The 576,716-nt window shown below is 41.4% G+C and overlaps 2 protein-coding genes across 7 annotated transcripts; one reads left to right on the plus strand and one right to left on the minus strand.

Annotated features, from left to right (window-relative positions):
- Positions 1-24,112: 24,112 nt before the first annotated feature.
- Positions 24,113-480,974, plus strand: PIEZO2 (piezo type mechanosensitive ion channel component 2). 5 transcript variants are annotated; one of them, XM_046025850.1, is made up of 54 exons: positions 24,113-24,235; positions 109,477-109,572; positions 188,443-188,568; positions 246,696-246,738; positions 286,277-286,439; positions 299,220-299,430; positions 300,768-300,981; positions 351,476-351,638; positions 354,683-354,802; positions 357,596-357,634; positions 358,572-358,710; positions 361,606-361,754; positions 365,268-365,498; positions 369,083-369,206; positions 370,355-370,638; positions 371,800-371,948; positions 374,490-374,663; positions 378,180-378,221; positions 384,727-384,956; positions 386,781-386,941; positions 395,328-395,504; positions 395,777-395,902; positions 397,330-397,530; positions 398,243-398,447; positions 398,569-398,670; positions 399,987-400,152; positions 404,388-404,631; positions 406,906-407,002; positions 408,380-408,539; positions 412,592-412,681; positions 414,705-414,826; positions 415,894-415,965; positions 420,494-420,600; positions 426,222-426,336; positions 431,807-431,866; positions 435,198-435,364; positions 436,358-436,524; positions 443,147-443,314; positions 445,876-446,289; positions 446,614-446,872; positions 449,797-449,979; positions 454,704-454,956; positions 455,926-456,058; positions 458,026-458,173; positions 458,271-458,485; positions 464,001-464,159; positions 466,063-466,210; positions 470,270-470,458; positions 471,019-471,111; positions 472,400-472,572; positions 474,445-474,573; positions 475,762-475,841; positions 478,417-478,600; positions 479,444-480,974. In XM_046025850.1, exons 1-54 carry the CDS (start codon positions 24,172-24,174, stop codon positions 479,694-479,696), a joined length of 8,481 nt encoding a protein of 2,826 aa, XP_045881806.1. In that variant the 5' UTR covers positions 24,113-24,171; the 3' UTR covers positions 479,697-480,974. The 5 variants fall into 5 exon arrangements, with proteins under 5 accessions (XP_045881806.1, XP_045881801.1, XP_045881802.1 ...); XM_046025845.1 differs by lacking the exons at positions 378,180-378,221; positions 443,147-443,314; XM_046025846.1 differs by lacking the exons at positions 357,596-357,634; positions 378,180-378,221; positions 443,147-443,314.
- Positions 480,975-528,348: 47,374 nt separating this feature from the next.
- Positions 528,349-552,205, minus strand: NAPG (NSF attachment protein gamma). 2 transcript variants are annotated; one of them, XM_046025422.1, is made up of 12 exons: positions 552,011-552,205; positions 547,568-547,635; positions 545,490-545,574; positions 544,735-544,752; positions 543,989-544,019; positions 540,600-540,709; positions 540,420-540,486; positions 540,075-540,145; positions 534,281-534,359; positions 532,422-532,501; positions 531,760-531,889; positions 528,349-530,648 (listed from the first exon to the last, which is right to left on the minus strand). In XM_046025422.1, exons 1-12 carry the CDS (start codon positions 552,064-552,066, stop codon positions 530,508-530,510), a joined length of 936 nt encoding a protein of 311 aa, XP_045881378.1. In that variant the 5' UTR covers positions 552,067-552,205; the 3' UTR covers positions 528,349-530,507. The 2 variants fall into 2 exon arrangements, with proteins under 2 accessions (XP_045881378.1, XP_045881377.1); XM_046025421.1 differs by lacking the exon at positions 543,989-544,019 and adding an exon at positions 544,051-544,081.
- Between the last annotated feature and the right edge of the window lie 24,511 nt (positions 552,206-576,716).

The raw sequence follows: 576,716 nt of genomic DNA on the forward strand, positions 1-576,716 counted from the left end.
CCAGTGACACTGGAATTTTAACAATGTTAAAATTTGTATAGAACGAGAAAAGATCTTGAATAGACAAAACAACACTGAGAAAGGAGAAGGAAGGCAGAAACATCATGCTCCCTGATTTCAAACAAAGCTATGATAATCAAAACAGTATGGTATTGTCATAAAAACAGACACAGAGATCAATGAAATAGAACAGAGAGCCCAGAAACAAGCCCTCACTTAGATAGTCATAACTGTTAATCATAACAAAGGCCTCAAGAATGTACAATAGGGGAAGACAGTCTCTTCAGAAATGGTGCTGGGAAACGGGATAGTTGCATGTCAGAAAATGACTAGACTACGTCTTATGGCACACAAAGAACCCCAAATGGATTAAAGACTAAATGCAATACCTGAAACCATGTAACTTTTAGAAGGAAACATAGGCAATAAGCTCCTTGACACTGGTCTTGGTGATAGTTTTTTGGATCTGATTCCAAAAGCAGAAATAAATAAACAGGACTACATCAAACTAAAAACTTTCACTCAACAAAGGAAACCATCACCAAAATAAAAAGGCAGCCACTGAGTGCAAGAATATACTTGCAAATCATATATCTGATAGGGGTTAATACCTAAAAAATATAAATAACTCATATAACTCAGTAACAAAAAACAAAACAAAACAAAAAACCTCAATTAAAAAGTTGCCAAGAGAGTGGATAAATCCTCAAAGTTCTCATTGCAAGAAAAAAAAATTTATAACTTTGTGTGATGATAGATGTTAAGTAGACTCATTGTGGTGACCATTTCTCAGAGTATACAAATATCAAATTGTCATGTTGTACACTTGAAACTTATGTGTCAATTTTACCTCAGTTTTAAAATATGAAAAATAAATAAATATACAAAGGTCTGTGCACACCTGGAGGGATCTGAGAGCCCCCTACCCTCCTCCCCAGCACTTGGTAGCAATGACTTATGCCCTCTGAGGTGCTGTGCCCCAAGCAAACCCGAACCTACTGCAAGTTTGACATGTCCATAGATCATTGTGCCCACCCAGTTTTGCATCCTGTTGAGTTTCCAGCCTGGGTTCAAGCGTTGGGTTTTGTTGCCTATTCTATAAGGCTAAGCCAGAAATCCCTTCTTATTCCTTCTAAATTCCTTCCTGACTTTTATTGTTCACAAAGCCTGTGGCTTTGTTGTTCCTATAGTGGCTCTGTGTGTGTGTGTGTGTGTCTGTCTGTCTTTCTATCTGTCTCTCTGTCTCTTGATTCTCTTTTTCTCTCTCTGTCTCTCCCACCCCAGCCTCTAGGCCATTTTTTCTTTAAGCCCCAGGTGTTAGAATATGAAGAATTTATGCAACAGGTAACGCAGACCTTCTCTCCTTGTAACTATTAGCTAGAAGGAGAGGAATGAGTTTTCAAATGAAAAAAAAAAAAAAATCAGAATGGCAATTCCTACAAAAGGACAGCATCTTTTTTGAATTTACAAAAGCACCTGCTATCTGTTAGGCCTCACCATCAGTAAGGCCCCAAAGGGCAATGCCAAAGACATTCCCACCCTCACATCAGTTGGCTTGACTCCAAAGCCATATCTCCAGACTCCATTGGTACCTAACTGTAGGTTTCTATGCTGTCACCAATTCCAGAAGAGAGCTCCAAATGGTGCTTGCCAAGCACCCTGGGTTTCCAGGGGACCAGAGCAGACTTTTCTGCACACCCCTCATGGGCCCGAGCAGACTCACAGGCAGAGACAGCAAGTTGGTTATGAAAGGGGACCAGGTTTTAAATGCACGGAGAAGGCTGCGTTGAACCAAATTTGTATTTTTCTTCCCTCTGCTGAGGGTGAGTGTAGCCAGAGCTTGCCTTTCCCACTTTCCAAAAATCCCACATAAGCATCCTATCATCCCTTACATTTGGACCTTTCCATCAAGGCATGTTCAGCCACCAACCTGCCACTGGGGCAAGGTCCCTAGCAGAGTGCAGGGAGCTTTGCCAAAGCTAGATCTGCATGCTGTGTGCTCTAAGCCGGGAGAAATTGTCATGTCTGCTACTCGGGTTCTCTGATGACTTCTGGGTAATTCAGCCCCAGGAAACTATGGTGGAATGACAAGGGATGACATAGTCAGAGGACCAAGAAGCCAGAACTGCAGGCACTCTTAATTTCACCAAGAATTTTCTATAGTAATGAGTGATCTGGGCTGGGAAATGCCCTTCAGGCCTGGAACCTTTGACCAATACCTTCATGAGAAGACTTGCTGAGTCAGAAAACACCACAGGCAAGCAAATCCTTCAAAACCTGTATCAGACCACTTCTGCTACTTTTCAGGCTTTCTGGATCCTCTACAGACAACCTCTCCTCTTCTTCCTCCAACTCTCTGAGATGGAAATCCTTTTGAATTCTCTGCCCTTCACCCCACATATTCATTCATTTTGCTAGTTTTAACTAGAAACTAACCCTTATCCTGTCCCCAGAATCTACCCCTCTCCACGTTGTTGGTAGGAACATTTTTCTGACCTACAGACGGGAGTCAGTGAGGCCTCTCTGTGACCCCATCAGCTCCTGCACCAGCCAGAGAAGAGTCCGGCTCTGTCTGGTGACTCAGGAGGGTTTCCCTGAGAACAGCTGGTCTACTGTGACACACTCCTTTTGCTTCCCAAGCATGCTCTTTAATGTCCTTCCTAGTTATAAACTTTCTCCAGATTCCTCACTCTGTTTGTCCTTCACACGTCAGCTTAACCCTTTCTTACCCTTCTCTCTCTCTCCCTTCACATTCTGTCAGCAATGAGCTCCCCTATAGCCTCACAGAAATCTAAGTGAAGAGTAATAAGGACAGGTAGCCTGCAGTCATATGTGTTTTCTCTAGAAATTGTCAGCTCCTTGAGGATGAGGGACATCTATGGTATCAGAGAGATTGGGGTCAAATCCTGATTCTGCTGTTGGCCAGACAACACATTGTCTGACCTCTTCCCTCTGAATGACCATGACACCTGTTTTGCAGAGCTATTGTTAACACTAAATGAAACAATGTAACATACTTTTAAACACACTGCTTATAGCACAGCCAGATGTCAAAAAAGATATTTCTAATGTTCAGATTCCAACAGAGTGCCTGACAAGCCCTCCATTGATGATGCATTCACTCAGCGGCTAGTCTTTGAGTGCCTACTGTGTGCTGAGCACCCAACTATGTTTTGAAGATACAACTCTGAATAAAATAACATCAAAGAGTTTGGAATTGAGGAGTGGGGAGGGGGAGGTGGAGAGCAAAGTAAAGAGGGAGTCACAGTTGTGTGTGAAAAGTTGCATAATGAAGCTCATGGTGGCTGGGGTTGGAGGGGGACAGCTATAATTAACTGCCAGGCAAGGAGAGGAGAAGTAGAGGCTGCCCAGCCCACAGTAGGTGCTCAGTAAACATTTTCTGAATGCTACATATTACTGATTTTTTAATTAAAAGAGCAGGACAGGATGAAGGAGGTAGGTTTGTTTGTGGCTTTGTGGTATTGCTAATTGGTGCCTTTTTAGTTCTTTCTTGGGGGAAGTCCAGTTTTTCTTTTTCAAGCTGGAATGCGTGTTTGATGCTTCCAGGGGGAATTGCCTGACCTGGCCATTGAAGAGGTTATTTCAGGACTGATGTGCCAAGGAAAATGCATTATCACCTGATGATTCTCTTGAGCTTTACTCCACTCTGCACTGACTTCTGATGGTTTTTGCAGGAGACGTGGGACCAGGGATGGTCTGAGTCATATGGAATCACTTCAGCTGGCAATCCTGAGAGACTCATGGAGGGAGGAGGTGGATAGACTCTGCCAAAATATCATGGAATTTACCAGGTGGCATAGCCTGAAAAGTACAAACATTCCAAGAGACACTTAATATTAACTCTCCTGGATCAGGGAGGGCTTGCCAGGATGTGTCTGGGGCCGAGGTTACAAATCATAAGGCGCTATTACAGGTGTAAGATATTATGAAAAGAGAGCCTCTTCCAACAGTTGCACTTCAAGATGTTTGAAGCTGCACACAATTGGAACTTGGGAGTTGTTCTGAAGCCCTGTGCCTCTTCCCTGTTGCTAACATGAATATAGTGCAGTGTCTGCTTTGCATTTGATGAACTGTGTGATTTTAAAAGCAAGAGGGGTGATTATGGTGACGATGGAGTTTCCTTTACTTTGCAGATAACTTTAATCCTTTCCATAAACCTAGTCAATCAATTTACAGATGACTTTTCTTGCAAAATATTATCTGAAGATAAGGTTACTATGTCGCAGACTGTCTTTTATATTTTGACTACATTGAGTATAGTGACCCAGGACATAGAACACTCTAAGGGAATTGTTCATTGCATTTCCATGTCAAAGATTTCTTTACCCCTCTCTTTCTTACTTAGGCTGCTCACTCGTGGTGACTTCTGAGTGTGTCTGGGGGCTTCAGGAGTGGAAGAAGGGCCAGAGAAGGGACGGGCAGGACCTTCTAGAATCAGTGATGTGATAGAAGGCACACAAGGCTGCCCCCGCTCATATTGGCTGCATATTGAACTGAACGTGGCATTGGGCGGTGAAGGAGAGAAGGAAAAGGAGAGGAGGAAATAGAGAAGCAGGAGATGAGGGAAAGGAACATAGGATTCTCTCTGGATGAAAAGTAGAAGTGGTCTCTGCCACCAGGGCTGTGGTAGCAAATGAGCTGGTGCCTGACTGATCTGTGTCTCCTGAGCTTTTGTGTGTCCCAAATCTCCCAGAAATACAGCCTTCTGTGACTTTTTTTCATGGCACCAGCACAGTCACTTTTGCCTGCCCTGTTCCTGTTTCCGAAGATGCTCCAGAAGAGACAGAGAAAATGAGCCGAGAAAAAGTGTGATGGATAATTAGGTGAATCTTTTCTAGCCAGGATGCCTGAAAGCTAGGTAGAGCTCCTTTTTTGGATTTGCAGATTTTTGTTAACTTAATATCCTGGCTTCATTGTCATGGTGTTGTTTCTCTTTTTGTGGGGGGGGGATCCAATGAAAAATGGTTTGCTGTTTTTCCTCTTGGCTGCAGAATAGCAAAATACAGTGACAAAACTGTAAAAATATGATGTTAAATACCATAGCTCTGTAATTACCAAAGCAAAATACTAGGTGCATGCCAAACTATGCAGTCACAAAACTGCTGCGTAGTTCTCGTAAACTGCATAAAACCTCTTCAAATAATTTTACGTTTTTTAACTTTTTAAAGTTTTGGAAGTCAGAAGAAGCTTTCCTTTAATTATATATGAGACATATAAGAAACCCTAAATGTTAAAATCGTTTTTAAAATATGTATGTATGAAAAAACATAAACTGTTTTGCAGATTAAAAGACCTTTTGCTTTCACAGTTGGCTAAGGTCTGAATATTTCTGGGACAGTTTTCTCAGAAAATCTTATTGTATAAGCAGTTTGTCATTTGCACAAACTAAATTGAAAGGAAGCCTCCTAAACTCAGCAAAGCTTTACAGAGCACCTTCCATGTGTTTGAGGCGAAAGCATCTTTTTTTATATTGTTCTAGAATTATTTTATACTTAAAGGGGATACTTAGTTTTCATCCACTTCAAAATTTTTACACCATGGGGCGCCTGGGTGGCTCAGTGGTTTAAGCCTCTGCCTTTGGCTTAGGTCATGATCTCAGGGTCCTGGGATCGAGCCCCGCATCGGGCTCTCTGCTCAGTGAGGAGCCTGTTTCTCCCTCTCTCTCTGCCTGCCTCTCTGCCTACTTGTGACCTCTCTCTCTGTCAAATAAATAAATAAAATATTAAAAAAAATTTTTTACACCCACAAAAAACGTTAACAGGATAATATAGTAAATGCTTATACATCCATTACGTAGATCCAAAAAAAAATTTTTTTAAGATTTCATTTATTTGTGAGACAGAGTAAGTGAGAGAGAGAGAGAGCACGAGCAGGGGGAGGGAGAGGGAGAAGCAGACCGTCCCACTGAGCAGGGAGCCTGATGCGGGCCTCAATCTGAAGACCCTGAGATCATGACCTGAGCTGAAGGTAGACACTTAAATTACTCAGCCACCCAGGTGCCCCAAGATCCAAAAATTTCTAAGATTCATATTTGATATTTGTCCTCTCTCTTTCTCTGTCTCTCTCCATATATTCATATAGTCTAAGAATTCAGACAACATAAAATACAAACTATACATACACACATACATTATTGCTGTATTAACCATTTGAGGTCCTGATGCAGGTGCAAGAAACAAATTGAAGAGATACCATACTTTAGAATATATATAATACAGAAAATGTTGCAGTACCCCTTCCCAAAGATGTCCTTTATTGGCTGGTAGACCCACTGCACAGTTGCTCCCTCATTACTGCCCCTTTCTCCAGAAAATTGGCTTTTGACCTTTCCTGACATGAGTCACCTCAAGGCCCTTTGCTTCAGGCAGGGATAAGCCAGCAATGCAACTGAGGTTCCATAGCCGCTTGTCCCCACCTGTAGATTAACTTTTGCGTTTTTTGAGATAATCATGTGTATTTATTTATTCTAATGTGGTGACTTCATATATACTCAACAGATTTTCAAATTTGAACCATGCTGCAATCTTGAAATAAGCACTATGTTGTAATGAAGTAGTATTCTCTTTACATATTGTTGGATTTAATATTTTGGTAAGAATTTTTAGTCTGTGTTCCTTGGAATACTGATCTGGAATTTTCTCTCCATATAATATCTTTGATTTTGGTGTCAGAACAACATTATCTTCATAAAATGACTGGGAAAGTGTTTCTTCCTCTGCTATTTTTAGAAAGTGAGTATTTCTTCCTTAAATGTTTTATAGAATTTACCAATAATATCTGGAACTAAGGTTTCCTTGGTTTGGAGATTTTAATTTAAAAAATATATTTTTACTAGATGCAAAGCAAGTCAAATTCTTTATTTCTTCCTGGAGCAGTCTGGACTCTGCCCTACCCCTGGTATCCACTGGCCTTTTTTATAGTTTTTATAATTTTGCCTTTCCCTGAATGTCATATAGCTGGAATTACACACTATGGAGCCTTTTCAGATTGGCTTTTTTCAATAGTTATATATATATATATATATATATATATATATATATATGCATACTAATATATACTATATATACAAATATATAGAATATAAATAATATATATAATATATACATATTAATATACTAATATAATATACTAGTAATAGACATAGAAGGTCCCTCTATATATTTTGATGGCATGATAGCTCATTTCTTGTAGCCCTGAATAATATTCTGTTGTCTGGATGTGCCCTAGTATATTTACCCGCTCACCTACTGAAGGACACCTTGGTTGCTTCCAGGTTTGGCTCGTGTCAGTAAGCCTCTGTAAACATCCATGTGCAGGTTTTTGTGGGGACATAATTTGCTGACTCTTTTGGAACAATACCAAAGAGTGTGATTGCCAGATCATATGGTAAGAATACGTTTAGTTTTGTAAGAAATCACCAAACTGTCTCTGAAGTGGCTGTATCATTTTGTATTCCCACCAGCAATGAATGAGAGTTCCTGATGCTCCACGCCCTATTAGCATTTGGTGTTGTCAGTGTTCTGCATTTTGCCCGTTTGAATGGGTGTGTAGTGGCATCTCATGGTTTTAATTTGGATTTCTTTGATGACTCATGATGTGGAGTATCTCTTCATGTGCTTTCTTTGATGAGGTTGGACTTTGGCCCGTTTTTTAAAATCAAGTTGTTTACTTTCTTATTGTTGAGTTTTAGAAGTTCTCTGTGTATTTTTGGATACAGTCCTTATGTTTTTTGCCAGTATTTTCTCCCAGAAATATATACAGATGGAAAGTAAGTTAGACTTTTTTTTTAAACATTTTTTAGTGGTGACCTTAGAGTTTGCAATCTGCCTTTACAATTAATGCAAATCAATTTTCTAGTAACGCTATACCACTTCACAGTACGGGTGAGGGCCTCATAATAACCTTATGCCATGTGATCTCATGCACTTGTGTATCAGAGCAATTGAGAATAAGTGGCCCCTTCATCAAGGGAACTTTGTTTAAATTTCACTAGCATTTTTAAAATCCACAGATACTGCCTCTCAAATCAAAAGAATCAAAATACTGTTCATACTTCTATATGGGAAAGCTTTCATGAAAGCAAATGGAATTCGTGACTCTAGTGTGGGCAAATTCTCACATTTGTTGTTTCTTCCTGTGACTTAGTTTGAGCCTAGGTTGTGTTCCTAGATTATAAATGTCTTGTGGGCTGGAATAGTTTTCTGTGTCTCCACGATGTAATTTCTTCTCTGTAGATCATAGGAATAAATTCATCTCCCTTAATCTTTTTCCATTTGCAGTCATCGTTTTCCTTTGCATCTGTGCTTATGGCATCTTCTCATAAGGTCGTACATTTTATGGTGAGCGGTAGTGACTGTCCCCTTCCATGGAGAGCTCAGCCATGCACGAGCTTGTCCTTCACCTGCTTTAGCGGTTAGCAGGTTGTGCGGTGCTGGAAGGGCTGCCACTGCACCTGCCCAGCCAGGGCCCTGTGGGCTTCTTCTTCTGTGTCTCCACTCCCTGCAGCGAGGTCAGCAGGGGCAGCACCAAGGAAAAGCAAGCATTCGCTATCTCATCTCTCATAAGGATGGCAAGGGATAACTGAAAAGCAAGCAAAACAGAATGTCAGAGCTTCAAGAGAAATACTCAATGGACAGCTGGAAAGTTTTCATTCTTCCAAATCAGTTGCTTGGTGCACATAGAGCTATTAGAATCACAGGACTTTGAAGTGCTCTACACATTCTATCTCTTCATTCAAGCTACAAACAAAAGTGGTTTATATCTGTTAAGGGCTTACCATGTGCCAGGGACTTATCTGAGCACTTTACTTGAAGTAGTCCATCTAAATAGGACAATGACACAGAAACACAGGTGTTATCAATATCCTCACTCTACTGATAGGGAAACTGAGGCCTAGAGATTTTGAAGGCCCCAGAGCTAGTGAGTGGAAGGTCAGGATTCGAATCCTCGGTCCATGCTCTCAGCCACTGCACCAGACCATCTCCTCCAGTAGTATGTTTTCTGTGTCAGTCTCTCTTGTGGGTTGGATCTGAGCGATGAACAAAACATGTTTGCAGCCCTAATAGGCTTTCAGTCTAGCGTGACAACAGATGCAAACCTACACACATGTGCACACAGACACATACACGTAAAAGTTAAAGTAGTGAAACTGCTGTGAAGAAAAAGAACAGCCCACCGAGAAGCAGAATAATGAAAATTTGGGAAGAGGGTACAGAAGCTACAGACTGGGGGTTAGGGAAGGATTCTCTCAGGAGGGGTCTGAAGCCACAACTGAAGAATGAGAATAACACCCTTATAAGAAGTCAGAGAAGATGAGCTTTTTGGGGGGAGAAACCAGATATGGGAGCCTTGAAAAGAAAAAGAACTTGTTTTCACATGGAGTGAAATCAAAACCGCTGCCTAGCTGCATGTCCAAGGCGTTTAGCCAATATCAATGCCCACTTCTAATCCTTTTTAATATAGAAAGTATATTAGAAATAATATGTGTTGTCCTTGGCCGGGATTCATGACTACTCTGTAAGGGGGAGTTGTCAAACCACATTTGGGCCACCTTGTGAGACAGGATTGGCTGCAACTACAATCAGGATGGCCCAGCCCCTGGCATCTGTCTGAATTTTGCAGAGCAGCGAAGCAGACCTAACTGGCAGCTGTCCTCTTGGGCAAGGAAGGACCTGACACGAGTCTCAGTAACACACCAAGCCCATGAAGAGAGAACACTGGCTTTGTGACCCAACTCTCTTTTTGTATGGGGCCTTGCAGGCTGTGCCAGGGGGGAGATGGCCCCTGAATAGGTCCTACTCTGGACTGGATGTGAGACAGGGACTCCATTTTTTACTACTGTGTGCCCACGCCAAGGACAGTGTCTGAAATAAAGCAAATGCTAAGAGTACAACAACAACAAACAAACAAAACCCCAAATCCCTAAAAGCGTTGCCCAAGTTGATGGATGGGATTTAGAGCAGTGAAGAGAAGGGGAGGAGTTGTTCGGCCACTGTGCTTTGAGGATAGAGGGCATTTCACAGCTTTTACTGAACACCTTGTTTCACGTGACTGGCTGCTTTATTGTCTTGTTTGATGAGTTGGTTTCTTGGTAGCCTGTATATGGGTTTATTGGAAGAGAAGGGAATATGTTTGGGGAGAGAAGAATGAAGCAAAGTGTCTGCTTTGGGAGAGACCACGAGTGTTTTCAGTTGCCTGGTCATTGAGCGGCACCAAAGCCAGCCCAGGAACTCTCCTCCGCCTGCCTTTCACCGCCTCCCCAGGCACACTGAGTCCCGGCTACTCGTGGTCACAGCTGCCCCTTTACAGTGCATGGCCCTTGCTTGGATTGCAGCCACCTGTCTAGGGAGGTTATGACCCCACTGCATGCCCTGTGCACCTCATGGCCAGTGACTTACCAACAAAAAGGTACAACTACAGTCCCTTTCATAAAGCAGAGTCATCTCTGTGATGTAATCTGCATTTCTGAGGGCTTCTTGTGACCAGGCTGACCCTCGTCTGTGTTAGAGTCCCCAACCTTCTTTCGCTCTCCTCCCCTGCCCACCTGCTTTCCCACCCCTCATCTGACAGCCTCCCCTCAAGCAGTCACTTGCACCAACAGCACAGCTCAGGCTGGGCTTCTGGAGACCCTGACCTAAGGCAGCCAGAGTTCATCTCCCTTCTTGACAAGGGCCTTGTTCTCTGCCTGGACTGATTCCCCCCAGTTGGATATCTGCTTCCCAGACTCGGTGAGCTTAGGGACTTCATGTTTACCTCCCTATCCTCATGCCAAGAACAACTGTCAGGGGAAACATTCCCTCCAGGAACTTCTTTGCTAATGGGACCAAATATCAGCAGTGCACTGATCAGATCAGTGTCCTTTTCTATTGCACAGTGTTCATTTGGTCACCAGAAAATATTTCCACTCTCCATACTTTTGGATTCCTTTTTAAGGACAATCGTATTTCAGTCATTGCCATGTGCTGAGGAAGAAAGCTCACATTTACATACTAAATATCATATTTTGAATCTCACTGGCTTCCTAGTTCACTTCTGGGAGTCTAACTCCCTAAACCCTTTCATTTATGAAGAAATTTAAAAAATATATTTTTATTATTTTTTTTTAAGATTTTATTTATTTATTGGACAGACAGGATCACAAGTAGGCAGAGAGGCAGGCAGAGAGAGAGGAGGAAGGAGAGAGAAGGAAGAGAGAGGGGCTCTCTCTCAGCAGAGAGCCCGATTCGGGGCTTAATCCCAGGGCCCTGAAATCATGACCTGAGCCAAAGGCAGAGGCTTTAACCCACTGAGCCACACAGACGCCCCCCCCAAAAAAGATTTTTATTGCAAGACCTTCTTTTCTGCAAAATGTGTATTATTTTAGAGATTGCAAGAATCTGCTTGATCTTCCCTGTGCATGCTATATGTAACAGTGTATCTGTGCACAGAAGGTGCAGCTACTTGCAAGAGAGGATATTTCAATCATTGCCTCTTAGTAAAGTGGTAAGCTAGAAACTTTTCTCTGGCTTTATTCCTACCTAACTCCCAGGAATGATTTGCAAATTAATGAGATAATGTCTGAGAAGCACTCTGAGCTCTTAAGAGAAAGGAACCAGATAAACGCAAGGTATCATCATTATAGTCACTACAATCTGCTTGACTTTCAGGCTTCTGGGAAAATGATTAAGCTGTTTCTTCCTTTCCAGCAGTCCTGTACCCAAGTGGCCAGACCCTTGGTTTCTGTACAGACTGTGAGTTTGCGGCTCTCTCTGGCCATACTTCATCTTCATTGTTTTAGCAGAAACAGAAGTCCAGAATTTTAAGTCCCCCATTATAGGTCATCCAGCTTCTAAGTGCACACACTGGGGTTTGAATGTTGATCCATTTAATCTCAGATCCCTTCCTCACATACTCTTGTTTTTCTACAGATAAGAAATAGCTTCCCTAACCTCCCTGATTCCATGATGAGAAACGGGGAGAGAGTGAATGAGGTTGAATCACACTGTGTAGCAATTCCAGCTGGGGCAGATATATTCATCTGGTGGTAAGGGCTCTGGGGCTGGGGGTGGGGCTGGGAGGTGGTGCGCTTTTACCTCCTGGCACGGGTTCTATCATTCTTACTGAATTCTTGAGTCCCCTTAAAGCCCTGTGTTCAAGAACCACAGTATCTGTGTGTTTTGGTGGATCTCCAATGTCAATGCCAGGACATGGATGCTGAGGCTGTGGACACATCCTATGTTGCCCCCAGAATGTGTATGGTGCCTGCCTATGGTGTCCATTGTGCCCATTGTCCCAGAGCCACCACAGAGCTGTGGAAAGGACTCTGGTCCTGTCTGCCCATCTGTCTGCTGGTCCTAACTCTGTCCCTTGCTCGCCAAGAGACCTTGAACAAGTCAAACCTCCGTGCAACTCAGGTGAGTTGGGGAGTGAATTGGGGAGGAGGTGAAAAGTACATTGTATTGTATTGTATTGTATTGTATGTTAAAAGGTACATTTTAGGGGCAAGAAAGGAAGACAAAGCCATAGCCTCTTAACCTGAGGTGCTTTGTCCTCAAAACACACGTGGACACACTAACCAGTAAATGTTTCACTCCCCTGTCACTGTCTTCTTCCAGCCTGGAAAGCAGGTTGGGTGCTGGGGTTGAGCCACTGTCTTGCCCACGTGAGAGTCACCACAAAGAGGAAAATCAGAGGCAAACAGTGACAGGATGGAAGTGTCAAACCAACCTGAGATGCTGGAGATGTTACGGCACAGCTGCATGAGCCCAGGACCCCCCATCTCGGGACTCCAGGCATGTGCGAAAAATTTATTCATGTTTGCTTAAGCCACTACTACAGGGCTTCCATCAAAGCAATTTTCATTCAATCAGATCTAATAGGAATTGAACAAAAAATTCAGCACTATCAAGAGATGTTTGAATTGTGTTTTATAAATGATTCTTGTCCTAAATTTGTTGTGTGCCCTGATTTATTAGGTAATGATAGTGAGAAGTGTACATAGATGCTAAATATTAATACTGCATATATAAAATATAAATATATATGATACAAGTATAAATATTATAAAATATATATGGATCATGCATACAAAGATAAGTAGCATACATATTAACATATTATAAATATAAATATCATATATAACAATATACATTTAGCTATTACCAGATATAGATAATGTATATGATACCTATATGTTTAATTTATGACATAAATATATCATTACTCATAGTTGGGGCATATGCACAAAACCGCCTTTTCTGGTCAGTGTGTGTGTGTGTGTGTGATCCAGAAAACATGGAGACCATTTCTCCATAAAATCTCCAAACTCAATGGTAGTAGTCATACAAAGCTTTATAGTATCGGGTACATTTGCTCTACATTAGAGCCCTGAGAAATAAGGATTGTTAATATGATTGCTTAGCTTTTCTGCCTGCCGAAACTGTAGTGCAGAGAGGCTGTGTGGTTGTGCTCTGTTCCATGGCAAGGAAGCCACGAGGGCAGCCATACACCCAGACTTCCTGGCTTTCTGGCTCATGTCCTGTTCCTCAGTTGTACTATTTTTCCATTCTGAATCAGAACTTCTTCCTGAAGTCACTAATGCTGACCTGTTCTAGAAACTGTCTCAAGAAACTATTGCTCGGGGCGCCTGGGTGGCTCCGTCATTAAGTATCTGCCTTTGGCTCAGGTCTGGCGAGTCCCAGGGTCCTGGGACTGAGCCCCACATGGGGATCCCTGCTCCTTAGGAAGCCTACTTCTCCCTTTCCTACTCCCCCTACTTGTGTTCCCTCTCTCACTGTGTCTTTCTCTGTCAAATAAATAACTAACTAATAAATAAATAACTTCAAAAAAAAAAAAAAAAGGAAAGAAAAAGAAAAAAAAAAAAAAAGAAGCATGTTGCTCACTCCGTGGGGAAAGAAATGCCCTAAACCACTCTCCTTGCATCTGAGTTTCTACCAAGTTGGCAAATGTAACATGATTTCCTCTTCCAGTGCATAAAATGAATGGAGTCAGGACTAATGGGGAGAAATATGCTTGATCCACATTATTTCTGTGAGAATTTTCCTCAAAGCTGATGGCTTAAAAAATACAGCATTAACTAAAAATTATGTTAGTGATGGTAATGATAATACATACTGGTTTACATTTCATAGCTTATAGGTTATTAAATATGTTCAAGTGTGTTTCCTCTTCTTGTTCTTCCAATAAGCTCTTGTGTTTAGTTGGGCTTGCTTATGCCAAATCATAAATCAGTGTCAGCGTATAATTACTGAGAAAATTAAATGATATATGAGTTTAATCACAATAAAAAAAATTGTGATTGCCCAACAAATACCATAGAACATCATGGCAATACAAGATAAAGGGGGAAAATACTACAATCTGCCATTGACTGAATCAAACTGTATTAATTTGTTCTGTTATCCAGTATACTTCATTTCACATAATGAAATCATTGCTTGGCCAGAATTTTGTTGGCTTTTTAACATATCAGAAACATCTTGCTACTGGTTTTTTCATAATTAAAATATTTGAATACAGTTCTATGAATAACCTATAAGTGGGCTCTATTAATCTCTTTCCTTATTGCTAGATAATCAGGTATTATCTCCAGCTTTTTCATTCTCATCAAGCAATGTTTTAATGACTGTATTACGATCAAAAGGTTTTCTTTATTTTGTATCAGTTCTCAGGATAAGTTTATAGAATTCATGTGGGATATATTTCCCCATATTCCTTTATGAAAGGAGTCTTCAAATTTACATTGGATTAAACAAGAAACACATGTTTGCCTTTCATCATAATTTTGCCAACATAATTTACAACATTTTAAAGTTAATCATGTATTTCATGGGTGAAAAATTGTGCTCCACTTTGGTTTTTAATTTTTCTAATCTTAGTTTTAGCAAGGTTGAGTGTCTTTCTGTGTATTATTTTTCTCCTAGGTAAATTTCATGAATTATTTAAACACTATGGCTAGCAATCACAACTCATTGTCATATGTTGTGAATATCCCCCTCAGTCTGTTGTTTTCTTTTCATATTTTCATGATGCTAATACTTATTCTATGCTTTTTTATTGAATGCTTGAAGTCTAACAATATTGAAAACCTTTATGGGTAGGTTTGTGCAAGCCTAGCTTCATGAAGGTGTGTATGGTGAGGGATATTGAGGAGCCTCAGGAGTTCTTGGAATGAAAAATATGAAAGAGAAGTAATTTCCTGGGGTACAGGCATGCTAGCAGGGAACCTTGAAACATACTTTTTTATCTTGGCAGCTTGTTGTAGAGCAGAACCTGTAACTGCATAGTTGGATCCTAAGAGGGACATGCAGGTGGACTGTGATAAGTTTTGATCAGATGAATGTCTGGGATTCTTCTGGGAATGGAGCTAGATGTCCGAGCAAAGCAACATGAGTGGACATTCAGCTGGAGAGGAGGAATTAAGTGAATGGCCAGGAAAAGGACACCTAAGACTTGCCCAGGACTGGATTTCCTTGTGTGCTGACTACCTGACAAGTCACACAACCCCCTGCCGCCACCACCATCTAAAAGGGCTCCGGGCTTGGTTGAATGCTCTATTTTTCCTATCTTGCAATTTTTAATAATTTTGTTTTTGAACTTGTGTTTTGCAAGTGACATCCAGGGGCCAGCAGAGCGTGACATGAGCAGAGATACATGTGATATGCATGTCCACTGTACCTTGGTGTTCTGTTCACATTTGACCGGCCTGATGCCCGTGAGCACAGAATTCAATGGACTGCGACTCTGGGGAGTACAAGGCAGGTGTGTTACCTATGACTGGGGAAGTTGAGGGAACACTGACAGCCTCCAGAGTCCACACCATCTGTTTGAACAAGAGGGCAGAAAGACGGCAGTAGCACTGTAAAAACCACTAACGACCAAGGAACACTATTTGTCCTGTCCTTTCTTACGTAGGTGACTTCCCTGTGTTAGCGAACCACAAACACTCTGAGTGATAACAAGGACAGAGAAAAGAAGACAACCCACAGTTCCCTTTGCTCTTAGTCTTTTCCTCCCCATCAGTAAACTGGAAGTCCAGAGTGCTAGTAGCACGTGTGTGTACCGAGAAGGGAAATGAAAGCAACTGGGTTCATTTCATGTCAATAGTTTTGCCAAGAACAAAACAGGAATGCATGCACAAGCTGCAAAATATGAATTATGTGACTTCAGTGATTCTGCAAATGAGGTCCCTGCTCTTATACTTGCATTTAAAACTGGCATTGATGGTAAAAAGATTTGTGGTTAAATTCATGCTAATAGCTTAAATAATTTTAATTTTTTTCACATAGAATGGCAAATGAAATGGCAAATGAAAAATGCTGCGGCAGTTAGAGAAAAAGGCTGTGGGAGAAAGCGAAGAACTTTCTCTTCTAGTACCCTTAGCAGCACTTTTCTGCTGCTCTTTGAACAAGGAGTCCACATTTTGCACTGAAATAATTTTGCACTGAAATTCACAAACTGTGTAGCTTGCCCTGGATTCATTCCGGGGTGGGGGGGGCGGTGGGAAGAGGGAAGGCAGTTATTTTAGGGTGTCTACGAATGCTGCCACTGTTGTGAGATATATAACATCAGCAACTTGCATTTTGGAAAAGACAATACCGGGAGAGGGGGAGCGGGCTATGGACATTGGGGAGGGGAGGCGAACCATAAGAGACTATGGACTCTGAAAAACAACCTGAGGGTTTTGAAGGGTCAGGGGTGGGAGGTTGGGGCAACCTGAGGGTTTTGAAGGGTCAGGGGTGGGAGGTTGGGGGAACAGGTGGTGGGTAATAGGGAGGGCACATTTTGCATGGAGCACTGGGTGTTGTGCAAAAAGAATGAATACTGTTACGCTGAAAAAATAAATAAAATGGGAAAAAAAAAGACAATACCATTCGTGGTTTGTTCACCTTTAATTCTGTAGCACTCTTTGAAATGTCTACTTTCCTCAGCTTTTTAACAGGACAGAAAGGGGCATTTTCTCCCACCCGTTAGAAGGGGAGGGCAAGTGAACCCTGGGTCTAGCTCTGCAGCAGTGGGCGTGAAGACTCTGCTTTCCTCGGGAGACGGGGGAGGAGGGGTCGGTTCTGACCTGGATATTGTGCTTCGGGCTTGGGAGAAAGGACACTGGCGTCCTCTATTTATTTTAGTGAGAGGAACCATTTCCTTACATCCCCAAACAAGCAAAAACGCTCATGAAGGACCTAAAAGAATCTTGCAAAAACCCGTGATGTTTATCTCATTGCTGGGCAAGCAGAAAAAAGTCTCCTGCTGCTCCACGGAGAAAAAAGTCTGGACTTTCCAGAGTCAGGAAGTGCACCAGCGACGTCTGCTTTGCTTGTTTGGCAGTTTGGTGGGTATTGCTCATAAGCGCCAGGGCCTTCCATCGACTGAACGGTGAACAGACAGCACGAATACATTCCGGGCGTAAAGAAGCCCGTTGGCTACAGTGTGTGGCCACAGGCCCTGAGAACACACAACACACACACACATGCTCTCTCTGTATGAAGATTTAAAAGAAGGTAAACTAAACACACAGAAACTCCGAAGTGGGGGAAATTTGAAAAAAAATCCAGCAGTCATTTTGGCCAGAACAGCAGTGATGACCCAAGTCTGGACACTTCCTACCAGTGTCTCTGGCTGAGTCTCTGTGCAGAGTAGCAACCCAAAGGCAGGTCCACATACACTGGTAAACTCCCCAGGTTTGGGGGCAACTGTCCTTATTCCTTGAACATACCTGGCTGTGTCTATTATTCTACTTGTGCTTAGTACACATTTATGATTGTTACAAGCAAATTAAAAAGAACATAGAAAAGACATGAATTGGAGCTCATTGTGTAAGCTGTGGAGGACCCAGAGTTGGTAAAATATGGAAATTGACTGTGAGCTGCTTGCAATTCCTTCACCACATCATGTCCTCTGCTTCCAGGAGGCTGGCTGTTCTTCCTGCCTCCCTTTTGTCATTCCTCCTCCACTCACCTAGATACGCCTTTATTTGTTCCACAGGTATCTAGACGGTGTCTGCTATGGTCCACATCCTGTTGTAGGTGCTACGGGTGCAGCAGTAAACAGGACAAAGCCCCGCCCTCACGCAGTTTACCCTCTCGAGGATCCATCACCTTCCAAACTGCAATAAACCCACCCTCTTGGGGAATCTGTCCTCCCAGAACTCCCCAGAAATGAGTTGGGTTCACTGTTTATACTCTCCTGTAGTGCCTAATGCTCCTTTAATGCTCTGCACATGTATATTGTTTACTTCATTATTTATAATTTTTGATTAATGTCTGTCTTGGTAGGATGCTCGCTTCATAAAGGCATTGGCCACTTGGTTCTGCTCCTGCTGTATTTCTGAGCCCATCAGCGTATCTTTGGCTGCAAGAGACCTTTGTGGATTGTGCCTAATTGCTTGCTTTCCTGACTCTAAGTACTTGTATTTTTTTTTTCAATATGTTTTTAGCCGAAAGGTGGCACTGCAGGAGAGTAAGTGAATGAAGCTTCCACCTAGAGGACTTAATAGTCATTGAATGGGCTCTGTGAGTCCTCCTTATGGGCGAACATTAATAACTAGAGCCAATTCCAAAACTTGTTTACACTCAATGCATACCCATATCTGAAACCTCTATAAAAGACCAATGAATGAAAATTATTTAGGCTTACCGAGAATATTACCATTTCTAAGACCATTGAAGAGATCTTGATGGAGTTTAAAATTGGAATTGAAATCATTCTGAAAGTGTGTATTTATTAACTAATAAATACTAGGATACAGACAGGGGAGCTATAAAGAGAAAATCTTGTGATTTTTGTTTTGCATATTAAGTTGCTTCGCATGACTATAATTTACTGTTAAATTGTCCCCCCCCCAATTTCAGTGCCCATTTTAAAATTCTCCCCAGAGTTTGATAAGCCTTTTAGACCAGCAACCTCTTCAAAGCCTTCAGAAGCAAATACACAGAAAACAGCCAGACAACTCCTGAGATAAAAATCTGCTCCTGATATTGGCTGTGAATAATGAATGGTGGTTTCCACGTGTTAGTGTCAGCCATCTGGGGACCTGTGTGCCCAAGGCAAGTCATCAACATTGGCAGAACACCCTCCCCATGAGTTTATAATCTCTTTCTTTATGTGTCAACCTTACAAAAAAAAAAAAAAGTAAAATTTTATACTCTCCATTATTTTCATATGAGCTCTTTCTTACCCAGTAATAGATATTTTGTGTGTTTGGACATGTGTGTGTGTGTGTCATGGAAGCAAATAAATAGCAAATAAATCGAATGCAACTCATTTAGAAACAATGCTTGGCTGTGTAGCCTGCTTTATGCCTTGCTTTGTGGATGAAATTTTGTCTGTGTACGGAAAGCCTAAAATCTGACTGGAAAGATAAAACATTTACACATGTCAGCCGATTTTTCAAGGTTCTTGACACTATGTACTTTCCCTGTAGATGACTCTGGAAAGACTGTTGGGGGGATAACCTCTCTAGCAGAGGTATAACACAGTGATGTCTCTTATAAATTATTAGAAGTGATCTAGGTTTTTGGAATACAGAGACCTTGAAAATACTTCCACTGTAAACATTAAATCTACAGCTTAAAAAAATTGCAAAAGCTTCCGTTCTGCTTCCAAATTTTTTCAAGTATAGGAGCCTCAAACTATGTGGCTCCTAACTAATGTCTGTCTAACTAAAATGACTTCTAAATAAATATTGTGACTTATAAATGAAAACATAGAAATGGATACATCTAAAAATGTTGTATGGATACATACCTAGGGGAAACATGTTACCAATGCTAGAAGACATCCTCTAGCTGGCAGGAGGCAGGCATCCCATCCTCTGTAAGGCTAGATGGCGCCGAGGAATTTTGGCAGATGTCGCTGGGAGAAGAAAATGCCAGGCTGACAACTTTATGTTCCTCTGGGAAATATGGTTTGCGGAGTAACCGTTTGAGATGATAACCACCCCTGAGATCTTCCAAAAGAAGCTAACAAAACATTTGAGGACATAATAAATGACATAGGGCAAGACATGATATGGGACGGTGTTTGAATACTGAGCATGCTAGAGAAAATTAGCACCAGGTTTGAAGATGGTGTTTCTGAATGATTTTGTTCATCAGTGTAGCATTAAACCAAGTTCAGAAAAGATCATATTTAAACAGGTAAAATGAAACCCACGCAAGGCACAAACTCAAGATGAAACAAACGCAAGGCACAAAGTTTATGGCTAAAACTCAAAACACTTAGGAAATGATCTATTATGGAGCTGTGCCACGGTTTTTAAACATATTACTTAGATCCCATGCATCTTCCTGAGTATGGGAACAGTTACTGTCTTTAGTGTGACCGTCTCAGAAATACAGAACCAGTCCTTGTTTTCCAGCAATAGCGATGACAACAGTTATAATAATGGTAATAATGGCAGTTAATATTCACTGAATGATTACTATGCACCAGACACGTTGCTTAGCACTCTATAAATTGTCTCTGTTTCTACCACTGCATATCATGTAGGTTTTATGACTTTCTTCAACTTGGATGAGGACTCCAAGGCACTAAACTCTCTGTAATGATCAAAAGGAGCCGTTGCATTGATTATCCACATAGATGTAGAGAGGCATGTGGTGACTGGTGCTTAATTCATCACCTGTGCTAAACTTGGGATCATGTGCTTTAGGCACTCATCAATTATCAAAATAATGTGTTAATGAGTTTTCTATGTAGTTAACTTTCTCCCCCCAAATATTTTCTACCTCATACTGGGTTTCATGCTCAGATTGAGGATAGAGTCCTGACCAATGGGATCAATATTCTTGTGGACTAGCGAGTCTTTAAAAACGAGGCTGTCTTTAAAAACAAGGTAGGTATTAAATGCCTACCGCTTCTCAATTTAGGTGAATTTTAGGGTAAAATAGCCATAAATAGGCATAAAGACAATGCCACTGGCTACTGATATGCATGCTTTTGTCACCCCATTATGAAAATGTAGCCCCCTGGAAGGTGGATTCGGTTTGGTGATGCCCATATTGAAAACTTAAAGCACATCTCCTGAATTCTGATATGTAAATGAGGACGGTGATTGTCTACTCAGACTGCACCCCTGAGAAACACATGAGAGCTTTCACAAAAATACAGGCATGGAGGGGAGGGTGTGGAGGATTAAATCAGAATCTCTGGGTGTGGAGACTGAGCACTGAGATTCCATAAGGGGCTTTCCAGGTGACGGTCACATGCAGCCAAGATGGAAAATACTTTATACGTATAGTTTAGACAATTAAAACTCCTTAGGTGCATGTATTGGTAAGACTAAGAGGGATCCAGGTCTTAGTATCTTTAAAAAAGTGAACAGCCATATTGGCACACAATGTGGCAGAGAAAGCAAGTAATACATTTGGTAAGATCATCTTTCTGATAGATTTCTTGTGTCTTCTTACTTAAGCATCCATGTTAGTTATTTTGAAGGCATCTACATGGCTGGTGTATGGAAAGCTTAGAAAGGATGTGAGGAGGGGCGCCTGGGTGGCTCAGTGGGTTAAAGCCTCTGCCTTCAGCTCAGGTAATGGTCCCGGGGTCCTGGGATCAAGCCCCACATCGGGCTCTCTGCTCCACAGGGAGCCTGCTTCCTCTCTCTCTGCCTGCCTCTCTAGTTGTGATTTCTCTCTGTCAAATAAATAAAATATTTAAAAAAAAAAGGATGTGAGGAAATATTCAGATAAAACTGAACATTCATGTAGTTACACGATACTATTTAAAATTCAGGAGGGCTCTGAGACTTCTTAGGTCCAAAACAAGTTGGGGGGTGGGGGCGCGGGGCTGGGAGAGAACACCATCTATGAATATCCATCCAAAGGCAGATTTTGCAAAACACAAAACAGTTCTTGGTAGTAGTCAGTGATTTGCTGATAATTTAAGTTCCTATTGTCTCCACCCCTACTTTTAGGCTCATGAATACATTTGGGGTTTAGATATCCAGGCTTCTTCAGAGCTCCAGGGCATACACATGGTCTAAGTTTTGGGGTATCTTCACAAGCTTTTGCTACCTCCAGTCTTCATTAAAAAAAGTAATGGTTCAGGTTGTCATTCTCAGAAAATTTGGGAAGGCATCTGAACTTAAAACACAAGTTTACTGTATCTCAAAAAAGGGAGAACTGGTTAACACAGAGAACAAAGGTTTGCATAATTTTCATCAGATTTTTCCATCATCTCCAACCAATTCAAGTCTAGAATGCTGGTGCTGAATGAAGTTAAATTCTTCCCTCTCTCCTCTTGGTGGAAAAAACCAACTCTGAATGGTCCTCCCTACAGATCAGGAAATCATCTATCTGTCTTCTGTTTCTGAGGATCTCAACAGCGCTCCAGCAGGAGCAGATCTCCCCAATTCTTGATATTGGGGAAGTGAGGGACCCGGACACACTGGCGTCTCCCAGCGGCTACCGATTTCTCTAGATCTCACCCAGGAAGCAAGAAAAAAAGGATGTTATTAGGAGAAAAGGGAAACCGTATACTCTTTCCCCCAGGAGTTACAGCAAGGAACAAACAAATCTGAGGCGAAAAGAAAAGTTCTCCAGAATGTACTAAGTGGGTACATATCTGAACGCCCACACCCATTCTCGGTTAGACCGGGGATTTCTCAGAGCCCATTTGGCTTTGAAACTTCTCACAATGACTTCACAAGAGGTCATTGGTCTGGACTGATTCAGGGTTCTATTTTTCTTAATCGATGCAAGTAGGAACGCGTGAACTTGGCACAAGTGACAGTTCCACAGAGTTGTTCAAGCCCCCGACTACTCTTGTGCCACACCTGAGCAGTTTTCCTGGCGCACCCAACGATTCTCTGGGTTTGGGTAAGCTCAGGGACACTCCCTGTGGACGGGATGCCAGGACGTGTGGCTTCTGTTTTCCGCAGAATGACCTGACGGAGCAGGGCTGAGGGTCTGCTGGAGCCAGCAGCGGTGGAAAGGCGCCGAGCAGGGGCAAGCGGACGCTTAAAAGTCCACGCGGCGGGAGAGGCCGAGCTACTCCCTGCGCGCCCGCGCCGCGGGTGGGGGCGCGCTCGCTGCCTCGGTGCTCCGCGCCCGCCTCGAGAGCTTCAGCGCAGGGGCGGGCTCTCCGCGCGCCGGCTCCGGAGCCGCGGTCCCATTGGTCCGCGGGCACGCCCGTCTCCGGAGTGAGGCTTCGAAAGTTTCATTGAAGGCAGAGAAGTGCGCGCCGGCGGGGGAGCCAGGGCTGCGCCGCCAGGGCGAGGCTGCACCGCCGCGGGCGGGGGGCGCGCTGGCATCCGGACGGCGTTTGGTTTTCATTTTATTTTTTTTAAATTGAGGCCGTGGAGGAGGGAATTGGAGCCGGACCCACTGGCTGTGTGCTTTCGTCTCGATTTCTGCCCACGCTCGCACGATTCCTCCTAGTGAAGGAGGAACTCGCAGCTCCACCCCCGGACCGATAGCTCGAGCCCCGTGCAGTCGGGGATGGTTCTGCGCGCCTTGCCGCTCCCACCCGGGTCTCTCCGGCACGAAGCTGGGGGGCGCAGAGGCTGAGCTGCACCGCCGCTCAACGATCTGCCGCGCGGCGGCTCGGGACCTCTGGCAGCTCCTAGAGTCCCGGCGGAGGGCGGCGCGCCGCAGCCTGCGTGGGCAGGGGGCCGGCTCCCGGCCGCAGAAGCACTTTGGCTCCGGTGGGGATTCCGCGAAGAAAACTGCCCTCCCGTCCCTGAGCGACGCTCCAGGAGCCAGGCTAAAGGACAAGCTGCGCCGCCCCCCCGGGACCCTCCCGAAGTACCCCCGTGCAGGGTTCTGGCCCCGGCTCCGTGCTGAAGAGGCCGCCGCCGCCGGACTGGGGATTCCACACTTCATGGGCCGGTCGTGGGGGGGTCGGGCGCTTGGCGAGGGGGCTACCTAGAGCCTGGTCAGGGGAGGCCGAGCGCCCGGCGAGGCGCCGCGGAGAGACCGGCCAAGGGCGGCTGAGAGACCTGCAAGGGGCGAGCGAGAGCCCGGTGAGCGGCAGCCCACACCCCGGGGAGCGCGCCCTCGGGGCGGCCAGCGCGGCGGCCCTCTGCGAGGCGATGCTGGGTCGGCTGAGAGCCGTCCGCCGCCCGAGGCCCTAGGTGGACATGGACCTGACGCTCCAGTCTTAGGAACTCTCGAAATTCTCCCCTGTGCTTGGACTCGCCGGACCGACGCGATGGCCTCGGAAGTGGTGTGCGGGCTTATCTTCAGGCTGCTGCTCCCCATCTGCCTGGCAGTAGGTAAGTGCGGTCCGCTAGCCGTGGTTAGTTGGGGTGGCTAGAGGGGGCACCTGGGGAGGGGCCCAGGCTACCGAGCAAACCTAAGTTAAGGGCTATAGCGCTCGGGTACGCGGTTGGGGAAGACTGCGCCTCTGTTGCTGTACCAGCTGAGTCAGACGCGTGCTGTCGCCCAGTGCCACAGCTGGGCTCCTTCACTTCCAGCGCCAGGGCGCACGACCGGGGTCTCGAAGAACGGTCCAGGGTTCTGACAGCCAGGTTTGGCATGTGCTCCAGACTCTTGTGTTGAATTTAGTTACACGTGGAATTTCTTTCGTAGAGTATTGACTTGTGCAGGAGGGATGCCAATCTGCCTGGAAGGCGGTTGTAGACTGCCTTCCCAGGTACAGCGCAGCATCGAACCAGAGTCCCCCTGCGCCCCAGTCCGCAGACACAAAGCACCTGGTGTATCCAGACGGTACCGAAGTCATTTCGCCCCCACCCCGTATCCCAGCAATTGTGAGGGAAGAAGGGAAGGACTCTGACCGTTCTAAAAAGAGAAGTTAGAAGGTGCAGGGAAACAGTACCCTCGCGTTGCTCACTTTCTTTTATTCCGCAAAAGCCGGTACAACAAAAGCGCTGGATGGTGGGGCCATAGAGGACCAAGACGCAGCTCCGCCGTCTAGGCGCCCGCACTTACAAATCTTTAAAGGGCTAGAGGGCCGGACTGGGACTCCTGGGACCGCTGAGGGTTAAGGGAAGGCCTGAAGGGAGGGTCTTCGACTCTTAGTCGATCTCACAATTTCTACAGGGCCAGCGGGTCGTTAAAAGCAACTGGGTGTCAGGTCTAAAGACTGGCATCCTGCCTAGAGTGAGAGTTTCTGAGGTGCTCTTCTAATAGAAGGTGCCTGTTACACTGAATCTCATTTCTAGGAAAGACTGACAACACCTTACTTACCGCTTACCCCACCAGAACTAGAAAACAGAACACCTTTTACCAAGCAACAGCTGCCTTTACAAAAAAGCATGACCTTCTCAGAAAAAAGCCCCCTTTCTGCAGTCTGCTAGACGTTCAGGACTCAAGATCATACCGGTCCAGGTGTTTTATTTGTGCAAGTAATCGACAGAGGGGGGCTCTAGAGTGTTTCTTGAGAGTCTAATCCCAGCTACGTGGGAGGATTTTGTAGTTGAGTATTAAGTTGTCAGAAACCTCCATGGAAAGACTGAGAAGGCTTTCAGGGTGATCATAGTCCCTGGAGAAGACACAGCGTCCTTGGGCAGATGGAGGGGTCCAGGGCGCATGTGCTGGTCTTTCTTTGCCGTTTGAGTTTCGAGGCAGGACCATTTTGCAAGGATCTTCATCCTTAACAACCACGCCTGGAGGTGAGGAGTGCAGCGCGCACGAAGTTTAGGAGGACGTCTCCCTCTACCAGTTTGCTTAAGTTTCAAAACGGAAAAGGCTTTGGGAGAGCGACGTGGGGAAAACTGCGCCAGGATTGTGCTGGTGCCTTCCATACCTATGGTCTGGGGAATCGTCTTGAGTATGTGAAGCGCCTGGCACCGTGCCTGGCACGTTTACTCTTTGTCCAGTGGAAGGCAGTGCAGGAGTTTACAAGGGGCTTTGGGTCCCGGGGCCAATCTGCGGTTGTCTCTGCGAATGGGGAGGAGGCCTGGGGAGTAGCAGGAGGGTCAGAGGGCACTCTCTTCCTCTCTCCGCGGTGTCCCCTCTCCCTACCTCCCCATCTCACTCCTTCCTCCACCCTAGCCTTTTTCTCCTCCCCGTCTTCTCTCCGGGTAGCAGCAGCTCGCCGAGACTGTTGGAAGAGTTGGGCAGGTGGTTACCTGCTGCCAGCTCGGTCCAGTCTGAGCTGAGTGTTGTGACAGCAGGATTACCGGCTGTTGGCCACCCACCTCGCCCTGAGCTTCGGCCCTGGCAGAACCCAGCTCAGCAATCCGGGATGCCCCGCGATTGCGGGGCGGCCCGGGCTGTGTCATTCCGTCTAATCCCTGCTGGTCCATCAGTGGGACTGCTCTGAGCTCTGCCCACCAGAGGGGCAGGGGCGCACCGCACTCCCAGGTCCTGCGCGCTGAGGCCCGAGACTCCAGAGCAGCGCGAAGGTTGCGAGGGGTGAAGGGCGGAGCCGGGAACGCTACCTGAGGACAGGGTACCCCCACGGCCCTGGGCCCCGGCTCCTGCCCTCTTACTTGTTCCTCGGCGCCCTGTGAGACCACGCGCCGTGCCTAGCTCGCGGGACCGGACCTTCCAGCAGGGAGAGCTGGTTTCAGAGACTCAGATGCTAGGCCCCGCCCGCCCTTCGTCTTGCTCCAGAGCTTTAGGAAAAGCCAGAGTCCTGGGCCGCCTTTCCTTTCCTGCTTGGGCTTCTGGATTCCCACGCATCCTCCAGGCTAACAAAAGGAAGTCTAACCTGTATGTGGGTGGGTGGGGGCGGTGGAAGCCCCCAGCTCGGACTGGAGCCTGTGGCTTCCCCCACCCTTGTGGAAAGCCAACCTAAGGAAAAGTGAAGCACAAGGACCTCCGGACCTTGTCCCCTGCCTGCAAGAGAGCTAGAGGGAGATCTCCTGGGAAGACCAGAGGGCTGATCCCCAGTAGCCCCTCACTTCTTGGCTGCTGCTTAGGAAAGACAGCCCACTCCCCAGCGACTGTCAGAGGCCTTCTGATCCTTGTACTTGTAGGGACAAAAAGGGACTGGGCTGGTGTCGCCTGTTTTGGGCATTCAATTTTCAACAAGAACTGGTTATTTTCAAGGTTACTGGAGGATTTTTCAGGTCTGCCTACTCCCACGGTGCCACTAAAACAAATATTCAGGTTTCTGTAATATCCTGGTCAAGGAGAGTACAATGATCTGTTTGCCATTACAATCGATTTTTACATTTTAGCCATCTATTTTTATATCTGGGCAAGGCAACCTTCAAAGCCAGGCCTTTGCAGAAGCTTGTGCATTTAAAAACAAACAAAACATTTCTCTAACATTGATGTTGAAATTTTTTCTGCACAGATCTGCTCTAGTCATTTTGCCTAATGATAGATGTTCAGATTAACTGTCATTGTGTTTAAACAGATGCTTAAGGTTTTTCTTTTTTCCTGTAGAAAGAAGTTCACAGAGAAGTGAGAAGTGAAACAGGTCTCGTTAATGCAGGTGTTCTGTGGCTCTTGAGCATTAAACACAAAATAAAAACTACGATCTAATAAAAAATGGTTGTTTAACATCCCAGTGACAGATTTTCCCACATCAGCAGAAACTGAGAACTTTAAAGATTTCCAGAATTACTTATGATTACTTGAGTAGCCATTCTGACTTTTTTTCTTACAAATACTACATAGTGGGGGGGAAGCCAGACAAAAATCTTCCATATAATGAAATCTCTAATAATTATAATACTATCTGATCGTTGTTGAGTGCTTTAAAAATATTTTTACACTCTTTTTCTTTTAACATGACTGTACTGTCCCACCCATCTTTGAGTCTATTTCTGGGTCAAAACTGAAATTGTACATTTTAATTCACATGCACTTGACCCATGCATTCCAGTGCTGATTGGCGTTTCCTAATGTCTTGCCTAAAGAAGCAACTTAACCATTTTCAGGGCAGAGGAGGGGAGCTGGCTTAGATAGGACAGATTAGTCCAGGAAGAGCAGAATCATGGTGGCATCACTACCTTTTACTTCCCTTAAATGAAGTGGCCAGAGCTTAGGAGAGAACCGAGCAGAACAGGAGACTATAAAGCACACAAAAAGAATCAACCAACCAACTAGTGCTCTGAGAAAAAAAAAATCACACTTGTGTAATTATGCAAGTCCTGAAATAATTTCTAAAATTCCCTTTAGAGATACTGAATAAAAATTAGAGCAAAGCCACAGTGTTACTTTTGAAATATGTATGGGTGTAACTATCTAAATACAATTTTTTTTTTCTCTCCAGCATAATACATTTCTCCCTATGTGGCATGTGTTATTTCGAAATCACAGTAACATACACTCCAAGAATTATAGATAATGCCTCATCAGAGGTCTCCCCTTTGTCTTGCCCCTGCTGTAGCTCTCGGTGGAAGGAGGTTTCAGCTGTTGAAGGATGCATTAACAGTGTTCAAAGTTATTTCTTTTCTTTTACACCTTCTCAGTCTTATGTAAATACGCATTATTTATCATTTTTGGAAAGGAGAAAAGTAATAGTGGGAAGGATTAGAAATAGATAGTTTAATTCTGAAATAAAATATTTTGTAGGGGCGCCTGGGTGGCTCAGTGGGTTAAGCCTCTGCCTTCGGCTCAGGTCATGATCTCAGGGTCCTGGGATCGAGCCCCCCATTGGGTGCTCTGCTCAGCAAGGAGCTTCCTTCCCCCTCTCTCTCTGCCTGCCTCTCTGCCTACTTGTGATCTCTGTCTGTCAAGTAAATAAATAAATAATAGAATCTTTTAAAAAATATTTTATAAACATAGATGGACATGGTCATTTTGTTAAATGGGTTGTGGGAGCTGGAAGTGTGTGTCCAGTCTCTGGGTTTGCCATGGGCTGTGTTGCTTTGCAGGGAAAATATGCTTGTTCATAGTCAGTGATAAGCAGGCTGCTTTGTACCTCACTTTCGGGGAAAAGGGGTTGTGACTTGGCAGTTTCAGACATCTCCATTCACATCCTCGCTCTGCCCTTTACTATGTGATTATTGAGTTGTTTGTGCTTCTTCTCTTTTCTTTCTGTAAAAGGGAGTTATTAATGTCTCCTTCCTTGGGCAGGTGGGAAATAGTGCGGTCACACCATGTGTAATGCCCGACACTCTGCAGGTTTTCAGAGTGGGAGGTATTATTATTGCATTTATGTAGATGAGCAGAAGAGCAGGGATGCTTAAGGAATGTCTTGGTAGAAATTAAGACTAACCGGTAGTGACATGGGTTATAAGGATAATGATATGAGTAGGTGGGATTCACGTGAGAACATCTCTGTACCTTCCTATGACCAAATTACACCATTGAAAGTGTGTGTGAGTGTGTGTGTGTGTTGTGGAAGAATTTTTAGTTATCAGGATTTTTCACACCAGTTTTGCTTGATATTCTACATATGCACGTTGCATTCTTCTGGTTAAATAATAGGGTCTCCCTCCACCTGTGCTGACAGTGCTTACTTTTGACTTTCTGACTCTGTACCACCATTTTCATGGTATTTATTGAATATGATTTTACTTATTTATCTGCTTTTACACAGGCATTTTCCTTTTAGTTCCTATGCTACTATAATTGTATATGAAGTTGCACAATAACAATATATAATATTACAATTTTTCCTATAAATATTCAGGAGAACTTAGAATACTACAGGCATATCTAGATATTTAAGAGCAATCGATTAAGAAGAATATGATGATACAACGTATATAATATAAAAAATTAAATTTTGTATGAGCTGTAGATTTAAGCGTAGTTCTTTTTTTTTTTTTTAATATTTTATTTGACAGAGAGAAATCACAACTAGGTAGAGAGGCAGGCAGAGAGAGAGGAGGAAGCAGGCTCCCCACGGAGCAGAGAGCCCGATGTGGGGCTCGATCCCAGGACCCTGGGATCATGACCTGAGCTGAAGGCAGAGGCTTTAACCCACTGAGCCACCCAGGCGCCCCTGAGCTGTAGATTTAAACAGTTGCTTTGAGGACATGGAATCAGGTGTACACAATAAAACAAGTATATCATTGAATTGCGGCTAAACACAAAGCTGTATTGGAAAACATTTTCAAAATGTTTGGCTGTAAGAGATAAGCATATATGAGGCTTATCCCATTCACCAGACCCTCCACTTGGCCTTTAGGACCCATCAGGACATGGCAGGATCAAGAAGGACACATACTCAGGATCTTTGGAAAGAGCACATTAGACATTTTTGACAATTTCATAATTGTGACCTACCCAATGATTATCTAATAGGCATGGTCTATTTAGCTAAATCATTTTTAAAATTTAAGAGTGATAAGAAATTTTTTATATCTTTTCTGTTTATTGGTAGATTTTTGAAAATCTACATGTAATAGTCATTACAAATGCATTTCAAGGGGCACCTGGGTGGCTCAGTGGGTTAAGTCTCTGCCTTCAACTCAGGTCATGATCTCAGGGTCCTGGGATCGAGTCCCACATTGGACTTTCTGCTCAGCGGGGAGCCTGCTTCCCCCTTTTTCTCTGCCTGCCTCTCTGCCTACTTGTGATCTCTGTCTGTCAAATAAATAAATAAAATCTTTAAAAAATATACATTTAAAGTCTCCTGCAGAATATACATTTTTTTGTTTGATTCATTTTATCGTATCAGGATGGTGAAGTTTTCCAATTGTCACTTTTGAATGATCTTCTTTGCTGAACTTGTAGGCATGATTCTGCGTCACTGAGGATATTATGGATGGACATATTTAAACGTTTTGGTATGTGAATTCCAAATTTTAGATACATTTTATAAAGAAGAGTGGATCTTTTGTATCTATCTGTGTGGTTAGTTCCCGCTTTCTGTTACAATTTCACTAGTCATCTGGGGGTGAAGGTGTTGCTAAGACTTTGCTCTCTCCTTTTATTTTTATTTTATTTTTATTTTCCAGTTTTATTGAGAAATAACTGACAAACATCCCTGTATAAATGAAGGGCATACAGCATGATGGCTTAACTTACATATATCATAATATATGTGATCACCACAGTAGGTTCAGCTAACATCCATCTTCTCATATAGATACCATAAAATGAGCAGAAAAATGAAGAGAATGAAGGAGAAGAATTCTCATGATGGGAACTCAGAATTTCTTCTCTTAACACCTTTGCTGTATGTCATACAGAAGTGTTAGTTGTAGCCATCATGCTATCCATTACATCTCTAATACTTGTACATCTTACAACTGGAAGGCTGTATCTTTTTTTTATTTTATTTTTTTATTTTTTTTATGGAAGGCTGTATCTTTGACCAACTTCCTCTAATTCCCCTGTTTCCTACCCCTGCCTTTATTTTATTTTATTTTATTTTTAGATTCCACATATAAGTGAAATGTTACAGTATTTGTTTTGTATTTCTCTGACTTATTTCACTTAGCATAATGCCCTTGAGATCCATCCATATTGTTGCAAATGATAGGATTTCCTCATTTTTTTTTAAAGATTATTTATTTATTTATTTATTTATTTGCCAGAGAGAGAGAGAGTGAGCACAGGCAGGGAGAGTGGCAGCAGAGGCAGGGAGCCCGATGTGGGCCTCGATCCCAGGACACTGGGATCATGACCTGAGCCGAAGGCAGCCACTTAACCAACTGAGCCACCCGGCATTCCAGGATTTCCTCATTTTTTAATGGCTGAATAATACTCCATTGTGTATGTAGGTGTGTGTATATGTATGTTTCTTTATACATTCATCCATCAATACACACTTAGGTTGTTCCCATGTCTTTGCTACTGTAAATAAAGCTGCTATAAAAATGGGGGTGCAAATATCTTCCTGAGTTAGTGTTTTCATTATCATTAGATATATTCCCAGAAGCTGAGTTGCTGGATAATATAGTTTTTCTATTTTTAACTTTTTGTTTTTGAGGATCCTTCATGCTGTTTTTCATGGTGGTCCCACCATTTTACAATCCCACCAACAGGCACAATGGTTCTCTTTTCTTCACATCCCTGCTAACATTTGTTATCTTGTCTTTTTGATGATGGCCATTCTAATGGGTGTGAGATGCTATCTCACGGTAGTTTTCAATTGCATTTCCCTAATGATTAGTAGATGTTGAGCATCTTTTCATGTACCTGTTGGCCTTTTGTGTATCTTCTTTGGAAAAATGTCTATCCAGGTTATTTTCCCATTTGTTAATTGGGTTATTTGATTTTTTGGCTGTTGAGTTGTAGAGTTCTTTATATGTTTTGGATATTAATAGGTTGTCATTTCACTTTGTTATTGTTGTAGTTGTTGTTGTTTTTTGTTTAAAAACTTTTTAGTTTGATGTAATCTCTCTTGTTTATTTGGTTTTGTTCCTTATGCTTTAAATGCCACATCCAAAAATTCATTACCAAATCTCATGCCATGGAGATTTGTTCTTACGTTTTCTTTCAGAAATTTCATGGCTTCAGGTCTTGTATTTTAGTCTTCAATCATTTTGACTTAATTTCTGTGAGTGGTATAAGATATGGGTTCATTTTCATTCTTTCACATGTGAATATCCAGTTTTTCCAACACCATTTATTAAAGAAACTGTCTTTTCTCCACTGAGTATTCTTAGCTCCCTTATCAAATATAAGTTGACTGTGTGTGTTTGGGTTTATATCTGAGCTCTCAATTCAGTTCTATTCATCTGTTTGAGTGTTTTTATGCAAATACCATGCTGTTTTGATGACTATATCTTTACGGTATAACTTGAAATCAAGAAGCATGATGCCTCTTGCTTTGTTCTTTCTCAAGATATCTTTGTCTATTCAGGGTCTTTTTTGCTTTCTTATAAACTTTAGGAGTGTTTTACCTACTTCTGTAAACAATGCTATTTTAATCTCAGTAAGGATTGCATTGAATCTATAGATGGCTTTTGGCAGTATTGACATTTTAACAATATTAATTCTTCCAGTCCATGAACATGGGATACCATTCTGTTTATCTGTGTCACCTTTAATTTCTTTCATCAATATCTTGTCATTTTCAGCATAGATATCTTTCATCTTCTTAGTATTTCATCATTAAATTTCTTCCTAAGTATTTCATTGTTTTTGATGCTATTGAAAATTTCTTTTTTCTTGTTTTGAAAATTTCATTGTTAGTGCATTAACTGCTCTCTTAAGGAGTTATTTATTCTATTACCCACACTCAGATGGATTCTTCTGTATTTTTTCCAACTCTGAACTCTCTTGCTCATTCTCTGCCTCCTCCTTGCTTTAGACTTGGTTTGGTCAACACCAAGCTGCTTTCCCTCCACCTACAGCCAGCTCTCATGAGCTCAGTGCAGAATTTCCTTCCTCTCCTTAACCTGTACAGTTACAATGATACTTGGTGCATTGACCCTCAGGTGCAAGAGCTTTGCAAATAAAATATCTTGTTCATACTCTAGGTTTGTCTGTAATCTTTCATCTCATTCAACAGAAGGGTTGTCTTGGATTCACATTCTGTATGTCCCGTAATGTTGGAGAACCTCCTCCATCTTGGCCTATGGCCTCTTTCCATCCTTCCCAAGTGCTAAGCCAGGTGTGACTTTGCCTGTTCAAAGCTATCCAGAATTGATTCTGGAGATCGTGGGGTTTTTGTCAGCATCAGTTACATTCCAGTCTTACCCCAGTTAAATCAGGCAAACCACTGTTGCCATTCTACATTCCATACAGTGACTGCTTGGTTATCAGCGCACGAAATTTGTATTCTTCTCCTGGGAGCAAGTAGATTCTTTTCTCCAGTGGATAGATGACCCTTTCAGCCAGTTTCAATCAAAGGCAATTTTATTCTTTGCAAGTCCTTTTTTAAAATACAGGTTACTCAGTCTAACGAAGTTTAGATAAGATAAACTTTATATCTGTCACATGATGGTCAAGATGTAGGTGATTGAAAGAAGATATTTAACTACGCTCTATGATGTTACATGGGGAAATCACCATTGCTACCTTGCAGGTGTTGCAGTCATCCCTGGGGTTGAAGGTAGTCTGTTCCCATGTTTACATCAAATTGAAGGATGGAGGAAATAAACACAGAGGGGCACTTTTTCCTCATCCTCTAAGGACACAACCTGAAGGTGCATGAATCGCTTCTGTTCAGATCCCATTAGCTTGCGTTTAATAATATTATTTACCAATGCCACTGCAAGGAAATCTGGGAAATGTCTTTGGTTTGGCTGGTAATGAGCTCAGCTAAAAATCGGGGAAGATGGTTCTGTTACAGTGATAGAAAAGGAGAGAATGAAGATCAAATATCGGTCTCTTTCTCCTCTTACAGACACTGCTGATTTTTCTGCCATCTCCACTTTGTTTCCAGACCTATAACTAGACTCAGGTTCCAGCACACTCTTCACGGTGAAGTACAAAGTGTAATCCATGAAAATCCAAAAGAACTGAGTTTTCCAATTTATACAGACAGAAGTTTGAGCAACATATGTAGGAGTGGGAGCTTAAGGGTATAGGATAATATAAAGAAGAAACATAGGGTTAGATCTGGCCAAATTTATTGATATGGAACCACTAAGAAGAAATTCTGGATTCAGTGTTGTTTCTCTAGGGGTTAGAAAGGGCTCTGTTTATGTGGTTGATTGGTTGGCTGGGACAGGGACAAAAAGGTGACCTACGCTAAATGAAGTTGTAATGCCAGACTTGTCTTGGTACACTATAGTGGAAGAGAACCAAAGGCTTAGGGAGATTGGAATGATAGAGTGAATTTATCGTGTAAGACCAGCTCATGCTCCTGGTCCAGAGGACACATGGGTTCTCCACAACTGAGAAATAAATTTGTGAAGAGACCCTCAAAATTCTCAAAGAGTTCTGTGGTTGCTCTTCCTTGCAGGTCAAATATTACAGCAGAAACTGCTACCATTGACTGGGGATCCTTGAATACAATGGGGATATTTGGGTCCCAGGCACCAAATGGCCCACTTAATTGCCCAAGCCAAGGTAGGTGTGGTTACCACAATAGACAGTGGAGTCAAAGCAGTAATCAGAATAGCCTGACTTGAAGAGTACTTGACCTTTGGCTTGTTGGACCTGGTGTCCCTAGAAGAAATAGATAGGCAATACACTAAATTCTGACTTGATCTATATACATGGATGAGTTGTAGTTCAAATGAACCAAAGCCTGACTTGAATCCCCAATCCAGAGTCAGGGCCCCTCAATTACCTCCCAGGCCTGAGACAGTTTACAGACTCAGAACCCTGAATGAAGGACTTATTAAGAAGTGGCCAAAAGGGCCATCTCTCAACGAGAAAAAAAGAATCTACTTGCTACCAGGATGAGAATACAAACTTTCTGGGCTGATGGCCAAGCTCTGTATTGCGGGTGGAATGGCAGCAATGGTTTGCCTGATTTGGCTGAGTGAAGGCTGGAATGTAATTGATGCTGAGAAAAGCCCTAACTACTCTTAACTCAGAATAACAGACGAGGTCTCCTGGATGAAGGAACCTCTACCTGTCAACTACACTTCCATTTCACTTTCCTCACCTTATTTTTGGCCAATAAGTATCTTCATTTAAAGTGTAAATATTTGTGGAAAGATTAGATGACTATCTGTCATTCACATGGTAATATAAGTTAATTCAAATAGCTTATTTTGCTTTTTTCACCTAGTTGGGATGGAGTGGAAATTTTAACTGATTGGGGAGACATCGTTGTTAATTGTTGGATGTAGGTATGGTCTAGATCCTAGGGATCATTTTTTTTAAGGAGCCATAGTACCCCTGGACATTTAGGGGCTTACCAGGATGTATTCCAATACCTAAAGCTCAAGGAAAACAGAACACAAAAATCTTTTCCCCCTCCTTCTTTTATTTGTATTATCTGTTTTTTTTTCTTTCTTTATTTATTTTAAAATTAAAGATGGTGAACTTTTTTTTTTTTCAGATTTTATCTATTTATTTGACAGACAGAGTTCAGAAGTAGGCAGAGAGGCAGGCGGTTGGGGGGTGGTACGGGGGAAGTGGACTCCCCCACTGAGCAGAGAGCCTGAATGAAGTAGGGCTCTATCCCAGGACCCTGAAATCATGACCTGAGCCAAAAGCAGAGGCTTAACCCATAGAGCCACACAGATGCCCCAAGGAGAACCTGTTTTGATTAATAAGTACCCCAGCTCTAAAGTCAAGTCATTTAGGTACAGATCTTGGCCTGTCATACTAACTGTGTGACTTTAATCAAGCTGTTTAACCCCTTTGTTCTTCTGAAAAGTTTCATCTGAAAAATGAGTTGATAGTAATATGACCTAGCCCCAAGCACTGTTGCAAGGCTTAGATGACAGTGCTTTTGCCATCCAAATTCTTGGTGCAGTGCATGACACATGGTAAACACTCAATAAATCCTAGGTCTGAGGATTAGTTCCAGCCTCAGAAATCAGGCATTGCTATTAGTCAAAGGCTGGTTTGAGGATCTGCACATTAGGAGCAACATAGTTTCAATGCGCAGATGATTTGGAGTTCCAGTCAACTTCCAAAGAAGCGTTAGAATGAGACCTATTGGAAGTTGAGGACTATTTATCTGGTCCCCATATACTCCCTCCCATTTCCCCTATCATATGCTGGAAGGCTCTGCCTTCATTGTTTATTGTGACCTTTGGAACAATGTGATATCTATGAGAACCTCTCGCCTTCTTCAGCTCTCCTTCCCAGGCAGAATGAAGTGGTCCCTCTGTGTTTACCGGGCCCTTGGTTCATATTGTCACAGAGTTTTGTACTTAGTTGTATGATTGTTCTCCTCCCTTCTATGTATCTGTAAGTTCAAGGACCTGGTGTAATCCTTCTTGATCTCCTTAGCAACCACTTTCTGCGTAATGCATAATAGGTATTTAAAATACACACACACACACACACACACACACACACACACACACACACTTATTTATTTTTGAAGATTTTATTTATTTATTTTTGAAAGAGAGACAGATACAGTGACAGAGTTAGCGAGAGAGCATACAAGCAGGGAGGAGAGGGAGATGCAGGGTCCCGCTGAGCAGGGAACCTGATGCTGGGCTCAATCCCAGGACCCTGGGATCATGACCTGAGCTGAAGGCAGAAGTTTAACTGACTGACCCACCCAGGTGCCCCTAAAATATATATATTTTTTGAATTAGAGGGCTTTTTTGGCTACAGAGTTGTGTCCAGTCACTGTACTTTGGCTGTCTGGCAAGGGATAAAACATCCAGTGAATATTGAAGAAATATTTGCTAATTGTTTAGTTAAGGAAATTCACAGGCTGAACATTTTCTCTTGAATATCTCAGACATGGGAAAATTCTGTTAGTTGAGCATCTCCTAGCCATTGGGTTTTCTGTGTTTGAAGATAAAATTCACAAGTCTAACTTCCATGCCCTGTGACTTTCAAAACATGAATTTGATCAACATGGGGATGAATAAATTTTACTTGCTCTGTGGCGACTAGAGAAGGAAAAATGCATTTGATAGTTGTAAAGCTTGCCCGGAGCATCATCCTTGAAGTGCATATGATTTTTTAAAATATTCTTCAGCTCTCCTGAAACCACACAAATCGATCTGTTTTCTGTTGTGGTCAAATCCGCTCTGTTAGCAGTTTTGGCCACAGGTGCAGGAAGGAGGAAGAGTGTCAAACCTTAACAAGCTGATAATTTTGAACCAGAGCTCCATGGAAATGAATTATAGATCTGCGCAGCATTGAGTGGTTCCTGCTCCTGCCATTTCTTTTCTCCTTTTGCATTCCCCAGACTCTACCTGCCTCCTAGCAGCCTTCCTCTTTGGCATCACCATGGAAGGACGTGCCCCTGCTGGACAGTCTGCGCTGCAAGTGTTTTGGAAAGGGCCCTGGTCTGAAAGTCTCACGAAAGAGTCTTGACCTTATTCATAATGAGCTATGCGACTTTGCCAAGTCACAGAAACTCTCTATTCCTCAATACATCATCTAGAATATGAGGTGCTCAAGCCTGAGAAGTATTTTCATGGGCCTCACCGTAAAATTTCTGCCCATAATGCTTTAATAATTTTGGGTCGTGGTGGGTATTTGAGGGTTTTTCACAAGAGCTGGTATGGAGGAGAGTTTAGGTTTTTGTAATCCACACATCTCTATGACTCTCCGGCCCTGCTTCCAGCACAGAATGACACAGGCATCATTATCGGGGATGATAATAAAGAACAACACAATGTGTGGTCAAATCTTGTTTAGATTCATCTGTGTGCAGCTTTGCGGAACCAAAGGAATTTTGCCACCCATCGTTTATGGTCAGACATGCCTGTAAGGAAAACCTGAACACGTGGAGTTATTAATTGAAGCTAAATGAAATGGTAGAGACGTGGAATTATATAACAACATTTGAACCAGGAAAATATTTATTTTGGGCAAAATATTGAATTTATCAAAACATAGCATGTCAGTGACATTGTAGACTTCTTGAGATTTTAGCTGGGCCATTCTGTTACACAGACAAGGACAAGGTGCCGTGGCGGGGTGGGGGTGGGGGCACAAAAACTCAGGTGTGTGTAGGTAAGGGTCCCAGCCCAGGCTGGGGGTGGAGGGTTCCCTGTAGGGGCACTGCTCTCTCCTGGCTGTGGGGATACTGTGGGGGTATGAGCTTCCCACACTTCAAAGCCTCTATCTATTCCTTCTCCTCTCTCACTCTTTTGAGACTTCCAGTTTTAAAAGTCTTTTGAATTAGCCCGGCTAGTGGAATCCTGACTCTTGTTGGCCTTGGGTCCTGAAGTCAGGATAGCTGATAGCCATGAAGCCTTCCTAGCTGGAACCAGGCTTGACACTCTACCGTAGCACTCCCTCACTGGTGGCTGGTGGGTCATTGTCAGGCAGGAGAGACAGTTAAAGGTCAGATTATAAGCCTACAGGAAGATGTAGAGTTGTTAAATGGGGTTTGTTTTTGGGGAGCCAATATTTTCCAGAAAACTCCAGCTCCCTGAAATTTATCATCAATAACCACAAACCTCTTTAGCAATAACGTTCAGTGTCCTCATTCTTGCTGTTTCATTGCCGCACAGTTGGACTATACTAGGCCCCCCACCGGCATTGCTCAAACCCCCACCCCAAGCACACCTTGGGCTATGTATGAACATTAAAACCACCCTTGACATGCAACAGTTTCCCATCTTAGAGTTTAATCAGAAGGGATGTGGCACAAACCCCCAAGGCATTTGTTAAATTGGATATCAAGATATTTTGAGCAATTATCTTTAGAATAATGGTGACCACCCGAAGTTACTACCTAGAAGGGAACAAAGCAGGGATTCTTATGACCCTGATCAGTTATCTGTTCCAATACTCAGATTTGCATATTAGATCTAGCCCCAGAAAGTACATTTTAAATGTAGTTCTGGCTATTCCAAAACATCACAATCATGAAAGACAGGAGAAACTAGGGAACAGAGTGGAAAAGACAGAGAAAACAGGAAACTAAATGCATTGTGACATCCTGGATTGGGGTCCCTGGAATGGAGGAAGTATGTTAATGGTAATCTGGTGAAATCCAAATAAAATTGACTGTTAAGAGTATTGTACCAAACTTAATTTTTCAATTTTGAGAATTCTACTGAGGTTATGCAGGACGTTGAGAAGTTGGTTGAAGTAATCATGGGAATTTTCTGAATTAATTTTGCAACTCTTATTTCAACCCCAAATTATTTTAGGATAAAAGTTTTTAAAGTTAAAAAAAAAAAAAAGTAGTGCTGGTCTACCAGAGAGGGACAGCATGCTATTCAAACTCTGTTTAGAATGTCTTTGCAGGTACATGCCACACTAGAATCATTTTTCATAAATCTGAATGTGCCTAAAATGCATTTTATTAAAAAGAATGTATTTGAAATGTAGTTTTAATAGTCCTTGGTGACTCTGTTTCTTTCGTTTTTCTTTATTCTGATTTCAACCAATTTTTCTCTCCCTTCTCCCCTCATACATTTCCCAGAAGGCACTCAAATATTACAGTAATCCAAAGCTGTTTCATAATGTGCCCAGTCTTTCCTGTCTTAAAATAGCATTGGCCTTTGTTTACTCCAATGTCAAAGAAAACTCATGGCTGGTTTTTGTGATGATTCATCTCTCTCTATCCCTTTTGACTTTATTGCTTTCTAGGTTTCTTTTTTGGCAATTGCTCAAGATAAGTTTGACAATTTTTAAAAAAATCTTAAAGTTCTCTAACTATTACCATATAGACCTCCCCACCCATGTATTCCTGGCTCAGTTATTGGTATTTCTTCTTGATTCTCAATGAAAATATAGGAAAAATTGTTTGTTTATTTGTTTGTGGGTTTTTTGTTTTTTTTTGGTCACCTACTTTCTTCTTTCTCCTTAACTAATAAACAACACAGGGAGGGATACCTCTAAGAGGTTTACAGGTCATCTGTGGTGTGTGGAGCTCAGGGCCGACCCCAGGCTGCAGTTCTCACTGGATTGCTATGTACCCCTACACCCCACTGCCTGCAGCAGGAGGTATGTGGGCTCCTAGGGTTCCTGTTTCCTGTGCTGGCAATAAGCTATGAGGTGTTCAGGAAAGACCATTGTCATGGATGCACTCATTCTTGGGTGTGTATTTCTAGTCTAACTAATTAAATCACAGTTGCTTCCTGAACATGCTCTTCATTGAGTATCGCAGCTCTTGTCTTCTTGATACTCTTCCTTTCATGAGTCCGGGACGAGCATGTATTCTTTCCCTTGCACCATTTTTTCTCTAGAGTGTCATAGAGCTTGGTCTGACATGCGGCTACATAAACACGAAATATGTTTGTCTCTCCTCAAGCAGAGTTTTCAACAAGTTTCTAGACTCTCAGAATCACAGGGTTTCCACTTAGAGCTTTCCTAGGCAAAAACGGACCATGCCCAGACAAGCTGCCTCTTCCCCACTGAGCTTGTCTGCCTTCAGTAAGAACTGCTTCCTCACTTTCTCTTCCCTCTCCCTTCCTCTATGGCCTTCCAGGATTTTTCTAGCAGGGTTGACAGGCAAGGAAGAACCGGGACTGTGGGGTTAATCAGACAAGGATTGACACTTGGCTTAACTTCTCCTTAGTGAAAAGATGAAGACAAGTTGAAATTGTATAGCTTCTCTGAGCCTCTGTTTCTCAGTCTGAAAAATGACAGACACCCCATGTTCTGAAAAATACTGGGAAGGAGTCAAGAAAGGATGTAAGCCAAGTACCTAGCAAAGAGCTGACAAATGAAAGGCTAACCGAATGTTCTCTTGTTTCTCTTCTCTCTCTTCCATGTGCTCGGGTCTCTGCCTATCCACCTGTCTTCTGAACACTGGACCCTGAATGTCATGGTCTTGTGGATTGGTCAGGCATCAAGAGAAAGGGTTATTTGGCACCCGGGTGGCTCAGTCCTTGGGCATCTGCCTATAGCTCAGGTCATAATCCCAGGGTCCTGGGATTGAGTCCTGAGTCAGGCTCCCTGCTTGGTGGGAAACCTGCTTCTCCTTCTCCCACTCACCCTGCTTGTTGTTCCCTCTCTCGCTGTATCTCTCTGTCAAGTAAATAAATAAAATCTTTTTTAAAGAGGGGAGGGGGGTTATTGACTGTGTATGTTTGCCCCCTCCCCCCCCCCCCCGCAGGGGCCCCTGATGTCAAATAGGCAAAAAGCTCTACCAAAAAGAGGGCAATTCTGAGGATGAGAATTCAGTGATTGATCAGGTCTGATTCCAGTGTGATGGTGAAGTGAGTTCTGTGGAGCTTATGGTGCCTGCACCTCGGTTATAATTCTTTAGTAAAATCTGCAAAAGGTAGGAACTGAGGTGGATTCATCTTAAATGATGGTAGCCAGTGATGAAGGTTAGCCAACAGTGGCTTGTCGCAGGCTGGCTATTTTATGGCAGTAAAATTTATTTTCAAGTCTTCTCGGGTATCAAGGCCGTATATTTAATATTTGAGTTTATTTCTTGATTTTTTTCTTGTTATTATTTCAGACACTGAACTTAATAGGTGTAAAACATCTTATATTTTAACTTTTAAAATCTTAATTTTCCCTAATTGTAATTCTTAGGATATTCAAATAGAGTGAACATGTTCCCAATTTGAGGTTTAAGAGATAACAGGTAATTTTACATAGATCTGAGTGGAGTTGGGTGATCTCCTTTGCCTTTCGAGCCTGCTTCAAATCGAGGATGTTAGGTGCCAAATTAATCTTCCAAGAGTATTTTTTAAAGGATTTCTTTAAGGATGGCTTATTTAGTTGGACGGAGATAATAATTATAGTTTTCTGATTTAAACATATTTTAAGAATCATTTAAGAATGAACAATTTTATGGTAATTGTTAGGTGAGCCAAATATTGAAAATTTTAAAACAGTAGCAAAGATGATCATGTTTTGCACAACTTAAAGAAAAACTTCGAAGACATAACACAAAGGTGGTTCTGTGTGCTTATCTATAATATAAAAATTAATAACTTTTGTAAAGAGTGAAGGACATTAAGGAGAGTAAATAAATATTTTTCTGTGTTAAATTATTTAATCTTATGCAATCTTATGTTTGGAGGATATATTTTTTTAAAGATTATTTGAGAGAGAACAAGAGAGAGCACGTGTAGGGGGAAGGGCAGAGGGAGAGAGAGAATCTCAAGCAGACTCTGCGTTGAGCTTGGAGCCCAGCCTGGCTCTATGAGGATCCCGAGATCAGGACTTGAGTTGAAATCAAGAGTCGGATGCTTAACTGACTGGGCCACACAGGTGCCCCTATTCTGGGGATACTTTAAATACCATGAGGGTGCCAAGAATTTTAATAATGTCAAAACTCCTGCTAAGAAGACATTTTCTTTTTGTATCACATGGATTTCTAGTATCTGAGGGCAGTGGGCTGTGCTATTTCAGCTTAGCTCCCAATATAGTCAGACTAAGTTTTATGAAATTTTAATATAATTGACCCAAAGTTTGAAGCTACATTTGCATTTCTAGTAGGTATCTTATACAGCCTTACTGGGAATTCCAGGGCGGAGCTTGCAGGTACGTTACAAATGTAGAGTCCTGTTGATTTCCAGGAATGTTAAGGGGTCGTAAGCCTCTTCACAGATCTTCTGTGATATATTAAAATTGGGAAAGCCACCTGTCAGAAGGGTAAAGTCAACAACACAAAAACAGTTGTTGGCAAGGATGTAGAAAAAAGAAACCGTCTTGCTCTGTTGGTGGGAATGCAAAGTGACATAGCCATTCTGGGAAACAGTATGGAGGTTCCTCAAAAAGTTAAAAATAGAATTACATTATACTCCAACAACCACACTACTGGGTACTTACCCAAAGGATACAAGAACACCAACTCGAAAGGATACGTGCCCTCCATGTTTATTACAGCATTATTTACAATAGCCAAGATATGGAAGCAACCCAAGTGTCCATCAACTGATGATTGGATGAAGATGTGACTCGTGCTCGTGCACACGCACGCGCGCAATGGAATATTACTCATTGAAAAGAGTGAAATCTTGCCATTTGTAATGATGTGGATGGAACTAGAGAGTATTATGCTAAGTGAAATAAGTCGGTAAGAGAAAGACAAATACCATACGCTTTCACTCATACATGGAATTTAAGAAACAAGCAAAGGGAAAAAAATGAGAGAAAGAGGCAAAGTAAGAAGCAAACTCCTAATTATAGAGATGGTTACCAGAGGGGAGGGGGGCCTGAGAAGAACACTTGCTGTAATGAGCACTGGGTGTTGTCTGGAAGAGTTGAATCACTATATTGTCCACCGGAAACTCATACAACCCAGTGTGTTAACTAACTGGAATTCAAATAAAGACTTGAACATCAACAGAAAGACTCACAAAGTGCAGAATTGTTCTGAATCTGTTCATTAGTATTTGTTTTTCTCTTCTTTGTCTTTCTCCAGAATCTGCTTTTTATTTTTTTTTTAATTTTTATTTTTTTTTGTGCATTAACATTTGTATCTGTGACACTTCTCAGATGTTAGCCAATTTCTCTCTGTGAGAAAGGAAGGAGCCGATAAATGAAGTCAGACTTTGTATATTTCATCAGAGTGGCAAACAATAACTTGTGAACTCAGAACTGATGCCTTGCTTATTATAATTAATTGACACAATTGGGGAATTCAAACACCTTTGCAAAAATCTTGCATATTTTCATACAGTCACAGCTATTAATCTGAACCATTCTAGAGTGGGTCAAATCAAGGCGGGCCTTGATTCTACTTAAAAACTAAAGCACTTCTCACATTCTACTTTGTCTAATTTTTCTACCTCACCGTCAATTTCATACTCTGCCAAAGAAAGTCACTACACGGAGTTAAATACCAGGTCAATGGTAGCTGAGCACCTGGTATGAAGCCAGGCCCGATTAGTTTGATCCCACCTCTGCAACATGAGATCTGAGTGACATAGGGTAAGCTACTATACTCTCTGTGCCTCAGTTTTCCCAAGTATAAAATGGGAATAATTATAGAACCTATCTCATAGAGTTGTTCAGAGGATTAAATTTAGAAGTGCCTGGCATATTTGAAGCCTCAATATGTGGGGCACCTGGGTGGTTCTTTCGGTTAAGTGTGTGTCTTTGGCTCGGGTCATGATCCTGGGGTTCTGGGATCAAGCCCCACGTTGGGCTCCCTGCTTCACAGGGAGTCTGTCTCATGCTCTCTCTCTGCCTCTCCCCCAATTCATGTCCTCTCTCTCTTTCTTTCTCTCTAATAAATAAATAAAATCTTAAAAAAAATAAACCTCAATATGTAAAATATCTAGAATTTATTATATGCTTTTGCTGTGGAAAATTTGAAGTACCTTAAATATGAAAAATGATTTAGAATAGTTGATTGATTTATTCAGTCTTTTTTTTTTTTTTAAAGATTTTTTATTTATTTTACAGACAGAGATCACAAGTAGGGAGAGAGGCAGGCAGGGAGAGACAGGAGGAAGCAGGCTCCCTGCCGAGCAGAGAGCCTGATGTGGGGCTCCATCCCAGGACACTGGGATCATGACCTGAGCCAAAGGCAGAGGCTTTAACCCACTGAGCCACCCAGGCGCCCGATTTATTCAGTCTTTTAATACAATTTAAAAAGTGACTGTTTTATGCACGTGACTGTGAGGAATGCAAAAGAAACAGCTGAGCTAGAGGAGAAACCTGGATCCTAGGTCCCAGGTATTTTGCCTATATGGCTCCTTGTTCATTCTTAAAACTCTCCAAAGTATGCATTGTCTTATTTTATAGGTGAAAACACTGTGTTGTAGATAGTCCTAGTAATTTTCCCAAAGTCACAGACTTATATTAAAGTAGAACAAAGATTCCAAAGATTCTAGGTCTGTTGTGCTTCCCGACTGTTTCTGAAGGGACAGGCTAGGATTTAACTGCAGGGGGAGGGCGCCCTTGGCAATGTATTTCTGTGGGTTTGGTAGACCAGCTGGATTCTAGATAGATGTCGTCCTGTCACATGCTCACTTTATGATCCTGGCCAAGTCTGGTCAAACTCAGAGAGCGGAATATGGAGATCAGCTGTCTGTCCCAGCGCTGGTGGCCTGTGACTCAGTTGTTCACAGAGACAGAGTGGAAACTGCTACCCCAGCCATTTCAGGGGCGACTTTGTGCCTCGGAGAGAATGGTACTCAGTAAATCATCTACTGCTCTTTCTTCCCCATGGGGCTTTTTGAATTTAATGATGTAATTCCTGTCGGGAAATATTTTCATTTTACATAAACGTTCAATATCTTAATCTAGCATTTTATGATAGATACTAAGAGTTTCGCAATCAGATACTTTTGGGAAAGTAGGGTGAAATAAATGTCAATGTTCTTTACGGTGACACTGTTCAGAACTTAGTATCTAATGCAAATGATGAATGTCTAAGAATTTGGTATAACATGCAGTTTCCCTAATCCGTTTGACCACAGAACCCCTACTTGTTTCCCTTGGCCCCAGTGCTCTGAGGAGCACATACTGGAGAGTTTCTGTAGAAACTTTGGACTAACTGGTAGACCAGCATTGGGATGAGGACACCTTTCATAAGACCTCCAGTTTCTTTTTAAGCATGGGCAGGAAGCCAACCCTGATTGGTGGTCCTCATCAAACTGACTGCAGGATGGATAAATGGAATAGTTCTTTTCTTATATATAATTGCTGACTTTTGTCTGTACCATGGTTTGTTTTAAAAGCAAATGGTCAAAGGGAGGGAGACCATCTGAGAAACTAGATATTCCAGATGTTGTAGAAGACCTGCATATAAGCAGGCTATAAACACTGCTAGGCCTGGCAGTGCCAGAGTGAAAAAGCAGGGGGTTACAATCAGCCGGACCACCTCTTTGAGCATCCCTGTTGTCCGTACTGGACTGAACACTGCAGTGGCCCCCTGAGGGTCTCCCTGTGTCTCCCACCTCTGTACAGTCCCTTCTCCACACACAGATCACAGTGATCTTTTACACTGAAGTCTGAGCGACGGCACCCCTCCACTCTGAGACCTCCAGCACTTTCTCATTGCACTTAAGATTTATTTACTTATTTGAGAGAGAGAGATAGAGAGAGAACATGTACATGTGCATGAGGAGAGGGAAGGACAGAGGGGATATCAAACCTACTGAGCTGAGCATTGGTGATCAATGCCGGGCTCGATCCCACAGCCATGAGAGATCATGACCTCAGCCAGGAACCAAGAGTCTGATGCTCAACCAACTGAGTTACCTAGGGGCCGCTTCTCATTGCACTTAATAAACCAACACTGACTCCCCATCTTGGCCCTATGAAGTCCATGGTTCCTGCATGCTCTGAGCACCCTAGAATTGTCTGCAAAACTCAGATACAGCTATTTTTTAATTTTAATTTTTTTTTTTTTTTTTTTTTTTTTGCTTTAAGGTGTTTGCCTTTGCTGTTTGCTCTAAGGAGAAGCTTCCCCTAGGTCTCAGTATGACTGTCACTTCTTAGGGACATCTTTCCACACTACCTGAAGCCCCAGCACTCTGGCCCTGTCCTGCCACCCTGCTGGAAGGGTCTCCACCGTGCTTATTACTCTCCTATTCCTTTCCTATTAGTGCGTTTCTTTATGATTCCAGGAAGACCTCCTTTAACTGTGCTTTCCTTTATTGTACTTCATGGATGTAAAGTCTGTGGCAAGCCTGTATCTGGCAAATCTCTCAGCGCAATTTTTCAAAACAGCATTTGCTTGCTTCGTGTCTCTGTCACATTTTGGTGATTCTCACAGTATTTAAAACTTTTCCATTAGTATTCCATTTGTTAAGGTGATCTGGGATCATGATCTTTGATGTTACCATTGTAATTGTTTTGAGGCATCATAACCCAGGCATGCATAAGATCGTGAATTTAATCAACAAACGTGTGTGTTCTGACTGCTCCAGTGATGGATCGTTCTCTGTCTCTCTCCCTCTCCTTGGGCAACCCTATTCCCTGAGACACAACAATATTCACATTAGGCCAATTAACAGCCCTACAGGGGCTGCTAAGTGTCCAAGTGAAAGGAAGAGTTGCGTGTCTCTCACTTTAAATCAAAAGCTAGGAATGAGTAAGCTTAGTGAGGAAAGCATTTCAAAAATTGAGACCGGTCAAAAGTGAGGCCACTTGGGCCAAACATTTAGCCAAGCTGTGAATGCAAAGGAAAAGTTTTTTTTTTTTTTTAAGATTTTATTCATTTATTTGAGAGACAGAGATCACAGGTAGGCAGAGGCAGGCAGAGAGAAAGAGGGGAAGCAGGCTCCTTGCCGAGCAGAGAGCCCAATGTGGGGCTTGATCCCCGGACCCTGGGATCATGACCTAAGCCAAAGGCAGGGGTTTAACTCACCGAGCCACCCAGGTGCCCCCAAAGGAAAAGTTCTTAAAGAAATTCAAAGTACTGCTCCAGTAAACATACTAATGGTAAGAAAACTAAACAGAATTATTGCTGACATGGAGAAAGTCTGAGTGGTCTGGATAGAAGATCAAACTAGCAACAACGTTCCCTTGAACCAGAGCCCAATCCAGAGCCAGGCCCTGAGTCTCTTCAATTCTGTGAAGGTGGAGAGAGGTTAAGAAAGCTGCAGGAGAAAAGTTAGAAGCTGCCAGATGGTGGTTTGTGAGACTAAGGAAAGAGGCTGACATAAAAGTGCAAGATGAGAAGGAAAAACCAATGTAGAAGCTGCTGTAGCAAGTGATCCAGAAGGTCTTGCTGAGACAGTTCAGGAGAGCAGTGACACTAAACACCTTTCATTGTAGTCAGAACAGCCTCATACTGGAAGAAGATGCCATCTAAGACTTTCATAGCTAGAGAGGAGAAGTCAATGCCTATCTACAAAGCTGACTCTCGTTCATTGCTAATGTGACTGGTAACTTTACATTGAAGCCAGAGCTTACTGACCATTCTGAAAATCCTAGGACCCTTAAGAATTATTCTGAATGTACTCTGCCTATGCTCTGTAAGTGCAATGATAAGCCTGGATGACAACACATCTGTTTACAACATTGTTTCTGAATACTTTAAACCCACGATTGAGACCTACTGTTCGTAAAAAAAAAAAAAAAAAAAAAATCCATTCACAGTATTACTGCTCATCAACAAAGCACCTGGTCGCCCAAGAGCTCTGATGGAGACGTACAAGATTACTTGTTTTCATGATTATCTTTTCAAAATCTTGTTTTCAAGATTATCTTGTTTTCATGCCTGCAAACACAGTATCCGTTCTGCAACCCATGGATCAGGGAATAATTTTGAATTTCGAGCCACCTTATTTAAGAAATACATTTTGTAAGGCGATAGCTACCACACCTCGTGAATCATCTGCTACATCTGGGCAAAGTAAATGAAAAACTTCTGGAAAGGATTCGCCATTCTAAATTCACCTTTAAGAACATTCATGACTCATGGGAAGAAGTCAAACTATCAACATTAAAAAAACTCTTACTCTTCGCAGATGATATGATACTATATGTGGAAAACCCAAAAGACTCCACTCCAAAACTGCTAGAACTTGTACAGGAATTCAGTAAAGTGTCAGGATATAAAATCAATGCACAGAAATCAGTTGCATTTCTGTACACCAACAACAAGACTGAAGAAAGAGAAATTAAGGAGTCAATCCCATTTACAATTGTACCCAAAACTATAAGATACCTAGGAATAAACCTAACCAAAGAGACTAAGAATCTATACACAGAAAATTATAAAGTACTCATGAAAGAAATTGAGGAAGACACAAAAAAATGGAAAAATGTTCCATGCTCCTGGATTGGAAGAATAAATATTGTGAAAATGTCTATGCTACCTAAAGCAATCTACACATTTAATGCAATCCCTATCAAAATACCATCCATTTTTTTCAAAGAAATGGAACAAACAATCCTAAAATTTATATGGAACCAGAAAAGACCTCGAATAGCCAAAGGAATATTGAAGAACAAAGCCAAAGTTGGTGGCATCACAATTCCGGACTTCAAGCTCTATTACAAAGCTGTCATCATCAAGACAGCATGGTACTGGCACAAAAACAGACACATAGATCAGTGGAACAGAATAGAGAGCCCAGAAATCGACCCTCAACTCTATGGTCAACTAATCTTCGACAAAGCAGGAAAGAATGTCCAATGGAAAAAAGACAGCCTCTTCAATAAATGGTGCTGGGAAAATTGGACAGCCACATGCAGAAAAATGAAATTGGACCACTTCCTTACACCACACACGAAAATAGACTCAAAATGGATGAAGGACCTCAGTGTGAGAAAGGAATCCATCAAAATCCTTGAGGAGAACACAGGCAGCAACCTCTTCGACCTCAGCCGCAGCAACATCTTCCTAGGAACAACGGCAAAGGCAAGGGAAGCAAGGGCAAAAATGAACTATTGGGATTTCATCAAGATCAAAAGCTTTTACACAGCAAAGGAAACAGTTAACAAAACCAAAAGACAACTGACAGAATGGGAGAAGATATTTGCAAACGACATATCAGATAAAGGGCTAGTATCCAAAATCTATAAGGAACTTAGCAAACTCAACACCCAAAGAACAAACAATCCAATCAAGAAATGGGCAGAGGACATGAACAGACATTTCTGCAAAGAAGACATCCAGATGGCCAACAGACACATGAAAAAGTGCTCCACGTCACTCGGCATCAGGGAAATACAAATCAAAACCACAATGAGATATCACCTCACACCAGTCAGAATGGCTAAAATTAACAAGTCAGGAAATGACAGATGCTGGCGAGGATGTGGAGAAAGGGGAACCCTCCTCCACTGTTGGTGGGAATGCAAGCTGGTGCAACCACTCTGGAAAACAGCATGGAGGTTCCTCAAAAGGTTGAAAATAGAACTACCCTATGACCCAGCAATTGCAGTACTGGGTATTTACCCTAAAGATACAAACATAGTGATCCGAAGGGGCACGTGTACCCGAATGTTTATAGCAGCAATGTCTACAATAGCCAGACTATGGAAAGAACCTAGATGTCCATCAACAGATGAATGGATAAAGAAGATGTGGTATATATACACAATGGAATACTATGCAGCCATCAAAAGAAATGAAATCATGCCATTTGCGACGACGTGGATGGAACTAGAGCGTATCATGCTTAGTGAAATAAGTCAATCGGAGAAAGACAACTATCATATGATCTCCCTGATATGAGGACATGGAGAAGCAACATGGGGGGGGTAGGGGGATAGGAGAAGAGTAAATGAAACAAGATGGGATTGGGAGGGAGACAAACCATAAATGACTCTTAATCTCACAAAACAAACTGGGGGTTGCTGGGGGGAGGTGGGATTGGGAGAGGGGGAGCGGGCTATGGACATTGGGGAGGGGAGGCGAACCATAAGAGACTATGTACTCTGAAAAACAACCTGAGGGTTTTGAAGGGTCAGGGGTGGGAGGTTGGGGCAACCTGAGGGTTTTGAAGGGTCAGGGGTGGGAGGTTGGGGGAACAGGTGGTGGGTAATGGGGAAGGCACGTTTTGCATGGAGCACTGGGTGTTGTGCAAAAAGAATGAATACTGTTACACTGAAAAAATAAATAAAATGAAAAAAAAAAAAAAAGTTTGGAAGAAGTCAGTTCCAAACCTCATGGATAACCTTGAGGGGTTCAGGACTTCCGGAAAGGAAGTAACTACGGATGTGGTAGAAACAGGAAGAGAAGAATTAGAAGCAGAGTCTTAAGTTGTGACTGAATTTCTGCAGTCTCATGATAAACCTTGAATGGATGAAGAGCTGCTTCTTATGGATGAGCAAAGAGAGTGGTTTCTTGAGAGGGAATCGTCTGGCGGAGATTGTTGAATTGACAACAAAGGAGTTAGAATATTCCATAAACTCAGTTAAAAGCAGCAGCCAGGTTTGTAGCTTCCTTACCTCTCTCAGCCTTCACAGAATTGAAGAGACTTAGGGCCTGGCTCTGGATTGGGCTTTGGTTCAAGAGAACTTCTAAACACTTTGGAAAACTTGGCACTGCTCACAAAGAGGATCCAAGTCTACGGCCATACCACCCTGAACGCGCTCGATCTCGCCTGATCTCGGAAGCTAAGCAGGGTCGGGCCTGGTTAGTACTTGGATGGGAGACAAAGAGGATCCAAGGTTATTATCATCCAGGGCTAGAAGGTTGTCTAGTCTTGGGCTAGAGTCTCTTTTTTTGGCAAGGAGCTGCTTCATCTGGCTTTGAAGTTTCTTCCTTTCTTTCCTTGTGGTTATGAAAGGGCTTCACAAAACCAGTCTCTTCCCTGAAGTACAGTCCTTTATTCAGAATGAAGTGTGTCGCCATTTCCGCAGCTATGTGGAGGAAACAGTGCAACAGTTTAATGAAGTGTGCCGGCCCTTTAGCACTCAACAAGAGCTGTGTCGGTAAACAGAGTGATCTTGTTGTATATGTGATAGGAATGACTTATTTCCTTCCTCAAGTAACTGGAGATAATGGCAAAAGTTGGAATGTAAAGTTGTTGAAATGGTGCATTCATCATGGCAAGGGCTGTGACGACGCTGGCGACCAATTATCAGTGAATTTATCTAACTCATTGCAATTTATAAAAACATTCGTAGACTTTTTGCAATATAAGCTCAAGAGGGACAGGGACTGTAGTTTCCTTTGTCACTCCAGGCTTCATCCCATACCCCACTGCGGAGCTCAGGTGGCCTGGCAGAGGGAGGACCCAGGGTACCTCTGTACTTACCTAGGTATGCCTGCTTGTCTTCCTGGATCGATTTAAGCATTCTTCTCTCATTGAATACTTGCAAGTGCTGTGAGAAATAGATATTACTATGTTGACTTTACATTCAAGGAAATGGAAGGAGGAAATAGATTTTACATGAGAAAATGAAAACTCAGAAAAATTACCTCTTTTTTTTTTTTTTGGAAGATTTTACTTATTCATTTGGCAGAGAGAGAGTATGTGTGTGCACAAGCAGGGGGAGCAGAAGGTAGGGGGAGAAGCAGGCTCTCCACTGAGCAGGGAGCCCGATGAGGGGCTTGATCCCAGGACCCTGGGATCATGACCTGAACCAAAGGCAAAGACTTAACACCAAGATACCCAGGAGCCTCCCAAATTAACTTTTTTTGGGGTCCAGTGTCAAGATGGTGCTGGACCCGGACCTGGGCTCCTGATAAAGTTTTTGGAGTTTTGGTCTAGTCTTAAAAAAAAAGAAAGAGGGACGCCTGGGTGGCTCAGTTGTTTAGGTGGCTGTCTTTGGCTCAGATCATGATCCCAGCGTCCTGGGATCGAGTCCCACATTGGGCTCCTTGCTTGGCAGGGAGTCTGCTTCGCCCTCTGCCTCTGCCTGCAGCTCTGTCTGCCTGTGCGCGCTCTCTCTGTCTGGTAAATAAATGAAATCTTAAAAAAAAAAAAAAAAGAAAAGAAGAAGAAGAAGAAAAAAAGAAAGAAAGATTCTCAACAAGTATTGACTCTCATGAATGCTCCTAATCTGGATCTTTCCATCTATTTTCTCCATTTCTGCCAGACTGATTTTTTTTTTAAAAGATTTTATTTATTTATCTGAGAGAGAGAGAGAGCACACGAGCAGGGGCAGCTGCAGAGGGAGAAGGAGAAGCAGGCTTCCCACTGATCAGGGAGTCCGAGGTGGGGCTCAATCCCAGGACCCCAGGATCATGACCTGAGCCAAAGACAGACACTTAACCAACAGAGCCACCCAGACACTTCCAGAGTGATCTTTTTAAGTTGAAAATCTGACCATGTAAAATCCAATGCATAAAATGTCGCTTTTAGAATAGAGTTTGTCATTTATGCTGAGGAACTGATAAAGGGGCCCGCGTTTCCTGCTAGATTTTCTCATTTCTGTCAATGGGGGAGGACCATGCTGTCATCTCTCTGAGGGTCTAGTTCTGCCTGGAGTCAGGCTTCAGCTGGTGTGCTGACAAGGGTCTCGACTGCTGTCTAGAGAGACAGGTTGGATGAGGTCATGGTCATGGCACTTCCTCTTGTCTAACGGTCCTCGCCTGGAACCTGTGGCTTTAACCGCTGAGGTTTAAGGTGTTCCACAATCTACACATTTCTTCAAGGACATCTGTCACTTAGCGCATGTCCCGTAGATGTTTTCAGCTGGCATTTTTGGATTGTTTTTCCTCTGGCACAGCACTGCTATATTTTCTTGCACAGCTGACACAAGAAATCATTACTTGAGTAACAGCAAATGCTGGGAAGAACTAGGAATTAAATTCATGAATTCCTTGTCTTCATTCCTTTTGGGCCCTTACATAACAGCCATTGTGATCCTGGAGGAATAATACAAAGTTGCCAAAAACTCTGGTCTCCTGCTAAGTAACTTTCACATATTCAAGTGCAGTTTGCCTGAAATGTCCTCTGTAGGCTATTGCTTATTCATTTATCCAACAAATAACTCCTGAAAATATCTCCTGTCTTCTCAGGCACAGTGCTACCTTATACTTATCTGTGTTCTGCTTAGTTTATCTTTATGGCAAAGGAGGCTGTGGGAACTCTGCCTGGTGTAGAGGTTAACTCAATTAAATCCATTTATGTTCTTGAAAATGAAAGTATTCCTTCCTAAGTAGTCAGTGGTCAGTCTTTGTACTAACATAGAATGGTCTCTACCAAGTAGCCCAATTTAGCGAAATTTTACTTGTTTTGAAATTAAAAAGCTTATGGCATTTTTTTCTCTCTTGGAATTAGCAAGTCTTCATTTCACTGGGAAGTGTTGGTAATTGAAGTAGCTACTTTACCTGCTTTAAGTTAGTACAATAATGGATGGGAGGGGGAGTATAATTGTGTGTGTCTCAATGAAAGACTAATACTCTGTTTGCTTACTTTTTAAAAAACCCCACAGATTTTATATTATTGACCACCTTTAATTTTTAAGGAATTAAATTATAAAGACTTACCTAGTTTGCTTTAAAACTCCAGTATGTACGGATTTTATAAAATTAGACTATCAGTGTGTTAGAATGACCCTGCTGTCTGCTCTTGGATGAGGAAGAGTTTATCACTGTGTCTTGTAGAAAGCTTGCTACTTTCAAGGACAAGACTCTGAGGCTTTCCCTCCCTACTAATGTTACTAATGAATTTCACCTCACTTTTTATTGCTAGAAAAATTCACTGGTGAATAATTCTTTTGAAGAATTTATTTCAGAAGTTTGTTTTGTTTTCTATGCAGTATTGCTACGAATTACCATGACATTAGATCTAAAATAAAAAGACTGACCAACCAACCAAGTGAGGTGGAAGCTATGGGTGAATGTTTATTCTTGGGCTGGAATTTTAAGGAAGGAAATGATAGTTTTAGTATTTTATGTAAAACTTGTGAAATAAAACTCTTAGTGATGGTATTCATTGCCATTTGCATCTGCTTAAAGAGGTCACAAAACAATCCTTGACTCACTGCTTCAATCTGTGACTTTTAGAAGGTAAATCGTGATACTGTCTATGAAAGGCACTGGAAAAGTTGAAAAAATCCCAAATGAGATCGAAAGAAGACTTCTCATGTAATGCATGATTTTGTCATGAAGTATATATGCTTAGTTCACGTTATCATTGAAATGAGTCATTGAGAGTTCACAAAGGAGAACTTATCTACAGATAAATGAAAGGTTGAATACACCTACATTTTGGTCATGGGAATATGTATAGGTATGTTCTGTCATTGCTGGATCTAATACTGTAATATGGGTGGTCTCCATGGCTTTGCCATTTTTGGTGTCAGGGAAGATTTTGACCTTTCAGATCATAATATCTTTTGGAATTTGAAAGAAAGATGTGCCAAGAGGTACTTGAGAATGTTGGGGAGCATGAGCCATTACGGAGCAAACCTAATTCCTTAGATATGTGAAGTTGAAATAATACTCCCATCAACTTTATTGATTAATGGAAAAAATAGAGCCAGCATGATGTTTTGCTGAATTTTGTATTTTTAATATAATTTTATATTTCTTCATAGAGATGATTTGTTCAAAATAAGATGTGATTTAACTTACATATTTTTGTCATTAAAAAAATACATGTAACCGTAGGTTCTAAAACTATAGATCAACAGAAATAGTAATGTGGCCTTGCAGACTTAGTTATTTGATTTATATTAACATGAATATCCTCAAAGTCCTTTAGCCATGATTACAAAGATATGTTGTTAGATTTATATTTGATTTGCATAACCAGAATTTCCATAAATTGCTGATAATTCTTCAAAACTTTCTTTTTTAATTTTGTTATTTTTAAGGTTCGGGATCACAGGGTGCTTAGCAGTCCTTTAAACACATGGTGGGTCGAATCAGCTGTTTCTTTTCCTATTTGGTAGCCCTCCCTGTCCTCCCAACAGACAGTATGTGCTTAATAAAATGTGTTGCACTGCTTTCTTTCTGCCAGTTCCCTGGGTGGGAACCAGCAAGTAGGTAAGCATTTGTCTTGTTTAAATGCCCAGATACCTAACTTCCCTAACAATGTGAAAAAATGCACCAAAGAAAACAAGAAAACGTAGATAACAATGTAAAGCAACAAAAAAATGTCTTTCTGAGGAGAATCTAATTCGTGGTAAATATTTTTCATTAAAAATAGATGTCACTGAACCCACACCTGGGTCCCAGTGGTATGATCTTGCCAGTGCTTTGTAACAGACACAAAGCTTAAAAGAAGATTGGGTGACTTATTAACTAAGTGTGACTTGGTGTTATTCTGGGTCGGTGGAAACTGTGGCTGGTGGTCATTTTAACTACAGATGGGTCTGGAAGGCTGATTGGCACTATGATGGCAGCCTGAGAACACAGGTGGGGAGGCGTTGAGCCCTAGGCAATTGTGATTGGTTCTGCTGGATGCAGTCTAATTATTCTGATTATTTTATAACCATTCCAAATTAAGATAGGGGAAAAAAAAACCCCAACCCCTAAACTTACATTCTGATTACCAAAACCACTGAAATTTTATGAACTATCAACTAGTGAGTAGTTCCAAGCTGTGGTTTTTTTTCCACTGCATTCACGTTCATACAGTTGAAACTTGAGAAACTCTGAGACTAGTAGTTTAGTATATTTTAAGCCACTGAAAGAAAGCTGTTTGAAATAGTCACCTCCTACGTTAATTATCCTGGCAACAGCCGCGTGCTGGCCACGACAAGAAGCAGGGTTCAGATTGAAGTACATGTCGGCGGTCCGAGTGCTGAGTTGCATTCAAGAACCAAGTTCCATTGCCTTCTCCCTATTCTGCAAGCCTGCTGTCTTCATATTTCATTGTTCATATAAACCATTGAGGCCAAGTTAACTTCAGCAATTAATTGTGAGAAAGTCACACACAGTTCTTTTAGAACATAATTAGGCAAAACCAGTTATCAGTTGATGATTTTTTTTTAATTGAGCCAGAGTGACTTGGTTTTATTTATAATCACTTGTTCATGTTTGTTCTGTTGCTTCTCTCCTCATCCGAGGGAGCTTTTTTTGTTTGTTTGCTTTATCTTTTCAGTGTTGTTTTCTTTCTTTCTTTCTTTTTAAAATATTTTATTATTTATTTGAGAGAGAGAGAGAGAGATCACAAGTAGGCAGAGTTGGGCAGAGAAAAAGGGAGAAGCAGGCTTCCCAGAGAGCAGAGAGCCGGATGCGGGGCTCGATCCCAGGAGCCTGAGATCATGACCTGAGCCAAATGCAGAAGCTTAACCCACTGAGCCACCCAGGTGCCCCTAGTGTTATTTTCAGTCAGGAAGAATGTTCATTCAACTCTCCTAGCTCTGTCCTTCCTCTAAATTTATATCCCTTTAGAGATTGGACAAAGCAAACTGCAGTTACGTAACATGTGACAGGATGCAGGTTTCTCTAGAGAGAGATTTTTTTTTAGGCTTCAATTATTCTCAAGACAGGGATTTATAATTTTTTTTTTTTTTTTTAAGAAGGAGAGGAAGAGAGAGAGAATCTTCAGCAGACTCCCTGCTGAGTGCAGAGCCCCACAGGGGCTCTATCTTAAAACCGAGAGACCATGACCTGAGCCGAAATCAAGAGTCAGAGGCTTAACCGACTAAGCCAGCCAGGCACCCCTCAAGATGGGGATTTGAAAATCTGTCTACAGATTAGTGTTTGTGTTTCTTGGCCTGGGTCTTTCTCTGCCTACCATCCTCCCATATTACTTGAATTGCAGATTCTTTCAACAGAGTCTGGTGCTTCAGACTCTTTTTGGTGTAATTAATCGGATCTGATGGATGTTTTTTATCGGACTAGTTCTTTAAGTTAAAACCCTGTGAAACAATGGCACTCAACCAGAATTTGTGCCAGTAATTTATCCTTAGGAAACTATTTTACAATGACATAAGGGCATGTGAGGTGTTTCTCATACTTCTTATTCTACTTCTTGATGGTGTTTTTTTCTTTTTACATTATTTCTATTATGAAACGTTCCGGCATTGTTTGGCATTTGAATGAGATCCAAAGGTTAGGTGCAATCGATCGAGCCTCACTATTTTGTCTAATGTTCTAATGCTGTTTGGAATAGTTTGTCCTCCGCTTAGGCCCGTTGGAAGTGAATGATGCTAACACATCTCGGAGTTCTCTCTCCCAGCATCTCAATCAATTGTGCAGTGAAGTAGAAAGGAAACAGGTGTGGAAGAGGGCGAGGCTTGGGCAACACCTGAGACCCAGGGCCCCTTAAAAGCCCAGGATTAGAGAGGCAGAGTGTGTAGTGGTAAAGGTCACGCAAAGCGAAACTCCAGTCCTTGGGTTCACATCTGGCTGTTGATGGTGGGTGGTTGGCATAAGCTGTGCTTCAGACATGCCCATTTGTGCTGATAACAGTACCCCAAGAAATAGTTTATACAAGTGGAATGAGTAGATGATGGACTTAGCAGAGGTAAAAATAAACCTGAATTCTGTGGCATGTGTTGAGAAGTTTATGGGGATTGAAGGGAATATAAAAATTGGTACATGTGTGCTGACAACGTAAACGCTTAGCCATCCAACTAGTAAATAAACGGAAAGCTTAGTATTCTGAATCAATGGAAGAGAAGCCAGCAAGTTGCTCTTAGGAACGTCTTTGAATGCAGCCTCTGTATCCCTTGGCATTGGAACAGCTGTATTTGAGCACGAATATCCTTGCGGAATTCAGTCTTTTGGAAGCAGAGGGCACTGACTTCATGTCCCTCTGTTGGACCCGATGATGCTCCTGGGGAAGACTGACACCTAAAGAAGAACCCCATTGATTCCAGAGACTCTTCCCATCCAACCTTCTTTCAAAGGTTAGCTGGGTCTTTCAAGTTGATGCCACATTTTGATCCCATAGACAAACATCCAAAGGCCAATTTTCTGTCTGTCTCAACTAGAAATACTTAATTCTTAGGCTTTGGAAATTTTAAGACTTACTGGTGTAGGTGATGAGTCAAATGCAGGGAAAGAGTCCTAAACGACTTATTTTATTACATTGAACTTCTATAATTCAGCGCAGTATCTGTGCCTCCCTATTCACAGAGAAAAGTTGCACTTCTTGTCACTAGTCCTGTCTCACTTTTCAGAATCCTCACTTTGAGGATTCCCAAGATTAAAATGTGAGCTCACCAGCCAGTGAGACAAATTCTTTGAGTTGGCTATTTACAAATCAGATTGTGAAATCTGTATACTGGCATAATTTTTGAGAGTGTCCTTAGGTGGTAATGTAAATTTTATTTCCCTAGGTGCTCAATAAAATCATGACTCCTATAATTCCAGCCATGTTGAGTCTTTCAGTCATTTAGCTTCTCGTCATCTGTTTTTGCTTGCATTTTGATGACTTTGAAGTTTGAAGGCCTTCCTGGAATTTAACCAGAGTTCTTTTAACTTTAGGTATAGTTCTTTTCCACAAGGAAAGTGATTTTCAACTCAATATCATGGGATAAGAAAGGGAGTTTGCAAATCTTACTCATTTACATCCAGGGAACAACTAAAGCTTTACAGTAGAGTATTTTCATGCCTTCTGGAAGCTGTCTTCTCAAGGTTCCTAAGTATATCCTCTAATAGTATCTCTGAGGTTTGAATCCACTGCCCATCATGGGAGTCCCACAGCTTCAGAAGTTTCCAAAATCAAATACCAAGTAAGATATGGAAGGTGAGATATTGAACCCTAATTTTTTTCACTTTTATTATTCTTAGAAAATTTCTTATGATACATTTTGGAAACTAGCAATTATTTCAGCTACTCTAGGGGATACTTTCTCAGGCTTATTATTACCAGATCTAAACATTGTGAACATACTTTCCTTTCAACTCCATGGGTCCTTGAACAACACAGGTGTAAACTGCCTGGGTCCACTTACAAATGGGTTATTTTTCTTTTTCTCAAAAAATACAATGCAGTACTGTAAATGTACTTTGTTTTCCTTATGATGTTCTTAATAATGATTTTTTCTCTAGGTTACTTTCTCATAAGAATTCAGTATATGATACATATGATGTACAAAATATGTGTTAATCACCTCTTCATGTCATTCAATAAGGCTTCCAGTCACCAGCAGGCTCTTAGTAATTAAGTTTTGGGAAGTCGAAAGTTATACATAAATTTTTAGCTGTGCAGGAGTCAGCAGTCCTAACCTCTGCATTGTTCAAGGATCTGTTTTTATGTTTCCTTCTAAAATAGGTCTGAGAAGTTTATTCCAAACCAATGAAAATTGAAAATATTTATTGATATTAAAATTTTCTCTCCAAAATGTGCATATATATTCATATTTTGTCATTTTGAAGAATGAAGCTTCTTTTTATAGACTGTGATTCTCTTCTTTACCCTTATCCTCAACCTAGGACACAAACTTATTTGATTAAATTATAACACTTAATGTATTTTGAATGTTTACAATTTAGTGCAGGCATTTTCATCTCATATATATTATATTGCCAAATAAAATTAAATATTCTCAGTCAGTTGTGAATTTCAACTTTTTTTTTTATTATAGTGTGCTTCTTGAAATGTTTTGGTTTTATCCACTTTTATATATTTTGTGCATAATTGTGGTACTACATGTATGTGAATTTTGCATTTTTCTTGTTTAGTCTTACAACATAATAGCATTTCTATTTGTTACATAGTCTTAACAGTTATTACATGACAGCTGTATACCATTAACATGAGTTAAATATCATGCTTATTTAACAGTTCCTGATTCTGAACATTTAGGATATCTCAATTATTTTCACCTAAAGCAATAATCAAAAAACCTCTCTTTTTTGACCTCAAGAGATTTAGAAAGTGGAGCATGGATAGGGATAATCTCAAACAAGGATTTTCATTCTTTTGTGATGTTATTTTGCCTTATAGACTTTTTAAAGCTTAATAACCATTTATACAAGTTAATTGTCAATTACCAAGTGTGTAATAAATGCACAGTACTTTAAAAAATCTCACATACTTAAAGTGTGAGCATTTACTGCTGATTTCCATGTTTTCATGAGCACTCATTTAATTGTTTATAACTAAACCATCCGTCCTACTTGTCCTGATCTGTGGGTACCAAAACCTTCAAAGCCCTTGAATATCATATAGAAAACAATTGATTTTAAACAAAATACATTAGCTTTGGGGAGAGACAGAAGAATAAAAGGAAAAGAAAATATCTTAGCAGTTATGCATTTTTATGTTTGCTCTTATCTATAGATTTAGGTGAATGGCAAAACTACTGAGTTCAAAGTCAAAGTCAAACTAATTGCTCCTCTATTGTTGATTAGTTAGCTCGATCAGACTTTTGACAGATTTAGAAATAGTGTGTGAGCTTCTTTTTGGTTTTAAAGCCCACTAGACTTATCTTACTCTTGGTGATCATTTGTGATAATCTGTAAAACTTTTTGTGTTCAGTACAGAACCGTATAATCCAGCTGTTTTTACCTATCATCTGCCTTTTTTAAAGAAGGATGAAAAACAAAACAAAACAAAACAAAACAAAACTCTGCCTTAGTTGACATTGAAGGAAAAAAGTAAACAAACCCTTAAGTGAGTGGCTATTTACCTGTGGTACCCATAGCCATATGTATATAATACATACATAAGTATTCTTATATGTGTGTGTGTGTGTGTGTGTGTGTGTGTGTGTGTGTGTATGTATAGTGAACTTGGCTGCTTTATATACTAAAAACCACCTCCTGGAGTTTCCTGATGTATACAAAGACAGTGATTCTCATTTTCAAACCAGCATCATCAACATAGCCTCACATTTGTTAACCTCACATTTGTCCAGGGTATGGAAATTCCCAACCCATACCCTGGACACACTGACTTCGAAGCTGAGAGTGAGGTTCAGATGCCTATGTTTTGTCAAGTGCCCCGGGTGAGTTGAGAACCCTTGTGCTAAGACAAGCATGCCCTCCTATTTCGACTGGAAACCTTTAGGATGACAAAAATGCTGTTTTTAAATTGTGCTATAATTGACGTATAATATATGAGTTTCAGGTGTATAACATAATGATTCAACTTTGGGATATATTAAGAAATGATCATGGTATATCTAGTTAACATCCATCACCATACATTGTTATAAACTTCTTTTTTTTGTGATGAGAACTTTTAAGATCTATTCTCTTTCAAATATACAATAGTGGTGGGGAACCTGGGTGGCTCAGTGGGTTAAGCTTCTGCCTTCAGCTCATGTCATGATCCCAGAGTCCTGGGATCGAGCCCCGCATCGGGCTCTCTGCTCGGCGGGGAACCTGCTTCCCCCCTCTCTTTGCTTGCCTCTCTGCCTACTTGTGATCTCTCTCTCGGTCAAATAAATAAATAAAATCTTTAAAAAAACTCAACAGTGGTATTAATTATAGACACCATGCTATATATTTCATCCCCAGGACTTACACAGTTTATAACCTAAGTTTGTACCTTCTGACCCAGGTGACCCTTCTACCCATTTTGCGCACCCCTACCCCTGCCTGTGGCAGCCACCAAGCTGCTCTCTGTATCTAGAACTTCTTTCTGTTCTTTAGTGACATCATATGATATTTGAGAAAAACACTTAAGTCTTTATATATTAGCTTTGTGCGGTTAATCAGTGTAAGGGCATTCAAAAATGGTTACTCAGTTTCAAGGCTAGATGAGCAAGGAACTTGTGGGAGGGATTCATGTAGCTGAGTTAGAATCAAGTGCATTTTTCTTTTCTCATAGAATCTTGGGCTACAATTGGCACAGAAAGATGAGGGAAGATGATTTTGATGTCTCTTCAGATACTTATTTTTCATAATAGTACATCAAAAATGTGTTTCTTTTAAAATAGACTTTAATTTTTTAGAGCTGTTTTAGGTTCACAGCCAAACTGAGCAGGAAGTAGAGATTTTCCATATACTCCCACCTTCGTGCACACACACCCCTCCCCCATCATCAATATCCCCCACCAGAGTGGAATATTTGTTGCAATTGATGAACCTACATTGACACACCATTATTACCTTAAGTCCATAATTTGTATTAGATCAAATTTTAAGACATTGTACGTAATACATTATTTATTACAATGAATATTTATTGTTACCCTAGAACATGGTTTTCTACATCAACTGGATAAATTTTTGCAAAGTGAAAACATTTAAGTTTTTCTTAAATTATTTAGAAAATTGTTCGATGGACGAATATTGAACTACCCTTACATCCGTGGAATAAATTCTAGTTGATGGTGAATGAAATTTTTAACATATTCTGTTTGCTAGCATTTGGTTGAGGAGTTTTGCATCTATGTTCCCCAGAGATATTGGCCTATAGTTCTCTTTTTTGGTAGTGTCTTTATCGAATTTTGGAATGAGGGTCATGCTGTCCTGATAGAATGAATTTGGGAACTTTCCATCCTCTTCTATTTTTTGTAGTGGTTTGAGAAGAATAGGTATTAGTTTTTCTTTAAATATTTGGTAGAGTTCACCTGTGAAGCCATCTGGTCCTAAACTTTGTTTATTGGGAGTTTGGAACTCTCCCGCACTGTGGGCAGGAGTGCAAACTGGTGCAGCCGCTGTGGAAGACCATCGGGAGGTTCCCCAAAAGATTAAGAATAGAATTACCATATGATCCACGAATTCCACTACTGGGTATTGACCCAAAGAAAACAAACACTAATTTGAAAAGATATATGCAGCCCTATGTTTACTGCAGTGTTATTTACAATAGCCAAGATATGGAAACAACCCAAGTGTCCATCCATAGATGAATGGATAAAGATGTGGTATGTATATAAACACAATGTAAGATGATTCAGCCATGAAAAAGAATGAGATCTTGCCATATGCACACCATGGATGGACCTAGAGGGTGTTATGGGCTAAGTGAAATAAGTGAGTCAGAGAAAGCAAAATATGATGATTTCACCCATATGTGGAATTTAAGAAACAAAGCAAACAAGCAGGGTTGGGGGGAGTGAAACAGATAAAGGGGATTAAGAGTACACTTACCTTGATGAGCACCTAGTACTGTATAGAATTTTTAAAATGTTAATTATATGTTTGCAGCTAATATAATACTGTATGTTAATTATAATTCAGTGAATAAAAGAAGAAATACTTAGAAAGTAAGTCTCCTGAGGTCATATGAAAGTTTGGCAAGCTTACCCTCCACAACTATAATTTTAAAACATCTTTATGCAAGATATATTTTTTTAGTCCAGTTAGAAAGTTTTAGGTCTAAAATCTGACTTGGATCTCCATTGGGTAGGGAAAGGATCTAAACCATGGAGTTGTCATGAGTCAGGATTTAGATTTATTTGCCTAATTTATAAGCAAGAGGTTTGTGTTGTCTCTTATTCAGATACAATAAACTTTGTTCGAATTTGAAACAGTGTTCTGATATATTTCATGCCCTCTTATTTCGGAAGTCGAGCTGCACAGGGAGGAAGCTTGCGAAAGAGCAGAAGGCATTCTGAGGGATGCTGAACTATGTTCCTGGGTCTCCCATGAGGACTGCTGACCTTGGAATCCAGTGTCTGTGGCTAAGAAGAGAATTCCTCAGAAGATCACCTGTCCTCTGGCAGCTCTAGAAGAATGCCTTATTACTGAAGACAGTTGCGCATGCCTCCTCCTTGTGGTGATAAAGAACCCTGTTTTAATACAACCAGCATTTCAGAGATAAGCTTTGCACATGGTTTGAGAGATTTCCGAATACCTTGAGTGCCAAACTAGAGAACTTGGAGTTCGTGCACAGGGGAACCATGATAGACTTGCCCTTAGCCTAAACTCTTTAAGGTGCTCCTTTCAAGGCTGTGTATGCAACTAGACCAGTGTCATGACTCACAGAAAGAGGCATACACTTTTTGAGGTAGACGATCAACCTACAATGATATTTGATGACGTAGTGTATCCATCACATTACTGTAGTTGACTCTATTGTACAACAGCAGAGTTGGCATAGACTTGGCTGTGCTGTAACTATTGAAACCACATGAATATTTCATCCTAGTCAGGGAAGTGGTATGATAAATATTAAAAAAGGACAGCACTAAAAAATTATGTGTGAAAGGGGCAGTGGGGTTGGGAGCACACCAACAGTCTGGACACCCGCTGCTTTGGCTCCATCTACTTCTGACCTTTCCTCATGATCACATCTCTGGAGTGGTTTGGGAGGTGGTGGCTGGGGGGACGTGCACTGTCACAGATGATGGCAAGGGGATAACCTATCTATTGATACTGAAGCCGTTCCTTCTGTGAAATGAAGACCCAGATTCAGATTTGGTTAGGAGAGGTTTCATTCAAAAAGACCTATGGCAGAGGGGAGGACTTTCTGGCTGTGAGATCTGGCAGCATCTCAAAGGTCAAGAAGAAAGGGCTTTCCCTTCCATAGGGGGGTAGTAAACAGGTAAATGAGGTGTGGGGAAGAGGGATGAGTGGTGGCATCATGGGACAGTCCTCAGTTGCTGGGGAGTGTGTATCCCTACTGTCAGTCTGTTCTCAGGAGGTCCCTTAAGGAGTGGGGTGTTCTGTTCATGGGTGAGTCCAAGGCCTTATGGGGAGGGTGTGGCTGAAGTTTGGTCAAGTGAAGAAAGTGGTCCTTTTTCCTATTTGGTCAATGGGGGCAAACAGTTCTGTTAATAGTCTATGAGACAAAGAATGAGAGTGTGGAGGATCTGTGTCTGGCCTTGTTTTGGTGGAAAGGAGGGCATTTGAGAATTTCATTTATCCATTAAGGGGAGGGAAATTCTTTGCAGGGAATCTTTTCCTGGAACAAAAAAGGGGTGGGCATTCTTTTTCCTTTCTTTCTTTTGGTAAAAAATGCATTTTAATAATATTATTTTTGACAGTTATTTGTACATGCATTTAAAAGTAACTTTGAACCCCTGGGTTCCATTACCAGTTGGTACTGAACCACTCTTACCAGGAAGTGAGCAAAGTTGTTGATATCAAATGTGCAAATCTCACTGTCAGAGAAAGGTGATTTTACACCGTGCTGGGGAAAATAACTAAGAATTTAAATATTTCATTGTACATGTGTACATTGGCTCAGATTTAGTGGCTCAAGTTAAATACAGGGAGATTTTACATATACAAGTATTATATCGTGTATAGGTATGGCTTTTTTTTTTAAAAGATTTTATTTATTCATTTGACAGAGAGAGACAGGAAGTGAGGGAACACAAGCAGGGGGAGTGGGAGAGGGAGAAGCGGCTCTCTGCCCAGCAGGGAGTCTGATGTGGGATGAGATCCTAGGACTCCGGGATCATGACCCGAGCTGAAAGCAGATGCCTAATGATGGAGCCACCCAGACGCCCTGGCATATTTACTTTAAAAGGATAATGTTTTAAAGTTTGATTTTGCACACACCACTCAAATCTGTTTCGTACTCCCTGAATTCCCAATTGTGACTGGGCTCCCAGTGTCCTCATGGATGGGGAGTTTCTTAACAACTGTTGTTTTCCAGGGACACACGACCCACTTGAAGTTCTGTATTGTTACCTTATGTATACCACGGTTATATTTCTGGCATTTCACGAATCAACCAGTTCAAGTAAATAGTTCTTAAGTGTCTACACTGCTGGGTGTGAGGTTGTGGCAAAAACGAGGAAACGAACCATGACCTTTTTCTTCCAGGTAGGAGTTGACTGAGAAAACCCTGGGGAGGTAGTTATCGATGTGGTGGACCCAGAGACTGGGTTTGAGACTGGCCAAGACACTTCTCTGGAGTGTCTCCTTCGTCCTGTCTATGCACTAGCTACAGAAGAGGGGGCAGGGTCTAAAGCTGGGCAAATTCTGGGTCATTATGTGTTTTCACAGTAGACAGAAGAGTGGGCGTTCTTAGCTTAATTTTCAAAATGTATTTGTGTTTTTTTTTCCTTTACCTGATTTGGAAAATGCTGATTTATGACCAAGTCTGTAACTCTTTTTCGCAACCCCAGCAAGACCCTGACCAATATCAAACATTTAAGGGATGTCAACTACTACAGAGGGGCCAATCTGCCATAACTTTTTCCACGTGCCCTGGACTCATCAATTGGTGTGTAATTTGGAGCCTGGACTCTTAGTGGGGCCATATAAATAAATGATGGGGGGGGGAGTATATATTTTGGTTCTGACGCTTAGATTCCAAGGTTGTAGACCTTTTTGAGGTCCTCATGAGGGATTAAAGTATTGAAGAGTTGCTCTCAATAAAGACGCTTATGCCTTCAGATGGACAGACTGGTCGGGAAATCTCTAATGGACCAAAGCAGTCCTTTCAAACAATGGTTTTAATTGATCTTGAACTCAGGTGATCTTCTGATACCAAAAATAAGAAATACCAAAAATAATAAATAAATAAATAATCGAATTTTAAAATCCCCAAACAAAAAAAACCAAAACTCCTGTTTAATTAGAGTTTAAAAACTCACTTTTATGTTTGTGGATAGTCAAAGCCTAATCCTGCAGATAATAAAAATCTACAAGATAAATTCTAAATAGGGATATCCGGGTGTTCATAGGAATTCACCATCACCCTCCATATCTTATTTTAAAGTTAAGTTACTTTTAGTCAGTTTTAATCCTCTCAGTTACGAAGAGTTCTTTATTAGTATATATGGTATAATGTCTGGAGTGTAAAGAATTCAGCCAGTGCTCCTCAAACCTGGACAAGAGCCTCACTCTTCAGTGAGAACCAGGGAACTCATGAGTGTCCATGGAGCAGTGAGCCCAAGATCAAAGTTTATTGGCGATCTTGTGTTTTATCTCGAAAAAGACATAGTTTTATTCTACTTTGTAATTTATCCATAGTTGTTTTGATATAAAAATAATATCTTATTAAAAAATTGCTTCTCTCCAAGAACAACGTACCTGTCCAGAAGCCTCAGGGATATTGGCATGTGCCCACCATGGCTGAGGGTACACTGGTACCTGCTCCAAGAAGTTGTGTCAGCTTCAAGTTAAGTAGGGATTCAGTGCGGCCTGAAAACAGGAGAGGAAGGAGGGGCGGCAGGAGAACTGGATGAGGATTGTCAAGGTCAAGTGCCCACAGGTATCAGGCAGGTAGAGGTGGTACAAAGAGTGGCTTCAGTGTCACAGAGGGGGGGGATGCTGGCCCCCCGAGGATGTGTACTTTTCTGAGAGGACAAGCTGCTGGGGACTGTCGCTAACTAATGGGACACAGGAGCCAAATTCTGGCAGACAGTACGATGAAAGAAAAAATTGGAAAACCAGGTGTTTGTAAGAAATCATAGAGTCAGTTCAAGATTTGGTCGGGAAAACAGAAGTCACTTTAAGTAAGGGACCTATAGGTTTACACCACTTGGGAAGGTTGTGAGCAGAGGAAGTTCTCACAGGCCCACAGTCCTCTATCTGAGGTATCAGGAAGGCTCCGCCGCCGCCAGGCGTCTGTCCTTGGCTGATCTCAGAGCGCCCTGCAACTCTGTAGGTTGGCAGCCCCAGCACTGCAGGAGCCGGGAGAAGCTGCCGCCATCTGTCTCATTGCCTGTGGCACTGAAGTGGGTCATTCCCCAGGCCCTTGGGAGGCTGCTGAGACCTCACGTTTGCCCCCTGCCCTGTCTGCCTGCACGTCTGTGTGAGCGACTCGAGAAGCATCACATCTTCTCCTCCCTACTGAGTCTGTGTAGGATTTCTCCCGGCGGACTCTAACACAGAACCTTCTGGAGTAGAGGTTTCTGGACAGAGCAGTCCTGGCCTCCCCTTCCTGCGCACAGAGGGCCTTACAAGGGGGTGGCCGTGCTGGAGACTGGATGGCAGACAATCCAGCCCACTCCTGGACTTTGTGTTTTGGCAAATAATTCAAATTTAAAATGCTGTGCTAGCCAACACTGTGCGTTCCAAAGAAAATGCATGTGTGGGCCAGAGCTGCCTGTGGTCAGCTGGACGGGAGGAATGGCAGGAAGCGCAGGACCCAGGACGGACAGAAAGGCGTCAGAAGGCAGGCTGGTTCAGAAGAGACGGCAAGGCACTAAATCAATTTGATTGACTTAAGGATTTGGCCAAGCCTGGCTTTCTGAATTCATTTTGCTCCCCTGTTCCAAACTCTCAGTATCTCTGCGAAATAGTGGAGCAACTACCATTTTCCCCAATTCTGTGACTTCTCATTTATTCAGAGAAAGGCCCAGACCCTTAATAGGTCCAATGTGTGTTTTTTTCCAGTATCATCAAGCAATTAACCAAATTCTGACACAAGGGATCTGGTGATAGTATCAGATAACACCCATTAAGGGCTCAGTCTCTCCCCCTAGCTTTAGATGCCACTCACAAGCCCAGGTTATCACCTGGGCTTCTGACCAACCAGCTATGCATGGGAGTTCCAATAACCACCCCCCTTAAGTTCCATCAATTTGCTAGAGTGGCTCATAGAACTCAGAAAAGTGTTTTACTTACTAGATTACCAGTTTGTCTGAAAGGCTATAATTCTGGAAAAACTAGGTGGAAGCGATGCTCAGGGCAGTGTATGGGGAAGGGGCCGAGCTCCCATGCTCTCTGGGAGAGCCACTCTCCCAGTCCCACCTTGTGTTCACCAGCCCAGAAACTCTCTGAACCCTGTCCTTTTGGGTTTTCCAGGAGGCTCCATTAGGTGGGCATAATTGATTAAATCATTGGCCATTGGTGATCAAGGCAATCTCCAACCCCTCTCTGATCCCCCAGAGGTTGGAGGGTGAAGTCGAAAGTTCCAGACCACCAATCACATTGGTTCCCCTGGCAACCAGCCCCCATCCCTAGGGGTTTTCCAAAAGTCACCTCATTAACATAAATTCTGACAAGTTTGAAAGGGCTTCTTAGGAATAACAAAAAACACTCTGATTCTCTTATCATTTAGGAAATTCCAAAGGTTCTAGGAGCTCTGCGCAAAAACCAGGGACAAAGACCAAACTTGTATTTCTTATTACAAATCACAGTATTACAGTAAGGTAAATGATTGGACTGAAACCATGTAGGAAGCCACTGGATTTCGAGTCCTCATTGCCCATCACAAAGGCCTGCGAGCGAGTGTGTAGTGCAGGGTCAGTTCTTAACACAGAATTGTAATCTTCCTATTTTCATCTCAAATAAAAGGATGTTTTTGGAGAAGAAACAGAGTTGAGATGTACTTATTAAGACATTTTATGTATGTTTATTAGAAAAGTGGGGATGGAAATGCCACAGATGCAGCCCCTGGAAAATGAAGAGCTTCCCACTGCTCTTGAACTTGCCTTCCTCTGCCAAAGGTACCCATGGAGTGGGAGGGAGCACAGTTGAAGGGCTTATGTTCTAAAAATGAGAACTCTGTTTCAATTCTAGCCATCTACTTCCTTGTCCACTTCTGATAAAAAAAAAAAAAAATTGCCTTGTTCCACTTTAGGTGCCTATAAAGTCAAATCTAACTAGAAATCCCCCCCCCCCCCCAAAATTGCAATAGAGGAAGGGTCTGCAAACTAAGATGTCATCATCTTGCCTGTATCAAGAATTGACCAAAGAATACAACTTTTTACTTCTTGGCATTACATTTGCTGTGTTTAGTTCCATATCGAAATAAAGCGAGCCTCCTTCGCCCAGGAACATGGCCTGTAAATGGCCAAAGGAGCAAGTCCATTACAAATAACATGGAGAGCACAGTAATTTTCTCGCAGAGATTTGCTCATGCTCTTTAATCCGGCAATAGCTTTGGCCAAAGAATCTTCTGCCCCTTCTTCAAGGATCAGGGGGACCATAAGGCACTAATGAAATCTCCAGCTGCTCTTGTGTGAGTTTGGGGGCTCAGTGAAGTTATGGAGATGTGGTTTGTGAGTTCTGCAGACTGTTCAGTGTCATTACTGACCCCCTGGCATGATGTCACCTTTCCCTAATTCCCTGGAGGCAGGGCCCTTTGACAGCTACAGACATAGTAGGCTGCCTGGTCACCCCACGTCTGTGTGGGCTGTATTCTGTCCAGGGAAAGGGTGCTTTTCCTCAAAAATCTCTTGCAAAGAGTTCCTGTGCTGGTTGTTGACTTGCTATCCCTGGGCTGCTCCCTTAGCAGCTGTGATGGGGGCGTTAACTCTTGGTGTCTACACCTGCATCATAACAAACAAAAAAAAAAGCAACCTCCCCCACCCTGGGGACAAACAGTGGGGGGCCTGGGCCTCTCCATCAGTTAAGAGGTTAAGTGTCAGCCTTCTGCTCAGGTGTTGATCTCAGGGTCCTGTGGGACTCCCTGCTCAGCAGGGAGTCTGCTTCACCCTCTGCTGTGCCCTCCCAAGCAAAGAAATAATTTTTTTTTTAAGATTTTATTTATTTATTTGACAGACAGATCACAAGCAGTCAGAGAGGCAGGCAGAGAGAGAGGCGGAAGCAGGCTCCCTGCTGAGCAGAGAGCCCGATGCGGGGCTCTATCCCAGGACCCTGGGATCATGACCTGAGCCTAAGGCAGAGGCTTTAACCCACTGAGCCACCCAGGCAGGACAAACAGGAGCACCTGGGTGGCTCAGTGGGTTAAGCCTCTGCCTTTGGCTTAGGTCATGATCCCAGTGCCCTGGGATCAAGCCCCACATCGGGCTCTCTGCTCAGCGGGGAGTCTGCTTCCTCCTCTGTCTCTGCCTGCCTCTCTGCCTACTTGTGATCTCTGTCTGTCAAATAAATAAATAAAATCTTAAAAAAAATGCGACTAACAAGACCCACCTCCCCACCTCAGAGGGTAGTTATGAGAATAAAATTGGATGACACATGAAAATATGTGTCAAACTATAAATCTCAATGTCACTTGTTGTTCTTGCACTTTTGTTTAATGACTTTTCCTACTCAGCTCTTTGTACTGTGATGCTTTTCACTTATGAAATTCTGAAATTCCACAGGTAGAAATGAGCTATTCTTTTAGAATCAAAAATACTGTGATTTTTATGTGAGACAGATCTGAACATGGGTGGTAAATGTGTAATATTCTGCTCTGTCCTTTTTCTTAAGCAAATGCAGAGCACACCAATACCCTGGGCACGGAGTTTCCATGAGAACTTTCCATCAGTAATTTCAGTGACAAAGAAGTGACTCAGATTCTTGTGAACATTATAACACAATTAACACTAGCCTATGCGAATTCTTGTGACTTCTTTGTTTTTGTGGAACACAGTTGATTTTGATATTCCCCCAAACCTACACAGCCTGTAGGTTAAAGCAGAGCAACTTAATATAAAGGATATAATTTTTGTAACGTGTATTGTGTCAAACTACATATATGTGTTCTGGATTTACTCAGTTTTGCAGAAACTCAGAGGTAAAGGATTTGTTTTTCTTTGCTGCTGGCTGTAATATTCACTTGCGTAATTAAATGATACTTCTGAGCCCCTCCATCCAAACAAAAAAATTACCTTCTGATTTATTTAAATACAAAGCGAAATCAAAGGAATTTTTAGTGACCTCCCCCAGATTTTGGGAGGGCTAAGGTTTCAAACTCAATAGCATGGAATTTGGGTCTCTGCAGTTTTGAATGTTCTGTAATGCCATCGTGGAGAAGCATGTCTGTGAAAGAAATCTATTGTCCCGTAAACTCCATAGTATTCTACATAAATTTTTAGTTTTCCTTTGAAAAAACTGACTCAACTGAGTTTTTGAATGTTTTACTTTGGGAAGCAAAAACATATTTTCTTACCCACTAGATTCATATTGTTATTTTATTCAAATACTTAAATTTTATCTGTTTATTGTCTCCCTTCTCTCTCCACTCCCACCCAGAAGTTCCTGAAGGTTGATAATCTAATAACATCTCCTGGCAAGTTTTCTCACAATTTGAGAACAAAGTAAGCTTATAGGAATATTTTGAAGTCTAATGATAATAGCAAAAAAACCTTCACTAAGTGTTTTTACGGAGACTATGCACTGTTCTAAGTCCTTTGCATACATTTAAGACTCACAACAGCCATGGGGGACCCAAGCTATTGTTATGCATCTCTTCTTTCCCCCTTAGAAATGTGATCTGTCTTAAAATAATTCAGGTAGCATTTTTAACCACCACTAACTCCTCCCAATCCCCCCAAAGAAAGGGTGTATGAGGTCAGAACAGTCAAGTTTGGAGGACAAATGCCCTGATAGGTGTTGGGAGGAAATATTTTATTCTACCCGTCAAGATTCTTCTGGTTGGTCCAAGAATTAAATTGACATGAAACAAATAAACAGGAGAAAATAAAATGTATTTCATACATACAGGGAATCCACATAAACATGAGATTTCAAAGATTATCAAGCAAAATGAGATATATATGTCATTCTGAACAAAGGAGAAGGGTGTATGTAGGGGTCTGGGACTGAAGAGTAGGAAAGCAATTTGCAAGAAGATGAAAAAGTAATAGTTGGGTAAACAAATGTTTGCTGGGCCACTCAGAAACAATGGGCTTTAGAGAGGAATTTTATCAAACAGACTTTACTAAGTTCCTCCCTATCTGCCCCATCTAGTTTGTATTATACTGTGGTTATCTATGGTGGTGTTCTCTTCCTGGAGCAGGTCCTCTGTTTAAATTCTTTTAGGCAGTTAGGGGATAGATCAAAGGTTCTTCCTGAGTCCTTTGGGCCTTGATTATTTTCAGCTTGAAATAATCTGCAAGCCAAAGTGGCACATTTTGGGTTGACTCATTCTGAACCCCTACATAGGTTGACCAAAAATGGTTTGTCAAACTGAAACTTTACCTGATTCATAGAACTCTCCCCAGTGGCCCATCTTCTCAGGGCTCAGGACACCCTCTGTGATGGTTTGTTTCCCAGCAGAATTGTGTCAACTCTTGCCAGTCCCAAGAACTGGCAGCCTTCCCTGGGGCAGCGTTTATATAAGGACTCCCCCCTGGAAGCCAGTCCCTAAGCCAGTCCTTCCTGGGATGTCTCAGGGAAAGCTGCTGGAGTTCTCTGCACACTTGTTTGTGAAGGCATTCACAAACAATTGTGTCACAAACATTGTGTCAGGCTCCTTATAGCTGATGCATGAAAGAAAAGAAGGCTGAAGAGGGCCCCATGGTTGAATGGTCATGGGTATGGCCTATTGATAAAAACTGTTGCCATCTGAGTGTTGGCTTAAAGCAGCATTTTTCAGATATCTTTAGGCACAATGACCAAAAGACATTTTTAGAATTTATTCATGAATGACTTTTCCTCCCATGTGCTAAAAAATGGAGCTTGAACTTTTCAAATAAACAAGGTATTCTGTCCTTTTGAGAAGCCCTTGGAATGACCTAATCAGTCAGATAACCCTAGAGCAGAGGCCCTAGATGTTCGGGAAATCTGTGTGGTCCATTAGGCTGCTGATACTTCCAGCTGAATCTTGCCTGGAGGGAGGATCAATCTAAATGCTTTGCTGGTTGTTGTCCAATATAATTTTGCTTATATTTTATAATGTAATTTTTATGCAGTTAGGGAGATTTACAGTCAAAACTCAGGAAGCAATGGCATTCAATGACATATTCCCCAGTTTGGGCCGTCGCAGGACATGTGATGCTATATGATATTGTTCTGTGGCTGCTCTCTGACTACCGCGGGGTCGTTTGGGTTGGACTCAAGTACTCTGCAGATGATTGGGTCCATTTTGTTAAAGCTTCACACCTAAAGCTCCCTAAGCTGATAAGAGGCTGGGGAGATTGAGTAAACTGAGCTAGAGATGCTTGCCAAGCAGCTGTTCTGAGCATGGGAGCGTGCTGTGATGATGATGTTAAATGCTGGAATGAGTTTCTGCATCAAGCTATTTCCTACACCTCCTTAGAAGCATTTTACAAATGGCGCGTATCCCCCACTTGTTTCTGTCTAGTCCACAGGCCAGAGGAAGAAGTTTGATTTTCAAGTTCCCTTTGACCTGGATACCGTCAAACAGGGGATGAGAGTCTATTTTGGTTTGTAGTGTTTTGGCCCAGATCTAGAATTTTCAGTTGCAGGTTTCAGTGCTGTTAACCAGTCTCCAAGTTATGGCTAGTCCCCAAGCACTGGGCAGTTTCGTACTGGGGTATTACTTTCCAGTGAGTCACTTCTGGTGCTACCCTCCCCCTTCTGTTTATCCTCTGATATCAGTCCAAGCACTCCTACTCCTCTCTACCTCTCCACCGGTGTCTTCTGCCCCCGTACAGATCCAGAAATGTATAACCCTACATCTCAGGCTGATTTCATGGGTGTTCAGAGTGTTCTGGTAGATATTTAGCTCAATTCAGAAGACCCATTGAAATAGGGTCTCCTACTATTCTGACATCTTGTCCCTCTTTCCGCTGGTTGCAAGTTTCAGAAACAAAATCTTGGTGACAGAAAGCAGACAATTCACTGGTGCTCCCTTAGGCATGGCAAGGCCCTGGGGTCCAGACCTCACTTCTTCTTTTCCAAGCTGTGTCTTGCCAAATGAGGCAAAGGGCAGGTCTCTGCTAATAGACATAGAGCTGGTGACTCCCAGGAAAAGAATCTCTTTTCCACCAGCTCTAACAAAGTCCCTGAGACAATGCTGATGGTCCTGCTGGAATTTTAGTAGGAATGAAGCAGGAAGAGGGTTGGGGGAGGGACCTCACTGGCCAAACCAGGTCACATCTAGGATGGAAGATACGGCCAACCACTTCTGAACTATGTAAACCGTGCTGGAGAAGAGTGTTCCCCAAGAGGAAGAGGTACAATTATGCAACAGCAACACAGGACCCCAAGGTCCCAGTGGTTTGCAACAAAAAATGTACATCTCTTGCTCGCCCTACATGTTCACTGCATTTTGGCTGCACTCCTGTCCTGGGGCCTCTTCATTGTGGGATAGGCTGATGAAACAACCCATAACACACTGCTCCTCTTATGGAAGGGAAAGAGACAAGGTGGCCAGCCACGCAGTTGCTCCTGAAGATCTTGCTCAAAAGTATACTGCTCTCGGGGCCCCTGGGTAGCTCAGTGGGTTAAAGCCTCTGCTTTTGGCTCGGGTCATGATCCCAGAGTCCTGGGATGGAGCCCCATGTCAGTCTCTCTGCTCAGCAGGGAGCCTGCTTCCTCCTCTCTCTCTCTGCCTGCCTCTTTGCTTACTTGTGATCTCTATCTATCAATCAATAAATAAAATCTTAAAAAAATGCACACTGCTCTCTCATATGACTGGTCAAGCAAATCACAAAGACAAGCCTGGTGTCAGTACAGTGGGTCATGCGATTCTTCTGCAGTGAGCCCTCTGGGGCTGCAGCCACAATTAAGAACAATGGTATACTAGTAAGGCAGTCAAAAATATGGCAGCTAATAGTGCCCAAATGTATGAGTGAAGGACCCCTCACGCACCCTGGGGTGTTGGGCTGAATGGCGCAGGTCCACAGCTGACTCTGCTGCAGTCAACCCTCGGGCCACAGCCAGTTCTGGCACCCATCCTTGAAGAGCATGTGGGCCGCGTTGGGGTGTTGTGCTGAGTCATGAAAAGTGAAAGTACCTGGGATCTCAGCAGGTAAGGAGAAGTCTCAGGAAGGGGTATAGCCAGCCATGGAAAAGATGGTACGCATCGGGTTAGTGGAGGGAAATAGGCTAGGAGGTTAAGCTAGATGCCTCTGGGGAAATTATTTATTTGTTTATTTGTTTATTTTAAAGATTGTATTTATTCATTTGACACAGAGAGAGAGGGGTGGGGGAGAGCAAGGGGAGCTGCAAGGAAGAGGGAGAAGGAGAAGCAGGATCCCTGCTGAGCAAGGAGCCTAATGTGGGACTTGATCCCAGGACCTTGGGATGATGACCTGAGCTGAAAACAGATGCCTAACTGACTGAGCCACCCAGGCGCTCCTTGGGAACATTTTATCCTGAGAACATTGCTTGGGACCATGATAGTAGGATAATTATTAAACTTCACGAGTAACTGCCCAGTACTCCAAAAGGCTGAAAAAATAACTTTTATAGTATGTGTTATGAAGTCTATTCCTAGGACTTTGGCTTGCCAATGAGCTCATTTGCCTTGCCTTTCCTCAAGGCTTTCCTTCCTGGAGCTCCTCTGACGTGGGTCCTGAGACCTTTCTGCTGCAGGAGGAGAGGAGAGAAAGTAGAGGAACTGGCACTTTCCGTGTGACAGGTTAGCTGGATATAGAGCAGTTACGTGACTTTTTCTAAGTCACAAACCCAGCAGGAATGCTTGGCTTTACTTCGATTTTTCTTTATAATTTCCAGAGATATTGGTCTCAGACAATGGCTATTTGAGGAAAGGGTATCCTCCAGTTGGGTATTGTGGGAGCTAAAAAGACCTGGCAGTTACCATGGATATTACCTATTCTGATTTGCATGTTAGAAATTAGGATAGAGAGGCTACAGAATTTTACCCAGTTGGTTGGTTCTGGGGTCAAACTGGACCCTCAGCCAAGGTCACAGCCTTTGCTGGTATAACCTCCATTGTCTGTAAGTCATCACATGGAGATGTTAGATGCGGATCTAGTTTGGGAATGATCACATCAATGGTGACCTTTTTTTACTACTTTCTTTCATGGGAATATTCTAGATGTCCAAAGAGTGGTAAGGTAATTATACATACATACAATTTGAACACAGTCCCCTTTTACTGTTTAGAACAAGAAGGACATAGGGTTCAGTTTCGTCACACAGGTCCATAAGGACCTTTTGCTTCCAAGTCACAGCTGTCGAACTCAGACTACTTCAGACAAAGAGAAGAAAACTCTGGAATATTTGTATGGCTGCAGGAAAATCAGGAATACAGTTGGCATCAGGGAAATTGGAACCAGGAATTCCAATGCCACTTGGATTCTCCTTTTGCTTTGGGTATCTCTAATTCCCTTCCTGGGCAAACTCTATTATCCCAAATCAGACACTTCATTTGCAAGGCTAGAAACTTGGCTGATCCATCCCTAGGACACTGTACTTCCCAGTTTTGCTAATGGAGAGGGATCAAGACTCTTTTCCTAGGTATAGTTAAAAAAACCAAAAAACAGAAACAAAACAAATAAATAAACAAAAACCCAGGGAAGGAGTCTCACTGGTCTTCTGTGGGTCAGGGGTGTGCTCTGGTCCAATCATCATTGGCCAGCGCCAAGGTGTACTAGGATTGGGGCAAGCTAGGAAGAAATGTTTGGGGAGATGCCTACGGGGATGTTTGTCCCTACACAAGGTGCTGCTTCTGAAGGGTGAGATGTAGAAGTGAACCAGATTTCTACTACATGATGTCATGGAATTGTTCTACTCTGGTTTTGGATATAGGGGTTATACGTTCTTTAAGTTTCATATCTAATAACTGATGCTTAATTAAATGTACATCCCATAATATCCAGTAACTTTAGAAGGCTTTGTAAGTATGTTCCATGCCTTTGAAAACAGTTTTATTTTAAATATCAAAGAGATCTTTCTTTGTGAAGTGTGATGGAGACAGGACCAAGAAGGTCCATGCACTCAGAATCCGTTCAACAGGTAAACCATCTGGCTCTAATGTTAAGCCACTTAGAATTTGAATTAAAAGAAAAAAAAAAGGTTTTTATGCAGCACATTGCTCTATGTAAGCTAAGCCTAAACCAAATAAAGAATATGTAACATATCATAAGATGGAAAGCTAAATTTCTTTATAATTATCTCTTTGTAACAATTGACAGCATTTTTTTTTTTTTAACTGAGAATTTCTAAAATGACAACGATCAAGGCAGGGCCTAGGACAACCATAATCCCTCCATCACTTTTGTGTCTTTGGTCTAGAAAAAATACAGAGCAGAAATAAAGAAAGCTAAGAGGGGGTTTCAAGGAATTTTAAAAGGATTTGGCTTTCATTGAAAAATATATCCTATCTTTTATTCACTTTCAAAACCTGTTGATGTATGACTTTGCATTTGATAGCTTATAATTAGGAAGCTAAGTATGAGAGTTTGTGTATTCTAGAAAATTTGCACTGGATACCAGAGGCTTTCTTTCTTGTTCCTTTTTTTTTTTTTTTAAAGTTTTAAAAAATATATTTGGTTGGGGGAGGGGTAGAGGGAGAGGATCTCAAACAGACTGCCTGCTGAGCACGGAGCCCTATGTAGGGCTCAATCTCATAACCCTGAGATCTTGACCTGAGCTAAAATCAAGAGTCAGGGGCTTAACCAACTGAGCCACCCTAGATACCCCTAGGTGCCCCTAGATACCAGGGGCCTTCTGCCACCTAAGTGTCTACATGGAGGTTTCCTCAGGATGATATCTGTATAGCAGTTTTTTATAGTTACCTAAAAGGAAAGTGACCAAAACCCAACTTTACATTAAGTACTTTAGGAAATTCTTTGTGAGGATATCATCACTATCTTATTTATTTATTTTTGCCAAATGGACAAATGAAAAACGGCATGTTGCAGTTTCACTTTTTTTTTTTCATTTAAAAAATGTCAACAATCCTATAATGTATTTTTAAATTATTGATATGTTAAACTATTCGGCAGCTTTTTTTCTTACTGGTCCATAAAAAAGATGTGGTATTTGTCCATAACAAGGATATTGTAACCCATGGTCTCTTGTATGAAATAGCATAAGAAAGAAGGGATTGGCTGAAAACAGAACTTTTCTACATTTTCCTGCAGTGTTAAGAGAACCACTTGCCTGTGTGCAGCAAGATCACAGTATTAAAGTTGGCTTTGAAATTAAAAAAAAAAAAAAAAAAAGAACCACTTGCATTTCTTTTACCAGGGTCCTGCCTGGGGGTCCAGCGAGCAAGGGGTACGTGGGAGAGGTGCACAAAGCTGCTCTAGAGCCACTGGATGGACAAGTCTCCAGACTCTGGAGGGGATTTCAGAATTTCTAGAAATGTTTTGAGGATCAGAAAAAGCTAACCTGTAGAAGACTTCTGTTGGCTCAGTTGGAAGGAACCCAAACTGGGCTTGAGTAGAATGAACCTAACTCAGTGTGGGGCGGTGGGGGGGGTGGGGGCGGTCGGTGCCACGTCACCTTGGGAAGCTTGTAAAGAGACCGGACCAAACATAGACCTCACGTGCTCCTAGACCCCCAGGGATGCCACGATGTTTAAACACCTTCCAAAAGTACATCCCCAGCAGGAAGGCTGCCCCACCTGGAAAGAACTTTTGAGTTTGCTTGGGCCACCTGAGTTTAAGTTAATCGTTCTACTCACCTTTGTATGGCCCCAGGTGCCCAAGGCACTTCTGCAGTGTTACAAAAGTGAGAATGTGGTGAGCAGGACACTGGACAGAATCAAAGAGGGTGTCATGATACGCCAAGAAACCCAGGATACAGTAGAAATTTTCCATGAGTAGAATGAACTTAAAATGCTGCTGTCTGTGGCATTTAGGATAGAAGCTGGCTGAGTTCCAGCCAGCGAGATCATCTAAATCATCACTTTAGTTTCAAGAGACAGTTGACTCTATTACATGAATATTTTTTATGATAATTAATTCTGTTGCTTTTTAAAAAGCATTCAGATGGAAGGAAAAGTCAAATGGAGCAATCATTTGAAACATCAATTGTATTAGCAAGACAATCAAATGATTGTGGATTTAGGGCAATGGGTGTATTCAATTAAAAACCTCATTCTTTTTGAATAATTATGGAAACTCTCCTAGGTCTAAACTTTTAAACCTTCCCTGCAGAGCAAGATACAGCTTAATGTGTAGGAAGGTGAGGAACAAAATGGATAATGTATGGATGCTTCAACTTTCCATTTTACCCCCATCTGTTGAAAGCTTTATATTGATCTATTTTAAACACCCTTAATTTTCTTAATATAAAAATAATAATTAAAAGTTTTTTTATGATGAAAAACTTGATAAGCAAAGTATAAAGGCAAATGATATAATAGGAGTAAACATTTGTAGAGGATATAACCGATAATCTCCATAGTACGTCAGAGGATAAAGTAGTTCAACTGGACTAAAAAAGAAAGAGCCTACAAGGAAAATGGAAAATGATACTTATCAACAACTTACAAAAGAGGAAGTACAAATTACCAGGAAGTCATAGAAAAATAAAATTAAACTCTTTAATAATAAGGCGATAAATTTAAATGATAACAAGATCCCACACCTCACGTATTGAGAAAAAGTGAACTCCGTTTTAGTGCTGAGGATGCATTTAATAAGGAACTTCTATATGTTTTTCAACTTGTTTTGGAGGACAGTTGGGTAGTATCTATCAAAATTTAAAATACGCCCATATTTTCTTCCATTGGGTTGTTAACCTTACAGAAATACTGGCTCACAGGAGCAGAGGCACGTAGATAGCATGGCTGAATGCAGGACTGAAATCTGAGGTCCGGTCACAGGGGCCTGCTTTCATAAATCATGGTAACCATGGAAACCATGGCGTCTTTTGAAAAGGAATACAATACCTATTTATGTACTAACATAATAAATTGATTGTTTACCAAAAAAGGCAAGTCATAGGACATAGCCTGTAATATATTCTTGTTTTTATAAAAAAGAAACTAGTTTGGAAGAAGACACACAAAAAGTTAATAATGAGGACTTGTGGGGAATGGAATTCGCCCTAGGGGGTGGGGAAATTTCTTTTTATTTTCTGAACTTTTTCATGTTGGAAAACTTTATAAAGAGCATTTATTATTTTCTAAGAAAGGAAATTAGAAATGTGGAAAATAAAGCAACACATGAAGAGGCAAAGGACACCCCTAATTTCACCACCAAACGTAACTATTATTAACGTTTGGGGATCATACTTTCATCTGTGTATTTCCACATATGTGTGTGTGTGTGTCTCTTGTTTTCAGATTTTCCCATGTATCAGTATTTTCGGAAAAATCCTATTAATAGTGGCTTATGATATTCTGTGCCAGGGCAACATCATAGTTAACTTAATTATTCCATACTGTTGGATATTAAATTTATTTCTAAGTTTTAAGTATTACGTTACTGCTCAGCCTACCATCCTAATGCATAAATCTCTGCCCGTATCTCTGATTATTTCCTTAAAATAAATTCCTAGAAGTAAGTTTTCTGGATTAAACCATGTGAGCATTTTTTCATTACCCATTCATTTTTATAATATAATTAGCATAACTTAATTTTGAAAATCATAGAACAGAAGGCTGTAAAGTGAAAAAGAAAAGCCCCACATATTTCCTTTGTCAACCAACATGTCCCATTTAAAATAATGGGAAAAACATAGAAATCCACAGATGTTTTCAGGAAACAGCCAGTAAGTCAACTATTTCTGAATTAGGAATGTTCATCTGCCACGAAACATTTAAAACAAAATCATCTAAGGAGTAAATGAAGATGTTCCTAATGCAAGAAGAGAGGGAACATACTCACGTTAAAATGAACTGGAGGACTTTTGGGATGGGACTAGCCCGCAGTGGAGAGAGGTCAGTGAAGATGACTAGATCAGTGGCAGGTGGGCTCTTTTGCTGGTGAAGAGTTTCTTGCCCTCCCCAAACGATAAGCCCGTTCTGGCCAAGTCCTGTGTTTTGTCAGACGGCTCTCAGCTCGGTGCTTGCTCGGTACCATATTCGGGACTCGATCCTTCTCCATCTGAAATCGGCACACCTTTTCTGCGAAGGACTGGACAGTCCATATTTCAGGCTTTGCACACCACACAGGCTCTGTTGCAAAACCTCGATTCTGCTGTCGTAGCTAAAAAGCAGCTGTAGACAATATTAAAAGGGAAGAGCGTGGCTGTGCTGCCATCAAGTTTATTTAGGAACGCTGAAATCTGACTTTCATGTAATTTTCACATTTCATGAAATCTCCTTTCGACTTCCATCATTTAAAAATGTAAAAACCATTTTTAGCTGGCGGGGCAGGGTTTGGCCCACGGGATATGGTTTGCCGACACCTGTTCACAGAAAATGGAACAGGAATCACTTCCAAGGAAAGGATGGAATTGCCTCATATACAAAAGGAAGGTCCTGCCCGGGAGACAGACTGAATGCATTAGCTATTTTTGTCTGACAGTGTCGGAGAGGAAAAACCTTCTTGTCTTTAGATGTGAAATCTTTCTCAGACAAAGCGAGTGGAAGTCTGTTGCTAGCTCTCATCTCCAGGGGTAGGGGGTGGCTGGGGGGTGGGGAAAAGCAAGTTTCTAATTTTGCTGGCAGTGGGCAGCCGGCAACCCAGGAGGAGAAAGGCTTGTCCCGTTTGTTTGTTCTTCCCGAGTTACTGTGGTGACACACTGTTCCTCCTTCTCTCCCGATGTCTTTCTCTGTCCCAGTTTCTGGACAGACTTTGTTGGAATGACAGAAGTAGCAGTGTGGGGTTTGGCGATGAGGATGAAATGCATAAAAGAAAGCATCCATTGGAGAAGTTAAGTCTGCGAGGTAGTCTACTTCCAGTTTCCCTCAAATCCTTGTGAAGAGATCTGGAAATGGCCACATAGATGGCCTGCAGTAGAGCATCTTCATTTTAGGGAAGAGCCAGTTGAAACCCAGAAACAGTGAGGTTTGTGTCTCAGATTGCCCGTCTCTAGGGGCAGAAACAGGTCTGGAACTCAGAATTGAGGCTTCTATATTGGCCGCCGCCCCTTTGGATGGGCTTCAGCATTAAAAGCCAAGCAAATATCACAGAAGCCAATGAAATGGTATTTGGTAGCAGGATATGGAACCCAAAGCCTGGGGCCCACAGGGTCTCTTTGGTGGACGGTCTCGCTGTGGTCCCTCTACCATGGCGGCCTCCCTCAGCCCACGGGCCAGGAAGGCTCAGGGCCCCTGGCTGTGGCCCAGCCACCATGTCGCCTCTCAGAAGATCTGCTACTGCCCAGGTACCCCTGGGGATTGCAACAAGGGGCTGGAGTTGGCTTGCTGCTTTAGAGAATGTGAACCATTTCAGAATAACTCCACTTTTTTCTAGGCCTTTTATCCTGGAATCGGAGTACTGGGTCAAGGTTTCATGGCTCCTATAGTCTTTCATTCAGCACGAAAACAAGAAAGGCTTTTCAATATTGAATTTGGAAGGATTGACATTTCTCCCTCATGGCATCTGAATTTAATTTATAGTCTTCTACTTCAACTAACTACAAATAAACCAAAGGTCTTACTGAACAGCTGGGCCAGAGTATTATTTTTGGATGTCATGGGGGCCAGTAAAGGAAAAAGGGCCCAATTCACTTCTGTCTCCTCTAATCTGCTGCAGGGGATTTCAGGGCTCTTTAGATCAAATCTTCCAAATTGGTTGATGTCCTGATTTAGGACCCAGGAATCCTATGAAAGGGGGTTCACGTTGAGGTTACTAACTTTTAATAACTGCAAAACAGAATATGCCTATTTCTTTCCCCCTCCCATTTGATTCTTGGTTGGACCGAATACAGTAATTTTCACCAGTGTTCTATGAGTTTGTTGTGTGTTCTGTATTGTGCAGAAATATCTTGGGTCACTGTTAAATTAATTAAAGAAATGGAAGGGGCGGCAAAGTTGCAGGATGGAATTACTAAGAATGCTAGGTTGATGTGGACATGAGTTCTGGGTTAGCTCTGACCTAGGACAAGTTGGTTCCCCTGGCTGGGTGTCAATTTCCTCGATTTACAAATGAAAGCCACAGAGTTCAACCACACCATGATTCCAAAACAGACTTAGGGCATTTTTCTTCTTAAGTATCTTGTATCTCCTGCATGGCAAGGAAGGAGGATATTATTATTATTATTATTTTCTCACTGGGCCTCAGAAGAAAAGGGAAAGAGGCCAATACCTGGATTTCAACTCCAAGTCCCGATTAGGTGTATGCTTTTATTCATGATTTTCCAGATGGAAGAGAAATGGCTACTCTTCCACAGATCTCCATAGTTAGCAGCCATTTTCACTTAACCACGTGGCAAACCAGTTAAGTGGCAAACTTTGGAATCTCCCTCCCATTCAGAAGAACATAAGCAGCAGCATCTTGGCTTGAGTGGGAAGTCCCCCCGGAGAGGCTAGCATGGGTAGTGGGTGGGGACCAGAGCAGGCTCCCCTCCCTACCCCCAAGGATAAGGCCCCTCGGTGGCAGTGGTGTGCTAACCCCGTCTTGGACCCCTTTCCAGTAGATGGTTTTCAGCCTCCTAGGATGAGCCGACAGAGCTCCTGAGACAGCTTTCAGTCAGGCCATCCCTGAGGTGCTTCCCTTAAATTTTTACTAAGTGCTTCTAAATTTGCAGACTAATGTTTACATAGAAGAGACATTTTTACGAGGACTGGAAAATGGTCCCAGGCCATGTTTAAAGATATTTTATAATTTATGTAGAATAATCGGCTCTTCACTCAGCTCCTGTTTTTCTTTCCTGTTTAGAATCTGTGCAGAAAATTGAGAAGGAATGTTCACTTTATTAAAAGGTTCAAAAGAACAGCTGGAGTTAGTAGGAAGGCTTGAGGGGTGGGGGAGGGGGGGGTGAATGGCAGGGGGGCTGAGCACCTGTGGAAATTAATGGCTTCAGGGCAGATGCTGCTGCTTCCTCCATGCACCTAGGCTACATGACCTCCTGGATTCTGGCAGTAGGTCTTTGAGAGAATGGAGTTCCTTTACTTCCTAGGAAACCGTAAAATAGTGGAAAAGTCAGCTATTTGAGGTTAGAGGTCTGGGTTTGAGCTCTGTCAAAGCTACTTTCTCTTCATGGGACTTTACAAAAGTGACTTTGCCATAGATGCCTCAATGGTAGCATTTAATTTAATTTAATTTTAATTTTTTTTGAAAGATTTTATTTATTTATTTGACGGAGAGAGAGATAGAGAGGGAACACAAGCAGGAGGAGTGGGAGAGAAAGAAGCAGGCTTCTTGCTGAGCGGGGAACCTGAGGCCAGGCTTGATCCCAGGACTCTGGGATTATGACCTGAGCTGAAGGCAGACGTTTAATGACTGAGCCACCCAGGTGCCCCTCAGTGATAATATTTTAATGATAAATGGCTTCCCCCGGAGTTTGGGAGGGTTAACTATTAGATGCAGGTGAAAGGTTGAACACAGAACCGCGGATCAGATTATTAGGGTGGAAACATTGAATTACTTGAGCCATCGAACCCACTAGACTTACACGGCTGTACGTGTAACCTTCTGCCCCTTGGGGGGCGCCTGGGTGGCTCAGTGGGTTAAGCTGCTGCCTTCGGCTCAGGTCATGATCTCAGGGTCCTGGGATCGAGTTCCGCATCGGGCTCTCTGCTCAGCAGGGAGCCTGCTTCCCTCTCTCTCTCTCTCTCTCTCTGTCTGCCTCTCCATCTACATGTGATCTCTCTGATCAAATAAATAAATAAAATCTTTAAAAAAAAAATTCTGCCCCTTGATACCTCTTTACTGAGTGTTCACTACGCATGCGCTAGGCTCTGTGCCAGGTGCTGAGTGTATGAGGAGGAACAAACAAGATACATTATTTACCTTCAAGGTACTTACAGTAGGAAAACCTTTTATTTAGCCTAAAATGCTAAGGATTTAACATTTCTAAAATGTCTTTTAAGGTAGTTTAAGATGTTGAGTGAATAGATATGATACCAAGGAGAAATCCGGTTTTTGGCATCTCCCCAGAGTCGGCAAAGGGAGACTTTTTTAGCAGAGAATATCTGGTGGTCCAAACTTGAGTTGACTGTGATCATCTAATGACATCATCTGAACAAACTTGTTTTCTTCTTGGTGAATTGACATGAAGTCACAAAAAGATGAAAAACAAACAGACACGCATTTTGTTATTGTGTTTGTTTGTTGAATTGTGTACGTTAAAATGAAGTAATTTTAAGACTCTTTCAGGATATTCATACTGCATCAGCCGTGTTTGACATTGGGGCTACTGGTCCAGAACCACCTTGCGTGGTGATGGGGCCATTGCCTCAAAATGGTGGCCCTGCTTTATTCAGGCTACATTGCATTCTTGAAATGGCAGGGCACATTATAGATGGAAGGGGAGAGATACTGCTTCGACTAGGCATCCTAACAATTAATTCCGTATTATTTTTTCCACATATCACTGGTAAGCAAAACTACCAAATTTAGAACGTTTTCAGAAATCATTCTCTAGTTTGAAAATCTTCTGGAAACCAAAAACTGAAACTGGCTTCAAACACTCACTATTAGAAGTTCTTGGGCAGGGGGCGCCTGGGTGGCTCAGTGGGTTAAGCTGCTGCCTTCAGCTCAGGTCATGATCTCAGGGGCCTGAGATCGGGCTCTCTGCTCAGCAGGGAGCCTGCTTCCTTCTCTCTCTCTCTCTGCCTGCCTCTCCATCTACTTGTGATCTCTCTCTGTCAAATAAATAAATAAAAAATCTTAAAAAAAAAAAAAAAAGAAGTTCTTGGGCATGTCAGGCCTTAGGGTAAGTGAGAACGGTATGGTTTTAAGCAACACCTTAGACCCATTTAATTACCCCCCCACCAAGGAGAGGTTTTGGCAGGGAAAGGCAAGAGAAATTATACAGATCTGCTACTTGCTCAAAAGATAGGTATGTTGGTACTGTGAGGTTGGTGAAGGCAGGTAAAGGAGCTCCATGCGCCATAATTTTCTCACTTCCAACCCTAATGATTCTACCTAACAGGCAAAAACTGAATTTCATGTGAATCTCTTTCCTGGTTTTATAAAACTATTTTTGTTCAAATTTTTTCAACATCTAAAGTTGAGTTCAGATTGCCCTGCCCAGTTAAGTTCATTCTTGGTCATTAAAAAAAAAAAAAAAAGTGTCTAGGTTTTTTCTTGGGAATTAAAAAATTCTTTAAAATTACCTTAAAATTAATAACTTCTTTTTCTGGTTACAGAAATAATCTATGTTACTTTCAGAAAATATAAAAATAAGCTAAAACCTATAAATAACAGAATATAAATCAGTCGTATTCTCCTACTGAGTAATGACTACCATGACTATTTTTTAATCTTCTCTTACCCAGAATTTACCAAAAAATATTTAGATATCACTGTGTATGATATCTTAATAAAATGTAATCATATGCTGTACATTTTCGGCGATTTGCTGTAATTATCTAGCAGTCACTTGGCAAGTGTTCCTCATTCACATGATTTCAGATGGGTGAACAGTATTCTATAATTTGGGTGTCCCTTAATATTTTTAACTGTGTTGAACTATAACCTATTGTTATTTCCAATTCTTTGCTCTTATCAGTAATGTTTGAAAGGATGTATATTTGATCTTGGAGCAGAATATACCCCCTGAATCTCTATCCTCAAATCTCATTTTATAGCCAAGTTGACAGGTGACCTCTTGAAAGCTGACTTTTTAGCCATCTCTCTCAGTGAAATTAAGCCTACTTCAAAAAACCACATTGGCCACGTGCTCCAAAGAGTCTTTTATTGGAATACTGGCTGCATTTCACTAATAGCAGTGGGAAACCCACTTTTGTACCCTTTGCTGAACTGGGTGATAGCACGTTCTGCTTTGGTAGGGTGTTGACTTGGGCAGAGGACTTCTCCTGGACATATCCGAGTTGTGATTCAGAGAGACAGGTGAGACCTGTCTGGTGCCACTGAACCAGAAGGTGGTGTCTGGTTATGCCTCCCTGATTCTGCGAGATGCATCAAGGATCGGTGGTTAACAAATCTTTACCCCGACAACACCTTGACTGCTAGAAGATTCCAATAACAGCAACAGCATTATGAATAAAAGAAATACTTTGATAGTGCTAATGATGGGTGGCCCTTTCTGGGCATGCTTACATCTTCTTGAACCCTCCCCTGTCATCCACGAAAGAGGTGGTCTTCTTATCCTTCCATCATAGATGAGATGACGGAACCAGAAAACTTCGTGCCAAATGTGTTAGTTGCTAAATGAGCGTTTTCAAGATAAGCATCCCTTATTAATGCCAGTGTTTGAAACCTACCATTCTTATAATGTCTCCCCTCTACCTGTAAGTTTATTAGGGAATATTTCTTGTTTAATTTTAAAGAGGCTAGAGAGGTGACATTTTATGTGTGCTAACATAGGGATCCCTGCAGCCCTAGGTTCGTGGCTTTCTTAACAAATGTGTCTTCCCTATGGAAATGCATGGTGCTATCTTTCACAGGCACAATGTGTCCCACACGGACTCTTAAAGGAAGTAAGGGATGTGGTTGTGAAACTCTGATTGGAAAGATAAAATGGTTGCACATCTATTTTTTGCCTTGTATTTATACTTTACGCTTGCTTGTTGGGCACTTTGCCTAGAACTAATTGACTTCCCTTGCCTTCTCCCCCCTCCCCAGAGCCCCGATCCCTTCAGGTCCAAAATAGGTTTCCATAGTGTTTGGCCAGTCCAGCCGGTGGATATCGTCAAGCCATTAGATTGTCGAATTTGGTGCATTCACTTCCTTTTCTAAGTTTAAAGCCAAATATAAATTCTTAGTTTTCCCTCTGGTTTTTTTGTTTGTTTCTTTGTTTTTGTTTTTTTTTTAAATCTCCTTCTCCCTCCTCTCCCCACCTCCTTTCTTCTTTGCCACTTAATCTGGTAGGCCAGATTTGGCAGCCAGTTTATCAAAGGTCAGAGGGGACATCTGCAGTCTGTTCCAGGAAAGGCACCGTTACAGATGCTCTGTAATGGAGAATCAATAGAAAAGAAAAACCTTGGCAAGCTGAGCTGAACAAGAGGCACAAACCAGCAGAATCTGGACATCAGGACTGTTAGGTTCCCTGCCCTTCTTTCCTATCCTTTTCCTTTCAGAAAGGCTCTGCCTGGCTGATCATTAGCTTGACACCCATTTCAGAATTTCAAATTGAACTCTTGGTGCAAGTCTCTTTCCCATCATGAGAAGATGCATTGGAAAAGTTTTGACATCTTTTATCATGATTTAAGATCCCGTGTGAGACCACGGCTCATGAGATCAATAGGTTCTCTTTGTAGGACCTAAAGTAGCCTGGATTTTTCTCAGAACCCACAAGGAGAAGGCAGGGAAGGGCGAGGACAGGAAGTGCTCCTGAGCTTGGAAGGATCTGTGCTTGGAACACTGCTCATGCCTCAGGCCCTGCAGACACAGAAAGGAGCGTCTCCTCCTCCTGTTGAGGACCTCTGAAGCATTCCTTGACCGACAGATTATTTGAGGAGGTAGATGTACCCTCCACCTGTCCACATTCTTGTGCTATCAGGTCACTAAACTAGGCACCAATTAGAAAGTTCTGTGATGCCGTTTTGGGGGACTTGGCAGGGTACCTAGCCTACCTACAGTTGGTGTTCCAGAATGCTAGAGAGTGTTACTACTCCTCAAAAAAATAATGGTTCTCCCCTCCCGCTGCCCCTATCATTTCCCTTGAAATTCAGTTCTACAAGCTTGTGTCTTAAAATGAACTTTAAGGGGCGCTTGGGTGGCTCAGTGGGTTAAGCCGCTGCCTTCGGCTCAGGTCATGATCTCAGGGTCCTGGGATCGAGTCCCGCATCGGGCTCTCTGCTCAGCGGGGAGCCTGCTTCCCTCTCTCTCTCTCTGCCTGCTTCTCTGTCTACTTGTGATCTCTCTCTGTCAAATAACTAAAAAAAAAAAAAAATCTTTAAAAAAAAAAAATGAACTTTAAGTTTGGGCAGTTAGCCTTTGTGTGCACATCCTTTCTTCATTTTTTGTCCAGAGTCCTGGGATGGGAAGGCATCTTGGGAGCTCATGGAGACTGCCCATGATTCAGATGCCCTCAGCCATCTTCCCTGCCCTAGATTCTTATTTCTTGACAAAGGAAATGTTTCGTGAATTCAGTTATGTCTTTTCTATTGCAGGTACCTGATTGTGTATTGTATTCCTTTGTAGTTCAATCCAACAAGTTTTAAGGCTTACTAGGGAGATCCTCCAGTATCTTGATAAGCATTGGGTTATCAAGATGAATTAAGTTCTGAGAGTTTACAGGGGTGGTTACCAATACTTTGGAAAAATATGGTTGTTGAGGCACTGCTCCTGAGGATTTGGACTCAGTGAGTGTGAGTAGGACCACCCAGAATATTCTGACATGTGGCCAGTTGTAAGGACCGTCTGGTCAGTGCAGAGGATACGCACATGTGCACGCATCATTAACAGCAGACTAATAATTTCTGTCTTGATTTGTAAATAATGTATCAGGAGAGCAGTTTCTCTGATAACAAAATAAAACTAAAAGCTGCTTGTGTAGTTACCTGGCTAATTCCCATGGGTATGGGCTAATTCCCATGTTTCTCTGCACTTGCAGGTCTCAGTGGGCATCAGTCACTGTGTTGGAAATTTTCCATGTACTCCGCTAGGCACAGGCCACCCTCGGACACTGGGAGGTTACCCTGCATGGACTATATTGAGTTGCTTTTCTGCCCTTGCAATCCTGGATGGCTTTGGCCAATGAGCAGCAAGGGATCGAAGGGCAGCAGGAGAGAGTGCAGGTGCAATGTCCCCCCCCTTTATGGTCCTCTGGTCCTCTGCCATCCTTTGCACCTTTTTGTAACCCAGGCTACCCCACTAGATATAGCCCCTTTCTTTATACTTTCTTCAGGGACCTGATTGGAGTGTACCACCTGTGCTCTGCTACGACCTTGGTCGACATGGCCTTCTTTATTAGTAGCTAGGAAGTAGTACAGGAGATAAAGAAAGCAATCAGTCAATTGATTATACTAGGGCTCAAAGAATAAAGAAAATTAGAACATAGCAGAACTGAGCAATATACAGTTCTCTCAGTCGGTCAGGAGCTTTAAACATTCTCCCATGAACATTTCTTATTTCTGCTCTGTAGAGCTGGAGAAGTCTTCCTTAATGTGGAAATCCAATGAATAGACAGTCACAGAGAATGTTCTGGATTTATAATTTCAAGGTGTGGAGTCCTAGGGCTTCATTTCATCTAGGTTTCCTCAATCAAGCACTTATTATAAGAGCATCAAAGTGAGAGTTCTTCATTTTTCTAATTGTCTTCGAATTCTGCTCCCATATGTTGGTTTCAGGACCTTCTCTGTGTCAAGTCCCCAGGGATACAGGAATGAATAGAACATAGTTGCTGCCTTTAGGTGCTTCTGGTTTTGTAGGTGGGTGGGTGGGTGGGGAAGACTTGAATGCAAACAATTCAAGTGTTGCCTACACATAGGAGTCCGAACGAGGCTTCACGGGAACAGAACCAAGGAAGTGCCTGAACCAGCATCCAGTGTTGAAGAGATGACGAACTGAACGAGACCCTTGAGTGATTAAGGAAATACAGGAAGCCGTAAAAGGAAAGAAAACCAGAAAAGAGGCAGCAGCAATGGGAGCTTCCGGCAGGTTATTGTGCTTGAGGTCCTGAGCCCGCTCAGAAGGTGGGAGGTGGAAAGGCAGAAGGAGCCAGCACACCCGGGTCTCCGGGTGGCACGCAGTGCCCTCCCATTGTCACCTTGCTTCCGACCCTGGAGGGGCGCTTCCCCCTTGGAGAACGATGAGGACTTTCTGTAGCTGGACAGAAGCACAAATGAAAACTCCACATGAGGGCTTATGCCCTTGTGGTGAAAAGTTGGGGAAAGAGAGCAGAAGAGCGAGTACGATGTGTTTAGGGGATATGAAGAGATAGAGAAACAAAGTGGGGAATCAAATCTTCAGCGTTCAAAGAACGCCCCAGAGCATAAAGCTGTTCTCTCGTCATTGTCCATGGAGGCTGTAAACTCCTGGAGCTCAGGCGCCGTGTTCTTACTTATTTGCGGAGGAAAAACACTCTTATTGTCTAGAGTCAGATAAATGGTTTTACATTAGAATGAAGGACGACCAAGAGTATTGGCTGGGGAGAGGTGATCTTGCACACACACAGGCCTCTGCCTGCCCTGAAGGTAGTTTGGTCAGGGGCTGAGGTGTCCATTCTGAAGGCCTCAGGGCCCAGAGGGACACTGAGGGGTTTGGCCAATTTCTGCCACCGATTGGCACTTGCTTTTATCCTAAAATGCACACCACTGATGTTGTTCCCCGAGAAGAAAAACCTCAGACATTGAGGTGCACTTTGGGCTCAAAAATCCTCTTTTTCTTACATATGACACTATCAGCTGATTCACCTTAAAAAAAAAAAATTCTTCTCATTTAAACGAAAAAACTTGGGGCATCTGGGTGGCTCAGTCATTGGGCATCTGTCTTTCACTCAGATTATGATCCCAGGGTCCTGGGATCAAGCCCTGCATGGGTGGGGTGGGGGTGGGGGGGTCCCTGCTCAGCGGGAAGCCTGCTTCTCACTCTCTCTCTGCCCTTGCTTGTGTTCCCTCTCTTGCTGTGTCTCTGTCAAATAAATAAATAAAATCTTTAAAAATAAATAAAAAATAGACATAAAAAATAAAGTTAAAAAACTTGAATTATTTATTTGTATCTTTTTTTTTTTTTAATTATAAGAGAGCTTGGCTTTATTAGCAGGGATCCATTCTCACCAGATGATTGTGTTTTTCACATCTATCACTTCCGAACAATTACTCACAGATTTGTAAACTTGCTCTTAGTGTTTGGGTATTTTATATTAATACCAAGTTTTCCTTTTACTTACTTTTCCCACTTGTCGCTCTCCGTAACCTGTTTATTAGCACTTCCACACTGAATTTTCTTGTCACTGGAAGAGGCAAGATCATGTTTTTAAAAGTCGACTTAACATTAATTTCATTTTTATGGCTATTCGTAGTTTTAACATTTCCCACCATTGGCATACTCTCAATTTTCAAAAATATGTATATCATAATAAGTACTATTTTCTTGTCAGTCATATTCATCCTGTTCAATATAACATATATTTATTTGTCACTCGCTCCATGCCAGAACATTATACTAGATGCTGGGAGTGTGAGAGGATCATTCTAGTCTCCGTCCTGGGTAATTCCCAGGGCTCCAATCACCCCATGTGCTCATTAGGATTTTCATTATGGAAGGTATGCCTTTCCTCTCTCTTGCTCGCCCTCTCCCGCCCCTCCCCTCCCCTCTCCTTTCTTCCTTCCTTCTCAAAGCAGTGTGTGTGTGTGTGTGTGTGTGTGTGTGTGTGTGTGTGTGTGTTCCAGTAAGCATTATAATTCAAGTAAGGTTTTTTAAAATTTCCTGTATTTTCATAGTGATGTATTTTGTTCCATATTTAGCTTCCCATTACCATCTAGGCCACTGCAGCTTTAATAGAGAAGCGAAGAGGGGCTCAGGAAGAAGGAAGTGTCGGGGATTCACAATGTATCAACATAAGAGTGTTAATGATCAGTAAAGAGTTTCAAGAGTAAAAGATGTGTAGGAACCCTCTAAGTCAGGGTGGGCACGTGGGAGGCTGGGGTGAAGTTCGGCCAGTGCGCAGTGTGAGAGCTGGTTTCACCAGATGCGTTTGAAGGGGAAGGAAGTGGAGGGACTTTCCGGGAAATTGGACAGCCCATCAGAAGGAAAGGAGGAATGAAAATTTTTGAATACTTCAAGAAAAGCAAGTAGGTGACTGGAGTTTGTAGTGTGGTGAGGCCTGAGGCTGAGAGGGGTTGTCCAGATTTTAGAGGGTGTGGACGACTGAGGAGGGGAATCGGTGGAAGGAAGCAGAAGTCTGAAATGGAGGGATTGATCCGGTTTTGATTCTTATCCTGTTGTTTTCCAGCTACCGACATGACTAAGGGCCACGCATCCTTTCAGAGTCACATTGTGTTCATCTTTAAAATAAAAATGACAGTGCCATGTGGGGCTTTGGGAAGATAAAAAATATCTTCATGTATGGGTCCCTTCTGTCCTCGACTCATTCACTTAGCAAATGCTATGGGGCAGCCTCATTCTGGGGGAAACGGACAAAGCAAAGAGCCAGATAACGTTGAGTCTCTATCGTAAGGACAACTAATAGATGATACAATATGCATATGACTAATAATTGTTATTAGTGGGGCACCTGGGTGGCTCAGTCCTTAAGCATCTGCCTTCGGCTTAGGTCCTGGGATTCGTACCACATCAGGCTCCCTGCTCAGTGAGGAGTCTGCTTCTCCCTCTCCCATTCTCCCTCTGCTTGTCCCTCTCTTGCTGTATCTCTCTCTGTAAAAAACAAAACAAAACAAAACAAACTAAAAAAATAATAATTGTTATTAGTGCCACTCTCCCACAGCCGGTTGCAGACAAAGGAGGGACATATCACATTTGTACCTTAGGAAGATGTTGCTGGGAGCCGTGCATTCCATTCCATTCTATCTCAGACTTAGTTTCTTGCAAGTAGGAAGTGGGAAGCTCACATTTGCTGGCGGCATGATGTCGAGTGGAGTTTCCACCATCTCAGATTATTAGAATCAAGTTCTCATCAAATCAAAGAGTCAACAAAATAGGGTTATGGCTTCCAAGTGTAAGTAAAATTCAATCGCATGGGGAGACAAACCCAAACCCTGTGAGTTTCAGGGGGAGCGATGAGAAAGGAGGAAGTCTGCAGGACAAACCCCCTGTGGTTGTGTCTCTGTGGCAATGGATGGCCAGTGCGAATGAAGGAGAGCTTCTGGAATCCAAGGTTTGAGTTCCAGTTCTACATCCTAATCCTTGAGTGATATGTGCCTTTTGTGAAGGGGTGATGACAACCCAAGTTCACAGGACTGTAGAGTGTATCAAATGAGATAAAGCCTTGGTAACCTGAACAGCACGAGCAAGTTATTCTCCTAGAACCTGACAGATGCTCTTTAAAATTTGATTGATTCAACCAAGGGTTATAAAGAGAAAAATTAATTCTGTTGGATTTCAGATCACTAGGGTTCCCTTTGCTACCTCTTCTTTCTCCTAATTGAACTGATTGGTTTTTTAATCAAAATGGATGGCACAGACCGGTTGTTTCGGTAGCGAGCGCATCTACAATGACTGTCATGTGGAGCTTTCCTGTCCCCTGAGCCCCAGTTGCTTGGCCTGTGAGAACTCTGAGGATGATTTCTGCAAAACTCCCCAAGCCCTTCTGCCTTGGGGCTTTCTGGGTCTGCAGCCTATGTCAGTTCTACCTCATGTCAAGTTGGATGCAAAGAACAATCCTTTTTGCACTTGCACCAAACCTTCCATGAGTTCCCCATGTCCCAGAAGGAGGCCATGCCGTGTCCTGCAGAACTTACACATCTGGCTTCACCTCCATGATCAGTGTTCTTCCTCTACTTACTCTCCACTTGTGAAGCCCAGACAGCATCATCCTCTCTAGCAGAGCACTTGTGCCCTTACCTGGACTCCTTAGGATCTCTTATTCTACCGCAAGAATCTATCACACAAAACATCCAAACAAATACTCTAAGAGACTCTGGTCCTAGCCACTAATCGAATACAAATATCTCCATCTTGTAATAAAACACGACAAGTCAGCCTTTTAGAGTTGCTAGACATGAAATAAAGTTAAAACATATACATCTGTCTGCCTGATGGTCTTCATCTGTAAACTGATCACATTCAGATTTGCCTGAGTGAGAAGACTGTCCTTACACCAGCTGCTGGTTAGGAATGAACAGGAAGGAAAAAGAGGGGCATGGGCTCGACCCTCAGGCTGTGAATGGTGGGGGATGGCAGGTGGAGCGGCTTGCTGGACTCACCCTGAATGAGTTCTGCAAAATGAAGGAAGTAATGGCCACTCTAGTGACCATGACTTCTGTGCCAGAAAGTGTTATCTCTGATTCATAGAAAGCTCCAGATTGATTCAGTTCAGTGTGTTTCCACATTCCTACATACTAGTGCATGGGCTTGGTATAATTTGCTGGAACCAAATTGTGCTCTTTCTCCATTGTAATTTCCCCCCTCCCCCTGCTTAATTGCAGTCAGAGGAGGCCCTGGGAAGAGGAATTTGGGGACTTCAGGGTATATTTCTGAAGAAAATGAGTAAGAAGAAAGTGGGAGTTTGCTTTCCATTATTCTCCAGGTTGTATTTTTAGGCAATCAGCTGCAAAAAATTAACAGGTTCCAGATGATAGCTGAGAAAACACCCACCAATCTGATCTTTGTGTGAGACAGAAGTGAGAAGAATGAGTTGTTCTTCAAGATTCTTTTGTGCCAAAGAAGGGCTAGTCAGCTTAAAATTACAGAGCAAGGTCAGGATGGTGTGCATTCAACTAGAAGAAATGACAACTCATAACCTCTGTGTCCCCAGCCTTGCCCTCCAGCTTATTTTATTACTATGAAGGTTTAGTTAATTTACTATGCTAGTTCTTACTGGTGTTAGGGGTCTTGCTGGCCATTGTGTGATTCAGCCCAAATCATGTAAGTGTAGGTTTGCAAGGTTCCTCCTGCCCATTAACTGAAAAAGAAAAGGAAGAAAACCTTGAGGGAGGCCCTGGAGGGTGTGTTTGCTTTTGTGTTGACTGGAAATGTTTTGTTCTCAACATTCCTGCTCCCATGTTTCTCCTCCAGCTCCCAAGATGGACCTCTAAGCCTCACTCAGATCACCCCCCTGTAGCGCTGTCCAGCTGGGAACTCAGGCTCGCTAGCAGAGAAGCGGCCCCGGGACAGCTCCTTGTGATTCATGCCATGGGTTATTTGAGCATTTCTAGTTGAACTAGCCTCTAGTAACATTAAAAAAATTATACCTGATAGAGTTTCTTTTTTTTGTGAAGGGAAGCTGAGGCTTGGGGTATTAATGGGTTTGCTTAATGCGGCTCTACTGGGATTAATATTTTGACTTTTTCTTCTGGTTATCACTAGTTAGGAGTCAAGTTATGAGGTTCAGGGAATGTTTGCTAAAGATGGACAGTGGAAAGCCCCTTGTCCCCACTTTATTAACCTTTTTATGAGGTTAATAAATGTTTTTCCATCTTGGAGAGCTGACCAAAATTTCATAGAGCCTCTTGTGATGAAGTAGGATTTTCACTGAATCCCTTTGTGAGAAATAATGCTTAAGACTTGGAGTTTAACTTCACACACCTTTTTCTTCCCACAGAAGCTCCCTGGAGCTTCACTTCTTTGTGACAGAAAAGGTTTATGGTTTAAGAAACTCTTCTTTCTTGGGTGTCTGTGTGGCTTAGTTGGTTAAGCAACTGCCTTCAGCTCAGGTCATGATCCCGGAGTCCTGGGATTGAGTCCCACATTGGACTCCCAGCTCCATGGGGAGTCTGCTTCCCACTCTGACCTCCCCTCTCATGTTCTCTCATTCCGTCTATGTCTCTCTGTCTCTCAAATAAATAAATAAAATCTTAAAGAAAAAAAAACAAACTCTTTTTTCTTGTCTCTTCCTGGATGCCTGAGAGAAAATTATTACCCTCCCCCCATTTTTTTTTTTTTCCAACAGACACTTCCATCTCATTTGATGTTTTTGTAGCCATGTCATTATGTCAGCCAGATGGAGTGTTGCAGAATGATCTATCTGGTGAAAGCTGGTGAACATTTACACCATAGTCAGTTATAATAGCTCTTCTCTGACCCTTCTGTTTTTAAGGGCAGTGGGAGTTCAACCTTTCATCTCTGTATTCATTCTGTACAGTCATGGTGTGCTTATAATGTGTGAGGTACTATACTAGGTTTCCAAAGACACAATGATGGCCAAGCCCTGATTTTAAGGGGCTTAAACAAGAAAGTAACATGTTTACACGGGAAAATTCTACCAGGCTCTCTGTAGTCAAGGCATGAGAGTGAGAAAGCCAAATGTTGTGAGTATGCAGATATGGAAGAGATTACTTTATCTTAGATTTGATTTTATTTTAAAATACAAAATACACACGTAATAGGGAACTTTAACATAGTAAGATAAAAAGACAGTGTTCTCCCTCCTTCAGTGTCTTTTCTCAGACGTGATCCCTGGTAGTAATCTGATATATTCCTAAAGATGTTCTCAATGTGTAGTAGGGGTAGTGGAGTGCAGTGGGGAAGAGTACAGATGCTGGAGTCGTCCTGGGTGAAGGATCCCTGAGTGGAATTAAATCCCAATTTCATAAGTGAAGCAGAGAGAGTCAAGTATCATATGGTTTCACTTATTTGTGGAGCATAACAAATGACATGGAGGACATTGGGAGATGGAGAGGAGAAGGAAGTTGGGGGAAATTGGAAGGGGAGATGAACCATGAGAGACTATGGACTCTGAGAAACAACCTGGGGGTTTTAAAGGGGTAGGGGGTGGGAGGTTGGGGAAACCAGGTGGTGAATAATAGGGAGGGCAGGTATTGCATGGAGCACTGGGTGTGGTGCAAAAACAATGAATACTGTTATGCTGAAAAAAATAAATAAATAAATAAATAATCCCAATTTCACCTAGACCATGGACAAGTTACATATCATTTCAGAGCCTTAGTTTCCTGAAAGTGGGGGATATAGTTAATATATACCTCTTAGACCTGTCCTATTCTATACAGTTTTATAACCTGTTTTTTTTAACCATGTGTATTATGAACATGTGTTAATGTTCATTCACACGTGCAAAAATCATTCTTCGTGAATGTTGCACAGAGTTGCATGGTGTGACTGACAATCCTTATTGAATTATCCCCTTGTGGCTAGATATATATAATTTTTTATTCGGAAAAGTTTACTTTTTTAATGGGATAATTAAGCCATTCTCTGGGAGGAGACAAACATCTGAGCTAGGTGGAAGGGTGCTTAGGAATTTGGAATACACTCTCTTGGGCAGAGATATTCACAAGCTGGCAAAGAAAGAGGCAGGGATTTATTTACTCGCTCAGTAAATATTTACTTAATCCATATTGTGTTTTGGGATAGAAACTGGAAATAGAGTAATGAATTGGAAAGAGCCCATGTTCGAAGGTGGCCTAGGGCCTGGTGGTATGCATGTTTAGGGAATGGCTAACTGGGGGCTCTGGCTAGAACAGAGGTTTATTCAGGGAAGTGCATTGTTGCTAGAGCTTTTTCAAGAGATAGGCCAATAGGCCAATAGAAAAATAGCTTTTTCAAGAAATAGGCCAATGCAGGGTTCTGCAGCCTCCCTGTTTCCTCATGAAATATTACCAAGTGACTTGGTCAAGACTTTTGTAGAGGTAACCAGACCTCTGTAGACTTTTGATATGAACAATGGAGCTTAGCTTCATAGTGGCTCATGATTTACACCTGCACTTTGGAGATAGATCACGATACCCAATCTCATCTGGGGGGACACTGGGGAAAGTTCCAATCTGTTATGGATCCTCTAGTAAATACAAGGCATAATGATGGATTAGGAAGAATAAAATGTCATCTTATTCCTGGAAATATAGGAGGTCCAAGACTAATCTACCTACTGACCAAAAATCAAGCGCGTCATCAGGTCAAGGTTGTGAGCCAATGAAAACACCTGGAGTAAGCTTAAACACATTACCGGAATTGTTACTCTCATCTCCAAGTAGAATACCCTGTGAACAATTTTTAAAGTACCTTAATTTTATAAGGCAGGAGAATGTACATGGATACTGAAAAGAAAGGAAGTAAGGAAGAGAGCAGGAAAGGCCAAGGCCGTCTGTGGAGTGGGATGTGGTTGGGTGGGCAAGCCCAAACATCTCTTTGGTCTGTTCACCACAAGGATTCTTTCATACCCGCTCCATTCTCAGAGACAGATTTTGTGGGCAATCAGCATTTGAAGTGATAAAGAAGGGACTAAATCCAAGGTCAAATGTTCTGCGGTTAGAACAAAGAGATTTGGCAGAAGAGGCTAATCTTGAGGCATCAGTCCAGTTCATTGCTATTTTGGATATTGTTCTGGGAGCGAGGATTTTACACCATTGTCCGAAGCTGTTCCTCTTTAGTGTGGTGTCATAAGCATAAAGCCCAGACACAGTCAAGGGCTGAATTCATGCCATGAAAGGTGTGTCTACTACTTCTCTGGCACCAGAAATACTTGGAAGCCAATAACAATAGGCCTATAGATGGCAGGGAAGAGGGTGTTCCCAGGAAGAAGCAGGCAGGATGTACAAGTAAATTTGTCAAGATAAAAATGGTCATTTTTCATCAGTTTTGAGCCATATTCGTTGTTGAAAAAAGTATAGCATCAAGCAGCATTCTGTGCTCAAGATGGAAGAAGCTTGACTTTAGCAAACTGCACTGATTTCTTCTTGTACTAGTGTGCATGTCAGACCACGAAGGATGCTGCGGAGAATAATGGAGAATATTCTGCAAGCCACAAGGGAAGCCTACACACAAAATTCCTAAGTCCTTCAAAGAAAGAACGTGCGGCAGGCAGTAAATCATTCCTGTTATTAAAAAGCCATTGCTGCTTACACAAAGTCTACATTTATACATGTACCAATCAGTGTTCCTGCCCTGGCTGTCCAACCTCATCCCCACACCCACTTTCCATAGCTGCTGTCTCACGTTGCTTACAGATAGGATGGCACTGTGGTTGATTCTCTTATTTCCGAAATGGAAGTGATGTTTATTTTTCATTTGTAACACAGTTTGACTCTTATGAACTTGCTACTATTTAACTATTTACGACCTGTCTAATTCAGTGGTTCAACCTAATAGTTTAGAGATACTGACACCCACGTGGTGGAGGGTGAGTTTCTAAATCTGAAGTCTCCATGAGTCTGTAAAGGTCTTGTGAAAGGTTGTAGATTAACAAGTCTAAGTAAGCAAAAGTCGAGTAAGGAGCTTTGCTTTATGATTAGGGTCCTAAGCATGTCTCTGAGATTTTTCAGGGGACCAGTGATGTAAAAATCCCGCTACAGTGAATTTGTCATATAGTAGAATTTATATATTTTAGGAAGAGAAGTTAACCTGTGGGAAAATTACAGAAAAGTAGCATTAATTAAAAATAAGTAAGATCGAGTTCATGAAGGCAGAGTTAATTAAAAGTCAAAAGCTGGAACTGAAAGTGAGTATAAATTAAACATGAATGACAGTCAGCTCTCTTTAAGAATAGTGTTTTAACTGAGGAAAATAAGTTTTTAAATTCTCACAATCTTTTTTACAGGCTAAGGCTTCATTGTGATCAATAATTTGAAAACTTAAAAGAGGATCTATGTTCTGCTAGTAAAAGACTGCTGGAGAGGTATAATGACCCCTGGCTTTGTAAATTGTTCAGTTACACAGAAGTGAATTAAGACTGAGTTAAAAGGTACATTCCTCCCCAGAGAAAAAATGTGAGTATGAAGGAGGAGGAGTGATTTCTAAATCAGTAAACACAGTGACATGAATCTGAGCAGGCTAGCCTCATCTTCCCTCTGGGTTTCCCAGTCTGCGAACACTGACTCTCCTCTTCCATAGATTAAAAAAAAAGCTACCAAAATGAGTGGGTGAATCAACAGTTGCAAAGTCTGACCTTTGTCAGCATTCACCCGCCCACCCTGATGTCTAATCCATCACCGTGGTAAGAGAACAAGTTTTATTTGGCGTAATCTGAGGAGCTGTGAATTTCAATGCAAGGCTCTTCATACTCCTGATGCAATAAATCTAATTCCTAATATAATTTTTCAGATAGCTTAAGGAACTGTTAGCATAAAAGCTTTGTTTCCTCATTTGCAATCACAGGAGATGATCTGTGCTGTTATTCTCTTGGATCCCAGGGAGTTCCTTAGCATGAGTAGGGTCAAGCTCGAACAGAAGGATTTCCAGTTTAAATATGACAAATTTCTGTGGGAAAACTTATGAAATGGTGAATAACATATAAAAAATATTTATAAAAGAGCGAAAAGAGCACTGTATTCTTTCATTTGTCTTATGCAAACTGTACAATCAATCAGGATGAGTTTAGAAAACTCATTTAAACTGTTAGTATGATAAGTAATATTTGTTGATGTATATTCAATTAATTAAAACAGAAAACAGAATCATTCCTTTTTATAAGAATTTAAAAGGCAATGCCTGTTTAAATTCATAGGCCAAAAAAAAAAAAAATCCAACTAAGATTTTAGTGACTCCTGGTTCAACTCATATTTTACAGACAGTACTCCCGGTTATTTTGTATAAGTAGAAAACTCAGTCCAATGGCTTCTATCGTTTATAAATAAGATGCTTTCATCTGATTTTTCCTTAAACTGGCTGAGAAATTTTAGCAATGGTTATGATAGTAGTGGTTATGATTTTCTGCTACGACTGGGTTCTAAGACCTTGCCATCCATTACCTTATAAAAGTCTTATTGTCCTTGATGCTTTATTCTAAATTTACATTCTTTTAACCAATTTCTTTAATGAAATTAATGTACAATATCATATTTCTCTTCTTTTCCAATTTTTCTGAGATATCATTGACATAAAACATTGTGTAGGTTTAAGGTATTTAGTGTGTTGCTTTGATATGAAGACCACTGTGATTATTGATGAAGTTTTAGAATATAAGTGAGGTTCAGTGGGGTAGAGTCTGGAGCTGACCACCAAGAAAGTATTCTTGAGATGTCTTTGGTGCAAAATGGTGGTTTATTAAAGCACGGGGACAGGACCCGTGGGCAGAAGGAGCTGCTGCTGAGCCTGGTTGTGAGGACCATGAGGGGCTAGCTAGCTGTTGGGAAAAGTTCATTTATTACCGTCTAATGAAACCTTGGTCACGAGACCCTTCAGATGTATATCCGTGGGCCATATGCTTGGGGATGATTGCCAGCATGTATCTTGGAGGCTTGAGATGAAGTTTCCAAAGGAATTTTTATATGTTAAAGTAGACTTACAGGATCCTGGTTGGGGGTGGAGGGTCAGGCTAGGATTTCGCCTTTTGCCCTTAGCAAAGTATTAAGGTGGAAGCAGTTGAGTCCCTAGAGGACTGTCACTCTGCCTGTTTCAAGGACTTGTCAGTGGCTCTAGGTAGTAAGGAAATTTAATAACTTTTCTTCTGCCTTTGTTTCCCGCATCAGTACAGCTAACACATCTGTTGAGTCACATCATCACTGTTTCTTTTTTGTGGTGGGATACTTCTATTTCTCGAAGTGTGAGAAATACAGGACTGACAGATTCAGTGTTACACTGACAAACTCCCAGCACCAAAGTCACCGTTCATACATCTCTGGGACAACATGTAATGGTAAATATAGGGACTTCCCCCTATAATGTATTTCCTTCTTTGAAAATTATTTCTATCAGCCTTTTGTAGCACAAATGTATGAACCTTCCTAGGCTATGCATGAAGAATATGATGCAGGTGTTACCTGATAAAAGCCTGATAAAAATAAGTGTGCAAGCCCGTGTCTTGGCTTTTATGCGCTGTTGTGGAAGAGACCTTCTGCTAGGATTCTTCCTGATGAAATTACTTCTGTAACTTCCCGAAGGAAGCTACTGGGACAAGACCTTTCATCCATGTGGAGGTCAGACATAAAGGAAACAGGAAAAGCTCAGGGCACTGGGTCTTAACTGTCAGTTCTAAAGCACCACTTACTCAGACGTTTGTAACTTTAACCGGATGTAAACCACAGGAGTGTATAATGGGGAAAATAATTCTACACAAATAGGCAATGAATCAGGTGACCGAACAGCCTTTTTCCTGTCTCTCATTTCTTTGAGAGTTTTCCTTAGGGAACATCTACCATTGTTTAATTTTTTTTCCTACTTCATGATAAATATTTGCAATTGATTCTCTTGTCATTTTTAAAAATAAAATAAAATAACCAGGATTCCAAGAGGACATCCTTTTAAAAGCAACTGATTGCTTTAGAGTCAAGAAGAAAAATATTAAAAGTACGAACGAACAAAAATTTTTGAGGGCGCCTGGGTGGCTCAGTGGGTTGAAGCCTCTGCCTTAGGCTCAGGTCATGATCTCAGGGTCTTGGGATCAAGCCCCAAGTCGGGCTCTCTGCTCAGAGGGGAGCCTGCTTCCTCCTCTCTCTCTGCCTGCCTCTCTGCCTACTTGTGATCTGTCTGTCAAATAAATAAATAAATAAATATCTTTAAAAAATAAAAATAAAAAAAATTTTTGGACTCACCGAATTGACAGAACTGTTTGTCACTTGATATTGAAGTTGCTTATTCTGAGTGCTGTGTATCTACTCCTCTGGCAACTGTTAAAATAAACAAAGCTCCTGGAGGCCTTAAAGAGCATTTAGAATGTACTTAGTTGAAATGGAGATGTGAAACATTTAAGGAATTATCTCCCGGGTCATTAATAGTGAGATGTTGTTTGGCCTTGCTAAAGGGTATGAAGGAGGTAGGAGATCACATCTGGCTAAAACTTCAGCTCTGAGAGCACTTACCTTTAATAACATATTCTAAAATCATTGCCATCAACTATTATGGAAAGGCAAATTAAAGTGTGCATAAACTTCTCCATGATCTTATCGTAATGATGGGGAAATTATTATACAGACGGTCCTGGCTTGACGATGATCAAACTTAGCGATTTTTAGACTTTACGAGGGTAGTAAAAGCAATATGCATTCAATAGAAAGTTATTCTTTTTTCTTTCTTTCTTTCTTTCTTTTTTTTTTTTAATTTGGAATTCGGATCTCTTCCTGGGCTCACAACCAGCTGTGCAGTGTTCTCCCATGATGCTGGGTGGCAGCAGCTGCTCCCAGGCCCCGGGAGTGAGCAAGTGGGAGGGTTATATTCTTACCATTCTGTATCCACACAGCCATTGTGTTTGTCACTTTCAGTATGGAAGTCAGTCAGTTACATGAATGAGTCAACATGTGGTTATACAATCCGCTTTGTGTCAGATGATTTGCTCAACTGTAGCACACCCTGCATATATTTAAGGCAGGCTAGGCTGAGCTATGATACTCATTCAGTAGGTTAGGTGTATTCAATGCATTTTTGACTTAGGATATTTTCAGTGTACTTTGGTTTTAGTGGGGTGTAACCCTACTGTAAGTCAGGGAAGATCTTACACAAACTACAACCAAGTATTTTTATAAATGTTACATGACCATCTTAACAATTTCATACTTGCAAGAGATTTCCGCGTTCTATTTTGGTAAACTAAGTTGTCAAAGTCAAATCATTTCCTTCTTGGAGAGTTTTTTTTGCCAAAACTGCTTACCAACTTCTATCTTTAGAAAATGAAGTTTGTTAATGAGGCGAGGTCAATTGTTTACATTTCAGATGATGGCATTAATGTTTATAAAGCACTCCACTTGATAACTTGTTGTTTCATTTTGTAATTGTGAACTCTCTAGGCTTGGCAAGTTCTTTTGTTGGGGAAATTCTTGTCAACTGTTGTCATCCCTTTGGCGAGGTTTCAACATGATTCTGGCGGGGTTAAAACCAGGTAGGAATAGTGGAAACGGCAGTGCGTTATTTACAAGATCAGAGAATCTTTCTCCTTTGAACAACTTGGTGTGCATTTCAAAAAACTGTACTGTCAATAGTCAGAATTTTGAGGCAGAGGGCAGAGGTCCGAGTGACCCGAGAGTGAGAGGTGCGGGGTATCCAGGAACGCTGTGCAGCAGATTAAGAGAGCTCCTCAGGAAGAGCAATGAATGTGCTCCTAAACAAAGACAACATCATGCTTGATAAAGGAACCATTGCTATTTGCCTTTTAAGGCTTTTCTAGCTCAAATATGTTTTATTGACAAGTTCAAAGGCATATTTTTGCTCTTGATGGAGATAAATCCCTTAGAAATGTCACTCAAAGTCCCTATCAGCTTGGGGAAGCTCTTGGGTAGCAACTTTATACATAAAAAGTAAAGTAGGGAATTCAGCAGTTGGGCTACTGTCATCAGTCAAATGGGATAATTTCAGGCAAAAATAAATGAAGTTGGGTTTTTGCAAGTGATTTGTTTTTGTTTTGTTTTGCTTTTAAGTTTGGGTATCTATTGCTGCATACAAATTACCGAAGTGTTTAGCAGCTTAAAGCAACACACTGAGTTTCTGGGAGTTAGGAAGCCAGGTGTGGCTTGGGGGGCTGGTGGCAGGGCACCTCTGGCACAGGCTGTCCCACAGGGCTGCTGCCATGGGGTTGGTGAGGACACAGGCCCCTGACTGTGGAGCTGCTTCCAAGTGAACTCTTATGGCTGGTCGCTGGTGAGGGCTAGCTACTGGCTAGCGACTACAGTCCCCTGCCGTATACCTCTCCCTGGGACAACTCACAACAGGGCAGCTGGCTTCCTTGACAGTGAGCAAGGGGAGAGGCAGAGGAACACCCACGATAGAAGCTGCCACGCAGTATCGCGATACTTATACAGTTTCTATTCACCGGAAATGAGTCATTAGTTCCAGACCATATTCAAGAGCAGGGGAGGACGTCCTGGCGCGATAACCAGGAGGTGGCGATTACTGGCGACCATTTGGAGGCTGCCTGTCACCCTGGGTTGTCCCTGTCCTCTCCTGAGGCTCTTCGGACTTTGCTATAAATAATGATAACTGCAGGCTGCGATGTGGGAAACCAAGAGCAGGCTCCTTTCCTCCCTGCCCCCGAAGTTAATCTTGGAGAATTTCTTCAGTAAATACATTTCCACCACGCATAATGTGAAACCTTATAGAATGAGGTTATAAAACGAAAACAGCAAGATCCATACAAGAGCGTTTGCCATCCTGTGGAGGCCGGTCTCTGGCTCACTGAACCCCTGAGGGTTAACTAGGGACAGGACGGACAGGTGAGGACATTTGTCATGCTGGGGCCATGATGCTTCCTAGTGATAGTGCAGCGTCGGGCACTAGACTCCCAGGCTCAGACCACCGCCTGGTTCCTTAGCTGCGCTTTCTGCTTTTTCATGTGTTGAAAGGGAGTAATAATGGTCTGTGTAAAAGGAGGATAGTAATAGTATGTGTTAACGTACATGAAGTGTAGCCATCGGGGCTTGACACAGAGCAAGCACATTGCTGTAAGCTATTAATGAGATAAATTACCAGCAGATGGGTCCCTGACAATGCTCCTTAAAGGGCTATGATCATACAAGTGAGTTCTGTTTTGTTTTTACCCAGAAATACTCAGAAATACCCAGAAATTTGCTGTGTAATACTAATTTCAATGTTGCAGAAATAGCCTAAGACTCAAAAGAAAGACACATTCCACTTGATTAGGTGTTTATTTTGTTTATTGTTGTTGAAATGTCAGCTGTGACATTTTTATGTGACCATGCCCTGATTTCCTTCCCACATGCCCTCATGCCTTTCTCATTCCATTTCATTCATTTATTCACTCTTCCTTCCTTACCTGGGCATGAGCACCTCCTGCCCTGGGCTGTGGCGCTAGCAGAGATGGTCATGGGCATCTAACCAAAGCCTGCAACACTGAATGACAAGTGTTCTGGAAGAGGCACCAGGGAGTGAAATGCATCTGTTTGGGGAGGTTGTGGACATGGACTGTGACCCAGAAAAGGAAACTTGGGAGCCCTTTAGCGATATGCTTGGTGGAGGAAGGATGGGAAGGTGTTGCAGTTGGAGGGAGGAGTGCTGACACGACCTAGAGGCAGGAAGCAGCAAAGCATGGGGAAGGTGCTTGCAGTTTGGTGGGGCAGCTGTGCAGACCACGGGGTATGCATTGGTGGGGCATGGAGCTGCAGGTTGGGCGGGGAGCCTGGCTTGCAGACTTGAATTGAGGGTAACAACCGGCACTCAGCTGACACCTCAAAGTGACTGCCATCGCCTTCGGATCTCTGGCAAGTCCTCATCTGGGACTTTCCTGACACCTTGGGCTCCCTGCGGAGCTGTCTGGAGCAGGTCACGTAGGCGAGGCCTTCTTCTGCTCCAAGTCCCCTCTGGTACTCTCCCACAGATGCTTTGTCAGCAGGCTCGCCCACCTCACTTGTTGGCCTGCATCTCACTTTCTCCCAACAATGGTCTACCTTCAGTGCTTCTCCTGAATGCTGCAGCCAGTCCTCCTCCCCCCAGGGCCCCCTGCACCCCCCTTTCCCTGCTGACTTCCTGTTCACATAGCACTTGTCTTCCAGGGTTCCTTGTGATTGACTTTTTATCATGTTTGCTGTTTATCATACATTTCCCCCCCAAAATATAAGTTCCCAGAGGTAGAAGAGAATCTCTGTGGGTCCCAGCTTGTAGGACATGCTCAATAAATATTTGCCGACTGAATGAATCCCCAGATATATTTGAGTTGTTTTTAAGGAGCTTCCACTCTGGATGAGAAATAAGAAGCAGAAGTTAAATAAAATCTTACAAAGACAATTCAAACGTATGTTTTCATTTTTGTACATTGTCTCATTTATATATATTCCTATCAGCCCTATGAATAGTGTGAAAGTTTCTTCCCGGCTTGGATCTTTCATGAAGGAGGTTAGGAATGCCCATGATGGTAAAAAGCTGCAAATATGTGCATGATTCCTTTGGAATGAAAAAGCACCATTTCTGGCTTGCCTCCTTACCTAGCACACTAGGCCTCACTTTGCTCTACTGTGTCTCTGATTGCTGGCTTCGGGAGTAAGCCACCAAAAGCAAGGGCTGGGGGCTGGCTTATGCCATGCTCCTAGTGCTCAAATCCCCTCTCGAGCTAGCAACTTCTTGATCTGGTCTCCCTGTCTGGGTACCATGTCTCTTGCCCTCCATTTTCTCTCCTACCAACTTTTCTTCCAACGTTTACCACCTGCATCATCACTGAACCAGTTTCCTCATCCTGCAGACTCATTCTCAGTCCTTCTCATCTTTAGTTTTTCTTTAGTCATCCAATAAATTTATTTTTTATTGCTATAATGTGCTCATTTTCTTTCTTCATGGAACACTGCATGCTTTCTTCTCCCTGGATAATAATGAGGATGTTTATGGTAAAGGCTCATGTTTTGGAGGGTTTCCTGTGCATAAGATGCTGAGCCACAAGTATTATTATATATCGTTCTATTTATTCCTCGGAATGAGTCTATGAGTTAGAAACAGTTTTCAGGTCCGCTTCACAGGTGGGGAAAAGGGAATCTGGAGAGGGAAGGCACCCCCTTGGAGCAAATCTCTGGAGTTCCAGCTCTAAGACAAGCGATGCAGAAGAAGAAGCATGGGGTGGGAGCCTGGCAGACCCAAGGTACTTGGTCAAATCCTAGTTGGGAGATCCAGGTGAATGATTATGAGTCTTTCTGAGCCTGAGCATTTCTAACTTAGAAAATGAGGATTAAATGAGATAAATTGTGAAAAGCCCTGCCATGGAACACTGAACAAATATTCTTCTATTTTCTTTCTCTTCTGTCTCCTCTCTTCTGTGGCCAGCCTTACCTGAACATCCCAAACCCTCACCAGTCCTGTTGCCCTCTATATTTCTGTAGCCATTTTAATTTCTCCAGCTTTCTCCAATTGATGACTTGTTTCAGGACTGCCTTCATTCAGGTAGTTTATGGGTGTTGCCTTCTTGGCTAGATTTTAAGAGCAGGGGCCATGCATTTTAATTCTGCATTTCTTACGATGTTCAACATAGTGATAAACACAGAATAAATGCTCAGTTTTGACTTCCTAATCGACATACCCACTTGGGTTGCCATTGGATCCAGCGGTCCCTGATGCAGTAACCCATGCAGTTCTGTGCACCCTGGGCCCAGCAGTTTGCCATTATTAATGATGTTCTCCCTCTCTTCTCTCTTCCCAACTGCAGCGTGCGCGTTCCGGTACAATGGGCTCTCCTTTGTCTACCTCATCTACCTCTTGCTCATCCCTTTGTTCTCAGAACCAACAAAAGCAACGATGCAAGGTAAGAGATGGAAATGTAATGATCCCTACCTTGGGATGGTGCCCTGTAATGGATTACCATGTAATGGTAATGTGATGATCCCTACCACGCTATGAATGCATTTTGCTGGGCTGTTCAGTTCATCTTTATCTGATGGGAGAGATGCTGTCTGTGAATCATGCTGGTCCAGCCAGGAGCAGGCATGAAGCATTTGGGCGGCTACAAGTTAAGTAGGGTGGAGCTTGCTGGTGACATGTTTTTGTCCCTTACACAGTTGTCCTCCCATATGAGTTCCCAAGTAAGTCTTTACTGGCAGGCCTGTGATGTATCTGGAACATTTTGGCTAGTTGAAATGAACTCAATGCATTTTCAATAAAATAAGGCAGAGGGTAGAGCAACTTTGGCACACGCTTTGCATACTGGGTTGCTGGGGAGAATGTGGCAGGAGATGGAAAGGAGACAGAGCATCGTCTTACATTTCCAAGCTATGAAGCAGGAGAGCTGGGAAAGACCACGTCCCCTCATGACTTGTTTATACATCAGCTGAGATCTCTTACATATGCCTCCAATGAGTACTAAAAGAGAGTAACCCGAGTCCATGGGATAGTTTCTCAAGCATGTCACTGCAAAATTTTAGATCCATCTCCCATTGCTCTGCAAGAATCCGCAGGCACAGAAAAGAATGTGACTGTTTTTTCTAAGGCTCTCATTAGGAAGCATGGTCTGGCTTGTGAATTTATGTGTTTGAAGTCCTTCCACAGGTATAAACATTAAACTATACCCGATCAATTTAGTAGTTTAGTTTTCCAAACAATACCATGAGAAACAAAGACTGTGCCCTGTGTCTTAGGAGTCTGTGATGGCTCACTGTATGTATACTAATCTGGGAGAAAAAAAGGAAGTTGTGTTTAACCCCACTGTCTGCGTGGCATAGGAAAGGCCCTTGGTTGTCCTCAACTCATGGTGGTGACTCTTCAGGAAAAGAAGTGAAGACTTGGTGTACCCAGAACAGCAAAGAATGGCTCTGTCTTTCCCACCTCCCTCTTAACTATTGCATTTATAATGCATTCAGATGTTTCCACATCTGAATAGTTAGGGCCACAGATGCTATGATGACTTTCCTGTCTGAGGAAGAACCTGAGTGACAGCTCTTCTGAGTCACTTAAATCCTTAATGCAAAATGTAAAGAGGAGCTGAAGAAAAGTCAGTGTATCCAAATCCTCATCAGACCCCAACATCCCTGTTCATGGGACCACACGCAGTCTAGCCTCATTCGGACAGTTCGACGTTAGCAAACACATTGAAACAGACTAGTTTTGGGCTTCGGAGCCAAGATGATTAACATACAGGCAAGCTGTATTTCATGGCTTGGAGCTCTTGTTTCAAAAAAAAAGAAGGTATCATACACATTCAGGAGAAAGTGCTTTAAAAAGGAGATTCATTTAAATTATCTCTTGATTTATATCAAGGTGTCTGCTTATTATTTTATCTGGAAATCAGATAATGGGATTTTCCCCTTCAGACTTAGGGGACGGCACCTGGCTTTACCTTCTTCCCGGCTCACCAGCCCTGCTTTCCATCGGGGTGTTTCCGTCCCTGTAGGAGTTGGTGTAAGACTATATCCGAAGTGTGGGATAGTCAGCCCTTTGTTTATAGCTGGGTGCACTGGGGACTGATGTCAGGAAGCTCAGAGGTGAAACATAAAATCAAAAGCAAACAGCAGCTCTTCTCTGTGTAAAGCAATATCCTGAGTTAACAAAATGTGACTAGGTCAGTGCACAAACAAAGCACAATGACCCTCCACACGCATCTGCTGGTGCTGCTTCTGGTGCTGGAGAGGGAAGCCCAGGCTCAAAAGGGAAACCCACAGGCATCTTTCCAGTTAGGATTATGGATGCAGTGTTGCCATTACTTTCCTCTTTCCTGCATTTCAGTGCCAAGCAGTATGACTGATAGTCAAAAGAACCTCATTTATTTATTTGTTTATGGAAATGCAGGTGGTCTCTAGGACAGGGTGTAGAACTTGCAGTCCAGGCATTGGTAAATCTGTGTTTTAAGATATCCCATGCTGGGGACTTCTGGCCGTGCATAGTCTGGGACATCAAAGGCAATGGGGCATGGACGCAGGCAGTGATGGGTTTGGAAGAGTGACTGCCCTGTGGCTTTTCTGGAAGATGTGGGCTCACACATAATCGGAACTTCAAGTTCATGTTCACACACATTTCTCATGAATTGGTAAGAAAGTACATTGTCAGACTGAAAGAACCGTCAGCAACCTCCACACCACCTGCTCAAAGACAGTCTGCCTGAAACCACAAGTGAATTCGGACTGTCTCTGGAGCCAAAGGCATCTGCGTGCATTGCCGTTACCAGGACCACGAAATGACATTGGAACCCCCCCCCCCCCAACACACACACCCCGTATTGGAAGTGTAGTGCAGACGTGTAAAGTTACTCTGTGCCCCTCTGCCCTGCCTTTGGTATGTTGGATTTATTTTTCTCTTGTGGGATTATTTTTTCCTGTAAGTGTCTCCATAGAGGACCCAGCATGTGGAGGGAGAATTTCCCAGTTGTAGCTTGGAGGGTATTCCTGCGGCTTCGTTCTGGGATAGTTCTGAATGTAAACCCCAGTGTCTCCACCGTGGTCTGGGACAAGGATGTCTACTTATTTTGATGGCATTGGCCTCCGCAGCACCCAGAACATCAGAGTGCTGTGGGCATGCTCCCCATGGCTGTGACTTAGTGGAGATTTGCCATAAGGCTGGAGATGACTGCATCCTAGAGGAGGGATGATCGGGGGCAATTAGCAGTCATATGCTGAAATGGTATCAACTGAAAAAAAGAATCAGAGTAAGCATGGTGGCGTGGCCACTTCCTCAAGGCCCTCATTAGAACCCCTGGGGCAAGAGTGGGAGGAGCTTTTAGGAGTAACATGTTCCAGTGACCAGTGGTAGATAGAGGCCATTTCCACAATGTGCCTGCTGTCTCTTCCCAGTCACTGATGGGCGAGGCAGCTACCTGTCTCCTCCGGAGGTTTTAGGCGGTTCTTTCTTGGGTAGACCTGAAGTCTACCTGACTGCATAAGGATACCGAAGCTGACTGCATAGGGATACCCAAGCTGTCTATCCAACCCAGATCAAGATAGCAAGAATGAACAGATCCTGGAGTATTATAGTCATCAGAAGATAACATAGTTAGATTATAGTCATATTGTGATGGGATTGGCTTCAACGACATCATTTTGTGGGTCTTTTATCAATCTAGGATTTTAAAATTCTCATTTTTCTGTTAAAGATCTTCAGAGGTGTAATTATCTTAGGAGGATTGTATCAGTCGGGACCTAACCAGAAACCACAAGCCACTCTAGGTACTTTGAGAGGAAACGTGATGGAGGGGGTGGGTTACCAAAGACTATGGAAGAACCAAGAAGTCAAAAGGAAGGTTAGGGGACCTAGGTCTCAGCAGAGCAAGGAGGAATGGGGGGAAGAAGGGGGAGGGTTAGGAGTAGAACTCGGAAACAAGAGCCACCTGTGCATTTTTAGAACCATAGGAGGCAGTGAGGGAACAGATCTGTGCTGACAGGCCGTGACTGGCACTTTTCCTATTAGTCATGTGACTCAAATGAGACCCTTTCATGTTCAGTGTCAGCAGACTACCTATAGCTTTTCAAATGTGAGGGGTGGTGGTGGAGGGGATCCTCTTTCCCTTAATTCTGTTTTTCACCAGGCAAAATGTTCCTAGTTACTTATCAGTGATCCACCCTGCCCCCCACAACTCGATCCAGTTGGACATGTCCTGGAGGCACTTCCCCCTATCAGAAACTCTTTTAAGCCACGGTGTGCAGGAAGCTGAGGTGGAAATTTGGAATCCCCTCTGAGGATTGAGGCACCCATTCCCCAGGCCCCAGAAGGCCTTGTCTGTAACAGCGCACAGTGGAATCTTTCACTGGAAATTGGTGGCTGAAGGGACTCACACACACACACACACACACACACACGCACGCACGCACATGCATACGCATGCACACATACACACAGGCGTGCAAACCATCCCATGGAGAGTAGGCACCTTTGATCTACCATGGGTCAGTGTGCAATTAGTTCCCTCAAAGGACCTTTACCTCTCTTCTTGCCCTTTGAATTTCCCAGGCAAGTCATATTTCAGGGAAGCCTGTCCCCTGAGCTCATAGGGAATTTCTTGGAAGTCGCTGTCACTAGGCTTGGAAATCTTTCTACAATATTCAATCCTCTCGGCTCCTCCAACATTCTCTCTCATATCTTCCATGGGGCAGGGAACCCCAATTTGCCATGGGGTTCATTGGAAAATGAGGGAAGCCTGGTATCTCAGCTTTTTAGCGTTGAATCTGAAACTGAGCCAGAGCCCCACTTTAATACATTTATTTATTGAGTCTCTTTCTCTTCTAATACATAAACTTTAAGAAGGGGAAGATTTTGCTGTTTTGTTTACTACTGTATTTCCAGGACACGGAAACAATGTCTGGTGTGTAATAGGCAGTTAGTAAATATTTATGGGATGAATGAATGAATGAACTTATTCTCAGAGTCCCTCATTTTAGAAACATTTATAAAACAACTATAGTCCTATGCTTACCTCAGTATCCATAGTAGCAAACATCATAGAACAGTTTATTATGTATAACTGTCCTTCAGAGACAAAAGCTTAGGGTAGAATGGGCCATGGGACTTTGCTATACTAAATTTTATTGGGATCAGAGGATCGTAAGAAATTTAATAAATCAAGGTGTTTTATGCTCTTACTTAAAATTATAGGCATTTTATTTAAACATATAATACTGTAGGAAGGGAAATAAATCCTTTTCTGCTGTTTACCTAATGGTGTGCTTTGCATTCAGATTGACACTGCACTCCATTAAAGAGGAACTCGTAAATAATTAGCTGCAGGTAGCCCAAACATTCGAAGTTGAGGAGCTGTTAAGTTCTTTAACCAGACATGGGTTTCCTATTTCTTATGGCCTATTGAGTAGACCACATCAGCCAATATGGTGGAAGAGCTGTATTTTGTTTGGTTGGACTCTAAGTAATAAAACGTATGAGATACGGAAGAAGAGCATGGTAAATCCTCGGTATATATTGGCTAATAATAATATTATTATTATGAAGAACAACATCATTACTTGGAACATCAGAGTGAGCAAGATTTAGAAATCTCAATCTCGTGTGTATGACCATCACCAGTATTTATCTCAGGACTTTTCCTAGTGCTCTCTAAATGTTTAGTTAAGAATTATGTGATTTCCAGTCTTCCTTGCTAAGTAACATTCAAGTCAAGCAACCTGTTAATAGAGAGCCAATAGCTCTGTCTGTTAAGTGCATATTATTATTTGTATGCATGAGCTAGTTTAATTCTTGCAATGACCTTTGGAGGGGGCTGCTACTATTATTAAAAACTGTTATCAAAAATCTTTACAGATAGAGACTGAATTCCAGGTTGGTTGAGAATCAGGCTCTAGGACACACAGGTTCCTTGTGGGGGCCTGTGCCCTCCTAGCTACTGTGTTGTTCTGACTCATTCCCAGGACAGAACAAGGTCCTCTGGAGATCTGCAAGAGACAAGGGAAATCTAGTCACTTAATAAGTACTTGTTGGCTGAAAGATTACCAGGCTCTGTGTACATTGGTCTGGAGAAACAGTTTGAGTATATTTAAAGGAGATATTTGAATTTGCATTGGAGCAGATTGATGACATACATGTTATATTATTTAGAAAATATATCTTATTAAGTGTGACTGGCTATTTCTTTCAACACTATTCATTGGAAGACCACCATTTACACAGCACTGTGTTTGGATTTGTGGAGGATAAAAAGGAGAAGAAAACAGCGTTCTTCACTAGAGTAGCCTCCCAAACACACAGATATCATATCTCTTCGAATGAGATAACCTCTTGCAAAGAGGTCGTCTTTGGAAACCATATACTTACTCAGTGATGCTGTCATTTCTCTAAACCGATCCCACACTACTTCCTTACAGTTGTGTAAAGAGTTTGCCTTGAGTAAGCTCAATGGTAACAAACCATTGTCCTCTTAAGGTGGGTCTGATATGTACAACATTGGGTGTCAAGTCCAATGGGGGGAAAAAAACTGATGATGAAATTAGTCATGTCAATTTTAGGAAAAATAAAAAAAGATAAAAGAGTATTTAGTATAAAAAAAGATAAAAGAGTATTTAGTATAAACAAAGTATCTGAAGGTCATGCCTCATTATAAATGAGGTTTAAAGTTTCTTTGAGTGATACCCCAAAATGACAAATATATATGGAACATCTTTCAGTGATGGATACATGTAGAAGTAAGGATATATTACCTCTAGGAGGTCATTATGAAATGAGATACCCAGATGAGAAGAATCCTGAACGAAGCAGTGATTACTAGATTTGCTCTGGAATCTTGACTCTGATAGTTAAGTAGTGTCTTCTTGAGCCAGACCAGAGAATCAGATGTAATATCCTGAGATGTGGCTGAACTGAAGGTGTTAGTAATAGTAAAAGTAACCAACTTTTATGTCACAGGTACTGTTCCAAGCACTCCCTATATAGGAATTTAATTAAAAGATATAAAAATGATTTATTGAAAAGACAGAACCTCCATTCTGTGGGAAAGTGGTTCCTTTTTTCTGTGGGGGAAAAAAACCCACATTTATTGTGAACTAGATTATAAATCCATTTAACAAACTAGGAATACCATATACTAAGGTACTAGTATTATGACTATCTCCTCTTTATTAAGGCATGTGGGCAAGCCACATTAGTGAGACTTAATCATATTTTGGCCAGTCTAGGTGCCTGTTCTCCTTTGCCATCCCACTTCACCAAATCCTTCCATGTGTCCACAGGAGTCCTTCCCCTTAAGCTGGGATAGACTGCCTCCTTTCATGAACCTGACTGTAAATCCTTAGGTTTTTGACTCTGTAAATGTTCAGCGTCCAGAGCCTTTTTCAGTTGGTTCCAACAGGAAATTTTACATCTTTTCATATACTTTTCATAAATAATAGTTCTAATATTAGAGGTATACATCTAGCAGTAGCGTGAAATTTGCTATTTGCTAGAAATTGCTTCCATCTGCTTGTTTGGTTCTGCCAATAAGTTACCTTTGCTAATGTGTTCTTTTACAGGCTGGTAGATAAAAGCATCTTATCTTACTAACACTATTCAATAAGTACAGTCATTTGCTTATTAGGGGCTACTTGAATAGGAATTCTCCAAATTATAAGACAACAGCACTCTCTGGGCAATATTTACTGTTGACCTATGGTAAGAATAGCTTAGAAGCATTATCATCTCGTCAATTCACACATGAAATGTTTACATTACACACACACACACACACACACACACAAGCGTGCGCACACACACACACACACACGCACACACTAAGGCAAATAGAGATGATTGTTGTCTAAGGTGTGTAATTATTTCTAATGACGAAGTTATCTTCCTGTCTCTCCTTCCGAGGGCCTTCTTTCCAAATGTTCATCAAGATTGGGCAACCCCATGAGAGATCAGAACAAAACTCCCAGTGGTGGGGGAAAGGGAAGGACCTTGGGTATCTCTGCGGATCTTTCTTAAATTTTGTCTCTTCAGTTATGATGGTTAACTCCTCCTGGAATAGGTGAGGCACAGGTAGTGGGCCCACTTCTGTGTCCAGGTCAGTCAGATTGCCAGAGGAATAATGGAAATGCACATTGCTAACCACTTCCGGCTTTGCCCTCCAATATTTTTCAATATAGGGTTTTGTGGAGGAGACATTTTTCTTCCCTGTGATAAAAGGAGTGAGCCCCTGAAATACATTTTCTTTCCTAAAAACACTTTGTTTTGTTATTTTGAGCAAGGTACCAATTTGCCTGGTATAATTCCTTTTATTTACACACACAAATTACTAAGAACGTATTTTTTTTTTCTGGTCATTGGGATCTCTTTCAACATTTGTCAGGGGGATAGAGTTAGGGAGGGTAGTAACGGGGGGCTTCATTATGCCTTGGTGACGATGGTGAGCAAGTGAAGTTTTTAGTGGGCTGAGTTAACTTTTGTAAATAATCGCCCAAGTTATTCTAAGATGATAGGGGAGAAAAAAGATACTTTCTTCTATCCAGCTCTGAACAAGGGTCATAGTTTAGGAGGCAATTGTACTATACTAACCATAAGAAGTCAGTGTGTGTGTGTGTGTGTGTGTGTGTGTGTGTGTGTGTAAAATGATAATCATCATCAAAAGACCTTATTTTGAGGTTCTCACCCAGGATGGACTATGCCCGAATCACTCACAACACCCCAAGAAAAGAAGAATGATGTTCAGTTTGCCTACATGAAAAGTCAACGCGGTCTGCTAACTTGTCAAAATGTGTTTAGACGTCAGAGAGGAAATAGTAGCAGATATTTAAAACTGCCTGCATCTGGTTTTTGTTAAAAACACTGTTAAGTCTTTATACCATTAGACTTATTATTACTATATTTTATTATGTCATAATAAAGCAAAAAGCAAGAAAATATTTAATTGAGTAAATTATTAGGTGTTTTACTATGCATATCAACTCACCACCAAGAGGAGTGCTAACAAAAATAATGAGATGCTTGTTTCTTGGATTTTTGAATGAATTTATTACAGGTCCTTTTGGGGATGGTACAGATGTAATATTCTATTGTTTTGAATTTGGCAAACCCTTCTCAGTCAGACATAGGGACTTTCAGGGAATATACATGTAATTCTTGGCTCAGGAAATGTTGGTTCATGTTATCTTATGCCTAGGGATACGTTTTCAGAAGTGCCGCCGTTTTGCCTTTATTTGACTATAATATACCAGACCTGTAATATGGCTTCGGCTGTTGTTCAAATGCTGTCCTATCATTACAGTGAGGCAGTTCACCTGAACTGATACCAGTTTGTTGACCTCATCCTTAAATTACCATTCTTTTGTTTATTCATTTAACAAATATTTATGGGTGCCCCCCTCCCCATCGGGACTTGTACTGGGCAATTGGTAATATAGTAAGGTAGATAGTACAGGCTCTCTGTCCCTAGGATATGAATCCAGCTCTGCCATTTATTAATTGCATGGTCTTGGGCAAGTTCCTTACGTTCTCAGGAATCCTTGACACTGGTCTTAGGTATAATATTGAGAGACCTACATGTGGGGAAGTCGTGTTCATGGGAACCTAGTTCTGGGATATGTGCTGAATAGGTGGATAAGGAGCTCTAGAAATCATAGATCCTTTCCTACAGTTTTTATTGTAGTTGACATCACTGTTATATTGGTTTCAAGTGTATAACACAGAGTGACTCAGCATTTACATACATTATGAAGTGATCACCTCTATCCATCTGACCACCATCACTGTACGATGTCGTTACCATATTATTAACTATGTTCCCCATGTTCTACATTGCATCCCCATGACTTATTTTTCTGATAACTGGAAGTTTGTACTTTTACATCCTCTTCCCCTATTTAATCTATCCCCACCTTCCTCCAGCAACCACCAGATTGTTCTGTTTCTCTAAGTCTGCTGCTCATTTCTATTTTAGATTCCATATATAAGTGAAGTCATACAGTATTTGTTTTTCTCCATCTGACATATTTTACTTAGCACAGTATCCTTTAGGTCTACCTGTGTTGGCACAAATGGCAAGATTTCATGCTTTTTATGGCTGAGTAATATTCCACTATGTATCTATAGTGTGTGCATATTTTTTTCTTAATCCATTCATCTTTCAGTGGATGCTGAGTTTGCTGCCAAGTCTTGACTAAGTAATGCTGCAGTGACAATAGAGTGCATTTCTGTTTTTGAATTAGTGTTTTCATTTTCTTTGGATAAATATTTAGAAGTGGAATTTCTGGATCAGATGGTAGTTCTATTTTTAATTTTTTGAGGAACCTCTGTACTGCTTTACACAGTGACTGTATCAATTTACATTCTCACCAGCTGTGCATGAGGATTCCCTTTCCTCCATGTACACACCAAAAATGATATCTCATTGTAGTTTTGATTTGCATTTTTCTGAGGATTGAGGATATTGAGCCTCTTTTCCTGTGTCTGTTGGTCATGTGCAGGTTCTCTTTGGAGAGATGTCTATTCAGATCCTCTGCCCGTTTCTAAATTGGGTTGTTTGATCTTTTTATATTGTGTTGTATTAGTTCCTTATATATTTTGAATATTACTCTTGGTTATATCATTTGAAAATATCTTTTCACAGTCAGTAGGTTGCCTTTTTGTTTTGTTGATGGTTTCCTTTGCTATGTAGAAGCTTTTTAGTTTTATGTAGTCCCATTTGTTTAGTTTAGCTTTTGTTCGCCTTGACTAAGGAGACCAATCCAAAAAAACTATTGTTAAGACTGATGTCCAGGAGGGTTTTTTTTTTTTTTAATTGCCTATTTTTTTTCCTAGAAGTTTTATTGCCTATGTTTTTTTTTCCTAGAAGTTTTGTACTTCTGGTCTTATATTTAAACCTTTAATCCATTTCAGATTTTTTGGCATGTGTCTGTTGTAGAAAGTAGTCCTGTTTCATTCTTTCGCATGGAGCTATTCAGTTTTCCCAACACCATTTATTGAGGAGTCTTTTCCCCAGTGTATATTTTTGCCTCCTTTGTTGAAGATTGACTGTGTAAGTGTGGGTTTATTTCTGGGCTTTCTATACTGATGTGTGTGTCTGTTTTTATGCCAGTACCACACAGTTTTGATTACCATAGCTTTGTAGTATAGTTTAAAGTCAGGGAGCATGGTACTTCCACCTTTGTTCTTCTTTCTCAAGATTGCTTTGGCTATTCAGGGTTTTTTTTTTCAGTTCCATACTAAATTTTTGGATTATTTGTTACAGTTCTGTGAAAAATTCACATTTTGATAGGGATGGCAGTAAATCTGTAGATTTCTTTGGATAATATGGACGTTTTAACAATATTCGTTCTTCCAGTCCATGAACATCTTCCCATTTATCTTCAATTTCTTTCATCAGGGTCTTAGAGTTTTCAGAGAACAGGTGTTTCATCTCCTTGCTTTAATTTATTCTTCTTGATGCACTTGTAAATGAGATTGTTTTTAAAGTTTCTTTTTTCTGACAACTTATTTGTGTACAGAATTGGAACAGATTTCTGTATATTAATTTTGAATCCTATAACTTTACTGAATTCATTTATTACTTCCAGTGGTTTTCTGGTGAAGTCTTTAAGTTTTTTCTATATATAGTCCAGTGTTATCTGCACATAGTGACAGTTTTACTATTTTCAATTTCAATGTCTTTTATTTCTTCTTGTTGTCTGATTGATGTGGCTAGGACATCCAATACTCTGCTGGATAAAGTGGCAAGAGTGGACAGCTTTCAGCTTCTCATCATTTCGTATGATGTTAGCTTGAGTTTCATATATGGTTTCATATATGGACTTTAACTTAACTTAAAATAGACTCTATACACATAGACTCTATATACATAGACTTAAAATTTACTTATGTATATAGAGTCTTAAAATAGGATTTTACATATGAACTCATGGGAACCACAGACTAAATGTCTACAATAGATACACAAAGAATAGAGAAAGGAATACAGAGGTAACACTAAAGAAAGTCACCATATCACAAGGGAAGAGAGCAGGAAAAGAAGAAAGGAAAAGAGAACTACAAAAACTACCAGAAAATGATCAACAAAATGGCAACAAGTACATATCTATCCATTGTTTTAAATGTAAATGAACTAAGTGCTCCAATCAAAAGACATGGTGTGGTTGAATGAATGAAAATATAAGCCCAATGTGCTGCCTGCAAGAGACCCATTTCAGATCTGAAGAAACACACAGACTGAGAGTGAAGGGATGGAAAAAGATATTCCTTGCAAATGGGAATGAAAAGAAAGCTAGGATAGTAATACTCATGTCAGACAAAACAGACTTTAAGAGAAAGACAATAGCAAGAAACAAAGAAGGGCATTACATCATGAGAGCGGGGTCAATTCAAGAAGAGGATCTAGCATTTATAAATATTTATGCATCCAACATAGGAATGCCTAAATATGTCTAGCAAATATTAGCAGACATAAACAGAGACACCAACAGTAATACAGTATTAGTAAGGGACTTGAGTATCCCATTTCTATCAATGGATGGATCATCTAGACAGAAAATTGATAAGGAAACATCAGCTTTATTTTATTTATTTATTTATTTTTAAAATTTTTGAAGAAATTTTTGAAGAAAAGACTACCACATGCAGCACCTCATTTGGATGTGTCTGGAGTCTTAGAAGCTTGAGTACCCTCCATTCTCCTACAAATGGACCTGAGAGCTTGTTTGAAGGTTCTAGCAGGAGAGCACAGCTACTCGTATAGCCTTGACCGAGAACGGTCCTCTCTTCTATCCAGGAAGGTCGTCCTCTTTGACTGAGTGCACAGCTTTGGGAGGGACACACATGGCAAGGTGAAGGAGAAAGGGGATACCTGCCTAGTTAGCCAGATCAGCCGAATCAGCCCTGGCCATCAGTGGGGTGACAGATGTCACAGCCAGATCGTCCTCACATCCGAAACATCAGCTTTAAACAACACATTAGACCAGAGGTGTTTAATAGATGTTTACAGAACATTCTATGCCAAAGCAGCAGAATACAGCATTCTTCTCAACTGCAAGTGGTCCATTCTCCAGGACAGATCACATGGGGAGCCCTAAAAGCAGTCTCAATAAGTTAAAGAAGATTGAAATCATATCAAGCATCTTTTCTGATCTTAGTATGAAACCAGAGATCAGTTACAAAAGAAAAAATGAAAACAAGCAATATCACCAACAAAACATCACAGAAAAAAAAACACAAACATGTGGAAGTTAAACATAATGCTACTAAATGCTACCCAACCAGTGGTCAGTCAATGAAGAAACTGAAGGGGAAAATCAAAAGCTACTTTGGGACACATTAAAATAGAGGCACAAGAGTTCAGAATCTTTGGATGTAACAGAAGCACTTCCAGGAGGGAAGTTTACAACGATTACAGATCTGAGGAAACAAGAAGAATCTCAGTCAGTCAAATTTATACCTAAAAGAACTAGAAAAAGAAGAACAAACAAAGCACAAAGTTAGTAGAAGGAAGGAAATAATAAAGCTCAAAGAGGGGATAAGTGAAATAGGGACTGAAAACAAAACAAAACAAAACCAAACAACAGAAAAGAGCAATGACACTAAGCTGGTTCTTTGAAAAGATAAGTAAAATTGATCAGCCTTAAGCCAGACTCATCAAGAAAAAAAAGAGAGAGGGAGAGAGAGGCTCCTTTTACCTTTTTTTTTTCTTTTGAAGATTTTATTTATTATCAGAAAGAGAGCAGGAGTGGAGGGGAGGGGTAGAGGGGGAGGGAAAAGCTGACTCCCCACTGAGGTGGGGCTCCATCCCAGGGTCCCGTGACCATGACCTGAGCCGAAGGCAGACGCTTAACCAACTGAGCCTCCAGGTGCCCTCCTTTTACTTTTATTTTTTTTAAATATTTCATTTATTTATTTGACAGAGAGACAGAGATCACAAGTAGGCAGAGAGGCAAGCAGAGAGAGAGGGGGAAGCAGGCTCCCCACTGAGCAGAGAGCCTGACCTGGGACTCGATCCCAGGACCCTGAGATCATGACCTGAGTCGAAGGCAGAAGCTTAACCTCCTGAGCCACCCAGGCGCCCCCTCCTTTTACTTTTAAAATGTATTTTCCCTTTGAATATGTTCAACTGATTTGGTATGCTTAAGTATATAGGTTGAGGCAATTTATTTCAGTTTTTTTTTTAAAGATTTTATTTATTTATTTGACAGATAGAGATCACAAGTAGGCAGAGAGGCAGGCAGAGAGAGAGAGAGGAGGAAGCAGGCTCCCTGCCAAGCAGAGAGCCCGATGCAGGGCTCGATCCCAGGACCCTGGGATCATGACCTGAGCCAAAGGCAGAGGCTTTAACCCACTGAGCCACCCAGGCGCCCCTTATTTCAGTTTTGAACATGGTTTGCTTCAAAGGCTGGACAAGACTAATTTCTGATTAATTCATATGTTAGGGAGTCTTAAGCAACCCACCTGTGTTTGCAGAGATTTATACAAAATAAACTTTTGGGATGAAAACATACATTTAACTTTTAAACAGTGCTGATGATTAGTTATAAGAAGTTACATGCCAGGCAACACTCCAAGCTTTCTAGACAGTAACTCCTTTAATTCTTACTGCGCCCTTATGAGACAGGATTTAATAATTTTTTATTTTACAGATAAGAAAACTGAGAAACACACAGAGGTTAATGAATAATTCCTGAAATGAACAAGGCTTAAATTGATTCAATGCGAGAGTGCATCTAATAGAAATAATTCAGCTACCTACATAGACGTTTCCCTCGTCTGACTATATTTTATTATAAAACTAATATAGAGCAAAAATATAGAGATATGCATGTTGTCTAGTTGTCTTGTGACAATAAAGTAGACAATTATTGTCCTGTAAATCACTTTCCAGTATATTTTGTTGGCATTAAGCAGGAATTAGGACACTGAAGATATTGATACAAAATATGCAATAATTGTTGCTTGTTCACTGAGTAAGCATCACTGAGTGTCTGCAGTGGGTCAGGCAATCAACTTGGCTCTAGAGCCACAAGTAACTGAAACACTGATTCTTGTAATCATACAGCTCACCATTTGGTCCTCCCTCCCTCCCTCTCTCTTTTCTCCCTTCCTCCTATTTTCACTCTCTCCATTATTTTTTTTTTAATTAATTTTGCCTAAGTCTATTGTCTACATCTCCACTTGCCAATACTATGTGCATTTAAGGAACACTGGGGAAAGCCCCCAGTGTTGTGCTCCAGAAGCAGCCACTTCCGGAGGCCTGGAGCCAGAGCTGTCAAGCTGGGAGAGGGATGCCTGGTGGCCTGGCCTGGAGACCCTGTCCAGAGTTCCAGACCTGGTGAGAGGAAGGCCTAGAGTCTGTGGGTATTTATGTATCGAGGATTGCACGTGTGTGTTCTGGAGTGGTTTCAGATCATCAAGGTAGCCTCTTTCTTCTTTGTCTAGAACCTGGCCAGCCATGATTAGTGTTACAGGATCCCTTCCCTTTGGGTGTGAAGCATTGTCACCCTCATGTATCAGCCTCTTGGTCATCGATCACCATCCTTTGGGTTTAATGGCATCTGCAGAATGAAAATTGCTCTTGCATTTGACGTTGAAGATCCCTCCATCCCCCACCCCCTCCACCCCGCCCTGCACTGGGAGCAAGGATGGGCATCATGAGAGACGTCACAGAGGAAATGACTCTGGGGTGGGGCTGGTGGTGGGGGGACACATGCTGGGAAACAGAGCAGCTCCAAGGGTTCAGACAGGCCCTGTTCCACATTGGGGTTCTGGCCAAGAGGACTTATGGAGACTGATTTCTGGCCCCTGTTTTGCTACCTAAAAAAATAATACTCTAGTGCAGAACCACTTGCTTCCAGAGGCATGGGTGAGCTAAGAGTGGCCTGCAGAAAAAGTAGCAGAATGTATTATTTTTTAATAATTAATGGGGGTTTTTTTTTGCACGGTTTCAAGATTCATTGTTTATGTATAACGCCCAGTGCTCCATGCAATATGTGCCCTCCTTAATATCCACTAACAGGCGCCCCCCCCCCCAAAACCTTCCGTTTGTTTCTCAGGGTCCACGGTCTCTCAAGTTTCATCTCCCCCTCCAATTTCCCCCAACTTACTTCTCCTCTCCATCTCGCCATGTCCTCCATGTTATTCCTTATGCTCCACAAGTAACTGAAACCATATGATAATTGATTCTCTCTGCTTGACTTCTTTCACTCAGCATAATCTCCTCCAGTCCCATCCATGTTGATACAAAAGTTGGGTATTCATCCTTTCTGATGGAGGCATAATACTCCATAGTGTATATGGACCATATAGTCTTTTCCATTCGTCTGTTGAAGGGCATCTCCGCTCTTTCCACAGTTTGGCTATTATGGCCATTGCTGCTATGAACACTGGGGTGCATATGGCCTTTTTCACTACATCTGTATCTTTGGGGTAAATACCCAGTAGTGCAATTGCAGGGTCACAGGGTAGCTCTATTCTTAATTTTTTGAGGAATCTCCACACTGTTTTCCAAAGTGGCTGCACCAACTTGCATTTCCACCAACAGTGTAAGAGGGTTCCCCTTTCTCCACAACCTCTCCAACACATGTAGTTTCCTGCCTTGTTAATCTTTGCCATTCTAACTGGTGTAAGGTGGTATCTCAGTGTGGTTTTGATTTGAACTTCCCTGATGGCTAATGATGATGAACATTTTTTTCATATGTTTGTTAGCCATTTGTATGTCTTCTTTGGAGAAGTGTCTGCTCATGTCTTCTGCCCATTTTTTGACATGATTATCTGGTTTTTTGGTTTTGAATTTGAGAAGTTCTTCCTAGATCTTGGATATCAGCCCTTTGTCTGTATTGTCATTTGCAAATATCTTCTCCCATTCCGTGGGTTGCCTCTTTGTTTTGTTGACTGTTTCCTTTGCTGTGCAGAAGCTTTTGATCTTGAAGAAGTCCCAAAAGTTCCTTTTTCACTTTTGTTTCCTTTGTCTTTGGAGACATGTCTTTTTTTTTTTTTTTTTAGATTTTAAAAATTTATTTATTTGATAGAGAGAGGGAGAGAGATCACAAGTAGGAAGAGAGGCGGGGGAGGGAGCAGGATCCCCGCCGAGCAGAGAGCCCAATGTGGGGCTTGATCCCAAGACCCTGGGATCATGACCTGAGCCAAAGGTAGAGCCTTTAACCCACTGAGCCACCCAGGCGCTGCTGGAGACATATCTTGAAAGAAGTTGCTGTGGCTGATGTCAAAGAGGTTATCGTCCATGTTCTCCTCTAGGATTTTGATGGATTCCTATCTCATGTTGAGTTCTTTCATCCATTTAGAGTTTATCTTTGTGTATGGTGTAAGAGAGTGCCATGGGTACATTTTAGAGCAACGCACCATTTCCCTGAAGGTGAGCACTCCCTCACTCAAAATGTTCCTGTCTAGGTCCCCTCCTAACTTCAGCATTCTCGAGAGACGCCAATACATGCCCCAGACTGTAAGGTTCCTGCCTGCACCTGCCTGGAGCAGCCTGGCCATGCAGGTGGCAGAATGAATGACTGAAGTGGCCCATCCCTGCTTCATTACAGAGTGAGAGTTAATAAGTGCTCAGGTTAATAAGAGCCTGAGAGACAGACAGAAGGGAGCAGAGGAAGTGGCTGATGGCAAGGTGAGGTCCTCAAAGAGATGAGTAATGGGCAAAAAGTTGCAGGAGGAGTGTCTTGTGATCACGTGATCTGTTACCACCTGGCACTCTCTCTTTGTTCCACGGGGACTCATCTGTAAACTGCGCAGTAGGTGAAGACTGATGACCTCTTTTTTGCCATGCTCATTCAGCAGCTGGGTTATTAGAAAGCTGTGATCATGGACAGAGGCTCCAAAGGCTACTTTTTCATAAAAACGAGTGTTTAGCAAACACTTGTCCATTGGAGTGAGCCGCAGACATGACAAGGTGCTGACGGGGCTGCGTCTGTCTTTGAATAGCAGGAACCAGTTCTATCATTCAGCCATATGTCGCTCATCAAATATTCAGCAGCTAGAGCTTTTACAAAGGCTTTTTATAGGTGCCTGCACATGCAGGAGGGTAAGGAGACTCAGCTTCTGGAAGCTGGGCTTGGCTTTTTTATTTGAGCACCAGCTAGTTGGAAGAAGGGAGTTGGTAGGGGAATGGTTACCTGGGAAATCTAAAAATATTCACGGTCCAGGATTTTGCTGAATTTTTTTTTAATTGCTTTATTTGTAAAACCCTGACAGAACCTGAATGACCAGGTGCCCTACATTTATTCCTGGGACCACTTATTATAGGAAGATAGAACTATATTGAGTGGCCAGGGCAAGACGGACTGCTGATTGATTGATTGACTGATTGATTCATCTGACAAATATTTATGAGGCATTTATTTTTGCAAATAGGATAGAACCAGTAGGACGACAGAAAGCCAAAAGCAACATAGCCCCTATAATCCAGATTGACTATCTAGTTGGTGATACTAGAGTAAATGTATGTTTAATTGTTTAAAGTATGTTCTAGAGTCTAAATATGGTCAATCCTCAGTATTCAAAGAGTCTATATTTGTGAATTTGTCTTCCTGTTAAAATGTATCTGTTAGGTCAGAGTAATACTCGTAGGGCTTCTGTGGTCATTCGTGGATGCGTGCAGAGTGGCAAACACTTGGTCTCCCGCCATGCATGTTTCCAGTGGAGGAAGAACGAGTGGAAGCTCACCCTTCCGGCTTTAGCTCCCAGGCTATAAACATTTGGTGTCCTTTCTGCATTTATTTAGCGCCATATTTTCCACAATTTGTTCTTTTCGCTGGTGGTGTTGCTGTTTAAAATTCCCCGCCCATCCCTGTCCCAGGTAGTGTCAAAGTGCTGTCTCCTTTTCCCAAGTGCAAGAAGAATGTGAGGGGCTCTACAGAGAAAGTTCCTTTATCAGAAAGGTTTGTTTGGCCCTTGAGTCATGGTGCTGTTGGCCATGAGTTCAGTGTTAATGAATCAACACTATATATTAAATAATGTATCTTTAAACAGACATACGCATAAAACAAGGCTCTCTATTGATCGGTTGATGAAAATATTGTAACCAGAGATTCTCAGGAACCTGACCCTGTGTTTCCCCTAGGAAGAGCGGTTAAGTATTCTCTAATTCAGTGTTCGTGGCAGCATTATAGAACCTAACTCCCTTAAATAACAAGAATTAATTGTTTAAATTTTTGTGCTAGAATGTGAGTTCTTAAGTACTGCTGTCAGAATTTTCTTTAAGGTGAGTTGTGTTATGACAGCGTGAGGGTTAGTGTGGCTGAGGAATGCGTCTGTGAAGTTGTTAAAACTCCCTTTGGCGAGGAGTTCTCTGATTTTCATTTAAGTCTCTTTTCTGAATTGTTTTCTTAGAGACCTGGAATTTTAAACTTGAGACACAGATCTATCTCTGGAAGTGCCGTACTATATTAGATTTACGTTATCCTTATAGATGGTGTGTGTGTAGGAGGGAGGGGAGAGAAGCTTGCACTTTTAACATTTTCAATGTTTAAGTAAATTACCCATTAATTTAATAATAATAATAATAATTAATAATAATAATGTTTTTACATTTTACAAAGACTTCTACTTTTTTTTATTTCTATAGCATTCCCAACATTATCCTAAGAGATTGGTATTACTCTTTTCCTACTTTACAAATAAGAAATAGGTTCAGGTTAATTTGCTAGATGTTTGTATAAATATCTAAGTATATATATATTTAGTGTATATGTACTATATATGTGTGTATATATACTAGATACATAAGTGTATATATAAATCTTAATGTATATTTATGTATATAAGAGTATATAAATATATATAAACTTTCTCCTAAATTTTTCTATCCCAATTGCAAATCTAATGAATCCAAATTATGAAACGTGTGCAAGGAATGTTATCAGGAATCTTGGATAATGTCAGGACTAGCATATCGCTAAGATAATTTTTACTGATACTGTTTTGTTTATTTAATTTTTCAAAAATTTATTTATTTGAGAGAGAATATGTAAGAGAGAGCAAACACAGCAGGGGGAGGAGCAGAGGGAGAAGGAGAAGCAGACTCCTTGCCAAACAGGGAGCCTGGTGTGGGGCTCAATCCTGGGATTCCAGAATTGTGACCTGAGCCGAAGGCAGATGCCCAACCATCTGAGCCACTCAGGTGCCCCAACTGGTGTTATTTGAAAACATATCAGTAAGCTCTCTTTTTATTTCAGGAAGTAAATATGATTAGGCAGAAAATGGGTACCTTTTTCCCCATGAATTTCATGACTGTCTCTTAATTCTCAGTTTTTGAATACCCTGTAGGTTTGCTCTCTCTCACAACCTCTATCTTGCCTACATGGAGGTAAAATGTCCCCAAAACAGGCAATTTATTGATAGTCTATATATACATATGTGTATGTAATTATTATAATTACTAGATAAAATGCAGGATGACCTGTTACATTTGAATTTTAGATAAACACAGAATAACATTTTAGTATGATTTTTCCCAAGTTGCATGGAACATACTTATTAATACGACAAAATTAAATTATACATTTTTTTTTTGAAATTCACATGTAAGTGGATTTCTTGCATTTTTATTTGCTAAATCTGGTAACCTTGATAATAATCATATGTGTGTATATGTGTGTATGTTTGTAAAAGAAGGAGATAGTCCCTACTTTTTCAAATCGCCATTTGCTTGGCTCAATACGGGCATCATACAGGTAAGCATTTCTAAAATCTACACTTTTCACTTTGATGCAAAATGTTGATTCCCCCTCCAACTGTTTCTTTATATAGATGTTTAGCATGTTAACAGCAAAAGAGATTGAAAATTTCAGCAGACTGAGATTATAGTTAGCTGATTAAACGTATATCTAGAATACCCCCTTTATATGTCAAAACACTGTTTTGATAACACTTTTTAGGGGGTCAGAGCCAGCTTACTGATAAAATTAAAACTGAAAGTTATTAGCAGAATACTCTAAAGATATAGTTTTCTGTATCTTATTTAACTATAAATTTAATTCAATTTGAGAGGCTGGATAGGGTCCTTGAGTTACTTTCTTAGCTTCAGGCGCCCACATTTTACAATTAAACTGCCATGGGTGTGATGTCTGACATTCCTACCCCTGCCCCTCACAGCCTCGTGGTCACATCCTGGTGGATCCTCCATCCAACACACCTGTCCTGCCGACAGTGACAGGTGACTCTCTGATAGCTTCCTCTCAGGCTCTCAAGAGATCCACTACATTTCCATCCCTCCCCTTGAGACTTCTAACAAATCCATTTCAGGCAGCATTCCCTCCAGATCATCAGTGTTCTGCGGACAGGCCCCTGAGGAATCATTGGTGGTAGTGGTATTTATTCACAGTCCAGTGAGTGAAGCAGCCAAACTTCCTTTTTCCCACACTGGCCATCTGACACTTGGCCGCTGTGCAGGGCGGTGTGTGTGGGAGGGACTACGTGTACAAAGTGTGCACAGTCTGTGCCCCAGCCAGGAGGCATGTGTGTGTGTGAGAGAGAGAGAGAGAGAAAGAGAGAAAGGCTGACCTTGTGTGACTCGGCTGTGATGGCTGTGAGTTCTCCTGAGATCGGAGGGGACAGCAGATGATGGGGGCGGTCACCCAGGGTCTACATTTCTTAGTACCTTGTTTGGTCAGAGGCAGGTTTTCTCGGTTGACCCGGATGAAAACACGTGTTCTAACTCTCAGGGGAGAGAGATGGTTATGGGGTGCTCCGTGTTGCCTTCTCCACAAACACTGCTAAAGGATAGCATCTTTGTCAGAGAGGACGTTCGGCCTTTATGAATAGTGTGAAATAGATGTCATGGCGAGAAAATGGCCAACCAGGAGCTTGGATAAAATGGCTGTCTATAGAAAGACAGATGGGACTTAGCTGTAATGGGTGAACAGATGCTCTAAGAGTTCAGTTCTAGGTGTAATTTTTGATGGATTTTGCACCAAAGGGCCCTATAGATACTGAGTGAGCAGCTGTTACTCCACTGGAGAAATGGAGGAAGTAGCAAGGTGATTAGATCCTTACAGGAATTTTAATTTAATTTTCCAAATTGCACAGCAGTCACATTTTTATAAGTTGTATTAAAGCAACGCTGATGTGTCATGTTTTCTCACATTAAGAAGACCCATTCAATTGACATAGCAGAAAAATGATGAACACATTTAGTCTAAACACAAAACGACCACAGATGTGGGGAGATAATATGGTAAAATAAACAATGACTAACATCATGATTTCCTCTGGTTCCGGCTATTTAATTTAAAACCCCACTGACCTTTAGAGACAATGAGAGTGGCTGTCTGGAGGATGGGATGGGTTCTCTAGTGCTGTTTCTGCTTTGCAATCATGGCGTTGTCCATTCATGAGCTCAGGGCCATGCTGCCCAGCATTCGCCTCTTCTAGCCACAGCTCCCGAACTTGGTATTGAATTGTTTGTTCTCTTCATTCCCAGAGCCCTGGGATTAAATCTGGGCAACTTGTGAGTCACGTAATCTCATGCCCTTAGCAGCTCCTGTGAACTCCCAAGTGTGCATATTTCGGGGCACATATCACTGTTCAGGGTTCCCCTGGCTTGTTACCCCCAGAGAGTTTGGAGGCAACGATTAGAACAGTTTAGTGGAATGAAAACCACTTGATGAGTCATGTTCTAGAGTTTTCTTCATTTTCCCACCTGCCAAGGTTTGTCAAAATGCCAGTAGCTGACTCTTTCTCCTCACTGTGACATTTTCAAGTAGACAGAAAAACATTCTGGGCTCTGAACAAGTGTCCCACCAGAGAGAGGATTCTGTTTCCACCAGAGGGCGCCACTTTGCCCAAAACCGTTCTCCGACTGCTGGTTTTCCAGGCCTTTTGGGGACAATTCCCACTAACCCCATTTAATTGGCTTCATTTATACTTTCCTCTAGAAAAATAAAGATAATTTTCAGTAATCCTGTATACTTAGTATTATTCGACTTTAAATTGCAAGGAAAAACCAGAATGTTTTTGGAAAGGTGATGAGCAGAACACGGCTTCCTGAAAATCAAACTTACTAGCAAGAAAAGTAGCACTAATTCAAGAACTGACTTAATGACGAAACCAAAATATACTCATTCCCTCCAAATTGAGGCTGACTATGGCGTTGGGGACCAGAGAGCAGGAGAAGAGATTTCAGAGAGGGAAGTACACTGCCTTAAGGACAAAGACAGAAAGTTACCTTTATGACTAGGTACGTAGGTGACAGTAGATTGTATTTTCTGGAAGAATAACAGAAGCCAGCACATCATGAAGCATTTCCAGCCACATCCTTCTGTGCTGTCATTCAAGAATAGCAGCGAAATATCCACTTATGGAACTAATTTCATTATATCGCAGACATGCGATGCAATTATTTTATCACTAGTGAAGATGACAGTGACGTTCTCATGTTCTCATCAGCATATCCATTATCTCTGAGATCTTTACTGGAGGTTTTTTTTTTTTTTTAAGATTTTGTTTATTTATTTGACAGACATCACAAGAGAGGCAGGCAGAGAGAGAGGAAGGGAAGCAGGCTCTCCGCTGAGCAGAGAGCCCGATGCGGGACTCGATCCCAGGACCCTGAGATCATGACCTGAGCTGAAGGCAGCGGCTTAACCCACTGAGCCACCCAGGCTCCCTTACTGGAGGTTTTTAAAGTTAGGATGGAAGATACAGAGAAGTATAGAGAATCTAGTGTATCGAAACTCAAGGAGTTGACCATCTAGTTCTGAGATTCTACTTGGAAATCGTGTTAAATAATGTCACATTGTGTCAACTGTGGGAATAATCGCACAAATAACGAACGTTTACTGTTATGTAACTAAAGAGGGTGGGTGTGTCCTGGATGATGAGGAGCATCTACTAAAAGTCCTGATTCTATTTGGAATTAGTATTCCATCCCTCTTTCAGACCGTGTTTGACCCATAACAGATCTATATGTTATTTATGGCTTCTCCTAAAAAGTGAAAGCAGGTCCCCATGTCACCTGTGAAATGCGGTGTCTGTGTTTTTCTGGGCTACTGTTTATCTAAAGGCTGTTTTTAACTATACAGCTCTGGGTTAAAAAGTATGAGTCCGTTTATGTGTCTGTAGGGAGCTGGGGGGATTGGGGAGGTTAATACAGCACTATTTCCTATTCATAGGAAAGCATCAGGAAAAAAAAAAGTCCTTGGGGGAAGTCTTAACCTATCCAGTGTTGAAGCTCGTTTTTGCTAATTTTTAAGCCTGAGGGTAGTGATGGAAAGGGAAAGAAAGTGTGTATACATGTGTGTTTGCATGTGCACTCATGTGTTTTTGTGTCTGTGCGTGTGTACGTGTGTGTGCTTGTGTGTTTCTGTGAGTACATGCGTATGCGTGTGTATTTGTACATGTGTGCGTGTGTACATGTATATGTGTGTGCATGCGTGTGCATATGTGTCTATTTAAAATAGATCTAACTTAAGTGGGTCATCTCAGTCAAGGGAATGAGAAGAAAGGGGAGAATGAGAAAGCCAGGAGAATTTGCCTCAGCGTTTGCCCGCATGTTTGAAAGGAGAATATTGCTGTAGGAGAACGGTTCTGTAACATAAAGCCAGAAAGCAGAGCATAACAAAAACCTCGCCCAGAGCAGCCTGGCTTTAGAAGGACTCTGTTAAGATGATGTCTCTAGCATGTTAGGGAACTTGACAGAGCTGTTTTTCCTTTCTGCCTATAGAATGTTCCATTTGTCTGAAAAAGTGAAGTCAGCGTTTGGGTGTTACATTCTGCAGAGAGTTTGCTGCTCTCACCTAATCATTGCTCGAGGGGACAGTGCCCGTGGGTTTTCTGAGTGGGGATCAGATGGTGCTAACACATGGGATTCCTGCTTCATTCCCCTCAGTTGCGCTAGGATACCTCCTTTCTCCCCTTCCCTCGATTTCCTTCCTTTCCTTTCCCCTTCAGTTTCTGGGATCCTACAGACAGTGTGAGTTTGGTTCAGACTATTTTGTAAATTAGACACTCTATAAACTGTGTCCCGGGGTCACTTATTTTGTTTGAGGATGCATTCAACACCTCCCCACCTACTTCTAGTCAAAACTACCGTGGTTTCAAGGCTACAATCTTGAAGAAATGGAAAAATTGAAAAATTGGAAAAATGAAGCATAGCCCTTTGTAATTTTTAATCTAATTGTCCCTCACAGCCACACTTACAATTTGCATGGAGCCATTTTTCCTTTTTCTGTTCTCTCCTTTTCTTTTCCTTTCCTTCCTTTTCTTCTCTTCTCTTTTACTTTTCTTGTTCCTTTTTTTTTCTTTTCTTTTTCCTCTCTTTTCTATTTTACCAATGAAAAGATTGAAATACAGAGAAGTTGCACCATTTATATAAGACACAAAGAAAGCGATGGGTGAAACCCACACAGGAAGCCACACTCCTGATTTCTAACCCAGTGTTCTTTGCTGACCACCACGCTGCTTTGCAAGGACAGTTGGGTCCCTACGTGCCTAGGCATTTGCAGGAAGTTTGCCTAAGAAGCACAATCTCCCAGACCCCCAGGCATGTTGAAAAATGACAGGTGACTAGGAGAAATTGGATTGGACCTAACACTTCTGGAATGGATGGAGATTCTCAAATAAATGGCTGATTTACACTTGGTGTGGTAAATGGTTACTTTGTAATTTCCTGTCATTGAGTAAGTCTGGGTTAAAAACTAGGGAGGGGCGCCTGGGTGGCTCAGTGGGTTAAAGCCTCTGACTTCGGCTCAGGTCATGATCCCAGTGTCCTGGGATGGAGTCCCGCATTGGGCTCTCTGCTCGGTGGGGAGCCTCCTTCCTCCTCTCTTTCTCTACCTGCCTCTCTGCCTACTTGTGATCTCTGTCAAATAAATAAATAAAAATCTTAAAAAAAAAAAAACAACTAGGGAGACGAGAACAACTTAGAAACAATATTGCCAGGCCCCTGGGTGGCTCAATGGCTTAAGGCTCTGCCTTTGGCTCAGGTCATGATCCCAGGGTCCTGGCATCGAGCCCCACATTGGGCTCTCTGCTCAGCAGGGAGTCTGCTTCCCCCTCTCTCTCTGCCTGCCTCTCTGCCTACTTGTGATCTCTCTCTCTCTCTCTCTCTTTCTCTCTGTAAAAAGCAAATAAACAAACAAACAAACAAAAAAACTTAATTTAAAAAAAAGAATATTGCTCAGCCAGGTAGCTTGAAGGCTTATGGCTTTTCCTTGCAGAGATTTTAAGTTATCCAAATACAATCTGATGAACTCTATGTGAATAGGTGGTATGATGTTTATGGCTATTTTATGTTATTTTATAGTGATTCCAGTGCCTGGAATCTGGGAAAGAGAAAAGTTACACAGGCTCTAATATTGCTAAAGTTCTCTTAAGGTGTGCTGAGGATCTTTGATAGTGTCTGAGCCAACAAAAAAACACGTGATACCATCGGCCTTGTCTTCTCGCTTGTTTTACTTGACTTAGATGTCCAGGTGCATGTGCACACATGCGTATGTGTGGTAGAGAGACATTCAGGTTCTTATTTGGACCAGAAGTGTTTCTGTTTTATTTTATTTTATTTTTATTTGGGGAAACTCAAACATGGAAAGAAAGTTGGTCTGCCAGAATTATTTAAATGTTTAATAATCCTACTTGGTTGGAAAAGTCAGAAAATTTTGCACATCACATCGCACCAGAGAAATCAGAAGGGAAACCCGTTATTTCCAGAGCCTCAGGTGCTTCCACAGGGAATTAGGGAAGAAATCCCAACAAGGTTTTCAGGCTTCACTACTTTGTCTTTCTTCAGGTAGGACGCCTTCTCTGGCAGACTGCCAGTGTGCCTGGTCATGGTTTCACGTGTGTCTGTCGGCCAGGAGGTATTCTCGAAGACAGGGCTGGAAGCTCAGAGGGTCCTTGAGGAAGCGGTGAAAGGATGTCATCTTTTGTGGGTGCGTGAAATTCCCCTCTCCTTCCAATCTATAACAAGCTTTCTCTTCTGAACCCCTATAGGACATAACGTCTGAACCTCACAGTTGAGGGCTGCTCACATGTCTCCAGTTGTTGGGGATAGTCTGATAAGTGTGCCTTGTGCCTCCAACTAGATTGTATTTCCCTTTTTTTTTTTAAAGATTTTATTTATTTATTTGACAGAGAGATCACAAGTAGACAGAGGGGCAGGCAGAGAGAGAGAGAGGGAGGCAGGCCCCCCGCTGAGCAGAGAGCCCAATGCAGGACTCGATCCCAGGACCCCGAGATCATGACCTGAGCCGAAGGCAGCGGCTTAACCCACTGAGCCACCCAGGCGCCCTGTATTTCCCTTTTATTCAAACCTTTTTCATAGGAGACAGAGTGAGAGCTCAATAACTGCTCTATAGTTTAGCTTCACTTTATCTTTTTTCTTTTTTCCTATCCCATTTCACCCAACCCCACACCCCCACCCCTCTGGTAACCATCACATCGTTCTCTATGGTTAGGAGTCTGTTTCTTGACTTCTCTCTTTCTCTCTCTCTCTCTCCTCCTTTTCTCATTTGTTTTGTTTCTTAAGTTCCACATAGGAGTGAAGTCATCTGGGATTTGTCTTTCTCTGACTGATTTTATCTCACTTACATTATACTCTTGTTCCATCTGTGTCATCGCAAATAGCAAGATTTCTTTTTTCATGGCCGAATAGTACTCCATTGTGTATCTATACCACATCTTTATCTATTTGCCAGTCGATGGACACTTGGACTGCTTGGCCATTGTAAATAATGCTACAATAAATCTAGAGATGGGTGTATCTGTTCAAATTAGTGTTTTCATTTTCTTTGGGTAAATACACAATAGTGGAATTACTGGATCATAAGGTAGTTCTATTTTTAACTTTTTGAGGAACCTCTCCACACTGTTTCCCAGAGTGGCTGCACCAGCTTGCATTGCCACCAACAATGTGGGAGGGATTCCCCTTTCTCTGCATCCTCACCAGCATCTGTTGTTTCTTGTGTTGTTGGTTTTAGTCATTCTGACAGGTGCAAGGTGATACCTTATTGTAGTTTTGATTTGAATTTATTTCCCTGATGATGAGTGATGTTGAGCATCTTTTCATGTGTCTGTTGGGCATCGGGATGCCTTCATTGGAGTAATGTCTGTTCACATCTTCTGCCTATTGTTTAACTGGATTATTTGGGTTTTGGCGGTTGAGTTGTATAGTTTAGCTTATTTTTAAATGGATAAATCATCAGTACAAGTTTTCATTTCTGCTTTTAATCCACCTTTATTTGTTAGATGTTTTCTAAGCTACCTGCTTTCAAGCTGAAATGATGGATTGTTGTGATAAATATATAAGTTAGCTGTGATAGGTGTTACAAAATGATTCTGTATGAGACTTTCCTGTTTTATGAGTTAGAGGCCTGGGATATTTTTTTAAAAGTTCCGGTCACAGGGATGCCTGGGTAGCTCAGTTGGTTAAGCATCTGCCTTCAGCTCAGGTTATGAGCCCTGAGTCCTGGCATTGAGCCCCGCTTCAGGTTCCTTGCTCAGTGGGGAGCCTGCGTCTCTCCCTCTGCCTGCTACTCCCCATGTTTGTACTCACTCACGTGCACTCTCTCTCTCTGACAAATAAATAATTAAATCTTAAAAAAAAAATTCCAACTGCAAACACAAAATATCTAGACTTGAGTAAAGTTCGTCCTCCCTACATTGTGAATGCAGTGTCTTGATCATTGTTCTCAAGGGTAGGACGTAACAGTGATCCCTGGAGTAACCTGGTCTGATATGCAGATCCTTACCCAGTATTAGAATAATTCGGCATCAAGAAGATATAAATGTAATTCATTTTATTATGATTTTAAGGATACTTTCTCCCAATTTATTCCATAGGATATACCTAATAGGACCAAACTGGTTACACAGGTGAAAGCAACCTTTAATAATTCAGTGCCTTCAGCACTATCAAAATGTTTATATACTTATATATATTTATTAAATATAAATATTTGGTGGGACGCCTGGGTGGCTCAGTGCATTAAAGCCTCTGCCTTCAGCTCAGGTCATAATCCCAGGGTCCTGGGATGGAGCCCCACATCGGGCTCTCCGCTCAGCAGAGAGCCTGCTTCCTCCTCTCTCTCCCTGCCTGCCTCTCTGACTACTTGTAATCTCTGTCTATCAAATAAATAAATAAAATCTTTAAAATATATATATATATATATATATATATATAAATATTTGGTTCTTAAATTTATATCCCACTTTATTCCAAATAGGATGTAAAATGGCTTATAAAGAATATATAGCATAATGGGTATCATAATACATAGCATAGGAAAAAAGATAAATCCAGGGATAAAGTTAATACCAAAGGTTCTGCAGACTTTAGCAAAGATGGGTTCATTAGGAAACACCAAGCACATTAGCAGCCATGTAAAGAGGGAAAGAGTGAAGAATTAGACACCCTATTATGGAAAGCATTAGGCTTCTCAGAAGTATAACAATTCCTAAAACTGTGGTATACAGTAAATTCTTTTTTTTTTTTTAAGATTTCATGTATTTATTTGACTGAGAGACAGAGAGAGAGGGAACACAAACAGAGTGAGTGGGAAAGGGAGAACCAGGCTTCCCACTGAGAAGGGAGCCCAATTCGGGGCTTGATTCCAGGATCCTGGGATCATGACCTGAGCCTAAGGCAGATGCCTAATGACTGGGCCACCCAGGCATCCCTGGAGTGAATTCTTATTCATCCTCAGGATGAGATGTGAGAGGCTGTGACCCTCATTCTTACAATCACTTGAGTAAACAAAATAGCGGGACCACCTCCTGGTGTATCTTATGCACAAGATAAAATGTAGATTCTCCGAGGGAACTGAGGATTACATTTATTTCAGGCTAAGGTTCTCCATGCTGCAGACACATTAGGCTGACCTGCTGACTTTGCACTTGGGCCTCTGGTTTGCTCCGTTGGTGTGGCTGAGGGCCCAGCGCTAGGTGGTTCCAACAGTTCCCCAGTGTTCCAGAGCTCTGCTGGGGCCATGCCTTGGCTTCCAGGCCATCCTCCAGACCCCGACTTCTTGCTAGCACACATAGGTAGGGACTGGAAGAGATCTTGAATTTCTGCCGTCCAACAGATATCTGGAGTACAGATACTATTGCTGCTCATTAGGAGAGAACCCCATGGACTTTTAGAGCCCGAGCATCATGTTTTTGGAGACAGCTTGTTTACAAGGTGGTGCTGTCCCTGTTTTGCATATCCTCCCACCCTGTGGACTACTGAGCCTTTCATCATTATCTTACTACCTAGCCCTCTGTAGACATTTTTCAGAGGGCAAGAGTGACTTCCTATCCACTTGGAAGTCCTGGATATTGTTTCTACCTCCTGCCAGTTAGCCTGTAACCTTCCTCTCCGGAGCATGGTGCCTGCGTCCACCTCTAGCAGGAGTCAACAGCCCTCTTCTCTTCCGCATCTACACACTATGATGCGAGATTCCTTCTCTCCAGTGAAGTGGCTTGCTGCGCGGTGGCGAACTGGGCAGCTCCTGCCTTTGCTCGGTGGGATACAGATGGTCTTGAGTGACCTTCTGACTCATTTCTAGTGTTGATGAAAAAACACAGCTTGGCAATCAGGAAGTCAGCCATTTGCTGAATGCGCTATACCCAATTTCAAGAGGATTCTGACTGCTGGATACTTGAAGCCGGAAGATTTTTTTTTCCCCCTTCTTCTTATTTATTTATTTATTTTATTAACATATAATGTATTATTAGCCCCAGGGGTACAGGTCTGTGAATCGTCAGGCTTACACACTTCACAGCATTCACCATAGCCCATACCCTCCCCAATGTCCATAAACCCACCACCCTCTCCTTACCCCACCTCTCCACAGCAACCCTCAGTTTGTTTTGTGAGATTAAGAGTCTCTTATGGTTTGTCTCCCTCCCAATCCCATCTTGTTTCGTTTTGAAGCTGGAAGATTTTTTAAGCACGTGGAAGCCTGGGTGTTTGTGTCAGTTCTGCTCGTGGGCAGGAGAGCAGGATGACTGGGTGGAGACAATCCTAAGATGATGGCACCTTTAATTTAATAAATAGACCTTACTTCTCTCCCAGTCCTTCCTTGAGAGAGAAAAGAATGCCGTTCCCATCTGACCCAGAAGCAAGGGAAATGAAACTTTTGACTCAAACAGCTTAGGAGAGCAGGGCAGTGAGGAGGACCTCAGATAGAACTGAAAGACACAGGTCAGCTCTGGGTTTCCTTGGAAATGTGCGTGCACAGCGCCCTGTGAGAGGAAGTCACTGATAAGCCCCTCCAAAGTTTGGGGACTTTTAAAAACAGGGTCAAATTTCAAATGTGACCTTTTTTCTCCCTTCAGTTTCAACTCAGCGCAACGTTACGTGGGGTTTTTCAGGGGGTGGGTTACAACCCAACCTCGTAAAATCTGCAGATGGTGTTTTTGGTAGGATGCTGGGGAAAAACCATTACTTGTCAGCTTTGCACATTCTTCGCGGTCAGTGATTATGCACTTAATTATGTTAAGGATCGCAAGCCTGTTCAGTCCTGTGCCAGCTTTAAATCCTATTTTGAGTTCCTCCGAGCGGCTGCTGTGAGAGGGATGCTTATTCCCGAGCCCGGCGGGTTCACACAGGGCAGAGAGGGTTTCGTTTCTGGCATGCGCTCTCTGCATCTGACTCTTGTTATATTGTTTATGTTTTGAGACTGACTTTCTCAGTGAAATGCAGTTATTTTGACATTAGGCATTAGAGACAGTTTCCAGGAGTCAGACGTTTGTCATAGAATGTGCTCCCCCAGCATCTTCTAGGTTGTGCTGTCAAAAGACATGGCAAAATAAGCCGTTGTCTAAGTCAACATTATGCTGACTTTGACATTAATCCCGCTCTAAATACACGTACGAGGCAGAAGGCTTGCACAGGGCCAGTGCCACATCTGCGTGAGATTGGCAGGAAAGAGATGGGCATCGCTAGCCAGAGTTGACCCAAGAATCGCTAATGGTCTATTGTCTGGATTCAGGAATTCCATGAACTTAGAATCAGATCCTGCCTCCTCCACTGAGTAATCTTGGGGCTTTGCTAAGGCATGTCATGCCTCTAAGCCTTAGTTTCCTCATTAGTAAAATGAAGGTTAGAATCTACCCACCTTGAATTTATTGAGAACTGTTTCTGGGTCTAACCTGGGCTCTATCCTAGAACATGTTCCCTTTGCCCTCGATAAGAATATTATATTCTGCTGCTTTTTTGGATGGCATGTTCTGTAAGTATCTATTAAGCCCGTCTGGTCTAATGTGTCATTTAAAGCCAGTGTTTCTTTATTGATCTTCTGTCTGGGTGATCTATCCACTGATGGAAGTGGGGTATAAAAGCCCCCTACTATTATTATATTACTGTACATTTCTCCTTTTATGTCTGTTAGTATTTGCCTTTTATATTTAGGTGCTTCTGTGTTGGGCACATAGATATTAATGAACTTTATATCCTCCTCTTGGATTGGCCTCCTTATCATTAAGTAATGTCCTTCTTTGTCTTTTGTTATAGTCTCTGTTTTAAAGTAGATTTTGTCTGATGTGAGTATTGTCATATCGGCTTTCTTTCCATTTACATTTGCATGGAATATATTTCCCATCCCTTCGCTTTCTCTGGATCTGAAGTGAGTCTCTTGTAGGCAGCTAGGCAGCGTGTAAATGGGTCTTATTTTTTTATCCACTCAGCCACCTTCTGTCTTTTGATTAGAACATTAGTCCATTTATATTTAAAGTAACTGTTGGGAGGTATGTACTTACTTGTTAATTTTTTCTGGTTGATTTTGGAGGTCTTCTTTGTTCCGCTCTTCATCTTTTGGTTTCTCCTCTTATGGCTTGATGGTGTTCTTCAGTGCTATGTTTGGGTTCCTTTCTTTTTTGTGTGTGTTTCTATTGTATGTTTTTGTTTGTAGTTACCATGAGGTTCATATATATCTACGTATATATACATAAAAGTTTAAGCTGAAAGTCACTTAAATTTGACTGCATTCTAAAAGCATTACATTTCTGCCCCCTCCCCCATTTTGTTTTTGATGTCATATTTTACATCTTTCTATTATGTTCATCTCTTATTATGCATCCTTGAACTTATAACAACTTATTATAGTTATAGTTGATTACTATTTTTGTCTTTTAACTTTCATACTAACTTTTTATGTAGCTGATTCATCCCCTTTACACTCCCTTTTAAATAATATTTGCCTTTACTAGTGAGATCTTTTTCTTCCGTATACTTTTTTAAAATTTCTGGTTATGGCCTTCTCTTTACTGCTTGAAGAACATCCTTTAAGTTTTTTTTTGTAAGGCCATTTTAGTATTGATGAACTCCTTTATCTTTTGCTTGTCTGGGAAACTCTATTTTTTAAATCTTTTATTATGTTCAATTAGCCAACATAGAGTACATCTTTAGTTTTTGATGTAGTGTTCAACGATTCATCAGTTATGTAGAACACCCAATGCTCCTTATATCTCCTATAGTTCTGAACAATAAGTTTGCTGGATACAGTATTCTTGGTGGTAATCCCTCAGACATTGTTGGTGAAAAATATAAATTGGTGCTGCCACTATGGAAAACAGTGTGAAGTTTCCTCAAATAATTAAAAATAAAACTACCATACAATTTAGCAATTTCACTTCTGGGGATTTATTTGGAGAAAACAAAATCGCCAATTTGAAGAGATATATACACCTATATGTTCACTGCAGCATTATTTATGCTAGCTGAGATACAGAAACAACCCAAATGTCCCCTGTTAGACGAATGGATAAAGGTATGGTGTATGCTTATATAAATACATGCACACACACACACACACACACACACACTGGAATATTACTCAGCTATAAAAAAAAAAATGGAATCTTGTCATTCCTGACAACATGGATGGACTTAGAGAGCATTTGCTAAGTGAAATAAGTCACACACAGAGAGATGAATATTGTGTAATTTCACTTATATGTAGAATCTAAAAAGACAAAACAAAACAAATGAGCAAACAAAACAGAAACAGACTTATAGATACAGGAAAGAAACTGTTGGTTACCAGAGGCAGAGTTAATAGTGGGTGAACTAGGTGAAGAGAATTGAAAGGTACAGACTCCAGTTATAAAATAAATAAATCATGGGGATGTAATGTACATAGGGAATATAGTCAATAATATTGTAGTGATTTTGTATGGTGACGGTAACTAGATTTATCATGGTGGTCATTTTATCACATAAAGTTATTGAACCACTATTATGTACACCTGAAATTAATAGGCTATTGTATATCAATCATACAATTAAAAAAAAAGAATAGTGCCCACCTCAGTGTTGTAGAGAGCATTCAGTGACACAGTGTGTCAGATTCAGAGCAGATACTTAACACGTATTAACTATCATTATTTCACTAATGGTCCATATCTGGTCAGTTGGAAGAAGAGTGTCTGATGCCACTGGTTAATTGTACCCTCATTCCTTGTCTTCCTGGACTGTGACTTGAGCACTATCCTGGACTGGAAGGTTCTCAGGAGCTGAAATTCCCAAACCTTGTCCATATGCCAACCAGAGTGGCTGAAGTATTTACACTTGCTCTAGGGCAGTCCCAGAATAGCTCCTTGTACTAAGAGCGTATGGGCTGAAATTCAACGAGTCTTTATTCCCAGGTGAGGGAAGGCTATAATGGGCAGATGCTATTACCTTCTGTCTGCAGACACGGAAATGAATGGCCAGTACTGGTGTCAATGTCATTGATTCCTTCACAGAAATCTCTGTGGCCTAGTTAAAAGACCCCTGAGCTTTGTCTGTTTCAAATGTAGTCCTCTGTCCTTTAGACCATACTGGAGACCTGAAAATCAGTGTTGGAACTGAAGGCTCTCTGCTGCCGTGTTCATTGGAGTTTTAAATTCCTGCCATTCACAAAGGCTTTTTTACTTCATAGGTTTATTCAAATTAAATAATATAATTAATATTAGGTATCTCTGGCACATGACAGGCCCTCAGATATGTTAGTTCTCATTATTATTGTCATCATTAGAATCAGCTATAGATGTGTGTGTGTGTGTGTGTGTGTGTGTGTGTGTGTGTGTGTGTGTGTAAGACAGAATTTTGTCTTATATCTTGAAGATGTGATGGTGAAAATAAAAGGTTAGGTTGATATTCAGCTGACATGCACCTATGCATCCAAATGGATTATAGAATATTAAAATATACCCAACAGGTTAATAAATAGTCGTTGCTCTGAGCCCCTCCTCCACTACCCTAAAGTCCCAGCTCTCAACACCCTCTCCAGGATCAGGAGATCACCTTATGGTATAGCATCTGGAAGGTTACATCTGGCTTATCTGAAGACCCCCAGAACCCTGCCCTAGTGATAAAACCAGCATTAGTTCTGATAGTTGTTTTCTGGGTCAGACTGGTATTTAGGTAACTTGAATATTATTGTTGGAAAAATTATAAAATAGTACAAGTTGAATATCACCTTTGTGAAGATTAAAATGTTAAAATAGCATAAGTTCGAGAATTTTAAAATCGAGCTGCTTCAAGAAGTGACTAGGCCAATTAAAAAAAATTCTAGTAGTCTTCACAAAATTTTTTTCTCATATAAAATCTGAGAATTAAGAGTAGAATATAATTTGAAAAATCATGATGTGTGAAACTCATTTTCTTGGAGACAAAAGTAAGCTTAGCCAAGATCCTGATGGGCCAATTAAAAAATTACAAAGCAAGATTTTATCACCATGAAGTGGTCTATTTGCGATTGACTCTGAAATCCTGCTAAAAGTATCAGGGCATTTTGCAGAGTAACTAGAACAAAACCCAAGTTAATAAAAAGTGTGATTATTTAGTGAAATATCTTTTTTTAATGCTCATCTTTATGGACATACTTTCTAGTCCCAATCAATGAGTCATCTTGAATGTGCCCAGCCCTGGACTAGGTCTTGCCAAGAATCCACAAGGGGACACAACCACCCCTGCCTGGACAATCTGGGTCCTCACCACCGACCCAGAGGAGACCAGAGTTTCTAGCCCTTCACTTGGGAGCCAAGCTGACATTTTATTTCACTTTTGGAAACCAGAATGGAAGTAAAACTTGACGAAGGTAAATAAATGCTAGAGGTTTCTAACTGATACCAGGCATTCCCAATTACATGGAACAGTTGTCTGACCTTAGACAAAGTCACCTACTTGGTGACCCCATTTTCTCATCACAAGGTGAGGAGTTGAACTCAAGGAGTACCAAGGGATACCTCTAGATAATAAAGGAAAGGTCATCCCAAAACTAAAGGGAATTTTATAAGAACACTAAAAAGCAAGGCTGATTTTTCTTGATTCCTGGATACATTTTCCCCCCTTGTTTTGGAATTTTGAAAATATAAGATGGACTTATAATGGAGGAGCAAATTTTCTTAGAGTCTCCGTTTCCATCACACCTGTGGACTTAACCATGGATCTATTCAGGGGCTTGATGTCTTAGTTGAATTTGTTTACATCAAAGCACTATAAAGAAAAGTAAAATAAGATGAAAACTAAGAGACACCAAACTCTAGGAAACAAACTGAAGGTTGCTGTAGGGGAGGTGGGTGGGGGATGGGGTAATTGGGCGATGGGCATTAAGACAGGCACGTGATGTAATGAGCATTGGGTGTTACACACTCATTTAGTGATGGATCACGAAATTCTACCTCTGAAACTAGTGAAAACAGAAAAGCACTACAAAGGGGGTTGGTTTCGGGGCGCCTGGGTGGCTCAGTGGGTTAAAGCCTCCGCCTTCGGCTCGGGTCGTGGTCTCGGGGTCCTGGGATCGAGCCCCGCATCGGGCTCTCTGCTCCGCGGGGAGCCTGCCTCCTTCTCTCTCTCTGCCTGCCTCTCTGTCTAGTTGTGATTTCTCTCTGTCAAATAAATAAAATATTAAAAAAAAAAAAAAACAAAGGGGGTTGGTTTCTTGGCTAAAATTTTGGGTAATAATTGTCATTTAAAATTCTTCAGAAATAGCACAGTATGAGAAGCTTTGGCATTGCAAAATGTGTATGCAGAACCTTGCCTTCTTTTATTACTTAAAGACAATAAAAAGCCCCCCATTTTTCAAGGACATAAAATCTTTTCAGGCTAGTTAATGTTGTTCCGATCAATTCATACAGCTTGCAGCCCAGTGAGGGGGGGACAGACAATCCCCAAGGAAAGTGACAGCCATGTAGTTACTAACTGGGTTTGGTGCTCTGAAGAAGATGTGGGTGGTTCTGTAAGAGAGGAGACAGATGCTGGAGGGGCCACCTTCATCAGGGTGACAGGCTAGGCATCTCTGATGCAGGAAGAAAAGCCAGCCAAGTGAAGGATGGAGCATAGGCAGGGACACAGCGGGCAGCCCTGGGGCAGAGAAAACTGTACATGTCTGCTGGCCTGGTGCAGAGTGGCTGGCTCTGAAAGGAGTGAGAGACCCCCAGAGCTGGGCTCCCACCGAAAAGCAGCGCTGTGTAGGCACTGGCCAAGAATTTAGATGTTACTCTATGTGCAATGCAGAACCTTTAACGGGTTTTGAGCAGGGGAGTGGTGTGGCCTTATTTGCATCACACAAGGTGATGGATGTTAACATATTTTGCTAAATATGTCACAATGTATGCATCTATCACCTCAGTATGTTGTGCACCTAGAACTAACACGATACTTCATGGCAATTATAGCTCAATGGAAAGAAAACAATCCATCTGAGGCCAGAGTGGAAGGTGAGATGAAACGGGGTAGGGGGCGGGGCCAACATGGCGGGGGCGGGACCAGCGTGGCGACAGCAGAGGTGAGGGGCAGACATTCACAATCTGTCCCGGAGGAAAAATCAGCAAGACTGGCAGATGGATTTGATATGGAATGTGGTATGGAGTGAGAGGGGGAGTTAAAGAAAAGTCCTTGGTTTCAAGTTTGAGCGACTGGCTGAGTGGTGCACATTTACTGAAATGAAGGTAGAGCAGAGCTGATGGAGGAAAAACCAGAGTTTCCTTTTGGCTGTGTTATGTTTGAGTTGGCAAGGAATCTGCCAAACAGCTCTGCCATGTGGGCCGAATTCAGATATATTTTCATATGGCATATGAAGAAGGCCTAGGTTAATTTTTAACCGTGATTGTGAGAATTTAATGTAATATCCTGGTAATCTTAGACTATTATAAATTAGTAAAATTTTTACAGTTAGCCGGGTGTTCCCCTAGCTGTCCCTGAAGTAATTGATGGTGCAGCCTTGCCATCCATGGTGCTTTAGAAGCAAAGTAAAATGTTCTGTGCCATCCTAGCTATTTTTTTTTTTCAACTCTGTTCCTGTGACACTGAACGTGGTCTTTGGCATGGGGGCACGTGATGAATAGTTGCTGAGGAAATGAACTAGCGGGTCTTTTGATAAAGTACCAAGTACACCAAAGTCTGAGACTAAGGATCTCAATCGCGTGGCCAATTCTGGGTGGCCACATATTCAGACCTGCTCAGACTGTCAGTTCCATCTCTTTCCAGAATATTTGAGGATCTGTCCAAGGAAACACCAATGTCTAAAATGGCAGATTTTGTGGTCTGGCTCTACTTGGTCACACGGCATCACAGGAGACATTAAAGTAAATCTCAATGACTATGCTGTCACACGTACGTGAGACTCCTTCCCTCCATGAGATGCCCCAAAGCAGCAAAGCCCAGTTTCTTTCCTGGCATTTGATTCTGAAAGCAGAAAGCCAACTAGAATTTCTCGAATTTGCAGCTCATGGTGCCACCATACCTAAATATGAATGTGAGAATCTGATCTAGAAGCAGGAGTCCCCACTGCTTGTCATTCTGTGAAAGGACTTGTGTAAACATTACTTGCAGGTTACCCTGAGCTAACCATGAAGAACAAATTTGGTTCTGTGGTGTCCTTCTCAAGACAGGTTTATGAAGAATTTACCAGAAAAGACTCTATTTTAGTAAAACTCCTTTTGTCTACTTAACAAGTCTGTTCTGCTGTGAAAAAAAAACAGGTCGTGATCCTGGGGTCCTGGGATCGAGCCCCACATCAGGCTCCCTGCTCCTCAGGAAGCCTACTTCTCCCTTTCCCGCTCCCCCTGCTTGTGTTCCCTTTTTCACTGTGTCTCTTTCTGTCAAATAAATAAATAAAAATCTTAAAAAAACCCCAAAAACCCTAAAAACCTCTTAAATGGAAAAACCACTTACCATGTCATGAGCTGAGACTCCCGTATTGAACTGAAACTCTAAATGATATATCAAGATCACTATGAGACCTGGAGTCACAGTGAATGGCTATTTTCAGTTAATGTTAATGATTTTTATGTTTGTTTGTACAGCATAATTGTGAAAGAATACCCCAAATGGAACTTAAGCCCCACTGAACTTCCATTTGTTCATCAACCAATTACCTAAGACAGATGTTTAAATTAAATTTTCTCCAGTTTTTTTTTTTTTCCCTTAAGGTACTGACAATAGCTTCTGAAGAAAACCATTCAAATAAAATGTGAACTTGAAGATTGTTCCAGATGATTTTTAAGTCTGGCTCTCATGCAAAGCTTAGATTATCTTGAAAATTAAATTTTAAATGATATTTCCCACTTCACTGTCAGTTTGATTTCTTTTAACCTCTTGAGCCTTATTACCAGACCTCCTTGACAGGATCATTCATGGTGGCCTGGTGGTCTGTGTGGTATTTGGTTGGCCAGTTGGAGCAGCCCCTCATTTTTCAGGCATATGAACAGCAGAGCCAGGTCGTACCTAGACAGGAGCTCAGAGGTCAGGGGTCACAGTTGGCTTCTTCTGTTCTTTGGTCTCAAATGCCATTTGTTTTCATCTCTCCAGGTTTTACCTACACTCTGGGGGCTGTTCAGATCCCATGCCCACCCGCCATGAATTCTGGCACTTCCTTCAGCTTGTCTGAAACTCTCTCTATCATTAACGTGTGGTCGAGCTCACATTTCTTCTTGTGCAGTTGAACAGTTGACTGCTCTGTGATATTTCACTTAAGTTGGCCTTGTGTCACTGACTGGGTTGTAAGATGCTCTCCAGCAGAGGCAAATCTAATCACCACCAATCCTGTCCAGAACTTGGAAGGGTTCGATTGCTGCCATAGATTCTTCTGTTTGGCTCTTTCCAGGGCAGTGGGCTTTCCTTTTTCTCTCCTTCCTTCTGTATGATTTAGTATGCATCTTTCCCCCTCATCCTGTCTGGGAGCTGATGTTAACAGAGCTGAATGTGATGTGGTCTGTGTTCTTAGCCACTTACAGGTTAGTTGGGGAGACAGATAATCAGAAATTAATTTAACACATGATGCATAAGTGAGGCAATGGAACTTTGAAGAGGGTATTGGGGAGATGGAAGTGAGGTGTTTGAGTCTTTGGTAATTCAGGGGAAGGATGAACAAGGTGGAGCAGGTGAGGGGCAGTGAAAGAAGCCCTGAGCAGAGGAAGAAGCCCTAAGAGGCTCAGTGCTAGTTTGGAATGTAGAGCTCAATCCACCCAGAGTGCAGGCAATAGCCCTGAGAGCAAAATGCATATACATCAGTGCTTTGCCTTTAGTTGGCTCTTACTGTTTGCTAGTAGATTCAAGACAAGGAGTTCTAGAAGTTGGAAATGTGGATGAGATCAGGCTACAAGGATTGTGCCCAGGAGCTTGGAGCTATCCGAGGCATCAGGAAGCCACAGAAGAGTTCTAGGGAAGTGGGCAGAATAGCCAACTTTCTTTTTATGGGTAAGATTGAGACCCAGCTGGATGCAGGGAGGTGAGCAGAAACATTGTTTCCATCTTGATACACTTTGATTGGATTTGTTTAGTTGTGCAATGGATTTTATTATTTTTTTTTCTCATTTTATTTATTTTTTCAGCATAACAGTATTCGTTCTTTTTGCACAACACCCAGTGCTCCATGCAAAACGTGCCCTCTCCATTACCCACCACCTGTTCCCCCAACCTCCCACCCCTGACCCTTCAAAACCCTCAGGTTGCCCCATGTGCAATGGATTTTAAAGGAAACCAGGAAACCGTAGTTTCAAAATATTAAATGAGCATAATATGCGAGAAAAATTAAAGGCAGTCACCCGGAACAGCTCCAGACTGACTACTTCCTCATTTCTTTGGTGGCCTTGACTATTAACAATGGCTTCTGGTACAACTTGAAAGCATGTTCATAAAGAAAGACTGATCCCGAGCCTCCCCCCCCCCCGCCCCGAGCTGAACAGTAGACAGGTCCTTATAAGCTTAGAAGGCAGTGCATTCCAACCAGCTGACAAGAATTGGAAGGGTCATCACTTCTGACTTGTGACTGTGTGGAGCGGCTCTCAGAAAGGGGCACCGACAAGGACTGGTGGCCCCTAAGGCTTGGTGCTCCTCCTTCTCTGAGCGGAACCCAGAGGTGAAAATCTGTGAGGTTAATCTGAGCTTTGTCTTCTGCCCTTACTGACTCAGTGGAAATTGTACATTACTCATTGGGGCCAGCTAAACCTTTTCCCAATCACTACACAGGGAGAGGGTAAATTAGGGGACATTCTCATTTTCTGGACAGTTGTCCTTGGAAGTTCTGAGCTCTTTAAGGGGGCCTCATTCTGTGTCTTCATGATCTCATGAGGGCCAGGCATTCAGGAAGTGTCAGAGTCAAAAACTGAGAGCCTTCTGATTCCAGAAAGGCACAAAGCACATCCACCCTGGGATGGAGAGAGGAGCAGAGTTTCCAGAATTCTGCTGGCATAAGATCTTCTGAATAATGGGGATAATAGGATAAGATCACTGGCATTCCTTGTGTGTAAGCCCACTGTCTCTTTCCAAGTTCGCCCTGTACACCCTGCATTGGGAAGAGCCCTCGGAGTTGAGACCTGCGTTCTTGGCTCCACCAGGAATTTATTGTGCATCCTTGGGCATTCCTCTCAAACCCTGAGTATTTCCTACAAGACAACAAATACAATACTGCCCCCCCCTTTTTTTTTACCTCCCATAAGATGTGTGAGGATCAAAACCATAAGGCACATATATCTATGGCTTGTTATTTAAAAGACACTGTTTCAAGAGTGTTATATGCTTTATTTTACTCTATTTTTAAGGGTTATATATTTTAATTTAACCAAAAAATGAGCGTAGTATGTTGGTTACTGTCTTTACTTCACTGATGTAGACAGAAGGCAGTAAGAGTGTAAGGATTCACCACTCACTCTTAACTGTGGGAGCTGGGGTGTGAATGAAGGCAGTTTGGCATAGACTTCCTTCCTCCTCACTATGGTCAGTGCCCCCAAAGAGATGAAACCTGTACAAAAGCTTTGGTGTAGAATGGAGTTCCACCTTACACGGTGGACATTTCCACATTCACCTGTACGTTACAAATCGCGCACTGTAAATATCACTTTAAAAACCCTTAAATAGAACTTAAATCTTTTCTCTCTCCCTTCCTCCCTCTTTACCTTTCCCCATCCTTCTTTTTCCCTTTTCTTTTACAGCCAAGGACAGCTTTTTTCATTTATGTAATTAGACGGAATCTTGTACTATCAAGGTCCAGAATTCTATTCACATATAAGGTCATAGCATTATGCAGTTGTTATGGTCTGAATTGTGTTTCCTGAAATTAGTATGTTGAAGCCTTAGTCCCCGTGTGACCGTATCGGGGGTAGGATCTCTCTGGAAGTAATTGGGTTACATGAAGTCATAAGGGGGACCCTAATTCAAATGGACTGTTCTCATAAGAGGAGGAAGAGAGACCAGAGACATTGCACACACAGAGGATGTCACCCATTTCTCTGAGGATACAGCAAGAAGGCAGCTGTCTCCCAACCAAGGAGGGAAGCCTTACAAGAAACAACCTTGTCAACACCTTGATTCTGAACTTCCAGCCTCCATGTTTATTTGTGTGAAAAACAAAATTTCCAAGTCACTAGTGTGTGGTACTTTGTAATGTCAGCCTGCGCAGATGAAGACAGTAGAAATATGCCTGAGATGCTGCCTTCCTCTCCAGTGACTTCGCTTCAAGTGTCATTTCTTACGAGTTCATTTTTTCCCCCTCAGAACAAGAATGAGCAATTTTCTTGCAGATGCTGTTAACTGTTGCACCCTGAAGGCCAGGCCTGAGAAGAGAGCCATGCAGCTCTGCTTGGACACAACGTCATGCTTCAAGTGACCTCTGAACTGGAAGCATTGGCAGCATCTAGCCAACTGTAAGCAGCCTCCCCCTGCCCCACTCTTTCTTGCAACCAGCCTGCTTGCCAAACCGAGCCCTGGTAGAGACAGCTCACAAGACATTCAAACCCAGCAACCTTAAGAGATTGCAAACACTGGGTGAATGCATGGGGCTTACTCATGAGCCGCCCTCCTGCAGACCCACCTTATCTTTTGGAGGCTCTGTTGAAGTGCTTGAGGAACAACTAGAAGAAGGGAAGGCCAAAGGATGCTGTCAAGAACATTGGGCACCTGGACAGCCACGGTAAGATTGAGAAGAATGGCGCCAAGTCAAGGCTGGGCATTTCCCTCACTGATGTCTGTAATCCCAAGTTCTAAAATAATGCCTAGTATACTGGAGGTATTCAAGTGTACATGCTGGGTAGAATGAGGTCATGAAGGTACAGATGGAAATGACACAGATTTCTCGTTCATTCCATCGGCAGTTTTAGAGTGGGCTGGATAATGAGATCTGAGGGAAAGGAAGTTCCCAGGTATCCCATGTAGAGGTTTTCATGATGCTGTGTCTCATCCTTGAGAGAGTGCATGATGGAGGAAGAAAACCATCCGAGGGTGGAACATTCGGGTCTTCCCAGAAGCTCAGCCCACATTCCCAGCACCACCGTCAACAAAGCACGTACCTTAAGCCTATGTGGTGCGGAGGAGACGAGACATTTTTTTCAGAAATGCCCGGACTGCATGGACTGCATCCTGTAGGATGATTTCGTTGAAGGCAAAAGAAAGTGTTTTTCCAGAGTGGAGGAGACGCGGAAACAAGGAGTGACAGCATCGCTTCCCACTTTGCTCCGTGAAAAACCAGCTTGAGTTCTTCCAGGCAGGAATTTCCCATTTCCCTGGCCCCTGTGACCAGCATCTTTAGGTTGGGTTGTGACACTTGAACTGGTTGAGATAATGTGTTTCGGGGACAGGTGGAGAAGGCTGGAGTTTCCTTTTTTATGAACTGGACGATAACTGTAGATCCCCTCAGTGGGGTCCAGGGTTATCTGGCTCGCCCAGACGACCTGTTTCCTGTGGTAGAGCCACACCCATTGCTGTTCCTGGGCTAGGCAAGTATGTCCACTTCAGGTAACGAAGTAATTTTAATCCCTTTGCTTTCTCACATGTTCACTTCCCATACTTCTTTGTTTTTCTTTCATGTTAGTTTATTTCTTTTTTTTTTTTTTTTGGTTCGAAGGATAATAAGAAAATAACTTGTAGTATAAGATAGAAGAATACAGTAGCTGGTCAGTAACTTTCTTATAAAACAATGAATTTCAAGTATTCTTAAAGCTGCCTGGGAGGCCTCAGACTTCAGGAGAGGATTATAGAAGCGAGACCCACTAATTGTTTAAAAAGACAGGGATTTCTTTGTGAAATACAAAGTATGAGTTTTCCTGTCCCTCATTCCCAACTTCTATTTAGTGGTTAGAAAACTACTAGAGACGTGATTTTAATATTTTCAAAGCAGTGTTCCACAATTATTGGGCAGTTTGGACACCAGCTGTCTGCCATGGTCTTGTCTAAAGCCCCAAGAGTTATGAGAGGTTTTTTCTAGAAAAATATATTAATTCATCAGTGTCAGGCATAGACAGGAAAACAATGGGTATGTAAATGTGCAAATTGGAAACACCTCATTTTTGCATTTTGACTTGAACTCATGATGGGAAATAATTGTACCCCAAGTGCTAATTCGGTTTAAGCCAAGCAGAATATTATTGTGGGAAGTCACTTGGTGAAGACTGTTGAATCATCCAAATCATTGGAGCCTTAGAGCTCTGATGGTAATTTTGAGGTGTTAATGGAGCCCATCAGACAGAGGAGGACTGAGGACAAGTATTACAGACTATGTAATTGCCTAATATATAATTCAAAGTCACATCTAATCTTTGTAAAAGTGGCCTGTTCTGTGTTGTATTTCCTTGCTAGGGGATGAGTTTTGTGTTTTAAGCCAAATTTAACCCAAATACTGAAAAGTAGGAAATTGAAGTTGAAATATCTAATTCATTTCATAGAAAGCATATTTTTAAAAGAGTACAAATTGGGTCAAATGAAGACGAAATAAAATGAGCGCCAAAGGGAGTTTCTGCATTCATTACACAGGGCACTTCCTGTGCCTGTATTAGGCAGAGCTTTTGGGGCAGAGATGCCTCCTGTCTTCGTGGGTTTACTCTCTAGTGAGAGCTAATCAACAAGGATGTGATCAAGGACATAATTCCATTATAGACTGTAATTAGTGCTATGAAGAAAAGAAGCAGGATGGTGAGATAGAAAGCATATCAATCATCTTGTGCTGCATAACAAACAACTACGATATCCCAGTGACATACAAAAATCAGCATCTTGCTCATTCATGTGTATGGGGCAGGGAAGAAAGGACATTCTGTCCAGTTTGAAGTGTGACAAAGGCTCCGATATCAAATATTGCTACAAGGTGAGAAAAGCTAGAAAAATGTTTTGGTGTGACTGGTGTGACCTGGGAAGGGCTCTCAGGGGAAGAGACACTTAGATTGAAACTTGAGGGAGGGAAAACAGCCAGTCATGCTGACAGTCTGGATGAGTTTACCACCCAGGAAGTACAAAAAGTTCTCAGGTCATAAAAGGCTTACTTGTTCTCGTGTTGTGAAAGGAAGCCTATGCAGATAAGGGAGAATAATGTGAGATGAATATGAGAATTATATGGAGAGGTTGGCACTGGGGATCTTGTCGACCTTGCTAAGGAGTTTTCATTTCATCGTTAGTGCTATGTGAGGTCTTAAAGGCTTTAAGTTGTGTGAGATGATCGATGACTTTATAAGACCTCGATCAAAAACACATGTCAAGGGAATGAAAGGGGTCCCAGGGAGACTCCTTAGAAGGCTGTTGCTTTCCATGGTCCAGGAAAGAAGTGGTGGTGGCTTGGGCTCACCCTCTGTTGGTGATGTCAGTGCAGATGGGGATGGGGATGAATTAGTGGACATTTGGGAGGTAAGTCAGCAGGTGTCACTGATAGATTGGATGTGGACTATCGGGGAAGCAGAAAAATCAAGAATTTCTCCAGAGTTTTTGCACTGATTAACTGGATGGATTATGGTAATATTTACTGACATGAAGTAAATAGGTGAGGAAGTGTTTGGGGGTAGAATTAAGAGAGTCTTTTGATACATTCTGTAAAAGATAAATGTTATGTGTTGAATTGTGTCTCAAAAAGACATGATGAAATCCTAACCCACAGTACCTTGGTATGTGACTTTATTATTTTTTTTTAAGATTTGTTTATCCATTGTAGAGATAGAGAGAGAGAGAGAGCATTAGGTAGAGAAGGAGCAGAGGCAGAGAGACACAGCAGACTCCATACTGAGTGCAGAGCCCGAAGCAGGGCCCGATCCCATGACCCTGAGATCATGACCTGAGCTGAAATCAAAAGTCAGATGCTCAACCAACTGAGCCACCCAGGTGCCCCAGTATGGGACCTTATTTGAAAACTAGGGTATTACATATGTTCTTAGTTAAGATGAGGCCATACTGAAGTAGGGTTGGCCCTACTCCAATATGACTGGTGTCCTTACAAGAAAAGAGACAGACATGGACATACACAAACACACACACACACACACACATACACACATACTGTACCACGTCATGACTGAGACAGATCACAGTGAGGCAACAGCAAGACAAGGAATGCCAGGGATGCTGGCCACCCCAGAAACTGGAAGAGGCATGGGACAATTCTACCCCAGAGCCTTCAGAAGGATCATGGCTGAAAACTTGACTACACACATCCAACCTCCAGAACTGTGAGGCAATAAATTTCTGTTGTTTTAGGTTGCCCAGGTTGTAGTACTTCCTAGGGTGGCCACAAGAAGCTAATGCAATGCCTAAGCAGTTGATGTGACACAAAAGTGTGACTGAGCTAAGAGAAAGAGGTCTGAATCTGAGGATGAAAAACGTCCGTCAGTACAGAGGCCCTAAGGGAGAATGTTCCAGGCAGAGTAAAGTGCACTTGTCTGGGCAGCCTGTGGCTATCTCACTTTTACTCCAGTATCGTTATGTGATGCAACTATCAGAAACACTGAGAAGATAAATAGGAATGAAATTTTATAGCATGCTTCCCAACCCTGGAGTGATTGAAATAGATATTATATTATGTTATGAATACCCAGTGAATATAAATGAAAAGCATTCCTGCTTTAATAACGATTGCCTACTTGGCATAAAATGTATTATGGTGAAAGTCATTTGCACTTCCTCAGAGTGTTAAAAATACCACCGTTTCCAGAACTGGTAAAGGACATTAGAACTTATCTCTGGAAGAACTCTCTTCTCAGTGCTGAAGAACTCTCTTCCTCTGTTACCATGAATAGGTCACTTCATTTCTACTTAAACACTTCAGTCAGATAAGGAACTCATTGACTTCCAGGCAGCCCAGCCGTTTGACATTTAGAAGTTTTGACCTTAGAGAGCAGAACACATCTCTTGATGACTTCAGCAAGTTTCCTGAGTTATGTTCTTTGAAAAATCTCAAAGTTAAATTCCATTTCTTGGCTCCCGGAAAGTCATTTAAATCTGTCAATGCCACTTTCTGGTAAGAATTTTCCCTAGCTTGGTGTGCCCCAGTCTTCCATCCAAGGTTGTTTCTGGCTCCCACCAACTCTTGGGCACCGTGGCCCTCCCTTTGGCTCCCAAGTCTGTGCTTAAACGTCAGCAGGTCAGAGTGTCCACGTTATAAATCAATACTGAGGGGAGAAGGAAAGAACAAAAGGTTTTGAACATGAAACAATTAATTTTTCCCATGTACAGAATTAAAAAGAAAAAGCTGACTAGGTACATAAAATCTGCATGCATGTGGACAAAAACTGGAAAGGAATATGCCTCCAGTGAAAATATACTCTATGCCTAGATGCAGTTTTTATAATTAAAACTTTTTAGTACCACCTGTCTGTTTTCACACCCTTTTGCTTTTGCCCTTTCCAGAACTCAACCCATATGCAAATTACGTGTCTCTTTCTTCTACACGGGATCAGATCCCTTGTTTTCATGCAAAGCTTGTTGCCTGTTTTTGGTGAACTCACTGCATTTTTTTTTTTTCCCTAGGCTTATCTTCTGTTGAGTGCTTTGGTCTCCTATGTTCTTGTGGAGGGTCTCCAGCGTTCACTTTCTCTCCTGGACTTTGCATTGTCTGGGCTTCTGTTCGTTTGTTTAATACCCCTTATCCTCACTGTGGCTTCCATGTTTCCTTTATTCGGCCTGTGCCTCTTTCTTTGTTCCTGTTTTCTGTACCTTCATTGTTCACATCTGTCCAGTTTTCATGATCAAATTCACTGTCATTCTATCTGGCCCATTTTGGCCACTCGACCTCTGTTTCTCTGCCTGTGGGAGTCCAGCTCCCTGGAGAGTCATCAAAGGTTCATTTCCTTCCCCCTGTTCACAGCACTGATACATTTACTACATGGAGGCATAAACATAGCTTAGTAAAAGTCTCTGTTGTCCTTGTTGGTTTTGGTTACCGGAATGATGGGAAAGAGGGAAAAACAACTGAAGTGTGAAGTTGAACACACATGCGTCCGCCATCAGTTCTGACTGCAACGGTGTATCTTCAGCAGTTTTCATGTGTGTGTCCGGGTTTTAACTTTCCATAAGGAGTTCAAGTCTATTGTAAGGACAATGCAGAAATAAAGTTTTAGATGTGCCAGTTTTTTTCTGTTCTGTAGCTTCAGATACGTAAGAATTGTGCCCTTTTCCCCTCAAGGTCAAACAATCAAGTGAACCAGGTGGGCAAAGTGATAAATCTTCATTGCCAGAGAATATTCTTTTTTTGATATCTGGATGAAATCAGGGAGGTTTGGTGGTGCTGTAACTCTGAGGCATGGGAAAGGGGCCCAGGTGTCTGTCGTTTGGATTTATGCCAGCACCAGAAGCAGGTGATGGGGCCTCCAAATTGCTAATGCCAACAGATGCTGTGGGTTTCATTACGGACCAAGTGGGTGGTCTCTATTCATGACCCGATAAACCATCGTTTACCTTTTGTTCCTCTGGGTTTCTTAGCTCATTTGCAATGTTCTTAAAGTCACATTAGCTTTCTGGTATCACTTCTATAAAACTTGGGAGAACTTTGGAACTTTGTGTTTTTGAATGACCTCTATTCGAGGTAGAATAACACACTGGAGGATTCAAACAGTACAGTCTTGGGCACCATCCAGCTGTTAGAAGTCTCTTTAACAAGTTTTATGTAAGTGTTAGGTTTCCCATATCCCCACTTTAAAGAGATCATTTAATTTCTGATTGAGGCCCACATCAGACCACCCACATGGGCTGTAATGCTCCTAATGAATTCGGATGTTGCATCCCATTTTGTTCACCATTAGGTGGTTAGCTCTGGAACTGTTAGGGGTAGCAACAGTCCATCTGCTATATTCACAAACTCCCAAGTTGCTTAAAAATGAAGATTTTTCTGGTCTGTGGATGATCTTGAATTAGTGACTAATGTATAATAAAAAATGGTACTGTCAAGGTCAAGTGTTGATGAAGCCTATTGTTTCCCACTGCTGCTCTCACAAGTTACCACAAACTTAGTGTCATAAAACAACATAAACGTATTCTCTTATGGTTCTGGAGGTCCAAAGTTTGAAATGGACTAAACCTAAGGGCTCTAGTGCTTCCTGGAGGCCCAGGAGAGAACCCATTTTCTTGTCATTTTCAGCTTCTAGAGGCTTCCAGGGATTTTTTTTTTTTTTTTCTCATTGTCCCCTCCATCTTCAAAGCCAGCAGTGGCTGGTTGAGTCCTTCTCACCATGCCATCTCTTTCTTGCTTTTATCTTGACCTGATAAGAGCCTCTGTGATGACACTGAGCCCTCCAGGGTAATTCAAGCTCCTCTCTCTATCTCAAGATCTCTAACTCAATCACATCTGCAGAGTCCTTTTTGCCAAGTAAGGAAATGTATTTTCAGATTCTGGGGATTCGGGTGTGGGCATCCTCAAGGGCCATTATTTTGCCAAATAACTTTTCAAATGCGTAATGAAGAAGTAAAAGATTTAATCAGAACATTTTAGAATATATGAATAACTTAATGTTTTGAAAGACTGCATTGATAACCAGTGCCAGTGTAAGTCAAACTAAATATCACATTAGTTTACAGACTAATGGAGAGAAAAGGACGGCTATCCATTTCCTGGTTTAAAGATGTTTTCTTTTGCATGGTGTGATACAGTGAGGAACGCAAAAAGAAATCAACTTAAATTACCACCTAAGCGGGCAGCCTGGTGTGTACAATGGAAATGAGACATTTAAATTGCTCGTACAAGGTTTTGCATCTCTTTAATTTTTAATAGAAATGAAGCCTAATTAAAGGTTGTTAGCATCTAGAGGAGTTCAATAGGTTTTTCACTGTGTCTGTGGAGAATAGTTATGAGAGGAATAAGGACTGAAGGACCGTATGTGTCCTAGGTGCTGGTAATAAAGATGATTCCTGTACCTTAGTTTGAGGAAGTGTGGTACTTAAGAAAAAACCTGGTCATTAAACATTGTGGGTAGATGCTTTAGCTTACATTTAGATGCCTAATGGAGCACTTAAGGCAGTCAAAGAGGTTGCTGAAAATGATTTTCTGAAGTTATAAGTAATAATCACTCAGGTTTACATACTTTTAAAATTATTTTACCTTCAAGAATAGGACACAACCTAAAACGTTTTCTTTCTTTTTGCTAAAGGACTGTGCAGTGAAATCCATTGATGATGTAACATACATGTTTTCAATTATATGCAGTTTATATTTAATTTTTTTGGTGGTCGTAGACATATCAAGGTTTGTAGATTTAATTTCCCTTGGGAATGCTAGTCAATTCCCAACACCCTTCAGACATGAAGGGTGTTTCTTCTAAGGCACTGTGCTATGGGCTATCTAGGCATTGGATCTTCCCAATGAAGTTCTAGCAGTTGAGTGATAGAAAATAAGGGGGCGGGCACCTGGGTGGCTCAGTGGGTTAAAGCCTCTGCCTTCGGCTCAGGTCATGATCCCAGGGTTCTGGGTTCGAGCCCTGCATCGGGCTCTCTACTCAGCAGGGAGCCTGCTTCCTTTCCTCTCTCTCTGCCTGCCTCTCTGCCTACTTGTGATCTGCATCTGTCAAATAAATAAATAAAAATCTTTAAAAAGAAAAGAAAAGAAATGGGCTAACAAAGAAAAAAGAATGCCCATTGTGAAGTTTTTAATATTATATCTAAAATAGAATTCTAATTCTATTACATGTAAGAGACTTAAAGTAAAACTATTTAGCATATTCAAAATATAAACATTGTGCTAATACATGCAGTAATAAGATCTTCATTAGCCATGGGGAAGAAATATTTAATTGTAAGTTTCATTATTCTACAAAAGAAAAAAGATTGGTATGAACTCATACCCTGATTTACATAAAAGAAAAAAATCCAAGTCAGGTGTAGTAGATTCCAGTTGCCAGGAGAGATTACTTTGATATCGAGACTTATAACCTTAACCCCATTTTTCAATCATCAGTAATATAACTGAACGAAGACTCTTTTTAAAAGTATATTTATAGGAAACATAGAACATATGTAAACAAATCCTTGTCAAACTGATGAATGAATAAAGAAATAAAAGATTTAATTTGAAAATTCAGATGTCAAAGAGACAATATATATAAATTTAAAAGTTCCTAAGTCCTTCCTCCTTGCAATTTATAGGAAGGTCTTTGCATGTTATGGCTGAGGGACTGGATGTAGCAACCTGTAGACAAGGGCTGTGCCTTCTCTTTCTTCACACTATGTAGCACAGTGTCTTATCTACTATAAAGGTACAATGAATAGACACTGAATGAACACATTCAGTGCATTAAAAACATTTCAGCTATTTGTTGATTCAGTAGGAAGATGTTTTTTAATATGCTTATTCTCTTAAAAAACATTGATTGGGATTCTTCTTTGGGTCAAGTATGTCTTTGGATTAAGCATATGAACACATAGAAAATAGACAAGAGCCCCATCCTCATGGCAGTTATCATGAAGGCAAAATAATAATGTATTAGATTCTTATGTTATTAAAGACCCACAGATGACCATTTGTAGTTTTGTTTTTCTCCATTTTTTCAGAGCCACCCAATCCAAGTTGGTGAGTTTTTCCAAGAAAACAGCTAGAGAGTGACGAGGATAAATGGGGATTAGTGAGTAAAGACCCCTTGAATCAGTGAAGATATGTTTCATTGGTGAGTTTTTGTCCTCAGAGATATGGATGTCTGTGAAGAGTGGGGGGTCAGATTCTGGCCTTCCAAGGAATTGCGTGATTAGGTACCTGTCATTCCTGGGTTTTATACAGCGTGCCATCCTTCTCAGAGCAATTTACAATCATTGAATCATGATCTCACAAAGACCCTTGGGAGAAGATAGGGAGCATTTCGAATAGCTCAATTTGATAATTTTGGAAAACAAAGCATGGAGTGCTGATCTCTTTAGGGGCCTTTATTTCCCTCTGATTTATGTGTTACTCAAGGACAGGTACCGTCTACTGCACCTAGTAGGTATTCGGTACATATTTATTGAATTAGAGCTATGTATTGCTTTGGTGGGGGAATCTATTAATTAAGAACATCTTGAAGGTTCAGGAAAGTTCTTTCATAATCTTTATCTTTTCATGGAGTACCCATAGATATCCACTTGCTAGGGCTGCTATAACAAAGTATAACAGCTCTGGAGATGGGAAGTCCAAGACCAAGTTGTCAGCACTGGTTTGTTTCTTCTGAGACCTCTCTCCTTAGCTTGTTGATGGCCATCTTCTTCCTGTGTCTTCACATGGTCTTCCCTTTGTGTGTGTCTTCTTGTAAGGATATCATTCCCATGCCACCCTACCCCAGACCTCATTTTATCTTACAGGAAACATTACCTATTTCCAACCTATTTCCAAATACAGTCACAGTCTGAGGTTCTGGGGGTTAGGGCTTCAACATAAGCATTTGAGGTGAACATAATTCAGTCCACAACATTTATTTTTATAGTGTTCTATTTATATTACTTTGTATGAGTACAACTGAAGTTTAAAAACCTTTAAAAATTAAGATGTATTAAGACCTCTAAAACACTTCTACAGTCTACCTCGACCAGTCCACTTGCCCAGCCAGGCCTAACCTTCCCTCTTCCAGCACTTTCTGCCCAGTATTCTCAGCCCCAGCTTACTGCGGAATTACCTGGAGGGCCTTGACAACAAACCCATGATTTAACCTGTCCCAGAGCAATGTAATCATAAGCTCTGAGAGCTGAGTCTGACTATTCTGTTTGCAAAGACCCCCAAGGAGCTTTAATGACCTCTGTGAATCCCTCCACCCTTCAGGGACTCAGCACTTAGCACTCAGCACTTAGTTAAAAATTATTTCATAAGAACCTTGGCATACATTGTCCAGTTAAATGACAACAAAACCTCAAGAAGACCCAACCCCAATTTCTGCTTTGAGGCAACCGCCAATTTGGTGTAGTAAGAGAGTATTGTGAAGGAGTTGAGCAATATCACCTAAGTAGTTGTGTAGCAAATTTAGTCCTCGAGTATAAGGGATAATATAAAAAGTTAATAAAAACAATGATTATTGTATGAAAAAGTTTTTGTGACCATTACCCTATTGAATTAATCAGCTAAAAGTTTTATTATTAACAATAATGGGAAGGCTCAAAAATACTTATGATCTTTAATTAAGTTTGTGAAAAACAGGACACATTTCTTTGAGCCTTAAGCCTTCAGAACCCCTTGTCATCCCCTCTATCCTTAAATCACCTAGCTGGCCCCTCGAAATGTGAGTGGATCCATTGCAGGAACTGTGTGTTGTTCACCCTGGTGACTCTAGCCACCAGTACAATGCTGGCATATAGTATGCAGCCAGCAAATGCTAGAATGGATGAGGGGATGCGGAAGAGATATACAAAGGATGGAATTTTGGACCAGAAAAGTGATTTGGAATCCAGATGATTAGAGCTAGAGGATCAGAGGTATCAGTGGCCAAGGGTCAACAGCCAGGATGTTTTGCAGAAACCAGTGAGCTCAATAAAAAGTGGGTCCCAGTGGCTAGCCAAGTACAGATGTGCATAGGAAAACAATCAAGGAACTGGGAAAGTCATCACTGAGCTGTGAACTGGGCAGGTAGCTGGGAGGCAAGGCAGCCACAAGAGTTAACTAGCCATGCAGTATGGACTAAGACAAGGGTGTGTTTTTGGGTTTGACTTTGACATTTGTTGGTTGGACAGGACCCAGGGCTCTGGTGTGGTTGACCTGTTTTCAGTGCAGAGAAGGCATCTTGGTGATTAGCACAAGGTCTCTGCTATGACTGGAATGTGCATTATAGGCACAAAAGGCAAAAGTCGTTTAGTCATTTTCCAAATGATCTGGCAAAAAAGATTTCTTAAGGGAACATTTCTAAATTGAGCAAGTTCAATGCCCACAAAGTGATTGAGGGGAAAAACTATTGGAAAAGGGATTCCCAGGTTTATAGAGTACTCTGTAGATACATGTAGGCCCCTTTTGTCGAGTACACATTGTACTTGCCAAGTGAGGAGGAAGATGTGGCCTCTGAAGGCAGTGGGAACCAGTGAGACTCTGTGTGACATAAGCTGGTGTAGACAAGGGGCAGATTTTTCTGTTTACTCACATACTTAACGACTTCTGTATTCTCCATTCCTTCCCATACATAGGAGCTCCCAGCCAGTGTGATTCTCCTTTCCTGAAGAACTTCTTTCAGCATTCCTGATAGCACAGGTTTTCTGGTTGTGAATCCCCTTGGTTTTTGTCTAAATTGTCTTCATGTTTGCCTTTGCTTTGAAGGATAGCTTCACAAGGTACAGAATTTTTCACTGATGGACTTTCCCCTCTCTGCTTCTGTGTGATAAGTATGTCATTCCAGTGTCTTCTAGATTCCATAGTTGTTGATGATGTCTGTCATAAATCTTGTGATTGTTCTCCCTTATGTAAATGTTTTTCTCTGGCTCATTTAAACATTTTCTCTTTATCTTAGACTCTTAGTAATTTGACTGTGATGGATCCCACAGTGATTTCTCTTTGAGCTTACTCTGCTGAGGTTGCACTGAGATTCTTTAATTTCTAGGATGGGTAAGAATTAACTGGAAAGGGCATGAGGAACATTTTGGGTGGTGTAAATACTCTAGATCTTGTCAAATGGTTTCCCAGATGCAAACATTGGCCAAAACTCACTGAATCTTATACTAAATACCCATGTATTTCACTTTACTCAGTCTAGACAAGTGACTTAAAGCTTTTATGTTTTTTTTTTAAAGTGTAATCTATGGGAGCTAGATGCATTTTCTCTAATAATTGAGTCTATTATGACTAAATGTGGGAATTCAATTAACTATTTTGTTTCTGAGGACACTTTTAAAATCTGCACATATTTTTTCTTCTAAATGATTTAAGCCCTGGTTAAAATGAAAAAAAAAATAGGTAATATAATAAAAAATACATTAAGATAATTCCTTTAGATTATTCAGGAAGGATCTTCATACAGAAATATACTCAAGAATTAAATAACAGATAAGACTAAAAGGAAAGCATCTTAAGAATGTGTGTGTGTATGTGAGAGAGAGAGGGATAGAATAGGAAAGGAAGGAATGAAGAGGGGATGAAGGAAAAGATGGTAGAAAGAAGGAAGTAAAGAAGGAATGAAGGAAGAAAAGAAAAGAAAGGATGAATGAACTTTAAAATGATGGGAAGGTGGATTTGGCTGATCTGTTTCATAGCAATGTAGAACTGTGAATGTGAATGCAAGGCCAGTAAGCTAATAGTAGATAAATTTTTGAACTTCATGAATTTATTGTGAGGAGAGAAGTGTTGCCTGTTTCCTTCCCTGCCATATGCTAATATCTGACCCTGGCTAAAGTTAAAGATTTTACATTGTGTCCCCCACATGGCTGTGTTAACAGCTGTAAATCCACACGACTTACTGTGTTCACCTGTTACATTTCATTCATTTTTTTCATTCATTCCACCAATGTGTTAACTATCTGCTAAGCACTTTTCTATACAGTGATAACCAAGCAAGAGAAAAAGGGTCTTGGACTTGTGAAACCTGCATTTGAGATATGATAGAGAGTGAGAGAATAAAAGAAAGAAAGTAATTGCAAGTAGTGAGGTGTGCATAGCAGGGTAGCATCAACACCTGGGTAGATGGTCTCCTTCTTAGCTTGCAGGACAGGAAGGGTTAAACATCTAACCTGAAGACCTAAGCGAAAGGAAGAAGACAGGCACGTACAATCTAAAAAGAGAAATTGCTTGATCTTCCTGCCAGTTTTGTAGACAAATGAAAACATACCCTTGTAGCAATGGCAAAAAATTAATTAAAAGGCTGATTTTCAAAAAAGCATGAGGCTCTTCCTGGGGAGAGATGTTGAGGATAATAGGTGCCTTTTACTGGAGGACCCCTGCCCCCTGGCTTTGCAGATGAGTCATTCCTCTGGTGCTTGTGAGCACAAACAACCGACAGAAGGCCGTGCTGGCTGACAGCTGCCCTGCCTGGCTCCCACAGCCTGAGAAGGAAGCTCAGGGATGGGGAACATAAACACGGCAGGTCACAAGGCAGTTAGACCTAGGGACCTGGTGCACGTTTCCTGTGGGGCAAATGGGCTGATAACAGAAGTCTCTGTTAATGAGCCGGACAGAAAGAGCCTCCTGCCAACTAATCTGGGCATCTCACACTGATGGAAAAGCAGTCGGTGGGGGGTGAGGGTGGTGGGGGTGGGCAGCATGATGAGGGAGAGGAGCGGGAAGCATGCTGATAGTCACTGATTTCTCCACCTGCCTTTGATGAACCGTACTCTCCCCTTCACCCCCACCCCCCACCCCGAGTTTCCTAATCTCATCAACATGAAGCTGAAGGCAATGACTCCTTTCTACATGTATTCATGCCTGACAATACCCGTGGAACTAAACCAGACTTCTTAAAGAGATGGCAAAGAAAAAAGAGACAAAGGCAAAATTATATGGGGTCTAAGAATGAAATGTAGCAGATGAGACTTTTTTTTTTTTTCAGAATTGAATTCACTGTTTTCCTAAAGGAATTGCAGAATAACTGTGCAGAAAACATCTAAAGCTAATTGCTGGAAGAATGCTCCACAGGGAATGAGCCTGCCTTGATGGGGAATGGACTCAATAACCTAATTGTTTTCTCCCATTCATTACCATTTGTAGGTCCCTTGGTGCCGAATTTGGCAAACCGGCCTAGTAAAATAACAAGAAGTATGCAGACTTCTTGTTGGCTTGATGCAAAATGTTCTTGCCAACATATATTGAAATCAGTACACAAGGACCGCCTTTTCTCATTTATGTAATTTTCATTTATTATGTCCTTTCAGGAGCCATTTAATGGGGACTCTTCTGTGCAGAGCGCTGCGCTAGACACTCGGGAGTGTCTAGAGAGGTGTGATATTTGGCTCCTACCTTCAAGGAACTTACAGTCTGGTCAACATTAGGAAATGTACAAATCAATTATCTGAGCGAGATGTTGGGAAGGACTTCTCTGTCAGACTGCATTGTGGTGAATGTGGTGGGGATTTGGGGAAGCACACATTTCAGAAGGACACCTTTTCTTCTCTGGAATAACGAATTACTGAGATAACTGAAATTCTGAGAAATGAGACCATCATAAGTTCAGAATTTCCTTAAAATTCTCCCTTCTGGTCTTGACAGCTTGAGCAGCAGAGCAAATTTTTCTCATGTACTACTTGTTTATTTTGTATTTTTTTTCCCCTTCCACATCCTCTCCAACTGAAAGGAAAGGTATGGACATCAAACCATACTGGCTTATAGTTTGAACCATCTAAAAAAATGACTAAGGCTTTTTATTCCCAACTGACTGCTCCCTGATATAGATGAGTTGCTATGTCGTTTCTTTGAGGATAAATAAGGGGGGACAACTCAATCTGGAAAAATTTGTGAAGTCCCAGAACCAGAGGTGGAATGGGGCCGAGTCTGGTAAATATCTACGTTCCTGTCTTGCTTTGTTTCACTCTGAAGTTTGCAGGATTTTCATCCAGAGGGAACTGGAGAGCAATGTAGCTGGCCCCCTACTCCCAGTGCTCGGTGTGTGTGTGGGGGGGGGGGTCACTGCTAAATGCTCCCCACCCTATATGTCATATGTAGATCCCTGGGAGCTAGCAGGCGCATGGGCAGGCCATATCTGCAGCCAGAACATGTCTGCAGGCAGGGAGTTTCTGCCCTGGACAGGCCCACACTCACACCCTACACTTCTCAGGCCTTAGCAGAAAGACACGGAAACCATCAACAGTTTAGAGTCAGTTGCGATGTCATGGCTTGGTTTAAAACACACAAAAAGTAAAAGCTCCAAAAAATACCGACTGTTCTCCCTCTTCCTTTAGTCCTATAATTTGTTTACTGAATTGGCAAAAAGCCCCAATTCAGAGGTTACACTTCTACATGAAAGCTTTCTCAGTGCTCTAGCAAATAGCATGCATAGTCTTGAATCTCACTGCATCAATCAGCCTCCCAAGTGCTCTCTCCTCCCCTGCAGGAGGAAGACCTGGAAGGACAAGGGCAAGGCTCATCACTGGGGTGGCTCTGCAGAAGGCTGAGCGACTTCCTGTCTCCTGTGTTTGGATCTCTGCCCTTGTCTTCATGCAAAGGCATTGGTCATTCCACGAGGAAGCCCCAGTGCTCACTGCACTTGGAAATGCCATCCTCTGTGTGAGTGGGACTGGTTAATCAATTGATCCTACTAAAGGAAATTCTTCATATCCACGTTGAATGTTTGTTTTGGCCTGTTCTCTGCCAAGCCTGCCTGTGGAGGGCCATGAGAATGTGCAAGGAAAGCCATTTTATTTGGGTGCTTGAGTTATCCAATTTGGCCTCCTTTCCATAGTTCAGCTTATGAGACCTCAGCAGGAATTTGTCAGTGTGCTTATACAAGAAGGCTCTGTGTATATGAGTATTTTTCTACCTGAATATCTTTTTTTTTTCCTTCTAATAAAACAACACAACTGAACAGGTACCTCCTGGTATTAAGAATTTGGCATATATTTACAACTTGGACTCTGATTTTTGGCCCGACTTCCTTTTGGAAATGGTGAAATTAGAGAAAGTGAGAGTGTGTATGTGGGGGGGGGGTCTTGTCTGGGGAACAAACTTCATGAGCACAGACAGTGAGGGCAGGTGCTTACCACCTGGTGTGAATGAGTCACACTGCACTTTGTTCCTTCTCCGTAAATGGGGAAGGACCCTCAGACATCATGGAATCCATGGAATGCCTACGAGAAAATTTCTCGAACATCATGGAATTCATGGAACACCTACTGGAACATTTCTTGAATGTCAAAGCCCAGTCCTTTTTAGTTCTCTATACTTATGAACATCTTGCCTTCAAGTGATTTTTTCTGCTACAGCAGGAGTCGGAGAACTGCAACCTACAGGCCGACACAGTCTCAATCCACCACCGTATTTATATGACTTGCAAGTTAATTTAAATGGTTGAAAAAAATCTACATTATTTCCTGACATATGAAAATTACGGGACATTCAAATTTCAGTCTCCATAAGTAAAGTTTTACTGGAATACAGCCCTTACTAACGTGTTCATGTATTGTCTGTGACTGCTTTTTTACTACAAGGGCAGAATTGTGTCCTTGCTTAAAATATTTACAGTCTGGCTTTCAGAGCCAGAGGACTTAGAATTTCTAATTCCCTGAAAGTTTTGGCTCCTTGCCAACTCTCCATGGTCATTTACCAGCACAGTTGACCTTGAGCAACACAGGTTTAGATTGCCCAGGCCTACACATATGTTGTTCTTTTTCCAGTTCATGTGGTATAGTACTGTAGAAGTATTTTCTCTTTTTTGTGATTTTCCTTTTTTAAAAAAGATTTTACTATTATTATTATTATTAGAAAGGGAGAGAGAGAGAGAGAGAGAGCACAAGCAGGGGGACTGGCAGGCAAAGGGAGAGGGAGAAACAGGCTCCCCACCGAGCAAGGAGCCCAGTGTGGGACTCAATCCCAGGACCCTGAGATCATGAAGGCTGAAGGCAGATGCTTAACTGACTCAGCCACCTAGGCACCCCTGATTTATTTATTTTTAGAGAGAGAGAGCGAGCAAGAGAGGGCACGTACAAGCTGGGAGAGGGGCAGAGGGAAAGAATCTCAAGGAGACTCACACTGAACATAGACCCAGACCTGGGACTCCATTCCATGACCCTGAGATCATGACTTACGCCAAAATGCAAGAGTTAAGACGCTCAGCCCACCAAGACACACAGTTGCCCTATGATTTTCTTAATACCACTTTCTTTTTCTAACTTACTTTTATTGTAAGAATAAAGGATATAATACATATAAGATACAAAATATATGTTAATCAGCTGTTTATGTTGTTGGTAAAGTTTCTGGTGAAGAGTAGGCTATTAATAGTAAAATTTGGGGGGAGTCAAAACTTACATGTGGATTTTTGACTATGGGGGGATCAGTAGCCCTGATTACTACATTAAGAGTCAACTATATCTTTTTACAAATATGGTTTCTAATAAATTTAACTAAAATGTCATTTCCGATGTCTTTCGAATTGTCATTATCTTTATTATGAACCTAGCATATCTTCTACTTCTCAGTAACGTGTATGATCACAAGAGTACAATATGTCTTGTTCTACCCAAAGACTCTGAGGTTTTTAACAAGATGTCTTCCACACTTAGTTATGAAACAATGGTTTGTTTCACAAATAAATTCACAAATATATAGAAGGCAATTCATCAAATACTTCTTCAACAATTTCTGTGGACTACCCTGATGGTCAACCTTGAGTTTCTGTTTGTCTTCCTTGTCTGCTGACTGCTTTTTTTTTTTTAAAGATTTTATTTATTTACTTGACAGACAGAGATCACAAGCAGGCAGAGAGAAAGGAGGAAGCAGGCTCCCTGGTGAGCAGTGAGCCAGATGTGGGGCTCGATCCCAGGACCCTGGGATCATGACCTGAGCCGAAGGCAGAGGCTTTAACCCACTGAGCCACCCAGGCGCCCCTGCTGACTGCTGTTTTACATGTTCTTTTTAACTTTGTGCTAAGTTCTGGGTGAGCTCCTCAGTCCTGTCATTCAGTTCACTAAATTTATCTTTGTCTCTACCGGATCTAGGGAGTAACTTCCCTATTGATTTATCTAACTAGTTAAATGACTATATTTTAAATTTCTAAGAATTTGGTTGCTGTTTTTCAGTGTTATCTATTTTGTTTCATTTCTTCTGTCTTTGAAAAAATAATTTCTTATTACCTCTTTAGGATTTACTTTATTTATCTTTTGGAAAACCCCAAGAAACTGAGTCAATATGTTGCATAATTTTTCATTTTACCTTCGGTGAATTCGTGTTTCTTCATGTGTTTTGAATTACTGTTTGTTTACCCATAGTGAGTAAGAAGGCTTCCCTGGTCTCAGCCTCTCCCTGTCTCTCTTGCTCTGATTCTAGCACTCTCCTTCTCCACATCCTCCATGCTCATCTTTCTTTCTAAAGCTTTCCAGCTGCTCTCACTGGACCCATGGATCCTTGTGGAGACTGAGATATCTGTCCTGTGATGACACTGGGGATTTGGGCTTCCCTGGTGTGTGTTCACAATCCATGTTCTCCCTCTTCCCCAAGCACACAGCTCCTTATAAACTATGAATCACAAAGTAGTCAGGAGCAGATTTTTTTCCCAGCATCCTTTTAAAATCTGAGGAGCTGTAACCCAAACTCTTATTTTAATCAGGCTTCCTAATGATGGCTTCCTTGCTCATACCAAGTATGTAATTAGGTGTTCACCATAAAGTCAACTTTGATTTTTTTTTTTTTTTTTGCCTGCTTCAAGAGCAGCCTGCACACAGCTTTGCATTTTTCTACTAGTTCTGCCCCTTAAAGCCGATTATTTTCAGCTCGTGTCTGGTTTTATCTTCTTGGCCATCAGCTCCATAATTTACTTATTATAGTTGACCCTTGAACAACGAAGGGGTTAGGAGCACTACCTGCCCCTGCCCCCGCCCCCCATGCAATGGAAAATCCACCTGTGACTTTTGAGTCTCCAAAACGTAACTACTAATAACCTACTATTGATAGGAAGCCTCATTGATAAGATAGTTGATTAACACATATTTTGTATGTTATAGTATTATACACTGTATTCTTAAAGTAAGCTAGAGGAGTGAAAATATTGATAAGAAAATTCTAAGGAAGAGAAAATACATTTATAGTGCTTTATGTATATTAATTGAAAAAAAAGTCCAAGGATAGGCAGGCCAGGCTGGGACAAGTGCAGGGGCAGTGATGGGTCCCACCCCAGGATGGCATGGCAATGTTTGGCTGCCAGAGGGCCTTGACTTAGCTTCCAGGGGATTCTGCAAGCAGGGACAGCTACTCTATGTGCCTGGAGGTGACCACCAACAATGGAGGGCTGTCAGCAGCCAAGGCCATGTGTGAGTACACTGGTCTTTGGAGGTGGGGGAGGGGCCAAAGCTGGGAGGGGCTCCCTTATCCTTTGTGCCCTCCCTCCCCTCTGAGCAAGTTCCTCTGTGAGCCCAGCCTCCTGCGCACCTGGTGTTCACCCCAACCACCCCCATCAATACACGGAGCCACCTGTAGCCCTGCCGGGTCCTGCCCTCGCCTGGGCCACCCAAGGGACCTCCTGACCCTCAGAGTGCAGCAGGCATGACCCCTGTGCAGATTGCCTTTAGCTGGGTGCCTTGAAGGCTGGAGAACAAGTAATTGTAAAGAAATACCTTCTGGCTTTTGCTGTCAACTCTTAAAAAATCTGTGAATGAGTGGACCTGTCCAGTTCAAACTTATGTTGTCCAGTGTCCACTATATCTCCATGTGTTTAGAGCAAAAGGAGACACCTCAAAGTGAGAATTGCACTCTCCCAGGCAAGTCCCAGGCCCTGGTGTTTTCTGGAGTGAGAAAACTCTGTTGCTTCATGCTCTCAGTTCTGCTTCTTGTCCAGGTTTTTAGCTGTGAGGTACCTGTTGGCTTGAGATCTTATGCTAGGAGTGGTCCTTGCCTTCAGGACGCTCATGCTGTATCTGAGAACAATGAATGTCTAGAATAAGATGACCTAGTTTCCCTGTGGGGTGTTGCCCCATCCCTTCCATGATGGTGGCACTGATAGTCCCAGGTTCCTAGAGAGCTGATTCATGACTACTCACAGCAATCACTGTCTTTTTTTTTTTCCATTTTATTTATTTTTTCAGCGTAACAGTATTCATTCTTTTTGCACAACACCCAGTGCTCCATGCAAAACGTGCCCTCCCCATTACCCACCACCTGTTCCCCCAACCTCCCACCCCTGACCCTTCAAAACCCTCAGGTTGTTTTTCAGAGTCCATAGTCTCTTATGGTTCGCCTCCCCTTCCAAATTTTTTTTTTTTTTAATAAACATATAATGTATTTTTATCCCCAGGGGTACAGGTCTATGAATCGCCAAGTTTACACACTTCACAGCTATCATATGATCTCCCTGATATGAGGACATGGAGAAGCAATCACTGTCTTTAACTCAAGGAAGCCACCTTGCCCATGTAACACCCATCTCTAGGGACAGCCCACACCCAGTTTCTGGCCAGTGATGGGAGTGAGTGGAATACATAGGCTCGGCGACCTTGCCTCAATTCTGGACAGTTGTGAAGGGCCATTCCAGCTCCAAAGCTCTCTAAAGACCCTCCGAGGGCTCCACTGCCACTTCAGTCTTCTGTCTCCTGCCTTCTGCCTCCTGGCTCAGTCCTGCCTCCCTCACTCCCCTAATTGATAGTTTTTCCAGAGCCCTCTTCAGCAACTTCCTATACATCAATCTCAATCTGAGTCTTTTTCTGGTGATCTAGCCTAGGACAACAACCTACATGATAAGGTATATATTTCTAAGTGTCAGATAAAGGCATTATACAATATAGGACTCAGAAAGGGATCCCTTTCGGTCAGAGTAGTAAGGAAAGATATAGAAGACCTAAGACCTGGTCGTGAATGATAAATTTAAAAGGAAGGATGGAGTGACATTTTTGATGCTGGCAGCTTCACATCCTTTTCTTAGTTCCTCACTTATCATTCTTCTATGTGCCTTGAACACTATTTTTCTTTCTGGCACCATTTTTCTCTCTGATTATATCAGTTCATTGTGGAGTATCTTTAGGCAGAAATTATAATACTTTAAAAGTTATTAAATAATAGCACATACAGCCAAGGTAATAAATGATGGATCCAAATGGGAAGGCAGAAGGGGAAAAAACTTTTTTTTTTTTTTGGCTCCAACAATATGTTAATTAAAAAAATGGAAATAGAAAGTTGAGCTTTTGCAAGGGAGGATTAAGAGGTGGGTGTGGTGGGGGAATTCCAGGTCCCACTTGGAGACATGCAGTGGAAGTTTTTAGTCCAATTTGTGAAGGTGGGGAGAACTCTTAAAAGAAATGATCTTGTCATTCATTCTTTTGTTGGCCTTGTAGTATTCCCAGAAAGACTCTCTTGCTCTTTTTAGCAAAAAAGGGTTTGAGAAGTGCTGGAATGATGACCTCAATAAGATTTCAAATAGAATTATGTAGTAGACATGTATTTCTTCTCTCCATTTGTAAGAGTTTGATGCTAATGAAATGGCCATTCCTGTAGATCAAAATGGTTAGTATTAGCAAGTTTATGTACTCAACCTAAAAGCTTGACTGCTTAGTTGATTTTGAAGTCCCAGCATACTCTTTCTGGCTAATAGGTATCTATATTTAACCTCATTTTGAATTGAAAAGAAAAACCTCAGTTTTACATATCAACTTGCTTTTCATTTGTTCTATCTGGAGCATAAAGTTGTGGGAAATCCTTTAAATATAAATATTTGCTTCCTAAGGTATTTTTTTCCTAGATACCATGTACATTAGCTACATGGTATTTCTACTAGGGTCTTTCTAATTAAGTTGCAAATAAATAGTAAAAATATCTTGGGGGCATAAGCTGAAGACTTTGAAATATATAGAAATTGAATTTGCATTCAATTCATTAACTTACCTATAAACTCATACCAATGAAACTTCTTGCTGTTTCATTTTCACTGAAAAGCAAATGACCACAAGGCTCAGAGCTCTCCTTTAAGAATGGCTAGGTTTGGGGCGCCTGGGTGGCTCGGTGGGTTAAAGCCTCTGCCTTTCGCTCAGGTCATGATCCCAGGGTCCTGGGATCGAGCCCCGCATTGGACTTTCTGCTTGGCAAGGAGCCTGCTTCCTCCTCTCTCTCTCTCTCTGCCTGCCTCTTTGCCTACTTGTGATCTCTGTCTGTCAAATGTATAAATAAAATCTTAAAAAAAAAAAAGAATGGCTAGGTTTATGGAATGCCTTATTTCTTATGTGGAAAATTTCAAAATTAACTTACACATACTAGCACAATTATGAGAACCATGAATCTTCCACATTTGCATGTCACATTTCGAATCCCTTGAGAGCTAGAGAATTAGAAATGTTGTCTAATGCAATAACCTCTGAATTACTTTCAAAAGTATAATAAATTATTATTCATATTTTTAGATTTATACCTAAGTTACCTTTATACCTGTGTTTAAATCCCAGTACCTGGATGAAATCCATAAAGTGATAAAGTCTTTTTTTTAGCTTTATTTGAAGAAATATATGGCAATTAAACAAAATCTATAAAAAAAGCCTCAAATTAAAATTTATTGAAAAAAACTGTTTTCTCCTTGTTTTCTATTTCTTCTGATACAACTCAATTTTTTTTCTGCCTTCACCTTCTAATAATTAGAGAAATATAGTATATAAATACACAGTTTGGTACCCTGTCATTCTGGCCATAAATTGTTCATTTTGTAAATCTGCTATTTGGGTACTTTTGCAAATCATCTTGAAGTTAGCATATGTATTTTTAATCCTTTTTAATATATACCCCATTTTCTTATGTTTCTAATTATGAGTGATTATTTATTAGGTGACAGATCTTTGGATTTTTCATTTTTCTTGTACAAATAAGAGTGACTACTCAAAACACATGGGCAACATAATACCCTCAATTATTTCTGCACACACAAAATATTTCCAAAACCAGAAAAAACAGGGATCATTTCTAGAAATGCCATGACTTAATTGGAGCATGGTTATAATTAAGTGTGTGTGTGTGTGTGTGTGTGTGTGAGAGAGAGAGAGAGAGAGAGAGAGAGAGAGAGAGGAAGAAAGAAAACAAATACATTTTTATCCATTTCTGGTGCTGTTCTTCATGACTGAAGTTTCAGATTTTCTTTCAGTACCATTTCCCTTCAGCCTGAAGAACCCGTGTGTTAGCATTTCTTTAGAGCAGAATATCTAATGACAGATAATTTTAGCTTTTTGTTTGTTTGTTTTTTCACTTGAGAATGTCTGTGTTTTGCCTCTTTTCCTGAAGGATATCTTCACAAGATATAGAATTCTGGGTTCATAGCTCTTTTCTTTCAAACTTCAAAAGGTGGTGTTCTACGGTGTTCTGGTCTTCATGGTTTGTGATGAAAATAGGTGGTAATTCAAATAGTTGTCTCCCTGAATGTAATGTGATATTTTTCTCTTGCTGCTTTCAGTTCTTCTTTACCTAGGTTGTCATGTATCAGGGAGTGGTTTCCTTGAGTTTATCCTCTTTAGGGTTTGCTAAGCTTATTGAACATATAAATTATGTGTGCACAAAATTTGGGGAATTTTTAGCTATTATCTATCTTTTTTCCATACCAATCTCTTTCTCTTTTCTTTTGTTGACTCTAAGGACACAAATGACACAAATCATTGGTCTTTAGACACTCAGGTCCCTGAGGGTCTATTAAGTTTTTTAGTCTTTTGCTCTGTGTTACTTGTGTTGGATAATATCTATTAATCTTTTTAAGTTTACTGACTCATTCCTTTGTTATCTCTCTTCTACTATTGAGCCTATTGAGGGAATTTTAAATTTCAGAAACTCTGTATTTTCAGTTCTAAAATTTTATTCATTTGTTTTCCTGTACTTTCTATTTCTCTGCTAACAACTTTGATCTTTCCATTCATTCAAGATTGTTTACCTTTACCTCCATGGAGTGGGGTTGTAATGGATGTTTTAAAATCATTTTGTAATAATTTCAACATTTGGGTAATTTCAAAGTTGGCTTTATTGTCTTTTCTCTTGAGAATTCATCAGATTTTCCGGATTTTTGTATGTCAAGTAATTTGGGATTATATCCTGGTCACCTTGAAGATTATGTTATGAGACACTGGTTTGTGTTAAAGTTTTTGGGGGAACTGTTGATTTGTTTTTCTTTGTTTCTGCAGTTAGTCATGTGGGTTTCAAGTCACAAGTTTTGTCTCACTTTCTATGGGCGGTGGTTCAATGTCAGTTCAGTTCTCAAATTCTTTGCTTTTCTGTTTCAGTCTGCTTTGATGTGCACCACTCAGGGATCAGACTGGTACTTGAGTAGTTCATTATATCATAGTTCAGTTCTCAGAGGTCTTTTGAGTTCATTCCATTCATGTGTAGTTGAGGGTGAGAGCAGACATTTACTGATATATAACAGAATTAGAGGAACCTCCCCGCTTCTGGTTTTCTTTTTGCCAGTATCTCCCCTTTAATCTTTAGCTCTTGGGATCCCACTCCCTGATTCCTCTAATCAGAGAGGTGGAGACTTTAGATGCCTTGAGGAGGGTAATAGCAGTGCAGCTTTGCAACTGGGACAGTCTTTGGACCTTGGTCCCTGGTTCCAGCAGGAAGAGAGGAGACCTATTCTCAAAGAATTATGTTTGGTGTTCTTATATGTCTGGGGCTGTGTGAAAGGTTGATGCAAGACACTTGACTTGTTTCATCTAATTTAGACCTCACTCAAGACAGAGAAGAGCAAGCATTTCTTGAAACCTTATAAAGCAAATGAACAACTCACAGCTGTTTGTTTCAGAAGGTTCCAGAAAGAGAGTTTCTTTGGGAAATTATGGCATCCCAAAGTGCCCTTGTCTTCTGGGGAATATAGAAATTCATATGCATGCCTAAGGCAGGATGCATACTCTAAAAAAGCTTGAGAAGACTCCAAGTTTTCACTTCTGTGAGATCTATAATCTCAGTGCAAGCAGAAAGTATATCCTAAGGAAGAGTTGTAAATAGGCTATGCGCTCTCTCTCTCTTTCTCTCTCTCTCACACACACACACATACACACACACATAATCCTTGCTATTTGGAAACATTTCTATGTAAACACTAATGAAAGACAACACAAAGGAATGGACCACACATGGAAAAAGATAAAGATTTCATTAAAAAGAAAGTTTAGAAAAGTAACATACAGGGTAACTGAGTCCTCAGTCAGTTAAGCATCTGCCTTTGGTTCAGCTCATGATCTTGGGGTCCTGGGCTTGAGCTCTGTTTCAAGCTCACTGGAGTCCCTGATTCTTCCTCTCCCTCCCCTCCTCCTCCCCACCCTGCTTGTGCTATCTGTCTCAAGTAAATAAACAAGTAAATAAAAATCTTAAGGAAAAAGAAAAGTAACATGCAGCTATAGCCTACAGTAATCAACAGAAAAAAAATCTGAGGCAGAAGAATCTGATTTCCAGAATTATCAGATGGTAGTATTAAAAATGTCTCGTTTTCAGCATAAAACTATGGAACATACAAAGAAACAAGAAAACATGACCTATTCACAGTGAAAATCAATAGGAATTTTCCCTGAGGAAGCAGAAATTGAACTTACTAGACAAAGACTTTATGTTGCCTGTGTTGAGTATGTCCAAGGAGCTAAAGGAAGCCATGAGAAAAGAGCTAAAGGAAGTGAAAATAAATTCTAATCAAATAGAGAAAATCAATAAAGAGATGGAAATTGTAAAAGGTAACCAAACAGAAATTCTGGACCTGAAGAGTATAATAGCTGAAATGAAAAGCTCATGAGAGGATTCAAATTATAGTTCTGAGCAGGCAGAATAAAGAATCAATGAAGCTGAAGACAGATCAGTTGAAATTATACAGCCTGAGATCAGAGAAAGGAAAAATAAATGAAGAAAAATTAACACAGTCTAAGAGAATTCTGGGACACTGTCAAGCATATCAACACATGCATAATGGGAATCCCAGAAACAGAGGAGAAAGTAAAAGGGCCAGAAAGATTATTTGAAGAAATAGTGACCAAAAACTTGACAAGTTTGAAAAAACACATGAAACTGCATATTTAAAAATCTCAATAACTTCCAAGTGGATAAGACTGAGTCACATCATAATCAAATTGTCAAAACTAAGGGCAAAAAGAAAATTCTGAAAACAGTAAGAAAGAAGTGTTTCACCACCATCAAGGAAACTTCAGTAGGATTAAGGTCAGATTCTCCTGAGAAACCATGGAAACCAGAAAGCTTGTATTTTTAAAGTGCTGAAAGAAAAACAAAAAGAAAAAAAAAACCTGTTAACAAAGAATCTTATATCATGCAAATTAATTTTTTTTTAGAAACAAAGGAGAACAAGAAAATCCCAGATAAACAAAAAGTAATTTATCACTCATAGGTCTGTCCTAGAAGAAATGCTGAAGGGAATCCTTAGGCTGAGATGAAAAGTGAAAAAAACAGACAATAACTCAGACATTCAAAGACATGAAGGACTCCAATAAAGGTACTGTATAGGTAAATATAAAACCTCGTATTGCTGCATCTTTGGTTCATTACTTCTCTTTTAATTTCCTATATTATTTAAAAGACAAATGCACAAAGCAGTAATCATAAATCTATAAATAGGTACACAACGTATAAAAATGTAAATTGTGACAACAACAACAACATGAAAAGGGGTGAAGCCATATAGAAGCAGAGATTTTGTATGGTATTAAATCTAAGTTGTTATCAGTTCAAACTAGATTGTTATAAATTTAGGATATCAACTGTAATCCCTCTGTTAACAAGTAGGAAAATATCTAAAAAAAATATACACAAAAGAAAATGTGCAGGGAGTCAAAATGGTACCCTACAAAAATTAGTTAAATATGGAAGAATGAAGTAATAGAGGAAGTGAGGAACAAAAAGGGTATAGATATACAGAAAAAAAATAGCAAAATGACAGAAACATGTCCTTAGTAATGATTTCTATATAATTGGATTAAACTCTCCAATGAAAGGCAAAGATGGTGAAATGGATGATAAAACATGATTCAGTTGTATGCTGTCTTCAGGAAACTAACTTAAAATTCAAAGACAAAGTTGATTGAAAGTGAAAGGATGGAAAAAGAAATACTGTGCAAATTATAACCAAAAAGTGCAGAGGTCCTTACATTAATATTACACAAAATACGCTCTAAGTCAAAAACCGTTACAGGGACACCTGCATGGCTCAGTGGGTTAAGCCTCTGCCTTTGGCTCAGGTCGTGATCTCGGGGTCCTGGGATCGAGCACCACATCGGGTTCTCTGCTCAGTGGGGAGCCTGCTTCCCTTTCTCTCTCTGGCTCCCTCTCTGCCTACTTGTGATCTCTGTCTGTCAAATAAATAAATAAAATCTTTTAAAAAAAACTGTTACAAATAAGGCATTATATATCAATAAAAGGTCAATTCATGAAGAATATACAGCAATGATAAACATGTACTTACCAAACAACAGAGTCCTCAGATATGGGAATCAAACTTTGGCAGTCTTGAAAAGGATAAAGAGACAATTCTACTGTAATAATTGGATATTTCAAAAGTCCACTTTCAATACTGGAAAGAACATCTAGATAGAATATCAGTCAGGAAAAAGAGGACTTGAAAATACTATAACCCAACAAGACAATATGTGTGTGTGTGTGTATATGTATATGTATATATATATATAGAGAGAGAGAGAGAGAGATCACTGCACTGAACAGTAAGAGAATGCATATTCTTCTCAAGTTTACATGAAATATGTTCCAGAAGAGACCATATGTGGAGCTGTGAAAGAATACTCAAGAAGTTTTAAAAGATTGAATCATATAGTTTTCAAATTACAATGCAATAAAGTCAGAAATTAATAACAGAAGGAAAAGTGAAAAATTTGCAGATACCTGGAAATCAAGCAATGCTCTTAGAAAGCAGTGGGACAAAGAGGTAATTACAAGGAAAATTAGAGAATACTTGGAGACAAATGAAAATAGAAATGCAATCTACCAAAACCTACTGGGTGCAATAAATTGAGAAAGAATTTGTTGAGAGAATCAATAAAACTAAAAGTTGGTTCTTTAGAAGAGATCAACAGAATTGAGAGAACTTTAGCTAAATTAACAAATCTAAAGTGAGAACAGATGCAAATGATAAAATCAGAAATGAAAGTGGAGACAATACTACCAACTGTATAGAATTAAAATAATTATATGTGAGTACTATGAACAAGGATATGCCAACATATTAGATAACCTAATTGAAATGGTGAAATTTCTAGAAACAAACAAATTACCAAAATTGACACAATAGGAAATAGAAAATATAAACAAACCTATAAAAGTGAAAAATTGAATCAGTAATCAGAAACCTCTCAACACAGAAACGTCTTGTACCAGATAGCTTCACTGGTAAATTCTACCAAAAATTTAAAGAAAAATTAACATCAGTACTTCTCGAACTTTTCCAAAATGTAATATAGAATAAGAGGGGACACTTCCTAACTTATTCTGTGACACCAGTAACAAAGCCAGAGACAACACAAGGAAAAACAAAACAAAAACAGAAAAATTGCATCCAATACCCCTTACGAATATAGATGTAAAAAAAAAAAAAAAAAGTCTTCAGTGAAATGCTCATGAACTGAATCCAACAGCACTTTAAAAAGTGACCAAGTGGAATTTATTTTATCCTGCAAGGGTGGTTCAACATAAAAAATCAGTGTAATGCATCATATGAATAGGACAAAAGGGGAAATAAAAACATAATCATCTCATGGGGCGCCTGGGTGGCTCAGTGGATTAAGCCGCTGCCTTTGGCTCAGGTCATGATCTCAGGGTCCTGGGATCGAGCCCCACGTCCGGCTCTCTGCTCCGCAGGGAGCCTGTTTCCTCCTCTCTCTCTGCCTGCCTCTCTGCCTACTTGTGATCTCTCTCTATCAAATAAATAAAATAAAAAATCTTTAAAAAAAAAACAACATAATCATCTCAATTGACTCAGATTTGCATTAAAGAAGTGATTACATTAAAATGAAGCCATTAGAGTGAGTCCTAATCCAGTCTGTCTGGTGTTATAAAAAGGAGACAGTTGGACACACAGATTCCAGGGATGCATGTGCATAGAGAACAGACCATGTGAGGACACAGCACAAAGGCAGACACCTGCAGTCAGCAAGTGAAACAGAGAGGCCTCAGAAGAAACCAGAAACTGCTGACATCTTGAACTTGGATATTTTGTCTTCAGAAGTGTGAGAAAATAAATTTCTGTTGCTTGGGCCACCCAGTTGTGGTACTCTGTTCTGGCAGCCCTAGCAAATTAATACATCTGCTTTTACGGTTGCTAGTCAACACAGTGCAGCAAGTTCTGGCTAGGAAAGTGAGGTGAAAAAAAAGGTAAAAGACTACCAAATTGGAAAAGCAAAAGTAAGACTATCCTTATTCAAAGATGGCATGTTCCCATATATAGAAAATTTCAAAGAATCCCTAAAAATACTAACAGAGCTAATAAAGAAATTCAGCGAAGTTGCAGGGTGCAAGATCAACACACAAAAATCAGTTACATTTCTGTGCATGGAAAATGAACAATCTGTAGAAGAAATTAAGAAAGCGATTACATTTACTTTAGCAAAGCAAATAATAAAATATCTAGGAATAAGTTTAACCAATGAGGTGAAAGACTTCTATACTGAAAATGTTAAACATGCTGACAAAAATTAAAGAGGATTTAAACAAATAGAAAATCCTATGCTCATAGGTTAGAAAATTTAATATCCTTAAGATCGCATTACTACCCAAAACAAACCATAGATGAAGTGCAATCCCTGTCAAAATTCCAATGGCCTTTTTTTTTTTTAAAATAAAAAAGGTAATTCTTAAACTCATATGGAATTGCAAGGGGTCGCAAATAGCCAAAACAGTATTGAAAAAGAACAAAGTTTCAGCTCTCACACTTCTGTCTCCTGATTTTAATACTTACTGCAAAGCTATGACAATGAAAATACGGTATTTCTATAAGGATAGACAGTTAGACCAATAAAATAGAATTGAGTGTTCTCCAAAGAAGATATGCAAATGGCCAACAAGCACATGAACAGATGCTCAACATCATTAGTCATTAGGAAAATGGAAATCAAAACCACAATGTGATGCCACTTGACAGCCACTAGAATGACTATTAATATAAAGAGTAATTTTTAAATATCAGAAATACCAAGTTCTAGCAGAGATATGGAGAAAGTGGAACTCTTGTATATGGTTTGTAGGAATGTAAAATGGTGCACCTGCTATGGAAAATAGTTTGGCTGCTTTCCAGAAAGCTAACTATGTAATTACCATATGATCCTCATATGTACAATTCTTACCTATGTACATAAAATAAGTGGAAAAAGTACTCTAACAAATACCTATATATACATGTCCATAACAGCAGTATTCACAGTAGTTAAAAGATAGATGATACACCCCAAATATCCATCAACAGATGAATAAATGAATAAATGTTCATACATACAATGGAATAATTTTCAGCCATAAAACAATGAAGTACCAGCACACATTACAATATGGCTGAACCTTGAAAACATCATGCTAAGAGAAAAGAAGCAAGACACAAAGGGCCACATAATGTCTGATAATATTTATGGGAAATACCCAGAAAGCTGACTTGTGCTTTTCAGCAGGGAGGAGAAGCAGGAATACTGAAAAAGTAACTGTTTAGTGGGTGATACTGGAGTGTTGAAAAAGTTTTGTCAAGTAGATAGAGAAAATGGTTGTACAACATTGGGAATATACTAAATCCACTGAATTTTTTTTTTTTTTAAAGATTTTATTTATTTGACAGACAGAGATCACAAGCAGGCAGAGAGGCAGACAGAGAGAGAGGAGGAAGCAGGCTCCCTGCCAAGCAGAGAGCCCGATGCGGGGCTCAAACCCAGGATCCTGGGATCATGACCTGAGCTGAAGGCCAAGGCTTTAACCCACTGAGCCACCCAGGCGCCCCTCCACTGAATTTTTTAATGTATTTGTGTGTGTGTGTATAAAATATATATTTGAATGATATATATATATGTAAATATATATAAAACCAGGAAATGTTACTGTAAAGGAATACTTGACAAGTAAAACCCAATTGTTCATATCACATAATTATACTTTATTTAATCCTTAGTTGTCCCTAATGAAAGCAATGAAAACTACAGTAGGATTGAGAAGAAATCAGACTAATAACCTTGCCTTCTGCTTATATTTATTTTAAACTTTCCATTGCTCTAAATAGCTAATAAATTTCAGCTTCCCTGAGCTATGCTTTTAAATAACTGACTACATGCCAAAACTGTATTACGTCAAAAGTTAGAAAAATTGAAAAAAATGGCATTTTAGAATGAAATGCACATTTTAGGTATATATATTTTATAAATATTTTAGGTATATATATTTTATATTTATGACATTTTAAGCCTTTAAGCTTCCTTTTTTTTTGGCAGTTCCATGTTTTCCCTGAGGGCATTTTATGGGCTCTTCTTCCTTAGGTCCACGTGAGCAGTACTCACAGAGGCTCTAAAGTCAACATTAGAAACACAGAAGCAAATATCCTGAGCTCAGAGCCTGGGGGGAGCCAATGCTCCAGTTGCCATGGCAGCAGATCAGGGGCTGGTAACTCAGTGGCTTAAAAGAGTGGGCTAGGAGATGGGTGGTTTCCCATGGCCTTGCTTTGCCTGAAAGACATATTGCACAGGATTTAATGGAATCTTCTCCTGGGCTACTAAGAAATCCCTCTTTCCAGTATGGGCTTGTTGAATGTAGACTTGAAAGATATTCAATTCATGGTATCTCGATGTTTTCATTTAATGCCTCAATTTTCTTTTTTACATCGGAGTAGTCATCAAGTCATTACACTGTGGCAGACAGTTTTCTTAACCGCTAAAGAAGAATTTTAGGCTAAAATGATATAATGTAACTTTTAGTTAGATCTTAAAGATCACTATGTGCATTTGCACATGTATACTGACATTTAAAATTATATATGCCAATATTACATGTATGTATTTAGCTTATGTATTTATCATTATGTAAATATAAAATTTATATGTACATAAATATGTAAGTTTACCACATATCTATCATGTATACCACATATCTATCATGTATATATTTGCCATATAAATAAATTTTATTATGTATAAAGTATTAGAGTTTCAAAGTCCTGGCAGCCTCTCTAAACAGAATTGCATGGCCAGAGGCAGACCAAGGATCAGAATGTAGGTCACCCTGTCCAACACCCACCTAGTCCTCTTCAGAGAAGTGTTGCAACAGTTTATTCATCAATTCACAAGAATAGTTTTATTTTAGGATTGTTCAGAGTGTCTCTTATTTTGTTAATTGACTCTTGCTTGTTTGTCCCCCATTTTCATTCCTATTTCCTGCCTCCCCATGTGAAACTATACAAATGTGTTTTGCACATTTATTAAATATACATAAACACATTGGTGTTAAACATATATGTTGATTTTCCAGGTCTGTGTTCTTAATTTATCTGAATGATCGTGTGGTCTGTGTCCCATTTTTTTTCTTGTCATTTCTTAACCCAATTTTTTTTTTAAGATCCACATATGTTCTACTTTCATGCACCTAATGTATTATAAGATGCTTGTTCACCTCATTTTTATATATTCATCTCCTTCGTGGTGGAAAATTGGAATGTCTCCAATTCTCTGCCACTACAGACAAGGATATAAAGAATATCATGACCCAAGACCCCATGTAGACCTGCTGCAAAAATTTCTCTGGAGTTTATAATTCAGAGGGTGATTGCCAAGTCAGAGACTTAGGCATACTTAACTACTGACCTCCAGAAGGACTACCAGTTTCACATGACTAACAAAATATTCGTTCCCCTTACAAAAACCCCAAAATGAATCTTTATAATTCAATATGATGGTTGTAAAATGTTAACCCATTTCTGTCTTAACTATAATGTCTCTATTAAATGTCTCTACACATTTTGTTCCTCTGTATAAACATATTGCCCTCTCAAGTTTTCTCTTGTAAGATGCTTATTTAGATGTACTGCTTCTATTCTATAGGTTGACCAGTCTTCTTGTTGATATGCAAGAATTCTTTATCTATTTGAAGTATTAATTTTATGTAAACCCATCCCTAATCTTAGATTTCCCAGTTAATCATCTGCCGGTGAATTTTATTTCTGGTGGCATTTGTTGGATTTTCAATTTTAATATGGTCAAATTCATCTGTTTTTTTTTTGCCCTGTAACGTGTTTTGGGTCTTAGTTTAGAGGCAATCCCCATGGAAAAGGCACAAAGTTATTCTTTCATGTTTTCATCTATTGACTTTAGAATTTTATTATCTTTCACATTTAGGTCTTTATTTACCTGAAGATCACTTTTATGGCAAGGGTCTAGCATTATTATTATTATTATTATTATTATTATTATTATTACTATTTTATTGAAGCCAGTTTTTCATATCCTAGCCTGTTCTGCTCCTCTTGACTTGTGGAATCAACTTTGATGTTTATCAAATTCATGTAAACAAATTAGTTTTTTTTCTGAACTCTATGTGATATTCCATTTGGCTTTTTTCCTTTCTGTAAGAAATCTAAGTTCTGTTTGTTCTATTTTAACTTATGGATTTATAGCATACCTTGATTGTCTATTAGGACAAACACTCCTTACCCATTTTTTAAATTTTACTTCTCAAAATTTCAAAGTTGGTCTGGCAATTCCTAGGGATTTTTTTTTCAAATATATTTTTAAATAAATATGTTGTATTCCTTAAAAATTCTTTTCTTACATATTTTGAAATATGTTTGTTGGTGGCTTTAAAGTTTCTCCTGGCATTTTATTTGAATTTGCATTGAATTTGTAGACTAAATTTGAGAAAACTGATTTTTTTTTCATATTAAGTTATCTCATTCAGAATGTGATATATCTCTTCATTTATTCAGGTCATCTACTTTGTTTTTCTGTTGGATTTTACAGTTTTGTCCATAAAGGTCTTGTGTATTTTTTGTTAAGGGTTATTCTTGTGTATTTCTTTTTCAGTCCAGGTTCAACCTGTAGGATATATTTATATGTATATAATTTGTCACAAGGAATCGTTTGCACTATTGATTATATGAACTGCCTAAGCAAGTCCAAAATCCATAGGATAGGCTTTCAGGTAGTGAAGAAGTATGGTCATGGGCAAGTTGAAATTCATGGGCACAGTCTGAAGCTACTACGCTCTGGTGACAGAGTTTCCTTTCTCTCTCCCTTCCCCCCACCCTCTTTCTCTCTCTCCCTTTCTCTATTCAGACCTATTTTCAAGACTTCTAACTGATTGAATCAGACCAGCCCAAATTGTCAAGGATACTATCAGTACTTAAAGTCAGTTGATTATGGACTTCAATCACACCTCTAAATTCATGGCAACATCTAGATTAGTGTTTTGATTAAATAACTGGGGACCATTGCCCAGCCAAACCAACACATTGGTAGAACCTTACTGTACAGTTTTGTTTGTTAAGTTGTATCTTGTTTTCTGTTTGATTATTGCTAATCAATGTAGAGGCACTACATTGATTTTTGTAAGATGATATTGTGCCTAAATAACTTTTCTGAATTGTGTTTGTTCTGGTGGTTGGTCTGTGGCTTCACTTTCACATTCTGTGTTGGTGATACTATCATCTGCAAATAGTTTCAGGGGATGTTATCTGCAAACAATTGTAGTTATTACAATTCTTGATTCTTTTTCTTATCTGATGAATTTGGCCAGTGCGCGCACTGATATGTTAAGTGATGGCAAGGATAGCAAGTGTCCTTTGTCGTTCTCTGACAGTAATGTATATCTAAAATTCCACCACAGGCAGGATGCTTGCTTTAGTTACGGTATTGAATCCTTCATCATTTTAAGGATATTTCCTTTGATTCCTAGTTTATTGAGTGTTACCTTCTTTTATCATAAATAAAATTTGTACTTTATGAAATGCTTCTTCTACATCCATTTAGAAGATTATGATATCAGCCCACTGGTGTGTAACATACACATTTACATTTACTAATGTTAAATCACATTTGTTTCTCTGCAGTAAATAAAACTTAGTTATTTTGGGGGTGGGGAGCAGGTAGTAATTGACACAAAATGTTTCACTGATTTCAGGTATACAACATGGTGATTCACCTTTTCTGTATGTGTATGGTATGCTCACCACAAGTGTAGCTACCATTCATCTGTCACTATACAATGCTATGACAATATCCTTAATTATATTCCCAATGCTATACCTTTTATTCCCATGACTTATTTGTTCCATAACTAGAAGCTTGTGTCTCTAACCCCCTTTTACCCATTTTGCCCATCCCTCCACCCTTTTCTCCCCTGGCACCACTAGTTTGTTCTCTGTATTTATAGGTCTGATTCTGCTCTCTTCAATCGAGCTTATTATGATGTGTTATACTCTTACTATGCTAAGTTCAGTTGGTTAGCAAATATCTTTTTTGATAATGTATGTCTCTGTTCATAAGTAAACAGGTTTATAACTCCTCTTTTTATTTTCTAGCCTTATTTTACTTTAAACTTCAAGTTACTCTAACTTTGTAAAATATTTTAGGAAATGTCCCTTCTTTCCCTACTCTCTGCAACTACTTTTATAAGATAGGGGTTAAACAACCTTCAACTTTGGCAGAACTCTTATAAAATTTTCTGGGCCAGGGGCTATTTGTGGGTCCATTTTGTGGTAATTTATCATCTAATAAGTAGGAAAGCATTTTTCTTTTACATTGAATTTTTATTCAATATTTATTTATTTATGTGTTTATTTTAGAGAGAGAGAAGGAGAGAGAGTGCGTGCACAAGCTGGGGGAGGGGCAGTGGGAGACTCAGACTCCCCACACTGAGCAGGGAACCCCATGCGAGACTCAATCCCAGGACCCTGGGATCATGACTTGAGCCAAAGGCAGACACTTAACTGACAGAGCCACCCAGGTGCCTGAATTTTTAATCAATATTAGTTGTATAATTTTATAAAGAGAATAAGATAGCTTTAGCTTTGGACTAATAATTGAGTATTGTTACACTTGATGCACTTCCAAGTGTGTCTTATAATAGATGAGGCAGAAATGGGATCCAGATGGAATGCTCCAGATGTCAGATTAAGTCTGTTGCCTTTGAAACTCCCTTACTTCTCCATGCTTCTTCCCTTCTAGGACATACAGGCCGGCTGTTAAAGTCTCTGTGCTTCACCAGTCTTTCCTTCCTGTTGCTGCATATCATCTTCCACATCACATTGGCTAGCCTGGAAGCTCAACACCGTATTGGACCTGGTTACAACTGTGAGTGTTACGGTGATTTTTTTCCCTTCATATTATGGATGAATAAAGCTATGTGTCATAATGCTCATAACAATCTATACAGCAGTTACATGGTAGAATTCATGATCATTTCTGGTCATTTGGCGATCCTGTACTGTAAATGCATAGAAAGCAACTGTCAGGGAAAATTGGGTAATACAAGCAACTTAATGAATGAATTTTCAACAAAAATTAGATATGAGGCCCCCATTTATTATATATGCCATTATTACTGGGCTTAGTCTAAAAAAAAAAAAACAACAAGATTTATATTAGTCCCTGGAGCATACAGTACAGCTAGTGAGGCAAGATATGTACAATTTCTAACATGATTAATATGAGTACAAAAATTGGATAACATTATATGACTGTGACCTCAATCCTATTCTATAGCATAATGGAAGATTTCATGTGCCTTTATAGGGAAAAAATACAATGACACGTAGTTTCTTTTTTATTTATTTATTTGTTTATTTATTTAAGATTTTATTTATTTATTTGACAGAGAGAAAGTGAGATCACAAGTAGGCAGAGAGGCAAGCAGAGAGGGGGGGAAGCAGGCTCCCTGCTGACCAGAGAGCCCGGTGCGGGGCTTGATCCCAAGACCCCAGGATCATGACCTGAGCTGAAGGCAGAGCCTTAACCCACTGAGCCACCCAGGTGCCCCAATATAGTTTCTTTTTTAATTGAGAGTTTTTTACTGCTACTCATACAGAAACAATATGTCTCATATGCATAATATTTTGAAGTTATGATCTGAAAATATCAACATCTATATTCCTTACCTAGGCAGCATCATGTTTCCAAAATTAACCTGTTACTGGATAAATTCGCCTTCAGTTTTTCTAGGATGTGTGATTATCATTTGAAAAAAGAAGAAGCATTTCAAGTGGATGAAATACAACCCTCATGTTTTAAGTTAGATCTAAAGAAATCCTGACATATTTGAAGTGGATTATAATAAGTTTTAAATTGTCAACTTCTTTGAATAAACCCATTTGTGAGGTTTAAATTTCCTGATCTTTCATAAAGGCAAGCACAAGTAATAGGAAATAAACCCACACTTCCCTGCAAAATAAAAATGATTAAAATTTTTCATGGATTAAAGACTATTAACATAAATCTCTCTAGTGAGAGATCATTTAGTAAAATCCATATTTATAAATTATTCAGTATCCTTCAGGATATAACTTTTAGAAAGCTACCTTTTATAGAGCTAAAGTTAGTATTCATTTTGGCCATTTTACTAAGTTCGGAAGCCATTGGATAATAATGTGTATCAAAATGGTTTTGCTGTAAAATCCACGATTTGAGATATGGTTCTTGTTTTTAAGTTGGTGTATAATTCATACACAATAAAATTCACCTAAGTAAGAAATACAAATGAGTGGCTTTTAGAGTGTGGAACCATTGCTACTCTCTGATTCCAGAACACTTCCATTGGTCCCCTGCCCACAGAAGAGTAATTCTCCATTCCCTCTCCACCCAACCCTAGGCAAATACTAACTTACTTTCTGCCTCTGTTAGATTTACCTGCTCTGGACATTTCATCTAAACAGAATTATACAATATGTAACCTTCTGTATCTGGCTTCCTTCACTGAGTATGATGTTCTCAAGTGTCATCCATGCTGTCGCGTGCTTCAGTACTCCATTCCTTTTCATGGCTGCATAATATTCCATCATTAACATGTGGTTTTACTGTTTGGTGAAAGTCACTTCATTATTCGAAGCTTGATAAAATAAAATGTTTATATAATAAGTACGTTGGTTATGTTTTAATGATTAAAAAACATTTATTACATTTGGGTTCAGATCTTTTTAGACTTAGTAGAAATATTACAGCAGTATTTTCTTGTGCTTCTCAATCTCAAATCCTTTGGATACTTCTTAAGAAGACATTCCTAGGATCATAAGGAAAGATTTTTTAACCAAAAATGTTGTCCGAATAAAAAGCTATTTCATGGATAATGATTTATCTATCACTGGAAGTATTTAATCACAAGATAGAGTACAACTCATTCAGTTTTTTAAAATTTGAGTTTATAAATATATATCTTGCCTATGTCTACAAATGAATTTAGATGCTGAGTGATATTGTGGAAACACTATACTGGAAGGTGTCTAGATTAAGTGCAGTTCATCATTTCTTCTTACCCAGAGTCTAAGTGTTTCTAATTTTTATTCAAAATGATGATTTTTGGGGTGCCTGGTGGATGAGTTGAAAGAGCATGCGATCTTGGGCTTGGGAGTTCAAGCCCTGAGCAGGGTGTGGAGATGACTTTAATAAATAAAACTTAAAAAAACTTAAAACTTTCCACAGTTCTATAAATGTCAAAATGTAATTGAAATGTTAAAACAACATTCCCCTTTCCACATTTATAGATATATTTACTCTATGTATGGCCTTCCCTATAAGATGCAAACAGGAACATATACAGACTTACACATACACACACACACACACACACACATATAGAAGTTTGTTTTCATTTGCCTCTTTCTTCTCAGGCAAGGATCCAGATTACCTGGGTAATTAGATGGGTCCTATGCTAATGCCATGAAGAAGTTTGCACTTTTCAGTGGCGAAGATGTGGAGGCCATCTTGAGTGTAGATAGAGCTGGCCTCTTGACATAAGCATTCCTTACAACTCAATCTTCGGGAGTTAGCTCTGCCTTTCCTAACTTCATATCCTAAGTATTTGGGTTCCCAGATGCCCAGATATTTCTATGTCTCTCTCCGAGATATCTTTATTCATGCACAATTACGGTCTACTGTCAGTGAAGAATGATCTCTCACACTGTCCTCCCTTCCTTTTTTTGATGACCTTGTATAAAAGCTCTTTTCTGTTCCAAAGAGGGCCAATATAACGGAAGTCATAATAGTAAACTTTATTTCTACCAAGTTAAGCTCAAGAGCGAGATTTATTCCTACCAAAGTTAATATTCCAATTTGCAGTTACAGTATTGTTGATGAGGTCACCAACAGAGAAGGGATGTGCTAAAGACCGAGTTTGGAAAAAGAATTTGAACTCTTTACTTTCTCTCAAGGCACCTTGAAAGTGTGTTTACAGAAATCGTAAATTTCTTCTGAAAAATGAGTGATGCATGTAACAGGATTGGCTCATCGGGCTTTCCGATTTTTTTGGTCCAGTTTCATGTGTAGCGTTTAAAAGTAATACATTCTTGAAGAGGGATAAAAGGGAAGGGCAAACAAACTTCAGAGCTTTGCAAAACTAGGTTAGTCTAAGATTGACACAGAACAGGTTTTCAGCCTCAAGCATTTTTTTAATGATCAAGTTATATAAACTCCAGAAAATACTGTGAGAGTGGGTAATGGAAACACTGACTTTTAATTTAGAGTTGACTTCATTTCACTAATGTTATTGTTCCTTGAGCATTTGGAGTTTCGATTATACCATCGGAGTTGTAAACACAAACTCAGCTAGTTTGATATCCTGCATTTGAAGGGTAGCCTTTTTTGGCATCTGTGGAGACAAAGCAGCAGAATTTCAAACAAAAAGACAAAGAAAGTGTCTTCGCCAGCAGGGCTGTGCAGTTTAAATGCTTTCTCTCTGTTTAAGACATTGGTAAATTAAAACGTAATAACCCACACAGGTCGGATTTCCCAGTCATTGAAGTCACGTTCAAATTCAAGACCACCGAGTGCTCCTTTATGTGTGTTTAATTTTGTTTTCCTACCTACTCCTCTCCCCATTTAAAACTCAAATACCTTCCCCCTCATTATAGCAAAAGCTCCCAAGATCCCTCAGGAATCTGAGACGCATGTCTGGGGGACAACAGTAGCATTTATAAATATTGAGTCATTGAGAGTTCTTGTTCCCCTAGAGCCCTGTGAATATTAACTGGCAGTGGGAAAGAGTTTTTCAAACCAGCCTATTTCGTTCCTGACTAGCTGGCAGGTTTGTTAAAGGTGCCATTGTGCAGACCTGAAACTTTACTCCCCCAGCCCCCCTCTTTCTCTCTCTTCATTTCCAAAACGGTGCTTATAGGTAAGTGAGGAAATCTGTGGGGCAGGGGGTAGGTACCTCTGTAAATTTTCCTCAAACATGTGTTGTGCCGCTTACTAAAATATTTTCATTCCCTCAAAACTATACTATTTAAATAAATGTAAACCCGGTTTCAATTATGTCACTGCAGATGCCACAGAAGTGGTTTGTTGGACTTACTGGTGGTTGTGCGGCAGTGTTCGTGAAATTTCAAGGCCGCTCTGGATTCCTGTGCTGTATTAAAGCAGGTTACTGATTGCAAGAAACTTGAGTTCGAAACTATGAAGGAAAAATTTGTGGTGATAATGGGCGCTCTTTGTCGAGCGCCTACTAGCAGTGAGACCCCACGGAGCATTAGGTTCCTTTTCTAATTAAGGATTCTTTTTTTTTTTTCTTTTTCTTGTTACAGATGAGCTCAAATGTTCTTAGGGAGGGCTCTCCCAACCCATGACCTGGTTCCATTCTGTGAGTCAGGGTGGGTCGGGGTGTGCCGATGGACAGCTTCCCTGAGGAAGCCTGTGGGCTTCCCTGAGGAAGTGAGTGGAAGCTGCCATTCACCATAGGCTCTGAGCACTGGGCTGGTGGCCTTTTCCGGGCTGGATTAAGCTGGACACAGGGGATAATTTTATTCCTACAAAGAGGCAGTCTGCTGGTCAAGCCTTGCCCCTACAGGGCTATGCTTTTTGTGAGCTGTCTTCCCCAAGGAGGTGCCTTTCTTTTGTATAAGTACATTGCCTGTCCAAGGGTGCTGAGGTAGGGATGAGGCCAATGACGATGAGGCTGGGGTGAGGGTAGCATTGATCGTGAAGATGAGGAAATGGCCTCCAGGAGAGCAAGTGAGTCACCCAGGCTGCCACACGTCTGAACTGGGATCTGAGCACTGAGCTGCCTGGCTTTCCACCATCTTTCCTTCTATTTGGGAACTTATTATTTGTTGTCTGCTTATGATTCCTTCCTCCGCTGCACTTCCTAGGCCTTTGGATCTGTCTAGTTTCACAGGACTTACATACGTTGCTGCTATGTCCTTACAATATCTCCTTTGCTTCATTCATTTGTAGTATTCATGGTTAGAGTCATTTTTCCCTGAAGGCAGACCCCCCCAGATCAGCTGCTTTCTCCCCCTGTAGAGGAAGGAGCATCTAGAGGTCTGATTTTCCTCACTAGGAGCTCAGGAAGCTGGGCCTAGAAGCCAACTGACCAAGAGGTTATGATAGACCTTCACAGTACTTTATCCTGATGCTCTTCTGTGCTTAAAACATAGGAGGATCTCCATGCTGAGACCCAATGTAGGAAACAGTAGAGTGTGATAAGAACACCAAGAGACAGGGCGCCTGGGTGGCTCAGTGGTTTAAGCCACTGCCTTCAGCTCAGGTCATGATCTCAAGGTCCTGGGATCGAGTCCCGCACTGGGCTCTCTGCTTGGCAGGGAGCCTGCTTCCCTCTCACTCTCTCTGCCTGCCTCTCTGCCTACTTGTGATCTCTCTCTGTCAAATGAATAAATAAAATCTTAAAAAAAAAAAAAAAAGAACACCAAGAGACAGATGTGGGATTCTGGCATTTTGGCATCTCATCTTTTTTTTTTTTAATTAACATATAATATATTATTTGTTTCAGGGATACAGGTCTGTGATTCATCAGTCTTATACAATTCACAGCACTCACCACAGCACATACTGTCTCCAATGTCCATCACCCAGCCTCCCCATCCCTTCTACTCCCCCTCTCCTCCAGCAACCCCCAGTCTGTGTCCTGAGATTAAGAGGCTCTTATTGTTTGTCTCCCTCTCTGGTTTCATCTTGTTTCATTCCCCTCCCCCTTCTACTATGATCCTCTGTCTTTTCTCTCAAATTCCTCAGATCAGTGAGATCATATGATAATTGTCTTTCTTTGATTGACTTACTTCACTCAGCATAATATCTTCTAGTTCCATCCACGTCCTTGAAAACAGCAAGAGTTCATTTTTTGATGGCTGCATAATATTCCATTGTATATACATAACACATCTTCTTTATCCATTCATCTGTCGATGGACATCTAGGCTCTTTCCGTAGTTTGGCTGTTGTGAACATTGCTGCTATAAACATTGGGGTACAGGTGCCCCTTTAGATCACTACATTTGTATCCTTAGGGTAAATACCCAGTAGTGTGATTGCTGGGTCATAGGGTAGCTCTATTGTCAACTTTTTGAGGAACCTCCATGCTGTTTTCCAGAGTGGCTGCACCAGCTTGCAACAGTGTAGGAGGCTTCCCCTTTCTCTGCATCCTTGCCAACACCTGTCGTTTCCTGACTGGTTAATATTAGCCATTCTGACTGGTGTGAGGTGGTATCTCACTGTGGCTTTGATTTGTATTTCCCTGATGGGCATCTCATCTTGGTGATTGTGAGATAGATGCTTAGAGTGAGCCTCTCTTGCAGACTCTCTGCTTTTTGGTGCTAGTGCTGACTTGTCTCTTGGCACACATAGCCAGAAAACTCCATCATTAATCATACTCATCATTAATGGTGTTAATTAGAGACAGACCCCTAGATTTGCAAAGTCCCCTGATGAGTCCATCCTCATATAAATGATCCCTATGGATAATCTTGATTTTTCACATTTGACACAGTACAGTGCAGGAAAGAGTTAATATTTATGGAGTGGGAGACAAAATATATAAAAGGAAACTAGCTCTGTGCTTATTTTAAGAGTAACTTTTGAAGTCACTTCCTGCTTCCTGCTTTCTCATGGAAGCTAGCCTGGAGGCCCCAAGAGGTGGCATCTGGAAGAGCCTTGATCCTCCTTCTTTTTTCTTCTCTTCCCTGACAACTCCCTGCAAGGACATACTGCTCCTCAACACAACAATCAGAAAAAAATCCAGACCGAGTTTTAATTCCCTGGTCATTTGTGCCAGGATGAGGGTATTGGTCTAATTTTCTCTTAACTAAAATAGTCTAAAAGCCCCTGGATCACCCATATACCTTCCAATCACAGTTATTACACGTGCAATTAGCCTTGGGTGTTATTTCCCTCTGCTCCTGGTAATTGAGGCAGATTGCTCGTTCTGTCCCCTGACACTTAGGCACGTGCCAGCCCGCGATGGAGCCTGGCACTCGGCACTGTGGGCAAGGAAGGCAATTCCAGTCTAAGACTAATTTATGATCTGTAGTCTCTGGATGGGAAGCGTTGCTGAAAGAGAACTCTGGCAACCGAGATTGGATAGAGTCTGCTTTCTTGGAAGAATGAACACGTTCAGGGTCTACTGCCAAAAGCCAGAATTCTACAGGCAAGAGGGAAGATTCAGAGGGCAGCACCCATGCAGAAGAGAAACTGCATGGGGATGAAAAGCTCTTAGGCCAGCCCCTTGTTGATATCCTGATTTCCCTTGGCGTGACAGTCATGTAGGGATGCTCAGTTCACGTAGTGTTTTTCAAATAGAATGTGTCATTTTATTGGGAGAAAGACTTTTCATGAGGGTTTCTTATATTATTCAGTATATGAATAAATGCAGGCTCTTATGTACCATGGGCAAGTTACTCACGTCTGTGGCTCCGGGTCCTTGACTGTGAATATGACAGTCTGTCATCTCAAAGCGTTGTTGTGGCAGTAGAGTTAATACAGTGCCTGACCCGCACTGAGTGCATGTTTTAATGATCAGCTAGTATTACTGTTGTCATTCTTACTAGAGAAGTCATGATTCTCGCCCAGGGTTATGCACAACTACAAGGTAACAGGAACTGCTCAGGAACTGAATCTTATCTCCAAAGTATACAAAATCACATGGATGAAACTTTAAAATTATGACATGTATGAAACTTACTTGGTGTCAGATAATTACCTATTACAGTCTTTGTCCTAATTCCCTACTAATTCTTTATATGCACTCTCCACTGTGTGGTTGAAATCCTGGGTAATAGGGCAAAATGGTGCTGGTTGGAGGGCTGTGTCAATGATGTGTATCTTTAGTGACCCGCCAGTCTCTGTCAGTACTTTTTTTTTTTTTTTTGGTTCTTCAAGAACCTCTTCCCCACTGAAAACTCCCACCCCACCTGCCCTGTGGCTGCGGTGCTAGGTCTGGACTTGTGAATACATTATAGTCCTCTCCCTACACCCTTCCTGCCCCAAAGCTTGTCACCCACCCTATGCCCTCCAGCACAGAGGAATAGTACTAATACATTATTCACTATTACCCTTTCTAAGTTATGGAATTTTATCTTATTATTTATTTATTTATTTTTAAACGATTTTTATTTACTTATTTATCAGAGAGAGAGAGCACAAGCAGGGGAATGGCAGGCAGAGCAGGCAGAGGGAGAAGCAGGCTCCCCACTGAGCAAGGAACCCGATGCGGAACTCAATCCCAGGATCCTGGGATCATGACCTAAGCCGAAGGCAGACTCTTAACCGACTGAGCCACCCAGTCACCCCTATGTTATGGAATTTTAGATGAGACAAAGGATAAAAATGTTAGGAAGAGAGATGTTAACTTTTTTTTTTGTAAAGTACACCAACACTTCAATCACATCATTTCACTTAACTCCTCCCGTGTCTGTAAAAACAGACCCACTCTCACTATCATGTTACTAATAGGGCCATGACGGCCAGAGGTGGAGAGTGTCTTGCATGAATGAGGTCACTCAGCGACAGAGCCAGAATTCAAACTGAGGGCTTCTGGACTCCATAGTCTGTTCTCTGCAGTGTGTCACATGGCCTCATAAGTGTGCAGGGAAAACTTTGTAGAGAAATTGGATTAGTTAGATTCTGAGAAATAGATGAGATTAGGAGCCACAGATTTAGGAGCATGTGCTGGGAGAGGATAATTAATCTGCCATACTCACTCTAAGTAAAGCACTAATGGTTGGTAGTATGTTTTACTTGGTAAATATTGGCCTTTAAGAATATCTTCTCCCACGAAGCCACGTGAACTCTACAGGGCTGCGTGTTTGGGTGTATGGGTGCATGGGTGCCCATTTGCTTATTTCCTACTCCTGCCTGGTCCTCTACCACCTGCCTCACTTCAGGTGGGTCCCTGCTAACAATGGCCGCCCTCTGGTCTGTGAGTGGCTTTAACCTGCCTTCTTCAAGCCTGAGAAAACTGGAGGTGTTCTTTTCTGAAGATGTAAATCAGTCAATAAATCAACAAGAACGTACGGGATGCCTTTCAGTGTGTGGAAATCTCATTCCCTGAAATGTGAACCCCTGAGATCTTGGATCCTGAGGCTCTTTCCAAAATGACACATCGAAGAGTCTAAGATGTTCTCTACACAACCGTCTTTCAAATATTTGAAGGCAGCTGTGATGTCACATCTAAGTATTTCTTTCAGATCCATCTTGAGTCCCTCCCCTCTGCTATCAGCTCAGCGTGTGAGTCTTGTGTGAACGTTTGGATAAGAATGCATCCGTGTCTTATCGGGTGGGATTGCCGCGGCTCCATTGTGCCAAACACCATGGGGCTGTGACCTTCCTCGTTCTGGAAACTTGTCCTTTTTCCCCATCAGCTATCATTATGGATCTGTCATTTATCGTATATTTGCCATGCACGTCTTTTCTTACCTAAAATATCCAGTCTTTCTTGGGCAATCCAACTTTTAATTCCCTTAAGGCAGGTGTGCCCCCATCCTTGATCTGGAATTTTGAGTCTGCTTGATCAGAACTCTTTCCTTACCATGTGTCATCCCCGTCTCACCCCTAAATGAGGCAAAATGTGTGGAGCTCTTGGCACAGAGCAAACACACCAGGAGGCCTTGTTTTCCTTCACTCTTGCTTCTGCCTCACTGCATCTCACACCCAGCTGCTGCTGCTGCTTCACTTTTTTAAAAAAGTGACATCTTTTTGGTTCTAAGTTTTGCTCTAAATCAGTATTGGTGATAGCTTCGGTGTATAATTGCCCCTTACAGGTCAGGCAGAGTTTCTGTGTCCTATCTCGATTCCGCATAGTTCTGCAAGGTGCTTGCTGTTTTACTCACTGGCAGATAAAGAAACTGAGCAGCAACAGAAGAGTTGGTTCCGATTAGATGAAAAAAGTGAGAAACGTGACCATACCCTGCAGCGTCTCGAGGATGGTGCTGGCTCCCTGGGGCCTGTGTGTGTGCAGGTCGGCGGGTTCGTCTAGACAGTGGAGGAAGAGCTATGGCCAAGCAGAAGGATGACCTTACCAGCTCTACTTCTCCCTTCCCCATGGGTGTTGTTTCTGCCTCCCACTGCCTAATCCTTCAAGCTTCCAATTCCCCATCCATACCTTTGCTCTTGTTAGTCCCCTGGGAGAGGGTTCTAACCCACACCACCCGTCCCATCCCTTCACTGGACCCACGCTTCAGTGCTGAGCGCCTGCTCCAGGAGGCCCGGGCCCACTGAGTCAGGGGTCCCTGTGCTCCCCCAATGCTCTAAGCATCGATCATTGATCTTCTTGTCCTGAGTTATAATCGTTGATTTTATACATTCTCTCATTAGAATACAATCAGATGGAGGGTAGGGACTATCTCGTTTTGTTTATTTTTGTAACCCAAGTACCTAGGGCATGGCCCCCTAGGTCATATACTGTCCAGTAAGTGTTTCAAGAGCAAATCAATGAATTAATAGCAGCAAAAAAGGAAATGAGAGTGTGACGAAGATGAAAGGGGGTGACTCTTGTTTTGTAACCAATTTTCAGTGGAATGCTCCCCATCGGGCGGCTAAGCCATCAAGAGCACCTGTCATGTACAATGTCCCTTTTCTGCCAGGAACTTGCACCCCTCTCTCTCTGTCCCCCACGGGCATCCTGAAGATCTGACTCTCATAGTTGTTGCCATCCCCCTCTTTCCAGTTCAGGAGAAAATATGAGAATGATCCATTCACTTGAGGGCCTTTGTTTCTTTTTAAAAATTATATACCCAAAAAATAACTTGATATTGATTTTCTTGGCCAAAGGAAATTTGGACTTCCACTTAGATTTGGGGAAATCGGAGATGAATGTGGAGAAGATAATGCTGGAAGTAGCAAGGGAGGGAAGAGGAGTAGAGCTGGGAGGCGTAGGGGCGGTGCGGCAGGGCAGCCTCATTACTAATTAGGGAGGGAAGAGAAGCCTGCGGGCGATGATAGGTGTGCCATTCTCCTCGAGCTCCTTGCTGCCACCTTGGGCCCACCAGTCCTTGCTGTAAGATAAATCACAGGGCAGGAAATTTAAAATGATATGGGATCGATTGTGTTTGCTTAAATAACAATGTCCCTAACCTCAGTTTCGTGATGCAGCATTTCTAGTGTGAATTATTTACCATAAAAGCACTAAGACAGGTCTGTGTGGTATGGGAGTAAAGTTAACCTCAAAGTGATAGACGGACAACATAAAGCTTTAATTGTATGTTTAGAAACTCATGGTATACTGGAAGGATATTTCAAGGACAGAGTAGAAGCAGCAAAATTGGGCCAGATATAGTTATGACATTCGAGAAAATATTAATCGTATGACACAAGTCTAGTTATTCTTCAGACTTAATAAACTGACATATATCTTAAGGCTTAGGTATGTGGATTCCTAAGTGAATACAGTTTCTTCCTATAAACAGAAGTTTGGATTGAGAAAACCCCCCTTGATTTCACATATTAAAAACATATTTCAAGGCTGCAAAAGATCTGCAAAGAAGTTGCTAATGTAATCTCTCTCTTACATTCATTTTTAGAGACATTTAAACATTTCTTGATATTCCCATTGCAGATTATGGTCATATTATAGAATATTAATACTGAAGACACTACCATAAAAATGTTATGATACAATTACAGACAAAGGTTTGCCTATTGCTTTATCATTTATTTTCTGAAAAAGTTTGCTTTGCAAACATGCATTGCATTGATAATTATGGTTCCAAATGCTTTTCTTTCATTACTTCACATGGTTATTTAGTAATAATCTCTAGTTTTTAATTGAGCAATCATTCTCAAAGGGCCAAAACTATTGTTAAGTAGCAATCCTATGGAGTAAGATTTGATAGCTGATTTCTAAAAACTCTCACATGGTCATTGTATCTTCCCCACTGCCAATGGGTAAGAAAAACCAAGATACAAACCACATTACTCTAATCAGGAAAGAGCAGGCACAGATTTCCTTCTTTTTGTTTTTGCAGAATTAAGAATTTTCCTAATTGAGAAATTTGGAAGCATGTCACATTTAGATTATAGTAACGATAATTATGAGATATTGCATTGTCAATTTTGAAAATATTCCCCGTAAAGTAGATACCACAACAACAGCAAAGAAAATTAGTTTTAAGGAATTCAGGTTAGTCATAATGCCATGATCCTGTCACATGTAAATTTATTCGATTACTGTTTATTAAATCCCTGCTGTGTGCATTCCTTCTGTTAGGTGTTTATCATGCTGCAGCCAGTAAACACCACAGACCCTGCCCTCACAGACTTTATAGTCTGCCAGTGGGAGGTAGAAGCAGACACTAAATGAACCATAGTAACAGAGTGTGGTAAGCCCTATTGTTGAGGTCATATGAAGAAGGATAGAAATATACATAGTACATATCTACTTTGGCCTGGCGTGGGAGAGTGCTGAAGGAAGTTCTATTGAAGCAGAAACCCAAAGAATGAGGACATTCTCTTCAAATCTGTGTCCCTGTGACTGACATCGAACCTGGAAATCAGAATTCTTTTTTGCCATGGGTTATGTTTCCACATTTCTATATGGTCTTTATAAATATTTCATTTCTGGCATAATTTTTCTTCATGTTGATACAGAAGAGTGTCCTAACATTTTCCTTGGGTGGTTTTGATTTTTGCCGTTCAGTATTGTTGGTGAGCAATTATATATGCAAATATGTTGCTTATTTCCTCAGAATACATCTCCAAGAGTGGATTTATTAGGTCAAATAATTTAAATTCCTATATTGGAGCATATTGTTTGTTCCTTTTAGAAGCCACCTGTATATATTTATATATATATCACTATAAATAAATAATAAATAGACATAAGGATAGATAGATAGATAAATAGATAAATAAATAAATAGATAGATGGTAGAAAGGTAGGTAGATAGATTTTTAAGAATGTATCATAGATTTTGAAGTCTTGAGGCACTTTGAGGCCTCAGAGAAACCCTTGCTCATAGTCTAATGCTGACATACAAGTGGCAAATGAATACATAAAAACGCTCAACATTAGTCATTAGGATTGTCAAAATCATTCCCACAATGAGATACCACCTCCCAGTAGGATGGCTATAGTAAAAAAAGATAAGACGGTAGCAAGCGTTGGTGAGGATCTGGAGAAGTTGAAACTCTCAGACACTGCTGGATGGAATGTACAATAGTGAGTCACTTTGGAACAGAGTTTTGTGGTTCTCTAAAATATAAAGCACCTTATATACAAAACACCTGAAATATAAAACACCTTATGATCAGCAATTCTGTTCCTAGGTATATGCTCAAAAGAATTTAAAGCAGGTGTTCAGATAAACTTATGCATGAATGTTCATAGCAACAGTATTCATCATAGTTGATGACAGAACAAAACCCAGATATCCATCCTAAAGGGGGAATGGATAAACCAAATATGGGGAGGGGCAATGGGGAATGACTATTTAATGAATGTGGGGTATTCTTCTGGGGTGATGAAAATGTTTAAAAGTAGAGAGAAGTGATGTTTGCATAACATTATGCATGTACTAAAGGCCACCGAATTGTTTTCAAATGATTAATTATATGTATATGAACTTCATCTTCACAAAGAAAAAAAGAATAAAAGAGTGTACCATATTCGTGGAAATCTTGTCAGCATTTGAAGAAACCATTTTTGCCACCCTACTAGATGTCAAATCACCCAATGCTTTTTGTAGAAATAACTGTTGATAAAAACAAGCATTTTCCCATAGGTTTATTATTTATATTTATTTTTGTGGAAGACCTACTCATATTATTCTCTGTAAATATATTTTACAAGCTTGATTTTTAAAGTTGATTTTTAAAATTTTTTAAAGTTGATTTTTTAAAGTTTGATTTTTAAAGTTGATTTTCATTAGAGTTTTTTCATGTTTAGAATTGTAATCCGTTATTCCTATTGTTTTCTTATTGCTCCAATGACTGTAAATTTACAGAGCTGATATTTATTGTACTCCACTGTTTTCATTTTTTTACATGTTAACATACATGCAACTCTTTAATTCACTTGAAGTTTGTTTTGCATAGAAACCTTGGAGAATTTTTTTTTTCCAAAATAGCTATTAAGTTTCCCATCACTATTGATTATATAGTCCTTTTGTTGATGCCATTGGGGTAGGTTTACTCATGCACAAGGCACTCTTCTCTGAGGCTTGGCAGAAAGGTGGCTTTTCCAGTACCTGGTAGAGTCTGTTTCTTTAATACATCAGCTTCTCTTGCTCCGTCTCTTTCTTCTGCTTTCTGTTCCCGTTGTCATGCTTCTTTTTATTGTGAAACTTGAAATTCTATTTGGGGAAGATTTTGAATAAGCCTAAAAAACCAAAATGCAAGTAGAAAATGCAGATCCCCCAGATGTAGATGGTAATACCCTGAATTAGCAACTATTGATATACCTAATCACCTTCATCTCAGAGTAAGGCATCAACTCTGGTGTGGCTCATTACAAAACCATAAAGTTGAGAAATAGCTTCTGGTAAAGGTCATATTGTACCACGTATTTTCAGACTCTGCTCACCTTTCGTTTATACGTGGTTTTATCTGTCATTCTTCCATGAATTACGTCAGCACGAGTAAGTACATCTATTTGGGAGAAACAGAAGATAAAAGTAGAAGAGAAATAGTACTTTTTCCTTATTGTTATCTAGTATAACCAGTTAATGTGGAAAACCATCTCTGACTTTTTCCAGATGTTATGCATCTGGTCAAGGTCTCAACTTTAAATTTGATATGTCTTTGGTGCAATTCAATTAGACTCCAGGCAGAAGTATAGACACGTGCGTTTAGTTTATAGAGTAAACGCTTCCGTTCAAAGAGCTATCCGAAGTCTCAGTAAACTGGTTCTTTCTGAGGCTGTCCTACAGAATTTGATTGGAGGAATGTTCATGAGCATGTTTATAACCCCAGAGCTGAGTCTAATATTTTAGAGTCCGCAAAATGAGGGAGGTGTATGCAGGTCTCCGTAGAATGGAGCTTTCATGATTGTTCCAACAAATAGCCACCAGCTTATATGGCTTCGAGGGCAAAGTAACACTTCTCTTGCTAACAAGTCTTCATTGAATGTGGTCACCAGAAAGGACCCTTCCATTTAAAGAGATTCAATGATGGACACATCATGGGGACCATACTGAATCTCAGAGCGAGTACTGGAAAGGTGTCCGTGGAGGGAGGACAGGGAGAAGAAGGCGGGGCGATGTGGCACAGTTGTATGAAGCACGGAAGGCTGGTTCTTCTGCCATCATAACTTCTGAGACTGGATGGGAGTCTGCCATGGTTCCCAAGGAGAGGAGCAAGGAGTGAAGGAAGCCTGGGTGCAGCTCTGGTGCTCCATGCCTTCCCTTTCTCCACTCACTGAAACAAAAAAAAAAAGAATGCACTGTAAGGAAATGCTGGTTGTCAGAAGAAGGCTGTGGGCAGTGAGTGGCTGGACAGCGAGTCCCCAGGAGAAGCTGTAGGCCGGCAGAGGGGAGATGACAGTAGACGGGCAGGAGGCCAAGTGTTGCGGATCTAAACTACTGTGCCCACCTGGATGTAGGTTCCCTCCAGCGGAAGCCGGATCATGTGGGTGACTCTCTCTCTGAGTGGATGAGAAGGGCGTTTATCTTTATGGGGAAAATTAGATAAAAGCCAGTTCTCTCTCTGTCTCTCTCTCTCTCTCTTTCTCTCTCTCTCTCTCACACACACACACACACACACACATGCCAGCCTGGGATGCCATTCTCTTGTACTCCTTCGGAAGCTCTTCCATTGAACAGAGGATGTGGAAAGAATTCTAATTCGGTTGCACTTTGGGAGGGATGAGTATAAGTCCACAATAGAAAGAGTCGTTGTATTGCTAATGTAGTTAGTTATAGTCTTTGGTCATGGGTTCTTGGATGAGAAGGTGTGAATGTTGTGAGAATCAAGGTGTGTACAGGGTGGCTTTTCACACAGCCTGAACAGTGAGGTGGCTTATCTGAATTTCCACACGTCCTTCAGCAAAAGCCAACGTTCTTCAATGCTGATGTTTGCTTGTGAACATTTTCATTAATGGATCTTGAGGGAAAGTCCTTGTTTCCTGTTTCTTTGTCATTTGTTTCAATTTATTTCCTCTTAGACATAAGAGCCATCTGGCCATATTTACTTTTACGTTAAAGGTCAGATAAGCGTGGCCTCAGACCATTCATGGAAATCTTCTCTATTGAACTCAAATTTCCTTTGTGGGGTTAGATCCCTAGCAGTGTAACTCAAGAGTGCCGAACAACCTGGGTTCATCTCGAGCTTAAGAGGATACCTGGAAGCACCGTTCTAAATGGAATTTACCCTGCTGGGAATTGTATTCTGTATGTGCCAACTCATTTTTATATGTCTGTTTCTACAGGATAATGGGAATGTTATAGATTATCCCATCCAACCTTTTCACTTCAGGGATAAGCAAACAGAGACACAGTAATCACATGACTTTCCCAAGGCCACTGAGCTCTGATGGCAAAGATCACAACAGGGCATGTAGTCCATGGCTCATCTACTAATGTTTTTGAGAAAACAGAGAGTACAATTTTAAAATTAGACTTAAGGCACTTTCTCTGGGCAGAACTGTCAATGCAGGAAGAAAAAATGCACACACGGTTGGTTTATGAAAACCATCAAATAAAAGTAGATGCTTACTGTAAATTTAAAAAATTCATTTTTTGTGGCCACAGCCATGTAATTATTACTACTTGATTGGTTTTTGATGTCAGTGAGGGTGTTATGATATACTGTGTTTATAAATGACAGGTTTAGGGCGGGAAATACTACATTTCATGTTTTTAATTACTTTTTAGAGTTTGAGTGAAGATAAGCAATAGTACAAAGACAATAGCTTTTAGGGTAGAGAATGTCTAGTTCTGTTGTAGAGTCTGGCTTCAGTATTTTTTGTAAGGGATCTTTGAAATTGGACATGTAAGAAGCTTTCCTTTTTACTATCACGTAGCTAAGCCTTTTAAGGCTTTATTTAAAACATTTTAAATGAACTCTGCAGCATTAGGTTGAATAAAACCAATGTTAATATTTAAAGTACATACTAATACTGTTATATTCTTTTGGCACTTAAAGATTTCCTAATTTCAATAAAAAGTGAAAGTGCATTTCTGTAAGATCAAGCTTGGAACTTTATGATCTCAATTATTGCAAAAGTGGTAAAAAGCTTCATTTACTTCAATTTGATCATTTCTTTAAAAGTTTATTTATTTATTTGACAGAGAGAGAGAAACACAAGTAGGGGAGAGGGAGAAGCAGGCTTCCCACTGAGCAGGGAGCCCAATGTGGGGCTCAATCCCAGGACCCTGGCATCATGACCTGAGCCAAAGGAGACGTTCAACCAACTGAGCCACGAGGGCACCCCTCAATTTGATATTTTTTTGACTTTTAGAAATATTAAAAACTTAGTATCTATGTATAAAATAAATTCAAGATTCTCTGAAACTAGAAATATGGCAGCTTTAATTGTTCCAGTATTTGCGACATGGAGACATTTATTTCTAAGTACCTAGGCTACAATAAAGACTTATTGATATACTCTAATGATGAGATTAAAATTTATGTCACTTATTTGACTTTCTTGAAGGTATTTTGAACAAATACGTTACTTAAAAGAAATGTAGATGCTTATTACATTATAGCAATAATTCAAACCAGAGGCTCTTAAATAAGTCTAAAATTCTTTCCTCCCTTGGACAAGTCACTGTTCCTCAGCAGACTTTGTTCTCATGAAATGAGAAACAAAGGGGGGTGGTGAGAGCATATAAACTGATCAGGAATCTTGCAGAAGGTATTGCTATGCACAGGTGTTGTCTGACCAGGTGCGATGCAGAGTTCTCATAATACATTTTAGGAATTTACTTGTTATATTTGGGTGAATGTTTTACAAGACATCTCATGTCAGCTGTGCCTACAGTAGATTATATGATGTTCTGACATATTGGTAATGAACTCGGTCATGTGACATTTCCCTCAATCCAAATAATGAAGTGATCTAGAACTTAAGACATTATTTAAAATTCTGCCTTCAGATAATCATAAGCTTAGAATCAAAATAGGACATGAGGTCATTGATGAAATCCTTATGAAATCACTTGCCCTTTCCATTAATTCAGATGCAGGCGGGCAACCATTTTACCTCAAAGACTTTGCAAACAAGATAAAACAAAATACATTTTCCACTTAAAACAGCTCTTCGAGTTACTAGTTAATATTTTAAAATTTGAATCAATAGGCTTGTGAAATGCAACAACAGTCATCTCCTTCCTAAGATTGAATAATTAACATATTCAAATATATTCCACGTCTTTGTGCTATGGTTATAGCTAGACATTATCATCAACAGTGTCTGGCATTTATTTTACTCTTGAAATTATTATTTTCCTTGACATTGAGTCATAGCAGTAAACATGCTCAATAATGATGTAATTTCAAAATTTATTATGTTTCAGTGACGATGCCAGTAAACTTTATATACAATAATATACAATTCTCATAGAGTTGGTATTTTTATTTATGTTTTAAAGTCAGAGTGGCCAAATTTATTCCCTAGAATATGAGTATGTCTACATTTTTATGGCCTTAACACTTATTTTAAAGGATAAGCTGCCTGAAATACATGCAGACACTTCTGGAAAAAGTAGGCTTTTTGTTTCCATTAGGGTGAAACCAAGGTGTTATAAAAAGGATATTAGGACTGGCTGAGAATCCTGAAGCTGGACCATAAGACTCTTCATTCCTGGGAGGACAAGCCATTCAAGGCCTTCTATCTGATTTCCTGAAAATAATGGAAGACGCTTAATTTAAATAAACAGAGAGAGGATGCACCCCTTTCCCCACCCCAAGAATCTCAGAGTCATGGAAAGCACCGCCCAAGTCTAGTTATCCACTCAACAAACATTGATTAGTCAAACGCAGTGCATTAGACTCTGTTCCAGATGTCAGGGATAAAGTCACTTCAAAAGAACAACAAAAACTGAAACCCTTGTTCTTGGGAAGAAGACACTGTGCAATGTGGGAGACATATGAATAAGCGAGCTTCATGATATTCTGATTGTAATGATTGCTGAGAAGAGAATCCATCCAGGAAGGTAGGAATGAAATATCGAAGTCAGCTGTGCTTGAAATTTTAGATAGGGAGGTCATGGAAACACACAAAGTGAAACATGAAAAAGTACAGTACAAACTTCCTCATCCATAGAACTTCTATTTTCAGATGAGTTTGCTTCCAAAGCACACACTCTGTGGAGTTGTTTAAAGAGCTGAAGTGTTAAGTAGCTGGGGGAAAAAAAAAACCACGAAAATACAAGCATTTCTGTTCTAGTGACCATGTGTCCACATCCTTCCCACCTCAGGATCCCAGATAACAGGTGACTGAGAGAATTAAACAACTTCTGTCAGGCATCTCACAGGCCTCTGGGCCACATCAGGAGACATTTCTATGTCCCCTCCACGCCTGCTAGAGCCCAGCCTCACTCCTCCTGCCCCGAGGCCCTGTAGTTGGTGGAGATGAAGGTGACCTTGTTTAAATGTAATTTGGACTTGATTTCTAGAAAATCTTTTCTGTATGAACATATGTATTTCATTTGCACCCTGAAATATAGCATAAAGACACATGTTCTTCCAGAGCTTTTAAGGTAAGGCACACACTCACTTCCTTTCAGCTCTACTTCACTTCCTCTTTTACTTTTTCCCTTTCTCCTCTTCTCCTTTCTTCTCTTCCTTTCCATTCCTCTCCCTGCCCTTCTCTCTTCTCTTCCTACTTTTCTCTATTGAATAGTCACGATGTGTGAAGGATTGTCTCAAGTGCCACAAGAATGCAGAGAAGAGAGCATCTTGTGATGTCTGCACCCCTCATGGTGTGAGGTGAAGGAAGCCTCCCCTACAGGGCATTATGAGGAGAAGACATTGAGGGCAAAAGGTGGCGGCAGCACCCTGAGGAATCTGCTCACCTTTGTACCGGATACTTGTTATATGTTGCTTCAGATCCCCTCAGCCTCCCTGTCTCTGGAGTCTTCTGTCACTTTTGTCATCCATAGGCATCATCATGGCAACCAGCTCTGAGTTGGGCTACCACCAATCACCCAGACTTGGACTTCACCCTCCTGCCCACAAGTTCTCCTGGTGATGTTGAGGTGTGATTATGGGGAGGCCACTGGAGTTGAGGCTCATCACACATAAAGGGTGGGGGGGCTTGATACCTCAGGGAAAGAACCTTCCATCGGTGCATGACAGGAGGAGGATAGATTTATCTCCCTTTCTCCCAAGGTGGATTGTCCTAAGAAGAAGTTACTATTTCTACTCTTGGTACACAGTCCTGCAAACTGGAGCTATGAGTGTCCCCAGGTTGTGGCCAGTTGCTGGAATGTCCATTTCCCTACTTCACTTCCCTTCTTCACTCTTGTCCTCAAGATTACCCTCCTGAAAAAAGGCTCTCAGTGTCTGCTTTCTGGGGCCCCCCGGGCTGAGAGAACCATGCTGTGTAGCTTGCTGTCTGTCCCTGGTCCTGGAGCTCCTGGTGATGACCTCTTTCCTAAATATCCATAGCTTCAGGCACTTAGAGCTAAATATTCTTCATAATAATCAAGCTTATATATCCATTTATAGATATAAGATATCTCTAGAAATTTGAAATACAGCTTTCATGTTTGCTTATTTAGGTAAAACTAAGAAGGTATGTGTCTGCCAGCTTGCCTGTGCAGAGGATGGGTGGGAGAGTGAAGCAGAACTTTCTGGGCCAGATCTGCTCAGATCTGATCTGACAATAACCTGCAGAGGTGGGGCTCTCTTCAACTGTTTATTAGCTCTCATGACTCACCAGCCTGTTATAGTATGGGCCAGCTTTAGAGAAAAACTCATGTCATGAACACTTGATTGTTTTGGAAGATTTGGAAAACAGCCATCCGTTATCTTCATTCTTGAAAATAAGTGAATGGATATAGCACAGAACAACAAAGGCACTTCTTCTTGTGATTATTATGTGTTTAGTAACTAAGTGACCCAGGGAATTCTTTCAGGAAATGGCTGGATGCTTGCATTGCTCTCTGCCCTAAACACAGGGTACCCACCCGACGAGGTGTTGATCAGAAAACGTGAGCAACTGGCTCAGTGTTCCGGCGTCTGACATCTGACTCCTAAGCTGCCACATGGGCTTCTTTCCAGAACATAAGTAACAGACCCGCGGGATCCCAGTTGGCTCTGGCTCTGCCTGCTGTTTTGCCTCAGTCATCACTCTTCCCAAGCTCTGAATCCACCACAGGTGTGTGGATGGGGTCCGCGGGCCCACCAAATCCCCATTCTTTCTTTATGTTGCTAATTAGAAGTTAAAACAGATCCTATCTCCAAGGAGCAGTTCAAGAACCTGATGGAGACTCGATGGAAGTGACTCACTCAGGGTTTTCCTGCTGTTTATTTTTGCATTCTGATTAAGCAGCATCATTTCTGTGCAGTACGTGTATAAATGATTCTCATACCTCGATAAAGATGTACTCTGTCTGTGTAGGAAATTCCACAGTCCAGGTTGCCGGATGCAAGGTCCATATACAAAAGTCAATTACATTTCTCTATATTAGCATTCAACAATTGAAAATAGAATTTTTTAAAGTACTGTTTTTAATAACACCAAAATAGCATCAATTAGATATAAATCTAGCAAAATATGTGCAAGATCTGCATGCTGTGAAAATAAATCACATGAAATCTAAACAGATGGAGAGATATATTGTGTTCATAAATTGGAAAACTCAGTGTTGTCAAGATGGCATGTATCTCCTGAATGATCTATGAGTTTAACACAACTCCAGACAGAATTCCAGCAGAGTATTTTTGTAGAAATCAACCAGCTAATACATATATACGGAAAAACAAAAGAACTAGAATAGTCAAAATAATTTTAGAAAAAGAAAAATTTTTTCTAAAATTATTTATTTGCAGTATAGGATTTCAAGATGTACTTGTGTGGCCTAAGGTCTAAAATTTCATGTGCTGCCTTGACATCTTGGAGCCTCACAGGGTCCCTGACCAAACTGTAAGCTTCCCTGCTCTCACTGGATATAGCTAGAAAGGCCCTATTGGTTGCCCTGACTGAGCTCCAGCAGCCTCAACCTCAGCTTCATTCCCTGCTAGTCCACAGAATCATTCAGACAAGCTAATCTCATCCTCCTGGGTAACCAGGGGCTACCCTATCCTCTGCATTTTACAAAGCTTGCCTGTCACAGCCCTGTTGGTTCGCTATGAGTGGGTAGTATGGTCGGTTAAGTGACCAGCATCTTGGTTTTGGCTCAGCTTGTGATCCCAGGGTGGTGAGATTAAGCTCAGGACAGAGTCTGCTTCAAATTCTCTCTCCTTCTCCCTCTGCCCCTCATGCTTGTGTTCTCTCTCTGTATCTAAAATAAATAAATGTATGTTTAAAAAAAAACCCAACACCAATACCTACCTTGCACCATATGCAAAAATTAACTCAAAATGAGTTCTGTAGACTTAAATGTAAAAGTGAAAACCATAAAACTTATAAAAATATCGGAGAAAATCTTTGTGATCTTGGGTTAGACAAAGGCAAAATTTTCTTTTTTTTTTTTAAAGATTTTATTTTATTTATTTGACAGAGAGAGAGATCATAAGTAGGCAGAGAGGCAGGCAGAGAGAGAGGAGGAAGCAGGCTCCCTGCGGAGCAGAGAGCCCGAAGCGGGGCTAGATCCTAGAACCCTGAGATCATGACCGGAGCCAAAGGCAGTGGCTTAATCCACTGAGCCACCCAGGTGCCCCAAGGCAAAATTTTCTTAAATATGAACTAAAAGCATGATTTGTAAGAAAAAAAATGATAAATTGGACATGACCTCATTAAACTTCTGCTCCTCAAATTCCACTGTGACTATGATACAAAAGCAAATCACAAATTAGAAGAAATTTTTGCAAATCACTTACCTGATAAAGACTTGTATCCAGAATATGCAAAGAACTCCTGAAGCTCAATACCAAGGAAACATGCATCTCAGTTTTTTAAAAAATGGGTGAAAATTGGGACACCTGGGTAGCTTAGTGGGTTAAAGCCTCTGCCTTCGGCTCAGGTCATGATCCCAGGGTCCTGGGATTGAGCCCCACATAGGGCTTTCTGCTCAGCAGGGAGCCTGCTTCCTCCTCTCTCTCTCTCTCTGCCTACTTGTCATCTCTGTCAAATAAATAAATAAAATCTTTCAAAAAAATGGGTGAAAATTTTGAAGAGACACTTCACTAAAGAAAATATACAGATGACAAAGACATACAAATATGCTTACTATCATTAGTCATTGGGGAAATGCAACATATTAACACTACTTATATTAACGCTATATACCTCTTAGATTGGCAAAAAAAAAAAAAGAAAAGAAGGAAAGAAAGAAAGAAAAAGAAAAAAAAAAGAAAAGAAAAAGAAAACAAAGTAAAAGAAAAAAGAAACAATCCAAGTTCTGACAGAGATGTGGAACAGCTGGAATTTGAATGCATCTTTGGTGAGAATGCAAAATTGTACAGCCGATTTGAAAACAGTTTGGTGGTATATTATACAGTTAACCATATGATTATCATTCAACCCAGCAGTCCCATTGTTGGATATTTATTTGGATGACATGAAAATGTCTGCTCACGCACAAATCTCTAAACAAATGATTATAGCAGTTTTATTTATAATTACCCCAAACTGGAGAAACAAAACAACACAAATGTCTTTCAGTTGGTGAGTGGAGATAGAAGCTGTGGTCCTTTGTTGGAATATTAGTAAGCAATAGTAAGTAGCAAAGCATTGGTAACTACAATAACATCGATGAGTCTCAAATGCATTATGCTAAGTGAAAGAAGCCAGTCTCAGAATACTACATGCCATATGATTACAATACTCTGATCAGGGCAATGGTTGACTACCAATGTTATGGGCAATTTGGGACTGATGACAATTCTCCATAACTACCAGAAGTGGCATTTACATGACCATGTGCCTTTATCAGAACTTGCAAAATTATACACAAAAAAGCAGTGAATTTTATTCTATATAAATGATACCTTAAGAAGAAAAAAGATTTTAATAGTGGCCATAATGGGAAGAAATCGGAATTTTTTCCTCATGATTTGTTTTAGGGCTTTAATGAGGAGTGGGTGGATCATAGCAGTAGACTGTGGTTCTGGCTGTAAGTTCTCAAGTTCACGATTACTTGTGTCGAGAGCTATTGTAAATAGCAAATTAGATAAATGTTTTTGGAAACAATTTTATACCTGTTTTTGGAAACAATTTTATATGTTTTCTTCATGCATTCATTCATCAAATATTTATTGACTATATGGGCGTACCATGTCCCATAAAGTGTGCCAGCCTCAGGGACTCACAGATGAGTAAGCAATAGCTCCCTGGCCTGGGGAGTTGCTCATCTAAGATACGAGGTCGACATGTAGCCAGATCCTTGCAGCAGTGTCTGTTGAAGTTGCTGTAGATAGTTAGAAGGTGAAGTGGTCCCCCAAGGAAAGGTTGAAGAACTCCAGCTTTGGGCCATGGAAGGGAGTCCTGGAACTTGGAAGGTCTTATACATCACTTAGAGAATTCAGAATTTAGCCTGTAGGTGACAGGAGCCACTGAGGGTTTTACGTAGTTGTAGAAACATGAGCAATTTATGTTTTAGAAAGGTCGTCCTGGTCACAGTGTTAATTTTAGTGTATAGGTGGGTGTGGGTACAGGTGTGGATTTGTGTGTGATGACAGACGGGGAAATGGAGGCAGGAAGACCCGTCTAAGGACTGTTGGGTGAAAAGTGGTATCTGAATGAAGTCGATTACAGAGGAATTTTAGAAGTAATGGGATTTATTGTCTAATTCAACAAGGAGGAAAGAGGACTCGGTGAATAGAGGTGTCATTTAAACAGTATAAGACCACATGAGGAAGCTCAGATTTGACGGAGGGGAGGGAAGGAGTGAGAGGAGGAGGGAAGATGGGTTCAGTTCAGTGTTTGAAATCGAAATCCTGACATCAATGAGTCCTTCCTGAGATCGATGTGCTTTATAAGTGAAAATACCCAGTAGGTCATTGTGTCAATGGCTCTATGGTTCGGAAAAGACACTGTGGGGACAGAGATGTGGAGGTCATCAGGGTGTTGGTAATAGATAAAGCCACATTTACAGTAACTTACATTTCCTGCTCCCTACTTGAAACAAAAGAGCTGGAAAGGAGCCATATTCAACTGGCAATCAGAAATTTCAGCTGAAAGGACAAAGTATCATCAGTTTGCGCAATGTGTGTCATTCTGTTCTCATTTTCCATTCGTTGCTCAAGTATGTACCTGCCACTTCCACTAGATGGTGAACTTCAGAGAAGCTAGCTTTTCTCATCTTCAGCTTCAGGCAAGGTGTCTGGCACATGGTAGGCATGTTTTTTTTTTTAAGTGATGACATGACTGGTAGACTATCTATTGACCTTTCTTCAGGTCACTGTATACACATTACATCCCCATTAATTTGTAACAAAAAATAGTAGGTTGATCTGTGCTAACCTTTTCCCTGGAGTTAAACTATAATTCATCATTTATTTTCAATACTAGCTCTTATTAAAATATATAGGGTAAAGCCAACATACCTTTCAAATAATCGACTTTGGCTGGCCTTGTTAGCGATCTGAAGGTGGTGATTTTCCTGCCAGTCCTAGCTGGTGTCATTGCCAGATTGAATGCTTTCCTGGGATCTTCCATCCAGATGGCATAGAAGAATTTGGTGCAAGGTTGCTACATGGGGCCTGAGAGCTGACATGTCTTCCTGTCCTGCCTGAAGCCACCTGAACCTTAACACTGAGAAGGTGGGCATAGGGACTCTTGGAACCCTCCTGTCACCTCTGAGCTGGAGAATACAGCCCTGGGATGATTGCTTCTAAGCGTATTTGAGAAGTGGGTCCCATAAAGGTCTTGTCCAATATCCTTTTAAAAAAATTATTTGGGCATATTCAGGTTGGTATTGATGTAATTTGTTCGATTTTTCTTGTTCTTGTAGGGCTGGTTGCTTTGCTTTTGTGAAGGGCAAATGCACACAGACTCTTCACTCCCATCCTGCTATTGATTTAGGCTGCTACAAAGTGGCAGGAAATGAGAAAAAAAATGCTTCCTATTTCTTAGTCATAAGCCAATTACAAAATTCAAGCCTTACGTTATTGCTTCCTGAGAAATGTTATCTCAAAATAGATATAACTACTATTTCTACTAACCAATAAATGATGGTCTCAGTGTTGATACTCAGAGTTCTATTATTTAGCCTTCTTTTGGGGGCTTTTGGCCTTGGCATTGAAACAGACAGGTTCCATCGATTTTCTGGAGCAGGTACTAGGCGCTTACATCACCTCAACGTGTTTACAAGAGTCTGGCTTTTAGAAACACGCATGAACACCCTCACGTATACTGTCATGCATGTCCACATGCCTCTGTACAAAACACACCACTTAATTTATATGCCTACTTTTGTATTTTTACAACACACATGCCTGCACACACACCTTATAAAATAAAATCTGAAGTCAAATTCTCTATAAGTTAAATTTGTAAAGACGGTTATATCTTTGAGGATTACTATGAGGGAATGATACAACTGTTCAGAAAAAGAAATCAACTGGTCTTTTATAGCTGCTTCCAAATATTTTTCCGCTATGGAAGTGTAAAGCTTTATGTAATTCCCACTCCTTCCTGCCCCCAGCACTGTTTTTCTGTTCTGTACTGTACTGATTCCCATCATTTCCGACCATCAGTGAATACACTCTCAATACCCATTTCTGATCAAGGAACCAAAAATTGTATAAATCTCGAATCACCATCAATGCAACAATTTGAGAACCAGGTCAGGTTTTATTAGGATTATTTGACATTTGCTAGTATTCAAAGATTGCATTAATCAAAAAATATGCATATAGGATTTGTTAAGAACACATGTCCTATAGAAGATTCTTCTAATTTAACAAAATTAATTATATCTCATAGTTCAATAAAGAACTATTGGTCAAATATAAAAATAGTTTCATTGTATATGCATCAATATTATTACAGTAATTGTTAGCATGAGATATTATGAACACCTCTGATTATTTTAATTCAAAAAATTATTTATTTATCTATTTATTTATTTATTTGAGAGAGAGAGAGAGAGAGAGCAAGGGGGGGAGAACTTATTTATTCTTAAAAAGTAGAGTTGCTAGAAAGAAATCCTCTTAGGTTTGCTTCATCTGAGAATGTCTTTATTTCTCCTTCATTCCTGGAAGAAATTTGTACCAGACATAGAATTCATGATTGACACTTCTTTTCTTTCAATCCTTGAAAAGTCTTGTGTCACTTCCTTCTTGTTTCCATGGTTTCAGATGAGATATATGTCCTAATTAGAACTGGTCTGCCCCATAGATAATGCATGATTTCTCTCTGGCTGCTTTCAGAGTTTTTTGTTGGTTTTTTTTTTTTTCTTTGTCTTTAGCTTTCAGAAGCTTAATTAAGAGGTGTTTTGGCAAGAGTTTCTTTGGGTTAAACCTACTTGGGGTTTGCTCAGCTTCTTGAATCTGTAGGGTTAAGTCTTTTGCCAAATTTGGAAGTTTTCACCTATTATTCCTTTGAATTTTTTTTTTTTTTTTTACTTCTACTCTCTGTCCTTTTTATCTGGGATGCCAAGATATGAATGTTAGCTCTTTTGCTCTTGATCCAAAAGTCGCTGAGATCTGAGTCCTTTTTTTTTTTTTTTCATTCCATTTTCTCTGTTTTTAAGATTAGGCCAATTCTATAGATTTTGTTCTTCAGATTCATCATATTGATTATATACTCTTTCATGTCCACTCTCCTACTGAGCCCATCTAGCAAGTTTCTTTTTTTTATTTTGGATTCACATTTTTTTGTTTTCTAATTTTCATTCAGTCTTTTTTTTATAATTTCTTTGTTGATATTTTCCATTTTTCATTCGTTTCAAGATATTTATGATTGTTTATTAAAGCATATTTGTGGTTGCTAACTTAAAATCCTTGCCAAATAACTTCAGAATCTGGTTCATTTTGCTTTTGGTCTGTGTTAATTTTTTTTTTTTTTCCTCATTCAGGTTGTGATTTTTCTGGTTCTGGTGAGGATGACTGACTTTCAGTCACATTTGGGACATGTTAGATGTCATAGCTGCAATTCTGGATCCCATTTGATATATATATTTTTGAAACAAGTAGTCCCCCTGTTGAAGTGCTGCACAAGGGCCGGGTGGGTGTTCAGCTTCCCCCAGACCCTGCCAAAAGCAGCCTAGAAAAGTGAAGTGTTGATTTACACTGCCTTATTAGAGATATGGGAGATGAATATCAACTTTCCATTGACCCCATTTATACCTTCCTAGTGAAAATGATGTACTGCCTCATACCACCTCATTCCTTTCAAGTGTAAGCTCAGCTCCTTGCTGAACCTACTAATACCAGGGAATGGGCAGTGGAATCACACTGCTCTGACACTACCCAGCAGAAGTGAAATCACTGTTCCTAACTAAGCAACCCTTCATTTCTGGAAGATATCTTTGCAGGAGCTACAATCAAAAGTGAGAGGGTTTTTTTGTTTTTGTTTTTGTTTTTGTTTTCTCCCCTCAATGCTTTAAATATGTTGTGGCTCTGTCTTCTCACTTTATTGCCTCTAATAAGAAATCTATAGTCAGGGGCAACTGGGTAGCTCAGCTGGTTAGGTGTCCGACTCTTTCATTTCTGCTCAGGTCATGATCTTGGGGGTTGTAAATCAAGCCCAGTGTCAGGCTATTCACTGAGCAGGGAGTTGGCTTGGGATTGTCTCTCTGTCTGCTCCTCCCCTACTTCCCTCTCTCTCTCTCTCAAATAAATAAATCTTAAACAACCTGAGGGTCTAGAAGGGGCGAGGTTGGGGGAACAAGGTGGTGAGTATTAGTGAGGGCACGTGTTGCATGGAGCACTGGGTGTGGTGCAAAACAATGAACACTGTTATGCTGAAAAGAAATTAAAAAAATAATAAATGAAATCTGCAGTTATTCATATCTCTTTTCTCTGTCTATAGCCTGTCTTTCGTCTCTGGCTGCTTTTAAGATTTTCCTTCTTTATTGATTTTGAGCATTTAAATTATGATATGCTGTAGGGTAATGTTTTTCCATCTCTCTTGTTCGTAGGGGTCATTGAGCTTCCTGGATCTCTAAGTTTATGGTTTTCATCATATTTGGAAAATGTCTGACAATTATTTCCTAGTCCAGTTACTTGTAGACCATGCCACTTAGTGTTGCCCATAGTTCAATGATGCTTTTTTCATTTTATAAAAAAATTTGTTTTAATTTATTTGAGAGGGGAGGGGCAGAGGGAGAGGAAGAATCCTTTAGCAGACTCCCCAATGAGCGGGGAGCCCAACACCTGGCTGGATCCCAGGACCTTGAGATCATGACCTGAGCCAAAACCAAGAGTCTGTCGCTTAACTGACTGAACCACCTAGGCACCCCTGGTTTTTTAGTTTTTATTGTTTTTCTTTTCTTTGTTTCATTTTGATTACATATTAATGTTATATACTCATGCACACAAACTTTTTCTTTCCTTTTTTTAAAAAAAAGATTTTATTTATATATTTGAGAGAGAGAGAGAGAGATAATGAGAGAGAGCGAGCATGAGAAGGGGAAGGTCAGAGGGAGAAACAGACCCCCGCTGGGCAGGGAGCCTGATGTAGGAGTCGATTTCGGGACTCCAGGATCATGACCTAAGCCAAAGGCAGTCGCTCAACCAAGTGAGCCACCCAGGTTGCCCAAACTTTTTCTTTTGCAACATCTAATCTGTTGTTAATCACTTTCAATGTATGTTTCATCTCAGACATTATAGTTTTCATCTCCAGAAGCATAATTTTTGTTATTTTTAAGTATCTTCTATGTATCTACTTAACTTCTTGAACATATAAAATACAATTACATCAGTTGCTTTAATTTACTATTTGAACATCTGCTCATTTGAACATCTGTGGCAATTATGGGAGGATTTTGATTGATTTTTCTGCTAATTATGGGTCATATTTTTTCTGATTCTGTATATATCTAGTAAATTTTGTTTGAATGTCCATTTTGTGAATTCCTGTAAATGTTCTTAAACTCCATTATGAAATGAAGTGAAGTTATTTGGAAACATTCTGCCCCTTTTGGGTCTTGTTTTTAACATATGTTATGCAAGACCAGAACAGCTTTAAATCTGTGGTCAATTTTTCTTCATTACTGAGGCAGGACAATTTTGATTATTTTACTCAATGTTGGCTGGTAGGAATCGGCAATATTGTTGGTCTTTTAAGAAAGGTGGGTACTATTCCTTTTAATTCTTTAAAAGGATATCCACTATCCACGACTTGGCTGAATCCCCAAGCAGAACACTGCAGATACCCAGGGCCCTTTTTCTGTGCCGATCCCTACCCTCTGGTACTCCCTTCTGTGAAATGTGCCATACTTGCTCTCCCTGGACACTCAGGTCTGTCTCTACCACCCATGGAGTCTCCTGAACTAACTTGGCTCCCCCTCCCTTCCATTTTACATGCTACACTCTTGTGGCAGTAATCTGGGAACAATGGTTGGGTGCTTTGTTTGTTTTCTTCTCCTCAAGGACCACTGTCTAATGTTGCCTAAGATTCAGTGTCTTGAAAATCATTGTTTCATGGTCTGGTCTTTGGTATATTTTTTGTTTGTTTTGCTTTTGATTATCCCTGATGGGAGAATGAATTTGATTCTTGGAATTATATCTTGGCTGGAAGTGGAAACTCATTCATCAATATGAAGATATTATTCCACCCACTGTTGCCTCTGATGTTATTAGAGTTCTGGGTTAGTTTAATTGTTTCTTCCTTGTAGGTAATCTGCTTTTGCTCTCGGGCTGATTTTAAGATATTGCCTGTGTCTTTTGGTGATCTCTGCATTGACTAAGATGTTTATATACATTTCCTTTTGTTTGTTCTTATTTATGTTTCATTGGATTGTTATAGTATAATTCAAGAATTGATATTTTGGGGGCACCTGGGTGGCTCAGTGGGTTAAAGCTTCTGCCTTCAGCTCAGATCATGATCCCAGGGTCCTAGGATCGAGCCCCACATCGGGCTCTCTGCTCAGCGGGGAGCCTGCTTCCTCCTCTCTCTCTCTCTCTGCCGCCTCTCTGCCTATTTGTGATCTCGGTCTGTCAAATAAATAAATAAAATCTTAAAAAAAAAGAATTGATATTTTTAGCCAAATCTGGAAAATTTATGCACATTATGTCTTTGAATATTGTTTCTTTCTTCTTTTTATTCTCTCCTTCGGAACTCTGACTAGGTAGAACTCTGTCCTCATGTATTTTGGATATTTTTTTTCAATCCTTCAATCCCTGATCCTATCCTCATTTATGCCCAATCTAATCTGATGGTTTCTTCCTCCACTAAGTTATTTGTTATCAATATTTATATTTCCATTTCTTTTCTAGTTTTTTGGTTCCTTTAAAAATCCTCTTGCTTGGAGCACCTGGGTGGTTCAGTTGGTTTAGCAGCTCAGGTCATGATCACAGGGTCCTAGGAACAAGCCCGACATCAGCCCTGCTTTGCAGGGAGCCTTCTTCCCTCTCTCTCTCTCTGCCTGCCTCTCTGCCTACTTGTATGCTCTCTCAATCTCTCTGTCAAATAAATAAATAAAATCTTTAAAAAAAAATCCTCCCATTTGTCATTTTGGTCTTTTCCTCCTTACTAACATTTTTGATCTTAATTTTTGTTGATGATAGTATATTAAGCCAACTCATTTTATATTCTGTATCTTTCCTCATAATTCTAATATCTCAACTCTCAGTAGTTGCTTTTGGTTTTCGATCATGATATTTGGATTCTGACTCTTATTATTTAATTGTCATTTCTTATTCCTGGGGAACTTGTCTTGGAGGGATACATAGAAACTTACAAAGTGTGTCCCTTTCCAAGAGAATTTGTTGGCTTTTACCAGGCACCTTGGGGCTCTATCAACCTGGCATCACCTTAAAATAAATTCTCAGGAAGAAATCTTTCAGACCACATAGGTCTTGTGAATTCAGGCAACATGCCTGTGTGTAGAGTAGTTTGTAGGTGTAAATTCTCAGGGCAGATATTTTTCTCTCCCTGCTTAATAGAGATGAGAGGTCACCTTTCCATTCACCGCTGGATTGCATAATTTCCACTTAAAATTCACACTAAGGGTGTAGCCATGTAGGGGCCAACTTTATCCAGATGTCTCCCTTTGGATTCCCTATTATGGGTGGAGCCTTGGACTGATAACCATTTCTCAGCGGTCTGTTTGACTGTATCAGCATTGCAGGGTAAGGCAGACCCTCGTGGAGCACAGTCCTATGATTTACTCGTTCTCTGTCCTCTGAGGATTCCTTAAGTTCTTCTCAGATCAGCGATGCATTTAAATGTCTCTGGAAATGTTGTACTCAACATTTTTTGCTTTTTATTTTTCAGTTGGGAGAATTTTTCATTGAGAGTATCTAGTTGGCTATACGCCAAAGATGGAAGTCCTTTCTGTTTAGATATTTCCTTTTGAGACATTTCATTTTTTCAAAGCAATGTGTCAGAGTTGTAAATGGGCCCAAGTAAATTTGGTCATGCACAACTTTTTTTTTTTAAGATTTTTTTATTTATCTGAGAGAAAGAGAGAATGCGTGTGAGAGCAAGAGGGGGTTGGGGACAGAGGAAGAGGGAGAAGCAAGACTCCTGGTTGAGCCCGGAGCCCAATGTGGGGCTTGATCCCTGGACCCTGGGATCATGACTTGAGCTGGAGGCAGCTGCTTAACTCACTGAGTCACCCAGGCACCCCAGTCTTGTGCAACTATTAGTTATTTTTAGTAAATGGCAGTAGTCCTTAACAATATGGAGAAAATTCAGGGCCACATGTCTTTTCTCTATAACTCTGCTTGAGTTATGAGTACTCAGATTCCATCTTTTAGCATCTAAGACTGAATATTTTTTAGAGTGGTCAACCTTCATTATCAGCAAGGATAACAGCAGTGATACTACCTGTCCTATAGTCTTCACAAAGTTCTAGTGCCTAATGTTAGAAGAAGCTCTGAGCACACCTCATGTGACACATTCACTAGAGGGAAACACTATGATATTCTACAGGCAGGATGAGTCCTACCGTCATTGTATCGGTGCAGCACGAATCCTGTGAGCTCAAGAGGCAGACTCAGCACTATGATTGCATCAGTCCTCCCAACAGCATTTGTGCTTGGGAGTTGGGGGAAGAGCTCACTAGATTCATATTACATGACTGTCCCAGGGCTTTGCCATGGGCCCACCAATCAACATAGCTTCAACACAACCAATTTTACCCGGAAATGCTCATTTTAACATTTATTTTGATGAATAACAAATACCTGTGTGAATCAGAGATAGAGGTGGCCAAAGCACTAGAAGCTCCTCTAGAGTGTGGCTTCTTGTAGGACATGCTGACTACCCACCCCTGTAGTGTGCGTCTCTGACAAGGACAACTGACTGTCCCTGGGGTGTGGATGAAAATCCACTAACATGCACGTATCTCACATGGCCTGTGATGATTCTTCTTTTTTGGATTCTCATTGATCATCTAGTCTCTTCTGCTGGCATAAATACACATGTATCTATGAGCTAAAAAGGGACTTGGGATTGAATTTTTGGTACAATCTATAATATTCACTAAAGCTCCCACATTTTCAAGAGTTTTGCCTTGAAACTATATTGAGAATGTAAACCTGCTTTTGAAATATGAATAATACTCTGGTTATCTCTTTCATGTATTAGAAATATGCTGTTTGGAAAATCATCTTCATTTACAAAATGAATTCTCTTACTGATTCATTTATAAAATGTGTTGAGTATTGTCTCTTTTCCTGGTCATGAAGAATCTTTCAATATACTTAATTGCTGTTAGGACAATAATATATTTTATTCATGACATACGAGGCCTAAATAATTAATTTTTAGTATTTTTCTGGAGTTGTTCAATGTTAATTAAACTGAAAGCTAAAAATGTTTAAATCTTTGCTGACTTCCTAAGGGGACTTCTTAAGGAGACTGATTTATGGGCCTTTCCTTCCTCCGTCTGGCCCTGGATTTTTGGCACAAGTCAGAGCTTAAAATAGGTGTTTGCCTGTGGTCAGACCTTGCTGCTATTAATACCTATTAGATGCCTCGTATATTAACTTTTATTCAGTTTTTTACATTTCTGCAGCACTGAGCAATTTGCAAAGCACTCTCCACGCTATGATTTCCATTTAATGCTAAGACTTGCATAAAGCAGGTATTACTAATTTCATCTTACAGATAAGAAAGCTGAAGCCAATTGCCCATGGTCAGGGTTGAATGAAGATTACAATACCAGGTTTGCTCTTTCTGTTATTCCATAGGTACCCCACTTCCCATTTTGGTGAATTAGCAAGTGGAATTGACTATAAAATGAGAACTTTACATGCCATTTCAGATGGCTAAGTTATTTGCATAGTAAAAGCATAACATGTTCAAAACCAAAACATATGTAAACTCACACATATAAGACTTATTAGAAATTTACCTACGTAATTTCTTATTGAGAGTTATTTCTCTCACCTCTCACTTCCTACACTAAATGCTCATTTCTCTATGTTTGGCTCTCTGAAATCCTCTCTTTGTGCCAACTGAAGTAAAGCTACTTTATTTAGTTTTTTAAAGTTTTTATTTATTTATTTTTATGAGAGAGAGAAAGAATGAGAGAGCACACAAACCAGGGGGAGCAGCAGGCAAATGGAGAAGCATCTTCTCCGCTGAGCAGGGACCCCGATGTGGGACTCGATCCCAGGACCCTGGAATCATGACCTGAGATGAAATATAGATGCTTAACCAACTGAGCAGCCCAGGAGGCCAAAGCTACATATTTTTTTTTTCCTTAAAGGAATACTTTAACATGAATTAATTTATCATTTCCCTAGATAATTACAGCCAAGGCCAAGTATTTGAAAATTTGCGGCATAACTCAAGAAAGCATCAGGGAAGATGACAAGAAGGACATCTAGAGCCCAGTAAATTGCCCAGGAGGGACTGGAAGTGGCTGGAAGTTTGGTGCTTGGAAAGGAGTTTCCATAGTTTGGGAGACACTAGTAAACACTAGTAAAATGAGAGGAATAAAAAAAAAATCGGATTTTGTGGACATCCAGTTTTGACTCTACTAGAGGGCTATTTTTAAATTGCTTCCATCTATCCCATAGAACATAACGACAACATTATAATGCACTAGCTCTGTACATGGGGAGATGACATATAGAAGTTTAGGGAAATCTGCCAGAATGCCCCAAATCTGTCCAACCACAGGATAAGCACTGACCCTTTCTTCCCTATAGGAAGCTCCATGAGCATTATAGGCTTAGAACACATGAACTATCATGTGCACAAGCTAGTTTGAAGAGTCTATCTCCAACAGGTCCAGGAAGCCTCCATTAAGATGCCAAACGCAAAATCAGAAAGGAGTTCATTAAGACTCTTAGTGTCTGTAACGGAAGAACGCTGAACTCGGTAAAGTACCAAGCAAACGGGCGGTGGCTTTTCATTCATTCTCATAGTAGCTCCTGGCACAGTTCCATTCAGCCGCCTCCAGGAGCTGTGTTTAATTTCGTGCCATCTCCTGGTCATTATATGTCATTTTCTAGCAAATAGTTTACTCTTCCTAAACTAAATATTCATTTCTCTTGATGACAGCAAGCTGGATTGTCTGTTTAGGAGTTGCTGTTGTGGAGAAAGCAGAGTAGACTCAAACATTCTAAACAAGTTTAAAAACTGCCCAGGTCTCCAGGGTTGTCAAGGGGCTGGGAGTGTCCGCCAGGAGGGAGCCCCCAGGGAGGATGGCCCTTGGCTCCATCAGGCAAAGCTGGTGAGGGAGCCGCATCCTCACAGGATTCAAGCCAGAACAGCGGTGTATTGACAGGAGTGTGCCCTTGGTTTGTGTCTACGCAGTCCTGAAAGCAGAACTCAGTGTAGACAGCGTTTTTTTCCTTCTTATCTCTAGCAAAGATCTATTCTGTTGGGTTACGTTTTTGATTGCCTGGCCTGGAGTGGTGACATCTGAGTGTTTCCTTCCTACATCCAGAGACTGTTAATTCCAGCCCTGGGTATTTTAATCCTGGCAAAACTGCTACCGCATAGCTGCCAGGCCTTGAACTTTCCCTGGCCAGGAGGGTTAACACCAACGCGCACATCAGCAGAAACAAAGACAGTGAGGGCCCTTGAGATCAGTGACCCTGCACCTAAGGCTTGCCTCCCTGCTGTGACTCTAAGACTCTCTTTTGTCTTTCTTTCCTCTCTGCCCAGTGGGTTCAAAAGCCATCTCAATTACACAGACTCCAGGAGACATTCCAAAGTCAGCTCCACCTTTATAAATCTAATGAAGGTTTATGAGCTGTAAAGTTTGCATTACTTTAAAGAAAAAAAAAGGCATTGAGATGTTGCAGTTGCAGGACTCCAGTCTGAAAACTCTTCAGACAGAAAGTAAGGCAGGGCCCCAGGAGAGGCATTGGTGCTCTGAGAAAGCCAGCCTCATTTTTAGCAGGAGAGAGTTGTGGGGGGAAAACAGGTGCCAAACTTAACAGTGCTGAATGCCCCTCCACGGAGCCTCTCCAAGCAGAGACTCGGAAAAGTTATTAGAATCTGCTTCTTAGACATCCTCCAAGCCAAGACATCCTCAAGGATATCAGCTAGAGATGATGGGTGGAAGAGAAGTTTTTTTTTGTTTTTGTTTTTTTTTAAGATTTTATTTATTTATGTTATTTATTTATGACAGAGAGACACAGCGAGAGAGGGAACGCAAGTAGGGGGAGTGGGAGAGGGAGAAGCAGGGTTCCCGCCAAGCAGGGAGCCCAATGCGGAGCTCGATCCCAGGACCCCAGGATCATGACCTGAGTTGAAGGCAGACACTTAATAACTGAGCCACCCAGGTGCCCAGGAAAAGAAGGTTTTTAAGGGGACCCTTTTAAATGAATTACCTCGCCTGAGGATACCCCTCTAAATCTGTCCTCAACAGTGATAGAAAGGAGAAGTGTTGAGACTTGGAATCTCCTTCCAGATAAACATGGGCTACCGAGCTCTCTGTTGGGCCATCCGTGGTGCTCCAAGGGGTGCTGTGGGCAGGGTGCTGCCGCTGTTGAGGCAGCAGGCAAAGCAGTGGTCACAGCGGTGCTGGAGACAGGCGAAGGCTCTTAAGTCGTGGGTGGCGAGGTGGGTTTGACCGGCCCTAGAATGAAGAGTCCCGGCTCTTGAATCAGATTGAACCAGATTGCTTTTCCAACCAACTTGGCCGTGACTGAAGCCAGAATTTGTTCATGACTATCATGTAGCAGGTTTCTGTTATGTGCACTAAACCTTCTTCTTGTGAAATCTTGAGTTTGGAGGACTTGCAGGGTGCTCTGCTTCATGGGATTTTATCCACATCATGGTTCACAGAATCTAATTCAGAAATGGTGTCCTTTTAGAAAGCATCGAATGAACCTTTGCTGTCATTCTCATCCACAACTCCTAATTCTGCTGAGTAGGGCCAAGCAGTGTAGCTTCTCTCCGTGTCACCGCACTGGAATGTTCCTAAGAGTTGTCCGGTTTCCTTTCCTCTCTGTCGCCTGCCGGCTAACTGATGCAGGCTTCCTCCAGCCAAGTAAATACTCCTCCTCACGAGCATGGTGGCACCCTAGGGAACACTCTCCAGAGTCCCCACAGTGCTCTGTCCCCAAGAAGAAAACTAGGAATTCTACCATGATATTCCCTTCAGTTATTACAAAAATGGCATGCCTTTAATGTTTTCTTTCTTTCTTTCTTTCTTTCTTTCTTTCTTTCTTTCTTATTGCGAGAGCCATGCATGGCTGTTTATTTACCATGGAACAGCAACACCAGGACATGGTGGTTAGAACATTAGAGCCAGATGGACTGTGCTGGAATCCTGGCCCTTCCACAGTGGCTGTGTGACTCAGGGCAAGTTAGTTTTAACCTCTCTGGCCTCAGCTTCCACACCTGTAAAACAGATCTAATGAGAGTCTCTATCTCACAGAGGAGATCTGAGGATTTAATGAAAGGAGTTAATATTTGTAAAGGCTTACAATAATACCTGGTATATATTAAGTGCTATAAAATGGTTTATTAAATAAAAAGGAAGGGAGGAAGAAGGGAAGGAAGGAAGGGAGGAAGGAAGGAAGGTTGGTGAAGGAAGTCATTTAAGAAGAAAGACTTTAGGGGCACCTGGGTGGCTCAGTGGGTTAAGCCGCTGCTTTCAGCTCAGGTCATGATCTCAGGGTCCTGGGATCGAGTCCCGCGTCGGGCTCTCTGCTCAGCAGGAGCCTGCTTCCCTCTCTCTCTCTCTGCCTGCCTCTCTATCTACTTGTGATCTCTCTCTGTCAAATAAATAAATAAAATCTAAAAAAAAAGAGAAAAAAAAAAAAAAGAAGAAAGACTTTATTCCTTTGGTTACTGATGGGGGCAGTTAGAGCATGGGCTCCTAAGACAGACCGAAGGTGGAATTGTCCTGTTGGATCAGGTGTCAAGAGTAGTGGAGAGTTGGATATTAAGTTAAGTGATTTTCCTGGATGTTTAGGTTTTGACACTCTTTGCTGTGCCCAGTAGGTCTACCATAGTTCAAAAAAATTCATCAATCAGGGCATTGTATGTTTGCCGAAAGTAATATATGGTCTGTAAATACATAATATATTTATAATATTGACAATTCCTAGCACTTCTCATTTCTCAATCTTTGCATAAGATTCAAGTTACCCACTGCAATTAGTCAGAATGCCTTAGCATATTAGATGTTTTCTGTAATTTCCATGCAGGAATTAAAGTGGATTTTCTGCCTGATTTGGGGTGGGAGTAGGACAGAATCCTCTGTCCACACCTTCTGCTGAAATACACACACCATGAGAGTCATATGGGCGTCAAATTCTCACCCTGGCCTGTCTTTGACCTCAGTCAGCTTCCTGGGACACATCAATGAAGGGCTGAAGCTTTCCCTCTGACGGGGAGGGGTCATAATACTGCCGTCCTCCACGCAGGTCCTGAGAAATTACAGTGGTTAATTCTGCTGGGGGACAGAGAACATGAGAATTTTCAATGGGCACTAACTAATTTCCCTTACGAAAACCCTTTTGTGGAACCTTGATGATGATATAAAACAGCTAATGAGGTCACGAAGGACCTTAATTATAGGCTGGCATTTTTCAGACTTTGAAAGATAGTTAGGTCATGCCCCTGTTCACCGGAATTAGAACTCAAGAAAAGATCCTCTCATGACATGTTTGCATGACAAACAGTGGTCATATGCGGGGCTCTCAGATCTCTCCAAGAAGGGTGTTGGATGGATAGAGAGTAGGTGTAAGCCGGTCATCTCGAATAAATGACAGATGACGTGTCTGATGTTGTCTGTCCCCTCACTACAGGGACAGGGACCTTTGCAGCACAGAGCACAGCACACACTCATCAATTCCATGTTGAGAGGTGATAACAAGTGGAGAAAAAAATTGCAAAATAAATGAAAAATTAATGTGCAATCTTAGGAATGAATAAGGAAATGATTAGTCCAATAGAAAAATAGAGGGGAGAAAAGGAAAAAGTAAAGAAAAATAGAGAAAAGACAAAAACAGGCAATTAAAAAGAATGTAAATGGCCGAGGTAATGTGAAAAGAAGTTCCATACGACCAGGATTAAAGAAATGTCAATTAAAGGAAACATGAGGTAACATTTTTTGCCCATAAAACTGGTAAAGATGTCAAAAGCAAATGGCCCCTTTCTGTTCTCCCACATGTGGCCTGCAACCTTGTTTCCCTCTACCCCCATTACAACTTTCTTGGCCCTTATGACTTGCATCCAGCAAGTTCTCAAATGTGCTAAAAGACAACTGTGCTCTGGGTCTTCTCCCTCCTGTTGTTTCTTACTGGAAGGTCTTCCCGATGGTCCTTGTCTGTTCTGCCTAAATGCACCTTGCCCTCCCAATTTAAAGTATTCTCTTGGGCATCTGGGTGGCTCAGTCAGTTAAGTATCTGCCTTTGGCTCAGGTCCTGATCGCAGGGTACTGGGATTCAGCCCCACATCAGGCTTCCAGCTCGCAAGAAGCCTGCTTCTCCCTCTCTCACTCCTCGTGCTTGTGTTCCCGCTCTTGCTATCTCTCTCTGTCAAATGAAAAAATAAAGTCTTTAATAAAAACTAAAAAGATAAAGTATTCTCTCCCCTACCTGTTTTTCAATTTCTTAAAACTCGCTTTAATTTTTAATCCTCTAATCGTCTTTCTTGCTTCTCTTCTGCTCTGGACTGTAAGCTGCAAATGTGCAGGAACCATGGGTGGTGCGGTCACAGATCTATGCACAGGGCCAGATAGAATTAACAGGCAGTGGTTACTCCCTTCACATTTTCCAAACAACTGAATACGTTTATGAAGTGGGGTTATTAAGATTCTCTCAAAATGTTATGCCTATGGTATGTTGAGTTGTATGAAATGGTTCTTATAGACCAAAATTTTTTCAACTCTCATGAATTTAATATGGTTTATATTATAATTTATAAATTATAAACTAATGTGATTTTCAGAGGACATTTTTAGTTGAAAGTATTAAAAGATGTAAACATGTCAATATCTTGCTATTTCTTTATCTAAGGATATACATAGGGAGAGAGAGAGAGATATAGGTAAGCAAAAGGGTAGCTATACTCATAGCCATGTTGATAATTTAGTCATAATAATAATAAAAAAAGATTGAGGGATGCCTGGGTGGCTCAGTCAGGTAAGCAGCTGCCTTTGGCTCAGGTCCTGGTCCCGGAGCTCAGCAGGGAGCCTGCTTCTCCCTCTCCTGCTCCCTTGCTTGTGCTCTGTCTCGCTCTCTCTCTCTCTGTCAAATAAATAAATAAAATCTTTAAAAAAAAATAAGATTGAAACAGCTGAACTGTCTAATCAAAAAGAACTAGCCAATTAAATTAGGGGACATCTGTGTAGCCTGGAAGTTTAGGAATATGTGTTGACGGGACACATTTTACCACACGATGCTATGCGAAGTACATTATGTAATAGTATATGTGATTTTCTTTCTCTGGCTCTCTTTTTCACACACACACACTCTACAGATCAGTAAGAAGTCCAGAAAGATATATACCAACATTAACAATGGTTAATTTCTGGATGATAGGGATAGTCATGATATAACGAATATCTATTACTTGTGGTATAGGGAAAGATCCTTTGAAAGTATTCAATTCTAGAACCTATTAAAATTATAGGTAGATACATATTTAGAGAGTTTGATGGCAGATAAATAGGGAAGAGAGAACTATAATTATAATTCCTTTGAGATCTATACCTTAGACCCTCCTGAATCCCAAGCAACTTATATTTAATACAGTTATATCATGGAGTTCTTGATTTTATCATTGAAGTCCAGGGTAGTCAGCTTAAGGTACTACAATTTAAAATAGATTGTTCTCTGTTTTAAACTAAAAAGGCTGAGAAGATCAAGTAAAATATTCCTGGTATCACACTGTGATGTTTTAGGAGATAGATCTCCTAGAGAGACAACCAACCCCTCTTTCTCTGAACTTAAGGCACGTTTGAGTTTTATAACAATTATAAAATTCTTATCTTTAATAGCTCTGTAGATACTTGCTTTTGAAATGGTATCTTATTCTCTCCAAAGTATAGCGAGAACCGGAAAAAGCAACTGGGAACAGACAGTGTCCGTCCATCCGTGCACGTTGTGGGGGCTCGGTAAATATTAGTGCCCTCCTTCACCCCCAGCTAAGAAGCCACTAGAACTTTGTAAACTAAAGGTCCCCTCGGGTCAAGCATATGTTTACTCTGACATTCCGTCCATTTACCTGTGTGTGTGGAACTCCATTAAATACTGTGGAAGAGCTTTAAAAGAAAATGATGGGTGAGAATAACAGCCTCTGTCCTAAAGGCAGGCAGCGAATGAGGTCAGAGAAAGCGGTGGGGCCCGTCTCCTCTGACCACCTCGCCAGTGACCTTCTCCTTCCCAGCCCCGCAGAGGTGAGCGTGTGTGCCGCCCGCGACCTACCTGTGCCTTACGCAGAATGGCCCCCAAATGTGAAACTTCTGGAACGCACCAGTTACATTTTACACTAAGCAACCAGTGAGAGCATTTTCTTCTTTTGCTCAAACATTCCAGTCTTACTTGCAGAGGCAGGAACAGGTGTAGGAGTCCGGTCAAAATCATTCAGACCTTCTTTGCGCCTGCAGTGGTTCTGTGCCTCCCCCCCCACCCCCTTTCTGAATGAGTTCAGGGAACACCGCGTGCCGTGGCATGTCCCCGTTCACCAGGCACCAGCATGCCTTCGCGAGGTCTCCAGGCATTTATGGCTCCTATCACGCCCCTTTCCACGTTCTTTTATTGAGCTTCTATGTACCTCAGCCGGCCCATGAGCGCAGATGCTCCACCTCATCCCCTAAACAAGACTATTTTCTGTGGCTCTAACTTACATGGCAGCTGGGGTTAAGGCTGTGAGTGTTTACATAAAGCCTGATGGATACCTTCTCAGCAGCTGGGAGGCTGCAGTCAGCCAAGACCTCAGAAAAGCCCCGTAAATCTTCTCGAGTCAGCGCTAAGACAAATGAAGAATCAGTTTTTGTCTTCCCATTAATGCATCTGAATTAAACCATTAAACAGGGATGAAGGTGAAGTGTTGGGAAAGTCGGGCCGAAATAGGAAAGTGCGATGTTCAGCGTTGAGATGCTGTGGCCAGACTTGCCTTACTGAGCAGCTTTTATCCCCGCTGCTTCGGAGGGCCGTTTCTAAATGTTCTTTTGCTTTGAACTAAGGCCTGGGAGGAGATGTCTTGGCTGGTAAAAGAGGGGACAAATGGATGCTCTAAGGAAGGTGGCCACAGATCTTTCTAGGTCACTGATAAATAAGGGGAACTTTTGGCTCTGGTAGTGCTGGATCTGGAAACATCTCCCGGCTCTGATCTGTCCCTTTGGGCCAGAACATGACAGCATCGAGACAGGAACCTGTTAAATCCTTTGTTCCATGCTTATCACTTTTCGTCTTTCACAGTACCCCTTTTTCATTTTTTTTTTAAAGATTTTATTTATTTATTTGACAGAGAGAAATCACAAGAGAGGCAGGCAAAGAGAGAGGAAGGGAAGCAGGCTCCCCGCTGAGCAGAGAGCCCGATGCGGGACTCGATCCCAGGACCCTGAGATCATGACCTGAGCTGAAGGCAGTGGCCTAACCCACTGAGCCACCCAGGCGCCCCCCCTTTTTCATTTTTTATTTATAGCGTGTATGTGCCCGGCACTGTTTAAGAACCGAAAATTTAAAAAATAAAGTAAAACCCTGGGTCCTTCCCCTCAAAGGGGAAGTGAGAAGGCACAGAACAAATTGAGCGACTCTGTCCTCTTTCCTCCTGGGATGTGTGTGTGTGTGTGTGCGCGTGCGTGTGCGCGTGTGTGTGCACGCCTGCCCGCAGTGCTTCCCTGCGAAGTTCCATCTGAAAGGCTGCTCTAGGCACAGTGTCACCACGCAAAGGGATGGTATTGTTATTAAGGAAGTGGATGATTATGAAATTCTGAATTCTCCCTAGACTAAATACATTAATCCATGTCTAAGTTCTTCAGGCTTTGGTCTCCTGCCCTCGTCATAAACATTTTACTCCCTTAAAAATGCAGCTTTTATATCTCCAATTTGACCTAAAGCATGGAGCGTATACAATAAAATAAAGGAAGCCTGCTAGAGTTATCAGCCCCCAGAAAAGCTTATGTCTGCAAGTGTTAGTCTGGCTTGATTTGAGTCGGACTACTGGAAAACCACAGAGAGACAGGAAAGTTCTGTCGTTTGCCCAAGAATGTTTTGCCCTTCATTTTAGGTGTTACTAAATACCTCAGATTTGAAAAAAAAAAAACAGTATCTGTCTGTCTGTCTATCTACTTTTAAAATGCCTGGCATTTGCTGCATGCTTTAAATGTGTATTGATTGCTTTTCAACCGGTTCGAATATAAAACTCAAGGATTCTGCTCTTTGCCAAGAAATTAGTCAGACATTCTTAAATGTGAGTGTAGTGTTCACAGTATTTATCAGTAAAAAGCATGATTCTGAAACAAAGGCTTGGCTGCTCTGGAACTGTCTTCCATCAGCTTCTCCTCATAGCTCAGGGGAGGGGGGAGCCCAAGGAGACTTCCCCTTTCTGGGGCCTGGAAACTCCCCATCAAGAGCCCCAGCTAACCAATTTCAAGTTTCTGTGTGGAAGGCTGAGTTCCTCCACAGATGGTTTTTTGGGTCAAGAACTCAAGCTTTCAAAAGAGATCTCTGCTTAAAAAAAAAAAAAAGAAAGAAAGAAAGAAAAGAAAAAAAAGAAAAGAAAATCCTGACGTCTGAGAAAATCTGATAACAATACTTGGAAAAGTGGCCACGGGTCTCTGGAGAGAACAGAGGACGCACAGGAAGGATATTCAGGAAGTTTGCAGCTTGCCTCCTTCTGCCCTGGGTGACCCAGATGACAAGCACATGCCTGTCCCTCCTTCCCGGTAGCTACTAAGTGAAAAATAGTCACGAGCAAAACCTTTTCATTGTTTCTTACCCAGAAGCGGACTGGGGCTATGAGGCGAGGGGCCTGTGTTTAAATGTCAGGCTGCATAGTTACTTAGTTGTTTCTAGTAAGACCTCGGGAAAAAGAAGGACGCGTTCCATAGGGGTCCAGTTTGTGTTTTCTAGTGAGGGGACAGTCAGCCCCATAGAACTCCTGCTGTTGCACACCTTTGCGTGAAGCTCTTGCCTTCTTGTTCCAACAGGAGCCTCTCGGAGTCATGATGGCTGGTCATCTCTGCAGGCTGGTCCTGGAGAGAGGATGGGGGGTATCAAGGGGCATGAAATAGCCTGGGCTCCAACTTTTTCATGAAATCTGACTTTCAGTTTGTTTCAATTATTTCTTTTTTCCTGAAAGCAGAGTACTGGAGGAAAAAACTGCACAACTTAGCATCAGATGGAAGTCTGGATGACTGAAGGGTTTACCTAGTTGGGTTCACTGCAATCTGCTTTTCTCTCCAGCTGATTTTCAAAGATTTTCAGATTTTCAAAACCCCCTATTTAAGCCTATTCCATCTGTCTGATTGAAATGAGCCTTTCCAGGTGCTAAGACAGCCATCAGGAATATGTCCCAACCTAGGGTGCATGGAGAATTTCACATTCAACCAGATCTTCAGGGCAAACCCCCTGCATTTAGTATTTCCTGATTTCCATGGCTTAAAACCTCTGACCTACACTGACCGTAGGTGATGCCAAGCTACTGACTATGGAGTTAGGAAGAGGCCCGGCACAGGTGCTAGCTGCCTTCAGGACACCCTTCCTCCCGAGGCTGTGGTTGGTCAAAAATATCTCTGACGGTCAAACCCTGACCTTCAGCATCCTCACTCAAGCTAACATTAACATTGTAAGAGGCTTGTTTTCTATATCTTTCCCATGACACGTTCTCTACCCTGGAGTGCAAGCTGAATCAGACAGGGAGTCCTGGGGAGGCATTTCCTAACATCCAGAATAAAAACAAATCAGTGTGAGTATTTCTCTAAGTAACGCTGGCAGCCAGTTGAGGAGGACGTGGCTAACTCAGAATGAATGAAGGCCACCATAAAGTCAAACCTTAGATTCCATTTTATCACTCACCATGAAGAGGGCTCAAAATCATTTACAAACATAAAAGTTTCACTTCATTATAAATAAATCCTTCATTTACTACTTAACACTTTTATCCTTAAATCCTTTCAAGGATTTATCCTCTTAAATCCGTAACACTTTGGGGACACCTGCATGGTTCAGCTCCTCGAGCAGCAAACTCATGATTGCAATTCAGGTCGTGATTTCTCGGGGTCCTGGGATTGAGCCCTGTGTTGGGCTCTGCACTCCATCTGTCTGCTTGGTGGTTGTCTTTCTCTCCCTCTGTCCCTTCCACCCACTCACACTTCCTCTCTTGCTCCCTCAAATCAATCTTCAAATCTGTTGCCTTTTATCTCCCTAACCCTACTCTCTTCTGTATTTTCTCTACCATATGTATGTGTGTGGATGTATATGTGTATGTGTATGTATATAACCAGGTTATTTTTATTACTTCTACCCCAGTAAATCTAAAATTCATCTTTACTGCTATATTACCACTACTTAGCATATATTACGGCTTGATAAAATCTACTGAATAAACTGAATGAATATCTTAATTTTACCTGTTTTCATGGGTATTAGTGAATAATGAATACATTTTATTTCCATAATTTTAACCCAATAATATCTGACATTTAACAGCAAAGATAACTGAAATAATTATAGACTGAATCCTTTAGAAATATTCAGTGTTCTCAGGACTAAGGGAATCTTGAAATTAATGTTTTAAAATGTGTGACAGAGGATGAGAGATTTCTCTACATGCATTAAATATTTTATGACATAGAATAGTATATATTTTAGCAACTGTATTAAAAATAGGGAACTACAGAGCTACCTATCAGTCCATATAATAAATAGGTATAACGGTGTTTTGCACTTTATATTAGACCCAGATTCAGAGAAAACAAGGACTCAGCTGCTGCCATTGCAATTTTCAACTGAATATGCTTCATTAGTTTTTCTTTGTCATAAAATTTCTAGCTATCAAAATGTCTGCCAGCGTTGCTTTATTTAATTTTTTACAAGTGAACATTGCTCTTTGGCACACACTCTGGCAAAGGGGATTCGTAGTTAGTGTAAAGAAAGCCACAAACCCTACAAAGGAACTGTAATGTCATAAAAGACGCCCAAAGGAGCATAAAAGTGAAAATCCTCATCCTGGGAAACAAAGAGTCCTCCATGGAAATCCTTGCCAATGTTCTGTAAATACTGGGAATAAGAAAACTGAAATAATTCTATCTTCTTCTTCCTTCTCTCAGAAGAATACTGTACCTGCATTTTTAGGGGATTGTTTTTGAAGAAATCTTGTAGGTCCACTTTGGATTTCTTTATTCTACCACCACTCTCGTGGGTGGGGCATACGCCTGGGACCAGCAACATAGGAAATGACAGGAGCTCTCCCACACAATTCATGTTCTCATGTGTGTCTTTCAGGGACAACCTCATAAACACCAACTTGAATACTTGTATTTGCTTCCTAAGCTCTTTCCGAAGGACTTAAGTTTAAATGAATGAAGTTATTTATGGGTTTAACCTAAATACGCATTCACTGCCTTTCCCCCAAGATAATTTTAGGAGAGTTTTGACAGACACACACTAAAAGGAAAAGCAGATTAACTGAACACAGATTAACTGAAACCGACCACAAAATGTAAGGATGTACCAGTTACAGAGAGGAATGATGCTCAAGCTTATTTGTATACATCATAATGCATACCTTTCTGGAAGTATGAGTGTGTGTGTGTGTGTGTGTGTGTGTGTGTGTGTGTGTGTTTAGACAAGGGGAAATGCAGCTCTGGTTATTCTGTACAATTAAGGTTCTCAGGATCCCAAGTACCACCTGCACTGTGGCATTGTACATTTCAACACTATCAAGAACCATATATTTGTAGCAGCTACCAGCTTTCTACCGCCTGCTTTGTGCCAGGCACCATGCAGGCGCTTTGAATACATGTCCTCATTGGATTTGTGTGAAGGTGCTGCTGATCTCATGTTAGAGACCCCTCAACTAATCTGGAGACCTTCAGTGAGTGCGCCAGCATCATAACTGGACCGTGACAGGTAGGAAAGGAGGGAGTCAAGGCCAAAGTCGTTTTGCTGCTGGGGCTAAGTTACTGCCAACTCCCCAGCTGAAATTTCAGATACTCCATCTCTGGTTTTGAGAAGAAACGGACACCCCAAAATGGAGGAAATCAGCATTGTTGGTGCAATCCAGGCAAAGTATACGAAATAGCAAGCTAGTTTAAGAGAGGATAAAAGCTGTGCATCCTTGCCTCTGAAATGTAACCTTTTATATTTGAAACCTAGGAAATAAGTACATGTGAACTAAATAGTAATTTATGAAGACGTGGTGACCTATAAGGACCGAGATGGCCAGGCTCCTGGTGCCTTCTTTAAGGCGATGCCCTAACTTGGTCTCCAGCTAGAATTTGGGCCTTTCTTCTCATGGGCTGCTCATGAATTTTCAGCTGTGACCCATTATATTCCCTACAGTGGAACACCACAAGTGGATTGCAGACTGTGAATTTTAACAATTAGCACTTTCTAGTGATTTTCCGCTCATTAGTTGATTTCTTATAGGTCTTTACTTCATTAAATTTTTCTCTCAAGCCATATTATGAAGTTCCTATAACAATGAGCAGGGATGGAATCTCAGGGAATCATCCAAGAGTCTGAAGTAAGCCAGGGAATGGGGCAATCATCGCAGTGTGGTAGGCTAGAAGTCCGAAGTCATATTCAAGCAGTTTTCTGGGCAAATGCCTCACTTACGAGGCTGTGCAGAGACTCCAGTTCAAATCTACTTACGGGGTTGTGCAGAGACGGGAGATTCCCATTCATCTGGCTTTGAAGCAACTGAAATTATCATTAATGGAATGTCTTCTGTAGTCAGCTTTTATGAAAAAACAAACATGGACCTAAGAGGTCGATTTTTAAGTCGATTTCAGAATGTATCATGGGGCCAATTCAGAGGCAGCCCCACATTCTAAGCTTCGGCAGTAAAGGTTCTTCTCCATCATGAAGAACATGGCTGGATCCCAAAGTATCTTCTGGTTTGTCTGAAACAGTTGGCTTTCTTGTATAATTTCAGTGTTCTGCGTAACATCATTCCCTGAAAAATATAATCTATATATGGATTGTGTAGGGACTGCCGTTATCCAAGTAGGCAGCCAATCAGGATGCTTTTTTGTATATCCATTGCTTACATTCCTCAGTCCCTGCCCACTTTAAAGAGGATAATACGAGCTGCTGGTGCCCAGCACATGGTCTGCTGAGAGATGGTCCACAGCGTTCTCCCTTGTCTGTCTCCTGTGTTCTCAGAGTCCTCTCCCTGCTCAGAATCTTCTCCCCTCCTGGTGGCTAAGGAATCTGACTCTGTCCTTTCTCTCTGCTCACCCTGCTTCCCTCTGTCTAGTTTAGTAGGACTTCCATGTCCTTGCCCTGGTTCCTGCCAACCCCCAGCTTGTCCCTCCCCACCTCAAGTATTGGCTTTTATTTTTTTCAAGATTTTATTTATTTATTTATTTTATTTGAGAGAGAGTGAGAGAGAGCATGAGCAGGGGGAGGGGCAGAGACAGGGGGAGAGGGAGATTCTCCACTGAGCAAAGATCCCAATGAGAGACTCCATCCCAAGACCCTGGGATCATGACCTGAGCTGAAGGCAGATGCTTAACCGACTGAGCCACCCAGGCACCCCTGGCCTTGGCTTTTAAAAAGAGAAGTCTACCCTAGCTGCCTCCACTTCCTGACCTTCCATGCACTTCTCAGTCACACTTCTTTCGCACGACCTTTTCTGTAATTCTACTGAGTTAATTTCTATGCATATTACCCATCTTCCCCAAAAGCTAAAATATCTGAATGCCTTCTTATCAAAGTTGATCTCTCTACTGTATTTGATTCCCTGTCTCCAATCCCTCATTTCACATTCATTTACCTTCCTTTTTTTTCCTTTTAACTGGGTCATCTTTCTTGACTGGCTCTTTAAAAATTGTTAATTTCCCCCAACTTCCATCTCTGATCTCGAAATGCTCTTGCTGAAGAAGCAGCAAAAATCATTTGACATCATGGAGACCTTGATTGGAATGAGTGGGACATCACATCAAGTACAATTTCAGTTAAGTTCTGTGGAGGTTCTGAGTCTCATTATCTCATCAGTTTCTAGTTAAAAATCTAATTTTAATGTCATATACTACTCCACTGTGTATAAACAGTGTATATAATCATTTTATAATCATTGAATATTTAAGCTATTTCTAGTTCTCAAGATAGGTAATTGCCAGGGATTTTCAGACCCTAAGTATTCCTATAAATTTTCCTGATGAGGACTGTGTGCTCCAAAATATGCTGGGCCAAGGAGGGTTGGTTCCTTTACCTCCTGTCCATCACTTTCCACACATGCACACATGTATGCACAAACACAAATATACACAAACAAATATACACATGCACACACACACACACACACACACACGCGCGCGCGCGCGCCCTTGTTGTCAGTTGTTTCCGAGGGTTGGAGTGGATGTGGAAAGATCTGGAAGGCAGGGAGAGCAGGCGAGGAAGGATGGTGAGAATGACAGGGACAGCAGTCTCAGGAAGAGGCTTTCTGTGCAGAGAAGGCACAACTTCCACTTTCTGTTCTGTATGGATGTGTGTTTCTGAACCAGGGGGAGTATGGTGGAAAGAGAATGGAACATACTTTTACCTTCTGGAGGGCTGGATGGTTTGTTTGGTTTCCATGGGAGACAAATGCACAGAACACTACAGGCTGATTTTCACAGTTCAGTTCAGTTGACCTACTTGTGAAAGTTCCTTTGAGATTCTTGAAAATAGATTTACTCTGTGTGTGTATGTGTGAATGTGTGTGTGTGTTTCTCACTTCCAGCGTGTCCATGGCTATTTGACTGGAAGTTGGTAGAAGAAACATCACAGACTGCCAATAAAATCCAATCTTTTTTTTTTTTTTAAGATTTTAAGTAGTCTCTACACCCAACGTGGGGCTCAAACTCACAACCCTGAGATTAAGAGTTGAACTTCAACAACTGAGCCAACCAGGTGCCCCAGATCCAATCTTAAACCAGAAACCTTAAGCTCAACAATTATCTTTTAAAATCCACTTTTTGATGGGGGGATTAATTACTTAGTAGTTACATTTCATTTTAGTGTACTTTGAAGATAATTTCTCAAAAGAAAATCTTTCATGGTGTTTTAACACCCCCCATTCATAGAGAAGAGTGTGGCAGATTTGTGAATAGATTTGCTGAATATTTCTGAATAGGCTTGCCCTAGTCTCCACAAAGAGTGAATACTGGTAGTAGGTTTTGTTTCAGACCGACCAGTCAACTCAAGTGACAGCATAAAACGTGTATTATCTCATTCAAGACCTCCTGGAGTTGAGATATTTAGATACAAAGAAACAAATGTAACATTTGTTCCCACCTGCTGGGGCAACAGACTTGCAAACTGAAAAACTGAAAAGCTCAAATGATAGAAATTGATTAATAATGCAAACATTCATCAATTCTATTCAGGAAGATAAAATAAGTATTCAGGATTTTAATCTACAAAGCAAATTCACTTCCTGTAGGTTTATCATATTTGTGATTATGAACTATAATATATAAAGTGTTGTTATAAATCAATAGGATTAAAGACAAACATCTAATAGGCAAGTGGGCAGTGAGCATGAACAAGTAATTCATAATATAAAACATTAAAATCTTAAAAACCTAGGAAATTTGCTTAATTTCTTTACTAATTATGAGAATGTAAAACATTAAAATAAAATGTTGTATTAAAGGGAAAATGATTCATAAACTGAATTCAATCAACGACATGTCTTTATATAAGATTTAGGGGTGAAATTTTGATTAATACTATCAAATATGATGCACATATATGCATGTACATTAATATATACTGTATTAATATATATGCATAGATCATGATGTATTAATTCTACTTTTAGGAATTTATCTTGAAGCACTAATGGAACAAATGTTCAAAGATACATGTAAAAGTTATTCAACATGTTCTTATGGTTAATAGCGAAAATGTAGATAGAATATAAATATTAATAAAGACTTACATTTTGGGGTGCCTGGGTGGCTCAGTGGGTTAAAGCCTCTGCCTTTCGCTCAGGTCATGATCCCAGGGTCCTGGGATCGAGCCCCGCATCGGGCTCTCTGCTTGGCAGGGAGCCTGCTTCCGACTCTCTCTCTCTGCCTGCCTCTCTCCCTACTTGTGATCTCTATCTGTCAAATAAATAAATAAAATCTTTAAAAAAAAATAAAGACTTACATTTTTAAAAAATTATGGAATACTATATGAGTGATAAAATGATTACATACCTATATTTATTGACATGGAAAGAGTTACATTATATATTACTAAGTGATAAGGCAAATTTCAACATAAGATGACTCCCATTTTCTATGTACAAGTATGAATGTGAGAGTCATAATGTGTAGGGTTCATGCAAAAATAAAAGATTGTAAGTATTTCCATGTTTTGTCATGATCTACAGTTGACCCTTAGACAATAACACGGGTTTGCCTTGCACGGGTCTAGTCACACACAGATTTTCATCAATAAATACATCTAGTACTGTAAATGTATTTTCTCTTCATTATGATTTTCTTAATAGCATTTTCTTTTCTCTAGCTTACTTCATTGTAAGAATACAGTATACAGTATAGACTGTATACAGTTTAGACTACACATAACATACAAAATAGAGGTTAATGTGATACAGAGGTAATGTGACTATCGAGTCAATAATAGGTTATTAGTAGCTAGGTTACTGAGGAGTCAAAAGTTATATGGACCCCCCCAAATGCATGGGGGTCAGCACCACTAACCCCCACATTGTTCAAGGTCAACTGTATATTATTTTACAAATAAGGAAAAATATGAAGCTATTTATTTTGAAAAGCATATTGTCAATCATATGATCTATATAAAACATTATATTGTTAGTGAGAATGAAGAATTCTGACCCTTACTGATGAACGGGCGACCCTAGATGACGTAAAACTAAGACATATTATGAAAAGAACTGACAAAGGGTAAGTGAAATGAAAACCCAAATATGCAACTGAATGACAGTTACTGTGTACATAAAGGATTGTATCATCTAGTTACTAAAGACAGAGCAGGAATTGATGGGCATTACCAGTAGGCATTACTAGATAGAGGTGAAAATGATTTTAAAAATATATATAGGTCATTTAATATGAAAAATTTTATGTAAGGGATCCTGAAGGTTTTTCCCCCTTATCTCTTTTACAGTTATTTTTAACCAATTAATGACAAATATCATCTGGGAATTAGGACTCAGAACATTTTAATGGTCTCACCATTTAACCCAAAGTGCTACAGTCAGACTCACTGGTGGGAAAGGTTGCATAACTTGGGTTCATATCAAATGGTCAGCCATTTCTGTGGTTTAATAGATTTTAGCTACCATTCAACACCACGGCATTTTAATATTTGAGAAGTGAATGTCACTACTGGCCCATTGAGAAGATCTGTTCTTCTCCCATAATTGCACATTATGGTCAACCTTTGATGCAAGGTTAAAACCCAACTCTTAGATTAGATGTGAAAATCTTTGTAGGAGTTAGAAATAGGGGCGCCTGGGTGGCTCAGTTGGTTAAACGACTGCCATTGGCTCAGGTCATGATCTCAGGGTCCTGGGATCGAGTCCCACATTGGGCTCCCTGCTTAGCTCATCTGCTGCTTCTCCCCATCCCCCCAGCTTGGGCTTGTGCTTTCTCTTGCTCACTCGCTCTCTCTCTCTCTCTCTCTAGTGATAAATAAAGTCTTTTAAAAAAAAGTTAAAAATAATGTAAATGGAGCTCCCACCAGAAAACTTTGAAGCAGTATCATTTTCTGATATTTGTGTTTGATCACCCATTTCTGGGCCAGCTCACATGGTCCACTGCCTGGCAACCTCTTCCACATATAAAAATACTTCCATTTTTTATAGGAATGTGCTGGCAAAAATCTACCAATCCTATGAATTATTAGTCCTTTTCAGCTAATTATTTAGAAAAAACACAGAGGTGCAGATCCAAGTTCAAGTGGCTCTGAACATCTCAGATGTACTTGGTATAAAACTTCAATTAGAAGAAACTCTGCCTCACTTGGCTACCAGTTTCACCACTGCATTATGAAACTTGGAGGAAAAATCCAGTTCCTTTATTTTCGTATTAGAAGCTGAGCAACAAGTTGATTGAAAGAATGACTGAGAATAGTAATCACAGAGGAAACGTGATAATAAAACAAGTAACCAATTTACAACACAAAGATATATTTTTCTGCAGTCTCCTTAATGTTTATGAAAAACAGAAAATTACAAACTGAAAGGGACCTGGTTGCAAATCCTGGGACTCAAATGTCTGTTTCAGGGGGCAGGTAAAGTCCCGTGATTTTAAACAACTACTACAAAAAAATTAGAAGTAAAAATGAATCAGCCCTGTGCCCTCATCTTCAAGTGATATGTTGGCATGTGGCATTCTATACTGACTATTTGTACAAAATGAACTCCTGCTGGGCATGCTGAGTGCTCAAGGAAATTAGGGAAAGTCACAGGTCCTGCATGGAAAGTGGTGTGGGAAGGTGTTTGATGATATAACTTCTATTAGAGGCTCTTGCATGCTACTAAAGCTAATAATCAGACACGTAAAATTTTGTAGAATTAAAAAATTGTTTTAGATTCCATATTACAGCCAGATCAGGGTGACAGACAAATGACAGCAAGGAGAGTAAGGAAAGGAAAATGAAGAAGGATGGCAAGACAAGAATAACAGCTCCCAAAGGATGGCAAGGCTCTTAATCTCACAAAACAAACTGGGGGTTGCTGGGGGGAGGTGGGATTGGGAGAGGGGGAGCGGGCTATGGACATTGGGGAGGGGAGGCGAACCATAAGAGACTATGGACTCTGAAAAACAACCTGAGGGTTTTGAAGGGTCAGGGGTGGGAGGTTGGGGCAACCTGAGGGTTTTGAAGGGTCAGGGGTGGGAGGTTGGGGGAACAGGTGGTGGGTAATGGGGAGGGCACGTTTTGCATGGAGCACTGGGTGTTGTGCAAAAAGAATGAATACTGTTACGCTGAAAAAATAAATAAAATGGGGAAAAAAAAAGAAAAAAAAAGATCATTCCCAACTATTTTGTGAAAGATAAAAAAAAAAAAAAAAAAGAAGTTCAGAGCTCTGGGGTCCCAAAACTCCTGGATTTCCCTGCCTGCTTGGACAGGGCAGGAGAGGTAGTAAGACTAGGAGCCCCAGCAGAATCAGCTCATTGGTGGGGGGAAGGTAGGTCCCCCAAAAAAGTTTCCATGACTTCTTTCTCTTCTGAAAAGAACTGGAGCTTGGATCTACAGAGGTCAATAGGAAATGGGGGGAGTAAGAGAGAGAGAGAAGAGAGAAGGAAGAGAAGAGGTAAGTAGAGTTTTGCTTGTAAAAGAGCGACTGCTGATTGATGTATTTGATGAGGAAATGTCCTGTGCTTCTGCTTCAGGGCATGGCAGTCCCCTCTCACCCACCTTGGAGTGTCAATGCTGCAGGGTGCCAAAGGGCATTTTCTTACCTTGGGTACCGAGGACATGAGATACGGGAACTTACTCTGCAGACTGAACAACCTTGAGTCTAGGGTGTGTTTGTAGCTTCTGGACACCATGATGCTCCATTCCAGACTTCAGTTCTGTTGTTGGATGTTGGGGATGTTTGGGAAGTGAGGAATCATAATTCATTATTTCTAACTTCATCTACGATTGGAAAGGAAAAAAAAAAAAATCCCTCTAAGCTTCGTGCCCCTTTCTCTGTGCTATATATTTTCCTCTTCTTTGTTGCTGTTCTCCTGAAGAATGTAACATGTTTTAGACTTCTCCATATTATAAATCTCATTTAAAAAGTGTTGAATCAAGGAAGTCTGCCAGCTACTTTTGTTTTCCCTACTTTTCTCTCCCTGTTGGACTGCTCCAGCAAAAGAGAATAATATTACCTTACCATGTAAAACATGGTTAATGGTTTTAAAAGAATTCCCCAACAACTGAATAATGAGCTGCCAAAAATATTCGTGGTGCCAAAAGATCTGGATATGTCTGTTCCATTTATTGTGCGTTTCTCATTTCATCATGACTAAGTGCTCACAAAAGACATAAAAACCCAAATCTCTAGGGTATGTGGTGTTTGAGGGCAGAAACCATATTTTAATTTATTCAGTCTTATACCTAACACAGTAAGATGATTAGTAGAGTATCAACAGCAAACAAAGATGAGTGCCTTTTGAATGTAAGATGCTCAAATTATCAGTTACATTAATATCTAGGTACTAGGAGGAAGTCATTTTTCTGTCATCTCTGTTGTGCCTGGTTGATTGGTTGAAAATATTTATTCTAAGGAGTACTGGAAGTCTCGCACCAAAAACTCTTATCTTGTTCTGCTTATTTGAGTAACTTTACTTTTCCAAGAAACGTGAAGAGGGAACCTAGGTCTGAATTAAAATGTCATGTTCAAAAGCCTGATAGTGCTGTATCACAAAATGATTTATTTTTATTTTAACTTGATAATAGACTGAGTCTATCAAAAAGGGGGGTTTTCTGAAAAATTTATTTAAAAAATCCATTTGGGAATACACTGAGCAGATTGGGGTGGCGGGGGGATGAAAATGTAGAAAAAATGTAAAGGTGCTTTGTTTCTGCCTGGAAGCAAGTCAAGAAGAATAGCATCTGAACGCCCTCACCAATCCCTCTAGCCTTTTTAGACCCTTCCCACTTGGTCTGAGCTCAGACTGTCTGGTTCTCACTTGGCAAGAGACTTAATCTCTCCCACTTCTCTGCTCAGGCCAGGCAGTTGCCAGCTGTCTTTATGTGGTTTCTGACTCAGGTTATGTTATGTTTTGCCAGAGTTTTAATTGTTAGTATCTCCAGGGCAGGTTAATTGTCTTCTAAGAATTCCTGAGATAGGGACTTTGAATTGTCTTGCATGAGATTCACAGGACAGACGACATTCATATAGGCCTACTCCCCTGGACCAGGAGCCATGGAAATTCCTGGGCTGGTGAACTAAAATTCCATGACTTTCACTCCTACTCAGCAAAGCATATTGGAATTTAATTTGGATGAGAGTGACTTCATCCAAGGAGATAAGCCTGAATCTGCTTTAAATTTGTGTGTGTGTGTGTGTAATTATATCTAAAAGGCAGTCCTTTATTATGTATAATACTTATTTAAAATGATTCATCATAACCAAGTATATGAACCCAAAGCCCATAGTGAAACACCATGTTCATGCTCTCTTGGGACTAGCTCAGTCCTCAGACAGGGCCTGGGGAAAAAACTGTATAATCGCCTGTCTTCCCAGAAGACTAAGGCCTAGGAGACAGTAAAACATTAGAGTAAAGCAGAGTTCTCAAGAAAGAAGCATAGCACCAACATAGTTAACTGTGATTGGAGGAAAAGAAGAAAGGTGGATTTTTAGCTGCCTCTGGAGACCCAAGGCTGAATCTACCATTTCCTATTTGCAGAAGGAAATTGTACAGAATGATAGTGATGATCTGCTGTGATTATCAAGCAGTTTGTGCATAACAGAACTCACAGATTTAGGGCTAGGTGGGTGTTTACTGAAATCAAAATAATTTTGCCATGGATTGATGGAAAATGTAAAATTAAGGGGTTAGTACCAATCCTTAACTTTTATTAATGCAGTTTTTATTAAGGGGGTCTTTGACAAATATGAGCACTTTTCTTTACATCAAGTCCTCAGAAAATTATTATGCCTATAATGTAGGAAAGAAGTATTACATGAAAAAATTATAGAAAAACTTTTCTTTTTTAAACCCAGCTGTTCTTTTATGGATTTGGATATACTGTTCTTCAAGTCATGTCACTGGAAACAACATTTTTATATTCAAGAGTCTTCTGATTTAAATGTTTAGCTTTAGAAAGAGAGAAATGTGAATCCTTGTCTGTCAACAATGATGAGATAAAAACCTGGTATGAGTCGGGCCTTCAGAGGCCCATGTAGCTTTCCATGGGCCCCACGGTATTAAAGGTTGAATTTTAGAGAGTAGAACTTACACTAAGCTGATGCATTAATTTTGACAGGAGAGTTTCACCCATGTTACTGTGACACAGTCAGACGTTTAGAGAATGATTTAGTGGCCTACAGCGTGACCAGAGGAAAATGACAAACCTCTTTGTCGCATGGCCTGTTACGTGAACTGTTCTCCAAAGGGGCTGTTGGGGGACTGGAGGTAGAGAATGATGCATCTGAGGGAAAAATCCTCCCACTTAACTCTGAAACCAAGTATCTGCCAGGGGCTGCAAACCCAGGACAGAACTAACTGCGTGCTTAGTGTGCATCAATTAATTACGTTCTTTCCTTCTGTTTGTAGGCTCCACATGGGAAAAGACATTTCGGCAGATTGGCTTTGAAAGGTAAGCGGGGTTTAGCCTGTTGGCATGTCTTCACTTTCAGGGTCTCATGTCCTGCTTCATTTCCTGATGGTAAATCTGTGGTCTCACCACCACTGCTTTAGGGACTGTGCGCCCATGAGGCAGTCATCATTTTGTCCCCAGAGCCTCTGTTTCCTTGTAAAGTAGCCCTTTTCATCATAAAATTCCTGCCTTCCATAAAGGAACGTATGTGAAAATTCTCTTAAACTAGGAAAGAGCATCAAAGGCGAGTTGTCTAACTGGAGAACTCCAGGAAGTTTCTAGCTTTATTACCGCCTATATCATTTCAGTTTTGCAGTTTTATTTTATTTGTCTAAAGATTTTATTTATTTATTGGAGAAAGAGTGCATGCATGAGAGAATAGGAGTGGGAGCAGCAGAGGGAGAGGGAGAAGCAGGCTCTCCGCTGAGCAGGGAGCCCCACGTGGAGCTCAATCCCAGGACCTGGGACCGTGACCTGAGCTGAAGGCAACCGCTTAACAAGAGAGCCACCCAGGTGGCCTAGTTCTGCTGTTTTAGAACAAAGAAATATATTGATATTGACATCTTCCCAGTCATCAAAATTGTTAGGTCTTATTCACTCTAAGTTAAAAGCTGAGATCATGGCACTCCTACCTAAAAGCAGTCCCAAAATGGATTCATTATAACATCAGATGAAGTCGAGGTAGGGTCCGTAAGGTTACTAACCCACCTGCCTTGGAAATCAGTGACAGCCTGTGGGACAGATCCCTCCCAGTGGCTTTTAGTGTCTTATCTGGAGCTCGTGGTGTTACTACAGCTATGAGAAAAATTATTTTAATTTCTTTTTTTACTCTAAAGGCAGATTTTGACTTGTTCTTTTTATCATATTGAAAATGTGTTTTTATGTGTATTAATCCCAATCTGACCAAATGCTTAAAGAAATAATAAACTACTGGGGCGCCTGGGTGGCTCAGTGGATTAAGCCGCTGCCTTCGGCTCAGGTCATGATCTCAGGGTCCTGGGATCGAGCCCCGCATCGGGCTCTCTGCTCAGCGGGGAGCCTGCTTCCTCCTCTCTCTCTGCCTGCCTCTCTGCCTACCTGTGATCTCTGTCTGTCAAATAAATTAAAAAAAAAAAAAAAAAAAGAAATAATAAACTACTTTAAAATTTTAAAATTAAAAAAGATTTATTTCTTTCGCTAAACTCCCACCAAGTCTACACCATCACTGTAGTTCTCACAGGAAGGCTATTACAGGAGTTGGGCTTGAGATGGGCAGATCTCACAGGCTGACTTAAAATAAAGCATAAAAGATCATGTCAATCCTTCATTTTGTGTGTCATCTTTTCCCAAAGAAACTTTCTCTTGACTCTCTTTTCATAGTAAGAGAAACACATAAGCAAAGGGAAGAGAATAACAAATGAAATGTCATTATCCATCTTCGATAGGACCTTGTCATACTTCCTTTGTCTATTCTTGGGGGGTAGGGTTAAAATATTTTAAAGGAAATCTCAGACATCATGTCATTTCATCCCTACGTAGGTTGAGGACACATCTCTGAAAAAAAAGTGGGTGTTTTCTTCCAGAATCAAATTTGCATTTGGAATGCAAATAATAGTAAGTCCTTGGCATCATAGAATATCCAGTCAATGTTGCATTTCCTGACCATCTCAAAAATGTCATCATGCAGATACTGGTTTGAATTATCATGCCACTGAAGCCCACACATTCTGTCTTGTTACATCTCGAGTAACAGTTCCCTCCCAGCTTCATTTCATTTTTCTTCAAGTCATCGACTTGTCAAGAAACTAGGTCAGTTGTTGGAAGGATGTCTCCCATTCTGGATTTGTCTGTTTGTGGTATTGTTTATCATGTAATTCTAGCCCCCTGTTGCATTTATATTCACTTTATTCCCTTTCGGTCATGGGAACAACTTCACACTGACTTTGTGTCCTTTTGACACAGAACCACCAGTCATTGATAGTTTCTTTGGTTCTAGAACAACTAGATGTACAAGCCCATCCAGCTTTCCAGACCTGGCAAGGAACCCTCTTTTCTTTATAGAGAATGGTATTTTGAAATCACAACCTAAATACTAGGGATGGCCATTGTATCTGCACTGTCATGTTTCTGTGCTGAGCTAGAAAATACTTTTAATTTATTTTTTTAAAGATTTTTTTATTTATTCATTTGAGAGAGCAAGAGCATGAGCAGGGGTGGGGATGAGAGGGAGAGGGAGAAGCAGACTCCCTCCTGAGCGGGGAGCCCAGTGCAGGGCTCAATCTCAGGACCCAGGAACCATGACCCCAGCCAAAGTCATATGTTTGACTGAGCCACCCAGGTGTCCTGCAAATACCTTTTTTAAATAAAAAAATAACCTGAATTCTTACATTATTTCCAAATCAGACATAACCTTACAGAATTTTTAATTTCTCTGGCACTATATTTCCATTTATTTTCTTTTTCACTAAAAATTGTAGTTCTTAACAAGACTTATTTATTTTAATATATATATATTTCAAAATATAAATACTAATATTACCACTCATAATAAAAATATTAAACAAAGTTTAAAAAATTTTTGTTTGGTTTTTAAAAAGATTTATTTATTTGAGAGAGAGTGTTTACTTACAGTTATGTGCAAGGGGGAGGGACAAACTCTCAAGCAGGAACCCCCGCATTACTCCCACCACCGCTGAGCATGGAGCCTGACCCTGGGCTTGATCTCACAACCCATGAAATCATGATCTGAGCCCAAACCAAGAGTTGATTACTTCACTGACTTATCAACCCAGTGCCCCAGGAATATTAAATGAAGTTTTAAAATCTGCTGTCAGTCTTCATTTTATATTACATTAAAGATGTACAACTAAAGACTCAAAACTTAGGTTACGTAAGTTTTTCTTTTTTTCTCCTATGTGGTCATATTCTAACTTTTAAAAATTTTTTATTTATTTCTTATTTTTTATAAACATATAATGTATTTTTATCCCCAGGGGTACAGGTCTGTGAATCACCAGGTTTACACACTTCACAGCACTCACCATAGCACATACCCTCCCCAATGTCCATAATCCTACTCCCCCTCTCCCAACCCCCCTCCCCCCAGCAACCCTCAGTTTGTTTTGTGAGATTAAGAGTCACTTGTGGTTTGTCTCCCTCCCAATCCCATCTTGTTTCATTTATTCATCTCCTACTCCCCTAACCCCCCATGTTGCATCTCCACATCCTCATATCAGGGAGATCATATGATAGTTGTCTTTCTCAGATTGACTTATTTCACTAAGCATGATACCCTCTAGTTCCATCCACGTCGTCGCAAATGGCAAGATTTCATTTCTTTTGATGGCTGCATGGTATTCCATTGTGTATACATACCACATCTTCTTTATCCATTCATCTGTTGATGGACATCTAGATTCTTTCCATAGTTTGGCTATTGTAGACATTGCTGCTATAAACATTCAGGTGCACGTGCCCTTTCAGATCACTACGTTTGTATCTTTAGGGTAAATACCCAGTAGTGCAATTGCTGGGTCATAAGGTAGTTCTATTTTCAACATTTTGAGGAACCTCCATGCTGTTTTCCAGAGTGGTTGCACCAGCTTGCATTCCCACCAACAGTGTAGAAGGGTTCCCCTTTCTCCGCATCCTCGCCAGCATCTGTCGTTTCCTGACTTGTTAATTTTAGCCATTCTGACTGGCGTGAGGTGATATCTCATTGTGGTTTTGATTTGTATTTCCCTGATGCCGAGTGATGTGGAGCACTTTTTCATGTGTCTGTTGGCCATCTGGATGTCTTCTTTGCAGAAATGTCTGTTCATGTCCTCTGCCCATTTCTTGATTGGATTATATGTTCTTTGGGTGTTGAGTTTGCTAAGTTCCTTATAGATTTTGGACACTAGACCTTTATCTGATATGTCATTTGCAAATACCTTCTCCCATTCTGTCAGTTGTCTTTTGGTTTTGTTAACTGTTTCCTTTGCTGGGCAAAAGTTTTGATCTTGTTGAAATCCCAATAGTTCATTTTTGCCCTTGCTTCTGTTGCTTTTGGCGATGTTCCTAGGAAGATGTTGCTGTAGCTGAGGTCGAAGAGGTTCCTGCCTGTGTTCTCCTCAAGGATTTTGATGGATTCCTTTCTCACATTGAGGTCCTTCATCCATTTGGAGTCTATTTTCATGTGTGGTGTAAGGAAGTGGTCCAATTTCATTTTTCTGCATGTGGCTGTCCAATTTTCCCAGCACCATTTATGGAAGAGACTGTCTTTTATCCATTGGACATTCTTTACTGCTTTGTTGAAGATTAGTTGACCATAGAGTTGAGGGTCTATTTCTGGGCTCTCTATTCTGTTCCATTGATCTATGTGTCTGTTTTTGTGCCAGTACCATGCTGTCTTGATGATGACAGCTTTGTAATAGAGCCTGAAGTCCGGAATTGTGATGCCACCCACTTTGGCTTTCTTTTTCAATATTCCTTTGGCTATTCGAGGTCTTTTCTGGTTCCATATAAATTTGAGGATTATTTGTTCCATTTCCTTGAAAAAAATGGATCGTATTTTGATAGGGATTGCATTAAATGTGTAGATTGCTTTAGGTAGCATAGACATTTTCACAATATTTATTCTTCCAATCTAGGAGCATGGAACATTTTTCCATTTCTTTGTGTCTTCCTCAATTTCTTTCATGAGTACTTTATAGTTTTCTGCATATAGATTCTTAGCCTTTTTGGGTAGGTTTATTCCTAGGTATCTTATAGTTTTGGGTGCAATTGTAAATGGGATTGACTCCTTAATTTCTCTTTCTTCTGTCTTGTTGTTGGTGTAGAGAAATGCAACTGATTTCTGTGCATTGATTTTATATCCTGACAATTTACTGAATTCCTGTACAAGTTCTAGCAGTTTTGGAGTGGAGTCTTTTGGGTTTTCCACATATAGTATCATATCATCTGCGAAGAGTGATAGTTTGACTTCTTCTTTGCCGATTTGGATGCCTTTAATTTCCTTTTGTTGTCTGATTGCTGAGGCTAGGACTTCTAGTACTATGTTGAATAGCAGTGGTGATAATGGACATCCCTGCCGTGTTCCTGATCTTAGCTTTCAGTTTTTTTTCCATTGAGAATGATATTTGCGGTGGGTTTTTCATAGATGGCTTTGATAATATTGAGGTATGTGCCCTCTATCCCTACACTTTGAAGAGTTTTGATGAGGAAGGGACGCTGTACTTTGTCAAATGCTTTTTCAGTATCTATTGAGAGTATCATATCGTTCTTATTCTTTCTTTTATTAATGTGTTCTATCACATTGATTGATTTGCGGATGTTGAACCAACCCTGCAGCCCTGGAATAAATCCCACTTGGTCGTGGTGAATAATCCTTTTAATGTACTGTTGAATCCTATTGGCTAGTATTTTGGCGAGAATTTTTGCATCTGTGTTCATCAAGGATATTGGTCTGTAGTTCTCTTTTCTGGTGGGATCCTTGTCTGGTTTTGGGATCAAGGTGATGCTGGCCTCATAAAATGAGTTTGGAAGTTTTCCTTCTATTTCTATTTTTTGGAACAGTTTCAGGAGAATAGGAATTAGTTCTTCTTTAAATGTTTGGTAGAATTCCCCTGGAAAGCTGTCTGGCCCTGGGCTTTTGTTTGTTTGGAGCTTTTTGATGACTGTTTCAATCTCCTTACTGGTTATGGACCTGTTCAGGTTTTCTATTTCTTCCTGGTTCAGTTGTGGTAGTTTATATGTCTCGAGGAATGCATCCATTTCTTCCAGATTGTCAAATTTGTTGGCGTAGAGTTGAACGCTTTCCGTAGAGTTCCGGAGGACAGGAATGAAAATGGCGGCCTCCCAGTCTCCGGCCCGGAGGAGCCGAGAGCCCGGGGCCCCACTTCTCAGTGCGCTCCCAGAGAACAGCGCCCAATCACTCCCATATCCCTGGCCTCCAGCCGTGCTCCGAGCTCACCCAGCCCGCAATCAGTTCAAGGTAACCCCTAGCTGAGAGCTCAGTCCTCGGCTCTGTCTCTGTAGCCGGCTTCTCTGTTCTAATACCTGCGAGCTCTGTGACACTCTGACACCCCCGATCCTTCTGTGACCCTGTGGGACCTGGGGCCACGCTGACCCCACCTGGGCTTCACCCCGGTTTAGCCTCTGGAGCAATGTCCCTCAGTGGAACAGACTTTGAAAAGTCCTGATTTTGCGCTCCGTTCCTCCGCCGCTTGCCAGGAGCTGGCCCCTCCCCCCGCGGTCTATCTTCCAGTCGTTTTAGATTCACTTCTCCGCCAGTCCTACCCTTCAGAAAGTGGTTGATTTTCTGTTTCTAGAATTGCTGTTCTTCTTCTCTTCGATCTCCCGTTGGATTTGTAGGTGTTTGCAATGTTTAGATAAGCTATCAAGCTGATCTCCTGCTACCTGATGTAGTCTCAGCCTGCTACTTCTCCGCCATCTTGACTCCTCTCATATTCTAACTTTTATACATAATTTGGTTCCTTTGTTTCAGAACGTTTTCAATTTTAAGGGATTTTTTTAAAATCTCATTTTATTTTTGAATATATAACATTTATGTGTCTCCAAGTACAAATTATATGTTTTTATATATATGAAGTGTTTTCCGAGAAATGTCACATGTGTCACCTGCCCCTATGTCCTGCGCCTTCTTCCTTCCCCCAGTTATATGGTTATGAGCTTTTGGTTTAAGCCTCCGGTGTTTATTTGCACAATGCAAGCTCATACTTGCATATACCTGTAACCTTGCCCTATTCTTCTTTATCATACTATACATACATATATATATCTATATCTCTATTTACATCTATATCTGTATCTATATCTATACACACTTTTTGGTCCAGTGAGATTTTCAAATCCCTCACATAGCAGGAAACATGATTTTGCAACATCTCCAGGTTTATACCTAAGAAATTTGAAGAGCTCATGTGACATTCTCCGGAGAGTCTTAATTCATCCATCTATGGATTGAAGATTTGTTTATCCTAACACCCCAAACCAGGGTTTTCTTGCTTGATGAGGACTCTTCCTAGCGAGAAAATAAAATAAATAAACAAACAAACAAATGAATAAGTAATTAGTTAGTTATTCTATTTGTCCCATATCTAGTTCATATGTTTATAAGAAGCTAAATCAGGTCACTTACCTTCTTCCCCCAACCCCAGTATCTCTTTGGTAATCAGAGAAAAATGGATCACAAATGACTTGCTTTAACTCCTTCTTTTCCAGTACCTCATGGGGCACATTCAGGCTATTTTCAGTCTTTTGCTCTTACAGAAAAATATTGTGATGAATAACCCTGTGCACACTTGTGCTTTTGCCAGATATCTTAGGGATTAGATTCCCAAGGATAATTGATGAGTAAATTATCTGGAATTTTGCTAATCTTGCCAAGTTTCACTCCGTAGAGTTTCAACAATTTGCACTCCTGGTAAAAATGCATGAGAGCATTTCCCCAGTGCCTCACCAACAAAGTAAGCTGTCAGACTTGAGATTTTTGCCATTCTGATAGGTGAAAAACAGTATCTTATTGTCCTTTTACTTTGCATTTATCCTGCATCATTTTTCCATAGAGTAAAGTACAGGTTAGATCTTTTCTGTCAACTAAGTGAAGCACTTTGGGTAAGAGCTTCTTCTCAGATGATTAAGGATTCACTGATCAACGGTATTTGGCAGTTGAAACATTTTCTTCCTAGCTTATATGACCTTCATCTTTCCCTTACTTAAATAATGATCTAACAAGACAGCTACCATGTACTATACACTATGTTAAATAATTTCTAATCCATACAACAACCTCACAGACCAGGGAGAGATAGGCCACCAGTTACCAGAAAGGACAGATGGTAAACATTTTAGGTTTTCTGTTGTCATTTTTAACTTTGCCTCTGTAACAGGAAGCAGCCATAGACAATGAGTATGGCTGTATTCCAATAAAACTTTATTTACAAAAACAGGCAACTGGCCATCACTTATTGACCCATAACCCCCTCCCCACCACCACATACTGTAGACTCTGGTTGCCATCTCACAGGTAAAGAAACTCAAAGAATTCAAGTAACCTACACATACAATCATGGCCATTGACCTGCATTAGTACTGACCTACATTCAGTTCTACTTTGCCTAGTTCCAAAGATGAAGATTTTTACACCAGAACACCCTAAAATCTTGATTAGAGGTCCTTTTTTTAAAATGTTGTTTTACGTTTCTTTATCCCTGTACCTCTGGGCACGTGGTCTTAAGCCATAACCTTATTGGATATTCTCATTTGAATAAAGCCAGACAGTATAAAGTTGATGTTACAATGCCTCCCTAAAATTGTTATACTTCCCAATAGATGCACAAATAGAAGTATCGCTAAGGAGTATATCAAGGGCAATGCTTTATTTTTGAACCATAATCTCAGCCACGTGATCATCCTGATTTTTAGACATTACCTTAAAACGTAATGTTGGGTTTTCCCAGATTATCCTCTGTCTTCTCCCGGAAGCACAGCGAGCATTCTCTGTGTTGCATCTGCATCTTAAAATATAGAACAAATATTGATCTTAGAGGTGATTGTGCATTTACAGTTGCAAAGACTGTGTCAGGCAGTGCTGTTAAATGTGGCTGTGATTTTTTTCTTCTGGAGTTTTAACCTCTTCTCTCTCTTAAAGGGAATTCCAATTATGTCTTAAATGAGGCTATCTGGTTCTTTAGAGCAGTTGTACTGGGATATTGATCCTCTCATCGTTATGTTCTTTGAAGTTAGCCCATCAATCTGTTTGCTAGCAGATTATATTAAAGTAGCCACATCTAAAGAAAAGAAGTGACTGAGTCAGCTAAAGCTTCAAAGCCTTCTCCAAGAATACGAAAGCAAAGATGCCCTTTGTTGTACATTTTGTAACTGAAAGGAAGACCCCGGGATCTGTCCTACTTGCTGTCCTTGCAGGAACACTTGCCATGAGACGGTGTTCAGCCATTCCCTTTCTGGAATCTGTGGGATTATATACGTGATCTCAGAATAAGTCCACATCCTCACCGTTTATGTGGTTCAAGAAAGTATGTTCTGTTTACCTTACAGACAATCATCTTGCCCCTCTGTGGGGGGATATCAGGAGTTTATTTTAGGACTTCATTACAGGAGTGTGTTGTAATACAAGAAGGATGTAGGTTCATGTGTCTTAGATGGGACCTCCTATACTCCCTTCCCACTCCTGCTAATATAATATCTATATTTGCATAATAAAAGCGGACATGGGGTTTTTTGTTGTTTTGTTTTTGTTGTTAATGTAAAGAAAAAAATAATCTGTACCCAACATTTTGGTCTCAACCAGAAATCTTACCTTCCTAGGCACATTGTCTAAGTTTATGATTGTAAATCACAGTCACTCAGTCTCCATTAAAGTGATGCGTGTGGGCATGAATTCATTGATACTCTGCAAGTTAGAAACAAGGATCTCAGCAAAGAGATGGGCCACGCTTTCGGTGGCTTAATACAACACCTGTTCCTTTCTCACTCATGCAAAGTCTAATGAAGAAGTCAGATTCATCTATGGGGAGGCTTACCTTTTCCATGGCATGCCATTATTTGACTTCAGCCTCTTTGCAGTTCTGTCTCAACACGATGATTCTGAGTTTGCTTAAGCATAGAAGGGGAACATCCATATGCACCAGCTCCTAAATGTTTCCACCTGGAGGTGGCATTGGTCACTGGAACTCACTGTCTACGGCCCAAAGAGAATCAGCTCGCTAACTTAGGGGAAGAAGAGGCGTCAGTCTGCCATGTATCCAACAAGGGAACAAGAGCTAGAAATAGATCTTTATCTGGTATGCCATTTGCAAATATCTTCTCCCCTTCCGTGGGTTGCCTCTTAGTTTTGCTCACTGTACGCTAAGTGAAATAAGTCAGTCAAAGAAAGACAATTCTACTACGGAGAATTCTCCCCATATGTGGAGAATAAGGAATAGCACAGAGGATCATAGGAGAAGGGAGGGAAAACTGAAAGGGAAGAAATCAGAGAGGGAGACAAACCATGAGAGACTCTTGACTGGGAAGCAAACTGAAGGTTGCAGAAAGGGGATGTGGGGGAGATGGGGTAAGTGGGTGACGGGCATTAAGGAGGGCACATGACGTGATGAGCACTGGGTGTTATGATCAACTAATGATACAATGAACATTACATCAAAAACTAATGATGTGGGGCTCCTGGGTGGCTCAGTGGGTTAAAGCTTCTGCCTTCCGCTCAGGTCATGATCCCAGTGTCCTGGGATCGAGCCCCACATCGGGCTCTCTGCTCAGCGGGGAGCCTGCTTCCCTTCCTCTCTCTCTACCTGCCTCTCTGCCTACTTGATCGCTGTCTATCAAATAAATAAATAAAAAAAAAATCTTTAAAAAAAAAAAACTAATGATGTACTGTATGTTGGTTAATTGAATTTAAATTTTAAAAAAAGAGGTAGAAATAGCAGAAGGCGCTAGTCATATCTATCACCGTAAGCTCTGAGCAAGGTCTGAAATGGTTTATCTCTTTCCAAAGCTGCACTTTTCCTCTGAGAAGAAAATATTTTAGCAAGTAAATAGGCTTGTACCTAGTAAGTTGCCAAAAGAAATAAAAGTTCCTACTTTCTGGGAAATCTTACTGCCGCCTGTTTTAAAATACTAATCTTTTACTGATCTCTCGCCCCTTTTTACTTAAAACGCAGAGAATGTATTCTTAACGAATCTGTAGAATCAGCATAGAACCTCAGATGACATTATTACTCCCAGGTCTGCCTGTGACTTTATTTGATGCTCTACTTGGATTGTGGAATGAAGTCTCTTTCCTTTTCAAAGAATATTTTAAAAGACAAATCACCCCGAAGACAGTCTGCTTTGATGAAACACAAATATTCCAAGGGTCCCCCCAACGTAGACATAATTCAAAAACCATGGTTTGTCTCTTGGGGACTGGTCAGCCTTCCACAGCCTATCTATCATCAGGCTCCTTCCTTCCATCTCTCCTATAAGGTCCTTCCGCCCACCATTCTAGGTGTAAACATTATTATTTTCGTGAAATTCCTGATGGCTTCCTCCCAGTGCCCCGCCTTTTCCATCATATGTCATGCATTCTTCCACGAGGGTGTATTAGGACCATATTTCAGTGGATGAAATGTGGACCTATTTTATACTTCACACCGTGTGACATATGGACACATTGCATTGACCTATTTTCCACGTTTCTCTTCCTTTGGACCTTGAAGTCCAGGAGCGTGGAAAGGATTGGACTGTCTCAATATCCCGGTGCCCAGGGCACTCTTGTGTGCTTAGATCATCAGACATGTCTCAAGTACAGAACCGAGCCCTCCGTAGGCCGGGGCCCTGGGGTTTGGTGGGGAGTCATTATGCAAGAGTGGGCTTCTTGGGAAGCAGGAGACCAGGGTTCCTGCATCTCTTTTTCACTGCATGGCAGCGGCCCTGGGGGAGGAGAGGACAGGCTGCAGTTAGGGCCGGCTCATCGCTAAAAGCATAGGGATGAAGATGTGGCTTTATTCTGTGCATCGGTGTGAGTGATGACTTAATCTGCCCACCTCTGTATTAACATGGAGTATTCTGAGTCTCTCTTTGCAAAGGACTGAGTCTGATGCTCTGGGTTCCGCCTTAGCTTCTCCCCATCATGGGATCTCTACAATAGGATTGAGACTGGCTTGTGTTTTGTTTTTTGTGTTTCTTTTTTTTTTTTTTTAAGATTTTACTTATTTGAGAAAGAGACCAAGTGAGAGAGAGGTTAAGTGAGAGAGGGGGAAGCAGGCTTCCCGCTGAGCAGGAAGCCCAGTACAGGGCTTGATCCCCAGACCCTGGGATCATGACCTGAGCTGACCGCAGGCTCTTAATGATCTGAGCCACCCAGGTGCCACTGCCCCCCCGCCCCGTGTCTGTTTTTTTAACCGAGACACCTTGCACCTAACTCACGTAGGTCAGCAAAGTGAAACGGTTGGATAGGGAAGTTATGAGTGAGGACCCGATTCTGTGGCAACAGAACCAGAGGAAGGCATAGGAAACATCTTTGTACCGTGTTTCATTGGCGTCGCCCCATTCTTGCCTATGGTGCCTTTCAGAATACTGTAGTTGTTCCTGCCTAGCCCTGACCTCCTCCCAAAGCCTTCCCCTAACTCCACTGACCACCACCTTAATGTTCCTCTTCTGTCTTCCCATTCCCTACTGTTTTTTAGAACAAAACCACTGGGTATGTTCATAATCTTATATGTACTTGTCTGTGTCTTAGATTAGACCTATCCTTCTGAGGGCAGAACCTCTGTGTGGTCATCTTATAATCTCTAGGGTCAGCTCAGGAGGTGGCAAATAATAGGCACTTAATAAGTGTTTGATAAATAAACGGCCTTTCAAATAAATATTAGTGTGTCGTTTCTCTATTGGCCCAGGCCCGTGGAATCTGCTCTTCCTGATAAATTATAGTTTCTATTGCCTTTGGAGAATGAACAGATTCCTTAGGAAATGCAAGGCCAATTTTTAACTTTTTTTTCCCTCCAGCTTTATGTGTAACTCATTAGCTGTGTTATTGAAATTAATGGTGTTTCTACAGATAATGCTATGTAAAATGTTGGAAAAGAATGCAAAGCTACACTCCAGTGATGGATTTATGATGTGTTTTTTTATATGAAAACTTGTATCCAAGAAATGTGATGGTTAAGTGGAATCAATTACGACAGAAACAGAGGTATCAATTTCTATAGTCACTGCTCTATTTTCCTGAATTTTTTTAAGTTAAGGTCATAGGACCGTAGGATAAAATGGATAATTTTGCGTACCTAGTCTTTTAGATCAAGACAAGTATTTCTTTATACTGCCCCTCAGAGAAGCATGCAAAGGGGAAAACACATTCAATCCAAGTCACACCATTGCTCTAATCTCACTGTCTCTGGGATTGAACAAAGGAAATCGTACCTGGGCTTCCGCAATGTGCCATCACATTTGTAGCAGTCAAGGTGAAACATACATGATAGAAACATACATGACAGATGTTTCTCAATTAAATTATGTACCTGTTGTTGTGTTGGCTTTCTGAAAGATGAGCCAGGCAAGTCTTTAATTCCTTCAGACTGCATAGAAATATTCCTGGAAGCTTTAGAAAGCTATTTTGAAATTATAATAAAAAAAGTTTTGTAAGGGTAATTTATATGCAGGAAATGACTGGACGAAAAAGATGTGTCTGTATTTTGGTTTTCAAATGAAGCCCAACTGATGTGTTTATTCACTTATCATTTGATTATTTTCGAATCCCAACTTTGTGCCCACCTCTGAGCTAGATTTGGGTTTTCAGAAGAACATGACAGGGAAAGCGGGGATTTGAGTTTTTAAAAGGCATATGGAACGCCGGCCTGGGACGCGCTTGGCTTTTCTGATTTAATGCATTCTTACAACATTCTGGAGTGCTTTCTCCTGACTTAGGCTAGGCTACCTGACAAGCTCAAATCCCAGTGACTTACAAGACCAGAGGTGTATTTCTGGTTCATATTCGATGTCGGCTTCCAAGGCTATGGAGCAGCTGTGGCTCTCCTCCATGAAGAGCCTTTCTCATTCTGGGATCTAGGCTGAAACCACCTTCACTGAGCATATGCCCTTCTTGTAGCTGGGGAAGGTTGCGATGGCCAAGGCGAGATGGGGCTCTTTCAGTGTTGGCTCAGATGGGACATGTGCCACATCTGCTCACATTCCCTTGCTGGGACAGGTCATGTGGCCAAGTTCAAGGTCCGTGGGCACAGCAGCACACGCCTCCCGCAGAGGCACACTGTAGGCACACGGGAATAGCCAGCGGTGTATACGACTGTTTTGGATAAGGAGAGTATCTATTTAGAAGTAGTAATATAATCTACTTGAGTAGATTACCCCATTTAATAAGTGAGAAAAGCCACTCAGAGTGGCTGAGTAATTTACTCAAGACCACCCAGCTAGGTGGTCAAAGGTAAGATAATAACTCGGTTTTATGTGACTCTACTTTCCGTTCTTTCACAGTCCACCATGCCAATATTTATGATGCTTCATTTTGACAAGCATTTGCTGGACACACATTATTATTCCTATGCTGAGGGCTGAGGTGAGGGGATGGGAGGACAGGGTCTCAGTCTTATAGAAGACACCACCCATATGTATAATATAACATGGTGACTATGTGCTATTGGTTAGTGCCGTCGTTTGAAATGGTTTTGAGCAGCCACTATGTACCAGGTACAACAATAATGATACGAGTGATACAGAGTGGAGGAAAGAAAGCTCGGGGGTGGGGGGCAATGGTGCTTGGGGCAGCATTGAGCCGAAGCCTGGCTGCCTAGGTGGGGGCAGGGCAGGGGCAGAGTGGTTTGTGAAAGCTTTACTTCAGGAATGGCCCAGGCAGGGTTTGCAACGCCAACTTATTAGAGACCTCCCATCGGATGTTAGAGATGGAGCGCATGAACTTGAGAAGGGGTGAAAAACCCAACAGGAATGCCAAGGGGTTTGGATCATCTTTGATAGTATCAGGAGCCATCGAAGAGTGGGAAACCTAGGGCAGATACTGTGAGATGCACTTCTAGAAGGGTCCCATGGGTGCAGTCCAGGCCAGAGAGTGACTTAAAGGAGCAAGGAGCAAGATCAGTGGAAAAGCATTGCAGGAGTTCAGGGGACTGATTGCACATGTCTGAACCGAGGCGGGGATAACCGAACAGGATAGAGACAATGTATGCCGAATGTGCTTTAGGCTGTAAAGTTTGAAGTTACTACTTGGTGGGTAATTGGGTGTGCTGTGTGAGAGAAGAATCCTGAAATGGGCCACATCCACGTGGCTGACTCCACTCTCTGGCTGCCATCTCTCCTTCTGGTGCCGCCAACACTTTGCTCTCTGCCCCAGGGCTTTCTCCACCCTTTTGGAAATTTGTTCCGACTGCACGCGGGGCGGACTGGAAGGGCCTGAGATAGAAGGGCCGGAAAGTGTCGGGGAGCAGCAGAGAAGTAAGTGGAGAGGTGCTGGGGTTGCCCTAGATAATCCACGGGGCAACTCATAGGAGCCCTTTCAGCAGCAACCTGTCCACAGCACACATCCGTGGGCTGCTCTCCTTCTCCATCCCTCATTGTCACATCCTCGTGCTTTCCAGGAGGGCTTCCCAAATAAGCCACCTGCACCCAGGACCTCTGCTCCAGGTCGGCCTTTGGAAGACCTGAAGGAAGATACCAGCACTAACTGACGCTAAACTAGAAAGCTTGGATTCCAATTTTATCGTTGGTATTAATTTATTCTATGAGTACAAAACATCACTATTAGTATTTGTAATACGAAATCCTTGGTTTATAAGTTCTTGGACGGGAGCATGGGTGGTGTCATGTCATGGATTGCTAGAGAATCTGGTGAAAGTAAGAGACTCATTTCCAGAAACATCCATACCCACATAAACAACAAATTTTGCATGCAGGTTCAGGGCATTCAAAGAGCCTCGGAAGTACAGCACAGCACAGCACAGCACGTGAACCTCTCAGTTCAAGAGCCCTGTTTTCGATGAGGATGTCCTGGATTTCCTTCTCAGGTGGTAAATCTGCAACTATTTCTTCTCCCCCCTCAACCCCCTGGGCATTGGGAGTTAAACTGGAGTCTTAGAATCATCCAGTTTGTAACTCCTGAGTCCCCAGAGGGAACCTCTCCCTTCTTTTGCAGATGGTTATATGAAGGCACAGTTAAATCAAGTAAAAAGCTAGAAAGAGGATTTTTAAAATTGACATGGGTCAAAATCCAGGTCTGTGTTTAAATTTCACAAGTTCGATGAAATAGAATTTTACTATTAATGGATTCGTTTTGCCACCACTTAGTAAGAATAATTATGTCTTTATTTGTGTAAGTAATAATATTCAGCCGAACACTACAGACATAACTGTGTGTGCATCATCTCTATCCACAATCCTGCAGTGGCTCTTAGCACCATGAGAGTTTGCACATAGAGAAACTAAAGTATCTCCACCCAGTGGCCACATGGCTTGTGAGTAGTAGACGATGAATTTATTCTCAGAACACCAACCATTCAACCAGAAACAAACACCTGGACACCTTTTGCCTTGAAACAATGAGGCAAGCTTGGAAAAACACCAGAGAATGAGATGGGTTGAGTCTCCCTGCATCCCACCATCATTCTTAGACATTTGCTGACCTTTTGTTCAAGTCACAGAATTGAGAGTTTTCTCAGATGCGTGTAACGTGCGTGTATCAAAGAATCTTTGGCACAAAGAGACTTTGTTTTGTTTAATAAATATTTTCTCCTTCTCCCTTTATTCTTTCCTTTCAAAAACGTATCATTAAAGAAAGAACCAACCACAGTACGAAGTAAGCATATTGCTTTTCCATAACCGTATATCCAGGGGCCTCAGATTAGTTGCTGGTGGCTGACTGGAGCCCTCAACGTAAAAGAATTTAGGGAAAAAGGCATGCTGTGGGCAGGTTGGAGAGCTCCATGCCCTGGGTGCAAATGTGGGGGCAGAAGCGTACCTGCCCCTGTTTTCCATTTCCAAGGAGGCTGTGGATGTTCACACCACCAGCCTAGCGCAGGGGGATGTGACCATTTGGGATCAAAACAGATGTGTCAAAGACTTGCAAGGTTGTGGTGACTAGAGGCCCCTTAGATACCATTAGAGAAGACTGCGGTTTTATGATGAAGACCAATGGAATGATTTTATCTTAGTCTAAATAAAGTACTGGCTCCAAAGCACACCTGTAAGATAACCAGAATTCTGTCTTAGATGTTCTCTAAACTCACTGTCACGAGAGAGCTGCATTTCATCATGAGATTGTAGATAGAGGTCCCATTCATTCTTGATAGACACTAACTCTCCTGTTTTAGTCTATTCAGGCTCCTGTAACAGAATACGGCAGATTGAGTGGCTTAAGCAACAAACTTTAATTGCTCACAGTTCTGGGCCCTGAGAAGGCCAAAATAAAGACCCTGGCAGATGCAGTGTCTGCTAGAAGGATGCTTCCTGGTTCATAGACAGCCATTTTTTTTTTTTTTTTTTTTTTTTTTTTTTTTTTTACTGTGCCCTTACATGGCAGATAGAGCTGGAGAGGGGTGCCTAGGTGGCTCAGTAGATTAAGCCATCGACTCTTGGTTTTGGCTCAGGTCATGATCTCAGAGTCCTGGGATCAAGCCATGAGTCTGGCTCCTTGCTCAGCAAATCTGCTTGGGATTCTCTCTGTCTCTCTACCCGCCACCCCCCCTCCCCACTCTCCCTCCTTCTCTCTCTCTCTCTCTAATAATTAAATCTTTTTTTAAAAAAGAGATAGAGGGGTGCTTGGGCAGCTCATTCAATTAAGCGGCTGCCTTTGGCTCAGGTCATAACCCTAGAGTCCTGGGGTCAAGCCCCACATCAGGCTCCCTGTTCAGCAGGGAACCTACTTCTCCCTTTCCTTCTGCCTACCGCTCCCCGTTTGTACTCCCTCTGTGTGTGTGTGTCAAATAAACAAAAAAAAATTTTTTTTAAAGATTTTTACTTATTTGACAGACAGAGATCACAAGTAGGCAGAGAGGCAGGCAAAGAGAGAGGAGGAGGCAGGCTCCCTGCTGAGCAGAGACCCAGATGCAGGGCTCGGACCCAAGACCCTGGGACCATGACCTGAGCTGAAGGCAGAGGCTTTAACCCACTGAGCCACCCAGGCACCCCAATAAACAAAATCTTTTAAAAAATAAAATAAAATAAAAAAATAAATTTAAAAAGGAGAGAGAAAGAGAGCAGGAGAACTCTCTGGGATCTCTTTTATTAGGGCATTCATCCCATTCATGGGGATTCCACACTCATGACCGCATTACCTCCCGAAGACCCACCTTTTAATACTATCACATTGGGGGTTAGGATTTCAACATATGCGCTTTGAAGGGAACCAGACATTCAGTGCGTAAAAAGTGTCTATAAGTCACACACAACTGGAAGAAAAGTTAGAAAATCTTAAATCTAGGCATTCCACCTCTGTGATCTCTGTGATAACATGTCATCTGTTTCATGAAACATTTCTTGTGCTATTGATCAAATTTGCAGTTTTCTTTGATCTGCCAAAATACCTTCTGTATACTAGAAACAGATTAAAAACTACAGACTAATGTATGTACACAGGTGTGTGTGTATGCCTGTGTATCACGAAAGGGGGTGATTTACATTTCTTAGGCTGTTGAAAGCTTTGCCCTAGGACTGGGCTCCCAACTTAGAAAGCGAATTTTTTAATTCAAGTATCATTTAATAAGTATTTCATGAACAGACCTATTTTTCTTCTAGGGCGGAAAAAAGATGTAGTCCCTCATTAAAATTTCTCTTTTAAAATATGGTTGGAAAAAAAGATCTTCTGATTTGTAATCTTGATCTTCACTAAATCAGGTCATTATGACTAATATAAATAGTCTCGAGTTAATGAGTGATAAAGATCAGGTCCTACCAAAAATAGTGCATTCTTGAACTAAAAATCTAAATTCTCAAGTGGTTACCTTGGCACTTTGTTCTATACAAAATTAGAGGTACCAGCAGGAACGTTTTAGATTTCATTAGTGACAGGAACAAATGAACTGTATAATATATCACTTTAAGATTTCAAGTCTTGGTGTGGACAGCATGATGAATAATAGGCAGGAAATTCACACTGTTTGATATGGAGGTAAAATTTGGATGTTGAGTCTATAAAATGGAATGTTTGGGGGAATTATGCTAATAGCCAGATATAGGCATGGGGTTCAGATTTCTTCTTTGCTCTCCATCTTACTTAAGTCTGAAGTTAGCTCTTGCATAGCTCAGACTACTATGAAATGTCTTTTCCAGTTAACACTTTTGCTAGAGACCAAGACATTATTGCTTGTATAAGGTGGCAGTTTGTGGGGGCACCTGGGTGGCTCAGTGGGCTAAACATTGGACTCTTGGTTTCTGCTCAGGTCATGATCTCAGGGTCCCAGGATGGAACCCCGCATTTGGCTCCCCACTCAGTGGGGAGTCTGCTTGAGGATTCTCTCTCCCTCTTCCTCTGCCCCTCTCCCGGCCCATGCGTGTGTTCTCCCTTTCTCAAATAAATGAATAAATCTTAAAAAAAAAAAAAAGTGGGAGTTTGCGTTAAGCCTGTCTCATAGGAACTGTATGAATTGTCCATCAGGACCCTTAGAAATGAATCATCCAACAAATTGAAAATAGTTCCTTCTGACTATCCTTTCCGCTCTATCTTTACACATTGATGCAGGCGCACAACCGTGTCTAAATCACACAAAATCTGGGAAGTGTCACACAGTTACAGTGTTGGGCCATTTCTATGGCTTAGTCACTTCATTTACACGGGTGACGTGTAAACGAAGATTCAAAGATGTCAAGTGATGCCTTTACCCGCAACCAAGTGGCAAGTAGGTCTTTCTGATGGTACAGCTTCTACCCGGCTTCGCTAAGCTCTCGGATGTGGTACAGGTCTTAGAATCCATCAGGTGCCATCCACGTGCCAGGGTGGTGATGGTGTCAATGTCACCGGTGTGTTCTCTGCCTCCCCTACCTTTTTTGGCCTCAATTTATTGCATCCCTCTTCTTGCCTCACTCCTGCACTGCGCTGATTTATGCATATTCGAGAAACACTCCCTGACCTCTGAAAAGGCTCTGAAATTCATTCCCTCCTGGCCTTACACTACCTATAGTCCTTACTTGGGTTAAGGCCCCCACTTGCCCTTCCTTGGGAATGTGAAATGGCCTTCTGCCTTATCTGACTGCCCTCTTCCAATTTTTCCATATCCCCTTCCTACTAGACAGGAAAACTAAGTTATTTTTACTAGAACAGATTTCGTGAAATCGTTCATTTACCTACTGAATTAATTTCTTAGTCCTCAACCTAAATACTCCAAACCTTCCCAAGTTGGGTCTCAACCCACATTTCTAGTCAGATTGTCTCTCACTAGTTCCTTCTACAGACATTTTCAGTTTTCTGAAGATTGGAGTCTGAATCCCCCCACCCCAACACACACACTTTCTAGCCTCTGTTTCTATCTAGAATACTCCTTGCTTTGTGTCTTATTATCAAAATTCTTGCCATCTACTAGGCATTTCCCTTGGGTCATCTCACCTCTTCCTGACACCTCCCTGTCCTGATTTTACATGTTATGTCTAGTTTCTCCTGTAAAAGTTTTACCTTTCAGATAGCATCCATGCCAAACGGAGAACCATTATTCACAGCTGGGTGCTCAGCACAAAGCCTTGTGCAGAGCAGATACAGAATAACATTTGTGGCACTGAATTTCAGAGACAATTGGTAAGCTAGAACTTTATCTAAAAAATGCATAAGGAAGGAGGATTTGCAGACATTGTATCTGCCTGCCTGAATATCATTTCATAGCAGGGAAAACTTTAAAGGGAGACAGTTTTATGCAGAGAATGCAGAGTATTCTCTTCTGATGGAAGAGGAAGAATACTTTAGAAATCCTTGTCGCTGTATTACATCCAAGAATCATTGCCCGTATTTCAGAAGGATCATATAAAATAATTATAATTTTTGGCAATGCAGACTGTATTTTCCTTTGACTCATAAGAGTACAGTTTCAGAAGTCATCCACGTACCCTGAAATGTGTTTAAAGTCCTTGGAAATGGAAAAAAAGCATGAATATTCTTGCATATGAGTGGTCATGGCTGCAGAGAATTAGGAGTGACTGGCCTTATCCTGAGAGGCTGAGCGATTTTCTTCTGCAGAAATCGTGTTGAAAGCCATACCTGAGACAGAAATAGCTTAGACCTCCCGGCCTCCACCACTCTTAATGGTACAGTAGGTGGTGAGGAGAAACAAGCACACACTCAAACAAGAGCCAGAAACAGATGGTGACAAAGTTCCACGGCAGAAATTTTCATTAACATTGTATATGACTGCCCTCATCTCATGACTTGTGAAAGAGAAAGTACCTGAGAGCATGTTGTTCACAGAGCAAATGAGGAATGTTGAACAATGAACAAGTCAGTAGCACAGGGAAGTATCCACATTAAATGAGAGGAGTCTGAGAAGCCACAGAGATAGCTTCGAATGCTTCTACCCGGATGCCCTTCATTGACCTGTTTTTCATAAACAGAGAATATTGTTTTTCCTTGGTCATCAGGAGCACTGTTTGGGTTTGCAATCTTCTCTGCACTCTGCTCTGACCAGTGAAATATATTTACGAAGAAACCCACACAGATAATCGAATTCCATACTGGAATGAATGTAATTTCAGTGAATGTGCGTGTTTTGTATTAGAACACTAATGGATGTAGGCCATTGTCCAGAGAATTCTTGTCCCCAGAAATCTGAAACCAAGTGCTCAGGCTTTGCCCTCAATTGTTGGGTAGTCACGAGCACTTTCCAGAAAAAAGGTACTTAATGTCTTGAAGGAAGATGATGGTAAGATATGAACGTTGCTCTGCTTGACTCATTAATTTTCACTAGAATACATCCACCAAGTGGTTGAGTGGTTACTGCTGGTCTCTACGTCCCCCAGCCCAGGAATGCTAGTATGGGTTATGAGTTATCCACACATTGCTCTGACTTACCTTTAGGGAAGAAAAAAGCCAAAACAAGCAAAGAAACAAATAAAGCCCCAAAACCCATTCCTCTGGGGCAGAGAGGTATTGGGTAGAAATAAAACCTGTGGATTGAAGGGAGCATACTCTTTCCAATGGGTAAGCCAAGGTTTGTTTCCTACTCTGAGTTAGGCACCCCACAATCACCAGTCCCTCTCAAGCTCTGATATTGCACATGATTTGACCAACAGCACCATCCCCCAAGCCATGTGTTCTGTTGGTGGCTCTGTTGTGGGGTCCAAGTAGCTTCACAAGATCATTGGTATTCTCCACCAAGCAAGCCAGGAGTAGCCCAGAGCTGGGGGCTTGTAAGCATCTGGAGGACAGAAGTTCTCTCTGGGGAAATGATAGTCCATGAAGGCTGTAAGGACAGGAAAAGCCAGGTGGGACCATGAGCTGAATGCTTTTCTCTCTGAAAGAATTTCCTTCTCAGTAAGAAAGGAGAAGGATTGTGGAATCTGCAGAAACATAACATTATGTGTACCAGAAGGAAGCTCTAGAGCCATCACGGTGTCTAAGCACTCAAAGAATATTTAATTGATGTGCTTGTTGAATTGCATGGTAAAATGAGAACTTCATTACAGTCTAAACAATGAACTGTTATTGGACAACAAGTCCCACCGAATTTATCAACAATGAAAAAGGACGATTTCTTAAACAGTCCAATACGGGTGTTAGTTAATTAAATACTTCATACCCAGCCTCATGGTAGGCATGAAGAGAGTGGGAAAGAAGCATTAAGAACTGGTCTCACCCGGAATTGCTCACTCCTTCTCAAACAGACGCCCCAAAGTTGTCAATATGGGTAATGTCAATATGGACAGCTTTTGCATTAATTATCAAGGAACCAAAGTGGAGAGACCATGGGTCTGACTGGAAGAGATGTTGAAATCTGGTGGCATCTTGGTGACTCAAGAGGGTTAGTTAGTATTTCTATGGAGAGAGGGGAGAGTCTGTGAGGGGCAGTGACAGAAACAAGGATGTGGTGGGCATGACTGTATGAGCACTACTGAAAAATCTGGCTTGGCTAGAGTAGAAGACTCGTATCCTGAAAACAGGGGAGAAACACACAGTGTTCAGATTTGTGGCCATACAAATGACCACAGCTCACTCGAGGAGAGTTTATTTTATTTTTTATTTATAAAAATAGAGAATCTTTGTTTAGGAGAAGGTCTTTCAATAATCTAGCCATAATCCCATAAATCAGTGATTTGGTAATAGGTCTTGGACAGTTAAAACATAATTTCCCAGAATTTCAAGCAAAGGGATTCACGAAGGAAACCATTTCCTCTGCATCCAGCAGTGTTAATTTTATCCTTGCCATAAATTTTTCTATTAGGGAAATCCCCTGGGAGCAGAAGCCAATGAGCAGCTTCCGTGGAAATACCATAGTGAAACACTCAAGGACCTTTGGGACCATCTTTCTTTTTGAATGTTGAGATGTCACAGAACAGTGTGTCTACCATTTAGTACATATTCTGTGTTATTTTCAACAGTTATATTATTTACAGATGCAGCTTGTTTTAAAGAATGCCATTTTTATCAAGGGTTTGCTCGGTTTGGTTGTAGTGTTTCTTCCTTTACTTTGTCTCAGATGTTGGTTTTTCCTTTCTGGTCTACCTGGGTCATTCTAGATTGCCTTTGTCATTTCATACTGGATTACTCTGGCTCCTTCTCTCTCTCGCTCTCATTGGGTTTACTGAAGTATAGTGTACATTCAGTGAAATTCACGCCCCTTGAGGTGTGTAGTTCTGTGAGTTTCACAGACATATACATCATGTACCCATCACCACCTTCAAGATATGGAACATCTCCATTGTCCCAGAAGGTCTCCTTCTCTTCCGTTGTAGTCAGCCCCCTCCCTGCTCAATCACTGATCTGATGGTTGTTTCTGTGGTTTTGTCTTTTCCAAATTGTCCTATGAATGGTCTCATGGAGCACGTGACATTCTATGTCTGGCTTCTTTCCTTAGTATAATGCCTTTTAGGTTCATCCACAGAGTTGAAAGTATCTGTGCTTCATTCCCTTTTATTGCTCATCACGTTCTGTTGTGTAGATCATTGTGGATGTTGGGGCTGTTTTTAGTTTTGGTGATTATGAATAAAGCTATTAAAAACATTTGCATCTAGGTCTTTGTGTGAATATATATTTTTGTTTCTTTTACTCTGGGAGTCTCTAAATTGTCTATTTTGCCTCCAGTCTGCCTGCCAGTTAATGAATTCTACATTACTCAAAATGCTTACTGAACAAACTTTTGAAAACTAAATCTCATTTTCACTGGTGAAGTATATTTAGAGATACTCTCTGGCAATTCTATTTGTAGTGTAGATCAGCACACTATAATTTGTGCTTTACAAATTTATATTTTCATTTTTTAGATTTACTTATGGGTACACTTTTGGACAGTTAAAAATTCAGAGATTTTTTTTTTTTTTTTTTTTTGCTCATGTGATTATTAGATTTATTCCTGGAATAATTTTGATTTGTTTTATGGCTTGGTTCTTCCAGTTTGCTCTAATTTGCTTGAGTACAGATCCACATCACTTACCCACAATCTCCAATTCAAAAACGCAGCAAAAACTTAACGTTTTAGAGCCCAGTTTGTTGGTGGCAAAACCTGACCTGACCTGAACTCACCTGGTGGCCAAGCAGAGACCATTGCAGTCTGTGTGAGTTGCCCCAAGTGTGTGTAGTTGGTTGTGGTCACTGTCCTAGTACCCTCTGCCAGTATTAAATCAGAGTAAGAGGTGTCTCTTTGAAGTCAGGAAGAGTATGAATGTTGAAATACCATTTGGTTCCAAGAGATTTGGAGAGAGGATCTGTGTCATTTTGGTCTGTTCTCTCTCTACCTTTGTATCATCTTCCTCTGTCCTTCTATAAAGACCCCACCTGTTTGATAGAATGTGCTACAGAATCATTCTCAAACTTTTACTGCTGTAACCACATGTGTCAAGATCCAATGCCATGCAAATGTATGAAGTTGCAAAAAACTAATTGCTACTTTTGCCACAGGCATTACACTCCTCGATTTTTATTCCACTTTATTCTATTGCTTCATGAGAAAGAAGATGCTGGTTGATGGCTCCTCAGTGTATAAACTGGTTACTCATAAGCTTGCATTTGAAAAAAAAAAAAAAGAAACAAAAAACAAACAACAACAACAAAAACCACTGAGCTGGAGGGTCACGCCCTGCCCAGCATGATATACAGAAAGCTAGAAGCAGATTTAGTAGAAGTTAATTCCTCTTTGGGCTGCTTACTGTGAGACATTACTGCATTGACAAAGACTTGTACTTCATGGCATTTGCAGACTGTCACATGGACAAATGAGAGCCTCAGAAATGTGTGTGGATCAGATTTATAATCCTTATTTTTGAGATCAAGCAGAATGGACACCCATGGCTGCATATCCTCCAATAATCTGGAGTCCATCCCCTACCTCTGGACAGAGTAGATCTTACCTGTTCCCCAGTTTGCAGTAATTCATAAGATCTTTGCAAGCCCAAAAGAGAATTACAGTAGGAGTGTGTCAGTCAGGGCTTGTCAGGGACCAGTCTGCTCAGTGATGCAATAAAGAATTTATTCCAGGAATTAGACTGTACAAATTGTGGACAGAGCTGGGAGGGGGGAGGTCTAATGAGAGAGATGGAGGTGAACCAGTGCATCTGAGGAGTGGGCACATCCAGGACCTGAAGTGGGACCTGGTGGAAAGCTTCTGGAAAGGTCTATGGGAAGCTCTGTTTGGGCAGTCACCCAAGCAGGTGGGGTGCTGGGCCTCGGGGCCAGCTCCCAGAAGGAAGTGCTGGGTGTGGGATGGAGGAGAGTCAGGGCAAGGGGAACCTACCGTCACCTCTCTGTTCGTCTGTCACTGCATCCAGCTGAGAGAAGACCACAGACCCAGTGGCCTGCTTCACTTGCACCCCTTAGCTCACACACAGGTATCTCCTGGGACATTTCTGATTCAGAACCCTGCAGGGTCAGGATTCCAGAAACAGCTCCACCTTAACTAAGTTGAGGCAGCCCAACCCAGCGATTAGGAGGTTACTCTCCACCACAAATGATTATTCTCTATACCTTTAACCATTGTCTTCAGAAACCGTACTGTCAATGCTCATCATTAATTTCTCCAGTCTGCAGAGACATTATAATCACATTTTATCATTCAGAGGGGTCAAGCATTTGGTCCGAGGCCTGAAAATAATTCATTATCAAAACAAAAAGATTTCTCCATCTGACTTCAACAAACTACTCTGACTTCTATTTAAATAGATTGCGGTTTAGATTAATTTGCTGTTGTTTTCCTTCAACATTGCTCAGTGGTACTTTATTCAGGAGGCAAGTCTCAGACTGAGGGAGGGGAGACGGAAAGAAGGCAGGAGGAACATAAAGCTGGATTTGGAACTTGGGGCATTGCTCTAATGGCAGTACCCGTGCACGTATGGACTGACTCAAAGGTGTTCACATCTCTCCTTCCTGTTGTCTCTCCTTAAATCCTACTGGTATCAAGCATCCGTGAGGTTCTCCATCTCTCCTAGCCTCCCCATCGTTCCTTCCTCCTCTTTGCAATCAAGCATTTAGATGTTGGTGTCTGCATAGTGTGCGGGTAGGGTGAGAGGCTGGCTTGAAGGGGTGGCTGCTGCAGCAGTGTTTGGGGAAACCAGAGCCTGGGGAGAAGGCAACGTGGAGTTACTGGAGGGAGTGTCCCCAGTATAAGAAAGTGACTCTGTGCCAGAGATTACAGAAGGGGAAGGTGGATGAGGCAGCCGGTGTGTGTGTTAAAATAAAGAAACCTATCTTTTTCCCACCCTCTCACGTGGGATGGCCCAGAAACAAGGAGCTTGCCAAGCACCAGACTTCTGAGAGCCCATTTCTGAAGACCACATGCCACCAAAAGTAGAAACAGGGCTCTGGGGCCCAGAGAGTAGATGGGCTGGTGGAAGAGGAAACAGGGGATGGGCCTGAGACCTTACTGTATCAGAAAGTCAGAAATGCTTAATAAACCATAAGGACATCACAGGAGCCAACTTCCAGGGGCTCTCCCAGCTCAGGAACACTCTGAGCATCAAAATAAATAATGGTAGTTTCAAAATACAATCTATGCAGTAAAGTAGGAATTCACGGGTCCACACTGATGTCAGTTGGCTAAGTAATTAATCTACTAGGGATAAGGCAACGTGCTTTCTTGGAGTAGGACACTGATTAGTAACGACAGGCCCCACTGGCCAGCTTTGGCAGCCGCCATGATGGTAGTGGGTCCTGTTAGGATTTGATGATGACTAGGGTAGATAGATGGAGGTCTGACAAGGACTGGGATGATTGTAATTTTGGAATATTTGCCCACAAAATATGAGTCGAATACAAATAATTCAGGTGGGATGTGTTGGAATGGCAGGCCCCCACCCGGTGTGCTAAGGACAGCATCATTTCCATGGTGCTCTTCACAAGAAGCATGAGCCAGGTTGGGGATCATCCTACATAAGGAAGACTATACTCATTCACCTCCCAGAGCATGAAAAACTGAGAATAACAGACTGAGAAGTTGTCCCACCCAGATGGAAGGAAACTGAGGAGACATGACAGCTAAATGCACTGCACGCTCCTGGCCCCAGGGGTAGAGGAATAAGAATGGAGTCTGACATTGGATGGTAGCGAGTCAACATTGGTGTCCTGTAGGGGAAGAATGCATGGTGGTAATGCAGGACAGTCCTTATATGGGAGAAGTCCTCAATGGTGTAGGGGGAGGGGGTGATGCAGATGGAGATACATGGTTCCCATATCTGGTCCTGATTCATCCCACACAAATACACAGAGCGCATCAGCTCACCCTCTTGTACCTAGACTAAGCTTCTGCTTGCTTGATTTAACCACACTTACAGGGTGTGTGTGCAGGCACGCAGGCAGTATGACCCTCTTCTCAGTCCCTCAGACTGCTTGCTCTATTGACCCGTTCTGTCTTGTTTAAGGTTCTCTTCCGATCCTGGATTTAGTCTCTGGTGGCTGCCTTGGACTGGATGTTGAGTTTTCTCCCTTTCCAAACTCACACACTTGAATAAGAATGAACACTGGTTCTTTTTCATCCCAGCCCACTGCTCTGACCACTCCCAAGTGCAGCTACTAACACTGTCCAAAATTTGCCTGGTGGGGAGCTGGATAGTTGGGGCACAGCAAACATCTGTTTACTGTCACACCCTTATGGGGGAAGGGATATTTTCTTCTTTTATAATGTAGCAAACTGAGAAGTTAAAGAACTTGTATATGTGCACATAAAATCAAGTGGCTTATAAATATCGACCAATACCTCTTCCAATGCCTTGGCATTTTGCATTTGCATGTCCCAATGTCATTCAAGGTCATCCCTGGCATGGACCCCATTCCCTTTCAAGGCTGTCTCCGACCATTCATCATCATCTTCTAAATCACAACAAAGTCCTTTTGTTTATAATTTTCCAGACACACCATTACTAGTTCAGAGTACCTTCAAAACCTATCTCAGACTTGGTCAGCTTTGGGAGCAGTCCTATTGCTTCCTTGACAAAGAGAGTCAGTTGTCTCTCTCTTTGGCTGACCCCTGCACACATGCCTACTGTTGCCTTCCCCCACCGGCGGGAATTTATTTGCCTCCTGTAGGCTTTTCTTACTATACAAGACCTTGCTTAGGCGGGGACTCTATCTTTCTCTGCACGGACGGCCTAGGACCTGGCCAAATGCCCGTGACCTGGTACATACTCATACATATTTGTTGAATTAAATTAGCAGGGATGGAGTTCACTTCAAGGTCTTGAAGTCCAAAGTTCATGCTGTTTTCTTTATTCTGTGTTCACTTCCAATAGTGACACAAAGCCTCTTGCCCTTTTTTTTTTTTTTTTTTTCAGATCGAGTGTTTATGAAGAGCATAAATGGGCTACTTGGTCACAGCGATCCATTGTGTGTCTTAATTTCTTTTTAACAAAATTAATTTGAGTTCATTTTTTCTCAAGCTATTCAGCACAGCAATTCAAGCAAGAGGGGACATCCGAGATGGCACTTTGTGTTTACTGCTAGCGTTGCTTAAGGAGGGAGATTTCGGCTTGTTTTTCATGTTGTTCTTATAACCCCACATCCACCAGACCCTGGTTGCTCACCAGCTGGACAGTGTGACCAATGCTTTGTTTGTAACTTGGAAGGCAAGTCACTTTGGGATAGGCTCCAGGTGGTGCAGCTCTGTTTTTATAAATGTTATGATGGAGTTTTCTCTTAGGAATAAATGATGTGGAGACTCCCATGAGTGATCTGTAGGAATTAGCATTGTTGATAGAGGACAGACTATTCCTTGTGAGTGCATAGAAAATAAGAAAGGGACAAATCCAAGAGGCAGGACATATCCACTCCCCCAGCACAGAAGAGGGGGCAGCTGGAGGAAGTTCTTGGCTCGCTGAAATATTTTATCATTTTTGACTAGCAGTAGGAAAGGATGTCTGAGAGGCTTTCACCAAGACCTTTCCTTGGTGAGAGCCTTGTCATGGTCACAAAATCACTAAAAAGGAGGCACAGGAGGAAGCTTTCAATGCTTCAAGAAGTTGTCAGGAAGTGAGACCAGTGGATAGAATATATGATCATTTACAGTCATGTTTCTAGCCACAAGTTTGAAAGAGCACATACATTAATTTTGACTGGGACAAGGGCAAAAGATGAGGTTGGAAATTCCAAGTAATAGAAACTGCGTTAGCAAAGATCCAGAAGTTGGAAGGAATATGTCCTTATCATAGGATGGTGAGGTCCCTAGAGGAAGATCACAAGTTTAGGAGGATCCAGAAATAAGCTTTCGGATAGGGAACCTTAAACATCAGGTAGAGGATTTTAGATTTGATGTTTAAGGGTATTTTTTAGAATTTTGCCCAAGAGAGACACATAGCGAAAGGAGTGCATTCTATTGTTACTGCTTTGGAGTTTTATTTTATTTTGTATTTTGTTTGTTCTAGTGTGTCTTTAAAAGTTTTTATTTGAATTCCAGTTAGTTAAAATACAGCATAATGTTAGTTTCAGGTGTACAATTTAAGATTCAACCCTTCCATACAACTCTGGTCCTCATCGCAGTAATTGCCCTCCCTAATCCCCATCACCTATTTAACCCATCCTACCACACCTACCCCCCCCTCTGGTAACCATCAGTTTGCTCTCTCTAGTTAGGAGTTTGTTTCTTGGTTTACCTCTCCTCCCCCCTTTGATCATTTGGTTTTTTTTCCTTAAATTCAACATATGGGTGAAATCATATGGCATTTGTCTTTCTCTGACTAACTTATTTTACTTAACATAATATTTTCTAGCTCCATCCACACTTTTTCAAATGGCAAGATTTCATTCTTTTTTATGACTGAGTAATATTCCATTCCAACCAGCTCTTTGGGGGGAAAGTACCTATTGACAGCATTTGCCAACTTCCATGATGTAAATACTCCCACTGTGGTCAGTTTCAAGCTGGTAATAAACACTGTCACTGAACCCAGACCTAGAACCAGCCAGCTCCTGCACACTCCTGAACAGTCGAGTACATAGGGACAAATATGTGTCTCCTAACCCTTTTTTCTCCCTTCCCTTAACTTCTGTCAAAGCAAGAACCTTAGGACTCTCTTAACTGACCCTCTGCCTCGTAACAGAAGTGAAAAGCCATCAATACACTTTATATAAGAATGAAGTGTGTGTGTTCCAAAGGGAGAAGAGCAACTTCTCACAATAAGTGGATTAAAATACTCAAGTAGTGTTTCACCTTCAAGGTGAAAAAAATCCTGCCACTAAATGTAGAAAAAAAAATCATGGAAATTCAGCCTTAGCTCATACCTTTATATAATTAGAAATTGCCGTGCAATTGCTCTTTTAGTGACAAAAAAGTTTTCTGAATTCATAGAAATTAGCTACTTGGCTTCTTCAATGCATTAACAACAGTGGACTCTCTTGATTTGAATATTGAAAGCGATTCTCAATACTTGATACATTTCCTTCAAGTTTTACTCATCTGTATCTTTCTTCACTTACATGAAATCTATTTAATATTTCCTTATGTGACTTGCTATGTGAAGTCATAGATTCAATAAAAAGATAGCCTCCATACATATTTTTAAGACATGTGGGACAGTGGAAATCAGAGTTTTATCTCTGACATTAGGGTTTTACAATTAGATATACATTCACTTTGTTCTTAAGGTGATTTATGAAATCTGAGGGACTGATGGACTTCAGTCAGAGTACTTACGCTTAAGAAAAACGAAAGTAGTCTGACTTTTAGTGTGTCAACTTCAGAGACCACCAGGGTACTAGGTAGACCAAATTAATAGTTTGCATTCATTTAAATAATGCTCATTTGCTATTTTAATCATTTATTGGAATTCCATTGAAGTTGACCTTCCTACTAGCTCTGAACAAAAAGACGTACCTCCCAAAAAGAATCACATAAATGCAACTGCTGTTTTTGAACTTCCAGAGGGGACTGTGGTTGCATTTACACCTGGTTGCTCCTTCTCAGCAATACCTGAAACTCCAGCATTTTTCTTCTTTCCCAGTCCCATCTCAATTCCGCTGCCTCCTTATGGTGGATTTTCCTAGTTGAAATGAAACTTTAGAGTCAGGCAGACCCTGAGAAATCATTTCGTAGATGAAAAAACTGAAACTTGGAAAAATGAATTGATTTGCCCATGGAAATACCCACATGCCTCACTTCTCTGGACCTTGCTGGGAAGGCTGGTGATTGTATTTGAGTAATGAGTCAGACCTAATATAATCACGGTCATTAGAACATTAATCGAACATTAATAAAATTAATCCCTTGAAACCATCAAACTCCTAGGGAAAAAAAATATAGGCCACAAGCTTCTTATATCTTAGTGCTGAATTTTTAGATCTGACTCCAAAAGCAAAAGTAACAAAAGCAAAAATGAACAAGTGGGATCTCATCAAACTGAAAAATCTTCAGCACAGCAAATTGAAACATTAACAAAATGACAAGCCAACTCACTGAACAGGAGAAAATATTTTCAAATCATATGCCTGATAAGGGCTGATATCCAAAATATACAAAAAACTCAAACAACTCAATAGCAAAAGATCGAACAATCCAATTTTTAAAAAATGGTCAGAGGATCTAAATACACATTTTTCCAAAGGAAGACCTACAGATGGCCAATAGGCACATGAAAAGATGTCAGCATTACTAATTATCAGGGAAATGCTGATCAAAACCACAGTGAGATACCACCTCACACCTGTTAGAATGGCTATTATCAACAAGACATGAAATAATAAGTGTTGAAGAAGATGTGGAGAAATGGAACCCCTCTTACACTGTTGGTGCAGTCACTATAAAAAACAATATGGAGGTTCCTTAAAAAACTAAAGATCGACCTACCGTGTGTTCTAGAACTACCTATTCCACTTTTGGGTATTTATCCAAAAAAATGAGAGCACTAATTTGAAAAGATATATGCACCACTATGTTCATTCCAGCATTATTTACAATAGTCAAGATATGGAAATAACAAAAAAAGATGGAAAAAAACATAATTATCCATGGATAGATGGATGGATAAAGAAAATATGATACACACACACGATGGTGTACTATTTGGCTATAAAAAGAAGAAAATGTTGCCATTGGTGACAAAACAGATGGACCTTGAGGATACTGTGCCAAGTGAAATAAATCAGAAAAGACAAATACTATATGATTTCACTTATACATGGCATCTGAAAAAACAGAACAAATTAACAAAGAAGACGAACAAACAAAATAAAACAAAACTCATAGATTCAGAGAACAGATTGGCAGTTATCAGAGGGGAAGGGGGTTAGTGGGTGGGCAGTAAGGGTAAAGAGGGGGATCAACTGTATGGTGATGGATAGTAACCAGAGTTATTGTGGTGATCACTTTGTGGTGTGTACAAGTACCAATTATTATATTGTACACCTGAAATTAATATACTATATACCAATTTTACCTCAATAAAAAAGTCATTGTCTTTTCCAGCCAAGATAATTGACTTCGTGTTTTTCAGATATGTTCTACACAAGAAATTTCAGCAGCATGACTATTCCAACTTTTAAAAATAATATGAAGTATTAAAGATACATTTTTGTTCCTATCAACTAGCTTTCAACCAATTTAAGGACTTGAACATTAGTAATATTTTTGGTATTTATACAGTAGATTATTATATCCCTCTTCCCTTCCCAGAAATAAGAGTTTGTCATTTTCATAGCATTTTTTAATGCATAAATCCCCAAGTGATCTACATTCTGTACTTTTGCTGCTTCTTCTGTGTTCCACATTATGGTTAGGAGATGATACATCCATATTTAGATCCATCACACATACTTTTGCACCACTTTATTCATTCATAGTATTTATTTTATTTTGTGGAGGTGTACTAATTTAATCTATTCATTTTCCTCTTGAAGGATATGTAGGTTATTCCCAATTGCCAGCGTCCTCAATTCCTCTTCAAGAAGTATAATCACCCTCAACAAATAAGACCAATGCAACTGCGGCAAGTTTAGAAAGAAAATATTTGCCTGTTTAAGAGAATATGATATTTTAAGCAGTTTAGCATAAGCTTTTATATATATATGAAATTTTATATGAAATATAAATATTATAAATAAAATATTGAAATGTTATATGATATATAAATATGAAATTATATATATATATGAAATATGTATATTTTCATATATATATAAAAAATGTAACTGTTGTATACCTGGAACCCTAGGGTAACATTTTATAGGGAAATATCTATCTATCTAACTCATTAATTCATTAAAACAGGACTTCAACACAAAACCTGGTTAGTATGATTTCAAATGTAGAATTTATTTGAAATAAAATTTAATTTATTGTGAAGTGCTCTGGGTGTATACTTATAATTAGTTCAAAGAACCAAAGAACATTATCCAAAGATTTACTCTATGCAATGCACCATCCCTGAGCAATCTAATTTATTCTATTGACTTTAGCCAACATATATGGAAGGAAACTCTCAAGTTTACCCCTTCAGCGATAACTTCTCTCTCAGGCACAAATCCCATTGTGGCTTCCAGAATGAAATATTGCCTCCGCACTACACCTCATATTACCATGAAAACACTGCCTCCACACACCACTTCTACAACCAAATCACAGTCTCTCAGTTTCCTTGGTGTTTATGTTCCTCCTTTGCTCCAAATCCTTCAGCAGTTCGGGCTATGGGATTCTTTTCCAAAATTCCAATCCCAGTTGGGTCCAACCTCTTTTTGACTTTATCTCCCTTACATACCTTAATAACCAACAATCAATTTCCAAGACAGTGCTTGGCACATTGGAGATGGAGTAATAAATATTTTTTGAATGAATGGATAAAGAATTCTGCCACATTGAGCCTTTTAATGTTCGTTAGATACACTCCATATCTCCCATTCAAATATTTTCTCCAATGTATGTATTTAACAAAACCACATACATATGTCATATATATTATATGATATATATATATCATGATTTATATTTTCCAGTTTTGACAATTACATCTTTGTGTTCAAGTAACTGAGACCAATCATGAGCTCCTGACCTCTAGCTATTCCCAGACAAAGTAACATTTCTTCCTGTCTGGGTTTGTATTTTATTTTTTCTGAATGAAACGATCTAAATGAACTAAAATATCTCATCTAATTCTTCACCAATACTTTGCACAAACTACTGTTATACAAAGTAAAATGTAAATATTTAGAGATAGTGTTTATTCTGCCAGACCTACATATGTATATATATGTATATATACATATACACATACGTGTGTACACATGTACACATATGTATGTATATATAACATAAGTATACGTATATATACATATGTATACACACATATATATAGATAGTATTTATTCTGCCAGCCCTTACTCTCTTCACACTGTCCCATATATACATTTGTGTATATATATGTATACATATATGTATGTGTACATACATATACACATATGTATATACACATATACATATGTGTATGTGTATAAAATATACATATATATATATATGGGACAGTGTGAAGAGAGTAAGGGCTGGCAGAATAAATACTATCTCTCTCTCTATGTGTGTGTGTATATATACACACACATATACACACACATACATACATACAAAGAAAGCATACATATATACATATATATATAGTTCTTGGATACAGAGAGGAAGTAGACAGGAAGCTCTCATCTGGTAAATAACTGAGTGACATAAAATATTAAACATTTTATGATCAAGTATGTGCAAGGTATGGCAGGCTTCTAAAGGAGGACATTTCCTTTAAGTCAAAGAAGGGTGATGGAAGGGCTTCACGATGGAGATGTAAAGTGAGTTTGAGAGGTGAAGAGAATATAAAAGTGTGGGGGAAAGGCATTGTTGGCTAAGGTTGGAGAAGGAGAAGGTTGCACAACAGCTCACAGGGAAAAACATTTGCATATTCGGGGTGGATGGGATTTGAGGTACAAAGAAATCATAGTAAGAGTTAAGGCAACCAGGCCTGGAACACCAAGGGCCTCACATACCACACTCAGGAATATGGACCTTTCCTGTGGGCAGCACAGTTCACATGGTCAACCTTATGCTTCTAAAAATGAAACTCTGGTAGTAACATGGAGACCTGTTGGCAGAGGGGACCACCTGAGACAAAATAATAAGGGTGCTACTGCAGTAATCCAGGAGCAGAACTGAGATGTGGGGATAAAATGGCAGCAAGAGAAACATTATGGAGACAGACCCTCCAGCTTTTCAGTGAGAGAATGGCAGGGTCCAGGTTCTGCCTTGGTTTCTAGATTAACGACAGCATCATTTTTCAAGGTTGGGAAGAACAGATTTTGGAATAAAGATAACATTTAGTTTTAAAGGCTTTAGAAGTGGACACATCTAGTGGGAAAGTGGGTATCTGTTGGTATATCTCAGGGGAAAGGTTTGGACTTGCTGTGTAGATTGGTAAGTCATCATGTTGGTGTGTGGGGAGCCTCGGGGCGGGGTAGGTAAATCATCCAGGTTTACCATGTAGTGTTAGAAGAAAAATAAGTGAAGAGTAGAACCTTGCAGACTTATCAATATTTGAGGAGAAAAGAAGAGTCTGATGGGTAAAACCCAGCCCAGTACTTTTTTTTTTAAAGACTTTATTTATTTATTTGACAGAGAGAGAGTGAGAGATCACAAGCAGGCAGGGGGGTGGGGAAGCAGACTCCCCGCGGAACAGAGAGCCCAATGTGGGGCTCGATCTCAGGACCCTGAGATCATCACCTGAGCCGAAGGCAGAGGCTTAATGTTGTGAGCCACCCGGCAGCCCCAGCCCAGTACTTCTTAGTGGGATTTCCCACAAAATAATGCAAGTTTCCAGGAATATCCACAGTTATCCATAGCTATCTAGATAGCTAGAAGAGAAAGGCGAGAAAACCAAGGAGTAGGTTTGAGAACAGAAACGGCTGATCTTCTTGTCAAGTGCAGTTCAGAGGTGGGGTAGGATGAGAACTGGAATGGGCTATTTGGGCCTTGTAGTAAGGAGATCACTTGTGACCCTTGAAAGAGCATTTTCTGACCAGTGTGGGCAAAGGAGCCTGTTACAGTAGGTAGAAGATGGCTGAGTAAGGACAGGAGCAGTGATTGTTGCCTATACTCATCAGAAGACTTGGAGTAGAAGTACTCTGCCCCTAGGTGAGCAGTGGGGCCAACCATTTAGCCCTTTCCCTTGTTGGTTTCCTATCTATCAGCTGAGAAGAACTGGACTATTTGTAGTTTCTTCCAGCTTCATGATTTCAACGACTTAGCGAGTTAATGGATGGATAGTTGGACGACTAGATAAGAGAATGGAATGAGATGCCACTGACTTATTTGACTTATTTGAGGCCTAGTAAACATCACATTTGTAGGGCTTAGCTGCACATTAGGATAGTTTCCAAATTATCCATTCAGTTCAATCAAAAACTAGACCAGTAAGCAGACTCTAGCCCAACATTTCCTAAGACCGGTTCCATGAACACTAGCTCAGTAAAATGTTATAAGCATCAGATAAAAATTTTAAGAAATGATTTTTGGTCAAATAAATTTTGGAACAGAGGTATAAATCAACTCAAATTTCTTGTTTTACTACAGAACGTCACAGGTTCTTTACCACAGTACTATGCATTGCGATTTTCTAACAATTATTTGACTGAAGACTTTTTTTTTTCATTTTTTGCCTTGTTTTGTTTAACTTACCTCATTTCTGAGGACTGACATTCTGATGAATGTGCTTTAGTAGACACTGGTCTAAACAGTGAAGAAGGAAACTTGATTGATAAAATGATCCCCAAATGATGTATCAGTTAGACTGTGACCCGTTCGTTGGACGTGCTCTTCATTATATTCTTCAAAAGTGTCTTTGTTTCTGCAGTCGTGGCATTATGAATGCACGGCTTTGTTAAGTCAGCAAGCCAAGAGTAGTAGTTAATAGGTTAGCACCTCTGTGGCTGAATGATTTCATTGCAAATCGGGATCACAGCCCAATCCTGGATCCAGTAGCTGAATTCTATCACAGCGAGCGGCGTGATTGCTTTTGCAAACAGCATTCATTTACTCTCGTGATATATGTATGCTGTGAAATGTGCCTTTTGGGACCAAGAAACACAAAGCCGAGCCTGTTGCCTCAAAGAGACTGTTTGCAAACTGGGAGCTTAATGCAGTCCACAGGTGGGAAAGGCGTGAGGCTTTGCTGGGGCTTCCTAGGTCTCTGTACTGTGGGGCAAGGAGCAGCTGAGGCCACAGCTGGAGTCCTTGACACCTTTCCTTGAAGAATTCTTTTGCCCTCAACCCTGCTTGGTTAGTGCTTTTTATACAATGCCACAGTCAATTTGTTTCCCATGGAAGAGCTCTAATAACCTATTAGGACTAACAGCTCTCCTGATCTTAGCCCCACACAGCAAGTACCTACCAGAGCCTGGCCTTTGTGTTCTGGTCTCTCTCCTGGATCCCCTCTTTCCTCTCTCTGTAATGATGCTAATTTTTGTTTGCTCTATTTGATCACTTTTAATAGTACACAACAAACCTTCTACCTTTGGTGATAAAATCAATCATTAGATTTCATTGTTCTAAGTGTAGTTCAGATGCAACTTTCTTAGTTGAATTCTCTTCCTCTTACTCCAAATGAATGGAATTTGTAATTTTTTAATCCCTCTGACACAGTCATGTTTGTTTCATTTAAGGAGGTAAAGGGATCTCTTCTCACTTTCATGTTTCTCTGTTCGGAAGGGTTCAGAGCCCGTCTGAACGTGAAGCTTCTGTGGGGCATGGTCTCTTCCAGACCATTTTTTAAAAAAGCAAATTAGACTGGTCTGAAGATTTTCTCCTAGATTCTTGAAGTAATTAAGTTTTAACTTTTACATATTATGATAGTAACAAATAAATGAAAACATTCTAAATGCACAATAGTGGAATAGTTACGTGCTGTCTGATCATGAACTTGGTGATGTTTAAAAATCATCAGTGAGGGGTGCCTGGGTGTCTCAGTCATTAAGTGTCTGCCTTCGGCTCAGGTCACGATCCTGGGGTCCTGAGATTGAGCCCCGCATCAGGCTCCCTGCTCTGTGGGAAGTCTGCTTCTCCCTCTCCCACTCTCCTTGCTTGTGTTCCCTCTCTCACTGCCTCTCTGTCAAATAAATAAATAAAATCTTTTAAAAAATAAAAAATAAAAATCATCAGTGAGTAATAAAAATATTAGTGATACAGTAAATGAACTAATTATTTTCAAAACAATAGGTGATGTGTGAGCTTAGCATTGTAAACTCTCAGTATGCATGTCAAGGCACCGAGGAAGCTTGGAAGGGAAAGCCAGGCAGGTACATACATGAGAACACAGTGGTGGAGAGCAGAAAATTTGAATCTAAAGGGAGCTTGAGTATACTTCACTCACCTCTATCTGTGTGACTTCAGGGAAATACTTTTCCCTTTTGGAGCCGAAGTTGGGTTTTGTTTGTTTGTTTGTTTTTTTTTTTTTTTTTAATGCAAAGGAGGATAAATAATAATTCCTAACTCTGTATGGTAACTGGTTGGATGAAATAATATGTACCAATCTTATAACACAGAGCAATTGCTCAGTTAGTGGTAGATATTATTAACAATGCTTTAATTTATCAATATGTTAACAATGGTTATATCTAGGTAGGCAGTGGGGGTCTTGCTGTGTGTTATACTTTATGTTTTTGCCAAAATATATAATATACACAATGTAAATGAATCCAGTACATATTTGAGCGCACACATGCTGAGTCCCTAAATAAGCTTTTATCTCTATAAACTTTGAGTCACTTGCATTTGACTTAAATGAGATAAGGAAGGCGTTATCTCTTTGACAAGGAGGAGGAGGAACATAAGGCCTTGGTAAGGGCCCTCACTCCGCCCCCCTCCCCGAGGAATGCTGCTTGTCAGTGTCAGGCTTATTACACTTGAACCCAAATCATCCAATTCGAAGTTCACAGTCCATTCTCCAAGATTAAAAGAAGTGTACTAGGTCTGCCTTTCTTGGGACAGTCTGGAAAACAAAATCAACCACATATTCAAAATAATAAAGAGGTCCTGCCTTCACGGATTGCTGTAACATTTTCTCTGTGTTCCCTCCAGCTTTGATTTACCTCTAAGGTAAAGTATCTCCTGGCTGCTAGTATATGTCTAGTTTTTAACTGCTTCAGTTAGATTCCCCACACCTGTGTCTGTACTACACACGGGCTTATTTAATAACAATACAGTTCATTAGCGTGTTTTAGAAGTGAGAATTGGTTTAGGAGTCTTTATACTATTTCTGAAACTCCAGTGAAACCTTGGTGCCTTCCTGAATCTTAGCAGATTACGTAAGACTCTGAGGTCGATGAAAAGCTTTCCCGTATCTTCTAGGCAGAAACTGAGTATTGCTTTTTTAAAAAATTCATTAAGGAGATACAGACATATTTGGAGATAGTGTCACCATAGAAATAGAAAAACAACTAAATTTCCTCCCCCTCCTTTTTTTTTTTTCCCCTCCATAGCCTAAAGGGAGCTGATGCTGGCAATGGGATCAGAGTGTTCGTGCCTGATATTGGGATGTTCATTGCGAGTCTGACCATCTGGCTCGTCTGCAGAAACATCGTTCAGAAACCAATGACGGAGGAAGCAGCACAGTATAACTCGGAGTTTGAAAATGAAGAATTGGTAAATCTGATTTCATGCATCTGTCTTCCTTCTTTGATTGCTGAGGGCCTTGAGCCTTCTAATGAGTTGTGTAAGATGAAATGTGCAAAGCGCTTAAACTTTGGGGTGCTTGGCTTCAGTTAACGATGCAAAGCCCCTGATGGAATTGCGATGGGTAGGCATTTGCAGCCACACCTTGGCCATGAGGAGCCAGTTCAAGGAACATGGAGGCTGCCCTTTGTGAGGCATCATACTGACACGGTGTTCTTTTCACTCTCATCTATTATTATCCCAGATGGTTAACCTTCTAGGTTCATAATGCTGTGGCCCATGGTCTAGATACCTTAGTTATTACAAAATATTTAGAGAAGAAGTAACACCTGGTAGTTTGGAAAGAAGAAAAGTAATTCCTCCCTGAAGGGGAAGCTTTCTGGTCTGTGCACCTCACTCTTCAGAGTAGACTTTATGTTAGCATATTTTGATCAAGTTGTTTTAAAGCATTCCAGAGAAAAAATATATACCTTTGGAAAAGCATAAGAATTGGATAAAGATAACAATAATGAGGAAATTGTATGTTAATTTTTAGCTATGTGTTTTAGTAGAAAGAGTTTCAGGAGGAGCAGGGAGCACGTCAGATCTCACTCAGTGTATGAGAGCAAGTTAGTTCATCCCTGTCCCTAGATCTGTTTCTGAGCTGTGCTCCGTTCTAATGACTGTACTTCATTATGTGAGTTTCAGTGACATTGATTTTAAAAAGTAATTGATTTGGTAATTGAAAGATGAAATTTACAAAGAAAAAATTACGAAAAATACTTCATCGGGACAGTTGACACAAGACACAACTACCAAGTCTTCTTACTTGGAAGTTTTGGCAAGAACTTGAAACTGCCAAACTGAAGTTAATTGAAATCACTTACTTTGAGAATGGTAATCACAAAGGCCTCAAGGAAGACAATTCTCAGTTCCGGCAAATGACCTATGTGCCTCACAAATAAGCATCAAATGGCCTTGTATTGTTATTAAGAACAGAACAATGAAGTGAGGATGTAATTCAACAAATCTATACAAACTAGAAATGATGTTTCTGCCAAATATCATTTATGGGTAAAAAATACACAATCACATCGGTCACATTGCATATCAATATTCTGCTATTTTTAAGGCATATGTTAACAAGTACCTGGTGTGAAAAACAATTATAGCAAGGTAGCAACTAACCCTGCCTTACATTATGTCTACAAACTACGTAGCACTTGTCAGCATCTTAAAAATGGGTAAAACCATGAAAGTGACTTTTCTTCCTGTTGGCTTTCCAATTTTAAAACAAAACTTAAAATTTTAATTTCTGTTTTCATAGTCGAACTTCAATTTAGAAGAGTTACAGTTTAGAAAATCATCTGGCTTTGATCTTTATTGCCAAAAATTGTCCAAGTTTGGTGAAAGTAAACCCACAAGCTCTCCAGCCTTAGGATTTTTCATTACCGGTATTTATAAAGGCAAGATTATTTTTCAGTTATCCTCATATTATAAATAGAGGATAAAAGATATTTGCTGTAAACTGAGTAGACACTGAAAGCAGATGTGGAAGCTACTAACAGTGGCTACGTGATGTTGAGAAATTTGTTTATTCTTTCTTCTGCAAAAGGAGGTCAATCATAATCCTATGTCATGCGGTTGCTGTAAGCACTAAATGAAATGTCAAGTACAACACGTCTAGTGCAGTGCCTGCCCTTTGGGTTGCTTAATGAGATGCTGCTAACTCTCGTCACCTTGCTCTCTCCAGTTGGAGAGGTCCTAGAACAGTTTCAAATTCAGAGTCCTCTTAGGATGATAGAAAGTAAAGTTGGGTGGTGAGTTTGAAGCCAACCCACTCGGTAAGAGAGTCCCTTCTGTGCCATTTGTCACAGACAGCCATAAATGAATGGCAAAGCTTCTCAAGATAAGAACCTCTGTCACTAAGGGCAAAGGCTTTTTTGCCATAGGACCAGGGTGTTATGCCCAATAATTGGTCCACGATTAAAGGAGCGAGACTGATATAAAGTGACCATCAAGCAAAGCTTTGTTTCGCACCAAGCATCAAGAATCTAACCGAACCTTCCGGGCCGCACCTCTTACAGAGAGAGGACCCTTCTCTGTTTCACAGACTAGCTTTTAAGGGCAAAGGCCATGCGGTCGGGCGTGGCCAATGAGATCTTAACACACACAGGAAACTCCACAGTGATGCTAGGTGACCAATTGAATTACAATTTACCCTAGTAGACATTTGAACCAGCCTATTACACCTTGATTAGGATTGGCGCCAAAAAGGCTCCCAAAGGGCGGGGGCGGCGGGGGTGGGGGGGGACCTACTCCTTGGTAGCTGGGGAGACAGTATGCAACCCCCCACTGATCGGATGTCTCCACCTGGCCTGACCCACCTTTGTGTCTGGGCTTTGTTACCTGGAGCTGGTTTCTGGGACTTGTTTTCAAGTAAATCCCCTGGGGGAAGGGGAGCAGGGACAGTTTCTAAATAGGTCCTTACACAGGGAAACCTACATTGACTGATGAAATTTAACGGATTTCAGGTTATGCTTAGGATCACACATCTAGGGAAGAAGAGAACACAGAACCGTCACATGGATTAGTTCTAATATGTTTCCTTTTTGATTTCACATAGTTCTCAAAGATAGACTTACGGTACTTCTCTCCTGTTTGAAACCTGTTTAAGTATCTGTACTCTCTATATTATTAATCACATTATTTAATAATAACTGTAAGATGATTGACATTCTAGATACTATTTATTTGGGGCTTTGAACAATACTAAATGTCATTATGATGAGATTGAATTTCTTCCCATTTAGATTTGTTTTGGCCTCATTTAGATCTTAATTTACATTCTCTTCATGCATTCCAGCCACCCCCCCACCCCCACCCCACCCAGTGGCCCTGGAGGAGCAGGCTGGTGTGTGAATCTTCTGAGATGAATCCACAAGGAAATATTTCTTACATGTGAACAATCTGGCTTGAGTCTGAAAAGAATAGAAGCACATGGCCAAAATAAGTAGGAGACTTTTATTTTGTTTTGGAAGGCCCTGACATATTTCCTCCCTGTTATAAATCTTGACATTTGCACTGTGAATGTTTGGTTTTTGAGGATCCTTTGAAAGAATAGTGTTTGCTGGCATTGTTTCTTCTTTCATTTATCCCAATGGTGAAATGGCAAGATTAATCCACTGGTGCCTGCGAGAATGTCTTTTTAAATCCCTCATTGTTTTAAACTAGCAACTAATCCTTGAAGAAGACTCAGAGTCTTTCCTAATCTTGCTCAGCTTGATAATGAGGCTCAAGTTTGCTGTTTTAAAGGGCATCGCAAATCCCTGGATTCCCGGGAAAAAAAATCTCGCCTTGTTACAGAGAGTCTTGCATTGTACAGAGAACAGAGCTCAGTTAAGTAAGCCAATTCCTCAAGTGTCAGAAAAGGTTCTCTTTCAACTGACACATCTGTGATCTTGTTTATCTGTTCATTGCAATTCAGAAGCAGACCTACAAGTCGTAACTGGGAGAAAGATCCCTAATCTTAAATATTTAAGAAAAAAATGAGTTAGGTTATGAAAATCAAATCGTGTAGGAAACGGTCACCTGCGCAATGAAACACTTTGTAATTTCACTAAACTGCTGTTATCTTGTATGGTTTTGTACTACCAGCTCTTTCTAGCTATTTAATGAGATTTCAGGCTTTATTTTTTTGGAAGCAAATGGTATTCCAATATATTATTAATTCAAATTTATGAGAAGCTGTTTATTCAAATAGGAATTTTAGGCATGACTTGGTCTGCTTAGTCGGACATATCAAATATGAAGCATAAAAAGAATATTTCAGTATAGCTATCCACCATCTGTTAAAAGTTCGAGGATGCAACATTTGGATCCTGCTAATATTGTTTGGAAATTCATCCTGAGCCTCAAAACCTGTATCCTCCTTTCTGATACCTAATGTCCATTAAGCTCCTATTGCATCCGCATTCTGGCACATAAAATCACCAATGGGGCTGTGCCTCAAGTTTTAGCACTGAGGTTCTCGAAGTTACTACTCTTTTTTTTTTTTTTTTTGAGAGCAAGAAACAAAGAATGAAAGAGATCAATCTTTTTACTGTCACCTTTTTTTTTCTTTTTACTCTCACCTTCTAATAAGGCATTCAGCTTCTCACCTGAGATTTTGCCCAGAATCACGTGTTTGAAGTTTTCTAGATCCTGTCTCTTCCGGCACCCAGACATGATCGTATGAGACATGGTAGCACTCAGTAGAGTAAGAGGTTAGGCAACTGCCCACTTGCCCTCCCAGCCTTGAGCTTCCTGGCTTTTGCCGCGTCTCAAGGTCCCTCTCAGGAACTAGACAAGGACTTATTGTTATATGTCCCCCAAAATACAGCATCCTGGGTTTGTCTTCTCTGGGTTAAACACATTTACAGTTTGGAGGAAACCTTTAATTGTGGTGACTTTAGAGGCCATTGGTTTAAATAAAGAGGAAGTTGTGTTTTTTTTAAAGATTTTATTTGTTTATTCCACAGACAGAGATCACAAGTAGACAGAGAGGCAGGCAGAGAGAGGAAGGGAAGCAGGCTCCCGCTGAACAGAGAGCCTGATGCGGGGCTTGATCCCAGGACCCTGGGATCATGACCTGAGCCGAAGACAGAGGCTTTAACCCACTGAGCCACCCAGGAACCCCAAAGAAAAACTTTTTAATTGGAAGAAATCATTGGCCTGTTGTCTTCAGAAGGCTTTGGGAAAGCTTGGTATTACAGTATGAGTTTCAGGATGAGTGTCACAAGAGACAAGTTAACTTTAGATCCATGACGAAACGTATCCCCCACTGTCCTTCAGCTACATCTCCCAGGACACAAGATGAGAGCTGGAGTCCCTCTCATCCTTTCCTCTGAGAGAAACACACCTGGAGAGCATACCCACTTTATCACATAGAAAGGCAGGGATGTTATATTACAGACCTAGGTTAATTGAATGAAATTTGACCAGCCTGGACTTGAATATGTGACCCGGTAGTAAAAATAAAGGAAAGAATAAGCAATTAGGAAGGCAGCTCAAATATTTTTACATCATTAAAATGAAACTATTCCAAATTAAATACACCTTCATTTCTCTCCCATGTGTTCATTCATTTAACAACATTTAACAGTGCGTGCCTATTCTCTGCTTTATTTTTTTAAGAAAATCAAAGCTCCAAAGTAGATTTTTACCCTTAACAATATGTCTGGATCCATGTTTTTAGAAATTCTCAGAATATTTTGTTTTGTCCTTGGTATATTTGACAGGTGATCTTGCAGTTGAATTGCAAATAACAACAAAACACCCACAAGGGAGCCTTGTTTGGGGAGAATGCAGAGCCCCGAGTCCCTTCAGGGAGGGTAGCTTGGTCAGGCACAGTGGGTGGGGGGGAACCTATGTGTCCCTCTCCTGTCACCTGCTCCTGCTTCATGGGGTCTGCATCTCCCTCAGTCTTTTGAGGGGGGTCATGCTTTCCATCCTTCTCTCAACTGGAAATACTGAGATGGAACTGCCACGAGCTTAATGTTGTTTAATTCCCCATGTTTCTTTCAAAGTGTTGGTGGTGTGTTTGAGAGAAGGAACTGGATCTCCCTCCCCTCCCTCCACCCAGCCTTCCTGCTGACTGCCCACCCAGGTTCACAGAGTCACCGTTCACTCATTTCCTAGAACCCCAAGCCCTGGTAAGACCCTTGATGGCTTGAACGCCTTACCCATTATCATCAACAAGTCTATGGGCGCTACCTTGACATTTGTCTAACCATGTTCCCCTTTTTCTGGCTCTCCTGCCACAGTCCTCATCCCACCTTTCAGCCAGACCCCGAAATAACCTGCAGTTCGATTTCCCTACCTCCAGACTCTGTTCTTACCCTATTCTACTGCTCTCGAACTCTCTGCCTTCTCTGGATTAGCCTTGTAAAATTATAAATCAAACTATGTCACTTCCTGGGGTTAAACACCTCACTGGATTCTCATTAAATGAGAACAAAATTCAGGCTCCTAACCCCAAAGCCCATGGCACTTCCTGACCCCATCCCCTTATCCCGGGCTCTGTCCCCCTCCCTCTCTGTGCCCAGAAAAGACTAGCTTTTCCCTGCTCCCATTCAGTCCACTCCCTGCTCATTCATGGCTAGTTTCTCCTCCATCACTGGGTGACCTGTTTCCCACCGAGGCCTTCGCCAGCCACCCACCCAGATTATTTCCAGTCTCTGTCTTGTTATATCTATAACAATTATCACACTGTAATTATGCTACATCTGCTTTTGGTTGTTATTGGCTTTCCATCTCCCTCACTAAATTATAAGCTCAGTGAGGGAAAGCATCACATCTGTCTTGTTCTCTGTTGCAACAGATCTTAAGTTAGCGAAGTAACCTGAGCTTGTGCACATAGTAATACTTACATACTTATCAAGTTAATTGGTTAGGCACCGACTAATTAATACGGAGGCTTGCCCAAAGCAACCCAAAGTATAGAACTAAAGCAAGGGGTCAGCCCGCGGCCAGATTATCTGCAAAGAGCTGCTTCTCCCCCAAACTGTCAGAGAACTTGGCAGGGCTGAGGCAAACCCACTCTTCTGTCTTGAGTGATCTCTCCTTGCTGTGACTACAGAGAAGGATTTATTTATTTATTTACTTATTTATTTAGTACCTACTATGTGCCTGGATGGGCAAAAACAAATATCTAACAGGGAGTGTTCTTTAATTTTTTTTTGCTTTGCTTTCCAGGATATTAGTCTTTTTTTTTTTTTTTTTTTTTTTAACCACCTGCACCCCAGTCATGTTTGCTTTGGGAATAACTGGAATTGGGCGTTCCAGATCCCTGTAATTAGGAGTTCATATTCTCACTTTATAAACAGTTATATATACTTGGTTTATTTCCTCCGAGCGAGCAAACCTCTGGGGTCCCAGGGCGGACTCCCACCTTGGACCTGGCGCAGGGCTCAGAGCCCAGCTCAGGCTCAGGAGAAGTTCTGAGAGGAGGGAGGAGCTGGACTGGGGATGGGGGGAGGAAAGCTGTGGATTCCAGAGCAGCTAGAGCAGGGCTCAGCCTTTGAGCACTTTAATAACAAAGACTTGCGTTTTGTTTCCATCTCAGCCCATCAGAAGGTATTATAGGGGTCCTGAATCTCTCAGTAAATTTTGGAGCAACGGGAAAGATTGTGTGCCCTCAAAATGCTGCTTTGTTATCACTCCCTGAATTTTTTATTTCTAAAGGGAACACTGAGTATGTCACTTAGAAGTGCTCAACTCAGCTGTTTCTTATAAGAGAAAATGGATGGTTCAGGGTCAGTAATAATCTCTCTAACCAGAGACAAACTGAGTAGATAGAATCTCTCTCTCTCTCTCTCTCTCTGTCTGTCTGTGTGTGTTTTGATACTGACTTGGTTTTATGGTATGCCATTAAGTGATTTCTTTAAAAAAATAAACCCTAAAGGTATAAACCTTTAAAATAACGGTCAGTCCAATTTGGCTGCTCTCCATTATTGTTCATTTCCCTTTCAAATGATGTTCAGGTGATTCTCAAAGATTGGTGCAATTTCTAAGTTGGCCATTTGACTTGGGATGTTTTGGAACGTTCTGATGTAGGGCCCATCCCAGAGCTCTGGAATCAGAGTGTTCTGGAAGCAAAGGGATGTGGATGGTGGCACGAGGCTCCACTGCTCTTACAAGTTTGGAAAGATAGTCTTCCTACAACAAGTGTGGCCATAGAACGAAATATTTGTTTATCTGTACAATGCTGTCCCGTTAGGCTTACATAACATACGGTGACATCACATAGACGAGGCGCTCCTCTCTACTCCCTTCCACAGGCAACATGGTGCCTATCGTGTTTGCCTTGAGCCATGAGGCGCCACGCTTGCCTTTTCCTCCCTTGGGCTCTTCTGTGGAGATGAACCCATTCTGCAAGGATAAATTGTTAACTTTTCATAATAAACAATGAAGAAACAACTCATGACACTTTAGAGAAACGTTCCCTTTGCCTCCAGATCATTTGTTTGTGACTTTGATACACTCCATCAAAATGTTTTGAATAGCGTGGTTTTAGCCACAAAGAAGAAAGTGGATTCATCTGATGAGGAGTTCTGGGCTAACACGTAAAGTTTGACTGAAACCAGAAGGAGGTTCCGCAGATAAATCACTTCAGCGTATTTTCCAGGGAAGGGAGTCTGCCTAGCATACGATTGAACAAAACATTTGCAATTTTGCCTGGTCTGCCGAGTGTGCGATCAGTTATCAGGCATTACAGATGGCGGCCTGTGTGTGGATTCTAGATTGGCTGCTTCAGAATCATGTAGGGCAACTGTTTGGTCGGTCGTACGGATGCCTGAGATTCACTCCGAGAATTTCTCATTTAGTAAATTTGAGGTGAGGCTAAGTTCCTGCCCTCTTTAGGATTCCCAGGTAATCTTCAGGACTTACCCCAACCCATTCAAAGATTGTTCGGAGTTAAAGAAAAATGGATATTTGCCTTTCACCAAAACTAACTGCTGTGTCTTCCCTGTCTGAATTGTGTGGGAATGACTGCTGTGTGCCGAGTGTGGGGAGGGAGCTGTGGGAGGAGATGCAGTGACTACTTGGCGCTCAGACCCTGACCCAAGGTCAGAGACAAGCTTGGCCTCGCATGCAGTTGATCTCAGAGGTGTTACGGGAATATATGTTGGCACATTTAAAGTAGGGAACGTTTAGCAAAGGCAAGTTGGAGGATTTACTTGTCTTCAAATAAATTTTAGATGTTGACATGGGCAATAATAATATGGAATTTATTATTATTGTTATTTTATTTATTTATTTTTGCCTTTCTAAACTGTGGAGTGTTCTCTTTTTAATTTCTAAGCTCAATCTGCAACCAGAGGAATTATATCTTCATTTATAGCTACTCCTTCTTCGCTTCAGGGCCGGAGTCCAGTTGCGTTCCAAAGCTGGGAGAGATTACAGCTCCCACAAGCAAGGCTGCTTGTTAGTAAATACATTTGAGCAAGTGGACGCTGTTCCAGAGGATCAGTGTTTATATTTCACCAAACGAATCATTTAGGGGGAGAAAGCCTGCCTGTTAAAAAGCAGGCCTGACGTGACTAATGGCAGTTCTGGCCCCAGCCTGGGCAGTGGGGGCTCACAGAGGCCAACCTGGCTCACTTCCGGCTCCCTCCCAGCTTGGCAGGTTTCTTAAGTGTTTCCAACTGAGGATTCTGGTACAAAAATGCTGAAAGCCCTCAAGTCCAGTGGTATGTTTATAAAAGTCACGGGGGCCCCGGTCCCGCCCAAGAGAAGTCAAGGAAATGCATTTGTCTAACCTCGACCAGAGAACTCTATTTGATTTAATCTACATCCGTAGCAATTCTACAGCTGAATAAGAAGCCATTTGTTACGAAAGTTAGGAGTGCGTTTCTGACTGGGACCCAGGCAGCTCTAGCTGTGTTGTCTCTCCAGGTCTCCCTTTCCAAGGATGGTGACTGAAGGTTTTGGCCTAACTTCCTTCCCCAGGGAGGATTTATATGTGTCACTGCATCATGAGGGGGAAATTAAGCAAGACATGCCCCATGAATGGGTGGTTTGTATGTGGATGGCAGTATGGACTCGTAGCCATCGCTTCACTGGATGGATCCCCACAGAAACTCCTGGGGGATCCAGAGCATGTGGAAAGGAAGAGCTGGTATGGGACCTGGGGTCTTTAAGAGCTTGGGAGGGGAATCCCACGGCCAAGGACACGTTTCAAGCATGTTCCAAGGCCAAGAGAGCCTGTGGACTCTGGGTTCCCCATGTGGTTGCCTGCAGGGAGTGCTTCTAGGCAGAGATGAAGATAGGGCTAGAGAGACAGACTGTTTCCAGGTGTGGTGAAACCTGTTTCCAGGTGGTTTCCACCTGAGAGGTGGGCGAGCTCTGTATTCTCTCCAGATAACCTCATCAGACCGTTGACTTTAGAAACCTTATCTCTACCACGGAACTTTAGATAGACCTCTCCAGTTTCCACCTCCCTCCCGCCCTCCAGATTCCGGTGCTGTTTGCCCTTTTAACATCTCCAACAAGAAAGCCCAAAGGGCATCTCAGAACTGAATTCCCCAACACGCTTCACCCTTGCTTATCCCCATCCCCTCAATAACGACAAAAATACAGAAACTGTCTTTGATTCTACTCTGTCCCTCCACCCTCCACATCAAATTTATCAATGAGTTCTGTTGACTTTAACTTAAGACAAACGGCAAAGACATGATCCTCTTATCAGCTCCTTGAGCTCCTGTCTCCACCTCACCACAGCAATAGCCTCCTAGCTGCGGTCTCCCTTGGCATCACCACGTGAAATAGGCCACGTCATAGCCCTCACTATGTGGAGTGATTGGCGATTAAACTCCTGTTAGAGTGAGTTCAACAGAAATGAGGCCTAGGGGAAGTGATGCCATGTTTTTAGCCAACTCTTGGAGAGTCACTTTGAGAGGCAAATGTGGACTGGAAGAGGTGTGGGTTGGAGATGGTGAGGCATGTTTTGTTTGTTGATGGGGAGATATGGGAGAAAGGGAGCATGAGGTAATGCAGGGGTGAGGGGAGGATGGCTGGAAGCATCCTTTTCTCTGGTGTCGCAGGGGGTGCAGCTTCTCCATAGTCACAGGACAGGGGTAGGGAGCCAAGTACCTGCTGTACAGGTGAGCTTTTTAGGATGGCAGGCTGATGTGCCAGCTGATTTCCCCCACACAACAGGACGACACATAAACCCAGAGAAGGGTTAGTCCCCCTTCTCTCAGTGACGTAAGAAGTGGGCTCATCAGCTGACAATGGGGAGGGTGAATTGGTGGAAGAGGAAGTATGTCCGGAACATGTGCCTTCTTTCTGAACATCTGGAGCCTTTCTTTGACCAGTTCTTCCCTCCATCTGGAATGTTCTTAATGAAGATTTTCACGTGGCTGGTTACTTTGTGACATTCAGATCTTGGCTTAAATGTCACCGCCTCAGAGAAGCTCTCCCTGACCTCAGAATCTAAAATAGCCCCCCTGCCACTCACAGTCACCTCACCCTATTTTAATTCTCTGACTAGCATCTGTTAACCGTGAGATAGCTTGTTAGTGTTCTGCTTGCCTACATGTTTATCACTGCATCTCTTATGAGATATTAGCACATGCTAGGCCCTGACCATATAGAGAAATCTTCATGAATATGCTTGAGACATTCCCTTTTCTTCGGGAAAAAATGTGTCATGATGGAATACAGTAGAACCCGTTTTGGGTATATAGACTGGAATGGGCCCGAGATTAAATCTGTGTATTTGGTGTCGAGGGTAAATGTGCTTTCTGTACCCTTGGCTTCGGCAACAGACAGCTTATGTTACGAATGGCCTGTACCCTTCTAGGCAAAGAGAAGAGCTCTGAGTTCTCAAGGCCACTCAGGACTATCTTGAACTTAATACCAGCCTCCATATGCTGGCTTCCTTTAGTGTACATGGGCATAGTTAGAGGTTCAGTTGCCACTGGTGAATATTCTTTAAATACCTGAACTAGGGGCTCCTGGGTGGCTCAGTCAGTTAAGCCTCTGCCTTCGGCTCAGGTCATGGTCCCAGGGTCCTGGAATGGAGCCCCGCATTGGGCTCCTTGCTCAGTGGGAAGCCTGCTTCTCCCTCTCCCACTCCCCCTGCTTGTGTTCCCTGTCTTGCTGTGTCTCTCTCTCTTTCTCTGTCAAATAAATAAATAAATAAATAATCTTTAAATATCTGAACTAAATGTATCAAGAAAAAACCTTTAAAATAGGAAAATGGAGAGGCTGGGCCGGGAAAAAAAAAAAAAGAACCTTTAAAATGGGAAAAATGGAGAAGCTGTGCTGTACTCTTTAAGCCTTAAAGAGATGTCTGAACTGGACATAAAAAACCTTTCGTTTCTGTAGCCAGTCCAGTCTTTTCAATTGGGATTAAGAGAAGACTGCCAGCCTACGGCAAATGCAAATAAAACCTCATACATCTGAAACAATCTTTTGTCTTAAAATGATGGCTTTTATTCCTAACAATTAAAAAAAAAATCCAAGCCTTCTAAGGGAAGACTGTTCTTAGCCAAAAAAAATTTCTATGTATTCTCTAAAAACAAAACAGTCAAAAACACCTTGTATACCCAGTTTAAAATAATGCATAGAAATATGTGTATATTCTGCCCATGAGTTTCTTCCCTAACTCTCTGATGATCGTACTGAGGGTCTGAATCATTCAGGATCGAACGAGTATATCATTCTCTAAAAGGATAAAATAAGGAGTGACTACATCTAGTCAAGTAAACCCAGGACCAAGCCCAGGATTACTCATGCTCCCCCAGCCAGGAAACACTAGAACAGTGGACAGAATTGACTTCAGAAAGAAAAGGGGTTTCATAAGCAAGAGTTGGACTCATCCATAAAGCCATGGATGTTCTCCTCAAACTACCTATCACCTTGGTGGCAAACTATAAATGTGAGGAACCAAACCCAGACTGATGAAAGTTAAGATCTTGAGAGATGTTTGTTTCTTCTTCTGCCTGTAAAAAAAATGAGTTCCTGTGGCTCAGACTACATGCTGTTCAGGGTTCTATGATTGGTGACGTTTCTTGTTTACTTCTTCGGGAAAGATACAAGCGACTTGGGCTTCCACAAGCAACTGTCAGAGACCTGGAGGGGGATGTAAGTGGTTGTCTGCATTTTTGTGCCGGTTTGTGAAGTTCACCTCACTGACTGACCCATAAATTACAAACCATGTAATCTGCTGGGCGGGGAGGCAGAGGTCTGGACTGCAATGTTTTCTGTTTCTCCTTTATTTAGGCTGGAGGGGAAAAATTAGATGCAGAAGAGGCACTGATCTATGAAGGGGATTTGGATGAAGGGGATGGTGTTGAAGGTGACGTGGAAGAGAGCACAAAGTTAAAAATGTTCCGCAGACTTGCCTCAGTGGCCTCCAAGCTTAAGGAGTTTATCGGCAACATGATCACCACCGCAGGAAAGGTCGTGGTGACAATTTTACTCGGTTCGTCAGGTGAGCGTTTCTGGCACCGGATGGGGCACAGGTAGTGCTCTGGTGAATAATGAAGGACGTGGCTGAGGAGAAAACACAGAAAGAAACAATTCTGGTTTGTGACACCAAACTCAAAACCATAGTGGCTGGAAAACTGGCCACGTGTACACCACACACACACACACACACACACACACACACACTCACAGAGAAGTCATTTATCTGGTTCAGTTCTAACATTTGTGTTTTCAGATGGTTTCTGTCAACCTCCATAAAGCCATCTTTTCCTATATCTTAAGTGATTTCTGTTTTAGGTGTAGATCCAGAAAACCACTACTCTTCCTCTCCCCACAGCCCATGAAGGGCAGTGGGCTCTGATGAACCATGTTGGTGTGTCGCCCGCCCCCTCCCCCGCCATCCAGAGCCACATGTGTGCCCTCTGAAAGCATGTCTGTTTACATTGGGCCATTAGCAATCTTAATTTAACTCTCCAGGATATACTATTTTTCTTCCTCAGATTGTAATCTTGCAGCACGGACACTCACTTCCTTGAAATCTTGGCTGCTGACCGCTTGTTCCATAATAATGTTATCTCCATCTTCTCCCTCCTTCCATCGCGATGTTGGCAGCTGCTCTAGAGCCGCTGTGAAGTTCAGTCCATACCTCTTCATGGAAGTTTCATAAGATGAAACAACATGAGGAAAATTAAAAAGTGGGAAAGAGAATAGAATTCCTCAAGAAATATATCATAATATTTTAACGAAGAGTCATTTCAAGATGCCCCATTCCCCGCCCAGCAAAAGTTTTTAAATGCCTGCCAAAGAATTACCTCACTTTACGTGCCCTCTTTTGCTAATAGTGAGATCCCAGTATGGCTGGGTAGGGCAAAGTTTTAGTGAGACTTTGCCACAAATGTAATATTGTTATGAATCCTACTTAACCAAAAAAAAAGTGAGTTATTATAAAAAATGATATCAAGGAAAGTTGGAATAGAGACACAAGTATTCCTGAAAAATTAGGGGGAAAAGTAGAAAGATGGAAACAAGCAAGCAAATATGCTAAATTCTATTTATATGAAAAGTAGATATTTACTCTGCTCAGACATCATGGGAAGAACTTCATGATCTTATATTTCTACTTGTATTTACAAATATCATTTTATGTCTGAATTTTTTCACAACAAAAATAGCATAAGTTCTGATTTTATAAATAAAATGTGATTCATACTTTGATAACTTATCCATCCCTGGAAACACACAAAGGAAATGTACATAATCTCCCAAGAGTTACATTTCCTGAGTGGTAAATGCTTTTCCGGTTCTGTGCAATGAGTCTTGACGATATCTCTTCTCCCTCAGGTATGATGTTGCCATCTTTGACCTCGTCTGTGTACTTCTTTGTATTTTTGGGTCTGTGCACCTGGTGGTCCTGGTGCCGAACATTCGATCCATTGCTGTTCAGCTGTCTCTGTGTTCTGCTGGCTATTTTCACTGCGGGACACTTGATTGGACTTTATTTATACCAGTTCCAGTTCTTTCAAGAAGCAGTTCCACCCAATGACTACTATGCAAGGTAAGACAAACGGTGAAGACATTTCAAGAGGAGCTAGCCTTCCTTTATGATCTTGTTTGAATTTGCAGGGGCTCTCAGTGCCATTTGATGTGCTCAGCAAAGGTTTGGCCGGGGGTGGGAGGAAGCAATCCAGGATTTTCAAGTTATTGAATGACAAAGTCTAGAAGGAAGTAGAAGATTTCTTCAGTGGAGGTGCTGCTAGGACATGGAGAGAGGAGAGGCTGCTGTTTGGTCTCAGCTGTGGAAAGAGATCCCAGAAGAACATTTTACACCAAAGAATAAAAAATCATGCTAAAAAATCCAGCTGGAAGATGCTCTCAGAGGCCAAATAGAGCATCAAAAATCATATTGAATTGATTGTAAAAGTATGAAAATAAAAATGTATGAATTCATGCATTTTTCTCTCATGCATGTCTCTCGATAGAGAGACAGAGAGCTAATTTGCTTAAGTTGAAGATGACTGTTACTTACTTTGGAAAATGGGAATTAAATCCTTACTTTGGAAAATCCTTACTTTGGAAGATGGGAATTAAAGGTAAAGGATCCAGCATTGACTTTGACTTTTTAGAAAGATCCCTAGGCGATTCTCAGTTGATGAGACAAAACACACCTTTATAGGATAATGCCAGCTAATGAAAAGGGAAGGAATAATAAATTAGAAAATTACTATTTCTCAGTTCTTAATGAAATACGGATTCTCATGGCAAACTGACACCATTACTTGAAAAGGTTGTTGGGCTAAAAAATGTTTGCAGAACGACAAGGTACAACCTCACTGATTATTTGCCAGTGGCAAAGGGAAAAATCAAACCTTTGAAATGGTGATCAACAGCACAACAAGCTGATCAAACTCTTACTACCCAAAGTGGGATAGCTCAATCTGAAGTATACAGCATCATAGTGTTAAACTTTTAGACCTAAGCCCCAATTTACGGTAATATATAAAGGATAGAAAAATAATGACAATCAGAGAAACCCAGAATGTGGACTCTGCAAGGCAAATGACCCAATCTCCTAAAAACTCAGCATCATGAAAAGAAGTGTTTGTAGAGGCAGTGAGGGGAGAGACTGTTCTAGATTAAAGGAGAACTGGGGAAACCCAGCAAACTGATGGGAAGCCTGACTTTAGATTACATTCCGGTTCAACCACAAGTCTCTGAAAGATATTCTGAGGTTAAATGGGGGAAATTTCAACGGTCATTGGTTATTTTTTTTTAAATTAATTTATTTATTTTTATTTGCTTATTTACAGCATAACAGTGTTCATTGTTCTGGCATCACACCCAGTGCTCCATGCAGTACGTGCGGTCATTGGTTATTAGCTGATTGTATAGACTCGTTGTTAATTCTCAGGTGCATGATTGTTGTACAGGAAAATGTATGATTGGCATCGGGTTATCCATTGTCCTGTTTTAACTTTCTATTTCCGTGGAAAAGTTTATAACCAGAAGTTACAGAAAAAAGGGGGACAGAGATGATGGGAGAGAATGTGGGGGGGACATGTCAAAGACAAGGCTGGGAAGTGGTGTAGGTGCTTTTTGTCCTTTTGTTGAGAAATGAGAAACCTGCAGTTTAAAAGAACATGAGTAATATCATCCTGATGATACAGATTTGGTTTTCATGGAATAGTAAATGTGAATCAGCAATGTGTGTGGGGACCCCCTCACCTTGCTTTTCTTGATTCATGCATAAAATCTGTCTGGTCTGTAGCTGTGACTACAGAACTCTAGGGGGAAAAAAATCAAATTCTAAAACCAAACAAGTTTGTTCTCCACACACTTACAAGCCAACTAATTCTAAACCCAGTTGGCATAACCTACAAGCTTAACAAGTATAATTCAGTCTATAAAGAGAAGAATCTTGTAGGCACGTTACAACTGAAGAAGCACAGCGTGGAAACAAGCTAAGTGCCCACTGACAGACGAATGATAAAAAACCTGTAGTGTATATGTACATACTGTAAGGTTTTATAGACGAGATAAACACGACACCAGGCGAGGTAGGCACAGGGCAAGATTTATTAAAGGCGCTCTCTGGCGAAGTTTCAGGGCTCAGCAGAAGGGGAACCAGGAAAGTAGCACGGGAGGAGGTGGGCACCCTCGGGCGAGGTTCCACGACTCTGGAAAGCGGAGGTGGGGAAGTCGCACTGGAAGGGAGTCGGTGGGGGTCTTTATGGGGCCAAGGCAGGGCATGGGCTCACATCCATACATGGTAGGGTATTTGGCGATGGGAGGGTATGGGGTGGGGGGTCCTGATACTTCTGTTTCCTGTATAGGTATCGGGTTACCTATGGAGAGGTGACCTAGGCATACATACTTTGGGCGGGAGAGTCAAGGGTTGAGGAAGGGGGGGGGAGGGGCTGGAAGATGGCGGTCCGGGCAGTCATTTCTATTGTTCCTCCTGCATTCCCAGGACCACCGACCCAACACATAAATACATATATTTGTATATAAACATAATGAAATATTATTCAGCCTTAAAAGGGAAGAATCTTGCCTTTCATGGCAACATGATGAAACTTGGGGGCATTATGCTAATGAAATAAGTCAGACAGACTTGTCCACTTATACATAGAATCTAAACTAAAGAGTGAACTCATAGAAACAGAGTAGGAAAGTGGTTCTGGGGAGGGGGGTGCGTGACATGTTGGGAGGAAGGAAGACAGGCTGATAAAAGGATATAAACTCACGAGGTGAATAGATTATGAAGGTCTAATGTGTAGCAGGCTCACTATAGCTAATAGTATTGTATTGTATATTGCATACTTGAAATTTGCTAAGAGAATAGATCCTAAGCATTTTCATCAAAAAAAAAAAAAGTAATTATGTGAGGTCATTGAATTAACTTGATTGAAGTAAGCATTTCATAATGTACACTTATTCCAAATCATCACATTGTACACTTTAAATTTATTACAATTTAATGTGTTGGTGATACCTGAGAAGCCTCTTTAATGGTGTAGATTTATATAATATTTATTTATTTTAGGCAGGAGCAAATAAATGCTCAATTTCAGTACACACAGTAGTTCTAGACTAAAGGAATCCTTTGGTTTTTTTTAGATGTTTAATTTTTGGTTTATAGAACATGCATAGAAAAAATGACTTCTGCTGTTGGAAGGGCTGACTTTTAGGGGGTGATTTAATTGGGACTGAAAATATCTTCTATAATCCGATAACCCCCACCCCCAGTTTAAGGATCTTCTCTGCCATCTAGAGACTAATGATGGGAAATACAAACAATATTCAGAACCACCTTGGAAACACTTTTTGTATCAAAGATCAACTAATAGGGGTGCCTGGGTGGCTGAATGGGTTAAAGCCTCTGCCTTCGGCTCAGGTCATGATCCCAGGGTCCTGGGATTGAGCCCCGCATTGGGCTCTCTGCTCAGTGCGGAGCCTGCTTCCCCATCTCTCTCTGCCTGCCTCTCTGCCTACTTGTGATCTCTCTCTTTCTCTGTCAAATAAATAAATAAATAATCTTAAAAAAAAAAAGATCAACTAATAAGCATTTTAGACTTTGTCACAGTTCTTTTCAGAAGCGTTTGTAATCTAAAAAGCAACCATAGGCCAACTTAAAAGAATAGCACAGTTCTCTTCCAGTAAAACTTTGTGGACACTGAAATTTGAATTTCGTATTATTTTCACATTTCACAAATACTATTTTTGTTTTGATTTTTTCCAGTCACTCAAAAATATAAAATCAAACAAAACAAAAAGTGTGAAAACCGTAGTTAGCTCATAAGCTGTACCCAAACAAGTGATAAACAAGGCTTGCCCACCTATGGTGTAGATAATAATAGTCCTAATAGGGTAATAAATACCATATTTACTGTTCACTTGATCATCACAAAAAATTATAATTATATTTTATTGCATGTAATAATAATCACATTACATGTAATTATAATTACATTTTGTAGATCATCCATTTAAATAGTTTACAAGGTCCATTACTATAATCTCAAGAGATAAGTCATTAAAGGTTAACTTGCTTATTAGGGTATAGACCCTAATTATAGACCTTTAGTTTGAGCTAAACAATGAAATATGAATATAAGTATAAATACACGGTCTTATTGTAGATTCCCATCCTCCCCCCATTCACTTACTTGCTGATAACAAGACATTGTATCTTAGTCCTAGAAAGCTTGGAATTAACATACCTAAAATAATAGTTTTTCAAAAGGCATAATTTCAATGCATTGTTATTAACCCCAGATTCTGAGTCAGAAGAAAGCAAACTGGAAAGTGATTTAAAAAAAAAAAACTCATCTTGCGTGGGCGTTTGTCAAAAATTTCATAACCACAGAGACTCTAGCATGTATATCCAGCTTCGGATGTGGCTGTTCTTAAAACAATCCAAGCCATATTTGTCTTCTCAAAAGCTTTCAAACTTGCTCTCCTGCCAGAATTATCTTTATTTTTAGAAAAAGTGAATTGATTTATCATTAGTCTAATACATACTTGTTGATGATTATTTGGAAAAGTATAATGGAGGGTAAGGAGAATCACCTTTTAAAAATGTAATCCTAACCTCCAGAAATAAATACTATTTATTTCTCAGTCTGTATTCTCCCAGAATTTTTCCTAGGCATATATGTGCCTTTTTAAAACAAACTTTGAATCTTAAGGCACATACTGTTTTCTAAGGGTTGATCCAGCCAAATAAAAGTTCAGAGCAAATCCACATAGTTTTATGTAAGATCACAAAGGTACCAGCCAACATAGTCTGTTTAATAGGTAGAGCCCTATGACCACTGTTATTCTAAAATGTCCCTAACAAAAATGGTGAACTAAACAAAATATGGCTTTGCTAATGCAGTGTGTAATCTCTTCCAAAGGTTTTGTGTTTTCAAGGGAATTTCTATAGACAGCAAACACCTCATATTTTAAAAGACACGAAGCAAGATTCAAAGTGATTTTCTGCATTAAAATTGCAGGTGTGCAGTAAAGGGAGGGGGTGAAGGACAGGTGGACCTGATTTGTTCTGCGTTTTCATGAACGACAGCCACCTTGAAAGGCTTTAACATGAGTTTGAATGCTATCAACTTCTACTTATTGGTGGCACGAATTAAAAGCCCATTTTAACAGTTTGGCAGCATACCACTGACTAGGTTTCCTTGTGAAGGTGATACCGAAAGTAATTTTGAATTGAACTCCTCGAAAAACAATCCCAACAAGAAATGAGTTCTTTGTCTATTAATCTTGAGTTATCTTGACAAAACAGGTAAAAGTTCCAATGTAGGCCAAGGGGGAAGATGTGACAAGAGACTACAATGCTAATTGTTTTCTTAATTACGATGGAGACATTTGGAGCATGGTTAATGGGCATTTTGTGTACATTCCACATTGGGATGAGTAAGGTCATTCTCTAAATTGTCTCTTTTGATCTTCACCTGGCTTTTGCTTCAACTCCTGAACATTCTCAAGAACATTTGCAGGAGTTACTGCAGACATTGAACGTGTTCATCCAAATTCAATTTCCTCATTTGCTGCCTTCTTCACTTTAAGATGTGAAGCCTGAACATGAAAAGGGGGAAAGAATGAGAGATTTTTGGACCATTCTCCGTGAAAGGAGGATTCTCTGTAAAATAAATAGACAACGGTTTGCCCTATGTTACCTTTTTTAGGTGCTATTTCAATAAATCAGGATGATGAGAAAACACATTATGTTTAGTGAAGGAAATACTTATGTTTCTTTCAGTGTTAACACAACGTATTTGAGAAAAAGCAAAGCCTAGAACCCCAACATCATGAGTTAACTCTCTAGGAAAAATGCTAATAAAAAGCAAACATTAAGAATACAATCTCATTTATTATATTTACACTATCTTAATGTGAATCATAAAAATGTCAGTAATATATACGAATAATAAAGGCCTCAATGCTGTATGTCTTTCTTCTGATCTGGGGAAGCCAGTGGGTCCTTTAGAAAAATGGAACAATGCAATCAGTCTTTCTGTTAGTTCTGCTGCAGTTTGCTTTGTAAGCTGTTCTATCATTCAGGTTTTTTTTAAATATTTTTATTTATTTATTTGACAGACAGAGACCACAAATAGGCAGAGAGGCAGGCGGAGAGAGAGAGAAGAGGAAGCAGGCTCCCTGCTGAGCAGAGAGCCCAATACGGGGCTTGATCCCAGGACCCTGAGATCATGACCTGAGCCAAAGGCGGAGGCCTTAACCCACTGAGTCACCCAGGCGCCCCTATCATTCAGGTTCTTTAAAAGAACGTGCTTCAGCACCCCAGCCCCAGACTGCTATGTTATGCCTTTCCTGAGTTGGAGTAATCTAAGGTTAGTTACAAAGACAGCCCAGAAAGACTAAATTGTTTTTAATGGAGACTAGTTGGCAAGAATGTCATCTGAAAGCAGTCCATTTAGGGGAGGGGGGTGAGGATGAAGGGTGGGAAATAAATGTAAAGCAGACCATTTTCATGGTAAGGAATGTAAATTCACCCAAAGAAGTTAACACTCTCCCCTTACCTCTTTGTTAAGAGAAGGCACTGGCAGATATCTATAGAATTACAGCGTTGGTAGGTGATACTATGGTAACCAGACTATGGGTTTCATTTAGAAAAGACTCAGTGATGAAGTGCCTTGTTCTAATATCTCAAGTAGAGTTCTTCTACGCTTATCTAAAAGGTGAAAAATAGAAGCCAAAAGAGAACTTGACTTTCCACGAATAGGTGCAAATTCAAGAGAACATAAATCCTTGAGCCCCTGAGTCCAGTTGGGTAATTTGCCATAACCTTAGGGTCACTTAGGACCATAAGTGTGTGCATTGGAGACCCAGGATCCCTAGGAAATAGGGTGCCCTGCCCAGCCATGACACCTGGCCTTGTGTACAAAGCAGCTCCTGCTTCTGACCAGGGGGACAAGCCTTGGCACAGAATGTCTATCTAACCTAGGGGCCTAAAACTTCCCAACCTCATTTTCCAGAATTTCAGCCTTGATTACATGTTGTGCACCAAATTTCTCACCTTTTGCTTATTGAGAGCGCCTCCCAGGAAGGGTCTCCTTTCCGTTTTCATGGAAAATCTGCCCTTTTCTCTGTGGGAACTAGACAGTGGCTGACCCAACAGTGCAGTCTCATTCTTTCAGGGTTATATACACCAGAGCAGCTCCCCTGCCTACACGCTGCAGGACTGCCCCAATGCTGTCCCTGTTATCAAGGAGAAAGTGGGGCTTCACTTTTTTATAACATGATAGATACTAAGATTATGCTAATGCTTGAAAACTCATTCTCTGGAGTCTGACACCTTGGGACTGACATCCTGGCCCCGCTACTTTCTAGACCGGAGCATCCGGGCACCACATTACCTCATGCTCTGGGCTTGGGTTTCCTATCTACAAAATAGGAATGAGAATAGTGTTTGTCTCCAAGAAGAGTGATGTATTAAATGGGAGAATAGTCACCAAATGCTGGGCCATGTGGGGGTGTGCATTTAAAAGGACCTAATTTTAGTGTTGTAGACATCATAGTAATGCACATAAAATAGTTTTCTTATTCAAATGAAATTCCCCATATCTGACACCGTAGCCATCTAGCACCTTAAATGCAGTTCCCTGAGAATATTAAGTTACTTTGGACTTTGTGCCGTTTCCTTCCCTGGAAATGTCCTATCCTCATGCCACTCATTCCTACTCTTTCCTCAAAACCTAGCACATGCACCTTCTGGAAACTGCTGGAACCTTCCATGTTTCCTTCTGGGAGGCACAAGAATGATCTTCTGGGCAATTACTCTACACAAATTTGCTTCCTTGCACTTGCTGCCCTTGACCATAATGATCGTCTGTGAATATGTCTCCCTGCTGAAGGTTTGGGTTTGGGTGGCCTGGGTATTCTTGGGCTCTAACACTGCTGATCACACTGCTTTCAGGAACCTCCCGTTCAATCTGTTTTCTGCTCTGTCTCCCACAATGCTTAGATTTCATCTCCTTGTGCCCCCAAATCAAGTAAAACTTGTTTAGGCTTTTCTTGAACTCCAAGTCACAGTTGGGCCACTGGCTAGGACACGTATAGGAAAGTTATTTCCCAGAGAGGTCACTGTCAATTTCAATGTCCCCACGACAGTCCCACTGTGCTGCTCTGTGGTACCTGTCCCCAGGTAGGAAATGTTAAGTTCAGTGAGAAACTAAGGAGGCTACAGTACATGTGGGTCTTTAACTTGTGGTGTTGGCAAATGTTTAGTTTTTGCTGGAGAAAAAAATGATGGTTTTACGTTTATTTATTTAAAAAATTCAAAAATAGCTTTATCCCAGATGGTTACAGTTAACGTGGTTCATGTAGACAGTAGCTTTCACTTTTAAAGAAACTGGAGATTTCTGTTCATACTCAGTGTTTCTCGGGGTCCTGGTTCCTCTCTTATTTTTGAGAGACTTTGGTTTATGGTTTTTAATTTCTCTGGACTTTGTCTTCAAAATGGGAGAGCAATGGTGAATATTGATGAGATGATATGTACCAGGGTCTGCCCAGGCCTGGCAATCAGAAGGCAATTAAGAAAGGTTAGTTCTACTTTTCCTTGTAGATTTTTGTGTAGAGGGCATACACAGTATGATTTTTTTTCTGTGTTTATGAGAAATATTTGATATACATCACTGTATACGTTTAAGGCATACAGCATGGTATGATTTATACAGATTATAAAGTGATTACAACAGTAGGTTCAGCAAATATCCATCTTCTTCTGTAGATAAACAGAAAAGACAGAAGAAAAGAAAAAAAGGGGGAAAAATGTTCTCTTTGTGAGGAGAACTCTTAGGATTTACTCTCAACAACTTTGTTATGTATCACATGGCAGGGTTAGCTGTGGTCATCAGGCTTTGCATTATATCCCTAGTATTTATTTATCCTATATCTGGAAGTTTGTATCTTTTGACCACCTTACTCCAGTTCCCCACCTCCCCACATCCGGTAACCACAGTCTGATCTTTTTTTTTTTTTCTATGAATTTGGGGTTTTGTTGGTTAGTTGGTTGGTTTTAGATTCCACAGGTAAGTGAGATCATACAGTACTTGTCTTTGTCTGACATAATGCTCTCAAGGTCCATCTATGTTGTCAAAAATGATAGTATTAAGAAAAGAAGAAAATGATAGGATTTCCTTGTTTTTATGGCAGAATAATACTCCATTGTGTATATATCCCACAACTTTATCCATTTATTAATTGATGGACACTTAGGTGGTTTCCATGTCTTGGCTACTATAAATAATGTCGCTGTGAATATGGCGTACAGATATCTTTCCCAGTTAGTGTTTTCTGTACCTTTGGATATACATTCTCAGAAGTGGATTTGTTGGATTATATGGTAGTCCTTTTTTTAATTTTTTGAGGATCCTCCATACTGTTTTCCATAGTGGCTGCACCAGCTCACAATTCAGCAACACAAGCTTGCCTTTTCTCCACATTGATATCAGTATTTGTTATCTCTTGTCTTTTTTGTTGATGGGCATTCTAACAAGTGTTAGGTGATACCACACTGTGGTATCACATTTTAATTTGCATTTCCCCAATGACCAGTGATTTTGAACATCTTTTTACCGGCCTGTTGACCTTTCATGTACCTTTTTTTAGAGAAATGTCTATTCAGGTTTTTTGCCCATTTTTAAATTGGGCTGTTTGCTTTTTGGCTTTTGAGTTGTAGGAGTTCCTTATATGTTTTGGGTATTAAGCCCTTATCAGATATATGGTTTGCAACTATTTTTTCACATTCCATAGGTTGTCTTTTCATATTGTTGATAATATATTTTGTTGTCCAAAAGTTTTTTAGTTTGATGTAGTCTCACTTATTTATCTTTTATTTTGTTCCTTGTGCTTTAGGTGTTATATCCAAAGAATCATTACCAAGTCTCATGACTGGGAGTTTTGTTCTTGTTTTCTTCTAGAAGTTTCATGGTTTAGGTCCTAAATTTAACTCTTCAATTCATTTTGAGTTAATTTTTGTGAGTGGTGTAAGGTGAGCATCTAGTTTCATTCTTTTACATATGAATATCCAGTTTTCCCAGCACCATTTATTGAAGACACTGTCTTTTCTCCACTGAGTATTCCTGGCTCCCTTTTCAAATATTAGTCGACTCTGTATGCGTGGGTTTATTTCAGGACTCTCAGTTCTGTTCCCTTGTCCGTTTCTATGCCATTCATGCTGTTTTGATGACTATAGATTTATAGTATAGCTGGAAATCAACAAGTATGATACCTCCTGCTTTGTTCTTCTTTCTTAGGATTTCTTTTGTTGTTTGGGGTTGGTTTTTTTTTTTCCTTTTTGTGGTTACATATACATTTTAAGAGTGTTTTATCTACTTCTGTAAAAAATTCTATCGGTATCTTGAGAAAGATTGCCTTGAATCATAGATGGCTTTCAGTAGTATTGACATTTTAACAATATTCTTCTTTTTTTTTTTTCCATTTTATTTATTTTTTCAGCGTAACAGTATTCATTCTTTTTGCACAACACCCAGTGCTCCATGCAAAACGTGCCCTCCCCATTACCCACCACCTGTTCCCCCAACCTCCCACCCCTGACCCTTCAAATTAACAATATTCTTCTAATCCATGAATGCAAGATATCTTTCCACTTATTTTTTCTGTTTGGGTATCTTTCATCAATGTCTTATAGCTTTCAACAAGAGACCTTACACCTCCTTAGTTAAATTTGTTCCTAGTATTTTATTATTTTTGATGCTATCATAAATGGGATCAATTTCTTTTTCTTTCTTTTCTTTCAGAAAATTAGCTGTTAGTGTATAGAAATATTACTGGTTTTTGTATATTAATTTGTGTCCTGCAGCTTTACTGAATTCATTATTTGTATCTGACAGTTTTTTCATTGAGTCTTTAGGATTTCTCTATACTAAATCAGTCTTTAGGGTTTTCTATGTATTCCATATATATACACACATATATAAATGTTATAAATTATTTATTTTTCTCTGTAATATAATAGAGATAATTTTATTTCTTCCTTACCAATTTTGATGTATTTTATTTATTTATCTTGCCTGATTGCTGTAGCTAGGACTTCCAGTACTATGTCAAATAGGTGTGGTCAGAGCGGGCACCTTGTCTTGTTTCCAATCTAAGAGGAAAAGCTTTCAAACTTTCATCATGGAGTATGATATTAGATGTGAGTTTGTCACATATGGCTTATATTATGTTGAAATATGTTCTTTCCATGCCTAATTTTCTAAGAGTTTTTATCATGAATGGATGTTTAATTTTGCCAAATGCTTTTTCTGTGTCTATTGAAATGATCATGTAGTTATTTTCTTTCATTCTATTAATATGATGCATAATAATGATTGATTTGAATATGTTGAACCATCTTTGCATCCCTGGGAGAAATCCTATTTGATCATAGTAAATGATCTTTCAATGCCACAAAATTCAGTTTGTTCGTATTTTATTGAGAATTTTTAAATCAGTACTCATCAGAGATAATGACCTATAGTTTTCTTTTCTCGTACTGTCATTTTCTGTCTTGTTTTCTTGTCTCGTAGTGTCCTTTTCTGGTTTTGGCATCAGAATATTGTTGGCTCTATAAAATGAATTTGAAAGTATTCCCTCCTCTTTGATTGTTTTGGAAGCATTTAAGAAGGATTGGTGTTCCTTCTTCTTCATATGTTTGGTAAAATTCACCAGTGAAGCCATCTGGTCCTGGACTTTTGTTTGTTAAGAGAGTTTTGTACCGATTGAATTTCCTTATTATGTCTATTCAGATTTTTTTATTTCTTCCTGATCCCCTCTTGGTAATTTGTATGTTTTTAACAGCTTTTCCATTTCTTCTAGGTTGTCTGTTTGTTAGTGTGTAGTTGTTTATAGTAGGCTCTTATGATTCTTTGATTTCCTATGTTATCAATTGTAATGTCTTCTTTTTCATTTATAATTTTGTTGATTTGGGTTTGTTTATTTATTTATTTATTTATTTATTTATTTGAAAGACAGAATGAGAGAGTGAGAGGGAAGACCGTCAGAGGGAGAAGCAGGCAGGGAGGCCAATGTGGGTCTCCATCCTGAGACTCCAGGATCGTGACCTGAGCAGAAGACAGCTGCTTAACCGACTGATCCACCCAGGCACCTCAATTTGGGTCCTTTCTCTCCTTTCCTTGTTTAGTCTATCTAAAGGTGTGCAAATTTTGTTTATCTTTTCCAAAGAACCAACTTTTAGTTTGGTTAATCTTATCTATTGTTTTTAAATTTTTCATCTATTTCTGTTTCGATCTTTATTATTTCCTTTCTTCTGCTGCTTTGAGATCCATTTGTTCTTCTCTTCCCTGTTCTTTAAGGCTGACGTCAAGTTAGGTTGTTTATTTGGGACTTTTCTTGCTTTTTAAAGTATGCTTTTATTGCTATGAACTTCCTTCTTAGAAATGTTTTTGCTGCACTCACATGTTTTGGGATGTTGTTTTCAAGAAACTTTTTTTTTATTTCCTCTTTAGTTTCTTAATTTCTTCTTTCATCCACTGTTTGTTCAACAGAGTGTTGCTTAATTTCCAAAATAATTCATGTATTTTCCAATTTTCTTCTTGTTGATTTCTAGTTTTATGTCATTGTGGTCAGAGAAGATACTTGGTATGATTTCAGTCTTCTTAAATTTTCTAAGACTTGCTTTGCGGTCAAACATATAGTCTGTCCTAGATAATGTTCCATGTGCACTTGAGAGGAATGTTTATTCTGCTTTTGTTGAATGGACTGTTCAGTATATGCCTATTAGGTCCATTAGATCTATAGTGTTGTTCAAATATGCTGTTTCGTTATTGATTCTCTGACTGGATAATCTATCCATTATTGGGAGTGAGATACTATTAGTTGGGGACTTTGGTATCTCACCAAATTGAGATATTTGTGTTACTGTTTACTTCTCCTTTTAGCTCTGTTACTTTTGCTTTGTATATGTAAATGCTCTAAAGTTGGGGTCATAAATAGTTACTATTTTTATATCTTCTTCTTGATGGATTGACAACTTTATCATTATATAATGACATTTTTCTCTTTTATCATTTTTTAAAAATTTTATTCATTTATTTGTCAGAGAGAGAGAGAACACAAGCAGAGGGAGTGGCAGAGAGAGAGAGAGAAGCAGGCTCCTTGTTGGGCAAGAAGTCCTATGACTCCTATTGAGTCCTATGAGGGACTCAATTCCCAGACCACGATCTGAGCCAAAGGCAGATGTTTAACCCACTGAGCCACCCATGCATCCCTCTTTTTACCATTTTCAAAATCTGTTTTATCTGATATAAGTTTAGCTACCCTTCCTTTTTATTGTTCTTTCTGGTTTTTGGTTATATTTGCTTGAAATGTCTTTTTCCATCCCTTCACTCTCAGTGTGCCCTTAAGGCTCAAGTGAGTGTCCTACACGTAGCACATTGTTAGATCTTGTTTTTGATGTATTCAGCCATTCTGTGTCTCCATTGGCATATTTAATCTGTTTATGTTTAAAATAATTACTGATAGGTGAAGACTTACTATTGTCATTTTGTTCAAGCTCTGAGGATCAGTATGATTGGCGTGTGCCTCTGGCAGACAACAATAAAACAGGACTGTTGACTTGGTTCCCTACCTCAGTAAGACTGCATCATAGTCTCTGCAGTTGCCTAGATTCTCTGGTCAGGCTTACTAGTCAGGAGTGCATTCTATGTTTAGTAGCAGAAGAGGCTATGAATTAGCTTCCCTACCCTGGCAGGGCAGCAAGCTGGGACTTAGTACCTTTATAGCTCATTGTTTGGGGACCCAAATCAAGCCAGCGTGCACTGAATTCTCATTTTAGGTGAAGCCATTAGTTTTGCTCTTTCACTGGGGAAAGCCATGGTCTGTGCTCTGTGTTCAAGTACCACGTACATAGGATCATTGAATGGGCTACACCGCTTTCCATATGCTCTGGTTAGTTTCCTTGGTCAGACAGGGTGAAGGCTGTTTAGTGATGAGTAGGACTGCAAATTAATTCTCTGCTCAGGTGCAGCTGGAAATGCAGCTCTGATACCAGTGAAGTTCTTCCTTGTCTTAACTCAAGTTAATCCACACCCTGTGATCTTTGATTGAACAGAGCCATGGGCTTTGTTTGGGAAACTGTTGGCTTTTCCTGCCCTTAACTGGAGAGCCACTAGGCGTCACAGCTTCCATGAACTGTGGCCAGGCCTTCTGGTGAGAAGGGGCTGGAAGACACTCCACAGTTGATGTGACAACAACTCCACTCCTTACATGGGCATGGGCAAACTGGGCTCTAGGGACAGCAAAGCTCTTCCTTTGAGGGTCCCTATCAGGCAGACCTGTACCCCACCAAGTTCCCTGGTCAGAGTATGCCCCTGACAATGTTCTGCAACTGAGCAAAACTGCTGATTGGGACTGCTAGTTGGGCATGGCAGGTCTGAACTTGACCTGCCAGGATCTGTGTGCTGGTGGTTGTAAGCCTTTTCTCCTTTCATTAGACTCCGATTCCCAATGATCAAGACCCACAGGTTCCCCTGCAATCCCTTTGGGGTGAGATCCAAGTAGGGGCATGAACCTAATACTGGGAGGTACTGTTGTCCATCCCCTGCCTTTGCCAGTTTTTTTTTCCCCTCCCTGGAGGAATTGGAGGCTCAGGGGGACCGCTCCATGTAGTACTGCACTGCCCTGGGGAAAGGGCAATGCAGTCAATTATAGCTACTTCTCTTACCCTTCTAATGTAGCCCATCTTGGTCTCTGTGGTGCGGGAGCACTTCAGCCTCAACTCTGTGTTCTAGGATTCTCTCACTGGTGTCTTGTTTTGAATAGTTATTAGTTGTTCTTCTTATGAGGGAGAGTGAAGTTAGGAATGACCTATTTGAACACCTCGGTGAGATTGTGATTTTTTTTCAAATTAAATAAATTATTATATGTAAGAGAAAAACATATTTTCTCTTTTTTTTCTATTTGCTGCTTTCTCGATTTGCTGCTTTCCAAGTTGCATGGCATCCACTAGTTTAGTAGAACCTATTCTAATAACTTTTTTTTAAAGATTTTATTTATTTGACAGAGATCACAAGTAGGCAGAGAGGCAGGCAGAGAGAGAGAGGGGAGGAAGCAGGCTCCCCGCTGAGCAGAGAGCCTGATGAGGGACTCGATCCCAGGACCCTGGGATCATGACCTGAGCTGAAGGCAGAGGCTTTAACCCACTGAGCCACCCAGGCGCCCCTCTAATAACTCTTTTTATCTTCCCATAAAAGTCTCATCACCATCACTGTATTACTGATAACAAAAAACCAGTCCTGGCTCTGGGAAAATTTAACAGTACTTATTTCTGTTTCTTGATGTCCACCCTATAAGACAAAACACATTCCATAGGCACACCTAAGTTGAAATTTTATATATATATATATATATATATATATATATATATATACACACACACACACATATATATATACACACACACATAAATATATTCCTTAATATCTATAAAATGGGGATAATTATAATAGCAATAATACCTTCCCATAGTTCTGTGATGAATATTAAATGAGTTAGTATTTGTAAAACTGGTTCCTAGCACATAGGAAGAACTGTAAAGATGTTTTATTAAATAAACTTATAAATAAGTTGTCTAACAATAGGATTCAATCCTTTGATCAAAACTTCAATAACAAAATATAGCTATAATCTTTTTATATATTTTATTTGTAAACTTTGAGCTCAAACAGCAATTTTGGTTCGGGCCAAAAGAATTGTTAAGTGCTTGCTGCATGACTTAGAAGTAGCTTTTATTTTCGGTACATGACTTTGTACAAGACACTTTGTTTGCTGCTCTGCACTTCTTTTTTTTTTTTTTTTTTAAAGATTTTATTTATTTATTTGACAGAGAGAGATCACAAGTAGACAGAGAGGCAGGCAGAGAGAGAGAGAGGGAAGCAGGCTCGCTGCCGAGCAGAGAGCCCGATGTGGGACTCGATCCCAGGACCCTGAGATCATGACCCGAGCCGAAGGCAGCGGCTTAACCCACTGAGCCACCCAGGCGCCCCTGCTCTGCACTTCTTATCTAATTTTGATAATAATCCTAGGAGGTAGATACTATTATGTCTATGCACATTGTTTTTCAAAAACAAAACTGAGACTTACAGAGGTTGAGTCACATATCAAGGCCACGGGTCTATTAAGGAACAGAGCCAGGATTTTAACCTGATTCTGTCTGACTCTGAAGCTTGTAACCCTATTTGCTATGTTGAGCATCACAACCTTCATAAATAGTAATGTTTCTACTGCCTTCCTAGAATAGTGACGAAGAATGGTTTATACTACCAGGCTCCAAAATGACTTTTGGGTGACCCAGGATTTGCACTTTCTTACCCTCTCAGAGGTCCAGGGGTCTGCAGTTTGAGCCCATATGTAGGACATCTATAGCCATAGCATCATGAGGCAGCCCGCTGGTCTGGACTTAATGAAGGTGGACTGAGCTAGTCCTGGACACATAAGCTTTACATCTGGGCACGGAGCAGTGTTAGAGGATTCGCCTAGCAACTCAAGGGCAGAACCGACATCTAGTATATCATTGTGTTCTCTCAGTATCTGGAGCCATGCCTAGCATGCCACAAGCTCCAGTGAACACTTGTTCGGTGAAAAAAAAAAAAAGACTCATTTTACATTTAATCTTTCAGAATATAAAACAGTAAAGATGTAGTTTGCAGTTACTTTTTTTTTCTAAATGTGCTTCAAATATTTGGTATTAATGAACATATTATAAACCATGTCTGGATGGTACATTTAGGTTCTTTCAACTTTAAAAATTAACAGGAAAATAAAGATGGTAGAATTTCTTGTAAGAGAAAGATGAACTGTTCCTTCAAGTTATGATAACAGCTTATGAAAAATTAAATATAAAGTGATCTTTTGAGAAAGGACATTTTGGAACAAAACAAAGTATTTAGTTATTAAGTTTTTTATTGGGAAGTGTGGCCATCTTGTTTATTGGAATTAGGAGTCTCCTCATGGTCTGGGTTTTCATTAATTGCAGCAACACTTCATTAATTTTTTTAGTTTGATTATAAATAAGCTGATTCGGCTGACTCAAAGTATTTTGAGAATAAATATAATGAATAATATTGCCTCATAACTGCTTGGCTTATTAATGTTCTGAATGTTGCTTATGCAGTAATTTTTGCAATTGGGTCTTCTTTCTAGTTCTTTTTTTTTTTTTAAGATTTTATTTATTTGAGAGAAAGAGTGAGAGAGAGCATGAGTGAGGAGAAGGTAGGCAGGCAGAGAGAGAGAGGAGGGAGCAGGCTGTCCACAGAGCAGAGAGCCCGATGCGGGGCTCGATCCCAGAACCCTGGGATCATGACCTGAGCAGAAGGCAGAGGCTTTAACCCACTGAGCCACCCAAGCGCCCCTTCTTTCTAGTTCTAAGCAACTCCAAGTTCAGGTATAAGAGAGGAGCTCTGAAAATGGCCCAAGAGGGCTTTGATTTTTCTCCTCAGAGTTTCTCTAAGGAGGATTTTTACTGAGAAGATTGGCAAAGGTTTTTATAACCTTGCTAGTTATTTATTATTAGTGAGAGAGTGTGATTGTTTCCTTGACATATTATTGGTATGAAATAAATTGTGTGTATTTAGTGCATACAATCTGATAAGTTTTAACATAAACCTACCCATGAAACCATTGCCACAAGCAAGATAATGAACGTATCCAACAAACCCACATTTCCTCATACCCTTTGTAATTTTTCTCTCCTGTCCTTTATCCTCTTCCCATCCCCTCCCCAGATAACCACTGATGTGCTGTTTATAACTATATGAGTGTACATATTCTAGGATTTGTATACATGGAATCATACATTATGTACTGATTATGATTGTGATTTCTCTATTGGCTCAGAGACAGGGAGTAGTAGATCTGGCTTCTTTCCCTATGCCTGATCATTTTGAAATGTAACCACATTATAGTGTGGGAGCTTCAATTCTATATTCTCACTAACTCTTAGTGTGGTCGATTTTTTTTTTAATTTTAGGCATTCTAATAAGTGTGTACTGGCAATTTATTGTGGGTTTAATTTAATTTTCATTTTCCTAATGACTGAAGAGCCCGAGAATCTTTTCATGAGCTGATTTTACATTCATGTGCCTTTTTGATGAAGTGTGTATAAAATATTATGCCCACTTTTTAAAAACATCAGAACTGTTTGTTTTCTTGGAAACGAGTTCTAAGAGGTGTTTAGAAAATCAAGATACAAGCCATCTATTATTTATCACATTTATGTTTTGGAAAATATTTCCCCAGTCTATGAATTTTTAAGAGTAGAGTTTTTACTTTTGGTGAAGCACACTTTATTGTTCTTTTATGAATCATGCTTTTGGTGTGTAGTCAAGAAATATTTGCCAAACCCCAATTCTATATTTTCTTCTAGAAGTTTTATGGTGTTTTTTGCCTGTGATTTCAAATAGTTTTGTTGTCACTTATTGAAATAACTATCCTTTCTACACAGAACTGCCTTTGTGCTTTGTTAAAAATCAAATATCCATGTATTGTGGTTACGTGTATACATGAACTCTATTCTGTACCATTGATTTGTTCGTCCCCCACTGGCATTCAAGGACCTTCAGTGGTTGCCTGAAATTGAGGATAGTACCGGGAACTATATATATACATACATACATACATGTATATATTTATTTAGGTCTTTTTAAGTTTCTCTCAGTAGTGCTTTTTAATATTCAATTCACAGGTTTTGCACATCTCTTGTCAGAGTTCTCCCTTAAGTATTTCATGATTTTAATTTTTATTTCTGATTATTCATTGCTGGCTTATAAAAATGGAATTGATTTTTATGTATTGATCTTGTATCCTGCCACCTTTCTAAGCACGTGTGTTTGTTCTACAAGATTCTTTTTACTGATTGCGTGTATATATATATGGTTTTACTTTTTCCTTACTTACATACCAAATGTAAAGTTTAATTTCTAAATTAGACACAGTAAGAGATTAACAACAATAATAAAATAGAACAGTTATAACAACGTACTGTAATAAAAACTACATGAAGTTGGTGTCTGTCTCTCTCAAAATGTCTTACTGTACCCACCATTCTTATTCTTGAGGTGATGTGATGAGATGAGGTGAGGTGAATGAGGTAGGCTGGTGATAAGTGTTAGGCTACTGTTGACCTTCTAGTGATATATCAGAGGGAGGATCAGTGACTTCTGCACCACAGTTGACCACAGGTAACTGACAAACTGCAGAAAATATTAAACCAGTTTGTCAACTTCTTCAGCAAAGCCTGCTGGGATTGTGGTTGGAATTGCATTGAATCTGTGTAATCTTTGAGGTATGTTATATCTTCTCTTGCATGAGTATGTTATAGCTCTCAATTTATTTAGGTCTTTTTAAATTTCTCTCAATAGTGCTTTTTAATATTCAATTCACAGGTTTTGCACATCTCTTGTCAGAGTTCTCCCTTAAGTATTTCATGATTTTAATTTTTATTTCTGATTGTTCATTGCTGGCTTATAAAAATGGAATTAATTTCTATGTATTGATCTTGTATCCAGCCACCTTACTAAGCACATGTGTTTGTTCTACAAGATTCTTTTTACTGATTGCATCAGGTTTTCTATCATGTTGTCTATGAATAAAGATAGTTTACCTTTATCCTTTTTAGTCTGGATACCTTTTATTTATTTTTCTTGTTTTATCACATGTGCTAACAGTTCAATGTTGAATTGAAGTGGTGAGAATGGATAACCTTGTCTTGCTCTCCCTCTTTGGAGGAAAGCTTTCAGTCTTTCATCATTAAGTATGATGGTGATTGTAGGTTTTTTTATAGATGCTTTTTATCAGATTGACAAAAATTCTCATCTATTCTTAGTTTTCTGGAAATTTTTATCGACAATCCACATTAGATTTTGTCAGATGCTTTGTCTGTATCTATTGAAATCATCTTTTTCAAAAAATTTTTACCTAGTCAATTAATATGGTGAATAGATTTTTTTAACATTAAACCACCCTGGTATTCTTAGGATAAATCTCACTTGATCAAGCAGCAATATTTTTATATGTATTATTGAATTTGAATTGATAAAATTTTGTTTAGAATTTTTATATCTGTGTTTCATTACAGATAATGGCCAGTCATTTTCTTTTATTGGGGTGTGTTTGGTTTGGGTCTGGGGTAATGTTTGCCTCATAGAATGACTTGGGTTCTATTTTCTGTTTTTCAATGACCTGGAAGAGTTGGTTTAGAATTTTTTATTATTTTGTCTGTAAGTGTTTGGTAGAATTCACTGGTGAAACTATATGGGCTTGAAGTTTCGTTTGTAGGAAAGTCCTCAACCACAAATGTAATTTCTTTAATAGATATAAACTGTTCAGGTTATTTCTTCTGGAATGAGTTTTGATATTTTCTGTCTTTCAAGGAATTTGCCTATGCATGTAAGATGTCAACTTTATTGGCATCAAGTTGTTAATAATATTTATTTTCCTTTGAATATCTGTAGAATCTGTAGTGGCATTTAGTTTATTCCAGAAATTAGTCATTTATGCCTTCTCTCTTTTTCTCCTGGTGAGTCTAGCTAGATGTTATAAATTGCCAACGTTATCTCAAAGTACCAGCCCTTATTTTTTCCCCTATTGTTGTTCTATTTTCGGTTCATTGATTGCAACTCAGATGTTTGTAGTTTCCTTTATTCTACTTCCCTTTTGTTTAATTGACTTAATTAAATTAAACTTTGGGCTTAGTACACTTTTCTTTTTATTTATCATAACATTGCTGTTCCAAAGATGGAAATTGAGGTTATTAATTTGATATCTTTCTTCTTTTCTAATATAGGTGTTCAGAAATTTTTAATTAAATTGAGATCTAAATTTCCATTTAAATACTATTGTAACAACATCTTACAAACTTTCATATGGTATGTTTTTTAAAAATTAAGATTTTATTTGTTTGAGGGAGAGAGAGAGCACAAGCTGTCACGAGGGGCAGAGGGAGAGAGAGAAGCAGACTTCCTTTTGAGTGGGGAGCCTGATGTGGGGTTTAATCCCAGGACTCTGGGATCAGGACCTGAGCCAAAGGCAGATGATTACCTGACTGAGGCACGTCTTAAAAAAAATGTATTTGAGTATAGTTAACGCATAATATTTATATTAGTTTAAGTTTACAACATAGTGACTCAGCAAGTTTTTATGTTACAGTGCTCACCACAAGTGTAGCTACCATGTTTTATTTTTCATTCTGTTCAAAAATACTTTTTAATTTCCATTTGACTTTCTTCTGTGATTCGTTGGCAAATCCAGCTATTTGGAGATTTTCCAGGGATGTTTCTCTTTTTATTTTAATTTACTTCCATTGTTGTCAGAGAATATGATTTGTTTTCTAATCCAGAATATGGTCTATTTTTATAAATTTTCCATACAGAATTGTAACAAATTTGCCTTTTAAATCACATAGAATATTTTAAAAGTGCCATTATAAACCAAACTTAAAATACCACTAGCTTTTAAAATTGTCCATTTATTTACCTTTACTGGAGGTCTTTATTTCTTCATATGACTCCAAGTTGCAATCTAACATCCTATCATTTCATCCTGTGGGACCCCTTTTAACACTTCTTGCAGGTCAGGCCTACTGGTGATGAACTTTTTCAGTTTTTGTTTATCTTAATTTATCTTTATTTCTCCCTCATTTTTTTAAAAGATTTTATTTATTTGACATATATAGAGAGATCACAAGTAGATAGAGAGGCAAGTAGAGAGAGGGGGGGAAGCAGGCTCCCTGCTGAGCAGGGAGACTAATGTGGGGCTCGATCTCAGGACCCTGAGATCATGACCTGAGCCGAAGGCAGAGGCTTAACCCACTGAGCCACCCAGGCGCCCCTCTCCCTCATTTTTGAAGGATAGTTTTGCCAGATATAGAATTCTTAGGTGACAGCTGTTTTCTTTTAGCATTTTGAATATATCAACCCACTCTCTTCTGGACTCTAAGGTTTCTGATGAGAAATTAGCTGATAATCTTAGTGAGGATTGCATGTACGTGATGAATCACTTCTCTCCTGTTGCTTTCAAGATTCTTTTTTTTGGCTTTTGACAGTTTTGATTATAATTTGTCTCAGTGGGCATCTTTTCAAGTTTATAAGCTTCTTGAAGATTCATGTCTTTCATTACATTTGGGAAGTGTTCAGCCATTATCTCTTCAGATATTATCTTTGCCCCTTTCTCTTTCTCTGTTTTGAGTCCCACAATGCATTTGTTGGTCCTCTTCAATGAAGTCCTACAGGTCCCTTAGGTTGTATTCATTTCACTTTATTATTTTTTCTTCCTATTCTTCAAACTCAATAATTTCAATTGTTCTAGCTTTAAGTTTACTTAATCTTCTGCCCCCTCAAGTCTACTTTTGAACCCTTTGAGTATAATTTTCATTTTAGTTATTGTATTTTTTAGCTTCATAATTTCTTTTTGATTCCTTTTATAATTTCTCCTTGTGAGTATCATTATTTTGTTTATATATCATTTTCTTGGCTTTGTTCCTGTCTTTGTTTAGCTCTTTGGATATCTTTAAGACAGTTTTTAAAAAGCCTTTGTCTGGGGGTGCCTAGGTGGCTGAGTCATTTTGGCGACTGTCTGCCTTTGGCTCAGGTCATGATCCCAGAGCCCCAGGATAAAGCCCCACATTGGGCTCTCTGCTCAGCAGGGAATCTGCTTCTCCCTCTCCCTCTGTTCTTCCCCCTGCTCATGCTCTCTATCGTTCACTCATTCTCTCTCATATATATAAATTTTTAAAAATCCTTAAAAAATAAAAATAAAAAGGCTTTGTCTAGTAAGGCCAATGCTTGTATATCTTCAGAAATGGTTTCTTTCAATTTCTTTTATTCCTCTGAATAGGTAATACTTCCCTGTTTCTTTATATACCTTGTGATATTTTGTTGAAAATTTGGCATTTGAATCTTATAATATGATAACTCTGGAAATAATTACCAGGATTTGCTGTTTTGGTTTGTTTAGTTTTAAATTGCAGAGTGTCTTGGCTGGGGATCAGTCTGAGGTGAAAACTTAAGGTCTTCCTTGGTCTTTTATTAGCCTGTATCTTTCCCTGGGTCTCTGTGATAGCTTTCTAAATTCCTCCTTATACATGTTTGCTCTTGAATGCCCCCTGCCCCTCCCTCCAAAAAGAGCCCAGGTATGGCTCCTTTAAATCCCCTGGAAGCTGTTTCACTCAATGGAGATTGAAACAATGGTGGCTAACCTCTCTGCACTTTAGTGACCATAAATAGCAATATGCAATTCAAATGCAAGCTCTGAGATTTGGAGAGCAAGATCCTTATTGCCCACTCTGGCCCCACCAAGCGATACCAGGAATGCAGACCGCCATCCCCACTGCTGCCTGTGATGGGGCTGGAACATGGGAGATGTATAGCTACCAGGACACTGAAGGCTGAATTTGACCCATATTAAAAATGGCTTCCAGGCAAGCATTTCTCTAGAAGTGTCAAGACTTCTAGAAAACTCTAGAGTCCAAAATAATTACTTCAGACAGTTTCTGCCAGTACAATCATTGTCTAGATCATGAGACAGAGTCCTAGTACTTTCTAGTCAGTCAACTTTCCTGACATCCAATCCCTGCTTTTTTTTTTTTTTTTTAAGATTTATTTTTTTGACAGATAGAGATTACAAGTAGGCAGAGAGGCAGGCAGAAAGAGAGAGAGGAGGAAGCAGGCTCCCAGCCAAGCAGAGAGCCCGATGCGGGGCACGATCCCAGGACCCTGGGATCATGACCTGAGCCGAATGCAGAGGCTTTAACCCGCTGAGCCACCCAGGCGCCCCCAATCCCTGCTTTTTAATTAGAGATACTTAAATTATTTACATTTAGTGTGACTATTAATATTTTGAACTTGAAAGATCTATCATCTCAATTATTTTTAATTTTCACATTTTTTTCTCTTTCTCTTTTTTGTGTAAATAAAAATTTCTTATGATTTCATTTTATTGCATTTATTTTGGTAAATGGTTTGGTAAATTATTTGGTAAATTCGCTATTTTAAAGCATAATTCAAATTTATGTGATATTATAATACCTTTTCTTGTGTAACATAAGAATTGTTCAATGGTAAACTATAATTTCTTTCTTCCTAAATTTGTGCTAGTGTTGTCATACATTTTACTTTATATATATATATGTTAAGTTCATTTATTAAGTAAAATATTGTATGTTAAATATAAAAATATACATATATTTTAACATTAAGAATAAAAATATATAATTACATATAAATATATTTAATATATAAATATAATATAAAATATATTATCATAAATGTTATATATCTATATCTATAGATATACATATATAATTGCTCCATACCACACTGTTATATTTGTTTAAGTGGATCAACCATATTTTAAATATTTTTAATTAAAAACACATATTTACTTATGTATTATAATTTCTGATGTTCTTCATTCCTTTATGTATGTCCAATTTTCCATCCCATTAATTTCCTTCTTCATAAAGGAATTACTTTCACATTTTTTGTATTGCAAGTCTTTTGATGATAGAAATTTTTGCTTGTTGCAGGGTGAAGTTTTTATTTCAATTCTTGAAAGATGTTGTCCCATGATCTTTTCACTTGCACTAAATCTAACAAGAAATCTGCAGTTCTTATATTGTTACTCTGTAGCATGTCTTTTTCCTCTGGCTGCTTTTCAGATTTTCTCATAATCCTGAGTTTTCTGTATGGTATAATTTTTCTCTATTTTTATTGTTTTTTTAAAATTTTATTTATTTATGACAAAGATAGATAGTGAGAGAAGGAACACAAACAAGGGGGGGAGCTGGAGAGGGAGAAGCAGGCTCCCTGCTGAGGAAGGAGCCCGATATGGGTTTGATCCAAGGACCCTGTGATCATGACCTGAGCCAAAGGCAGACACTTAACCAACTGAGCCACCCAGGTGCTCCTATTTTTATTGTTCTTGAGGTTGATTATCTTGCAACTGTTTGTATATAGTTTTCATCAAATTTGGAAATTTGGAGGCCATTAATATATTCAAATACACATCTCTTTTGAGAATTCCAATAATTCATGTATTAGACTAATGGAAATAGTCCCTCAGCTCATTGATGTTCTGTTTACTTTTTGTCATTTTCTTTTCTTTTTATATTATATTTTGTGTACTTTCTACTTCAAGGTTACTGATATTTTTTCCTGTAGTATCTAATCTATTGTTAATCTCATCCACTATATTTTTCTTCTCACACGTTAGTTTTTTTATCAATGGAAGTTTAATTTGGGTTTTGTCTCTTTATATCTTCCATGCCACTGTTTAATTTTTTGTATATTATGAAATATTTGACTTTGGCTACTGATTTAGCATCACTCTCAATTCTAGGTCAGTTTCAGTATTGATTTTTTCCCTTTTTTATTAGGTCATAATTGTTTGCATTCTTCTATGCCTGGTAATTTTCCTTGGATGCCAGATGTTATTTTTACCTTGTTGGGTGCTGAATATTTTGTATTCTCAAAATTATTCATGAGGGGTATTCTGGGAAGCAGGCCTTATTAAGATTTGCTAGGAGGAACGCAAGCAGTGCTCAGTGTGGGATGTGTTATTCCTCCCTACTGAGGCAATTTTCTGACTATTCTACCCAATGCTTTCTTTCTGGGTTTTCTGGATACTCTACCCAATGCTTCATGATCATAAGGGTTTTCACTCTGATTGGTGAGATAAGCACTATTCTCTACCCTCTAGGAACACTAGGTACTGTTATCTCTAATTCTTCCAGGTAGTTCTTTTACTAGTGTAGTGTAGTTCACTCTGCAGAGTGATAAGGATGTCTCTTTCTGGTCTCTGGAGCTCTCTCTGTAGATAGTCTCTCCCTCTCAGATACTCTGTCCTCTGAAACTTAGCTACTGTGACCTCTCTAAACTCTCCTCAAACACCTCTTCAACTCAGAGAACTTGTCATGTGCTGTGAGGGCTTCTCCTGCCAGCACCGGGAGAGATTTCCATACTGGAAATTCAGTGCAGTATGCATGGGTAATTTTAGAGATGATCTTGTTTTCTGTCATTTTTTTTCCTCAGAGGTTACTACTCTTCATTCCCTGATGTCTACTGTCTATCAAATCATTGTTTCATTTATTTTTGGTTGTTCCAGTAAAGAAGGTAAATCCAATCACTGTCACTCACCTTAAAAGGGAAAAAAGTTTCTGTGTTATTAGTGGTGCTAACGACAGAAGTTCAGAATGTTGTTTATCCCTTCCTCTATAGTCATCCTAGACACTGATGCTGGCAACACATGAAGGAGCCTTTTCTTCATTAGCCACATGAAGGCTGTCCTCACACCCCACATGAAACTATGGTATCCATATCATAATGATGGGAAGGATTTGGATAATAATCTGAACATCCAGTAAAAATTCATTGAGCATGAGAGATGTATTTTTTTTTCTTAAAAATTTCCAGCTACTCTGGAAAATCTGGTGTCCAGCTCCCAAAAAGAGCTGTCAGGAAGAATCTGGCAACTGTGACAGATAGGAGCATGGTTCCAATAGCAGATCTGATCTGTTTCTGTAGATACCTTTTAAATTGACTTAATGAATTCAATTCCAGTATTCTCCCATTATACCTTTTAATGAGAAATGGGCCTTTTATTGTCAAAATCTGACATTTTGAGTGCTTGTTTATAAACTATACATATTTTACTTTTATTGAGCTAGATTTTTTCCACCTGTTCTTGAAAGGACTGGTTTCACTTAATGTTGTAGAAGAAATCATACCTGAAATTAATATTGATGAGAAATTTTGGTCACCTTCCTGACCACTGTTACCCAAAGTGAAAAAGAAATAGCTTCAACATTCATCCTAATGATTCATTGGCTTTGGAGCTGGTTAATGTGACCACTAAGCCAATATTTCACTTTTTTATAAAGATTTTAATCCCATCTGACACTAAGATGCAGGGCATGAAAGAACAAATCATATACTAATTTGATTTCTGTGACAGTAGACATAAATAAGAAATTATCTGAGACAAATCAATAATTTACTTATCAGACATTTATTGATGTAAGAGGATTTTTCTCATAAAGGTGACTTTTGCCTTTCTTTAAAATTACTTTGAAAAAAAAATTACTTTGAACATATTTCCATGATGCATCTTGTATATTAAAATGTTTTATGTTTACTTATTTTTTTTCCTAAATAAGAAAATTCCCATGAATGATCCATTCAGCTTGTACTTTTGTTGGGTTATGTTACAAGGATATTTCATGGAAAGTTATGGTCATTTCCCATGACATGAACATCAGAAGCTCAGGAATTTATCCCAGAATTTATGGACACATCTTACCTGGAACTGAAGTGAGAAAATCTGAGTTTTAGTTAGACTTCTGCTGATTGTTTCCTCTTCTAGATGTGTTCACTTCTTCCCTGAGTAGCTTTCTGTTAGCTACTTGTCTTGTACAAGATTTATTGTTTTCCCTTGTGAGAGTATCCATCTGTAAGTAGATTATCAAGTCTTCTTCCTTATATTTCTCTGACATTTCTAGCATTACCTGAACCCCTGGATCATTAATTAGCATGTTTCTTTTTACTGCCCTTCCTGTAAATTAAAATGCAAGAGCAGATAAGCAGCTACTCTCTTGGGAAGAAAGGTCCACTCCTGTGTGGTCGGTGAGGAGCCCTGGTGCCCTTCAGAGTTGCCTCTTGCTGCTTTGATGCTCAAAAGGAGGCAAGGTAAGCCATCATCTCTCTCCACCCACCATCCAGGAAAAGCAATTCTATGAAGCTTGACAACCATCTTCCTATGTGGTGAGTAGGACAACTTCCTAAAAGCTCTCCACTCTATTGGAGTAATAGTCCTTCTACAGTGTGGTGTTCTTTATATCTTATATATCTGGGTATCTCTAGCACCGATGATAGTACCCAACACAGAGTCAGGATTCAGCAAATAGAAGGATGAATTAATAAGTGAGTCCTGTAATGCAACCTCCCTATACCCAATGCTCTTTCCTTAGAATTTCCTGATCCTTTTAGGGTCTTCTTATACCACCACTTACTGCATCTGAGAAATAGGGTAATGTGATTTAAAGCCAGGAGACCTGGATTCATAAGTTTCACCACTTGCTAACTTTTAGTCATGTGTGTCCCAAATCTCTATGTAAATGGGAGCAAGAGCAGATACCCATCAGGGCTGGTGTAAGCCTTTTAACATAGTACTTGATTCATCAGAGGACTCACTCACTTGCTGTTGGTCTTCCCTCTCACTTTGCAACTTTATTGGTTGTTAATGACGTCGGACTTCAAAACAAGGTTTTTGAATTCATGCTTACATTATAGCTGCTTAGGGAAAGTTATATTTGTGTGTGATCAAAATGCCTACAGTTACTACTTTCTTACCTTGTGCTCCCCAGCACAGAGGGTCCCATGGCTTACATATCAGGTTTGGTCTTTACTGTCGTAGGAAGCAGCACAGGAAGGAGCCTGGACGAGAAGCTAGCCCTGGGAGTCCTGGTCCTGACTCATTTCTCACATTTCTCTCAGAGGTGAAAATGTGTTCAGGCAAGGGAAATAGACCATAAATTTGAAACACTCATAGAATATAAATGTTCTCTTATGAAACCTACATGTGACATCAGAGAAGGGTAGAGTGCCTTAATAGTTAAATGGAAAGGCCTTTTAAAGGGCCTCAACTTGTCTGTCAACAATCCCGGTTCTGAAGACAGCACACCTTCTACCTGGTGCAAAATTGTCTTTTGGGCAGAACACCTTTATTACAAAGCAGCGTTCTGCACATGTAGCCCAAAGCCCAATTATAGCAAATTGGCAAGCAGTGAAGACACGTGTGTGCCAAAAGAGACTTCAAAGCCATGATGCAGAGCCCAGGGGACTCAATGCAAAGTTTTTCCAAGCTTAAAAAAAACAATGTAGTGCGAAACCTGTCAGAATTCAATTTTCCCCCCACACACGAAAAGTGTCTATGGGTTTGGCAGGGAAACGTGTTTAAAGCACAAGTAAGAAACTAATGAAAAAAGATCGTTAAACATTGGCTGTGTTTTTCATATGATGCAATGTGGAGGGAAAAGGGGAATTGGAAGCCAAAGTGGCAAAAACTCATGTGTAAAAAGCAGTATTATACTCATACAGATGAGATTCCATAAGAAAGAGAGAGAACCTTACTGGAAAGATCCCTTAAAGATAGATTCAGTCTCGTTCTAGCAAAGATATTTGTCTGACATTGAAGACACTTGTTGAAAGAACTGAGACTACAAATATCACTTTTTGTGCACATCTGATTTCCCTCACCTTTTTGACAGTGTGTCCTGGCTTGCGTTCACACATAAAAACCAATCCTGTTTCCCCTCTGCAGCAGTTAGAACTGGGACCTTTATTTGTGCTAATCTCACCATGCAATTTTGGATTGGGAAGACATTCTGCCACCATCTGCTGTTGCTTTTCGAGCTTGTTTGCTGGCCCTAGTATTCTCAAGAGCAGTCCTCTCTCCATCCCACCCCATCCCAGGATCAGGGTGCTAGAGCATTCTGCAGAAAAAATGTATCAGAATGATTAGGAGGAGGATGACAGCAGGCCAGATGCAGTTGGAAAAGATGACCTCAAGAATTTCTGTTTTGCCGTCTTAGCGGGGACTTCCTTTTCTCTTTGAGAATCACTGAATCCACAGACTTTCTCCATTCCAGACTTGGAAAAGCATAAAAAGAAAGTTAGTGAAGACTGTTGAAATGAAGCCCACCAGAAGCATCGATTCCTGAGTCCAGTTCATGTCTGTACAAGACTGCACAGCACCCTCGCCTCATTCATGTTCTTCCTGGCTTGGAAAATCATTTCTGTGCAAAGAGGATGTCTTTGTTTAATACAAGAAGCTAGCATAGAGCTTATGCATGTGCGAGAGTGCATGGATGTTTTATAGAAACCCCATCTACAATCTGGATTTTCTCAGAAGCCCATGTCTCCTTTTTTTGACTGCATTAGCAGGATAAAAGAAATAGATTTTTTTTCTTGGTGAATAACATAATTATGCAATGGGGTAAGTTTTACACACTCTCCTACCATCTCGCCCATGCTTTCCCAATCTGTGCCAAATATTACCACCCTTGAAGAGATCCGTTTTATTCTGAGGAGGATTGTTGTTCTATTCCACCCTAAAGAGGACATTTTTCAACTCTTATTGTCAGCAACATCAATATGATACTATAAAAAAGCTGGGACCCAGGCCTAAACCAAGTTCATGTTTTACTTTATCATAATGCTGATAATAGTAAAAGTAGCCAGAATTTCTTGAGCAGCTATTATGTGCCATGTTCAGTGGTTTTGATTTATTTGCGTTATATCATCTTCCTCATTATCTCGATCCAGTCATGAGCAACAAAGTAGAGGAATTACCGATGGACTGACAGTCATTTTCCAGAGCTCATTCTTCTAGTTTTAGCTCTTTTCTTCTATGTGGTTTGTGATCTTGAGCTAGTCATATCTGGACCAGAAAAGAAGGGAGGGAGAGCCCTAGATAGAGATAGGAGAGTAGCAAGGGTAAAGGTCAGTGATTGCTAAGATCTTTTCCAGCTCAAAAATATTTATGATTTAAAATAGATCTCCAGGGACACCTGGGTGGCTCAGTGGGTTGAAGCCTCTGCCTTCGGCTCAGGTAATGGTCTCAGGGTCCTGGGATCGAGCCCCGCATCCAGCTCTCTGCTCAGCAGAAAACCTGCTTCCTCATCTCTCTCTGCCTGTCTCTCTGCCTACTTGTAATTTCTGTCTATCAAATAAATAAATAAAATCTTTAAAAAAAATAAAATAAAATAGATCTCCAGGGTCTAAAGCAATGGAGTCAGTAGACTTGGGATTGCTTGCTGACATAGGACAGCTTTATCAATTCACTATTGAGGTATGGCATTATAAATTCTAGTAATCATAAGGTGGGGGTGGGGGAGGGGAGGTCCATAACTCAGGACTCTTAAATTTGGAGATGTGGGGAGTGTTTCCAGAGAGAAGTTAAGTCTGGCTTAGAGTTATTTTATTCCATTTTGAGGGAACTTGTTAATGTAACCCAGCAACCGAGAGAATCATGTGAAGTGTTTAGATAGCCAGAGATTTTATTTTACATTCCAATAGGCAGAAAACTGAAGTGTAAGTGACACTGGCTAATTTTGAGTCATTTATATCAGTCTCTGGCAATGACATTAATTACACTATCAGAGCAAAGGGATGCCTTTCCATAAAGAAAATTAACATAAAAACATTATTTGGATGTTTGTAATGGCACATTTGCTAAGATACCGCTAGTCAAAACCGGGATTTAGTAAGAATTACTAGAAATGTGAAGTTATTAATGTACAGACTTGGTGGAGAGTTTTACTGTGCAGTCAAGTTTTGTCATACGCGTATTGCCAGTGTAACATTTCTGATGCAATTATGGTGTAAAAAGATGCTGGAAAAATATTGAACAGATATCTAGAAAGTTTCTCCTTCTAGAACAATGCTTTATATTATATAGTGAGCACTCTTCTGTGGCTTCTAGCTGAATAGTCTAAATCTGAAATGTGTATTTCCTATCCTGTGTCTTCCACCTCCTTACCGAATAGACTAAGGTCATTTGTATGGCCTTCAACCTAGGAGAGCCTAGGAAAATATGCTTATAAAAGTGAAGAAATGGAGGTAGTGTGAGGAAAGGAAAGTGGGTGCTTCTTGCTCAAGTAAGAAGGGAAGTCTCTATTAAGTGACTGATTTAGGAACTCTCCCTTTCCTTGGCAGCTTGGCCTCAGGAGGTGAGGGACTTTAGCATTCCAGCCAGCCTGGGTTCCCATGGGCCTTGGCTCACTCTCTGTGGGACTGCCAGTTACGAAAGCTCTCAGAGTTTTGGCTTCTCCATCCTCTCGTTGGTTGGATAATATCTATCCCCGTGGAACCAATGAGGTGTTAATGCAAATTATAGACATAATAGACCTGGCAGAAAAGCTCTAGGACTCTGTGAAGACATACAAAAGGCAAAGCAGGCACCCAGTGCACATAGTGGGGCTGGGTTCGTAATTACAATAGTTAAGGTTTATTGAACCCTTATTCTTGTCAGGTTCTAATCAATGCATTGAATCCCCCTGCCCTGTCCCAACTTTGTAAGGTAAGTTCTAGTATTCTCACTTTAAAGATAAGAAAAGTGAGGTGTTTTTGAGTGATTGACCCCAAGCCACATGATAGGAATGGTAGAGGCAGAATTTGAAGTCAAAGCTAATGGAAACCCATAGTCCAAATCACTGCCTTACCCCATTTTCTTACCACACACGAAGGTAATGAGATCCATAAAAAAGTGGTAAAAACAAGTATTCAGGAGGAATGTTAGTGAGTAGAATCAGAGTTTGCAGTTTACAATTCAGGGACCTATCTGGACATCAAAATCTTACACACTGCAATAATTCCATGATCTCCCTAGAACCCATTCTCTCTGTATGTTTTACCTTTAGTTTACAACTTTTTCTGGTTCATTTAGAAGGTGATGGAAGGAAAACATGACTCCTTTCATAGAAAAGAGCAGTCCACAATGCATCAGAGCTGCCAAACATTTTATTAAAATAGGATCCCTACAAGGCAGCAGCTCTGTTTTTCATTTTGATGAATTTATTATCCAATACCCAGTTAGTGAGTATTCAAACTCCAACAGTTTCAAATTGTGAAAGCTTGGGAAATTTTTCCATTATTAGCATACATCTAAGAAATTGGGAAAAGTTTATATCAAGTAATAATTCGACATCCTGTCTCCAACTATTGAAGTTTGAAGTTCTGTGACATATGACTATCTACAAGATCGGTTTTATTTTAATTAAATGCCATCATGCCATTTCAAGTTTTTCTAGATGTATTTGTTGTTAAGTTTGCCTTGGGATAAGACTATATTTTATGTCTTTTTTTTTTTTTGTCCTTTGCTTATAAAATCTGCTTCTATAATAACAAGTCCTTGTGATGTAATTGTTTAGTCCTTTGACTTTTGGATAGGAGATTTTTTTTTTTTTTACCAGAAACTACTTTTCCTTTTGACATTGTTAAAGAAAAAAGATAGCAAAAAATACTCATTTAGAAGTTAAAACCATTATTCATTTCATGTGCTTCAAGAAGTCCCTCAAAATTTTAGCTCCCTGAGTGGAAGTTTAGTTTTTATGAAGCAAAGAGAGGAGGGGGTACACGGCTGTGGTCTTGTCCAAGGCTGTGATTGCCTTTATCTGTAAGTGCTGCATAACTTGTAGCTGAAATTATTGGAAGATGATGCCAGTTTCTCGTGTCTTTTTCTCAGACTGGGTGATGCAACCACCTCTTGACAGTTCTCAGAGTGATTCTTTAGAAAACTCTTTGTAAGCCTTGCGTTGTGCTAATTTGTAATGCCTGTTAAGGTTCAGTGTATAAAAGAAAAACGGGAAAAGAGCAGAGATAGAGAAAAGAAAGAAGGCAAGAATGCTTGTCTAAGGAAGGAAAACTGGGTTTGATATTGTTTTAAACATTAAAATGGGCAAATGCATAACCAAAGGATTGCCGAATCTATTCTGTATAAACTGTAAATTCATTTAATCAAAACTCTTTATATCAGTTATAGAAATGAACATCTAAGAATACAAGGAATGAACAAAGAAAGAAATGTGGCAGAGAGTGGAATTTTTTTAATAATCTTTAAAATTACAGTGGTGATGCATGCTCATTGGAAAAAGGCTAAGTCAGCCAGAAATATAAATATATATATATATATATATGTATATATATATATAGTTTGTGAGAGAATTAAATCCAAAGCTTCCCTCCTCTGCTTTGTTGCTATCTGAAATTCAATTCCTTTCCACCAGAGATAGCTGAGTCCAATAATAAGTATCTTTCCAAATATTTTCCTAATATATTGACATACACATAAGAACATATGTAAGGTCAGAGTAAGGCTGGAAGGGTAACACCTAAATGCATATTACAAAGTGAAAAAGCCAGTTCCAAGAGGTTACATCCTGTATGATTTCACTTATATGATATTTTAGAAAAGGCAAAAGTGTAAAGATGGAAAATAGATCCATGATTTCCAAAAATGTGTGGGGAGGGGTGGTAGAACGCTGAATAGGTGAAGCCTGGGGCATTTTAAGGTGGCAAAATTACTCTGTATGATACTATAGTGGAGGCTACGTGACACCAAACATTTGTCAAAACCCACTGAATTTTATAGCGTATACAGTGAACCTTGAAGTATGCAAATTTAAAAATAATCAATAAAGAGATTGGAAGATCCAGCATGGAATGCAGACTGGAGAAAAATAATCTGTGTTCCAAATGTATGATATAACCTCACTTAAAGGATAGGAAGAAAGGTGTTTACATAAGTAACTTTGGACATGAGTAGAATTGTCAAGCTAGAGACAAAAGGAACAGTCCATAAGTATTATACTCTAGTTGATAATGTTGTTTACCGTAGAGCACTGTGTTAATAATTCTGAGACCACTGTACATGTATACTGGGATTAAATGAATAAGTAAATGCAAGGCAGATTGGAGGCCAGGTTTCTCACTGTCTGAGTGCAAGTTCACAGATAAGCAAGGGCAGAAGGCTAGGACCATTTGACAGCAGTGTAGAGTTGGAGACATCAGCATGAACTCAGGTGTATGTTAGTGTAGGTACAAATGGTTACGTACACAAATATGTACAGATACATGTGTGTGCATGGGTTAGTATGCACACAAGAACTTCCTTGCTCTGTCAGCAGAGAGGGCATGCAAGTGGTGACACCCCAGTAACAATGAGCACACTTAGTGCCCAGAGGTTGGTTTCTAATACCATTCTTCCACAAAAGGAACCAGGGCTTCTTGGAGAAATGGCTGATTCTAGGGTTTAGTCAAGGACTGTGAGTCTGGAGCTCATTGTAGTGCCAGAAAAATAACAAAGTAATAGACGTGTCAAAGGAAAGCTAGAGTAAACTGAAAGAACTCCTGGTGGTCAAAGCTTGAACAAGTTGAACAACCAAATAAATAAAGCAGTATTTGATTAAAACCATTATCCATGGGTGCATATGGATACAAATACACATAAAACACAGATCCATGAGTCCACAGGGATCTAAGTAAATGATTTAATATATAAAGAAGGGAGAAGAGACAGTTCTCTCCTATGAACGAATTCCACATCATTCATTGTTGATACTCACCCCTCAGGAAGGCGGGGCATAACTTCCCACTCTGTTAGTGTGGGTGGAACACAGTAACTTCTTTCCAAAGTGTAAAATAAGGACAGGAGGTAAAGATCAACTTCACAGTGGAAAAACCTAGCAAACACTACCTCAGCTCTGTGGTCAGAATTAATCTCATCGATAATAAGTCATGTTGAAGGCATGTATCCTTTGTGTGATGTCACAAGAATGGAATTTGACCTCTGTGGTCTTCCTACCACCATATCTGTTAACTCTTGCTAACCATGAGCAAACAAACTACAACTAAGGGTCAATCTACAGAATACCTGATCAGTACCCAAAACTGTCAAGGTCATCAGAAACAAGAAAAATCTGAGAAAATGTTACAACCTGGAGGAACTTAAGGAGACATGATGACCAATTGTGATGCCCTATTCTTGATGGGATTCCAGAGCCGAAAAAGGACATTAGGTAAAAACTAAGGAAATCTGAAAAAAAGCATGGACTTCAGTTTTAAGAAAAACGTGCTAATATTGGTTCACTGGTGGTAACAAAGGTACTGTGCTAATTTCAGGTGTTAACAATAGAGGAAACTGGGTGTGGGGAAACCTCTGTGAAATCTTTGCAAGTTTTCTGTAAATCTGTAATTATTCCAAAATTTAAAACTTACTTTGAAATATCCTTTGCAACATTTTCTATGTCAAATATATAGAGATATTCTTTATCTGCGATATAATGGATACACCATAACTTACTTGGACATACCCTGTCACGGTCAATTAGAAATTTAGTAGCTTTGTCCTACAGCTGCCCATGCCCAAAAAACATTCTTAAATATGCATGCATATGCAAGGATTTGTCTATATCTAACACATAAATGCTACAGAAGCTTTGACAAGTACCATAGAGGAAGCTGTACATAAGAAGTAAATGCAGGGGACACCTGGGTAGCTTAGTCAGTTAAATGTCTGCCTGTGGCCCAGGTCATGATCCCAGGGTCCTGGGATCGAGCCTCGCATGGGGCTTACTGCTCAGCGGGGATCTTTCTTCTCCCTCTCCACTCCGCTTGTGCTCTCTCTTGCTATCTCTGTCTCTCTCTCAAATAAATAAATAAAATCTTTAAAAAATAGAAGTAAATAAAAATAAAGAAATCCATTGTCTTAAAAAAAAGGATCAAATGTTCTTAAAAATAGATCTTGAAGGCTTTTATGTCACCTTCCTATTGCCTTTATTTTTAGCACAACTTCCCCACAGATTAATGATGTTTGTATCTTTCTTCTCCTATGAAATATTCCATTTCTGAATTTCTAGAGCACTTGGTTTATTTATGCAATGAAATACCACCCAGAAATTAAGATGACTTCTACTAAATATGTGCTTAAGAGTATACAAATATGACCATGTATGACCACTTATATAAAGTCAAATTCATATAACAATAGTATGCATTATTTATGGATGTAGAAATATGTAGTAAAAGTGAGTAGATGCTTATGGAAATGATATACACTAATCTCAAAATAACGTTTGGTGGAGAAGGGAGAGGAGAAGCAAGAGAATCATGGACAAGGCCACTGACTTTTTTTTTTTTTTTTTTTTTTTTTTTTTGCTTTAGTGTAAGAGAAGCAGCAAATGTGCCAGAATGCTAGTATCTGTTTTATCTAAGCAAAGGGCATTTACATGTGTGTTTTGTTAGTTCTGTCTGTACATACAATTTTTAAAATTTAAAAGAATTTTATTTATATGTGGTTGAGTTCAATCCCTTGCATTGTGGACACATTTTTATAGGACCCATCTTCCCTCTGATACTTCAAAGATGGACTTTATCTTGCCTATATTGGTACCTGTTGAATGCACATAAATGTATTCACTTCTCCCTTTTCTTTTTCTCCAGACACTTTGTTTTCCCTTGTTTTTTAAGATTTATTTATTTTATTTGAGAGAGAGCATGCATGCCCAAGTGGGGCAGAGGGAGAGGGAGAAAGATTCCCAAGCAGACTCCCCGGGGAGCAAGGAGGCCACTGCGGGGCTCCGTCTTAGGAATCTGAGATGATGACCCAAGCCAATAACAAGAGTCAAATGCTAAACCAACTGGGCCACCCAGAAGCCCCTGATACTTTGTTTCTTTTTTTAAAATTCTATTTTATTTTTTCATTGTTCCAAGATTGATTTTGCACTGCAACCAGTGCTCCATGCAATATGTGCCCTCCTTAATACCCATCACCAAGCTCACCCATCCCTCCAACCCCCTCCCTTCCAAAACCCTCAGTTTGTTTCTCAGAGTCCACAGTCTCTCATGGTTTGTCTCCCTCTCTGATTTCCCCTAATTCACTTTTCCTTATCTTCTCCTGGTGTCCTCCATGTTATTTCTTATGCTCCTCAAGTGAAACCATGTGATAATTGACTTTCTCTGCTTGACTTATTTCACTCAGCATAATCTCTTCCAGTCCCATCCATGTTGATACAAAAGCTGGGTATTCATCCTTTTTGATGGAGGCGTAATATTCCATTGTATATATGACCCATATCTTCTTTTTCCATTCGTTGAAGGGCATCTTGGCTCTTTCCACAGTTTGGCGACTGTGGCCATTGCTGCTATGAACATTGGGGTGCATATGACCCTTCTTGTCATTGCATCTGTATCTTTGGGGTAAATACCAGTAGTTGCCTGATTTCAAGCTTTACTACAAAGCTGTGATCACCAAGACAGCATGGCACTAGCCCAAAAACAGACACACAGACCAGTGGAACAGAGTAGAGAGCCCAGATATGGACCCACAACTCTATGGTCAAATAATCTTCGACAAAGCAGGAAAAAAATCCAGTGGAAAAAAGACAGTCTCTTCAATAAATTGTGCTAGGAAAATTGGACAACTATGTATAGAAGAATGAAACTCGACCATTCTCTTACACCATACACAAAGATAAGGTCAAAATGTATAAAAGACCTCAATGTGAGGCAGGAATCTATCAAAATCCTAGAGGAGAACATAGGCAATATCCTCTTCGACATCTGCCACAGTAACCTCTTTCAAGACATGTCTCCAAAGGCAAAGGAAACAAAAACTAAAACAAACTTTTGGGACTTTATCAAGATAAAAAGCTTCTGCACAGGAAAGGAAATAGTCAACAAAACAAAGAGGCAACCCAGGGAATGGGAGAAGATATTTGCCAATGACACTGATACTTTGTTTCAATCGAAGCAAGGCCATATAAGAGGAAGGAAAAGGAATTCAAGGAAGATAAGGAAGATATTATTCCCTCAAACAGTCACCAAAACAGTACACAGCTCTCAGGCTGTCTTTTATTTCCCCATACACTAGGTAATAGATGGTGTTTTAGTGCCTTCAGTAGTGGGTGTGAAGAAAAAAAAAATCAGGTCTGTATGTAGTGTTTCTCTTAAATACTGCCATTGTTGAGTGGACAGTTAAAAATGCACTATAGTTATAAAGGGGATAAGGAAAGAAGCTTCAGGTAGTTTTTGTTAGGAGAAATCTCCAAAATCTATAAAAAGTGAATAATTCAAAGTCACATATACAACAGGGAAATTACTTATTCAAAATTAAACAATCTGATAGCTAAAATTATTTTTAATTAAAAAGACAAAAATACTAATACAAATTAATGGGAACATTTTTTGTCCTTTCTTAAAAGGTTTTATTTATTTATTTAGAGAGAGGGAGAGGGAGCACAAGCAGGGTCAGAGGGAGTAAGCAGGGAGCCCAAAGCAGAGCTCCATCTCAGGACCCCGAGATCATGACCTGAGTCATGCCTAACCAACTGAACCACCCAGGTGCCCTAACATTTCTGTCTTAAAAATAGAAATTCTCAGGGTGCCTGGGTGGCTCAGTGGGTTAAAGCCACTGCCTTCAGCTCAGGTCATGATCCCAGGGTCCTGGGATCAAGCCCCTCATTGGGCTCTCTGCTCAGCAGCGAGCCTGCCTCCCTTCCTTTCTCTCTGCCTGCCTCTCTGCCTACCTGTGATCTCTGTCTGTAAAATAAATAAATAAAATCTTTTAAAAATTTTTAAAAAAGAAAAAGAAAAATAGAATTTCTCAGATACTTCTGAGGACCAGTGCACACTCTCACACCTGATGCCTCTACCCATGCAATGCCATATAATGGAACAGATGTTCCCAACATTGGCCGCAAGGTTGTGAAAGATCATAAATACTTTCCAAACCTTGGGGAAAAAAGTTCTATCATATTCAAAAGTGTCTTAATTTAAGACATACTCCATTTCCTTAAAAATAGTGACCAAGGGGCACCTGGGTGGCTCAGTGGGTTAAGCCTCTGCCTTTGACTTGGGTCATGATCCCAGGGTCCTGGGATCGAGCCTCGTGTCAGGTTCTCTGCTCAGCCAGGGAGCCTGCTTCCCCCTCTCTCTCTGCCTGCCTCTCTGCCTACTTGTGATCTCTCTCTCTGTCAAATAAATAAATAAAATCTTTAAAAAAAAATAGTGACCTATATAACACAAAAGAAGTACACAGATTTCAGTCCAGTCCAGTTCCAAAAGTCTGTGGAGCCACTGATTTATTTGGGTTAGATATAGATGTTAACTTTCAAGTTTTATTTATGAAATCCAGTTTAATCCAAAGTATCGTGCCTCTGTGTTTTGGCTGTCTTTGGGCTTGTACTATTTTTAGAAACTGGGGAAGTAGACGTTCATGAGCAGCTTGGTGTTCTCCAATCTGTCCTCACTAAATAGAAAACTGCAGAGAGAGATGCTGGTCCCATCCAACAGGACATGTGGCAACTGGTAGGCACCAGGTCTATGCCTTTTTCTTCAACTGGGAGAGCTGATCCCGTTGGTTGACTGAAGGCCGTCAGATCCCTGGTTCCCTCCATTCTTTCTAGGGTCTGGGGTTTAGCAGAAAGAGCTTCGGTGTGCCAGCATTCCTTTTACAGTGCTAGATTGGGGAACTCCTCTTCCAACTAGCTGTCAGACACCCTGATGACACAAAGCACAACAGAAAATATGTGTTAGTGTTTCCTCAATGATCTTAAAGAATCTCCCCCTGTACACACAGCAAAAGGGAAGTATCATCTTCATCACTGATTTTATTGGTAGTTTTAAGAATATTAATTATATTGTGAAGAATAGTTCTAAATGTTTATTTTTTTATTTCCTTTTATTTTTATAATTAACATATAATGTACTACTTGTTTCAGCGTACAGGTCTGTGATTCATCAGTCTTTTTTTTTTTTTTTTTTTTTTTTTGTGATTCATCAGTCTTACACAATTCACAGCACTTACCATAGCACATACCCTCCCCAATGTCCATTCCCCAGCCACCCCATCTCTTCCACCCCCCTCTCCTCCAGCAATCCTCAGTTTGTTGCCTGAGATTAAGAGTCTCTTATGGTTTGCCTCCCTCTCTGGTTTCATCTTGTTTCATTTTTTCCCTCTCTTCTCCTATGATCCACTGTCTTGTTTCTTTTTATTTTTTTTTAAGATTTTATTTATTTGACAGAGAGAGAGATCACAAGTAGGGAGAGAGGCAGGCAGAGAGAGAGGGGGAAGCAGGCTCCCTGCTGAGCAGAGAGCCTAATGTGGGGCTCGATCCCAGGACCCTGAGATCATGACCTGAGCCGAAGGCAGAGGCTTAACCCACTGAGTCACCCAGGTGCCCCCACTGCCTTGTTTCTTAAAGCAGATGTGAAATATATATATATATATTTATACATATATATGTGTGTAGTATATTATGTATGTATATTTATTTATACATATAAATACACACACACACACATACACAGGAATATTACACAGCCATCAAAAATGAAATCTTGCTATTTGCAATGACGTGAATGGAACTAGAGGATTTTATGCTAAGCAAAATAAGTCAATCAGAGAAAAACAATTATATGATCTCACTAATATGTGGAATGTAAGAAATAAATATTTATTTTGAAAGATGCATCTGAGGAAAAAGGTTAATTGGAGGTGATCAAACCTTTAGTAATAGACTACTGACAATATTCTGACAAGGGCTTCTGGATACTCTATGTAGCAGGTCATTGCTCTTCCATGAATTGTTTGAAACAAATTTTCAACAGGTTAAATACAGAAATGTATCTAAAAAGAGGAAGCATTAAAAATCTATATAGCAGGGGCGCCTGGGTGGCTCAGTGGGTTAAGCCGCTGCCTTCGGCTCAGGTCATGATCTCAGGGTCCTGGGATCGAGTCCCACATCGGGCTCTCTGCTCGGCAGGGAGCCTGCTTCCCTCTCTCTCTCTCTGCCTGCCTCTCTATCTACTTGTGATCTCTCTCTATCAAATAAATAAAATCTTTTAAAAAAAACTATATAGCAGTTTGGCATTGGTGTGGCATTCTAGTGTATGATTATTTTTCTATTAGTTATTTTTTTATTATATTTCACAAATGTATCTGTACCCAATGAATAGGTATTTCCTGAATGGTCCTCCTAGGTAGTTTGGGAAACATGTTTTAGAAAGTGACTACACGGGGCACCTGGGTGGCTCAGTGGATTAAGCCGCTGTCTTCGGCTCAGGTCATGATCTCAGGGTCCTGGGATCGAGCCCCGCATCGGGCTCTCTGCTCTGTGGGGAGCCTGCTTCCTCCTCTCTCTCTCTGCCTGCCTCTCTGCCTGCTTGAAATCTCTATCTGTCAAATATATAAATAAAATCTTTAAAAAAAAAAAAAAAAAAAAAGAAAGTGACTACACTTGTCCTTAGTGATGTTCACTCAACAACCAGCCTTGAACCATTCTTCTTTGGGCTGTTGAGTGAGCTGTTAGACATTGAGAAAGTGGTTAGTGTCAAACTGATCAAAGAAACAGGCAATTTCAAGATCTTCATACCTTAGTCTTTGAAAAATACATTTGTAATACTGATGTTTGCTGCATTATTTTTGCATTGATTACATGATTGAAATCTAAAATCTGTTAAGTGTTATCTTGAATTACTCTTGAAAATGTATTAAGAAGACTACTCCTAGGGCCACGCTTGTCGTAAATCTGAGTATGGACTGTTTGGAAAACTATTGTAGGTGTTTTAGAAGATGCCAAAAACTGCATGATATTGGCCCTTACGGAGTTCATGACCTATTTCAAGACACAGAACACAGACATATAACAGAAGGCTAATGATGAAAGACATTGTGATCTATGCTTAAATGAGAACTATAGACATTAAGTAGACCAAAGTGGAACCACACATAACAGTTGAGATGGGTCTGGGGAGCGGATGAGGTTCATATTGGCCGATATCAGTGGATCAAGAGAGACAATGGACAAGGAATTTCCTTCTAATGAGAAGAATCAAGAACCGCCTGCAAGAGACTTACTGATCTGCTAGGCGAGAAATTATCCCAACCAATTCCTATCTAGCATCCAGCAGGATTTGATAATGACTACAGCCTGTGGTGTGTTGTCCAAACTCTTGATTTCCAGATGGGAGATTTTGCTGCAGTTGTGATGTTACTAGTTGGTGCAATTTTGCAGAACAATTTGAATTGTAAGAAATGACCAAGCATCATGTAGGGATCCAGCTGGTGAGTTGTATAACTGGGTAACATTTTGAAATGGTTTTCCTTAGAGCAGGAAAGGTATGTTCTCTGTGTGAGAAGGAAGTATACATGGATATTTATGGGGCACCTGGGTGGCTCAGTCGGTTAAGCATCTGCCTTCAGGTCAGGTCATGATCTCAGGGTCCTGAGATGGAGCCCCAAATCAGGGTCGTGCTCAGCATGGAGACTGCTTCTCTCTCTGGCCCTCCCCTGCTCTCTCTCCCTCTCTCTCTCTCTCTCTCTCTCAAATAAATAAATAGAATCTTTTAAAAAATATATGTGAATATTTAGATTATAACCTGAATGTTTCATCAAGAAACTGTTCTTCATTTACTTCTCATTAACATCACCAAATCTGAACATTAACTATTTATAGTGCTGTTCAAAAAATAGATCTATAATTCCAGCTTGACTCATCTGGATCTATATTTTTATGTAAGAAAAAAAATTAATACCTGTCCTGTTTGAAAAGAAGTTTACTGGCTGTAGTGTTTACAATCTGAAACTATTTCACACAGGATATTTGCAAACCCCATATAAACAATTCCAAGTTGAACTGGCAGGAGAATTATTTCCAAGTTTTATGTCATTTATAATTCTCACAATATCTCTTCAATATTCATATTGACTAACCTCATTTTCCAAGGGAGGTAATTGAGGCTCAGAAATGTCTAAATGCCATATGCAAGGTCACACAGATGATAATTCAAGCGGCATATCTAGATTCCTGTTCTTTTCATCGAGACCTACAGCCTCTGATTATTTTCAAGTTTATTGTGAGTTCATGCTAAGGCCATTTTAACTCAAGGGATTAACTTTAAAATCAAAATATTAATCAAGTATGTACCACCCGAATCTTCATCACTTTTTTTTAACCTTTCTTTCCAACTACAGTAAAATTTTAAAACAACCCACATTTTGTTACCCCTAGACTTAAGGTCATCAGGGTAGGGAAACAGTGGGCAGGGCTGGAAGAGGAAAGAAACGTTGGTTATTTTTAAGTGGTTGGTGATTTCCCCTGAAGTTACTTCCACAAGCTTCTTCAGGGTACCCATGTTGGTGTAAGAGGTCAGGTCGCCAAGGACATTTTCTGGGCAGCTGCACTTAGGGCTAGCTTTATACCTTCAAACACAGTTGTCTCAAAGCCTCTATGCTTCCCCGCTGAACCATGATTTACTTCTAGAAAGGAGACTTCACCTTTCCCTCTTTGAATCTATTTGCTGTTTGTTCCTGGGTACCCACCTGACTCAGGTGAGTGTGTATAACTGTCAGTGGTAATGACCGCTGACTCATTTGGCTTCTTGAATACTCAGAATACTCAGCATGGGGAGCACTGGGACCCTTGGACCCTTGGGGTCTGCCACCAAACCCCTTTCCAGGGAAAATGGTCTCAGAAAAGAAATGGCTAAACAAGCACCCTGGAGGTCTAGCAATGGGAAAATCTTCATCTTGGTGGAACTATCCCAGGCTTCAATGGGACTCCTCTCTTCTGAGCTTGGTTCCTAACCTACAGCCCACCCTTCGCACTCAAACTCCCTAAGAAATACCTGTCCCTCCTGCCCTCCTTCCCTTTCTGTTTCTTCCCTCCATTCAGTCCCCCATTTATTTTGATTAAAGGATCTAAGGTTAAAATGAGAGGATTGTTAAAAGATAGTTTCTCTAGACAATTACTGCCCTGAAGCAATCATTTTACTGTAGTTGGAAAGAATATATTTCCTGGTTTCACAAGAGGATTTAAAACCTGCCCAGACTTCACAATCGATCTAACTGCATACTTATCCATTCTCTTTAGCAAATGCCTATTTAACTGAAGACTACGTCTCCCTATGTCATAAAAAGCTCTGAGATCTGAAGAAGAAAAAGCAAAATGAAAAATGTGATGTCCACCCTCACACCCACTAAGATGGTTGCTATCAAACCGTAGAACATATAACAAGTTCTGGGAACAATGTGGGAGAGACTAGAGCCCTTCTGCTCTGTTGGCGGGGATGTAAATGGTGTATCCACGATGGAAAACAGTGTGGAGGTTCCTCACAAAATTACCAATAGAAAGATCCAACCATCCTACTTCTGGAACTATGCCTAAAAGAATTGAAAGCAAGGACTTGAAGTGACATTTGTACACTTGTGGTCGTAGCAGCATTATTTATAATGATTTAAAGGTGAATGTTCATCTACAGAGAAGTGGGTAAACAAAATGTGGTCCATACATACAATGGAATATTATTCAATCTTAAAAAGGAAGGAAATTCTGACCCAGGCTACAACATGGATGACCCTTGAGGACATAATGGTCAGTGAAATAAGCCAGATACAAAATAACAAATACTACATGATTCCATTTGTATGAGGGACCTAGGTAGTCAAATCCATAGAGACTGAAAGTAAAATGGCGGGTGCCACGCACTGAGGGATGGGGGCAATTGGGAGTTTTTGTTTAATGGGTAAAGAGTTTCAGTTTTGCACAGCGACATTGTTCTAGAGCTTGGTTGCAGAGCACAATGACTATAGTTAATATACCACTGCCCTGTATACTTCAACATTTAAGACGGTAAGTTTTATGTTATGTCTATTTTACCACAATTAAGATTTTTTTAAATGTGGTGTTATTTTCAGTATTACATAGTTCTTTCGCAAGTGGCTGGGTTTCTGTATTACTAGCAACCAAGCAGATGTGGTCTGGAGGAAACCTGAAAACAGGTGGAGGTTTTATAAATCTGCCAACATGTGCAAATTGAAACAAATACGCTGCCAATTCATAGTCACCATATGTTGTTAGATATTACGAGTGCCTTGGAGGAAGAGGAAAAAAAAAATGCAAAACCAGTGCCCCCGGCAGGTGGAGAGGCATCTACAAGTGAGCCCACGGAGTCCCCAACAGAGCTGAGAGAGTCAGCTCTCCGCTGGGGCCTGCAGGTGAAGAATAACCAAAGTTCTTGGATCAGGGATACTCATTGTAGCTCCAATGTCCTCTTCTATTGAAAGGGGTGGAATGGGTTTTTACACATAATAATCTGAGTAAGGCGCAGTTTTGGGGGACTGTTGAAGGAATGTTCCAGGCTGCTCCATATTTTGCTTATTTTTCTCTTATTGGGTATTCGAATCTCTTACTGCTTCTTAATTATCAACCTTTGGAGTTGAAGAAGTTACTTCTTGTCTATGTACATTTATGTATCGACTCTTCCAAAAGATAAAGTTCCAAATTCTTATTGGCAGCCTGTAGAGAACAAAAATAATTCTGTTACATATGATCTAAGACAGAATTTAGATAAAGTGTCCTTGCGATGCCTTTGTTAGGCTTATTCTGTGTTCTTATTTCCTAGACTGATGGCACTAAAATGATGGAGGGTATGGCCAGGGCTGCAACAATAGTTCTCTAAAATTCTAGAATTCTCCTGCGAACTATGGTTCCTTCCCATTCCTTCTTTCTCTTTTCCTTTTTCAAAAGCAGTAACTTTGCTATCCCTTATCTCTACTCCTGCTGTAACCACGGTCACCTGCTATAACTTCGTGGTATAATTTAGCCTTAGTGCTTTAATTCATTCGCAGAAGCTTGCACTTAGAACTTGCTATATGCTAGGCGTGTCCATCAATGCAAGATGACAAAACGCATATCCCTTTTCGAAGAAATTAGAATCAAGCTGGGCAGAGATAAGCACATAAACTAACAATAATCCAGCTACAAATTATGACCGCAAATACTGTTCTTATTTATGCGTCAGGCAGGACAAATTTATTTCAGTTAGAAATCCTACATTTCCCAGAGGTAGATTCCCTAACTCCCAAGAGGTAGACGTTGATGATGTCCAGGTTGTCCCCCCAAAACAGAAAGGAACAAGAAAAGAAGCCAAATGAAGAGTGTTGGAAATTACTTTTAGAGGATCAGCTTTACATTAACTATAGACCATCCAGACCAAAAGAAAGAATGAAGAATTAATGCTTTCAGCAACAACAACCATCATCAATGAGCATGAGGGTTCAGGTGATGGGTTATGGTGGTAATATAATTATGCATTCCTGGGCTGCTAGTGTCACAGGGTCCCCTGCAGTAATTTGGAGTGGTTGAGCATACTTAGAAGGAGTGTGTTGATATGTGTAGATTACAGGGTGCAGTTGGGGTAGGGCTGGAGTTGTCCTGAGAGATATCTGAGAGTCTGCCTGGCCTGCTGCCTTGGTTTTGCATTGCCAAGGAGTGGATAGAGCCTCCCTGGGGCACATACCCCAGTCGTTGATTTGTCACAACTATCTGGAAATCACTCTAGTCAAACAAGAAGTAGCAAGGCCAAAGGGACTGAGATTTTATGGTAAACCCCAAATATGCCAGCATAGCTTGAGTTTCTGGTGTCTGGGAGAAAGGAGAGGAGACCTGGCTGCTTGAGGCCTCGGAGATACTTTGCTGGGACTTGGGGTTATTCCCCAGACAGCGAATGAAAAGGAAATAGGAAATAGGAAGAAGAAGGTGGTGTGCTGAACTTGAGTTTTCTGAAGGTGACTCTAACAATGGTCACACTGTAGAGGAGAGAGAAACTAGAGACCACCCTTTGTGTTACAATTGTTCAGGAAGAGAAGCTGAGGACATGTTCTGTGGACAGGGATGTTGGGAGTGAAATAGCAGAGCAGGACAGGCCAGATACCAAAGCAGGAGCGTGTGCCCCAAGGGTCTGATATGTTTCTACTGGAAACTGACCATCACAGAGGAAGCTGTCTCCAGCCATCCTCTGAAAAATAGAAGAGTTTGTGAGATCTTAAGATCTTCTGGAAAATGCTCTTTCTTTGTTCATGGGCTTACACCCCTGCCTACCCCCAATTCTATTAGGTTTTATAAGGAACTGGATTTTCAGAGATGGTGAGCCACCTACCAAATGCACCCTTGTCTGTTATTGATAGAACCAGCCTGGGGTCCAAGTGTATTCCAAATGCATTGAAGAGAGAAGCTTTATCTCTAAACGAGCAATAAACAAGAATGCAGAGTTCCATGGCTGCATCACTATTTGCTTCTCAGGCAAAGAGACAGTTCTATGGAGAGAGATATAAGATAGTCATTTTTGAGTATTTTAATGACCAATGAACAATATGGGCATTTTTGTTCAATCAGTGTGAACTAGGACCACTGTAAATACATGAGCAATTATATGGGAATCATCAAGATGGAAGGAAGTTTATATATATCCAATGAGGCAGCAGTAACAAAAATAGAGGATTGTTCTCCCTGTGCCCAGTTTATCTTCCCAGCCCAGCCCCGCAGCCTGGCAACATCTGACAGGACTTCTCTTTTCTCTCATTTACTCATCCACCCTTCTTTGACTATCCTGACATGGAACATTCTTCCTCCTGACTACCCTCCCCAGACAGAAACACCTCCAGACAGAAGGGGTTCTGTAACATCTTGCTCTCCTCAACCAAGCATGTCTCATCCCTGTGGTGAGATTGAGAGTGAGTTTCCTGGGGGCCAGGTCTGGTAATTTCACTTTTCTTTGTATTGTCAATATTGTCAATATTAAGAAGCAATTCTGGATAGGGAAGGGTCACAAGGATAAACTGAATAAGTTAAATAATAGTTGGGTATTACACAGCATCCTAGAATTTTGGTGCCAGAAATGATGTGAAACTTCAAGTACAAACCTCCCATGTTATATAAAAATTTTTATCTAGAGCATCCAACCTATTTAAAAAAAGAAAAAAGAACAGAGAACTCTTAGGTCTTAACCATATTTGTCTAATACTGTTAGAAGTTCCTTAAAGGATACCACAATCCATCATTCTAGAGCTTCTGACCCATGTTAGTTAGTCCATACTCGTAGTACAAAACATGAGACTGATTCTCACTATTCTTACATAAGTGTGCAAAATCAGTGTGGAATAAGCTATAATATTAATGGTAAGTTGTGGAGTGTCCATGTAGACTTTTAGGAGGCATATGGTTCAGTTTACAGACAGCTGCAGAAATTACTACTGACTTTCTGACACAGGTATATATAAACTGGTGATTGATGATGTCATTGTTAGTGTATGCACCAGGTGTGAGACAAGAAGAGGAATGACTTGGGGGCTGAAACCTATGCCTGATTAATCCAGAGACTTTCAGCTAACGTTTGATTCGAAATCTCAATGCTTTCAGTTCTGAACACTGCATACAGGAAATTGACATTTTAATCTAGGACTGCAAAACCATTTTCAGAGTGTTTCACCATCCTAAGAGGGACATAACTCTTTTTTTTAAGATTTTATTTATTTATTTGACAGAGAGAGAGATCACAAGTAGGCAGAGAGAAAGGGGGAAGCAGGCTCCCCGCTGAGCAGAGAGCCCGATGTGGGGCTCGATCCCAGGACCCTGGGATCATGACCTGAGCAGAAGGCAGAGGCTTTAACCCACTGAGCCACCCAGGCGCCCCTGGACATAACTCTTTTTGTTAGCAGGACATTTTTCCTTCTAATGCTAAGTACAAAGAGTCTTGCTAGACTTAGAAGAAAAGCCTTGTAATAAGAGCAAGTTCTACTATAACTTCTGTTTTTCTGATAAAACTGAGGAAAGTTTGGTGTCTATTTAGCTTACTCTAAAATCTATGTTGAATAATTCACCAATATGGCACTTGCCTTGTGACAGAAAACAGTGAGAGCCATGGGAGATTTTATAAGTGAGGGACGTGTAGTTCTTGACGATCTTACAACTGAATGAAGAATATAACATAAGAATTAAAGGAAGTTCACGTCTAAGATATACAAACAATAGAGACTCACTTAACGTAAATGTTTTATTCATTTAATAAAATCCTTGCTTAGAAAAAGTTCATATAAAATGAATTCCCAATGAATCATATTTATATAATTTCCCATGATAGAGTCAGAGACCTTCCGATCCTATAGTAGGAATAACATAAAAAGTAAATCATTTCAAAATTTAACAAGCCTCATAAAGTTATATTTCAAAATAATTAATCATAAAGTTTTAAAATGAGAATTTGCCCATAAATGAAATTTGACAGAAATATTTATCTTCCAGAAATTCTAGTATATACTATCTGGCTTTTATGGCTGAATCATAGAACTGTATCCAATTTCAATATTTGCCCAAGAATATCAACACTAGCTGAATAGCTAACGCTAAATCCTGCCAAAAACAAAATAGGTGCCCATTTAGCTGACCTTAGTAACGTGTCTCCAAATACTTGGCATTTCAGTAATGCAGGGATCTAATAGGGCTGATTGGCAATTAGAATATAAATTTCTTTTTTTTTTTTTTAAAGATTTTATTTTATTTATTTGACAGTGAGAGAGAGAGATCATAAGTAGGCAGAGAGGCAGGCAGAGAGAGAGGAGGAAGCAGGCTCCCTGCGGAGCAGAGAGCCTGATGTGGGGCTCGATCCCAGGACCCTGAGATCATGACCTGAGCCGAAGGCAGCGGCTTAATCCACTGAGCCACCCAGGCGCCCTAGAATATAAATTTCTAATAGGTGTGCAAGGAGTTATTATGAGATAAATTAGTCTGATTAATCGTATTAGCATTATATATTAGATTAGATAGTATTAGATAGATTTTTGAGTCACTGTAAAGATTATTGATTTTATATACTTGCACACACATTAACACACATTTATATGATTTAAGGATGTATATTTTCTATATATGTATATATAATGTATATATATGTATATTATATGTATATAAAATATATGTATATTTATATAATACACATTATATGTATATGTACAGATGTCATTTAAGGATACAGTTGTGTACACAGAAAAGTAATGAAATATCTACACTGGGATGGCTTAGCCTAGGGCTAGCTCATAAGCCTCTTGAAAACAAGATGTTTTTACTTAGTTAGGGACATGTAGTTTATTGTGTCTTCCTAATATTTTCCTTTGTTTTGAAACAGGTTGTTTGGTATCAAATCAGTCATTTACACAGACTGTTCCAGCACCTGGAAGATCATAGCAAACCCAGACCTGTCATGGTATCACCATGCTAACCCCATCGTCCTGCTGGTGATGTACTACACGCTCGCAACGCTCATCCGCATCTGGCTACAGGAGCCCCTCGTAAGGATCGAAACGTTTGGTGATCTTACGGGCTGAGTAACCTGGAAACTCCAGGGAAACCAGTCCATTCCTATTTTTTTAAATTTTTAAAGAGATTTTATTTATCCATTTAATAGTGCAAGAGAGGGAGCACAAGCAGGGGGAGGGAGAGGGAGAAGCACGCTCCCAACCGAGCAGGGAGCCTGACGTGGGGCTCGATCCCAGGACCCCGAGATCATGACTTGACCTGAAGACAGAAGCTTAACTGACTGAGCTGCCCAGGCACCCCGGGCCGTTCTTATTAACTGCTGACTTACCAGTGCTAAATTCCTAAACAGCTATAGTGTTCTGGTTCTAATATCTTATTTTTGCGAAAAGCACGATGGGAATACATGTGCTATTAGAACAAAGCCTGGTTTCCCTTTGATATATCACCAGCAAGAACTGTCAGTGGTGAGGAAAACCGAAGATGCCTTCATGAGGACTTACTAAATGCCAGGTTGTACACGAGGCTGTTCCTCTATATTATCTCCGTTTCACGCACTACATAACTCTGAGTAGGTATTGTACCCATCCTAAAGATGAGGAAAGTGAGGTTAGGGAGGTAAATTGGTCTGAGCAGTAGGAATTAGCTTCAAACCCACATTTAACAACAAAGCTAGGGCTCTGGGGACAAGCCAGACTCTTATCTTGGTGCCCAGACTTCCAGAAATTTCTCAGACCTCTAACATCTGTGGATGGGATAGGGACACCCCAGCTGTCAGTGGTACCTGGAGTTTCCCAAGTACCCCATTGTGAGGTATGGGGACCAGGGAGTTTCCTTTAAGCACAACAGAAAACTGGTTTCTTTCCATGGGGTATTATTAACAAAGCGTATGCCACTTTTGAAGGCCAGGCCAGAGAGCCTGGGTAGCTTCTCTCTTTTCCCTTTTCGTGAGAGAAAACATTAGTCACTTACATTTCTTATCCTAATTGACTCTAAGAAGCTCAGTCGTCAGGTAGTTCATTGGCACAGGAGGCAGGAAAGTAGTATAGACGAGGGTTGTCACACCTCTCATCCACCACCTGCCTGGGGAGCGTCCACACCTGAGAAGCCATTCCTAATGAGCACGGCTGCGTGAAGTCACACGTCCTCTCCTGTCGCTTCTAGATTCCAGCCTTTTCTGTGTCTGCAGTCTGCAAGACTGTTGTCCACATTCACTCAGGCAGCCCGACAGGCAGAAAGGATATTTATTGAAAGCCAATTACCTCAGACGCTAAGCTGGGGGATAGAATATTGCCCGGAGGCGAGGGCTCCACTCAGAGGAACTGGACATTGTACCAGAAAAAAAGCCCACCCAAAACAAGTAAATGGGATCCGGGTCAGTACAATGGAACGAGGGGAGATGGATGTCCCCGTCCCTCCCCAGCAGAAGTGTTTCCTGCAGAAATGGGACTCTCCTCCCTCCTGTGTGACACCTTCTCCCCACTGGGCAGACAGGCCCGGGTAACAGGGGCCACAGAGGCCCTTCTGTTTGCAGGGTTCTCATAGGGTATCTCTCTCTTTGGGCCCACTGATGGCAGCTGCATGCAACAAAATGCTTTCTGGGGTCATAAGGAATGCCAATCATTTTGTGTTACATTTTTCTCCAACTCGCTCCCAAAATTTGCGTGTGCCCATAAAATGCTTTAAAGTGATGTCATTGTGTTCACTTCCTCCATAAACACACAGAAGTTAAGGGATGGCACACATGTGCAAATAAAAGTATATACCAAAGGAATTAAAATATACTGTGGGAATGGTTTCTCAACAGCGTCTTACAAAGGATGGAAATGACTTTAAGGCATCCAAGTTAATAAGCATTCCATGTGTTCTTCACTTTCTCTGTGAGACCTCAGGCAGCCCCACAGAATGACAGGAGCTTACATACCCATGTTGTCATGCTTCTGTAGGGGTGAAGGCTGTGTTATAGCCCCTCAGGCCCATGAGACATTCGGCTTCCTCAGCCGAGGGCCCTCTGGGGACAAAGGAAAGTAGACTTAATAGCCGTCTTATAGACCGCCGTGTCTGGAGGGGTGTGTGGAGAACAGGGCCTAATTCATACCAGCGTCAACATTTCAGGTGGCCAGTATTTTAAATGGGCTGGGACACAGCACTTTCTCATTGAGGCAATGATGGAAGACAGGTGGCTGATTATATCATAGTTCCAGATGACCTGGCACATTTCATGAAAAATGCCAGCCAGCAAATGTGAGTTCTGAGGTGAAAGTCTATGATGCATGTTTAAGAAAGAGAGAGAGAGAGAGAGAAGCAGGTGTCAAGAATTAAGTAGTGTATGGGCTCCCACCTGGCATGCATGAACTCCCACCCAAGGCATTTGGGTTCTCCCTATGGGTGCTCTACCCTGGCACACCAGAACCCAGAAATTGGGCACCAAGACCCTTAAGTTCCCTTCCTACACTCCAGTATCAGTGGTGTGTTAATGCCCTTTTTGTTGGAACACCTTTGTTGGGAAATCATACAAAAACACTCAAGGGCATTCTGCCCCTTATACTCTCTCTCTTTCTTTATATCTCTTCTAGACCAATTGTCTAATGTAGGCCAGGGTCCTGTAAGGCAAGGTGATGGTTTTGTGCATTAGATAAGTTCTTCCTTCCTGTTGTGTGTAAGCTCTCAATGATTCTGCCTTTACTTAAATTCCTCCTAATTAAGGACTGCCCATGGGTGGGTCACACAGTCCACTGAGCACTTTTTTGAAGGGTCTTCCTTTAAGAACCATTTGCGTGGTGAGTGGACTTTGGAATACATGGTGGGGAGGTGTGGATTGTTCACATGAGAGCTTATCTCTGTTATTTATGGGGCTTAGAAGGGGTCAGGATGTATCATTGATGTGCCAAGAATTTACAAGGGAGCATTGGAGTCATTCTTAAAAATGTCTTGATGAAATCCCACCTATCATATACATTCATTTAAAAAATTGATCATTATCAAGGCATGGGGGAAACACTTTCTTGGGGTCCCCCAGGCCACTGAGGGAACTGCTCTGGGAAGCAGAGCTGGTCCTGTGGGTTATTCTGTGTCTCAGGTGCAGGATGACAGGACCAAGGAAGAGGACAGAGCCCTGGCTTGTAGCCCCATCCAAATAACAGCCGAGAGGAGGCGAAGCCTGTGGTATGCCACCCATTACCCAACTGACGAAAGAAAAGTAAGCCATAAGAAAGCAATTTCCATTCCCTAATTTATTTTGCTTCTTTTGTGTTACATTGCTGAATATGAGTCATATATCATACGCAAACTCAGATTGCGCATAGTTTATAGAAGGAGTTTGATTTTGAAGTCTCGGTAGCAGAAAGCTCTATTCAGAGAGGGGAACCCAGTGCTATGAAAACACCGGTTTACATTTGAGTGCTTTCTATGAAGTCTCTTCATTCTCAAAAGAAAAACTTAATTTAAAAAGAAAAATAGATTTGTGTTTCGAACAAACAAAAAATAACAAAGCAACTGTTAGCACCAGGCAGGGAAAGTCTCAGTGTCAAAAACATTACAGAAAATAATTTCATTTCATTGGCCAGCTGGCCACAGTAATAACTCAAGTAACCACTTAGTGAGAACAAAACAGTCTATGTGAATATGATTAAGGATCTCTTACTACTCCCAGGTAACAGTATGGATTGACAAGGAAAAGCGAGTCACCATGGGTAATTCATATAACCCTTGGAGCATTTATTGACCATGTTGAACGCAACTCAGGGCTATACTGACTCATTAAAAATGCCCATTTGCAATGTCGTCATGACAGATACAAAACACTTGCTTGGTAGCATGTTAGAGAATTGAGGAGTAGAATCTCTGACTTATTTGGTGGCCAGTGGGTTCTTGAAGTTACATGGTCTTGTTCTCAAGATGGCCACCATGTGCTGAGAGAGGGCAAAACAATGAATGAGCTGCCTCAGGGCGGTGGATGGCCTTGCCAGCCCATGGGGTGCCCTGAGATGTCTGAGGATTTCCAGGGGCCTTTCTCTCTCATCACACCATGTGTCAGATTATCCTGCTTCTTTTACAAATGACAGATAGCCATAGAGGATAGCTCAGGGATTTTTCAAATGAAGGGATCTGTGGACTTCTGGGGAATTCCTGAGAACCTCCATAAGCCCAAAACTCTTGTTTAAATAATATTTAAAATATGTGCCTTCTTTTCACTATGCTGACTTGCATTCTGCTGATATAAAAGCAGAAAGCAGACCCAGGCGGTGGCACGAATCCCCCAAACCCACATCCCTACCCTTGGTGGCCGCGCACTCCGAAGAAACAAAGTGGTGAGGACAGTTCACTTATGAATGTCCTCGATGAACCAAACATGGTTATTCATTTTCTTAAATCTCCACTTCGGAGCTCACTGTCCTTTTAATATCCTGCGTGGCAAAATGGGAAATCCAACAGAGTACCACGTGTGAGAGGGTGATGATGTCTTGCTCAAAAGCCCTTGGCCAAGTGTAGGAAGGGTGAGCTGAGCTGGCTGTCGCCCACCGCACACCACAGGCCCTGGGAGGAGCCGCGAATGGACGAATTACGGGTGTTCAGAGATGAGGATTTGGCAGAGAATTTCTGGCAAGTACATGAAGTGAGGCCATCACTTCAAGGCAAACAACCGACAGCGTTTGTTGCCAGTGGTAAAATTTGAACTTTTGAGTGAAAATTAGAATATTAGAAAACTTTTATCCATTCTTCAGAGCTTGAAAATGCTCCCATACTTGAGGACCTCCCTGATGAGATCAGTGGTGAGATTGTATTAACAATGAGGTTTTTTAAAAATATGGTGTAATGAAATGTGTCAATATTTTGTAGACTGTATCACTCACTGAGGCAAATCACCAATACGTGATACAGCAGTGGGATTTTAACGTAATAGAGTGAAATGCTCATTGATACAATTTCAGATTCCACGTAGCAGCTAATCTTGAGGTTACTACCACTTGTTGAGCTTGGTATGGTATCAAAGCAAACAACTGTCCACAATGACCTGGCTAGCCAATTGACATACTTTTTCTTTTTCCAACTACAAAGCTTGGTGAAGCCAGATTTTCTTCATATATTTCAGCCAGAACAACATATCACAGCAGATTAAATGCACAAAACAGATGAGAATCCAGCTGTATTCTTTTAAGCTAGATATTAAAAAGACACGCAAAAGCATATTTTTTCATTTTTTTAAATATAGCTATTTGAATAAAATGATTTATGTAAACATGTTAAATTTTAAGGAAAATTTAATGGAACTAATAAATATTTTTCAAGGCCTCAGTTTTAATTTCTAGTATAGTAGATATTGATAGACAGGACCCACATCATTAAAAACTCCTTGGGACTCTCAGTGATTTTTTTATGATTATAAGTAAGTACTGATCCAAAAAAGCTGGAGAACCATTAGCCCAGAAAGTGCTTCTTATTTGAGAAAGGCCCAAACCACCTGGTGCTAATATAGTTTGAAAGCAGTCATAAAAAAATAAATAAAAAAGTAAAAAATAAAAGCACAGTCATGTAATAGTTTGTGGTAGACAATATGTAAATCTTAAAATATTCTCAGCCTGCATTACAAATCAATTTTTCCTGAGTATGAAACATACATTTCTTGAAAAGTAAATGTTTTCAGAATTCTGCAGAGGTCTCAGGGGCTTGGGGGGGTACTAAAAGCAGAAGCTTTTTCTAGTAAAACATGACAGTTAAAAAATACGATCAGCCTTTGTAATCACATGGTTCGTGACTGGTTATTTGTTGTCGCAATTAAAAGTCAACATCAGAAGCTGGAGAGTAGTTATAATACATAGAGACATCCAGTTCAATTATTTGTCCCTTTGTACTTTGCATGGCAATTTTAACATACTAGCATCTAGCTAGTTGAAGGAATGGTATATGTGTAGTAAAACTTTACAGATATATATAAACATTGCAATGCTTTTTGCTTACCTATTAACATTGCTGTCCTGCATTGCTTTTGCAGCTTTTATCCATGACCCAAGATGACTACAAACCATCTGATGTTAGTATACTCTTAGAATTATCTTTTATGCTTGTATAAGTGATGCAGAAGTGGTATAAATGGGATTGGCTCCTCTGAGTATATTTTAATGATCTATAAAATTTCCCTAAGTTTTTGAATATTTTTCTTGTAGAAATTATATCTGGTTTATTGCCGTTATAACACTACCTCATATAATATGAGCTCGACTATAGGCATACAGAATGTATTTAAACTTTTTTAAGGCCCGTTGGAGAGTTCTTAAAAACATTTTGCTCTGCAGATAGACCTATCACATAATTTGAATAGGAAGTCTTGCATGTTCATGGACACACACACAGACACACACACACACACACACATATTTATATCCTAAAGCTAAAGAGACAGGGAAAAAAACAAGAAATTGCACTTAGCATTTATGAAGGGCTTCAACATTATGAGGCTGCAAGATGGCAGACCTTCCGAGACGGCTCTAGCTAACCCAAGACTGCATTAGTCCTCTGAAGAGCTGCACTGGGTTGTGGACAGTATGGGGAGTGGCCAAGGCAGGGATGCTTTGGCTGGGAACTAGGAAAGGTCTGGAATTCCAGCAGCTGGAGGGAGGGCTGGGAGGAGAAACCCTAAGAGCAGAGGCTGGAGAGGGGATCAATCCAGACCAAGAAGCCTCAGCCAGCCCTTCCCAGGGTTTCCCCTTGGTACCAAGAACAGAGGGTGCCTTGCCTGGGGTTTAGCAGAAGTACAAGATCAGATTCCATTTTTACTAGGACCACTTTGGAAAATAGATGTGAACCGAGGAGTGTAGACGATTCATTTTGCTCAAATGGGTAAATGACGACCTCGTTCAGCTGCTGGTCAGTTCTCCACTGAAGGGTTCTGTCTAGCTAGCACAAGGCAAGGAGGCAGTGTGCCCACATTGGAAACACAACTGTGCCTTTGCCCCGCGCTCCCCTGCCAGGGCCTGCTGGTGACTGTGAACGGCAATCCTGTAGACTACCATACCATCCACCCAAGTCTGCCCATAGAGAACGGCCCTGCCAAAGCCGACCTGTACTCTACCCCCCAGTACCGGTGGCAGCCCTCTGAAGACTCCTCAGGTAAGAAGCCAGCCCTGCTGCTTTCGTCTCCTCTCATGCACGCGCCCAGCTTCTCTTTGTGTTTCATTGTTTCTTGTGTCCATTCTATTTTTTTCTAACAGGTATTGTCTTCCGTGGTCAGTATAATGAAGCTTCTTTCCTTCAGTTATGTATATCGCCCCACCATAGTGCTATGGCTAGTTTGTCCTTCTGTACAAAATAATGGTATAATTGAAAGCTTTGAAAAATAAAGGGTAAAAAATCATTTTAAACATGTCAACTCATTTATCGTGTTAAACCCATGTGTGTATGTGTGTTTTGTTTTTTCTAGAATTTGATATTATAATCATGGTCAGAAATTCTGCTGGTTAATGGATGAATGTTTTCAGAAAGAGTTCTTTTTGTCTAGTAAAAAAAGGGGAGAGAGTGGGAGGGTGGAAACTCATACTAGACCTTTATCCTCCTTTTCTCTCAGTTTATTATGTTGAAGGAAAACAGGCCATTCCTAGAGATGACAAATTGGTGTCTGTGACTTGGGTCATGTTTTGTCTGGTTGACCTACGCAGCATTTTCTGAAGCGACAAAAAGAAAAAAACCAACATTTTGAAAGTGCAGCTCTGACTGAGATGTGGAAGTTTCTGGAATCCCTTGAACAATGTGAATATTTGGCAATGCTAGCCCCTCGTTCCTGCAAGGCAACAGTTGACTCAACCACTGTTGTCACTGTCCTGCCAGAGACCATGCCTATCATCAATTCATAGAGACAGAACTAACTAAGTTTGCTACTGAGGGAGAAAAATAAAATCAGAGTACATGCAGGTGTTTTCTGTTTATATGGGATTAAACCTAGAGTTGTGACCCATGATCCTACCTTGAGTAAATGGCCAGCAACTGAGCAACTCTCCAGTCTGTATTACTGATACAGTCAGCTTAATGTATTTTTTTTTTAATAATTCTTTGTCGGGCTTATTCTACTATAGTGTTCTGTGTAGTTATAGTACTCCCTATAGTTATCCCTGACCTGGTATCCACTGAGCAGTACAAAGGGTTAGTCACACTCTGCAGCCTTCCTCAGTAAGGTCAGACCGAGTTCAGGTCCCTAAGCCAGCAGCCCCGCCCATCCCCCCACCCCCAGGTGGCACCTGTCATCTTCATGGAGCACCAGACTCCATGGGTTAATTACCCATTTCTGCTTTCTATGTGCGTGTGTTTCAGTTTGTAAGTTGGGCTTAAACCAAGGTTTTCACTTACCGAATAGCTCAAGGAAATACTGTACTCTCTAAAGTGGGCTCTTCCATGCTTTGGCATCTGAATTACAAAGGACAGGCCCAGGAACCAGCATTTGCAACTTCTAAAGGTTGAGACACTCAAGTCACGGCCAAGTGTCTTTTCATTACCCGTGACTTAACACAAAGAGAAATGAGCAGAATTTGGCTATTGATAGGGCACGCACACATTCTCACGTCAAAACCTGGACTTCCAAAGGTAAAATAAAAGCTGGAAAGTTAGTTTTTTTCTTTTTTTATTTGAATCTATATATGCAGACAGTGTTACAACCAGAAAAGTAGTGCCAGGAACTGGAAAAATGCCTCAGACTCCATTTCTTCCTCCCTGTCTCCCATCTGTGGACTTCCCCTTATAGCCCCCGGTCCCAACATTGGAGGGGTGGAAGGCAGTGGGCTTGTGCACGAGGAAATACTGCCACATCACGCCACACTCACTTCTGGAGTGTGCTGTGCACACTCACTGGGTTTTTGGTGGTTTATGTTTCCTCTTTGTGGTGTAGAGCAACTCCCTAATGCAACCCACTTACATACGACCCACTTAATTTGAACAGGACAGAAAGGATGTTTCACATAAGTGTGTCACTCATTACTTCATGTTTGAAATCAAATTAGTTTTCCTGACCTGTAGAAGAGGATCTTGAGGAGAAATCCTTCTTTCACCACTGTGTCAGTTCTTTTCCATTGCTGGTCCTGTTCTCCTCAGCCCTCCACACTTTCTCTTGCTTTTAATGTGATATTTCCATTCTTAGTATGACTTTCTGCCTCAGCATGATATAAAAGGAAACCATGGGCTACCGAGCTCACGCTGGCAAAATGGTTGGTCAGTTGGTTGCCTGGTTGGTTTTCTGCACCTTCACTATATCCATGCTCCAGATATTCTTTGTATTAGTTATCTATTACTGAATAACAAATTACCCCCAAAACTAGTAGCTTAAAACATTTACTGTCACAGTTTCTGTGGGGCAGGGATCAGGTGTGACTAGGGTGGCCTTCTCTGGCTCAAGGTCTTCAGTGAGGTTATAGATAAGCTGCCGGCTCAGGCTGGGGTCTCATCTGAAGGCTCACCTGAGGAGAATCTGCTTTCACACCCACCCACATAGTTATTGCCTGGCCTCAAGCTCTTGCTGACTGCTAGCCAGAGACACCTGTTCCTTGCCTCCCAGACCTCTTCTTAGGGCCGTTTATAACACAGCAGCTGACTTCTCAGAATGAGCAGGAAAATGAGAGAAAGTAGCCAAGGCAGAAGTCACAGTCTTTTTAAACTTGATCTTGGAAGTTCTATCCCATCCCTCCTATTTGTGAGTGACTCATCAGAAGTCCCACCCACACTCAAGGGGAGAGGAATACACAGTCATGAGGTAGGATCATTGGGAACGATCTTACAGGCTACCCTCCATCATCTCTTAAGTTCAAATTTTCTTTCTGGGATTTCTGAGTGCAGGATTCCATTACACTGACCAGGCAACACGTACTGAATCTGTTTGAATCTAAAGGCTTTGTTAGTTGGAAATCATCTCTAAAATCTTAAATAAAAGTCTCTGTTAAAACCATATATGTGCTACACTGCTGGGGACATTTATCCAGAATTTAAATATTAGCATCAAGTTATATAAATTATCTCTCTATCTAGAAAAGAAAGAGGAAGAAGAGGATGAGAAGGAAGAATTTGAGGAGGAAAGGAGCCATGAGGAGAAACGAAGCGTTAAAGTTCACGCCATGGTCTCTGTGTTCCAGTTTATTATGAAACAAAGTTACATATGTGCCCTCATTGCCATGATGGTATGTATGAGAGGGGACAGCCGGTGTGCTCCACAAATGCCCTCACAGCCCCCTCGTGGCTGGCACCAGATGCTAATCTCCATAATGTCTCAGCGGGGGATGGTTGGTTTATTTTTATTTTTCTTGGGATCCTCATACTACAGATTTCAAAATTCTGTTCTGTTCTATTTAATCTCTTTTTAAATATTAGTACATTTCTCTTAAATTAGCCTCTCAAATGTGACTGTTCCCTTTTTTGCCAGTTTAAAAGGATCTATTGCAGTCCCCCTGGGTGGCTCAGTCGGTTAAATGTCCAACTCTTGATTTCAGGTCAGGTCGTGATCTCAAAGTTGTGAGATCAAGTCCCACATTGGGCTTTGCCCTGAGTGTGAAGCCTGCTTAAGATTCTTTCTCCCTCTACCCTCCCCCTGCTCTCTCCCTCTCTCTATTAAAATAATAATAATAATAAATTTTTTAAAAATTATAGGATCTATTGGGTAGTTTCTCTGTGTGGTATTGAAGGGGTCCAAAGTTAACACAGACTGCTTTTATTTTCTTCAGACAGTGAGAGTTACATTCACATCTTACCCTAAATTTGAGTGAGACTTTACTCCATCCTAGCTGCAGTAAATTTTTACCAGAACATCAAGCAACCAGAGTTCCCAAGAGCTTTTCTGATTGCGCGCACTCAGTTGATGTGTGTTTATACTCACTTCTTCCATCTCGGGCATCGCCGCTTCAAAAAAATAGTCCTTTAGCCTAGAGATAGAAAATAAAAGACCCTCTAATTTATAACCTTCTTAAAAACAAGCTTGTATGGGAAATCTGATTTATTTTTGAGATGCCTAACACTTAAGTAACACTAAACTCTTCCCTATTGGGGCAGGTGGCTCAGTTGGTTGGGCATCTGCCTTCAGCTCGGGTCATGGTCCCAGGGTCCTGGGATTGAGTCCTACATTGGACTCCCTAATCAGCAGAGAGCCTACTTCTCCTGCTCCCTCTACTGTTTCCCTCCATTGTGCTCTCTGGCTGTCTCTTTCTCTGTCAAATAAATAAATAAAATCTTCCAAAAAATGACAAAAATATTCCATATTTAGTGGTCAATGGTGAGATACCATGACAACTTTGATGATAAAAAATGAAAATATTCTATACCTCTAAAGGGGAAATACCTAAACACAATTTCTCCAGTCACTCCCTCAAGATGTCTTCCAAATGTACCTGCATGTTTAGTCAATGTCAGCTTCTCGTAAGGACCACTGTGCATCTGAGAGAGGGCTGGCAAAGAGAAAGCTCTTGGAAATTAAAGATGGCTCACTTAGTGATTACTAACTCTGTTCTTTAAATAATATTAATTCTGTGCTCTTGGTACCTTTTGACATTTTTGATATATCAACCTCTAATTTAAACTGATAAAATTCTAATTTTAAAATGACTCTGAACTCAATAGAGTATCTATACACTTTTCTTCTTTCTAAAAATAAGCCAGTTAAGTTTTATCTTTTTTTAAAGATTTTATTTATTTATTAGAGAGAGAAAGAGCATGTGCACAAGCAGCGGGGAGGGGAAGGCAGAGGGAGAGGGAGAAGCAGACTCCCCACTGAGCAGGAAGCCCAATGCAGGGGGGACCCTGATATCATAACTGGAGCTGGAGGCAGATACTTAACCGACTGAGCCACCCAGGCACCCCCAGTTTGGTCTTTCTTTGTAAAGAAATAGAGCTTAAAAAAAAAAAAAAACTCCTTGGAATACACATTTTGCTACTTAGTAGAAAAAATCTATTGTAAAAACAATGTAACAGAGCAGATCCTTCATTAAAGACGTGCCCTTGTCTGGTGCCATTTTCATTGTTTTAACGGAGCCATAATATTAGTGTTTTTAAAAGTGCCTGCCTTCCACTGAAGCACCTACTGCAACAGAATTTTAATCACAGACAGAAAGTACAGCCCTGAGGAGCCAAGTCTGTTAGAATGATACATGTATTTATTCAAAACTACAAAGTACAAATTTGCTACGCTATCAGGCAATCTGGAAACTGAATGTAATGCAGAAATGGCCGAACCACCACACTGAAAGGCATAGGTGACTTAGACACTAAAAAGGAAAGAGGGTTAAAAAAAATCTTCTTAACTTACTCTCCTTCCTCTATCACCCTCACCTTCCCAAGAGTAAGTAGTTTGTGGGGAGGAGGGGAACAATCTATTAGAATATGATATCTCTGAAGATAAGATTATTCTCCTGGGTCACACACAAAAATGGCAGTCTCATCTGCATTTCATACTGGGATAAATGCATTAAATACACTATTTAATGCAAATGCAAAAGCATTTAATGTTACCTAACTTACGATAAACACTACTTCCAAGAAATCATATTTTCATGAAAATAATTCAGCCTTGCTAGTGGTTATCAGTCACTAATCTAATTTTAATAAGAGCAATTTTAATTTCCAGCTTATGTTTATCATATGTTTCAACCAAAAATTTTAAATAATCCGCCACTTAAAAAGCTAGCTGTCCTTTAGGACAAATTTGCAAATTGCTGAAAGGAAATAACTGTTCCATGTTGACTTCCTTTATCTTAACACTTCTGTATTTTCCAGAAACAAAAGTGACTTGTAAAACATTTTGGACTGTCCAACTAACTCTTGGTAATTCATGATATTCAGGAATACAGTTGAGTCAATTAGCCTCAAATATATCTAGAAAATGCTTTCAAACGTCTTTTTACAAAGATTTAGTATCAGAGATTATGGTAAGAAAAAATAGATTTCCAAACGTTGATAATAGTCTTGAGACTGATTTAGGTATTGTTCCAGTGGCTGCCCTTTGAGATACATTTCTGATTCTTTGCAAATTTCGTGTGAATGGAAGAAGATGTATCATTTGTCCAATGAGTCTGATGGCTCTTTAATCCTACTCCTTGCAGGACAGAAGCCAAGGCTGACCTTCAAATGAACTTGGTTTGATTGTTTGGAGTGTGCAGAAGCCAAAGACACACCTTCCTTGTGTAAATTTTCTAATTTCTATGGTGCACATCTTCTCAGATAATCCCAGAGTGATCTCTGATGCCCGACTTGTGTGCTTACCCTAGTGATGCCCATGACTTCCATTTTGGAGCCCAGCTATGACCACATTGACCTGTCACTCTTAAATGACTTAAATCACTCTCAAGCTAGTTTGGAAAAAGAAGGGATGAAGCACTTACAGTTGCTTTCAATACTGTAAAGTAGGGTGAAGATGAAGACCTTTCTACCCAAAGGCGAAAAAATTTAGAAGGAACACACCCATGCCCTCAGCTCCATTCCCTGCAGGAAGTTAAAAAACAATGTTCTTCTTGGCAAAATCAGTCTTTCTCTTCAGTTTTTCCCTATGCCCCAGGTTGGGATATCTCTCCGTGATTTCACCACTCCCTCTTCTCCCTAGATTGAATATTATTCACTGTTTCCTTTTAGACAACTTCTAACTCAGCAGAGGGCAGGGACTCCACATTGTACTCACCATCGTTGTGTTGTCTCTTTCCTTCTCCCTCGAGGCTTGGAGCATCACCTACCACAGCTGGTTGACCTTTGTGTTGTTGATTTGGTCATGCACCCTTTGGATGATTCGCAACAGAAGAAAATACGCCATGATCAGCTCTCCTTTCATGGTTGTCTACGGAAATCTCTTGCTGATATTACAGTATATATGGAGTTTTGAACTTCCCGAAATTAAGAAGGTCCCAGGATTTTTAGAAAAGAAAGAGCCAGGAGAACTTGCCTCCAAGGTAAGTGAATAGGAAAACAAGAAAACAAAATGTTGACACAAATCCACAATAATCATAAGAAGCATATCTGAGCGCAGACTTCCTCACATGGGTTCCAAATATTCAAGGCTTTGCAAAAATGAATAGATTAAAAATTCTAGGAAATGATTTATATTACTTAGTGGTCTCTCTAATATTACACCACACTTTCAGATTTTATTTACAATAACAAGGCTTTCCACTGAAAGGAAAAATACTGTCTGCTATATTTTAATGTCAATTACAGTATAGTAGAAATTACAAGGGGAAATAAGAAAATACAGGGTAAAATGTGTGCAAGCGTTAGAGGATTTTCTTTGATCTCCGTTTTTCAAAACAAATGCATTGTTGTTATAGATAATTGTTGATTAATAGTAACAATATTTTTGCTTCAATTATGTCTTCAAAAATGCTGTTAGCAGCAAAAATTGAGTATGACACTTCTGGTTTTTCCTTCTGCAGATTATATGGTATGCCTTCATAGGTAGCAAACAAGGTTCATGATCTCCCAGTACTCATTACTTTCATGGCCCGTTTTAATAGCCTTTACTTCAGATTATGTGCAACATTTTTGTTTTGTGGACAGTGTGGTCAACTCTAAACCACACGTGTCTGTTGTGTTGATGACATTGTGTTAAGACCTGTGAGAGCAGTCCTGTGTGATTATTCCACGAGCCTTAAACACCTTTCTCCTCTAGGCAGAGAATAATTCTCTGAAAAGGACATGAATTTATATCGCATGAAGCCCACCTTTCCTGAGAGCAAGCTCCCTTTTTACAGGTTACTAAATACCCCATATCCAAGGCAACTAGGCATGAATGGGTAACTAGTAGACCAAGGATTGGTTCTCATAACAGACCTTTTGGTGAAGTTTATTGGGCTAGAGGAGAAACTCCCAGCAGGTGAATAGTGATGACAGAAATTAGCTCATAATCCCCTGTGTTCACAGACCATGGCAACCTCCTTCCTTTCTTTCTCAAACCCCCACTCCATGCTGACAGTCCCACAGAGTATTTTCACTGACAAGTCACATTAGTCTCACACTCTTACCCACTCCTTCTCTCCCTCCCTGACCTTTCCCCTAAACACACACCCAAAACTGAGAAGCTAGTCTTTTCTTTATAAGAGAAATTCAAAACCTCATCTTTTGACTACGCAAATCCATTCCAGCCTGGCTTGGAATATTGGTGAGACATCTGGAAAGTATCCCAGCTAGCTGGTTGAACAACCTCCTGTCTAATCTAAGATGAACTCTTGGAGGTGAGGGAACACTTTTGGGGAAATAAATGTATTACTTGTAAAACAAAACAAAACAGTGTTATTCTGAAGAAAGTAGGATCGCCACTTATATTTTAATGAACCCAGGAGCTAAAAAAAAAAAAGAAAAGAAAAAAGAAAATGTAAGTCCTTATCATAGATAACAACACAACCTAAGATCATAAAATATCACGGTGACATTTGTCAAGGTACTTTATTAAACACACTCTTTGCAGAGTACTGAATGGGTCGCTGTGATGGAAAATGAGAGGAAAGAAAGAATATGTCCCAGGTCTGACCACTCTGGGGAAGTAGGACTCAGATCCTTGGTAACATCCTTCAGTTGCTAGTGAGTCTTCCCCACACCATCAACTACACCAACCGCGCTTTCCAAATCAGGCTTGTCAATCACCTTTTCCAGGAAAGGGGTCTCATCTGCCATTGAGCATTCCTAAACTCCTTAGACATGCACTAGAGAAACGGATTTCTTTCCCAAATTGCAGCCATTGTTCAATTTGTTGTGACTCCCAGAATTTAAATGCCAGGTTTTCAGAAACGGAGGCACTCTGGATCTTGGCTTCCATTGGCCCTAAACGTGTTGTCCCAGACTGACTGGGACCAATTTATGCTTGAAGGCAAAGGAGAAATGGATAATTACAGACCATCAAGTGGGCAGTTATTCCAAGTAAAACTGACCCATTCATTTGTCTGTTTCTTTTCATGTCTTTGGCAAATATTTATTAAAATCTTACTACAAACCACAGTGAGATGCCACTTCACACTCAGCAGGATGCCTAGGATCAAAAAGGTAGATGAGGGGCACCTGAGTGGTTCAGTCGGTTAAGCATCTGCCTTCAGTTCAGGTCATGATCTCAGGGTCCTGGGGTAGAGCCCAGCATAGGCTTCCTGTTCAGCAATGAGTCTGCTTCTCCTCCTCCCCCTGCTCCCTCCCTCTCACTCACTCTCTCTCAAATGAAAAAATAAAATCTTAAAAAAAGAAGAAAGCAGGCCATAATAAGTATTAATGGGGACGTGGAGAAACTGGAACCCCATACTGGGGGGCATGGAAAATGCTGCGGCCACTTTGGAAAACAATCTCTCAGTTCCTCCAAAAGTTAAACATAGAATTCCCATAAGACCCAGTAATTCCGCTCCTAGGTATTATACCCAACAGAACTGAAAACCTATGTCCACACAAAAACCTGCCTGTGAATGCTCATAGCAGTGTTATTCATAGTAACCTCAAAAAAATGTAACCACCTAAATGCCCATCAACTGAGAAATGAAATGCTGTCTGTCCGTACAATGGAATACTATCAAATAATAAAAGGAAGTGAGGGGCCACCACGTGCTACAACAGGAATAAGCCTTAAAAACATTATGCCAAACAAAAGAAGCCACCGACCAAAGAATGTTTAGTAAGTAATGCCACTTATAGAAAATGCCCAGATTAGGCAGTCTGTACAGAAAGTAAAGTAGTGGTTGGCCAGGACTGAAGTGGGCAGGAATAGGGCGACTGCTCTGGGGCGTCTTTTGGGGTGATGAGAATATTCTACAATTGACTACAGTGTTGGTTGCACAGCTCTGTGACTTCATGAAAGACCACAGAGTTGCACACTCTAAATGGGTAAATTGTATATGGCATATAAATTGTATTGCAGTAAAGCTAGTACAAAACAAATACTATGTACTAGGTCCTCTATCTCCTGAAGAAGGAGCTCCCCAGAAGCATCAGCTTCCCCCCCACTGCCCCCAGCCCTCCACAAAACCTTAAAATACAAGTGTGGACACTTAATTCTTCCTTCAGCTTTGGGAGATGAATAGGATATTAGAGGGTTCTGTTTTCCGGGATGAAATGTTCTTTTTCCCCATCTGTGGAATTCTTCATCCCAAGGAACATCGCAGAGTCAATGAGTATTACAGAAGAAATATGTCTTCCTGTTGTAATTGTGCTCATGTCACAGTTGGGACAGGAAAGCAAGGACTTTCTCCCCTCTGGGGAGACCAGTTGCCAAAGCTGACTTCCGGCCCAGATGGAAGTAGTTTGGGCTGTCGGGACACCTTCCCTGGGCCCCAGCTTGCTGCCAAATGTCCTCTTGGCCCCCAGTACGCTTGTTCATGTCTTCAGCAAAGGGGATTTCAAAGCCAGTGACTTTCAGGTGAAATCCAGTGGCTGCCCGACTGTTTCCAACGGAGAGGCTTATTTATTGTGTTTCTGCTGAAATGTGGAGAAAATGTTGTATATGTTGAATTGTATTTACATCTCAAATGGGTGGCTTAATTCTTAATTCTTAATTCTCTGCTTTCAGATACTTTTCACCATTACTTTTTGGCTCCTGCTGAGGCAACACCTCACTGAGCAAAAAGCTCTTCAAGAGAAGGAAGCTCTTCTATCTGAGATCAAAATCGGAAGTCAGGAAAATGAAGGAAAAGGTAAATTAGTGTGACTAGAGAGTTTTGTGCTCAGCAGAATGACAGAGAGAGGACACCTCACATACATCAGAATGCCTCTGTGCTTCAGACCAAATAAAAGCTGAGCGTGACCTGGAGTGATAGAAAACCAGGGCCCCAGTGGGGACGATTTCGTGTTCATGTGGGAGCTCACAAAGAGCTTTTGGAAATGTGTCTTCATTCCATCCTCACAAAATTGATTCTCACTTAAGGGAAGAAGAAACAGGTTCAGAGAAGTTAAATGGTTTATCCAAGGTCACACTTTCAGAGCCATGACACAATCAGAATTTGAAATTGATATCGTCGTTTTAATTTGTGTTATTGTCATGCGCAGGGGACCTCTTATTCATAGGGGATGCATTCCAAGACCCCAGTGGATGCCTACCACTGCAGATAGTACTGAACCCTGAAGATACTATGTCATTTCCTGAACATCCAACACTATGATAAAGTTTAATTTGTAAACTAAGCACCATAAGACATGAACAACTACTACTGAGAATTATAATAATACTTGTAATAAAAGTTACGTGAATGTGGTCTCACTCTCTCTCAAAATATCTTCTTGTGGTGTACTCAGCCCTCTAATGAGGCTGTGAGATGAGAAAATGCCCATGCGATGAGACGAGTTGAATGACGCAGGCAGGTGACGTAACATTAGACTGTTATTGACCTGACCGTGGGTCAGGAGGAGGATCACCTGCTTCCAGACCGTGGCTGACCTCAGGTAACTGCAATAGTGGAAAGCAAAACCATGGAATGGAGGGCAGGGGGAGTCCCTGTTCTTAATTTTCTAGACCCTTTAGTACTCAAAGCTTAATTTTCTAGATCCTGTAGTACTCAAAGTCATTGGATACCAGAAATGAAGTTAGGTATTATTAAAAAGATGAGCATAAAATATTCCTGTGTTCGTAGCTTTTAAACTGTATGAAATTCAAAAGTTGATTATGATTGGGTATAAATGCTGCCTTGTTTACTGCAATCGTCTGAAATCATTCAAATCACAGAGTAACACAGAAAACGTGAGCTTCCATGCCCCCCCCCCCCACACACACATACAACACACGGTCAAAGTGTGGCTCTGGGTGGGGAACCAACTAAGTGTAACAGCATGGTCTTCTATTTTGAAGATGACGAGCAAGATATACAAATGGAAGGAGAGCCTGAAGAGAAGAAAGAAGAGGAAGCCAAGGAAGAGAAGCAAGAGAGAAGGAAGGAAGAAGAAGAGGAAGTGGAAGAAGATGATGACCAGGACATCATGAAAGTCCTGGGCAATCTGGTGGTGGCCATGTTCATCAAGTACTGGATCTACGTCTGCGGAGGAATGTTCTTCTTCGTCAGCTTCGAGGGTAAAATTGTGATGTACAAAATCATCTACATGGTGCTGTTTCTGTTCTGTGTGGCCTTGTATCAGGTAGGTAAACCATCATCCTCTGTCTTTTTTTTAATCCTGGTAGCCAGCCCGGGAATACATGGGAGCTTCCTTTGCTGAGATTCTAAATGATTGTCATCCCACAAATGTAGTATCTAAAGTGATCAGTGAGATTCAAAGGCAAATGAAGAAGGCCTGGAAGGGGAACTGACTGTCTTCAGCATATATGTTATTTTAAAATTGGGGATTCTTAAAAAGTGAAAAAAAAAAAAACTTAATGAGTTTTTTAAAACTTCTTGATTAAAAAAAGAAAACCTGTGTAACTAAATTCATTTTTAATTTCAATTTTAATTCCACATTTAATGTCAATTTTCAATTTTACTTTCAATTTCCATTTCAATTTTTAATTTCATTGACTATTCAACAGCCAGTGAAGAACAGTGCCTGGGTAATCTAAAATATGGGTTGATACCCAGTTCACTTGTACTTCAGACTTTAGAATCAGGAAAATGTGTGTGTGTGTGTGTGTGTGTGTGTGTGTGTGTGTATGCATAGTAATCAACTTCTTTAGTATTTTATTCATTAGAATTTATAGAAGATTCCACTAAAATATAAGAAGATCTCCACCAATTCATTTTTAACTTAGAGAAAAATTGTTGCTCAGTGATAGAAACAAATGTAACAGGACACTGTTCTTGCAGGCAGCCAATAGAACAAATGAGACAACTGCACTAATTCACCTGTAGAGACAAAAGTATCTCAATCGAAATTGATGACGTTTTGAAATACTGGAATCTCAAAATGGAGGCAGTTTTTTCTCCCAGCAATAACTACCACGATGACAGCATCTACCATATCATTCCTTGAACGCCTCCCATAAACTAGCTCATAAATATGATGATTTCATCCTCTTTCCCACTTTCAAAGTAGGTACTTACAGAGGAGGAAACGGAAGCTCAGAAGGGTGGAGCAACTTACCCCAAGACCTAGTTAGCAACTCTTGTAGTCCTGAGGTTCCAATCCAGACCCAGGTGACTCTATGAGGAACAGAGCCTCAAAAGCCAAAAATGAAATATATTTGATTTTTGAGTACTTATCAACATCATCACTTGTCATACTTGAATAAATGAGGTGCTTTTGTAAGTTCGTTTTTTTTTTAATCAGTTCTTTTTTCTCGTGTGTTTTTCGATGTCTGATTCACAGGTACACTATGAATGGTGGAGGCGAATCCTAAAGTATTTTTGGATGTCTGTGGTGATTTACACAATGCTGGTGCTTATCTTTATATACACATATCAGTTTGAGAACTTCCCAGGCCTGTGGCAAAATATGACCGGACTGAAAAAAGAAAAGTAAGCAATTTGGTGTAAAATGGGCTGTGAAAGGGACAGATGGCATGAAGATTTTCATGCATCTTGTTCAAACATCGTTGGGGGAGGTTCTAGTAAACTGTGATGTCATCAGTGTCTCTAAGTTCCTTGAGAACAGGTTCTTCTGTGGTCTCCCAGCCAAGCCCTAGGCTTGACACGTAGAGTATGTACTTAACGACTATTAACCAAAAAGTGCATTTTCAGTCCAATTTTAATGAAATAACTTTTTTTAAAAAAAGATTTTATTTATTTATTTGACAGAGAGAGAGATCACAAGTAGGCAGAGCAGCAGGCAGAGAGAGAGGGAGAAGCAGGCTCCCTGCTGAGCAGAGAGCCCGATGTGGAACTCGATCCTAGGACCCCGAGACCATGACCTGAGCCGGAGGCAGAGGCTTAACCCACTGAGCCACCCAGGCGCCCCTGAAATAACTTTTTTTTAAAATGTCTGTTTCCTGTGAAATACCCGCTTCTTCCTTCATCACTCATGCCTTCTACTTCCCAAGCTGAAGTTCCGCTCAGCAGTTCAGTTGATTCCTAGGCTTATGATAAAAAGCAGCAGCCTCTCGCTTATGGAGCTGGTGCGAAGATTCTAAGGAGTACTTGAGGCCATAGCAAAAGTGCTAGTGGACTAATGAGGAAATCATTATTCACGTGCGCTTAATGGATCTGTGCATGTGCTGTGTCCTTTTATGATTTGCTGCTGTAAACTTCGGAAGGAGTTACCAGAATGGGGCACGGAGCTGAATGAGTATACTGAGGTGGGAAAGAGAAAAGTAAAAGGAAAGGCTCGCCATGTAGCTAGGCTGACCCGTCTTTAACATTTATTTAACAAATATTTATCAAATGCCTCCCATGTGCCAGACACTGGCTCGGCCTGGGGACTGGTCAGGAAGCAGGAAAGACAGAGCCTAAGCACTGCAGAGTTTATGTTCCAGTGGAGGAGACCCAAAAACAAACAAACAAACAAAAACAAAAAACCCCTACTTAATATGCAAATTAATTACAAATTATGGCAAGTCTGTGCAGGAGACAAAAACACGGTGAGGTAGTGAACAGTGAGGGTACAAACTGTAGACGGAGTGGTCAGGGCAGGCTTGCCTGAGGAGGTACCATTTAATCTTCCCCTGAAGGGCTTAAGAAAAGTGTGTGAGTTGGGAGCGAGATACGGAAAAGCATCCCAGCAGCAAATGGGAAGATCCTGAGACAAGACTGAGTTTGGCACGAAGGAGGAAGCCGAGGAAGTTTCGGCTGCCTGGAGCAAGGGGGACAGTGGACAGAGCCGAGGTGGAGAACGCAGCCAGACACCTGGGATGGGCATGGCTCGTTGGCATTTTATTCTTGGTGACATTTTTAAGTCTTTAAAGAACTCTTGACAGGCTGAAAAAATTTGCTGTGTGAGGATGAGGATAGAAACCATAGGGTGGGTTAGCCAGGAGCAGCAGGGGTCCTGTGAGAAATGATGGTGGTTTTATCTAGAGCAGGTGATGTAGAGACAGGTAACAGAAGGGGGCAGCTTCAAGAGATGTCTAGGAGGCTGAAGGAAATGTGGATGAATGTGCTATGAAGGCAGAAAAAGACAGACTTTCTGATTTCAGAATGTGGCACAGGGTAGACAGTTATACAGGGAGGACTCAAGTGGGTGGGGCGGGGATTCAGGACAGTGTGACTGAGCAAAACTGGGAAATCAAGAGCACTGTTTGGAAGACACTCAATATGAAATAACTATAGGAAAAAACAAAATACAAAAGAACTTTGTTAGATATTTGGGCATGAGAGTCCACAGGAGAAACCTGAGCTGTAAATGCATACTTGAGTCACTGATGCTAAGATAGTGTCTAGAAAAGATGGTGTCCAAGTGGGACTTGTGAGATAACATGGCATGTGGGGGGGGGGGGGGGATAAGCCGGAGAAGAGACTCAGCACTGAAGTCTGGGGCTATGTCACATCTGGAGGTCCAATTAAAAAAAAAAAAAAAATGGAGGAAACAGCAACAGAAGAGATAAACCAGGCCAGTGTGGCGGCACCAAGACCAGAATTGTTTCGAGAAGGACTAGAGGCATAATTAAACAAAGACAGAGAAGCAGTCACTGAATTTGGCAATATTGAGGTTGTTTCTGACCTCTGGGAGAGCAGGTCAGTTGGATTGATGGAGACAAAAATCAAAGCCAACGCACGGGAGAGGGGGAGGGGATGCAAGAAAAGGTATAACAGGGCAGTGAAAGACAGTGATGTGATTTACAGCAAAACCAATGTGCCTAAGAAAAGCACTCTCAGGGTGCCTGGGTGGCTCAGTTGGTTAAGCGACTGTCTTCGGCTCTGGTCATGATCCCAGAGTCCCAAGATCGAGTACCGCATCAGACTCCCAGCTCCATGGGGAGTCTGCTTTTCCCTCTGACCTTCTCCCTTCTCATGCTCTCTCTCTCAAGTAAATACGTAAAATCTTTAAAAAAAAAAAAAAAAGAAAAGAAAAGAAAAACTCGTTTTCTGGCTTTCTGTTTTGTTTCTTTTTGTTTTGTTTTGCAGGCTGGAGGATCTTGGCTTAAAACAGTTTACGGTGGCAGAGCTGTTCACTCGCATCTTCATCCCCACCTCCTTTCTTTTGGTCTGCATTTTACACCTTCACTACTTCCATGATCGGTTCCTGGAGCTCACAGACCTGAAGTCCATTCCCAGCAAGGAAGACAGCGCCATCTACAGGTGAGCGCCTGCAAGAAGCACGAGCCTCTTGCTCTGGGCGAGACAGCTTTCACACCCCCCTTGGGGGGGAGGGAGGGGGGAGCCCCCTGCAGGAAACCAATAACTAACCTTAGAGTTTCACCCTTGAGCTCTCCATGGGTGAGTGAAAATAAGAAATGAGAGAAAAATGTGGCGTATTTGATGGCAGTTTCCAAAACATTACGTAGTGACTCAGGAATGGTTAATACCAAGTGATCTTGATCCTCATGTGAGTAGATTTAAAATAGCTGCGCGGACGCAAGTGCTTTAGAGTTGGTGATGGATATTTTGTGTCTGGGCCGTGATGTGTTTTTAGAACATTTAGAAAATCTGGCTGATTCAGAGGATGAGTTTTCTGAGAGCATACCAAATACGATGGGCAGAATTCTCCGTTCTGCTTTGGAAATGAACTTCGCCTGAAAGGATAGAATCTGAAATCTACCAGAAATCGCATGATGTGCAAGGAAATGAAGTGAAGACAGTGTTTGCTTTTATCAGCTCTCTGTTGTCTTCTCATCTATAAATATATAAATCGCTTGCAAGCAACAGATGAGGTATCTCTTTCCCTGCCCCTGTAGTGTTGCAACCACAATGGTTTTATCACAAATCTCACAGTCGGGTCTTTCACAGGGAAATTGCAAGCATTCTTCTGATGAACATTCATGCTGATTTCTCTCTTTGCTTCAGATTTAGCTGATGATTCAGTTCCTGGAAAAACCCTTGTTGAGTAACTGGGAGCAAAGGGCTGTACGCAGGGAGTGTAGATGCCAGCTGACAATCCCCCTTAGTCCCCTTGACTTAGCTCTGAACTCCCTTTCAAGGGAAGCAATGAGAACAGCAAAAGAAGATGAAGTCTTATTTCGTCACGCACAGTGTATGAACCACCGGACGTTCGGTTTTCTGCTATACTAGGGACTAGAGTCATAGATGACTCCAAAACTCGTCTTCGGTGAAAACCATTTTATAATCTCTATCTATGTATGGATAGCCAGCAGATTTCTTTTCCATATTCGTATTGTGTTTTTTGGAGGTAAGCTGAGTAAGCTTCAGATGCCTTTCAGTCTGTGAAGGCTCCCAACCAGTAGAATCCAGAGTCAATAAGCAACTGTTATTTCTTGTTCTGTCTTGGCCGCATCAATAAGCAAGCTCAACGATAACCTGTCTCCTCCCAACGCCCCACTGTGGTGAGGGCCCTGATGGGGTCAGTGGCTGCTCTCAGAGATAATCAAACATTAGGAAAAATAAGGTAGTATTAGAAGTCTGGGAGCCCCCTAGGAGAGATGGTTTCTAGGCAAACTTGTTAGCAGGAGAAGTCACCCTAAGATTAAAAGCTTACAAATGCAGTCCTGGCACAGGAAAGTGAGATTTATCAGTAATTAGTGGAAGTATTTTCGATGACATTTTTGACATTGCTTGCGAATGCTAGGAATAAAATTAGTATTTGATATTTAACTCTGAGAAGTAACGTGCTTTATCTCATTATAAACCCTCGGTATTTGTTCACAAAGTCTTATTCGATAATCAAGAAAAACCTGTTAGTCAGCAAAGTATATTTGTATGTTTCTAAAAGAAATATCATGATTGGCGATCGCTAATGATGCCTTTAATTTTTTTTTCTTCTAAATGCCTTTCTTGCCTTGGATCTCTATTTTCTTCTCATTCAAAATTTCTCCAGGATGTAGGCGCTTTTTCCTGCCCTTGTTTTTATTATCATGTCTTTGAATCTAATGTCACACAATCAGATAGAGATATGGGTTACAGTTTTTCAGGAAAATAGAGATTTTCAGAACCACAGTTGTGCCAAAGACTATGCAGCTCAACAAGGATTGTACCAGCTCAAAGGAATCACAATTTTTGAGACCTAGGGTATGTGAAAAGGGAATTTGTTCCTCAGAGCTCCCTGGAAGCATGTAGAACATTATTTAATTATGTAGGTTCTGGAAAGGACTACAGTCTCACGTGGAGATAATTTCTCCCTGTTTCCATGGCTGCTTCACTCACAGCCCTCACCCTCCATACAATGACAAGAAAAGAAAGATCTAAATTATTTGTAGCCATTTGAGGTCATCGCTTGCCTTCCTCGTGGCCATGGCTTAACCCCAAGCATGCCTTAAGCAGTTAATTTTCCAAGAAAACGTAGAGTGATGAGACGCTATAAAAGACCAGCTACCTAAAGAGGTTAGGAACATGGGATTTCATTTTCAGTCTTCGAAAAAACAGTTTTCTAGGCCTTAAAAGGTTCAAAGTTCAGGTCAAATTCAAGTTCCATGTTTTGGGATTTCCTGCAACAGTGTAATATAAAAGTCCCCAATTTTTAACTTTGAACGTAGGATACACATCCCATCTCTTTGAGTACATGTATCATGTACATCCAAGTTACTTTGAGTAACTTCTGGTGTTTTCCAGAGTTGAGTTGAGTTGAGTTGAGTAACTTGAGTAACTTTCTGGTGTTTTCCTTACCAACAGTATTTTTTGTCCCTGGAGCCCTAATAAATGACCACATTGAGATCAAAATGATGAGGAGAAGGAATATTTACAGAGTTAGGATTGACTGTCATGCTTTGCCTTCTCTGTTCCCACCTCCTTAGTAAATGTTTTACAAAACTTGGCCCACAAATTGGGAATAATTGATTCATTGTATTCCTTAACATTGATTCCAGGACTGTGGTTTCTGTAAATATCCAGCTGCTCTTTTCCTGTTTTGTCCGCCATTTGTGTGTGCTGTGTTTTTGTGCACACATAGGTTCTATAGGCAAATGTCACTTGTGACTTGTGTCTGAGGAAGACTTTTATTGTGTTTAGCCTTAGAAAAGTGATGAAGTTGACTTCATGAAAAAGTTTGGATGTACATGATAATGGAAAAAACTATTATTATTTCTAAGCAGGTGTTCTCAGGAATATTATTTCACTTATCTTGATAAGATATATATTTAGAACATAACTACAGTCTATGATAATATATGAAATGTCCATCATGTAATTAAATAGCCATCCCTGCAATTTATCCATGTTTTGTTTTAGAACATATCCCAGTGCACAGAGAAACAAAATGACTTTTTTTAACTTCAGTCTTAGAAAACTTAGAGAATACTATGTGGCCTGTGGTTACTTAGGAGGATTTCTTTCTTTCTTTCTTTCTTTTAATTTGGGGGAAGGAGCCAGAATTCATCTTTTAGATTGTCTTCTATTTGATAACTGTGCTCTGACAATTAAAACATTACCAATCTTTAGTCAAGTGTGTTGGGGGGAGGGACAAGATGAATGGAGTGACTTGTTACCTTCAAACATTTTTTCCCTTAATATATCTAACTTCTCCTTTCTCCTGAGTCTTGCTGCCCTGACTCCTCTTCGTGCACGGGAGTATCGATGAGCACACACCTGATGCCTTAAAGCTTGCAAGACAGTCTGCCTCTTTCCTCTCTAACAGTCTCCTCTTTCTCTCTCCCACCTGTCTCCCCATCCCTATGCCACCTTGGGCTTCCATCTCTCACCTCGTAGCCATGCCAAAGTCAATGGGCGCGTATATCTAATAATAAATAGGTGGGTATGTCAATGTTTTCTCTCTTGTTTGTTTTTTTTTTTCTAATGGTCTCATGGTGTGTTAAACACTTTGCTGTTTTGTAAACGAAAAATGATGTCGTCAGATAGGGGACAGTGGTGTTCAGGTATGCTCATGGATGTAGTCTGCCAACCAGACCATTTGGTGTCTATCCCGAATGGTGCTGCAAGTGGATTCGGAGGTTGCCAAGGATCTTCAGCTGGGCTCAGCTTTTGGTCTTGGTTCACACAGATGCCCCAGTAATTTCATTCTGTGGTCAATTAGTCCAACGCTGGCCTGAGAGCTCATCGTCGCTCTCTTGGACACATGACTGAGAGCTCAGCTCAAGAACCGCCTCCACCACAAACCTGCCCACAAATGCCAACTTTCCCCGCTAGGAGGAATCTGCCCTTCCTCTGAATTTCCACAGCACTTCATCATTGCTGCCTTCTGACACGTGCCTTCTGACACTGTCTGCCTGCCTGTCTTATCTCCCTTGCCAGAGGCATCAGCTCCTCGGCTGGAGTCCCTGTATTAATAATTCACCTCGTGTCCACGTATCATTTAACCTCAGGGCCTCACCCATCTGTTGACCCTTAGTAGATGTTTCCTGAATAAAGTGATAATAGTCACAATAATATAGGTTAAAAGAAAATTAAGACATTGTTTTCTTCAAATATACCTTGACTTAAAAGATCAGCGTGTTGAAGAAAGATCTTTTAGGTCACCAGATTTCATAAAAGATGCAAAGACGGACCCTGGGTCAAGGCCCTACCTTAGAGCCCTATCACTCAGCTGGGGAGATAAAACATGCAAATGACCACACATAATAAAGAGTAAGCTTTGATAGTGTTGTCTGCAGAGTTATTCTCAACTTCCCTAAGAGTACAGAGAAATGTCTTTGGGGATCTAATTTCCTAAAGCTATCCTGACTTTATTAAATAGGTGAATTAAAATAGCCACTCCTATAACTTTATGTTATTTGTAATAAAGCCAGTGATGTAGGTCTTAAAAACACGTATTTTACAATAAGGCCAATGAACAAATTAACTCTTTGAAAAATCTGTTGGTTTTCTATTCCATTCACTTTTCTCCTATGTAAAATCCCAAGGCTGACAACCAAATAGCAAACCCTGAGAGCCAAAACTTCTAGAAAGAAGGGTAAAACATTAATGCATCACTGTGCAGATCGCTGAAGAAGGAGGGGTGAAGACTGGCTGGTTCCTTTGGGAGCCAGTTTTGTTGACATCCTGAGAGAAAGGAGTCAACCTCAGGTTTTTAGCTGATAGACACTAGCTGGAGATCTTGAGCCACTATTGAAATGGCATCTCTTCAAACATAAGGAGCTTCTCTCTCAATCTCTCTTCACCTCCTCCTCTCCTTCTCCCCCTCACTCCCCTCTACTCTTATACCTCTCCATCCATCCTTCTCCCTCTCTTCCCTTGTCCATCCATCTTTGTCTCTCTCTATCTCTATCTCTGACTCTCTCTGTCTCTTCCCATAAAGTATTTACCATCTGCTATATGAGGAGATGGCTGGGACCTAAGAAGGCAGAAGTTGGTTTGATGGGCTCCAACAGCAGGGGCTGATACAAGTTATGGTTCCAGTTGTCTAGGACTTCTCTCTTGAGAGAAAGCCTATCCCCATTAACCCAAGTCACAAGGCCAGGGGATGTGCTCAGGAATTCTTAGAATGATCAAAATCCACCTAAAATAATTAAAAACTCAAAGCATTCCACTGTTAGGTCTATCTTCTTTGCAGTGGAATCTTTCCTTTTCATATTAAGAAAGGACAGAGTTACTCCCCAGGGAGTAAAAGTTTATTTTACCCAATAAACTCTTCCCTCACTGTGCTTCTGAAAGGCTGTGTGGAAAGCATGTCCAGTTTTGAACAGGACCTAGTCTTGACGAAAATAGTAAGTCGATCCTTTTATTAAGGAAGATTTCTCCCATATTTCTTCCTTGTATGTTCAGTGTTATTTCATAAGGAGAATAATGTATTTGTGAGTTCTGAATGAAAGGAAAGACATGCCTACTTTCAGCTTCTGGGATGATTAAAATTTAGACATGACTTAACAAGGTATGAGGTGGGGATGGTGAGGACAGTGGGTGACTGGTTAAATTTTGATGATACAAACACTTGTGGGGAAGTTCCAACTGAATTCCTAAAGAAAATGAATTAGAATATTTAACAGGAGTAATGGTCATTTCTGACTTAAATGCAGAAACTAGAGCCATCATACCCAAACCTGTCGAGTAGATTTTTTTCAGAAGGAATTACTACCACGCACATTTAAGATATGATGTTAAACTTACTAATAAAGTGCTCATCTGTAAATAACATCTTCTAAAACTGTATGCATTCTAGAAAATAATCTTAAGCAGTATAAGTATTATTTAAATACTAATTATAAACACTAGAAATTTGCAAGACACCTCTTTTTTCTAATAGTCTAATGAATAGAGTGTATGCACTTTACATTGCCAAATATTCCAAATTAGAATTGTCATAAAAATGAATAGAATTTAGACTAAGGAGATGTTGTAATTGTAGACTTCCCATTTTCCTTCATGGAAACTACCTTAATATGTGGTTTCCTATATTGACTCAAAGTCAGTTCCTAATACAGAATTAAGCCTCTTCAACCGTCCATGTGACATAATTTATTTCTTCTGTCTCAAATAAAAATGCCCATCCGGTGCCTAGAAGCCAGTGGCCAAACATTCAGTGAGTCACATTGTACACCAAGTCCAGTGCTACATTTTTCAAGGGAGCCCGGGAGCGTTAAGACTGGCTTTCTGCCCTCAAAGGAAGAGTCCCCAGAACCATCATTAGAATAAAATTATGTGGATACAAATGGAGAGATGCATGCTTCAAGGACCGTATAAAGAAAGTCGTGGGTGCAGAAGGAAAGAGTGAATGATGACACAAGGAGGAGAACATCACCTGCTTCCTTAGAATGCAACAGGAGAAATAGTCATTCAGTGAGAGGATTACAGCTCCAAGCCTGGAGCATCATAAAAGCAAGGCAAAGGAAGTTATAGGTGTGGATGAAGACAATGCAAAAGAAAAGAAAATGAACTCCACAGTAGAGGGGGTGGGGAGCATGCAAAAAGTGGGACTTAAGGAAGTGGGGGAGGGAGTTCTCTGAGAATCCAGTTTAAATCTCCTTCAAGTGCTGATTACATAATTTGCACATGAGGATCATCACCCAATTACCAGTATTGTAGGTATTGTAACTTCCAGGAAGCATGGTTACTCATTTACCTTTTGGAAAACAAGGATCCCATTTTAAAGTTGACTGGGGGTGGGAGAGAAGGGGAGTCTCTGCATTGAGATACATAGGCTTTCCAAGAGATTCGGTCCAGGTGTTCACTATGGCAAACTGGGGGCTGGTTCTGCCCATGAACTCCACATTGGGCAGACAGTCCCACCTGTGCAGCAGCTCAGCCACAGCAAATGCAGGTGGAGGTGGAGGGCAGGTGGCAGGTGGAGGGCAGTCAGCAGAGAGCACAGAAGGTTGAGAGTAGTGGGGACAGACTCCCAAAGAAGAAACGTTTTTTTCTTCTGAATGGCCATTGTAATACTCAAGTTCTGTTAACAATGTGCTGATGACAGAGTTAGAGTCCAGGATGAGCCCTTGTCCAGCATGGTGAGGTCCCTTGCAAAGGTATACTTATAACTCCGCCTTCTCATGATACAAATGAACAAAAGCAGTACATGAAGATATATCATGAGCAGATGTTTCAAATAAAAATATTCCCTGTGTACTAAGTGCTGTGTTAAGAGCTTAACAGAAATCACTTTAGTTTTCCCAGCATTCTGTGAAGTAGTAGCTATTATTCCATTTTGCAGATCAGTGGACTGAGACTTGGGAGACAGGGTAGGGAGTTTTTCTAAATCATCTAGCTAGTAGTTTTCTAGTTGAGCCTTGAATCTGAGTCTTTCTGATTCCAATGAGCGTGCTTTAACATTATTTTGTATTGCCTTCAAAAATCTGCTATAAAAAAAAAGGAAGAAAAGTGAAAGGCTTTACGTAGGTGTCCTTTTTAAAATTGTAAACCCCAATCAGGCGTTAAAAATATTTTCATCTGTACACATTTTATGAACACAGATTTTCTCATGCAATTTCTCAGTTAACAAGACTCCTAGAGCCAACTAAATGACAGCCCGCTACAGGTTTTCCCTTCTTTCTCTGTCATCCGTTACGAGCTCCCGACATTAGACTGCTCCGGAAGGCATCCAGGAATTACAAGCCCTGTTTCCTCCAAAGGATCCTGTCAGACGGAAATACACAGATAGTTGGTTCAGACGCAGATACTGTGTTCTCTTCTTTCCCCAGCATTACCCAGTCCCTGATCTCTTGTAGACTGTTATGAGTTTCCAAAGTCAATCTTCTAGACATACTTCTGCTAGGTTTACTGAGTGTTTTTCTTTGATTCCTTCATTCCCTAATCTCCCCTCAATATGCCCCGCCAATGGCAAGACAATCTGGGGGCCTCTTTGCTTGAGGGCTACTTGTTACATACCCAGCGTGACAGCTGCAGAAACAGCCTCATCTCTGTAAATTTCATTCCACTGATTAACTCTAATCCCTGACAAGTTTTTTTTCTTGTCAGTGCAAAGTCAGGGCAGTATTGATGTAGACGGGAAAAATGCACTCCGAGAATGGTCATCCTCCACCAAATGTCATAAAGTATCTTTTCACTTATAAAATGCATCCCCTACCAGTGCTGCAGACAACATATAAACATTGACAGTTGTGTGACAACTGACTGCTTTTACATTTAACACCATTTCATACGCCAAGTCCCAGCAAAACAAGAACAGCACGTATGCCCTCTGAGATTTGATGGGCAGTGCTGGTGTGAAAATGTGGTATTGGAGTTTCAGGAGTGGGGGGGACTTCCCCAAGGACAGGAGAGTAGATTGACTAGCTTTGGAAAATAAGAAGGGGATATGTCATCCTAACTCCTTCCACCAATGTGGGAACATCCTCAGGACATTGTGTCTTTCTTCAACTCACAAAATGTTTCTGCCCCCTATAATTTACCTGCTTGGCACCCTGTTAAGAGGAATTACTTTTGAATGATAAAGGTTCGAAAAGTCTAAGGACAATGCCGAGTCATTGCAGCAGGTTCCCAGCATCACAGGTGTGTTTCAAATATAAAATCAGTGAGTTGTAAGGAAATGTAGATTTTTATCTAGCCAAACTTTCTGATTTTATAGAAAAAAAGTGAATTTCAGAAAGATTAAATAATATACTTGGAGTCCACAATTATACAGATAGGATAACATTATTAATTGTCCTTCCTGTTACAACCAGGCTGAAATATATTATTACAAATGAAATTTATTATTACAAATGGAGAAGATTATCAGTATTTCCAGTAGATGGTTCCATAATATTTCCTTACTTCCCACAAATGTTCCTTCAAATTGGCTATGAGTAAAAAGATATACTTTTTAACAATGTAGGAGGAAGATGATACTTGTTATTGTCTAACACGAAATAAGCTGAAATGCCCCTGGCGCTGTCCAGGCTCGGCGAAACTGTGTCCCCATGCCTCACCCAGGCTGTCACACCCTGTCTCCCCATGAAGACTAGTCCCTCTCTCGACCTTGGTGCCTGCGGGCTGGCACGTGATACTGACTTCTTACTCCCAAAAGCATTTCGCTTCCACTGCCTATGATTTAGATGACGGCAGAGTGGGATAAGTCTGTGCAAAAGGTTGATTGCAATTACATGTTATTTAAGAATATATGTATTTTTAAAAACCTATTTGGAGTGTGAATGACTGGATTCTTGCGGGATGGTTGGCTGCGTTCCTTAAAAAGCATGACGTGATTTGCCTCTGTTGTCTCTCCGTTCTCCACCTTTACGACCTGCAATCCTGCCCACTCTCAACTCAGTGGCCAAGCCTAGGGTTCATAGCCAAAGCACGCTATTGACGCCATCTTGGAATGCTCTTGGCGTTAGGACCACGCATCCGCATACAGGAATGCGATAGTGGATGATATGTAGCATGATGTGTGATCTCTGACATTCCTTATAATTCTTCTGTTCTCATCTCCTCTTTTTCCTTTCTATTTCAATTACTTTGAGCAGCATCAAGAAAAAATTACCAATCCACCAAAATGAGTAAGTCCCCCGTGAAGCCATGAAATGCTTGCTCTACACGATTGTCATTTCATGCTTCTACATCCTAAACTCTGACCATTTTCTCCTCCGGGAAAAATGTCAAGTTTAGGTGTCGATAGCTCTCATTAGTGACTAATCACTAGAACCCGAATTGGAAAAGCTAACAAGACCTAACTGAGTTTACAGTTTGTTTTTAGAAAGAGCTTAAAAAAAAAAAAAGTGACAAGATGCTAACGACCCCACATTGCAAGGCCTGTGTACCTGCACTGATTTTCATTTTATTTATCCTCCTTTTACTTGCCCCCTCAACTCCAATCTCTCCCGGCGCTCTTTCCTCCCCTGACTCAGCTGCTCTCTGCCAACAGACTGGCCCACCCTGAAGGAAGCCTTCCGGACCTCGCCATGATGAATCTGACCGCCAGCCTGGAGAAGCCGGACATCAGGAAGCTGGCCGAGCCGGGGGAGGACAAACCAGAGGGATGCCCTTATAAGGCTGAGAAGGCGGAGCTTGGGAAAGACAGTGAGGAGGAGGAGGAAGAGGAGGAAGAGGAGGAAGAGGAGGATGAGGAGGAAGAGGAGGAAGAAGAGACTTCAGGTAACCTGCCCACTACCAATAACTGCTCAGAAAATCCTGCCTGACAGAGTCAGTGAATGAAACGGACTCATTCCCAATGGATAGAGATTTGATCCAGTCTATGAAGTAAAAGTTGGGGTGTGGTCTTTTAGTTGCTATAGCTACAACATCATGGTTCCAGTTGCTCCCATCATTTCCTTGTGAATCTGAGGTAGGAGAAGGTAGATGACTGAGTGTTGTCTCCTAATCTGCCAGAGGTGTCCCCACCAGGCCCAGGGTGGGTGTAGCTCCTACCCGTGTCTTCAGTCAGGGATGTTTCCTACCAGCAGCAGAGGCAGGCAGCTGTGTAGAATTTCAGAAAGGTCTAGACAGGGCCTTTTCAAACACATCCTCAAAGAAACCAGTCTGGAACTTCCCCAGGGAACTGGTAATTAAGAACATACTTGTAATTCAGTCCAAATGTTTCAGGACCTGGGAACTGGAGGAACAAATGAGCGATGGGATAATTATCGTATCAAGCCAACTCCTAGAGGTGTTTTTGTTGTCTTGTCCGCTTAGGTTTTTCCCTCTTTATTCTTTGGGCTCTTTTTCTGTTTTTCTTCATAGACTTGAGGTAATGTTTAATGGGGCATGATGAGAACTAGACGTCCGTGGTGATCAGGACACGTTATCTAACAGAGCAGAGAAGGCAGAGCGCTTAGTCTGTTCAAACCTGGTCCCTTTTACCCCCTCATCTCAGAAGATCCTGAGAGGGACCCAGAATGGCCCTTTCCATGTCTAAACAATGGCTATTCCTCAGGATGAAGGAGAACCAAGCTTGATGGGACCCAGGACCCAGGACTAAGATTTGCTCTACGACTTCATGAGGGTTTTGAGCTTTATTAAGAGGATCTCCCCAGAAATTGGACTGCCTTTTGTTCTGGCACTCCCTCATACACTTGCTGTCTGTACCTCTAAATTATGGTCAGTTATGACTGACTTCTTTGTACCAACTATTATCTGTGTCACTTTGTAAGTACGCATTTTTCACAATAACTGGGACTTTACTGAAACTTTTGGAACTGAAGACAATAACTGCTACAGCCACCCCAGCCATGTGAAGAAGAAGCTCCTTAAAGAGAGGCTCAGGTTTTACCTGTCTGGGCTGGTGAGCTTTTTGTCTACACATATGGTGACATGATGGCACCACAAAATAGTTCTATGGTGACTTCCAGTCACGTGGACCAGGAAAGCCCCTAGAGACAGAAGCATGACCCCAGTCTGCAAAATATTACTATTTAGCACAAGGTGGAAAGAAGGGAATGACTAATGTGATTAAAAATTTTAATTTGGGTGAGTCTGACCACATTTCGGGAATTGGGACTGGGTCATTCAGACACTCAGTGTTCACTCTCAGTTGCAAAGAGACACAGACTCTTCCCCATCATTCTTCTGGGGTGACTGGTGAGCTTCATCCACTCCCTCTTTAAGCCCCTGGAACTTACGGAAGCAAGAAAGATGTCATTTCAAGGGAACTCTGTTACCTAATGTTCCCAAGAAGTTAGGGAATTATAGCTCAGCTTTAAGAAGTCAAAAAATACTTCTTCACGCTGATTAAATGAATTTAAGGAAAGCAAACTTGTCCCTTGGGGCCTCAGTGCATGTCTAAATCATCATGATATGGGAGTTTTAGACTTTTTCCATATCACTTTTCCTCCAGAGTTTGATATTCGTTAAATGCATCCTCTACAATTACTTTGCACCTTCTCCTTCCCATCTGATTGTTACAAGATCTTCTTTAAATAATAATGCAAACAAACAAACCCACAGCGTTTTATGCTCTTGGGTGAATTTACTATTTTGCAGATTTAAGGAACAAATGGCATCTGGTGATTGACCGTCTCACTGTGCTCTTCTTAAAATTCCTGGAATATTTCCACAAGCTGCAGGTGTTCGTGTGGTGGATTTTGGAGTTGCATATCATCAAAATCGTTTCATCGTACATTATCTGGGTTTCTGTGAAAGAGGCAAGTGAACATTTGTTGTTGTCTTCAGGCCAAAGCAAACCACAGCAGATCGTCATTTACCTTTCGCAACTCTATGATTTTATTTTAAATGAAATCCCCATTACACTAGAACACCAAGGCTTAGAGACAGCACATACACTTTGACATGCAGAAAACCAAAGGACAATTGTCCTGAGACATGGGAAAGATAGCAGGGCCGAAAGAACCTTCTGACTTAGTTCCTGATTGGCTTGGTCATATCAGAAAGGTGACTTATTTTCACCGAGTCTTTAGTTGAATTATGTGAGAGCGGGCTGCCCTTCTGTACTACTTGTGCATAAAATCTCTGAGGAAAACAATAATATTCCAGTTTATGTTACCAAGGAGTAAACTCAGCCCCCAAATTTAATAAAATCTGTGCCAGAGTTCACCTTGTGTATTATGGGATGTTTTGAGACAAGACACCACGTTTCAACCTTATATTGTGGTTCTGTTTTCTCCTCTGGGAGGAGGAGAGCCATCATTCAGCCCACAGTTCTTTGATGTTGACTGTGAAGAGATTAAGTCTCAATTTATTCAGCAGATAAATGAAACATGTTTCTCATTTCCCTGGACTAGTTTTGAGTGACAATTCGAGGAATCTTTGCCTTCTAAAAATTCAGTAAGGAACCCACTGCCTCTAATTTTAAAAAAAAAAGTTAAATAATAACATCATATTATAACCGTACCACCATACACCTAAAAGGTTCACGAGTAGGTAACAAAGGATGACCCTTAATTCGAGCTCCCCAGTCTAAACTAGAACGTTCTTGACTTCATGCAAACCATCTAGAATGCATCCATGATCACTGCCAGGTGTGAAAAAATAGAAACTATTCTACCTGTGAGATAGCAGAGAGGGACATGCGCTCCATTGTTAACAGTGTACACATTAATTAGAACTAAAATCAGGCCTACTATGTGTATTCCTTGAAGACCAAGATGTTTAAGCATTTTAACTGTAGCCATAAATTGACCAATTCAGAAAGAATTTGAGGGTAGGGTATTAAAGAGCAATGAAGAAGGGCAAGAGAAGGTATTTGGCTGCAAATAGCAAAGGCCGTTTCAGAGTTAACCAAATCCGATGCACAGATGTCTTCGGATGGCATGAGATGTTGTTGCAAAGAAGACAGTTTTATCATGGGAGTCAGCATCAAATGAAGAAAATTAGTGTAGAGCACAGAAAATCCACTGTCTGAAATCTGTCCTATGGAGTTCAGAAAAAGAAAGGAAGAGTCCAATGATAACCCTTTCTTACAAATCCTAGATAAAAGGCAGGCATATATTTATTAAAATCATCCTAATGAGTCCCAAGAATGTCTTGTTCATAGACTGTCAAGTAGACAAAGCATCATGACCTGTTCATCCTGTTACACCATTAGGAAAAAGGCCTTTGATGGCATAGGGCCATTTCCTTCTCCAGGATTCATACATTGTGTAGACTTCCAGAATTTTCCTCCCTAATACCGTATCTTTCACCTATACTTTAAAACACATCAGGCACTCGTGCCTCAGAGAAATACTGCTTCCATTGCTGCTAACGTCTGTCAGAATCCCCTTGTGAAAAGGCTAAGCCCAAAGCGTGTCACCCTAGTTTCACATCTTGTTATCCCGCCCACAGGAGGGCTCTCTGGCCCCAAAGGGTGAGTTCCTGCCTGATCCTTGGACATGACGAAGTCTCTCCTATGCATTGACTTTGGTCTCTGGGCTTCCCTTCCTGCCGATTCTTACTAAGTCACTGCAGTATCAAGCAATCAGAACATGGGGGGTGTCATCTTAAAAATTACTTTGTTTCAGACCTCTACGTTCCCTTTAAAACGTATTCGACAGAGAAAGTTTTCTCCATGTCCCTGAATGCAAAACTTTCTGATCATTTCCAGACCATAGAAAGTCCTATAGTTACCTCAGAGAGCAAACAGAATCTCACTTCATTAATTAGACTTGTCTGGTCACAGAAAAGAACAAACTCCGATTTTTTTTTTTTCTCAAGAAGATAGAAGTTTTTCTATTTTGTTAAGTTTTTTTTTTTAATTCTAGTTAGCTAGCACACAGTGTGATATTAGTTTCAGATGTACAATACCGTGATTCAGCACTTCCATACCTCACCCGTGCACTCATCACAAGTGTGCTCCTTACATCCCACACCTACTTCACCCATCCCCCACCCGCCTCCGCTCTGGTGACCATCAGCATGTTCTCTACAGTTAAGAATTTGTTTCTTGCTTTGTCTCTCTCTCTCTCTCTCTTTTTCTTCCCTTTGGTTATTCGCTTTGTGGCTTAAATTCCACGGATGAGTGAAATCACATGGTATTTGTCTTTCTCTGATTGACTCAACTTTGCTTAGCATAATATGTTCTATCTCCAACCACATTGTTGCCAGTGGCAAGATTTTATTTTCTTATGGCTGAGTAATACTCCAATACCACATCTTTATCCATTCATTAGTCACTGGAGCCTTGGTCTGTTTCTATAATTAGGCCATTGTAAATAACATTGCAACAAACATCAGGGTGCACATATCCCTCTGAATTTGTGTTTTTATATTCTTCGGGTAAATACCTCACAGTGCAATTGCAGGATCCTAGGGTAGATGATCTCTTTTTAACTTTGTGAGGAACCTCCACACTGTTTTCCACAGTGGCTACAGCCATTCACATTCCCACCAGCAGTGCAAGAGGGCTGCCCTTTCTCCGCATCCTCGCCAACACTACACTCCATCTCTTACCATGTGGAAGTGTTTCCTCTTCTAGAATCTTCCTTCTTTCTCACACACACCTCCTTCACTGTCTCCCTCCCTGCCCCTCCTTCCAGGGAACTAAGGGCTATTACAAGGTCTCCCACGCTGGACCACAGCCTCAGGTGGGAATGGCGGTGTGCTGTCTTAGGATGGCCTCACACTGACCCAGAGCTGATTAAATCTCCTCTTTTTCTCGTGGGGCTCCTCTATCCCCTGGTTTCCCAGCATCTGCTCCTCCTGACCCTTTCTGTCGGAGTCTTATCCCCCATGCAGGAACGTCCCCAGAGCAGGACTTAGGATGGCTCTGGCGCTCTCTCTTCCCCCTCCAGGTCTAAGGGACGCACTCACACAGTCTGTGCTCTGTTAGTGTATGTGTCTCACAATGAGGCAACTCCTGTCCTAGTCACCCAGTCCGTGCCAGCTGGGTTTTCTGGGCGAAGTTGGACATCGGTGTCCAGACTCCCTAATACACAAATTAACATCTCTGTCTGATGCTTCTTGAAGCTCCTTGCTTGGGGTTTGGGGAGAGCATATAGCATCCCTTCCTCTCTACCCCATCGTCTGGTGGGGAGGGTGGTGGGCAAGCACTGACAGAAGCACCTTCTATGAAGAAATTTCTTCACACTCCATCCTGTCACCTTCACCATCTTGACCTATCTGACCATCTTGACCAGAGAGCTTGGAAAGACCTCTAAACGGTTTCCCATCAACTAGTTTGATTTGTAATTTCTACCTGGCTGGCTTAGCACCTCATTTCAGAATGTTTTGGCTCCATCAGTTCTAACTTGGTGCCTCACAAGGCTTCATTTGAACCCTTTCTCTATTTATGGGTACAGTTGGGGAAGAAGGACAAACACTGATTCCTGTAAGGAGCCATGTGCCAAACCCAGGCTATGAATCTTATCAGCTGATAACAAACACAAGTGTCTAGGGTTTCACATCAGATGGGGCAGGAAGGAAGCTAGGCCGCACAATTCCAGGGCCAGTGTTCACCTGTGACCAGCAGCTCCCAACACTGTGCACCCTGAAGTGCTGATTTATACCTTCAGGGACCTCTTCTGCTTTGAAGGCTTGGCTCATCCTCAAGCAGAGAAGACCGTCACTGATGCCATTTGTTCCATATAGTTTCCATTCATAGCTTATTAATTTTGACTGGTACAAAAGATACCCTTTCTCAAAAATTGCTATCAGTAAATGGCAAAATGAGAACAAAGTCAACAAACCCAGTGAAATCCTCATCCGTATCTAAGGCCATCAGCAGACTGCTTGTTTTCATGAACTTTCAGAGTCATTTCTCAGATCATTTTGGGGTCAAACATTAAACCTTTACAAGGTTATCTTCATGGGCATCTGAGGAAGAAGAGAACATGAGAAGGAATTTAGTATAGAGGCCTTTCTTTTATATCAGTATCTTTTACCAGAGGGACACCACTTTCGTAGGACCTAGATTTTAAATATATATATATACACACACAAACACACACATATATATAGTGGATACATATGTATATATGTATATATATGTTTATTTATAATATATATGGTATTTATGTTTAAATAAATTTATATATTTATTTATAATATATATTTGTTTATAATATATAGTAATTTTTATTTATTTATAATAATTTATTACATATAGTAATTTTTACTTATAATATTTATTTCTATTTTTATAATATATATTTATTTATATATAGTAATTTATTTGTTATATAGTTATATATAATTATTTATCATATATATATAAAATATATATATATAACACTGTCCTCTTTTTTATATGCAACTCTGTTTCTAATTTCTAGAAAGCTCTGAGAGACTGGGTTACTCTTTGAGGAAGGGATCGCACCTTATTCTAGCATCCTGAGCAGCTCCTATGGGACCCGGTCAACTGTGTCAGCTCAGTAAAGGTTTACTGGCTGAAGGAAAGAAATAAAACATCTTTGCAAGCTTGAGATTTACCCTACATGCCAGTTGATGTTTTGTTATTATCTTCAGTCTCACTAATCATTCATTTAGCCTTAATCATGCACTTAAACTTAAATTACAATAAATTGAATGCTTATACTGTGCTAGATGTTAGCAGAAAGGCATGGAAGCTACATTTCTCGCCTTGGCTCACGGTCTGATGGTCATGGCTGGCACACGAAACCAGAGTCACATTAGAGGCATCCCCAGAAGGGTTGTAGGTGCAAGAGAGGGGCGTGTCATGCAGGGTCGTACTGTGGAGGTGGTTACTGAGGCTGCGGGTGCTCTGAGGGAGGAGGCCCGCTGGGCCAGCTCACAGCGGGGACCACAGTTCTCAGGGGCTCCTCTCTCAAGGCCGTGGTCTCAAACCTTACAATTTTATATTCAGAGAAAGTGATAATTTATGGAAAAGTGTTTTGTGAGGAAAGCATATGGCATAAAATTACTTCCCCAAATTTCTTCATAGTAAGAATCTTCTGGACACGTGTTAGCTACATGGATGACCAACTAGTTCCCTAGAAATTCTGATTCATTAGATATTGGCTGGGGCCCAGATATTTGCCTTTCGTAAGTTTTTTAAGTACATTCCATGAGACTCCCACCATGAGGGAAAGGATAAGACCACCATCAACCATGTTTATGTTGGACGAAGTATGGTGCTTCTCCGAGTCTGTGTTTTCCCACCTCACGACACTATCTAGGCCTCCTTTTACTTGATCCTCTATGACATTGGATGTTGACAATCATTTCCTTGTCCTTGAAGAGCTTCTGCTGTCTTCCAAAACAGCACACTTCCCTGGCCCCTCCCTTCTGCCTCATTCATGGGCTCTTTCTCTTCCTACCAACTCCTCTTTTCTCTAGGTTCTAACTGCAGTCCCTTTTCTGATTCTAGACGCTCTGTGGGTGGTCTCATGAGCTCCTGTGATTCATTCACTATCTACATGCAAGAATTGTAAATCTATGTCTAGTCTTTGAACTCCAGGCTCATATCTCCAAGTGACAGCTGGACATGATCTCATCCTTGAATTCCCCAAAGCACCTTCAGTATCTCTAAAACTGAACCACCTACCTCCACATCATTTCTCTTTTAGATCACTCTACCAGATGCCTAACACTGCCCCAATCTCTTCTCCTACCTGTATGGATTCTATCAGCCAGCCAGAACAGTCTTTCCACTGCATAGATATGATCACGTTAATCCTCGACTCAAAAACTTTCAACAGTGGCTCAGTTGGTTAAGTCGCTGCCTTCGGCTCAGGTTATGATCTCAGGGTCCTGGGATCGAGTTCCGCATCGGGCTCTCTGCTCAGCAGGGGGCCTGCTTCCCTCTCTCTCTCTGCCTGCCTCTCTGCCTACTTGTGATCTCTTTCTGTCAAGTAAATAAATAAAATCTAAAAAAAAAAAAAAACTTTCAACAGCTCTCCCGTCCTCACAGGCATGGGCTACAGGACCCTCACAATCCAGCCCAGGCCCCCTTCGCCACTTTCTTTCCTAGACACCCTAGCCTAGGTGGATTCCAAAGCAGCCCTCTGAAGGGACCTGGATCACACTGCTCTCACGGTGAGCCACTTGCTACTCCAAGGATGTCCATCCCATGTTCTCCCTTGCCAAAAGGTCTCACACCTGCAATTCCCTTGTCTGGATATCTACTATTTTCCCTCCAGCCTTAGTTTAGATCAAAAGCCCATTGGGCACTCTTCCCTAACCCTGGACCAGCTGATCAGCCCCATGCTCCCTTACAGCTGATCTCAGCCCAAGCAGACACTCTCCCTCCACCATATTGTCACAAGCTGTCTACACAGTTCTCCCTGGCACTACCCATGTGTTTCTTGAGGCCAGAGATCCACACAGGATATGCTACCTTGGACCTAGTTAGGACTTCTTAAAATATATCTTTTTCTAACACTCAAAAGATAAAGAGTTCTGTATGACTTCATTGTGCTATTTTTATGCCCAGTGCCTTCAATACATACTAAAAGGAATAACAAGACTCTTAATTTCATAGTAGCTTTAATAGGCTTACAGAATTCATTGAAGAGAAAAGAAATGTTTTTTAATATCCCAGTTAACATGACTCTGGGCAATGACTAGGGAAGAATCATTTAGCCAATCAAAATATTGTGTTCAAATGTAACACTTACTGCGTTTGTGAGTGTGGTAGAGTTCACAGGGTCACATTTCTTTCGTCCTTAATTAATTCTGAAATGCAGTTCTTATTACCCTAATACCTCAGGGCTTCATTCCCAGAGAGGTTCCTTGCCTGGACAGTGATGAGTAGTTAAGCAGAAAAGTAGTGGCTACTAAATTACAGAATTAAATACTATCCTGGAGACTCCTCCTTTCCTGTTGTGTAGTTTTACCAGTCAATCAGGTGACCATACTTTTTATAGCCCACAGTGCATAGCCCTGTCAACATGTGGAATTTTATCAACTGACTGCATGCTATTAATGTTAATTAATTCATGCTGATAATATGAAATGCTCTCATGACATTATCTTAACAATATCCGGATCTTACATTAATCATTATTTGAATCCCATGAGTGTTTTCCGTGGATGAGTAAGATGGCTCTGCTTCTATATTGTTCCATGAACTGCTGGCTATGGAGAACCACTGGAAATGATTGAACCTTCCCCCAACTGATAAACACACACAGAGTCTAAAACCAAGTTGTAGTCACAGACTTCCCTCTTTATACCTGCTCTCCACCCCCACCAAGATCCTGTGTCAGTAGTGTTACTGTCATTGTCTCAGGGCTCTGGCTCCCAAGCCAGAAACCTGGGAGGTGTCCTTGCACCCCCTCCTGTACCCCAGCCACCACCATCATCCAACCAACCGGTCAACAGCTCCATCTAGTTTTACTTCTCATCTCAAATCCGTGACTCCTCCCCATTTCTGCTCCATGGCCCTAGCTGGGCCCTGGTCAAGTTCTCCTGGAAGCAGCCATGACTGGGTCTCCCAACCTCTCCCTGAACCCCCATGGATGCATCTCCATTCTTTAGTTCTACTTATTTCAACAAAATGAAAATCCTTCCTTAAGATTTTCGCTGGGAAGTCTTAACTCTCTATTTTCAGCTCAGAGGATTCCAAGGCCACAGCATGGTTTCCAAAAGGTCCATAAACTGTGGCTCGCAGCTGCATCTCCAGCCTCGTTTACTGCTGCCATTCACCACGTAACTCCAGAATTTCCCATTGTTTGTGGTCACCTGTCCCTTCCATGCTCCATCATGCTTTCCTGCCTGTACCTATACGTCCTTTACCGGGAACACACTTCTCACCTTTCTTGGCCTGGCTAGCTTTCTGCATCTTTCAAGGTCCAGCTCAGGTAGTATCCCTTCCAGAAAATGTTCTGGAAGGTCCATATGGGGCCAAGGAGCCCTTCTGGGTCTTCTCACGGGAGCCTGTTCCATCTATCATTGACCCACTGCTACGTTATATTTACATTACCTGGTTACGTATCTTTCCACCATACAAGACCACACACACACACACATTCACACACACACACACACACGCACGCACGCACATAGGCAATGCCTTGTATATGCCAGGAACTCAATCAGACTTTGCCGAACTGAATAAATCGAGTTGCCACATTTCATGGCTGTTGTACCGTGTTATGTATTTTTTATCCCCATTTCTGATTTTTATGTTTTCAGGTGTCTCTCTTCAACTATGTATTCTTGATTTCTTGGGCTTTTGCTCTGCCATACGCCAAGCTGCGCCGTCTTGCTTCAAGTGTCTGCACTGTCTGGACATGCGTGATCATCGTTTGCAAAATGTTGTACCAGCTGCAAACCATTAAGCCCGAAAACTTTTCTGTCAACTGTTCCTTGGTGAGCCTTGAAGACAGGGATTCTTATTGACTGATCTTTAGGGAAGTGACACAGATATTGGGGAACCCTCACCTGCAAGCACATTCTGACCAACTCCTCAGTCACCTTCGCCATGTTGGATATGTCCTGGTCCTAGTCCTCTTCCCCTCTGAAGTGGAGCTTTCCCTCCTGGTCCCACTGTGTCCATTTGCACAAAGCTTGAGGAGAAAAATCTGAACTCTTCCAATCTGGACAACCATTTTTTTTTTAACTCTTCATTCTCTTCTTTTCAGCCAAATGAAAACCAGACGAATATACCCATCCACCAGCTGAACAAGTCTCAGCTCTACAGCGCTCCTATTGACCCAACAGAATGGGTGGGCCTGAGGAAGTCTTCCCCTCTGCTTGTCTACCTGAGGGTAAGGCCTCCTTTGTACTTCACCTGAGCCTCTGCACAGTTAACACCTGACCTCCTTTGCCTTGAGAACTCTGATGTCACATCTGATCGTAACCTTACATTTTTATGTGACATTTGGAGTCATCTTCAAAACAAATGACTAGACATTACCATCAGTGTCCCATTGTGCTGAAAAGAAATTGATTGAGGAGTTTGGGATTAATTGAGTAAAGTCTGACAAATATATTCACTAGGATATTATATAACCACTAAAAGATTGAAGTGGATTGATAATGTGAGATGTTGAAAGACATCCAAAATATATTAACTTTTTTTTAAAAGAAAGGGAAAATTTCAGCACACCCTGCATGGCGTGCTTTCTTCTAGATGCAGAGAAAAATACTGAGTGAAATGTACCAAACTGTCTACAATGATTATTCCTGAGAAACAGGTAGAACATTATGAGAAATGTTTGTTGTCTAAATTATTTCTCCACAATGTTGAATAAAGGACCTATATTATGTTGAAAAGTAATACATTTTTTTTCTTCAAGTTTTCAATTGAATTCCAGCTAGTTACCATTAGAGGTAATACAGATTTTAACAACCCGTCTTTGAAAAGAAACTTTGCAAATAGTAAACAAACGTAACGAAAGCAACATACTTTGGACCATTCCCGTTTTACTTTGATGGATAATCTAAGCGGTCTTCACACCACACCAACAGAAGCCCTTAGAAATAAAACATTTATATTCAACACCTGGAATTTTTCAAAGTACTAAACATCCCATTTTTTGTGGGTAGCTTTCTCATTTTTTTCCCTCATACATCAGACATCAATTGCAGCAATATAAATACCACCCACCATCAGAATGGTTATAAGGATAAAACCAACTGATATTTGAAAAGAGCGATCAGAATGGTGTAAGGCCCATGGGATGCCATCAACATGAACTATTTTCATTATTATGATGATTACGTTATGGTCAGCAGCATGCTTGTCAGTCCCCGGCTCTCTCTAGCCAGATTTCTGAGGTGTTGAAAGATTTCCCCTGCAGCTTCGTCGGTTTCCCAGATGGCCCTGAACCCTTTTGCACTTTGAGTTGCAAGTAAGGTTGGATCGCCCTCCCAAGGCAGCTGGTCCCTGCATCTTCCTGTGGCTAGTGTACTTTCCCGGAAACAGGAATGAGCATCACCGGCCTTCTCTCTAGAGATTCTAGATCCCAGCATCCCAGAAATTATCCTGATTGGCACAGTGCAAGTTTCTCCACCTTGTTACTATACCATAGGGAAAATGAACATTGAATGCAATACTTCTGTAGAGGTGGGATTTTATAAGCATGTTTTTTTAGACACCAAAAATGGAGAAAAAAAGGATTGATTATGGAGGTTGCTTAAAGTGACTGAGCTAAAGCGTTTGGCTTCACGACTGTGTTTTCTTGCTTTGTAGAATCATCTCCTGATGCTGGCCATTCTGGCCTTTGAGGTTACAATTTACCGCCATCAGGAATACTATCGAGGTCGAAACAACCTCACAGCCCCCGTGTCTAAAACCATCTTTCACGACATTACAAGACTCCATCTAGATGATGGACTTATTAATTGTGCCAAATATTTCATAAATTACTTCTTCTACAAGTTTGGTTTGGAGGTGAGTTTCCTTGCTGACGTGGGTTGTTTTTTGTTTTTGTTTTTGTTTTTGTTTTCTATGAAAATCCCCGTTGCTGTTTTTCGGCCAGTAGGCCACTAGAGCTTACTGGTCCATCTCCGTGATGTGATGACTGTTTCCCCCATAAGACCAGCAGGAGGACATTCTACTGAAGGGTTCACCTGGCCTTGTTGGAAGTTTTCTAAGACCAAGGCCAGTGCTCCATACTCTGCCCCAGTGAACTTGGCCTCTCTAGGTCTCTGTAGCCTTGTACATGCGTGGGTATCATTTGGTCATTCTCACTGTCTTCTTTAACGTATTACAAATCTTTTCTGTGTTTTGTGCATTCTGAGAGTTTAACTTGTGCCAAAATGAACTGGTTTGACCTGAAATGGTGGGGGCACTCCCTGCCTCTTTATAGAAAGAATTTGGAATAGTGAGGCTTCATGAAGAGATCGTAGCTCTATTCTCTCCACAATTTGAAGTGGTTCTTATTCACAGTAATGACCTTGGAAGTAAATTACACAAGATTTCAGTCTTCACGCTGTAAGACACCCCACAGAGGCAAGACCTGGTGAACATGCACAGACAGACCCCCCGCCCCCACTCTTCAGCAGTGCAGGTCTCTGAGCCACCTGCGCAGGGCTAACAGGTGACACCACTCCCCTTCCCTGTAAACCCGATTTTTTCTTTGCCTCTTTTCATCCTTACACAGACCTGTTTCCTAATGTCAGTTAATGTAATCGGCCAGCGAATGGATTTCTATGCCATGGTTCATGCCTGCTGGCTGATCGCTGTCTTGTACCGGCGGAGAAGAAAGGCCATTGCAGAGATCTGGCCCAAGTACTGTTGCTTCCTGGCCTGCATCATCACCTTCCAGTACTTCATCTGCATCGGCATCCCTGCGGCCCCTTGCAGAGGTGCGTGGGCCCCTCCCCGGAGCTGGCCGCTCTCGAGATCAGGCCTTGCACCATGGTTGGTTGGGGCAAGGGCAGGGAAGAAGTGTATTGATTTCAGTCTTTGCCACTTCCATCCCTGCAGATTACCCGTGGAGGTTCAAGGGGGCTAGCTTCAACGACAACATCATAAAGTGGCTGTACTTCCCAGACTTCATTGTGCGGCCCAACCCCGTGTTTCTTGTCTGTAAGTGTTGGAGCCATGGGGCCGCAGAGCACTGGGGTTTGGTTTCCTCTTTGCTGCTCCTTCTTCCTGGGCTCTGCTTTAGTGCCCCTGCTTCCTCCAGCGTACTTGGTGATCATGAAAAAGCTTGTCTTGATGCATGAATATCACAGGTCCTTAATGGCTTCTACTAGCCCTATTCCATTTGCAAAATTAATAAGTAAACATTGAAATACCATCTCTACTTCCATAATGTTACCTCTCAACACACACACACACACACTCTCTCTCTCTCTCTCCAACCGCCCCCCCAACACACACACACACACACACACACACACACACACACACACACACCTCTACTTATCCACCTTCTAGAAGGTAAACTGTGGAGGGAGGCCCCGTTTTTTGCAAAGCAGATCTTTCACGCTGCCGCTGCAGACAGACCAAAGCTAATGCTAAGACTGTGGAAGCTAGGCGGGGCGCCTGGGTGGCTCAGCGGGTTAAAGCCTCTGCCTTCAGCCCAGGTCATGATCCCAGGGTCCTGGGATCGAGCCCCACATTGGGCTCTCTGCTTGGCTGGGAGCCTGCTTCCTCCTCTCTCTCTCTCTCTGCCTACTTGTAATCTCTATCTGTCAACTAAATAAATCTAAAAAAAAAAAAAAAAAGAAGACTGTGGAAGCTAGGAATGTGCTACCCACATTGCAGATGCTCAAGCATGAGGCTGTAGCCCCTGGCCCTTCCAAGGGCAAGCTGATGATTCCAAGGTCAGAGAAGCTGCACCTAAAACAAAAAGGTCACCTCCAGAGGGACCCTGCTGCCTCCACACACTCAGGTTTAATGTATGGGAGGCTGCCTGCCCATAACTGGCCATGATCTTCACCTCCACTCTTTGCCTTCACTGCCCTGCCCACTCTGGGAAGTAACCAGTTACAAATACAATGGGGGATGGAGAGGATGAAGAAAGCCACAAGTTCCTGGCTCTGCCATAAGGGAAAAAGATAAAGATGGGGAAGTATATTCAACTAGCTTCCTCAAAATTTTGGTGGGAGGTAAATGCAAATAAACATTATCCCATAAGAAAGTCACGAGGCTAGGAATTATCACCTGATACTTGTGCCCTCCCGTGTCTGTGCCCCCCCCTTACATCGTCCCTCGTGGGCAAGGTGGGACTTGGCCCCTAGATTGGAATCCAGGGAGAACTGTACGATGGGAACTTTGGGAATGTGACGCACTAAGGAGCTGGGAAGGAAGTGGCTCCTCCCTTGTGGGGACTGTTTGCTGCATCATGGAAACCCAGAAGAGAAGAAGGTGACTCCATGATCTCTCTGTTCTGCCAGATGACTTCATGCTGCTCCTGTGTGCCTCCTTGCAAAGGCAGATCTTCGAGGATGAGAACAAGGCTGCGGTGCGCATCATGGCAGGGGACAACGTGGAGATCTGCATGAACCTGGATGCGGCCTCCTTCAGCCAGCATAACCCAGTGCCGGATTTCATCCACTGCAGGTGAGCGTGGCTGCATAGGGCCAAAGCCACTTTGTGCGCATGTGTCACCCGGAGGACGTAGCTCCACTTCCGGTTCTCTCTCCGCCATTTTTTGGAAACTGGTAGACAGAGGGTTTGGTGGTCAAGCGACTGAGACTCTGAATTACAGATCTGGTTCTGCCTTTCTCATCATGGGCCACACATTTGCCCTCAGTTTCCCTCCACTTCTTCTCTCACAAACGTGATTCTGCCCCTTGGTGCCCCAGCAGAGACCCCTCCATCTTTACCTTCTGTTCCTCCGCCTCCTCATCTCTGTCCATCCTGATCCCCAGTTCCTCATCCTCTTTCCCTTCCCCTGTCCTCTTCCTGGTCCTCCATGTTCAGTGGGCACTGTGGTGGCCTGGGAACCACAGCCTGTCCCCTCCTGTCACTCCCTTTGTGTGCTGTCCCCTCAGGCATGCTGGTTCCCCTTGCAGCAACTTCTCCATCCTCTTCTCTCCTCTGCAGTCTGGTGGCAGCTGACCTTGGCAGCTGATTGTCCCCTCAGTAGAGTTTGTGTTGAAACCTGACTGAATTTCTCACTCTGTGTTCCTTCTGTGTTCTCTGGGTTCCCAAGTCTTCATGCTTTTTCTCACTTGCCACTCAGTCATGGCCGACACCCCCGCCTCCACTGTCAGCAATCACAATCCAGCTCTGTCCCCTGTGGTTGGGGTCACAAGGGCTGGTGGGATTGTCTGTGTCTCCTCACCAGCCCTGCACCTCCATACTCCCTGATTCTTACTAGTTAGTATCCACCCTCTGGGTCTGCAGTCCCACCTGGGAGAGGCTGTGCATCAGTGTGCAGCGTGGAGATCAGTCCTGGGCCAGCCAGTGTGTCTCTTCTCACCTGAGATTTGCTCCCCAGCTTCTGAGTCCCAGAATATCGTGTTTGCAGGGGATTGTTATTTGAAGAACTTGATCCTCCCACCCCCCCCACCCCGCCATGAGATATAGGCAACTTAGGGCAAAGTTCACTTCTACCTCACTTCTGTGCACGTCTGTTCCCCATCCTTGCCAATGGTTGTTGGCCTACAACACATAGGGTCCTGTTAGTAGTGATAGTTTTTGGACACTTGCTGTGTGCCGCCATCCGTTCCAAGTGCTTTACATAGATGAAGCCCTCTTACCCAAATGACCACCTGTGAGCTATTATTATCGCCATTTTGCAGGTGAGGAAGCTGAGCAAGGCTTTGAACCCAATCGACCTAGCTCCAAAATCTGGGTGCTGAGGCCCTTCTGTGCCTCTCAGTGACCTAAGAGCTCAGCATGTGTGGAACAAACCAATAAGTGGATTTGCTTTAAAACCATAAGTGATGTAGGGCGCCTGGGTGTCTCAGTCAGTTAAGTACCTACCTTCTGCTCAGGACTAAGCCCTGTGTCTGTCTCCCTGCTCAGCGGGGTATCTGCTTCTCTCTCTCCATCACTTACTCTCTCTCTCTCAGATAAATAATAAAATCTTTAAAAAATAAAAAAAAAATGATAAAATGGTAAGTTAGGGGTGCCTGCGTGGCTCAGCTGTATAAGCATCTTCCTTTGGGTCAGGCCCTGACTCAGGGTCCTAGGATCGAGCCCCACATCAGACTCCATGCCCAGTGAGGAGTCTGTTTCTCCTTCTGCTTCTGCCCTTCCCCCTGCTTGTGCTCTCTCTCTCTCTCAAATAAATAAAATCTTTAAAAAATAATAAAAATGAAAATTAAAAATACAACAAGAAATAAAATGATAAGCTATGTAGAACTAAACATTCCTTTTAGGGTTAAGTCACCACACTAAACACTAATATAATGTAAGACTTTCACTTTTTATCTCTTCTCTATAATACTAACAGAAAATATCAGTGCAGCTGATCTTTTTCCCTATCATAAGGGGAGAAAGATTAGGTTTTTTTTTTCTTTAAGATTTTATTTATTTCTTTGAGAGAGAGAACATGGTCAGGAGAGCAGATGGAGAAGCAGACTCCTCACTGAGCAGGAAACGCCATGCAGAACTCGATTTCAGGACTGTGGGATCACACTCTGAGCCAAAGGCAGACACTTAACCAACTGAGTCGCCCAGATGCCCAAAAAAGTATTTATCTGAAGGCAAAACAGTTAAATCCACAAGAAATCGTTCACAACATATGTTTACAATTTACCATGAATCAGACATAGTTTGAACAATTCACAGCGAACGGAAATCTAGAACAAAATGAATTATTTTATCACATCAGTTTGCAAAGTTGGAGAAAGACAAGTATGCAACTGTACAGTGTATTTATGAAAAGCCTAAAACTCGAAAACTGTGTACCCCTGGTGTTTAGAGCGGTGTCTTTGAAAACTTGAATTATTTCAAGCTTTTAGTTCCGTGTCTCAGTGAGTACTGCCACAAAAGTGCATCTCAGGCAGTAACCTGTCACACAGCATGACTGCGAGTGGGAAGCAAGTGACCACTTTGCCGTGGGAGGCATGGCGTTCCCCGCGCCCTCTCTGTGGGTACACACTCTTCTACAACTCTGGAAGGCAGCCTCTTCATCTCACTCCGTGTCCCTAGGGCACATTCAATGTACGCGGGGCTCCTCTTCAGAGCCACTTGATTGCTGTTTTCCGTGTGACTTTCAAGTTTGATCTTGTGGTTTCTGAGCCTGAAGCGGCTTAAGTGATTCCTGAGGCTGGGGCATGGGGAGTAGGAATTGCAAACTGTGGACAAGGAAGGGAAATCCACAGAAAGCACATGTTGTACTCACACACACGTTTCTACACACACTCACAAAATGCCAGCAGGCCGAGTCTGCTGACTCCAAAGTGTGCACGCATGTGCGCGCATGGGCACACACACACACACACACACACACACATCAGAAAGCTGTGGGGGGGCACCTGTGTGGGTCAGTCGTTAAGCATCTGCCTTTGGCTCAGGTCATGCTCCCGGGTCCTGGGATTGAGCCCTGCATTGGGCTCCCTGCTCAGCGGGAAGCCTCCTTCTCCTTCTCCCACTCCCCCTGCTTCTGTTCCCTCTCTCGTTGTGTATCTCTGTGTCAAATAAATAAATAAAATCTTAAAAAAAGAAGAAGAAGAAGAAGGCCCTGTGGGCATTCCGATATTACATTTCAAATGAATCACTGATTTCACTAGCGATGCTCCTGGGATGCTGAGAAATCCTGACATTGTATTCATTCTCCTTCGACTATGACATCAAAGAAAGGTGAAATAAATTTGAGAGGGAAATTTCATGTAAGCGTTTTAAGGGATTGAATATTTTACTCCCTAAAGAGTAAAGTTCAAAAAAGTTTGTTTACCCGACAATGTACCTTTTAGGAACAGCTTTCTCTAATGAGACTGAGCAGTGTAATTTATTTTGTATCAAGACGTTGCTTATTAACTCTTATAAAATAACAAGTCATTAATCAAATAACTGACCCACAGTTGGTTCTGCTCTGCTTCTTTCCTTACCTGTGAGGAGAAACAACCAAAGAAAATATCCAAGATAATGAAGCTCTAATTAAGCAAACACAGATGGGTCTTGGTTTGTAGGTACCACTACACTTGGCTGTCAGTGACCCATGCTCAGAAGCTCCCAGAAGCTGCCACTTGTTACGTAGTCACTGACCTCAGTTCTCCCTCACCTCCCATCATGAAGGTCGTGGGGAGACATCACTCCCCCCAAAAAAGGCATCTTGACTTCACTAGGGCCATCCAAAGACAAGAGTGTTAGATAAAACCTCCAAGTCCCACCGTGGCTGTGTGTGCTTTGTGAGAATGAGTTCTCATCGTCAGTGAGGGATTTCCACCTCCAGTAAGGCCTTCAATGGACACAGGTTGTTTTATCTGTTGGTTTCTAGTTCATTCCGTTCTCTCTCTTTGGGAGACATCTGTATCTTAGACTTTCCCCTGCCATACCATTATTCATGCCTCCTATGAGAAGACAGCAAGGAATTCTGAGTATTCTAGTAGTAGGCAGAAGATGCTGCTATGTGTGGGAAATCTGGCCCAAAAAAGACACTAATAAGTGTTTTCACCACTTACTTATTCGTCTCTTACCAACAGGGTGCAGATTTCCTATAGACAATGCAGTGTTAAGTGAAAGATGAGTACAGAACTCACAATATGACTGGCAAAGTGCTTCCATATTGAGTCAAATGGACGGTACAAACTCTTTCCTTTCTTACCGTGGAATCTCCTGCCTTAATTTTTGTCTGTTTGTTAATGAGTGTTGTCCTCTGATGGTTCGGTTTTGTTTTCCAGATCGTACTTAGACATGTCCAAGGTGATCATCTTCAGCTACCTCTTCTGGTTTGTCCTCACGATCATCTTCATCACGGGGACAACCAGGATCAGCATCTTCTGCATGGGTTACTTGGTGGCCTGTTTCTATTTCCTGCTCTTTGGGGGCGATCTGCTGCTGAAACCCATCAAGAGTATCCTGCGCTATTGGGACTGGCTGATTGCCTACAACGTGTTTGTGATTACGATGAAAAACATACTGTCAGTAAGTGCCTCCCAATGCATAACACATTTGTGGTTTTAGCACAAGAGTAAACAGCCCACTTAGTGGTTATTAAAAGCCCACTTGCCGGTCACACTCCTCTCTTAAAAGCCCCAAATAAGATGATGCAAAGTCAGAATTCAGAGAACCATTATTACTCTCTCATTGCCACATTAAGCAGACTCCCGTTTTCTTACTTCCACCATCTCAAAGTCACATGACAGGAGGACAGGGAGTTGTAGGAATACATTCTAAAATGTATTTCCAAATCAACATTCCATCTCTTCTGAGGGATCATTTATCACCATTCACACTTTGTGCTACAAACTGGCCCATTTATGAGCTGAATTAGTCATTGAATCTTTTTCAAACTGATATCGTGTTGGCTTACCTGGAAAAGAATTGTGAAAGTATAAGCCAGTAGAGGGTGGGGGTAAAACACATGTCCTTCCTCTACAAAGTTGAGTTGCTCTGCTATTAAATAGCTACATCCTGAGGCACCACGTCCCCCCCCCCCCCCCCGACCTAACAGGTAACTCACATGGCCCACTAGTCATCCCAGGATTGCATAAAATCTTTTGGACCCTAGGGACACCTTCTAAGTTATTTACTGTTTCAGGAAATTAAACAACAACCTTTCATGAGCTGAAGGAGTTCATACATCTCTCGCTGGCCCTAAGTCAAAGTTAAATCTTCCGCCTGCTGCTCCGGGGTACTGAGAGTGCATTAGAACGAGCCCTGAGCTAACAGCTTCCTGCTTCTTACCTTCCTGGTTACTGAAAGATAAGCTCACCTAGCAAGTCTACCATGCAGGCATTTAATTTTTTTTTTCTTTTAGCACGTGTATTTCTGTGTTTAGAGGTCCTCAAGAGCCAAGTCTGTGTCACCATGAATATGTATTTGAGTCATTTATTTTGTCTAAGACATTGAAATTCTAAGATCAGTTGATAGTAAAAGTGATTCTTATGCAGCAATTTTACCCTCCCCCCAATATTTATTTATATTGAGGGTAGTATTGAAAGTTCTTGGACAGAGAGAACAACAGAACACCGTTTCATTCAATGGCCAGTCTGATGGTGAGGGATCTGTTGCCAGAGGCTGATTCCTATAACCAGTCCTGGAAACGTATGGCTACAAAGTCCATTCGTTCATTCATTCTTTGATCCTGTAAACCTATATCGTAGACTTGCTAGGCACTGTTTTGTCTCGAAGAACTACACATAGTATTGCCTGCAGGTTTTACCCTAAGGAACTCATGTTCTAAGAGGGAAGACAGCCTACTTATTAATAATTATAATGTGGTCCATAAATGCTAATTACCACAACATTTTAGGAAACCAAAACAAAAAAGGAGTGCCTCATACCTTGCCTGAATAAACTGGGAATAGACTTCCTGGAGGTGATGTCATTTGAACTGATTGGAAACTTGAAAACCAGACTCAAGGGTGTTCAGAGAGACAAAGAGAGGAGGACATTCCTAACATAGAGTACCCAAACAAAAGCATGGCCATGTAGGGCAGAGATGGTCATGTGAAGAGCATGTTCCAGTGGGTGCAGGAACTCACGCTGAATAACTTTCAACTTGGGAACAACTTCCAAGTATATCCTCCTACCTCACATGTTCCCAGGAAATACACATAGTTCAGCCATCACCTTTATGTATTAGCTTGCAATCGTTGTCTGTTTAAACTTCTTCCCCCTCTGCATGTGAACTTAACATAAATCATTGTTATGGGAGAGACAACGACATGCCAATCAAGGAAGAATATTCCTTTGCCCAGAGAATTGGCCAAAAGAGCCTCAAAACGCAAGCTCTTTTCCTATTCTAGAACTACGCCATACAGCTAGTGTTTGTGATGCTCTCCTGGCAAACAGCATAGGTTTAATTTGTCCAGTTGTATAAGAAAATAACTGTACCAAGATCAAAGTTCTGGGGGGGGGGCTCATTGTTCATCCATTTGATATCAGAGTTTGGCTTGTTCCTACAGGAATCCATGATTTTCTCTATGAAAAGATGGGTACTTCTAAGTGCTGAAATCATCACACTAAAGATCTCCCTTTACTCATGGCATTTATTTTCCCCCAGGAAATCATGGTGCTTCCAAAGCATCAAATGTGCTACCCCATGGTGACTGAGATTTGAGGTTCTACAGGTGCCTCCTAGACTTGTTGGCACGGAGACTTTGTGAATTCCTACACAGACTAGGATCACAAAACATCAACCTATCTTTCTGGGCACAGAGTTTTCACAATTTGCCATTCCCATTCGTTTTTCAGATAGGAGCATGTGGATACATTGAAAAATTGGTTCAAAATAGTTGCTGGTTGATCCAAGCTTTCAGCCTGGCCTGCACTGTCAAAGGCTATAAAATGCGTAAGTATGCAAAGCAAATCTGAAAGTGGAAGGAAAGAGAAGGAAGGACAGTTGTATTGTTCAAATTTAAAATTGGGCCAAAGCACATAAAGAGAAAACAGTGACGGTGAATTCAACCTCTAGATGGAGGCAACAGGACTCTAGTTCATTACAAATCTATTGTCCATAACGAGGTGCTTCTACTCCAGACAACTTTGTTCATCCTCTGGAAACTTCTCAGACTCTGGGCTGGTCTGGAGATTGTGTGTGGCCCAGTATAACTCCCCAAACTTCTTTGAGTTACATTAGGAAGAGTTACAGAAGGCCATAGGCATGTGGTGGTTGCCACTAGAATCCTGGGTTGTCATAGTTCCTCTGGCTTTCAGGTACTTCTCTCCTCAGGAAGCTCAGGGATCTGAAGACTCAGAAAAACAACTGGGAGGACCTTCAGGGTCTCTGCAGTTCCAGAAGGTTCCATTTCCCTCCCTCCGCCTCTTGGGCCATAACCTAGGACAATACCGTGCTTGGTCCTCCTTGGCGCCCAGAATGGGGGCAACTTGACCATGACCTTCTCCCCACTGTGGCTTCCAATCTAGGCTATGCTTTGCCCACAATGAAGAGTAACTGGGAATTTGTTCTGATTTAGGATAAGATGTCCATTGATACTTCTTCTTCTTCTTCTTCTTCTTCTTCTTCTTCTTCTTCTTCTTCTTCTTCTTCTTCTTCTTCTTCTTCTTCTTCTTCTTCTTCTTCTTCTTCTTCTTTCTTCTTCTTCTTCTTCTTCTCCTCCTCCTCCTCCTTCTCCTCCTCCTTCTCCTCCTCCTTCTGCTTCTCCTCCTTCTTCTCCTTCTCCTCCTTCTTCTCCTTCTTCTCCTTCTCCTCCTTCTCCTTCTTCTTCTCCTTCTCCTCCTTTTTCTTCTTTCTTCTTTCTTCTTCTTTCTTCTTCTTCTTTTTTGGATAACTTTTCTTCTAATAGACTGTATTTCTGATTAGCCCAGATCACCATTCCCAGAAGAGGTAGTTTTGTTTTTTGTTTTTGTTCATTTGTTTATATTGGAGCATTACCTTTGGCATTGGGACATACAGACATTATTTCTCCATGGCCCTTGTTCAGGAAGAAAGAGATCTCTCTCCCACTGAGAGAAGCAGTCAGGAACCATACCTACCAAAGAGACCCTCCTGTGCCACAAGGTCATTTGTGGTCATTCTTACAAGTCAAGGTTGATACTGGATTTGAAACCTGTATTTTTGCTTATAAATAAACGTACCCATGCATCAGGAATTTGCTCCTACGCCTGTGGGATTCCCCAAGCCTGCTCATACCACAGATATTATAAAATAACAATGAAAATGGATGTTAATTTTTATTTGGTTTTTTTTCCTACTTTTTTACCCCAGCTGATGATGATTCCTCGTGCAAACTACCCAGTGGTGAAGCAGGAATTATTTGGGACAGCATATGTTTTGCCTTCCTTCTGCTGCAGAGAAGAGTTTTCATGAGTTACTATTTCCTACATGTTGTGGCTGATATAAAAGCTTCACAGATCCTGGCCTCAAGGTAGGTCGGGCCAAGGAATCAAGTGGTTTCTGTTAAAAAATCTCTCTGGAATTAACAGTACTCAGTGCTATTGCCTGAGATTGCCTGTAGGACTCCTAAGAAATTAAGAAATTTCTTCTAGGGAAACCGGTCCAAGAAGGGTTGAACACAAGGCCTTTAAAACCTAAAATAAACAAGAAAGTCTTTGGCGCACACTTACAAGGATCTGAGACACTATGGAAAGTCAAAGACAGATGGGTCGTCTAGAGCCCTCAGGGCACAGACCACTCACTAGAAGCAGGTCATTCTGGCCTCAGCCAAAGCAGTAACCACAGGCCATGTTGGTCTAGAGACTAGTCCCCACTCCTCTTCTCTGACTCTGTGTCTAGAAGATACTCCAGAAAATAGAGAAAAACACAATTATGTATTATTTTTCAGACCTCAGCTTGAGGAGTGTGATACTCCAGGCTCATGCTAAACTCCCTGATCTAACTTTTCTTATCCTTTCCATCCTTTCAATCTTTTTTCCCCAATGATCTGATTTTTTTCCCTCTGGACCACTGTTTCTATTCCCTTACTACCATCTTCTTCTTAATCCTATCCACTCCTTTTTCAGTTTTTCCCTAGGTCTCTGGGGAAAGACTGGGAAGAAAACTAGCCATTGAGATCAGGTCGTGGTACCCTAGCCTGCTCTGCCCATCTCAGAAACACTGGCCTCTCTAGATCCTATCCGATCTGTGGTGTTAAATAGTCTGATAAACATCGGCTTGTATCATATGAAATTTCCCCCAAAATCTATCATTTTGATTTGTGGTTTAGACTAACACATTTTTATTTATACCGCCAGTGTTCCTAGAGACTCTTCTTTTCCTTTGCCAGGATAAACAAAATGTTTATTGCAGAAGTCCATTAATAGAGGAGCGACTCCTGGCCTTTGTTAACTAACTTGGAGCCCAGTAGAAAGAATTTTCAGTAGGGGACCTACATTTAATCTGAGGAGTTTGGGGGTACCCTAGGCCCTCACTATACATATGAACAATGACTTCATTTTATGTACAAGAGTGACCCAGGAATTTACCATTATAATGGTTTTTCAAACACACAGGACATCAGTTTCATTAGAGCACAATGTCTTGTCCTTTTTTATTTCTTTTCTTTCTTTTTGGGGATTTGTCCATGCTATCTTGTCCTAATAGTAATTTTATTAACTCACAGAACAGCTGGTATTTGTGCTGATAAATGTGTCTTTTTGCTGCCTTCTGAGCATTTTTGGTCCTTAGACATCCAGGACATAATAGTAAGCCAGCATTTTTCCTAGGAGTTATCACAGTTATTTAGAAAACATATTCCTCATATTATGGAAACTGATAGCTTTGGTTTAGAGCACAACTCATGCCTGCAAAAGAAAAGCCATGTCTTGGGGACGCCTGGGTGGCTCAGTGGTTTAAGCCTTTGCCTGCACTCAGGTCATGATCTCAGGGTCCTGGGATTGAGCCCCACATCAGGCTCTCTGCTCAGCAGGGAGCCTGCTTACCCCCCCCCCCCCCATCCTCTTCCTGCTTCTCTGCCTGCTTGTGATCTCTGTCTGTCAAATAAATAAATAAAATCCTTAAAAAAAAAAAAAAAGAAAAGCCATGTCTTAAAAATAAACAGCATTTCCAAAGAATAGACCTTCATTCATTCATTGATAAGCTCTCTGCCTACTGTGTAACAGGAAGGTGGCTGCTTGGTCCTGCCCTCAGAAAGCTGGTGGGAAGAGGGACATATCAACAAGCAGTCACCATGCTGTGTAACTACTGTGGTGGTAGGGGACCTTCAGGAAACTGTGGGAATTATATCAAGGGTACATAAACACCTGCAAGGGGCAGGAACCGAGGCCGCCTTCCATTCTAAGCTGCAGCCTGAGGGATGAACAGGAATTAGAGGCGGGAGGCAGGAGACACAGCCCAAGTGAAGTTACCAGGGGAAGTTTTAATGAAGAAACCCTGAGAAGTTCAGTGTAGCTAAACACAGAATTTCGAAGGTGAAGATAATGAGTGGTGATGAATTAGCTGGAGAGATAGGGAGCAGGCTGGCTCCCTCCCTATCAGGAAGCTGATAAACCATGTTTATGACTTTAGAAGTAATCCCACAGATGAGAAGAAGCCAGGGAGTGATATGGTTACAGCTGTGTTTCAGAAGCCCACCCTGCCTGGACTGTGGAGGACACAGGACAGGTTAAGTGACTACTCTAATGATCCAGGACCAAGACAGTGGCTCAGACCAGGAGGAGGTAAACTAGGAAGATATTTAAGAACAAAACTGGCACAACTGGAAAGTTGATTGGAAGGAAGGGAGGTGGGGGTGGAAAGGAAAAGAGGGTAGAAGGTGTTGTGGAAAGGATTTTGATTGAAGCCAATGGTGGTGCCAATCCCAAATGTAAAGAAACCAAGAAGTTCTAGGCTGGGAGGACACTGACCACAACTGGGGAGTTGTAGGGCTCGTGGGCTCGTGAAACTAAACCCGTGGTGAGTCCAGTGGACAGCCAGGATGATAGGTCTGAAGGTGGAAATGGACTTGAGTGTCATCATGACACAGGTAGATTTAGAGCAGGTGAGTGGTTGGAGAGAAAGTGTGAATGAGAAGAGGACCCCAGGGAGCATCCACTTTTAAGAGATGGGCAGAGAAGACTAGAAACTCTGAGCCAGCAAGGAAGAAGGAAAGCTGGAAGAGCATGGTGCTTTAGGAGCCTGAGCAAGGCTGCTTCAAGGCGGAAGTCCAGCAGACAGGACATACAAACACAAGACTGAAAACTGAGCATTGAAGGCAGTGACCTTAACATGTGGGGGGATCAGAGCCCAACCAATGAGCTGAGGTTAAACGGAAAGTCTTGGAGACAGTGGCTGTGAGATACTTGTGCAGGGATAGTGATGGAGTCTATACATAGAAAACTGTGCAGTGGACATTTTTTTTTCTAAGATTAGTAAGATGTGAGCATGTTTGCATACTTCAGAGGAGGATTTTGTAGCAGCAGGAAGGCTGAGAATGTAGAAAGAGAGGTGAAAGGGCAGGATGGAGCCCTTCAGGCTGCAGGGGGGAGGGGCCAGAGCCTAGGTGAGGATGTCCCCTCTCCCACCATCACTGCAGGAAATGGTGTCCACTGGATAGATGGTAGGCAGCTGAGCAAACTGTTGCCTCATGACTTTTTTCTCTCCAGGAAGTGGGAGACGAGGTTATTTATTAGAAGTAAAAATCCTTTGACAAAATTCTAGATTTGAGAAAAGTGTAAGGAGTTTTAAATAATACAGAGAAGAATTTCCAGAGCCTATGAAGGTCCAGCGGATAACATGTTGATCACGCCTTTTCTGCACCCCGACCACAGTCCAGCACAGGGTGGGCACACCACTGGGTTTCTTTCCACTTGGGATTCACCAAGCAGATATGACCAGATGACAATGGACCAGTCTTAAAGATATTAAGAGGGGCTGATGAGATAGATCAATGGGGACTCTAAAATTGACTTGGAAAGTGAGAACAAACAGAAGGGAATGGAAGGATAGGAGGAAGAAAACCAAAGAGGTAGGAATCTGAACATCTCAGTGATAGAGCTTGAACTCCAATTTTACATTTTTTCCTTAGGTAAACCCAGCTCACTCCAGATCCTTTTCTGCTCACTGAGTAGAAAACTAATCCGAACTCACTCCTCCTTGCCAATGGTCCCTCATGGGACAACTATAATAAGGTCAGGTGAACAATACTTTGCTGAGATGTAAGGTTCTGTGGGACAGGTTTGAAGGGGTGCATCCTTTTTAATGTCTTAGAAAACACAAACCAATTTTTGTTTGTTTGTTTGTTTGTTTTGATGACTTCCTGTGGTGGTGAGCAGCCCACTCCCTCCCAGGAAAGGCTATGCCTTGTTCATCCACTGAGAATGGACTCCTACACGGGGTCTTGGGACTCCCACTCCCAGCCAGGAGACTCTAGTCAATGGCCCAGAAAGAAATGTTTTCTAACCCTTGATAATCATTTTCAGGGGGAGGTAAGTAACAAGGATAGAAACACTAATTTGTTCTCTACTTCCTATTTTTCTCTAGAGGGGCTGAGCTTTTCCAGGCCACAATTGTAAAGGCTGTAAAGGCAAGAATTGAGGAAGAGAAAAAGTCAATGGATCAGCTGAAGAGGCAGTAAGGAAGCCTGGTTTTACTGTCCTTCTTTCCTTATAATCGGGGTTTGTCTGGTCCCGTTCAGCTGGCTCTCACCTCCCAGGGAGCCTCAAGAGCCCTAGAAAACCCACCATGTTAAGGAGCTTCTGGGTATGTGCTCAGTGTCAGTGCAGTAGCTTATGCTCACTGGACTGAAAATGGAAGTTGTTGAAAAGAAAGGGAGGTGCAATGTGGTGGAAAGGGGCGCCATGTTGGACAAGACCAATGTCAAGTCTTGGTTCAGCTGCTTACTCTGGAACCGTGAGCAAGTCGTTCCACTCTGAATTTCAGCCTTCTGTTTTAAATTAGGGCTCACAGTTCTGCCTGAGTTTTTATAAAGATTAAACGAGCTAATGAATGAGACAGGGTCTTTCCTGGTCCCATTTAGCTGGAGTAAGTGTTCTATGAATTAAGAGAATACATACAGAGTCCTGGCTTTGGAAGGATCTCTAAAGATATTATAATGACAGTCCTTCTGGGAAGAAACTGATGATGCATGACATTAGATGACTTTAAATCCACAACAACCTAGAAGCCGTCCTAGAAATACAACTCCTGTCTCCCTGGATTCAGTTCAAGACCTTTTTTTCTACTGTCATGTTCTGGATAAATCAAATAATGGACTGACTTAACAGGAGATTTGAGAATTTCTTTTTGAAATTAATTAGTTAATTTTTTTAAAAAGCCTTTGAAACGAATTTTCTTACAGTGAAATTTTTAGCAGCAAATGTAACTTGTAAGGATTAGTAGGTAGCACTTCATTTAGGGGCTGGGTTTAGGAACGGATGACCACAGAATTCCATACCTACCCACGTTCTCCAGAAAAGCAGAAACTCCATCCTCCATCACCACCCCCCCCCGACTCAGGGAAAATTCCCCAAGTTTGCTGAGACCCCTTCCTTCCGTTCTGACCTCATTTCCCAGCTCTTCCCCCACCTTCCCACTCAGAAATGTTTTCTAGCATAAATTACACCATCCCATAGCATGGTTTTCCAGAATCAAAGATATGAGGTATATAAACTATTATATAAGCAGTTATGGTATAACTGTTGCCATTGTTGCTTCTAGTTATCTACATCAGGCTTAGACAAGCAACAAATGTGGACCCACATATAGAATGAGTTCCTATTTACCCATTAGGAAGACCTATTTACTATCATCCACTTCACTGAGTTTTTCCATTTAAGAATACATCCTCTTAGGTGACAGAAAGTCAGGATGTAAAAGAATGAAGGGAATAATCATTGCAAAAGAGAAGCTAAAAGTGTTGTTTAAGCCACAGGAAGCAGAAATGGCACTTAGTTTAAAAACCTGAACAGACTTTTAAGAAGCTAAATTAAGAAATGGAACACCGCAAGAAGACGGGTCCAGTCAAACATTGTAGTTTCTGAAGAGTTGGACTTCCTGAATAAGCAGACAAAATAAAAGGCACTGACTCAGTCATCAAAGACACACTAAACCGTTTTTCCAGAACTGATCAGAGATTAGATTTGGTGCTCGCTTCGGCAGCACATATACAGAGATTAGATTTGAAATAGAGAAGAGCCATGTGGTCTCAGAGAATATTTATGAATATCCTCGGAGCAACTTGCTTTTTACAAAACAATTCTTCTTACCCTTTCACCCCTTTTCATTGGCTCTTCACAACTGCATGAGCTAGACAGTTCCTATTTTTTTAAAATTGCAAATCCTGGGAGGATAAAGGATTTACATTTCATCCTATACTGTGTTCAAAATGGCTATGGTACGAGGCATAAGTGGACATCAACTATTGCATATCAAACCTTCACATAATTGTGATCATCTTAGTGAGATGAGCATCTACACAGAGCCAAGTAATATGGTTGTATCTGTGTACACACACACAGACATCCCCAAGCAGGTATGTGCTGCTGATTAAAAAAAAAAAATTCATAAGTCCCATCCATACAAGTTTAAACGCAAACCAACCATGTGATTACTCTGGGCGTGTTCTTGGCATTGCTGCGGCTCTTCTATTTTCCAGGATGGATCGCATCAAAGCCAGGCAACAGAAATACAAAAAGGGTAAGGAGAGGATGCTGAGCTTGACCCAGGAATCGGGGGAAGGCCAGGACATCCAAAAACTCTCTGAAGAGGATGACGAAAGTATGTCAAGACATTTCCCTCTTGTTCAAGTAGCTTAACGTTGAATGATAGCATGAGTATGGGGAGGGCTGTTACATAACATTATTCTTATTCTGCCAGTATTATCAAATTTTTTTTGAACTTAGCGAGTTTTATCTTCTGATTGTTGATTGTGAATGGAATACGTGTATTTGTTTCATTAAGGACATACTTAATGACTCCATGATTTTATGAGTAACTCCTCTTCAGCAAAACCACTTTAATCAACACCTCACCTAGTGTTTGTTTTGCAGAGATGGGTTTCTGAAGAAAATGAGCATGGATTTGCTTAATTTATTCCTTTAGGGAAGGTATTTCAGAGACAGACTACTGTTTTTAATTTCTATAAATTCTAAACAAAAATTGAGTATGTATGCATATTTTATGTGGCATCTGAATAATGGTAGATAAGATATCCTTTAATTATTGTCTGTTCCAATGAAACTGAAAATGAAATATATATTTATTATATCTGAATATAGATTTGTTATATCGTTAAGTTTGAAAGGTCTTCTTACAAATGTTTGCATGCTTTTCTGTTTGAAGGGAATGGAGAAATAGTGCATGGTATTTTCCAGTGCATAACATTTATTAATCCCCAATAAATTTATATTTTTCCAACCATGCTTTAAAATAATCACAAGGAAATTTCTGATTATTGAAATATAGGCATATTTACAAATTATTTGCCACTAAATTGTCTTATAAAATTTAGGTGATGCTTCTTTTCTGTTAATTCAATGGAGAATTCAGTGTGAGATGACTTTTTGAGAAATAATCCTTTCTTTTTTATGTTTCTTTATATGCCCTGCAGTACTAAAAAGAAAGTGAAAATGTGGCATAATGTTCATAGAACACTTAGTACTTGCCTTGTGAAATCAATTTGCTCATATGTATAAACATTTCAGACTCAATATGGTTCCTTTCCCTGACCTCTGATGTATTTTTATGACTTGTCTAGATTTTGACAATTGAGTTGTTAAAGCGTGGTTTTCAAAATTTGTTTTCTCACTTCCTAAGAATTAATATTTGGACATATTTTATTTTAGGAGAAGCAGACAAACAGAAAGCCAAGGGCAAAAAAAAGCAGTGGTGGCGGCCTTGGGTTGATCATGCTTCCAGTAGGTTTTCTTGATCCTCTTACGATTTCATCGATTCTAACCCTTATATCCTTGACCAGAATTCAGGCGTCCCCATGACCTGTGTGTTCCATGCATGGTTTGATCCTTGTGACTTGATAGGGGGTCAGAGTGTAGGAAAATTGTGATGTGAATGGGTCTCTGGGCCCCGGAGATGGAATCTTCCTGAGAAACCCACTGGGGTTACCATGCTGGCTGAAGAAAGCCCAGCATATGGCTGACACGCTCCCGAGCACCATTTGTGGGTTCAGAAAGGGAAGATGAATTGCTACCATTTTATCTGATTCTGAGGTCTAGAGTTCTGCTGATGTGTATTTATTTTATGGCTGAAAACCCTTATTAAAAATGAGGTTTTGCTCCTCCTGGGAGAATAATCATTAAATTCAAAGAGTCTGTGACCCTCTTTGTAAGGCACTGGGCTTGGATGCCAATGAGTCTCTCCTCCCCTCACCCTCAGAGCTTTTGTTTTATTTGCATGTACTTTTTTAGCAATTTATCAAATATAAAGATCAGGATGGCTTAAAATGCATTCACTTTCTCACTCTGCCTCTTCCCCAATTTCTAAAGGCTCTCAAATTACACTCCCAATCCAAAACCCAGCATGTGGCATGGGAGCAGCAGCCTCCAGCAAACAGCCATGACCAATTAAGAGCAAAGGCAGACAACAGGTTTTGGAAAGCAGAGCATCACAGTCATAGAGAATTACTGTGTTTCCCTCCGAATCATAAAAGGAATGAGGAATTACGGAACTCAATGGCTATATTTGTTCTGCTTAACATACGAAATATCCCTCGCTATTGGCCAGTGGATGGTCTTAGAATAGAATGATCCATTTTGATCTCACCTTCCTTATATTTGTTAGACTACAGAATAATTATTAATTATTTTGCACATTAATTATAATATTTTCAGGCTTTTATGCCTACCTAATGTGACCCAACAGGGATTATCACCAACACCCACAACATTGCATGATGGTGGGAGAGACTCTACTAACAGGATCTTCAGAATCACAAGAAAGTCAAATTGATTGGTATCTTTTGCCATGCCTAATTTCTTGGCATCACTGAGATATGGCATTGGCTTCTGTCACCCCAAAATTAATATTTTTTAATCAGCAAGCCAATTTCGGAAAGTATTGTACAAAATTTGTTCAGTATACCTGGATGTCATTAAATTTGATCCCAAATATTGAATTTCTAGTCTTATGGCAGGAAAAAAAAATCCATGAGTTTTAAAGAGTTTTTTTCATTTGCTGCCAAGTCAAAAGACAAAGATTCAGGTGGAAATTCTGTGTGACTCTTTAATGTATTGTTCATTGGCCATGTTCGTCATACTAACAGTCATAGGCAGTACACTATAAGCCTATTTCTATCAAGTCACAAGTAAACTGTGCCTATCTTTCTGTTTTTAAAGGGCCCTTTGCTAGTTTAGACAGACCTATCCATTTCAAAATTGTTTCATTCTGAAAGTTTTCTCTTTCACCTGGGGTAAATTCCCATTGCAATCATAGTTGTCTTTCCTTTTCTTGATCTAAACATCGCATTTTGGAAGGAATTGGATATGGTCTTTGATAATCATCTTCCAAGTTGGTAATAATTTAATTCTCATGAAGGTTATTGACTTTAGTTTTCTGATTCATTTCACCCTCATTATAGCAAGTTCTTAAAGACTGGTATTAAATTAAACGTGCCTTGTTACAACACTTCTTGGTGCAATAATGCAGGAATGTGTGCAATTCATAGTTTGGAATCAGATTCTGACTGTCGTGTTAAAATTTTTCAGCAAACTGTGTTTCCTTTAACAAGCTTGTGAGGAAAGGAAAGGAACGAGCGTGTGGATTATTTTTTTAGACCATGATGAGTTCCAAAATTTATCTTTAGAACCAGAAGCACTTTATTAAAAGCCCTTATTTTGATCTCTTGAGCCACTGGGCTTTTAAATAGATACTTCATGCAGGTGTGGAATATGAGAATGAGTGTACTTGGAACACCCTCATGTGAGTCTGTCCGTGATACGATAATGTCACTATGTTGTTCATATTACCGGCAAGCAGTCAAGATCTTAACCTAGTCTGTAGGTGGCAAACCTTCCACTTGCATACCTATGTGCACACATACGATCGCATTATTGCTGTTCAATGATACCTTCCATTCGAGGATAGTGTGTCTCTGTGCCAATTCAGTACTGCCTAAAACAATGACATGCCTCACTCCGTTGTTAAATATCTGAAATCGAGGTCCAGTTTTCTGGGAATACAAGAGGTAGGATTTTAAAAGTCATTTCCACACTCAGTGCAGCAGCAATAACATCGGTATCCAGGATATGTTCATGGACACAGGCTGCAGGCAGGAGCTGTCTCTGAACTAATCGATGTAAATGCAAGAGTTTCTCTACTTCTTATTAGCAGCTAGCACTGAAGAAAACATTTTCTGTGGTTTTCCTACTTTTATTTCAGTAACATTCTGTAAAAGAATAGGAGACTTTCCTTAAACACTTGTTGCCTTTTTTAATGTGTGATTTCTACTTCTTGCATACAAATTTGTAGTTTTTTAAAGGGTCAAATTAGTGTTGGGACTGCTTGAGATGAACACTTTTTTTGTCTCCCCTGTGTCCATATGAGTAAAAGTCATAGAAGGTATGATTGAATACAATTTAAGCTCTTGTTGATTTTCGAGCCTATAATGAGGGTAAAATGCTCAATCTTGTGATACTGTTTTTACCAAGTGACCATGTGACATAGAATCCATGTAACTTTCCTGCAAATGTCTGAGCTTACATGAAGGCATTACTTTAATGGTCTTCCCCACTGTCAAATGTAATGCTGTAACTTTGGTTTGTTCTTGCTTATTCTTATCTTATGTTGTATTGCATTTATTCCCTCGGGCCTGGACCCAGTATTCTGGGTCTGGTTCTTTCTACAAAATACAAGTAACAAATTACAGTGCTTCTGTTCAAGGATATAAGGCCCAATTCATTCACTCTGCATCTTCATGGATGGAGGCTTCAGATACGTCTGAAATCATGGGCAAAATTATTTACCTTTTGACCATGTTTAGTGATATTCAAGCAACTAATTTTCAACAAGCCAAGGTTTTCCATTACCTTACAACATATGAATCCAAAAGAAAACCAAAGACATCGTGTGATGTCATCCAAAAGACACCTCAGCATTTGAAAACTTGAGTATAACTTGAAAATAATTCAAATTTTTTCCTGCAATGATGGTACAGTTCTTGTAGCATCAGAAATGTATATGCTGGGTCTCTTTTCCCTGATCAACTTAAAATAATGCTCAAACTAGTAAAAGATTGGATTCTCAAATTTCTTTAAGTCTCTGGACATTTCCACTTTCTCTGCTCCTAAGTTTTAACACAGCAATATGTTCTTGCAGGGAAAATATCAGGCAAGACAAGGGCAATCCGTACTGTTTGTGCTTTGAGTCTTAAGGTCAGTACGGTTCTCCTCACACTTCAGTAGGTAACCGGACCTCCTGGTTGACCAGAAGCCTAACAGTGCTAAAACATACGGACCCTGTCTGCCCTGCCTCAGTCTGTCCCATGCTATGTGTAGAAACAGCCAGAGTGTGGTAGTGGTGTTTTTGCGGTTGTATTCTTTTTTCATGTTACCTGCCCATTTCCTCCTCATGGCAATGTGTTTGTTGTTGGTGGTTGTTTTTTTTTTTTTTTAACTCTTTCAAATGTCTTGCCATATGTATCATGTCCCTGTGTCACGTGTGGAGGAACCAGGTCTGCATAGTAGAAAGTGAAGCGGAAGTTGGTGATGCTGATTCTTGGTCTTGAACCATCCTGACTGGCATTTCTACCACACGCTCAACCCCTTCAAGACAACACCAAATCTTCCACTTCACTTTGGCCTCATCTAACGGACCCAAATTGCCAAATCATCTGAACTGTGAAACTCTTAACAGTTTTCTAGCCATTATTTTGGCCATCTTGGTAACAAAGCGGGTCACTGCAGAGTTGATCTGATGCATCTGTGTAAAATTGACACTGAAGAATGGGGCGCCTGGGTGGCTCAGTGGTTTAAGCCGCTGCCTTCGGCTCAGGTCATGATCTCAGGGTCCTGGGATCGAGTCCCGCATCGGGCTCTCTGCTCGGCAGGGAGCCTGCTTCCCTCTCACTCTCTCTGCCTGCCTCTCTGCCTACTTATGATCTCTCTCTGTCAAATAAATAAAATCTTTAAAAAAAAAAAAAATTGACACTGAAGAAGGAAGAAACTATCAGATGAACCCAGTAGTGACCGGTTTTCTTACACAGTGTAGACGAGGCCTCACGCTCTGTAGACCCAACCACACCAGCACCAAGTAGTGTTAGCCCAGAATGAATTCTCTTCATCTCTTGTCTTTTCCTTTCTACCAGCATCTCTTGCTGTGGTCTTTTGTGGACAGTTTGTGTATTTTTTGGGGGGGGGGGGGACATTTCATGAATAAGCCCTTAATGATCTCATATCTCTTTCAAGAAATAAGTAAATATTTTGTTTTGCTTAGTGGTCAGGAGTGGAGATTATTACTTGTTTGAAACGGATAGTGAAGAGGAGGAAGAGGAAGAATTAAAAAAGGAAGATGAAGAACCTCCGAGGAGGTCAGCTTTCCAGGTAATTAAGGGGTTGGGAAAACCAGCTGCTCTGCTAGTTGAGGAGCTTTTCTTTCTGACAGGTCTTGACTGCAGGCCTAGACTCCTGCCACTGTGTTCACGTGTGTCACACCTTCCAGATGTTTTTGATTTCCACCTGAAATTGTTTATTCCTCATTAAACTCTAATGCTACTTGCTGTCAGCATCAGTATAATTACTGCAAAGAACACTGTTCCCACCAGGTCTTGCATCAAAAAAATCTTCTGATGCTATTAAAAAAAAATAAAGCCTCCTTGGGTGAACTTTATTTTTCTGTTACAAGTACGAGGTGAAGAAGACTTGTCTGGCATTGCTTTGAACCACTTGAATGGACCTGTATTTTGATATGTGAACTAGCTGATCATAAGAATGAAGCACTTGCTTTCTTTGGCACAAATGGTCATTTAAATATCTTGAGATTTGATTTCATTTGTGTTGCCAAAGGTTTGAGAATTGATTGAAATCCTGGAAATAGCTAGCACAGTTCTGTTTTGTTTTTTTTTTTTCAGCTTAACTGTCTTTCTTTTTCAGAAACTGCCAGATCATTCTTAGTTACATAGCTTAACAGCCCAGTATGGTGTATCCAGGGAATGTCTAATCTATGTTTGTTAAAGATGAGGGCTGGTCAGTAGAGCTACATGCAGGGTGAAAGTTTGATATATATTTCTTTTATGAAGGAGTCATGTGTTAGGACTCTTATTTCTCAGTTATTATACCGCAAGACATGTAGGATGATATCCATCAAGCCTCATGATGTGTCCATGAAAAGGTCATGGCTCCTTTGCTGGGCAGGTCTTCTCAAACTGGAGGGTTACATCAGCTACTGTATTCCCAATGAAATTAAAGAACTAAATTATTTGTGGAGACACCCTGCTCTGACGCTTTCTCACTGGCCCCATCGCTACCCGAATTTATGTCTTGAAGACGGCGTCTGTGTGCATGTGTGAAGCTGGCTTGTCAAATACTAATGACTCATTTATTTTTACTCTAATGATTTTTCTTACAACCATCACTCCTCATTCAGCAAAGGAGAGAACATGGTCACCCTCGCCATGTTTACGGATTACATGCAACGACTTTTTTCCTTATTCCTAACCTCTGAGCAGAGCACATTTGATTCTAGCTTCAGGGATGGGCACGTTTTAACCTAGTCGATGTAATTGTAGAGACGAACTCATACTGACATCATGTATTAAGTTATTAGTCATTGGTGTTTTTCTACTAATCACTCTTGCTTTGTCCTTCTTTGTAGAGAGCTATTGGGAAGTTTGCGTCGGCCATTTTAGCCTTGCCAAAGTCTGTCATTAAACTTCCCAAAACTATTCTTCAGTATTTAATCAGAGCTGCAAAGGTATTTGACGTTTCACTGACGTGTGGTGTGTGACCCTCCGCTCCGTAGAACTTTAGACAAGCAGATTCCCTGTTGCCCTACATCTGCATTTTCCCTGTTCTATAGATCATACAATGGAGGAAGTATGAGAACTTACAATTGTAGGCAAATCTTTCCAAGTAGAGTTTCAAGAAGCCACATTTCCTATTATTTGATCCTCGTTCTTCAGCTGATACCAGAGCCTGTCGAAACATAGAGCGAGAAAATGCAGATACACGTTTACTCTGCCCCTCTTGTGGTTCTGCCTAAGTCACGTCTCAGTTTTAAAAAGGTCACATCTGGTTGCATGCATCAGTCGTGATGTGTAAAATGTGTGATTATTCTTCTCAGAAAGCTGGTAAAATTATGAACGAGCCTGATAAAAGACTCATTTTGCTCCATCTCCTTGTTGGCTTCCTTTTCAAGGCTCCATCTTGCCTAAATTGGGTATCGTCTTCCATTTACTCTTCTGAATTTAGTTCAACCCCTGCCAAGGCTGGACTGTCACCTCAGGTCTGTGTGGCTTCTCACTCCCACGTCACCCCAGAGAGTGCAGAATAAAATGTGAGAATGCTGTTGGTCAATTTAGCCAACGCACAACAGAAATTATCCAGCTGCCCATGCTCTAGTCACTCCTTACTGAAAATCATAAATAGTGAACTCCTATTCATGTACCTTATAGAAAGCAGGTTCTGTGGATATAATCTGGGGCAGGCATTTAAATTCTTAGGTCTTTATGCTCAGATGTTAACCAGATGTTTGGACAGTGAGGGAGACCAGCACTTTTCCCATTTCACCTGGGATCTTATTTAAATGCAGGTGATGTAAAGAAAGCAGGTCCTGGGGCACCTGGGTGGCTCAGTGGGCTAAGCCTCTGCCTTCAGCTCAGGTCATGATCTCGGGGTCCTGGGATCAAGTCCCGCATGGGGTTCTCTTCTCAACAGAGAACCTGCTTCCCCCTTCTTCTCTGCCTGCCTCTCTGCCTACTTGTGATTTCTCTCTCTGTGTGTCAAATAAATAAATAAACTCTTTAAAAAAAGAAAAAGAAAGAAAGAAAGCAGGTCCTGCCCACGGCACTTGTAATTCTGTGTTTCTCTTGAGCGCCCAGAGGAGAGGTAGCTGCTGGTCCATCTTGGGTGGGGCCGGGGATTCTAAACTTCCAGGTTCCTCCCATTTTTAAAATGCTGGGATTCTGATTGTTAGTTTAATATTCAATGTGTTCACTGCCTTGGGATTCTTTTTCTTTTCACTTTTATGACTACCATGCAAGTCTCTCCATTCATATTTAAGAACTTACATGAAAGATTATAACAAAATTATCCTCCATCTTACTTTAAAAATAAAAACAAAGGAGCACCTGCATGCATCGGTTAAGCCTCTGACTCTTGACTTTGGCTCAGGCTCAGGTCATGATCTCAGGGTTGTGAGATCAAGCCCCACATCGGACTCCACACTGGACATGGAGCTTGCTTAAGATTCTCTCTGTCCCTTTCCCTCTACCCCATGCCCCCCACCAACTCCCTTTCTAAAAAAAAAAAAAAAAAAAGGAAAGAATATATACATATATGTGTATATGAATATATACATATATGTGTGTATATGTATGTATGCATATACATATATATACAAAGAAGTATGTGTATATATACACATATATGTATATACTTCTTTGGTGTATATATATATATATGTATATATATATATAATTTAAAAAACAAACCAAAAAACTTCTTACAGACAACATAAAATCCTGGGTCACACATGAATTAAAGGACAGTGTATTAAATTTTATCAATTTCAGTGAAAAATCTCCCTCCATTTCCATAAAGTTCTATCCTTTTTAAAAAATTAAATGTTTTTTGCATAGTACATTTTCAGTAAGGTGAGCCTCATTTCCCCCAAAATATATGATAAAACTTAAGATAAAATCACATGACCAGACTTAAGATAAAACTTAAGATGAAGTTAATAAATAAATAAAATTTAACATTAGTTATCTTATCTTAAGGATACAGACTAATGGTGGCAATTTGAAGAAACCAAAGGTCATTTATGGACATTTTCAGGTATTTTCTTTCACTTGGTTAGTGGTGTGTACACCCATGAACTTGGATGGTGGTTATAGTTACAATGTGAGAACTGAGAAGTTCCAGTAAGAAAAAACTCCTATTTCTTGACTCAGAAGTGGGATCATTCCTCCTACTTTGTTACCATCATTTCCTGAAACAGTCAGACTGAGCTTCTGTCAAATATTCCTGGCACTATACAGAGTTTGTAATTCCAAACATCAACAGTAAGATAGTTTACCTACAAATAGGAACTCCGCATAAGATTTTCTCCCCCTCTCTTGTTTCCCCTTGTCTGAATTATGTAAATTCTCATCTCAGTGAGAAAGCACTGATGGGCTTAATCATTTAGGGATCATAGGTAGAACCAGGAGTTTCCTTTTAATAATGGCACTCACCCGTCTTCAAGAGTTCTGCAGTTCTGTCCTAAATGCCCCTTATCTTCCCTCCTTCTCACTCTCCCTCTCCATTTTCCTCCAGAACAAAAGCACTCCTCCAACTTAAACACCTAATACATTCACAGATCCTGAGTTACTTTTTAATTTTCCATTTTGGGGATTCTGGCATTATTTAAAAGCAATATTTTCATAACTCTTTCTTTAAAGAACTTGTCATCAGATGTTGCTCTTAAACCTGAAAATTTCTTGTGTTTAGCGGTTCAGATTTTTGTAAAAGAATCAATATTTTTCTGAAGCAAGTTTGCGTATTAATGTACTAAATCTCAAAGTTATTTTTTTTTGGTAGGTGGCAGGTTTAATAAGCAAGGTAATTTACACACTTGGCAAAGATATTCTTGATGGAGTTCCCAGTTAGCATGCTTAGTACACATCTACCGTAAATTCCTTCATTTGGTCCTTCTTCTAGAGTCAGTTCATTTTCTCTTTTCTCAAAAAACATTTTGGCATAAAATAGGATTATTTTTTGCCTTCCAGGCTTATTTTTCAGAAATAATACAGATGTTCCATTCGTGTTAATTGCCCATAGATTCAGATTTCTACGGTGAGAAAAAAGAAATATTCTTCCTTAGTCACTATGACTTTTATATTTCTGTACATTGAAAAGTTGGATCCCCTTTTATTTTGACTGACATCACCATGCCAGTGGTTTGCTTACACTGTGTTTTTGAAAGATTTCAGAAATCTGAAAATAATATAGAATACAGTGAAGTGTCTGGGTTTACAAAGTGACCCCACAAAACATTCCTTTAACTTTAGCATCGTAGTAGAAAACCCAGCTTCCCTGAGACCCAGGTGTGTTTGGGTGCATGAGGAGCATGTCTGCTTGGCTTCATGATTACATATGGCTGACTTTGTGTATCAAGGTTTTCTTTCGGTTCCTTCTGCATGACTTGGGAGACTGTTGGTGGAAGGGCTGTTGAAAGTTGCTGTATGGTGGTTATTGGTTTTGTTATATTAATGTAACCATTTTCAGGTCTTGAATAAAAATGACAAAAGGCAACCAAAAGCACCACAGTTTTCCTTCCATAACATTCTGGAATAATTCTTTAACCTTACTATCACATTATTTTTTCCTCTCCAAATACTAATCAATCTACAAAACCCTTTCCCAAGTTGTTGGTCGTAGCTGTTTTTCACAAGGGCGAGTATCAAATGTGCAAAGCTATCTTCCCAAAGTAAATGAGCAAAAGATGTATTGTTTTTTCTTTAAAGTTTATTTGCAAGGGGAGAAAACTACTCCAGTGACACTTAGCAAGGTGCCCAGCTTATTCCTGTCATGTGTAATACAAAGAATCAGTAATTCTCACAAGTGGTGGTGGTGCATGGGGACTTGGGAGGAATGGTGGTTACCCAAAGTATCTCAGGATTGTGAAACTAGAAGAAATATCTTCCTCCAATGTCTGTTTTCATATTTCATTTCATGATAATGGAAAGAACACAGGTCAACTCAGGATAGAGGGAGATGGGAGCAGATTTAGTTTGCTCTGGGAGAAAAAAAAAGTGTGTGTGTGTGTGTGTGTATATATATATATATATATATATATATATATATATATATGACCAAGAAATATATGTGTGTGTATGTATCTCTATATCTATATCTATATATAGATATATATATGACCAAAGTCAGGAAGCTTGGTGTTGGTCCCTTTTCTTTTCATTCAAATTATGAATAAGCCAGAAAATAATCGAACTTTCCCCCTTCAGTTTGTTTATCAAGCCTGGATCACTGACCCTAAAACCGCACTCCGACAGAGACGCAAAGAGAAAAAAAGGTCTGCAAGAGAAGAACAGAAAAGAAGGAGAAAAGGATCTGGGGAGGGTAAGTGTTGTGTAAATGCAGGGTCCAGCCAGCACTCTCTGTTTCTGTGGCCTTGGGCTACAGCAGGACAGAAGCTTTGGAGGAACATCATTCTCATATGCTAAGGAGTACACACAGTTCTGCTTGCCCATCATTGCTCATGTCAGACCTTTGGAATAAGTACAAACATGAATTTAAGTGAATATAAATGAGAAAGGGAGAGAAGAGGGAGAGAAGCAAAATGAGAAGAGGGAGAGAAGCAAAATCAATCCAAAGAAAGTAGAAGGAAAAAATTAATTTTTTAAGCAGATGTTGAGTCACAGAAAAGAAATAACAGGACAAGATCTATCATTAAGTGAAAAGCAGTTCTTAGAAAAAACTAATAAAGTGGATAAACTTTTGGAAATTTTATTAAGAAGAAAAGGAAAAACACACTATCAGTATCAGGAGCCAAAAATGGAACATAACTACCAATGCCATCTTCAACATTACATTTGAAAACATACAATGGGAACACTTTTCCAAAGATAGGAAAAATTCCAAGCTACAACTATACACCAAAAGCAAAGTGAAAGTGAAAGTGGGGCACTCAGAAAAGAATATTTTCATTGCATATATATATATATGTGTATATATATATATATATATATATATATATATATATATATATATCAGACTAAAGATTAGTATTCTGGATATACTAAGAACTCCTAAAGAGCAGTAAAAGAAAAGCTCAACCCAATAGATGAATAGATATGAAAAATAATTCATAAATCAAGAAACAGAAGTAGACAAAAGGAGCCCAGCTTCACTATTAATGTAAGAAACACAACCAACAGTTTGACATCCTGTTTTCCTTGTTTGTTTGTGTGTTTTACTTATCAGATTGGCAAAAACCCGAACATTTGTTAATATCTGTTTGGAGTTGGTGGGAAGATAAGTGTTTGTATGAGTTACAACCCATACAACACGATAAATGGTGTAGTGGAGTAGTGTATCCACTTTGGAGAGCAATGTGTGGATATCTATCAAAATGTTGGGGGCGCCTGGGTGGCTCAGTTGGTTAAGCGTCTCCCTTCTGCTCAGGTCCTGATCCCAGGGTCCTGGGTTCAAGCCCCATGTTGGGCTCCCTGCTCAGTGGGGAGTCTGCTTCTCCCTCTCCCTCTTCCAGGTGCTCCCCCTGCTTGTGCTCTCTCACTCTCTCTCCTGAAGAATAAATAAAAATCTTTAAAAATCTTAAAAAAATAATAAAATATTTTTTAAATGTTAGATGTACAGTTAAATATTCAAATGTTAAATATTCAAATGTTAAATATTCAAATGTTAAATGTTAAATGAAGTCCCACTTCTAGAGGCGTGGCTTAACGTGAAGCAATATTTGCATATGTGCACAAGACCTGTATCTACAAGTATTTATCAAGTATTATTTAATAACAAAAACTTAGAATTCTATTCAGTAGTTAAAAAATGAGATGTACTATAGTTGATCCTGGAACAATGTGGGGATTTGGGCACTGACCTGCACACAGTCAAAACTCTTGTATAACTTTTGACTCCCCAAAAACTTAACTACTAATAGGCTACTATTGACCAGAAGCCTACTGATAACATAAATAGTCGATTGATACATATTTTGTATGTTATATGCATTATATACTATATTCAAATAATAAGCTAGAGAAAAGAAAGTGCTATCAAGAAAATCATAAGGAAGACAAAATATATTTGCAGAACTGAACTGTATTTATAAAAAAAATAACCCTCATATAAGTGAACCTGCATGGTTCAGACCTGTGTTGTTCAAGGATCAATAGTACTTTGAATTTGACATATTGTTAAATAAAAAGTATTATGTTGCAAATGGCATGCACATTATAAAACCATTTGCGAAACAACGGAAGCCAACAGAGTTCCTCAAGACAGTGTTTTACATTTTTAATGGATGCATATAATGTGTATAAATGCAAGAGAAAGATCAGGAAGAATACTTAGCAATTAATAACAGTGGTTACTTCTGGGGGAAGAGTAGGAGAGGAGTCTCTTCGGTGGACAGACTGAGATTAAGTGCTATGATTTTAGGGAGCTTTGGGCTTATGTGTTATATTTTGATTCTTTACAAAGGAAATAGACACAGTTTTTTTATGAAATTAAAGTGTCTTCAAAAGTCACAGAAAAGGAAGCATAATTACTCATGGAATTCTAACTACAAACTCTTTCTCCTCTTTGACCATTCTGCTCCCTTCTATCTCCTGGTAGCTTTAATTTATTCTACTTTATTGGTTCAAAAGACAAAATGAAGACACAGCCAATGAGTCAAGATTCTTTGACTCAAGTCAAAGAGTCAAGAGGTAGATTTGATAATCTGCTGTGGAAACCCATCCCCGCAAGGGCCAAGTCCTCACTATGTGTGGTACTCATGTCCACTTCTTACTGGTCTGTGATGTAGGTGTGTGCAGGCACCAATTCCTTTGTTTATTTTCGAAAATGAGTTCATGCTCTACAGATCCCTCTGGTATGTTCATTAGCAGTGGGACACGAACATTTCTCCAATTAAGTATTTATAAAACTATATCATCCTTTTTTAATGGCTGCAGAATCGTCTACAATATGGATATGCATAATTTATTCAACTATCCCATCACTAATGGACATTAAGTTTGCTTCCAAATTTTTGCCATAATGAACAATGCTATCATAGATAGCCTCGCACAAAAATGCACATAGTCATACATACATATATGTGTGTGTATTTAAACGCATAGCAAAAAGCCAGGAAGAGCGCAGACTTTCCACAGAATAGATCAAAAGTGGGACTTCTGACTAAAGGGATGTGACATTTTTTACTTTAATATATATTTTCCCAAGAGGTTTTAGAAATATACAGCCCTACATATAAGATACAGGAGCGTCCATTTCCTTGTAGTCTTATCCTACAGAATATTATTTTTTTTTATCGTTTGTCTTTCATAGGGATGACAAATGGCTTTTATTTTCATTTGAATTTTCCTAACTAATGAAACTGAGCATATTTTATTTCCTATTTTCAGGTATTCTGTACTTCCAAATCTGAGATTTAAACATTTATATCATTTTCCATAATATCATTCTATTGGGTTGTTTGTCCTTATTGATTAAGGAAACATCTATATATTAAGAATATTAACCTTTTCTCACGTGTTACAAGTATTTTTTACACATCCACTACTTATCTTTTTATTTAGTTTTTGGTATATGTTATCTAAGCAATTTTTAATTTTTTCTGATATCAAAGAGGTCTCGATTTTTTTTTGCAATTTCAGGGTTTCCATGTTGCTTAAGAAAGTCTTTCCCCCAGATATTATTTTCCCTTATTTCCTCCCAATTTTATTTACATTCTGCATTTTTATTGTTCTGTGAAATAGAGATCTAGTTTGTTTGCTTTTACATAGATAGGCGATTATGTTATCCCTGTTTATTAAATTTTTCTCCTTTTTTCTAGCGAATTTAAATGCTACTTTTGTCGATATTCAGTCATTTATTCTTTGGTCTGTTCCTGGACTCTGGACTCTGATCCATTATCCTACTGTCTAGCCTGGGCCAGTGTCATCTATTTTTAAATCCAGTGGGTATCGAGTTAGTTTTACTGTTTAGTGTTGCAAATTCCCCCTCACTATACACTTTTCTCCCCCTGCCAACTTGTATTTGCTATCCTCAGACATGCCTTCTCACAAAATTATCTGCTCAGCTCTAAAAATGTGTTTTCAGTCATCTTGCAAATATCTCATTGCTCTGTTTCGTGAAGATGATTTCACGTGCAGATGTTTACCTCAGATCAAGGACAGCAATAATTAAAAGGTATTGGGATGAAAACAGATGTTTATTCATTCCTTTAATATTTATTTAGCCACTTCTTTGGTAGAGGGCTCGTCCCTTCCAGATTACTTCCAGACAGATGAAGCAAGTGGATTCCAGCCTTCCGAAATGCCAGGTGCTGCTCTAAGTACCTTGTAGGCTGTAACTCATTTGATCCTTCTAACAGTCCAGGACATTTTATTCTTCCTGCACTACAGATGAGGAAATGAAGTACCAGAGAGGGAAAGAACTGGCCTGAGGTCACACAACCATCTAGATGGGTCTGGAATTAGTCAGGCATCCTGACTCCAAAGCTTTCTATCTTGACAAATGGGGAACACAAGTATAGGGGGGAAAATCCCTAATGATATAGAAACTGCAGAGTTCCATTTAAAAAATAAGCATAGGGGGCGCCTGGGTGGCTCAGTGGATTAAGCTGCTGCCTTCAGCTCGGGTCATGATCTCAGGGTCCTGGGATCGAGCCCCGCATCGGGCTCTCTGCTCCGCAGGGAGCCTGCTTCCTCCTCTCTCTCTGCCTGCCTCTCTGTCAACTTGTGATCTCTCTCTCTGTCAAATAAATAAATAAAATCTTTAAAAAATAAGCATAGATAAAATAGTGTGGGACCAGAAGGAGAAAGGACAACTTATAGCCAAGAGTATAAAGGAATAAAGTACTTCATGAAAAAGTATTTTAGTAGAGTCTGACATTCTGGCAGAAGAAAGGTTGTGTATGAAAATTAAAGAGCAGGTCAGCTTAGTTGGTAAAGAGAAGATGCGATGGAAAACAGAATGGTGGAAAGTAAGTTTGGAAAGCTTCATTGAAGTCAGTTCACGAATGGTCTTAGTACTACCAGATAAATACCTAGGGCCCAGTGATAGTTGGAGTTTTTAGAAAAACAGCAAATAATTTTTTAGCCTAAGCGTAATGTGGACATATTGTATGGGAATTAAACTAAGAAAAAAAAATGATTGTTTTTTGTAAATTCAAAGTTAACTGAGGGTCCCATATTTCCATTTGCTAGATCTGACATCTTTAGCCTGAAATAAGAGGCTAAAAAATAAAATGGGGTCCCATAATACCATTCTATGGAGTGACACACTAAAATATGTAACATTACCTCTAGGTATTCAAAATTATAATGTCACGGTATGTGTCAGGAGTCAACATACTCTTTCTGTAATGGGCCAGATAGTCAATGTTTGAGTTTTGCAGGCCATGAGTCTCTGCCAGGATGGGGGGGGGGTGGGCGGGGGGGGAGTAGCCACAGACAATATGTAAACAAATGGGTGTAGCTCTGTTCATTAAAATCTGAATTTCGTGTCATTTTCACATGCCAGATTCTTGCTCTTTTTTAAGATTTTTTTTCAATTATCAAAAATATAAAAACTGTTCTGAACTCAGAGGCCATTTAACAATAGGAAGCTGGCAGGATTTAGCCAATACACCATAGTTCACTCATTCCCAGTTAAAAGTGATTCTTACTCCGGAGTAAGCAGAATCTGAGAGCTATGAGTTCTTGCAACTTTTCCCTGAGAACTCTTATATTAGGCAGAATATTCTAGATTTAATTACAGAATTCCTTTTATCCCAGAAGTGTAGTGTTGATGTTTAATCTACCCAAAAAGGATCTAACTCATGTTTGTTGAACACACTTGGCAGGTCCTGTGGAGTGGGAAGAACGAGAGCAGGAACCAATCAAAAAGAAATCTGATGGACCAGGTAACCAAAGACAAATATGAGCTGGGGGAAATTTGAAAATGTTGCTTTCCCAGAAGATATATCACGGAAGGCTGCCTAAAAATAATTCATCAAATACTGTTTCTGGACTTTGACTAAATAATCAAGTGTCCCTTGAAATCTCATCTCTAGTGACGTTTCAAAGTGGACTCCTTAAAATAGATCTGACACTTAAACTGTTGGATTAAATGTTGAATTAGATTCCGTTTGTCATTTATCTTCCCCAGCCATTTGTGAAAGGGGATTTGGGGGAGTAAATTATAAATGTCCCATGGAAGCCACCAAAATAAAAGCACAAAAAATATTGCCAATTAATTTTAAAGGACATAAAAAGAAGGATTTAAATGAGAGGTAAGTACAGTGGGGGAAATGAGAGTTTCTCTAGAAGCGTAGGTCAAAGCCCTCACTTGACAAAGGGAACATCTATCCCCAGTGAGCTTGCTCAGGACTCTGTAGTTACTAAGTGACAGAGTAAGGACCGAATCCCTGTCTTCTAACCCTACCTCAGTCATGGTGTCATTTGGGCTTCACCTAGATGTGACTCAGAGGAAGATTTTTCCATGAAGGAAAAAAAAAAAGGGCAAAAAAAAAGCTTTCAAATGAGATGAACTTAAATGTCTCTGTAATTCCATAAACATGCCATTTCCTCAATGTCATAGGGTTAGAACACCTTTGTGCGCTATTTATAGCAGCCAAGATTATCAGGCACTCTTGCTATGGACACAGATACTTCCAAGGATGCCATCTGCTGGCCCCAAATGAGACTTCCCCAAGGCTGTCTAACCGTCTTTGCCTGAACCCCCACTTCCAGAATATTGGACTCACGCATATGTGGAGCCAGGTGTTCTATTCTTGCTGCGAAGCTACCTGCAGTAATAGTAGCTAACACTTTAGATGACACATCTCTACCAGGCGCTTTCCCAAGAGCTTTAGGCATCCTCACTGTTTCCCTCAAAAACCCTCTCCCTCATTTAACAGATAAGAAACTGAAGCAGAGAAAGATGAGGTAACTTTTCCAAGTCTACACAACCACTAAGGGGTAGAATTGGGATTTGAACTCAAGTATGTGCCCTTCGCCACTGTGGGCCTTACTGCCTCTCTGGCTAACAAATAAATAAAAATGAAAATGGCCACATCTCCTATTAGTTTGTGATCACGTGAGTTAAGAAAGTATGTGTTATCCATTTCTCCATCCTGGCAAGTTTAGTCTTACCATCAGGACCAGGCTCGGCAAAACCGGGACATAATCACGTCTCATCACCACCGCAGGCGATCATTGTGAATATGACAAAGTAAATAAATAAATTGTCCAAAATGGGAGATGCTGCTAAAGTTTATTAATAGGTGTGATCCCCGCCCCCAAGTCCTTCAGCCTCCAGGGCTCAGACTTTCTTTTTATGTTTACACAATGCAGCTGGAGAGTCCATCGGAAGCATTGTGGGAAATTCACACCTGGCTCAGATTAAACCCAAAATGGGTTGGGGGAGGGGCAAGACCCATAGAGGTCCCCTGGCTACCTCTGGCTCAGAATAGCTCTTCTGTGGAATCTGCACGACCTCTCTCCATTTGGCTTCATGTAGCAGCTGGTCCCTTCCTGAGCTTTGCTCAGCAGAAGATACCTCATTGCCTTACTTCCTAAAGTATGCCTCATGGAAGACTGTTAGGTGTGACGGCATTTTACAGAGGCTTTGGGGGATAGCGGGGTGGAGTGGGGGGGCAGTGATGGCAGAGACAGGCAACAACGTCGGAGGGAAAGTCAGTGATCACTATTCCTGCCTCAGTGGGTTTATCCCCAGCTAGTGCCTCTGGGGCCCGGCTCATTAGATCATTCCCGCTTTCTTCCCCAGGTACCAGCTGGCAGCTCCAAGATTCCTGTTCCTTCAGTAGGTAGAACTGTTCAACTCTTCTTTGTCTCTACCTTGCCCACCTGGACTCTGTCCTGAGGCCACACTGTCCATAGATTTAAGCTCCCTTCGATGTTTCTCCTTTTGAAAAGAGCAAACCTTTCCCCGAGAGAAATTCTGCCTTCCTCCTGGGCAACACGATTCATAAATAACTTCTTTTTTCCCCTATTACAAAATTAAATTCAGAGTCAGCCTGGCATCTTTTGGTTGGAGGAAAGGGTGAGGGATACCAGTTGTTTTTCTTAGTGGTGCTGCTGGTGATGTTTAAGGGTTTTGTTGATAAACACTAAGGCAGTTTTTAATTCATTATGGTGTTCACTAAGGAGTCATTTTACTGCAGTCGATGTTTGAAATCGCTAATAAGACAAAATGTTTTAAATGCCGAATTAAAAAATTCACATGGATCAAAATTTGGTGGCTTGAGTGGTTCCTTGGATACCAGCTGAGAAACCATTGGCTTCTGGGAATGGTGATGTCAGACAGATAGTTAAGACACCATCTTCCCTATTTGATTTTGATTCTTATCTAAAATAAGTTAGGTCATAGCCAGGGAACCTCCTCCAACCTTAACAGTGATCAGAGAGCTCTTGTGGAATTCCCTGAGGGCACAAGACAGGCACGTGTGCCTGCACCCAGAGGGTGTCACAGACGGTGGCAATCTGAGCTGAGCTTATCATGCTAGGCAGCTTGGCCCGGCTCCCCACATCACAGCTGCAGAGAGGAAAGACAACCCGAGAACATCAGGAATCTCACAGCATCTGTTGGTTTGGACAGGATCGATCTCATGTGCAGAATTCTGTGTGGGCCCAGCTCAGTAGAACGAAATAGGAATGTTGAAGCTAATTCGTAGTATCAGTATACTTCTGGTACCCCTACTAAGCTCTTGACAGAATAGGTGGCAGGTGATTGAATTGAACAGCAGCTGCCAAGCATCAAAAGTCTCACTGAATCAATAGAATTGTTTCCAAAAATAGTCATTCCTTAAGAAAAGAAGAAATTTCTAGAAAAAGCATTAAAGGATCCGGTTTCCTGGATAGCTTCTATCCCTGTGTCAACAACAGAAATAACTTTGAATGCAACCTTACTCTTCACCAAACCTGTGTTCTGTATGTGGACCTATTCTGACTGATATTTTGAGCACAGGATAAAAATTCTATCCCAGTTTGGTTTTGATGCTGCCAGTGCATGTGTAGAAAGACCCAGCCATAGCTTCCTATACTGCCTGTCCTCCTCCACACCTCCCACCCCCATCCCCATCACGCTGAGCATCACGGGCATCACTCCGTATTGGGTATGCAGGTCTGAAACCAGGTCTGTCCTTGGTAAGAGATCGCTGTGTTACACAACAGCAAAACAGCTGATTTGGGCATTTTGCTCCTTTGAAACCTTGTTGCTTTTCTTCTTCCTAGATAATATCATCAAGAGGATATTTAACATTTTGAAATTCACCTGGGTTCTGTTTCTGGCAACAGTGGATAGTTTCACGACTTGGCTTAACTCCATTTCAAGGGAACATATTGATATATCTACAGTTCTGAGAATTGAGAGATGTATGCTGACCAGAGAAATTAAAAAGGTAACACTTGTGAGCACAATTCTTTTTGCTTCTTCCCTCATTATAAAGATTTTTAAAAGTCAATGTCCAGAGCTCCAAAAAGGATAACACAAAATCTACAGTCTGTCTTCTGGACAGCCTTTATATAACCTCTCTGTTTTTCTGTATATTTAAATCTGTTCCATTGCTCAGAATTAAAATAATCAGACACTGTACGCACACACACGTACACACGCACGTGCACACACAGTTCTGGGACAATGGCCAGTTTATTCACTATGTTCCCTCCCCTCACCAGTTTGCAGGTGCACTGACTCTGCTGTCTCAGAAAGGATTATGTTGTTTAGTCTGGGAAGTTTGATCTGAAACTTCTCAGGGGGAAAAATCAAGATATATGCAGAGCAGCAAAATATAGGCACATACAGTTTATAGATAGTATTAAAATTACTAGTTTGTTTCTGAAAAAGTTACTATCACTTAGCCAAATTACCTACATATAAGAAAGGATTTGATTTTTACTAGTTTTTATTTTATTTTTATTGAGATGTAATTGACAATGTAACATACTACTTTCAGGTGTACAATACAATGATTCGATATTTGCATATATTCCAAAACGATCACAGTTGGTCTACTTAACATCCATCACCACACATTGTTCCAATTTTTTTTTGCTTGTGATGGGAACTAGTAAGTTCTAGCCTCTTAGAAACTTCCAAGTATGCAGTACAGTCACCGTGCTGTCCGTGACACCCCCGGGACTTATGTATTTTATAGCTGGAAGTTTGTGCCTTTTGACTAGCTTCACCCATAACCAAGAAGGGATTTCTTGTGAGCCTTCCCCAGTGATATCAGGGGCCACTAATGCAATGAGTTAACATCAATGCCCACCTTGACTAGCTTTGTTTCCATCTTTGCGCAAGGTGGGCGTGTTGACCAAGAGTTCTTGGTATTGAGAAGCGCCAGGGGGCTGAACAGACAAGTAAGAACTGTGGCGATGTCTCCCCTCCACAGGGCAACGTCCCCACGCGGGAGAGTGTCCACATGTACTACCAGAACCACATCATGAACCTCTCCAGGGAGTCTGGACTGGACACCATAGATGACCGTGCTGGCGCCGCTTCTGCTGCACAGACAGCCCACAGGATGGATAGCTTAGATTCCCATGACAGCATCTCCAGGTACTTCACGTTCTAAACGGTGGGTTTGCTTTTGACCAAGCTGAAAGAGCCGGGCTTCAGCAAGATGAGCAATGGGTGTGTGAGGTGAAAGTTAATCAAAAACATTCATGGATCCCCGCCCCATTCAGGCGACCTCCCTGTGTGCAACAAAGCGAAAGGAACACTGTCCTCCCCTTGACTGAGCCAGAAAAAAATCAGGTATCATTAATAAGCTATAAGAGGGTTGCCTGGGTGACTCAGCCGGTTAAGCATCTGACTCTTGATCTCACCACGAGTCTCCATCTCAGGGCTGTGAGTTTGAGCCCCATGTTGTGCTTTAAAAAAAAAAAAAGAAGAAGAAAGAAAGAAAAGAAAAGTAGACCATATTAGAAATACCAGTATGACTCATGGGCACAGGGCAGAGACTTCCAAGCCAGAGGCAAGTAAGAACGAGCCTTCCTGATCACAAAATGAGTATTTGTGTCAAGGGCCGCCATCTTTGATTCCTCTGAAAAAAATGTTGCCCCACAGAGTATTTTCTGTACTGGAATCTTCTTCCATCTGTTGCTATCTTTGATCTTTCTCCTTTCAGAATTGTTACTTTGTGATCCATAATCAAAATTTAAGAGGCAATTTTGTCTGCTTCCATCCTCCCTGATTTCTGTGATCACGTGCACGATCTCACTACAGGGACCCTGCACTAGTCACGGGCCAGAACGACCCACTATGTATGGGTTACCTCACTGTATCCTTCCACGACCTTATAGGATTCATGTTATCATCCCCATTTTGCAAAATTCGAAGTTCAGTTACAGAGAGGTTACCTAACATACCCAGAGCCACACAGCTAGGAGGTACTATAAAAGGGAGCCAGCATCCCAAACCTCGTGGTTCAGCTCAGAGTCCAGGATCTCACCCACCATGGTGTGCTGCCTCGAGTGGCCTCCTCTGCACTGAGGCCAACTTTGAGAACTGACCTGTCTTTCTTACCACCTATCTGGGTAGAGACTCCCCATTCTCTGCCTCAGCGTTCTAGATAGCTGCTGGGGATTGCACAGAGCTAGCTTCTGAGTTGAAGCAGAAGTCCTGTCTTTGGAGGAGGCCGGCAGGCCTAGGATGATTAGCTAGACTACATGAATCACACGTTGTGTACATCTTCATAGGTCAGGAGCATTATCACCAAGGACATTCGTTGCTTTCATCAAAGGAGTTTAAAAGCACCTATTCCAGACCAGGCCCTGAACTCGATTTTGAGATAAGACACATAAAGGTATATCATCTCTAAGTAGTTCGAGTCTGGGAAGAAAGACCCACTGGTAGGATTATCCATGGAACCCCGAGTTGGGACTCCTGCCGTGGGAAGGGTGGCAGACACGTCCTGCATGCCTGCTGTCGTAGAAGGTCCTGGATGGTCGGCAGTATGGTCTCCAGTCCCACGTCGGACACTGTGCAGGGCCTCAGAGGCCTGGAGGAATATCATCCTCCACAAATAACGAATATATTACAGGACAAGAGAGGGAAGGGAGCTGAGACAATTTTATTGATACCAAATCCCAAATATATAACCCCAAGTTGAAACTGCAATCTGAATGGGGAGGGGTGGGTGAAAAAAAAGGTTTACCTTGAAGAGCTGTGTTTCACTGCTGCTGAATTGCTATATTTGAGCTGCTTCAATTGTGCCTGTTGTCTTGCTCCCCAATAATTTACCTATTAATGCAAATCTATATTTATTGATATGGAAAGATGTTCACTGCATTAAGCAAAAAATTGAGGTTTAAAACAGAATGTATGCCAAAACCTCATTTTTTATTTATGAAAAAACATATGTGTTTATATATTGATTTAAATGTGACTTTTGTACAGATGAAATTCTGCTTGGATATATCCCTTCCTACCCTCTGCCCCTCCCCCCAAATAGGTAGCAATTCTTTTGAAGTCCTTTGAGGGATAATAAAAGGCATTATTTTTGCTCTAATTTGGGAATAATCTTTGCGCACTTGTCAGTTCCAAAGAAACAGATATATTTCAGCTATTGTAGATTTCTGTGAGAAGAGACATGAGGCCAGAAACTCTCAAGACTTTCAAGGTCAAAACATTTATTTGCTAACTGAGATCCTGTTCAAGATACTTTAAATTTCTAGAATAAAATAAGCGATTGTTACAACAGTGGGCATGCTAATAAAAGCTTCTCATTATCTCTCCACCCAAACATACCCAAATTTCTTTTTTTTTTTTTTTTTAAGATTTTATTTATTTATTTGACAGACAGAGATCACAAGTAGGCAGAGAGGCAGGCAGAGAGACAGGCAGAAGCAGGCTCCCTGCTGAACAAAGAGCCCAACGCCGGGCTCCATCCTGGGATCATGACCTGAGCCCAAGGCAGAGGCTTTAACCCACTGAGTCACCCAGGCGTCCCGCCCCCACATTTCTTAATCAGTAATTTAAACAACCATTAGTAATAGCAAAGTTACAAAGTGAAAATTTAGCGTCATGTCCCTTGCTTGACAGACAGCGCCCCCTTGTGTGCCTTCCTGAAAATACCCCACAATCTGTGTTTTTGAAAGAGGAGCTTCATTCTCCTTGGGCAGACTACATTGAAACAAAAAATCATTATGGTTTATGTTTTATTTTTATTTTTTGCAAACCATAAATAACCATCCCATTTGGAAGCTGCCAAATTTCTTAAAATTGTTCTTGTTGCAACAATTTTCTCTATATAGATCAGTAATTTAAACAGAATTATTTTCTCTTTGATTCATTTTTATGCAAAAACTGAAAATCCATTTTTATCCACGTTCTACCAAGATACTTCATGGTAGCTTTTCCCTTAAAAATAAATAAAGACTGCATGAGCATGTTTACAAAAATGTACAATTGTGTTGGCAGAGGCAGGGGAAGACAAGATTTGTCTGAATGAAAAAAAAAATTGTCTGAATGTAGTCAATATTCAAGATGCTGGCAGATGCTGTTTCCTAGTTACACGGGTGAATGAGAGTCCACAGAGGGGATCATAGAGTTTCCAGATCCACCCACTTTATAACCTATTCATGACCAAACAACTGGTTTTGGGGGAAAAAAAAAAAAAGGTGGAGAATGGTAAGATGAGAAAAATGCTGAGATATACTATCCCCCAAAGGGAAAAAAAGTGCAAATAAATACCAGTTTTTCCCATAAATTTTCAAGGGTGTTACAGGTCTCCTGACCAGGCTTAAGAATAGCTGCTCAAGAACCAAACTCAGAATCAAATGAAAGAGAGTATTAGAGAGTGAATTGAAAATAAGTTGTCCAGGATCACCTGGGTTGCTCAATCGTTAAGGTCTGCCCTCGGCTCAGGTCATGATCCCAGAGTCCTGGTATCAAGCCCAGCATTGGGCTCCCTGCTCCGTGGGAAGCTTGCTTCTCGCTCTCCAACTCTCCCTGTGTTCTCTCTCTTGCTGTGTCTCTCTCTGTCAAATAAACACAGTTAAAAAAAAAAAAATCTTTAAAAAAAAGAAAAGAAGTTGTCCATAATATGAACATAATTGACTCCTGTATTAGTAACTTTTAACTGCATAACAACTGTCAACATGCCCCGCTAAGAAATTAGCTTAATGTTATAAATCATAACCTAAGAGGGATTAAAAAAGGAATAAGACTGATCAAATAAAATCAAGTAACTGCCTTCAAATCAGACCCAAGATTGCAAATATAAAACTGTACCCATAATCAAAAACCATGAGGTAAGAGTTATTTAAACCTATTGATTGTTTTTGAACAAAAACTACTAAAATTATCTCCCAAATTTAGAAGTGGTCAATCAATCAAAGAATTTACTAGTAGAAAACCAGTACCTTTAAAATTAGTTCCTAATGTATCTTTTACTTTTTATTTCAACCTAAAGAAAGGGGAGATACAAGAGGGTTTGTTTTGTTGTTAATAAATGAGTTAACACACTTGCCCTTTTTTTTTTAAAGATTTTATTTATTTATTTGACAGAGATCATAAGTAGGCAGAGAGGCAGGCAGAGAGAGAGAGGAGGAAGCAGGCTCCCCGCGGAGGAGAGAGCCCGATGTGGGGCTCAATCACAGGACCCTGGGATCATGACCTGGGCCGAAGACAGAGGCTTTAACCCACTGAGCCACCCAGGCGCCCCCACACTGGCCCTTTTCTTAATGGCTGAGCTCCACTTCTAATTTTTTGCTTTAGGAAGCTATCAAATCGGTAGACAGTATCTGTCTACATGAAAAGTCTACTGGAAGCCACCTGATTTCTAGAAAGGCAGGAAGCTTTCCAAGAAGTGGGGACACCTATGTCATCAGCGAGGGTCTCGTACCATTCCCCCAGTGCAGCTGCGCATGCTCGGTGTGGCCCCGCCCCCGACCCCACCTGGCATCCCTGTCACCCATTTTACCTTTGGGCATACTGCAGATGGGATGAGAGTCTAACAAATGCCTTTATATTCCCTTTGACTTATTGCAAAAAGCACTCTTTCCTTTAAATCCGGCTGTAAAATAGCACTTGTCTTAATGGTTGTTTTATGAAATCGGATATCATCTACTTTCCCCCAAAATAAATTATTTTATATTGTGCAAGAAACATTAGATGACAGTCTAAGGAGCATTCCTAGATATGGGGGGAGTGTTTATCCCTTGAAACATGTCACCTAAGAGGCTGCTGTGTGCCCTGGGGTGGCTCGAAGGGCAGGCTGATCAGTGAGCGGACCACAACTGTCCCTTCAGGCATGTCACCTGGGCCTGTTATCAGAAAACTCCTCTTCCCTTTTTCTTTTAAAACTGCCCTGGACTGGGCCACAAACTGATCACATTCCACATAACCCAACTCAGTGGGACGGTGTGGGGTGTGAGGGTCAGCTGCTGCCACAGCGGACGCAGGCATTAACAAGATGAGTCACGCTTCAGGATTACAACAGTGGTTCCCATGCAAAAAATCTGAGCAGGGCCACAGGGAAGGGTACACGGTATCTTTTTGCCTGCAAACACCTAAAAGGCCATAGGAGTGCAGCTCTAAAAATAGGAAATTAAATACAGAAGTTCCAAGGTCCAGATCCCCTGTCTTACAAATGAAAGAACAAGTTAAATATTAATAGGTCTATAAACATGAGGTCAACAATTTCTACGGAAACTACTTCATCAAATAAATAATTATATCTGCAGTTATTTTCATCATATTAAAACCTCTTCTGATTCTCAAAAAAAATTTTTTTGAGATCTTAGAGAGGACAATTTATCTAAATGCCAATGGCCAGTTAACATTAGTGTAAGGAGGGACCCAAGCCCAGGGCACCCTGTGCTTGGCCATTGCGTTTCCGCTTTGCCTTTTCCTCATCGCCTCATTCTGTCAAGGATTTGACAACATCAAATCCTAAAGGAGTTAGGGCCTTTCTTAAAAATCAGTCTCTATGTCTTCATTAGAGACCATTTGGTTGCTCACCTGCTAGGCCTGGAGGTTGTTACTTCCTGCATGGTTTCCGTTCTGCCTTCCAGTCACTGGCTGGGCACACCTGGGTGTGTGCAGGCCGGGTGCCCCGCAGGCCTAGTCTGCCCCCATGACGACGATGTTCAGCCAGAAAATCAGCCATCCTGGATCACAAAGACCCATTCCCCTGGGTCAGCCACTGGTGCTCAGGCTGGGCGATTCTTATTCCAGTAGCCTTCTTCAGAGGTCTTTGAGGTGCGTGTCCCCCTTTGGGTTAACTCTACATCAGCACTGAGATGATGCCTACGTGGTAACTCTGTCTGCTTCTTCTCCTCTCGTAGCTCACGCAGTCCTCAGGCCTGAATCTGCCACCATTCCCTCCCCCATGGTTGCTCTGTGGGGACATCATGAGGATTTTAGCCAGTGGGTTCTCGCCCTAGTGACATCTGCCAAGACCCAAAACATGATCCAGAAGAAAAAAAAAATCATTAGGCAAAATGAGAAGTTAACAGACAAAATGACCCTGCCATCGCTAGACTTCCTCTGTTATTTTCTTTGTACCATTTTCTTTCTTTCTTTTTTTTCCTCGGATGTTGGTTTATATCCGGTTGCATATCAAACCAGCATCTCTTTCTCCACGCAAGGCATCTAGTTTGGCTTAACTGAATACCACTCAGAAAACGGGGTGGACAATTCAGTTCCGTGTGGTTATTTCTGAGCTTCCCTCTCTCATTGTTGGAGACCTATTTTTAAAACATTGAAGTGTTCTGTATACATTTTACATGGGCAGATATTTCTGCTTCCGCAATTGGGTTACAAAATGCTTTCAAGGAACTCAGGATGGGGAGCTCCAAATAAAACATATCTTCTTTAATGAAAACAGCAAAAGCTCAGTTACAAAGTTATACAGTGTGAATTCTGCTCTGCGCAAGGCATGTTGGGACTTGTCATTATTCCCGTTCCCCGCCCCACCCGGAGAGGGGACCTTTCATGACTTACCACCCCGCCCATACATTTTGACCAATCGAGAACCGCTGTGTCTTATAGTGGGGCCAAACGGGACCCTCCGGACCTCCCTTCCGTGAGCCCCGCTGTGGTGCTCGGCGTCAGCACTATTGGCGTCACATGTGGTTTGCTGCATGGCAGTGTACTGGTCGACTGATCCGTGTGTAAACTGATGTACCACTGGTGTTTAACCCTGTGTCTCTGTGACTGTTTGCGCTGCTAGCTGCTACACCGAAGCAACCATGCTGTTCTCAAGGCAGTCTACCCTTGATGATTTAGATGGACCAGAAACTGTTCCTAAAACAAGTGAGCGTGCTCGACCTAGGCTTCGTAAAATGTTCAGCATGGATATGTCCTCCTCATCAGCTGACAGTGGCAGTTTAGCATCAAGGTGCTTAACTCGTGCATGCTTTGTTCCAGAATTTTCTCACTTGTTCCCTTTCGTGTCATTGCAAATATAAGTTCTTGTGATGTGTGTTTGTTTTTTGTTTGTTTGTTTGTTTGTTTTTAACTTTTATGTTAAGAATTTGCATGACTCACCAAAGCATCACCGCCCCTCATTCTGGGACATAACTGCTCAGTCCCAGGACGGCATTCTCTGAAACTAACCGCTCTTCAGTTTTTGTCTGTTAGGAGTTTCTTAAAAATCCCTATCATAAACATTGTCCTCCATTTTGTAAGTATTTTGCACTTTTCATTTTTAAAGAAATAAGCATGCTTCCTCCTTGATTGAGAGCTCATGTAGGCAGTCCTCATGGGGGGAAATGTGTCAGGAAAGATACCTGCAATAGAAAAAAAAAAATTATGCCATCTGTAGTCCATTTTCATTGTTAATAATAATTCTGTAAAAGTTACAATATATTTTGCCATTGGTTTTAGACAAGAATATTATGATGCAGTAGAATAGATCAACTTTGTAGACAGTAACTTGTATTGCTTTGGGCTTGAGTTGTCTCATTAGATCCTACCATAAAAGCATAATAATTCAGAAATGTAATTATGTATATATGGTCCAAAAGTTCTTTCTGGAATTGCCTTTTAGAATGGCCCATGGAAGCACAGAAACATCAGCTATATTATGTTCATCCTGACACCAAAATAACCCAGTCCAAGACAAATTCCAATTTTGACTGTACATAGTGGTAAATCAGAGGGGTGTTAACTTATTTTTGTTGGCACCTGTATATCTTAATACAGTGCTGCAGTATGCTGGAGCCTGGCATTGATGGGAATGCCTTGGCCGTTTAAGGTGTCCCCTGGCAGGCCCATGCTATTCTACTCCACTTGGTTGAGTCTTAAAGGTCCCAGGACTTGCTGAAACCCTTAGGGCAAGACCTGATCCAAAACCATAAAAAGCATGTTGATAATTGGTTGGAGTCCAATTGGAAGTTAGACTTGATGTGGGGTTGGCTCTACTGCTCTGAAAACTGTCTTGGGTGATCAATTTCATGATCTTCCTAGGAGGCTGTTTAATGGAGGTAAGTCCTAGAAAAAAAATCCAGTTTGTCTTGACATTCTAAGAGATTTCTTTCTATGTGGTATCCATACTGAAGGCCAAGGTCCTGGGAACATTAAACACATGAGTGGGCACCAAGGGCTCACACAAATGTCCTTCAGTCTCGGGATGTCACAAAGGGCTCTGCCAAGGTCTGGTCATCCATCCATCCATCTACCCATCCATACATCCTCCACTCACTTTCATGTCTATACTGGTGTTTATGACAAGAAAAATGGGTACAATCTGTGTATTTGAGCATCTCAGTGTTTGTGGACCCTAGCGGCTCATGATATGCCATTCAAATAACAGTACAATTTCATAGTCTAATACGTGTGGCTCTACATCCACCAGATTCACAACTCCAGAATATCTTTGCCCTTCACCCCTTTGGTGGGCTGGGGTGGACAATAAAAATAGGCAGGCCATGAATTTCCCTGGTGTGGCTGCTGTATTTTCATTTCCAAAGTCTCTAGCAGGGACTTGACAGAGAAAGTGAGGAGATCAAGGACTAAAGAATGAGAGGTACAAGGGAGATGGACAGGTTGCCAAAAACAGAAGATGAAGCTATGTAGGGAAGCTTAGAGAGAATGAATACTCCTGGGGGAACAGGTAGAAGAAAATAAACTGAAGTCTTTGGGGGAGGGGAGGTGGCCAGAGCAGGAGTACACCCTGGGTTGAAGCCAACAGTTCAAAGGGAGAAGGGTTAAGGGTCCACAGTATTGGGGAGAAGAAAATAGGGGTGTTTTCATGTGTCAGGCAAGGAACCCAGTGTGGGATGGCTGGGAGCTGGAGAGATGTTGCAACGTCAGTCAAATGTGATAAGCACTAGTAAGAAAAAGGCAAAGGATGGGAAAATAGGGAGGAGGAACAGATATTCAACAAGAATGCCACTTTTTTCCATAAAGAATGCCGTTGTTCAATTTAGCCAATGTTTTATCGTTCCTATCTCCCCTTATGGGTAGGGGTGGACCTGTTGTGTGGAACTGAGAGTAGAGTACCTCCCCACCAACACCCACAGACCCAGGCTGGCAAGGCTTCCTGTTCCATGGGCACCTCCTTTAATAGAATGCTAGGTGTGCTATGCTAACTCTGTCTTGATTTGGAAATAAACACCTGAACCCGTGGCTGTGAGTCCTGACCCAATTCAGACAACCTCTGTGCATAGGTGGGTTTAGCAACTGAGGAGCCATGTCATGGGACTTGCTCAGGTTTTCGACGATGATGTGTGAGCCCTGTTGGCTTTTGCATTTAAGAGCCTGCAGTCTGCAGGCTCTGCGGACCAGACTGGGATATCCTGAAGGAATAAAGCAGGTGGAATGCAGCCTTGGGGTGGGGGGTGGGGAGATGGGGTATTTAATTTTCTCTTAATGTTTTTATTGGGGAGCGCTGAGAAGGTGTCTTGAGAGTCCGGAGGATACTAAGACCGGGTGTGTGCCGTCCCTCTCTCTGGACAGCGAGCCCACGCAGTGCACCATGTTGTACTCGCGCCAGGGGACCACGGAGACCATAGCAGAGGTGGAGGCTGAGCAGGATGATGAGGCGGCAGCCGGAGACGCCGACCAGGGAAGGGAGGCCACAGCGGACATAGGGCCAGAGGAGGCCTCTGAGGTGTCGGAGACCTCAGAAGTCGGCCTCACCCCGGACGCAGAGCTGCCACAGTACTCCACCGAAGACGGGGATGTGGAGGCCCCACCGTCCTACAGCAAGGCGGTCAGCTTCGAGCGCCTGTCCTTCAGCTCCCGGGATGACTCTGCAGGCCAGAGCCACATGGCCGTGAGCCCCGACGACAGCCGCTCGGACAGGCTGGAATCTAGCATCTTACCACCCCTGACTCATGAGCTGACGGCCAGCGAGCTGCTCCTGAACAAGTAAGAGACTGCGAGGGTTTCTCCACCCACTGTGCTTGGAGATAGCTTGGAGATAGAGAAACTCTCATGGAAAACCGTCCACCTAGAGGATCAAGCATGCAGACCCGGGGTTGGGTGCTTCCATCGTAGAACGATAGAACTAGCAAAAGCCACCCAGAGTAGACACTTGTGCACACGTCTTTCTGTAATAGGCTATTAGGTTGATTCCACCGGAAATCTGGGGAACATGGGAAGGCAGATCGTTCGGGAGGGATCATGCAATGTGGAAATCAGTAATTTGGAGACATGAAGACCCATGTCATATGATGTTGTTTATTTTAATAGGATGTTCCATGATGAAGAGCTTGAAGAGTCCGAGAAGTTCTATGTTGGCCAGCCCCGGTTCTTGCTGTTATTCTACGCCATGTACAACACTCTTGTGGCCCGCTCAGAAATGGTGTGCTATTTTGTGATCATACTCAACCACATGGTCTCTGCCTCCATGATCACCCTTGTGCTCCCCATTCTGATCTTCCTCTGGGCCATGCTGTCTGTTCCCAGACCCAGTAGACGATTCTGGATGATGGCCATTGTCTACACAGAGGTAAGCATGGGGTGAAACCTTCCTGGAAATCACTTCTGGCACTCACTCTTGTCTGCCCTGTCTCCAGGACAGTTTAAATAGGACATTCAGCTAGATGGATGCTCTTAGATAGGCACGCAATTATAATGCTAGCAATTGTGTATCTTTTCACATTACACACCTCACACAAGATAGGTGCTACGGTCATTCCATTTAACAGAGAAGGAAGCAGCTTTAGTGAGATTAAATAATTCACCAGAGTTACCCAGCTGGCAAAGGGTGGGGTAGGCTTTTGAAATCTTCTCATGCATCCTGTGATATTAGCCACTGAGATAATGTGTTATGCAGAATTAAGCATGGTGCCTGGTGCTGGTGGATGTCCAGTGAATGGACACTGAATTATACAATACAGTAATCATTGTGAATATAGTTTGGTACAACAGGTACATTTGGTATAACACGTATATTTGGTATATTTGGTGCAACAGGTATATTTCCCATTTTTAAGCCTAAAAGCCAGTATCCACATGCCTAAACACAAAGCCATATAAGCACCTACCTAAAAATCTGAATGACACAAGGGTAAGATACCTTATTTCCATCAAATGTGAAGGGACAGGAGACAGTCTTCCCAATTGTCTAAACCTGCTTTTCGATCCTTCCCCCATTAAATACATAGAAGATCACAAATTCCCATAACAACAATAAAACTGGGAATAAAATGGGAGACTCGATAGACTTTGTGCCTTGGGTTATTGTAGTTCTTTGTGTTCTGGGTTCTGTGAAGAAGACTGATTTTCTTACTTGGCTCCTAAGAGAAAGTTTTTGCTAACGATGATACTGTAATTGCTTCTTAAAGGAAAGAACTCAAGATGGATGTACATTTAGATTCTAGAAATTGTGTTGGTTTATAGGTAGTTCAATAAAATGAAACAAAGTTATTTGTAAATCATCTCAAAAGCATCAGTTTAAACTATCATGTATCTCTTTTCCATAATAATTATTTAAATACATTTAAATGCTTATAAAAGTAAAAGATGGAAAAGCAAATTTATATCTATTATTTTAAGTAGGCTGTCCATCACACTCTTGTCAAAATAATCGCTTTTAAGTATTACTTCCACTACATCACTTTGTGATCTGGGACATAAATGACTCCCCATTGGGGAATGGGTCTGTTCTCTCTAACACCTCTGAGTGAGGGAGTTTCTAACCTAGAAGTGGAAGAAGAGCAGGTACTAAGAACTTAGAAAAGGGAACAAGAGCTAATTATATGTAGCTTTCATCATAAAATAAAATCTTCTTTATTAAGTTAGACTGGATTCTCCATTTTCTCCATCACACCGAGGAGTGAGGAAGTAGAAAATTAAGTTGGTATTAATTCACTCTACAACTTAGACTATGTGCCAAAATCCTAGAACTGTGCTAAGCATGAGAAAAGGACAATAAGTTTTTTTTTAAGTTGTTTTCTGTTTCTCAATGGCTCACAGACCAATGTGGCAAATATATGTTGTAAACAAAGAACTGCCCTATAATATGACACAAAACTGCATTAGAGTATACAAAAAACGAGGGATACTGTGCCTCATGCAGCTTAGTGGGTACGGGGGGAGGCTATCATGGCAATTTACCAGCAGAAGGCATCTTAGACCTGAGTCTTAGGGGATGAATGTAAGGTCACCAAAGGATGGAAAGCAAAGGGAGCTGCAAGTCATTGGGAATAACCCATGCAAAGAAACAAAGGCGTAAGATATTCTGGCATGTGCCAGGAATGACAGGTGGATGTGAGGGCTGGTAAGCAGGCTGTGAGTGAACAGCACAGTAGCAGGATCTCAGGAATGTCAACACAGTTTATGCTCAGGACTTTCTCCTCTTGGTATGGGAATATTTGAACAGAGGCATGACTCAGACATGCTTGTCTTTAGCAAGGTTTTACACAAAATGAAAGTGAAGGCATGGAGACCAACTAGGCATCTGTCTTAACTGTCTGGGTGAGAGGTCATAGGATGCGAACTTACCCAACGGCGATGAGGCTAAGATGAGTGGGTAAATGAGAAGTTCTAGTAAGTGACTAAAAGAGTTTGGGGTGTGAGTGAGAATGGGAAAGACAATATGATCTTCAGATTTCTGCTCTGACATCTGGGATATGGCGGTGCTGCTCAGCACAATAAGGAGCATAGGACTGTTTTTCGCAGAAGCTTGACTATAAGAAGGAGAGAGACAGGAAAAGAGGTAAAACTAAACTCTAGGTCAAAAGAGGACTTTTAAAATATTTTTATTGATGAATTGCATATATTGCAATTAACCTGTGCTGACACAAATGTTAGAGGTATGCTTAAATGAGGCACACCAATTTTCTCATGTGTCCTTATTGCAAACAGCCTCTCTACAATATTTATACCCTGAACTAGTCACCGTAACTGGCAAGTTTTTGTTTTATTTACTTTTATTTCTTCTTGAGGAGAACTTCCAGAGATCAATAAAACGGTGAGAAGAAAGAGGTCAGAGGAAAGTGAAAATAGGCCTCAAAACTACCTGAGATGCTCAGAAGGAAGACAAATTAAAGCAATATGTAAAATATAAACTTCTTTTTGTTCAAGGTTTTCCTCATTACCATTTTTAATAACTGAATAATTATATAAATATCTCATTAAATCAATATAAATTAGCCAACTCTTCAAAAGTAGAGAAAGTCATTTAAGTAGGTGTCATGGATAACCTGATGGGGCCTCGTGTATGTGCAATGAGAGACACTAGTGAGAGTAAAATACTACTCTTGGTCTAAAGTCCATGTGAGAATGATAATGTTATTATTCCACATAATTTTGTTAATCATCAAAAAGTATGAAATGATATTTTAATTTTTTATATCACTGTTTTCATATATAACCATTTTTAAAAAGGCGTAATTTTTTTTTTTTTTAATTTCCATCATCTGTGTGTAGGTGGCAATTGTGGTCAAGTATTTCTTCCAATTTGGGTTCTTTCCCTGGAACAAGAATGTGGAATTGAACAAAGATAAACCTTACCACCCACCTAATATCATAGGAGTGGAAAAGAAAGAAGGTTATGTTCTTTATGATCTCATCCAACTCCTGGCTCTTTTCTTCCATCGGTCAATTTTGAAGGTATGGCCCATGAACACCTGACCAGCACATGTTGATAATTGCAGCCACCTGTGATATTCCTGGAGAACCTGAACATTAGGATTGGTCATGAGGCCAAGGGGCCAATGAGTGCATCTACTTGTATGATCTTTTTCTTTTTTTAACAGTTGTGTTCATTTAGTGGACATTTCCTCTAACGCGATGTGCTCAATAATGGAACTTGTTATAAATTTGGGAGAAAATTCCCCCATGTTTCTACTTCTATTATGAACCTATCCTACTTAATCCATATTTGTGGGAATTGCTTGGATGGTGTGAAAAATCTTCATGTCTAATCCACTAAATTCTGCTCCTTGTTTAAGCCAGAACACAAGAGAGCTACAATTTAGGAAGTGTCATATTGCCTCTCATCTCAAGTCCAAATTCTGCCTACCTTCTTTTAGAATTGCTTTTGTTTGATACTTCTTGCCATGAAACTATTAGCTTCAGTGAGAGACCATACATTAAATGGTTGAGTGAAGCCCAGAGCTGTGCTTCTTGTAAGCTTATTGAGAAAGCCATTCATTACACTACTCTGGGAAGACTTATCTACAGGATGGCCTGTCTCAGGGTCAGCAACTCTTGTTACCTCCCTGAAAAAACCATGTGGGTCTTTCTTCTTGTACACTGTGAACTATAAGTTATGCTTGCAAATATACTGCTCAACTCTAAAAATTAGAAATTGCTGCATAATATACATTGTATGTATAAATGTGCCAATTGTCACTACTTTACTTCCACCTCTTATTTTAATCTCGTCTCTTTTTATAAAATATTCCAATTTCATTTTATCAAGTCTTTATTCATTCCTGTTTATTACAGATTTTGTTTAGTTATTTTACAAGGAGAGACACAGTGAAAGAAGGAACACAAGCAAGGGAGCGGGAGAGGGAGAAGCAGGCTTCCTGCTGAGGAGGGAGCCCAATGCTGGGTTTGATCCCAGGACCCTGAGCCAAAGGAAGACGCTTAACAACTGAACCACCCAGGCGCCCTATTAGTTCTTTTTTAGAACAAGCTGGCATAAGTTAATACACACATGCGCGCGCGCACACACACACACATACAGAAATATGTAACAGTGTGTTCGACTTCTGTCCTACTCAGTATGCTATTTCAAACTGGGCTTCCTCTGCATATTGCTTGGTCAGAATCTTAACTCTGTCTTCACCATCTTGCAAAATGTGCTAGTCTCTAACCTTCCACTCAGGGGGAGCCATACCTGGGTCACAGGAGAGTGGTGGGTTTGCAAAGGTATATTATCCAAGGAAACCAGTTAGCCAGAATTGAGTTTGCCTAAAATTTCCAGTTCTTCTGATAAATTATCTGAATTCATACAGTTTACTAATTCTTGTTCTGAATATATTAACAAATATAGTAACATCATTATTTTAGTTCTAGAAATTGAAGTTTAAATTTCTGCATCTAAGACATGGAAGCATTATGTTGTATGTCAATTATACCTCAATTAAAAAAAAAAAAGACATGACCGTATAAATCTGGTCACTTCAGAACTCCCTTACAACTTGCTATATCCTTTTGTGCATCATTTAAAAAATTTGTGGGAGCACCTGAGTGGTTCAGTTGGTTAAGCGTCCAACTCTTGATTTGAGCTCAGGTCATGATCTCAAGGTCGTGAGATTGAGTCCTGTTTTTGTCTCTGAGTGGAACATGAAGCCTGCTAAAGATCCTGTCCCTCTCCCTGTGCCCCTCCCCTGCTGCTCACTCTCTCTCTAAAAAAAATTTTTAAAGTTAAAAAGTAAAAAAATTAAAAATTTTTATTAAAAAAACTTTTATAAATCTTTGGACATTTGTGCTGCCTTTTTACTAATATTTAAATGGTTTTTAAATTAAACTTAAATTTAAATTATTAATTAATTAAATTATTTTAATTTTATTAAATTAATTAAATTAATTTATTGATTATTATTTATTAATTTTAATTATTATTTAATTGTTACCTAATAATTTATAATTTATTAATTATAGTTAATTTAATTAAATTAAATTAAACTTAAAGCATACAATAAGCAAAATGTTGGTGTTTCATATTGATACACTTACTCTGATTTCCTCTCAGAATATTTCATACTTATGATGAATGTATTTGAGGTACTATTATGCTTATTAAATTTTGGCTAGTGAAATGAAAAATAGTTTTTGGAATGACAAATCTTTTCATAGGAAGACAAAACTACCCTACAGCTTTGCAAACCTATTAAACAATGCTGCTATGGAAACCAAACAACTCCAACCATATGGAAATTTCCAAAAGTGGTTAAAACTATCCTATTTGGTATGAGTTGCTAGAAATTTTATAAATAATTGGAAGAGTTCACTAACAAATATGCTACTACGAAAGTAGTGAAAGAATCTAAGTATGTTCAAATGTTGGCAAAAGAAGAAGCAACTTTTAAAATGATTTAAAAGAAATTAATAGAAGTTGAAAATTCCCATTCTGAAAATCTAGAATGTTTGCTATGTTTATAAGAATAACATCCATTGAATATCTTTTACAAATAATGTATTTATATATATTTAAGAAGCCTGTAAGTTAGGTAACTTTTTCTTTTTTTTTTTCTTTTTTTTTTCCATTTTATTTATTTTTTCAGCGTAACAGTATTCATTCTTTTTGCACAACACCCAGTGCTCCATGCAAAACGTGCCCTCCCCATTACCCACCACCTGTTCCCCCAACCTCCCACCCCTGACCCTTCAAAACCCTCAGGTTGCCCCAACCTCCTTTTCTTTTAATGAATTGATCATTTTCCAAGTTATTTTTTGACCAACTGAATTTTGGCAAATTGGCCTGGAGCTCTTGTCCTCTATAGCCTGTGTCAGAGGGAGGACTGGGCAAGGTCTTAGGGAATAAATGCATAGCTTGGCAGGCTGGGAACCCAAAAGATAGTGGGCTCATTGGGTGGCTTTGAGCTGAAGCAGGAAGTTCATTGGAAGGGCGATTTTCTATCCAGGTAGCATCTTGCACCAGCAAGGTCCCTGGTTTTTCTCAACCTCTTCTGCTGTCCTTCCTCCTATCTGTCCTACCAGGCCCTTTTGCTTATTCTTTGAAGCAAAATCCAGACTCTGCAGAGTGCATCATAATCCCTGTCTCATATGAGGACCAATATTTTTGGGGTAAAGCATTTGCAGTACTTTTCCTGACCCAGCCACGTGTGATCCAGGGGTTCATATCTTCTGTGTATGTTGATGGAGGGAAGCATCATTATTCAAGTATAGATACTTGGTGAACCTGGGGCCATGGGAGTAAATTCACCCACTGATATTTAAAATGCTACTTGTAAGCACAGAGAAGGATGTTCTAAAAAGTGCTTTCACTCAGGAACATGTCAAGTGATTCTAATTTCACCTTACCTCATCTGCCAAATGTTATTTACCTCCATGTCAGTTAATGAGCCATACTCTTATGACCTACACTCTCTCATTCCCCTTCTACTGTGACCATCACAAACATCTAGATAAAAAGCTGTCCTAGAATCCATTGGTTTTCTAATCTTTTATCCACTTTACTGCAGTATGAATGACAAAAAATTATACTATATTTAAAGTGTACCCCGCAGTGATGTGATTTACGTAGACATTGTGAAAGGATCCCTTCCATGGAATCCCATCACCTTCCATATGTATCTGTGTTCTTTGGTCTTTTCCTTTATTTATGTATTTATTTATTCATTTATTTATTTGGTGAGAACACTTAAATTCTTTTTTTTTTAATTTATTTACTTTTTCAGCGTAACAGTATTCATTGTTTTTGCACAACACCCAGTGCTCCATGCAAAACGTGCCCTCCCTATTACCCACCACCTGTTCCCCCAACCTCCCACCCCTGACCCTTCAAAACCCTCAGGTTGTTTTTCAGAGTCCATAGTCTCTTATGGTTCGCCTCCCCTTCCAATTTTTTTTTTTATAAACATATAATGTATTTTTATCCCCAGGGGTACAGGTCTGTGAATCGCCAGGTTTACACACTTCACAGCACTCACGATAGCACATACCTTCCCCAATGTCCATAACCCCCTCCCCCTCTCCCAACCCCACCTCCCCCCAGCAACCCCCAGTTTGTTTTGTGAGATTTAGAGTCATTTATGGTTTGTCTCCCCCCCAATCCCATCTTGTTTCATTTATTCTTCTCCTATCCCCCTAACCCCCCATGTTGCTTCTCCATATCCTCATATCAGGGAGATCATATGATAGTTGTCTTTCTCCGATTGACTTATTTCACTAAGCATGATACCCTCTAGTTCCATCCACATCATCGCAAATGGCAAGATTTCATTTCTTTTGATGGCTGCATAGTATTCCATTGTGTATATATACCACATCTTCTTTATCCATTCATCTGTTGATGGACATCTAGGTTCTTTCCATAGTTTGGCTATTGTAGACATTGCTGCTATAAACATTGGGGTACACGTGCCCCTTCAGATCACTATGTTTGTATCTTTAGGGTAAATACCCAGTAGTGCAATTGCTGGGTCATAGGGTAGTTCTATTTTCAACATTTTGAGGAACCTCCATGAGAACACTTAAATTCTAACTCAGCACATGTCAGTTATATAATACAGTGTCACCAACTACAGTCACCGTACCTCACGTTTGGCTTTCTAATCATGGGAGATGCAATACTGTGGGGAAGAATGTAGCTCCCTCCCTTGGAACGCCCCCCTGAGTTGTCCCTTATGCTTTCTCAGTGCCATGGCTTGTGGGATGAAGATGACATCACTGACAGTGGCATGGACAAAGAAGAGTCAGATGATGAGCTCTCCCTCAGTCGTGGCAGGAGAGCCTCCTCCGATTCTCTGAAATCCATCAACCTGGCTGCGTCGGCAGAGTCGGTACACGTGTCCTTCCCAGAGCAGCCTTCCGCCATCCGGAGGAAGCGATCGGGAAGCAGCTCCCAGATATCCCCCAGATCCAGCTTTTCTTCCAATAGGTCCCAAAGAGGTATCTGTCACAAGATATCTTTAGGCTAGAGTAACTCCTAAGTTTTCTGGTTCTTTTGGTACTAGCGATCTGGGTCTCTGCTAAAGGGTTTACTGGGTGCTATCAAAGAGATATGTTGTGATACGAGAAGAAAGTACTTTGAAATCAGACAGACCCGAGTTCAGATCCTGTCTCAGCTGTGTGACCTGGGACGGTCACTTCATTCTTCAAAATGTCTGATTCCTTCCCAGGACAAAGACTTCGGGTAGTTGTGCAAAGGTGCCAGGACACTGCCCGTGTGGGCACATGCTAATTTTTAAGTCATATCCAGAGAATTCTGCTGGGTGTGTCCAGAATGCTATAAAGCACAATTCATTTTGAAAATATTTGTACATTTAATCAAGGGAACTTTTAGCAAAACTATTTATACTCTTGTTCATTTCTTACGAACTAGTGAGTATCACCAGCAGATAGGCCTGATAGTTGCCACTCTTGGAGAAAATGGGTTTTTGTATGTATAGTACTCCTGCCTGAAGCTTTCCAGACACCTGCATATTCATCTTCAGAATACGCTTTTCAGGCAGACACTGGCAGTCATCCGATATTCATTTTGCAGTTAGAGAAATCTAGACATGAAAAAGGCTTGGGTCATGGACCCAATCTGGAAACCCCACATCCTGGGGTCCCTTCTTCCATTCTCTTTCTTCCGGGGAAAAAGATCCCATAACAACCTCAGAAAGAGCGAGTGTTGGGTGTAGAAGCCCACAGATGCATTTTACTGGGGAGACAGAGGTTGAAACTGCAGGTTCCAAATCCTAAGTCATTCTTCTTACAGGCACCTGTCTCTGCGCACCCTCTAAATCCACTTCACGCCATCCCTCCGCCCTGGAGGGGTTTCCAGGGGTTTCTGCGGTTCTTATGTCAACAAACCCGTAACTCAGAACATCTTGGTTTCTTTGTATTTCTACTGTATTTCTTTTGTATTTCTAGGCAGCACAAGCACAAGGAACAGCAGTCAAAAAGGAAGCAGTGTTTTAAGCATCAAGCAGAAAAGCAAAAGGGAACTTTATATGGAAAAGCTTCAAGAACATTTAATCAAAGCAAAAGCATTTACCATAAAGAAGTGAGTGCCTGAACACACTTGCATGGGGCGTTTTATTTTAGGGCCAGGAAGCTGGTATCAATTGTTTGATATAAACCAGGACTAAAGCGCAGAGAAGTTACTTCTCATATCACAGATACCATCTGCTTAGGGCAGAAGAAAATGACCCGTTATCTTATTGTTCTTAATGGAGATATAACTGACATATAATACCAGGTTAAGTTGAGGTGTACAACATAATGGTTCGATATATGCAAATGCTGGGGAATGATTACCACAATAGTCTAGCTAACGTTCATCACCATGTATAGCCACAAATTTTTTTTCTTATGATGAGTCTATTTAAGATTAATGTATGGTACAGGATTAATTAACTGGTGTCACCAGGCTGCACATTACAGCTCAAGACTAACTTATTTCATAACTGGAAGATTGTATGCGTTGACCCCCTTCACCCATTTGCCCAGCCCCCACTCTGGCAACAACCAGAGTTTTATTTATGTATTTATTTTTTATTTTTTTTATTTATGTATTTATGTATTCTGTATTTATGAGTATGGATTTTTGATTTTGATTTTTCTTTAGATTCCATATATTAGCGAGATCGTATGTTATCTGATAGTCTCTGACTTGTTCCATGTATAATATATATATTTCGATGTATGCCATTGTGTGTGTATGTACACATTTTTGTTTTCCATTTATCCATCAATGGACACTTATGTGGCTTCCCTATCTTGGCTATTGTAAATAATGCTGCACTGAACCTGGGGTGCAGACATCTTTTTTGAGTTAGTAGTTTTCATTTCCTTCAGATAAATACCCAGAAGTGGAATTTCTGTCTCATATGGTAGTTCTATTTTGAATTTTGGGGGGAGCCTCCATATTGTTTTCTACCATGACTGCCCCAATTTACATTCTTACCAACAGTGCACGAGGGTTCCCTTCTTTCCACATCCTCACCAACACCTGTTATTTCTTATCTTTGTGATGATAACCATTCTAACAGGTGTGAGGGGATGTGTTGCTTTTAAAAATCAGTTTTCAGTGTGTTTCACTTTTATATCCATTATGTTTATAAACACAGTTTTCCCATTTGAATAGAATAAATGATTTCAGGATTCCTGGTTCAGGATTTCCCAAGCATCATCATGCTAAAACCCAACCAGACAGACAGGGGTATGATGTCAAAGTTGGAAGGGACTTAGAGAAACACTCTCAACCAAGAGAGTGGAAACTAAGGTCCTATGTCACACAGCTGGTCTCCAGCAAAATGCTCGCCATCCCATGTCCAAGTGCCAGGGACACAGAGCAGCAGATGAGCCATAGGAATGGAGGAGGTTCTGGAGGGATAGCCCTGAATGTGGGCTCCAAGACCAGGTGGGCCATCCAAACTGAACATGGCCTTGAATTGAAGGCAGAGGCTGGACAGAACAAGGTGCAGTCAAAAGCCCAAGGCACCACCTGGGAAGAAGGAGGGGCACAGGACCCAAACAGGAGAGGAGCAGGGACTACCTAATGTGTCCCTGGTGTTTGAGTCAGACTCCAGGTCTAAGCACTGCCATGTAGCCCCATACAATTCTCACCCCACCCCTGAGTCTCAGGTCTGCTTCTTACCCCAGTTTTCCGGTAGAGGAAATAAAAACACAGAGAACTAGGGAGCATGCTTAGGGGCTCCCAGAGAGGGAGTCATTGAATCGGATGACAAAGCCCGCACCTTGAGTCCTGAGACCACTGTTATGCTTCAAGCATGAGAAGAGGCCTGTGGTCTCATCAGCAAAGAGGGCTAGAGTGCCTTCCTTGGCAAGGAATTTGTCTATGCTCTTTGTTAGAGCAGGAACCCTCTGTAGCCGACTCTGCTGAGCCTGAAGAGGGAGGTGTGACCTGCTTGGAAAGAGGGATGCAGAGGAATGGAATGATGGCAATATCTGGTCATTCCTCCCATCCGCCCCTCCTGAAGCAAGTGCTGGGGGGTCTCTGTTTTGCAGGACTCTGCAAATATATGTGCCCATCAGACAGTTCTTCTATGACCTCATCCACCCAGACTACAGTGCTGTGACCGACGTGTATGTGCTCATGTTCCTGGCTGACACTGTTGACTTTGTCATCATCGTCTTTGGCTTCTGGGCCTTCGGGGTAGGTTGGGGACAAATGCCACCACACGTCCAATGAGTAAGAGGGATGCTGTCCTGTGAAATGCCACTCATGGGTGAACCTGTTGTTTCCTTACCAGAAACACTCAGCAGCGGCAGACATCACCTCTTCACTGTCGGAGGACCAAGTTCCTGGGCCGTTTTTGGTGATGGTCCTCATTCAGTTTGGAACCATGGTGGTGGACCGAGCCCTATACCTGAGGAAGACTGTACTGGGAAAGGTCATTTTTCAGGTCATTCTCGTGTTTGGAATTCATTTCTGGATGTTCTTCATCCTGCCTGGTGTGACTGAGAGGTAAGGTGGAAGCTGGAGACGTGTACCCCCTATAATGCAAATATATTCCAGAAGGTTATCATCCCATAGGCATGGCCACAACAAAATCACCAGGTACAGATGGAGGCATGACAGAACAGCACCATGGGTTGGAAAAGTGAGAGGTCTTCATCAGCATTAAATTCAGTGTGACTCCAAAATGTGAACTGATTCCTCAAAAGCATTTTATTGCATGTCCATATGTATTCATGGAAATAGGGTATTCAGAATGAGAGGAGTGACAACCTTAGAGATCTGAGTAAACCAGGATTCTCCCATTGTCATTGTCTCCATACCTTAGTAGACAGAGATGAACTGGGGCATGGTCTTACAGGCATTCCTAAGAGAATGAGAGGATATCAAACTATGTCATATGAACAGTGGATAAAAAAAATGGAGACCTTTTAGTAGAAGAAAATATAGAGGGGTGGTGGGTGGCAGAGGACAGTGGTGTCTGCCACATAGGGTAGTTGTAAGCAGCAACGTGACAGAGTTTGGAAAGCACCTGACAGGGAGACGGTAGGAGAGGGAAGCGTTCATCTCCATGACGCCATGATGCTGCCATTGTTAATAAAGCTATTGGTGCTGGTTAAGATGCACTAGAGATGAGGTTGGAGTGGGAGAGGCACATAAAAAGAGGAGACTAAAGGTCGATGGGGAAAGAGCTAGTGAGATCCTTAGAAGTGGCTGGCTCCTGCATTTCCCTCTGTCTCCTTGAAATTCGATCTCCAGCCATATTGAACCTCTTTAGTTACTTAGAGGGCACCACATTCTCCTGCACCTCAAAGGAGGCTCGATGCTCTTCTGACCCACAACCAACCCACTCTCTCCTCACTCTAGATTTCCCAGGCTGCCTCCTCTGGAAATACTACTTGGGACCAAGCCGGTGCTTAATGCATGAGCAAATGGTGGGTCAGTGGATAGAAGAGAAACAAGGGGGACTAGTATAAATGGGAGGTAATGGGAGCAAAGAGTCAGCACTAGAGGATGTGGGAGCACCCCTATAATGTAATAATAATGATCTATTTAATTAACATATCATTAAAAGTCTTCACGTTTAACAGGAAAATTGATCTTTTTATCATAACTCAAGCTCATGAATAACAAGCCAATCAGGCTGGCTAATGCTTTTCCAAAGTGTGACTAGAAAGTAATGAAAACTTCTCTCACTTACGTGCTTCATAACTTGACTCAGATGTCTTTCCTAACAAGGAAATTCAGATCTCTTCTGACAATGTTAGAGCTACTTGTCTGCTCTCACCCAGTGGGCTAGGCTCTAACCTTTTGATTTTAGTGGCAATGCAAATGTTTTAAAAGGGAGAATGGAATTAGGATAATTTTCCATGAGTCTGAAGTAGAACTAAGTAAAGAAAGTATTTTTTCCCCCAGAAGACTACCAACAGCCCAGTAAGTTTTTCATGCCACACTGTGTATGGGGAGAATGAACATAGGTTGGCTGATAAAAATGATTCAGATTAAGGCAAACGTTTTGTAAAAATACTAGAATTTATTCATGAGAACATTGTGGATCTTATTTGTTAGTCTTTAAAATAGAATAAATGTGATTTTCTAAATAAATATTTTCTAAATAAACTACATTCAACACCCATGGTAGTTGGATGATGAATGTTGATTATTTCTGTGACATTTGAAAACATCAACACACATTCTCCATCAGCCTTCCTAGAAACTCTTAATTTCAGAGTGAAAGAGACCTTTAAAATATTTCTAGACCTACTAATTCCACAGATGAAGGTGGGTGAAAACAAAACAGAAGAGGGATCTCATCTCCCAAAGTCACTCAGCTAGCTAGTAGTGAGACCAGATCCCAATCACAGACCTCTTGATCCTATTGTATGCTACACCTTTCCTCCCATGAGGAGCATCCTAATCTCACTTCCAAGCAGGTTTGTTAAAATAATATAACCTACTATTCATTATGCACTTATGAAAAGAATTTAATTTTTTCACCCCCCCAGAAGAGAGCTCCAGAACATCGATCTTGCCCTGTCTCGATAGAACAGTCCTCAACAAAGCCTGATGCTTCCAGGACTATGGCAATGGCGAAGCCCTAGAGAATCCTTTAGCAGGATCAAATCACCAAATAGTTGGGTCATTCCCGCTTGTATGAGTTTCTTATTGATGCTGTAACATCAATACAGCATCTTATTGATGCTGTAACAAATTACCACCAACTAAGGGCTTAAAACAAAATAAATTTATTACCTTAAAGTTGTGTAGGCCGGACGTCTGATACAGGTCTCACTAGACTAAAATCAAGATGTTGGCAGGGCTGCATTCCTTTCTAAAGGCCCTCGTGTGGGTCGCTGGGCTGGCTCGATTGGTTAAATGACTACCTTCAGCTCAGGTCATGAGCCCAGGGTCCTGGGATCAAGCCCCACATCGGGCTCCCTTGCTCAGTTGGGAGCCTGCTTCTCCTCTGTCTCTGTTTCTGCTCTTGCTCACTCACTCTCTCTCAAATAAATAAATAACATCTTTATAAAATAACAAAAAAATAAAGTCTCTAGGAGAGAATCCCTTTACTTGCCTTTTCCAGTTTCTGGAGATGCCTTCCTTGGCTCATGGCCCCACCTTAGTCTTTAAGGCAACCTCAGTGCATGGAGTCCTCTCCTTATTGCATCATTCTGAACATTCCTCTGCCATCTTGGCTGCTTCTGAGCACAGCTGCGAAATATTTCTCCCTTTAAGGGTCCATTAATTAGATACAGCCCACCTGGATAACCCGGGCACTCTCTCTACCTTGAAGACCTTAACCAGTCTCAAGTATAAAGTCTTCTTTGCCATGAAACATGACATATCCATAGGTTCTGGTTATGCTGCCGTCACTTGTTAACATGAAAATGATTCATTTTTTTCTCCAGATATTGTTACTGAAAACTTAATTCATTATTGTGCAAAAGAAAACATTCATTAATAGTCATATTGTCTAAATCCTCTCAAAACAGGAAAAGAGTAAGGGAAGGTACACATTGGAATGTTCTAAACCATACAGAAAAAAATTATGGCTACTGGTTATAATATTGAGTATCAGGAAGCTCTGATGTTTTGAATAATTAAACTGAAAAATGGCATTTCTTGTGTATATGCATATGATTTAGTGCACAGACTTTCATTAGGTGCCTACAGTTAACAAAGCCCTGTGTGGCCGGAGCTCTGGACGATGGAGAGATGAGTAAGGCATGATTCCAGCCTCCAGCAATAAAAAATGGAGAGATCACCAAAGAAATAGGTCTTTCAATATGGGACAAACTTAATGTCCTTAATTAGATCTGACACGATTACTTCAGTGACTACGGATTAACTGTGATTTATTCCAACTTGATTCATTTTAAGGTTGTAGGAAGGGAAAGGTTGGTTTGTTTGTTTTTAAGTTTTTATTTAAATTCCAGCTAGTTAACATACAGTGAAAAATGAGTTTGGGGTATACAATTTAGTGATTCATCACTTAACATATAACACCCAGTGCTCATCACAATATGGGTTGGTCCTTTTAGAAGGACTAGAAGACAATACAGTTTTACGTCTTTGATTATAATTTTGATAAATATAGAGTTTTTCCTCATGCAGTTATTGTACAAATTATTTGTAAAAGCCAAGGGCATTTCCCTGCAGAATTAAAAGAATGTTCTTTCCTACTACAATACCAATAGATACAGCCCCAGAAAGGAAGAAGAAAGGGATGGTTGAGATGGGCTCTCTGTAAAGTATCTGATGTATTTATTAATAACTTGTCAAGTACTAGATCATGGTCAAATATTTTTAATTTATTAGAAACTGAAATACCAAAGCTGGTTTCTTCACAGCAGAGACACTTATAAGCAATATTTTGGAGATTTCTATGTATTGAGATCTACATGGAGGTTCCCAGGCCCCTGGGACACAAAGATTCATGTGTTCCTGGACGGTTCTTAGATCTGTTCAACTAAATAGCTATTTTCAGCTAAAAAATAACACATGTCTTCTTCTAATGTTAAAATTAAAAGTTAACAAGACAAATCCAAAATACAAAGATTAATATACTACAGGTGTAAAAAACTTTAAGTGCTGCTCTTTATTTTAAACCCAGGGAAAATGATACCTAGCTAGTGCTTGCCGAGTCAAAAGTCTCATGTTTCATTTCCTTTTAAACATGTATTGACTATGTTTGATATTCTTGTAGAATTCTGCCTTAATCCAAAGTTAAAAATGGTCCTGTGGCTCACCCTCCTTTGAAAAGTGTTTCAGATTTGTTTCTGCTGTGAAATTTAGTTCCACCAAGTTTTTCCTCCAACTTATCCTAGTATTTATGAACTGTCCAGCACTGTGGGTCTCTTCATCAATTATTCCCCACAAGAAAGGACTGTGATCTCTATTGTTGGAGACATCATTAAGAAAAGAATGTTAGGGGGCACCTGGGTGGCTCAGAGGGTTAAAGCCTCTGCCTTCCGCTCAGGTCATGATCCCAAGTGTCCTGGGATCAAGCCCCGCATCAGGCGCTCTCCTTGGTGGGGAGCCTGCTTCATCCTCTCTTTCTCTGCCTGCCTCTCTGCCTACTTGTGATCTCTCTCTGTCGAATAAATGAATAAAATCTTTAAAATAAAAAATAAAAAAAAGAAAAGAATGTTAGATCATGGAATCATAGATTTTCAGAGGTAGGGAAAATCTTCAAATAAAATCATGGATGTCTTGATCATGATGTCTTGAGGAGTAATTGCTATGGTTTATAAACACAACTGGAACCCACATCTGGGTTTTAAAACTTTGTTAATCAATGACCTATCTCTCTCTATATATATATAGCAAAAACAAAAACAAACAAACAAAAAAACAGGGGGAGGAGGTAATTCACTTCTCAGAATACTTTCTCCTACATCTTCCATTTATGGGTCCTTTGTAGTAAAAAAAAATGCATTTTTTAAATTAATTTATTTATTTTTTCAGCGTAACAGTATTCATTGTTTTTGCACAACACCCAGTGCTCCATGCAACACGTGCCCTCCCTATTACCCACCACCTGGTTCCCCCAACCTCCCACCCGCCCCTTCAAAACCCCAGGTTGTTTCTCAGAGTCCATAGTCTCTCATGGTTCGCCTCCCCTTCCAATTTCCCCCAACTTCCTTCTCCTCTCCTTCTCCCAATGTCCTCCAAAAATGCATTTTTTGATGAGCTTTGATTTGGAACATGGTAGCAGCATCTTCCATGTTGGGAGAAAATATTAGTAAATTTGCTTTAAAATAAATGAGTTTAATTACGGTATAAAAAACTGAATAATACACTAATACATTGGAGGCACCATTTATATATATATATTTTTTTTAATTATTAGATTTTCTTACCTTACTTTTTGCCTTTAAATTTATCTATGTACAGAGGATTCCTTACAATTGGCTGGATTGACTCTGAGTGCCAGAGGGTCAGTTAGGCTTTTCTTTTTTTTAATCCTAAACTGATGTGCTGTTGTACCATTATTTCACTTTCCTGTGTTTTTACATTTTAGGAAGTTCAGCCAAAACCTGGTTGCTCAGCTTTGGTACTTTGTGAAATGTGTTTACTTCGGGTTGTCTGCCTACCAAATCCGTTGTGGCTACCCAACACGAGTCCTTGGAAACTTCCTCACCAAGAGCTACAATTATGTCAACCTCTTCTTGTTTCAAGGGTAAGAAAGGGCACTCTGTATTGCCACAGTCACTCACGGAGGGGAGGCTGGAAAGAGAAAGGCATTTGTTTTCCTCAGGAAGAAACAGGAAGGTGCAGAACGCTGACATAGCAATATGGAACATGACAGAACTCTTCATGATGTTCGACAAAAGACAGATATGCCTCCTTAAGTAAATTCCTGTGGATAATTGACACAACCTGACCAGTATATTGTTCTAGAATCAGCCACATGGCTTAATGTTCTATTGCTGTATCCTGAGTAATTACTGTGGTAATATTTCAGGATGAGAAATAGGGATACATGATCTCTAAGTATTAATATATTTCTGGGCACAATGGAACAGAAATTTGGAATCTGGACTCTTTCAAAATACCGTTGGGATTTTGTGTTTACAATATGTGCCTCCATTGACGAGGGCCATTTATTCCACCTAGTGTCAAACTAAATGTCACATGACTTGTTCCTGATAGTAAGTTAGCTACTCAAACGAAGCATATTGGCTCTTTGTTGAGGATTTCTTTGGTAGTAGCTCCTCTCTGTTCCCTTGGAAATTGTACCACAGCATAAAAGGCCAGGCTGCTCATGGCACTGCTGGTTTTTCAATTGTACCAGACCTAGGGATGGTGACATAGTCACAGAAGAGCTGTCGTACATGCTCAGTGAGTCATTTGGTGTTGGTCTGAGGATGGCCTGGTATTTCTTCCAGGTGTTGGATTAGTGTTCACTTGGCAGAGCTGAGTGGCCTAGGGGAGAGGCGCTGAGGTGCACCTGGGCTCTCCAGCCAGAGAGAAACTCTGTGTTAGTCAAGAAACAAGGAACAGCCTCCAGACCCAAGAGGAGCCCAGGCCAACCCATTCCTAAATACAAGAAGCAAAGCCAGAATCTTATTAAACTTGGGCACTGACTACATCCACCAGGTGTGGGCTCTACTGTGTGCCACCAAACACATGTCCTGCTCCCTCTGACTGCAATCATTTGTCCTCATCTTTCAGGCACCAGTTAGGTTTAACTTTTCCTATCTCATTCAGCAGCAAAACCCCAATGTTCAATAATCCTCTGACCAACAAATTCTCATAAGCAAATGTATAAAAGAGTAAAATTATGGGGTTTTTTTTTGCAGAAGATATGTTCTGAAATATAGAAAATCCTAAAGACTCAACCAGAGAACTGTTGAAAGTAATCAATGAATTCAGTATAATTTGCAGGCAGTAAAATCAACACCCAGAAATCAGTGGTGTTTCCATATGCTAAAAACAAAATATCGTGAGGGTGGGGAGGACCAAAGAAAACGATCTCATTCACAACGTCACCAAAAACAATGAAATATTCAGAGATAAATTTAATCAAAAAGATTTGTACAATGAAAACTACAAAGCTTTGGTGAGAAAAATTGGAAAGGACACCTTCAAACATATTTAAAAATGGAATCCTGGGGTGCCTGGGTGACTCAGCCAGTTAAGCATCTGCCTTCGGCTTAGGTCATGATCCCAGGGTCCTGGGATGGAGCCCTGGGATCAAGTCCCTGCTCAATGGGCAGTCTGCTTCTCCCTCTCCCTCTGTCCCTCCACCCACTGCTTGTGCTCTCTCTCACCCTCTTTCTTGAATAAATAAAAAATTTTTAAAAAGAAAAAAAATAAATAAAAAGGGAATCCTAATTTGTTAAGACCATCAACAAAAAGAAAAAAAAATAGAAAAATGAATGGGCAATACTAATTTATACATTGACTCATGATGGAAAGAGGTTGTAATTCCCAGTTGCATTTTACCATAAGGGTCACCCTGAGAATTGTTTCTGAGTCATAGGACTAAGATGACAGAGAACTACATGAGCTCCTGGGGTTGGGAGGGTGATGGGGGCCACCCCACAGCTATCTGTCTAACAAGATGTGGCTTCTGGCAGGTTCCGCCTCGTTCCCTTTCTGACGGAGCTGAGGGCTGTGATGGACTGGGTGTGGACAGACACGACCTTGAGCCTTTCCAGCTGGATCTGTGTGGAGGATATCTATGCTCACATATTCATCCTGAAATGTTGGCGGGAGTCCGAAAAAGTAAGCCAGAAAAATGCCTTATCCCTTTTTGTTTCCCTTCCATCCAGGCTGGTTATGAGATTAATGTGAACCTCTGCGAGTTTTGTAGCCAAATAAAAGGGGACAGGGGGACAGAAACAGTGAGGATCTTTAAGTGTCCCATTGGTTTCCACCCTCTGGACTTGGGAATTTTGGACTCACTGTTGCCTTTAGGCAGCAGTAGCGTCCAGATGTCTTCCCCTTTTGGCAAATGTATATTGTAGTTATTTTTAAAAGAAGAAATGATATATTGCTGTGTGACCCAATAATTCTTAAATGGTTCATTGGGGAGCAGAAGGGAATGTGGTACGGTAGAGAAAACTGAGGTCAGGTGGCTTGGACTCAGGCTCACCCTCTGACTCATTCTTTGATGAGCGACAGAACAATATGACTTCTTTGTACAGAGGAAATTGAACTGCAAATATTTGATTATTCTGTTAGATTGAATATTAAGATTTAAATATGGATAGATTTGCTGTTATTTATTGGATTTTTTCACAAGTTTAACATCTGAAACAAGAGTCTGTTGAATAATAGCAACAGGACTGCTCAACGATAATTAGCTGAGGTGGTATAAAATGTCTATAAAATGTCTTTTTTTTTTCTCTTCTCCATAATACTCTCTTTGGAAAATTTCCTCTAGTCTGTATACTTTCTAGTATGTTCTGTTGCTGCTTCTGGGAATTTCAGCTTCATAGGGCAGGGGCCCACTGACCTGTGGGCCCTGTGTTTATGGGTTTGTGGGAGTGAAGGAGATAGGGCTGGCAATAAACTTGAAATCATAGAGCTTGTACTGATTTTTAAGGAGCAGAAAAGCTGTTAAAATGTCAGAATAGGGGCACCTGGGTGGCTCAGTGGGTTAAGCCACTGCCTTCGGCTCAGGTCATGATTTCAGGGTCCCAGGATCAGGCCCCACATTGGGTTCTCCACTCAGCAGGGAGCCTGCTTCCCCCTCTCTCTCTGCCTGCCTCTCTGTCTACTTGTGATCTCTCTCTCTCCCTCTCTCTCTGTCAAATAAATAAATAAGACCTTTAAAAATAAAATAAAATGTCAGAATATGGTGGGGTGCCTGGGTGGCTTAGTCAATTAAGTGGCTGCCTTTAGCTTAGGTCATGATCCCATGGTCCTGGGATTGAACCCAGCATTGGCATCCCTCTCAGCAGAGAATCTACTTCTCCCTTTCCCTCTGCCTGCCACTCTGCCTACTTGTGCTCTCTCTCTGTGTCAAATAAAGAAGTAAAATCTTTTTTAAAAATGACAGAATATGAGAGATATGAGAACTGTTCTACCAAAAGGACTTTGAAGGTAACAATCCTGGTGACAAAGCACCTGGAAATCATGACAGATGAAGAAGAGTAGAAAGAACCAAGAATTGTTCTCTCTGAAGTAGAAAAAAATGGAAGGAGGCAAAAACAATACGCATTTGTAACTATTTGAAATACTGGGAAATAGAGGAAATGTCTGAATTTATTTGCAAGGCTCAAGATAACAGAGTTTAAGACAAGTTTGGGAGGGTGCATATTGCATGGAGCACTGGGTATTGTGCATGAACAATGAATTTTGGAACACTGAAAAAAATTAAATTAAAAAAAAAAAAGACAAGTTGGCAAAAGCTCTGGTAAGTTCCAGTGGGATATGAAGAGCTTTCTAACAATCGAAGCTATCCCATCACAGCTTGGCTGCCTCAGGAGGTATCCATGTATGTATACACGGTGACACTAGGAGAACTCACACCCTGGACCCTCCCTGCTGGGAGGTACAGGTTCATCTCCAGCCCCAGGAGCTATTCATTCAACAATTACCATATCAGTTGTCTATGGCTGCAATCAAACAGCCTCAAACATAGTGGCCTAAAAAACATATATATATATATATATATATATATATATATATATATATATATAGTTCTTATGAGGCTAGAGAAAGATGAGCAGTGAATAAACATACCACATACATATAATATATATTTATATATAAATATATAAAATATTTATTATCTATAATATCTAATGAATTAATATATAATTAATTAATCAATTAATTAAATATATTTTTTAAAATGAATAAATTAAATATATAATATGTAATAAATATATATATATATATATATTTTTTTTTTTAGAGAGAGAGAGACCATGCAGATCAGGGAGGGGCAGAGAGTGAGGGAGAGAGAAACTCAAGCAGGGCCTATGCCAAACACAGAGCCCAACATGGGGCTTGATCTCATGACCCTGAGATCATGACCTGAGCTAGTCCCTTGCTTAATTGTCTGAGCCACCCAGGCACCCCAAACTCAGTGGATGAAAAATAACCACCAATTCCTTTGCTCACAATTCTGCAGATGGGCAGTGTGGGCCGGATGCCACTGGACAGACTTGCTGACAGGTCATCCTGTGGCTGCCTTTTCAAAGGGACCAAGCACAGGCAAGAGAAAGGCCAGAGAGAGAATCAGTTCAAGGGAGAAGCAAGTTGAGAGGATAACTTTAGAATGGAGAGGATCCGTACCTCTATAGGTGTTAAGGAAAAGAATAGTAGAAAAAAGAAAAGCAAAAGTTCTTAGTATTAAAGCCAAAGGAAGAAGGTCCGGGTGGGGATCAGGGCGGGGCAGGGGGGGTTGGTGCTTGGGGTGGTCTGGGGCCTGGAAAGCATGGAATCAGAGGCCTGGGTGAACAAGTTAGTAGGGAAGAGGACCGGCCATCCTACAGGAAGCTAGAGAAAGATGAGCAGTGAATAAACATACCACATAGCTCGACCTCTCCACGAAATAAATGAGTTCATGTGTTGACAGCAAGGGGGAAGGACGACATCCCAAGAGTCAGGGCCCGACCCCAGGGGCACCGGAAACAGTGAGATACTACTTCTGCTGGATGAATGGGTGGGGAGTTCTTATGAGGTAGTCTCTCCGTCAGAGCTCACAGGACTGTCCCATGTTGATACGGGGTCACTTTTCATGGAAACAGCTGTTTCTGCCCCATTTGTTGGCTCTTACAAGCCTTTCACTGTCTTTGAGCCAACAGGTGACAACCTTCTTAATACCATGGTGAGAGGTGACACCCATTGTCTGTCCTCCTTGTGAAGGCTGGTGTCGCTCTGCCCTGGAACTCTAGGTATTCCTGCCCATGAAAAGTTTACAATCATTGCTGTTATTTTATCTTCAAGAAATAAAAAGCCTTGTTTAATGTATCACCCCTACTTAAATGTATACTTCTATCTTATGCTAAGTCAAAGGGTATTTCAGAGTATCAATATTTTAAATCACACCTGGTAGAGCTTTCTGAGAACTTATGTGTTGGGGAGGCCAGCACCAAGGGAGTCTGAGCAAATCTGGGACTCATTTCCACTCTGTCCCATCGGAGACTGAAGCCTTACCAGGGACAATCTCTTGTCTAGTGTGAAGCAGAGAAGTAAGCTTCTTTTAACATTGACTTTTCTTGGGGATTACTCTGGGTTGAATATACTGTGCTCCAGGGGCTTTATGAATATGCTTATGAAGCCAGAACAATTTCCTGAAAGGCAGAGTGTTGGCATATGAACACCCACAAATGCAGGCCACTTGGTTCTAGTCATAGTTGACTTTTCTTTTTTTATTTATTTATTTGAGAGAGAGAGACAGAGAGCGTGAGTACTAGTGGGGGGAGGGGCAGAAGGAGAGGGAGAAGCAGGCTCCCACTGAGCAGGGAACCCAATGCGGGATCAATCCCAGGACCCTGGGATCACGGCCTAATGACCTAAGCCAGTGGCAGACACTTAACCAACTGAGCCACCCAGGCATCCCCCCTCATATACACAACAATTTTAAGGAGAAAGTCTGTTAGGTCCCATTGGTCCCTCATGGTAACACAGTGGAAATGTGTTGGGAGCTCATTACAGCTTCACATAACCACCTAATTTCATAGAATGGGGACAAGGTTGCTCTCCCCACTTCAGGGTGAGTGAAGTAGAATCAGGTCCCAGTCAGGTCCTGCAGGAAGAGCAAGGCATCCTTCCCCCACCTATTTCCGACACTGGAAGCCTGAGCCCTGTGTGACTTCTCTGTTGCAGAGATACCCGCAGCCCCGGGGGCAGAAGAAGAAGAAAGTGGTGAAGTATGGCATGGGAGGCATGATCATCGTTCTGCTCATCTGCATCGTCTGGTTTCCCCTTCTCTTCATGTCCTTGATCAAATCTGTGGCGGGGGTCATCAACCAGCCCCTGGACGTCTCGGTCACGATTACCCTGGGAGGGTACCAGGTAACTGCTGTGTCCCTCCCCCCAGTTCTGGCTCCCCTGCCCGCATCTTTCCTGACCACCAGCCACAGGATGTTCAGTTAGCTTTTGCGGCCAGATTCCCTCCCCCAGCATTTTATTATTTTTTTTTAAGATTTATTTATTTATTTATTTGACAAATCACAAGTAGACAGAGAGGCAGGCAGAGAGAGATAGACAGAGGAGGAAACAGGCTCCCCGCCGAGCAGAGAGCCCGATGCGGGGCTCAATCCCAGGACGCTGGGATCATGACCTGAGCTGAAGGCAGAGGCTGTTAAAGCCTGAGTCACCCAGGCGCCCCTCCCCCTGCATTTTAAATGGTCAGCATATGTGTGGCATATGAGATAAAGCACAGAAGATATTGAAAGTGTAGTTCTGTTCTGGCATGAGGTGCTGGAATAATCACTTCCAAAAAGAGATCCCTGAGGCCAGTTGCCATTGGGTGCACAGTGGGTGATGATATACTGTGTAAATATTTCTCTTTTAACCCAGGATGCAAAGACGAGCCTCGGGAGTGTTGACAGCACTGTTTCTTTGTTTTCCAGCCCATTTTCACAATGAGTGCCCAGCAAAGCCAGTTGAAAGTTATGGATCAGCTAAAGTTTAATCAGTTTATGAAAGCTTTCTCTAGGGACACTGTAAGTAAATGCGTGTAGTAAATGTCTGTGAAGACCTTTCATCTAGGTGAGCTTATGGCTTGTCACTTTATTCACTGTTCTGCTGTGGCTTGTGGTGGTGGGAAGGACTCTTCAAGGATTACCAGTGGCCACTGGCCACTTGGATAATCTGAGACATTATGTCTGTATTATTGGATAGAAGTGTCAATAAACATAATTTTAATTCAGGACATTTTAATGTAAGCTCAACAGATGTAGATCCTCTTTTATATTTTTAGATGTTTTTAATTGCGGTAGATACTGATCCCTTTGACGACCAGGTCTATTCTGAGAATCTTATCTTTAGGGAGTAATTCAAAATATTGGAAAAGCTCTATGCAGGTACCTGCTTGTGATGGCATTCTTAGTATATGAAAGTTGGAAGTTCCATAAGTAGAGGCTGTTGAATAAATTATGGCAAATGTGTCTGGTGAATCTGATGGGCCCTGGCTTCCCTAGGGTGGATGGCATGGGAGAAGTGGGCTACCGCTTTTCATTTTAGTTACATGCTGTGTTGTCTGAATATTTTCCAAGCAACTTCTTTTGTAATACATAATAATCATTGCAAAGACCAACATGGCATGAACATGTCTCAAGATAAGACATAAATGAAAAAGAATATATGCTATTATTTTTAAGTGATGTTTAAAAATCTCCATTTCCTACTGCATGTATTAGTGATAATGTCCTGGTGGCAAAGTTGTGGTTGTTGTATTCTTTTCTCTCCATTGTAAACTCAGAATAATATGAGAAATTGATTCTTCATAATTAAAATTTGTTTTACAAATAATACTTCCCTATTTAAAGAAAATGATTAGGCAGATGGAGGCTTAGCCCCTTTATAAAATTATCAGCCTCTAATGCACACTGCCCAGACTCATCTCAAAGGATGTGCAGCTGTGAAGGTAGGACCAAGATGTTGTGGGTGGATTAAATTTGACTGTCTCATGAGAGGAACACCCCAAGAGTTAATAAGTTTCCTGCTTAGTGGGGAGGAAAAAATGACACCAAATCCTTTGATTTGTCTTTATTAATTGAAACGATTCTGTACCTGTACTGTACTGAGATTGCTCTGTGTCACTGGGGCTGCCCATTCCGCATGCGGAGGGGAAAGTAGTACCATGGAGCACCAAGCCCATCCACTGTAGAAACTCTCCTTCCATAGGAAGAAATCCTCATTCAGCAGTCAATTAAAAGGAAGAGCAATTGCTTTATTTATATATCACCATGTCTATGATATATTTATGCGTGTGTATTTGTGTGCATGCAGGGTGCTATGCAATTTCTGGAAAATTATGAAAAAGAAGACATAACAGTAGCAGAACTGGAAGGAAACTCAAATTCTTTGTGGACCATCAGCCCTCCCAGTAAGCAGAAAATGATAGAGGAACTCATGGACCCCAATAGTAGCTTCTCTGTTGTTTTTTCATGGAGTATTCAGAGGTAGTTACTGTCTTTCCATGTATGATTTCTCCCTTTCCCCCCAATCTAAACTCGGGGCAGGGGTGGGAGGATAGAAGGACAGAAAAATTCAATTGATGTGGGGTTTAATTGACATCATGCTTTGGGAACATTCATTTGATGCTACAGCTAAACTTTTGTGTTTATTAAATAATGATCTGCCTGAGAATCTCTGGCAAAACTAAGAACTTTATAGTTTTCCTTTTTCCTGCTAACTTCAGTCTTTAAAGAGAGACTGGCAATGAGTTCTGTTGAATAAGAGAGAGAGGCAAAGTGAAAGGGAAATGGGTAAGGACTCATAAAAATGAAATAGCCTGGATGGTGGTAAGATTTCCCTGAAAGGGTGAAGTTTGTTCTTCAGAATTAAGAACTGGCAGCCTCAGGAACCCCAGTTCTCACTTGCATCCATCCCCCCAACATGGGGAAACCCTAACAGATTTTTTTCTCCGCACGTAGTTTGTGCGAGCAGCCTGGCAGTCCCAGGAGGTGAGAGCTGAGAGAGACTCCTTCCCACCTAACCTAAGCCACTGGCCAGCATGCAGGCACTACTTCGCTCATTTGTTATTTTTTTTTAAGTTTTTATTTAAATCCCCGTGAACATACAGTGTGATATTAGTATCAGACGTACAGTATGGTGATTCAGCACTTGCATACAATACCGAGTGCTCATCACACTTAATCCCTCCTTAATCCCATCACCTACGTCCCCCCTCCCACCTCCCCTCTGATAACCAACAGTTTGCTCTCTATAGTTAAGAGTCTGTTTCTTGGTTTGCCTCCTTCTCCCTCTCTTTTTTTTCCCCCTTTGCTCATTTGTTTTGTTTCTTAAATTCCACAAATGAGTGAGAGCATATGATGTTTGTCCTTCTCTGACTTGTTTTGCTCAACATATTCTCTAGCTTTATCCATGGCTTTGCAAATGATAAGATTTTGTTCTTTTTGGTGGCTGAGAAATATCCATACACACACACACACACACACATCCATATATATATATATATATATATATATATATACCACATCTTCCTTATCCATTCCTAAGAGCATGTCTTGGGAAAAGTTCTCGCATTCAAAAACCCAGTGTGTTAGTGAAGTACTCAGGATACCCTGACAAGATAAGCTAGTTGGAAAGGCTTAGTGTTTGTTCGTTTGTTTGTTTGTTTGTTTTTTATCACGGTCTTATGATTTCAGGATTCTCTGGAGGCTTATTTGGGAAGTCAGGTGATAGGTGCATTTGGGTCCATGATTCCTGGTTTCTAGGATGAAATTAAGAAAAAATCATGATAGGTACCTAGGAAGCCTTCTCCAATCTAAAATGATTTCAAAGGGTGCTGTTCAGAATTGAAAGAACTCCTTCCTAAATCTTATTTTCTCCTTTAGAATTTATATCCCAAGTTCCTCACACGAAATTCTGGACTGCCAAAAATTTATTTTCTAGCCTTTTCTTTAAAGAGCTACCAAAAAATTAACGACATTAAAGATCAACTTTTGATTGAACTTTCTTTTTAAAATGTGGATTCTATTAGTCAGCATGGAGACTAACCTCATTGGATTAATATAAAGAGTGTTGCAGAAATTCATATAGAGCATCAAGACGGTTTCTCTTTTAGTCAGCAGACTGCCTCCTCACATGCCGTCTATTTTAAAGGTGTTTGTGGCCTCCCTGGGGTTTACTAACTTGGTTGTCTAAGAAGCTGGACATAAAGGTGAGGTGGACAGAAAAGGTTGGGGTTGACAGTTGTGGACCCAATGAAGACTTGGTGAGATTAATAAAATAGTCAAGTGAATTTTTCAATCTCTCTTCCATACTTCTGACTAATCACTGACATTGAGCCCTTTTATCTTTCTTCACAGAAACATGAGCCTGGGTGCAAAAGCAGAAATAGCAACTGATAAGCTATCTTTTCCTCTTAAAAATACTACACGTAAGAATATAGCTAAAATGATTGCCGGCAACAACACAGAAAGTTCAAGAACGCCCGTGTAAGTGATTGCTCCTGTTCATTAGCTTTAATAGATGGCTATGTCTGGTACAAAATTTTCATTTGCAAATTCACATATGCAAGAAATGCAACTTTCTCCATTCTCCAGTAACCCAAGTGGATCTCTACTTGGAGATCTCATTATGTTACATTAAGACAGCTCTGTGTTCTTCCCCTCTCCCTCTCTGTCCACCTAGCCCTGGGAGCCCTGATCTTGTCTCTAGGTAGCAGACCTTGCTTTTATCTGACCATAATCACCAAAAGCCAAGGAGAGCCCCTGGGAGACCGCTCTCCTACTCTTACTCCTGACCTGGGCTCATTGAATGCCTGGCTAATGGATGGGGGTACAGGGAAGACAAGGAATAAAGGGAAATTCGGCAGGGGTTTTGGGGGAAACTCTATCTTAATGTATTATCTTGCCATATAAATACTCCACTTCATACAAATCCAAGCTGGGATGTTTAGATTCTAGTATGAGAACTAGGAGGAGGCAGCAAAATGCTACGGGTGCAAAACCGCTAAATCACATTCACCGGCCAATGTCTAGTTCTGACCTCCAGTCTGCCCTGGCCCCACTGTGCTGCGCTGAGCATCAGAGCTGCCGTGATGCAGTCCTCACACTGTTTTCCCTAAGACGGCATTTTTTAATCACTACTGTTGAAGGAACCTCAAAGACTGTCAAATCTTCCCTCATCATTTCCCCATGAAAGAACAAGCCTAGAAGGACAGAGTGACCTGCTCACGTTAATCAGTTCGTCCTCTGCAGAGGGAGGGTCAGGTCCAGGCCACCATCTGTCTCGTCAAGCCTCAATCTTGTCACTAGATAGATTCACGCAGTCCACTTGATTATGGATATAATTATATACCTACATAGAGTACAGACATAGATCCCAGCAAGAAAGACAGCCCCTTGCTTCAGAAACAGTCACAGGTAGTTTTTAAGGCATTAATAAGCTCATGTACAGAATTTGCCTAAGTTTTCAAATAGAACCACTAAATTTGTTTGGCTTCAGAAATTTCTGATTATAATGGGACCCATAAATTGTGATGATACCACATTGCGTAGAAGTACAAAGACTCACTGTTACTTGTTTGAGATGAGGTAAAAGATGGCAACAAAAATTCAATTTTATGTGGATAAAACAACTAAAATGTCATTACCCCCCCATTTTTTTTTCTGAACACACAGGACTATAGAAAGGATCTACCCATATTACGTGAAAGCACCTAGTGATTCGAACTCAAAACCTATAAAGCAACTTTTGTCTGGTAAGGATGAGAAGGAATTGTTTCAGAACTCTTCTTAATTCTTTTATCAGTGACTACAGTTTGCATTTTCAGCCTTTCTCCAGCTGCTTTCCAGTTTTCTTTCCCTGTGAGACACGGCGTACAGAAGCCAGAGGAGCCAGTCAGGCACCAGGAACCATATTCTTCATGGTTTTCATTGATATAGAACATGATTGGCTTAAATCTATGTTCTAGCAGCTTCTGTTACTGATTCATCAGTCTATTCACTTGTTTCTATTAACGTCCATCTCTTAGGCAGAAAACTGCCTAACGTAATATTAAATATGAAAGCCCTATGTTAAGAACAATAAAAATGGAACACGAAATGTATTTGATTCAGCCCACGGGTAGTTAAGTATCAATGTCAGCCTCTAGGGACTGTATGTACCCCCAAAAAACAGTGATGGTAGCATGTTGATGTTTGGGGATTCTTAAGCATTAATTACTAAGCATTGTTTGACTTCATCAGTTGTCTGGGTCAGAGCAGATGGGTACATATGGTAAAAGTAAAAGGACAAAGCAGTTACCCAAGTCAAGTTCACTCCTTTGCCAATGTGGGCCGCTCATGGTCATCAGACAGTGTGTCAGGCACTGGACAGCAGGCTCCTTGAGGCTCACGTTTACCTGGAAAGATGGAGATGTAAATGAACAGCTGGAAGGTCCCTTGGAGACCAGCAGAAGTAAAGGTAGGATAGAGGTTCAGAAGACAAGCATGGCTGGGTCCCTCTCTATGCTCTTCTTCCTCAACAGTCAATAAATAATACGTATGTCTTCCATGGTAATTGTGAGATGCACTGAGTACTTTGGTATTTCCATTTCGGCCCAGATAGTTCTAGAAATGCTTAGTCCAAGGGCATAGATTTCTCAGCGATCAACCATTCCCTCTGAAATACTACTGTCCCTCAGTGGGCCCTTCACAGCTGCTGATCCCCTCATCAAATGATCCTGCAAGCCTGCCAGGGCCCTCCTTCAGCTGCCCCCCTCTCCCTGGCAATGGGCTGTAATGTTCACCAATCCCCCCACTTCCTTTCAACTTCAGGAAGATGGGACTCCTCCCTCCAGGGTCAGCCTCACCTTGTGCCCAGATTTCCAGCCCTTCTCTACCCTTATTTTCCCCTTTCTCAGCCACATGCTCTGTGCTCCCCAAACATAGGCTTGTTGGCTATGGATCATTTGAGATCCAGCCAACGAAGTCCTTCTTCCCCAGACCACAGGGTCTTGTGCTCTTGGTTCTTGCCAACACAATAGCTTTTCTGATGAGCTGCTTTACGTAGTAACGTCTAATCTTTAGCATAGGTTGGTGGTTATCACCAATTTACGAAGGAGGAAACTGAGGCTCAGGGTGTGAATTACTCAGCAGAGGTTATACAACTGATATGTGAACAAACTAGATTCAAACCTAGGCCAGATGTCCCTTCTTAGAACTCTCTAGATTTCAGAACCAAAGTTCTTTTTGTTGCTGAGCATTCTGAATGGTTCACATTCAGGCTGGGTAAGGGTTTCTTTATCTTTAAGACCTTCCTACCTCACTCTCCATCATTCCGTCCATCTGTCCGTCCATCCATTCATCCATCCATCCAATCCAACCATCAAACAGACATTCATTACCAGGCACTGTCCCAGATTCCTCTGATCCAGGAATTTAGCAGGAAATAATGCAGACGCAGCCCCTACCCTCACAGTCCACCACCAGAATTCTCAACCGAGGCCCTATTACCATTGATGGGGGTGGTATTTTCTTAGAAAGGCCTACTCAAAGAACTCCAAGCTTTCTTCCACCCTTTCACAATTCTTTTATATTGACTCTGTGCTCCAACAAAAGCAATCATTAACCACGCATCATGGATTTTCAGAACTTTACTGAGCTTCACGCCATCAAGCCCTCCTGAAATAGCCTCCTCTCCTCGACCATCCCCACTTACTGAAGTTCTCACCCCGCAAAACTCAGCTCAGAAGCCATCTCCACTGGGAAGCCCTCCTGGATCCTACCAAGGAGAAGTAGTCTCCCCATGCTAACAGAACTTGTGGGTGCAGGTCCTGTTGTGGTTGCCTCATGCCCATAAGTCACACTTGTATACATGGCCTGCTCCTGTTGAGATAGGGAATCATGCTGTATGCAATTTTGTAACCCCTCATCACCTGACAGAGGGCCTTCTTCTTGAAGACACTTAATAAATGCCGGTAATAGGATTGAATTAGTCAATTCACTAAAAAGTTGGTGATTTTGGATTTTTAAATGTCTAACTAGTTGTTTGGAATTCTCAGCAAAGACACTCAGGTGATGGGTCATCTTTCTGTCCTGTGACATGTCTGCCATGCTCACTCAGCAGCAGGGAGCTACCTGTTTAGTGACAAGGAGAAAACACGCACACCTAGGGCCCACTTTTCTTTCTCTACTCATGTTGTTACCATGTCTCTGTGTCCTACTCATCCAGGCACTATACACCATGCTATGGATAGTAATAATTTAAAAAGTAAGGGTTTGCCATCTGAGGACTGCTGAGCCTAAATCTTAATAGTCTCATGCTAACTTGATTTCATTTTACTCCTCTTCCAGAAAATAATTTCATGAATATCACCATCATTTTGTCCAGAGACAATACAACTAAATCTAACAGTGAGTGGTGGGTTCTCAACCTAACTGGAAATAGAATATACAATCAGCATGCCCAGGCTTTGGAACTGGTGGTCTTCAATGACAAAGTTAGCCCCCCAAGTCTGGGGTTCCTGGCTGGCTATGGGTAAGAACTTATTTCGTAGTTAACATTTACAAGAGTCTACTTCTGTATCATATAAAGTTGAGGATGGGAAGCCTTGTGTCTTCCCAGAATTCTTGAACTTAATAGATGAACATTAAAATTCATAGGTTATTGGCCCTTCACTTAAAAAAATGAAGAACCAGAGTCCCAAAGAAGTCGAAATGCCTGATGTGAGTAATACCCTTAAGGACAGGTCTAGAAGTCATATGTCCAGTTTCTTCACTCTACACCTTCCTGTTATGTTTGAGGCCATTCAGTGTTTAGACATAAAAATTGATGTTGGGTTACCTCTTCCGTTTAGATTGCCTTCTGACCTTAGCAGACATGGTCTCGGTCAGACGTCACAGTCTGGGATATGGTCCGATGTCCAGAAAGGTCTGAAGCTACTGTTTCACAGTGTTCTGATCCTTAAATGCTAGGACACATACATCCCCAATAGGACATGAACATCTGTTAAGAAATCATTGTCTATGCAGAATTGTATTTATAAAAATAAAGTGCTGGGTGCAGAAAAGTATGTATAGTATAGTGGCATTTCTACCAAATATATTATGTAATTTCTTTATTTAATATATGCAGTAAAACCACCTGAAGTTCATCTGTGAAACTCTTAACATCGGTTATTTCCAAAATTTGAATTTTTTTTTTCATTTTCATTTTTCAAGTATTATAGTTCTGTCAGGGAAAAACTTTAAACTTTGATCAGTTTATCATATCTTCTGTGGAGTTGGAGGGAAATACTGTGGTTTTTTTTTTCCTTTTAGATATGTTCTATTAACTGTATTTAACTGGTAAATACAATTTCTACTTGATTTTTTTTTTCAGTATCATGGGATTATATGCTTCGGTTGTCCTTGTGATTGGGAAGTTTGTCCGCGAATTCTTCAGTGGCATTTCTCACTCGATCATGTTTGAAGAGCTTCCAAATGTGGATCGAATCCTGAAGTTGTGCACAGATATTTTTTTAGTTCGAGAGACAGGGGAACTGGAACTAGAGGAAGATCTCTATGCCAAATTAATATTCCTGTACCGCTCACCAGAAACCATGATCAAATGGACTAGAGAAAAAACAAATTGATCATTTAAGACACAGACTGCAAGTCAAGTTAACATTTGAATTTTTTTAAAAAAGCACAATATTCTCATAAGAGCTAAGCATTTCTAGTTGGATGGAAATGGTTTCTCTTTTGACAGGTGGTCAGAAGGAGCTGACTTCCTTTTGCAGTCTAAGCTACCTTGCAAATGAAGGCGCTGTTGAAAAAGTTATTTGTAATTCCATTTCTCCAAAATCAGGGCTACTTGTTTTATGTTTTAGTCAACAGTGTCTTGTGTTCTGATTGACTATGCAAAGGAATCATTTACAGATCTCCTCTCTCAGAGTAACAGGAGAGAAGATGAAGGGAGAAAGAAAGACACCCGTGTTTTTCTGCACGGGGACCGCACCCTTCCTGAAGAGATGCTATAATGGTGGACACTGCGCTCTGTCACCAGTGGGGAAGCTGTGGTGAAGAGAACAGATGGGACTCAGCACACCCCAAAAATATGCAACAGCAATAGGAGGCTGAAACTCCTGAATGGATTTCTAGGGGGAAATGAGAAAGGGAGCTAGAGACCCATGAAAATACCAGAGGAAGGATAAGCCTCGTTCTAAGCAAAAAGTTAACATTAGTGACACTCTTACTGCCTTATCTTAACTGAAGACTAATAAAAAAATCTTTCCATTAAACACCAGTGACTTCTCAGGAAAAAAAAAAAAAGCAGCAAAACAAATATGTGGACCGGCTTTGTTGAGACCCAGCTCATGACCCGCTTCCGTGAAGGTGGCTGTTCTGCTTCAGAGTTCCTGCTCCTCGTCAGACACAATCTCCAGGTAGAAAGATAAAAATGGCGCCCAGCTAGGTGTGGAATGAATACTCTGACTTTGTAACTTTTACTAACTGAGGTCATGAGCGTTCTTCTACCTTTCCCTCTCCCCTTCAACACGCTTTTCCCATTTCAATGATTTAAGGCAATGGTGTTTTCCAGTATGTGACATTTTCCTCCCTGTTTTTCAGGTATATCAAAGAGTTTACATATTCCAATTCACATTTTTACATCTGAGACGGGTTTTTTAAGTTCATAATTATGGAAGAAATATGTATATTGAGCTTGGGGAAATAAAAAAAATGGCCTTTTCTTAAATTATTATTGGTAATACAACCTCTTCATTAAATAACAATGTAGCATGAAAATTTATGATTGAAATGTAGTTTTCATTCTGTATTAAAATACAGTTTGTGAGGAATCATCGAATGGAATAGAATACGTCAAAAAAAATGATCCTATGTACTTTGGGTTCAGGACTGATTTAAAATAAAGCACATCTTGCAAAGTCAGTTCAAGAATACTCTTCATTCTGCCTCTTTTGCATGAAGTAGGAAAAAAACTGTTTTCAACCCGATGTAAACAAGGTGTTTAAAAAATCAGCTGAGGGAAGAATTCACTTCTTGTTGGTTTTATTTGTCTTTCTCATGTGAATAATGAGATTATATTATTCTATATGAATAATATAAGCAGGATGCAACTGGTAACAAATTAATTTCCAAAGAGTTACAGTGAATCCAGAGCTGTTGAGTGTCTTCTAGAAGATTAGTGCATATTTGTTCTTCAAATGTGAAAGCCAACCTACTTCCGCCCTGAGGAAATCAAGTCCTCCAGTCATTTTAACAATAAGCTCTGACTACTTAGGGGAACTCTTTGGACCACATTCTGATTCCCCAACAACAGCAAGGATCATTGTGCATATTTCTGCTTGTGAATTCTTTCTTTTAAACATGTCAACTCAAGGGGATTTCCAGAAAGCTCGTTATGACACATTTAAGAAAGAGGAGAAGGACGCAATGTTCCTGAGAAGAAAGCGTAAAGTTAAAGTACCCCAGAAAGCTCATGTTCCTCAAGAGAACATTTTCCAGGGTTGAAGAAAAACCTTCCCCATGCGTCAGAGGGGAAAATGTCGAAGGAAATTTAAAAACTAGAAATAAAGAAATGTAGAAGTTATGTGCTTCCTTCAGGGAGGCATGTGGAGGCTAGAGGGGACATGGCAGAGAGTGAAGAGATCTGCCGGCTCCTGTGGGGTGGGGAAGCCCCAGGCCAGCAAGTCACTTCCCCCTCAGCCTCGTATATGTGACAACATGAAGGGATTACTCTCCTGTGCCAGCCACATTCTAAGCCCTGGCCCCGTAGGCGGCCCTTAGATTGCTGTCTCTGGAGATAGCCTCTGAAATGAAGAGCGACCAAGAACATTTGGGCAGTGATCCCGGGAGTTACAGTGGTCAGCAAGGAAGGCAGGCTCAGGCAGAAGGGCAGGCTGTCCCAGCACGCAGCTGCAAGTGAGCTGTGGTCACAGAGCTCCCCCAGGAACCCCCAGCACCAGCATATTCCTCCCACCCCCGAGGTACAGCCACAGCCCTCCTCTCTCCGGCGGCCTGGGTTTGTTACCCCTGTCTGTAGGGTGACCTTGTGCATAAGGTGACCCCATCCATAAGGTGACTCTGTCCCTTGCCAGAACTGTCTTATTGTCCTTCCAGTTTATGTTTTTATTTTACTTTTTAAAAATAGATTTTATTTATTTATTTGCCAGAGAATGAGAGGAAGAGACTGTATAAGCATGGAGAGGGGCAGAAGGAAAGGGAGAAACAGGCTCCCCACTGAGCAAGAAGCCCCATGTGGGGCTCCATCCCAGGACCCTAGGATCATGACCCAAGCCAAAGGCAGATGCTTAACCAACTGAGCCACCCAGGCGCCTCCCCCCTCTTTTTTTTCTTTTAAAGATTTTATTTATTTATTTGTCAGAGAATGAGAAAGAGAGTGTCCTTCTAGTTTAATTGTCCTTTCTAAAAGAATTATTTTTCAAATCCTGATTTCTATTGTTCTTTAATATCATTTCCTTAATCTATTCTAGTTTATCTTGAAATATTGGGTTATAGTTTTTACCCACTTTGTGGGCACGGCTTTCTGGTAAACTTTTTTTTTTTTTTTGTCTCTAAGGACCTGACCCTGCTTCTCATTTTTTCTTACTGATAAGCATTTGATATCATATTTAAGTGCAGCCCTTTTCGGGGGCTTCTGTGTGTGTGACGTTAGTTTCCCTAACTTTTGGGTAGGGGGATGGTTCCTCTAGCTCCTGGACTCCGGAGCCCACGGTCCTGGAGCATCCACAAATGCGCCCTCCTCTCTGAGGTCCCCCACGCTGCTCTCCCCACCCAACCCTCCCTGGGCCTCTCTCCCCAGGGGTAGCTGTTCCATCTGCTCGATTCCCAGCAATGTCCCCACGTCATGGGGCCTGGTCTTGGGAGGCAGTGTCAATGAATTTGTTTAGAGAGTTCACAGATCCAGCCTGCCCTGTTCCTCCAGTCCATGCTGCTGAGTCCCCGCCTTCACCCCCGAATGGGGACTTGCAGAGTCCCCTCCTGGGGTGCCCGGGCGTCATCAGTGTTGCCAAGAGAGGCTCTGGATCCCGGCTCTGCCAGACGATCTTTGCTTCTCTCCTCTGCCTTCTGCATATGGGACGCTCCACATTGCGAAGTCAGTGGGGTTCGTCCTTGTTGGCCCAGTTTTGGGGGCAGCAGGGAAGGAAAACAAGGCTGACTGAGGAAGCACCAGACACCAGGCTGCTCCTGCCTTGACCTGCCCTGATTCCTCTAAACACAGCCTTTCAACACAGTATTAACAAGGAAGAACACATTTACCGTCACAGCGAGAGATAACAGGCTGACATCTCATTGGCCTCCTGACACAAATTATTTGGCAGAAAGGTGCTTTGGAACAGTCAGTGTGCACAAGTGATTGGTTCTCAGGCGCCTACATTGTTTGGAGTAAGAGGTATTTAAAAAACAAAACATATTTTAATTGTTTTAAGTAGTAAATATCTGTGGTTGTGTTCACACTTATTTTCATTAACCAAATTTGCTGGTCCATCTATCCTACTCATATTTTCAAGGCATGGTTGGTAATCTTCTCTATTGTGTGTGTGCTTTTTACTTTAGAAATCTTGACTCCTGCCTTTCTTATTCTTTCTTTTCTTCTTTCTTTCTTTCTTTCTTTTTCTTTCTTTCTTTCTTCCTTTCTTTCTTTCTATGTGTGTGTTATTCTTTATTCTGATTTCCTGGGTTGGGTATAGAGATCCTTATTTTTCTGTCCGACAGTACCTATGTGAGGCTATATACAGGGTCTCCCAGATCAGAAGTGGAAATGCTCTAAGCTTACAGAAATTATCAGTTAAAAGTTTAATTATTTAAATATTGCACGCATGGGGCACCTGGGTGGCTCAGTCATTAAACCTCTGCCTGCAGCTCACGTCATGATCCCAGGGTCCTGGCATTGAATCCTGCATCAGGCTTCCTGCTCAGGGAGAAGGCTGCTTCTCCCTCTTCCACTCCCCTTGCTTGTGTTCCTTCTCTCACTCTCTGTCAAATGAATAAAAATCTTTAAATAAATAAATAAATACATACATAAAACAAGTGTAAAACAAAAATAAAACAAAATAAAACAAGTCATGATACATTTGTCCAAATCCATAGAATGTAAAACCCAAGAGGGAACCCTAAGGTCAATGAAGGATTCTGGGTGATTAACAGTGTGTCAATTGTAACCAAGGCACCACTCCGGTGGGGGGCGTGGATAATGAGGGAGCATGCGCCTATGTGGGGGCAGAGATATATGGGAATGCTATTGGGTGGACTTTCTATTTGAGTCACAAAGCAGCAGTGTTCATCCTGAGTTACAGTAATTGCTTCCGCTGCCCCTTGTCATAGAATTGTTCAAACCTCTGAAGTTGACCACCTGTGCCGCTGGGGCTCTTCCTCCTGGGGGTTAATTATGCAGAGGGTGGGAGGGGTCAACTCCGCAGTAGGCGGATCCGCTACGTGAATGTGAGGTTAGCCCCAGCACAGCCCCGCCCCAGGAGCAAGTGCAGACCCAATGCTGGGGCAGCTGATGCTGAGGAAGGGCCACCACCACATGCATGTGTGTCGCTAGCACTCAGTGGCGCCCACAGGATGGAGCTGTTTTGCAGGTCTAAAGCAATGCCTCAAGAATCATCTTTAGGGTAAGGGAAACGGGCAAATTTAGGGAAAACTTTTAATCGGTTGCAGGGAGACTTTTTCCAAAGTCTTTGTTTAACTTTATTTCCACAAATCCACTTCTCTAATTCTCATTTTTCAGGCAGTACGGGTTAGTAACAACAGCCAGGAGGACATAAGGCGGTGCATGGGGGACACGGCTCCCCAGCCCCAGGAAGGGGCACAGCCCTCAGCCAAGCACCTGCCACAGATCCAGCACCCGCAAGTCAGGGCTCCCCACTCCCATCCCTGTTCCTCCGCCCCCGCCCTGGCTGCAGCACCCCTGTACCCAAGGGTTTAGGACTCCGGACAAGTTCTCATCATCCTGGGGGATGTCAGGGGAAGATTTAGAGCTAAAACAAAACGAGTTTAAAACCTTTAGCGGAAGGAAGGAACTGAAGCTACATGCCCCACGTAATATCGTAGGAGGAATGGAAGCTGCCGGTGGTATTTAAGGAGCTCCAGGCTCCCGTTTCCTTGCCCTCTGTCCCCCACTGGGGCCTGGCAGACTGCTTTGGAAAGGACACCTTCACTCACAGTTTCCGTCACCAACTCTGGCCCACGGGAGAGCGGTGTGGCCAGGGGCCACTAGGGAGCAGGAGACAGAGGTGATGGTGCAGAAGGAGAAGCCAAAGGTGTGGATGAGTCCTAGGCCAGGCGACTGGCGCTGACATACAGGGGCAGGAGTTCTGGAAAGATCCAGAGGTATTTGTTCTGGGAAAGTGCTCTAGCCCAGCTTGGCAGTGTGGCGGCTTGATTTCAGTGAGTTCGTCAGGCTCTGTGGCTGGAGCCCAGCCTTGTGCCAGCAAGTGCACGGATGCTGTTAGAGCTTTCAGTCACTGTATTACAACAGCGAGTCATGTCATGTATGGAGAAGAGAGAGAGAGAGAGAGATCATAAGTAGGCAGAGAGGCAGGCAGAGAGAGGAGGAAGCAGGCTCCCTGCTGAGCAGAGAGCCTGATGCGGGGCTCCATCCCAGGGCCCGAGGATCATGACCTGAGCGGAAGGCAGAAGAGGCTTTAACCCACTGAGCCACCCAGGCGCCCCTATTTCTACGTTTTTAAAGGATCCCCGCGCTGTGTGCCACAGAGGCTGCACCAGTTTGCATTCCCATCAGCAGGGTTCCTTTTTCCCCATAACCTCAACAACACTTGTTATTTGTCTTTTTTATTCTAGTCCTCCTGACAGGTGTGAGGCAAGATTTCGTGTGGGTTTGATTTGCATTTCCCTGATGACTAGAGATGTTGAGAATCTCTTCATGGGTTTGTTGGTACATCTGGATGTCTTCTTTGGGAAAATGTGTATTCAAGTCCTCTGCCCATTTTTTAATCAGATTATTTATTGGTTGTGTGTGTGTGTGTGTGTGTGTGTGTGTGTGTGTGTGTAGAGTTGTATAAGTTACTTATGTACAGTTGGGTTATATTTTTAAAAGATATTTTTCCATTACTCAAGAGGTATTGGGCTCTAGGCTTATGGACGCCATTGTTGTCTTGGGTAAGAGGCTACCAACCAGTCTCCAGACGGAGCTGAGAGGCCATCACGGGAGTTCAGAACAGCCCAGGAGTATCTGGGTCACAGAAGGAATGTCAAGAGCCTGACTCCCAGTGGAGCAGCACCGATGCACGCTCTTCTTCACAAGGGACCCGAATCCAGGCTCACAGACAGGACAAGCCATCATCCAACAAGAAGAGAACTGCACCTGCAGATTCCCATGCACCCTGATCCCAGGACCCTGAGATATGAAGTCACCCTTTTAAAAGTACTTAAAATCAGTGCTAAAAGCCTCCTACCGGTCCATTTTCTTCTGAAGATTCTTCCAAGCCGGTGTCACAGATGATGAATATCACCCATGCCCACCGATGGAACCGCCCACCATGCAGACAGCCCTAGATGTCTAGTCTGACTTCTTCGCTGTCTGTTCTGCTTCTCCTAACCGCTCAGAGGGATTCTACATTCATAACCCCTTGGCAACTCAAATTCAATATGATCAAAACCAAAATCATGATTTTCATCTCAGCTTTCTATCTTCCCTGCCTTAAATCTGTTAAGAATAGTCACTCTTGCCGGGACCTCAAAGAGTCTAAGACTCACACAGGCCAGGGAGTCCAGCAGATGTCTCTCTGGCCCAGTCCCTAAACCTCTGCTCTTCTCGTCCTGTGGCTCTGCCCTCGCCCTTCTCATTGCTTACCCCAACAACCCCTTGTGGGTTTGTAGGCTTCCACTCTCCATCCATCCTCTCTAGTCTAGGAGTTTCCAAATCTTTCTGATGATCAGAATCATTAGATAGCTTTAGAAACCTATAGATTTCTGAAACCTATAAGACTCCTCTATCAGATCATATAGATCTAGGGCCCAGAAATAACCTTCTTTAACCTGTACTGATTCTGAACTATTGGTCATGGATCTGTGTTTAAGGACAGTACATCTAATCCACTAGCTGATCATTAGAATCATTCTTTGCTCTTTTTTTTTCAAAGATTTTATTTATGTATTTAACAGAGAAATCACAAGTAGGCAGAGAGGCAGGCGGGGGGGGGGGGCGGGGGAGCAGGCTCCCCGCTGAGCAGAGAGCCCGATGTGGGGCTCGATCCCAGGACCCTGAGATCATGACCTCAGCTGAAGGCAGAAGCTTAACTCACTGAGGACCCAAGCACCCCTCATCTCTTGCTCTTGTTAAAAACTACAAATTCTACACTCCCTATGACTCTGACTTAGGATACCAGGATCTACACGTCTTTATGCATTTAAACCCTTTCAGATGATTTCAGCAATGGCCAGGTTTGAAGACACTCCCTTCCCATCTTGCCCTGGAGGGGATCCTAGCCAGATGACTCTAGATCATCTAATGTATCATGATAATATATAGAAGATTCACAGTAAATGCAGGCTCTGCCATCCTTCCAGCCAAGTTGGCCCCAAAGTTTTGCCCTCACCACCCCCATGAAAGGAATGTCTAAAGCAACTGAAGAACTAGAACCCCAGAGATGGAAGGTAGGGGTCTGTTTCCCTTCATTCACTTCCTATCAGTCACACTTGCTCAGGTGTTAGTCAAATGGCCACTGGAAAAACTAGGTCAAGTTTACTGAGAAGAGTGAAGAATTTTTGCAGCCTTATAAAAATGATGGCTGACAAGGGAAGGCTCCAGACCTGGAACCAAGTAGGCAATAATTGGAAAAGTCTGGTCAGCCTCATTAATAAATGATAATCCAGAAGGTATAACCGGTGGCCCCAAGTTCAGCCTCAAAGACAACTAGAAGAGACTGCAAGTCTCCCACTTGGAATGGGTCAGTAACACTAAGAAGGCTCTCACAGCTCACATAAAATCATTTTCCTCCCACTGGATTATACCAGAGATGATTTTGGAAAGAAAACAAAAATTTTCAACCCTTAGCTAGAGCGAATTCCTACACGCAAGCAGCACCAGGAAAGCGAATACCTTAAAATTGCCTTAAAATTATGCCAAGGGCTGGATCATCTCAGAGAGTCCATTTGATATATGGAGGGCTGATGAGTAGAAAATATGAGGGGGTGAGAGTGGAAAAGGCTGGAGTCCCCAGGGAAGGACATCACCTCGAGGAATACCCAGAGCACTTGGACCAGGGTGGGACGCTTCTATCCCTTAGTCTCACCTTGACCTGTCTACACAATGGCACATTCCATCAAATATACAAAACTTAAGGACCACGGTGGCTTTTTAGCAAGTGTAAAACAAAGCAAAATCATAAGGACATATACTTCTGAGTGTGGAAATATAGCTTCTTAAAATCCGGCTAAATAAAATTAGTTTGCATCTACTCGCTGTTTTTCACAAGGCATTCATCTTTTTATGTTTTTGGTACAATCTCAATTGCAGCCAAGTTCTCTCTGGGAAAATTTTACATCCTTGAATGTTGTTCTATCTCCATGCAGGAAGGCTTCGTGCAAAAACAGAGGTGGATTGAGCTGTGGAAAGTTCTTGGGGTAACCTTCCTGGACTCCTGGTGCCTCTGGCTAGCTGACAGCCCAGCTGGGTTGCTCTGTGCAGCCTACCCTCCCTGCCCTGGTGCAGAGGAGGTGCCCAGAGCCTGACCTCTGAGGCTGCCGACACATATGCAGAGTGCTCCGTGGGCCAGACCATCCTAAAACACTAATGACGCATTAGGGAAAGGCCGGGCAATAGCAGTAAATTATGAATGATGCTGCTTCGTGGCACCCAGACCGAAGCAAGGCAGTGAAATATTAATGAACCTTGCAGATGGCTGCATTGCACGCGATTCAGTACTGCTCTGAGCCCGCGGCGGTCCGTAACAAGCAGCTTTTGTCTTTCATTGCCCTTGGGACAAGAGACCGAGAAAATATAAAAAAACAAAACAAAACAAAACAGAAAAAACAACAACAAAACAAAACAACAGAAAAAAACCCAGAAAACACAATAATGCCTGAAGACAAAAAAAGAAACCCTCTGATGTAGGTCAGAATGTAATGTAAGCTGAATGGAGAACAGGAACTCTTGCAGAGAGCAGTCACCTAAGGGGCCTAATCAGGCCACCAGGCCACCTCCCCTCACTGGGGTCAGGCAGGCCCCAAAGAAACTCCAAAGCAGGACTGGGCCAAAAGCTTCCCCAAGGAGGGGGTATAAACATGAATCATCAGACTCAGGACTGATGTAAGGGACCCCTCATGAGAATAACCTAGGAGATGTGCTCTAGCAGAGGGAATACGTATTTCAGGAAGAAATGAGAAGGAAGAAGGTTTCCAAGCTAGGAGAACGTCTCTGCTAAACTGCTCGTATTCCTTTCTCCCTTGTCGCCCCAGTGCTGCTGAGCAAGGTGTGCGAGGTGCCAACAAGGTACAGGGAAATGAAAGACCAGGAAGGCGCTGTTCGGTTTGGCAGAGCGGCAAGACGCAGCATGAACAGCTACTTTCTAGTACAAATATTGGCACCACGGAGAGCCACCAAAACAGCTTCTGGGGAGAATGCATCTTTCATGATTGCTTTGCCTCAAAGGTTGGCTTGTGTTTTCTGAGAGCAGCACAGGCCAAGAAAAGAGCCCAGACTTTGAGGTTCTGGTGTGGGATCCATGGACTCGGGAGGAAGTCAGGAATAACAATATGGTAATGACCCTACAAGGGTATGGTTGGGAGAAAATGAAATCATGGACACCTGCTACAAGTAACTACGAATGCCAAGTCCTGTCAATGAGTGAAGATGGCGAAATGTAGGAAAATTATGTACCTTCTCGATCAATCTATATTTATATCATTTTGATAGAAATAAGGATACAGAGCAAAAGGACAAGCAATAAATTCAACTTAATCATATCTCCTTCAAAATATATAAACATATATGTATATGTTTATACAGATGTAAACATATATGTTTACATATGTATATATACACATATGTATATGACACATATCTACATATATGACATATAATTACATATATACATACATAACACATATACATACATAACATATATAACAACATATCTCCTTCAAAATATAAAACATATATGTTTATTTATACATATATAAACATATATATGTATATATGTTTATATACATATATACGTATATATACATATATAACATATATACATATGAATATACAAACATATATATGTATATATATGTTTATACATATGTCTATAAACATACGTATATACATATAAACATATATATGTATATGTATATATACATATATGTATATAAACATATATATGTACTATATATATTTTATTTATATTTATTTATATATATAATTTATATGTACATATATATACATATGTACATATAAACACATATATATACATATGTGTTTATACATATAAACATATATATGTATATAAACATATATACATATGTATATGTGTATATAAATATATATACATATGTATATATAAACATATGTTTATATATTTTGAAAGAGATGTGTATGTTATGTTATATATATGTTGTATATGTATATGTTATATATGTACACATATGTTATATATGTATATATGTATATGTATATACATATATGTATATAAACATATACATACATGTTTATATATTTTGAAGGAGATATGATTAAGTTGAACTAATTGCTTGTCCTTTTGCTCTGTATCCTTATTTCTATCAAAATGATATAAATATAGATTGATCGAGAAGGTACATAATTTTCCTACATTTCGCCATCTTCACTCATTGACAGGACTTGGCATTCGTAGTTACTTGTAGCAGGTGTATATATATATACATATGTATATATACACACAAAATATATAAACATAAAAAAATTGCAAGGAGAAGTTGACAAAATCAACATCCCAGCCATAGTGGGAGATTATGATACAGCTCTTGTAGAATCTTACAGATCAGGTTGAATAAAAGTAAGATTTGGACAACTCAGCTCAGAAGTTTGATGTGTCTGTTATTTATGGAATGCAGCCTCTACAGATAGAGAATACATATACTCTCCAAGGATCCCTGGAACACTTACAGAAGTTGAATAGGTAGGGGGAAAAGTATCAACAAATTTCTAGCAAATGTTATTATACTGTGTTGTTCAACCAATACAGGTCTCCCCTCTTTGAGGCACATAGTGGGATTGCATTTCCTGTCTCCAACCTCTTGTGAGTGGGTATGACTGTGGGATGAGTTCTGGCCAATGAGTTGTGAGCGGAAATGAAATGTGTCACTTCTGGCCTAGAGCATTCGATTGCCCAAGAGAACTTTCAGAGCGTTCTTTCTTCTTCTTTCTTCCTCTCTCTCCTGACCTTTGACATAGCAACTGCCAACATTTGAAATGGTGGCTATTCCATCAACCTGAGTGTCTAAGTCATCACAATGAGCTGATCCTACTCGCCAAATTTTGATGGTCAGATAGTGTAGGTGAGATAAACATTTTGTTGTTTTAAGAAACAGGGATTTGGGGTGCCTGGGTGGCTCAGTGGGTTAGGCCACTGCCTTTGACTCAGGTCATGATCTCAGGGTCCTGGGATCAAGTCCCGCACCGTGCTGTCTGCTCAGCGGGGAGCCTGCTTCCCTCTCTCTCTCGGCCTGCCTCTCTGCCTACTTGTGATCTCTCTCTGTCAAATAAATAAAATCTTAAAAAAAAAAAAAGAAACAGGGATTTGGGGGTTATTTATTATGGCAGTATGATCTAGGCTATCTTGGCTTACATCTTCTTAAACCAGTACAAAGTTAATTTTTTTTCTAAATTACATTTTAAGTAGCTAAACAAAAATAATTCTCAGATTATGTCCAGAAATAATAAGTTCCTAAATAGTTCATGAATTTTGAATATGAAATTCAAAAATTTTAAACTCATCAAAATAGATAATAAAAGAAATCATAAATAAAAATGTTAAGGGTAAAAAAAAAAAACCAAACACCTGATTGTCTACTTAGAGAACCCAAGAGAGCCTACACACAACCAATAAAACTAACAGGAGACCCTAGCAGGGCTATTGAGTAACAGATTGACCTACAAAAATCAACAGTGTTGCTATCAAGCAGAAATAATCAACAGTGAAATGTACCAGGAAAAAAAAGGACAACATTCATAACATGCAGAGGGGGAAAACCTTTAAAATACTTAGTATAAAGTTCTAAGAAAAATATTTAAAATTTACTTGACTAACAGAGGTTCATCATGTTTATAGATATATAATCTCAAAATCATAAACATGTCAATTCTTACAAAATCAATGTGAGTTTTTAAATTACCAAGGGTCAACAATGACATGTGAAGGTAGAATTTTTTAATGAGTGAATTTGAAGATAGATTAAGTAGAAAATATCTAATCCTGGGGTTCCTGGATGGCTCAGTTGTTAAGTGTCTGGCTTCGGCTTAGGTCATGATCCCAGAGTCCTGGGATCAAAGCCCATGTCAGGCTCCCTGCTTAGCAGGAAGCCTGCTTCTCTCTCTCCCACTCCCGCTACTTGTATTCCCTCTCTCTGTGTCTCTCTCTGTCAAATAAATAAATAAAATCTTAAAAAAGAAAAGAAAATATCTAATCCAAAAGAAAGAGAGGGAAAAAAGATGAAAGATGGAGAAACCACCAAAATCTTTGAACAAACCTCCAACAACCTATCTAGTTCCAGTATAAACCACAGAGGAAGAGATAGACAAACATCCTGAAGAAATAATGGCTGAAACCTTACCAAATGTGATGAAAACCATTAGCTTACAGATCCAGGAAGATCCAACAATCAGAATTTAGGATAAACATAAAGAAAACTGCATCTAAATTATAATGAAATTTTTAGAGCTGAAAAGAAAAAAGAAAATCATCTAAAAAACCAGTAAAGAAAAAAAAAAGGAAAAAGACAACATACACATGGAACAATGATACAGTCAGCAGTTGATGTTGTATCAGGAACAATAGAGGCTAATCACGTCTTGGCCTTTTGGCTAAGATCAAGTGTAGAAACAATAGAGTCCAACAAAACGTCTGTTTGGAATGAGTATTCAAATTGATAAAAAAAGAAAACTGTTAAACAACAATTTTACGTGAAATAAAACTATCCATCAAAAATGAAGACAAAAATGTTTTCAGATAAATAAAGAGAATTTATTGTAGGCAGGCCACAGGATGGAAGGAAGGAAGGAAGCAAGCAAGGAAGGAAGGAAAGAAGGAAGGAAGGGAGGAGGGAGGAAGGGACTCAAAATAAAAATTTTTAAAAAACAGAATGAATGGCCCTGTGACAATAAAGAAAATAGAATTCATAATTAGAAACTTTCTCACAAAGAAAACTCCAGGCTAGGCACATACACTGATCAATTCTGGCAAAAAATTTTATAGAATATACATATATTCTATAAATAAAAATTTTAATTGGGTATTTCAATACTCTCTCAGCAACCGGCAGAATAAATAAGGGGGGAAACCCCATCTGTAAGACACGGAAGATCTGAACAACACTCCCCACCAACTTAACCTAATCGACATGTGGCGAACACTTCACCCAATGACAAAAAACATCTGCTTCCCAGTGGAACGTTCACCAAGATGGACCATACATTGAGTCATAAAACAAGACTGACGCCAGGATCATGACCCGAGCTGAAGGCACACACCCAACCAACTGAGCCAGTCAATACACGGAAATTCTTAACAAAATATTTGCAAATAGAATCAGCAGTGTGCTAAAAGGAAAAGAACAAAATCCACCATGACGGAGTGGGTTCTCTCCCGCGCAGGGGTCGAGAGCTGGCCACACACGGAGCTGGGGAAGGAGCGCCAGCATGCTGGGAGAGGGCGGGCGTGTTGGGTGTGAAACTGACTGTTACAGACATGGTGAGCCCAGCAGATGCAGGTGGGGCTCACAGAGAAAGTGCAGGATCTTCCTGAACTTTCTAGGGTTTTCTCCAGGTAAGATAAAACCTAACTGAAGCCAGTTTACTGGCAGTCGTGGAAAGTGCATGGCAAGCTTTTTGCTCTGTTGCATTTCTCATGGCACTGTGCATGTCACAGGTACAGACAGGTCTGGGTGCCTAATAAGCCAGGCTGGTTGTTCCTGCCACCTCAGAAGTTCATTACTGAGAACAGAGTGGCTGCTGAATGGACACCAAGCTGGGGGCCACAGTGCTATGAGAAGGGAGAGGCGATGAAGATCCAGAAACCCGGCGGGAGAGAGGACTGGGAAGCTGGCGGGAGAAACAAGCATCAGAATGTTCTTGCTTCTGGAGAAAGGAGAACACAGTAACTGATGAGGGGTGGGAAAGCCTGGTAGTCAGACACTAGAGGAAAAGGATTTCATTTGCCATATTTCCTCAGTGCTCAGTCTAGAAACAGTTAGGATAAGGAAGGCTAGCCTCATTCAATCAGTGGGAAGACCCTACAAGAAGAGCGAATGTGCCCCAAAGCAGAGGGAAGTCAGTGGGTGGCCGGCCACGGCACCCTGACCTTCAGCTGCCCCCATTCCTCACTGTCCGCCCTGGTAGGTCACACCTGCCCAGCCCGCCCCATGATGCTGTGAGCTGACCCCTTCTAGTACCTCTCAGGCTGTCTCCCAGGGGCGCTGCTTCTCCGCCTGAAGGTGGCCTGCCTCCCCAGCCCCTCTCCCGCAGCACCCCATACAGATGTCTGTCCTGCCAGGGTCTGAGGGAAAGTTTCGCAGAACTCAACCTTGCTCAGGTTCTCCTCAATATAACTTCTTCTTCAAGTATCCACCATTTGTACCTCTACGGGCTTTTGAGAACACACACACACGTACACACACGCACATGCACGTGAGCGCGCGCACACACACACACACACACACACACTCCCAAAGACAAACGTTAATTCCCTGAGGCATTACAGGTGAAACTCAGTAAAAGGGAAACATCCTAATTGCTTGTAAATTACAGGCTTATATCAGGTGCCCTGGAATAGGCATGAATATGCGTTGTAAGATTAGTGTCTTTTCTTCATCCCCCACTTCCGGTCGCCTTTCAGATCATGTGCCCTCTTACCTGATAGCAATGAAATAAGCCACAGGCCTCGTTTGGGCTGTTTCCCTAGCTGTCACAAGACTGGCCAAGGACGTTGGAATCACCATGACAAAAGCCTGATTGAGGGTGTAGACATGGATCTACAGAGGCTCTCTCAGAGGCTGTCATGGCTGGGAGCCTGTGAAGAAAGGGAATTCCATCTCTTTATTGGACCTGTCCTGTACTAGAGACTCTGTTCACAGAGTCAGTTTTCTTATTCCCGCACTTAAGAAAAGTGGTTACCATGACATAATGGACAGTCTCTCCTTTTTCTTGCTATTGGAGTCTGAGCTCCTTGTAGTACCATAGGCACATGCCCAAGTGGTTCTAGGAGCCCCATGAAGGGAGCTCCATGCCCTTGTGAATCAGTTCTCTGCGAGTTCCCTTGGCCTCCAAGCACGTCCTCTCCTCCATGAGGCAGTCTGCAAAGCGCTGGAGTGGCCTGCATTACTTGGAGCCCTCGAAGCCCACATGGCCCACAGCTTCTGGGTGGATGTCCTTTTGGCCTGAGGAATGTTCCTTTGTCATGTCTGAACCACTGACGTGCTACCTTGAGACCCAGTGTCAACAGACACAGAAACCACAGAGCAGACTTCTCATTCCTTTCTGTTGGCTGGTTGGCTTGGTCTCTCTTCTCCCTAGGACTCAGATACAGAGCTGCCCTCCATCTTTGACAGAGCCGACCAAGCCCCTGTCAGGAAAGCCCGTCTGCAGGTAACTGCTAGAAACCATGGAGTCAAGTACAAAGAAGAGGAAGAGGAGGAAAGGAAGGAGAGGAAAAGAAAACAAAATAGCCCAGAGACAGTGGGAAGAGAATGAAAGCAGGTTGGCTCTTGGAAGCATGGAAAGGCTATGGGTGCGCTGTGGTTTTAATGACTCCTAGCCTGATGTCACAGCACGGGCAGAGGTGCACAGGGACTACTGAGCTCCTCGCATCGGGCTTTCTGGGGTTGGGTAGGGAGAGGAAGTGAGGGAGATGGTCCTGGAGAGGAGAGATTCAGAAAATCGAATTCTCTGGCCACTCTGAATTAAGCTTGGGCAGAGAGGGGGCAAGCTTCCCAGTTAAAATGCAAAGAACTGGGGGAACCTGGGTGGCTCAATAGGTTAAGTGTCTGCCTTCGGCTCAGATCATGATCCTGGGGTCCTGAGATCTAGCCCCGAGTCCGTGTCCGGGCTCCCTCCTCTGTGGGGAGCCTGCTTTGTGCCTCCCCTGCTCATGCACTCTCACTCTCTCTCGCAAAGAAATTAAAAAAAAATAATAAAGATAACTTTAAAAAAGCAAAGAACTAAACTGAGATAGAATTCCTTTGTTCAAGAGACAGAATTTGATGTCTGCAACCAACCAAGTTAATTTTTTTAAAGATTTATTTATTTATTTGACAGAGATCACAAGTAGGCAGAGAGGCAGGCAGAGGGGGGTGGAAGCAGACTCCCTGCTGAGGACAGAGCCTGATGCGGGACTCAATCCCAGGACCCTGAGATCATGACCTGAGCTGAAGGCAGAAACTTAAGCCACTGAGCCACCCAGGCACCCCCAACCAAGTTAATTTTGATAAAACAGAATATCACACGTGCTCATCAGAAGAAGATTCCTGAACCTAAAGTCTCCACAGCTGAGCATTCACAATGATCAGGGCACAAACTACAGTCATCTGACATCTAAAGAAACTAGGAAGTGTGACACATTCTCAAGAGAAAAGACAAACAATGGAGACTGCTCTGATAGGACCTGGATGTCAAAATCAGCAGACAGGGTTTTACAGCCATTACGACAACTCTGTTCGATGAATGACAACCTCTTAATGAATAAAGAGATAGCAATTCTTTGTAGAGGATTGGAAAATACAGAGATCCGAGTGGTTGTTCTGAACTCAAAAGTAGCATACCTAAAATGAAAATATTTATCAGCTTAAAAGGAAATGACAGACAAAGCAGCCAGTGAACTTGAAAGATTAGTAGAAATTATTTAATCTGCAGATGAGAGAAAATGAATACGCAGATACCTTGGCAATTAAGATAAAATGGACAAATTCCTTGAAAAATAAAACTTAGCGAAACTGGCACAGAATGAAAGAGAAAATTTGGAAACCAGATGTATGCTAAAGAAAGTGAGTTTTTTTAATAACAGTTTTTCCACAGAAGAAGCTCCAGGCACAGATGATTTTTGACTGGGTAATTTATCAAACATTTAAGGAAGAAATAACACTAATCTTACACAAACTCTTTCCGAAAGTAGAGAAAGAAGTGAAACTTCTTAACTTATTTTATGAGGCAAGTATAACCCTATGATCAAAATACAACAAAATATCTCTAGAAAAGAAAAATGCAGACCAATATCCTCATGAAATAGATATAAAATTTCTCAAGAAAATATTACCAAATTAAATCAAGTAATATATTAAAAGGATAATACATTAAAGCCAAATAAGGTTTATTCCAGGATCGCAGGGTTGAAATTATATTCAAAGATCAATTGTTGTAATCCAACAATTTAAAAAAATAAAGGAGAAAAACAATATCACTACTTCAGTAGATGCAGTCAAGGTTTTTATCAGGGTGATAAAAACCCTTGGCAAAGTAGGAATAAAAGGGAATTGTCTTGGTGTGATGAAGAACATTTAGGAAAAACGTATAGTACTGAATTATAAACAATTGAGTGCTTTCTACCTACAGTTGGAAACAATGTAAAGATGCCTTCTTTGCATTTCTATTCGACACCATAGCAGAGGTATAAACAAAGCAGTAAGAGAAGAAAAAGAAATAAAGTCAGAAATATCAGAAAGGAAGAAGAAAACTGTCTCTAATAGCCCTTGTGATCATGAGTAGAAGGTCAGCTGAAAAAGACGTGGGGTAATCAGGGGCGCCTGGGTGGCTCAGTGGGTTAAGCCTCTGCCTTCAGCTCAGGTCATGGTCTCAGGGTCCTGGGATTGAGCCCTGCATTGGAGTCTCTGCTCAGCAGGGAGCCTGCTTCCCGCCCCCCTGCCCCTGCCTGCCTCTCTGCCTACTTGTGATCTCTCTCTGTCAAATAACTAGATAGAAATCTTTAAAAAAAAAAAAAGACGTGGGATAATCATACAATGGATACTACTCAGCAATTAAACATAAGGAATTACTGATATACATAGCAACATAGATGAATCTTAGAAACATTATGCTCTGTGGGGGGGGAATTATGTGAAAGAGTACATACTGTATGCTTCTATTCATGAGAAATTCTAGAACTGTGTGCCATGTGCAGTGTTAGATGAGCTCACAGTGTAATATGGCGGCAGGGAACAGACAAACAGATGTAACACGTGGCGGTCCACGAGGGTTACAAATACGCACACAAGGTTTCTGAGGGAGATCAGGGTCTTCAGCAGGTCAAGCTGTAGGGGCCTGGTTGGCCAGAGGGAGCCCTTTTGTTGTGGGCTTGGATTGACCCTGCCCCTCCTGGAGGAACTTGCTTCCAGGCCCTGGATGTAGGGGCGGGCCAGCCGGATGGAGACGTCCAATCAGTGGGGTGCACATATATTTGCTATGGTGGATTGAAATTCAATTGGCCCCCGTATTGCTGACCCAGCGTGACTGTGCAGCTTTCCCTGTGTGTTGCAGTCTCATTGGCCATCTGTGTGTGGGCCGGGCTCAACCACCTCTATAAAGGTTAGTCTGGGGGCACCTGGGTGGCTCAGTGGGTTAAAGCCTCTGCCTTTGGCCCAGGTCATGGTCCCAGGGTCCTGAGATAGAGCCCCGCATCGGGCTCTCTGCTCAGCAGGGAGCCTGCTCCCTCCTCTCTCTCTGTCTGCCTCTCTGCCTACCTGTGATCTCTGTCTGTCAAATAAATAAATAAAATCTTAAAAAAAAAAAAAAAGGTTAGTCTGTGAAGTAGTGGAGGAGTGACAGCATCGGGAGCATCAGGAGCAGCAGCGCTGGAACAGCCGGGGAGCAGCCTCACCGGCCAGGGAGCAGCACTGCCAAGCATCATGAGCGTCGCTGGGCAGCAGCTTCGCCAGCCCGAGAGTGGCCTTGGTCGGGGAGCAGTGCCGCCAGGAGTGTGTTGTCGGGTAGAGGAGCCATGGGGTAGCGGGAGTCGTCGGGTAGCAGGAGTCATGGGGGAATCGTTGGATAGGGGAAATCGTCGGGTAAGCGAAGTAGTCGGGGTCGGTCTCCTGGTTGTCCTGTCTCTTTGTAAGAGACGGCCCTGACTGGTTGGTTTGATTTTCGATGCGTGGCGCGAAATAAAGCTTTGCTTGACTTTCGCTTTGTGTCAGTCTTGTTCTTTTGATCACGGACCCTAACACAAGCCATTTCTCCCACTTGATTTCCCCTCTTCTTGCCTTACTTCCTGCCTTACTACCCATGAGCCTTTTCTGTTCACATCGTCATTTTTTTAAAAGGCTTGATTTATTTATTTGAGAGACAGAGAGAGCACAAGTGGTAGGGAGGGGCAGAGGCAGAGGGAGAAGCAGGCTCCCCACTGAGTGTAGAGCCCGACGCAGGGCTCAGTCCTAGGGCCCTGACATCATGACCTGAGATGAAGGCAGACACTTAACCAACTGAGACACCCAGGCATCCCACACCTTCTTCAATCTTTTTTTTTTTTAAAGATTTTATTTATTTATTTGACAGATAGAGATCACAAGTAGGGAGAGAGGCAGTCAGAGAGAGAGAGAGAGAGAGGAGGAAGCAGGCCCCCTGCCCAGCAGAGATCCCGATGCGGGGCTCGATCCCAGGACTCTGGGATCATGACCTGAGCGAAAGGCAGAGGCTTTAACCCACTGAGCCACCCAGGCACCCCACCTTCTTCAATCTTAAGGCCTAGTCCAAATGATACTTAAGGCACGAGGCCTTCTCTGATCATGCTATTTTATCATCTTTTTGAACTCTAGGCTCTTTCTCTAATGTACAGTGCTCGGAACATTTATAGTATGGATGAGGAATGGGCGAATGACAACCTACCATCTCACAACTCAGTGCAAACTTCAAAAAGAACAGAACCTTCTAGAGAAATCGAACTTTCCCTGTAACTCTTTTTTTAATACAGGTTTATAATCCATTTCCCTGACTGTGTGGGTGAACTCTGAAGGTTGTGCTGGTAACTCTGTAATGCTAACTAAGTAGCAGGGGTAAGGTCCATGAAGGAAACACAAAATAAGGACCAAACCTCTCAGCTCATGACTCCACACTGTCTTTGCAGGCCGTGCAGAACCCCTGCACTTCTGGCTTCCCACAGTGCCTGGCTCACCCTCGCTCCAAGGACCCGAGCCTTTAGTGAATTACTTTGGTGCACAGCCTCTCTGCTGCCAAACCATGCACAGGACTTCATTTCCAGAGAGAATGCCAATGGGCTGGCGTGTTGACTTAAAGTCACTGAATATTCTTTATTCTAAGAGGTAGAGTGGTATTTCCAGGATTTGGGGACCACATGATCCCCTTTGGTGAAAAACAAATGTAAAGAATGCTTGACCCCTTGAGTCTGAGGTTGTACGATTAATTTTATGTATTTCTGTCTCTGTTGATCTGGTTTCGTTAGTTCACTAGAAAGTTTTCCACAGACAAACCGGAGTATTAGTTGCCCAAGATGGAGAGGGAGAGAGAGAGAAAAAAAGAGAGAGAGGTAGGAGAAGGGAGGGAAGGAAAAAGAAAGAAGGAACAAAGGAATGAAAGGATGAATGGATACAGGGTAAATGGAAAGAGAGAGGAAAAAAGGAAGGACAAAGAGAGAGAGAAAAGAAAGCTTGATCAATGGTTACACCCCCCTGGCCTCTAATCCTGCTTGACCCCGGATTCTCATTCTTATCTCTAGCACACAGCAAAGTATCCATAGACTTCCACGACTTTTATCCCACTCAGGAATGAAAGTTCTGGAGCGTGATGGTGGTGTCCTCTCCTTGTCACCTCCATACACTTCCCCTTATGGGAGTCTGTGGGTTCATACATAATTCAGAGCCCTCTCTCCGCTATCAATCATGCTTTTTAAAACCAGACTCAGGATTTGCCATCAAAAAAGCTTTTAAGACATAAAAGAAAAATATACCCATGTGCTTTGGTGTTAGTCCAAACTGCATTTGCTGGATAGCACAACTCAAGTTATCTTGTCTTGAGTTAAAAAAAAAAAAAATTATGTTTGTCCAAATTAACCAAAGGATATTCTCTGTGATAAAATGCTAGGGAAGTCTACATCTTGGTCACATGGTTCATTTTCCCAGGATGTTCAGGTAAGTCCTGAAGGGCTGGTCATGGATGAGACAGAACTTATAGAGCAGGGTTCCTGGATTTCCAACCACTGTCCGGAGTAAACTATATTAGTTCTCGGTGTTTTCTATGGAGGAAATGTTCACGGGGCTTGAGATGTGGAGAACAGAAGATCTGGGATGGTTTCGCTGTACATAAGTCTGGTCTCATCACAGACACCCAGGATCACGATGACGCTGATGACATGAGGGGCAGGGAAGCATTCGGGTCAGAGAGAAGAGAAAAATCATGGAGTTCCTTGTATCCTACGCTTTCCTGGTGAGGAGACACAGCACACAATTGAAGCCTTAAACAGGGTGGCCCGCACAGAGCCATCTTGCGGTGCCGAGACACAGAACCTGTCTGTCAACTCTGGGTTCTACTTGGGGTGCCCACCCTGCCCTGTCCCGCCTTCATCTGCTTCCCTCGGTAGCCCACAACCAGTTCTCCTCACCTCTTCCACCCCAGGGGCTGCAAACCAATTCTGAGGTGAGACCCCACGCCCTCAGCCCGCTGGCCACCCTCAGATGGGGCCTGTGTTAAGACCCTGTGGAGGAAGGAGGGAGACAGGAGCTCTCCCTCCTTCTTAGCACAGCACCAGCACATCGGCGGAGTGGACTGAGCACTGCTTTGCCTCAGTTCCCTCATCCCTCAAAATAGAAACAATGCTTCTTCCTTTGAAAGTTGGGTTAAACAAGGCAAAGTCGTAAAACCATGATCACTTTTCCTTTTCCCTCTCCCTCCCCCTTGGCCTGTTCTGAGGTAAACTGAAGAGAAACAGTAGCTGGGTGTGACTCCTGCGGCTGGCACTGGGGACTGTGCCCACACCAACCAGATGCGCCCTGGGACGTCTCCTCTCTCTGAGGCTCAGCGAGGAGATGGGGCCCACAGTTGCTCACTGAGCTCCTCCAGGGCACCGTGGCCACCTCTGGGAAGGCCGCCTTGATGAGGCCTCTCACAGGCCTGCTGCTCACACACCCAACGCCCTCGCCCCTTCCCTCCAGTGTGGCTCCCGTGGGCCAGCCTCTTGCCTTCCTGGAGCCACTTTCTGCCTTGGTTCCTATTCCAGGGGCCTGCTCCAGGAAGAGGTTTAGCTCCATGTCCCCCTCTTCTAGGCCTGGCAGCCATGAGCTTGCTGGTCTCTGTCCATGGAGACATCCTGCTCCCCAGGGAAGACGCGCCCAGAAATGGCAGTGGGTGTCATTTTATGAACAGTTTTATGAACCAGCTCCTAAAGGAAAGTGAGAGAACTCATGTGTGGGTGGAGAGACAGAGCCAGTATGAAGCTTCTATATCTAGATGTTTCGGCCAACCCTCCAAAGCGAGTTTGGGAAGATAAGCCTGGAGACGTCGTCCATTTGTACCCTTTGCGGGGAAGGGTCTCCTCGTGGCCTGTGCTGCATTCTCATGCTGGCTGATTTCCTTGGAGAAAAGGCCCAATTAAGCTTGGCATTGCAGTTGGCCGTCCCGGGTCTCTGCTCTCCGATGGGCAATACAGCTGGAGAAACAGGATAAAACAGGGCAGGGAGGCACGTGAAGGGGTCCATGGAAAATCCGTGGATTCCTATGTGGATTCTGGGGCCCGAGGTCACAATGCAGGATTGAAACAGTGTTCCTGCAGCCAGGGCAGAGAACAGGACCTGTTCCTGTTTCAGTCCTGAGGAGTGGCCCTGGCCAAGTTCATGGGGCAGAGACACTCATGGGGTCATATATTGATCTAGGAGGACCGAAGAGATAATAATCCTTCCAGAGGTTACTCTCATATTCACATCTATCTCCAGCTGATTTCTGCACAGCAGGTGTCAGAATGAAAGCCGTAAGTGAGGAGTGGGCTGGCTGTGCTCTCCCCACTAGAGTGGAAGGTAGGAGATGGGTCCAACCTTAAACTTCCTCACTGTGTCCTCACCTCACCCTGTGGCTGCCACGTGCTCTTCTGCAAGCTGACCTTGCCATTCCGCCATCTGAAAGTGGAATCTATCTACCCTTCTGTTCAGTCTGGGCCAGTCCTAGCAATTGGCTTGACCAATAGAATGAGGAGGAAATGGTGGAGAATTCTGATCTTAGGCCATAGTAAGCCTTTAGGCTCCCACTTGGGTTCCCCGGAATGTCTGTACCTGGGATGCCCTCAGAGCACAGCAGCTATGATATAGAAAGCCCAGCCACACAAGAAGCCCCATGGTGGGGGTCCAACTGACCACAGCAGCTAAGGTTCAAGCCAACAGTCAGCATCGACCACTGGCCCCAGAGGGAAGACGCCATATTTGATAGCCAGCCATTTCCACCTTTATCTGACTCCAACCTCTGCCTCCTTCCAGCAGCAATCCAGGGCCCAAATAAGACTGTCTCTTTGAAGCCAGTCAACCCACAGAACAGGAGACATAATAAAGTGCTGGCTTACACCTCTAAGCTTGGGGATGGCGTGTTAGACAATGATAGATGATCAAACCATGAGTCCACCCCCAGCACTATGGCCTTACTGAGTCTGGCTGGGTCAGCAGGAGCACATTCTGACTCACCAAAGATCCTTTCCTGCCATAATGCCCCCTTTCTGTTGGCTCACAGGTAGGAGAATCTTGCTTCTCTTCTAATTCTATTCTGAATTAGAAGTTACTCAGCTAGCTTACTCTGGCCTGCAGCCAGGGGACCCACACAGGGGCTAAACCACACAGGAGTGAATCCCCCCAAGGTCATCTAGGACGGCTGGGGCAGCCTTTGGCAGAGTTCATACATTCGCTCCATCCTGGAAGCCACTCTCTGGGTTCTCTGTCTTTGGAACAGACTGCACCTGAAAAAGGAGGGGGTGAGGCCCCCAGGCCCCAGGCCACAGGCAGGTCAGCCAATCCACTTCCATGACACTGTCTCCTCTCACTGACATTTACACATATGGTATTTTGTACAATTTTCTCACCAAAGTTCAAGGACGATGAGTCAAATCCCCAAGACAGCTCTGGAAATATTGACAGCCAAGGAATACCCGGCCAATGGAACAAATTATCCGCAGTGTTCAAGGAGATGGCTGGCAGCAGAAGTCAGAGAACAGATGCTGGGTGTTTGCACACCTCGGAGCATGGAAGAAACACCAGCTTCTCCCCTTCACACACCACAGCCTTGTTTAGGAGCAAACAGTAGGCCTTGAAAGGTGACACTTGCCTCCCCATGGAAGTTTTGAATAATACTTAAAGAGGAGTAATGATCACAAAAGATCATGCATAGAGTCTATACCTAAATATCTTTTATTAAAAATTTTATTTATTAATTTGTCAGAGAGATTGAGAGCACCAGTGGGAGAGACGCAGAGGGAGAGGAAGAAGTAGGCACCCCACTGAGCAAGGAGCCCAATGTGAGGCTCAATCCCAGGACCCTGGGATCATGACCTGAGCTGAAGGCAGACACTTCACAGACTGAGCCACGTGCCCCTAGATCTAAATATTTTTGAGTAGGAAATTAATAAAAATGAAAGGCAGAAGACAAATGTGTCTCACAAGAGATTGCCTACTAAGGACTTAGTCGCTGGTTATTATAATAGCATTGCATGGTGACTGCTGGGAGCTACACTTGTGGTGAGCTGAGCATCATGCATTAACTTGTAAAATCACCGTGTTACACATGTAAGGTCAATGTAACATTCTGCGTCAATTACGCTCAAATACTCTTAAAAAAATTGGGGCGCCTGGGTGGCTCAGTGGGTTAGGGCCTCTGCCTTCAGCTCGGGTCATGATCCCAGCGTCCTGGGATGGAGCCCGCATCCGGCTCTCTGCTCAGCGGGGAGCCTGCTTCCCCTTCTCGCTGCCTGCTTCTCTGCCTACTTGTGATCTCTCTCTCTGTCAAATAAATAAATAAAATCTTAAAAAAAAATACTACCCAATCATTAAAAACAGAGTTTCTGCATAAGGAGGAGGCAGGCTTAAAGAAATCACACACATACACACGCTGTGACATGGAAAAGAGGTTTTAGGGTCCAGAGCAATCCCCTCAAGGGAAAAAAAAGAGAAGACAAAACCAGGAGTTTTAGACGATGATGTCATTAGAAACAAACACACCAAGGATGGTGTGGTTTAGAACTCAGAGACAAGACAGGTGGGGCGGGGCCCTAACAGGACAGTTCTCACGGTGGCCGCTAGGAGGCGGGAGCCAGCCACCGCAAAGGCCCGCGAGAAGCCTCGCGAGAGAGACGGGCGGGCAACCAGAGAAGGGAGGTGAGGGCTGGAAACGGAAATGGGTCCAAATCTGGCCGAGAAGAATTAGCTCCCCGTGTCCCCCACCTGTGTGCTCCCTGGGTGAGAGTCTCTCCACCACTAGAGGGTCAGAGGTAGGGCAGCCGGGCGGAAGGGCTGTCGTGGAAGGTCCAGGTGAAGGTCCACGGGCTGCTGAGGGTCGCTGGCCCCCTCTTCCACCTGCTCACAGAACACTGGAGGTGTCTTCTCTGGGACACAGTATAGATCCGAAGAAGAGACCTTCGGTTCCTGAAGATCTGAGGATGCTCAGAAGAGACTTGTGACCACCTACCTGTACACAGTGCCCTGCGGCACCGCCCCTTTGTCCGTAAGGCCCGCCCACAAGTGGCTCCTCCCACTGACCCTTAGGGCTTCCCTCTGGCCCTGAGAGTCTCTGAGACCCTGGGGAGGGCCTTCAACAGGAAGGACAGGGGCCAAACACAGCCACAAATGGAACTCAGGGGCAGAATTTCAAAAGCACAAGAACACGTTCTGAAAGGTAATATATGATCTTGCACTTTAGACATAAGAACAGTTTATGTTAGGAGGGAGAAAAAGACCATCAGAAAACAAGGTAAGAAGAAAGGGCTCTGTGGAAATTTAAAATATGGGCGTTTGGGGCGCCTGGGTGGCTCAGTGGGTTAAAGCCTCTGCCTTCGGCTCAGGTCATGATCCCAGAGTCCTGGGATCTAGCCCCACATCGGGCTCTCTGCTCTGCAGGGAGCCTGCTTCCTCCTCTCTCTCTGCCTGCCTCTCTGCCTAGTTGTGATTTCTCTCTGTCAAATAAATAAACTATTAAATAAAATAAAATATGGGCGTTTAAATGAAACACGCATGGAAGATTTGAAAGATGAAATTGAGAAGATCCTCAATTATAAGAAGGAAAACAAGAGAGAAAAGATAATAAAATCAGAGAATTAAATCAGAGGGTGCAATGCCGCACTGCTAGGAATGTAAAAAGAGAAAACAGATGATTAGAAATTACTTTTCCAAAATAAAAGAAATGAAGGTCATGATTTTCGCCGTGTAATCAATGAAAAGAATCTCTCAAAGCACCTGGATCATGACGTTTCAGAACCCCAGAGTTATAGAGAACATCCGAATTAATTTCAGAGAAAGAGAATGAGGAAAAGGTACCATAATGATCTTCTCAACAGCACCACGGGAACTAGAAGATAATGGAGGGGTGTCTTCAAATTTCTAAGGGTTTCTAACCCAGAATGTTAGTTTCAGCCAAGTCACAAATATTAGAGGGAAACAGTTCAAACATGTGTAGTTCAAAACAGTACCTCTGCCCCCATTGGGGGGGGGGGGGTAGCCCCTGGAAGACATGCTCCACTACAGTGAAGGAGCAAACCAAGAAAAGGACTAGGGAGGCAGCGACCCTAGGTACAGAAAGGAGTCACAGGCACACAGCCTTGGTGGTCTAGACACCAGGGGAGCTCGGGGGTTGGGGATGGAGAAATAGTAGTTGGGGGTGGGTGTGGGGGCTATAATTTCTTTGGAAATTTTAGAAAGGATCAATTTTAATTACATAAAAATATAAGCAAGTAAAATGTAAGGCAATGATTAATTCTAGACAATTATTAATTTGGGGGGAAATCAAAAGATGTACCAAATAGAATATATCATCACAGCACTTAATTTTCTCAGCATTTGCTTACTTAACAAAGATTTAATGAGTAGCCATTGCAAGGCAGCCTTGGTTCTAAGCCCTGGGGATGAAGCAGGAACAAAACATTAATTCTTGGATTGTATTCTTGAGGGGAAGAAGGACTAGAGTACGTTCTGGGGAAAAAAGCTTCAAGGTAAGGAAGATGAGAAAAGCCTTCCGGTGTTCAGGGAAAACCTGTGTTAGTTATGGCAACATCAGATAGGCAATAAACATTATTTATATACTGCAAATGTGAAATCATAGGACATTCATCAGTCAAACTACACTAGCTGAGAAAGGGGAGAGAGAGTAAGAGGAAAAATCTCAACTTTCACTAAGAGAAGTAATTAAATAACTTCTGAAATCTAAAAATCAAGAAAACATTATGTGGGTGTTATTTAGAAATACAGAAGGACATATAAAAAGCAACAAAACTTGAATTCAGTCAGCTCTAGAAAATAGGATTGGGGCTTGGGGAAGTGTGGGGCAATGTGTGTTTGACTGAAAAGTTTTGCGCATATATTATTTGATGAAAACAATAAATTCATTTAATAGAATTAAATATCCCTGAGATAACGAGATATTAAATTCTACAGCATAAAAGAATACAACCTGTACTACAAATATTGTAGATAGATAGATAGAGATAGATGATAGATAGATAGATAGAGATGGGGGTAGAATTATCAAGACCAAACTTAATCCAGACTACTTATTGAACTCCAAAGGTACAGAGGGATTCACATGCTTATTCAGGCAGAAAATCCACATTACATACAAGGGAAAAGATTGGGTTGGGCTCAGATTCCAATATTCAATGCCAGAAGTCAGGGAAGCAGTATTTTTAAGGTTCTGAGTTGGAAAAGTGTCACCCAGGAGTTTCCCCCCTAGCCAGGTTACACATAAAGTAGAAAGACAAAAAAGGCAGATGTTGTCAAGTAGTCAATAATTCAGGAAACCATGAGCCTTTCTTGGGGAAAGAAAAAGGATGACATTCAGCCAGGCAAGGGATAAATCACAATAATTTCTTATAAAAACATAAGGCAGTGGTTAAAAATGGGTGGTGAGCTCTGAACCCATGTAAATAAAAAAGACTAAAACTGAGGAAATGGTCATTAAAGAATGCAATGTAAATATTCTAAACCTTAAAAATGGAAAATTAATAATATAGCTTTTAAAAAAATCAATACATATTAAAAAAAATGGTGCAAGTCCCCAGGTGTGCCCCTGTCCTCATATTCCCATGCAAGGAATCAACAGAAAATGTTGAAATAGTTAAAATGGTAAAGCATAAAAGCTTCAATAACCTAGTCCACTTTAAATTTGAGAGGAAGCTTCTAGAAGTGAATCTTTCTCATGAAGAAACATTAATCTGGATTTCAAAATTCCTATTCCTTTCTTCTCTTTAAGTTCCATGAAGACGGTTACAATTTTATTTTAACATAATAAATAAGATCCCATCCTATAAAATAATGCATCTATTTTTGTACTTTCACCTGTTTGTACAGAGAGGACTCGTGATCATCACAAAGGAAATGTCTAGTTCTGAATGATAAGAGTTGAAAGAATTTGGTTTTGGTTTTGCCTTGTACTTTTTGGATTTCTTGCTGTGATTTTTCTTTTCAATAAACAAAAAGTTATGTCAGGTCCATAAAACAAAACCCAAAAGGAAATATTTACTGACCAGTAGTTCTTTTGTGTATGACCCTGGCCACACGTAAACACCGTGGAAAAAAGAGAAGGTACCTGGAGTCGGTCTGTGCAGTCTGGTTAGAGACAGAGTTGGTAGTGGTGATGGGGATTGGATCAGTCTAAAGACATAATAGATGAGAAATAATATGGACACATGACCCACACACAGACATCAATAGCCCAATGGGTGTAGAAACCCCTTACAGCAACGCATAACCGAAACACCTTACTTTTGCATCTGAGTTTACCATAAATTTGCTCCATAAGGAAAATAAAAGCAAAAAGATTTTCTGGATACTACCATATTGTCTAACTCGGGTAAAGAGAAATACTCCTGCATGGGTGCTGGGGTTTGTGAAGCTACTCCTCTCTGTCCTTCATTCCTAAACCCCATTTGAGTAAGTGTTATGCTGAGATTCCACCTGGATATCCTGGATAGTTTTGATAGAGATTTTTTAAAGATTGTAAGATCGACCACTCGGAGGAGGAATGACCATTTTCTTTTAAGATAAGTTACACATGTGTAAAGCCACGTTTTTCAGACCTAGGGGCCTTGACAACAGATCACCAGCCTTCACCTGGGAGAGAAAGACAGACCCGGGGCGGAAGGGCTGCCGATAGGTGCTGTGAAGGCCGCCTCTGCTAGGCTCCCAGACACACATGCAGCTGTTCTTGACTTTGCCTCAGAAGGCAGAGAGCTTGGCTCCCTTGGTCCCCCGGTGGCCACCCAGGCCAGCCCAGCTTCCCTGTGGGAGGGGACCGTGCAGGGGCGAAGGGCAAGGGCGTGGCGAGGCACCTGGGAGGCTGCATTCCCACCTTGAAAAGCCGAACTTCTCTGGGAGCTCAGAGAGTGGCGGGGAGAACTGATTGGAGAAAAGCCGAAGATGTTGCAGTGGCACAGGCCCCTGTAAGACGTCGTGGTGCTTGGCCATTGTTGTTCATTCGAGGACATTTGTACTCCAAAGCCGGAGAGGACCGGGGGTGGTCAGTCACCCCCCAGGTGAAGGCCAGTTGTCATTCATCTCCAGGCGCTCTGCACAGAGCACGTTGCCCCGAACATGGGCAAGTATTTCTAGGGCATTTGTGGAATGAATGGCTGGGTGAGTTGAAGGAAGCCTTTCTGGACAGCTTCGGACAAGGACTCTTGGGAGGAACGGGGCTGGAGTGGGGCGGGTTGGGGAGGAAGGCACACAGCCTGCCCCAAAGCTCCCAGCCTGATGGGAGCAAGAATGGGGAGCCTCCAGGAGCTGCCTCACCAACACCCATGCTCTGCCAGCCACCAGGGAAGCCAAAGCCAAATGCTACTGCACGCCCGCTTCCGGGACCTTGCCCTTGCCGCTGACCTTGCTAACCCGGATGGTGAGGAGATGGGGACAAGGCTATTCCCCAGGTAAAGGCTGCGGTGAACTGTGGTACCCATGCAATGCAGATGTATGAGGCCTGGCTCCTAGGTTCCAGCCCAGTCCCTGCACAGCCAGCCTGTGAGAGGGGGGCAGCCCCTAGGAGATAACCTGTCGCCAGAGAGGGGCAGTCCTGGAACACTCCCAGCAGGAAGGAGATGAGCATCAAACCAAGTCTCTGTACCTCCGACTGAGGACAAGAAAGCTCAATATTATATTTAAAAAGCTACCTAAACAGCAGAATAAAACGTGAAGTGGCTTCAGGGACATCAAGCTCTATATTTGGCCATTGTTCATGTCCCAGACCTCTGGGCATCTGGAGCTGTGCCCTTGGCTCACATTGTGCCACCCGCAAAACACATCCTGATCCGGCACCCTGAGCATCTGCACCTGCAATCCACCTCCTGCCACAGACAGAGTCAATAGAAGATGTGTCTCCCCCTTCAAGGAGCAGGGACTAATTCTGAGTCTAGCAGAGACAGGTCAGTGGTTTATGCAAGAGCGTGGCCAGTGGGGACTGGAGACAGAACAGTGGCGCCTCCCTGAACTTGCAGAAATTTCCCTCCTGCTGGCTTTCTAAGAGATCTTCATGGAGGTCTGTGTGCTCCCGGGAGAGCTGGGGAAGCTCCCCTCTGCATGCACCCCTCCATGCTCACATTCTCTTAGATGTAGAGACGTGCTGTGCCTCCTGGCTCCCCACAGCCCAACTGGTTTCAACAAAGTCATTAGTTTGAACCCAGAGAAGCTGGGTCACAGGTCTGGCTTCTCTTTCCCTGGTGAAGGGGTAGGAAAAAAACAGCCCCCAAAGGAGCCAAAGAGAAGTCCCGTCCCAGCTGGGAGGTGTGAGTGTGCAGACGAGCAGGTGCCTTCTTGTGCCAGCTCTGGGACTTCTGTCTTGCTCTGCAGAGATGATGGATGTGAGAGACTTTCTCCAGGGAAGTCTCTCGAGAAAAGAAATCCCTTCCCCTGTGCTCCCCAGCCTCACACCTGCAACCCCAACTCAGCCAAGCTCAGAGGTCACAGAGTGCCGCACACTCCCAGCGTGGGCTGGGCAGAGTCCTGGAGGGGCCAGACCTTGGGTGACCTCAGGGCCATTCCACCTACAGCTGTGTGCTGGGCCCCACTCCCAGGAGCTCAAGGGCCACCTCACCAGCATGGGCCTCTGTGGTCTAGGGTTCCAGGAACCCTGAGTTCCCAGGGTCTAAACGGTGATGTTTTGGCCCTGCATCCAAGCTGGATAGCGGCCCGGTCCCAGCAGCCAGGGCAGAGCCGAACTGCATGGGATCTGGAGCTTACACATTTTGGAAGAGTCTTCCTTAAGAAAAATTGGAATACTGGGGCGCCTGGGTGGCTCAGTCATTAAGCGTCTGTCTTTGGCTCAGGTCATGACCCCAGGGTCCTGGGATGGAGTCCCTGCATCAGGCTCCCTGCTCCGCGGAGGTCCTGCTTCTCCCTTTCTCACTCCCCCTGCTGTGTTCCCTCTTTCACTCTGTCTCTCTCTGTCAAATAAATAATAAATAAAATCTTTAAAAAAAATTGAAATACAAAATTAGGTTTGAAGTGCCTCTTTAGAAGGAGAAAGAAACCAGAGATAGCATTCTAAAAATGTTGAAAGCTGGCAAATACATAAATATCACAAAATGCAGGAAAATACTCTTAATTAGCTTATTCTCCGTTGTAATTTTATAATACTTAACTTTCTAAAGACTCTTGGGTTTCATATTCCTTGATCTTTTTCCTAGGTGACAATGGTTTCATAAGATCATCTTTCGATAAAGAGGATGGTTCAGCTTTTCTTTTCCATGATTGAATGAAATTTGTCTTCTAGTGTCGATAACCTTGGGAAGTTTCTTTTATGTTAATAGCTCATTATTGGTATTACAATGGCCTTGATTTTTTGGTCAGATTTGGGGAAACCTCTATGATGTTTCCTCTACATGTTAACTGTAAGATTTCAGGACAATTCCAATATTCATAAATGCCATTTTAAAATAGTAAGCTCATAACCCGTTTGTAATTGCTGTTCGCACTGTAATGGTACCTGACAAATCCTGTCGAAGATGTCAGTGTTTTGATAAGTTAGCAAGAAAACCTCATCCCTCTCCAGTGTGTTAACATGCTTCCTGCCTCTTCATTCACGGCTGCTTCTGCTAAGTTCTCCCCCTGCTTCCCTCGTGCCCGGGAAGGTGTTGGTGTCTGGTTCCCCAACCCACTTCTTGCACACAAATCCCCGCCTCAGAGTTGGTTTCTAGAGAACGAACCTATCCTGTGCTGAATATGTCCCCCCAAATTCATGTCCAACCAGAGCCTCAGAAGGAGCCTTATTTGGAAACAGGGTCTTTGCAGATGTGATTGGTTAAGATCAGGCCACACTGCATTGGGAGGGGGGCGGTCCCTAACCGCATGACAGGTGTCCTTACCTTCGAGAAGAGGGGAGAAGATAGGTCCAGAGACATGGAGGCCACAGGATGGAGGCAGAAACCAAAAGGCAGCCACAAGCCAAAGAACACCAGAGATCTCCAGGAGCCACAGAAGTTGGGAAGGAGCAACAGAGAATTCTCCCCGAGAGCCTTCAGAAAAGGACAGCACTGCTGACCCCTTGATCCAGGGCTTCTGGGCTCTAGAACGGGAGAGAATAAATTCCCATTGTTGGAGCACCCGCTTTGTCCCAGCAGCCCCAGGAACTGTCCTGGCCACTCATTCCTCACGTGCGGTGGGGAAGAGAGGCCAGAAGTGAAGGACTGTCCTACCCGATTATATTTGAAATATCTTACCAACACTTAGATGAACCCCTGGCTCGGCCCCTTTCCCAGTCCCAAAAGGCCCTGAGATGTAAGCTACTTCCAGAACCAAGCCTCGGCCCCTCTGCCAGGGAGCCAAGGGCCCGTTTCCAAGCAGCATCTGTGGAAAGTGCAGCTCACAGGTCAGACCCTGGGGTGGTCAGGCCTCACATGACATCCTTCAAGTGTAGCCCTCAGTGTAGTCTGAGTATAGACACTCAGGGTACGCGAGTGAGTGAGCAAAGGAAGGGACGGCTCACATGAAGAGCGTAGCCCCTGTCCTGTGTAGCTGGGAGTCTGGAAGAGCAGGGCCAGACCAATGCCAGCAAGTGCCCATGACCAAAGGCTCCCAGAGCTCAGGGACAGAAGGGCAGGCATGGCAAGTTGATGCTGGATGCTTCGTGGGAAGAAGTGGCAGAAGACCGGGACCTTAAAAGATCATAAAGGTTTTTGTCTTTGTTTTAGAGAGGGAAGGCGGGAGGGAGAAGAGACAGGAAGAGAGAATCTTAAGCAGGCTCCACGCTTAGCATGAAGCCCAACTTGGGACTCGATCTCACGACCCCGAAATCCTGACCTGAGCTGAAACCAAGAGTCGGACGGTCAACCGACTGAGCCACCCAGGTGCCCCAAAAGATCATAATGGTTATTTTTTTAAAGATTTTATTTATTTATTTGTCAGAGAGAGAGAGAGAGCGAGAGTGTGCACAGGCAGACAGAGTGGCAGGCAGAGACAGAGAGAGAAGCAGGCTCCCCACCGAGCAGGGAGCCCAATGTGGGACTCAATCCCAGGACGCTGGGATCATAACCTGAGCCGAAGGCAGCCGCTTAACCAACTGAGCCACCCAGGCGTCCCGATCATGACAGTTTAACCGAAGGTGTTGAGATCTTTCCTCCAGCCTGACCCACAACCGGTGTTTCCACCCTTCAGAAGCCCCGTCACTCTGCGGGAGCACCTGCAGCCCCTTTTCGGACCTTGGGATTCATAGCAGACTTTCCGTAACCATCAACCTTGAGAGGTCTGGCACGAGACTCGGTGTCAACCGACTCTGTCTCCACAGGTCTTACAGGTGTGGTAAGTGTGTACAAGGCCCAAGACACAGAATGTTTCTATCTGTGAGCTGGAGGGAAGAAATTAAAGCCAACCTGAAGGAAAGAGGGCATTCAATCATTTCTTCATAAATCCTGAAGCTTCCACAGTTAGGAGCCTGGCGTGCACCTGGGTGCAGCCCTTCTTTTCACAGCAGAGGGGAAGGAACCCCAGGGGAGCAGTGGCCTGGTCACAGTCACAGTCACTCTGGTCCAAGCCCCGCACAAAGCCACCACCTTCCTGCCACCCCAGGCTGCCCTGTGACACTAAATCGTGGCTCTCACTGCTCGTGATTCACCAGGGGAGAAATAATCCATTTTGAGCCTAATTACCTTGTGTGAACTAGCTTGAAAGGTGACATCAAAGCTGATCTCCATAATCAAGCAATGTGGCAACTGAATCCACACAAGAACCTGTGGGGGAAAGGAAAAAAGGACAGAAAATCAATTACTTCAAACCAGTGTATTTGAACTCTCCTCATTGAAAGCAATTACTCGGACACCATGAAAACACAATTTGAATGCTATATTCATTTCACCAGTTGAGCCGAAACCTAAATATTTCCATCAAATTGGACACTTATTTGACCAAACTCATTGCCTTTACTTTGTTTTGATATCAGGAAGGCTTGGCTTCACTGTGGGGTCAGGACGGGGTGGGGCAGGGGTCGGTATGGGTAATACCTAATATCCACCCACCCAGGTCCAGAAGGGCTTGACTTCTGAAAGCAGCTGATACGAAGAGAGGCCACAGACCCAGACAACCCTTGTAAGGCATATTAAGAAGTTGTTTGGGCGGGACACCAGAAACAGAGGAAATTCGCAAACCATGGTCTCCCCGCACCAGGTCTTTAACGCTCTCTTCTGTCTGGTGAGGCCGGCTTCCCTAGATCTCTGAGTCCATCACTAGCATGGCGTCCGCCTTTTTCTTGTGGGGTGATGCCTAGCAAAGAGAGATTGATAGAGAGGAAATACAGAGCCTTTGATGAGAAGAGGACAGGATCAGGGGACAGGCATGATCCTTTATCTGAATTACAGGGGCTCACTTTTCCGGGTTCCTTGTGAGCAGCCAACCAAACTGTTTTCTACTTCTAGAACAACGAATTAACCTTTTTTCATCTAGGCTTTCATGCATGTGATCAGATCTAAAGTGGAAAAATGGACTCTTGAGACTTACCTGAAAGATGAGAATTGCTGCTGCTTCTTGGGCTGGCCAAATTATAAAGCTTCCAATCAGAAGAATGAAAAGAAATTCTTCCACAATGGCTATATATACCCCTGTGTTTGGTGAAATCTGCCTTCTCACGAAGAGGCAGGCCAGACATCGAATGAAACAGACACTGAAAAAAAAAAGTCGCATATCAAAGGGCAATCATGTAAAGAGGCTTAAAATAATTAAGAAGAGATTTTTTTTTTTAACTGTGTTATGTCTAAAATACAGAGCAGCTACATTAACACAGGGAGCACAAAGGCCAGGAAAATCTTGTATAAGGCAGGAAATCCATTTTTAACACAGCTTCATTCTTGAGTTCATTGTAGGGTCCCAAGGGAGGACTTGAGGGATATGGTTTCCGGATTATAAAACCCACGGATAATCAAATTTTGCTGCTTTGTTTCTGTTACTTTCAGAAGCCTGATGCCAAGAACACAGAGACCAATTATTCCGTTTGCCTGCAACAGTTAGGGTTTTAAAACTGAAAATCCCAGGTCCAAGGTGACCTCTAGACCCAAGCAAATCGACTTGTTTGGTCACCCAAACTCTTTAGATAACTTCCGTGTTATTTTTGTGGTTCCCTACCTTTCCTGTGTTAGGCTGATTGTTAAACTCTTTCCCAGTGAGGGGCACCTGGGTGGCTCAGTCAGCTAAGCAACCAACTCTTGATTTTGGCTCAGGTCATGATCTCAGGTCATGATCTCAGGTCACGATCTCAGGGTCCGTGAGACGGAACCCCACATCGGGCTCTGTGCTGGGCGTGGAGCCTCTTGAAATTCTCTCTCTCCCTCTTCTTCTGCTCCTCCCCGGCCTCTCCCTCCCTCTCTAAAAAATGCAAACAAAACAAAACAATTCCTTCCCAGTGATATGCAAGGGTAAACACGTAAACCTAAAGGGAAAAAATGGGAATAGTCTTAAATTACTCCAATTGCTTGTATCGAAATATAATTTACTTCCTACTGGAAATTGTGATCATAATGAAACTCTGCCACAGACCTTATCATATCCTCTCCCAGGAAAATCAATGAGGTTTTCTTGCACCATATCCGAGGGAAGCTCTTAGCCTGCATTATTTATACATACAAAGTGTTCTTCTTACTTTCGGAGGAAGTAGGATATGGCTCAGGGTCGTTTTTTCCCTAAAACAATAACCACCCAGTAAGTAAGGAATTGGGTAAGAGAAATGGTACCATAACTCAGTTTCCCCATCTCCAAATCAGAAGCAGTGATAGTATCTACTTCATAAAATGATTCTGAAAGTTAAATGCAGCAATATTTGTAAACAACTTGAAACAGCGCCCCGCACACAGGAAGGGCTGTATGAGTGTTTGTAAAGTAAATTAATTAATCAGAATGACACTTGGTTAAATTTTGTTTCTGTTGCCGATCAGACAAATGTGGATGGCTGTAGATACAAATATATACACGTATATACACAACGTATGTACAAACCTGCAGACACACAGACACACAGAAAACCTGTGTAAGAAGATTTGAACAGGGGCGCCCCAGTGGCTCAGTTGGTTAAGCGTCTGCCTTCGGCTCAGGTCATGATCTCAGGGTCCTGGGATTGAGCCCCACATCGGGCTCCCTGCTTGGCGGGGAGTCTGCTTTTCTGTCTGACCCTACCCCACTGCTCATGCTCTCGCTCTGTCCCTGTCCCTCATATAAACGAGGATGCAAGAGCTCAGTGGACTCTGGAGTCGGGCTTTGCATGACTTGTACTGACCCCTGGAGTTTGCAGCTTCGCCACAAAGGAATGATAACAGCCAGGCCCTGGTGTCAGCCTCCAGTGTCCTGGGAGGGCGAGAATGGGGCCTCGGAGCCAGGAATCCCGCTTACCCTGAAGAATGGCTAGCTGTCAGGACCTGGAGGCTGCACCTATGGACCCGTGTCCAGGGAAGAGATCCTAGAGGTTCCCTGGATGCCAGAGGACAAAGGCAAATGCCCGAGTCCCAGCCAGGGTAACCGTGCACCTTGGGAGTGTGGAAGCAAACCAGGACACGCCTGAGGACCATGGGGACAAGTCACATCTAAAGGAGCACGTGTTGGGCTAAAGAAATCATTTTATTTGAGTTAATTTTGCCTATTTTTTTACACTTTCATTTATTTATTTTTTACTTTTTAAGATGAGTATTAGAAGACTGAAAATCACATATGTGACTCATATTATGTTTTTTAATCAGACAGTGCTGGTCAAGATTGTTTTCTTTATCAGGCTGAAGAGGGCAGCATGTTAAGAACATTCTATAAAATATAGAAAGTGTCAGTGTTTGCACCCTGGGAGCGAGGCCTGTGGAATTCAAACTCACAACACATGCCTTATTCAGCTCATCTGATGGAGCCTGTCCAGAGGGACTTGACTTCTGAGAGCAGTTGGCCCAAAACGAGGCCAGAGACATGAACGACCCTTGTAAAGCATATTAAGAAGCCGAATTTTCTTGCAAGTGACAGTACAGACAAAAGGTTGATATCCAGGATCTATAAAGAACTCCTCAAACTCAACACACACAAAACAGATAATCATATCAAAAAATGGGCAGAAGATATGAACAGACACTTCTCCAATGAAGACATACAAATGGCTATCAGACACATGAAAAAATGTTCATCATCACTAGCCATCAGGGAGGTTCAAATTAAAACCACATTGAGATACCACCTCACACCAGTTAGAATGGCCAAAATTAGCAAGACAGGAAACAATGTGTGTTGGAGAGGATGTGGAGAAAGGGGAACCCTCTTACACTGTTGATGGAAATGCAAGTTGGTGCAGCCACTTTGGAGAACAGTGTGGAGATTCCTCAAGAAATTAAAAATAGAGCTTCCCTATGACCCTGCAATTGCACTGCTGGGTATTTACCCCAAAGATACAGATGTAGTGAAAAAAGGGCCATCTGTACCCCAATGTTTATTGCAGCAATGGCTACGGTCGCCAAACTGTGGAAAGAACCAAGATGCCCTTCAACGGACGAATGGATAAGGAAGATGTGGTCCATATACACGGTGGAGTATTATGCCTCCATCAGAAAGGACGAATACCCAACTTTTGTAGCAACATGGACGGGACTGGAAGAGCTTATGCTGAGTGAAATAAGTCAAGCAGAGAGAGTCAAGTATCATATGGTCTCACTTATTTGTGGAGCATAACAAAGAACATGGAGGACATGGGGAGATGGAGAGGAGAAGGGAGTTGAGGGAAATTGGGAGGGGAGGTGAACCATGAGAGACTATGGACTGTGAAAAACAACCTGAAGGTCTTGAAGGGGCAGGGGGTGGGAGGTTGAGGAACCAGGTGGTGGGTAATAGGGAGGGCACGTATTACATGGAGCTCTGGGTGTGGTGCAAAAACAATGAACACTGTTACGCTGAAAAGAAATTAAAAAAAAAAGAAAGAAGAAGAAGCCGAATTTTCTTCCAAGTGCAGGGAGAGGTTACCAAAAGGCTTCAAGGAATAACAAGGTGTGTCGCTAACATTTCCAGAAACCTGTTTTTGCCGGTGTGCTGGGACAGTGTGTGACATCAGCTCTTTGGGGAAAAGAAAAAGTCAAGAGAGAAGAAAAATCCCTGATGGGTTCGCCTTGGTCCATTCCCACGATGGAACTCTTCCACCACGGCTGACGAATTTGGGGAGAAGTCAGTGCTGACAATCGGCTCTCAGGAAGGAGAACTAGCTACTGCCGTGCACCCCCGCCTGGACCAGGCTGGGGGTGGGTGGATGGGGTCTGGAGACGGTGTCCACGGAACTGGCTGGTGGCTGGTGGGTGTGGGAAAGTGTCTCACCGAGATTAAATCCTTTGTCTCTGCCGCCACTGGGACTGGACGCTGTTTCGCAGATGGGGCAGTGGGGGAATGGGTGGAGGTGGGAACTCCAGGTTTCTCTGACAGACACAGCGAGTTTGAAATGTGGAAATGAGAGGCTCCAAGTGGGCAGCTGGGTGTGAAACACTGGAACTCAGAAGAAAGGGCGTTGGCCTGGGGCTCCAGATTCAAGGATGCTCAGAAAAAAGCTCTCTTACTTAAATGCAGGAAAGGAGGTGCTCCTAGTAGGGAAAAGAGACGAAAAGCCCTTTGGCATGGGGAGCAGGGGTGAGCAGAGGTGAGGGGGCAGGGAGTGCCACAAGGGGCTGGCATCCTCCTGCAGACTTGTGCCCTTTGGTGGGGACAGTGGAGCCTTCTTTCTTGCTGAAATGGGCCCCAGGGGGTTACCTGTGCTCAGCCCTCCCCACCCAGCTGCCCCAGGCAAGCTAGGCTCCTTCTCATTATGGAAAAGCAATCACTCCGCCCAGCCGACCCTAAAACCCGGAGGCTTGGCTCAAGCACGCAGACAGGGGGGGACACTTCAGCCCCGGGGAAGGCCAAGCTCAGTCCAGAAGGAAAAATTAAGATTCCTGGGCAGAGGACCAGCATGGATCAGACCTGAGATGTTCACTCTTGCCGCCCTCCCGGGGTTGACACCAGCTGTTTCTTTCTTGTCTGTTCCTTTGAGGGGCCAGATGTTTTCCTTGGGAAATTAGAAATTTGAAACCTGAAACTAAAAGAAGTCTTTGCCTCTCCATAAACTTTCTGGCTCCTGTGGTCGTGTACTGGCCAAACTATACCCCTAGCTCCGCCTCCCCAGCTAATTTAGAAACGTCAAGTTTCTGTTCATGTCCTTGTCCTTCCCCCTAATTGACCCCTCCCCCTACTGCTCCCACTCGCTGAAATAAGCTGAATCCTTCCAAGTGGTCCAGGCATAGTCCTCCCACGGTCCTAATGGAGACTTGTATGAACCCCACATACAGACGAGGAAATCGAGACTGGGGGAGGTTGGGTTCCCTGACTGGTGGAGCTGGGATTTGACCCCAGCCTAGCGGCCCCAGGGTCTCTCAGGAAATCACCATGCTATCACGCTATCCCATCCGTTGACGGGACTTATCCTCACTCCCACGCGGGCTTTCAAGGTTCTTGAAGTGTGACTATGTGCTACCTTCTTCTATTTCCCCACATCCTTACCATAGCCATCCCAAGTAGGAAACCCCATTGGAAAGTTGAGGCTCAGAGGGGTTTATTTAGTAACTTTTCTGAGATCACACAGCTCTTTTCCCTTTAATTCTGAAGCCTGTCCCTTTAACCACAGCAGCAGAAACAGACTTTACCCCATCCATCTGCAGAGCAGAACTAGAACGTAGGAGCAGAAGAAAACATAGAGCAAATGGCATTCCTATAAGCAGTAGTTGGTAAAGAAGAAAGCAGCCACGATGTAGAAGCCAAAGATTTGGGTTTGAATTTCTACTCCACTGGCTCAACGATCTAGGGCAAACAGTTTGATGTTTTTGGACTCCCTTTCCCCTCATTGTAAAATGTTCTTCCTGCCCCTCGGGACTGTTGGACATTAAAGAAACACCGAAGAAGCCCTTCGTTACTGTGAAGTGGCCGGTCATTGCTGTCGCAGTCCTTCTCGTCAGTGGCAGGAAGATGCCTGGGCTGTGAGGCTCTTCAGTGACTCTTTCTCTTTCTGGTGAAACTTGCTTCTGTCTCTCCTGCAGGCTGGCACTCAGACTCGTCACCCTGAAAGGGAAGCCTGAGCTCAGAAGTCCGTCATGGAGTCACGTCTATGGGCTCAGGCCGGGCCCGACCCCCTGCAGGTAGCCTCGCACCCCACAGCTGTGTCTCCAAGGGGCCACCTTAGGAGAGAAGGTTATCAGGGTCCAATGTATCCTGAAGATGCTGAGGTACACGATTCATAACGATTTTCTTCTCCAGCACTCCTCCAAAGTTTTAATTTGCTAGAGTGTGGAGAGAGGTTCCAGAAAATACTACATTGACTTTCTTAAGCTTTCTTAAGCCTTGAGCTACTTCCTTAGAACTGTTTTTTCAAGGAGCATCTGAGGACAACATGGCCTGAGACACGCGCGGAAACGCTACAGGCTGGAAGGGTTGTGGAAACCAGTGGTCGAGACGGAAAAGCGTCGGGTGGCTCGTATCTTCTCCAGGATGCTACTGAGACCATCCCCTCCTCTCTGGGGTGAGGAGGTGTTTATCATGAAGAAGGTCTCTCTCTCTCTCTCTCTCTAATAGTTCGTGGATCATCATCACTTGCTCGAGCAGCAGAGAGGCCCATCTGCACAGGCAGCGTTTGGGTGGCGAGTTTTCTGAAGCCCATGCTCACGGCCCTCCTGGAGGAGGGTCCTTGCTTCCTGCTCCCTGCCAGCGCCGCGGGGTGCTTCCTGTGTAACCCAGCCGCCATGCTCTCTGCTCGGAAGAGGGGATTTTAGTCAGAAACCTTCAAAATGTGTCCAGGTTGCTAACTTGGGAAACCTTCCTCTAATCCAGTAATCCAGCCTGAAAGGAGAAAGAGAAAGAGCCAAGGACTTTGCATTTCGGCAACTTTGTGACTCTCAGGAGAAGAATAAGCCCAGTGAGGTCTGACAGAGAAAACACGTGTCTTGGGACCCTGGATACTATGTTCCCTGTATCCGGCATCCACGAGACTCAAGGGGTCAGAGAGAAGGAGCCAAATGAAAGGCAGTCAGAGGACCCGGCTCCAGAGCTGCAGAATCTGCTCCACCTGCACTTGCGCCTGCACCTGCGCCTGTGTCTGCACCTGCACCTGCAGCTGTGCCTGCGCCTGTGTCTGCACCTGCACCTGCAGCTGTGCCTGTGCCTGCACCTGCAGCTGCAGCTGTGCCTATGCCTGTGCCTGCACCTGCACCTGTGTCTGCACCTGCGCCTGCAGCTGTGCCTATGCCTGCGCCTGCACCTGCGCCTGTGTCTGCACCTATACCTGTGCCCGCACCTACAGCTGTGCTTGTGCCTGTACCTGCACCTATGCCTGTATACCACAGGCACCTATCACCTGTGCCTGTTCCTATACCTGTACCTGCACCTATACCTACACCTGCACTTGCACCTGTACCTCTGCCTGCACCTGTACTTGTGCCTGTACCTCCACAGGTGGGAGGCAGTCTGGCGGCGGCAGCTTTCATGTCACAGGTCACTGGGGGTTGGTCCGTGGACGCGTCATCAGCACTGGCTCCTCTAATACAGGCTCCAACACAGTGCTCAGCTGCACTTTGAAAGAATGATCCAGGGCAGCAGGGTCCAGCAGATCTATCCAGGAGGACAGAAATGCTTTATTTTGTGTGTCCAGTATGGCAGTCACCAGACACATGGGGCTATCGAACATCTGAGATGTGACCGGTGTGACCAAAGAAATGAATTTTACGTTTACGTCGTTTTAATTTATTTGAATTTTGGTAGCTCCGTGTGGGTGTTATATAGGGCAGTAGGAGCTATATTGCTGATGGTCCGATGTCAGTAAGTGTTAGGAAGGCAGGTCAGAGAGAGAACTTATTCTCAATCTCTCTTGGTTCCCGACAAGGGACATTAGCCCAGGCCTGGGTGGGGCACCTGCAGATGTGTGGGGACATTGTTGGTTTGTCACAATGCTTGGGGGAACCAACTAGCATTTAGAGGGCAAGAGCCAGGGAAGCTAAATGACCTGTGATGAGGGGAGCAGGTCCCTACAAAGAATTGCCCTGGGCAAATGTTATTAACTCCCCCTTACTCCTCCCCTCTCCCCACTCCCCCAACCACCCACTCCTCTGCAGGAAGTAGCTCAGGACAGAGCCTTCAGAAAAGTCCAGGCTGGTTCACACCCACTACTTAATTTTATGCCATAACTTGGTGCTAAGAGAGTAACAACAGATAAATATTGCATACAGAGTATGATCAAGTGTTTAGGTTCATGATTCAGAGAGACAGACACATAGCTGCACGTTTTATCTGATTGGTGACTTTGAATCCTGTTCATCCATGCTATCCTTTGTTTGCAGTCTGTCTGATTATGGAGTCTGTCTGTGTTAAGCATTGGGCGCGATCTGCCAGAGACCCAGACACCCTGCCCCAGGGCTCCGTCCAGGCGAGTTCCAGGCTTGCTCTGTGGCGCCACCTCGTGGCTGAAAAATTCTTAAGAATTTGTACTAATAAGCTTAGAAAATGAAGAAAATGTACTAATAAGCTTAGATCATCAGGCCCCTCAAAGGGAGGAGAGAAATATGCGACAAATAAAGTTTCCTTTCCAGAAATGTTTTCTGGTGGGGAACAGCATGAGGTGTGTCTTCAGAGCTCTGTACCAAGGTGGGATCTGGAGAGGGTCTAAGACCGGGGGGTTCCGTGGGAGCGCTAACCCTGCGTCAGGCTTTCCACAGTTCACACCTCGACTCCGGCTCGCCCCTAGATCCCGCAAAAGCTGTGGCTTGCTCTGACTTGGTTCCATGGGCTTCCTGCCTCCCACGTGGGCAGGCAGATTCCCTCGGCCTTGGTCTGAGGTCTCCTCCACTCTGCTTCTCCACCCGTTCTCCAAGATCCCCATCGGGTACCCTCAGGTATCCTTCCAGACAGACTGGCCACTCCCTCTCCCTGCCCTCCTTCCCTCCTTGCATCTCTAAGGAGCGAGGCCTCTGGCTCCTGTGTGCGTCTGGGGACATTTCCAGAGGTGTGCCCTGCGCTTGAGAAAGCGAGGGAGAAACAAGTCATGAACATCAGGAAACCCGTGGACACAGGCAGGCTAAAATCACAGCTGGGGAGGGAAGCACCCGAGGATCGGGTGGTAAACACAAGAATCCCGTTTTCAGAAGCCTTTCCCCGGCATTTCTATTGGCTTTGCTACTGTACGACTGAAAAAGTCTGGGTTTCCTTAAACCTCCCTGCCCCTCTCCTCACCCCCAGGGGTGTCTCTTAGCTTACTCATCCAAGGAAACTGGATCATGAAAAGGGATCAATATTAGCGTAAGGAGCGCTATCTGTGTTTATTTACTCTGCTGCAAAGAGCCTAGAAGGACTGGCTCACTCCTGCTAGTGACTGTGAGGCTGTCTGGGCTGGATGGATTCATCGTCACCCACCTTCCTGAACTAAGATCCCCAGTGCCCCGGAGGAACTCCTCCAGGATGGAGTAACAGCTGGGGTGGGGTAAAAGGGTCCCCCAGATGTTCAACTGCAGGCCAGGAGGGAGAAATGCGGACCCGAGCTGAAGCCCCCGCTTCCCAGGGGCCACATGACTGGGTTGGCCGGTGAAAACGCACAGGGTCCATGTTCACAGGGGCCCACACCTGGGGTTGTCTTGAATGTCTCAATAATCTTGTCTTTGGGTCTGTGTATTGTAAGCGACGTCTGATGGGCCAGTGGAGATGTGCCAGGGCCTTGGAGCCTCGGCTCAGGTGGGGGTCCACCTCCCATCTTCACAGGATGGGCTCTCAACAGCCAGCTCCCTGCCCACCAGCCAGGGCCACCTTGACTGCGACGGTGACCTTTGTGGGGGTAGAGTCGGCATCAGGGTCAGGTCCTCGTGCCTCATTGCACAGCAGGGCCTCCCAGCCCCCAGGAGGGCCCGCTCCTGACGGACCCACACTGAACAGCAGATGCAAACACTGTGACAGGCAGCCAGGGACGCAGAGGAAACAAATAGATCTTTTTTTCTTATTTTGAAGATAAGGGCCTGTACTTTCGTTTTGCTCAGAGCCCAGAAAATCGTCTGGCACACATAAGTCGTGGAGGTGGACCTTGAGCTAGGAGGCTTCTGTAGAGTGAGGGTGGGCCGGTCGAGGACTTGCAGAGGAAAACGTTCAGAGACAGAGGAAACTGTCGAAGGTGTTGGAAAGTGCAACTCAGCGACAAAACCAGTTCCCAGATCTGGGAATGTACCAAAATATGTGGCTAATTCTACAGTGCTCTAAACATCATAGTTCAATTGTTGAGTTCACTTAGCATTTGACTTTGGCCCTGAAGTTACAATTATTTATCTACCCGGTTTGGGGAGGTATCACTTTGCCCAGGGACATTTATAAAGGAGCCTTAATTAAAATCATATTCTATCAGGGTGCCTGGATGGCTCAGTGTGTTAAAGCCTCTGCCTTCGGCTCCGGTCATGATCTCAGGGTCCTGGGATCGAGTCTCGCATCGTGCTCTCTGCTCAGTGGGGAGCCTGCTTCCCCCTCTCTGCCTACTTGTGATCTCTGTCTGTCAAATAAATAAAATCTTAAAAAATAAAAAAATCATAAAATAAAATCATATTGCATCAAATCCCAAGGAACACTGGCCTACACCAGAGTTAAAAGAAGGAGCTACTGGCACCAGGATTGAACCACAGCACGCTCAAGGTGAAACACTAGTTGGTTTTGAACAGAAATCCTCTGCGAGCTTCACGCAGTAAGTTACTGCAATGCTGACCGTTCTCACCGTCAAGGTCTTCGGTGCAAAAAACGTTTTAAGCTGGGGGATGTTCCCAATCTTGAACTGGGAAGCCCAGGTTCTTGAAAGAGCTTATGAAGGGCTTCAAGAGGAAAGGCAAGTTTTCTGTGTACAAGTCCTAAGATTGAACAGTGCGGCTCAGACCACTTTTGTTTCAGATTTTCGTTTCTTTCCCAATCACCATCCCTCCGGTGGATCACCCCTGGGAAATCAAAGCCAAACTGTACCTCAGCTTTAAACAATAAAACAACTTTATGACTTGGCTCTGATATCTGGAGAAGTTGCAGCCTGAGACTCACCCAAGATACCATGGAAGGCATGATTTCCATGTGCTCACATGGTTCTTGAGCACATCATTATTATTTTTATTTTTTTAAAGATTTTTATTTATTTGAGAGAGCAAGCAAGCTAGAACATAGGAGCAGAGGCAGCAGCAGAGGGAGAGGCAGAAGCAGGCTCCCCACTGAACAGAGAGCCCGATTTGGGGCTCAATCCCAGAACCCTGGGATCATGACCTGGGCTGAAGGCAGATAGATAACTGATTGAGCCACCCAGGTACCCCCTGAGAGCCTATCTTTAAGTCTTTCACGTGCTTTGGCCTAAGAATATCTAGCAGGGTATGCCCCATCCCGCTAAATTAGGCATGGAGGGAGGGAGAAAACAAAGAGGCCCATAAATTAAAAAACGTTTTCATGAACTTAGTAATATTACACTTGTTTGGTTTGAAAAGCACTGGGTAAGTACTGGCTAACACAAATTAAGAGTGACAAAGAGCAGGACTGGAAACCAGCCAGTTTCAATAAAAGCAAACAGTAAGGTTTGTTGAGTGCTTTTGTTCATGTATCTATTAATATTTATTTAATGCCTACTACGTGCCCAAAACTATTCTGGAAGGCTCACAGGTGAGGAAGAGGATAAAGACTGTGCTCTCATGGAGGCCATATTTTAATGAAGTTCACATTTTATTCACCATTTGTAAACCATAAACTCATACATACATAGCATAATGGCAAGCATTGAGAAGTTCTAGGAAGTCAAACAGGATGAAGAGAGAGCAATCGGGATAGTGAGAGCAAACCCCACCCTCTCTGGGAGGGAATGAACCCGAATTTGCTCCACTTGAGTCAGAAGCCAACTTTGGGAGCAAACCAGTGTGGCCAGGAGGTGTGGACACAGTGTTTCAACATGACCGCTGAGGGCCCACCCCAGGGCCGAATGGCAGCACAGCTTCCAGAGGGAGGAGGGAGACATCGGGCTGTCACCCCACTCCACGCCCAGGTTCAGAGCCACCGGTCATGGTCGGAGGGCAAGCGGAGGTGAGCCTCCAAGAGATCATGGAGCAATGCAGGATCCAAATGAAAGTCAGGGAGAGGCAGGCCTGGCAGCGCGCTGGACGTACAGAGCCGGGGAGCAGCAGCCCATCAGTCAGTGTAACTGGGAGGTGCCAACGGGCACAGACACGAGTTCCTAACAAAGGCCTGTTCTCGGGGCGCCTGGGTGGCTCAGCGGGTTAAGCCTCTGCCTTCGGCTCAGGTCATGATCGAGCCCCACATCGGGCTCTCTGCTCAGCGGAGAGCCTGCTTCCCCCGTGCCCACCCGACTGTCTGCCTCTCTGCCTACTTGTGATGTCTGTCAAATAAAATCTTTAAAAAAACAAAAAACAAAAACAAATCCTTGTTTTCAGTTATAATTGGGCCATGAAGAAAATCAAATGAGGTATTAGATAAAATGACTTACACTATAATCTGAAATGTGTAAGCTCCCAACAAAGTTTGGCTGTCAAAATTGGAACTATTAACTGAATTTTTCTCTCTCAGAGTTCATGATTTTATTCATCACCGAGAACCTACTATTTGAAAATGACTCAGTTAAGTGCTTTGCATTTGGAACCTCATTTAGCTAAGTGGGCACCACAATGCTTCTGCGGCTAAGTGAGGAGACCAGCTTGCCCGAGGTCCAGCACCATCAGCTGGAAGCCCGCTGGCAGGCGGGACCAGGACCCCGGCTTGCCTGTGCCACACAATGCAGCTTCCTTCAACTCTGAACAGTAAGGTCATACATGCTTCTGAAAAACCAACCAATTACACTTTACAGCAAAATGTGACTTACTCCAGGTTTATATTCTTAAATATAACAAATATAAATTATAAATAAATATATTAAACATTTCTTGAATAATGAGTAATAGTCAACTTATGTCCAAACCCTGGGACATTCCCTACGTACATGCTCTGGAAACTGAAACTGATCTCATTCCTGCTCCAGGTGCATGGCAAGGGACCTGAGGCCTCCACGGCTCCCACCCTCAGGGATGGACGAGGGACCATTATGGATCTGAGTGGCAGGGGAAAGGGAACTCGAGAGTCTCCCTCCACAATAACTGGTCCATCCTGGAAGCAAGGTACTTGACTTTCCATCACCTCCCTTAATGAAAGATTCTCTTAAAAGATTTATAAAATCTCCCATCTCTCCAAGTAGCAGATAGTGCAGTATTGTAGTAACTGGGTGATCGGTCTCTTTAAAACTCAAGAGAGTTCAAAGTAACTCCTACAGGTACTTAACTGACTCCCAAAGAACAGAGCATATCCTTGCAGAGAACCAAACACCATCCTTGTATAACACAGCTGGAATCACACGAACAATTAAGAATGTGTCCTTGGAAAAAAGGAAATAAGCAAAGCAAAATGAGTAACAGTAATAAATCATACTTCTATAGTTTCAGATTTTATTTTCATAATTATCTTGTCATAGAAGCAATAATCTACATTTCCATAACAACACATTTAATATTGACTCATCAAAGAACTGGAAAAAATAGGAAGCACAGATTCCATACACAAATACCATATTACTCTATGTACAAATACATTCAATATATTAAATATATTTCTAGATTGACTTCACATATAATATAACAGAACACCGAGTATTCGATTCTGAGCATATTCATGCAGGCTTCCACTTTGGTAAAAGTGATGACTTGAGTTCTGGAAAAGTTTTTCCTGCTGTAAACACACATTTCCCACTCCTGACCACACTCTCAGGATCAAGACTTCTGTACATGGAAAAATAAAATGCATGAAGATGGAAAAAGGGCTCTTTCCTGGACACCATACAGAATAACCCTGATGTCAAAGAAATAGCCCTAAGTCTTGCTCAGTAGTTCCTAAGTGTGGGCAGGGAGGCGGGAAGAGGCTGCCCTTGAAAGAAATAGAGCTTTTCACGTTGTTCCGGGTCAGCTGCCTTGCTGGTAGAGAATGCACTCAATCACTCCTCATTTTTAATGTAAAACTTAACACTTTTCCAAGGCTGCAATGGGTAATGCAGTCTAGAAACAAATGGTCGAAGATACCTTTTAAGCGCTGCCAAATCTGTTTAGACAGATGGCTGCTTAGCTCACATGAGCATGACCACAAGACTCCCGAAGTTTCCGACGGGATCTAAAGGGCGCAGTAGAAATGGCGGGCTCTTGGAAATACGAGCGTGCCATTCAGTGCACACGTCTACATGCAGCCTCGCTGAGACTGGTCAACGTTCGTCTCTGTACAATTACTGAAAATGAGCTGCTCCCCGCAGAACTATGCAAGTAATGTGAGGAATCAAAGCATTACGTTTGTTAGGGTCTTAAATCAGGTCTTCAATAATGACTTTTGCCCAGCACACCTGCCACAGAGGCACCCTGGCTGAGCCCTCCTCTCAGAACCAGTTGGGGCTAAAACAGGCTTCACGATGGGCCGTGCTGTCTTCAGGGAGCAGCACACTGCACACCGGCACTGGCAGAAGGCCGGCTCCGGGCAGAGGCAGCCGGGCACGCGACAGGGGGACCACTGTGGGGGGCATCCTGCAGAAAGCACACCGCTGCTGGTGGGTGCCTCTCTTCAGTGAACACATCTGGAGATGGGGCAGAGCCGCATGAGCGAAAAAGGAATGCTTCACGAACAGCCTTCTAGGAATACCTACGAGGACTGACATTTTGGCAGCTCACTCCCCTCAACAGAAGCACTTTGGAAACAGTTCTTCCCTTCCCAGCTATGCGTCTGCGGTACACACAGCACTGCCCGTCACGTTGCTGTCCTGCTGCAGCTCTAGATGAATCAGAAATTATTCTGGAGGGAAGAAAGGTCTATATTCTAGACTGACGGGAACATGATCCCTTTGTTAGAATGCACAACAGTCCTCATTAGTTCCCGTTTAGCCAAGAACCAAATGCATTTGGGGACAGCCACCATGTGTTTTTTTAGGTGGAAACAAATGGATTTCAAAAAGGAGTTGAATATAGCTTCAAAACTTTCAACTTACTCATAAGACTTCAAACGTACCTTTTATTGGGCTAAATAGTGTAAGGTTCAAGACCGCATCCTGTCCCAATCTTACCCCTGAAGAGATTTAAAGATTTGATAATCTAAATGTATCTACTATCACTGGGGATAAACTTCCTTTTCAAAAAAGTTTAAATACTACTTTAACTCAGTAAACTTCACTTTTAGCAGCAATTATTAAATAAAACACGAAGAAAATTCTGTAACAATAAATCACAAAAGCCCAAGAAAAAAGAATTTCTATCTCTAGTGTCCCTTTTGTTTAGAACATAACTGGTGGCTTGCAAATTTAAAAATCAACTGTATTAAAATGTGACAGTATATTTTTGTTAATTCCTGCTGGTATCTTAGAAAGGCTCTTATGGAGAGAAAAAAAAAAAGTATTTTCTTATAATGGGTACTTAGGGAAATGAAGAGTAAACATTGAGTCTTTATTAGCATTTTCAAAACCATGACTGAAATGAAGTCTGGATCCCCTTAGACAAGGTCCAAGTCTGTGAATGGTGTGTCGGGATTCTTCCTTTCTGCGGCAAAGCAGGATCCTAGCACAGGCCTCCCGCATACTCGTCTTCATCTTCCTCCGCGGCGGGAGCAGTGGCGCCCTCTGACTTAGCCTGTGGTGCTGCAGACTTCTTCTTGATTCCCCCTCCGGGAACCACCAAACTCAGGCCCAGCTTAGCATACTGTCAATGACAAAGCATGTTCTCAAGAGCTGATAACCCGAATCTCAACACGCCCCCTTTCAACAGCAGCTATCTGTAAAAGACAGATCTTCATTTTCTACCTCCCGAAAACCAAAACCACCATTTTTCCATAGATGGAAAAACCACCACAACGGAATTCACTTCTGCACCACCATCAGATGGCTCGTGACGGTGACATGACAGATACACAACTGGTAAAAATGTCAGTTATGTGCCACACTTAGGAATGGGAGATGGTCGGGACACACTCAGTTAAGTAATACTTGCAGTGCCTACAAAATAAAGATCTGCTGAGTAAATGAAAAGAGTTAAACTAGGGACAAAGTCTTTGAAAATAATCAGACTTACAAAAGCCTACATTAAGACTTTATCTGGAAAAAAAACAAAAACAAAAACAGATTCCTTCTACATACATCCTTACAGAAAAAAAACAAACAAAATCAACCAACCAACCAAACAAACAAAACTGAAGATCTCAAGCTGATCTGATACCAAATCAAAGGAACAGGGGCTCAGAAGTCTACTGAAAAGGGAAAGCCACAGTCACAGCTCACATTCTGCAGACAGCATCGTGTGAGGCCGTTTCTCACTGAGGCCGTTTCTCACAGGCAGACCACTCTAATCCGTAGGACAGGCTGGCAGGACAGGGACCAGCAGCTTACAAAGAGTTAAAGGAGGTTTACAGAGTTAATTACTAACCCGCATCACACAAGGGGGGGGGCTGCGCTCCACCAAGTCTAGGGAATTACAAAGGCCACTACAGCAGGAGCCTCTTTCCGGCAAGGAAGCCTAAAATACACTTACAGTAAGCAACCTACAGAGGTCAAGTGGTAGTAGGAGAGGCTGAGACACCAAGCCCAGTGAAAAAATAGACACATACAGTCAACAGCATTAGTTGGCGAGAAAATGGCTGTACATGTGCCTGGCTGACGCGTCTAAGCCTGCGGTCAAATTCAGTGCCAATGCCACATGCCTTTGTAAGCAGTGGCTGGAGGTAAAAAATAGAGGGGGGAACCTCACAAGGCCACAGCAGAAAAATCATCTCACTAGAAGCCTCCACCTGTCAAGAGGAAGGACAAAAGGCACTTACATCATTGTCCATGTACTTGAAAAGCGGTGAGTTGCAGACTTCGGAGACTTGGTCTTGATCTTGCTGGTCATAGCCTTCGAGAAGCTGCTCCAGCGCGGCACAGTCTTCACTCCCGCTGAACCCTGGGATGCTACAGCAAGCATGGGTCACAGGGCTCCACCTGCCCCCTAGGTCCTGCCTCCCGCCCCCCAGCAGGTGTTTGCCTATAGCTGGAGACAGTCTTGTTAACAAGTGGCTAGAGGCCTCCGATGCTCCAGACATCCCACAATGCACAGGACAGGCCCAAGAGCAAGGAGTTAAGGAGCCCGAAATGTCAACAGTGCCCGACTGGACCACACCTCCAACAAGAAATGATCTTCCTGTTACATGTAATCTGAGAACTTTCCTTTACTCTTTTTTTGTTTTTTTTTTTTCCCTCGGAAAGCAAAGGGAACAAAATCATTCTAGTCCTTCACTCCCATGAAATCCCCAGGAGGAAAACACAGGAAAGATCCCAACTCGTAAAAATCCTGCTGAAACGGTTCTTAAGTCCTCCCACCACTATGAAATTTATTAAAAACCAAAACTAGCTTCATGGCCAACAGCTGTCTGAGCAGTGACCTTACACTGAGAAACAGAAATGTTAACACAGCAGAAGTCCGGCAGGACGGCCAACATCTTACCTGTAGCTCTCCCTGACACACCTCTCCGCAGCCACGTAGTCATTTCTGTGGAGATGAACTAAGACTTGAGCAATTGTTTTCTAAAACAAAAGAGGGGATTATGGTCCAAACTGACATCTATTTATTAGTAAAGTCAATCCTGACATCTGGAATTTAATTTTTAAGAGTACTGTTTGGTCTACAGAGATTGATAAATTCTTAGGAACTTCCACAGGACACGCGAGGGAGAACACCCCGTGGCAATTCCGCTGAGCACACAAACCACCCTGGGTCCTGTTAAATGCAGACTGTAGTCTGGAGAGGTCTGAGAGGACCACAGTGACTAACACAACTTAGCACACAACCACTACACGTTGTAAAGAAAATCTCTCTTAACCGTCTATCTGGGTTTAATCTTGAAAAGGGAAATCCTGAAGCAGGACCTGTGACTCCACAACACTTCAGAATTCTTAAAGAAATAATGGGAAAAAGGTGAATGAACAAATAAAAACTTTAGATAAGAGGAACAATACTATTTATAAGCCAACAAAGGCATTAATAAGACCAAAGATGTGACTGGTAAGATCTTATTGGTAAACAGCTCTTCAAAAGGTGTTTTTCCATCTTTTTTTCTTTATTTTTCAGATGACTTTTATCGATCTGTCCTTAAGTTCACTGAACCTTTTATCATCTCCATCATCCAGTATTTTACTGCAGATATTTGCTTTTTCAGTTCCAAATTTCTCATTTATTTCATTTTTAGTTTCTATTTAAAACAAAACAAAACAAAACAAAAACACAGTCCTTTCATCCATTCATCTGTTTACTCTCGCAACTCATGGAATAGTTAAGATAGGAGCTTTGAAGTTGTGATCTGGTAAGTCCCACATCTGGGTCATCTCAGTCGGAGGGGTTGTCTCCTGTTGGGAACTTGTGCCATTTTCCTGACTCAACCGTGCTGGGTGTTCTGGGACACTGCCCCAGACACTGTGGGCGCTCTGCTGCATAGACTCTGCTCCGATTCTCAGGCGAGTGTGGACGCTTTCAGCAGGTAAGCCAGCAGTCAGGCTCAGATGCAGGTTCTGCGCCCCCGTGGCGGGCAGCCGCTCTAGTCTCCAGGACCTTGGCTGGCGGCTGCAGCTCAGCCCCAAGCAAGAGTGATGCCAGGGAGCTGGGAGTAATCAAATCTTACTGCTGCTCTCAAAGCCTATGCTCTGCTGCTCTGGGTCCGTCTGCCACATGCAGAGCTGGAGGGTAACCCCAGGACTTGTGTGGGCACCTGCTCACACCCACACTCGGGACTCCCTTTTCCTCCTTCCTGGGTCTTTCTCCTTGCTCTTAGCTCATTGTCCTAGCTCCTCTGAGCAAAGACACTCAGCCTCCTGGGGTGCTCCACCGGCTGCACCACTGTCACAGCCACTGATCCATGACGAGGGCTCACCCTCAGAGCAAAGCCAGGGGAGAAACAAGAGAAGACAAGGGGGCTGCCTTTCCCAGTCCCCCCGGTTAGAAACTTTGGATAGATGGGTTCCTTGGGCATTTTAGCTGCTGGAGCCTCTGCTGCCCAGCTCCACGACTAGGGGCTTCTCTCAAGGAAAGCCACAAGAAAAAACAGGGAAACCCTAGAAACCGTTTCACTCCCGTACTGGCCACTTCTCCAAGTGCTCACTCCTCCTGCTTTTATTTTTGAGTTCAGATTTTGTATTTTGTCCAGAAGCTTTAGTTGTAATCAGCAGGAAAGATAGGCTGCAATGGGCTTACTCCATCTTGGCCAAAATTATTTTTTAAAATATCCATGGACTGCAGTCTTACATACATAGCTATACCAATATGAAAAATTAACAAATATAAAGCCAAAAATAAGCACTTTCAAAACATACCTTATAACAAGTTGGATAATTCTCAATCTCCTTATAAATATTTTTTTCTTTCTGAATAGAAAGTGCTGCCTCATCAAACCTAAAGACAAAACAAAGAAATGTCAAGTAAGGCAGCTCTAAATGATCTAAAACAGAGATCACTGTTCTGATATTACAGATTCTGGCAAAAGAAGGCATCAGGCATTTTTAGCAATTGCTCTACAACACAGTTTCCATGAGCTTGGCACATCTGGCTTATCTTTTAAACTCCTGATTTGCCTGTTCATGCATCAAGCAAACAGACAAAAAGCAGAAGAACTCAAGGACAGGTTACTTCAAACGGAGTAGTTTAAGTCTGGTAAAGATCATCCATTAATGAGCAACTATCCAACTCAACAAACCGCTCTGCAAACTTTTGTGAAAAGTATTAGAAAAGCCCCGATTTAATCATCCCAGAGTTCTTTCCTTCCAGTAAAGCCATCCAGACACCCAAGAGCACTGCCTGCCTGCTAGAGAATTCCCTCTCCCACTCTGTCCTCACTGCCATATTCTCCACTGCAGCCTCAGTGACCCAGAGAAAACGTCCTTCCTGCCACCTTTCATCCCCAACACTGACCTCTCACTCCCTTCCCCTTCCAACTCAAGCCCAGCACACCCTAAGCAGCTCCTCACCTCTTTGTACAGGTGTATCACTGTCCCTGTCTGGGGACTCTCTTCCTGGTGTCTAACCTGTATCTAAAGAAGTGTGCAGGCCTCACCCATCTCTCTCACCCCAAAAGCCAAAATGGCAAGCTGTCTGCACTGTTAGGATGCAGCAGGGGGAAAAGCTCTTTTGTAATCTGAATTAAAATATAAAAATGTATACTACACGATTCTGTGAACAATTAAGATCTGTGCACATGCGTGTATGCACACACACATGGTATGGCTTGGTTTAACTCACAGGAGTTAAACTGAATTTTTGTGGACCGTGCCCTTGTAACTTACTACCTCATACAATAAGGCTCACTGGAGAAATGCATTCTGAATTTCCAAGGATCAACATGATAAATTCTGGGAACAAAGGCAGTTTATAAATTGCGCATGGTAGCAGACTTCTAAGATTGTTCCCCAAGATTCTTGCTCCTCATATACACTCCTTGTACAGTCTCCTCTTGAACGTGGGCACAACCTCTGAATATGATGGGACTCACTCTTGTGAGGATAATCCTCAACTCACCTCAAGTGAAGCAGAGAGAATGGCTGGATGGGCCTAACCTAACCAGTGAGCTCTTGAAAGATCAGGGATTGAAAGTCAAGAGAGTCACTAACCTTGAAGCAGCATCAAACTGCCATCTAATAAACCATCTGGAGGGCACAGGCCAAGGATCTACAGGCACCTCTAGAGCTGAGAACTGCCCCTAGCCAATAGCTAACAAGAAATATGGGTATGTGTCCTCTGGCTGCCAAGGAAAGGAATCCTGCCAACAACCAGTGAGCCTAGAATAAGATGGCAGTCATACCGGACGCCTGGGTCCGGCCTGGTGAAACCCTGAGCACGGGAACCAACTATACCGGGCCTGGACTTCTAACCTGCAGACCTGGGAGATGGTAAGTGATGTTGTTTTAAGCTGCTAGGTTTGTGGTTATCTGTCATATAGAAAAGGAAATTAATATGAGGGATTATATATATCTGTATCTTTTGTTAATTATGACCATGAGCTTATCCCAGACTATTTTATAAACATTACACCAGGACATAAACATCCAGATGACATCATTCTAGTAGAAATCTTAATGTTTTGAATTTTTCACATATTTAAGAATAAAGGCTGCATTCTTCCCACATGACTTACTTATTTCCTTAGCATAAAAATAGCATTTCCATGTGCTAACAGCTAGCTAGCAAAACAGCCATCTAAAAGAAACACTACATATTTACATGTAATAAAAAAAAATCATGAGCTTGGCTAAAAGTCCATGAAACTGACATATAAAGCCAACTGTTTTCAACTGTATCCAGGAAATTATTCATAAGTTATTATAATGAAACCCAGAGGTAATTCTTAATACTAACAAAAAAAATACATTTGGTTTTGCTAAAAGGAGAATAAATTGTTTTTATCTTCCTGTAATTAAAAATAAAATGTAAGGCCCACAAAAATTATGTGCATACAACAGGAAATTGTCACAGGACTTCATGCAACCCAGCTTTCACATCTCTCTCATCATGACTCAAAACTCATCCTCTGGCCCCAACTGCCTCCTGAAGTCCGGAACATATGTTTAACTACCTATAAAACTTTCAGCCCACATCATATTGCCAACGAAGCTTACCAACCCAATAAACCCTGGCATGACAATGGACAGGACAAAATTATGCAAGATGGAAACCTAGTGATTATACTTAACTAGTACCTACTCCACATAACACACACTCAGGCTTCCCTGAGTTTAGAATCTAGTGACTATCTCAGTCAACCGGTAAGAGTCTGAGAGCCTTAGAAGTGGGGAGTCAGCTGGAGTTGGGGGGGTTGTTAAATGACAGAGAAGTCAGATTCTCCTCCTTGTTGGGAATCATGTCAAAGCTCTGGAAAACTCTGGATTTGGTTCACCTGGTGCTAACCACACGGTGTTGTCAACCAGCTCAGCTGCCACAAACTTCTCTGGAAGGCATAGTATTGTAGTCTCTGCTAAGTCAGATCAACTGGAAAGGCCTTTTCAGGGAGGGAACAAGGGCACTGGTACGGGACTCATTTAAGACCCCACAGATGTAACCTAATTAACTCTGACTCACTTTTGAATTATGGCTCTCTGAAAATGGGGGAAGAGCAGGAGACTAACACAAACATATTAAATAGGTTATTTAATTTTGCTATACTAGTTATAAACTACTGTTAAGTTAGGATTAAATATTACTGTAAAAATATAAGCATACTATCTCAGCGTAACAAACATAAAATTTAAAATTACATACTACGGGGGCACCTGGGTGGCTCAGTGGGTTAAGCCTCTGCCTTCGGCTCAGGTCATGATCTCAGGGTCCTGGGATCGAGCCCCACATCGGGCTCTCTGCTCAGTGGGAAGCCTGCTTCTCCCTTGCTCTCTCTGCCTGCCTCTCTGCCTACTTGTGATCTCTCTCTCTGTCAAACAAATAAATAAAATCTTAAAAAAAAAAATAAAATAAAATTACATACTATGCCCTATTAGATATTTCTATGAAAGCACAAAATTACTGTTTTCTTTTAGACAAATGGCAGCCCCAATTAAGATTATAATGATAATATATATTCAAAATATTCAAATATCACATAAATTTTCTCAGCTATCTATTAATAAAAATCCTCCAGGTCTTTCTCACTCTGTACTACAAAAATTCATGTGATACAAAACAAACTGAGGGTAGCTGGGGGGAGGTGGGTAGGGAGAGGGTGGTGGGGTTATAGACATTGGGGAAGGTATGTGCTATGGTGAGTGCTGTGAAGTGTGTAAACCTGGTGATTCACAGACCTGTACCCCTGGGGCTAATAATACATTATATGTTTATAAAAAAATTTTTTAAATTATAAAAAAATAAATAAAATAACAAAAAAAAATTCATGTGACAGCTGACTTGTAATTCTTTCATATTATCCATACCCAGTGGTAGTTTTCAAATATCAGATTCCTTAACACTGCTGAATAAATTTATATCAACTTTTCTATTATACAACTTCAATTATTTCCATAAAAATTTTTTCAAAACACTGCATGAAATACTATCATTTTTCAAAGCATTTTAACTAAAAAGGAAAAAAAAAGCAAAAAACAAACTCACAAAGTAAATAAAAGATGCACTGGTTGCCCTAGATTTACAAATGTCCACCTTTCCAGCATCTCCATACCACTCTCCACAACTGTGAAGACTACCTGGCATTTGTTCTAAAATAATGGTTCTCGTTACGCACATCACAACCAACCAGTAACTTCTGGGAATGACAGTAGTTATCACCACTCCGTGGTGGAGCTTTCCAGAGGAATATGCCTGTGTAGCTGGAAAACACTGCTCAGCTGCCATCCTGGGGGAGGTCCTGGCCCCCTCTTCCCCTTTGCTACTCCCCCTACAACCCAGCTTTAGATAATCTCGGTCTGGAAAACACAAGGGGAGCAGATGCAAAAGCAGAAAGACCCTAGGAAAACGGAGGCAGAGTCCCTGCCTATACAGAGGGGAGGCTTACTTTCTGCCCCTACCTCCAACTTATGCTTCTTAGGCCTTCAGTGGTTAAGGGGCCTCAGGCCCTAAAAAGGCACTGGGGAACTTAGGGGAGGACCATTAGGGGAGTGGATGAGAAAAGGAGATGAAAGTATGTCAGAACGTACCCGTCTGCCTTAGAATTAGTAAAGTCCAGGGTACCATTCCCTGTTTCTACAAGTGTGAAGCCCTGCTCAAAGGGTCAGACTCTAGGAACTATCTTAAAATTCAGCTTTTCTGCAACAGTTGGGACCATCACCACAAACAGCTCTGGTTTTGTAAGAAACCCTTCCAGGGGGGCGCCTGGGTGGCTCAACAGGTTAAGCATCTGCCTTTGGCTCAGGTCATAATCTCAGGGTCCTGGGATCGAGCCCCATGTCAGGCTTTCTCCTCAGCAGAAAACCTACTTCTCCCTTTCTTCTTCACTCATTCTCACATTCGCTATCTCGGTCTCTCTCACAAATAAATAAAATTTAAAAAAAGAAAGAAAGAAAGAAAGACACACTTTCAGGGAGTAACCTGAACTTACTCTACCACCATTTATAAGTTGAGAATTGCTACAGTTAGCATTCCAGTTGTTTGGATTTCTAGGAAGCCAAGAGAATTAAGACAGATACAGGCAATGACCCAAGGCTGATATGTATAAATTAAATTACGACTCATGGCTTAATACAAAAGTCCTAATTTAGAAACAAAATAAAAGTACTATTCCATTTAGACCAACAAAAAAACCAAATCAGTGAAACAAAGTCTTATAAAGTAGTCCATCTAAATACCAACATGCAAGAGTTATTAATTCTATTATTTATTCTGATGCCACTTTATTTTAGAATCTGTAGTCTTCATTAAGACAACATTTAATTCAGTCTCAGAAAGGGGTCAATAGATTCTTTAGTCATTTGTTTTTTGGTTCCTTCAAAGAATTATCTTGCATCTTTTCTGTCACTGAGGAACTAGAGACAAATGTTAATGAAAAAACCTATCTTCAAACTTCTGGTTTTCTTGTGTTTACCTTAAATACAACTAAACAACATCTTGGCAAACAGAATTTTATGAATGACAGAAAATGTTTACTAAGCTTAAATTAAGGTAAAGTGAAAAACAAAGGAAAAGCCAATAGGATTCTAGGTTTCTGGGGTCCAACTACTAATGCCTTAAGTCATATGTTGAAAGAACGAAAAAACAAATACCAAATACCCTATTTAAAGACACTACTTGATTGGCGAGAACCTGTCAGTTTTCATGGGTGAGCACTTAGGGTAGCTTGTTATCTATGCCTCTACAGATATTTCTCCTCAAGAAAAACACACTGTAACTTAACCTAATAACATATGAAGAAAACTGCTCTCTTATGCTGCTCAGTCAGGTTGTAACCAACAAAAACACAATGCATGATACATTTTGGCATCAGATTAAGAAAAACAGCAAATCTTTTGATATTTAATATTCTGCCTTGTAGACCTCACCCTTTCTGCTAGGCAGCCTGGTGTGCCTATGGCTCACACCAAAAAAATGAACAAGCCTTCCCCAAATCACTTCACAGTTCCAAATGGGGATCGAAGGGTTAAACCTGGACACGCAGGAAAACGGTTTTGGAAATCTCACCTGCGTCCTCGTACCAGCAGTCTGGAGGCTTTTCCTAGTAATTCGACCGCCTGTCGTAAGCGTTCCTCATTCTGAAGGAATCAAAGAGAAGAAACTATTGGCTGCTTTAATCTAGGAATCTTTTTTCCTCCCAATAATCATTTGATAAACAAATAACGGCACTTGATCAAGGTGGCGGGGGAAATACCAAAGCTGTTAATCCATTTTATTCACTAATCAAAAAATACAGTTCAATTATGAGCACAGAAAAATTTTACAAAGCAGCCATGGCATTTCTTGATTTTCCTACATGCTATGAATCTGAACACTCTAAGTATACTTAAAGGGAAACAAATTCAAACTTACTTCAAACACATTAGCTGTCTGTTGATATAACTGTACAGCCTTTTCTGGATCTACATTTTCTATAAGCCTATAGTAGACAAGAAAATGGGACTTATATGAGAAACAGAAAACATTTTTCAAAGGACTTTATTAAGACAAACAGCCAAGGGCTTCTACGCAGAGAGCTGCGTCCACACTCACTTGCCGGCTCGCTCCAGTGCCATGGCTGCTGTGTCGGGAGTGCCATTTTCTAGGTACATCATGCTGGCTTTCTCAATCAGCTGAACGGCCTCAGGGAGTTTCTGCATCTCCTTCAGGCAAAGGATACAGGACAGAGCAGTAAATGCATACACTTAAATGCAAAATTAACAAACTGAAATTCATTTTATTCCTAATTCATGAAAGTAGGTGATTCAAAATGTTATACAACAACAAATGTATTTAAGATGAAATGCCTTCACATGGTTACTGTTCCCCATCAAGCCTCCTTCAGCCAAACTAAAAAGGTATTGGTTAATTTCTACACTGAGTTCATCACTTTAGAATTTCAGAAAAACTATACAAATGGTAGAACCCAAAATGCTTGCTCTTAACTTGTTTTCTAAGATATGTAATTCTTTGAGCATTTACTGAGTCCCTACTACATATAAAGCTCATGGCAATGGCTTCGAACTGGTAGCTCAAGGGCTGTACCTCATTTCCAAGTGCATCTTGCTTTAGTAGTTTTAAATCAGATCCTTTCACAAAGGTTCTGTTCTATGGCTTCCTACTTTTAAAAAAGATCACAAGCTATGACATCAGTAGGCTTGTGGGTTGGGGCTGAGTAGCAGCTGTCCTGGGAGGCATGATGCCTCCTGGCAGTGGCCGCATTTCTCCCCACTCCTAACTGCCCTCCACGCCTGCCCACCTCCTGCACACCAGTCACTCCCCATGCCCTGAGCTCATCTGAGCCTGCAGCCCTCTTCCATGACGAGTGCCACCAACCCATTAACTCTGTGTCTTACTATGAAATCACAGATCTCGACAGCCTGTGGTCCTTGTATCATCGCCAAATCAAAACTCTTCTTAAAAAAGGAATAAAAGTCATTTAAAAGCTAGACATAAAGCTTACAGACATTATCTACTTAGAATTGCCATCCTAGATCTTAAAGAAGGCTCCATGCTGACAGCTCAAGGGTTGTTTTCAAGTCTGACTATTCAGTCCCTGAGCTGACAAATTCTTTACAATACCAAACTGGCTGGTCTCATTCTTACTGACTTTCACATATAACTTTGTTATTTAGTTATGGAGTAAAAAAGGATGAGCTGTCTTCTTAAAAGTTACACTATTTTATATTCTTCGCCATGTTCTTGTAGCATGCCAAAATCATTAAGATGATAAAAATATGCCTATTTTCTGTGGTCTGTGTGCCTTCATCACCTTACCACTTCTGTGGAGCAAACAAGATATAAAATCTAACAGCTGTAAAATGACAGGGCCAGAGGTTGGTCCAAGTGGTGTCTTCCACTCTGCCTCCTTCTACATACTATCACTTCCTAAGCCTTACTGGGGGATGACAATCTGGCAGAAATTTGAACCCACAGAATGGACACTGGGCCACGTAGCTCAGGACCTCTAATGCTGCTGAGGACTGTCCAAAGGCATTTAATGTAAATATAAGAACATGCCAGAAAGCACTTTCTCTTGTCTTCTCCCCTATCCACTAGGTTTATTTTTCCTTCATTCAAAGTAGTGCCTTTAAATTCTCAAATTAAACAGATACTACAGCAACGGAAATTATGTCTAAATAATATCTTTTGATGAAGACTTAAGTCTTAGCACAGCTGTTAGAATATAAACTGAAGCTGTGAGGATTATATATTACAGTGTTCCAGCATTTCTGTACCTTAAAGGAATGTATCCTAATAATAAGCACAAAGTACACCAAGAGGACAAGAGCCATCTGGGAGCTTCCTAGTTCTCAGGGGGAACGGGGACAAAAGAAGGTCAGGGCAGATACCTATCTCCTTTGGCTATAAAAGAAATGCTAGTTGCTGAAAAACTGCTGCTGATAACCTGGCCTGCATTACTTAATATCCACCTGGTTGTATATTTTATCCAGAAAAGGTTTATTCCAATGGCTATGTAACAGTTTCTTATACTGAAGGATCATAATTTATTTAAATATCCTATTATTAAAAATTTAGAAACTACCATTTTTGTTAAGCAATATGCAATAAACATTTTTACACATAAATTTTTGCTATTTCTTTACAAGAGAGTCACAGAATTGGAATTCTTGACTACGAAAATTCTTAAGGCCATTGATATACATTATCAAAGTAATTTTTTAAATGACAGTAGAAAATCAGCATTTAAAAAGTTAAATGTAAAGAGCAGGATAACTGTGTGTAGAGCATTTTCTCAATCTGTGTCTGTATATGTGAAAATATATGTATGCAGAAAAATAACTAGAAGGAAAAAAACTAAATACTAACATTTTTTGGCATGTTCTACAATGGCCACTTTAAAAAAAATCAGCAAGATTATAAAAGTCACAGAAATTTAAAAAAATACATGTCTTACTAAAGTGCGAATTCTTAAAACAATGCTTTATAATAAATAATTCAAACAGCTTTTAATACATTAGTGAACATAAAAATGGAAAGGAAATGTTCGATTTCAATTGCTACTTGGCATACTTGGGAGAGTGAATGCCATTAAGTGCCATAAAGTAACATGTTTTTTCTTACCACAACAGGATATCAATTCCCAACCTGCTTTTAAGAGGCAGAAATATGAAAAGTGGCTCAGGTACATGAGCCAAACTATTTCACTCAACAAGAATCAGAATTAAATAGCAATAGCTTAGGTCCAAGCTTCTCTTCAATGCCAACTTTTATAAAACAAGCAAATATCTCTTCTTTCTATAACCCAAGGGTAGTAAAAAATACATATACTTGTATATTTTTACTACATTAAAATTTTACTACAGTAAAATCTGAAATTCTCAGAAGTAGGGAAATCTCTCACATAGCTTTTTGTCTAGCAACAGTCCCCTGTATAGAAAGTTTAGAAACTTACTCAATACATTCTCTTAAATTTCACCTTTAAAACTCCCTATCAACAGTCCCCTGTATAGAAAGTTTAGAAACTTACTCAATACATTCTCTTAAATTTCACCTTTAAAACTCCCTATCAAGGGCGCCTGGGTGGCTCAGTGGGTTAAGCCGCTGCCTTCGGCTCAGGTCATGATCTCAGGGTCCTGGGATCGAGTCCCACATCGGGCTCTCTGCTCGGCAGGGAGCCTGCTTCCCTCTCTCTCTCTCTCTCTCTCTGTCTGCCTCTCTGCCTACTTGTGATCTCTCTCTCACTGTCAAATAAATAAATAAAATCTTTAAAAAAAAAAAAAAAAAAAAAAAAAAAAAAAAACTCCCTATCAAGACACATACAATGTACCCTTGGGTCCAATTAGCATTACTTTGGAAAAGGAATCTTAGTAACTCTCACCCTACAGCTAGGAGACTTTTCAACCTCCACACAAATTTATTTAACACCTTATAGTTATTAATTCATTTTACCTACAGAACAGTTGTGGCACATTACTAACCTTCAACATCATGCCAGCTTGCTCATAAGCTCTGCAAAGAGAATACAATTTCTCATACTAACCTTCAACATCATGCCAGCTTGCTCATAAGCTCTGCAAAGAGAATACAATTTCTCAGATGAGATGTTAATGAAGTAAGGGAGAGGAGAAACCTTCTACCACAGATATGAGAAGTTATGTCAATTACAACTGGCTCAGGCACTGCATGTTGCTTTAGGTTTTTAATAACACATTTTCTTTTCTTTTCGTTTTTGTGGGCAATGATGCCTTGGAAACAAGAGACAACTGAGTTAAAGGGATTTTTATTTTACAGATGCAAAATTGAGTAAATCTCAGAAAGGTTAAAGGACTTTCTATCTGCAAACCCAAATCCGAGTTTTGAAACAAGTAAATACCCTCCACAAAAGCAGGAGAAAGACTTGTTTCTCTCCGCAAGTACTATTAACTATCAAGAAAGAGGGAGAAAAAAAAACTTTCTTGTTTCTTCATAGGTTATTGGAGAAAACAGTCCTAAAAATATTTGGTGAATTGAATGTAAACACTGTATAACTTAGGAGTGACTTAGTCAGTTTCTAAGGGGTCAGGTAAAGACCAAAACAAATGGAAATGATGATTTTATTTAAATCAATACAAAATAATTTACTATCAATGGATTTATAACTTAGGAAAAATTTACTGACCTATGGAAAAACAACATTTAAAACATTATCTCTAAATACATGAAAACATGGAAAATATTTACTTACTTGGCAGCATGAAAAAGACTGAATGGATGTAACAAAGTCAAAATTAAGGAAAAAAACCGAATCAACAGTTTCCAAAGATCTACTATTTAAAAAACACTGTCATCTCCCCTTGCTGGTTCTAAAAGACAAATCTTACAATCAGATGAAGCAAGCATTTCACACCTGTTGATGTCTCTCACAACTACGTAATTCACAAAAACACTGATGAAATACCACACAGATTTTTAAGCTATGTCTACTGCCCATTAATCTGAAAAGTGTCACTGCAATGCAAAGTTATTATAACCATAATTTGAAAATGAGATAAAATTGACATTTTTTACTTAATAAGTTTTAAAGTACATCAGGAAAATTTATTGCTTTAAAATATTTAAAAATTTTTCTTCAAAATACCTAAGAAAGACTATATTTTTAAAATATTTACTGAGCAGTTTATATATTTCTAATACCTCTACTACTGTTTCATTCTTCAGCACCTATGTACTTCCCTCACTTCATCCCAAGGAAAACCAGCATCAAGCAAATGCAAAAACAGAAATAAACTCTCAAATATAGCTCTGCAAAACAGTGTGAACCTTATGATTAAAAGTCTCCATAAATGCTCCTTCAGAGTCTAAATACAGAATTTTTCTAATCATTTTCTAATTTAATAGCACTGTAGTCCACATGTAGCAAATTTATAACAAAAGAAAACAATGAGCTTCTGTCCAAGTCATCAAATTGTTGAATTTCTTTGTAAAGGTTGAAAAAGATACGCCCTGTTATTCTCATGGGCAACAGCTTCTCTCAGGCAGGCATCTTTTGCTTGCTCAAACTGTTTGGCATTTTTAAAAGCAACAGCTGAAACAGAACAACAACATAAAACAGACTTTCTAGTCCATTGTTAAAAAAACTTCCAATCAATCGTTACCAAAATCTCCATCATGTGGGAAGCATTAGAAAATACCCTTATTTTAATCAAATGTGTAAGAAATGTTATACAATGCTACTTTTTCCTAAAGAATTTTCTTAACAACTTTTTGATTACCAATAACTTAGAAGTACTTTCAAAAGTCTGGTGTTTTGTTCTGTCAAACTGTAGACTACTGGCAATAAATCAGCGCCGCTTCCACTCAAAACCAAGTCTTTTTAACAGCGGCACCTAAGCTTTGAAAAACTAGGATTGCATCAGTCAAACCAATACTCTGAAAGAACAGGTCCTGTCCCTAAAGACAGCACCTTACTTCACCAGTTTCACATTTAATCATAAAAAAGCGCTTTAGCTACAGCTTATTCCATCTTTGAAATTATTTAGAAATGGAAGACCAATAAATACTTTCAACATTTGTACAATAAACCCTCCTTTGGCACAATCTTTAAATAAATGCCTAAAACATTAATAATGCAATTCTTTTACATAAAGCTTTTATGCTGTTTAGTGGGTTTCTATGCAAATGACATCTCCAGTGTCCAGAGAGCTAAAATATATCGCTCACTGTTGTAAAAATGTCATTACCAGGGCAAAACAATAAGGAGTGACCCTAAAATAGGATCTTCCAGATTTTGGAAAACTTGCCAAGAGTTGTTTACAAATAAGTAAAAAAGGATACTGTAAAAATAAAATTTGTTAAACTCAAACTCTTAAAATTCTCTTAATAAAACATTGAAAATAAACAAACTATTTAACTATTTTCATCCCTGGACATGCACATTTTGCTTTAAAAAAATGATTTTAATGATTAAATATATTTTGCATAACCCTTAAAGAAAATAAACAAAGGATGATTTAATGGGAAAATATGACCTGAAATATGTATTTATGAAAGCAACTCATGGTCTCAGATGCTTGTAAAACAAACCTGTGATAAATTTCCCTCATGAGATTTGTAAAATGTTGTGCCCTCCAGTTACAAAAGCGTTCTTGTACAAGGTGTCCATAGAATCCACATGAAGTTTGAACTTTTAATAATTTTTCTTTTAAATAGGACATAAATAATTTGCATAATTTGACAGAGAGAATTTAGTCAGGATTTAAACTAAAGTGTTAAAGACTCATTAGCTTTCTATTTACCTGATTTCTTTATTCTCTGGCAATATACTGAAACTAAAGTCTACTAAAAGCGCACTATGTAGGTGGTCTCTGTGTTAGGCTAACAACTGCGATCTGAGCAGTGCTGGAACACAACTGCAAATGTGTTCAGAGTACTTCAAACATTGCATTATGCTTTGTATCCCAAATAATGGTGCATATGCTGAAAGCTGTCATTCCATGAGTAAATGCTAAATTTTTAGGAAGGTCCTTCTCTGTTGCATATTGCAGATCATTTTTATCTTATATACAGATAAATTTAATCAAATATTTATATAGTTTAACACTTCACAAACATTTATCAGCGTATCTCAAAAGTGCGGGTCTTGAAAAAAACATGTGCCAAGCACACACAGAATTTGCAGATCTGCTCAGAATAAGGCTAAATCAAAAAATAAAAAGTTAACAAAGAAAAATCTTTATTCTATAATAGGAAGTGTAACAGAGGCCTATGCAAAAACTCCTGGAAATAGTATGCAACTGACTAAAGTTCAAGAATAATACACAAACAGTGGAGAAAAACCTGCAGCTATGTACTGCCAACCCTCTCATCTTCGCTCTCGCGAGAGCTGCAGGTCACCTATCTCTAACTCAGCCCTCAACGCAGCTGAAAATAACAACTGGGAGAAAAGCAAGGGCTTGGGCAGGTTTGTTTAACTGTTAAAATCTCACAGAAAGCATGAAGTGTAAGTATTTTGCCGAGACGTCGTTATCAGCCTATGTTAAGACTACATACTGGAGTCACAGGGCTATCATCACACGTACCTGCTTTTCCATATTCAGAAGCGGCACTGTCATAATCTGGTTTCCATTTTAAAAAACCAGTTTTCAGGCTAAAATGAAAAGAAGACACATTCAACTGAAATTCCCAACCACATTTATTAAGTCAGAATCCTGCTTTAATGGCTTTTTAGTGATTTTAAAGACACACCTGTACGAAGTCCCCACTCCGCCCACCTCCACCCAAATTCATTTACAATGTAATACAGGCTCACCGTTTTCCCTCTCCCTATCACAGATGTGGTTTTCTCCTTTTGAAATGTCTGCATAATAGCCAAGCACAGAAGAAATTCTTAGTGCATGGTCCCCAGACCAGCACCAGGAAATGTGCTAGAAATGTAAACTTCTCCCATCCTAGACCTACAGAACCACAAACTCCAGGGTGGCAGCAGCCATCAGGGTATAACAAACCCTGACGCGCATTAAAGCTTGAGACCCTCTGAAGCACGGCATCAAGCAAGCAGGTGGATTCGTGAGACAGAAGCTCAGGAGAGGCTCAAGGTATTAATTTAGGAGCCACTGGCGTATGCCACACCAGGGACCTAGTTAAGATCCACCAGAGAGATCTTAAGAGAGTGACCTACAAGACTACAGAGTACAAACGTTCAGGACAACACAGGAAGTCAGCCACACCAGGTTGAAAATTAGCCACCAGTGAACAGGAAGCATAGCCAGAAAGATGAGAATGTTATTAAAACAACAGAAGCTGCTTTCCAGGATCACTACTGGTTTATCAGATGTCAAAGCAAAAGACCATCAATTTTGAGTCCTTATCTTACTTGCCCTTTAACATTTTATTTCTTTTTAAAAATAATTTCAGGGGTGCCTGGGTGGCTCAGTGGGTTAAGCTGCTGCCTTCGGCTCAGGTCATGATCTTGGGGTCCTGGGATGGAGTCCCGCATCGGGCTCTCTGCTCAGCAGGGAGCCTGCTTCCCTCTCTCTCTCTCTCTCTCTCTCTCTGCCTGCCTCTCTATCTACTTGTGATCTCTCTCTGTCAAATAAATAAATAAAAATTAAAAAAAATAATTTCAAATTTTCAGTGTAAAGTAACCCAGTGACTGTCAAACTTAGGTGTGCATAAGAACTGCTAAATAAATGCCATCTCAAATTCCAAATTTCAATGCAATTAGTGAAAGCCTGCTTACATGTAGTGCCGTAAGGTGCTTCAAAGGAGAACCTTAACTGAAAGACAGAGAATCCCCAAGAGCCCTCAAAAGTACCTCTTTGTTTGTGACAGTTGTGTGAACCGCCCAGAAGCTCTAACTTTTAAGCAACATTTTTTGGCAATTAAACGTATTTAACAGGGCTCCTGGGTGGCTCAGTTGGTCAAGCATCTGCCTTCAGCTCAGGTCACGATTCCAGTGTCCTGGGATGGAGTCCTGCATAGATTTCCCTGCTCAGTGGGGAGCCTGCCTCACCTTCTCTCACTCCCCCTGCTTGTGCTCTCTATCTCTGTCAAATAAATAAAATCTTTTTTTAAAAGTATATTTAACATCTGTGTTTGCATATATACTAGGATCCAAACGTGTGAGCAATTTTTTAAGCTTACCAAGAACATGTTGCTCAGAAAAATAAAATCCTTAAATAGCAGTCTAATCCACAAAACTGGGTACAAAATTCTAATCTACAAACAAATTCGAATCCCCCACCCCTACCCTAAGGGTTCATTATAGTCTATATATTAACATAATTTCTTAAATCCCACCCAAAACACAATATAGTCAGTTGTCTAACATGCTACACATGGAAAGAACTAGAGATTTTTAAATATAGCAAATCATCCCCAGTCAACTAAACACCTCTAATAAGAAAGAGAGAAGGCATGCTGGTTAATTTAATGGCTTTCTTGGTGGTTTTGATATTTTGGTCAAGAGTCAATAAGGAAATTCTGTTGAGCCCAACAGACCAATTTCCATAGGACCAAAACCCACAAAACCATCATTTGCTTGAGGAGGGGCTTGATTAAAATTATAAAACTATCTGAAATACTGAACCATATTATCATTAGAAAACAGAGAAAAACCCAATCTTCTCTCCTAAGCTCCTGGCCCATTTTTCCTGTCATCTACTGACAACTCTGTCTAGAGGCACTTCAAACATAACACACTCAAGCCTGAACCCAATACCCACCTTCCCCATCCCTACCCGTCCATCATGTTCACACTTCAATATCCCCTATCTTAGCTGAAGGTCTCCCCTCTACTTCTTCTCCTAAATTAGAAACCTAAGAGTCAAGCTTTTCCCTCCATATCCAGTCAAGTCATTAAAGCCTACCAATTCTATCTGACAGACGTCATCCAATCCTACCTCTTGTATTGTTGCCCCCCCCCCCCTTTTTTTTAAGATTTTATTTATTTAAACAGAGAAAGAGAGTGAGCACGAGCAGGGGAACAGGCAGAGGGAGAAGCAGACACCCTGCTGAACAGGGAGCCCAAGAGACATCATGCTCTCAATCTCAGGACCTGGGGGATCATGACGTGAGTCGAAGGCAGACTGAGTCACCCAGGCACCCCTTGTATTGTTACTTTATTTTTTTTTTAAAGATTTTATTTACTTATTTGACAGACAGAGATCACAAGCAGGCAGAGAGGCAGGCAGAGAGAGAGGAGGAAGCAGGCTCCCTGCTGAGTAGAGAGCCTGATGCGGGGCTCGATCCCAGGACCCTGGGATCATGACCTGAGCTGAAGGCAGAGGCTTTAACCCACTGAGCCACCCAGGCACCCCCTGTATTGTTACTTTAATTCGAACCGTCATCATGAGCCTACTAAACCCTCATGGAAATTCACCTTTCCTGCCTGCCCTTCTCTTCCATTTCTCCCACCTTGAGGATATTAATTCTTCCTTACTTTGTATACCCACTGAAACTGCATACCTGTATTCTAACATTTAGTATCTTACTTTTACTCATCTGTGGACTTGTATGCCTGCCTGTGAATTCTAAGCTCCTGAGTAAAGGATTACTTTTGGTTACCTTAATAAACCCAGTGGCTGGGTCAAATATACACTTACTGAATATGCCAGTTCTCACTTTTCCTCTCCCACTGTACATTCTCCATTTTGCCGCCACATTTCCTTCACCACAAAAAAACTTAACCAAGTCCCACTGGTTATACGATCCCTAGGAAGCTAAGGTTCAGGACCATCTGAGGAGCAACCCCTTCATGATAGGACCCCAACTTCTCTGCTCTAGCTCATCCGCTGGCACTGCAACTACTCTACATTAACTATTCTCCCCGCATACTTTCAGGCCTGGTACATACGACATCCTATCCATAGATTCTGTCTCATAGGATTTGCCTTCTGTCTAAAAAATCTCCTATTTTCCAGGCCCTGTTCCGAAACACCACTTCTGGGAAATCTTTCTCAATTCCTCCAGACAGAATAAACTTCTCCCCTCACCCTCGTTCTACCAAAGCAAAGTTAACATAGATTTATTATGGTTCTTATTAAACAAACTATTCTAATACTTTTATGTTTGCTCCCAGTTAAAAAAGGTAAGATTCCTGTCGGCATCTCCTGCACCAAAAGAGCTCCAGTATCTTACACACTGCCTGGAAGGAGTCTTACAGTATAACAAAAAGACGTGGAATTTCTTCCACTGTCCAAAAACTGGCGCTGTCATCTTTCAACTGTGTGGCCCTGGGCAAGTCATCATAAGGCTTGTCCAGGCCTCATCTCTTCTGTATGTCGAAAGTTGTAAAGATCTCAGATCAGGTACGTAAAGCATCTAACACACGGCACCACGTAGACTTTTCATGGTCTCTAACTGCCGAATAAAAATTCGTTGCAGTAATGACACTGAGGAGGAGGGGAGTGTTCAAAGGACTGACCGGGCAGGATCAGTTAAATTCCGCAAATATCTGTTGGGTGCCTACTACGTATGGTATCAGAAGCTTGGGAGACACATAAAATGACTGAGAGAGCGCAAACCCCAGGAACCGAATACTGAGACGCGACAAAAGCCCCCCGCGGAATTTTCAGGGTACATTTGTATCCCCTTTTCCAACGCGAGAGTCTTTCAGAGCGCCGGTTCTCAGCAAGGCGATTTTCTCCCCCAGGAGTCAGTTTTGGTTGTCAACGAAGACGGAAGAGAGGGGCTGCGGGCGTCAACTAGGTAGACGTCAGGGATAGTGCTAAACTACAATGCACAGGGCAGTCTCCTCCACGGATCACGCAGTCCGGAGTGCCCAGACCAAAAGCAGCAGAACCTCCAGCCCACAGACCCCAGGAGAGAGTGGGGACGACTTCCGGCGGGGAGACCCACTCCGCTTCCGGAGGTGCAGCAGGCCCCGCCCCGGCCCCCCAGGCCGCAGCCCACGGGAAGCCGCCGCCTTCACGGCTCGCTCCCCCCGGCCCTCCCTCCAACTCCCGGACCAGGCCGCCTTGGGGCACGGACCCAGCGGCCCCACGTCTGAGACGCCCACTCACTATTTCTCTGCTTTGGCGAGGTGTTCCAGCCCCTCATTTATCTTCTGAGCCGCCATCTCGAAGGTCCGGGCCCTGACGTGGAGGGGGAGAGCCCGGCTGAGGAGGCGTGGGAACGCCGAGGTGAAAGCCGGGACGGCGCCGCAGCCCCGCTGCTACGGGGACCTGAAGGGCGCAAATCTAATGCGGCAAAGCACTGTCGGGAACCGGTCTGGGCGCAGCGCTGGCACACACTGCGCAGGCGCAGGGCGCCGGGTTTCGCCTGAGCCTTGGGCGTCTAGCGCAAGCGCGGTGGGCACCGAGGGCCGTTCTTGCCTGCAGTAGTTCAGTAAGTATTTATTGAGCGCCTAGTATGTGCCTGGAACTTTTGCAAGCACCAGGAAATCAGTGGGTAGTACAATAGACAAAAAAAAAAAAAAAAAAAAAAAAAAATTCCCGCCCCCGTGGAGCTTTGCTTTTCCATCATGTGAAAGACGTTGGTGCTATAATTTATTTCAGTTGTTCCATAGCTGGAATAGTGTTCATTCATCCTGCCTCTGAGCGCCAACTCTATGTCAGTCAGTAAGCAAAACAGACTATCAGTCCCGTTTACTGCCAATAATCACTGGACACACACAAACCATAGTGAGTGCTCAGAATGAAAAGTTTGGGAAGTTCGGATCTTTTGCAGTGCTCAAGAGGGATAACAGCCAGTAATACTCCTGACTCAGTGGATCCCTCACAGTGATTGCAATACCCATATAGATGATTCCTGCAATGCCTACACAGCCTCTTGGATTCTCACCCCCACCAACTTTCCAGGATCGCTCCCTCGACCTTACTAATTACTAGTAACTGTGTGCCTTCCACTATGTCCATTTAAGGCAGCCCACTTGAACTACCTCCTCTCATTCCTGCTCGCCCTTCCTAGTGTCAGCAATTCTCACCTTCAAAAGAGCTCGGTCCGTTTTCCTATTCTTCTGTTCTTATTCACACTTCCCTCTTCACCCAGCAGAGATCTCATGTTCCATCATTTTAGCTTCTCTGTAGTAGCGAAGCCTCAACCTCCTAGGCCCTCCCTATCCCTCCTTCTCTCCCTGTCTGGAAAAGCCTCAACTCTCCACCTACTCTGGAACTGCTCTTTAGAGGGAAACGTGGCTGGAGAAAAAACAAACTAGTGTGTTAACATGACTCAATTTAACGATCATAAACATCAAGGAGGTCTTTGGTCTTTGCTGCTGAGCAACTGTACTTCATTTTCCTGTCAAATTACTCACCCACTCACTTGGATGGCCGTTCACACCCTCTTTCTCCTCCAAATTCCCACACAATCTCCCTGCCTGCCTGCCAACTTTTACTTTTTGTTTCATAGGAAATAGCAACTGAAGAGAGATCTTGCTTTTGGCCTCATCAGCCCATCTGCCAGTGACCTGTATCTATACCTAAATAGTCTTCCTTTTCTCTAGTGAACATCTCTCTCATCTATCCTCATGTCCTTATCTAGTCTCACAGGTATGAGCACCATCCATACACAAGGCTTACCGTCATCATCCCATTGTCTAGTCCGAGCCTCCTTACATGAAGGCACACCATTCCAAGAGGGGGAAGTGGAAGCTATAGGCCTCCTGGAACCAACTCACAATCACTTCTGCCACTTTTATTGCTCAAAGCAATCATGAGGCAAGTCCAGACTCGAGAGGTGGGGACATGAAGGAGTACAGAATATTGTGATTGTGACTTCCAGCTCATCATAGCTCTGTAATGACTGATTCGGTTATAAGGGAACTGGGGCCTTTATCAGGAAACAGTGACGTTTTACATTTTTAGGTGAAATTTGACTTAACATCCCCCTAGTGCCATCAACCTCCAAAAACCATTCAAAGTGCCAGAAGTGTTTCTAAGGGATCTCCACCAAAAGTCCATAGCCTCCTCCTTACTCTCCCTCGTTCACACATTCACTTATTAAATGTTTTCTGAGCACCTACTCTTTACAAAGTGCTGTTCCTATACACACAGGACACAACGGTAAGCAAGAAAACATAGGGGAGAAAGAATTTTCTTCCTCTACCCGTCTTAGATTCTCCAGCTGGGGCGCTGTAAATTAGACTGGCAAAGACAGATCAATGGGAGGAAAGCATACAGATTTATGTAATACAAGTTTCACAGGACACAGAGACCTCCTAAGGAAATAAAGACCTGTGAAAGTGGTTAAACCTGAATGTGGTTAGGCTAGAGTTGATGAAGCGGGGGGTGGGGGGAGTTGTGGGAAACATGACAGGACAAAGGATATGAGTTAAGGTAGTAAACTGAAGGAAACCTAGCAAGGACTGTTCATTCAGCGCCCCTTCACCGTCTGAGATAAGGAAGGTCCTCTTTTCCAGGTATGAAAAGACGCCTCTCGTAGGAGGCCTGATGGAGTTAGGACATGCTCCCCCAAAATATGTCACCTTGGCTTGTTGAATATTTTAAGCCAAGGAAGTTTGAGCAAACAACAGAAGCAGGTAGAGCACTCTGACCTCCCCTGCCCATCGCCCTTCTGCCCTGAAACAGGTCATAAACCCTCATGTGGGAGCTGTCTCCTTACACCTGGAAGAAAGCAACATGCTTATTGCCAGAGATGGAGGAACACGGAGGAATCTGAACACACAGGACTTGCTAAGCTCCTCCCACTTTACCGCCCTTACCTTCCACTCCTTGTCATATACCTCGGTGCCTGCCCCCTCCTCACCGAACCCAGCATGAAAACACATAGCTGTGGTTCTTTGGGTCTTCATTTCCTTATGAAGTCTCCCATGCCATGTAAAACTTACATGAAATACACCTGTATACTTTCCCCCTGTTAATCTTTGTCTGCCTAATTTTCAGACCCAGGCAGCAACTCTAAGAGAGTTGAAGAAAACTGTTTTCTGTCCTCCGGGGTCTTATGACCGGCTTCAGGGAAGAAGGGAGCGGGCCGCGAGACCTTCCCGCACCTGTTGTTCCTCAAATTCCTTCATCTTAAATTGTTCAGTATGCCAACGTGCCATAATCTGAGGCAGCCCGCTCGAAACCCTATCAGGACATAATGTCTGTTCACATGGAATTAGTGATCGATGAGGGGACACAAATATTTAACCTAATGTTGCTAAGCATTGACAAAGAAAGAATAGAAAAGAGAAAGAAGGTTCTGACATGCCCTTGGCATTTAAGGGTTCTCTGTTCCCAAAAACCTTTGATTAGGGAAACTGTGTAAGTCCATGCTAACTCACTTCTCAGGAAAGGGAGCTAGAGGAGGGAGAACAGGGAGTGTAAAGGGGGATGCAAATACTCTACTTTCTTCTCCCCTGCTCCTACATTTGGGTGGAAGTAGGGCAGGAGGGAGAGATATTTACAATGGGAAGCCAGCTCGGATGAGCCAAAAGTGGAACATTTGCACCAAAATGAGGAAAGACTAAAGAGTGTAATTTTCCAAACAAGACCTGATGGTGTATCCCATGAAAAGAATTCTTGCTATCATAGCAGCTGCTGCCAGCACCCAAGCAAAGGTTGTCTCTGTCATCTTTGCCTTCCACCCATCTCCTGCTTTCTCCTTATTTTCCAGGGCATCTCTCTTCTCCTCTCCTGGGCCCCTTCGGACACTCAGTGTCCCATTCATTCCCCATGCTGGCTTCTGGCTCAAGCGACCCCACTGAACTCATCCTCTCCTTTTATTCTACAGGTTCCTTTTTAAAATTTTTTATCTTGCCCCAAGAAAAAATGTACATGCCCAAGTGCTCTGCTGGTTTGGGATCTGACTACAGTGATTTCCACTGGAGGGTGAATGAGGCTGAACTAGAACTTGCTACCCCCATGGCTCACTAGCGGTGGGCTGCAGCCTTCAGAAGGTTCTTCACGCCTGGGTCCCTAGGTTCCTCGTGAGCATGAACCTCCCCTGCTCTCATCAGCTCTGGTGCCAGGCAGCCAGATTCTTAGACCCACCTTCCTCAGCTGAGTGTTCAGGGAGATGAAGGGTCTTTGTCTTTGTCTTTGCTTGGGAGAGAGTTTGGCCCATGAACTCCATTTTGACTCAGAAACTGTAAGTGAGGAAGCACAAAAGCTCCCATATCACTAAGTTTTGTGTGCTTATTAAATTACCAGGACCTCAGCAGCATTGCTTTTTTAAAAGATTTGTTTTTAATTTTCAGTTTCGTTTTTGCAAATCCATTGCTGTGTTATAGGTTACGTGCACTTCTGAGACTTGGCCCAAGTTTAACCTTGAGTTATAAAGTCATTTCTCTGGGAAAAGAGATTCTGAGTCACAAAAACAAAAAAAAAGTAAACAAAAACTAACAGACTTTGAGGACAAATCTTATTATAATTTGACAGGATCCCCTCCTCGCAATAGGATTTTAGAAAATAATTCTTGGCTTTTGTTGGGATAAAACTGACAGATATCTATATATGTTATGATATCTATATTTTTGTTAACATTAATGAATCCATTGCTTAAAAAGTCACTTCCAAATATCTGTGAAATTAATGAGATTAATATGGAGATCAAAATTGAGAATTATTTCTCCAGATTCATATGTTCAATGTATGCTCAAAAGTTCCACTCAGAAGTTGAAAATCTCACACCTACCCTGTGCAAATCTGAACTCCTGAGACTCTGCAAACCTACTCTTCCTCATCTTACCCACGTTGGCTGATGGCAACTTTGTTCTGCTCATGGTCCAAGCACATGGAGTGACTTAGGCCTCCTCTCTCTCTCACACACCTATAACATGTGATGTCAGGAAATTTGGTTGACTCTACCTCCAAAAGATTTCCAGAACCCAATGACTTCTCGCTTGGTCCACAGCTGTGACTGGGGTCTGAGTTCCCATCCTCTGTTACAGCAGTGGCCTTTGGACCTGTGCCCCATTTTGTCCAGAAGCAAGAGGATTCTTCTAGAACATATCAGACCAGGTCACTGGGGGCTCCAAACCCTCCAGAGACTCCCATTTTCTCAGAGTGAAAGCCACAGGTCTGAGCACAACCTACAAGACCTACCAGGACCTGAACGCCACCCACAAGGCCCCTCTGCCACACCAGCCCTGCCAGTTTCCCTCAGGGCCTGTGTTCGAGTATTCCCTCACCCAGAGCATGCTCCCCAGAGTTTCGGCGGATCCCCACCTTCTTTAAATCTATTCAAACCTCACCCGCTCTCCAGTGCCTGCCCCACTGAACCTGTCACTTGCTCTCTCCACCCCCCTGACATGCTTTCAGTCCCCAGAACTGCCCTACTTTGCCCCCATGGTACCTGGCATCATCCATGAATGTCATTTTCTTGTTTCATTAAGGTTTTTGTTTATTGTTCATCTCTCCCCATGGAAGTTAAGCCCCACAAGCCTGGATGTCTACATGCGTTTTGCTTGCTGGTGTTTAGAGTAATACTTGACACTTAAGAGGCACACACTGCACAGACATGGGGTAACTGGTGACTTGTCCTCTTATTCCTGTGACCACCCCGCCCCTTTCTAGCCATGACTGATGGTTTGCTCTCTCTGCCCCATCACTAACGTGTGAGCTCCGGGGGATAGGACCCTTGACTTTTGGGGAGCCACTACAGTGTGGTGCCTAGAACAGAGCTCACTCAACGCTGCCCTGAAATTGTCACATTTTTCCAGAAGAGAAAGAGGAGTTAGAACATTCAGAAGCTTCTTCCTCCAGAGCCTTGGCGTGGCTCTTCCTTGGGGAAGATTCACCTTGGGGTGATTCCTTGGACTCGTGAGCTGCTTCTATTTGCTGGGCCCTCTCTGTGGTTCCCTCTGTCTCTCCTGTCTTAACCTTGCACGGAATCCTCATTGTTCATTTCTTTCTATTTTTGAAAGAGTCCCCAAGACAGCACAAGAGAGGAAGTCTGTGCGATGGAGAAAGACCCACCCACGGGTGCCAGTCCTCTTACCTGGGCACAGGTAAGATATGATGATGGTACAGACCATCATATCTCAAGCCAGAGCAGAATTTCCAATGTAGCCACCATCCCATAGTCACCTCTGCATCAGTGGGGAGGAGGTGGATGATTGTGGTGCTGAGTGGACCCCGCCCTATCCAGCTTGCCCGACCCTGCAGGCTCCCCCACCTTGGGGTCCCTGGCAGCTGTGACAGCAATGGCTCAATAGAGCAGCCACAGTCTGTCAGAAATTCTACGAAGTGTTTTATGCGTACTGCCTTTGAGGCACTACAACGAGCCCATTTCACATCTGAGAAGACTGAGGCTCAGAGAAGCGAAGGAACTCACTTAAGATCATACAGTCAATAAGCAGGAAGGCAGAACTTGAACCCAGCACCACTTGGCTCCAAAATCTATAGTCGAGCCACAGTAATGGACTGCAAAACGGTCCCTGGTCTATAGCAGTTTAATAAGAACTCACACATTACCCCCACTTGGTTGTATGGATCCGTTATAGACACTCAAATGTTTTGGCGGGGGAAAATCAGAGTACACTTTACTACATATCTGTTAGTTTGGAAATTTCACTTAGTTGAAAATGAAGTTGAGAATTTATTAGGTATGACTGAAGTAAATTGCCAAATCGCTGAGAAGGAAACATCCCTGCCAAATGCAGTTAAGTACATTTTATTGAGACTTTCCCAAGTTCATTTCCTCTTTGTTCATGGTCTTGTAGTTCTCCCTCAGAAACACACGGTGGCACCACTCAAGCAGGCTTTCATAGCCATAAGCCACAGAAAGAGCAGTTAATTGTTACTTTGGATTACCATCAGATTCTGGCAACATTTCGCATTCGTAACTGAACTTTCCACATAAAAGTGATACCTCTCACTATTTTGTACACAAAGTTAAGCAGTGTTGCTGAAGAGTTCAGAGTACAGCAAAGCTAGAAAGATCTGCAACCTTATTAATATGTCTAATAACATCTTTTATATTCACTTCGACCAACACAACTGTTTTGATGAATAATACTTTCAAGAAGAGAGAAGATGTAGAACTCACTCTGCTAGTTATCTTTGAATAAAAGTTGAAAGCGATTTGCTAAATTGACTTAGTAGAGTCCTACTGTATGTTTTTTTGTACTATTTGCAGATAACCTAGTCCCATCTTGAAAATGTTCTCTTTCTAAAGCTGTATCCCAAAGATAAACTTGTGAAGAAGACTTTAGCCTTAAATTGTAATAACTTAATTTTGTGGTTACATTTTATGCAAATATAAATTATACAGATTTGAAATAATATAAAATAAATATTAATAATGCCTGACCTTATCAGTGACATTTTACAAATAACATGCATCTTCTACATTAAAAATTCCTCAAGAATCGCACAACTTGGGGGCACTGGGGTGGTTCAGTCAGTTGAATGTCTTCTTTCGGCTCAGGTCATGATCCTTGGGTCCTGAGATCAAGCCCAGCACTGGGCTCTCTGCTTAGCAGGGAGCTGCTTCTCCCTCTGCCTGTGCTCTCTCTGTCTCTTTCTCAAATAAATAAATAGAATCTTAAAAAAAAAAAAGAATTGCATAATTTGAAGCTTTCAGGAACAAAGAGTTGTAGACTGGGTTTATGCTATTTACTCTTTTGACATTGATTCAAGAGATATTTGTGGAGTGGCTTCTCTGTGCCGGGCACTGTTCCAGGCTCCGGAGGTACAGCTGTGGATTCAAGAGTCAGAAATCCTGCCTGGTGCTCCCAGAGTTTACATGCTGGCGAGAGAAGGGTGCAGGTGGGGGCTTGGGAGACAAGTGGGAATGCTAAATGGGGATCCGTCCTTCTCAGGAAATAAAGTAGGAAGAGGGCCGAGGTGGTGCCCACGCAAGGGTGGGACCAATTATCTCACTGAGCAGGTGACAGCTGCATGAAGGCATGTGGGCATGATGGCTTGAGCCAATGGGCTATCTGGACAAGGAGGGCAGCTGGTAGATAACGTGAAGCAGCACATTGGTGAGGCAGGGTGTACCTGGCCTATTCCAGGGAACATAAGGGACCTGCAAGGAGACCAACCACTCTGTGAGCCAACACACCTTCTTCCTCTGTCAAGACCCATCTAAAATCAGGCATCTAAAATCAGGCAAAGTTTGGATTACGTTTGAAAGTCTTCAGGAACATGTCTCTTGCTCACAACTTCTGTCTGCTTGTGTGATGAGAAATGAACAACTGTTAATAAAGAAGGTAAAAAAGTGCTCATAGCTGGGGCACCTGGGTGGCTCAGTGGGTTAAGCCTCTGCCTTCAGCTCAGGTCATGATCTCAGGGTCCTGGGATCAAGCCCCACATCGGGCTCTCTGCTCAGCGGGGAGCCTGCTTCCTCCTCTCTCTCTGCCTGCCTCTCTGCTTACTCGTGATCTCTCTCTCTGTCAAATAAATAAATCTTTTAAAAAAAAAAGTGCTCATAGTCTATGAAGGAACCCTTACTCACACATGAAAATGTCAAATCCACAGAGGGCACCGGGGCTGCAAAAGCAGCCACAAGACCCTTTTTCTCAAGATTCTCGTGTCGCTGCGGAGACAGAAAAAACAACGCTCTGGTAGGACACAGTCTAGAAAAGAGACATAAAAGGTCCGGGGAGGAATCGTGTTCACAGGGATCAGTAGGACCCCTCAAGCCCCAGGGAAAATGGGCAGCCCACACCAAGCTCCCCTCTGCCCGCCATTCTCGTTCCTCCCGCTGGGGGGAGCTCTAGGCCCACAGCCACTGCCAGAGGAAGGCGGGGACTCAGAAAATCTGCTTCTGGGGTAAGAACAGATTTTTAGTCACGCTCACATTCAAAAGGAGACCTTCCAGATTTGGGAAAAAAAAGAACAGAAAAAAAAGAAAGAAACAACAACAACACCCTCCTCTCCCCAGCTCCCAACAAAATCAGAGATGAAAGAAGACAGTTTTAGCATGGCAAATAAAAAAATAAACAAGTGCTTGAAATGGATAAGTTTTTCCTTTTAAATTTGTTTTTGCAGAAGGTTTTTTTCTTCCCTGAAAAACAAAATACTAAAATAGCAAGTTATGTTTTCATTTATGAATCCTTCTCCAGAGGAAATCTAATAATAACAAGGGGTTCCCATTGGATTCCAGCTTATTTCATAATGTAAATATATTTCTATCCTCTGGGGAAAGAAACCTACCCTGAGCCAGGTAGTTCTCATTTAAATTGGTGATTTTGTTCATTTATATTTTTTTCTCTTCTTTTACCTTGAACAACCTCTCAAACTGGAGAGAATTTTTAGATTCTACAGTTGTGTGTTGGACAGGGTGCGCTTTGCTAGTGATAGAGGGTGAAAGATGGTAGCAAAATGACTTGTTTTGCTTTATTCTATATCCAGTCAGAAAGGTGGTTTGTCCTTCACCAAGTTTTATCTTATTATACCAAATGTTCCAACGTTGAGGGAGCATGGTTGGGTACTGGAAAGAAAAAAGGCTTAGAGGTGGTCCCACATTCCAGTCTCACCTGGTTCCTCATAGGATATAAATTATTTCACTTCTCTGAGCCTCTGTTTCTTCTTCTATAAAATAGGTGTGATGAGACTGTGGTGGATTCAAAATGGCGTCAAATCTGTGACACTCCTCCCACGGAGAGGGGGAGTCGATGTCTTCTACCTTGAACCCAGGGTGGGGAGATGTTCTGTGGATGCTCTGACCCAGAGAACATGGAGGGAGTGATGTTGTTCCAGAAAGCTCCACCTCTTGCTTTTCCTGGAGCCCTGAACAGTATGACTACCCTGAGGCCACCCTGATGGGAAGAAGCTTAAGTGAGCCCAGAGAGGGTCTGTGTATGTGTGTGGAGGGAGAGGTGCCCAGCTCCCAGCTCTCCTGGCTCCCAGCCTTGTGAGCCATTTCAGCTGAGTACCCAGACACCATGAGGCAGAAATGAGGCTCTCTGACTGCGCTATCCTTTCAGAAATTCCTTTCTGTGCTATCATGAGACACACTAATAACAAATTGTTCTAAGCCACTGAGCTCTAGGATAGCTTGCTAAGCCTCACTAGATAAGCGCACTAAGTGCCTATCTTGAGGAGCTGTTGTCAATTTTACCAATTATAGACACCTCCGAGGCACCTAGCCTAGGGCAAACAAGTAGTGAACACTCAGTAAATAGCGTCATCATCATTCTTGCTGTTTGCATTTTCTTACCATAGGACAGTCTATTTTTTTTTTCCAATGTGGGCAAAGAATCCTCTCTGAGCTCACAGAAGACCCTGAAATCCCTCACAGCTGACTCGTCTGGGAGTCCACAGGCTTCGGGGTTGCAAATCTTTCCCAGTCTAAGCAAGTCAGGCACAAGAGAGCCACCGAGTCCAGGCTTTGCTGGCACTCCCGTCAAACATGTGCTCTGCCGGTGAGCGAGACATGCCGGCTCTGCATTCCAGGGACACCACAGGGCATACAGTGCAGCTCTGTGCTTGCCTTTTGCTTTTTTCTCTTGTAAATCTCCTTAGCTACCTAAACTCAGTGGGCCACCAACACAACGGAGCTTAAAGAAGGTATGGTGGCAAGAGATTGCCTCTAAATGCAGCTGCTGGGGCTGGCCTCCAGGGAGGAGTTGAGAGCTCCGTGGCCTGGCTGAGAGCCTCTCAAACATTCACCCTCCCCATGGCCTCCAAGTGACCTTGTCTTTGGTGATGGTACCCCTAGGGGATGCTCCCAGTGATGACACTAGGAACCCTGGGAACATTGAGGCAGTAGTAATGTTAGGATATAGAGTATTCTTTTTTTTTTTTTTAAAGATTTTATTTTTTTTAAATTTATTTGACAGAGAGAGATCACAAGTAGATAGAGAGGCAGGCAGAGAGAGAGAGAGAGGGAAGCAGGTTCCCTGCTGAGCAGAGAGCCCGATGTGGGACTCGATCCCAGGACCCTGAGATCATGACCTGAGCCGAAGGCAGCGGCTTAACCCACTGAGCCACCCAGGCGCCCCAGGATATAGAGTATTCTTAATGCACTGAACTTAGAGAACTCAGAATCCCAAGAAATAGCAGGTACTGATTCCTAGTCTGTCCTGCGTGAACCTGCTGTTCCCTGTCCCTGCTGCCGTGGGTCGCTTCTTTGGCCTGCACTACTGGTTGACCTGTTCTTACTTGTCAGCCATCCTGCCACCACTTGGACTTCTGTAGAAGCCATCATCCCCTCTGAAGCCTTCTGGAAGCACCAGGCTTGTAGTATGAGCATCTCACTCCCTCTTTCAACAACTTCAGTAGTTCCTCTGTAGACAGAAGAAAATGTAGCAACGCCAGGATCGGGAGCCCAGCTTTCCAGGCCTGCATCTTGTGTTTGCCCCACCTTCTCTGACTGGTGGCTCAGGCCAGTGCTTTGCCCATCCCCAGACAGGAGGGGAAGTTGGGAGCGGTGGGGGATGAAGGTGGGGATGACACCGCCCAAAGGTGACAGAAGCAGAAGCCTCCCCTGGAGGTGAGGGGAGGATCTTTGGCTTAAGGACTTTGTATGCCTCAGGAGCCACCTCAGGATCCTAAGCTGGGCACCTCGAGATCGGGTCAAAGGACCAGGACTGGAACTAACCTGGGATGCTTGTCCCATTGGTGCTTTGGAACCGTTGGAGAAAAGGCAGGATGCGCTAAAATCAAAAAGCAAAAAAGCAAAAACTGAGAAGAGAGAGACCTCCAGCCAAGACTCCCGTGCTCCCCAGCAGACTGGGACCGGGCACTTCAAGTCTCCTGCTGATGCTTATACACGCTTCTGTTCCCCAAGGACTGATAGCTTTGGAGCGGGGCTTCCATGCGGCCTCTGTGACCTCCTCTATGCCCACGTAGAAACTGAAGCTTTGGAGCACCTTGTGTTGATCTCAGAGTCGTAAGTTCAAGTCCCACACTGGGCTGCATTCTGGGCATGGAGCCTACAAAGCAAAAAAGAAAAAAGGGAAGAAAGAAAGAAAGAAAGAGAGAGAGAAAGAAAGGAAGGAAGGAAGGAAGGAACAACAAAAGGAGTCGAGCTTCTACTTCTCATGTTTCTGGTCTCTCTTGTCACACGAGCTCATGTTTTCAGTTTCTCCCTCGGGATCATAGCACACATCTCCACAGTATTCCCACAGGCTTGACCCTGGTGTCTTTTGGTGACCTGGCATACAGCCTCAGCTCACTTCTGTTCTCCCCACTGGCCTCATTACCTTTGAAGGACACTCCCTGTGTGGCTCCTTGTTGCCTTTGCTTGCTTCCTTACCCACCAAGTAGCGTACTGGGGACGGAAAGACAAAGGGGCGTTTAACACTGGAGACAGATGGTTATGAGGATGTAGGGTATTTGTGGGTGGTTCTGGGAAGCGTTTCTACATTAGCTGTGGTTTGCTCGATCTCTGTCCATTTCCAGGGGTCAATGCTGGTCCTGCAGACCAACGGGGAAAGACCTTGCTTCCACGCTGTGGGAAGAGGCAGGGGCAATCCACCTAAACAAGTAATCTTGTGGCTCTGCTAAAGCTTCATTTCCAGAGTCACCCTTTAGAAGCTGTCTCACTTATCACTGTAGAACTTGAGTTTTGCGGTTTTGACTTTCTAGTCCAAGGCTGGACCTATGGTTTAGGCAAGCATCCACCAGCAAGCAAATTACCGTTAAACTACTGTATAAGTTTTTGACATTCAAAATCAGCTCTCAAATCAACCCTCTTACTGAATTACAACCTTCTATATCTTACTTCTTAAAAATACAAATTTATAAAAGTGGATAAACTTAGTAACTTTTCCTTTGTCAATGTATCAAGACTCCTTGGTTGTTGTTAGAAGCCCTTATGCTAGAGGTGGCCCCCTGCCTTGGACTGGGTCTTGGTCAAGGTCAGCCGAGTTGGTGCTCTTGGCACCCAGAGACCAGCTTCAGCTGCCTTGCTTACCAGGCATGGAACAAAAAAGACATAGATCTTCACACTTGTTGCTGGGACTATCTGTGTGTAATTTTCGGATGTCTTTACGTAGGGGAGAACTCACAGTTGAGTTTGCTCCTGACAATAGTTTTAGGTAGACAACTAGAATAACATTCATCTTGGGGGGAAAGTCTGTATGTTTTATACAGAACTGAGCATTCTGAATTGAATCAAAAGATCTTGTTTTGAATCTAGAGTTCTGTTGATTTTATTGCCAGAGCTATGATGAAATCTGTTTATGTTCAAATTTGGTAACATTGTGTGACTTTGAATTCTTCCCTGGACAGTTTTTAATGAAGCCAGGCTTTATGGTTGGTGGGGAAACCAGACCTTGCATTAGCGTTCACTTATTTATCTAGAACATGTTTGCGAAAAACTGAGGTCTGCGATGTGGACACACCTTGGGCAAGTCAGGCACCTTGCCTTCCCTGGAGGAGCACACTCTGCAGCAAAACCAAAAGATACTAAACGTTTTTAAAAATTATAAGTATGGAAATAGAGCCTGCAGGGGGACAGGGTAGGGGAGTGTAGGGAAGGATGGGCATGGGTGTGATCTCAAACAGCTCAGGAAAAAGGGAGATGAGATTCTAAGGAAGAGGGCACACTGATAACTGAGTAAGCTACTTGCCCATGAGCCCCAGCTGAACTTGAAGTGTGGATGTGGACCTCTGAGCAGCCAGGTATTTAGTCCCTATCAACCGAATGCTTCATCAGCATGTTACAGGTAACGTCTCAAATACCGAAAAGTAAGAATTAGAGAGAAAGATATAATTCTGTAACTCTGGTATTTTTCCACATTTGAAGATTATTCCTTAGAATGATTGGCTTTTAAATGATTAGTTATTGATATGTGGGTAGTAGAACTGTATGAAGATGAACTGAGGAAACACTTTCATGGGGAGAAGGGAATGGAAGAAAGAAGGGGTCTGATCTGGATTGCTCTTGGATTGGAAGCAACACGGGGAAGGTTCAGATGCTGCGGTTAAAAAAAACAGCGCTTGTGTGGTGCCTTGCTTGTTCTGGTGATGAAATCTGCCCCAGCTCATGCCATTGCCAAAGGTGGGGAGGATTTAGAGGAGTATCTTTTGAACCTACTTGGGGACCACTGCCTTCTCCTGCTGTTTGGGTGCAGCTGTGACCCAGCCAAGAAGGCAACTCCCATTAAAGACCAGGATACTGGTTTATAAGACAAAGGAAAAGCTTTGTGATGCAACACCACACACACACTCACACACACACTGATATACACACCCATATATACACACAGACACAACACACACATACACAAACACAAATGCACACACAGACACACACATGCACAGACCCATACACCCAAAAACACAGACACACACAGGGACACACCCAGACACAGACACAGACACACACACACACACACTCTCACCTCTCTTAGGGAGAGCTGAAAGTTCTCTGAAAAGAGGTTGGCCTGGACTGAGGACTTAAAAAATAATCCTCTACAAGAAGATAAGGGAGACCTGAAGAAAGCAAGTTAAGAGGCTAGACAGTAGGTCTGAGGGACTGAGCTCTAGAAGGCCCATCACCTATGAGTAGGACAAGAGAATGACTTATGATCAATAGAAAGGAAAATTCTATCCTTAGTGGTTCAGATGCTATGCCATGGCCTTGAGAACCAGCTGACTCATCATAAAGAAAGACCACTGAGGTCTGATGTCATGGGTTTGGGGTAGATTGTCTAAGCAGGAGGGATCCTAGAAAAAAAGACTGTACTGCCAGCCAGTTGGTGAGAGAGCTGGGGGGAAGGAGGGCAAAACTGATGCCATCAGCACTGGTGCAGAGAGAAGCAGACCCCCGTGCTGGTCTCATCAACACCCTCCCGTAGTGGGGACAGTAAGCAGAACTCCCTGTTGCACTTGCTCCCACTCCTCCCTTCAGAACACTTTTTCTAAGGATATCCTTGGATACGTAAAAAAAGCAAGGACCCTTCCACATGGAGGTTACACCGTAAACAGTTTTGCTCTAAAGAAGTAGAGCAGTTTAGGGTTTTAACGTTGGATAAGCTTAACAAAGACCATCACATCATTATTCCGCAGAATGTTCTCCGCATACAGACGGCATGTTTGGGCATTCATTGACACCTGATAATAGCATACCATAATTACGGGAGCGCTCTGGGGACAGATAATTAAGACCCTTTGATGGGAAGGCAGCCTCGTGTTTATGACTGGGGTAACAAGGAGCCGATCTGCCTTTCATTAGCACATAATAACATCTCACTTTTATGAGCAGTTCCTTCAGTTGATTTCCTTAATTAGATTTAACTGAAGGATGAAAGTCAACTCTTGCTACACAAAGCCCTGGAAAGGAAGACCACTGTGTTTAACACAGTAATTGAACATGAAAGCCACATACATCAAAGGTACACACAAATAAGAGAAGCATGTTTTCTAAGGATCCCTGGACCAGTGAAGGCTAATTTCAGATGGACCCAGCATTTTCAATTTAAGCGAAAGCTTCCATAGTGGGACTAAATAGGGTGCAGAGCTGGGGCACACGACACAAGCATCCTTATTGCATCTCCTAAAAAATACACAAAAGGACATTCAACTCAGTAGGTGCAAAGGTTGTGTGGCTTTCAGATTCCTCAATGGAAGTGCCTAGATTGGGAATAAACAAGCAGATTCTTCTTTACTGAATAAGTTTTCCAAAGAAGAATCTCTCTCTGCTTTCAGAAATACTTCCTTTCTCCTGAGCATTAATGTGTTTAAGTCTTAGGGAATTTGAAGTCATGTTGCCATTTTGGCTTGTAGCAAGCCTGACGTTAAGTATGGCTCCCCTCGAAGTGAGGGGCGGACGTTCGCCGTCTCGTCTTGGGAATACCCTCACGTCTGGATTGTTCCTGCCTTTGTAGCCCTACATTCTCTTTGTTCAGCTGCACTCAGCTATTTTGATATTTTATATTGGTCTTGTAGGTATTTCCGTTAGCTAACTTGAATCATTTGGGAGTAAAGTGGGATAAATAAGTAAAGAAGGAAATGTTGATTATGAATTAAAAGAACTCAAATGATTTAAATCTACTGAAGTAATGCAGTAAGAAGAAATCCAGGGATAGCGATCAACCCCTCAAAGCATGAGTGATAATGCAGTAAGATAAGCAAAATATAAGTTTATAACCACTCCTCTGCTCTAAATACAACCATTCACCATCAGGGCAAGGTAATGTTCCCTATTTTAACTTCCCCTGAAAATACATCAAATTCTTAAAACTTCGTGGTCCTTAATGGAAATGAAACTCGGGGGTCCTGCCTCCAGGGATTCCCACACAGGCCGTAATGTCTCATCCTGCGGACTGATCTCATTCCTCCATTGCAGTGAAGTATCATCTGTGACCTTTGATAAGCACTGAGTCTGTCAAAGGTAAAATATTTTAACCAGTATCATCATGCAATACCTGTTATTTTGTGGATTATGTATAATGCGTGTCTTAGATGTCAGACATGCAGGAGGTGAAGTTGATGGTGCATTGGAAGGGCTCGAGACAGACACAACAAATACATAAATTGTTTCTGTATGACAAACTTTGAATCTTCTCAAGCTCTTAGAGCAACTGAGTTCTTAAGTTTCTACACCATACAACATAAAGGAGACAACTTTAGCTTCTAAATCTTTAAAGACACAATGCCAAAAATAAATGCAAGTCTTAGATTTAAAACTCTTAAGTTACTAATACAATCAGAATTGGTTTAGAATAGGGGAAGCAGTGGTACTAATATTATTTTCATTTGTCCAATTCATTGGTCTGTTCAGTTAAATATCTATGACATTTTAGTCAGTATTTTAAGAGAAATGTTCATTTGTCAGACTGAAGCTAACTAAAAGAGAAAGAATAAAGAAGTGATTTTTAACACTGTATCCAAGTCATATTAGGAAAGTGTGAAGAAAGTACCAAAGAACAGAATTGGAAAGAAAAGTTATTTGGAAGCCTATTAAGTGAAGGAAGAGCTTAATTTATATTAACAAAACTAGGGCCATGGGTGGAACCCAATTCATTTTAACTCAATATTAGAAAGTGTTTGAGAATTATAAGTGTTTAGAAGGGGAATGACATGCCTTGGAGACTTAAGCAACGTTTCTAGAAGGGTTTGAGCTAACACTGATTTCCCCATCAGTTACAGCGTTGAGAGGATCACTGCACTGGGTCTGTGGTAGGACTAGATAGATTCAAAGTTACATTGGGTGTAAAATTCTCTACTTGTTGCAACATATTTGCTATTGCTAAATCGTGGAAAGGCACAGCCCAATGATTGGTTTTCATAATATTGGTCATATAAAAATAAGTAAAAAAGTATCACAATAAATATGTGAACTTTAGAATAATTAATTTAAGTCATGCCTTCTAAGATTAGCTAATCCGCATGAACCACTGTTTCATACCATAAATCCTAGTAAAAAGCAGTTAGGTTATGCAATTTGCATGAAGGAAGATGCTGGGATTTCACAGACCCTACTTTCATTTTACTAGAGTGTCTGGTAATAAGCCTATAGAATCATGGATTGTAGGGAAAGGCTGTGAAGTTACAAGTCACCCAAAATGTACCAAAAATAATCTTTTAGCTAGGAAGAGCCAAGTTCCCATTCCCAACAGTTATTCTTGAGTCTGTTCTGAGAGGTAGAACACAGCAAAACAGTATTAGACTCCAGCTTGTTGTTCACAGATGACATTATTTTAAAGAACCAGGTCCTAAAATTTATTAGAAGTAAAGAAGGCCTAAGTTTTTAAGACATGGTCAATAAATAGATAGATTTTATTTTGAGGCAATCAAAGATTGCCACAAAATTTTGTCCATATTTTTTATTTCATAAAAAAATATGGAATAAATCCTACTTCAATGCCCTTCAAGAAAATATGTAAAGATATCAGATAAAGGGCTAGTATCCAAAATCTATAGAGAACTTATCAAACTCAACATCCAAAAACCAAAAAATTCAGTCAAAAAATGGGCAGAGGGTGAACCTGGGTGGCTCAGTGGGTTAAAGCCTCTGCCTTCGGCTCAGGTCATGGTCCTAGGGTCCTGGGATCGAGTCCTGCGTCGGGCTCTCTGCTCAGCAGGGAGCCTGCTTCCTCCTCTCTCTCTACCTGCTTCTCTGCCTGCTTGTGATCTCTGTCTGTCAAATAAATAAATAAAATCTTTTAAAAAAATGGGCAGAAGTCATGAAGACATTTCTCCATAGAAATGGCTAATAGACACATGATAAAATGCTCCACATCACTCGGCATCAGGGAAATACAAATCAAAAACCACAATGAGCTATCACTTCACGCCAGTCAGAATGGTTAAAATTAACAAGTCAGGAAACAACATATGTTGGTGAGGATGTGGAGAAAGGGGAACCCTCCTACACTGTTGGTGGGAATGCAAGCTGCTACTGCTACTCTGGAAAACAGTATGCAGGCTCCTCAGGAAGGTAAAAATAGAGCTACCCTACCACCCAGCAATTGTACTACTAGGTCTTTATCCAAAGGATACAAACATAGTGATTCAAACGGGCATGTGCACACCAATGTTTATAGTATCAATATGCCCAATAGTCAAAATGTGGAAAGAACCCAGATATCCACCGACAGATGAATGGATAAAGAAGATGTGGTATATATACAGTGGAATGTTACTCAGCCATCAAAAAAATTAAATCTTACTACTTGCAGCTATGGGGATGGAAATAGAGGAAATTATGCTAAGCAAAATAAGCCAGTCAGAGAAAGACAAATAGCATAGGATTTCACTCATATGTGGAATTTAAGAAACAAAACAGATGAACATAGGGGAAGGGAAGGAAAAATAAAATAAAATAAAAACAGGGAGGGAGGCAAGCCATAAGAGACTCTTAACTATAGAAGACAAACTAAGGGTTGCTAGAGGGGAGGTCGGTGAGGGGATGGGGTAACTGGGTGATGGGCTTTAAGAAGGACACTTGTTGTGATGAGCACTGGGTGTTACATACTGATGAATTACTAAATTCCACCTCTGAAACTAATAATACACTATATGTGAACCAAATTTAGTTTGAATTAAAAAAAAAGAAAATCTGATTCACAGGTGTAGCAAAGTCTTGGACTTTCAGCACAAAGATCCTTTCTGGGATCAGCATAAACTGTGATATTAAATATGACATGAGTAATGGTGGTAGCAAAGTTTAGGTTAAAACATTATTACATGATTGAAAATGGTAGTCTAGAGAACTCCAGAACCCCTTCCCCCTATCTTCACCCCCCACATTAAAGCAACCTGTCAGAATTAACTCTTAGGATCTCTGGACTGTAATTTAATAACTTACACCTGGGGAATGATTAAAGAAGGAAGAAGTTACTGAAATTGCATAGGAGATAATGGTGGCATTTTTTCCTTACCTGCCCGTGATGGTCCATGCCCCAGCATGGCAGCAACCAGGAATCCATGATGCAGCTTGCTAAAACCAGTGGGAGGGGTATGGGCCTTGTTATCAGAGGATTGTGTCTGTGGGCTTTGATCTGTCTGGTGACTCCAGGAGGCTTAGCCCTGGGGATGTTCCTGGGGGGTGTCCTAGGGGTTGGTGGAGATAACCTTTGTTTTCCTACAGTGGAGTTTTCTCAGGGCTGGATGGCTTCCTAGGCAGTATTTGTCAAGTGCATTCAAACACAAATACACTAGCAGAAGCCACCCAGCAAAGGGCAAGCAGCAGACCAAAAAACCAGGGAAGGAAAAGGCTGGGAAGGAGACCCCATGGGGAAACAAGGGCTTTAAAAATCTCCTATGTGTACCACGGAATCTAGAAGGCCATGCTCATGCCCAGGGCTAGATAGATGTTCAAGAAAGACTGAGAAGACCCCGACCTTTCCCCTCTGACTGACCATTAGGTTCTAGATAAATGGGAAATGAAAGTTAAGACAAGGTTTGTCAACAGCCTGGGTAAATGTGGAAAGAGTGTCCCAACAAAACCCACCCTGCAAACTCGGGATTTTTTTTTTTTTTTTTAAGCTCTAGGCATTTAAGAAAATCTGTCTAATGACAAAGCTAACAAAATACAGAATCAGTAACCTTGAGTAACAATGAATATAGTCTTTACAAAACTCATTTAGAGTTTACAAAACTCATTTTAGAAATGAGTCATTTAGAAAAATGACTTTTCTTTTAGAAAAGTCACTAAGCAGAGGCGCCTGGGTTGCTGAGTTGGTTGAGTTAAAACCAAGACTCTTGGTTTTAACTCAGGTTGTGATCTCAGGGTCGTGAGATCCAGCCTCACATCAGGCTCCACGTTCTATAGAACATACTACCCAACAATAGCAGAACACACATTCTTCTCAAGTATTCATAAAACATTCTCCAGGATGGCTATATGTTAGGCCACAAACAACCACATAAAATTTAAAAGATTAAAATTATATAAAGTATCTTCTTGGACCACTGTGGAATGAAACAAGAAATCCATAATAGAAATAAATGGGAAAATGCACAAATTTGTGAAAATTAAACAACAAACTCTTAAACCACCAATGGATTGAAGAAAAAATTGCAAGAGAAAATAAGAAAATACTTTGAGACAAATGACGCCAAAAACATCACATACCAAAACTTACGGTTACGGTGAAAGCAGTACTCAGAGAAATTTGTAACTATTGTAATAAGTGAAATAGAGTATAAAAATGGATAGATTAAAAATTAGTTCTTTGAAAAGATCAACAGAATTGAAAAACTAAGAAAAAAGAACAATGAATTTACTGAAATAAGAAATGAAAGCATCAACTTTGTAGAAATAAGGATTATAAAATAATACTATGAAAACTTGTACATGACAAATGAGATAATCTAGACAGAATGAACAAGCTCCTAGAAACCAGACACTATCAAAACTGACTGAAGAAGAAATAGAAAATCTCAATTACCTATAAGAAGGAAAGAGTTAAATCAGTATTCAAAACCTGCCAAAAGAGAGAAGCCCAGGATGGTGACTTCTAAGTACTAAAAAAATTAAACCCAAGATTTTCTCAGATACTTTTAAAAAATAGTAGAGGAAGGAACACTTCTTAGCTCATTCTGAGACCAGCATTACCCTGATACCAAAGCCAGACAAAGACATTACAAGAAAATGAAAACAATAGGGGTTCCTGGGTGGCTCAGTCGAGTGTCTGCCTTTGGTTCAGGTCATGATCCTGAAGTCCCAGGTTCAAACCCACTTTGGAATCCGTGCTCAGTGGGGAGTCTGCTTCCCCCTCTGCCCTTCACCCCGCTTGTGCTCTTTCTAGCTCTCTCTTTCTCAAATACATACATACATACATACATAAAATCTTCAAAAAAAAGGAAAATGAAAATGATAGACCAACATCCCCAATGATTATAGACTAAAAATTTCCAAACAAAATGCTAGCAAACTGAACCTAGTAGCATACTGAACACATTATACGTAATGATCAAGTGGTATTTATCCCAGAAATGCAACATAGGAAAATCAATCAATTCAGAACCCTACATTAATAAAACAAAGAAAGAAAAAACACCCCACGAACACCTCAAATGATGGAGAAAAAGCATTTGACAAAACCCAATACCCTTTCATCATAAAAACACTCAACAGACTAAGAATAGAATGGACATTCTCAAAATGGCAGTGGGCACTTATGAAAAACCCTACAGCTAACATAATACTCCATGATGAAAAATGGAAATCTTTACAGCTAATATCAGGAACAAGGCAAGGATGCCTACTTTTGCCACTTATATTCAAAATTTTATGCTCTATCTGGAACAATTAAGAAAATAGAAGGAATAAAAGACATCCAAATATAAAGAAATAAAACTATCCATATTTCACATATGACAATACTACAACATCCTTACAAGAACTATTAGAGCTAATAAATGAATTCAGCAAGTTGCAAGACACTGGATCACACAAAAATCTGTTGTATTTCTATATACTAGCAATGAACAATCTAAAGGGAAGTTTAAAAAAGCAGTTGCATATTTTATAATAACATTTAAAAGAATAAAACAGTTCTGAATAAACAACTGAAAAGGTACAAGACTTGTGAACTGAAAACCACAAAATATTGTTAAAAGAAATTTGAGAAGACCTAAGTAAATTGAAACTCATCTGTGTCAATGGGTTAAAAGGCTTAATACTGATGGGGTCCCTGGGTGGCTCAGTCAGTTGAGCATCCGATTCTTGATTTTGGCTCAGGTCATGATCTCAGAGTTGTGGGATCAAGCCCCAAGTCAGGATCTTGCTCAGTCGGGAGTCTGCTTGAGATTCTCTCCCTCTGCCTCTCTTTTCCTTTCTCTCTCTCCCTCTCTCTCAAATAAATAAACACATCTTTAAAAAAAAAAAAAAGACTTAATACTGTTAAAATAGCAGTATTCCCCAAAGCAATTTACAGATCTGGTGCAATTCCTATATAAATTCCAAGAGCCCTTTTTTGCAGCAATGGAGAAAGCCAATCCTGAAATTCACATGGATTTGTAGAGCACTCTGAACAGGCAAAACAATATTGAAAAAGAAAGGCACAGTCACAGTATTTATATTTCCCAATCTCAAAACTACAAAGCTACAGTAATCAAAATAATGTGGTATTGGCTTAAGGATACTCTATAAATAACGGTATACAGGAAGTCATCTTCATATAGGTCATGGAATAGAATTGAGACTTTATAAATTACCTATACATCTATTTTTCTTTCTTTTTTTTTAAGATTTTATTTATTTATTTGACAGAAAGACCATAAGTAGGCAGATAGGCAGGCAGAGAGAGGGGGGGGAATCAGGCTACCTGCTGAGCAGGAAGCCCGATGCAGGGCTCTATCCCAGGACCCTGAGATCATGACCTGAGCCAAAGGCAGAGGCTTAACCCACTGAGCCACCCAGGTGCCCCTACATCCATTTTTCAACAAGCCTATCAAGGCCATTTAATGGGAAAAGAATAGGCTTCTCAACAAATTTGCTGAGACAACTGGATATTCAAGTATAAAAGAATAATGTTGGAAATTTATCTCACCCCATATACAAGAATTAATGCAAAATGATCTGAAGGCCTAAATATTAGAGTGTTTAAAACTATGAAATTCCTAGAAGAAAAGAAAGGAGTAAATCTTTATAACCTTAGATTTGGCAATAATTTGTTATGTATGATATCAAAAGTATATTTGAGGAAAGAAAAAATATGAATTGAACTTCATCAAAGTTAAAAACTTTTGAGCATCAAAGAACACAATCAACAAAAAGGAAAAGGCACAGAATCAGAGAAAATATTTATAAATCATATATTCAATCACGACCCAAGATCCAAAATATGTAAAGAGCTCTTATAACCCAACAACTAAAAGATAAATAACCCATTTGAAAGATGTGGAAACCTGGAATAGACATTTCTTTGGAGAAGATGTACAAATGGCTACTGAGCGTATGAAAAGATGTTCAACATCAATAGTCATTAGAGAAATGCCAATTAAAACTCCAATGAGATACAAATTTACAAACACCAGGATGGCTATAACAACAAAGAAAGGGAAATAACAAGTGTTGTCAAGGATGTAGAGAAATTGAAACCCTCATACATGGCTGGTTGGGACATACACTGATGCAGCTATCCCTAGATCCGTTCAACATTACACTATGACCTAGCAATTCTACTCCTGTGGGCAGGGGGGACCAAAGATTTGAAAACAGTTGTTCAGACAAAAACTTGTACACAAATGCATTTAACAGCACTATTTGCAAAAGATCAGAGTTGGAAACAATTGAAATGCTCAGGAGCTAATGAATGAATAAGCAAAATGGGATATGCAATAGAATATTATTCAGCCATAAAAAGGAATGAAGTACTTGATAAAAGTCCCAACAGGATGAACACAGAAAACATGCTGAGTGAAGAAGCCAGACAGAAAAGGCAACATATTGTATGAGCCCATTCAAATGAAGTATCTAGAATGGGCAAACCCATAGAGACAGAAAGCAGATTAGTGATTGCCTGGGGGCAGTTGGGGGGGTGGTAGTGGGTCATGGGAGTGGTTGTTTAAAGGGTGATGAGAGTGCTGGGAACTAAGTGGTGGTGATGGGTGTCTAACACTGTGAGCACTGAATGCTTAGTTTACTCAGTTAATTAGTTAAAATGGAGAAGTTTAAGTTACATGACTGCAAGCACAATAAAAACCATTATTATTCAAATGGTAATTTATAGGCATTGTCTACACTTCACTGGGTGTCATGTTTTTCTGAAAGTGGATATCAAAATGCACAAATAACAGCTTGCCTGAAACGAACGTTATTTCTGTTGTTTTATCAATATTCAATGGCTAACGCTAGGAAGCCAGAGTCTGTACTAATCCCATGGTATTTTTCACAGTGCTGCTTTCAATGTCCTTAAAGTAAAATGCCTCATGGGGAGGAAAGAGACCCCCAGGTGCATCAAAGCCCCACAACCCCAAGATGTACAACGACAAACAGCATGACCACTGTAATAACTTAAATTCTTGAACACCTACCCTGAACCGAGCACATTCATCATTTCTAACCTTTACAACAGTTCTACAAAGTGGGTACAACAGAGGACCCATGCCGCAGAGTTGCAGGGGGGAATGACAACTGGCCCGCTGACACCAAGGATGCGTTAAAATGAAAATATTCTAGATGATGATCCAAATATATCTTTGAACATTTTATTTTAACTGAAAACATATCAACATACTTTTATTCATTAATCTTTTCATAAGGAGCGAAGAACTTGCTTTGCCCATTGGTTCATTGATTCCTTTTGTACAGCTCACTTATAACATGTGATCCAGTCTCCCAATTTCCAATTTGGGTTTCTTCCAAGAGAAGGGAGAATTTTGAAACACTTGTGAAATCATTAGAGCTCAGATTCCTGCTATATTGTTACATCCCACCAACCCAGCCAATGACGTAGAGTTGTCTTATTTC

Source organism: Meles meles, chromosome 12, assembly GCF_922984935.1.
Source record: "Meles meles chromosome 12, mMelMel3.1 paternal haplotype, whole genome shotgun sequence".
Classification (NCBI taxonomy): domain Eukaryota; kingdom Metazoa; phylum Chordata; class Mammalia; order Carnivora; family Mustelidae; genus Meles; species Meles meles.

What these genes read in the sequence shown, in the direction of transcription:
- PIEZO2 (XM_046025850.1), top strand. Translation starts at nt 24,172, where the DNA reads ATGGCCTCGGAAGTGGTGTGCGGGCTTATCTTCAGGCTGCTGCTCCCC. An exon ending in TCAGGAAAATGAAGGAAAAG is followed by an intron (nt 369,207 to 370,354) that starts GTAAATTAGTGT and finishes TCTATTTTGAAG; the next exon opens with ATGACGAGCAAGATATACAA. An exon ending in TATAAAGCAACTTTTGTCTG is followed by an intron (nt 475,842 to 478,416) that starts GTAAGGATGAGA and finishes CTCCTCTTCCAG; the next exon opens with AAAATAATTTCATGAATATC.
- NAPG (XM_046025422.1), bottom strand. Translation starts at nt 552,066, where the DNA reads ATGGCGGCTCAGAAGATAAATGAGGGGCTGGAACACCTCGCCAAAGCA. An exon ending in CTGCTGGTACGAGGACGCAG is followed by an intron (nt 534,360 to 540,074) that starts GTGAGATTTCCA and finishes TTTTGTCTTTAG; the next exon opens with GTTTGATGAGGCAGCACTTT. An exon ending in ATTATCCAACTTGTTATAAG is followed by an intron (nt 532,502 to 534,280) that starts GTATGTTTTGAA and finishes CTTTTGTTTTAG; the next exon opens with AAAACAATTGCTCAAGTCTT.